Consider the following 576716-nt stretch of genomic DNA (forward strand, 5'->3'; position numbering starts at 1 on the left):
CACTTCCCCCCGGTCAAAAGGGCCATCTGAAAAAAGTGTAAAATCCAGAAAGGCAGGACAGGCCATGGAGAACTGGGAGCCTTGTTATGCTGATGGGCGGGATGTAAATTGCCAACAGACACTCGGGAGAAGTGTATGGTGTTTCCTGAAACATCTAAAAAACAAAGCAACAGAGCCTAGGGCACTTCCACTTATGGTCCTATAGCTTAGGGAAATTAAAATCAAAAAGACACAGCCACCCCAAAGTTTGGGATGCCTCTGTTTACAAGAACCTCATTTACCGTACAAGTTCAGTATCACAGAAAGTGAAAAATGGATAAAGAACTTGTGGTACTTACGTACAATGCAGTATCACTCAGCAATGAAATCTATGTCATCAGGCCCGTAGCAGCATAATGAGTGGATTCAGGTACGATGATCTAACTGAAATAAGTCACACAGAAAAAGAAACATCATAAGATATCAGTAATACACGGAATGTAAACTTGGCTACACAGGAACTGAATTCCAAAACAGAACAGGGTCTCAAATTTAGAAAACCAACTTATGCTTGCTTAAGGGGAAAGGTGAGTTGGGGTGCTGCATAAAACCAGAGATTGAAATGAGCACAGATAAAGTTCCTTAAGCCAAATATGGAATAGACAAGAGCTACTCCTTGCTCAATGAAATGGACTCAACACCCCGTATTAAACGCCTAAGAATGTACCTGACTAGTAAGTATCTTAAAACCTATGGATTGCTATGTCTCCGAAAGAGAATCAAGCATGTGTACAGGGGCATAAACGCAGCAGTGATAGGATTGGAGAGGTTCGGTGAGGAAATGAAGACCCTTTGAAGTCATATTCCATGGTACCCATTCCACGGGTTTCAACTACCCAGGTTTAAGGTATTCTTCCTTCAGCTAAAACATGCATGTGGAACCTAGAGTATGATCAACCATGTGATCGGGAGACGTGTTCAAATATGTCTCAGTTTTCGTACCCTGGTACTCGGGTGCCACATTCCAGACGCTTTACTAACACTCTCCCGACTTGGAGAGTCAGTCCCTGTAACCTCCTGTTTGGCCCAGTTTGCAATTTCTGCGGAAAATGCACAGGAATAGCGAGAACCAATGAGAGACTAGCTGGAGGTGTCTGGACGGGCAAATTTAACTCTCATTTCCCACCAGGAAGAGGAATTAACCAAAGGCTCAGCGTGCCGTGCCGGAACCAGATTAGGGCCTGAAGCCATCCTGCGGTGTTGCGGCCAGCTCACAAGAAAGCGAGTTGAAGAAAGGAGCTCAGGGGCACTGTAATTCACAAACCTGCAGAGTTATAAATGACAGCTATCGTCCAAAAATATACTGAAGTAAGGCTTCCAAGAGGACTTGAAAGCGGGGCAGAATTGCAGGAAACCGATTTCAGGAGGTAGACTGGAATTGCATTGAAAGCATAGGAAAAGAGGCAGAACGTCCACAATGATGCACTTGGCCAAAAAGGGCGTATGCGTTTTTTCCTGAATATATTCAGGAAAAAATGCATACGCCCTTTTTGGCCAACCAAGCAAGCTTGCAAAGGAAATCTGCACTACAATGAAGTCTCACTTCCCCCCGGTCAAAAGGGCCATCTGAAAAAAGTGTAAAATCCAGAAAGGCAGGACAGGCCATGGAGAACTGGGAGCCTTGTTATGCTGATGGGCGGGATGTAAATTGCCAACAGACACTCGGGAGAAGTGTATGGTGTTTCCTGAAACATCTAAAAAACAAAGCAACAGAGCCTAGGGCACTTCCACTTATGGTCCTATAGCTTAGGGAAATTAAAATCAAAAAGACACAGCCACCCCAAAGTTTGGGATGCCTCTGTTTACAAGAACCTCATTTACCGTACAAGTTCAGTATCACAGAAAGTGAAAAATGGATAAAGAACTTGTGGTACTTACGTACAATGCAGTATCACTCAGCAATGAAATCTATGTCATCAGGCCCGTAGCAGCATAATGAGTGGATTCAGGTACGATGATTCTAACTGAAATAAGTCACACAGAAAAAGAAACATCATAAGATATCAGTAAAACACGGAATGTAAACTTGGCTACACAGGAACTGAATTCCAAAACAGAACAGGGTCTCAAATTTAGAAAACCAACTTATGCTTGCTTAAGGGGAAAGGTGAGTTGGGGTGCTGCATAAAACCAGAGATTGAAATGAGCACAGATAAAGTTCCTTAAGCCAAATATGGAATAGACAAGAGCTACTCCTTGCTCAACGAAATGGACTCAACACCCCATATTAAACGCGTAAGAATGTACCTGACTAGTAAGTATCTTAAAACCTATGCATTGCTATGTCTCCAAAAGAGAATCAAGCGTGTGTACAGGGGCATAAACGCAGCAGTGATAGGATTGGAGAGGTTCGGTGAGCAAATGAGGAACCTTTGAAGTCATACTGCATGGTACCCATACCAGGGGTTTCAACTACCCAGGTTTAAGGTATTCTTCCTTCAGCTAAAACATGCATGTGGAACCCAGAGTATGATCAACCGTGTGAACGGGAGACGTGTTCAAATAAGTCTCAGTTTTCCTCCCCTGGTACTCGGGTGCAACATTCCAGACGCTTTACTAAAACTCTCCCCACTTGGAGAGTCAGCGCCTTTAACCTCCTGTTTGGCCCAGTTTGCAATTTCTGCGGAAGATGAACAGGAATAGGGAGAACCAATGAGAGACTAGCTGGAGGTGTCTGGACGGGCAAATTTAACTCTCATTTCCCACCAGGAAGAGGAATTAACCAAAGGCTCAGCGTGCCGTGCCGGAACCAGATTAGGGCCTGAAGCCATCCTGCGGTGTTGCGGCCAGCTCACAAGAAAGCGAGTTGAGGAAAGGAGCTCAGGGGCACTGTAATTCACCAACCTGCAGAGTTATAAATGACAGCTATCGTCCAAAAATATGCTGAAGTAAGGCTTCCAAGAGGACTTGAAAGCGGGGCAGAATTGCAGGAAACCGATTTCAGGAGGTAGACTGGAATTGCATTGAAAGCATAGGAAAAGAGGCAGAACGTCCACAATGATGCACTTGGCCAAAAAGGGCGTATGCGTTTTTTCCTGAATATATTCAGGAAAAAACGCATACGCCCTTTTTGGCCAACCAAGCAAGCTTGCAAAGGAAATCTGCACTACAATGAAGTCTCACTTCCCCCCGGTCAAAAGGGCCATCTGAAAAAAGTGTAAAATCCAGAAAGGCAGGACAGGCCATGGAGAACTGGGAGCCTTGTTATGCTGATGGGCGGGATGTAAATTGCCAACAGACACTCGGGAGAAGTGTATGGTGTTTCCTGAAACATCTAAAAAACAAAGCAACAGAGCCTAGGGCACTTCCACTTATGGTCCTATAGCTTAGGGAAATTAAAATCAAAAAGACACAGCCACCCCAAAGTTTGGGATGCCTCTGTTTACAAGAACCTCATTTACCGTACAAGTTCAGTATCACAGAAAGTGAAAAATGGATAAAGAACTTGTGGTACTTACGTACAATGCAGTATCACTCAGCAATGAAATCTATGTCATCAGGCCCGTAGCAGCATAATGAGTGGATTCAGGTACGATGATTCTAACTGAAATAAGTCACACAGAAAAAGAAACATCATAAGATATCAGTAATACACGGAATGTAAACTTGGCTACACAGGAACTGAATTCCAAAACAGAACAGGGTCTCAAATTTAGAAAACCAACTTATGCTTGCTTAAGGGGAAAGGTGAGTTGGGGTGCTGCATAAAACCAGAGATTGAAATGAGCACAGATAAAGTTCCTTAAGCCAAATATGGAATAGACAAGAGCTACTCCTTGCTCAATGAAATGGACTCAACACCCTGTATTAAACGCCTAAGAATGTACCTGACTAGTAAGTATCTTAAAACCTATGGATTGCTATGTCTCCGAAAGAGAATCAAGCATGTGTACAGGGGCATAAACGCAGCAGTGATAGGATTGGAGAGGTTCGGTGAGGAAATGAAGACCCTTTGAAGTCATATTCCATGGTACCCATTCCACGGGTTTCAACTACGCAGGTTTAAGGTATTCTTCCTTCAGCTAAAACATGCATGTGGAACCTAGAGTATGATCAACCATGTGATCGGGAGACGTGTTCAAATATGTCTCAGTTTTCGTACCCTGGTACTCGGGTGCCACATTCCAGACGCTTTACTAACACTCTCCCGACTTGGAGAGTCAGCGCCTTTAACCTCCTGTTTGGCCCAGTTTGCAATTTCTGTGGAAGATGAACAGGAATAGCGAGAACCAATGAGAGACTAGCTGGAGGTGTCTGGACGGACAAATTTAACTCTCATTTCCCACCAGAAAGAGGAAATAACCAAAGGCTCAGTGTGCCATGCCGGAACCAGATTAGGGCCTGAAGCCATCCTGCGGTGTTGCGGCCAGCTCACAAGAAAGCGAGTTGAAGAAAGGAGCTCAGGGGCACTGTAATTCACAAACCTGCAGAGTTATAAATGACAGCTATCGTCCAAAAATATACTGAAGTAAGGCTGCCAAGAGGACTTGAAAGCGGAGCAGAATTGCAGGAAACCGATTTCAGGAGGTAGACTGGAATTGCATTGAAAGCATAGGAAAAGAGGCAGAACGTACACAATGATGCACTTGGCCAAAAAGGGCGTATGCGTTTTTTCCTGAATATATTCAGGAAAAAACGCATACGCCCTTTTTGGCCAACCAAGCAAGCTTGCAAAGGAAATCTACACTACAATGAAGTCTCACTTCCACCAGGTCAAAAGGGCCATCTGAAAAAAGTGTAAAATCCAGAAAGGCAGGACAGGCCATGGAGAACTGGGAGCCTTGTTATGCTGATTGGCGGGATGTAAATTGCCAACAGACACTCGGGAGAAGTGTATGGTGTTTCCTGAAACATCTAAAAAACAAAGCAACAGAGCCTAGGGCACTTCCACTTATGGTCCTATAGCTTAGGGAAATTAAAATCAAAAAGACACAGCCACCCCAAAGTTTGGGACGCCTCTGTTTACAAGAACCTCGTTTACCGTACAAGTTCAGTATCACAGAAAGTGAAAAAAGGATAAAGAACTTGTGGTACTTACGTACAATGCAGTATCACTCAGCAATGAAATCTATGTCATCAGGCCCGTAGCAGCATAATGAGTGGATTCAGGTACGATGATTCTAACTGAAATAAGTCACACAGAAAAAGAAACATCATAAGATATCAGTAATACACGGAATGTAAACGTGGCTACACAGGAACTGAATTCCAAAACAGAACAGGGTCTCAAATTTAGAAAACCAACTTATGCTTGCTTAAGGGGAAAGGTGAGTTGGGGTGCTGCATAAAACCAGAGATTGAAATGAGCACAGATAAAGTTCCTTAAGCCAAATATTGAATAGACAAGAGCTACTCCTTGCTCAACGAAATGGACTCAACACCCCATATTAAATGCCTAAGAATGTACCTGACTAGTAAGTATCTTAAAACCTATGGATTGTTATGTCTCCAAAAGAGAATCAAGCGTGTGTACAGCGGCATAAACGCAGCAGTGATAGGATTGGAGAGGTTCGGTGAGCAAATGAAGACCCTTTGAAGTCATACTGCATGGTACCCATACCAGGGGTTTCAACTACCCAGGTTTAAGGTATTCTTCCTTCAGCTAAAACATGCATGTGGAACCCAGAGTATGATCAACCGTGTGAACGGGAGACGTGTTCAAATAAGTCTCAGTTTTCCTCCCCTGGTACTCGGGTGCAACATTCCAGACGCTTTACTAAATCTCTCCCCACTTGGAGAGTCAGCGCCTTTAACCTCCTGTTTGGCCCAGTTTGCAATTTCTGCGGAAGATGAACAGGAATAACGAGAACCAATGAGAGACTAGCTGGAGGTGTCTGGACGGGCAAATTTAACTCTCATTTCCCACCAGGAAGAGGAAATAACCAAAGGCTCAGTGTGCCATGCGGGAACAAGATTAGGGCCTGAAGCCATCCTGCGGTGTTGCGGCCAGCTCACAACAAAGCGAGTTGAAGAAAGGAGCTCAGGGGCACTATAATTCACAAACCTGCAGAGTTATAAATGACAGCTATCATCCAAAAATATACTGAAGTAAGGCTTCCAAGAGGACTTGAAAGCGGGGCAGAATTGCAGGAAACCGATTTCAGGAGGTAGACTGGAATTGCATTGAAAGCATAGGAAAAGAGGCAGAACGTGCACAATGATGCACTTGGCCAAAAAGGGCGTATGCGTTTTTTCCTGAATATATTCAGGAAAAAACGCATACGCCCTTTTTGGCCAACCAAGCAAGCTTGCAAAGGAAATCTGCACTACAATAAAGTCTCACTTCCCCCCGGTCAAAAGGGCCATCTGAAAAAAGTGTAAAATCCAGAAAGGCAGGACAGGCCATGGAGAACTGGGAGCCTTGTTATGCTGATGGGCGGGATGTAAATTGCCAACAGACACTCGGGAGAAGTGTATGGTGTTTCCTGAAACATCTAAATAACAAAGCAACAGAGCCTAGGTCACTTCCACTTATGGTCCTATAGCTTAGGGAAATTAAAATCAAAAAGACACAGCCGCCCCAAAGTTTGGGATGTCTCTGTTTACAAGAACCTCGTTTACCGTACAAGTTCAGTATCACAGAAAGTGAAAAATGGATAAAGAACTTGTGGTACTTACGTACAATGCAGTATCACTCAGCAATGAAATCTATGTCATCAGGCCCGTAGCAGCATAATGAGTGGATTCAGGTACGATGATTCTAACTGAAATAAGTCACACAGAAAAAGAAACATCATAAGATATCAGTAATACACGGAATGTAAACTTGGCTACACAGGAACTGAATTCCAAAACAGAACAGGGTCTCAAATTTAGAAAACCAACTTATGCTTCCTTAAGGGGAAAGGTGAGTTGGGGTGCTGCATAAAACCAGAGATTGAAATGAGCACAGATAAAGTTCCTTAAGCCAAATATGGAATAGACAAGAGCTACTCCTTGCTCAACGAAATGGACTCAACACCCCATATTAAACGCGTAAGAATGTACCTGACTAGTAAGTATCTTAAAACCTATGGATTGCTATGTCTCCAAAAGAGAATCAAGCGTGTGTACAGGGGCATAAACGCAGCAGCGATAGGATTGGAGAGGTTCGGTGAGCAAATGAAGAACCTTTGAAGTCAAACTGCATGGTACCCATACCAGGGGTTTCAACTACCCAGGTTTAAGGTATTCTTCCTTCAGCTAAAACATGCATGTGGAACCCAGAGTATGATCAACCGTGTGAACGGGAGACGTGTTCAAATAAGTCTCAGTTTTCCTCCCCTGGTACTAGGGTGCAACATTCCAGATGCTTTACTAAAACTCTCCCCACTTGGAGAGTCAGCGCCTTTAACCTCCTGTTTGGCCCAGTTTGCAATTTCTGTGGAAGATGAACAGGAATAGTGAGAACAAATGAGAGACTAGCTGGAGGTGTCTGGACGGACAAATTTAACTCTCATTTCCCACCAGGAAGAGGAAATAACCAAAGGCTCAGTGTGCCATGCCGGAACCAGATTAGGGCCTGAAGCCATCCTGCGGTGTTGCGGCCAGCTCACAAGAAAGCAAGTTGAAGAAAGGAGCTCAGGGGCACTGTAATTCACAAACCTGCAGAGTTATAAATGACAGCTATCGTCCAAAAATATACTGAAGTAAGGCTGCCAAGAGGACTTGAAAGCGGGGCAGAATTGCAGGAAACCGATTTCAGCAGGTAGACTGGAATTGCTTTGAAAGCATAGGAAAAGAGGCAGAACGTCCACAATGATGCACTTGGCCAAAAAGGGCGTATGCGTTTTTTCCTGAATATATTCAGGAAAAAACGCATACGCCCTTTTTGGCCAACCAAGCAAGCTTGCAAAGGAAATCTGCACTACAATGAAGTCTCACTTCCCCCCGGTCAAAAGGGCCATCTGAAAAAAGTGTAAAATCCAGAAAGGCAGGACAGGCCATGGAGAACTGGGAGCCTTGTTATGCTGATGGGCGGGATGTAAATTGCCAACAGACACTCGGGAGAAGTGTATGGTGTTTCCTGAAACATCTAAAAAAACAAAGCAACAGAGCCTAGGGCACTTCCACTTATGGTCCTATAGCTTAGGGAAATTAAAATCAAAAAGACACAGCCACCCCAAAATTTGGGATGCCTCTGTTTACAAGAACCTCATTTACCGTACAAGTTCAGTATCACAGAAAGTGAAAAGTGGATAAAGAACTTGTGGTACTTACGTACAATGCAGTATCACTCAGCAATGAAATCTATGTCATCAGGCCCGTAGCAGCATAATGAGTGGATTCAGGTACGGTGATTCTAACTGAAATAAGTCACACAGAAAAAGAAACATCATAAGATATCAGTAATACACGGAATGTAAACTTGGCTACACAGGAACTGAATTCCAAAACAGAACAGGGTCTCAAATTTAGAAAACCAACTTATGCTTGCTTAAGGGGAAAGGTGAGTTGGGGTGCTGCATAAAACCAGAGATTGAAATGAGCACAGATAAAGTTCCTTAAGCCAAATATGGAATAGACAAGAGCTACTCCTTGCTGAACGAAATGGACTCAACACCCCATATTAAACGCGTAAGAATGTACCTGACTAGTAAGTATCTTAAAACCTATGCATTGCTATGTCTCCAAAAGAGAATCAAGCGTGTGTACAGGGGCATAAACGCAGCAGTGATAGGATTGGAGAGGTTCGGTGAGCAAATGAAGAACCTTTGAAGTGATACTGCATGGTACCCATACCAGGGCTTTCAACTACCCAGGTTTAAGGTATTCTTCCTTCAGCTAAAACATGCATGTGGAACCCAGAGTATGATCAACCGTGTGAACGGGAGACATGTTCAAATAAGTCTCAGTTTTCCTCCCCTGGTACTCGGGTGCAACATTCCAGACGCTTTACTAAAAATCTCCCCACTTGGAGAGTCAGCGCCTTTAACCTCCTGTTTGGCCCAGTTTGCAATTTCTGTGGAAGATGAACAGGAATAGCGAGAACCAATGAGAGACTAGCTGGGGGTGTCTGGACGGACAAATTTAACTCTCATTTCCCAACAGGAAGAGGAAATAACCAAAGGCTCAGTGTGCCATGCCGGAACCAGATTAGGGCCTGAAGCCATCCTGCGGTGTTGCGGCCAGCTCACAAGAAAGCGAGTTGAAGAAAGGAGCTCAGGGGCACTGTAATTCACAAACCTGCAGAGTTATAAATGACAGCTATCGTCCAAAAATATGCTGAAGTAAGGCTTCCAAGAGGACTTGAAAGTGGGGCAGAATTGCAGGAAACCGATTTCAGGAGGTAGACTGGAATTGCATTGAAAGCATAGGAAAAGAGGCAGAACGTCCACAATGATGCACTTGGCCAAAAAGGGCGTATGCGATTTTTCCTGAATATATTCAGGAAAAAACGCATACGCCCTTTTTGGCCAACCAAGCAAGCTTGCAAAGGAAATCTGCACTACAATGAAGTCTCACTTCCCCCCGGTCAAAAGGGCCATCTGAAAAAAGTGTAAAATCCAGAAAGGCAGGACAGGCCATGGAGAACTGGGAGCCTTGTTATGCTGATGGGCGGGATGTAAATTGCCAACAGACACTCGGGAGAAGTGTATGGTGTTTCCTGAAACATCTAAAAAACAAAGCAACAGAGCCTAGGGCACTTCCACTTATGGTCCTATAGCTTAGGGAAATTAAAATCAAAAAGACACAGCCACCCCAAAGTTTGGGATGCCTCTGTTTACAAGAACCTCATTTACCGTACAAGTTCAGTATCACAGAAAGTGAAAAATGGATAAAGAACTTGTGGTACTTACGTACAATGCAGTATCACTCAGCAATGAAATCTATGTCATCAGGCCCGTAGCAGCATAATGAGTGGATTCAGGTACGATGATTCTAACTGAAATAAGTCACACAGAAAAAGAAACATCATAAGATATCAGTAATACACGGAATGTAAACTTGGCTACACAGGAACTGAATTCCAAAACAGAACAGGGTCTCAAATTTAGAAAACCAACTTATGCTTGCTGAAGGGGAAAGGTGAGTTGGGGTTCTGCATATAACCAGAGATTGAAATGAGCACAGATAAAGTTCCTTAAGCCAAATATGGAATAGACAAGAGCTACTCCTTGCTCAATGAAATGGACTCAACACCCCGTATTAAACGCCTAAGAATGTACCTGACTAGTAAGTATCTTAAAACCTATGGATTGCTATGTCTCCGAAAGAGAATCAAGCATGTGTACAGGGGCATAAACGCAGCAGTGATAGTATTGGAGAGGTTCGGTGAAGAAATGAAGACCCTTTGAAGTCATATTCCATGGTACCCATTCCACGGGTTTCAACTACGCAGGTTTAAGGTATTCTTCCTTCAGCTAAAACATGCATGTGGAACCTAGAGTATGATCAACCATGTGATCGGGAGACGTGTTCAAATATGTCTCAGTTTTCGTACCCTGGTACTCGGGTGCCACATTCCAGACGCTTTACTAACACTCTCCCCACTTGGAGAGTCAGTCCCTTTAACCTCCTGTTTGGCCCAGTTTGCAATTTCTGCGGAAGATGCACAGGAATAGCGAGAACCAATGAGAGACTAGCTGGAGGTGTCTGGACGGGCAAATTTAACTCTCATTTCCCACCAGGAAGAGGAATTAACCAAAGGCTCAGCGTGCCGTGCCGGAACCAGATTAGGGCCTGAAGCCATCCTGCGGTGTTGCGGCCAGCTCACAAGAAAGCGAGTTGAAGAAAGGAGCTCAGGGGCACTGTAATTCACAAACCTGCAGAGTTATAAATGACAGCTATCGTCCAAAAATATACTGAAGTAAGGCTTCCAAGAGGACTTGAAAGCGGGGCAGAATTGCAGGAAAACGATTTCAGGAGGTAGACTGGAATTGCATTGAAAGCATAGGAAAAGAGGCAGAACGTCCACAATGATGCACTTGGCCAAAAAGGGCGTATGCGTTTTTTCCTGAATATATTCAGGAAAAAACGCATACGCCCTTTTTGGCCAACCAAGCAAGCTTGCAAAGGAAATCTGCACTACAATGAAGTCTCACTTCCCCCCGGTCAAAAGGGCCATCTGAAAAAAGTGTAAAATCCAGAAAGGCAGGACAGGCCATGGAGAACTGGGAGCCTTGTTATGCTGATGGGCGGGATGTAAATTGCCAACAGACACTCGGGAGAAGTGTATGGTGTTTCCTGAAACATCTAAAAAACAAAGCAACAGAGCCTAGGGCACTTCCACTTATGGTCCTATAGCTTAGGGAAATTAAAATCAAAAAGACACAGCCACCCCAAAGTTTGGGATGCCTCTGTTTACAAGAACCTCATTTACCGTACAAGTTCAGTATCACAGAAAGTGAAAAATGGATAAAGAACTTGTGGTACTTACGTACAATGCAGTATCACTCAGCAATGAAATCTATGTCATCAGGCACGTAGCAGCATAATGAGTGGATTCAGGTACGATGATTCTAACTGAAATAAGTCACACAGAAAAAGAAACATCATAAGATATCAGTAATACACGGAATGTAAACTTGGCTACACAGGAACTGAATTCCAAAACAGAACAGGGTCTCAAATTTAGAAAACCAACTTATGCTTGCTTAAGGGGAAAGGTGAGTTGGGGTGCTGCATATAACCAGAGATTGAAATGAGCACAGATAAAGTTCCTTAAGCCAAATATGGAATAGACAAGAGCTACTCCTTGCTCAACGAAATGGACTCAACACCCCATATTAAACGCCTAAGAATGTACCTGACTAGTAAGTATCTTAAAACCTATGGATTGCTATGTCTCCGAAAGAGAATCAAGCGTGTGTAGAGGGGCATAAACGCAGCAGTGATAGGATTGGAGAGGTTCGGTGAGCAAATGAAGACCCTTTGAAGTTATATTGCATGGTACCCATTCCACGGGTTTCAACTACCCAGGTTTAAGGTATTCTTCCTTCAGCTAAAACATGCATGTGGAACCTAGAGTATGATCAACCATGTGAAAGGGAGACGTGTTCAAATATGTCTCAGTTTTAGTACCCTGGTACTCAGGTGCAACATTCCAGACACTTTACTAACACTCTCCCGACTTGGAGAATCAGTCCCTTTAACCTCCTGTTTGGCCCAGTTTGCAATTTCTGCGGAAGATGAACAGGAATAGCGAGAAGCAATGAGACACTAGCTGGAGGTGTCTGGACGGGCAAATTTAACTCTCATTTCCCACCAGGAAGAGGAATTAACCAAAGGCTCAGCGTGCCGTGCCGGAACCAGATTAGGGCCTGAAGCCATCCTGCGGTGTTGCGGCCAGCTCACAAGAAAGCGAGTTGAAGAAAGGAGCTCAGGGGCACTGTAATTCACAAACCTGCAGAGTTATAAATGACAGCTATCGTCCAAAAATATACTGAAGTAAGGCTGCCAAGAGGACTTGAAAGCGGGGCAGAATTGCAGGAAACCGATTTCAGGAGGTAGACTGGAATTGCATTGAAAGCATAGGAGAAGAGGCAGAACGTCCACAATGATGCACTTGGCCAAAAAGGGCGTATGCGTTTTTTCCTGAATATATTCAGGAAAAAACGCATACGCCCTTTTTGGCCAACCAAGCAAGCTTGCAAAGGAAATCTGCACTACAATGAAGTCTCACTTCCCTCTGGTCAAAAGGGCCATCTGAAAAAAGTGTAAAATCCAGAAAGGCAGGACAGGCCATGGAGAACTGGGAGCCTTGTTATGCTGATGGGCGGGATGTAAATTGCCAACAGACACTCGGGAGAAGTGTATGGTGTTTCATGAAACATCTAAAAAACAAAGCAACAGAGCCTAGGGCACTTCCACTTATGGTCCTATAGCTTAGGGAAATTAAAATCAAAAAGACACAGCCACCCCAAAGTTTGGAACGGCTCTGTTTACAAGAACCTCGTTTACAGTACAAGTTCAATATCGCAGAAAGTGAAAAATGGATAAAGAAGTTGTGGTATTTACTTACAAAGCAATATCACTCAGCAATGAAATCTATGTCATCAGGCCCTTAGCAGCACAATGAGTGGATTCAGGTATGATGATTCTAACTGAAATAAGTCACACAGAAAAAGAAACATCATAAGATATCACTAATACACGGAATGTAAACTTGGCTACACAGGAACTGAATTCCAAAACAGAACAGGGTCTCAAATTTAGAAAACCAACTTATGCTTGCTTAAGGGGAAAGGTGAGTTGGGGTGCTGCATAAAACCAGAGATTGAAATGAGCACACATAAAGTTCCTTAAGCCAAATATGGAATAGACAAGAGCTACTCCTTGCTCAACGAAATGGACTCAACACCGCATATTAAACGCCTAAGAATGTACCTGACTAGTAAGTATCTTAAAACCTATGGATTGCTATGTCTCCGAAAGAGAATCAAGCATGTGTACAGGGGCATAAACGCAGCAGTGATAGGATTGGAGAGGTTCGGTGAGCAAATGAAGACCCTTTGAAGTCATATTGCATGGTACCCATTCCACGGGTTTCAACTACCCAGGTTTAAGGTATTCTTCCTTCAGCTAAAATATGCATGTGGAACCTAGAGTATGATCAACCATGTGAACGGGAGACGTGTTCAAATATGTCTCAGTTTTCGTACCCTGGTACTCGGGTGCAACATTCCACACGCTTTACTAACACTCTCCCAATTTGGAGAGTCAGTCCCTTTAACCTCCTGTTTGGCCCAGTTTGCAATTTGTGTGGAAGATGAACAGGAATAGCGAGAACCAATGAGAGACTAGCTGGAGGTGTCTGGACGGGCAAATTTAACTCTCATTTCCCACGAGGAAGAGGAATTAACCAAAGGATCAGCGTGCCGTGCCGGAACCAGATTAGGGCCTGAAGACATCCTGCGGTGTTGCGGCCAGCTCACAAGAAAGTGAGTTGAAGAAAGGAGCTCAGGGGCATTGTAATTCACAAACCTGCAGAGTTATAAATGACAGCTATCGTCCAAAAATATACTGAAGTAAGGCTGCCAAGAGTACTTGAAAGTGAGGCAGAATTGCAGGAAACCGATTTCAGGAGGTAGACTGGAATTGCATTGAAAGCATAGGAAAAGAGGCAGAATGTCCACAATGATACAGTTGGCCAAAAAGGGTGTATGCGTTTTGTCCTGAATATATTCAGGAAAAAACGCATACGCCCTTTTTGGCCAACCAAGCAAGCTTGCAAAGGAAATCTGCACTACAATGGAGTCTCACTTCCCCCTGGTCAAAAGGGCCATCTGAAAAAAGTGTAAAATCCAGAAAGGCAGGACAGGCCATGGAGAACTAGGAGCCTTGTTATGCTGATGGGCGGGATGTAAATTGCCAACAGACACTCGGGAGAAGTGTATGGTGTTTCCTGAAACATCTAAAAAACAAAGCAACAGAGCCTAGGGCACTTCCACTTATGGTCCTATAGCTTAGGGAAATTAAAATCAAAAAGACACAGCCACCCCAAAGTTTGGGACGCCTCTGTTTACAAGAACCTCGTTTACAGTACAAGTTCAATATCACAGAAAGTGAAAAATGGATAAAGAACTTGTGGTACTTACGTACAATGCAGTATCACTCAGCAATGAAATCTATGTCATCAGGCCCATACCAGCATAATGAGTGGATTCAGGTACGATTATTCTAACTGAAATAAGTCACACAGAAAAAGAAACATCATAAGATATCACTAATACACGGAATGTAAACTTGGCTACACAGGAACTGAATTCCAAAACAGAACAGGGTCTCAAATTTAGAAAACCAACTTATGCTTGCTTAAGGGGAAAGGTGAGTTGGGGTGCTGCATAAAACCAAAGATTGAAATGAGCACAGATAAAGTTCCTTAAGCCAAATATGGAATAGACAAGAGCTACTCCTTGCTCAACGAAATGGACTCAACACCCCATATTAAACGCCTAAGAATGTACCTGACTAGTAAGTATCTTAAAACATATGGATTGGTATGTCTCTGAAAGAGAATCAAGCATGTGTACAGGGGCATAAACGCAACAGTGATAGGATTGGAGAGGTTCGGTGAGCAAATGAAGACCCTTTGAAGTCATATTGCATGGTACCCATTCCACGGGTCCCAACTACCCAGGTTTAAGGTATTCTTCCTTCAGCTAAATCATGCATGTGGAACCCAGAGTATGATCAACCGTGTGAACGGGAGACGTGTTCAAATATGTCTCAGTTTTCCTCCCCTGGTACTCGGGTGCAACATTCCAGACGCTTTACTAACACTCTCCCGACTTGGAGAGTCAGCGCCTTTAACCTCCTGTTTGGCACAGTTTGCAATTTCTGCGGAAGATGAACAGGAATAGCGAGAACCAATGAGAGACTAGCTGGAGGTGTCTCACAGGCAAATTTAACTCTCATTTCCCACCAGGAAGAGGAATTAACCAAAGGCTCAGCGTGCCGTGCCGGAACCAGATTAGGGCCTGAAGCCATCCTGCGGTGTTGCGGCCAGCTCACAAGAAAGCGAGTTGAAGAAAGGAGCTCAGGGGCACTATAATTCACAAACCTGCAGAGTTATAAATGACAGCTATCGTCCAAAAATATACTGAAGTAAGGCTGCCAAGAGGACTTGAAAGCGGTGCAGAATTGCAGGAAACCGATTTCAGGAGGTAGACTGGAATTGCATTGAAAGCATAGGAAAAGAGGCAGAACGTCCACAATGATGCACTTGGCCAAAAAGGGCGTATGCGTTTTTTCCTGAATATATTCAGGAAAAAACGCATACGCCCTTTTTGGCCAACCAAGCAAGCTTGCAAAGGAAATCTGCACTACAATGAAGTCTCACTTTCCCCCAGTCAAACAGGCCATCTGAAAAAAGTGTAAAATCCTGAAAGGCAGGACAGGCCATGGAGAACTGTGAGGCTTGTTATGCTGATGGGCAGGATGTAAATTGCCAACAGACACTCGGGAGAAGTGTATGGTGTTTCCTGAAACATCTAAAAAACAAAGCAACAGAGCCTAGGGCACTTCCACTTATGGTCCTATAGCTTAGGGAAATTAAAATCAAGAAGACACAGCCACCCCAAAGTTTGGGACGGCTCTGTTTACAAGAACGTCCTTTACAGTACAAGTTCAACATCGCAGAAAGTGATAAATGGATAAAGAAGTTGTGGTATTTACTTACAAAGCAATATCACTCAGCAATGAAATCTATGTCATCAGGCACTTAGGAGCACAATGAGTGGATTCAGGTATGATGATTCTAACTGAAATAAGTCACACAGAAAAAGAAACATCATAAGATATCACTAATACACGGAATGTAAACTTGGCTACACAGGAACTGAATTCCAAAACAGAACAGGGTCTCAAATTTAGAAAACCAACTTATGCTTGCTTAAGGGGAAAGGTGAGTTGGGGTGCTGTATAAAACCAGAGATTGAAATGAGCAAAGATAAAGTTCCTTAAGCCAAATATGGAATAGACAAGAGCTACTCCTTGCTCAACGAAATGGACTCAACACCCCATATAAAACGCCTAAGAATGTACCTGACTAGTAAGTATCTTAAAACCTATGGATTGCTATGTCGCCAAAAGAGAATCAAGCATGTGTACAGGGGCATAAATGCAGCAGTGATAGGATTGGAGAGGTTCGGTGAGCAAATGAAGAACCTTTGAAGTCATATTGCATGGTACCCATTCCACGGGTCTCAACTCTCCAGGTTTAAGGTATTCTTCCTTCAGCTAAAACATGCATGTGGAACCCAGAGTATGATCAACCGTGTGAACGGGAGACGTGTTCAAATATGTCTCAGTTTTCCTCCCCTGGTACTCGGGTGCAACATTCCAGACGCTTTACTAATACTCTCCCGACTTGGAGAGTCAGTGCCTTTAACCTCCTGTTTGGCCCAGTTTGCAATTTCTGCGGAAGATGAACAGGAATAGCGAGAACCAATGAGAGACTAGCTGGAGGTGTCTGGACGGGCAAATTTAACTCTCATTTCCCACCAAGAAGAGGAAATAACCAAAGGGTCAGCATGCCATGCCGGAACCAGATTAGGGCCTGAAGCCATCCTGCGGTGTTGCGGCCAGCTCACAAGAAAGCGAGTTGAAGAAAGGAGCTCAGGGGCACTGTAATTCACAAACCTGCAGAGTTATAAATGACAGCTATCGTCCAAAAATATACTGATGTAAGGCTGCCAAGAGGACTTGAAAGCGGGGCAGAATTGCAGGAAACCGATTTCAGGAGGTAGACTGGAATTGCATTGAAAGCATAGGAAAAGAGGCAGAGCGTCCACAATGATGCACTTGGCCAAAAAGGGCATATGCGTTTTTTCCTGAATATATTCAGGAAAAAACGCATACGCCCTTTTTGGCCAACCAAGCAAGCTTGCAAAGGAAATCGGAACTACAATGGAGTCTCAGTTCCCCCTGGTCAAAAGGGCCATCTGAAAAAAGTGTAAAATCCAGAAAGGCAGGACAGGCCATGGAGAACTGGGAGCCTTGTTATGCTGATGGGCGGGATGTAAATTGCCAACAGACACTCGGGAGAAGTGTATGGTGTTTCCTGAAACATCTAAAAAACAAAGCAACAGAGCCTAGGGCACTTCCACTTATGGTCCTATAGCTTAGGGAAATTAAAATCAAAAAGACACAGACACCCCAAAGTTTGGGACGGCTCAGTTTACAAGAACCTCGTTTACAGTACAAGTTCAATATCGCAGAAAGTGAAAAATGGATAAAGAAGTTGTGGTATTTACTTACAAAGCAATATCACTCAGCAATGAAATCTATGTCATCAGGCACTTAGCAGCACAATGAGTGGATTCATGTATGATGATTCTAACTGAAATAAGTCACACAGAAAAAGAAACATCGTAAGATATCAGTAATACATGGAATGTAAACTTGGCTACACAGGAACTGAATTACAGAACAGAACAGGGTCTCAAATTTAGAAAACCAACTTATGCTTGTTTAAGGGGAAAGGTGAGTTGGGGTGCTGCATAAAACCAGAGATTGAAATGAGCACAGATAAAGTTCCTTAAGCCAAATATAGAATAGACAAGAGCTACTCCATGCTCAATGAAATGGACTCAACACCGCATATTAAACGCCTAAGAATGTACCTGACTAGTAAGTATCTTAAAACCTATGGATTGCTATGTCTCCAAAAGAGATTCCAGCATGTGTACAGGGGCATAAACGCAGCAGTGATAGGATTGGAGAGGTTCGGTGAGCAAATGAAGACCCTTGGAAGTCATATTGCATGGTACCCATTCCACGGGTCTCAACTCTCCAGGTTTAAGGTATTGTTCCTTCAGCTAAAACATGCATGTGGAACCCAGAGTATGATCAACCATGTGATCAGGAGACGTGTTCAAATATGTCTCAGTTTTCGTACCCTGGTACTCGGGTGCAACATCCAGACGCTTTACTAACACTCTCCCGACTTGGAGAGTCAGTCCCTTTAACCTCCTGTTTGGCCCAGTTTGCAATTTCTGCGGAAGATGAACAGGAATAGCGAGAACCAATGAGAGACTAGCTAGAGGTGTCTGGACGGGCAAATTTAACTCTCATTTCCCACCAGGAAGAGGAAATAACCAAAGGCTCAGCGTGCCATGTCGGAACCAGATTAGGGCCTGAAGCCATCCTGCGGTGTTGCGGCCAGCTCACAAGAAAGCGAGTTGAAGAAAGGAGCTCAGGGGCACTGTAATTCACAAACCTGCAGAGTTATAAATGACAGCTATCGTCCAAAAATATACTGAAGTAAGGCTGCCAAGAGGACTTGAAAGCGGGGCAGAATTGCAGGAAACCGATTTCAGGAGGTAGACTGGAATTGCATTGAAAGCATAGGAAAAGAGGCAGAACGTCCACAATGATGCACTTGGCCAAAAAGGGCGTATGCGTTTTTTCCTGAATATATTCAGGAAAAAACGCATACGCCCTTTTTGGCCAACCAAGCAAGCTTGCAAAGGAAATCTGCACTACAATGAAGTCTCACTTCCCCCCGGTCAAAAGGGCCATCTGAAAAAAGTGTAAAATCCAGAAAGGCAGGACAGGCCATGGAGAACTGGGAGGCTTGTTATGCTGATGGGCAGGATGTAAATTGCCAACAGACACTCGGGCGAAGTGTATGGTGTTTCCTGAAACATCTAAAAAACAAAGCAACAGAGCCTAGGGCACTTCCACTTATGGTCCTATAGCTTAGGGAAATTAAAATCAAAAAGACACAGACACGCCAAAGTTTGGGACGGCTCTGTTTACAAGAACGTCGTTTACAGTACAAGTTCAACATCGCAGAAATTGAAAAATGGATAAAGAACTTATGGTACTTACGTAGAATGCAGTATCACTCAGCAATGAAATCTATGTCATCAGGCCCGTAGCAGCACAATGAGTGGATTCAGGTACGATGATTCTAACTGGAATAAGTCACACAGAAAAAGAAACATCATAAGATATCAGTAATACACGGAATGTAAACTTGGCTACACAGGAACTGAATTCCAAAACAGAACAGGGTCTCAAACTGAGAAAATCAACTTATGCTTGGTTAAGGGGAAAGGTGTGTTGGGGTGCTGCATAATACCAGAGATCAAAATGAGCACAGATAAAGTTCCTTAAGCCAAATATGTAATAACAAGAGCTACTCCTTGCTCAACAAAATGGACTCAACACCCCATATTAAACGCGTAAGAATGTACCTGACTAGTAAGTATCTTAAAACCTATGGATTGCTATGTCTCCAAAAGAGAATCAAGCGTGTGTAGAGGGGCATAAACGCAGCAGTGATAGGATTGGAGAGGTTCGGTGAGCAAATGAAGACCCTTTGAAGTCATATTGCATGGTACCCATTCCATGTGTTTCAACTCTCCAGGTTTAAGGTATTCTTCCTTCAGCTAAAATATGCATGTGGAACCCAGAGTATGATCAACCGTGTGAACGGGAGACGTGTTGAAATATGTCTCAGTTTTCGTCCCCTGGTACTCGGGTGCAACATTCCAGACGCTTTACTAACACTCTCCCGACTTGGAGAGTGAGTCCCTTTAACCTCCTGTTTGGCCCAGTTTGCAATTTCTGCGGAAGATGAACAGGAATAGCGAGAACCAATGAGAGACTAGCTGGAGGTGTCTGGACGGGCAAATTTAACTCTCATTTCCCAACAGGAAGAGGAATTAACCAAAGGCTCAGTGTGCCGTTCCGGAACCAGATTAGAGCCTGAAGCCATCCTGCGGTGTTGCGGCCAGCTCACAAGAAAGCGAGTTGAAGAAAGGAGCTCAGGGGCACTGTAATTCACAAACCTGCAGAGTTATAAATGACAGCTATCATCCAAAAATATACTGAAGTAAGCCCTCCAAGAGGACTTGAAAGCGGGGCAGAATTGCAGGAAACCGATTTCAGGAGGTAGACTGGAATTGCATTGAAAGCATAGGAAAAGAGGCAGAACGTACACAATGATGCACTTGGCCAAAAAGGGCGTATGCTTTTTTTCCTGAATATATTCAGGAAAAAAAGCATACGCCCTTTTTGGCCAACCAAGCAAGCTTGCAAAGGAAATCTGCACTACATTGAAGTCTCACTTCCCCCCGGTCAAAAGGGCCATCTGAAAAATGTGTAAAATCCAGAAAGGCAGGACAGGCCATGGAGAACTGGGAGCCTTGTTATGCTGATGGGCGGGATGTAAATTGCCAACAGACACTCGGGAGAAGTGTATGGTGTTTCCTGAAACATCTAAAAAACAAAGCAACAGAGCCTAGGGCACTTCCACTTATGGTCCTATAGCTTAGGGAAATTAAAATCAAAAAGACACAGCCACCCCAAAATTTGGGACGGCTCTTTTTACAGAAATCTCTTCTATGGCACAAGTTAAATATCCCAGAGAGCAAATAGTGGATAAAGAAATTGCGGTACTTATGTACAACAGAATACCACTCAGCAATGAAATCTATGTCACCAGGCCCGTACCAGCTTAATGAGTGGATTGAGACACGATGATTCTAAGTGAAATAAGTCACACAGAAAAAGAAACATCATAAGGTATCACTAATACACGGAATGTGAACTTGGCTACACATGAACTGAATTACAAAACAGAACAGGGTCTCAAGTTTAGAAAACCAACTTATGCCTGCTTAAGGGTGAAGGTGAGTTGGGGTGCTGCATAAAAGCAGAGTTTGGAATTAGCACAGATACCTTTCCATAAGCCAAATATGTAATAGACAAGACCTACCCCTTGCTCAACGAAATGGATTCAACAGTGAGGTATCACCTCACACCTGGTAGAATAGGCATCATAGAAAATCTACAAACAGAAAATGCTGGAAAGGGTGTGGAGAAAAGGAACCCTCTTCCACTATTGTTGGGAATATAAATTGATACAGTCATTATGGAAAACAATATGGAATTTCTTAAGAAACTAACAATAGAATTACCATATGATACAGCAATCCCAGTACTGGACATATACCCAGACAAAACCATAAATCAAAAAGAGTCATTCACCGCAATGTTCATTGCATCACTATTTACAATATCGAGGTAATGGAAGCAACCTAAATGCCCACAGACAGACGAATGCATAAAGCTGTGGTACATATATAAAATGGAATATTACTAAGCCATGAAAAGGAATGAAATTGGGTCATTTGTAGAGACGTCGATGGATCTAGAGACTGTCATACAGAGTGAAGTAAGTCAGAAAGAGAAAAACAAATCTTGTATATTCATGCATATATGTGGAACCTAGAAAAACTGTACAGATTAACCATTTTGCAAGGCATAAACAGAGCAACAGATGTAGACAACAAACGTATGGACAACAAGGGGGGAAAGCTGTTGGGGGGGTGGTGGTGGGAGGAGTTGAGAGACTGGGATTGGCATGTATACATTTATATGTATAAAATAGATAACCAATAAGAACCTGCTGTATAAAAATATAAAATAAAATTCAAAATTAAAAAGAAATAAAATTTAAAAAATAAAACAGAAAAAACAATTATTCCCTGCACATACATGTATTTATATGAATAAATTATTTCCATGCTTATATCTGTAAATACAAAAAAGAGGAATAAAATCTACCTTGAACCAAAAACGAAAAAGAGAAAAAAACACAGAACCCACCAGTTCCACAGAGGAAAACCGTATCAGGGCACTTGCTCCAGTTGTAAACAATTCTGAAGTTGGTCAGTGGTGGGGAATCGTCTCCCATTCAGCCAGAGGCCCCCACGCAACAAGCGTCCTCATTGCAAAGCTGGGGCACCGTGCCGAGGCATCTGTGAGTAAACGTGAGCTGAGCCCCAGGCCAGTTGCTGCTGAACTATTCCCACCCGTCCCAGGTAAAACACCTGAATATATACAAGGACTTGAAAGCCTAGAGGAAGGGCCATAGAGCCACAAGAGTGACAGCATGCCGGCCGACTTGGTGCCTGCAGGCCAGCCAGGATGGTCCTGGCCCTGGATGCTCTTCTGGAAGATTTCCATTTCCCTGCCTGAGATACCCGTCCTGTCCCTGCCCCCACTGCTTTTTTCCTTCCTCACCTCTGCCCAGGGAGAAATTCCAGCAGCAGGTATGGGTGACACATCCTCTTCTTTAGCAGGTGGCAGCCTGGCAACTGCTGCAGAAAGTCCAGCAGAGCCCCACTCACACTGGGCCACCCACAAAGCCGTGGCCTCTCACTCCCTCCCACCAGCCCAGCCCCGAGACTGCTGACAGGGCAGAGAAAATGGCGTCAGGCACGGCTGCAGGGGCTCTTGCTGCCTGGAGTGGTATTTATATTGATCTCAACCCAGGCACACCTGGGGAGGGCTGGCCGGCACGGTAAGGCTGCCCAGGTCAGCCAATCATCACCCCTCAGGGGCTCACAGTTGCAGAAAATGGAACTTGCTGAACCGGCCAGGTCCAAGGAACAGGTGTGGGCTCCTGAGAGTCAGGATAGACAAGGGGCTGCAGCTTTGCCTTGTTTTCTAATCATTTTATCTGGCCCATGAGTGGGAGACAACTTCAAGAAAACCCTCTCCTAATGAGAGGAACCCAGGAGTCAGGGAGAGGAGGGGTGGGTGGTGGTTGGAGACAGAGGCCTGGTGCCCCGGGTGCAGTGGAAGTCTCTGGAAGACCAGGTGGAGGGAGGCCTCACGGAGTGATGCCCAGGGTCACAGACCTGTCGCAGCTGCTGTTTGTTAGTTCAAGTCCTGCTCTGAGGTGCTCTGTGTCAGCTCTGAGCGACAGGTGAGCTGGGGGTGCTCTGCAATGAGGGCTATGTGCACGGCTCCTGTGTGCCCAGCCCTGCCACGGTACCTGCAAGGGTAGCTCTGTATCCTGGGAGGGGCCTGACCACGAGAGCCCCGTGGGCTGGGGTGGGGGTGGGGTACCTGCCCAGGTGAGCTCCATATTCTGGGATTGGTCTGACCACGAGAGCCCCATGGGCTGCTGGGGACCTGGTAAAGGATGTCAGGACAGTCAGTGAAGCCACCGAGGATATACCTCCAGTTGCTCCTAATTCCTACACCCTGCTGGTCATTCTACCAACCACCAGGACATGGTATTCTGTATTAGTCTTCAATGATGCCTTCTTTTGTATTCCATTAGTCCCAGAGTCACAAGAAATTTTGGCTTGTGAGTGGCAGGACTCAACATACAACTAAAACAATACTTCCGGGCCGTCTGGCCCCAAGGGTGCAAAAGTTCCCACACCATCTTTGGGGAAAGCTTAGCTAAAGACCTAAAAGTTCTACCTCTGGAAAAGGAAACCCTCCTTCAATATGCAGACGACATTCTGATCACCAGCCCTACTAAGGAGGCCTCTGAACTACCAAGCCAATAAAGGATAGAAGTTGTCCAAGAAAAAGCTCAAATATCACAGACTGCAGTGACCTGCCTGGGCTTCATTCTCACAGAAGGTCAGAGAAGCCCATCCCAGGAAAGGGAAGAAACCATTTTCAGCCTTACCCCTTTCTAAAACTAGAAGACAGCTTAGGGGTTCCTGGGGAGGCCAGGGTTTGCTGTTTCTGGATCCCTAACTACAGTCTACTAGCTGGGCCTCTATATGAAACACTGAAAGGAAAAGATGATGATCCTTTTGAATAGAATCCAGAAGTGGCCTTTCAAGAATGGAAAGAGCAGTCAATTCAGACCCTTGCCCTGGAACTCCCTAATTTAGCTAAACCCTTTGACCTTTACATTCCCGGTGAAAGGTGAATCGCCATTGGAGAATTAGTGCAAAAACTGGGACCACTTGAAATGGAACAATGCAAGAATGCCATCCAGGTAGGATAAACTACGGTCACCAAGGGGCTTGGCCCACTGCCACATCTGGCCAAGATACTGGCGGTATCTAAAAACCTGGAAATCAGCAGCCCAAAAGGCCACCTCCCTCTTAAGGGAAAAGGACCTCACGTGGTGATCCTAACCACCAACCATGCCCTGAAGTTGCAGGGTTCGCTCCGTGGGCACACCGACCTCGAGTGAGGAGGCCCTCCAACTCCAACATCCAGAGAGATAACCAGGGGCAACAGGGCACCATGACGACTCGTGTGAACATCACTTGACCTGGAGTTTCTCTCATAAAACAACAAGAGTGTGTCCCAAAAGAGTAGACTACTGCTTGCAGGACTTACTGCACCCAGAGGGGAGCTAATAATCTTGACGGGGGAACCGTATATCACACTGTCACCATAGAAAAGCCTACAGACACCGTGATGATGGTGGCCAATAAGACCGGCTGGACTCCTGTTTACTTCAAAAGGCTGTTGACTCAGTGGCCATCATGGTCCTTGATCACCACTGACCCTGGACTGTCTGGAAGTTGAGCGGGCAGGGCTCTGACACCTGGTGCTCTTTGTACGTTAATTCAGGGGCCTAATTGAAGAAAGCGCAGACTACTGGTCAGAGCATCTAGGCTGGCAGAAACGGTCAGCCTAAAGTGGCTGAACAAATGTGGGGCGGGGTGAAACCGGCCCCCACATCGTCTCTGCACATCTCTTTCCTGGACCCTTAAAGGTCATTAGAATCTATAACACTTCCAATGCTGGTGCTCAGGTGGACGAGCAGGGAGGCAGGGGTCCTGGGGACAATCAACGTCACCGGGATTCTGCTGGGGAGAAGCTCTGACCCTCGTCCCAGGGTATGAGGGCTCCCAACTCAGCACTCAGCAGTTACAGAAGAAGGGTCTGCACCCTCAGCACTCCAAGAATGAGGAACGGGACAAAAGGCAGAGGAGGGGTTTGTCCCCAGCAAAGCCCATTAAAAATCCCTGGGAGATAAAAATAGAATCTGGGCAATAAAGTCAAGTCTAACCTTTTTTATCCTTTGTGCTTTGTCTAATTTCACGTGCTCCTAGGGTCCCGCATGCAGAGGTTCCACACCCGGCACTTCAGACCAGATTTCCTAGTGCAGAATGGCTGGGTCGACATCTCAGCTCCTGGGGCCCAGTGCAGACTCCACGATATAGAGCCTGAGCTACAGCCAACCCGGCCCTCGAGAGCTCTGGCCCTCCCTCCCACTGACTCTGACAGGATCTCTACACAGCAGCCCAGCCCACAGCCCACGGGGTAGTGCATGCTCTCACCTCTCCATTCTCTGATCAAAATATAAAGTTTCCTTTGCTTGTGAACCAAACTCAGTCTCGATCTGTTGGCCCCAATGACACTGGGCAGGGGGACACTTGTTGGGGTCCACTCTGGAGGATCAGTAACAGAAATTGAGACTATTGTAACCTCAATGAACAGATGTGTGAGCCAAACTGTAGTTAACATAGAACAGTGTATAAGGCTCGGGTAAAATAAGATGTTTCTAACACTTCCATTTGATATTTCCATCACTTTTTATAAGCAAGTTCAGTGAAAAGGTTTGTCTTATTTGTCAGGTCAATATTAGAGAAATGAAGTGATTTCTTTCCAAGGATGTACATCGAATAATCTTGGTTAAACCTTCAATCTTGTTTTAAATGCTTTTCCATTGAAAATGATACCTCTCTTTCAGCTCCCCCATTTCTGAGAAGTATAAAATCTTATAATTTATTATTACCAAAGGGGAAAGGTGGGAGGAGGGATAAATTAACAGTTTGGGATTAACACATACACACTGCTATGTATAAAATAGATCATCAACAAGGAACTACTGTATAGCACAGGGAACTACACTCAACATTTTGCAATAACCTATAAGGGGAAATAATCTGAAAAAGAATAGATATTTTTATTGACATCATCTATCAATGATAGTTAAATTGTAGCCTAAGGGAAGCTGATGGTGAGTGCTTCTGACCCTGAAGACTTCAATCATCTAAAGTTTGGACTCTGCCTACTTCCCAAGGCCCTTAATGAACATATGTGTAGCCGTAGCTTAAAAACTTCCCCAGTTTGGGTTTCGGGGAGACACTGATTTTGAAAAAGCCCTGGTGTTCTCCTTACATGAATGGGACTCTTCCTACTGCTAAAACATGTCTGTCACACCCAGAGGATGGTATACCGTCTGATCGGGAAGAGTTTGGAAAAGGCATCTCATCTCCTCATCTCCTGGTGCTCGGGTTCACCCCTCCAGCGTCTTTACTAACAGTCTCCCCACTTGGAGATGTCAGCACTGTCAACATCCTGTTGCGTACAGTTTGGAATTTGTCCAGAGGATGAAGCGGAAGGATGAGGAACAATGAGAGACAAGTCCTAGGTGTTCAGACAGGCACATGTCACTCTAATTTCCAATCAGGAAGACGAATTGACCAAAGGCTAGGGTTGCCCATGGAAACAGTATAGGGCTTGAGGAAATCCTGCTGCTTTGTGGCCAGTTCCCATAAACACAAGTTGAACAATGGAACTCAGGGGCAGTAAAATTCACAAAACTGCAGAGTTGAAAATATCCATCACTGAAAAATGTCTTGAGGAAAGTCAGAGAAAAGGACTTGTAAGCAAGGGAGAATGGCAGGAAAGGGATTTGAGGAGGTAGAAAGGACTCGCCATTAAGCACAAGAAAAGGAGCTGAACATTGCCAACTTTGCAATTGGCCAAAAAGGGTGTATGCGTTTTTTTCTGTATATATTCAAGAAAAGGGCATACACTTTTTTAGCCAACCAAACAGGTGGGCACTGGAAGTCAATACTACAAAAGATATCACTTCGCATCAGTCAGAAGAGCCATCCTCATAAAGCGTAAACAACAGAAATGCAGGACAGGACAATGAGAAGAGGGAGCCCTGTGAGACTTATAGTGGAAATGTATATTGCCAACGGCCATTCTGGAGAAGTGTATTGTGTTTACTAAAGCATCTAAAAAATGAGCTACAGAGCATAGGGCACTTGCACTCATGGGCGTATATCTTGGGAAAAACAAAAATCGAGAGGACACAGGCACCCCAATGTTTACCCCCTCTCTGTTTAAAAGATCCTCGACTAGGATATAACTTAAATGTCTCTGGAGGGAAAAAATGGATAGAGATGTGGTACTTAGGTAGAGTGGAATATTATTCAGCCTGGAAATCAATGAAATATGGCCAGTTGTAACAACTCCGGAGGAGTTACGTATGATCATTCTAAGTGACAGAATTCAAAAAGAAAAAGACACATATCATAAGATATCACTTAAAGGTGGAATCCAAAATGGCTACACATGAAATAAATTACAAAACAAAAACATAGTCAAATATGTAGAAAACACACATAAGGCTGCTAAACGGGAAAGGTGGGGAGGGGTGAGGCATCATCCAGGAGGTTGAAATTAGCAAAGATACCATTCCAAATACCAAACTGATAATCAACAAGGCCTACACGGTAGCTAAAAGAACTGCACTCAGCACACTCAAGTCACCGGAAAAGAATATATACGACTGGTAAGAATCTGAAAAAGAATTTATTGATGTCTCTCTGTACGTGAATCAAGTGGATGTACAGCAGCAAGAAACAGAGCTTTGAAAATCAGCTGTAACCAATATAGTAATAAATTGAAAAAAATAAACGACAGAGAGACAGAGAAAACCTCTTACAACTTTTCCTCAGGGACGGTGATGCAACATGGATTGAACACATCTAGACCCACAGCAGGATGAGACATAAGGCTGGAAACTGTTTGCGCTAAGAGAAATGTGAGGTTGGGTGAGGAAATGCACACCCTTTAAAGTAATACTACCTGGTACCCATTCAATGGGTCCCAAATCTGCAGGTTCAAGGGATCTTCCTACAGCTAAAACATGCATGGAAAACCCAGAGGACTGTACACCATGTGATCGGGAGATGTGTCTAAAATGCACCTCATTTATCCTCTCCTGGTGCTCCTGTTCACCATTCCAGCCACGTTACTTAGAATCTCCCCACTTGGAGAATCAGCACATTTAAACTTCTGTTTCACACATTTTGCAAATTGTGAGGAGGATGAACGGGAAGAGGGGGAACCAATGAGAGAAGAGTTGTAGGGGTTTGGACGGGCACATATCACTCTAATTTCCCATTAAGAATAAGAATTAAAGAAAGGCTCAGCCTGCCTCGCCGGAGCCAAAATAGGGCCTGAAGCAATCCTGTGGGTTTGAGGCCAGCTCACAAAAGAGCAACTTAAAAAATGGAGCTCAGGGTCACTGCAATTCACAAACCTGCAGAGTTATAAATGAAAACTAACGTCCAAAAATCTGTTGAGGTAAGGCAAAGAAGAGGATCTGAATGCAAGACAGAATTGCAAGAAACAGATTTCAAGAGATAGATTGGACTCGTCTTTAACGCACATGAAAAGCGGCAGAATTTCGACAATGATGCAGTTGGCCCAAAAGGGCGTATGCGTTTTTTCCTGATTATATCCAGGAAAAAACGCATACGCACTTTATGGGCAACGAAGCAAGCAAGCAATGCAAATGTGCACAACAAAGAAGTCTCACTTCCCACCGGTCAAAAGGGCCATCCTAAAAAATTGTAAAAACCAGAAATGCAGGACAGGCCATGGAGTACAGGGAGCCTTTATACGCTGATGGGCAGTGTGTGAACTGCCGAGAGCCACTCTGGAGAAGTGTATGGTGGTTCCTAAATCATCTAAAAAACAGAGCTACAGAGCATAGGACACTTCCAATCATGGGAGTATATCTAGGGAAGTCTAAAAATCAACAAGACACAAGCACACCACAGTTTAGGGCTACTGTGTTTACAAGAACCTCAACTTCAGTACACCTTAAATATCCCAGGAAAGAGAACAATGGATAAAGAAGATGTGGTACTTATGTACAATGGAATATCTCTTCACCATGAAATCAATGTAATAAGGTTAGTAGAAGGATAAAGAGTGGATTTAGGTCCGATAATACTACTTGAAATAAGTCAAACAGAAAAAGAAACATATCATAAGATATCACTTATAGAGGGAGGGTAAATATGGCTGCACAAGAAATGAATTACAGAACAGAACAGTGTCTCACATTTAGAAAACACACTTATGTCAGCTTAAGGGGAAAGGAGAGGTGGGGTGATGCATAAAACCAGAGTTTGAAATTAGCACAGATACCGTTCAATAAACCAAATAGGTATTAGACAAGATCTACACCTTGCTCAATGAACTGGCCTCAACACACCCTATACACCGCAGAGAAATATATCTGAGTAATAAGAATCTTAAAACCCATGTATTGATATATCTCCATAAGGGAATCAAGTGTGTGCAGAGCAGCACAAACACAGCAGTGAAAATGAGCTAAACCCCATTATAGAAATAAATTTTAAAAACAAAACGCTGAAACAATGAAAGAGAGAAAAATTCTTACAAAATTCACTCAGGGGCTGTGATGCAACCTGGATTGACCACATATAAACCCACAGCTGGATAAGACATAAGGCTGGACACTTGGGGCTGAGAGGATTGGTGAGCTTTGGTGAGCAACTGCCGAAAGTTTAATGCAATACTTCATGCTACTCAGTCCAAGGGTCCCAACACTCCAGGTTGAAGGGAATCTTCCTACAGCTAAACCATGCTTGGGAAATCCAGCGACTGGTATACCATATGATCGGGAAAGGTTTCTAAAACACACCTCATTTTTGCTCTCCTGGGGCTCCGGATCGACATTCCAGCCGCTTTACTAACAACATCCCCACATGGAGTCAATGCCTTTAAGTTCTGGTATCGCACAGTCTGCAGTTAGTGCGGAGGATGAATGGGAATAGGGGGAACCAGTGAGAAACTAGCTGTAGCGGTTTCAATGGGCACATGTCACTCTAATGTCACATCAGTAAGAAGAATTAACCAAAGGCACAGCAAGGTGCCCCAGAAGAAAAATAGGGCTTCAAGGAATCCTGTGGTTATGGGGCAAGACCACAAAAATAAGAGCTGAAAAATGGGGCTAAGGGCCACTGCAATTCAAAAACCTGCAGAGTTATAAAGGCCAACTATTTTCAAAAAATATATTGAGGTAAAGCTATGAAGAGACATTGAAAGCAAGGCAGAATTGCAGGAAACCGATTTCAGGAGGTAGACTGGAATTGCATTGAAAACATATGAAGAGAGTCACAACCTCGACAATGATGCACTTGGCCAAAAAGGGCGTATGCGTTTTTTCCTGAATATATTCAGGAAAAAACGCATACGCTCTTTTTGGCCAACCAAGCAAGCTTGCAAAGGAAATCTGCACTACAATGAAGTCTCACTTCCACCTGGTCAAAAGGGCCATCTGAAAAAAGTGTAAAATCCATGAAGGCACGACAGGCCATGGAGACCTGGGAGCCTTCTTATGCTGATGGGCGGGATGTAAATTGCCAACAGCCACTCTGGAGAAGTGTATGGTGTTTCCTGAAACATCTAAAAAACAAAGCAACAGAGCCTAGGGCACTTCCACTTATGGTCCTATAGATTAGGGAAATTAAAATAAAAAAGACACAGCCACCCCAAAGTTTGGGACGGCTCTGTTTACAAGAACCTCGTTTATGGTACAAGTTCAATATCGCAGAAAGTGAAAAATGGATAAAGAAGTTGTGGTACTTACGTACAATGCAATATCACTCAGCAATGAAATCCATGTCATTAGAACCGTAGCAGCATAATGAGTGGATTAAGTACGATGAATCTAACTGAAATAAGTCACACAGAAAAAGAAACATCATAAGATATCACTAATACACGGAATGTAAACTTGGCTACACAGGAACTGAATTCCAAAACAGAACAGGGTCTCAAATTTAGAAAACCAACTTATGCTTGCTTAAGGGGAAAGATGAGTTGGGGTGCTGCATAAAACCAGAGATTGAAATGAGCACAGATAAAGTTCCTTAAGCCAAATATGGAATAGACAAGAGCTACTCCTTGCTCAATGAAATGGACTCAACACCCCATATTAAACGCCTAAGAATGTACCTGACTAGTAAGTATCTTAAAACCTATGGATTGCTAGGTCTCCGAAAGAGAATCAAGCATGTGTACAGGGGCATAAACGCAGCAGTGATAGGATTGGAGAGGTTCGGTGAGGAAATGAAGACCCTTTGAAGTCATATTCCATGGTACCCATTCCACGGGTTTCAACTACCCAGGTTTAAGGTATTCTTCCTGCAGCTAAAACATGCATGTGGAACCTAGAGTATGATCAACCGTGTGAACGGGAGACGTGTTCAAATAAGTCTCAGTTTTCCTCCCCTGGTACTCGGGTGCAACATTCCAGACGCTTTACTAAAACTCTCCCCACTTGGAGAGTCAGCGCCTTTAATCTCCTGTTTGGCCCAGTTTGCAATTTCTGCGGAAGATGAACAGGAATAGCGAGAACCAATGAGAGACTAGCTGGAGGTGTCTGGACGGGCAAATTGAACTCTCATTTCCCACCAGGAAGAGGAAATAACCAAAGGCTCAGTGTGCCATGCCGGAACCAGATTAGGGCCTGAAGCCATCCTGCGGTGTTGCGGCCAGCTCACAAGAAAGCGAGTTGAAGAAAGGAGCTCAGGGGCACTGTAATTCACAAACATGCAGAGTTATAAATGACAGCTATCGTCCAAAAATATACTGAAGTAAGGCTTCCAAGAGGACTTGAAAGCGGGGCAGAATTGCAGGAAACCGATTTCAGGAGGTAGACTGGAATTGCATTGAAAGCATAGGAAAAGAGGCAGAACGTCCACAATGATGCACTTGGCCAAAAAGGGCGTATGCGTTTTTTCCTGAATATATTCAGGAAAAAACGCATACGCCCTTTTTGGCCAACCAAGCAAGCTTGCAAAGGAAATCTGCACTACAATGAAGTCTCACTTCCCCCCGGTCAAAAGGGCCATCTGAAAAAAGTGTAAAATCCAGAAAGGCAGGACAGGCCATGGAGAACTGGGAGCCTTGTTATGCTGATGGGCGGGATGTAAATTACCAACAGACACTCGGGAGAAGTGTATGGTGTTTCCTGAAACATCTAAAAAACAAAGCAACAGAGCCTAGGGCACTTCCACTTATGGTCCTATAGCTTAGGGAAATTAAAATCAAAAAGACACAGCCACCCCAAAGTTTGGGATGCCTCTGTTTACAAGAACCTCATTTACCGTACAAGTTCAGTATCACAGAAAGTGAAAAATGGATAAAGAACTTGTGGTACTTACGTACAATGCAGTATCACTCAGCAATGAAATCTATGTCATCAGGCCCGTAGCAGCATAATGAGTGGATTCAGGTACGATGATTCTAACTGAAATAAGTCACACAGAAAAAGAAACATCATAAGATATCAGTAATACACGGAATGTAAACTTGGCTACACAGGAACTGAATTCCAAAACAGAACAGGGTCTCAAATTTAGAAAACCAACTTATGCTTGCTTAAGGGGAAAGGTGAGTTGGGGTGCTGCATAAAACCAGAGATTGAAATGAGCACAGATAAAGTTCCTTAAGCCAAATATGGAATAGACAAGAGCTACTCCTTGCTCAACGAAATGGACTCAACACCCCATATTAAACGCGTAAGAATGTACCTGACTAGTAAGTATCTTAAAACCTATGGATTGCTATGTCTCCAAAAGAGAATCAAGCGTGTGTACAGGGGCATAAACGCAGCAGTGATAGGATTGGAGAGGTTCGGTGAGCAAATGAAGACCCTTTGAAGTCATACTGCATGGTACCCATACCAGGGGTTTCAACTACCCAGGTTTAAGGTATTCTTCCTTCAGCTAAAACATGCATGTGGAACCCAGAGTATGATCAACCATGTGATCGGGAGACGTGTTCAAATATGTCTCAGTTTTCCTCCCCTGGTACTCGGGTGCAACATTCCAGACGCTTTACTAAAACTCTCCCCACTTGGAGAGTCAGCGCCTTTAAACTCCTGTTTGGCCCAGTTTGCAATTTCTGTGGAAGATGAACAGGAATAGCGAGAACCAATGAGAGACTAGCTGGAGGTGTCTGGACGGACAAATTTAACTCTCATTTCCCAACAGGAAGAGGAAATAACCAAAGGCTCAGTGTGCCGTGCCGGAACCAGATTAGGGCCTGAAGCCATCCTGCGGTGTTGCGGCCAGCTCACAAGAAAGCGAGTTGAAGAAAGGAGCTCAGGGGCACTGTAATTCACAAACATGCAGAGTTATAAATGACAGCTATCGTCCAAAAATATACTGAAGTAAGGCTGCCAAGAGGACTTGAAAGCGGGGCAGAATTGCAGGAAACCGATTTCAGGAGGTAGACTGGAATTGCATTGAAAGCATAGGAAAAGAGGCAGAACGTCCACAATGATGCACTTGGCCAAAAAGGGCGTATGCGTTTTTTCCTGAATATATTCAGGAAAAAACGCATACGCCCTTTTTGGCCAACCAAGCAAGCTTGCAAAGGGAATCTGCACTACAATGAAGTCTCACTTCCCCCTGGTCAAAAGGGCCATCTGAAAAAAGTGTAAAATCCAGAAAGGCAGGACAGGCCATGGAGAACTGGGAGCCTTGTTATGCTGATGGGCAGGATGTAAATTGCCAACAGACACTCGGGAGAAGTGTATGGTGTTTCCTGAAACATCTAAAAAACAAAGCAACAGAGCCTAGGGCACTTCCACTTATGGTCCTATAGCTTAGGGAAATTAAAATCAAAAAGACACAGCCACCCCAAAGTTTGGGACGCCTCTGTTTACAAGAACCTCGTTTACAGAACAAGTTCAACATGGCAGAAAGTGAAATATGGATAAAGAAGTTGTGGTATTTACTTACAAAGCAATATCACTAAGCAATGAAATCTATGTCATCAGGCCCGTAGCAGCATAATGAGTGGATTCAGGTACGATGATTCTAACTGAAATAAGTCACACAGAAAAAGAAACATCATAAGATATCAGTAATACACGGAATGTAAACTTGGCTACACAGGAACTGAATTCCAAAACAGAACAGGGTCTCAAATTTAGAAAACCAACTTACGCTTGCTTAAGGGGAAAGGTGAGTTGGGGTGCTGCATAAAACCAGAGATTGAAATGAGCACAGATAAAGTTCCTTAAGCCAAATATAGAATAGACAAGAGCTACTCCTTGCTCAACGAAATGGACTCAACACCCCATAATAAACGCGTAAGAATGTACCTGACTAGTAAGTATCTTAAAACCTATGGATTGCTATGTCTCCAAAAGAGAATCAAGCGTGTGTACAGGGGCATAAACGCAGCAGTGATAGGATTGGAGAGGTTCGGTGAGCAAATGAAGAACCTTTGAAGTCATACTGCATGGTACCCATACCACGGGTTTCAACTACCCAGGTTTAAGGTATTCTTCCTTCAGCTAAAACATGCATGTGGAACCCAGAGTATGATCAACCGTGTGAACGGGAGACGTGTTCAAATAAGTCTCAGTTTTCCTCCCCTGGTACTCGGGTGCAACATTCCAGACGCTTTACTAACACTCTCCCGACTTGGAGAGTCAGCGCCTTTAACCTCCTGTTTGGCCCAGTTTGCAATTTCTGCGGAAGATGAACAGGAATAGCGAGAACCAATGAGAGACTAGCTGGAGGTGTCTGGACGGGCAAATTTAACTCTCATTTCCCACCAGGAAGAGGAAATAACCAAAGGCTCAGTGTGCCATGCCGGAACCAGATTAGGGCCTGAAGCCATCCTGCGGTGTTGCGGCCAGCTCACAAGAAAGCGAGTTGAAGAAAGGAGCTCAGGGGCACTGTAATTCACAAACCTGCAGAGTTATAAATGACAGCTATCGTCCAAAAATATACTGAAGTAAGGCTGCCAAGAGGACTTGAAAGCGGGGCAGAATTGCAGGAAACCGATTTCAGGAGGTAGACTGGAATTGCATTGAAAGCATAGGAAAAGAGGCAGAACGTACACAATGATGCACTTGGCCAAAAAGGGCATATGCGTTTTTTCCTGAATATATTCAGGAGAAAACGCATACGCCCTTTTTGGCCAACCAAGCAAGCTTGCAAAGGAAATCTGCACTACAATGAAGTCTCACTTCCCCCCGGTCAAAAGGGCCATCTGAAAAAAGTGTAAAATCCAGAAAGGCAGGACAGGCCATGGAGAACTGGGAGCCTTGTTATGCTGATGGGCGGGATGTAAATTGCCAACAGACACTCGGGAGAAGTGTATGGTGTTTCCTGAAACATCTAAAAAACAAAGCAACAGAGCCTAGGGCACTTCCACTTATGGTCCTATAGCTTAGGGAAATTAAAATCAAAAAGACACAGCCACCCCAAAGTTTGGGACGCCTCTGTTTACAAGAACCTCGTTTACCGTACAAGTTCAGTATCACAGAAAGTGAAAAATGGATAAAGAACTTGTGGTACTTACGTACAATGCAGTATCACTCAGCAATGAAATCTATGTCATCAGGCCCGTAGCAGCATAATGAGTGGATTCAGGTACGATGATTCTAACTGAAATAAGTCACACAGAAAAAGAAACATCATAAGATATCAGTAATACACGGAATGTAAACTTGGCTACACAGGAACTGAATTCCAAAACAGAACAGGGTCTCAAATTTAGAAAACCAACTTATGCTTGCTTAAGGGGAAAGGTGAGTTGGGGTGCTGCATAAAACCAGAGATTGAAATGAGCACAGATAAAGTTCCTTAAGCCAAATATGGAATAGACAAGAGCTACTCCTTGCTCAACGAAATGGACTCAACACCCCATATTAAACGCGTAAGAATGTACCTGACTAGTAAGTATCTTAAAACCTATGGATTGCTATGTCTCCAAAAGAGAATCAAGCGTGTGTACAGGGGCATAAACGCAGCAGTGATAGGATTGGAGAGGTTCGGTGAGCAAATGAAGACCCTTTGAAGTCATAATGCATGGTACCCATACCAGGGGTTTCAACTACCCAGGTTTAAGGTATTCTTCCTTCAGCTAAAACATGCATGTGGAACCCAGAGTATGATCAACCGTGTGAACGGGAGACGTGTTCAAATAAGTCTCAGTTTTCCTCCCCTGGTACTCGGGTGCAACATTCCAGACGCTTTACTAAATCTCTCCCCACTTGGAGAGTCAGCGCCTTTAACCTCCTGTTTGGCCCAGTTTGCAATTTCTGTGGAAGATGAACAGGAATAGCGAGAACCAATGAGAGACTAGCTGGAGGTGTCTGGACGGGCAAATTTAACTCTCATTTCCCAACAGGAAGAGGAAATAACCAAAGGCTCAGTGTGCCATGCCGGAACCAGATTAGGGCCTGAAGCCATCCTGCGGTGTTGCGGCCAGCTCACAAGAAAGCGAGTTGAAGAAAGGAGCTCAGGGGCACTGTAATTCACAAACCTGCAGAGTTATAAATGACAGCTATCGTCCAAAAATATACTGAAGTAAGGCTTCCAAGAGGACTTGAAAGCGGAGCAGAATTGCAGGAAACCGATTTCAGGAGGTAGACTGGAATTGCATTGAAAGCATAGGAAAAGAGGCAGAACGTCCACAATGATGCACTTGGCCAAAAAGGGCGTATGCGTTTTTTCCTGAATATATTCAGGAAAAAACGCATACGCCCTTTTTGGCCAACCAAGCAAGCTTGCAAAGGAAATCTGCACTACAATGAAGTCTCACTTCCCCCCGGTCAAAAGGGCCATCTGAAAAAAGTGTAAAATCCAGAAAGGCAGGACAGGCCATGGAGAACTGGGAGCCTTGTTATGCTGATGGGCGGGATGTAAATTGCCAACAGACACTTGGGAGAAGTGTATGGTGTTTCCTGAAACATCTAAAAAACAAAGCAACAGAGCCTAGGGCACTTCCACTTATGATCCTATAGCTTAGGGAAATTAAAATCAAAAAGACACAGCCACCCCAAAGTTTGGGACGCCTCTGTTTACAAGAACCTCATTTACCGTACAAGTTCAGTATCACAGAAAGTGAAAAATGGATAAAGAACTTGTGGTACTTACGTACAATGCAGTATCACTCAGCAATGAAATCTATGTCATCAGGCCCGTAGCAGCATAATGAGTGGATTCAGGTACGATGATTCTAACTGAAATAACTCACACAGAAAAAGAAACATCATAAGATATCAGTAATTCACGGAATGTAAACTTGGCTACACAGGAACTGAATTCCAAAACAGAACAGGGTCTCAAATTTAGAAAACCAACTTATGCTTGCTTAAGGGGAAAGGTGAGTTGGGGTGCTGCATAAAACCAGAGATTGAAATGAGCACAGATAAAGTTCCTTAAGCCAAATATGGAATAGACAAGAGCTACTCCTTGCTCAACGAAATGGACTCAACACCCCGTATTAAACGCGTAAGAATGTACCTGACTAGTAAGTATCTTAAAACCTATGGATTGCTATGTCTCCAAAAGAGAATCAAGCGTGTGTACAGGGGCATAAACGCAGCAGTGATAGGATTGGAGAGGTTCGGTGAGCAAATGAAGAACCTTTGAAGTCATACTGCATGGTACCCATACCAGGGGTTTCAACTACCCAGGTTTAAGGTATTCTTCCTTCAGCTAAAACATGCATGTGGAACCCAGAGTATGATCAACCGTGTGAACGGGAGACGTGTTCAAATAAGTCTGAGTTTTCCTCCCCTGGTACTCGGGTGCAACATTCCAGACGCTTTACTAACACTCTCCCGACTTGGAGAGTCAGCGCCTTTAACCTCCTGTTTGGCCCAGTTTGCAATTTCTGCGGAAGATGAACAGGAATAGCGAGAACCAATGAGAGACTAGCTGGAGGTGTCTGGACGGGCAAATTTAACTCTCATTTCCCACCAGGAAGAGGAAATAACCAAAGGCTCAGTGTGCCATGCCGGAACCAGATTAGGGCCTGAAGCCATCCTGCGGTGTTGCGGCCAGCTCACAAGAAAGCGAGTTGAAGAAAGGAGCTCAGGGGCACTGTAATTCACAAACCTGCAGAGTTATAAATGACAGCTATCGTCCAAAAATATACTGAAGTAAGGCTTTCAAGAGGACTTGAAAGCGGGGCAGAATTGCAGGAAACCGATTTCAGGAGGTAGACTGGAATTGCATTGAAAGCATAGGAAAAGAGGCAGAACGTCCACAATGATGCACTTGGCCAAAAAGGGCGTATGCGTTTTTTCCTGAATATATTCAGGAGAAAACGCATACGCCCTTTTTGGCCAACCAAGCAAGCTTGCAAAGGAAATCTGCACTACAATGAAGTCTCACTTCCCCCCGGTCAAAAGGGCCATCTGAAAAAAGTGTAAAATCCAGAAAGGCAGGACAGGCCATGGAGAACTGGGAGCCTTGTTATGCTGATGGGCGGGATGTAAATTGCCAACAGACACTCGGGAGAAGTGTATGGTGTTTCCTGAAACATCTAAAAAACAAAGCAACAGAGCCTAGGGCACTTCCACTTATGGTCCTATAGCTTAGGGAAATTAAAATCAAAAAGACACAGCCACCCCAAAGTTTGGGACGCCTCTGTTTACAAGAACCTCGTTTACCGTACAAGTTCAGTATCACAGAAAGTGAAAAATGGATAAAGAACTTGTGGTACTTACGTACAATGCAGTATCACTCAGCAATGAAATCTATGTCATCAGGCACTTAGGAGCACAATGAGTGGATTCAGGTACGATGATTCTAACTGAAATAAGTCACACAGAAAAAGAAACATCATAAGATATCAGTAATACACGGAATGTAAACTTGGCTACACAGGAACTGAATTCCAAAACAGAACAGGGTCTCAAATTTAGAAAACCAACTTATGCTTGCTTAAGGGGAAAGGTGAGTTGGGGTGCTGCATAAAACCAGAGATTGAAATGAGCACAGATAAAGTTCCTTAAGCCAAATATGGAATAGACAAGAGCTACTCCTTGCTCAACGAAATGGACTCAACACCCCATATTAAACGCGTAAGAATGTACCTGACTAGTAAGTATCTTAAAACCTATGGATTGCTATGTCTCCAAAAGAGAATCAAGCGTGTGTACAGGGGCATAAACGCAGCAGTGATAGGATTGGAGAGGTTCGGTGAGCAAATGAAGACCCTTTGAAGTCATACTGCATGGTACCCATACCAGGGGTTTCAACTACCCAGGTTTAAGGTATTCTTCCTTCAGCTAAAACATGCATGTGGAACCCAGAGTATGATCAACCGTGTGAACGGGAGACGTGTTCAAATAAGTCTCAGTTCTCCTCCCCTGGTACTCGGGTGCAACATTCCAGACGCTTTACTAAATCTCTCCCCACTTGGAGAGTCAGCGCCTTTAACCTCCTGTTTGGCCCAGTTTGCAATTTCTGTGGAAGATGAACAGGAATAGCGAGAACCAATGAGAGACTAGCTGGAGGTGTCTGGACGGGCAAATTGAACTCTCATTTCCCAACAGGAAGAGGAAATAACCAAAGGCTCAGTGTGCCATGCCGGAACCAGATTAGGGCCTGAAGCCATCCTGCGGTGTTGCGGCCAGCTCACAAGAAAGCGAGTTGAAGAAAGGAGATCAGGGGCACTGTAATTCACAAACCTGCAGAGTTATAAATGACAGCTATCGTCCAAAAATATACTGAAGTAAGGCTTCCAAGAGGACTTGAAAGCGGAGCAGAATTGCAGGAAACCGATTTCAGGAGGTAGACTGGAATTGCATTGAAAGCATAGGAAAAGAGGCAGAACGTCCACAATGATGCACTTGGCCAAAAAGGGCGTATGCGTTTTTTCCTGAATATATTCAGGAAAAAACGCTTACGCCCTTTTTGGCCAACCAAGCAAGCTTGCAAAGGAAATCTGCACTACAATGAAGTCTCACTTCCCCCCGGTCAAAAGGGCCATCTGAAAAAAGTGTAAAATCCAGAAAGGCAGGACAGGCCATGGAGAACTGGGAGCCTTGTTATGCTGATGGGCGGGATGTAAATTGCCAACAGACACTCGGGAGAAGTGTATGGTGTTTCCTGAAACATCTAAAAAACAAAGCAACAGAGCCTAGGGCACTTCCACTTATGGTCCTATAGCTTAGGGAAATTAAAATCAAAAAGACACAGCCACCCCAAAGTTTGGGACGCCTCTGTTTACAAGAACCTCGTTTACCGTACAAGTTCAGTATCACAGAAAGTGAAAAATGGATAAAGAACTTGTGGTACTTACGTACAATGCAGTATCACTCAGCAATGAAATCTATGTCATCAGGCCCGTACCAGCATAATGAGTGGATTCAGGTACGATGATTCTAACTGAAATAAGTCACACAGAAAAAGAAACATCATAAGATATCAGTAATACACGGAACGTAAACTTGGCTACACAGGAACTGAATTCCAAAACAGAACAGGGTCTCAAATTTAGAAAACCAACTTATGCTTGCTTAAGGGGAAAGGTGAGTTGGGGTGCTGCATAAAACCAGAGATTGAAATGAGCACAGATAAAGTTCCTTAAGCCAAATATGGAATAGACAAGAGCTACTCCTTGCTCAACGAAATGGACTCAACACCCCATATTAAACGCGTAAGAATGTACCTGACTAGTAAGTATCTTAAAACCTATGGATTGCTATGTCTCCAAAAGAGAATCAAGCGTGTGTACAGGGGCATAAACGCAGCAGTGATAGGATTGGAGAGGTTCGGTGAGCAAATGAAGACCCTTTGAAGTCATACTGCATGGTACCCATACCAGGGGTTTCAACTACCCAGGTTTAAGGTATTCTTCCTTCAGCTAAAACATGCATGTGGAACCCAGAGTATGATCAACCGTGTGAACGGGAGACGTGTTCAAATAAGTCTCAGTTTTCCTCCCCTGGTACTCGGGTGCAACATTCCAGACGCTTTACTAAATCTCTCCCCACTTGGAGAGTCAGCGCCTTTAACCTCCTGTTTGGCCCAGTTTGCAATTTCTGTGGAAGATGAACAGGAATAGCGAGAACCAATGAGAGACTAGCTGGAGGTGTCTGGACGGGCAAATTTAACTCTCATTTCCCAACAGGAAGAGGAAATAACCAAAGGCTCAGTGTGCCATGCCGGAACCAGATTAGGGCCTGAAGCCATCCTGCGGTGTTGCGGCCAGCTCACAAGAAAGCGAGTTGAAGAAAGGAGCTCAGGGGCACTGTAATTCACAAACCTGCAGAGTTATAAATGACAGCTATCGTCCAAAAATATACTGAAGTAAGGCTTCCAAGAGGACTTGAAAGCGGAGCAGAATTGCAGGAAACCGATTTCAGGAGGTAGACTGGAATTGCATTGAAAGCATAGGAAAAGAGGCAGAACGTCCACAATGATGCACTTGGCCAAAAAGGGCGTATGCGTTTTTTCCTGAATATATTCAGGAAAAAACGCTTACGCCCTTTTTGGCCAACCAAGCAAGCTTGCAAAGGAAATCTGCACTACAATGAAGTCTCACTTCCCCCCGGTCAAAAGGGCCATCTGAAAAAAGTGTAAAATCCAGAAAGGCAGGACAGGCCATGGAGAACTGGGAGCCTTGTTATGCTGATGAATGGGATGTAAATTGCCAACAGACACTCGGGAGAAGTGTATGGTGTTTCCTGAAACATCTAAAAAACAAAGCAACAGAGCCTAGGGCACTTCCACTTATGGTCCTATAGCTTAGGGAAATTAAAATCAAAAAGACACAGCCACCCCAAAGTTTGGGACGCCTCTGTTTACAAGAACCTCGTTTACTGTACAAGTTCAGTATCACAGAAAGTGAAAAATGGATAAAGAACTTGTGGTACTTACGTACAATGCAGTATCACTCAGCAATGAAATCTATGTCATCAGGCCCGTAGCAGCATAATGAGTGGATTCAGGTACGATGATTCTAACTGAAATAAGTCACACAGAAAAAGAAACATCATAAGATATCAGTAATACACGGAATGTAAACTTGGCTACACAGGAACTGAATTCCAAAACAGAACAGGGTCTCAAATTTAGAAAACCAACTTATGCTTGCTTAAGGGGAAAGGTGAGTTGGGGTGCTGCATAAAACCAGAGATTGAAATGAGCACAGATAAAGTTCCTTAAGCCAAATATGGAATAGACAAGAGCTACTCCTTCCTCAACGAAATGGACTCAACACCCCATATTAAACGCGTAAGAATGTACCTGACTAGTAAGTATCTTAAAACCTATGGATTGCTATGTCTCCAAAAGAGAATCAAGCGTGTGTACAGGGGCATAAACGCAGCAGTGATAGGATTGGAGAGGTTCGGTGAGCAAATGAAGACCCTTTGAAGTCATACTGCATGGTACCCATACCAGGGGTTTCAACTACCCAGGTTTAAGGTATTCTTCCTTCAGCTAAAACATGCATGTGGAACCCAGAGTATGATCAACCGTGTGAACGGGAGACGTGTTCAAATAAGTCTCAGTTTTCCTCCCCTGGTACTCGGGTGCAACATTCCAGACGCTTTACTAACACTCTCCCGACTTGGAGAGTCAGCGCCTTTAACCTCCTGTTTGGCCCAGTTTGCAATTTCTGTGGAAGATGAAGAGGAATAGCGAGAACCAATGAGAGACTAGCTGGAGGTGTCTGGACGGACAAATTTAACTCTCATTTCCCAACAGGAAGAGGAAATAACCAAAGGCTCAGTGTGCCGTGCCGGAACCAGATTAGGGCCTGAAGCCATCCTGCGGTGTTGCGGCCAGCTCACAAGAAAGCGAGTTGAAGAAAGGAGCTCAGGGGCACTGTAATTCACAAACCTGCAGAGTTATAAATGACAGCTATCGTCCAAAAATATACTGAAGTAAGGCTTCCAAGAGGACTTGAAAGCGGGGCAGAATTGCAGGAAACCGATTTCAGGAGGTAGACTGGAATTGCATTGAAAGCATAGGAAAAGAGGCAGAACGTCCACAATGATGCACTTGGCCAAAAAGGGCGTATGCGTTTTTTCCTGAATATATTCAGGAAAAAACGCATACGCCCTTTTTGGCCAACCAAGCAAGCTTGCAAAGGAAATCTGCACTACAATGAAGTCTCACTTCCCCCCGGTCAAAAGGGCCATCTGAAAAAAGTGTAAAATCCAGAAAGGCAGGACAGGCCATGGAGAACTGGGAGCCTTGTTATGCTGATGGGCGGGATGTAAATTGCCAACAGACACTCGGGAGAAGTGTATGGTGTTTCCTGAAACATCTAAAAAACAAAGCAACAGAGCCTAGGGCACTTCCACTTATGGTCCTATAGCTTAGGGAAATTAAAATCAAAAAGACACAGCCACCCCAAAGTTTGGGATGCCTCTGTTTACAAGAACCTCATTTACCGTACAAGTTCAGTATCACAGAAAGTGAAAAATGGATAAAGAACTTGTGGTACTTACGTACAATGCAGTATCACTCAGCAATGAAATCTATGTCATCAGGCCCGTAGCAGCATAATGAGTGGATTCAGGTACGATGATTCTAACTGAAATAAGTCACACAGAAAAAGAAACATCATAAGATATCAGTAATACACGGAATGTAAACTTGGCTACACAGGAACTGAATTCCAAAACAGAACAGGGTCTCAAATTTAGAAAACCAACTTATGCTTGCTTAAGGGGAAAGGTGAGTTGGGGTGCTGCATAAAACCAGAGATTGAAATGAGCACAGATAAAGTTCCTTAAGCCAAATATGGAATAGACAAGAGCTACTCCTTGCTCAATGAAATGGACTCAACACCCTGTATTAAACGCCTAAGAATGTACCTGACTAGTAAGTATCTTAAAACCTATGGATTGCTATGTCTCCGAAAGAGAATCAAGCATATGTACAGGGGCATAAACGCAGCAGTGATAGGATTGGAGAGGTTCGGTGAGGAAATGAAGACCCTTTGAAGTCATATTCCATGGTACCCATTCCACGGGTTTCAACTACCCAGGTTTAAGGTATTCTTCCTTCAGCTAAAACATGCATGTGGAACCTAGAGTATGATCAACCATGTGATCGGGAGACGTGTTCAAATATGTCTCAGTTTTCGTACCCTGGTACTCGGGTGCCACATTCCAGACGCTTTACTAACACTCTCCCGACTTGGAGAGTCAGTCCCTTTAACCTCCTGTTTGGCCCAGTTTGCAATTTCTGCGGAAGATGCACAGGAATAGCGAGAACCAATGAGAGACTAGCTGGAGGTGTCTGGACGGGCAAATTTAACTCTCATTTCCCACCAGGAAGAGGAAATAACCAAAGGCTCAGTGTGCCATGCCGGAACCAGATTATGGCCTGAAGCCATCCTGCAGTGTTGCGGCCAGCTCACAAGAAAGCGAGTTGAAGAAAGGAGCTCAGGGGCACTGTAATTCACAAACCTGCAGAGTTATAAATGACAGCTATCGTCCAAAAATATACTGAAGTAAGGCTTCCAAGAGGACTTGAAAGCGGGGCAGAATTGCAGGAAACCGATTTCAGGAGGTAGACTGGAATTGCATTGAAAGCATAGGAAAAGAGGCAGAACGTCCACAATGATGCACTTGGCCAAAAAGGGCGTATGCGTTTTTTCCTGAATATATTCAGGAAAAAACGCATACGCACTTTTTGGCCAACCAAGCAAGCTTGCAAAGGAAATCTGCACTACAATGAAGTCTCACTTCCCCCCGGTCAAAAGGGCCATCTGAAAAAAGTGTAAAATCCAGAAAGGCAGGACAGGCCATGGAGAACTGGGAGCCTTGTTATGCTGATGGGCGGGATGTAAATTGCCAACAGACACTCGGGAGAAGTGTATGGTGTTTCCTGAAACATCTAAAAAACAAAGCAACAGAGCCTAGGGCACTTCCACTTATGGTCCTATAGCTTAGGGAAATTAAAATCAAAAAGACACAGCCACCCCAAAGTTTGGGACGCCTCTGTTTACAAGAACCTCGTTTACTGTACAAGTTCAGTATCACAGAAAGTGAAAAATGGATAAAGAACTTGTGGTACTTACGTACAATGCAGTATCACTCAGCAATGAAATCTATGTCATCAGGCCCGTAGCAGCATAATGAGTGGATTCAGGTACGATGATTCTAACTGAAATAAGTCACACAGAAAAAGAAACATCATAAGATATCAGTAATACACGGAATGTAAACTTGGCTACACAGGAACTGAATTCCAAAACAGAACAGGGTCTCAAATTTAGAAAACCAACTTATGCTTGCTTAAGGGGAAAGGTGAGTTGGGGTGCTGCATAAAACCAGAGATTGAAATGAGCACAGATAAAGTTCCTTAAGCCAAATATGGAATAGACAAGAGCTACTCCTTCCTCAACGAAATGGACTCAACACCCCATATTAAACGCGTAAGAATGTACCTGACTAGTAAGTATCTTAAAACCTATGGATTGCTATGTCTCCAAAAGAGAATCAAGCGTGTGTACAGGGGCATAAACGCAGCAGTGATAGGATTGGAGAGGTTCGGTGAGCAAATGAAGACCCTTTGAAGTCATACTGCATGGTACCCATACCAGGGGTTTCAACTACCCAGGTTTAAGGTATTCTTCCTTCAGCTAAAACATGCATGTGGAACCCAGAGTATGATCAACCGTGTGAACGGGAGACGTGTTCAAATAAGTCTCAGTTTTCCTCCCCTGGTACTCGGGTGCAACATTCCAGACGCTTTACTAACACTCTCCCGACTTGGAGAGTCAGCGCCTTTAACCTCCTGTTTGGCCCAGTTTGCAATTTCTGTGGAAGATGAAGAGGAATAGCGAGAACCAATGAGAGACTAGCTGGAGGTGTCTGGACGGACAAATTTAACTCTCATTTCCCAACAGGAAGAGGAAATAACTAAAGGCTCAGTGTGCCGTGCCGGAACCAGATTAGGGCCTGAAGCCATCCTGCGGTGTTGCGGCCAGCTCACAAGAAAGCGAGTTGAAGAAAGGAGCTCAGGGGCACTGTAATTCACAAACCTGCAGAGTTATAAATGACAGCTATCGTCCAAAAATATACTGAAGTAAGGCTTCCAAGAGGACTTGAAAGCGGGGCAGAATTGCAGGAAACCGATTTCAGGAGGTAGACTGGAATTGCATTGAAAGCATAGGAAAAGAGGCAGAACGTCCACAATGATGCACTTGGCCAAAAAGGGCGTATGCGTTTTTTCCTGAATATATTCAGGAAAAAACGCATACGCCCTTTTTGGCCAACGAAGCAAGCTTGCAAAGGAAATCTGCACTACAATGAAGTCTCACTTCCCCCCGGTCAAAAGGGCCATCTGAAAAAAGTGTAAAATCCAGAAAGGCAGGACAGGCCATGGAGAACTGGGAGCCTTGTTATGCTGATGGGCGGGATGTAAATTGCCAACAGACACTCGGGAGAAGTGTATGGTGTTTCCTGAAACATCTAAAAAACAAAGCAACAGAGCCTAGGGCACTTCCACTTATGGTCCTATAGCTTAGGGAAATTAAAATCAAAAAGACACAGCCACCCCAAAGTTTGGGATGCCTCTGTTTACAAGAACCTCATTTACCGTACAAGTTCAGTATCACAGAAAGTGAAAAATGGATAAAGAACTTGTGGTACTTACGTACAATGCAGTATCACTCAGCAATGAAATCTATGTCATCAGGCCCGTAGCAGCATAATGAGTGGATTCAGGTACGATGATTCTAACTGAAATAAGTCACACAGAAAAAGAAACATCATAAGATATCAGTAATACACGGAATGTAAACTTGGCTACACAGGAACTGAATTCCAAAACAGAACAGGGTCTCAAATTTAGAAAACCAACTTATGCTTGCTTAAGGGGAAAGGTGAGTTGGGGTGCTGCATAAAACCAGAGATTGAAATGAGCACAGATAAAGTTCCTTAAGCCAAATATGGAATAGACAAGAGCTACTCCTTGCTCAATGAAATGGACTCAACACCCTGTATTAAACGCCTAAGAATGTACCTGACTAGTAAGTATCTTAAAACCTATGGATTGCTATGTCTCCGAAAGAGAATCAAGCATGTGTACAGGGGCATAAACGCAGCAGTGATAGGATTGGAGAGGTTCGGTGAGGAAATGAAGACCCTTTGAAGTCATATTCCATGGTACCCATTCCACGGGTTTCAACTACCCAGGTTTAAGGTATTCTTCCTTCAGCTAAAACATGCATGTGGAACCTAGAGTATGATCAACCATGTGATCGGGAGACGTGTTCAAATATGTCTCAGTTTTCGTACCCTGGTACTCGGGTGCCACATTCCAGACGCTTTACTAACACTCTCCCGACTTGGAGAGTCAGTCCCTTTAACCTCCTGTTTGGCCCAGTTTGCAATTTCTGCGGAAGATGCACAGGAATAGCGAGAACCAATGAGAGACTAGCTGGAGGTGTCTGGACGGGCAAATTTAACTCTCATTTCCCACCAGGAAGAGGAATTAACCAAAGGCTCAACATGCCGTGCCGGAACCACATTAGGGCCTGAAGCCATCCTGCGGTGTTGCGGCCAGCTCACAAGAAAGCGAGTTGAAGAAAGGAGCTCAGGGGCACTGTAATTCACAAACCTGCAGAGTTATAAATGACAGCTATCGTCCAAAAATATACTGAAGTAAGGCTGCCAAGAGGACTTGAAAGCGGGGCAGAATTGCAGGAAACCGATTTCAGGAGGTAGACTGGAATTGCATTGAAAGCATAGGAAAAGAGGCAGAACGTCCACAATGATGCACTTGGCCAAAAAGGGCGTATGCGTTTTTTCCTGAATATATTCAGGAAAAAACGCATACGCCCTTTTTGGCCAACCAAGCAAGCTTGCAAAGGAAATCTGCACTACAATGAAGTCTCACTTCCCCCCGGTCAAAAGGGCCATCTGAAAAAAGTGTAAAATCCAGAAAGGCAGGACAGGCCATGGAGAACTGGGAGCCTTGTTATGCTGATGGGCGGGATGTAAATTGCCAACAGACACTCGGGAGAAGTGTATGGTGTTTCCTGAAACATCTAAAAAACAAAGCAACAGAGCCTAGGGCACTTCCACTTATGGTCCTATAGCTTAGGGAAATTAAAATCAAAAAGACACAGCCACCCCAAAATTTGGGACGCCTCTGTTTACAAGAACCTCGTTTACTGTACAAGTTCAGTATCACAGAAAGTGAAAAATGGATAAAGAACTTGTGGTACTTACGTACAATGCAGTATCACTCAGCAATGAAATCTATGTCATCAGGCACGTAGCAGCATAATGAGTGGATTCAGGTACGATGATTCTAACTGAAATAAGTCACACAGAAAAAGAAACATCATAAGATATCACTAATACACGGAATGTAAACTTGGCTACACAGGAACTGAATTCCAAAACAGAACAGGGTCTCAAATTTAGAAAACCAACTTATGCTTGCTTAAGGGGAAAGGTGAGTTGGGGTGCTGCATAAAACCAGAGATTGAAATGAGCACAGATAAAGTTCCTTAAGCCAAATATGGAATAGACAAGAGCTACTCCTTGCTCAACGAAATGGACTCAACACCCCATATTAAACGCGTAAGAATGTACCTGACTAGTAAGTATCTTAAAACCTATGGATTGCTATGTCTCCAAAAGAGAATCAAGCGTGTGTACAGGGGCATAAACGCAGCAGTGATAGGATTGGAGAGGTTCGGTGAGCAAATGAAGACCCTTTGAAGTCATACTGCATGGTACCCATACCAGGGGTTTCAACTACCCAGGTTTAAGGTATTCTTCCTTCAGCTAAAACATGCATGTGGAACCCAGAGTATGATCAACCGTGTGAACGGGAGACGTGTTCAAATAAGTCTCAGTTTTCCTCCCCTGGTACTCGGGTGCAACATTCCAGACGCTTTACTAAAACTCTCCCCACTTGGAGAGTCAGCGCCTTTAACCTCCTGTTTGGCCCAGTTTGCAATTTCTGCGGAAGATGAACAGGAATAGCGAGAAGCAATGAGAGACTAGCTGGAGGTGTCTGGACGGGCAAATTTAACTCTCATTTTCCACCAGGAAGAGGAAATAACCAAAGGCTCAGTGTGCCATGCCGGAACCAGATTAGGGCCTGAAGCCATCCTGCGGTGTTGCGGCCAGCTCACAAGAAAGCGAGTTGAAGAAAGGAGCTCAGGGGCACTGTAATTCACAAACCTGCAGAGTTATAAATGACAGCTATCGTCCAAAAATATACTGAAGTAAGGCTGCCAAGAGGACTTGAAAGTGGGGCAGAATTGCAGGAAACCGATTTCAGGAGGTAGACTGGAATTGCATTGAAAGCATAGGAAAAGAGGCAGAACGTCCACAATGATGCACTTGGCCAAAAAGGGCGTATGCGTTTTTTCCTGAATATATTCAGGAAAAAACGCATACGCCCTTTTTGGCCAACCAAGCAAGCTTGCAAAGGAAATCTGCACTACAATGAAGTCTCACTTCCCCCCGGTCAAAAGGGCCATCTGAAAAAAGTGTAAAATCCAGAAAGGCAGGACAGGCCATGGAGAACTGGGAGCCTTGTTATGCTGATGGGCGGGATGTAAATTGCCAACAGACACTCGGGAGAAGTGTATGGTGTTTCCTGAAACATCTAAAAAACAAAGCAACAGAGCCTAGGGCACTTCCACTTATGGTCCTATAGCTTAGGGAAATTAAAATCAAAAAGACACAGCCACCCCAAAGTTTGGGATGCCTCTGTTTACAAGAACCTCATTTACCGTACAAGTTCAGTATCACAGAAAGTGAAAAATGGATAAAGAACTTGTGGTACTTACGTACAATGCAGTATCACTCAGCAATGAAATCTATGTCATCAGGCCCGTAGCAGCATAATGAGTGGATTCAGGTACGATGATTCTAACTGAAATAAGTCACACAGAAAAAGAAACATCATAAGATATCAGTAATACACGGAATGTAAACTTGGCTACACAGGAACTGAATTCCAAAACAGAACAGGGTCTCAAATTTAGAAAACCAACTTATGCTTGCTTAAGGGGAAAGGTGAGTTGGGGTGCTGCATAAAACCAGAGATTGAAATGAGCACAGATAAAGTTCCTTAAGCCAAATATGGAATAGACAAGAGCTACTCCTTGCTCAATGAAATGGACTCAACACCCTGTATTAAACGCCTAAGAATGTACCTGACTAGTAAGTATCTTAAAACCTATGGATTGCTATGTCTCCGAAAGAGAATCAAGCATGTGTACAGGGGCATAAACGCAGCAGTGATAGGATTGGAGAGGTTCGGTGAGGAAATGAAGACCCTTTGAAGTCATATTCCATGGTACCCATTCCACGGGTTTCAACTACCCAGGTTTAAGGTATTCTTCCTTCAGCTAAAACATGCATGTGGAACCTAGAGTATGATCAACCATGTGATCGGGAGACGTGTTCAAATATGTCTCAGTTTTCGTACCCTGGTACTCGGGTGCCACATTCCAGACGCTTTACTAACACTCTCCCGACTTGGAGAGTCAGTCCCTTTAACCTCCTGTTTGGCCCAGTTTGCAATTTCTGCGGAAGATGCACAGGAATAGCGAGAACCAATGAGAGACTAGCTGGAGGTGTCTGGACGGGCAAATTTAACTCTCATTTCCCACCAGGAAGAGGAATTAACCAAAGGCTCAGCATGCCGTGCCGGAACCACATTAGGGCCTGAAGCCATCCTGCGGTGTTGCGGCCAGCTCACAAGAAAGCGAGTTGAAGAAAGGAGCTCAGGGGCACTGTAATTCACAAACCTGCAGAGTTATAAATGACAGCTATCGTCCAAAAATATACTGAAGTAAGGCTGCCAAGAGGACTTGAAAGCGGGGCAGAATTGCAGGAAACCGATTTCAGGAGGTAGACTGGAATTGCATTGAAAGCATAGGAAAAGAGGCAGAACGTCCACAATGATGCACTTGGCCAAAAAGGGCGTATGCGTTTTTTCCTGAATATATTCAGGAAAAAACGCATACGCCCTTTTTGGCCAACCAAGCAAGCTTGCAAAGGAAATCTGCACTACAATGAAGTCTCACTTCCCCCCGGTCAAAAGGGCCATCTGAAAAAAGTGTAAAATCCAGAAAGGCAGGACAGGCCATGGAGAACTGGGAGCCTTGTTATGCTGATGGGCGGGATGTAAATTGCCAACAGACACTCGGGAGAAGTGTATGGTGTTTCCTGAAACATCTAAAAAACAAAGCAACAGAGCCTAGGGCACTTCCACTTATGGTCCTATAGCTTAGGGAAATTAAAATCAAAAAGACACAGCCACCCCAAAGTTTGGGACGCCTCTGTTTACAAGAACCTCATTTACTGTACAAGTTCAGTATCACAGAAAGTGAAAAATGGATAAAGAACTTGTGGTACTTACGTACAATGCAGTATCACTCAGCAATGAAATCTATGTCATCAGGCCCGTAGCAGCATAATGAGTGATTTCAGGTACGATGATTCTAACTGAAATAAGTCACACAGAAAAAGAAACATCATAAGATATCAGTAATACATGGAATGTAAACTTGGCTACACAGGAACTGAATTCCAAAACAGAACAGGGTCTCAAATTTAGAAAACCAACTTATGCTTGCTTAAGGGGAAAGGTGAGTTGGGGTGCTGCATAAAACCAGAGATTGAAATGAGCACAGATAAAGTTCCTTAAGCCAAATATGGAATAGACAAGAGCTACTCCTTGCTCAACGAAATGGACTCAACACCCCATATTAAACGCGTAAGAATGTACCTGACTAGTAAGTATCTTAAAACCTATGGATTGCTATGTCTCCAAAAGAGAATCAAGCGTGTGTACAGGGGCATAAACGCAGCAGTGATAGGATTGGCGAGGTTCGGTGAGCAAATGAAGAACCTTTGAAGTCATACTGCATGGTACCCATACCAGGGGTTTCAACTACCCAGGTTTAAGGTATTCTTCCTTCAGCTAAAACATGCATGTGGAACCCAGAGTATGATCAACCGTGTGAACGGGAGACGTGTTCAAATAAGTCTCAGTTTTCCTCCCCTGGTACTCGGGTGCAACATTCCAGACGCTTTACTAAAACTCTCCCCACTTGGAGAGTCAGCGCCTTTAAACTCCTGTTTGGCTCAGTTTGCAATTTCTGCGGAAGATGAACAGGAATAGCGAGAACCAATGAGAGACTAGCTGGAGGTGTCTGGACGGGCAAATTTAACTCTCATTTTCCACCAGGAAGAGGAAATAACCAAAGGCTCAGTGTGCCATGCCGGAACCAGATTAGGGCCTGAAGCCATCCTGCGGTGTTGCGGCCAGCTCACAAGAAAGCGAGTTGAAGAAAGGAGCTCAGGGGCACTGTAATTCACAAACCTGCAGAGTTATAAATTACAGCTATCGTCCAAAAATATACTGAAGTAAGGCTGCCAAGAGGACTTGAAAGCGGGGCAGAATTGCAGGAAACCGATTTCAGGAGGTAGACTGGAATTGCATTGAAACCATAGGAAAAGAGGCAGAACGTCCACAATGATGCACTTGGCCAAAAAGGGCGTATGCGTTTTTTCCTGAATATATTCAGGAAAAAACGCATACGCCCTTTTTGGCCAACCAAGCAAGCTTGCAAAGGAAATCTGCACTACAATGAAGTCTCAGTTCCCCCCGGTCAAAAGGGCCATCTGAAAAAAGTGTAAAATCCAGAAAGGCAGGACAGGCCATGGAGAACTGGGAGCCTTGTTATGCTGATGGGCGGGGTGTAAATTGCCAACAGACACTCGGGAGAAGTGTATGGTGTTTCCTGAAACATCTAAAAAACAAAGCAACAGAGCCTAGGGCACTTCCACTTATGGTCCTATAGCTTAGGGAAATTAAAATCAAAAAGACACAGCCACCCCAAAGTTTGGGACGCCTCTGTTTACAAGATCCTCGTTTACTGTACAAGTTCAGTATCACAGAAAGTGAAAAATGGATAAAGAACTTGTGGTACTTACGTACAATGCAGTATCACTCAGCAATGAAATCTATGTCATCAGGCCCGTAGCAGCATAATGAGTGGATTCAGGTACGATGATTCTAACTGAAATAAGTCACACAGAAAAAGAAACATCATAAGATATCAGTAATACACGGAATGTAAACTTGGCTACACAGGAACTGAATTCCAAAACAGAACAGGGTCTCAAATTTAGAAAACCAACTTATGCTTGCTTAAGGGGAAAGGTGAGTTGGGGTGCTGCATAAAACCAGAGATTGAAATGAGCACAGATAAAGTTCCTTAAGCCAAATATGGAATAGACAAGAGCTACTCCTTGCTCAACGAAATGGACTCAACACCCCATATTAAACGCGTAAGAATGTACCTGACTAGTAAGTATCTTAAAACCTATGGATTGCTATGTCTCCAAAAGAGAATCAAGCGTGTGTACAGGGGCATAAACGCAGCAGTGATAGGATTGGAGAGGTTCGGTGAGCAAATGAAGACCCTTTGAAGTCATACTGCATGGTACCCATACCAGGGGTTTCAGCTACCCAGGTTTAAGGTATTCTTCCTTCAGCTAAAACATGCATGTGGAACCCAGAGTATGATCAACCGTGTGAACGGGAGACGTGTTCAAATAAGTCTCAGTTTTCCTCCCCTGGTACTCGGGTGCAACATTCCAGACGCTTTACTAAAACTCTCCCCACTTGGAGAGTCAGCGCCTTTAACCTCCTCTTTGGCCCAGTTTGCAATTTCTGCGGAAGATGAACAGGAATAGCGAGAACCAATGAGAGACTAGCTGGAGGTGTCTGGACGGACAAATTTAACTCTCATTTCCCACCAGGAAGAGGAAATAACCAAAGGCTCAGTGTGCCATGCCGGAACCAGATTAGGGCCTGAAGCCATCCTGCGGTGTTGCGGCCAGCTCACAAGAAAGCGAATTGAAGAGAGGAGCTCAGGGGCACTGTAATTCACAAACCTGCAGAGTTATAAATGACAGCTATCGTCCAAAAATATACTGAAGTAAGGCTGCCAAGAGGACTTGAAAGCGGGGCAGAATTGCAGGAAACCGATTTCAGGAGGTAGACTGGAATTGCATTGAAAGCATAGGAAAAGAGGCAGAACGTCCACAATGATGCACTTGGCCAAAAAGGGCGTATGCGTTTTTTCCTGAATATATTCAGGAAAAAACGCATACGCCCTTTTTGGCCAACCAAGCAAGCTTGCAAAGGAAATCTGCACTACAATGAAGTCTCACTTCCCCCCGGTCAAAAGGGCCATCTGAAAAAAGTGTAAAATCCAGAAAGGCAGGACAGGCCATGGAGAACTGGGAGCCTTGTTATGCTGATGGGCGGGATGTAAATTGCCAACAGACACTCGGGAGAAGTGTATGGTGTTTCCTGAAACATCTAAAAAACAAAGCAACAGAGCCTAGGGCACTTCCACTTATGGTCCTATAGCTTAGGGAAATTAAAATCAAAAAGACACAGCCACCCCAAAGTTTGGGACGCTTCTGTTTACAAGAACCTCGTTTACCGTACAAGTTCAGTATCACAGAAAGTGAAAAAAGGATAAAGAACTTGTGGTACTTACGTACAATGCAGTATCACTCAGCAATGAAATCTATGTCATCAGGCCCGTAGCAGCATAATGAGTGGATTCAGGTACGATGATTCTAACTGAAATAAGTCACACAGAAAAAGAAACATCATAAGATATCAGTAATACACGGAATGTAAACGTGGCTACACAGGAACTGAATTCCAAAACAGAACAGGGTCTCAAATTTAGAAAACCAACTTATGCTTGCTTAAGGGGAAAGGTGAGTTGGGGTGCTGCATAAAACCAGAGATTGAAATGAGCACAGATAAAGTTCCTTAAGCCAAATATGGAATAGACAAGAGCTACTCCTTGCTGAACGAAATGGACTCAACACCCCATATTAAACGCGTAAGAATGTACCTGACTAGTAAGTATCTTAAAACCTATGCATTGCTATGTCTCCAAAAGAGAATCAAGCGTGTGTACAGGGGCATAAACGCAGCAGTGATAGGATTGGAGAGGTTCGGTAAGCAAATGAAGACCCTTTGAAGTCATACTGCATGGTACCCATACCAGGGGTTTCAACTACCCAGGTTTAAGGTATTCTTCCTTCAGCTAAAACATGCATGTGGAACCCACAGTATGATCAACCGTGTGAATGGGAGACGTGTTCAAATAAGTCTCAGTTTTCCTCCCCTGGTACTCGGGTGCAACATTCCAGACGCTTTACTAACACTCTCCCGACTTGGAGAGTCAGCGCCTTTAAACTCCTGTTTGGCCCAGTTTGCAATTTCTGCGAAAGATGAACAGGAATAGCGAGAACCAATGAGAGACTAGCTGGAGGTGTCTGGACGGGCAAATTTAACTCTCATTTCCCACCAGGAAGAGGAAATAACCAAAGGCTCAGTGTGCCATGCCGGAACCAGATTAGGGCCTGAAGCCATCCTGCGGTGTTGCGGCCAGCTCACAAGAAAGCGAGTTGAAGAAAGGAGCTCAGGGGCACTGTAATTCACAAACCTGCAGAGTTATAAATGACAGCTATCGTCCAAAAATATACTGAAGTAAGGCTTCCAAGAGGACTTGAAAGCGGGGCAGAATTGCAGGAAACCGATTTCAGGAGGTAGACTGGAATTGCATTGAAAGCATAGGAAAAGAGGCAGAATGTCCACAATGATGCACTTGGCCAAAAAGGGCGTATGCGTTTTTTCCTGAATATATTCAGGAAAAAACGCATACGCCCTTTTTGGCCAAACAAGCAAGCTTGCAAAGGAAATCTGCACTACAATGAAGTCTCACTTCCCCCCGGTCAAAAGGGCCATCTGAAAAAAGTGTAAAATCCAGAAAGGCAGGACAGGCCATGGAGAACTGGGAGCCTTGTTATGCTGATGGGCGGGATGTAAATTGCCAACAGACACTCGGGAGAAGTGTATGGTGTTTCCTGAAACATCTAAAAAACAAAGCAACAGAGCCTAGGGCACTTCCACTTATGGTCCTATAGCTTAGGGAAATTAAAATCAAAAAGACACAGCCACCCCAAAGTTTGGGATGCCTCTGTTTACAAGAACCTCATTTACCGTACAAGTTCAGTATCACAGAAAGTGAAAAATGGATAAAGAACTTGTGGTACTTACGTACAATGCAGTATCACTCAGCAATGAAATCTATGTCATCAGGCCCGTAGCAGCATAATGAGTGGATTCAGGTACGATGATTCTAACTGAAATAAGTCACACAGAAAAAGAAACATCATAAGATATCACTAATACACGGAATGTAAACGTGGCTACACAGGAACTGAATTCCAAAACAGAAGAGGGTCTCAAATTTAGAAAACCAACTTATGCTTGCTTAAGGGGAAAGGTGAGTTGGGGTGCTGCATAAAACCAGAGATTGAAATGAGCACAGATAAAGTTCCTTAAGCCAAATATGGAATAGACAAGAGCTACTCCTTGCTCAACGAAATGGACTCAACACCCCATATTAAACGCGTAAGAATGTACCTGACTAGTAAGTATCTTAAAACCTATGGATTGCTATGTCTCCAAAAGAGAATCAAGCGTGTGTACAGGGGCATAAACGCAGCAGTGATAGGATTGGAGAGGTTCGGTGAGCAAATGAAAACCCTTTGAAGTCATACTGCATGGTACCCATACCAGGGGTTTCAACTACCCAGGTTTAAGGTATTCTTCCTTCAGCTAAAACATGCATGTGGAACCCAGAGTATGATCAACCATGTGATCGGGAGACGTGTTCAAATATGTCTCAGTTTTCCTCCCCTGGAACTCGGGTGCAACATTCCAGACGCTTTACTAAAACTCTCCCCACTTGGAGAGTCAGCGCCTTTAACCTCCTGTTTGGCCCAGTTTGCAATTTCTGTGGAAGATGAACAGGAATAGCGAGAACCAATGAGAGACTAGCTGGAGGTGTCTGGACGGACAAATTTAACTCTCATTTCCCAACAGGAAGAGGAAATAACCAAAGGCTCAGTGTGCCATGCCGGAACCAGATTAGGGCCTGAAGCCATCCTGTGGTGTTGCGGCCAGCTCACAAGAAAGCGAGTTGAAGAAAGGAGCTCAGGGGCACTGTAATTCACAAACATGCAGAGTTATAAATGACAGCTAACGTCCAAAAATATACTGAAGTAAGGCTGCCAAGAGGACTTGAAAGCGGGGCAGAATTGCAGGAAACCGATTTCAGGAGGTAGACTGGAATTGCATTGAAAGCATAGGAAAAGAGGCAGAACGTCCACAATGATGCACTTGGCCAAAAAGGGCGTATGCGTTTTTTCCTGAATATATTCAGGAAAAAACGCATACGCCCTTTTTGGCCAACCAAGCAAGCTTGCAAAGGAAATCTGCACTACAATGAAGTCTCACTTCCCCCCGGTCAAAAGGGCCATCTGAAAAAAGTGTAAAATCCAGAAAGGCAGGACAGGCCATGGAGAACTGGGAGCCTTGTTATGCTGATGGGCGGGATGTAAATTGCCAACAGACACTCCGGAGAAGTGTATGGTGTTTCCTGAAACATCTAAAAAACAAAGCAACAGAGCCTAGGGCACTTCCACTTATGGTCCTATAGCTTAGGGAAATTAAAATCAAAAAGACACAGCCACCCCAAAGTTTGGGACGCCTCTGTTTACAAGAACCTCGTTTACAGAACAAGTTCAACATGGCAGAAAGTGAAATATGGATAAAGAAGTTGTGGTATTTACTTACAAAGCAATATCACTAAGCAATGAAATCTATGTCATCAGGCCCGTAGCAGCATAATGAGTGGATTCAGGTACGATGATTCTAACTGAAATAAGTCACACAGAAAAAGAAACATCATAAGATATCAGTAATACATGGAATGTAAACTTGGCTACACAGGAACTGAATTCCAAAACAGAACAGGGTCTCAAATTTAGAAAACCAACTTATGCTTGCTTAAGGGGAAAGGTGAGTTGGGGTGCTGCATAAAACCAGAGATTGAAATGAGCACAGATAAAGTTCCTTAAGCCAAATATGGAATAGACAAGAGCTACTCTTTGCTCAACGAAATGGACTCAACACCCCATATTAAACGCGTAAGAATGTACCTGACTAGTAAGTATCTTAAAACCTATGGATTGCTATGTCTCCAAAAGAGAATCAAGCGTGTGTACAGGGGCATAAACGCAGCAGTGATAGGATTGGAGAGGTTCGGTGAGCAAATGAAGAACCTTTGAAGTCATACTGCATGGTACCCATACCAGGGGTTTCAACTACCCAGGTTTAAGGTATTCTTCCTTCAGCTAAAACATGCATGTGGAACCCAGAGTATGATCAACCGTGTGAACGGGAGACGTGTTCAAATAAGTCTCAGTTTTCCTCCCCTGGTACTCGGGTGCAACATTCCAGACGCTTTACTAACACTCTCCCGACTTGGAGAGTCAGCGCCTTTAACCTCCTGTTTGGCCCAGTTTGCAATTTCTGCGGAAGATGAACAGGAATAGCGAGAACCAATGAGAGACTAGCTGGAGGTGTCTGGACGGGCAAATTTAACTCTCATTTCCCACCAGGAAGAGGAAATAACCAAAGGCTCAGTGTGCCATGCCGGAACCAGATTATGGCCTGAAGCCATCCTGCGGTGTTGCGGCCAGCTCACAAGAAAGCGAGTTGAAGAAAGGAGCTCAGGGGCACTGTAATTCACAAACCTGCAGAGTTATAAATGACAGCTATCGTCCAAAAATATACTGAAGTAAGGCTTCCAAGAGGACTTGAAAGCGGGGCAGAATTGCAGGAAACCGATTTCAGGAGGTAGACTGGAATTGCATTGAAAGCATAGGAAAAGAGGCAGAACGTCCACAATGATGCACTTGGCCAAAAAGGGCGTATGCGTTTTTTCCTGAATATATTCAGGAAAAAACGCATACGCCCTTTTTGGCCAACCAAGCAAGCTTGCAAAGGAAATCTGCACTACAATGAAGTCTCACTTCCCCCCGGTCAAAAGGGCCATCTGAAAACAGTGTAAAATCCAGAAAGGCAGGACAGGCCATGGAGAACTGGGAGCCTTGTTATGCTGATGGGCGGGATGTAAATTGCCAACAGACACTCGGGAGAAGTGTATGGTGTTTCCTGAAACATCTAAAAAACAAAGCAACAGAGCCTAGGGCACTTCCACTTATGGTCCTATAGCTTAGGGAAATTAAAATCAAAAAGACACAGCCACCCCAAAGTTTGGGACGCCTCTGTTTACAAGAACCTCGTTTACCGTACAAGTTCAGTATCACAGAAAGTGAAAAATGGATAAAGAACTTGTGGTACTTACGTACAATGCAGTATCACTCAGCAATGAAATCTATGTCATCAGGCCCGTAGCAGCATAATGAGTGGATTCAGGTACGATGATTCTAACTGAAATAAGTCACACAGAAAAAGAAACATCATAAGATATCAGTAATACACGGAATGTAAACTTGGCTACACAGGAACTGAATTCCAAAACAGAACAGGGTCTCAAATTTAGAAAACCAACTTATGCTTGCTTAAGGGGAAAGGTGAGTTGGGGTGCTGCATAAAACCAGAGATTGAAATGAGCACAGATAAAGTTCCTTAAGCCAAATATGGAATAGACAAGAGCTACTCCTTGCTCAATGAAATGGACTCAACACCCCGTATTAAACGCGTAAGAATGTACCTGACTAGTAAGTATCTTAAAACCTATGGATTCCTATGTCTCCAAAAGAGAATCAAGCATGTGTACAGGGGCATAAACGCAGCAGTGATAGGATTGGAGAGGTTCGGTGAGGAAATGAAGACCCTTTGAAGTCATATTCCATGGTACCCATTCCACGGGTTTCAACTAGCCAGGTTTAAGGTATTCTTCCTTCAGCTAAAACATGCATGTGGAACCTAGAGTATGATCAACCATGTGATCGGGAGACGTGTTCAAATATGTCTAAGTTTTCGTACCCTGGTACTCGGGTGCCACATTCCAGACGCTTTACTAACACTCTCCCGACTTGGAGAGTCAGTCCCTTTAACCTCCTGTTTGGCCCAGTTTGCAATTTCTGCGGAAGATGCACAGGAATAGCGAGAACCAATGAGAGACTAGCTGGAGGTGTCTGGACGGGCAAATTTAACTCTCATTTCCCACCAGGAAGAGGAATTAACCAAAGGCTCAGCGTGCCGTGCCGGAACCAGATTAGGGCCTGAAGCCATCCTGCGGTGTTGCGGCCAGCTCACAAGAAAGCGAGTTGAAGAAAGGAGCTCAGGGGCACTGTAATTCACAAACATGCAGAGTTATAAATGACAGCTATCGTCCAAAAATATACTGAAGTAAGGCTGCCAAGAGGACTTGAAAGCGGGGCAGAATTGCAGGAAACCGATTTCAGGAGGTAGACTGGAATTGCATTGAAAGCATAGGAAAAGAGGCAGAACGTCCACAATGATGCACTTGGCCAAAAAGGGCGTATGCGTTTTTTCCTGAATATATTCAGGAAAAAACGCATACGCCCTTTTTGGCCAACCAAGCAAGCTTGCAAAGGAAATCTGCACTACAATGAAGTCTCACTTCCCCCCGGTCAAAAGGGCCATCTGAAAAAAGTGTAAAATCCAGAAAGGCAGGACAGGCCATGGAGAACTGGGAGCCTTGTTATGCTGATGGGCGGGATGTAAATTGCCAACAGACACTCGGGAGAAGTGTATGGTGTTTCCTGAAACATCTAAAAAACAAAGCAACAGAGCCTAGGGCACTTCCACTTATGGTCCTATAGCTTAGGGAAATTAAAATCAAAAAGACACAGCCACCCCAAAGTTTGGGACGCCTCTGTTTACAAGAACCTCGTTTACTGTACAAGTTCAGTATCACAGAAAGTGAAAAATGGATAAAGAACTTGTGGTACTTACGTACAATGCAGTATCACTCAGCAATGAAATCTATGTCATCAGGCCCTTAGCAGCACAATGAGTGGATTCAGGTATGATGATTCAAACTGAAATAAGTCACACAGAAAAAGAAACATCATAAGATATCACTAATACACGGAATGTTAACTTGGCTACACAGGAACTGAATTACAGAGCAGAACAGGGTCTCAAAGTTAGAAAACCAACTTATGCTTGCTTAAGGGGAAAGGTGAGTTGGGGTGCTGCATAAAACCAGAGATTGAAATGAGCACAGATAAAGTTCCTTAAGCCAAATATGGAATAGACAAGAGCTACTCCTTGCTCACCGACATGGACTCAACACCGCATATTAAACGCCTAAGAATGTACCTGACTAGTAAGTATCTTAAAACCTATGGATTGCTATGTCTCCGAAAGAGAATCAAGCATGTGTACAGGGGCATATACGCAGCAGTGATAGGATTGGAGAGGTTCGGTGAGCAAATGAAGACCCTTTGAAGTCATATTGCATGGTACCCATTCCACGGGTCTCAACACTCCAGTTTTAAGGTATTCTTCCTTCAGCTAAAACATGCATGTGGAACCCATAGTATGATCAACCGTGTGATCGGGAGACGTGTTCAAATATGTCTCAGTTTTCGTACCCTGGTACTCGGGTGCAACATTCCAGACGCTTTACTAACACTCTCCCCACTTGGAGAGTCAGCGCCTTTAACCTCCTGTTTGGCCCAGTTTGCAATTTCTGCGGAAGATGAACAGGAATAGGGAGAACCAATGAGAGACTAGCTGGAGGTGTCTGGACGGGCAAATTTAACTCTCATTTAACACCAGGAAGAGGAAATAACCAAAGGCTCAGCGTGCCGTGCCGGAGCCAGATTACGGCCTGAAGCCATCCTGCGGTGTTGCGGCCAGCTCAAAAGAAAGCGAGTTGAAGAAAGGAGCTCAGGGGCACTGTAATTCACAAACCTGCAGAGTTATAAATGACAGCTATCGTCCAAAAATATACTGAAGTAAGGCTGCCAAGAGGACTTGAAAGCAGGGAGAATTGCAGGAAACCGATTTCAGGAGGTAGACTGGAATTGCATTGAAAGCCTAGGAAAAGAGGCAGAACGTCCACAATGATGCACTTGGCCAAAAAGCGCGTATGCGTTTTTTCCTGAATATATTCAGGAAAAAACGCATACGCCCTTTTTGGCCAACCAAGCAAGCTTGCAAAGGAAATCTGCACTACATTGAAGTCTCACTTCCCCCCAGTCAAAAGGGCCATCTGAAAAAAGTGTAAAATCCAGAAAGGCAGGACAGGCCATGGAGAACTGGGAGCCTTGTTATGCTGATGGGCGGGATGTAAATTGCCAACAGACACTCCGGAGAAGTGTATGGTGTTTCCTGAAACATCTAAAAAACAAAGCAACAGAGCCTAGGGCACTTCCACTTATGGTCCTATAGCTTAGGGAAATTAAAATCAAAAAGACACAGCCACCCCAAAGTTTGGGACGCCTCTGTTTACAAGAACCTCGTTTACCGTACAAGTTTAAAATCGCAGAAAGTGAAAAATGGATAAAGAAGTTGTGGTATTTACTTACAAAGCAATATCACTCAGCAATGAAATCTATGTCATCAGGCCCTTAGCAGCACAATGAGTGGATTCAGGTATGATGATTCTAACTGAAATAAGTCACACAGAAAAAGAAACATCATAAGATATCACTAATACACGGAATGTAAACTTGGCTACACAGGAACTGAATTACAGAACAGAACAGGGTCTCAAATTTAGAAAACCAACTTATGCTTGCTTAAGGGGAAAGGTGAGTTGGGGTGCTGCATAAAACCAGAGATTGAAATGAGCACAGATAAAGTTCCTTAAGCCAAATATGGAATAGACAAGAGCTACTCCTTGCTCAACGAAATGGACTCAACACCCCATATTAAACGCCTAAGAATGTACCTGACTAGTAAGTATCTTAAAACCTATGGATTGCTATGTCTCTGGAAGAGAATCAAGCATGTGTACAGGGGCATAAACGCAGCAGTGATAGGATTGGAGAGGTTCGGTGAGCAAATGAAGACCCTTTGAAGTCATATTGCATGGTACCCATTCCACGGGTTTCAACTACCCAGGTTTAAGGTATTCTTCCTTCAGGTAAAACATGCATGTGGAACCTAGAGTATGATCAACCATATGATCGGGAGATGTGTTCAAATATGTCTCAGTTTTCGTACCCTGGTACTCGGGTGCAACATTCCAGATGCTTTACTAACACTCTCCCGACTTGGAGAGTCAGTCCCTTTAACCTCCTGTTTGGCCCACTTTGCAATTTCTGCGGAAGATGAACAGGAATAGCGAGAACCAATGAGAGACTAGCTGGAGGTGTCTGGACGGGCAAATTTAACTCTCATTTCCCACCAGGAAGAGGAATTAACCAAAGGCTCAGCGTGCCGTACCGGAACCAGATTAGGGCCTGAAGCCATCCTGCGGTGTTGCGGCCAGCTCACAAGAAAGCGAGTTGAAGAAAGGAGCTCAGGGGCACTGTAATTCACAAACCTGCAGAGTTATAAATGACAGCTATCGTCCAAAAATATACTGAAGTAAGGCTGCCAAGAGGACTTGAAAGCAGGGCAGAATAGCAGGAAACCGATTTCAGGAGGTAGACTGGAATTGCATTGAAAGCATAGGAAAAGAGGCAGAACGTCTACAATGATGCACTTGGCCAAAAAGGGCGTATGCGTTTTTTCCTGAATATATTCAGTAAAAAACGCATACGCCCTTTTTGGCCAACCAAGCAAGCTTGCAAAGGAAATCTGCACTACAATGAAGTCTCACTTCCCCCTGGTCAAAAGGGCCATCTGAAAAAAGTGTAAAATCCAGAAAGGCAGGACAGGCCATGGAGAACTGGGAGCATTGTTATTCTGATGGGCGGGATGTAAATTGCCAACAGACACTCCAGAGAAGTGTATGGTGTTTCCTGAAACATCTAAAAAACAAAGCAACAGAGCCGAGGGCACTTCAACTTATGGTCCTATAGCTTAGGGAAATTAAATTCAAAAAGACACAGCCACCCTAGAGTTTGGAACTGCTCTGTTTACAAGAACCTCGTTTTCAGTACAAGTTCAACATCTCAGAAAGTGAAAAATGGATAAAGAAGTTGTGGTATTTACTTACAAAGCAATATAACTCAGCAATGAAATCTATGTCTTCCGGCCCTTAGCAGCACAATGAGTGGATTCAGGTATGATGATACTAACTGAAATAAGTCACACAGAAAAAGAAACATCATAAGATATCACTAATACACGGAATGTAAACTGGGCTACACAGGAACTGAATTCCAAAACAGAACAGGGTCTCAAATTTAGAAAACCAACTTATGCTTGCTTAAGGGGAAAGGTGAGTTGGGGTGCTGCATAAAACCAGAGATTGAAATGAGCACAGATAAAGTTCCTTAAGCCAAATATGGAATAGACAAGAGCTACTCGTTGCTCAACGAAATGGACTCAACACCCCATATTAAACGCCTAAGAATGTACCTGACTAGTAAGTATATTAAAACCTATGGATTGCTATGTCTCTGAAAGAGAATCAAGCATGTGTACAGGGGCATAAACGCAGCAGTGATAGGATTGGAGAGGTTCGGTGAGCAAATGAAGTCCCTTTGAAGTCATATTGCATGGTACCCATTCCACGGGTTTCAACTACCCAGGTTTAAGGTATTCTTCCTTTAGCTAAAACATGCATGTGTAACCTAGAGTATGATCAACCATGTGATCGGGAGACGTGTTCAAATATGTCTCAGTTTTCGTACCCTGGTACTCGGGTGCAACATTCCAGACGCTTTACTAACACTCTCCCCACTTGGAGAGTCAGTCCCTTTAACCTCCTGTTTGGCCCAGTTTGCAATTTCTGCGGAAGATGAACAGGAATAGCGAGAACCAATGAGATACTAGCTGGAGGTGTCTGGACGGGCAAATTTAACTCTCATTTCCCACCAGGAAGAGGAATTAACCAAAGGCTCAGCGTGCTGTGCCGGAACCAGATTACGGCCTGAAGCCATCCTGCGGTGTTGCGGCCAGCTCAAAAGAAAGCGAGTTGAAGAAAGGAGCTCAGGAGCACTGTAATTCACAAACCTGCAGAGTTATAAATGACAGCTATCGTCCAAAAATATACTGAAGTAAGGCTGCCAAGAGGACTTGAAAGCGGGGCAGAATTGCAGGAAACCGATTTCAGGATGTAGACTGGAATTGCATTGAAAGCATAGGAAAAGAGGCAGAACGTCCACAATGATGCACTTGGCCAAAAAGGGCGTATGCGTTTTTTCCTGAATATATTCAGGAAAAAACGCATACGCCCTTTTTGGCCAACCAAGCAAGCTTGCAAAGGAAATCTGCACTACAATGAAGTCTCACTTCCCCCGGTCAAAAGGGCCATCTGAAAAAAGTGTAAAATCCAGAAAGGCAGGACAGGCCATGGAGAACTGGGAGCCTTGTTATGCTGATGGGCGGGATGTAAATTGCCAACAGACACTCGGGAGAAGTGTATGGTGTTTCCTGAAACATCTAAAAAACAAAGCAACAGAGCCTAGGGCACTTCCACTTATGGTCCTATAGCTTAGGGAAATTAAAATCAAAAAGACACAGCCACCCCAAAGTTTGGGACGTCTCTGTTTGCAAGAACCTCGTTTACCGTACAAGTTTAACATCGGAGAAAGTGAAAAATGGATAAAGAAGTTGTGGTATTTACTTACAAAACAATATCACTCAGCAATGAAATCTATGTCATCAGGCCCTTAGCAGCACAATGAGTGGATTCAGGTATGATGATTCTAACTGAAATAAGTCACACAGAAAAAGAAACATCATAAGATATCAGTAATACATGGAATGAAAACTTGGCTACACAGGAACTGAATTCCAAAACAGAACAGGGTCTCAAATTTAGAAAACCAACTTATGCTTCCTTAAGGGGAAAGGTGAGTTGGGGTGCTGCATAAAACCAGAGATTGAAATGAGCACAGATAAAGTTCCTTAAGCCAAATATGGAATAGACAAGAGCTACTCCTTGCTCAACGAAATGGACTCAACACCGCATATTAAATGCCTAAGAATGTACCTGACTAGTAAGTATCTTAAAACCTATGGATTGCTATGTCTCCAAAAGAGAATCAAGCTTGTGCACAGGGGCATAAACGCAGCAGTGATAGGATTGGAGATGTTCGGTGAGCAAATGAAGACCCTTTGTAGTCATATTGCATGGTACCCATTCCACGGGTCTCAACTCTCCAGGTTGAAGGTATTCTTCCTTCAGCTAAAACATGCATGTGGAACCCAGAGTATGATCAACCGTGTGAAAGGGAGACGTGTTCAAATATGTCTCAGTTTTCCTCCCCTGGTACTCGGGTGCAACATTCCAGACGCTTTACTAACACTCTCCCCACTTGGAGAGTCAGCGCCTTTAACCTCCTGTTTGGCCCAGTTTGCAATTTCTGCGGAAGATGAACAGGAATAGCGAGAACCAATGAGAGACTAGCTGGAGGTGTCTGGACGGGCAAATTTAACTCTCATTTCCCACCAGGAAGAGGAAATAACCAAAGGCTCAGCGTGCCGTGCCGGAACCAGATTAGGGCCTGAAGCCATTCTGCCCTGTTGCGGCCAGCTCACAAGAAAGCGAGTTGAAGAAAGGAGCTCAGGGGCAGTGTAATTCACAAACCTGCAGAGTTATACATGACAGCTATCGTCCAAAAAGATAGTGAAGTAAGGCTGCCAAGAGGACTTGAAAGCGCGGCAGAATTACAGGAAACGGATTTCAGGAGGTAGACTGGAATAGCATTGAAAGCATAGGAAAAGAGGCAGAACGTCCACAATGATGCACTTGGCCAAAAAGGGCATATGCGTTTTTTCCTGAATACATTCAGGAAAAAACGCATATGCCCTTTTTGGCCAACCAAGCAAGCTTGCAAAGGAAATCTGCACTACAATGAAGTCTCACTTCCCCCCGGTCAAAAGGGCCATCTGAAAAAAGTGTAAAATCCAGAAAGGCAGGACAGGCCATGGAGAACTGGGAGCCTTGTTATGCTGATGGGCGGGATGTAAATTGCCAACAGACACTCGGGAGAAGTGTATGGTGTTTCCTGAAACATCTAAAAAACAAAGCAACAGAGCCTAGGGCACTTCCACTTATGGTCCTATAGCTTAGGGAAATTAAAATCAAAAAGACACAGCCACCCCAAAGTTTGGGACGCCTCTGTTTACAAAAATCTGGTTTACTGTACAAGTTCAATATCACAGAAAGTGAAAAATGGATAAAGAACTTGTGGTACTTACGTACAATGCAGTATCACTCAGCAATGAAATCTATGTCATCAGGCCCGTAGCAGCATAATGAGTGGATTCAGGTACGATGATTCTAACTGAAATAAGTCACACAGAAAAAGAAACATCATAAGATATCACTAATACACGGAATGTAAACTTGGCTACACAGGAACTGAATTCCAAAACAGAACAGGGTCTCAAATTTAGAAAACCAACTTATGCTTGCTTAAGGGGAAAGGTGAGTTGGGGTGCTGCATAAAACCAGAGATTGAAATGAGCACAGATAAAGTTCCTTAAGCCAAATATGGAATAGACAAGAGCTACTCCTTGCTCAACGAAATGGACTCAACACCGCATATTAAACGCCTAAGAATGTACCTGACTAGTAAGTATCTTAAAACCTATGGATTGCTATGTCTCCGAAAGAGAATCAAGCGTGTGTACAGGGGCATAAACGCAGCAGTGATAGGATTGGAGAGGTTCGGTGAGCAAATGAAGACCCTTTGAAGTCATATTGCATGGTACCCATTCCACGGGTTTCAACTACCCAGGTGTAAGGTATTCTTCCTTCAGCTAAAACATGCATGTGGAACCCAGAGTATGATCAACCATGTGAACGGGAGACGTGTTCAAATATGTCTCAGTTTTCGTACCCTGGTACTCGGGTGCAACATTCCAGATGCTTTACTAACACTCTCCAGACTTGTAGAGTCAGTCCCTTTAACCTCCTGTTTCGCCCAGTTTGCAATTTCTGCGGAATATGAACAGGAATAGCGAGAACCAATGAGAGACTAGCTGGAGGTATCTGGACGGGCAAATTTAACTCTCATTTCCCACCAAAAAGAGGAATTAACCAAAGGCTCAGCGTGCCGTGCCGGAACCAGATTAGGGCCTGAAGCCATCCTGCGCTGTTGCGGCCAGGTCACAAGAAAGCAAGTTGAAGAAAGGAGCTCAGGGACAGTGTAATTCACAAACCTGCAGAGTTATAAATGACAGCTATCGTCCAAAAATATACTGAAGTAAGGCTGCCAAGAGGACTTGAAAGCGGGGCAGAATTGCAGGAAACCGATTTCAGGAGGTAGACTGGAATTGCATTGAAAGCATAGGAAAAGAGGCAGAACGTCCACAATGATGCACTTGGCCAAAAAGGGCGCATGCGTTTTTTCCTGAATATATTCAGGAAAAAACGCATGCGCCCTTTTTGGCCAACCAAGCAAGTTTGCAAAGGAAATCTGCACTACAATGAAGTCTCACTTCCCCCCGGTCAAAAGGGCCATTTGAAAAAAGTGTAAAATCCAGAAAGGCAGGACAGGCCATGGAGAACTGGGAGCCTTGTTATGCTGATGGGCGGGATGTAAATTGCCAACAGACACTCGGGAGAAGTGTATGGTGTTTCCTGAAACATCTAAAAAACAAAGCAACAGAGCCTAGGGCACTTCCACTTATGGTCCTATAGCTTAGGGAAATTAAAATCAAAAAGACACAGCCACCCCAAAGTTTGGGACGCCTCTGTTTACAAGAACCTCGTTTACCGTACAAGTTCAATATCACAGAAAGTGAAAAATGGATAAAGAACTTGTGGTACTTACGTACAATGCAGTATCACTCAGCAATGAAATCTATGTCATCAGGCCCATAGCAACATAATGAGTGGATTCAGGTATGATGATTCTAACTGAAATAAGTCACACAGAAAAAGAAACATCATAAGATATCAGTAATACACGGAATGTAAACTTGGCTACACAGGAACTGAATTACAGAACAGAACAGTGTCTCAAATTTCGAAAACCAACCTATGCTTGCTTAAGTGTAAAGGTGAGTTGGGGTCCTGCATAAAACCAGAGATTGAAATGAGCACAGATAAAGTTCCTTAAGCCAAATATGGAATAGACAAGAGCTACTCCTTGCTCAACGAAATGGACTCAACACCGCATATTAAACGCCTAAGAATGTACCTGACTAGTAAGTATCTTAAAACCTATGGATTGCTATGTCTCCGAAAGAGAATCAAGCATGTGTACAGGGGCATAAACGCAGCAGTGATAGGATTGGAGAGGTTCGGTGAGCAAATGAAGACCCTTTGAAGTCATATTGCATGGTACCCATTCCACGGGTCTCAACTCTCCAGGTTTAAGGTATTCTTTCTTCAGCTAAAACATGCATGTGGAACCCAGAGCATGATCAACCGTGTGAACGGGAGACGTGTTCAAATATGTCTCAGTTTTCGTACCCTGGTACTCGGGTGCAACATTCCAGACGCTTTACTAACACTCTCCCGACTTGGAGAGTCAGTCCCTTTAACCTCCTGTTTGGCCCAGTTTGCAATTTCTGCGGAAGATGAACAGGAATAGCGAGAACCAATGAGAGACTAGCTGGAGGTGTCTGGACGGGCAAATTTAACTCTCATTTCCCACCAGGAAGAGGAATTAACCAAAGGCTCAGCATGCCGTGCCGGAACCAGATTAGGGCCTGAAGCCATCCTGCGGTGTTGCGGCCAGGTCACAAGAAAGCGAGTTGAAGAAAGGAGCTCAGGGGCACTGTAATTCACAAACCTGCAGAGTTATAAATGACAGCTAGCGTCCAAAAATATACTGAAGTAAGGCTGCCAAGAGGACTTGAAAGCGGGGCAGAATTGCAGGAAACCGATTTCAGGAGGTAGACTGGAATTGCATTGAAAGCATAGGAAAAGAGGCAGAACGTCCACAATGATGCACTTGGCCAAAAAGGGCGTATGCGTTTTTTCCTGAATATATTCAGGAAAAAACGCATACGCCCTTTTTGGCCAACCAAGCAAGCTTGCAAAGGAAATCGGCACTACAATGAAGTCTCACTTCCCCCCGGTCAAAAGGGCCATCTGAAAAAAGTGTAAAATCCAGAAAGGCAGGACAGGCCATGGAGAACTGGGAGCCTTGTTATGCTGATGGGCGGGATGTAAATTGCCAACAGACACTCGGGAGAAGTGTATGGTGTTTCCTGAAACATCTAAAAAACAAAGCAACAGAGCCTAGGGCACTTCCACTTATGGTCCTATAGCTTAGGGAAATTAAAATCAAAAAGACACAGCCACCCCAAAGTTTGGGACGCCTCTGTTTACAAGAACCTCGTTTACCGTACAAGTTCAATATCACAGAAAGTGACAAATGGATAAAGAACTTGTGGTACTTACGTACAATGCAGTATCACTCAGCAATGAAATCTATGTCATCAGGCCCGTAGCAGCATAATGAGTGGATTCAGGTACGATGATTCTAACTGAAATAAGTCACACAGAAAAAGAAACATCATAAGATATCAGTAATACACGGAATGTAAACTTGGCTACACAGGAACTGAATTCCAAAACAGAACAGGGTCTCAAATTTAGAAAACCAACATATGCTTGCTTAAGGGGAAAGGTGAGTTGGGGTGCTGCATAAAACCAGAGATTGAAATGAGCACAGATAAAGTTCCTTAAGCCAAATATGGAATAGACAAGAGCTGCTCCTTGCTCAACGAAATGGACTCAACACCCCATATTAAATGCCTAAGAATGTACCTGACTAGTAAGTATCTTAAAACCTATGGATTGCTATGTCTCCGAAAGAGAATCAAGAATGTGTACAGGGGCATAAACGCAGCAGTGATAGGATTGGAGAGGTTCGGTGAGCAAATGAAGACCCTTTGAAGTCATATTGCATGGTACCCATTCCACGGGTTTCAACTACCCAGGTGTAGGGTATTCTTCCTTCAGCTAAAACATGCATGTGGAACCCAGAGTATGATCAACCATGTGAACGGGAGACGTGTTCAAATATGTCTCAGTTTTCGTACCCTGGTACTCAGGTGCAACATTCCAGATGCTTTACTAACACTCTCCAGACTTGTAGAGTCAGTCCCTTTAACCTCCTGTTTCGCCCAGTTTGCAATTTCTGCGGAATATGAACAGGAATAGCGAGAACCAATGAGAGACTAGCTGGAGGTATCTGGACGGGCAAATTTAACTCTCATTTCCCACCAAAAAGAGGAATTAACCAAAGGCTCAGCGTGCCGTGCCGGAACCAGATTAGGGCCTGAAGCCATCCTGCGCTGTTGCGGCCAGGTCACAAGAAAGCAAGTTGAAGAAAGGAGCTCAGGGACAGTGTAATTCACAAACCTGCAGAGTTATAAATGACAGCTATCGTCCAAAAATATACTGAAGTAAGGCTGCCAAGAGGACTTGAAAGCGGGGCAGAATTGCAGGAAACCGATTTCAGGAGGTAGACTGGAATTGCATTGAAAGCATAGGAAAAGAGGCAGAACGTCCACAATGATGCACTTGGCCAAAAAGGGCGCATGCGTTTTTTCCTGAATATATTCAGGAAAAAACGCATGCGCCCTTTTTGGCCAACCAAGCAAGTTTGCAAAGGAAATCTGCACTACAATGAAGTCTCACTTCCCCCCGGTCAAAAGGGCCATTTGAAAAAAGTGTAAAATCCAGAAAGGCAGGACAGGCCATGGAGAACTGGGAGCCTTGTTATGCTGATGGGCGGGATGTAAATTGCCAACAGACACTCGGGAGAAGTGTATGGTGTTTCCTGAAACATCTAAAAAACAAAGCAACAGAGCCTAGGGCACTTCCACTTATGGTCCTATAGCTTAGGGAAATTAAAATCAAAAAGACACAGCCACCCCAAAGTTTGGGACGCCTCTGTTTACAAGAACCTCGTTTACCGTACAAGTTCAATATCACAGAAAGTGAAAAATGGATAAAGAACTTGTGGTACTTACGTACAATGCAGTATCACTCAGCAATGAAATCTATGTCATCAGGCCCATAGCAACATAATGAGTGGATTCAGGTATGATGATTCTAACTGAAATAAGTCACACAGAAAAAGAAACATCATAAGATATCAGTAATACACGGAATGTAAACTTGGCTACACAGGAACTGAATTACAGAACAGAACAGTGTCTCAAATTTCGAAAACCAACCTATGCTTGCTTAAGTGTAAAGGTGAGTTGGGGTCCTGCATAAAACCAGAGATTGAAATGAGCACAGATAAAGTTCCTTAAGCCAAATATGGAATAGACAAGAGCTACTCCTTGCTCAACGAAATGGACTCAACACCGCATATTAAACGCCTAAGAATGTACCTGACTAGTAAGTATCTTAAAACCTATGGATTGCTATGTCTCCGAAAGAGAATCAAGCATGTGTACAGGGGCATAAACGCAGCAGTGATAGGATTGGAGAGGTTCGGTGAGCAAATGAAGACCCTTTGAAGTCATATTGCATGGTACCCATTCCACAGGTCTCAACTCTCCAGGTTTAAGGTATTCTTTCTTCAGCTAAAACATGCATGTGGAACCCAGAGCATGATCAACCGTGTGAACGGGAGACGTGTTCAAATATGTCTCAGTTTTCGTACCCTGGTACTCGGGTGCAACATTCCAGACGCTTTACTAACACTCTCCCGACTTGGAGAGTCAGTCCCTTTAACCTCCTGTTTGGCCCAGTTTGCAATTTCTGCGGAAGATGAACAGGAATAGCGAGAACCAATGAGAGACTAGCTGGAGGTGTCTGGACGGGCAAATTTAACTCTCATTTCCCACCAGGAAGAGGAATTAACCAAAGGCTCAGCATGCCGTGCCGGAACCAGATTAGGGCCTGAAGCCATCCTGCGGTGTTGCGGCCAGGTCACAAGAAAGCGAGTTGAAGAAAGGAGCTCAGGGGCACTGTAATTCACAAACCTGCAGAGTTATAAATGACAGCTAGCGTCCAAAAATATACTGAAGTAAGGCTGCCAAGAGGACTTGAAAGCGGGGCAGAATTGCAGGAAACCGATTTCAGGAGGTAGACTGGAATTGCATTGAAAGCATAGGAAAAGAGGCAGAACGTCCACAATGATGCACTTGGCCAAAAAGGGCGTATGCGTTTTTTCCTGAATATATTCAGGAAAAAACGCATACGCCCTTTTTGGCCAACCAAGCAAGCTTGCAAAGGAAATCGGCACTACAATGAAGTCTCACTTCCCCCCGGTCAAAAGGGCCATCTGAAAAAAGTGTAAAATCCAGAAAGGCAGGACAGGCCATGGAGAACTGGGAGCCTTGTTATGCTGATGGGCGGGATGTAAATTGCCAACAGACACTCGGGAGAAGTGTATGGTGTTTCCTGAAACATCTAAAAAACAAAGCAACAGAGCCTAGGGCACTTCCACTTATGGTCCTATAGCTTAGGGAAATTTAAATCAAAAAGACACAGCCACCCCAAAGTTTGGGACGCCTCTGTTTACAAGAACCTCGTTTACCGTACAAGTTCAATATCACAGAAAGTGACAAATGGATAAAGAACTTGTGGTACTTACGTACAATGCAGTATCACTCAGCAATGAAATCTATGTCATCAGGCCCGTAGCAGCATAATGAGTGGATTCAGGTACGATGATTCTAACTGAAATAAGTCACACAGAAAAAGAAACATCATAAGATATCAGTAATACACGGAATGTAAACTTGGCTACACAGGAACTGAATTCCAAAACAGAACAGGGTCTCAAATTTAGAAAACCAACATATGCTTGCTTAAGGGGAAAGGTGAGTTGGGGTGCTGCATAAAACCAGAGATTGAAATGAGCACAGATAAAGTTCCTTAAGCCAAATATGGAATAGACAAGAGCTGCTCCTTGCTCAACGAAATGGACTCAACACCCCATATTAAATGCCTAAGAATGTACCTGACTAGTAAGTATCTTAAAACCTATGGATTGCTATGTCTCCGAAAGAGAATCAAGAATGTGTACAGGGGCATAAACGCAGCAGTGATAGGATTGGAGAGGTTCGGTGAGCAAATGAAGACGCTTTGAAGTCATATTGCATGGTACCCATTCCACGGGTCTCTACTCTCCAGGTTTAAGGTATTCTTCCTTCAGCTAAAACATGCATGTGGAACCCAGCGTATGATCAACCGTGTGAACGGGAGACTTGTTCAAATATGTCTCAGTTTTCCTCCCCTGGTACTCGGGTGCAACATTCCAGACGCTTTACTTACACTCTCCCCACTTGGAGAGTCAGCGCCTTTAACCTCCTGTTTGGCCCAGTTTGCAATTTCTGGGGAAGATGAACAGGAATAGCGAGAACCAATGAGAGACTAGCTGGAGGTGTCTGGACGGGCAAATTTAACTCTCATTTCCCACCAGGAAGAGGAATTAACCAAAGGCTCAGCGTGCCGTGCCGGAACCAGATTAGGGCCTGAAGCCATCCAGTGGTGTTGCGGCCAGCTCACAAGAAAGCGAGTTGAAGAAAGGAGCTCAGGGGCACAGTAATTCACAAACCTGCAGAGTTATAAATTACAGCTATCGTCCAAAAATATACTGAAGTAAGGCTGCCAAGAGGAGTTGAAAGCAGGGCAGAATTGCAGGAAACCGATTTCAGGAGGTAGACTGGAATTGCACTGAAAGCATAGGAAAAGAGGCAGAACGTCCACAATGATGCACTTGGCCAAAAAGGGCGTATGCGTTTTTTCCTGAATATATTCAGGAAAAAACGCATACGCCCTTTTTGGCCAACCAAGCAAGCTTGCAAAGGAAATCTGCACTACAATGAAGTCTCACTTCCCCAGGTCAAAAGGGCCATCTGAAAAAAGTGTAAAATCCAGAAAGGCAGGACAGGCCATGGAGAACTGGGAGCCTTGTTATGATGATGGGCGGGATGTATATTGCTAACAGACACTCGGGAGAAGTGTATGGTGTTTCCTGAAACATCTAAAAAACAAAGCAACAGAGCCTAGGGCACTTCCACTTATGGTCCTATAGCTTAGGGAAATTAAAATCAAAAAGACACAGCCACCCCAAAGTTTGGGACGCCTCTCTTTACAAGAACCTCGTTTACCGAACAAGTTCAATATCACAGAAAGTGAAAAATGGATAAAGAACTTGTGGTACTTACGTACAATGCAGTATCACTCAGCAATGAAATCTATGTCATCAGGTCCGTAGCAGCATAATGAGTGGATTCAGGTACGATGATTCTAACTGAAATAAGTCACACAGAAAAAGAAACATCATAAGATATCAGTAATACACGGAATGTAAACTTGGCTACACAGGAACTGAATTCCAAAACAGAACAGGGTCTCAAATTTAGAAAACCAACTTATGCTTGCTTAAGGGGAAAGGTGAGTTGGGGTGCTGCATAAAACCAGAGATTGAAATGAGCACAGATAAAGTTCCTTAAGCCAAATATGGAATAGACAAGAGCTACTCCTTCCTCAACGAAATGGACTCAACACCCCATATTAAACGCGTAAGAATGTACCTGACTAGTAAATATCTTAAAACCTATGGATTGCTATGTCTCCAAAAGAGAATCAAGCGTGTGTACAGGGGCATAAACGCAGCAGTGATAGGATTGGAGAGGTTCGGTGAGCAAATGAAGACCCTTTGAAGTCATATTGCATGGTACCCATACCACGGGTCTCAACTCTCCAGGTTTAAGGTATTCTTCCTTCAGCTAAAACATGCATGTGGAACCTAGAGTATGATCAACCATGTGATCGGGAGACGTGTTCAAATATGTCTCAGTTTTCTTCCCCTGGTACTCGGGTGCAACATTCCAGACGCTTTACTAACACTCTCCCGACTTGGAGAGTCAGTCCCTTTAACCTCCTGTTTGGCCCAGTTTGCAATTTCTGCGGAAGATGAACAGGAATAGCGAGAACCAATGAGAGACTAGCTGGAGGTGTCTGGACGGGCAAATTTAACTCTCATTTCCCACCAGGAAGAGGAAATAACCAAAGGCTCAGCGTGCCATGCTGGAACCAGATTAGGGCCTGAAGACATCCTGCGGTGTTGCGGCCAGCTCACAAGAAAGCGAGGTGAAGAAAGGAGCTCAGGGGCACTGTAATTCACAAACCTGCAGAGTTATAAATGACAGCTATCGTCCAAAAATATACTGAAGTAAGGCTGCCAAGAGGACTTGAATGCGGGGCAGTATTACAGGAAACCGATTTCAGGAGGTAGACTGGAATTGCATTGAAAGCATAGGAAAAGAGGCAGAACGTCCACAATGATGCACTTGGCCAAAAAGGGCGTATGCGTTTTTTCCTGAATATATTCAGGAAAAAACGCATACGCCCTTTTTGGCCAACCAAGCAAGCTTGCAAAGGAAATCTGGACTACAATGAAGTCTCACTTCCCTCCAGTCAAAAGGGCCATCTGAAAAAATTGTAAAATCCAGAAAGGCAGGACAGGCCATGGAGAACTGGGAGCCTTGTTATGCTGATGGGCGGGATGTAAATTGCCAACAGACACTCCGGAGAAGTGTATGGTGTTTCCTGAAACATCTAAAAAACAAAACAACAGAGCCTAGGGCATTTCCACTTATGGTCCTATAGCTTAGGGAAATTAAAATCAAAAAGACACAGCCACCCCAAAGTTTGGGACGCCTCTGTTTACAAGAACCTCGTTTACAGAACAAGTTCAACATGGCAGAAAGTGAAATATGGATAAAGAAGTTGTGGTATTTACTTACAAAGCAATATCACTCAGCAATGAAATCTATGTCATCAGGCCCTTAGCAGCACAATGAGTGGATTCAGGTATGATGATTCTAACTGAAATAAGTCACACAGAAAAAGAAACATCATAAGATATCAGTAATACACGGAATGTAAACTTGGCTACACAGGAACTGAATTACAGAACAGAACAGGGTCTCAAATTTAGAAAACCAACTTATGCTTGCTTAAGGGGAAAGGTGAGTTGGGGTGCTGCATAAAACCAGAGATCGAAATGAGCACAGATAAAGTTCCTTAAGCCAAATATGGAATAGACAAGAGCTACTCCTTGCTCAACGAAATGGACTCAACACCGCATATTAAACGCCTAAGAATGTACCTGACTAGTAAGTATCTTAAAACCTATGGATTGCTATGTCTCCAAAAGAGAATCAAGCATGTGTACAGGGGCTTAAACGCAGCAGTGATAGGATTGGAGAGGTTCGGTGAGCAAATGAAGACCCTTTGAAGTCATATTGCATGGTACCCATTACACGGGTCTCAACTCTCCAGGTTTAAGGTATTCTTCCTTCAGCTAAAACATGCATGTGGAACCCAGAGTATGATCAACCGTGTGAACGGGAGATGTGTTCAAATATGTCTCAGTTTTCCTCCCCTGGTACTCGGGTGCAACATTCCAGACGCTTTACTAACACTCTCCCCACTTGGAGAGTCAGCGCCTTTAACCTCCTCTTTGGCCCAGTTTGCAATTTCTGCGGAAGATGAACAAGAATAGGGACAACCAATGAGAGACTAACTGGAGGTGTCTGGATGGGCAAATTTAACTCTCATTTCCCACCAGGAAGAGGAAATAACCAAAGGCTCAGCGTGCCGTGCAGGAACCAGATTAGGGCCTGAAGCCATCCTGCGGTGTTGCGGCCAGGTCACAAGAAAGCGAGTTGAAGAAAGGAGCTCAGGGGCACTGTAATTCACAAACCTGCAGAGTTATAAATGACAGCTATCGTCCAAAAATATACTGAAGTAAGGCTGCCAAGAGGACTTGAAAGCGGGGCAGAATTGCAGGAAACCGATTTCAGGAGGTAGACTGGAATTGCATTGAAAGCATAGGAAAAGAGGCAGAACGTCCACAATGATGCACTTGGCCAAAAAGGGCGTATGCGTTTTTTCCTGAATATATTCAGGAAAAAACGCATACGCCCTTTTTGGCCAACCAAGCAAGCTTGCAAAGGAAATCTGCACTACAATGAAGTCTCACTTCCCCCCAGTCAAAAGGGCCATCTGAAAAAAGTGTAAAATCCAGAAAGGCAGGACAGGCCATGGAGAACTGGGAGCCTTGTTATGCTGATGGGCGGGATGTAAATTGCCAACAGACACTCGGGAGAAGTGTATGGTGTTTCCTGAAACATCTAAAAAACAAAGCAACAGAGGCTAGGGCACTTCCACTTATGGTCCTATAGCTTAGGGAAATTAAAATCAAAAAGACATAGCCACCCCAAAGTTTGGGACGTCTCTGTTTACAAGAACCTCGTTTACAGTACAAGGTCAACATCACAGAAAGTGAAAAATGGATAAAGAAATTGTGGTATTTTCTTACAAAGCAATATCACTCAGCAATGAAATCTATGTCATCAGGCCGTTAGCAGCACAATGAGTGGATTCAGGTACGATGATTCTAACTGAAATAAGTCACACAGAAAAAGAAACATCATAAGATATTAGTAATACATGGAATGTAAACTTGGCTACACAGGAACTGAATTACAAAACAGAACAGGGTCTCAAATTTAGAGAACCAACTTATGCTTGCTTAAGCGTAAAGGTGAGTTGGTGTGCTGCATAAAACCAGAGATCGAAATGAGCACAGATAAAGTTCCTTAAGCCAAATATGGAATAGACAAGAGCTACTCCTTGCTCAACGAAATGGACTCAACACAGCATATTAAACGCCTAAGAATGTACCTGACTAGTAAGTATCTTAAAACCTATGGATTGCTACGTCTCCGAAAGAGAATCAAGCATGTGTACAGGGGCATAAACGCAGCAGTGATAGGATTGGAGAGGTTCGGTGAGCAAATGAAGACCCTTTGAAGTCATATTGCATGGTACCCTTTCCACGGGTTTCAACTACCCAGGTTTAAGGTATTCTTCCTTCAGCTAAAACATGCATGTGGAACCTAGAGTATGATCAACCATGTGATCGGGAGACGTGTTCAAATATGGCTCAGTTTTCGTACCCTGGCACTCGGGTGCAACATTCCAGACGCTTTACTAACACTCTCCCGACTTGGAGAGTCAGTCCCTTTAACCTCCTGTTTGGCCCAGTTTGCAATTTCTGCGGAAGATGAACAGGAATAGCGAGAACCAATGAGAGACTAGCTGGAGGTGTCTGGACGGACAAATTTAACTCTCATTTCCCACCAGGAAGAGGAAATAACCAAAGGCTCAGCGTGCCGTGCCGGAACCAGATTAGGGCCTGAAGCCATCCTGCGGTGTTGCGGCCAGGTCACAAGAAAGCGAGTTGAAGAAAGGAGCTCAGGGGCACTGTAATTCACAAACCTGCAGAGTTATAAATGACAGCTAGCGTCCAAAAATATACTGAAGTAAGGCTGCCAAGAGGACTTGAAAGCGGGGCAGAATGGCAGGAAACTGATTTCAGGAGGTAGACTGGAATTGCATTGAAAGCCTAGGAAAAGAGGCAGAACGTCCACAATGATGCACTTGGCCAAAAAGGGCGTATGCGTTTTTTCCTGAATATATTCAGGATAAAACGCATACGCCCTTTTTAGCCAACCAAGCAAGCTTGCAAAGGAAATCGGCACTACAATGAAGTCTCACTTCCCCCCGGTCAAAAGGGCCATCTGAAAAAAGTGTAAAATCCAGAAAGGCAGGACAGGCCATGGAGAACTGGGAGCCTTGTTATGCTGATGGGCGGGATGTAAATTGCCAACAGACACTCCGGAGAAGTGTATGGTGTTTCCTGAAACATCTAAAAAACAAAACAACAGAGCCTAGGGCATTTCCACTTATGGTCCTATAGCTTAGGGAAATTAAAATCAAAAAGACACAGCCACCCCAAAGTTTGGGACGCCTCTGTTTACAAGAACCTCGTTTACAGAACAAGTTCAACATGGCAGAATGTGAAATATGGATAAAGAAGTTGTGGTATTTACTTACAAAGCAATATCACTCAGCAATGAAATCTATGTCATCAGGCCCTTAGGAGCACAATGAGTGGATTCAGGTATGATGATTCTAACTGAAATAAGTCACACAGAAAAAGAAACATCATAAGATATCAGTAATACACGGAATGTAAACTTGGCTACACAGGAACTGAATTACAGAACAGAACAGGGTCTCAAATTTAGAAAACCAACTTATGCTTGCTTAAGGGGAAAGGTGAGTTGGGGTGCTGCATAAAACCAGAGATCGAAATGAGCACAGATAAAGTTCCTTAAGCCAAATATGGAATAGACAAGAGCTACTCCTTGCTCAACGAAATGGACTCAACACCGCATATTAAACGCCTAAGAATGTACCTGACTAGTAAGTATCTTAAAACCTATGGATTGCTATGTCTCCAAAAGAGAATCAAGCATGTGTACAGGGGCTTAAACGCAGCAGTGATAGGATTGGAGAGGTTCGGTGAGCAAATGAAGACCCTTTGAAGTCATATTGCATGGTACCCATTACACGGGTCTCAACTCTCCAGGTTTAAGGTATTCTTCCTTCAGCTAAAACATGCATGTGGAACCCAGAGTATGATCAACCGTGTGAACGGGAGATGTGTTCAAATATGTCTCAGTTTTCCTCCCCTGGTACTCGGGTGCAACATTCCAGACGCTTTACTAACACTCTCCCCACTTGGAGAGTCAGCGCCTTTAACCTCCTCTTTGGCCCAGTTTGCAATTTCTGCGGAAGATGAACAAGAATAGGGACAACCAATGAGAGACTAACTGGAGGTGTCTGGATGGGCAAATTTAACTCTCATTTCCCACCAGGAAGAGGAAATAACCAAAGGCTCAGCGTGCCGTGCAGGAACCAGATTAGGGCCTGAAGCCATCCTGCGGTGTTGCGGCCAGGTCACAAGAAAGCGAGTTGAAGAAAGGAGCTCAGGGGCACTGTAATTCACAAACCTGCAGAGTTATAAATGACAGCTATCGTCCAAAAATATACTGAAGTAAGGCTGCCAAGAGGACTTGAAAGCGGGGCAGAATTGCAGGAAACCGATTTCAGGAGGTAGACTGGAATTGCATTGAAAGCATAGGAAAAGAGGCAGAACGTCCACAATGATGCACTTGGCCAAAAAGGGCGTATGCGTTTTTTCCTGAATATATTCAGGAAAAAACGCATACGCCCTTTTTGGCCAACCAAGCAAGCTTGCAAAGGAAATCTGCACTACAATGAAGTCTCACTTCCCCCCAGTCAAAAGGGCCATCTGAAAAAAGTGTAAAATCCAGAAAGGCAGGACAGGCCATGGAGAACTGGGAGCCTTGTTATGCTGATGGGCGGGATGTAAATTGCCAACAGACACTCGGGAGAAGTGTATGGTGTTTCCTGAAACATCTAAAAAACAAAGCAACAGAGGCTAGGGCACTTCCACTTATGGTCCTATAGCTTAGGGAAATTAAAATCAAAAAGACATAGCCACCCCAAAGTTTGGGACGTCTCTGTTTACAAGAACCTCGTTTACAGTACAAGGTCAACATCACAGAAAGTGAAAAATGGATAAAGAAATTGTGGTATTTTCTTACAAAGCAATATCACTCAGCAATGAAATCTATGTCATCAGGCCGTTAGCAGCACAATGAGTGGATTCAGGTACGATGATTCTAACTGAAATAAGTCACACAGAAAAAGAAACATCATAAGATATTAGTAATACATGGAATGTAAACTTGGCTACACAGGAACTGAATTACAAAACAGAACAGGGTCTCAAATTTAGAGAACCAACTTATGCTTGCTTAAGCGTAAAGGTGAGTTGGTGTGCTGCATAAAACCAGAGATCGAAATGAGCACAGATAAAGTTCCTTAAGCCAAATATGGAATAGACAAGAGCTACTCCTTGCTCAACGAAATGGACTCAACACAGCATATTAAACGCCTAAGAATGTACCTGACTAGTAAGTATCTTAAAACCTATGGATTGCTACGTCTCCGAAAGAGAATCAAGCATGTGTACAGGGGCATAAACGCAGCAGTGATAGGATTGGAGAGGTTCGGTGAGCAAATGAAGACCCTTTGAAGTCATATTGCATGGTACCCTTTCCACGGGTTTCAACTACCCAGGTTTAAGGTATTCTTCCTTCAGCTAAAACATGCATGAGGAACCTAGAGTATGATCAACCATGTGATCGGGAGACGTGTTCAAATATGTCTCAGTTTTCGTACCCTGGCACTCGGGTGCAACATTCCAGACGCTTTACTAACACTCTCCCGACTTGGAGAGTCAGTCCCTTTAACCTCCTGTTTGGCCCAGTTTGCAATTTCTGCGGAAGATGAACAGGAATAGCGAGAACCAATGAGAGACTAGCTGGAGGTGTCTGGACGGACAAATTTAACTCTCATTTCCCACCAGGAAGAGGAAATAACCAAAGGCTCAGCGTGCCGTGCCGGAACCAGATTAGGGCCTGAAGCCATCCTGCGGTGTTGCGGCCAGGTCACAAGAAAGCGAGTTGAAGAAAGGAGCTCAGGGGCACTGTAATTCACAAACCTGCAGAGTTATAAATGACAGCTAGCGTCCAAAAATATACTGAAGTAAGGCTGCCAAGAGGACTTGAAAGCGGGGCAGAATGGCAGGAAACTGATTTCAGGAGGTAGACTGGAATTGCATTGAAAGCCTAGGAAAAGAGGCAGAACGTCCACAATGATGCACTTGGCCAAAAAGGGCGTATGCGTTTTTTCCTGAATATATTCAGGAAAAAACGCATACGCCCTTTTTGGCCAACCAAGCAAACTTGGAAAGTAAACCTGCACTACATGAAGTCTCACGTCCCCCCTGTCAAAAGGGCCATCTGAAAAAAGTGTAAAATCCAGAAAGGCAGGACAGGCCATGGAGAACTGGGAGCCTTGTTATGCTGATGGGCGGGATGTAAATTGCCAACAGACACTTGGGAGAAGTGTATGGTGTTTCCTGAAACATCTAAAAAACAAAGCAACAGAGCCTAGGGCACTTCCACTTATGGTCCTATAGCTTAGGGAAATTAAAATAAAAAAGACACAGCCACCCCAAAGTTTGGGACGCCTCTGTTTACAAGAACCTCGTTTACCATACAAGTTCAATATCACAGAAAGTGAAAAATGGATAAAGAACTTGTGGTATTTACGTACAATGCAGTATCACTCAGCAATGAAATCTATGTCATCAGGCCCGTAGCAGCATAATGAGTGGATTCAGGTACGATGATTCTAACTGAAAAAAAGTCACACAGGAAAAGAAACATCATAAGATATCACTAATACACGGAATGTAAACTTGGCTACACAGGAACTGAATTCCAAAACAGAACAGGGTCTCAAATTTAGAAAACCAACTTATGCTTGCTTAAGGGGAAAGGTGAGTTGGGGTGCTGCATAAAACCAGAGATTGAAATGAGCACAGATAAAGTTCCTTAAGCCAAATATGGAATAGACAAGAGCTACTCCTTGCTCAACGAAATGGACTCAACACCCCATATTAAACGCCTAAGAATGTACCTGACTAGTAAGTATCTTAAAACCTATGGATTGCTATGTCTTCGAAAGAGAATTAAGCATGTGTACAGGGGCATAAACGCAGCAGTGATAGGATTGGAGAGGTTCGGTGAGCAAATGAAGACCCTTTGAAGTCTTATTGCATGGTACCCATTCCACGGGTCTCAACTCTCCAGGTTTAAGGTATTCTTCCTTCAGCTAAAAGGTGCATGTGGAACCCAGAGTATGATCAACCATGTGAACGGGAGACGTGTTCAAATATGTCTCAGTTTTCCTCCCCTGGTACTCGGGTACAACATTCCAGACGCTTTAGTAACACTCTCCCCACTTGGAGAGTCAGCGCCTTTAACCTCCTGTTTGGCCCAGTTTGCAATTTCTGCGGAAGATGAACAGGAATAGGGAGAACCAATGAGAGACTAGCTGGAGGTGTCTGGACGGACAAATTTAACTCTCATTTCCCACCAGGAAGAGGAAATAACCAAAGGCTCAGCGTGCCGTGCCCGAACCAGATTAGGGCCTGAAGCCATCCTGCGGTGTTGCTGCCAGCTCACAAGAAAGCGAGTTGAAGAAAGGAGCTCAGGGACACTGAAATTCACAAACCTGCAGAGTTATAAATGACAGCTATCGTCCAAAAATATACTGAAGTAAGGCTGCCAAGAGGACTTGAAAGCGGGGCAGATTTGCAGGAAACCGATTTCAGGAGGTAGACTGGAATTGCATTGAAAGCATAGGAAAAGAGGCAGAACGTCCACAATGATGCACTTGGCCAAAAAGGGCGTATGCGTTTTTTCCTGAATATATTCAGGAGAAAACGCATACGCCCTTTTGGCCAACCAAGCAAGCTTGCAAAGGAAATCTGCACTACAATGAAGTCTCACTTCCCCCGGTCAAAAGGGCCTTCTGAAAAAAGTGTTAAATCCAGAAAGGGAGGACAGGCCATGGAGAACTGGGAGCCTTGTTATGCTGATGGGCGGGATGTAAATTGCCAACAGACACTTGGGAGAAGTGTATGGTGTTTCCTGAAACATCTAAAAAACAAAGCAACAGAGCCTAGGGCACTTCCACTTATGGTCCTATAGCTTAGGGAAATTAAAATCAAAAAGACACAGCCACCCCAAAGTTTGGAACGCCTCTGTTTACAAGAACCTCGTTTACAGTACAAGTTCAACATCGCAGAAAGTGAAATATGGATAAAGAACTTGTGGTACTTACGTACAATGCAGTATCACTCAGCAATGAAATCTATGTCATCAGGCTCTTAGCAGCACAATGAGTGGATTCAGGTATGATGACTCTAACTGAAATAAGTCACACAGAAAAAGAAACATCATAAGATATCAGTAATACACGGAATTTAAACTTGGCTACACAGGAACTGAATTACAGAACAGAACAGGGTCTCAAATTTAGAAAACCAACTTATGCTTGCTTAAGGGGAAAGGTGAGTTGGGGTGCTGCATAAAACCAGAGATCGAAATGAGCACAGATAAAGTTCCTTAAGCCAAATATGGAATAGACAAGAGCTACTCCTTGCTCAACGAAATGGACTCAACACCGCTTATTAAACGCCTAAGAATGTACCTGACTAGTAAGTATCTTAAAACCTATGGATTGCTATGTCTCCGAAAGAGAATCAAGCATCTGTACAGGGCCATAAACGCAGCAGTGATAGGATTGGAGAGGTTCGGTGAGCAAATGAAGACCCTTTGAAGTCATATTGCATGGTACCCATTCCACGGGTTTCAACTACACAGGTTTAAGGTATTCTTCCTTCAGCTAAAACATGCATGTGGAACCTAGAGTATGATCAACCATGTGATCGGGAGACGTGTTCAAATATGTCTCAGTTTTCGTACCCTGGTACTCGGGTGCAACATTCCACACGCTTTACTAACACTCTCCCAACTTGGAGAGTCAGTCCCTTTAACCTCCTGTTTGGCCCAGTTTGCAATTTCTGCGGAAGATGAACAGGAATAGCGAGAACCAATGAGAGACTAGCTGGAGGTGTCTGGACGGGCAAATTTAACTCTCATTTCCCACCAGGAAGAGGAATTAACCAAAGGCTCAACGTGCCGTGCCGGAACCAGATTAGGGCCTGAAGCCATCCTGCGGTGTTGCGGCCAGGTCACAAGAAAGCGAGTTGAAGAAAGGAGCTCAGGGGCACTGTAATTCACAAACCTGCAGAGTTATAAATGACAGCTATCGTCCAAAAATATACTGAAGTAAGGCTGCCAAGAGGACTTGAAAGCGGGGCAGAATTGCAGGAAACCGATTTCAGGAGGTAGACTGGAATTGCATTGAAAGCATAGGAAAAGAGGCAGAACGTCCACAATGATGCACTTGGCCAAAAACGGTGTATGCGTTTTTTCCTGAATATATTCAGGAAAAAACGCATACGCCCTTTTTGGCCAACCAAGCAAGCTTGCAAAGGATATCTGCACTACAAAGAAGTCTCAGTTCCCCCCGGTCAAAAGGGCCATCTGAAAAAAGTGTAAAATCCAGAAAGGCAGGACAGGCCATGGAGAACTGGGAGCCTTGTTATGCTGATGGGCGGGATGTAAATTGCCAACAGACACTCGGGAGAAGTGTATGGTGTTTCCTGAAACATCTAAAAAACAAAGCAACAGAGCCTAGGGCACTTCCACTTATGGTCCTATAGCTTAGGGAAATTAAAATCAAAAAGACACAGCCACCCCAAAGTTTGGAACGCCTCTGTTTACAAGAACCTCGTTTACAGTACAAGTTCAACATCACAGAAAGTGAAATATGGATAAAGAACTTGTGGTACTTACGTACAATGCAGTATCACTCAGCAATGAAATCTATGTCATCAGGCTCTTAGCAGCACAATGAGTGGATTCAGGTATGATGACTCTAACTGAAATAAGTCACACAGAAAAAGAAACATCATAAGATATCAGTAATACACGGAATTTAAACTTGGCTACACAGGAACTGAATTACAGAACAGAACAGGGTCTCAAATTTAGAAAACCAACTTATGCTTGCTTAAGGGGAAAGGTGAGTTGGGGTGCTGCATAAAACCAGAGATCGAAATGAGCACAGATAAAGTTCCTTAAGCCAAATATGGAATAGACAAGAGCTACTCCTTGCTCAACGAAATGGACTCAACACCGCATATTAAACGCCTAAGAATGTACCTGACTAGTAAGTATCTTAAAACCTATGGATTGCTATGTCTCCGAAAGAGAATCAAGCATGTGTACAGGGGCTTAAACGCAGCAGTGATAGGATTGGAGAGGTTCGGTGAGCAAATGAAGACCCTTTGTAGTCTTATTGCATGGTACCCATTCCACGGGTTTCAACTACCCAGGTTTAAGGTATTCTTCCTTCAGCTAAAACATGCATGTGGAACCTAGAGTATGATCAACCATGTGATCGGGAGACGTGTTCAAATATGTCTCAGTTTTCCTCCCCTGGTACTCGGGTGCAACATTCAAGACGGTTTACTAACACTCTCCCGACTTGGAGAGTCAGTCCCTTTAACCTCCTGTTTGGCACAGTTTGCAATTTCTGCGGAAGATGAACAGGAATAGCGAGAACCAATGAGAGACTAGCTGGAGGTGTCTGGACGGGCAAATTTAACTCTCATTTCCCACCAGGAAGAGGAATTAACCAAAGGCTCAACGTGCCGTGCCGGAACCAGATTAGGGCCTGAAGCCATCCTGCGGTGTTGCGGCCAGCTCACAAGAAAGCGAGTTGAAGAAAGGAGCTCAGGGGCACTGTAATTCACAAACCTGCAGAGTTATAAATGACAGCTATCGTCCAAAAATATACTGAAGTAAGGCTGCCAAGAGGACTTGAAAGCGGGGCAGAATTGCAGGAAACCGATTTCAGGAGGTAGACTGGAATTGCATTGAAAGCATAGGAAAAGAGGCAGAACGTCCACAATGATGCACTTGGCCAAAAAGGGCGTATGCGTTTTTTCCTGAATATATTCAGGAAAAAACGCATACGCCCTTTTTGGCCAACCAAGCAAGCTTGCAAAGGATATCTGCACTACAAAGAAGTCTCAGTTCCCCCCGGTCAAAAGGGCCATCTGAAAAAAGTGTAAAATCCAGAAAGGCAGGACAGGCCATGGAGAACTGGGAGCCTTGTTATGCTGATGGGCGGGATGTAAATTGCCAACAGACACTCGGGAGAAGTGTATGGTGTTTCCTGAAACATCTAAAAAACAAAGCAACAGAGCCTAGGGCACTTCCACTTATGGTCCTATAGCTTAGGGAAATTAAAATCAAAAAGACACAGCCACCCCAAAGTTTGGAACGCCTCTGTTTACAAGAACCTCGTTTACAGTACAAGTTCAACATCGCAGAAAGTGAAATATGGATAAAGAACTTGTGGTACTTACGTACAATGCAGTATCACTCAGCAATGAAATCTATGTCATCAGGCTCTTAGCAGCACAATGAGTGGATTCAGGTATGATGACTCTAACTGAAATAAGTCACACAGAAAAAGAAACATCATAAGATATCAGTAATACACGGAATTTAAACTTGGCTACACAGGAACTGAATTACAGAACAGAACAGGGTCTCAAATTTAGAAAACCAACTTATGCTTGCTTAAGGGGAAAGGTGAGTTGTGGTGCTGCATAAAACCAGAGATCGAAATGAGCACAGATAAAGTTCCTTAAGCCAAATATGGAATAGACAAGAGCTACTCCTTGCTCAACGAAATGGACTCAACACCGCATATTAAACGCCTAAGAATGTACCTGACTAGTAAGTATCTTAAAACCTATGGATTGCTATGTCTCCGAAAGAGAATCAAGCATGTGTACAGGGGCTTAAACGCAGCAGTGATAGGATTGGAGAGGTTCGGTGAGCAAATGAAGACCCTTTGTAGTCTTATTGCATGGTACCCATTCCACGGGTTTCAACTACCCAGGTTTAAGGTATTCTTCCTTCAGCTAAAACATGCATGTGGAACCTAGAGTATGATCAACCATGTGATCGGGAGACGTGTTCAAATATGTCTCAGTTTTCCTCCCCTGGTACTCGGGTGCAACATTCCACACGCTTTACTAACACTCTCCCGACTTGGAGAGTCAGTCCCTTTAACCTCCTGTTTGGCCCAGTTTGCAATTTCTGCGGAAGATGGACAGGAATAGCGAGAACCAATGAGAGACTAGCTGGAGGTATCTGGACTGGCAAATTTAACTCTCATTTCCCACCAGGAATTGGAAATAACCAAAGGCTCAGTGTGCCATGCCGGAACCAGATTAGGGCCTGAAGCCATCCTGTGGTGTTGCGGCCAGGTCACAAGAAAGCAAGTTGAAGGAAGGAGCTCAGGGACACTGTAATTCACAAACCTGCAGAGTTATAAATGACAGCTATCGTCCAAAAATATACTGAAGTAAGGCTGCCAAGAGGACTTGAAAGCGGGGCAGAATAGCAGGAAACCGATTTCAGGAGGTAGACTGGAATTGCATTGAAAGCATAGGAAAAGAGGCAGAACGTCCACAATGATGCACTTGGCCATAAAGGGCGTATGCGTTTTTTCCTGAATATATTCAGGAAAAAACGCATACGCCCTTTTTGGCCAACCAAGCAAGCTTGCAAAGGAAATCTGCACTACAATGAAGTCTCACTTCCCCCCAGTCAAAAGGGCCATCTGAAAAAAGTGTAAAATCCAGAAAGGCAGGACAGGCCATGGAGAACTGGGAGCCTTGTTATGCTGATGGGCGGGATGTAAATTGCCAACAGACACTCGGGAGAAGTGTATGGTGTTTCCTGAAACATCTAAAAAACAAAGCAACAGAGGCTAGGGCACTTCCACTTATGGTCCTATAGCTTAGGGAAATTAAAATCAAAAAGACATAGCCACCCCAAAGTTTGGGACGTCTCTGTTTACAAGAACCTCGTTTACAGTACAAGGTCAACATCACAGAAAGTGAAAAATGGATAAAGAAATTGTGGTATTTTCTTACAAAGCAATATCACTCAGCAATGAAATCTATGTCATCAGGCCGTTAGCAGCACAATGAGTGGATTCAGGTACGATGATTCTAACTGAAATAAGTCACACAGAAAAAGAAACATCATAAGATATTAGTAATACATGGAATGTAAACTTGGCTACACAGGAACTGAATTACAAAACAGAACAGGGTCTCAAATTTAGAGAACCAACTTATGCTTGCTTAAGCGTAAAGGTGAGTTGGTGTGCTGCATAAAACCAGAGATCGAAATGAGCACAGATAAAGTTCCTTAAGCCAAATATGGAATAGACAAGAGCTACTCCTTGCTCAACGAAATGGACTCAACACAGCATATTAAACGCCTAAGAATGTACCTGACTAGTAAGTATCTTAAAACCTATGGATTGCTACGTCTCCGAAAGAGAATCAAGCATGTGTACAGGGGCATAAACGCAGCAGTGATAGGATTGGAGAGGTTCGGTGAGCAAATGAAGACCCTTTGAAGTCATATTGCATGGTACCCTTTCCACGGGTTTCAACTACCCAGGTTTAAGGTATTCTTCCTTCAGCTAAAACATGCATGTGGAACCTAGAGTATGATCAACCATGTGATCGGGAGACGTGTTCAAATATGTCTCAGTTTTCGTACCCTGGCACTCGGGTGCAACATTCCAGACGCTTTACTAACACTCTCCCGACTTGGAGAGTCAGTCCCTTTAACCTCCTGTTTGGCCCAGTTTGCAATTTCTGCGGAAGATGAACAGGAATAGCGAGAACCAATGAGAGACTAGCTGGAGGTGTCTGGACGGACAAATTTAACTCTCATTTCCCACCAGGAAGAGGAAATAACCAAAGGCTCAGCGTGCCGTGCCGGAACCAGATTAGGGCCTGAAGCAATCCTGCGGTGTTGCGGCCAGCTCACAAGAAAGCGAGTTGAAGAAAGGAGCTCAGGGGCACTGTAATTCACAAACCTGCAGAGTTATAAATGACAGCTATCGTCCAAAAATATACTGAAGTAAGGCTGCCAAGAGGACTTGAAAGCGGGGCAGAATAGCAGGAAACCGATTTCAGGAGGTAGACTGGAATTGCATTGAAAGCATAGGAAAAGAGGCAGAACGTCCACAATGATGCACTTGGCCATAAAGGGCGTATGCGTTTTTTCCTGAATATATTCAGGAAAAAACGCATACGCCCTTTTTGGCCAACCAAGCAAGCTTGCAAAGGAAATCTGCACTACAATGAAGTCTCACTTCCCCCCAGTCAAAAGGGCCATCTGAAAAAAGTGTAAAATCCAGAAAGGCAGGACAGGCCATGGAGAACTGGGAGCCTTGTTATGCTGATGGGCGGGATGTAAATTGCCAACAGACACTCGGGAGAAGTGTATGGTGTTTCCTGAAACATCTAAAAAACAAAGCAACAGAGGCTAGGGCACTTCCACTTATGGTCCTATAGCTTAGGGAAATTAAAATCAAAAAGACACAGCCACCCCAAAGTTTGGGACGCCTCTGTTTAGAAGAACCTCGTTTACAGTACAAGTTCAACATCGCAGAAAGTGAAAAATGGATAAAGAAGTTGTGGTATTTACTTACAAAACAATATCACTCAGCAATGAAATCTATGTCATCAGGCCCTTAGCAGCACAATGAGTGGATTCAGGTATGATGATTCTAACTGAAATAAGTCACACAGAAAAAGAAACATCATAAGATATCAGTAATACACGGAGTGTAAACTTGGCTACACAGGAACTGAATTCCAAAACAGAACAGGGTCTCAAATTTAGAAAACCAACTTATGCTTGCTTAAGGGGAAAGGTGAGTTGGGGTGCTGCATAAATCCAGAGATTGAAATGAGCACGGATAGAGTTCCTTATGCCAAATATGGAATACACAAGAGCTACTCCTTGCTCAACGAAATGGACTCAACACCGCATATAAAACGCCTAAGAATGTACCTGACTATTAAGTATCTTAAAACCTATGGATTGGTATGTCTCCGAAAGAGAATCAAGCGTGTGTTCAGGGGCATAAACGCAGCAGTGATAGGATTGGAGAGGTTCGGTGAGCAAATGAAGACCCTTTGAAGTCACATTGCATGGTACCCATTCCTCGGGTCTCAACTCTCCAGGTTTAAGGGATTCTTCCTTCAGCTAAAACATGCATGTGGAACCCAGAGTATGATCAACCGTGGCATTGGGAGACGTGTTCCAATATGTCTCAGTTCTCGTCCCCTGGTACTCAGGTGCAACATTTCAGACGCTTTACTAACACTCTCCCGACTTGGAGAGTCGGTGACTTTAACCTCCTGTTTGGCCCAGTTTGCAATTTCTGTGGAAGATGAACAGGAATAGGGAGAACCAATGAGAGACTAGCTGGAGGTGTCTGGACGGGCAAATTTAACTCTCATTTCCCACCAGGAAGAGGAATTAACCAAAGGCTCAGCGTGCCGTGCCGGAACCAGATTAGGGCCTGAAGCAATCCTGCGGTGTTGCGGCCAGCTCACAAGAAAGCGAGTTGAAGAAAGGAGCTCAGGGGCACTGTAATTCACAAACCTGCAGAGTTATAAATGACAGCTATCGTCCAAATATATACTGAAGTAAGGCTGCCAAGAGGACTTGAGCGGGGCAGAATTGCAGGAAACCGATTTCAGGCGGTAGACTGGAATTGCATTTAAAGTATAGGAAAAGATGCAGAACGTCCACAATGATGCACTTGGCCAAAAAGGGCGTATGCGTTTTTTCCTGACTATATTCAGGAAAAAACGCATACGCCCTTTTTGGCCAACCAAGCAAGCTTGCAAAGGAAATCTGCACTACAATGAAGTCTCACTTCCCCCCGGTCAAAAGGGCCATCTGAAAAAAGTGTAAACTCCAGAAAGGCAGGACAGGCCATGGAGAACTGGGAGCCTTGTTTTGCTGATGGGCAGGATGTAAATTGCCAACCAACACTCCGGAGAAGTGTATGGTGTTTCCTGAAACATCTAAAAAACAAAGCAACAGAGCCTAGGGCACTTCCACTTATGGTCCTATAGCTTAGGGAAATTAAAATCAAAAAGACACAGCCACCGCAAAATTTGGGATGGCTCTGTTTACAGGAACCTCTTCTGCAGCACAAGTTAAATATGCCAGAGAGCAAATAATGCATAAAGAAGTTGCGGTACTTACGTACAACAGAATACCTCTCAGCAATAAAAACTATGTCACCAGGCCGTACCAGCATAATGAGTGGATTGAGGCACGGTGATTCTAAGTGAAGAAAGTTACACAGAAAAAGAAACATCATAAGGTATCACTAATACATGGAATGAGAACTTGGCTACACATGAACTGAATTACAAAACAGAACAGGGTCTCATGTTTAGAAAACCAACTTATGCTTGCTTAAGGGGGAAGGTGAGTTGGGGTGCTGCATAAAACCAGAGTTTGAAATTAGCACAGATACCGTTCCATAAGCCACATATGTAATAGCCAAGACCTACCCCTTGCTCAACAAAATGGACTCAACAATGAGGTATCACCTCACATCTGATTGAATGGGCATCATCAGAAAATCTACAAACAAAAAATGCTGGAAAGGGTGTTGAGAAAAGGAACCCTCTTCCACTATTGTTGGGAATATAAATTGATACAGTCACTATGGAGAACAATATGGAGTTTCTTAAGAAACTAACAGTAGAATTACCATATGATACAGCAATCCCAGTTCTGGACATATACCCAGACAAAACCATAAATCAAAAAGAGACATTCACCGCAATGTTCATTGCCTCACTCTTTACAATATCGAGGTAATGGAAGCAAACTAAATGCCCACAGACAGACGAATGCATAAAGCTGTGGTACATATATAAAATGGAATATTACTAAGCCATGAAAAGGAATGAAATTGGGTCATTTGTAGAGATGTCGATGGATCTAAAGACTGTCATACAGAGTGAAGTAAGTCAGAAAGAGAAAAACAAATCTTGTATATTCATGCATATATGTGGAACCTAGAAAAACTGTACAGGTTAACCATTTTGCAAGGCATAAATAGAGCAACAGATGTAGACAACAAACGTATGGACAACAAGGGGGGAAAGCTGTTGAGGGGGTGGTGGTGGGAGGAGTTGAGAGACTGGGATTGGCATGTATACATTTATATGTATAAAATAGATAACCAATAAGAACCTGCTGTATAAAAATATAAAATAAAATTCAAAATTAAAAGGAAATAAAATTTAAAAAATAAAACAGAAAAAACAATTATTCCCTTCACATCCATGTATTTATATGAATAAATTATTTCCATGCTTATATCTGTAAATACAAAAAAGAGGAATAAAATCTACCTTGAACCAAAAACGAAAAAGAGAAAAAAACCACAGAACCCACCAGTTCCACAGAGGAAAACCGTATCAGGGCACTTGCTCCAGTTGTAAACAATTCTGAAGTTGGTCAGTGGTGGGGAATCGTCTCCCATTCAGCCAGAGGCCCCCACGCAACAAGCGTCCTCATTGCAAAGCTGGGGCACCGTGCCGAGGCATCTGTGAGTAAACGTGAGCTGAGCCCCAGGCCAGTTGCTGCTGAACTATTCCCACCCGTCCCAGGTAAAACACCTGAATATATACAAGGACTTGAAAGCCTAGAGGAAGGGCCATAGAGCCACAAGAGTGACAGCATGCCGGCCGACTTGGTGCCTGCAGGCCAGCCAGGATGGTCCTGGCCCTGGGTGCTCTTCTGGAAGATTTCCATTTCCCTGCCTGAGATACCCGTCCTGTCCCTGCCCCCACTGCTTTTTTCCTTCCTCACCTCTGCCCAGGGAGAAATTCCAGCAGCAGGTATGGGTGACACATCCTCTTCTTTAGCAGGTGGCAGCCTGGCAACTGCTGCAGAAAGTCCAGCAGAGCCCCACTCACACTGGGCCACCCACAAAGCCGTGGCCTCTCACTCCCTCCCACCAGCCCAGCCCCGAGACTGCTGACAGGGCAGAGAAAATGGCATCAGGCACGGCTGCAGGGGCTCTTGCTGCCTGGAGTGGTATTTATATTGATCTCAACCCAGGCACACCTGGGGAGGGCTGGCCGGCACGGTAAGGCTGCCCAGGTCAGCCAATCATCACCCCTCAGGGGCTCACAGTTGCAGAAAATGGAACTTGCTGAACCGGCCAGGTCCAAGGAACAGGTGTGGGCTCCTGAGAGTCAGGATAGACAAGGGGCTGCAGCTTTGCCTTGTTTTCTAATCATTTTATCTGGCCCATGAGTGGGAGACAACTTCAAGAAAACCCTCTCCTAATGAGAGGAACCCAGGAGTCAGGGAGAGGAGGGGTGGGTGGTGGTTGGAGACAGAGGCCTGGTGCCCCGGGTGCAGTGGAAGTCTCTGGAAGACCAGGTGGAGGGAGGCCGCACAGAGTGATGCCCAGGGTCACAGACCTGTCGCAGCTGCTGTTTGTTAGTTCAAGTCCTGCTCTGAGGTGCTCTGTGTCAGCTCTGAGTGACAGGTGAGCTGGGGGTGCTCTGCAATGAGGGCTATGTGCACGGTTCCTGTGTGCCCAGCCCTGCCACGGTACCTGCAAGGGTAGCTCTGTATCCTGGGAGGGGCCTGACCACGAGAGCCCCGTGGGCTGGGGTGGGGGTGGGGTACCTGCCCAGGTGAGCTCCATATTCTGGGATTGGTCTGACCACGAGAGCCCCATGGGCTGCTGGGGACCTGGTAAAGGATGTCAGGACAGTCAGTGAAGCCACCGAGGATATACCTCCAGCTGCTCCTAATTCCTACACCCTGCTGGTCATTCTACCAACCACCAGGACATGGTATTCTGTATTAGTCTTCAATGATGCCTTCTTTTGTATTCCATTAGTCCCAGAGTCACAAGAAATTTTGGCTTGTGAGTGGCAGGACTCAACATACAACTAAAACAATACTTCCGGGCCGTCTTGCCCCAAGGGTGCAAAAATTCCCACACCATCTTTGGGGAAAGCTTAGCTAAAGACCTAAAAGTTCTACCTCTGGAAAAGGAAACCCTCCTTCAGTATGCAGATGACATTCTGATCGCCAGCCCTACTAAGGAGGCCTCTGAACTACCAAGCCAATAAAGGATAGAAGTTGTCCAAGAAAAAGCTCAAATATCACAGACTGCGGTGATCTGCCTGGGCTTCATTCTCACAGAAGGTCAGAGAAGCCCATCCCAGGAAAGGGAAGAAACCATTTTCAGCCTTACCTCTTTCTAAAACTAGAAGACAGCTTAGGGGTTCCTGGGGAGGCCAGGGTTTGCTGCTTCTGGATCCCTAACTACAGTCTACTAGCTGGGCCTCTATATGAAACACTGAAAGGAAAAGATGATGATCCTTTTGAATAGAATCCAGAAGTGGCCTTTCAAGAATGGAAAGAGCAGTCAATTCAGACCCTTGCCCTGGAACTCCCTAATTTAGCTAAACCCTTTGACCTTTACATTCCCGGTGAAAGGTGAATCGCCATTGGAGAATTAGTGCAAAAACTGGGACCACTTGAAATGGAACAATGCAAGAATGCCATCCAGGTAGGATAAACTATGGTCACCAAGGGGCTTGGCCCACTGCCACATCTGGCCAAGATACTGGCGGTATCTAAAAACCTGGAAATCAGCAGCCCAAAAGGCCACCTCCCTCCTAAGGGAAAAGGACCCCACGTGGTGATCCTAACCACCAACCATGCCCTGAAGTTGCAGGGTTTGCTCCGTGGGCACACCAACCTCGAGTGAGGAGGCCCTCCAACTCCAACATCCAGAGAGATAACCGGGGGCAACAGGGCACCATGACGACTCGTGTGAACATCACTTGACCTGGAGTTTCTCTCATAAAACAACAAGAGTGTGTCCCAAAAGAGTAGACTACTGCTTGCAGGACTTACTGCACCCAGAGGGGAGCTAATAATCTTGGCGGGGGAACAGTATACCACACTGTCACCATAGAAAAGCCTACAGACACCGTGATGATGGTGGCCAATAAGACCGGCTGGACTCCTGTTTACTTCAAAAGGCTGTTGACTCAGTGGCCATCATGGTCCTTGATCACCACTGACCCTGGACTGTCTGGGAGTTGAGCGGGCAGGGCTCTGACACCTGGTGCTGTTTGTACATTAATTCAGGGGCCTAATTGAAGAAAGCGCAGACTACTGGTCAGAGCATCTAGGCTGGCAGAAACGGTCAGCCTAAGGTGGCCGAACAAATGTGGGGCGGGGTGAAACCGGCCCCCACACCGTCTCTGCACATCTCTTTCCTGGACCCTTAAAGGTCATTAGAATCTATAACACTTCCAATGCTGGTGCACAGGTGGACGAGCAGGGAGGCAGGAGGCCTGGGGACAATCAACGTCACCTGGAGGCTGCTGGGGAGAAGCTCTGACCCTCGCCCCAGGGTATGAGGGCTCCCAACTCAGCACTCAGCAGTTAAGAAGAAGGGTCTGCACCCTCAGCACTCCAAGAATGAGGAACGGGACAAAAGGCAGAGGAGGGGTTTGTCCCCAGCAAAGCCCATTAAAAATCCCTGGGAGATAAAAATAGAATCTGGGCAATAAAGTCAATTCTAACCTTTTTTATCCTTTGTGCTTTGTCTAATTTCATGTGCTCCTAGGGTCCCGCATGCAGAGGTTCCACACCCGGCACTTCAGACCAGATTTCCTAGTGCAGAATGGCTGGGACGACACCTCAGCTCCTGGGGCCCAGTAAAGACTCCGCGATATAGAGCCTGAGCTGCAGCCAACCCGGCCCTCCAGAGCTCCGCCCCCTCCCTCTCACTGACTCTGACAGGATCTCTACACAGCAGCCCAGCCCACAGCCCATGGGGTAGTGCATGCTCTCACCTCTCCATTCTCTGATCAAAATATAAAGTTTCCTTTGCTTGTGAACCAAACTCAGTCTCAATCTGTTGGCCCCAATGACACTGGGCAGGGGGACACTTGTTGGGGTCCACTCTGGAGGATCAGTAACAGAAATTGAGACTATTGTAACCTCAATGAACAGATGTGTGAGCCAAACTGTAGTTAACATAGAACAGTGTATAAGGCTCGGGTAAAATAAGATGTTTCTAACACTTCCATTTGATATTTCCATCACTTTTTATAAGCAAGTTCAGTGAAAGGGTTTGTCTTATTTGTCAGGTCAATATTAGAGAAACGAAGTGATTTCTTTCCAAGGATGTACATCTAATAATCTTGGTTAAAACTTCAATCTTGTTTTAAATGCTTTTCCATTGAAAATGATACCTCTCTTTCAGCTCCCCCATTTCTGAGAAGTATAAAATCTTATAATTTATTATTACCAAAGGGGAAAGGTGGGAGGAGGGATAAATTAACAGTTTGGGATTAACACATACACACTGCTATGTATAAAATAGATCATCAACAAGGAACTACTGTATAGCACAGGGAACTACACTCAACATTTTGCAATAACCTATAAGGGGAAATAATCTGAAAAAGAATAGATATTTTTATTGACATCATCTATCAATGACAGTTAAAGTGTAGCCTAAGGGAAGCTGGTGGTGAGTGCTTCTGACCCTGAAGACTTCAATCATCTAAAGTTTGGACTCTGCCTACTTCCCAAGGCCCTTAATGAACATATGTGTAGCCGTAGCTTAAAAACTTCCCCAGTTTGGGTTTCGGGGAGACACTGATTTTGAAAAAGCCCTGGTGTTCTCCTTACATGAATGGGACTCTTCCTACTGCTAAAACATGTCTGTCACACCCAGAGGATGGTATACCGTCTGATCGGGAAGAGTTTGGAAAAGGCATCTCATCTCCTCATCTCCTGGTGCTCGGGTTCACCCCTCCAGCGTCTTTACTAACAGTCTCCCCACTTGGAGATGTCAGCACTGTCAACATCCTGTTGCGTACAGTTTGGAATTTGTCCAGAGGATGAAGCGGAAGGATGAGGAACAATGAGAGACAAGTCCTAGGTGTTCAGACAGGCACATGTCACTCTAATTTCCAATCAGGAAGACGAATTGACCAAAGGCTAGGGTTGCCCATGGAAACAGTATAGGGCTTGAGGAAATCCCGCTGCTTTGTGGCCAGTTCCCATAAACACAAGTTGAACAATGGAACTCAGGGGCAGTAAAATTCACAAAACTGCAGAGTTGAAAATATCCATCACTGAAAAATGTCTTGAGGAAAGTCAGAGAAAAGGACTTGTAAGCAAGGGAGAATGGCAGGAAAGGGATTTGAGGAGGTAGAAAGGACTCGCCATTAAGCACAAGAAAAGGAGCTGAACATTGCCAACATTGCAGTTGCCCAAAAAGGGTGTATGTGTTTTTTTCTGTATATATTCAAGAAAAGGGCATACACTTTTATAGCCAACCAAACAGGTGGGCACTGGAAGTCAATACTACAAAAGATATCACTTCGCATCAGTCAGAAGAGCCATCCTCATAAAGCGTAAACAACAGAAATGCAGGACAGGGCAACGAGAAGAGGGAGCCCTGTGAGACTTATAGTGGAAATGTATATTGCCAACGGCCATTCTGGAGAAGTGTATTGTGTTTACTAAAGCATCTAAAAAATGAGCTACAGAGCATAGGGCACTTGCACTCATGGGCGTATATCTTGGGATAAACAAAAATCGAGAGGACACAGGCACCCCAATGTTTACCCCCTCTCTGTTTAAAAGATCCTCGACTAGGATATAACTTAAATGTCTCTGGAGGGAAAAAATGGATAGAGATGTGGTACTTAGGTAGAGTGGAATATTATTCAGCCTGGAAATCAATGAAATATGGCCAGTTGTAACAACTCCGGAGGAGTTACGTATGATCTTTCTAAGTGACAGAATTCAAAAAGAAAAAGACACATATCATAAGATATCACTTAAAGGTGGAATCCAAAATGGCTACACATGAAATAAATTACAAAACAAAAACATAGTCAAATATGTAGAAAACACGCATAAGGCTGCTAAACGGGAAAGGTGGGGAGGGGTGAGGCATCATCCAGGAGGTTGAAATTAGCAAAGATACCATTCCAAATACCAAACTGATAATCAACAAGGCCTACACGGTAGCTAAAAGAACTGCACTCAGCACACTCAAGTCACTGGAAAAGAATATATACGACTGGTAAGAATCTGAAAAAGAATTTACTGATGTCTCTCTGTACGTGAATCAAGTGGATGTACAGCAGCAAGAAACAGAGCTTTGAAAATCAGCTGTAACCAATATAGTAATAAATTGAAAAAAATAAATGACAGAGAGACAGAGAAAACCTCTTACAACTTTTCCTCAGGGACGGTGATGCAACATGGATTGAACACATCTAGACCCACAGCAGGATGAGACATAAGGCTGGAAACTGTTTGCACTAAGAGAAATGTGAGGTTGGGTGAGGAAATGCACACCCTTTAAAGTAATACTACCTGGTACCCATCCAATGGGTCCCAAGTCTGCAGGTTCAAGGGATCTTCCTACAGCTAAAACATGCATGGAAAACCCAGAGGACTGTACACCATGTGATTGGGAGATGTGTCTAAAATGCACCTCATTTATCCTCTCCTGGTGCTCCTGTTCACCATTCCAGCCACGTTACTTAGAATCTCCCCACTTGGAGAATCAACACATTTAAACTTCTGTTTCACACATTTTGCAAATTGTGAGGAAGATGAACGGGAAGAGGGGGAACCAATGAGAGAATAGTTGAAGGGGTTTGGACAGGCACATATCACTCTAATTTCCCATTAAGAATAAGAATTGAAAAAAGGCTCAGCCCGCCTCGCCAGAGCCAAAATAGGGCCTGAAGCAATCCTGCGGGTTTGAGGCCAGCTCACAAAAGAGCAACTTAAAAAATGGAGCTCAGGGTCACTGCAATTCACAAACCTGCAGAGTTATAAATGAAAACTAACGTCCAAAAATATGTTGAGGTAAGGCAAAGAAGAGGATCTGAATGCAAGACAGAATTGCAAGAAACAGATTTCAAGAGATAGATTGGACTCGTCTTTAAAGCACATGAAAAGCGGCAGAATTTCGACAATGATGCAGTTGGCCCAAAAGGGCGTATGCGTTTTTTCCTGATTATATCCAGGAAAAAACGCATACGCACTTTATGGGCAACGAAGCAAGCAAGCAATGCAAATGTGCACAACAAAGAAGTCTCATTTCCCACCGGTCAAAAGGGCCATCCTAAAAAATTGTAAAAACCAGAAATGCAGGACAGGCCATGGAGAACAGGGAGCCTTTATACGCTGATGGGCAGTGTGTGAACTGCCGAGAGCCACTCTGGAGAAGTGTATGGTGGTTCCTAAATCATCTAAAAAACAGAGCTACAGAGCATAGGACACTTCCAATCATGGGAGTATATCTAGGGAAGTCTAAAAATCAACAACATACAAGAACACCACAGTTTAGGGCTACTCTGTTTACAAGAACCTCAACTTCAGTACACCTTAAATATCCCAGGAAAGAGAACAATGGATAAAGAAGATGTGGTACTTATGTACAATGGAATATCTCTTCACCATGAAATCAATGTAATAAAGCTAGTAGAAGGATAAAGAGTGAATTTAGGTCCGATAATACTACTTGAAATAAGTCAAACAGAAAAAGAAACATATCATAAGATATCACCTATAGAGGGAGGGTAAATATGGCTGCACAAGAAATGAATTACAGAACAGAACAGTGTCTCACATTTAGAAAACACACTTATGTCAGCTTAAGGGGAAAGGAGAGGTGGGGTGATGCATAAAACCAGAGTTTGAAATTAGCACAGATACCGTTCAATAAACCAAATAGGTATTAGACAAGATCTACACCTTGCTCAATGAACTGGCCTCAACACACCCTATACACCGCAGAGAAATATATCTGAGTAATAAGAATCTTAAAACCCATGTATTGATATATCTCCATAAGGGAATCAAGTGTGTGCAGAGCGGCACAAACACAGCAGTGAAAATGAGCTAAACCCCATTATAGAAATAAATTTTAAAAACAAAATGCAGAAACAATGAAAGAGAGAAAAATTCTTACAAAATTTGCTCAGGGGCTGTGATGCAACCTGGATTGACCACATATAAACCCACAGCTGGATAAGACATAAGGCTGGACACTTGGGGCTGAGAGGATTGGTGACCTTTGGTGAGCAACTGCCAAAAGTTTAATGCAATACTTCATGCTACTCATTCCAAGGGTCCCAACAATCCAGGTTGAAGGGAATCTTCCTACAGCTAAACCATGCTTGGGAAACCCAGCGACTGGTATACCATATGATCGGGAAAGGTTTCTAAAACGCACCTCATTTTTCCTCTCCTGGGACTCCGGATCGACATTCCAGCCACTTTACTAAAAACATCCCCTCATGGAGAGTCAATGCCTTTAAGTTCTGGTATCGCCCAGTCTGCAGTTAGTGGGGAGGATGAATGGGAATAGGGGGAACCAGTGAGAAACTAGCTGTAGCAGTTTCAATGGGCACATGTCACTCTAATTTCACATCAGTAAGAAGAATTAACCAAAGGCACAGCAAGGTGCCCCAGAAGAAGAATAGGGCCTGAAGGAATCCTGTGGTTATGAGGCAAGATCACAAAAATAAGAGCTGAAAAATGGAGCTAAGGGCCACTGCAAGTCAAAAACCTGCAGAGTTATAAAGGCCAACTATTTTCAAAAAATATATTGAGGTAAGGCTATGAAGCGGCAATGAAATCAAGGCAGAATTGCAGGAAACCAATTTCAGGAGGTAGACTGGAATTGCACTGAAAACATATGAAGAAAGTCAGAACCTCGACAATGATGCACTTGGCCAAAAAGGGCGTATGCGTTTTTTCCTGAATATATTCAGAGAAAAACCCATAAGCCCTTTTTGGCCAACGAAGCAAGCTTGCAAAGGAAATCTGCACTACAACGAAGTCTCACTTCCTCCCGGTCAAAAGGGCCATCTGAAAAAAGTGTAAAATCCAGAAAGGCAGGACAGGCCATGGAGAACTGGGAGCCTTGTTATGCTGATGGGCGGGGTGTAAATTGCCAACAGCCACTCGGGAGAAGTGTATGGTGTTTCCTGAAACATCTAAAAAACAAAGCAACAGAGCCTAGGGCACTTCCACTTATGGTCCTATAGCTTAGGGAAATTAAAATCAAAAAGACACAGCCACCCCAAAGTTTGGGACGGCTCTGTTTACAAGAACCTCGTTCACGGTACAAGTTCAATATCGCAGTAAACGAAAAATGGATAAAGAAGTTGTGGTACTTACGTACAATGCAATATCACTCAGCAATGAAATCTATGTCATCAGGCCCGGAGCAGCATAATGAGTGGATTCAGGTATGATGATTCCAACTGAAATAAGTCACACAGAAAAAGAAACATCATAAGATATCACTAATACACGGAATGTAAACTTGGCTACACAGGAACTGGATTACAAAAGAGAACAGGGTCTCAAATTTAGAAAAGCAACTTATGCTTGCTTAAGGGGAAAGGTGAGTTGGGGTGCTGCATAAAACCAGAGATTGAAATGAGCACAGATAAAGTTCCTTAAGCCAAATATGTAATAGACAAGAGCTACTCCTTGCTACACGAAATGGACTCAACACCCCATCTTAAATGCCTAAGAATGTACCTGGCTAGTAAGTATCTTAAAACCTATGGATTGCTATGTCTCCGAAAGAGAATCAAGCGTGTGTACAGGGGCATAAACGCAGCAGTGATAGGATTGGAGAGGTTCGGTGAGCAAATGAAGACCCTTTGAAGTCATATTGCATGGTACCCATTCCACGGGTCTCAACTCTCCAGGTTTAAGGGATTCTTCCTTCAGCTAAAACATGCATGTGGAACCCAGAGTATGATCCACCCTAACACTTCCCCGAAGCCTTACCCTAACCCATTACCAAGTCCTAAACCGTACACCAACACTAACCCATGCCCTCACACGTACGTTCACCCTAAACCGTTTTCATACCTGCACCTGGACCCTAAACCGTACTCAAACCCTAACACTAACCCTAGCCCGAACACTAACCCTAACACTTCCCCGGAGCCTTCCCCTCACCCGTCACCTAATCCTAACATGTACGCTAAAACGAAACCGTGCCCTCACACGTACGCTCCCCGTGAAACGTTGTCGTACCATCACCTCGACCCTAAACCGTCCCCGTCCCCTAACCCTAAACCTAGCCCGAACCCTAAACATAACCCTTCCTCAAATCCTTCCCCTCACCCGTCCATAATCCTAACCCGTACGCTAACACTAACCCGTGCCCTCACACGTACGCTCCCCGTGAACCGTTGTCGTACGCTCACCTGGACCCTAAACCGTCCCTGTCCCCTAACCCTAACTCTAGCCCGAACCCTAACACTAAACCTTCCCCGAAGCCTTCCCCTCACACGTCCCCTAATCCTTACCCGTACGCTAACACTAACCCGTGCCCTCACACGTACGCTCCCCCTAAACCATTGTCGTACCCTCACCTGGACCCTAAACCGTCCCCGTCCCCTAACTCTAACCCTAGCCCGAACCCTAACCGTAACCCTTCCCCGAAGCCTTCCCGTCACCCGTCCCCTAATGCTAACCCGTACGCTAACACTAACACGTGCCCTCACACGTACGCTCCCCCTAAACCGTTGTCGTACCCTCATCTGGACCCTAAACCGTCCCCTTCCCCTAACACTAATTCTAGCCCGATCCCTAACCCTAACCCTTCCCCGAAGCCTTCCCCTCACCCCTCCCCTAATCCTAACGCATTCGGTAACACTAACCCGTTCCCTCACATGTACGCTCCACCTAAACCGTTGTTGTACCCTCACCTGGACCATAAACCGTCCCCGTCCCCATCCCCTAACCCTAGCCCGAACCCTAACCCTAACCCTTCCCTGAAGCCTTCCCCTCACACGTCCCCTAATCCTAACCCATACGCTAACACTAACCCGTGCTGTCACATGTACGCTCCCCCAAACCGTTGTCGTACCCTCAACTGGACCCTAAACCGTCCCCTTCCCCTAACCCTAACCCTAGCCCGAACCCTAACCCTAAGCCTTCCCCGAAGCCTTCCCTTCATCCGTCCCCTAATCCTAACCCGTACGCTAACACTAACCCGTGCCCTCACACGTACGCTCCCCCTAAACAGTTGTCATACCCTCACCTGGACCCTAAACCGTCCCCATCCCCTAACCCTAACCCTAGCCAGAACCCTAAACCTAACCCTTCCCAGGAGCCTTCCACTCACCCGTTCCCGAATCCTAACCCGTACGCTAACATAAACCGTGCCCTCACACGTACGCTCCCCCTAAACAGTTGTGGTACCCTCACCTGGAACCTAAACCGTCCCCGTCCCCTACACCTAACCCTAGCCCGAACCCTAACCCTAACACTTCCCTGAAGCCTGACCCTCACCCGGCCCCTATTCATAAGCCGTACACTAACACTAACCCGTGAGCTCACACGTACGCTCCCCCTGAACCGTTGTCGTACCCTCACCTGGACCCTAAACCGTACTCTAACCCTAACCATAACCCTACCCCGAACCCTAACACTAACCATTCCCCGGAGCCTTCCCCTCACCCATCCCCTAATCCTAACACATATGCTAACACTAAACCGTGCCCTCACACGTACACTCCCGCTAAACCGTTGTGGTACCCTCACCTGTACCCTAAACCGTCCCCGTCCCCTAACCCTAACCCTTGACTGATCCCTAACCCTATCCCTTCCCCGAAGCCTTCCCCTCACACGTCCCCTAATCCTAACCCGTACGCTAACACTAACCCGCGCCCTCACACGTACGTTCCCCCTAAACCGTTGTCGTACCCTCACCTGGACCCTAAACTGTCCCCGTCCCCTAACCCTAACCCTAGCCCGAACCCTAACCCTAACACTTCCCTGAACCCTTCCCCTCATCCATCCCCTAATCCTAACCCGTACTCTAACACTAACCCGTGCCCTCACAGGTACACTCCTGTTAAACTGTTGTCGTACCCTCACCTGGACCCTAAACCGTCCCCGTCCCCTAACCGTAACCCTAGCCCGAACCCTAAACCTAACACTTCCCCGAAGACTTCCCCTCACCCGTCCCCTAATCCTAACCCGCACGCTAACACTAAAACGTGCCCTCACATGTATGCTCCCCCTAAACCGTTGTCGTACTCTCACCTGGACACTAAACCGTCCCCGTTCCCTAACCCTAAACTTAGCCCGAACCCTAACCCTAACCCTTCCCCGGAGCCTTCCCTTCACCCGTCCCCTAATCCTAACCCATGCCCTCACACGTACGCTCCACCTAAACCGTTGTCATACCCTCACCTGTACCTTAAACCGTCCCCGTCCCCTAACCCTAACTCTAGCCCGATCCCTAACCCTAACCCTTCCCCGAAGCCTTCCCCTCACACGTCCCCTAATCCTAACCCATACGCTAACACTAACCCGTGCCCTCACACGTACCCTCCCCCTAAACCATTGTCGTACCCTCTCCTGGACCCTAAACCGTCCCCGTCCCCTAACCCTAACCCTAGCCCGAACCCTAACCCTAACCCTTCCCCGAAGCCTTCCCCTCACCCGTCCCCTAATCCTAACCCGTACGCTAACACTAACCTGTGCCCTCACACGTAAGCTCCCTGTAAAGCGTTGTCGTACCCTCCCCTGGACCCTAAACCGTCCCCGTCCCCTAACCCTAACCCTAGCACGAACCCTAACCCTAACCCGAACCCTAACCCTAACACTTCCCCGAAGCCTGACCCTCACCCGTCCCCTAATCCTAACCCGTACGCTAACACTAACCCGCGCCCTCACACGTACGCTCCCCCTAAAGCGTTGTCGTACCCTCCCCTGGACCCTAAACCGTCCCCGTCCCCTAACACTAACCCTAGCCCGAACCCTAACCCTAAGCCTTCCCCGAAGCCTGACTCTCATCCGTCCCCTAATCCTAACCCGTACGCTAACAATAACCTGCGCCCTCACACGTACGCTCCCCCTAAAGCGTTGTCGTACCCTCCCCTGGACCCGAAACCGTCCCCGTCACCTAACACTAACCCTTCCCGAACACTAACCCTAAATCTTCCCCGAAGCCTGACCCTCACCCGTCCCCTAATCCTAACCCGTACGCTAACACTAACCCACGCCCTCACACGTAAGCTCCCCCTAAAGCGTTGTCGTACCCTCCTCTGGACCCTAAACCGTCCCCGTCCGCTAACCCTAACCCTAGCCCGAACCCTAACCCTAAACCTTCCCCGAAGCCTGACCCTCACCCGTCCCCTAATCCTAACCCTTACGCTAACACTAACCCGCGCCCTCACACGTACGCTCCCCCTAAAGCGTTGTCGTACCCTCCCCTGGACCCTAAACCGTCCCTGTCCCCTAACCCTAACCCTAACCCTAGCCCAAACCCTAACCCTAACCCTTCCCCGAAGCCTGACCCTCACTCATCCCCTAATGCTAACACACACGCTAACACTAACCCGCGCCCTCACACGTACGCTCCCCCTAAAGCGTTGTTGTACCCTCCCCTGGACCCTAAACCGTCCCTGTCCCCTATCCCTAACCCTAGCACGAAAACTAACCGTAACCTGAACCCTAACCCTAACCCTTCCCCGAAGCCTGACCCTCACCCGTCCCCTAATCCTAACCCGTACGCTAACACTAACCCGCGCCCTCACACGTACGCTCCCCCTAAAGCGTTGTCGTACCCTCCCATGGACCCTAAACCGTCCCCGTCCCCGAACCCTAACCCTAGCCCGAACCCAAGCCCTAACCCTTCCCCGAAGCCTGACCCTCACCCGTCCCCTAATCCTAACCCGTACGCTAACACTAATCCGCGCCCTCACAGGTACGCTCCCCCTAAAGCGTTGTCGTACCCTCCTCTGGACCCTAAACCGTCCACATCCCCTAACCCTAACCCTAGCCCGAACCCTAACCCTAACCCTTCCCCGAAGCCTGACCCTCACACGTCCCCTAATCCTAACCCGTACGCTAACACTAACCAGCGCCCTCACACATACGCTTCCCCTAAAGCGTTGTGGTACCCTCCCCTGGACCCTAAACCATCACCGTCCCCTAACCCTAACCCTAGCCCGAACCCTAACCCTAACCCTTCCCCGAAGCCTGACCCTCACCCATCCCCTAATCCTAACACGTACGCTAACACTAACCCGCGACCTCACACGTACGCTCCCCCTAAAGCGTTGTCGTACCCTCCCCTGGACCCTAAACCGTCCCCATCCCCTAACCCTAACCCTAACCCTAGCCCGAACCCTAACCCTAACACTTCCCCGAAGCCTGACCCTCACCCGTCCCCTAATACTAAACTGTACGCTAACACTAACCCGCGCCCTCACACGTACGCTCCCCCTAAAGCGTTGTCGTACCCTCCCCTGGACCCTAAATCGTCCCCGTCCCCTAACCCTAACCCTAGCCCGAACACTAACCCTAACCCTTCCCCAAAGCCTGACCCTCACCCACCCCTAATCCTAACCCGTACGCTAACACTAACCCGCGCCCTCACACGTACGCTCCCCCTAAAGCGTTGTCGTACCCTCCCCTGGACCCTAAACCGTCCCCGTCCCCTAACCCTAACCCTAGCCTGAACCCTAACCCTAACCCTTCCCCGAAGCCTGACCCTCACCCGTCCCCTAATCCTAACCCGTACGCTAACACTACCCCGCGCCCTCACGCGTACGCTCCCCTGAAAGTGATGTCGTACCCTCCCCTGGACCCTAAACCGTCCCCGTCCCCGAACCCTAACCCTAGCCCGAACCCAAGCCCTAACCCTTCCCCGAAGCCTGACCCTCACCCGTCCCCTAATCCTAACACGTACGCTAACACTAATCCGCTCCCTCACAGGTACACTCCCCCTAAAGCGTTGTCGTACCCTCCCCTGGACCCTAAACCGTCCCCAACCCCTAACCCTAACCCTAGCACGAACCCTAACCCTAACCCGAACACTAACCCTAACCCTTCGCCGAAGCCTGACCCTCACCCGTCCCCTATTCCTAACCCATACGCTAACACTAACCCGCGCCCTCACACGTACGCTCCCCCTAAAGCGTTGTCGTACCCTCCCCTGGACCCTAAACCGTCCCCGTCCCCTAACCCTAACCCTAGCCCGAACCCTAACCCTAAACTTTCCCTGAAACCTGACCCTCACCCGTCCCCTAATCCTAACCCGTACGCTAACACTAACCCGCGCCCTCACACGTACGCTCCCCCTAAAGCGTTGTCGTACCCTCCCCTGGACCCTAAACCGTCCCTGTCCCCTAAACCTAACCCTAACCCTAGCCCGAACCCTAACCCTAACCCTTCCCCGAAGCCTGACCCTCACTCGTCCCCTAATCCTAACCCACACGCTAACACTAACCCACGCCCTCACACGTACGCTCCCCCTAAAGCGTTGTCGTACCCTCCCCTGGACCCTAAACCGTCCCTGTCCCCTATCCCTAACCCTAGCACGAAACCTAACCCTAACCCGAACCCTAACCCTAACCCTTCCCCGAAGCCTGACCCTCACCCGTCCCCTAATCCTAACCCGTACGCTAACACTAACCCGCGCCCTCACACGTACGCTCCCCCTAAAGCGTTGTCGTACCCTCCCCTGGACCCTAAACCGTCCCCGTCCCCTAACCCTAACCCTAGCCCGAACCCTATCCTTAACACTTCCCCGAAGCCTGACCCTCACCCGTCCCCTAATTCTAACCCGTACGCTTACACTACCCCGCGCCCTTACGCATACGCTCCCCCTAAAGCGTTGTCGTACCCTCACCTGGAACCTAAACCGTCCCCGTCCCCTAACCCTAACCCTAGCCCGAACCCTAACCCTAACCCTTCCCCGAAGCCTGACCCTCACCCGTCCCCTAATCCTAACCCGTACGCTAACACTAACCCGCGCCCTCACACGTACGCTCCCCCTAAAGCGTTGTCATACCCTCCCCTGGACCCTAAACCGTTCCCGTCCCCTAACCCTAACCCTAGCCTGAACCCTAACCCTAACAGTTCCCCGAAGCCTGACCCTCACCCGTCCCCTAATCCTAACCCGTACGCTAACACTAACCCGTGCCCTCACACGTACGCTCCCCCTAAAGCGTTGTCGTACCCTCTCCTGGACCAGAAACCATCCCCGTCCCCTAACCCTAACCCTAGCCCGAACCCTAACCCTAACCCTTCCCCGAAGCCTGACCGTCACCCGTCCCCTAATCCTAACCCGTACGCTAACACTAACCCGCGCCCTCACACGTACGCTCCCCCTACAGCATAGTCGTACCCTCCCCTGTACCCTATACCGTCCCCGTCCCCTAACCCTAGCCCGAACCCTAACCCTAACACTTCCCCGAAGCCTGACCCTCACCCGTCCCCTAATCCTAACCCGTACGCTAACAGTAACCCATGCCCTCACACGTACGGTCCCCCTAAAGCGTTGTCGTACCCTACCCTGGACCCTAAACCATCCTCGTCCCCTAACCCTAACCCTAGCCCGAACCCTAACCCTAACCCTTCCCCGAAGCCTGACCCTCACCCGTCCCCTAATCCTAACCCGTACGCTAAAACTAACCCGCGCCCTCACACGTATGCACCCCTAACTCATTGTCGTACCCTCCCCTGGACCCTAAACCGTCCCCGTCCCCTAACGCTAACCCTAGCCTGAACCCTAACCCTAACCCTTCCCCGAAGCCTGACCCTCACTCGTCCCCTAATCCTAACCCATACGCTAACACTAACCCGCGCCCTCACACGTACGCTCCCCCTAAAGCGTTGTCGTACCCTCCCCTGGACCCTAAACCGTCCCCGTCCCCTATCCCTAACCCTAGCACGAACCCTAACCCTAGCCCGAACCCTAACCCTAACCCTTCCCCGAAGCCTGACCCTCACCCGTCCCCTAATCCTAACACGTACGCTAACACTAACCCGCGCCCTCACACGTACGCTCCCCCTAAAGCGTTGTCGTACCCTCCCCTGGACCCTAAACCGTCCCCGTCCCCTAACCCTAACCCTAACACTAGCCCGAACCCTAACCCTAACCCTTCCCCGAAGCCTGACCCTCACCCGTCCCCTAATACTAAACTGTACGCTAACACTAACCCGCGCCCTCACACGTACGCTCCCCCTAAAGCGTTGTCGTACCGTCCCCTGGACTCTAAATCATCCCCGTCCCCTAACCCTAACCCTAGCCCGAACACTAACCCTAACCCTTCCCCAAAGCCTGACCCTCACCCACCCCTAATCCTAACCCGTACGCTAACACTAACCCGCGCCCTCACACGTACGCTCCCCCTAAAGCGTTGTCGTACCCTCCCCTGGACCCTAAACCGTCCCCGTCCCCTAACCCTAACCCTAGCCCGAACCCTAACCCTAACCCTTCCCCGAAGCCTGACAATCACCCGACCCCTAATCCTTACCCGTACGCTAACACTAACCCGCGCCCTCACATGTACGCTCCCCCTAAAGCGCTGTCGAACCCTCCCCTTTTCCCTAAACCGTCCCCGTCCCCTAACCCTAACCCTAGCCCAAACCATAACCCTAACCCTTCCCCGAAGCCTGACCCTCACCCGACCCCTAATCCTTACCCGTACGCTAACACTAACCGGCGCCCTCACGTGTACGCTCCCCATAAAGCGTTGTCGTACCCTCCCCTGGACCCTGAACCGTCCCCGTCCCCTAACCCTAACCCTAGCCTGAACCCTAACCCTAAACCTTCCCCGAAGCCTGACCCTCACCCGTCCCCTAATCCTAACCTGTACGCTAACACTAACCGGCGCCCTCACACGTACGCTCCCTCTAAAGCGTTGTCGTACCCTCCCCTGGACCCTGAACCGTCTCCGTCCCCTAACCCTAACCTTAGCCCGAACCCTATCCCTAACCCTTCCCCGAAGCCTGACCCTCACCCGTCCCCTAATCCTAACCCGTACGCTAACACTAACCCACGCCCTCACACATACGCTCCACCTAAAGCGCTGTAGTACCCTCCACTGGACCCGAAACCGTCCCCGTTCCCTAACCCTAACCGTAGCCCGAACCCTAACCCTAACACTTCCCCGAAGCCTGACCCTCACACGTCCCCTAATCCTAACCCGTACGCTAACACTAACCCGCGCCCTCACACGTACGCTCCCCCTAAAGCGTTGTCGTTCCCTCCCCTGGACCCGAAACCATCCCCGTCCCCTAACCCTAACCCTAGCCCGAACCCTAACCCTAACCCTTCCCCGAAGCCTGACCCTCACCCGTCCCCTAATCCTAACCCATACGCTAACACTAACCTGCGCCCTCACACGTACACTCTCCCTAAAGCGTTGCCGTACCCTCCCCTGGACCCTAAACCGTCCCCGTCCCCTAACCCTAGCCCGAACCCTAACCCTAACCCCTCCCCGAAGCCTGACCCTGACCCGTCCCCTAATCCTAACCCGTACGCTAACGCTAACCCGCGCCCTCACACGTACGCTCCCCCTAAAGCGTTGCCGTACCCTCCCCTGGACCCTAAACCGTCCCCGTCCTCTAACCCTAACCCTAGCCTGAACCCTAACCCTAACCCTTCCCAGAAGCCTGACCCTCACCCGTCCCCTAATACTAACCCGTACGCTAACACTGACCCGTGCCCTCACACGTACGCTCCCCCTAAAGCGTTGCCGTACCCTCCCCAGGACCCTAAACCGTCCCCGTCCCCTAACCCTAACCGTAGCCCGAACCCTAACCCTAAACCATCCCCGAAGCCTGACCCTCACCCGTCCCCTAATCCTAACCCGTACGCTAACACTGACCCGCGCACTCACACGTACGCTCCCCCTAAAGTGTTGTCGTACCCACCCCTGGACCCGAAACCGTCCCCGTCCCCTAACCCTAACCCTAGCCCGAACACTAAACCTAATCCTTCCCCGAAGCCTGGCCCTCACCCGTCCCCTAATCCTAACCCGTACGCTAACACTAACCCGCGCCCTCACATGTACGCTCCCCCTAAGCGTTGCTGTACCCTCCCCTGCACCCTAAACCGTTCCCGTCCCCTAACCCTAACCGTAGCCCGAACCCTAACCCTAACCCTTCCCCGAAGCCTGACACTGACCTGTCCCCTAATCCTAAACCATACGCTAACACTAACCAGCGCCCTCACACGTACGCTCCCCCTAAAGCGTTGCCGTACCCTCCCCTGGACCCTAAACCGTCCCTGTCCCCTAATCCTAACCCTAGCCCGAACCCTAACAGTAAGCCTTCCCCGAAGCCTGACCCTCACCCGTGCCCGAATCCTAACCCGTACGCTAACACTAACCCACGCCCTCACACGTACGCGCCCACTAAAGCGTTGCCGTAACCTCCCTGGACCCTAAACCGTCCCCGTCCCCTAATCCTAACCCTAGCCCGAACCCTAACCCTAACCCTTCCCCGAAGCCTGACCCTCACCCGTCCCCTAATCCTACCCCGTACACTAACACTATCCCGCGCCCTCACACGTACGCTCCCCCTAAAGCGTTGCCGTACCCTCCCCTGGACCCTAAACCGTCCCCGTCCGCTAACCCTAACCCTAGCCCGAACCCTAACCCTAAACTATCCCCGAAGCCTGACCCTCACCAGTACCCTAATCCTAAACCATACGCTAACACTAACCCGCGCCCTCACACATACGCTCCCTCTAAATCGTTGCCGTACCCTCCCCTGGACCCTAAACTGTCCCCGTCCCTTAATCCTAACCCTAGACCGAACCTTAACCCTAACACTTCCCAGAAGCCTGACTCTCACCCGTCCCCTAATCCTAACCCGTACGCGAACACTAACCCGCGCCCGCACACGTACGCTCCCCCTAAAGCATTGTCGTACCCTCACCTGGACCCTAAACCGTCCCCGTCCCCTAACCCTAACCCTAGCCCGAACCTTAACCCTAACCCTTCCCCGAGCCTGACCCTCACCCGTACCCTAATCCTAACCCGCATGCTAACACTAACCCGCGCCCTCACACGTACGCTCCACCTAAAGCGTTGTCGTACCCTCTCTGGACCCTAAACCGTCCCCGTCCCCTAACCCTAACCCTAGCCCGAACCCTAAGCCTAACACTTCCCCGAAGCCTGACCCTCACCCGTCCCCTAATCCTAAACCGTACGCGAACACTAACCCACGCCCTCACACGTACGCTCCCCCTAAAGCGTTGTCGTACCCTCACCTGGACCCTAAACTGTCCCCGTCCCCTAACCCTAACCCTAGCCCGAACCCAACCCTAACCCTTCCCCGAAGCCTGACCCTCACCCGTCCCCTAATCCTGACCCGTACGCTAACACTAACACACGCCCTCACACGTACGCTGCCCCTAAAGCGTTATCGTACCCTCACCTGTACCCTAAACCGTCCCCGTCCCCTAACCCTATCCCTAGCCCGAACCCTAACCCTAACCCTTCCCTGAAGCTTGACCCTCACCCGTCCCCTAATCCTGACCCGTACGCGAACACTAACACACGCCCTCACACGTACGCTCCCCCTAAAGCATTCTCGTACCCTCACCTGGACCCTAAACCGTACCGTCCCCTAACCCTAACCTTAGCACGAACGCAAACCCTAACACTTCCCCGAAGCCTGACCCTCACCCGTCCCCTAATCCTAACCCGTACGCTAACACTAACCCGCGCCCTCACACGTACGCTCCCCCTAAAGCGTTGTCGTACCCTCACCTGGACCCTAACCGTCTCCGTCCCCTAACCCTAACCCTAGCCCGAACCCTAACCCTAACCCTTTCCCGAAGCCTGACCCTCACCCGTCCCCTAATTCTAACCCGTATGCTAACACTAACCCGCGCCCTCACACCTACGCTCCCCCTAAAGCATTGCCGTACCCTCCCCTGGACCCTAAACTGTCCCCGTCCCCTAACCCTAACCCTAGCCCGAACCCTAACCCTAACCGTTCCCCGAAGCCTGACACTCACCCGTCCCCTAATCCTAACCCTTACGCTAACACTAACCCGCGCCCTCACACCTATGCTCCCCCTAAAGCGTTGTCGTACCCTCCCCTGGACCCTAAACCGTCCCCGTCCCCTTACCCTAACCCTAGACCGAACCCTAACCCTAAACCTTCCCCGAAGCCTGACCCTCACCCGTCACCTAATCCTAACCTGTACGCTAACACTAGCCCACGCCCTCACACCTACGCTCCCCCTAAAGCGTTGTCGTACCCTCAACTGGACCCTAAACTGTCCCCGTCCCCTAACCCTAACCCTAGCCCGAATCCTAACCCTAACCCTTCCCCGAAGCCTGACCCTCACCCGTCCCCTAATCGTAACCCGTACGCTAACACTAACCCGCAACCTCACACCTACGCTCCCCCTAAAGTGTTCTCGTACCCTCACCTGGACCCTAAACCGTCCCCATCCCCTAACCCTAACCCTAGCCCGAACCCTAACCCTAACCCTTCCCCGAAGCCTGACTCTCACCCGTCCCCTAATCCTAACCTGTACGCTAACACTAACCCGTGCCCTCACACCTACGCTCCCCCTAAAGCGTTGTCGTACCCTCACCTGCACCCTAAACCGTCCCCGTCCCCTAAACCTAACCCTAGCCCGAACCCTAACCCTAACCCTTCCCCGAAGCCTGAACCTCACCTGTCCCCTAATCCTAACCCGTACGCTAACACTAACCCGCGCCCTCACACCTACGCTCCCCCTAAAGTGTTGTCGTACCCTCACCTGCACCCTAAACCGTCCCCGTCCCCTAAACCTAACCCTAGCCCGAACCCTAACCCTAACCCTTCCCCGAAGCCTGACCCTCACCCGTCCCCTAATCCTAACCCGTACGCTAACACTAACCCGCGCCCTCACACCTACGCTCCCCCTAAAGCGTTGTCGTACCCTCATCTGGACCCTAAACCGTCCCCGTCCCCTAACACTAACCCTAGCCCGAACCCTAACCCTAACCCTTCCCAGAAGCCTGACCCTCACCCGTCCCCTAATCCTGAACTGTACGCTAACACTAACCCACACCCTCACACGTACGCTCCCACTAAAGCGTTGTCGTACCCTCACCTGGACCCTAAACCGTCCCCGTCCCCTAACCCTAACCCTAGCCCGAACCCTAAGCCTATCCCTTCCCCGAAGCCTGACCCTCACCCGTCCCCTAATCCTGACCCGTACGCTAACACTAACCAGCGCCCTCTCACGTACGCTCCCCCTAAAGCGTTGTCGTACCCTCTCCTGGACCCTAAACCATCCCCGTCCCCTAACCCTAACCCTAGCCCGAACCCTAACCCTAACCCTTCCCCGAAACCTGACCCTCACCCGTCCCCTAATCCTGACACGTACGCTAACACTAACCCGCGCCCTCACACGTACGCTCCCCCTAAAGCGTTGTCGTACACTCACCTGGACCCTAAACAGTCCCCGTCCCCTAACCCTAACCCTAGCCCGAACCCTAACCCTAACCCTTCCCCGAAACATGACCCTCACCCGTCCTCTAATTCTAAACCGTATGCTAACACTAACCCGCGCCCTCACACGTACGCTCCCCCTAAAGCGTTGTCGTACCCTCACCTGGACCCTAACTGTCCCCGTCCCCTAACCCTAGCCCGAATCCTAACCCTAACCGTTCCCCAAAGCCTGACCCTCACCCACCCCTAATCCTAACCCGTACGCTAACACTAACCCGCGCCCTCACACGTACGCTCCCCCTAAAGCGTTGTCGTACCCTCCCCTGGACCCTAAACCGTCCCCGTCCCCTAACCCTAACCCTAGCCCGAACCCTAACCCTAACCCTTCCCCGAAGCCTGACCATCACCCGACCCCTAATCCTTACCCGTACGCTAACACTAACCCGCGCCCTCACATGTACGCTCCCCCTAAAGCGCTGTCGAACCCTCCCCTTTTCCCTAAACCGTCCCCGTCCCCTAACCCTAACCCTAGCCCAAACCATAACCCTAACCCTTCCCCGAAGCCTGACCCTCACCCGACCCCTAATCCTTACCCGTACGCTAACACTAACCGGCGCCCTCACGTGTACGCTCCCCATAAAGCGTTGTCGTACCCTCCCCTGGACCCTGAACCGTCCCCGTCCCCTAACCCTAACCCTAGCCTGAACCCTAACCCTAAACCTTCCCCGAAGCCTGACCCTCACCCGTCCCCTAATCCTAACCTGTACGCTAACACTAACCGGCGCCCTCACACGTACGCTCCCTCTAAAGCGTTGTCGTACCCTCCCCTGGACCCTGAACCGTCTCCGTCCCCTAACCCTAACCTTAGCCCGAACCCTATCCCTAACCCTTCCCCGAAGCCTGACCCTCACCCGTCCCCTAATCCTAACCCGTACGCTAACACTAACCCACGCCCTCACACATACGCTCCACCTAAAGCGCTGTAGTACCCTCCACTGGACCCGAAACCGTCCCCGTCCCCTAACCCTAACCGTAGCCCGAACCCTAACCCTAACACTTCCCCGAAGCCTGACCCTCACACGTCCCCTAATCCTAACCCGTACGCTAACACTAACCCGCGCCCTCACACGTACGCTCCCCCTAAAGCGTTGTCGTTCCCTCCCCTGGACCCGAAACCATCCCCGTCCCCTAACCCTAACCCTAGCCCGAACCCTAACCCTAACCCTTCCCCGAAGCCTGACCCTCACCCGTCCCCTAATCCTAACCCATACGCTAACACTAACCTGCGCCCTCACACGTACACTCTCCCTAAAGCGTTGCCGTACCCTCCCCTGGACCCTAAACCGTCCCCGTCCCATAAACCTAGCCCGAACCCTAACCCTAACCCCTCCCCGAAGCCTGACCCTGACCCGTCCCCTAATCCTAACCCGTACGCTAACGCTAACCCGCGCCCTCACACGTACGCTCCCCCTAAAGCGTTGCCGTACCCTCCCCTGGACCCTAAACCGTCCCCGTCCTCTAACCCTAACCCTAGCCTGAACCCTAACCCTAACCCTTCCCAGAAGCCTGACCCTCACCCGTCCCCTAATACTAACCCGTACGCTAACACTGACCCGTGCCCTCACACGTACGCTCCCCCTAAAGCGTTGCCGTACCCTCCCCAGGACCCTAAACCGTCCCCGTCCCCTAACCCTAACCGTAGCCCGAACCCTAACCCTAAACCATCCCCGAAGCCTGACCCTCACCCGTCCCCTAATCCTAACCCGTACGCTAACACTGACCCGCGCACTCACACGTACGCTCCCCCTAAAGTGTTGTCGTACCCACCCCTGGACCCGAAACCGTCCCCGTCCCCTAACCCTAACCCTAGCCCGAACACTAAACCTAATCCTTCCCCGAAGCCTGGCCCTCACCCGTCCCCTAATCCTAACCCGTACGCTAACACTAACCCGCGCCCTCACATGTACGCTCCCCCTAAGCGTTGCTGTACCCTCCCCTGCACCCTAAACCGTCCCCGTCCCCTAACCCTAACCGTAGCCCGAACCCTAACCCTAACCCTTCCCCGAAGCCTGACACTGACCTGTCCCCTAATCCTAAACCATACGCTAACACTAACCAGCGCCCTCACACGTACGCTCCCCCTAAAGCGTTGCCGTACCCTCCCCTGGACCCTAAACCGTCCCTGTCCCCTAATCCTAACCCTAGCCCGAACCCTAACAGTAAGCCTTCCCCGAAGCCTGACCCTCACCCGTGCCCTAATCCTAACCCGTACGCTAACACTAACCCACGCCCTCACACGTACGCGCCCACTAAAGCGTTGCCGTAACCTCCCTGGACCCTAAACCTTCCCCGTCCCCTAATCCTAACCCTAGCCCGAACCCTAACCCTAACCCTTCCCCGAAGCCTGACCCTCACCCGTCCCCTAATCCTACCCCGTACACTAACACTATCCCGCGCCCTCACACGTACGCTCCCCCTAAAGCGTTGCCGTACCCTCCCCTGGACCCTAAACCGTCCCCGTCCCCTAACCCTAACCCTAGCCCGAACCCTAACCCTAAACTATCCCCGAAGCCTGACCCTCACCAGTACCCTAATCCTAAACCATACGCTAACACTAACCCGCGCCCTCACACATATGCTCCCTCTAAATCGTTGCCGTACCCTCCCCTGGACCCTAAACTGTCCCCGTCCCTTAATCCTAACCCTAGACCGAACCTTAACCCTAACACTTCCCAGAAGCCTGACTCTCACCCGTCCCCTAATCCTAACCCGTACGCTAACACTAACCCGCGCCCTCACACCTACGCTCCCCCTAACGCGTTGCCGTACCTTCCCCTGGACCCTAAACCGTCCCTGTCCCCTAACCCAACCCTAGCCCGAACCCTAACCCTAACCCTTCCCCGAAGCCTGACCCTCACCCGTCCCCTAATCCTAAACCGTACGCTAACACTAACCCGCGCCCTCAAACGTACGCTCCCCCTAAAGCGTTGCCGTACCCTCCCCTGGACCCTAAACCATGCCCGTCCCCTAACCCTAACCCTAGCCCGAAACCTAAACCTAAACCTTCCCCGAAGCCTGACCGTCACCCGTCCCCTAATCCTAACCCGTACGCTAACACTAACCCTCGCCCTCATACGTACGCACCCCCTAAGGTGTTGCCGTACCCTCCCCTGGACCCTAAACCGTCCCCGTCCCCTAACCCTAACCCTAGCCCGAACCCTAACCCTAACACTTCCCCGAAGCCTGACCCTCACACGTCCCCTAATCCTAACCCGTACGCTAACACTAACCCGCGCCCTCACACGTACGCTCCCCCTAAAGCGTTGTCGTTCCCTCCCCTGGACCCGAAACCATCCCCGTCCCCTAACCCTAACCCTAGCCCGAACCCTAACCCTAACCCTTCCCCGAAGCCTGACCCTCACCCGTCCCCTAATCCTAACCCATACGCTAACACTAACCTGCGCCCTCACACGTACACTCTCCCTAAAGCGTTGCCGTACCCTCCCCTGGACCCTAAACCGTCCCCGTCCCATAAACCTAGCCCGAACCCTAACCCTAACCCCTCCCCGAAGCCTGACCCTGACCCGTCCCCTAATCCTAACCCGTACGCTAACGCTAACCCGCGCCCTCACACGTACGCTCCCCCTAAAGCGTTGCCGTACCCTCCCCTGGACCCTAAACCGTCCCCGTCCTCTAACCCTAACCCTAGCCTGAACCCTAACCCTAACCCTTCCCAGAAGCCTGACCCTCACCCGTCCCCTAATACTAACCCGTACGCTAACACTGACCCGTGCCCTCACACGTACGCTCCCCCTAAAGCGTTGCCGTACCCTCCCCAGGACCCTAAACCGTCCCCGTCCCCTAACCCTAACCGTAGCCCGAACCCTAACCCTAAACCATCCCCGAAGCCTGACCCTCACCCGTCCCCTAATCCTAACCCGTACGCTAACACTGACCCGCGCACTCACACGTACGCTCCCCCTAAAGTGTTGTCGTACCCACCCCTGGACCCGAAACCGTCCCCGTCCCCTAACCCTAACCCTAGCCCGAACACTAAACCTAATCCTTCCCCGAAGCCTGGCCCTCACCCGTCCCCTAATCCTAACCCGTACGCTAACACTAACCCGCGCCCTCACATGTACGCTCCCCCTAAGCGTTGCTGTACCCTCCCCTGCACCCTAAACCGTCCCCGTCCCCTAACCCTAACCGTAGCCCGAACCCTAACCCTAACCCTTCCCCGAAGCCTGACACTGACCTGTCCCCTAATCCTAAACCATACGCTAACACTAACCAGCGCCCTCACACGTACGCTCCCCCTAAAGCGTTGCCGTACCCTCCCCTGGACCCTAAACCGTCCCTGTCCCCTAATCCTAACCCTAGCCCGAACCCTAACAGTAAGCATTCCCCGAAGCCTGACCCTCACCCGTGCCCTAATCCTAACCCGTACGCTAACACTAACCCACGCCCTCACACGTACGCGCCCACTAAAGCGTTGCCGTAACCTCCCTGGACCCTAAACCGTCCCCGTCCCCTAATCCTAACCCTAGCCCGAACCCTAACCCTAACCCTTCCCCGAAGCCTGACCCTCACCCGTCCCCTAATCCTACCCCGTACACTAACACTATCCCGCGCCCTCACACGTACGCTCCCCCTAAAGCGTTGCCGTACCCTCCCCTGGACCCTAAACCGTCCCCGTCCGCTAACCCTAACCCTAGCCCGAACCCTAACCCTAAACTATCCCCGAAGCCTGACCCTCACCAGTACCCTAATCCTAAACCATACGCTAACACTAACCCGCGCCCTCACACATACGCTCCCTCTAAATCGTTGCCGTACCCTCCCCTGGACCCTAAACTGTCCCCGTCCCTTAATCCTAACCCTAGACCGAACCTTAACCCTAACACTTCCCAGAAGCCTGACTCTCACCCGTCCCCTAATCCTAACCCGTACGCTAACACTAACCCGCGCCCTCACACCTACGCTCCCCCTAACGCGTTGCCGTACCTTCCCCTGGACCCTAAACCGTCCCTGTCCCCTAACCCAACCCTAGCCCGAACCCTAACCCTAACCCTTCCCCGAAGCCTGACCCTCACCCGTCCCCTAATCCTAAACCGTACGCTAACACTAACCCGCGCCCTCAAACGTACGCTCCCCCTAAAGCGTTGCCGTACCCTCCCCTGGACCCTAAACCATGCCCGTCCCCTAACCCTAACCCTAGCCCGAAACCTAAACCTAAACCTTCCCCGAAGCCTGACCGTCACCCGTCCCCTAATCCTAACCCGTACGCTAACACTAACCCTCGCCCTCATACGTACGCACCCCCTAAGGTGTTGCCGTACCCTCCCCTGGACCCTAAACCGTCCCCGTCCCCTAACCCTAACCCTAGCCCGAACCCTATCCCTAAACCATCCCCGAAGCCTGACCCTTACCCGTCCCCTAATCCTAACCCGTACGCGAACACTAACCCGCGCCCTCACGTGTACGCTCCCCCAAAAGCGTTGCCGTACCCTCCCCTGGACCGTAAACCATCCCCGTCCCCTAACCCTAACCCTAGCCCAATCCCTAATCCTAACCCTTCCCCGAAGCATCACCCTCACCCGTACCCAAATCCTAACCCGTACGCTAACACTAACCCGCGCCCTCACACGTACGCTCCCCCTAAAGCGTTGCCGTACCCTCCCCTGGATCCTAAACCTTCCCCATCCCATAAACCTAACCCTAGCCCGAACCCTAACCCTAACCCTTCCCCGAAGCCTGACCCTCACCCGTCCCCTAATCCTAACCCGTACGCGAACACTAACCCGCGCCCGCACACGTACGCTCCCCCTAAAGCATTGTCGTACCCTCACCTGGACCCTAAACCGTCCCCGTCCCCTAACCCTAACCCTAGCCCGAACCTTAACCCTAACCCTTCCCCGAGCCTGACCCTCACCCGTACCCTAATCCTAACCCGCATGCTAACACTAACCCGCGCCCTCACACGTACGCTCCACCTAAAGCGTTGTCGTACCCTCCCTGGACCCTAAACCGTCCCCGTCCCCTAACCCTAACCCTAGCCCGAACCCTAAGCCTAACACTTCCCCGAAGCCTGACCCTCACCCGTCCCCTAATCCTAAACCGTACGCTAACACTAACCCACGCCCTCACACGTACGCTCCCCCTAAAACGTTGTCGTACCCTCACCTGGACGCTAAACTGTCCCCGTCCCCTAACCCTAACCCTAGCCCGAACCCAACCCTAACCCTTCCCCGAAGCCTGACCCTCACCCGTCCCCTAATCCTGACCCGTACGCTAACACTAACACACGCCCTCACACGTACGCTGCCCCTAAAGCGTTATCGTACCCTCACCTGTACCCTAAACCGTCCCCGTCCCCTAACCCTATCCCTAGCCCGAACCCTAACCCTAATCCTTCCCTGAAGCTTGACCCTCACCCGTCCCCTAATCCTGACCCGTACGCGAACACTAACACACGCCCTCACACGTACGCTCCCCCTAAAGCATTCTCGTACCCTCACCTGGACCCTAAACCGTACCGTCCCCTAACCCTAACCTTAGCACGAACGCAAACCCTAACACTTCCCCGAAGCCTGACCCTCACCCGTCCCCTAATCCTAACCCGTACGCTAACACTAACCCGCGCCCTCACACGTACGCTCCCCCTAAAGCGTTGTCGTACCCTCACCTGGACCCTAACCGTCTCCGTCCCCTAACCCTAACCCTAGCCCGAACCCTAACCCTAACCCTTTCCCGAAGCCTGACCCTCACCCGTCCCCTAATTCTAACCCGTATGCTAACACTAACCCGCGCCCTCACACCTACGCTCCCCCTAAAGCATTGCCGTACCCTCCCCTGGACCCTAAACTGTCCCCGTCCCCTAACCCTAACCCTAGCCCGAACCCTAACCCTAACCGTTCCCCGAAGCCTGACACTCACCCGTCCCCTAATCCTAACCCTTACGCTAACACTAACCCGCGCCCTCACACCTATGCTCCCCCTAAAGCGTTGTCGTACCCTCCCCTGGACCCTAAACCGTCCCCGTCCCCTTACCCTAACCCTAGACCGAACCCTAACCCTAAACCTTCCCCGAAGCCTGACCCTCACCCGTCACCTAATCCTAACCTGTACGCTAACACTAGCCCGCGCCCTCACACCTACGCTCCCCCTAAAGCGTTGTCGTACCCTCAACTGGACCCTAAACTGTCCCCGTCCCCTAACCCTAACCCTAGCCCGAATCCTAACCCTAACCCTTCCCCGAAGCCTGACCCTCACCCGTCCCCTAATCGTAACCCGTACGCTAACACTAACCCGCAACCTCACACCTACGCTCCCCCTAAAGTGTTCTCGTACCCTCACCTGGACCCTAAACCGTCCCCATCCCCTAACCCTAACCCTAGCCCGAACCCTAACCCTAACCCTTCCCCGAAGCCTGACTCTCACCCGTCCCCTAATCCTAACCCGTACGCTAACACTAACCCGTGCCCTCACACCTACGCTCCCCCTAAAGCGTTGTCGTACCCTCACCTGCACCCTAAACCGTCCCCGTCCCCTAAACCTAACCCTAGCCCGAACCCTAACCCTAACCCTTCCCCGAAGCCTGAACCTCACCTGTCCCCTAATCCTAACCCGTACGCTAACACTAACCCGCGCCCTCACACCTACGCTCCCCCTAAAGTGTTGTCGTACCCTCACCTGCACCCTAAACCGTCCCCGTCCCCTAAACCTAACCCTAGCCCGAACCCTAACCCTAACCCTTCCCCGAAGCCTGACCCTCACCCGTCCCCTAAGCTTAACCCGTACGCTAACACTAACCCGCGCCCTCACACCTACGCTCCCCCTAAAGCGTTGTCGTACCCTCATCTGGACCCTAAACCGTCCCCGTCCCCTAACACTAACCCTAGCCCGAACCCTAACCCTAACCCTTCCCAGAAGCCTGACCCTCACCCGTCCCCTAATCCTGAACTGTACGCTAACACTAACCCACACCCTCACACGTACGCTCCCACTAAAGCGTTGTCGTACCCTCACCTGGACCCTAAACCGTCCCCGTCCCCTAACCCTAACCCTAGCCCGAACCCTAAGCCTATCCCTTCCCCGAAGCCTGACCCTCACCCGTCCCCTAATCCTGACCCGTACGCTACCACTAACCAGCGCCCTCTCACGTACGCTCCCCCTAAAGCGTTGTCGTACCCTCTCCTGGACCCTAAACCATCCCCGTCCCCTAACCCTAATCCTAGCCCGAACCCTAACCCTAACCCTTCCCCGAAACCTGACCCTCACCCGTCCCCTAATCCTGACACGTACGCTAACACTAACCCGCGCCCTCACACGTACGCTCCCCCTAAAGCGTTGTCGTACACTCACCTGGACCCTAAACAGTCCCCGTCCCCTAACCCTAACCCTAGCCCGAACCCTAACCCTAACCCTTCCCCGAAACATGACCCTCACCCGTCCTCTAATTCTAAACCGTATGCTAACACTAACCCGCGCCCTCACACGTACGCTCCCCCTAAAGCGTTGTCGTACCCTCACCTGGACCCTAACTGTCCCCGTCCCCTAACCCTAGCCCGAATCCTAACCCTAACCGTTCCCCGAAGCCTGACACTCACCCGTCCCCTAATCCTAACCGGTACGCTAACACTAACCCGCGCCCTCACACCTACACTCCCCCTAAAGCGTTGTCGTACCCTCCCCTGGACCCTAAACCGTCCCCGTCCCCTAACCCTAACCCTAGCCCGAACCCTAACCCTAACCCTTCCCCGAAGCCTGACCCTCACCCTTCCAGTAATCCTAACCCATACGCTAACACTAAACCGCGCCCTCACACCTACGTTCACCCTAAAGCGTTGTCGTACCCTCCCCTGGACCCTAAACCGTCCCCGTCCCCTAACCGTAACCCTAGCCCGAACACTAACCCTAACCCTTCCCCGAAGCCTGACCCTCACCCTTCCCCTAATCCTAACCCGTACGCTAACACTAACTCATGCCCTCACACGTACGCTCCCCCTAAAGCGTTGTCGTACCCTCCCCTGGACCCTAAACCGGCCCAGTCCCCTAACCCTAACCCTAGCCCGAACCCTAACCCTAACCCTTCCCCGAAGCCTGACCCTCACCCGTCCCCTAATCCTGAACCGTACGCTAACGCTAACCCGCGCGCTCACACGTACGCTACCCCTAAAGCGTTCTCGTACCCTCACCTGGACCCTAAACCGTCCCCGTCCCCTATACCTAACCCTAGCCCGAACCTTAACCCTAAACCTTCCCCGAAGCCTGACCCTCACCCGTCCCCTACTCCTAACACGTACGCTAACACTAACCCGCGCCCTCACACGTACTCTCCCCGTAAAGCGTTGTCGTACCCTCACCTGGACCCTAAACCGTCCCCGTCCCCTAAGCCTAACCCTAGCCCGAACCCTAACCCTAACACTTCCCCGAAGCCTGACACTCACCCGTCCCCTAACCTAAACCGTACGCTAACACTAACCCGCGCCCTCACGCGTACGCACCCCCTAAAGCGTTGTCGTACCCTCACGTGGACCCTAAACCGTCCACGTCCCCTAACACTAACCCTAACCCTAACCCTTCCCCGAAGCCTGACCCTCACCCGTCCCCTAATCCTAACCCGTACGCTAACTCTAACCCGCGCCCTCACACGTACGCTCTACCTAAAGCGTTGTCGTACCCTCCCCTGAACCCTAAACCGTCCCCGTCCCCTAACCCTAACCCTAGCCTGAACCCGAAAGCTAACACTTCCCCGAAGCCTGACCCTCACCCGTGCCCTAATCCTAACCCGTACGCTAATAGTAACACGCGCCCTCACACGTACGCTTCCCCTAAAGCGTTGTCGTACACTCACCTGGACCCTAAACCGTCCCCGTTCCCTAACCCTAACCCTAGCCCGAACAATAACCCTAACCCTTCCCCGAAGCGTTACCCTCACCCGTCCCCTAATCCTGACCCTTACGCTAACACTAACCCGCGCCCTCACACCTACGCTCCCCCTAAAGCGTTGTCGTACCCTCCCCTTGACCCTAAACCGTCCCCGTCCCCTAACCCTAACCCTAGCCCGAACCCTAGCCCTAAGCCTTCCCCGAAGTCTGACGCACACCCGTCCCCTAATCCTAACCCGTACGCTAACACTAAACCGCGCCCTCACACCTACGCTCCCCCTAAAGCGTTGTCGTACCCTCACCTGGACCCTAAACTGTCCCCGTCCCCTAACCCTAACCCTAGCCCGAACCCTAACCCTAACCCTTCCCCGAAGCCTGACCCTCACCCGTCCCCTAATCCTAACCCGTACGCTAACACTAACCCGCAACCTCACACCTACGCTCCCCCTAAAGCGTTCTCGTACCCTCAACTGGACCCTAAACCGTCCCCATCCCCTAACCCTAACCCTAGCCCGAACCCTAACCCTAACCCTTCCCCGAAGCCTGACCCTCACCCGTCCCCTAATCCTAACCCGTACGCTAACACTAAGCCGCGCCCTCACACCTAAGCTCCCCCTAAAGCGTTGTCGTACCCTCACCTGGACCGTAACTCTCCCCGTCCCCTAACCCTAACCCTAGACAGAACCATAACCCTAAGCCTTCCCCGAAGCCTGACCCTCACACGTCCCCTAATCCTAACCCGTACGCTAACACTAACCCACGCCCTCACACGTACGCTCCCCCTAAAGCGTTGTCGTACTCTCACCTGGACCCTAAACCGTCCCCGTCCCCTAACACTAACCCTAGTCCGAACCCTAACCCTAACACTTCCCAGAAGCCTGACCCTCACCCGTCCCCTAATCCTGAACCGTACGCTAACACTAACCCACACCCTCACACGTACGCTCCCCCTAAAGCGTTGTCGTACCCTCACCTGGACCCTAAACCGTCCCCGTCCCCTAACCCTAACCCTAGCCCGAACCCTAAGCCAAACACTTCCCCAAAACCTGACCCTCACCCGTCCCCTAATCCTGACCCGTACGCTAACACTAACCCGCGCCCTCACACGTACACTCCCCCTAAAGCGTTTTCGTACACTCACCTTGACCCTAAACCGTCCCCGTCCCCTAACCCTAACCCTAGCCCGAACAATAACCCTAACCCTTCCCCGAAGCGTTACCCTCACCCGTCCCCTAATACTGACCCGTACGCTAACACTAACCCGCGCCCTCACACGTACGCTCACCCTAAAATGTTGTCGTACGCTCACCTGGACCCTAAACTGTCCCCGTCCCCTAACCCTAACCCTAGCCCGAACCCTAACCCTAACCCTTCCCCGAAGCCTGACCCTCACCCGTCCCCTAATCCTAACCCGTACGCTAACACTAACCCGCGCCCTCACACGTACGCTCCCCCTAAAGCGTTGTCGTAACCTCACCTGTACCCTAAACCGTCACCGTCCCCTAACCCTAACCCTAACCCTAACACTAACCCTAACCCTTCCCCGAAGCCTGACCCTCACCCTTCCCCTAAGCTTAACCCGTACGCTAACACTAACCCGCGCCCTCACACCTACGCTCCCCCTAAAGCGTTGTCGTACCCTCCCTTGGACCCTAAACCGTCCCCGTCCCCTAACCCTAACCCTAGCCCGAACCCTAACCCTAACCGTTCCCAGAAGCCTGACACTCACCTGTCCCCTAATCCTAACCCGTACGCTAACACTAACCCGCGCCCTCACACCTACGCTCCCCCTAAAGCGTTGTCGTACCCTCCCCTTAACCCTAAACCTTCCCCGTCCCCTAACCCTAACCATAGCGCGAACCCTAACCCTAACCCTTCCCCGAAGGCTGACCCTCACCCGTCCCCTAATCCTAACCCGTACGCTAACACTAACCCGCGCCCTCACACCTACGCTCCCCCTAAAGTGTTGTCGTACCCTCACCTGGACCCTAAACTGTCCCCGTCCCCTAACCCTAATCCTAGCCCGAATCCTAACCCTAACACTTCCCCGAAGTCTGACCCTCACCCGTCCCCTAATCCTAACCCGTACGCTAACACTAACCCGCAACCTCACACCTACGCTCCCCCTAAAGCGTTCTCGTACCCTCCGCTGGACCCTAAACCATCCCCATCCCCTAACCCTAACCCTAGCCCGAACCCTAACCCTAACCCTTCCCCGAAGCCTGACTCTCACCCGTCCCCTAATTCTAACCCGTACGCTAACACTAACCCCTGCCCTCACACGTACGCTCGCCCTAAAGTGTTGTCGTACCCTCACCTGGACCCTAAACCGTCTGGGTCCCCTAACCCTAACCCTAGCCCGAACCCTAACCCTAACCCTTCCCCGAAGCCTGACACTCACCCGTCCCCTAATCCTAACCCGTACGCTAACACTAACCCGCGCCCTCACACGTACGCTCCCCCTAAAGCGTTGTTGTAACCTCTCCTGGACCCTAAACCGTCTCCATCCCCTAACCCTAAACCTAGCCCGAACCCTAACCCTAACACTTCCCCGAAGCCTGACCCTCACCCGTCCCCTAATTCAAACCCGTATGCTAACACTAACCCGCGCCCTCACACCTACGCTCCCCCTAAAGCGTTGTCGTACCCTCCCCTGGACCCTAAACCGTCCCCGTCCCCTAACCCTAACCCTAGCCCGAACCCTAAACCTAAGCCTTCCCCGAAGCCTGACGCTCACCCGTCCCCTAATCCTAACCCGTACGCTAACACTAACCCGCGCCCTCACACCTACGCTCCCCCTAAAGCGTTGTCGTACCCTCACCTGGACCCTAAACTGTCCCCGTCCCCTAACCCTAACCCTAGCCCGAATCCTAACCCTAACCCTTCCCCGAAGCCTGACCCTCACCCGTCCCCTAATCCTAACCCGTACGCTAACACTAACCCGCAACCTCACACCTACGCTCCCCCTAAAGCGTTCTCGTACCCTCAACTGGACCCTACACCGTCCCCATCCCCTAACCCTAACCCTAGCCCGAACCCTAACCCTAACACTTCCCCGAAGCCTGACTCTCACCCGTCCCCTAATCCTAACCGGTACGCTAACACTAACCCGCGCCCTCACGCCTACGCTCCCCCTAAAGCGTTGTCGTACCCTCACCTGGACCCTAAACCGTCCCCATCCCCTAACCCTAACCCTAGCCCGAACCCTAACCCTAACCCTTCCCCGAAGCCTGACCCTCACCCTTCCAGTAATCCTAACGCATACGCTAACACTAAACCGCGCCCTCACACCTACGCTCCCCCTAAAGCGTTGTCGTACCCTCCCCTGGACCCTAAACCGTCCCCGTCCCCTAACCGTAACCCTAGCCCGAAGTCTAACCCTAACCCTACCCCGAAGCCTGACCGTCACCCGTCCCCTAATCCTAACCCGTACGCTAACACTCACATGCGCCCTCACAACTACGCTCCCCCTAAAGCATTGTCGTACCCTCACCTGGACCCTAAACCATCCATGTCCCCTAACCCTAACCCTAGGCCGAACCCAAACCCTAACACTTCCCCGAAGCCTGACACTCACCCTTCCCCTAATCCTAACCCGTACGCTAACACTAACCCACGCCCTCACACGTACGGTCCCCCTAAAGCGTTGTCGTACCCTCTCCTGGACCCTAAACCGGCCCAGTCCCCTAACCCTAACCCTAGCCCGAACCCTAACCCTAACACTTCCCCGAAGCCTGACCCTCACCCGTCCCCTAATCCTGAACCGTACGCTAACGCTAACCCGCGCGCTCACACGTACGCTACTGCTAAAGTGTTCTCGTACCCTCACCTGGACCCTAAACCGTCCCCGTCCCCTAAACCTAACCCTAGCCCGAACCTTAACCCTAAACCTTCCCCGAAGCCTGACCCTCACCCGTCCCCTACTCCTAACCCGTACGCTAACACTAACCCGCGACCTCACACGTACTCTCCCCCTAAAGCGTTGTCGTACCCTCACCTGGACCCTAAACCGTCCCCGTCCCCTAACCCTAACCCTAGCCCGAATCCTAACGCTAACACTTCCCCGAAGCCTGACACTCACCCGTCCCTTAATCCTAAACCGTACGCTAACACTAACCCGCGCCCTCACACCTACGCTCCCCCTAAAGCGTTGTCGTTCCCTCACCTGGACCCTAAACCGTCCACGTCCCCTAACACTAACTCTAGCCCGAAACCTAACCCTAACCCTTCCCCGAAGCCTGACCCTCACCCGTCCCCTAATCCTAACCCGTACGCTAACACTAACCTGCGCCCTCACACGTACGCTCCCCCTAAAGCGTTGTCGTACCCTCACCTGGACCCTAAACCGTCCCCGACCCCTAACCCTAACCCTAGCCCGAACCCTAACCCTAACCCTTCCCCGAAGCCTGACCCTCACCCGTCCCCTAATCCTAACCTGTACGCTACCACTAACCCGCGCCCTCACACATACGCTCCCCCTAAAACGTTGTCGTACCCTCCCCTGGACCATAAACCGTCCGGGTCCCCTAACCCTAACCCTAGCCCGAACCCTAACCCTAACCCTTCCCCGAAACCTGACCCTCACCCGTCCCCTAATCCTGAACCGTACGCTAACACTAACCCGCGCCCTCACACGTACGCTCCCCCTAAATCGTTCTCGTACCCACACCTGGACACTAAACCGTACCGTCCCCTAACCCTAACCCTAGCCAGAACCCAAACCCTAACCATTCCCCGAAGCCTGACCCTCACCCGTCCCCTAATCCTGACCCATACGCTAACACTACCCTGCGCCCTCACACGTACGCTCCCCCTAAAGCATTCTCGTACCCTCACCTGGACCCTAAACCGTCCCCGTCCCCTAACCCTAACCCTAGCCCGAAACTTAACCCTAACCCTTCCCCGAAGCCTGACCCTCACCCGTTCCCTAATCCTAACCCGTACGCTAACACTATCCCGCGCACTCACACGTACGCTCCCCCTAAAGCGTTGTCGTACCCTCACCTGCACCCCAAACCGTCCCCGTCCCCTAACCCTAACCCTAGCCCGAACCATAACCCTAACACTTCCCCGAAGTCTGACCCTCACACGTCCCCTAATCCTTACCCGCACGCTAACACTAACCCATGCCCTCACACGTACGCTCCCCCTAAAGCATTGTCGTACCCTCACATGTACCCTAAACCGTCCCCATCCCCTAACCCTAACCCTAGCCCGAACCCTAACCCTACCCCTTCCCCGAAGCCTGACCCTCACACGTCCCCTAATCCTAACCCGTACGCTAACACTAACCCGCACCCTCACACCTATGCTCACACTAAAACATTGTCGTACCCTCCCCTGGACCCTAAACCTTCCCCGTCCCCTAACCCTAACCCTAGCCCGAACCCTAACCCTAACCCTTCCCCGAAGCCTGACCCTCACCAGTCCCCTAATCCTAACCCGTACGCTAACACTAACCCGCGCCCTCACACCTACGCTCCCCCTAAAGCGTTGTCGTACCCTACCCTGGACCCTAAACCGTCCCCGTCCCCTAACACTAACCCTAGCCCGAACCCTAACCCTAACACTTTCCCGAAGCCTGACCCTCACCCATCCCCTAATCCTAACCCGTACGATAACACTAACCCGTGCCCTGACACATACGCTCCCCCTAAAGCGTTCTCATACCCTCAGCTGGACCCTAAACCGACCCCGTCCCCTAACCCTAACCTTAGCCCGAAACTTAACCCTAACCCTCCCCCGAAGCCTGACTCTAACCCGTCCCCTAATCCTAACCCGTACGCTAACACTAACCCGCGCACTCACACGTACGCTCCCCCTGAAGCGTTGTCGTACCCTCACCTGCAACCCAAACCGTCCCCGTCCCCTAACCCTAACCCTAGCCCGAACCCTAACCCTAACACTTCCCCGAAGTCTGACCCTAACACGTCCCCTAATCCTAACCCGTACGCTAACACTAACCCGCACCCTCACACCTACGCTCACCCTAAAGCGTTGTCGTACCCTACCCTGGGCCCTAAACCGTCCCCGTCCCCTAACCCTAACCCTAGCCCGAAACCTAACCCTAACCGTTCCCCGAAGCCTGACCCTCACCCGTCCCCAAATCCTAACCCGTACGCTAACACTAACCCGCGCCCTCACACCTACGCTCCCCCTAAAGCGTTGTCGTACCCTCACCTGGACCCTAAACCGTTCCCGTCCCCTAACCCTAACCCTAGCCCGAACCCTAACCCTAACACTTCCCCGAAGCCTGACCCTCACCCGTCCCCTAATCCTGACCCGTACGCTAACACTAACCCGCGCCCTCACACGTACGCTCCCCCTAAAGCGTTCTCGTACCCACACCTGGGCCCTAAACCGTACCGTCCCCTAACCCTAACCCTAGCCCGAACCCTAACCCTAACACTTCCCCGAAGCCTGACCCTCACCCGTCCCCTAATCCTAACCCGTACGCTAACACTAACCCACGCCCTCACACCCACGCTCCCCCTAAAGCGTTGTCGTACCCTCACCTAGACCCTAAACCGTCCCTGTCCCCTAACCCAAACCCTAGCCCGAACGCTAACCCTAACCCTTCCCCGAAGCCTCACCCTCACCCGTCCCATAATCCTAACCCGTACGCTAACACTAACCCGCGCCCTCACACATACACTCCCCCTAAAGCGTTGTCGTACCCTCACCTGGACCCTAAACCATCCCCGTCCCCTAACCCTAACCCTAGCCCGAACCCTAACCCTAACCCTTCCCCGAAGCCTAACCCTCACACGTCCCCTAATCCTAACCCGTACGCTAACACTAACCCGCGCCCTCACACGTTCGCTCCCCCTAAAGCGTTGTCGTACCCTCCCCTGGACCCTAAACTTTTCCCGTCCCCTAAACCTAACCCTAGCCCGAACCCTAACCCTAACACTTCCCCGAAGCCTGACCCTCACACGGCCCCTAATCCTAACCAGTACGCTAACAAGAACCCACGCCCTCACACGTACGCTCCCCCTAAAGCCTTGTCGTACCCTCACCTGGACCCTAAACCGTCCCCGTCCCCTAACCCTAACCCTAGCCCGAACCCTAAACCTAACCCTTCGCCGAAACCTGACCCTCACCCGTCCCATAATCCTAACCCGTACGCTAACACTAACCCGCGCCCTCACACGTACGCTCCCCCTAAAGCGTTGTCGTACCCTCACCTGGACCCTAAACCGTCCCCGTCCCCTACCCCTAACCCTAGCCCGAACCCTAACCCTAACTCTTCCCCGAAGCCTGACCCTCACCCGTGCCCTAATTCTAACCCGTATGCTAACACTAAACAGCGCCCTCACACCTACGCTCCCCCTAAAGCGTTGTCGTACCCTCACCTGGACCCGAAACCGTCCCCGTCCCCTAACCCTAACCCTAGCCCGAACCCTTACCCTAACCCTTCCCCGAAGCCTGACACTCACCCGTCCCTAATCCTAACCCTTACGCTAACACTAACCCGCGCCCTCACACCTACACTCCCCCTAAAGCGTTGTCATACCCTCACCTGGACCGTAAACCGTCCCCGTCCCCTGACCCTAACCCTAGCCCGCACCCTAACCCTAACACTTCCCGAAGCCTGACCCTCACCCGTCCCCTAATCCTAACCCGTACGCTAACCCTAACCCGCTCCCTCACACGTACGCTCCCCCTAAAGCGTTCTTGTACACTCACCTGGACCCTAAACCGTCCCCGTCCCTTAACCCTAACCCTAGCCCGAACCCTAAACCTAACCCTTCCCCGAAGCCTGACCCTCACCCGTCCCCTAATCCTAACACGTACGCTAACACTAACCCGCGCCCTCACACATACGCTCCCCCTAAAGCTTTCTCGTACCCTTATCTGGACCCTAAACCGTCCCCGTCCCCTAACCCTAACCCTAGCCAGAACCCTAACCCTAACCCTTCCCCGAAGCCTGACCCTCACCCGTCCCCTAATCCTAACCCCTACGCTAACACTAACCCACGCCCTCACACGTACGCTTCCCCTAAAGCGTTGTCGTCAACTCACCTGGACTCTAAACAGTCTCCGTCCCCTAACCCTAACCCTAGCCCGAACCCTAACCCTAACCCTTCCCCAAAGCCTGAACCTCACCCGTCCCCTAATCCTGACCGGTACACTAACACTAACCCGCACCCTCACCCATACGCTCCCACTAAAGCATTGTCGTACCCTCACCTGGACCCTAAAACTTCCCCGTCCCCTAACCCTAACCCTAGCCCGACCCTAACCCTAACCCTTCCCCGAAGCCTGACCCTCACCCGTCCCCTAATCCTAACCCGTATGCTAACAGTAACCCACGCCTTCACACGTACGCTCCCCCTAAAGTGTTGTCGTACCCTCACCTGGACCCTAAACCTTCCCCGTCCCCTAACCCTAACCCTAGCCCGAACCCTAACCCTAACCCTTCCCCGAAGCCTGACCCTCACCCGTCCCCTAATCCTAACCCGTACGCGAACCCTAAACCACGCCCTCACACATACGCCCCCCATAAAGCGTTCTCGTACCCTCACCTGGACCCTAAACCGTCCCCGTCCCCTAACCCTAACCCTAGCCCGAACCCTAACCCTAACCCTTCCCCGAAGCCTGACCCTCACCCGTCCCCTAATCCTAACCCGTACGCTAACACTAACCCGCACCCTCACACGTACGCTCCCACTAAAGTGTTGTCGTACCCTCACCTGGACCCTAAACCGTCCCCGTCCCCTAACCCTAACCCTAGCCCGAACCCTAACCCTAACCCTTCCGCGAAACCTGACCCTCACCCGTCCACTAATCCTAATCCGTACGCTAACATTAACTCGCGCCCTCACACGTACGTTCCCCCTAAAGCGTTGTCGTACCCTCACTTGGACCCTAAACCGTCCCCGTCCCCTAACCCTAACCCTAGCCCGAACCCTAACCCTAACCCTTCCCCGAAGCCTGACCCTCACCCGTCCCCTAATCCTAACCGTACGCTAACACTAACCCGCGCCCTCACACGTACGCTCCCCCTAAAGCGTTGTCGTACCCTCACCTGGACCCTAAACCGTCCCCGTCCCCTAACCCTAACCCTAACCCTAACCCTAAACCATTGTCACATCCTAAACCATACCCATTCTCTAACCCTAACCTTAACCCTAACCCTAAACCCACTTATAGCACTATAGCTCAGGAAAATTAAAATAACAAGAAACAACCACCGCAAAGTTTAGGGCTGCTCTGTTTACAAGAGCCTCGACTACGGTACAAATTAAATATCCTTGAAAGAGAGAAATGGATAAAGTAGTTTTCGTACTTACGTACAATGGAATATCACTCAACAATGAAATCAATGTCGTCAGGCCCGTACAAGCATAATGAATGGATTTAGGTACGATGATTCAAAGGAAATAAGTCACACAGAAAAAGAAACTTATCATAAGATATCACTTATAGAGGGAATGTAAACTTGGCTACACATGAACTGAATTACAAAACAGAACAGAGTCTCACATTTAGAAAACAAACTTATGCTTTCTTAAGGGGAATGGTGAGTTGGGGTGCTGCGTAAAACCAGAGATTGAAATTAGCACAGATACTATTCCATAAGCCAAATATATAATAGACAAGATATACTCCTTGCTCAACGAATTAGACTCAACACCACCTATTCACCGCAGAGGAATATATCTGACAATAAGAATATTAAAACATATGTATCTATATGTCTCCGTAAGAGAATCAAGTGTGTGTAGAGCAGAATACACAGCCGTGAAAAATCAACTAAACCCCATTATTAACATAAATTTCAAAAACAAAGACAGTGAAGGAGAGAAAGTTCTTAAATAATTCGTTCAGGGCTTGTGATGAAACTTGTATTTACCACATCTACACCCACAGCTGGGTGAGACATAAGGCAGGACATTTGGGGCTGAGAGGATTGGTGAGGTTCGGTGAGCAAATGCAGACCCTTTGAAGTAATACTGTATGCTACCCATTCCCTGGGTCCCAACTCTCCTGGTTTAAGGGATTCTTCCTACAGCTAAAACATGCATGGGAAACCCAGAGGATTGTACACCATGTGATCGGGCAACGTTTCTAAAATCCATCTCATTTTTTGTCCCCTGGTACACGGGTTCGCCATTCCAGACGCTTTACTAAACATCTCCCCACGTGGAGAGTCAGTGCCTTAAAACTCCTGTTTGGCACAGTTAGCAATTTCTGTGGAGGTTGAACGGGAATAGGGAGAACCAATGAGAGACTAGCTGTAGGTGTTTGGACGGTCACATTTCACTCTAATTTCCCACCAGGAAGAGGAATTAACAAAAGGCTCAGCGTGCCGTGATGAAACAAGATTAGGGCCTGAAGCAATCCTGCAGTTCTGCGGCCAGCTCAAAAGAAAGCGAGTTGAAGAAAGGACCTCAGGGGCACTGTAATTCATAAACCTGCAGAGTTATAAATGACAGCTATCGTCCAGAAATATATTGAGGTAAGGCTGCGAAGAGGACTTGAAAGCATGGCACAATTGCAGGAAATATATTTCAGGAGGTAGATGGAAACTGCATTTAAAGCATATGAAAAGCGGCAGAACTTTGACAATGACGCACTTGGCCAAAAAGGGTGTATGCGTTTTTTTCCTGAATACATGCAGGAAAAAACGCATACGCTCTTTTTGTCCAAATAAGCAAGCCTGCAACGGAGATCTACACTACAATGAAGTCTCACTTCCCACCGGTCAAAAGGGCCATCTGAAAAAAGTGTAAAAACCAGAAAGGCAGGACAGGCCATGGAGAACTGGGAGCCTTGTTATGCTGATGGGCGGGATGTAAATTGCCAACAGCCACTCTGGAGAAGTGTATGGTGTTTCCTGAAACCTCTAAAAAACAAAGCTACAGAGCCTAGGTTGCTTCCACTTATGGTCCTATAGCTTAGGAAAATTAAAATCAAAAAGACACAGCCACCCCAAAGTTTAGGGCTGCTGTGTTTACAAGAACCTCGACTATGGTACAATTTAAATATCCCAGAAAGAGGAAAATGGATAAAGTAGTTGTGGTACTTATGTACAATGGAATATCACTTAGCAATGAAATCAATATCATCAGGCCCGTAGGAGCATAATGAGTGGATTTAGGTACGATGATTCTAAGGAAATAAGTCACACAGATAAAGAAACTTATCATAAGATATCACTTATAGAGGGAATGTAAACTTGGCTACACATGAACTGAATTACAAAACAGAACAGAGTCTCACATTTAGAAAACAAACATGTTTGCTTAAGGGGAAAGGTGAGTTGGGGTGCTGCATAAATCCAGAGATTGAAATGAGCACAGATACCGTTCCATAAGCCAAATATGTAATAGACAAGACCTACTCCTTGCTCAGCGAAGTGGACTCAACACCCCCTATTCACCGCAGAGGAATATATCTGACTAGTAAGAATCTTAAAATCTATGTATTTATATGTCTCCGTAAGAGAATCAAGTGTGTGTACAGACGCATAAACACAGCAGTGAAAATTAGCTCAACCCCATTATAAAAATAAACTTCAAAAACAAAACAGAAAGACAGTGAAAGAGAGAGAAATTCTTAAATAATTCGTTCAGGCTTGTGATGAAACCTGGATTTACCACATCTACACCCACAGCTGGGTGAGACATAAGGCTGGACACTTGGGGCTGAGAGAATTGGTGAGGTTCGGTGAGCAAATGCAGACCCTTTGAAGTAGTACTGTGTGCTACCGATTCCATAGGTCCCAACTCTCCAGGTTTAAGGGATTCTTCCTACAGCTAAAACATGCGTGGGAAACCCAGAGGATGGTCCACAGTGTGATCGGGCAAGGTTTCTAAAACGCATCTCATTATTCGTCCTCTGGTACTCGGGTTCGCCATTCCAGATGCTTTACTAACAATCTCCCCACTTGGAGAGTCAGTGCTTGTAACCTCCTGTTTGGCACACGCTGCAATTTCTGCGGAGGATGAACGGGAATAGGGAGAACCAATGAGAGACTAGCTGTAGTTGTTTGGACGGGCACATTTCACTCTAATTTCCCACCAAGAAGAAGAATTAACCAAAGGCTCAGCGTGCCACGCTGGAACCAGATTAGGGCCTGAAGCAATCCTGCCGTTTTGCGTCCAGCTCACAAAAAAGTGAGTTGGAAAAGGGAGCTCAGGGTCACTGCAATTCACAAACTTGCAGAGTTATAAAGGACAACTATCGTCCAAAAATATATTGAGGTAAGGCTGCGAAGAGGACTTGAAAGCAAGGCACAATTGCAGGAAACAGATTTCAGGAGGTAGATTGGAATTGCATTTAAAGCATATGAAAAGCGGCAGAACTTCGACAATGATGCACTTGGCCAAAAAATGCATATGCGTTTTTTCCTGAATATATCCAGGAAAAAACGCATACGGCCATTTTTGCCAACCAAGGAAGCGTGCAATGGAAATCCGCACTACAATGAAGTCTCACTTCCCACCGGTCAAATGGGCCATCTGAAAAAAGTGTAAAATCCAGAAAGGCAAGACAGGCCATGGAGAACTGGGAGCCTTGTTATACTGATGGGCGGGATGTAAATGGCCAACAGCCACTCTGGAGAAGTGTATGGTGTTTCCTGAAACATCTAAAAAACAAAGCTACAGAGACTCGGGCACTTCCACTTATGGTCCTATAGCTTAGGGAAATTAAAATCAAAAAGACACAGCCACCCCAAAGTTTAGGGCTGCTGTGTTTACAAGAACCTCGACGACGGAACAACTTAAATATCCCAGAAAGTGAAAAATGGATAAAGAAGTTGTGGTACTTACATACAATGGAATATCACTCCACAATGAAATCAATGTCATCAGGCCCGTAGCAGCATAATGAGTGGATTTAGGTTCGATGATTCTGAGTGAAATAAGTCACACAGAAAAAGAAACTAGTCATAAGATAACACTTATAGAGGGAATGTAAACTTGGCTACACATGAACTGAATTGCAAAACAGAACAGAGTCTCACATTTAGAAAACCAACTTATGCTTGCTTAAGGGGAAAGGTGAGTTGGGGTGCTGCATAAATCCAGAGATTGAAATGAGCACAGATACCGTTCCATAAGCCAGTAATAGACAAGATATACTCCTTGTTCAACGAAGTGGACTCAACACCCCCTATTCACCGCAGAGGAATATATCTGACTAGTAAGAATCTTAAAACCTATGTATTTATATGTCTTCGTAAGAGAATCAAGTGTGCATCGAGCGGCATAAACACAGCAGTGCAAATCAGCTAAACCCCATTATAAAAATAAATTTCAAAATCAAAATACAAAGACAGTGAAAGAGAGAGAAATTCTTAAATAACTCGTTCAGGCTTGTGATGAAACCTGGATTTACCACATCTACACCCACAGCTGAGTGAGGCATAAGGCTGGACACTTGGGGCTGTGAGGATTGGTGAGGTTCGGTGAGCAAATGCAGACCCTTTGAAGTAGTACTGCGTGCTACCGATTCCATGGGTCCCAACCCTCCAGGTTTAAGGGATTCTTCCTACAGCTAAAACATGCGTGGGAAACCCAGAGGATGGTCCACAGTGTGATCGGGCAAGGTTTCTAAAACGCATCTCATTATTCGTCCTCTGGTACTCAGGTTCGCCATTCCAGCCGCTTTACTAACAATCTCCCCACTTGGAGAGTCAGTGCTTGTAACCTCCTGTTTGGCACATCGTTTGGCAGCGATTCACTTGGCCAAAAAGGGCGTATGCGTTTTTTCCTGAGTATATTCAGGATAAAATGCATACACACTTTTTGGCCAACCAAGCAAGCGGGAAATTCAAATCTGCACTACAAAGAAGTCTCATCCTAACACGTACCCTAACCCTATCCCGCTACCGTACCCTAACCTGTACCTGAGACCGTACCCGTTCCCTAACCCTAACCCTTACCCTAAGCTGTACACGAACACTAACCCGTACGCTAACATGTACCCTAACAGTAACACATAGCCATACACTAAACTTTATCCTAACCCTACCCCGTATCCTAACCCTTTCCCTAAACCGTACCATAACCCGTATCCTAATCCTAGCCCATCCCCTAACACTAACCCATAACCTAACCCGTACCCTAATCCCAACCCATACACTAACACGTACCCTAACCTTAACCCGTTGTCATACCCTAACCTGCAACCTAATCCGTACCCATTCCCTAACCCTAACCCTTACACTATCCCGTACCATAATCCTAACCTGTACACTAACACTAAACCGTACCCTAACACTTACCCTACTCCTAACCCGTGGTCATACCCTAAACTGTACCCCAAACCATATCCGTCCCCTAACCCTAACCCTAAACCTTACCCTAAACCGTACCCTAATCCTAACCCGTACACTAACACTAAACTGTACCCTAACACGTACCCTAACCCTAACCCTTTGTTGTTCCCTATCCTGTACCCTAAACTGTACCCCTTCCTTAACACTAAACCTAACCCTAACCCATACCTAACACTAACCCATACACTAAACCTAACCATAACCCTGAATGTAAACCGTACCTGAATCCTAACCCATACCCTAACACTAACCCATACCTTAACCCATACCCTAACACTAAACCATAGCCATACCCTAAACTGTACCCTAACACTAACCCGTACCATAACCATACCCCTAAACCATACTCTAAGCCGTACAATAATCCTAACCCGTACCCTAACCCTAAACCTTACCCTAAACCCTAATCTTTACCCCTAGCTTAATTTTGTTTTTTTGTATTTAAAAAAATATTTTCTTGGGTTAAAACAAACTAGCAGAACAACAAAATAGAGGGCTTCGCTGGTGGTGCGGTGGTTAGAATCTGCCTGCTAATGCAGGGGACACAGGTTCGAGCCCTGGTCTGGGAGGATCCCACATGCCATGGAGCAACTAGGCCCATAAGCCACAACCAGTGAGCCCTCGCATCTGGAGCCTGTGCTCTGCAACAAGAGAGGCCGCAATAGTGAGAGGCCCGCGCACCGAGATCAAGAGTGGCCCCCCACTTGCCACAACTAGAGAAAGCCCTCACACGGAAACTCAGACCCAACACAACAAAAATAAATAAATAAATAATAAACTCCTACCCCCCCCAAAAAAAGAACAACAAAATAAAACAGAAAGTAACCTGAGTGTCCCTCAAAAAGCTAAGTCTGAAATAGTTGGTACTTCTGTTCTATGGACTGTTATGTAGCCTATAAAAAGTGTGAGAGCTAAATCTGTTTTTCTACAGTGAGAAGCATGATATTCCAGATGTATAGAACACCTGGATAAAATGAGAAATCTACACATTATGCTGGTCGTTTCAGTAAATGGGAAAGGATGGCAAGTGGTAAAATATTATCTTTTCCTTTAATTTTTTAAATTTCACTTGTTACAAAGAACTTCAATTATAATTGTACTTTAAAAAAGTAACAATGGAAATTTAAAAGAAAATATATATATTGTGTGTTCAGTTACGTTTCATAGAATTATGAAATGCTCCACCCTCTGGCCATTACCTGAAAAAACAGCTTTAAAACCTATGCTAATTGTCACTTCATATGAACAAGTCCTGCAGGGCTGTAAAGGAAACCTGCCTTCATCATGTCTTGCGGGAGGTAAAGGCCAAAGTATTTCAAAATGTGGCACATATTTCAAGAAAACCATTTGAAGAACTAAGCTGTAATAACCGTTTGAAAAATAAAAGGACATGCCTGAAAGCTCAATTTCAAAGGATTATGAGACACATGCAAATCCAACCACACACAGGTATCAGCTCACACCATTCAGAATAACCATCAGGAAAGAAACTACAAACGATCAATGCTGAAGAGGTTGTGGAGAAATGCATACCCTTAATTTGAAGTGGGACGTAACCTGGTAAGAGTCACTAATGGGAACAGGGTGGAGGTGCCTTTAAAAGGTAAATATTGAGCTACTATATGATCCAGCAGGCCCACTCCTGGGCCTATAACATAAGAAGACAGAATTGGAAAGACACAGGCAGGCAAATCTGCACTGCAGCAGTATTACAATAGCCAAGACATGGAAGCAACCAAAAGTCCATCAACAGATGAGTGGACAAAGAGGAACTGTTACATGTAGAGATGGAATATTAGCTCGGGAAAAAAAATGAAACAATGCCATTTGCAGCACCATAGATGAGTCTAGAGGTAACCATGCAACTTGTAGTAAGTGAGAAAGCGAAAGACACCTAACGTATATCACTTATAGGTGTTACCTGAAAATTGATAACAATGAAGATATTTCCACAGAGAAAGGCAATCACAGATTCATTGAACAAACTTATGGTTCCCCAAATCGAAAGGTGTGAGGATTGGATACATTACGATATTGGGGTTAACATAGATATAGAAACACATGTGAAATATATAATCACCAAAGACCTACGGAATACCAAGAGAAGACTACTCAACATTGTGTCATAACCTACCTGGGAAAAGGTTCCGAAGAAGAATAGATATATGTATGTGTGTGAAAGAACCACATCTTGCAAAAAACATTGTAATCAAATTTGCTGTGATAAAAAATAAAAATTAAATTAAAAATATGAACAAGAAATAATGAGACATAAACTGAAAGGAATTTTTCCTGGCACATCCCATTCTAATTTTCAAACTAGAACAGGACTTCCATTAAGGCTCTGTTGCCCTGGTAACCAGATTTGGTAAAGGAGAAATGCTGCCGCCTTGTGACTGTTTCACACAACAGCAGCTTTAAACCAAGAGGTAATGGTCACTTAATATTCAAAATATGTGCAGCACTGTAAAGGACACCGGACCTCAAAAATGTCCTGGGGTCGTAATCGACCAGAAAATTCAAAAGACGTCAACATTTCAAGAAGACAATGTCAAGAGGCATATTTTACGCACATTTTGTCTTTTCTTTTTTTCTCTTTAAAATAAAAGGGAATTGAAAAATGCGCAACATCAGCAATGAATAAAGCCATGCAAATCCAATTACAGAAATGTTCACCTCACAGCCGTCAGAATGTTCTTCAGCAAAAAGTCTACAAAGAATAAATGCTGAAGGGGTTTCAGAGAACTGTGTACCCTCCAGCTGCTGGGGGGGATGTAAACTGGTAACAGCCAGTAGTGAGAACATAATGGAGGTGCGTTTAAGGGTAAAAATTGAGCTACCATGTGATCTGGTAGGTCCTTTGATGTGCCTATCACCTGAGCAGAGCAGAATGGAAAAGACACAGACTGGCAATCCTGCACTGCAGGAATATTTAACATAGCCAAGACTTGGAAGAAACCAAAATGTCCATCAACAGAAAAATGCACAAAGAGGAAGTGGTCCATGTAAACAATGGAATATAAGCCATGGAAAACAATGAAACAGTGCCGTTTGCACCACCATATAAGGACCTAGAGATAATCACTCAAATTAAAGAAAGAAAGTGAAAGACAGATATCCTATGACATCACTTCTAGGTGTTACCTAAAAGTTGATACTCATGAACTTATTTCCAAGAGAAGGAAAAGCATGGATTAAGAAAAAAAAATTATGTTTAACCAATGGAAAAGTGTAAGGAATGTGTGAATTAGGATATGAGGGTTAACAGACATGTACTAATACATATGAAATATATAATCACAAAATACCTATGGAATACCAAGAGAGGTCTAGGCAACACTCTGTAATAACCTACATGGTAAAGAATGCAAAGATAAATGACAGATACATTGATATAATGAACCAGATTCTGTACACCTAGGAGAAACAAAATATTTTTATCAAGTTTGCTCTGATAATTAATAAAAATTAAATTTATAAAACAAACAAGAAGTAAGGAGATATAAGCTCTTGGGGATGTGCTCTGGCACATTCCACTCTAATTTGCAGCCTACTAACACGATTTCCAGGAAGGCTCTGCTGCCCAAAAACCCAGAGTTGGAAATGTAGAAATTCTGCTGCCTTGTGGCCGTTTTCCGCAAGAGCGGCATTAAGCCCACAGCTAATGTTCTCTTAACATTCACAAGGACTCAGGGCTGCAAAGGACACCTGCCCTAAACAACTGTGCTGAGGTAGGGAATGGACAATAAAATTCAAAACTGGCAAATTTTTCAAGACGATAGTATGAAGAGGTAAGTTTGACTCACTCTCTTGTTTAAAAAAAGGAAAATGGGTGAAAGCTCAACCTCAGGAATTATTAGACTCATGCAAATCTAATGTACAAAAAGGTTTCAACTCACACCAGTCGACTGACCATCAGCACAAGGTCTACAAACAATAAATTCTGAAGGGGTTTTAGAGAACTGTGTACCCTCTAGCTGCTGGTGAGATGTAACGTGGTAAGAGCCAATAATGAGAACAGAAAGGAGCTACGATTAAAAGTAAAAGTTGAGGTACCATTCGATGCAGCAGTCACACCACTGGGCCTCTCACCTGAGAAGACCAGAATCGAGAAGACGCGGGCTGCAAAAGCTGCACTGCAGCCTTATTCACAATAGCCAAGACAGTGAAGCCACCAAAATGTCCATCAACAGATGTATGGATGAAGAAGAAGTGGTCCACGTTCACAATAGAATATTAGCCATGGAAAACAATGAAACACTGCTATTTGAGGTGCCATAGATGAGCTTGGAGATAATCACAGAATATGAGGTAAGTCAGAAAGCAAAAGACCTATATCCTATGATATCACTTATAGACGTTATCTAATAACTAACACAAATGAACATATTTCCACAGAGAAAGACACTCACAGACTTAGAAATTAAGTATGCTTATCTAAAAGGAAAGGTGGGCAGAATGGATAAATTAAGATTAACGTTACCATACGTATACAAATACATATAATAAACATATATCAAAAAGACGGACCATATAGCAAGGGAGGTCTATGGAACACTGTAATGTTTTACATGGGAAGAGGATCTGAACATGAATAGACATATATATTGTACAAATGAACCAGATTGTGTACATCTGGACAAACAATATCTAATCATTACCCCGATTAAATAAATTTTAAAAACCAAGATGTAATGAGACATAAACTTATGGGTGTTCCTCCTGGCACATTCCATTCTAACTTAAAACCTAGGACCACGACTTCCAGAAAGGCTCTGCTGCCCTAGTACCCAGATTTGGGAAAGGACAAATGCTGCCTCCTTGTGGCCGTTTCCCACAACAGCAGCTTTAAACCCAGTGCTAATGGTCACTAAATATTCACCAAACTTGCAGTTCTGTAATGACATCTGCCCTCCAAAAAAATCCTGGGGTCGAATATCCACCAAAAATTCAAAAGAGGGCAACCTTCCAAGAAGACAGCTTCAAGAGATAGATTGTACTCACACTTGATTTTTAACAGAAGGGAAAAAGGCGTGGAAAATGATGAATTTTAGGAATTTTTAAAGTCATGCAAACCCAAATTACAAAAACCTATCAGGTCACAGCAGTCAGATTGGCCATTAGCAAAAATGCTGCAAACTATAAATGCTGAAGGGATTGTGGAGAAGTTCGTACCCTCGGCTCTAAGGGAGACATGGTAAGAGCCACTAATGAAAACACAATGGAGGTGCTTTGAAAAGGTAAACATTGAGCTACTAGTCAATCAGTCATACCCACTGCTGGGACTATCACCTGAGAAAATGAGAATCAAAAAGTCACAAGCTGGCAATCTTGCACTCCAGCAATATTTAATATAGCCAACACTTGGAAGCAAAGAAAATGTCCCTCAACAGAGCAATGCACCAAGAAGTGGTCCATATACAAAATGGAATATTATTCTGATAAAAATATAAATTAAATTAAAAAAACAAACAAAAGTAAGGAGACATCAGCCTTTGGGGGCTTATCCGGGCACATTCCACTCTAATTTATAACCGAGGAAGACCACCGGCCGGAAGCTCTGTTTCCCTAGTACCAGCATGGGGAACAAAGAAAGGCTGCCGCAATCTGGCCGTTACCTGCAAAAGCAGCTTTAAAGCCTGTGCTAATGGTCACTTCATGTGAACAAGTACTGCAGGGCTGTAAATGAAACCTGCCCTCAAAATGTTTTGAGGGAGGTAATGGCCAATAAATTTCAAAATGTAACACATACTTTAGAAAACACTTTGAAGAGCTAAGCTGTAATCACAGTTTGAAAAATAAAAAGGACATGACTTAAAGCTCAATTTCAAAGGATTATGAGTCATATGCAAATTCAACCACAAAGAGGTATCAGCTCACACCAGTCAGAATATCCATCAGCAAGAAAACTACAAACAATAAATGCTGAAGCCATAAAAAGAAACGAAATTGAGCTATTTGTAATGAGGTGGATAGACCTAGAGTCTGTCATACACAGTGAAGTAAGTCAGAAAGAGAGAGACAAATACCGTATGCTAACACATATACCTGGAATTTAAGGGAAAAAAGTGTTATGAAGAACCTAGGGGTAAAACAGGAATAAAGACAGAGATCTACTAGAGAATGGACTTGAGGATATGGGGAGGGGGAAGGGTAAGCTGTGACAAAGGGAGAGAGAGGCATGGACATATATACACTACCAAACGTAAGGTAGATAGCTAGTGGGAAGCAGCAGCATGGCACAGGGAGATCAGCTCGGTGCTTTGTGACCGCCTGGAGGGGAGGGAGGGTGGGAGGGAGGGAGACGCAAGAGGGAAGTGATATGGGAACATATGTATATGTATAACTGATTCATTTTGTTGTAAAGCACAAGCTAGCACACCATTGTAAAGCAATTATACTTCAATAAAGATATTAAAAATAAATAAATAAATAAATGCTGAAGGTGTTGTGGAGAAATGCATACCCTCAACTTTAAGTGGGATGTAACCTGGAAAGAGCCAATAATGAGCACAGAATCGTGGTGCATTTAAACGGTAAACCCCGAGATACCATATGATACAGGATGCCCACTCCTGGGCCTATAACATAAGAAGACAGAATTGGAAAGACACAGGCAGGCAAATGTGCAGTGCAGCAGTATTACAATAGCCAAGACATGGAGGCAACCAAAAAGTCCATCAACAGGTGAGTGGACAAAGAAGAACTGGTACATGTACAGATGGAATATTATCTAGGGAAAAAAATGAAACAATGCCATTTGCAGCACCGTAGATGATTCTAGAGGTAATCAGGCAAATTGTACTAAGTCAGACAGCAAAAGACACATATCCTATAATATCACTTATAGGTGTTAGCTAAAAATTGATACCAATGAAGATATTTCCACAGAGAAAGGCAATCACAGATTCATTAAACAAAGTTATGGTTCACCAAATGGAAAGGTGTGAGGACTGGATACATTAGGATATTGGGGTTAACATAGATATAGAAACACATGTGAAATATATAATCACCAAAGACCTACGGAATACCAAGAGAAGACTACTCAACATTGTGTCACAAGCTACATGAGAAAACGATCTGAAGAAGTATAGATACATGTATATGTGTAAAAGAACCACATCTTACACACCTAGAACAAACAAAACATTTTAATCAAATTTGCTCTGATAAAAAATAAACATTAAAAAAAGAACAAGAAAAAAAAGAAAAAAGGGAAAAAAAAGAACGAGAAGTAATGAGACATACACTTAAGGGGCTTTTTGCTGGCACATTGCATTCTAATTTACAACCAGAACACGACTTCCATTAAAGCTCTGTCATCACTAATAAAGCAGCTTTATAAGCAATGTTGAAGGTAGCTTAAAAGAATTCTCACTAATTATTGACAGTAACAAGAAAACAAACAAAAGTAAAAATCTCATGGCAAAAAGTATACATAGAGTAAGGGTAGTAGATCAAACACTTATTAAACTTCTGTAAAGAATAAAAGACAACAGTAGTATTTTTTTTTAAAGAGAGGGGCCAAATAAATCAGAACTGAAAGAGATGATGTTACAAGAGCCACCACAGAAATACAAAGTATCCTAAGATACACACAGGGTAACTCAGGGCTCAGACTGGACAGAGCCCACTCTCCATTCCCCTGTACATGACTTACAGGAGCCTCAGGAACTGAGGAGGGGGTCCTTGAGGAGAGGCACAAGATAGAAGATGTTAGGCATTAACATGACTGCATTCATTTTAAACGTGCCTGAACTACATTCACATGAGATGATTTTGTCCTGTTTGTACATCAGCACCTCTAGTCGGAACTGCAGATCTTTGGTTTCACCACCTCTATGACAGCATTAGCTTCACCTGCTGTGGACCGTCTCCTATAGGATTTCTAGAACCACAAAACATCAAAGCTTCACAGGACCCAGAGTCTGTGCGACTCCACTCAGAGTCTCAACTGCATTCAGAGACTCAGAGTCTCAACAGAGACTCCACTCTTGGAGGACACACACAAAGTAGTGTGCACATCAGGACCCAGGGGAAGGAGCAGTCACCCCGTAGGTGAATGATCATACCTAGCTGCTAGTTTTAGAGGGTCTCCTGCAGAGGTGGGGTGTGGCTGCGGCTCACCATGGGGACAACGACACTGACAGCAGAAGTTCTGGGAAATACTCCTTGGCGTGAACTCTCCCAGAGTCCACCATTAGCCCCACCAAGAGCAAGGTAGGCTCCAGTGCTGGGTCGCCTCAGTCCAAACAACCAACAGGGAGGGAACCCAGCCCCATGCATCAGCAGACAAGTGGATTAAACTTTTTATTAAACTTTTATTTAATCCACAGACAAGCAGATTAAAGCTCTGCCCACCAGAACAACACCCAGCTCTACCCACCACCAGTCCCTCGCATAAGGAAGCTTGCACAAGCCTCTCAGATAGACTCAATCACTGGAGAGCAGACAGCAGAAGCAAGAAGAACTACAATTCTGCAGCCTGTGGAAGGAAAACCACATTCACAGAAAGATAGAGAAAATGAAAAGGCAGAGGACTTTATACCAGATCAAGGAACAAGATAAATCCTCAGAAAAACAATGAAATGAAGTGGGGATAGGTAACCTTCCAGTAAAAGAATTCAGAATAATGATAGTGAAGATGATCCAAGACCTTAGAAAAATAATGGAGGCAAAGATCGAGAAGATGCAAGAAATGCTTAACAAAGACCTAGAAGAATTAAGGAACAAACACCTAGAAGAATTAAAGAACAAACAAACAGAGATGAACAATACAATAACTGAAATGAAAAATACACTAGAAGGAATCAGTAGCAGAATAACTGTGACAGAAGAATGGATAAGTGACCTGGAAGACAGAAAGGTGGAAATCACTGCCATGGAACAAAATAAAGAAAAAGAATGAAAATAAATGAAGACAACCTAAGAGACTTCTGGGACAACATTAAATGCAACAACATTCGCATTATAGGGGTCCCAGATGGAGAACAGAGAGAGAAAGGACTCGAGAAAATATCTGAAGAGATTATAGTTGAAAACTTCCCTAGCATGGGAAAAGAAATAGCCACCGAAGTCCACGAAGCGCAGAGAGTCCCAGGCAGGATAAACCAAAGGAGAAAAATGCCGAGACACACAGTAATCAAATTGAAAAAATTAAAGACAAAGAAAAATTATTGAAAGCAACAAGGGAAAAATGACAACATACAACGGAATTCCCATAAGGTTAACAGCTGATTTCTCAGCAGAAAATCTACAAGCCAGAAGGGAGTGGCATGATAAATTTAACGTGATGAAAGGGAAGAACCTACCACCAAGAGTACTCCACCCAGCAAGTATCTCATTCAGATTTGATGGAGAAATCAAAAGCTTTACAGACAAGCAAAAGCTAAGAGAATTCAGCACCACGAAACCAGCTCTACAACAAATGCTAAAGGAACTTCTCTAAGTGGGAAACACAAGAGAAGAAAAGGACCCACTAAGACAAACCCATAACAATTAAGAAAATAATAATAGGAACATACATATTGATAATTACCTTAAACGTGAATGGATTAAATGCTCCAACCAAATGACACAGGCTCACTGAATGGATACAAAAACAAGATCCATATATATGCTGTCTACAAGAGACCCATTTCAGACCTAGGGACACATACAGACTGAAAGTGAGAGGATGGAAAAATATATTCCATGCAAATGAAAATCAAAAGAAAGCTGGAGTAGCAATACTCATATCAGATAAAATAGATTTTAAAATAAAGAATGTTACAAGAGACAAGGAAGGACACTACATAATGATCAAGGGCTCAATCCAAGATATAACAATTATAAATATATATGTACCCAACACAGGAACACCTCAATACATAAGGCAACTGCTAACAGCTATAAAAGAGGAAATCAACAGTAACACAATAATAGCAAGGGATTTTAACACCTCACTTACACCAATGGAGATCATCCAGACAGAAAATTAATAAGGAAACACAAGCTTTAAATGACACAATAGACCAGATAGATTTAATGGATATTTATAGGACATTCCATCCAAAAACAGCAGACTACAAGTTCTTCTCAATGGCACACGGAACATTCTCCGGGATAGATCACATCTTGGGTCACAAATAAAGCCTCAGTAAATTTAAGAAAACTGAAATCGTATCAAGCAGCTGTTCCGACCACAATGCTATGAGATTAGAAATCAATTACAGGGAAAAATAACGTAAAAAACAAACACATGGAGGCTAAACAATACATTTCTAAATAACCAAGAGATCACTGAGGAAATCAAAGAGGAAATCAAAAAATACCTAGAGACAAATGACAACAAAAACACGATGATCCAAAACCTATGGGATGCAGCAAAAACAGTTCTAAGAGGGAAGTTTATAGCAGTAAAAGCCTACCTCAAGAAACCAGAAAAATCTCAAATAAACAATCTAACCCTACACCTAAAGGAACTAGAGAATGAAGAACAAAACCCAAAGTTAATAGAAGGAAAGAAATCATAAAGATCAGAGCAGAAATAAATGAAATAAAAACAATAGCAAAGATCAATAAAACTAAAAGCTGGTTCTTTGAGAAGATAAACAAAAATGATAAACCTTTAGCCAGACTCAAGTAAAAGAGGGAGAGGACTCAAATCAATAAAATTAGAAATGAAACAGGAGAAGTTGTAACAGACACCACAGAAATACAAAGCATCCTAAGAGACCTCTACAAGCAACTCTATGCCAATAAAATGGACAACCTGGAAGAAATGGACAAATTCTTAGAAAGGTATAACCTTCCAAGACTGAACCGGGAAGAAATAGAAAATATGAACAGACCAATCACAAGTAATGAAATTGAAAGTGTGATTAAAAATCTTCCAACAAACAAAAGTCCAGAACAAGATGGCATCAGAGGTGAATTCTATCAAACATTTAGACAAGAGCTAACACCCAATCTTCTCAAACTCTTCAGAACTTTTCAGGAGAAGGAACACTCCCAAACTCATTATATGAGGCCACAATCACCCTGATACCAAAACCAGACAAAGATACTACAGAAAAAGAAAATTAGAGACCAATATCACTGATTAATATAGATGTAAAAATCCTCAACAAAATACTAGGAAACAGAATTAAACAACACATTAAAAGGATCATGCACCATGATCAGGTGGGGTTTATCCCAGGGATGCAAGAATTCTTCAATATACACAAATCAATCAATGTGATACACCATATTAACAAATTGTAGAATAAAAATATGATCATCCCAATAGATGCAGGAAAAGCTTTTGACAAAATTCAACACCAATTTATGATTAAAAGTCTCCAAAAAGTGGGCATAGAGGGAATCTACCTCAACATAATAAAGGCAGTATATGACAAACCCACAGCAAACATCATTCTCAATAGTGAAAAACTAAAAGCATTTCCTCTAAGATCAGGAACAAGACAAGGATGTCCACTCTCACCACTATTACTCAACATAGTTTTTGGAAGTCCTAGACACAGTAATCAGAGAAGAAAAAGAAATAAAAGGAATACAAATTGGAAAAGAAGAAGTAAAATTGTCACTGTTTGCAAATGACACGATACTACACATAGTGAATCCTAAAGATGCCACCAGAAAACTACCAGAGCTAATCAATGAATTTGGTAAAGTTGCAGGATACAAAATTAATGCACAGAAATCTCTTGCATTCCTATACACTAACAATGAAAGATCAGAAAGAGAAATTAAGGAAACAATCTCATTCACCATTGCAACAAAAAGAATAAAATACGGAGGAATGAACCTACATAAGGAGGTAAAAGACCTGTACTCAGAAAACTATAAGACACTGCTGAAAGAAATCAAAGATGATATAAACATATGGAGGTATAAACCATGTTCTTGGACTAGAAGAATCAATATTGTGAAAATGACTATAGTACCCAAAGCAAGCTGCAGATTCAATGCAATCCCTATCAAATACCACTGGCATTTTCTACAGAACTAGAACAAAAAAATCTTAAAATTTGTATGGAGACACAAAAGACCCCGAATAGCCAAAGCAGTCTTGAGGGAAATTAAAAGAGCTGGAGGAATCAGACTTCCTAACTTCAGACTATACTACAAAGCTACATTAATCAAGACTATATGGTACTGGCACAAAAACAGAAATATAGATCAATTGAACAAGATAGAAAGCCCAGAGATAAACCTACGTACCTATGGCTAACTCATCTATGACAAAGGAGGCAAAGATATACAATGAAGAAAAGACAGTCTCTTCAGTAAGTGGTGCTGGGAAAACTGGACAACTACACGTGAAAGAATGAAATTAGAACACTCCATAACACCATACACAAAAATAAACTCAAAATGAATTAGAGATCTAAATGTTAGACCAGACACTATAAAATTATTAGAGGAAAACATAGGCAGAACACTCTATGACATAAATCACAGCAAGATCCTTTTTGACCCACCTCCTAGAGAAGTGGAAATAAAAACAAAAATAAACAAATGGGACCTAATGAAACTTCAAAGCTTTTGCACAGCAAAGGAAAACATAAACAAGACGAAAATACAACCCTCAGAATGGGAGAAAATGTTTTCAAATGAAGCAAATGACAAAAGATTAATCTCCAAAATTTACAAGCAGCTCGTGTAGCTCAATATCACAAAAACAAACAACACAATCCAAAAATGGGCAGAAGACCTAAATAGACATTTCTCCAAAGGAGATATACAGATTGTCAATAAACACATGAAAGGATGCTGAACATCACTAATCATTAGAGAAATGCAAATCAAAACTACAGTGAGGTATCAACTCCCAGCAGTCAGAATGGCAATCATCAAAAAATCTACAAACAATAAATGCTGGAGAGGCATTTACTGGAGAAAAGGGAACGTTCTTGCACTGTTGCTGGGAATGTAAATTGCTATACCCACTAGGGATAACAGTATAGAGGTTCCTGAAAAAACTAAAAATAGAAGTACCATACGACCCAGCAATCCAACTACTGGGCATTTGCCCTGAGAAAACCATAATTCAAAAAGAGTTATATACAACAATGTTCATTGCAGTTCTACTTACAATAGCCAGGACATGGAAGCAACCTAAGTGTCCATGGACAGATAAATGGATAAAGAATATCTGGCACATATATAAATGGAATATTACTCAGCCATAAAAAGAAACAAAACTGAGTTATTTGTAGTGAGGGGGATGGACTTAGAGTCTGTCCTACACAGTGAAGTAAGTCAGAAAGAGAAAAATAAATACCGTGTACTAACAGAGATATATGGAATCTAAAGAAAAAAGTTTATGAAGAACCTAGGGGCAGGACAGGATTAAGGACACAGACATAGAGAAAGGACTTGAGGACACGGGGAGGGGGAAGGGTAAGCTGGGACGAAGTGAGAGAGTGCCATGGACATATATACATTACCAAATGTAACATCGATAGCTACTGGGAAGCAGCCACATAGCACAGGGAGATCAGCTCGGTGCTTTGCGACCACCTAAAGGGGTGGGATGTGGAGGGTGGGAGGGAGATGTAAGAGGGAGGGGATATGGTGATATATGTATATGTATAATTGATTCACTTTGTTATACAGCAGAAACTAACACTCCATTGTAAAGCAATTATACTCCAATAAAGGTGTAAAAGGAAAATAAAAAAGAAAGAAGCCCAGAGATAAACCTACACACCTATGGTCAACTAATCTATGACAAAGTAGGCAAGACTATACAATGGAGAAAAGACAGTGTCTTCAATCAGTGGTGCTGGGAAAAATGGACAACTACATGTAAAAGAATGAAATTAGAACACCCCCTAACACCATACACAAAAATAAATTCAAAATGTATTAGAGACCTTAATGTAAGACCGGACAGTATAAAACTCTTAGAGGAAAACATAGGAAGAATACTCTAACATAAATCACAGCAAGATCTTTTTTGATCCACCTCCTAGAGTAATGACATAAAAAAGAAAACTAAACAAATGGGACCTAATGAAACGTAAAAGCTTTTGCAAAGCAATGGAAACTACAAACACAAAAAGACAACCCTCAGAATGGGAGAATATATTTGCAACTGAATCAATGGACAAAGGATTAATCTCCAATATATATAAACAGCTGATGCAGCTCAATATTAAAAAAACAAACAACCCAATACAAAAATGGGCAGAAGATCTAAATAGACATTTCTTCCAAAAAGATGTAGAGATGGCCAAGGAGCACATGAAAAGCTGCTCTACATCACTAATTATTAGAGAAATGCAAATCAAAACTACAATGAGGTATCACCTCACACCTGTTAGAATGGGCATCATCAGAAAATCAACAAACAACAAATGCTGGAGAGGGTGTGGAGAAAAGGAACCCTCTTCCACGATTGGTGGGAATGTAAATTGATAGTCACTATGGAGAACAGTATGGAGGTTCCTTAAAAAACTAAAAATAGAATTACCATATGATCCAGCAACCCACTACTGGGCATATACCCAGAGAAAACCATAAATCAAAAAGACACATTCACCACAATGTTCATTGCAGCACTATTTACAATAGCCAGGTAATGGAAGCAACCTAAATGCCCACAGACAGATGAATGGATAAAGATGTGGTACATATATAAAATGGACTATTAGCCATAAAAAGGAATGAAATTGGGTCATTTGTAGAGACGTCGATGGATCTAGAGACTGTCATACAGAGTGAAGTAAGTCAGAGAGAGAAAAACAAATATTGTATATTAACGCATATATGTGGAACCTAGAAAAATGGTACAGATGAACCGGTTTGAAGGGCAGAAATAGAGACACGGATGTAGAGAACAAATGTATGGACACAAAGAGGGGAAAGCCATGGGAGGGGGGTGGTGGTGGGAGGAGTTGGGAGATTGGGATTGACATGTATACATTTATATGTATAAAATAGATAACCAATAAGAACCTGCTGTATAAAAAATAAATAAAATAAAATGAAAAATAAAATTTTTAAAAAAACGGAAAAAAGTTATTCCCTTCACATACATGTATTTATATGAATGAATTATTTCCATGCTTACATCCATAAGTACAAAAAAGAGGAATAAAACCTACCTTGAAACAAAAAAGAAAAAAACAAAACAGAACCCACCAGTTATACAGATGAAAACCCTATCAGGGCACTTGCTTCAGTGGTAGACAATTCTGAAGTTGGTCAGTGGTGGGGAATCATCTCGCATGCAGCCAGCAGCCCCCCCGCAAGGAGCGTCCTCATTACAAGCCTGGGGGACTGTGCCAAGGCATCTGTGAGTAAACGTGAGATGAGCCCCAGGCCAGCTGCTGCTGAACTGTTCCCAACCTTCCCAGGTAAAACACCTGAATATGTACAAGGACTTGAAAGCCTAGAGGAAGGGCCATGGATCCACACGAGTGACAGCATGCCGGCCGACTTGGTGCCTGCAGGCCAGCCAGGATGGTACTGGCCCTGGGTGCTCTTCTGGAAGATTTCCATTTCCCTGCCTGAGATACCCGTCCTGTCCCTGCCCCCACTGTTTTTTTCCTTCCTCACCTCTGCCCAGGGAGAAATTCCAGCAGCAGGTATGGGTGACACATCCTCTTCCTTAGCAGGTGGCAGCCTGGCAACTGCTGCAGAAAGTCCAGCAGAGCCCCACTCACACTGGGCCACCCACAAAGCTGTGGCCTCTCACTCCCTCCCACCAGCCCAGCCCCGAGACTGCTGACAGGGCAGAGAAAATGGCGTCAGGCACGGCTGCAGGGGCTCTTGCTGCCTGGAGTGGTATTTATATTGATCTCAACCCAGGCACACCTGGGGAGGGCTGGCCGGCAGGCCAGCCAGGATGGTACTGGCCCTGGGTGCTCTTCTGGAAGATTTCCATTTCCCTGCCTGAGATACCCGTCCTGTCCCTGCCCCCACTGCTTTTTTCCTTCCTCACCTCTGCCCAGGGAGAAATTCCAGCAGCAAGTATGGGAGACACATCCTCTTCCTTAGCAGGTGGCAGCCTGGCAACTGCTGCAGAAAGTCCAGCAGAGCCCCACTCACACTGGGCCACCCACAAAGCTGTGGCCTCTCACTCCCTCCCACCAGCCCAGCCCCGAGACTGCTGACAGGGCAGAGAAAATGGCGTCAGGCACGGCTGCAGGGGCTCTTGCTGCCTGGAGTGGTATTTATATTGATCTCAACCCAGGCACACCTGGGGAGGGCTGGCCGGCACGGTAAGGCTGCCCAGGTCAGCCAATCATCACCCCTCAGGGGCTCACAGTTGCAGAAAATGGAACTTGCTGAACCGGCCAGGTCCAAGGAACAGGTGTGGGCTCCTGAGAGTCAAGATAGACAAGGGGCTGCAGCTTTGGCTTGTTTTCTAATCATTTTATCTGGCCCATGAGTGGGAGACAACTTCAAGAAAACCCTCTCCTAATGAGAGGAACCCAGGAGTCAGGGAGAGGAGGGGTGGGTGGTGGTTGGAGACAGAGGCCTGGTGCCCCGGGTGCAGTGGAAGTCTCTGGAAGACCAGGTGAAGGGAGGCCATACAGAGTGATGCCCAGGGTCACAGACCTGTCGCAGCTGCTGTTTGTTAGTTCAAGTCCTGCTCTGAGGTGCTCTGTGTCAGCTCTGAGTGACAGGTGAGCTGGGGGTGCTCTGCAATGAGGGCTATGTGCATGGTTCCTGTGTGCCCAGCCCTGCCACGGTACCTGCAAGGGTAGCTCTGTATCCGGGGATTGGTCTGACCACGACAGCCCCATGGGCTGCTGGGGACCTGGTAAAGGATGTCAGGACAGTCAGTGAAGCCACCGAGGATATACCTCCAGCTGCTCCTAATTCCTACACCCTGCTGGTCATTCTACCAACCACCAGGACATGGTATTCTGTATTAGTCTTCAATGATGCCTTCTTTTGTATTCCATTAGTCCCAGAGTCACAAGAAATTTTGGCTTGTGAGTGGCAGGACTCAACATACAACTAAAACAATACTTCCGGGCCGTCTTGCCCCAAGGGTGCAAAAATTCCCACACCGTCTTTGGGGAAAGCTTACGTAAAGACCTAAAAGTTCTACCTCTGGAAAAGGAAACCCTCCTTCAATACGCAGACGACATTCTGATTGCCAGCCCTACTAAGGAGGCCTCTGAACTACCAAGCCAATAAAGCATAGAAGTCGTCCAAAAAGAAGCTCAAATATCACAGACTGCGGTGACCTGCCTGGGCTTCATTCTCACAGAAGGTCAGAGAAGCCCATCCCAGGAAAGGGAAGAAACCATTTTCAGCCTTACCCCTTTCTAAAACTAGAAGACAGCTTAGGGGTTCCTGGGGAGGCCAGGGTTTGCTGCTTCTGGATCCCTAACTATAGTCTACTAGCTGGGCCTCTATATGAAACACTGAAAGGAAAAGATGATGATCCTTTTGAATAGAATCCAGAAGTGGCCTTTCAAGAATGGAAAGAGCAGTCAATTCAGACCCTTGCCCTGGAACTCCCTAATTTAGCTAAACCCTTTGACCTTTACATTCCCGGTGAAAGGTGAATCGCCATTGGAGAATTAGTGCAAAAACTGGGACCACTTGAAATGGAACAATGCAAGAATGCCATCCAGGTAGGATAAACTACGGTCACCAAGGGGCTTGGCCCACTGCCACATCTGGCCAAGATACTGGCGGTATCTAAAAACCTGCAAATCAGCAGCCCAAAAGGCCACCTCCCTCCTAAGGGAAAAGGACCCCACGTGGTGATCCTAACCACCAACCATGCCCTGAAGTTGCAGGGTTTGCTCCATTGGTACACCGACCTCGAGTGAGGAGGCCTTCCAACTCCAACATCCAGAGAGATAACCGGGGGCAACAGGGCACCATGACGACTCGTGTGAACATCACTTGACCTGGAGTTTCTCTCATAAAACAACAAGAGTGTGTCCCAAAAGAGTAGACTACTGCTTGCAGGACTTACTGCACCCAGAGGGGAGCTAATAATCTTGACGGGGGAACCGTATATCACACTGTCGCCATAGAAAAGCCTACAGACACCGTGATGATGGTGGCCAATAAGACCGGCTGGACTCCTGTTTACTTCAAAAGGCTGTTGACTCAGTGACCATCATGGTCCTTGATCACCACTGACCCTGGACTGTCTGGGAGTTGAGCGGGCAGGGCTCTGACACCTGGTGCTGTTTGTACGTTAATTCAGGGGCCTAATTGAAGAAAGCGCAGACTACTGGTCAGAGCATCTAGGCTGGCAGAAACAGTCAGCCTAAGGTGGCCGAACAAATGTGGGGCGGGGTGAAACCGGCCCCCACAGCGTCTCTGCACATCTCTTTCCTGGACCCTTAAAGGTCATTAGAATCTATAACACTTCCAATGCTGGTGCTCAGGTGGACGAGCAAGGATGCAGGGGGCCTGGGGACAATCAACGTCACCTGGAGGCTGCTGGGGAGAAGTTCTGACTCTCGTCCCTGGGTATGAGGGCTCCCAACTCAGCACTCAGCAGTTACAGAAGAAGGGTCTGCACCATCAGCACTCCAAGAATGAGGAACGGGACAAAAGGCAGAGGAGGAGTTTGTCCCGAGCAAAGCCCATTAAAAATCCCTGGGAGATAAAAATAGAATCTGTGCAATAAAGTCAAGTCTAACTTTTTTATCCTTTGTGCTTTGTCTAATTTCACGTACTCCTAGGGTCTCGCATGCAGAGGTTCCACACCCGGCACTTCAGACCAGATTTCCTAGTGCAGAATGGCTGGGTCGACACCTCAGCTCCTGGGGCCCAGTGCAGACTCCACGATATAGAGCCTGAGCTGCAGCCAACCCAGCCCTTGAAAGCTCTGTCCCCTCCCTCCCACTGACTCTGACAGGATCTCTACACAGCAGCCCAGCCCACAGCCCACGGGGTAGTGCATGCTCTCACCTCTCCATTCTCTGATCAAAATATAAAGTTTCCTTTGCTTGTGAACCAAACTCAGTCTCGATCTGTTGGCCCCAATGACACTGGGCAGGGGGACACTTGTTGGGGTCCACTCTGGAGGATCAGTAACAGAAATTGAGACTATTGTAACCTCAATGAACAGATGTGTGAGCCAAACTGTAGTTAACATAGAACAGTGTATAAGGCTCGGGTAAAATAAGATGTTTCTAACACTTCCATTTGATATTTCCATCACTTTATTATAAGCAAGTTCAGTGAAAGGGTTTGTCTTATTTGTCAGGTCAATATTAGAGAAATGAAGTGATTTCTTTCCAAGGATATACATCTAATAATCTTGGTTAAAGCTTCAATCTTGTTTTAAATGCTTTTCCATTGAAAATGATACCTCTCTTTCAGCTCCCCCATTTCTGAGAAGTATAAAATCTTATAATTTATTATTACCAAAGGGGAAAGGTGGGAGGAGGGATAAATTAACAGTTTGGGATTAACACATACACACTGCTATGTATAAAATAGATCATCAACAAGGAACTACTGTATAGCACAGGGAACTACACTCAACATTTTGCAATAACCTATAAGGGGAAATAATCTGAAAAAGAATAGATATTTTTATTGACATCATCTATCAATGACAGTTAAAGTGTAACCTAAGGGAAGCTGGTGGTGAGTGCTTCTGACCCTGAAGACTTCAATCATCTAAAGTTTGGACTCTGCCTACTTCCCAAGGCCCTTAATGAACATATGTGTAGCCATAGCTTAAAAAATTCCCCAGTTTGGTTTCGGGGAGACACTGATTTTGAAAAAGCCCTGGTGTTCTCCTTACATGAATAGGACTCTTCCTACTGCTAAAACATGTCTGTCACACCCAGAGGATGGTATACCGTCTGATCGGGAAGAGTTTGGAAAAGGCATCTCATCTCCTCATCTCCTGGTGCTCGGGTTCACCCCTCCAGTGTCTTTACTAACAGTCTCCCCACTTGGAGATGTCAGCACTGTCAACATCCTGTTGCGTACAGTTTGGAATTTGTCCAGAGGATGAAGCGGAAGGATGAGGAACAATGAGAGACAAGTCCTAGGTGTTCAGACAGGCACATGTCACTCTAATTTCCAATCAGGAAGACGAATTGACCAAAGGCTAGGGTTGCCCATGGAAACAGTATAGGGCTTGAGGAAATCCCGCTGCTTTGTGGCCAGTTCCCATAAACACAAGTTGAAAAATGGAACTCAGGGGCAGTAAAATTCATGAAACTGCAGAGTTGAAAATATCCATCACTGAAAAATGTCTTGAGGAAAGTCAGAGAAAAGGACTTGTAAGCAAGGGAGAATGGCAGGAAAGGGATTTGAAGAGGTAGAAAGGACTCGCCATTAAGCACAAGAAAAGGAGCTGAAAATTGCCAACATTGCAGTTGGCCAAAAAGGGTGTATGCGTTTTTTTCTGTATATATTCAAGAAAAGGGCATACACTTTTTTAGCCAACCAAACAGGTGGGCACTGGAAATCAATACTACAAAAGATATCACTTCGCATCAGTCACAAGAGCCATCCTCATAAAGCGTAAACAACAGAAATGCAGGACAGGGCAATGAGAAGAGGGAGCCCTGTGAGACTTATAGTGGAAATGTATATTGCCAACGGTCATTCTGGAGAAGTGTATTGTGTTTACTAAAGCATCTAAAAAATGAGCTACAGAGCATAGGGCACTTGCACTCATGGGCGTATATCTTGGGAAAAACAAAAATCGAGAGGACACAGGCACCCCAATGTTTACCCCCTCTCTGTTTAAAAGATCCTCGACTAGGATATAACTTAAATGTCTCTGGAGGGAAAAAATGGATAGAGATGTGGTACTTAGGTAGAGTGGAATATTATTCAGCCTGGAAATCAATGAAATATGGTCAGTTGTAACAACTCCGGAGGAGTTACGTATGATCATTCTAAGTGACAGAATTCAAAAAGAAAAAGACACATATTATAAGATATCACTTAACGGTGGAATCCAAAATAGCTACACATGAAATAAATTACAAAACAAAAACATAGTCAAATATGTAGAAAACACGCATAAGGCTGCTAAACGGGAAAGGTGGGGAGGGGTGAGGCATCATCCAGGAGGTTGAAATTAGCAAAGATACCATTCCAAATACCAAACTGATAATCAACAAGGCCTACAGGGTAGCTAAAAGAACTGCACTCAGCACACTCAAGTCAACGGAAAAGAATATATACGACTGGTAAGAATCTGAAAAAGAATTTACTGATGTCTCTCTGTACGTGAATCAAGTGGATGTACAGCAGCAAGAAACAGAGCTTTGAAAATCAGCTGTAACCAATATAGTAATAAATTGAAAAAAATAAACGACAGAGAGACAGAGAAAACCTCTTACAACTTTTCCTCAGGGACGGTGATGCAACATGGATTGAACACGTCTAGACCCACAGCAGGATGAAACATAAGGCTGGAAACTGTTCGCGCTAAGAGAAATGTGAGGTTGGGTGAGGAAATGCACACCCTTTAAAGTAATACTACCTGGTGCCCATTCAATGGGTCCCAAATCTGCAGGTTCAAGGGATCTTCCTACAGCTAAAACATGCATGGAAAACCCAGAGGACTGTACACCATGTGATCGGGAGATGTGTCTAAAATGCACCTCATTTATCCTCTCCTGGTGCTCCTGTTCACCATTCCAGCCACGTTACTTAGAATCTGCCCACTTGGAGAATCAGCACATTTAAACTTCTGTTTCACACATTTTGCAAATTGTGAGGAGGATGAACGGGAAGAGGGGGAACCAATGAGAGAATAGTTGAAGGGGTTTGGACAGGCACATATCACTCTAATTTCCCATTAAGAATAAGACTTAAAAAAAGGCACAGCTCACCTCACTGGAGCCAAAATAGGGCCTGAAGCAATCCTGCGGGTTTGAGGCCAGCTCACAAAAGAGCAACTTAAAAAATGGAGCTCAGGGTCACTGCAATTCACAAACCTGCAGAGTTATAAATGAAAACTAACGTCCAAAATTATGTTGAGGTAAGGCAAAGAAGAGGATCTGAATGCAAGACAGAATTGCAAGAAACAGATTTCAAGAGATAGATTGGACTCGTCTTTAAAGCACATGAAAAGCTGCAGAATTTCGATAATGATACAGTTGGTCCAAAAGGGCGTATGCGTTTTTTCCTGATTATATCCAGGAAAAAACGCATATGCACCTTATGGGCAAGGAAACAAGCAAGCAATGCAAATGTGCACAACAAAGAAGTCTCATTTCCCACCGGTCAAAAGGGCCATCCTAAAAAATTGTAAAAACCAGAAATGCAGGACAGGCCATGGAGAACAGGGAGCCTTTATACGCTGATGGGCAGTGTGTGAACTGCCGAGAGCCACTCTGGAAGAGTGTATGGTGGTTCCTACATCATCTAAAAAACAGAGCTACAGAGCATAGGACACTTCCAATCATGGGAGTATATCTAGGGAAGTCTAAAAATCAACAAGACACAAGCACACCACAGTTTAGGGCTACTCTGTTTACAAGAACCTCAACTTCAGTACACCTTAAATATCCCAGGATAGAGAACAATGGATAAAGAAGATGTGGTACTTATGTACAATGGAATATCTCTTCACCATGAAATCAATGTAATAAGGCTAGTAGAAGGATAAAGAGTGGATTTAGGTCCGATAATACTACTTGAAATAAGTCAAACAGAAAAAGAAACATATCATAAGATAACACTTATAGAGGGAGGGTAAATATGGTTGCACAAAAAATGAATTACAAAACAGAACAGTGTCTCACATTTAGAAAACACACTTATGTCAGCTTAAGGGGAAAGGAGAGGTGGGGTGATGCATAAAACCAGAGTTTGAAATTAGCACAGATACCATTCAATAAACCAAATAGGTATTAGACAAGATCTACACCTTGCTCAATGAACTGGCCTCAACACACCCAATACACTGCACAGAAATATATCTGAGTAATAAGAATCTTAAAACCCATGTATTGATATATCTCCATAAGGGAATCAAGTGTGTGCAGAGCAGCACAAACACAGCAGTGAAAATGAGCTAAACCCCATTACAGAAATAAATTTTAAAAACAAAACGCAGAAACAATCAAAGAGAGAAAAATTCTTACAAAATTCGCTCAGGGGCTGTGATGCAACCTGGATTGACCACATATAAACCCACAGCTGGATAAGACATAAGGCTGGACACTTAGGGCTGAGAGGATTGGTGAGCTTTGGTGAGCAACTGCCAAAAGTTTAATGCAATACTTCATGCTACTCATTCCAAGGGTCCCAACACTCCAGGTTGAAGGGAATCTTCCTACAGCTAAACCATGCTTGGGAAACCCAGCGACTGGTATACCATATGATAGGGAAAGGTTTCTAAAACGCACCTCATTGTTCCTCTCCTGGGGCTCCGGATTGACATTCCAGCCGCTTTACTAACAACAACCTCACATGGAGAGTCAATGCCTTTAAGTTCCAGTATCGCACAGTCTGCAGATAGTGCGGAGGATGAATGGGTTAGGGGGAACCTGTGAGAAACTAATGTAGTGGTTTCAATGGGCACATGTCACTCTAATTTCACATCAGTAAGAAGAATTAACCAAAGGCACAGCAAGGCGTCCCACAAGAAGAAGAGGGCCTGAAGGAATCCTGCGGTTATGAGGCAAGATCACAAAAATAAGAGCTGAAAAATGGAGCTCAGGGCCACTGCAATTGAAAAACGTGCAGAGTTATAAAGGCCAACAATTTTCAAAAAGGATATTGAGGAAAGGCTATGAAGAGGCATTGAAAGAAAGGCAGAATTGCAGGAAACCGATTTCAGGAGGTAGACTGGAATTGCATTTAAAGCATAGGAAATGAGGCAGAACGTCGACAATGATGCACTTGGCCAAAAAGGGCGTATGCGTTTTTTCCTGCATATATTCAGGAAAAAACGCATACGCCCTTTTTGGACAACCAAGCAAGCTTGCAAAGGAAATCTGCAATACAATGAAGTCTCACTTCCCACCTGTTAAAAGGGCCATCTGAGAAAAGTGTAAAATCCAGAAAGGCAGGACAGGCCATGGAGACCTGGGAGCCTTGTTATGCTGATGGGCGGGATGTAAATTGCCAACAGCCACTCGGGGAGAAGTGTATGGTGTTTCCTGAAACATCTAAAAAACAAAGCAACAGAGCCTAGGGCACTTCCACTTATGGTCCTATAGCTTAGGGAAATTAAAATCAAAAAGACACAGCCACCCCAAAGTTTGGGATGGCTCTGTTTACAAGAACCTCGTTTATGGTACAAGTTCAATATCGCAGAAAGTGAAAAATGGATAAAGAACTTGTGGTACTTACGTACAATGCAATATCACTCAACAATGAAATCTATGTCATCAGGCCCGTAGCAGCATAATGAGTGGATTCAGGTATGATGATTCTAACTGAAATAAGTCACACAGAAATAGAAACATCATAAGATATCAGTAATACACGGAATGGAAACTTGGCTACACAGGAACTGAATTACAGAACAGAACAGGGTCTCAAATTTAGAAAACCAACTTATGCTTGCTTAAGGGTAAAGGTGAGTTGGGGTGCTGCATAAAAGCAGAGATTGAAATGAGCACAGATAAAGTTCCTTAAGCCAAATATGGAATAGACAAGAGCTACTCCTTGTTCAACAAAATGGACTCAACACCCCATATTAAACGCCGAAGAATGTACCTGACTAGTAAGTATCTTAAAACCTATGCATTGCTATGTCTCCAAAAGAGAATCAAGCGTGTGTACAGGGGCATAAACTCAGCAGTGATAGGGTTGGAGATGTTCGGTGAGCAAATGAAGACCCTTTGAAGTCATATTGCATGTTACCCATTCCACGGGTCTCAACTCTCCAGGTTTAAGGTATTCTTCCTTCAGCTAAAACATGCATGTGGAACCCAGAGTATGATCAACCATGTGAACGGGAGACGTGTTCAAATATGTCTCAGTTTGCCTACCCTGGTACTCGGGTGCAACATTCCAGACGCTTTACTAACACTCTCCCGACTTGGAGAGTCAGTCCCTTTAACCTCCTGTTTGGCCCAGTTTGCAATTTCTGCGGAAGATGAACAGGAATAGCGAGAACCAATGAGAGACTAGCTGGAGGTGTCTGGACGGGCAAATTTAACTCTCATTTCCCACCAGTAAGAGGAATTAACCAAAGGCTCAGCATGCCGTGCCGGAACCAGATTAGGGCCTGAAGCCATCCTGCGGTGTTGCGGCCAGCTCAAAAGAAAGCGAGTTGAAGAAAGGAGCTCAGGGGCACTGTAATTCACAAACCTGCAGAGTTATAAATGACAGCTATCGTCCAAAAATATACTGAAGTAAGGCTGCCAAGAGGACTTGAAAGCGGGGCAAAATTGCAGGAAACCGATTTCAGGAGGTAGACTGGAATTGCATTGAAAGCATAGGAAAAGAGGCAGAATGTCCACAATGATGCACTTGGCCAAAAACGGCGTATGCGTTTTTTCCTGAATATATTCAGGAAAAAACGCATACGCCCTTTTTGGCCAACCAAGCAAACTTGCAAAGGAAATCTGCAGTACAATGAAGTCTCACTTCCCCCCGGTCAAAAGGGCCATCTGAAAAAAGTGTAAACTCCAGAAAGGCAGGACAGGCCATGGAGAACTGGGAGCCTTGTTATGCTGATGGGCGGGATGTAAATTGCCAACAGACACTCCGGAGAAGTGTATGGTGTTTCCTGAAACATCTAAAAAACAAAGCAACAGAGCCTAGGGCACTTCCACTTATGGTCCTATAGCTTAGGGAAATTAAAATAAAAAAGACACCGCCACCCCAAAGTTTGGAACGGCTCTGTTTACAAGAACCTCATTTACAGTACAAGTTCAACATCGCAGAAAGTGAAAAATGGATAAAGAAGTTGTGGTATTTACTTACAAAGCAATATCACTCAGCAATGAAATCTATGTCATCAGGCCCTTAGCAGCACAATTAGTGGATTCAGGTATGAAGATTCTAACTGAAATAAGTCACACAGAAAAAGAAACATCATAAGATATCAGTAATACACGGAATGTCAACTTGGCTACACAGGAACTGAATTCCAAAACAGAACAGGGTCTCAAATTTAGAAAACCAACTTATGCTTGCTTAAGGGGAAAGGTGAGTTGGGGTGCTGCATAAAACCAGAGATTGAAATGAGCACAGATAAACTTCCTTAAGCCAAATATGGAATAGACAAGAGCTACTCCTTGCTCAACGAAATGGACTCAACACCCCATATTAAACGCCGAAGAATGTACCTGACTAGTAAGTATCTTAAAACCTATGCATTGCTATGTCTCCAAAAGAGAATCAAGCGTGTGTACAGGGGCATAAACGCAGCAGTGATAGGATTGGAGAGGTTCGGTGAGCAAATGAAGACCCTTTGAAGTCATATTGCATGGTACCCATTACACGGGCCTCAACTCTCCAGGTTTAAGGTGTTCTTCCTTCAGCTAAAACATGCATGTGGAACCCAGAGTATGATCAACCATGTGAATGGGAGACGTGTTCAAATATGTCTCAGTTTTCCTCCCCTGGTACTCGGGTGCAACATTCCAGACGCTTTACTAACACTCTCCCGACTTGGAGAGTCATCGCCTTTAACCTCCTGTTTGGCCCAGTTTGCAATTTCTGCGGAAGATGAACAGGAATAGCGAGAACCAATGAGAGACTAGCTGGAGGTGTCTGGACGGGCAAATTTAACTCTCATTTCCCACCAGGAAGAGGAAATAACCAAAGGCTCAGCATGCCGTGCCGGAACAAGATTAGGGCCAGAAACCATCCTGCGGTGTTGCGGCCCGCTCACAAGAAAGCGAGTTGAAGAAAGGAGCTCAGGGGCACTGTAATTCACAAACCTGCAGAGTTATAAATGACAGCTATCGTCCAAAAATATACTGAAGTAAGGCTGCCAAGAGGACTTGAAAGCGGGGCAGAATTGCAGGAAACCGATTTCAGGAGGTAGACTGGAATTGCATTGAAAGCATAGGAAAAGAGGCAGAAAGTCCACAATGATGCACTTGGCCAAAAAGGGCGTATGCGTTTTTTCCTGAATATATTCAGGAAAAAACGCATACGCCCTTTTAGGCCAACCAAGCAAACTTGCAAAGGAAATCTGCACTACAATGAAGGCTCAATTCCCCCCGGTCAAAAGGGCAATCTGAAAAAAGTGTAAAATCCAGAAAGGCAGGACAGGCCATGGAGAACTGGGAGCCTTGTTATGCTGATGGGCGGGATGTAAATTGCCAACAGACACTCGGGAGAAGTGTATGGTGTTTCCTGAAACATCTAAAAAACAAAGCAACAGAGCCTAGGGCACTTCCACTTATGGTCCTATAGCTTAGGGAAATTAAAATCAAAAAGACACAGCCACCCCAAAGTTTGGGACGCCTCTGTTTACAAGAACCTCGTTTACCGTACAAGTTCAGTATCACAGAAAGTGAAAAATGGATAAAGAACTTGTGGTACTTACGTACAATGCATTATCACTCAGCAATGAAATCTATGTCATCAGGCCCGTAGCAGCATAATGAGTGGATTCAGGTACGATGATTCTAACTGAAATAAGTCACACAGAAAAAGAAACATCATAAGATATCACTAATACACGGAATGTATACTTGGCTACACTGGAACTGAATTACAGAACCGAACAGGGTCTCAAATTTAGAAAACCAACTTATGCTTGCTTAAGGGGAAAGGTGAGTTGGGGTGCTGCATAAAACCAGAGATTGAAATGAGCACAGATAAAGTTCCTTAAGCCAAATATGGAATAGACAAGAGCTACTCCTTGCTCAACGAAATGGACTCTACACTGCATATTAAACGCCTAAGAATGTACCTGACTAGTAAGTATCTTAAAACCTATGGATTGCTATGTCTCCGAAAGAGAATCAAGCATGTGTACAGGGGCATAAACGCAGCAGTGATAGTACTGGAGAGGTTCGGTGAGCAAATGAAGACCCTTTGAAATCATATTGCATGGTATCCATTCCACGGGTCTCAACTCTCCAGGTTTAAGGTATTCTTCCTTCAGCTAAAACATGCATGTGGAACTCAGAGTATGATCAACCGTGTGAACGAGAGATGTGTTCAAATATGTCTCAGTTTTCCTCCCCTGGTACTCGGGTGCAACATTCCAGACGCTTTACTAACACTCTCCCCACTTGGAGAGTCAGCGCCTTTAACCTCCTGTTTGGCCCAGTTTGCAATTTCTGCGGAAGATGAACAGGAATAGGGAGAACCAATGAGAGACTAGCTGGAGGTGTCTGGACGGGCAAATTTAACTCTCATTTCCCACCAGGAAGAGGAATTAACCAAAGGCTCAGCGTGCCGTGCCGGAACCAGATTAGGGCCTGAAGCCATCCTGCGGTGTTGCGGCCAGCTCACAAGAAAGCGAGTTGAGGAAAGGAGCTCAGGGGCACTGTAATTCACCAACCTGCAGAGTTATAAATGACAGCTATCGTCCAAAAATATACTGAACTAAGGCTGCCAAGAGGACTTGAAAGCGGGGCAGAATTGCAGGAAACCGATTTCAGGAGGTAGACTGGAATTGCATTGAAAGCATAGGAAAAGAGGCAGAACGTCCACAATGATGCACTTGGCCAAAAAGGGCGTATGCGTTTTTTCCTGAATATATTCAGGAAAAAACGCATACGCCCTTTTTGGCCAACCAAGCAAGCTTGCAAAGGAAATCTGCACTACAATGAAGTCTCACTTCCCCCCGGTCAAAAGGGCCATCTGAAAAAAGTGTAAAATCCAGAAAGGCAGGACAGGCCATGGAGAACTGGGAGCCTTGTTATGCTGATGGGCGGGATGTAAATTGCCAACAGACACTCGGGAGAAGTGTATGGTGTTTCCTGAAACATCTAAAAAACAAAGCAACAGAGCCTAGGGCACTTCCACTTATGGTCCTATAACTTAGGGAAATTAAAATCAAAAAGACACATCCACCCCAAAGTTTGGAACGGCTCTGTTTACAAGAACCTCGTTTACAGTACAAGTTCAACATCGCAGAAAGTGAAAAATGGATAAAGAACTTGTGGTATTTACTTACAAAGCAATATCACTCAGCAATGAAATCTATGTCATCAGGCCCTTAGCAGCACAATGAGTGGATTCAGGTATGATGATTCTAACTGAAATAAGTCACACAGAAAAAGAAACATCATAAGATATCAGTAATACACGGAATGTAAACTTGGCTACACAGGAACTGAATTGCAGAACAGAACAGGGTCTCAAATTTAGAAAACCAACTTATGCTTGCTTAAGGGGAAAGGTGAGTTGGGGTGCTGCATAAAACCAGAGATTGAAATGAGCACAGGTAAAGTTCCTTAAGCCAAATATGGAATAGACAAGAGCTACTCCTTGCTCAACGAAATGGACTGAACACAGCATATTAAACGCCTAAGAATGTACCTGACTAGTAAGTATCTTAAAACCTATGGATTGCTATGTCTCCGAAAGAGAATCAAGCATGTGTACAGGGGCATAAACGCAGCAGTGATAGGATTGGAGAGGTTCGGTGAGCAAATGAAGACCCTTTGAAGTCATATTGCATGGTACCCATTACACGGGTCTCAACTCTCCAGGTTTAAGGTATTCTTCCTTCAGCTAAAACATGCATGTGGAACCCAGAGTATGATCAACCATGTGATCGGGAGACGTGTTCAAATATATCTCAGATTTCCTCCCCTGGTTCTCGGGTGCAACATTCCAGACACTTTACTAACACTCTCCCGACTTGGAGAGTCACTCCCTTTAACCTCCTGTTTGGCCCAGTTTGCAATTTCTGCGGAAGATGAACAGGAATAGGGAGAACCAATGAGAGACTAGCTGGAGGTGTCTGGACAGGCAAATTTAACTCTCATTTCCCACCAGGAAGAGGAATTAACCAAAGGCTCAGCGTGCCGTGCCGGAACCAGATTAGGGCCTGAAGCCATCCTGCGGTGTTGTGGCCAGCTCACAAGAAAGCGAGTTGAAGAAAGGAGCTCAGGGGCACTGTAATTCACAAACCTGCAGAGTTATAAATGACAGCTATCGTCCAAAAATATACTGAACTAAGGCTGCCAAGAGGACTTGAAAGCGGGGCAGAATTGCAGGAAACCGATTTCAGGAGGTAGACTGGAATTGCATTGAAAGCATAGGAAAAGAGGCAGAACGTCCACAATGATGCACTTGGCCAAAAAGGGCGTATGCGTTTTTTCCTGAATATATTCAAGAAGAAACACATACGCCCTTTTTGGCCAACCAAGCAAGCTTGCAAAGGAAATCTGCAGTACAATGAAGACTCACTTCCCCCCGGTCAAACGGGTCTACTGAAAAAAGTGTAAAATCCAGAAAGGCAGGACAGGCCATGGAGAACTGGGAGCCTTGTTATGCTGATGGGCGGGATGTAAATTGCCAACAGACACTCGGGAGAAGTGTATGGTGTTTCCTGAAACATCTAAAAAACAAAGCAACAGAGCCTAGGGCACTTCCACTTATGGTCCTATAGTTTAGGGAAATTAAAATCAAAAAGACACAGCCACCCCAAAGTTTGGGATGGCTCTGTTTACAAGAACCTCTTTTATGGTACAAGTTCAATATCGCAGAAAGTGAAAAATGGATAAAGAACTTGTGGTACTTACGTACAATGCAATATCACTCAACAATGAAATCTATGTCATCAGGCCCGTAGCAGCATAATGAGTGGATTCAGGTATGATGATTCTAACTGAAATAAGTCACACAGAAATAGAAACATCATAAGATATCAGTAATACACGGAATGGAAACTTGGCTACACAGGAACTGAATTACAGAACAGAACAGGGTCTCAAATTTAGAAAACCAACTTATGCTTGCTTAAGGGGAAAGGTGAGTTGGGGTGCTGCATAAAACCAGAGATTGAAATGAGCACAGATAAAGTTCCTTAAGCCAAATATGGAATAGACAAGAGCTACTCCTTGTTCAACGAAATGGACTCAACACCCCATATTAAACGCCTAAGAATGTACCTGACTAGTAAGTATCTTAAAACCTATGCATTGCTATGTCTCCAAAAGAGAATCAAGCGTGTGTACAGGGGCATAAACTCAGCAGTTATAGGGTTGGAGAGGTTCGGTGAGCAAATGAAGACCCTTTGAAGTCATATTGCATGTTACCCATTCCACGGGTCTCAACTCTCCAGGTTTAAGGTATTCTTCCTTCAGCTAAAACATGCATGTGGAACCCAGAGTATGATCAACCGTGTGAACGGGAGACGTGTTCAAATATGTCTCAGTTTTCCTCCCCTGGTACTCGGGTGCAACATTCCAGACGCTTTACTAACACTCTCCCGACTTGGAGAGTCAGTCCCTTTAACCTCCTGTTTGGCCCAGTTTGCAATTTCTGCGGAAGATGAACAGGAATAGCGAGAACCAATGAGAGACTAGCTGGAGGTGTCTGGACGGGCAAATTTAACTCTCATTTCCCACCAGTAAGAGGAATTAACCAAAGGCTCGGCATGCCGTGCCGGAACCAGATTAGGGCCTGAAGCCATCCTGCGGTGTTGCAGCCAGGTCACAAGAAAGCGAGTTGAAGAAAGGAGCTCAGGGGCACTGTAATTCACCAACCTGCAGAGTTATAAATGACAGCTATCGTCCAAAAATATACTGAACTAAGGCTGCCAAGAGGACTTGAAAGCGGGGCAGAATTGCAGGAAACCGATTTCAGGAGGTAGACTGTAATTGCATTGAAAGCATAGGAAAAGAGGCAGAGCGTCCACAATGATGCACTTGGCCAAAAAGGGCGTATGCGTTTTTTCCTGAATATATTCAAGAAGAAACACATACACCCTTTTTGGCCAACCAAGCAAGCTTGCAAAGGAAATCTGCACTACAATGAAGTCTCACTTCCCCCTGGTCAAAAGGGACATCTGCAAAAAGTGTAAAATCCAGAAAGGCAGGACAGGCCATGGAGAACTGGGAGCCTTGTTATGCTGATGGGCGGGATGTAAATTGCCAACAGACACTCGGGAGAAGTGTATGGTGTTTCCTGAAACATCTAAAAAACAAAGCAACAGAGCCTAGGGCACTTCCACTTATGGTCCTATAGCTTAGGGAAATTAAAATCAAAAAGACACAGCCACCCCAAAGTTTCCGACGGCTCTGTTTACAAGAACCTCGTTTACAGTACAAGTTCAACATCGCAGAAAGTGAAAAATGGATAAAGAAGTTGTGGTATTAACTTACAAAGCAATATCACTCAGCAATGAAATCTATGTCATCAGGCCCGTAGCAGCATAATGAGTGGATTCAGGTACGATGATTCTAACTGAAATAAGTCACACAGAAAAAGAAACATCATAAGATATCACTAATACACGGAATGTAAACTTGGCTACACAGGAACTGAATTCCAAAACAGAACAGGGTCTCAAATTTAGAAAACCAACTTATGCTTGCTTAAGGGGAAAGGTGAGTTGGGGTGCTGCATAAAACCAGAGATTGAAATGAGCACAGATAAAGTTCCTTAAGCCAAATATGGAATAGACAAGAGCTACTCCTTGCTCAACGAAATGGACTCTACACTGCATATTAAACGCCTAAGAATGTACCTGACTAGTAAGTATCTTAAAACCTATGGATTGCTATGTCTCCGAAAGAGAATCAAGCATGTGTACAGGGGCATAAACGCAGCAGTGATAGGATTGGAGAGGTTCGGTGAGCAAATGAAGACCCTTTGAAATCACATTGCATGGTATCCATTCCACGGGTCTCAACTCTCCAGGTTTAAGGTATTCTTCCTTCAGCTAAAACATGCATGTGGAACTCAGAGTATGATCAACCGTGTGAACGAGAGATGTGTTCAAATATGTCTCAGTTTTCCTCCCTGGTACTCGGGTGCAACATTCCAGACGCTTTACTAACACTCTCCCCACTTGGAGAGTCAGCGCCTTTAACCTCCTGTTTGGCCCAGTTTGCAATTTCTGCGGAAGATGAACAGGAATAGGGAGAACCAATGAGAGACTAGCTGGAGGTGTCTGGACGGGCAAATTTAACTCTCATTTCCTACCAGGAAGAGGAATTAACCAAAGGCTCAGCGTGCCGTGCCGGAACCAGATTAGGGCCTGAAGCCATCCTGCGGTGTTGCGGCCAGCTCACAAGAAAGCGAGTTGAGGAAAGGAGCTCAGGGGCACTGTAATTCACCAACCTGCAGAGTTATAAATGACAGCTATCGTCCAAAAATATACTGAACTAAGGCTGCCAAGAGGATTTTAAAGCGGGGCAGAATTGCAGGAAACCGATTTCAGGAGGTAGACTGGAATTGCATTGAAAGCATAGGAAAAGAGGCAGAACGTCCACAATGATGCACTTGGCCAAAAAGGGCGTATGCGTTTTTTCCTGAATATATTCAGGAAAAAACGCATACGCCCTTTTTGGCCAACCAAGCAAGCTTGCAAAGGAAATCTGCACTACAATGAAGTCTCACTTCCCCCCGGTCAAAAGGGCCATCTGAAAAAAGTGTAAAATCCAGAAAGGCAGGACAGGCCATGGAGAACTGGGAGCCTTGTTATGCTGATGGGCGGGATGTAAATTGCCAACAGACACTCGGGAGAAGTGTATGGTGTTTCCTGAAACATCTAAAAAACAAAGCAACAGAGCCTAGGGCACTTCCACTTATGGTCCTATAACTTAGGGAAATTAAAATCAAAAAGACACAGCCACCCCAAAGTTTGGAATGGCTCTGTTTACAAGAACCTCGTTTACAGTACAAGTTCAACATCGCAGAAAGTGAAAAATGGATAAAGAAGTTGTGGTATTTACTTACAAAGCAATATCACTCAACAATGAAATCTATGTCATCAGGCCCTTAGCAGCACAATGAGTGGATTCAGGTATGATGATTCTAACTGAAATAAGTCACACAGAAAAAGAAACATCATAAGATATCAGTAATACACGGAATGTAAACTTGGCTACACAGGAACTGAATTGCAGAACAGAACAGGGTCTCAAATTTAGAAAACCAACTTATGCTTGCTTAAGGGGAAAGGTGAGTTGGGGTGCTGCATAAAACCAGAGATTGAAATGAGCACAGGTAAAGTTCCTTAAGCCAAATATGGAATAGACAAGAGCTACTCCTTGCTCAACGAAATGGACTGAACACAGCATATTAAACGCCTAAGAATGTACCTGACTAGTAAGTATCTTAAAACCTATGGATTGCTATGCCTCCGAAAGAGAATCAAGCATGTGTACAGGGGCATAAACGCAGCAGTGATAGGATTGGAGAGGTTCGGTGAGCAAATGAAGACCCTTTGAAGTCATATTGCATGGTACCCATTACACGGGTCTCAACTCTCCAGGTTTAAGGTATTCTTCCTTCAGCTAAAACATGCATGTGGAACCCAGAGTATGATCAACCATGTGATCGGGAGACGTGTTCAAATATGTCTCAGATTTCCTCCCCTGGTACTCGGGTGCAACATTCCAGACGCTTTACTAACACTCTCCCGACTTGGAGAGTCACTCCCTTTAACCTCCTGTTTGGCCCAGTTTCCAATTTCTGCGGAAGATGAACAGGAATAGGGAGAACCAATGAGAGACTAGCTGGAGGTGTCTGGACGGGCAAATTTAACTCTCATTTCCCACCAGGAAGAGGAATTAACCAAAGGCTCAGCGTGCCGTGCCGGAACCAGATTAGGGCCTGAAGCCATCCTGCGGTGTTGTGGCCAGCTCACAAGAAAGCGAGTTGAAGAAAGGAGCTCAGGGGCACTGTAATTCACAAACCTGCAGAGTTATAAATGACAGCTATCGTCCAAAAATATATTGAAGTAAGGCTGCCAAGAGGACTTGAAAGCGGGGCAGAATTGCAGGAAACCGATTTCAGGAGGTAGACTGGAATTGCATTGAAAGCATAGGAAAAGAGGCAGAACGTCCACAATGATGCACTTGGCCAAAAAGGGCGTATGCGTTTTTTCCTGAATATATTCAAGAAGAAACACATACGCCCTTTTTGGCCAACCAAGCAAGCTTGCAAATAGAAACTGCAGTACAATGAAGACTCACTTCCCCCCGGTCAAACGGGTCTACTGAAAAAAGTGTAAAATCCAGAAAGGCAGGACAGGCCATGGAGAACTGGGAGCCTTGTTATGCTGATGGGCGGGATGTAAATTGCCAACAGACACTCGGGAGAAGTGTATGGTGTTTCCTGAAACATCTAAAAAACAAAGCAACAGAGCCTAGGGCACTTCCACTTATGGTCCTATAGCTTAGGGAAATTAAAATCAAAAAGACACAGCCACCCCAAAGTTTGGGATGGCTCTGTTTACAAGAACCTCTTTTATGGTACAAGTTCAATATCGCAGAAAGTGAAAAATGGATAAAGAACTTGTGGTACTTACGTACAATGCAATATCACTCAACAATGAAATCTATGTCATCAGGCCCGTAGCAGCATAATGAGTGGATTCAGGTATGATGATTCTAACTGAAATAAGTCACACAGAAATAGAAACATCATAAGATATCAGTAATACACGGAATGGAAACTTGGCTACACAGGAACTGAATTACAGAACAGAACAGGGTCTCAAATTTAGAAAACCAACTTATGCTTGCTTAAGGGGAAAGGTGAGTTGGGGTGCTGCATAAAACCAGAGATTGAAATGAGCACAGATAAAGTTCCTTAAGCCAAATATGGAATAGACAAGAGCTACTCCTTGTTCAACGAAATGGACTCAACACCCCATATTAAACGCCTAAGAATGTACCTGACTAGTAAGTATCTTAAAACCTATGCATTGCTATGTCTCCAAAAGAGAATCAAGCGTGTGTACAGGGGCATAAACTCAGCAGTGATAGGGTTGGAGAGGTTCGGTGAGCAAATGAAGACCCTTTGAAGTCATATTGCATGTTACCCATTCCACGGGTCTCAACTCTCCAGGTTTAAGGTATTCTTCCTTCAGCTAAAACATGCATGTGGAACCCAGAGTATGATCAACCGTGTGAACGGGAGACGTGTTCAAATATGTCTCAGTTTTCCTCCCCTGGTACTCGGGTGCAACATTCCAGATGCTTTACTAACACTCTCCCGACTTGGAGAGTCAGTCCCTTTAACCTCCTGTTTGGCCCAGTTTGCAATTTCTGTGGAAGATGAACAGGAATAGCGAGAACCAATGAGAGACTAGCTGGAGGTGTCTGGACGGGCAAATTTAACTCTCATTTCCCACCAGTAAGAGGAATTAACCAAAGGCTCAGCATGCCATGCCGGAACCAGATTAGGGCCTGAAGCCATCCTGCGGTGTTGCAGCCAGGTCACAAGAAAGCGAGTTGAAGAAAGGAGCTCAGGGGCACTGTAATTCACCAACCTGCAGAGTTATAAATGACAGCTATCATCCAAAAATATACTGAAGTAAGGCTGCCAAGAGGACTTGAAAGCGGGGCAGAATTGCAGGAAACCGACTTCAGGAGGTAGACTGTAATTGCATTGAAAGCATAGGAAAAGAGGCAGAGCGTCCACAATGATGCACTTGGCCAAAAAGGGCGTATGCGTTTTTTCCTGAATATATTCAAGAAGAAACACATACACCCTTTTTGGCCAACCAAGCAAGCTTGCAAAGGAAATCTGCACTACAATGAAGTCTCACTTCCCCCTGGTCAAAAGGGCCATCTGCAAAAAGTGTAAAATCCAGAAAGGCAGGACAGGCCATGGAGAACTGGGAGCCTTGTTATGCTGATGGGCGGGATGTAAATTGCCAACAGACACTCCGGAGAAGTGTATGGTGTTTCCTGAAACATCTAAAAAACAAAGCAACAGAGCCTAGGGCACTTCCACTTATGGTCCTATAGCTTAGGGAAATTAAAATCAAAAAGACACAGCCACCCCAAAGTTTGGGACGGCTCTGTTTACAAGAACCTCGTTTACAGTACAAGTTCAACATCGCAGAAAGTGAAAAATGGATAAAGAAGTTGTGGTATTAACTTACAAAGCAATATCACTCAGCAATGAAATCTATGTCATCAGGCCCTTAGCAGCACAATGAGTGGATTCAGGTATGATGATTCTAACTGAAATAAGTCACACAGAAAAAGAAACATCATAAGATATCAGTAATACATGGAATGTAAACTTGGCTACACAGGAACTGAATTACAGAACAGAACAGGGTCTCAAATTTAGAAAACCAACTTATGCTTGCTTAAGGGGAAAGGTGAGTTGGGGTGCTGCATAAAACCAGAGATTGAAATGAGCACAGATAAAGTTCCTTAAGCCAAATATGGAATACACAAGAGCTACTCCTTGCTCAACGAAATGGACACAACACCCCATATTAAACGCCTAAGAATGTACCTGACTAGTAAGTATCTTAAAACCTATGCATTGCTATGTCTCCAAAAGAGAATCAAGCGTGTGTACAGGGGCATAAACTCAGCAGTGATAGGGTTGGAGAGGTTCGGTGAGCAAATGAAGACCCTTTGAAGTCATATTGCATGTTACCCATTCCACGGGTCTCAACTCTCCAGGTTTAAGGTATTCTTCCTTCAGCTAAAACATGCATGTGGAACCCAGAGTATGATCAACCGTGTGAACGGGAGACGTGTTCAAATATGTCTCAGTTTTCCTACCCTGGTACTCGGGTGCAACATTCCAGACGCTTTACTAACACTCTCCCGACTTGGAGAGTCAGTCCCTTTAACCTCCTGTTTGGCCCAGTTTGCAATTTCTGCGGAAGATGAACAGGAATAGCGAGAACCAATGAGAGACTAGCTGGAGGTGTCTGGACGGGCAAATTTAACTCTCATTTCCCACCAGTAAGAGGAATTAACCAAAGGCTCAGCATGCCGTGCCGGAACCAGATTAGGGCCTGAAGCCATCCTGCGGTGTTGCGGCCAGCTCAAAAGAAAGCGAGTTGAAGAAAGGAGCTCAGGGGCACTGTAATTCACAAACCTGCAGAGTTATAAATGACAGCTATCGTCCAAAAATATACTGAAGTAAGGCTGCCAAGAGGACTTGAAAGCGGGGCAAAATTGCAGGAAACCGATTTCAGGAGGTAGACTGGAATTGCATTGAAAGCATAGGAAAAGAGGCAGAATGTCCACAATGATGCACTTGGCCAAAAACGGCGTATGCGTTTTTTCCTGAATATATTCAGGAAAAAACGCATACGCCCTTTTTGGCCAACCAAGCAAACTTGCAAAGGAAATCTGCAGTACAATGAAGTCTCACTTCCCCCCGGTCAAAAGGGCCATCTGAAAAAAGTGTAAAATCCAGAAAGGCAGGACAGGCCATGGAGAACTGGGAGCCTTGTTATGCTGATGGGCGGGATGTAAATTGCCAACAGACACTCCGGAGAAGTGTATGGTGTTTCCTGAAACATCTAAAAAACAAAGCAACAGAGCCTAGGGCACTTCCACTTATGGTCCTATAGCTTAGGGAAATTAAAATCAAAAAGACACCGCCACCCCAAAGTTTGGAACGGCTCTGTTTACAAGAACCTCATTTACAGTACAAGTTCAACATCGCAGAAAGTGAAAAATGGATAAAGAAGTTGTGGTATTTACTTACAAAGCAATATCACTCAGCAATGAAATCTATGTCATCAGGCCCTTAGCAGCACAATTAGTGGATTCAGGTATGAAGATTCTAACTGAAATAAGTCACACAGAAAAAGAAACATCATAAGATATCAGTAATACACGGAATGTCAACTTGGCTACACAGGAACTGAATTCCAAAACAGAACAGGGTCTCAAATTTAGAAAACCAACTTATGCTTGCTTAAGGGGAAAGGTGAGTTGGGGTGCTGCATAAAACCAGAGATTGAAATGAGCACAGATAAACTTCCTTAAGCCAAATATGGAATAGACAAGAGCTACTCCTTGCTCAACGAAATGGACTCAACACCCCATATTAAACGCCTAAGAATGTACCTGACTAGTAAGTATCTTAAAACCTATGGATTGCTATGTCTCCAAAAGAGAATCAAGCGTGTGTACAGGGGCATAAACGCAGCAGTGATAGGATTGGAGAGGTTCGGTGAGCAAATGAAGACCCTTTGAAGTCATATTGCATGGTACCCATTACACGGGCCTCAACTCTCCAGGTTTAAGGTATTCTTCCTTCAGCTAAAACATGCATGTGGAACCCAGAGTATGATCAACCGTGTGAATGGGAGACGTGTTCAAATATGTCTCAGTTTTCCTCCCCTGGTACTCGGGTGCAACATTCCAGACGCTTTACTAACACTCTCCCGACTTGGAGAGTCAGCGCCTTTAACCTCCTGTTTGGCCCAGTTTGCAATTTCTGCGGAAGATGAACAGGAATAGCGAGAACCAATGAGAGACTAGCTGGAGGTGTCTGGACGGGCAAATTTAACTCTCATTTCCCACCAGGAAGAGGAAATAACCAAAGGCTCAGCATGCCGTGCCGGAACAAGATTAGGGCCAGAAACCATCCTGCGGTGTTGCGGCCAGCTCACAAGAAAGCGAGTTGAAGAAAGGAGCTCAGGGGCACTGTAATTCACAAACCTGCAGAGTTATAAATGACAGCTATCGTCCAAAAATATACTGAAGTAAGGCTGCCAAGAGGACTTGAAAGCGGGGCAGAATTGCAGGAAACCGATTTCAGGAGGTAGACTGGAATTGCATTGAAAGCATAGGAATAGAGGCAGAACGTCCACAATGATGCACTTGGCCAAAAAGGGCGTATGCGTTTTTTCCTGAATATATTCAGGAAAAAACGCATACGCCCTTTTTGGCCAACCAAGCAAGCTTGCAAAGGAAATCTGCACTACAATGAAGTCTCACTTCCCCCCGGTCAAAAGGGCCATCTGAAAAAAGTGTAAAATCCAGAAAGGCAGGACAGGCCATGGAGAACTGGGAGCCTTGTTATGCTGATGGGCGGGATGTAAATTGCCAACAGACACTCGGGAGAAGTGTATGGTGTTTCCTGAAACATCTAAAAAACAAAGCAACAGAGCCTAGGGCACTTCCACTTATGGTCCTATAGCTTAGGGAAATTAAAATCAAAAAGACACAGCCACCCCAAAGTTTGGGACGCCTCTGTTTACAAGAACCTCGTTTACCGTACAAGTTCAGTATCACAGAAAGTGAAAAATGGATAAAGAACTTGTGGTACTTACGTACAATGCATTATCACTCAGCAATGAAATCTATGTCATCAGGCCCGTAGCAGCATAATGAGTGGATTCAGGTACGATGATTCTAACTGAAATAAGTCACACAGAAAAAGAAACATCATAAGATATCACTAATACACGGAATGTATACTTGGCTACACTGGAACTGAATTACAGAACCGAACAGGGTCTCAAATTTAGAAAACCAACTTATGCTTGCTTAAGGGGAAAGGTGAGTTGGGGTGCTGCATAAAACCAGAGATTGAAATGAGCACAGATAAAGTTCCTTAAGCCAAATATGGAATAGACAAGAGCTACTCCTTGCTCAACGAAATGGACTCTACACTGCATATTAAACGCCTAAGAATGTACCTGACTAGTAAGTATCTTAAAACCTATGGATTGCTATGTCTCCGAAAGAGAATCAAGCATGTGTACAGGGGCATAAACGCAGCAGTGATAGTATTGGAGAGGTTCGGTGAGCAAATGAAGACCCTTTGAAATCATATTGCATGGTATCCATTCCACGGGTCTCAACTCTCCAGGTTTAAGGTATTCTTCCTTCAGCTAAAACATTCATGTGGAACTCAGAGTATGATCAACCGTGTGAACGAGAGATGTGTTCAAATATGTCTCAGTTTTCCTCCCCTGGTACTCGGGTGCAACATTCCAGACGCTTTACTAACACTCTCCCCACTTGGAGAGTCAGCGCCTTTAACCTCCTGTTTGGCCCAGTTTGCAATTTCTGCGGAAGATGAACAGGAATAGGGAGAACCAATGAGAGACTAGCTGGAGGTGTCTGGACGGGCAAATTTAACTCTCATTTCCCACCAGGAAGAGGAATTAACCAAAGGCTCAGCGTGCCGTGCCGGAACCAGATTAGGGCCTGAAGCCATCCTGCGGTGTTGCGGCCAGCTCACAAGAAAGCGAGTTGAGGAAAGGAGCTCAGGGGCACTGTAATTCACCAACCTGCAGAGTTATAAATGACAGCTATCGTCCAAAAATATACTGAACTAAGGCTGCCAAGAGGACTTGAAAGCGGGGCAGAATTGCAGGAAACCGATTTCAGGAGGTAGACTGGAATTGCATTGAAAGCATAGGAAAAGAGGCAGAACGTCCACAATGATGCACTTGGCCAAAAAGGGCGTATGCGTTTTTTCCTGAATATATTCAGGAAAAAACGCATACGCCCTTTTTGGCCAACCAAGCAAGCTTGCAAAGGAAATCTGCACTACAATGAAGTCTCACTTCCTCCCGGTCAAAAGGGCCATCTGAAAAAAGTGTAAAATCCAGAAAGGCAGGACAGGCCATGGAGAACTGGGAGCCTTGTTATGCTGATGGGCGGGATGTAAATTGCCAACAGACACTCGGGAGAAGTGTATGGTGTTTCCTGAAACATCTAAAAAACAAAGCAACAGAGCCTAGGGCACTTCCACTTATGGTCCTATAACTTAGGGAAATTAAAATCAAAAAGACACATCCACCCCAAAGTTTGGAACGGCTCTGTTTACAAGAACCTCGTTTACAGTACAAGTTCAACATCGCAGAAAGTGAAAAATGGATAAAGAACTTGTGGTATTTACTTACAAAGCAATATCACTCAGCAATGAAATCTATGTCATCAGGCCCTTAGCAGCACAATGAGTGGATTCAGGTATGATGATTCTAACTGAAATAAGTCACACAGAAAAAGAAACATCATAAGATATCAGTAATACACGGAATGTAAACTTGGCTACACAGGAACTGAATTGCAGAACAGAACAGGGTCTCAAATTTAGAAAACCAACTTATGCTTGCTTAAGGGGAAAGGTGAGTTGGGGTGCTGCATAAAACCAGAGATTGAAATGAGCACAGGTAAAGTTCCTTAAGCCAAATATGGAATAGACAAGAGCTACTCCTTGCTCAACGAAATGGACTGAACACAGCATATTAAACGCCTAAGAATGTACCTGACTAGTAAGTATCTTAAAACCTATGGATTGCTATGTCTCCGAAAGAGAATCAAGCATGTGTACAGGGGCATAAATGCAGCAGTGATAGGATTGGAGAGGTTCGGTGAGCAAATGAAGACCCTTTGAAGTCATATTGCATGGTACCCATTACACGGGTCTCAACTCTCCAGGTTTAAGGTATTCTTCCTTCAGCTAAAACATGCATGTGGAACCCAGAGTATGATCAACCATGTGATCGGGAGACGTGTTCAAATATATCTCAGATTTCCTCCCCTGGTTCTCGGGTGCAACATTCCAGACACTTTACTAACACTCTCCCGACTTGGAGAGTCACTCCCTTTAACCTCCTGTTTGGCCCAGTTTGCAATTTCTGCGGAAGATGAACAGGAATAGGGAGAACCAATGAGAGACTAGCTGGAGGTGTCTGGACAGGCAAATTTAACTCTCATTTCCCACCAGGAAGAGGAATTAACCAAAGGCTCAGCGTGCCGTGCCGGAACCAGATTAGGGCCTGAAGCCATCCTGCGGTGTTGTGGCCAGCTCACAAGAAAGCGAGTTGAAGAAAGGAGCTCAGGGGCACTGTAATTCACAAACCTGCAGAGTTATAAATGACAGCTATCGTCCAAAAATATACTGAACTAAGGCTGCCAAGAGGACTTGAAAGCGGGGCAGAATTGCAGGAAACCGATTTCAGGAGGTAGACTGGAATTGCATTGAAAGCATAGGAAAAGAGGCAGAACGTCCACAATGATGCACTTGGCCAAAAAGGGCGTATGCGTTTTTTCCTGAATATATTCAAGAAGAAACACATACGCCCTTTTTGGCCAACCAAGCAAGCTTGCAAAGGAAATCTGCAGTACAATGAAGACTCACTTCCCCCCGGTCTAACGGGTCTACTGAAAAAAGTGTAAAATCCAGAAAGGCAGGACAGGCCATGGAGAACTGGGAGCCTTGTTATGCTGATGGGCGGGATGTAAATTGCCAACAGACACTCGGGAGAAGTGTATGGTGTTTCCTGAAACATCTAAAAAACAAAGCAACAGAGCCTAGGGCACTTCCACTTATGGTCCTATAGCTTAGGGAAATTAAAATCAAAAAGACACAGCCACCCCAAAGTTTGGGATGGCTCTGTTTACAAGAACCTCGTTTACAGTACAAGTTCAACATCGCAGAAAGTGAAAAATGGATAAAGAAGTTGTGGTATTAACTTACAAAGCAATATCACTCAGCAATGAAATCTATGTCATCAGGCCCGTAGCAGCATAATGAGTGGATTCAGGTACGATGATTCTAACTGAAATAAGTCACACAGAAAAAGAAACATCATAAGATATCACTAATACACGGAATGTAAACTTGGCTACACAGGAACTGAATTCCAAAACAGAACAGGGTCTCAAATTTAGAAAACCAACTTATGCTTGCTTAAGGGGAAAGGTGAGTTGGGGTGCTGCATAAAACCAGAGATTGAAATGAGCACAGATAAAGTTCCTTAAGCCAAATATGGAATAGACAAGAGCTACTCCTTGCTCAACGAAATGGACTCTACACTGCATATTAAACGCCTAAGAATGTACCTGACTAGTAAGTATCTTAAAACCTATGGATTGCTATGTCTCCGAAAGAGAATCAAGCATGTGTACAGGGGCATAAACGCAGCAGTGATAGGATTGGAGAGGTTCGGTGAGCAAATGAAGACCCTTTGAAATCATATTGCATGGTATCCATTCCACGGGTCTCAACTCTCCAGGTTTAAGGTATTCTTCCTTCAGCTAAAACATGCATGTGGAACTCAGAGTATGATCAACCGTGTGAACGAGAGATGTGTTCAAATATGTCTCAGTTTTCCTCCCCTGGTACTCGGGTGCAACATTCCAGACGCTTTACTAACACTCTCCCCACTTGGAGAGTCAGCGCCTTTAACCTCCTGTTTGGCCCAGTTTGCAATTTCTGCGGAAGATGAACAGGAATAGGGAGAACCAATGAGAGACTAGCTGGAGGTGTCTGGACGGGCAAATTTAACTCTCATTTCCTACCAGGAAGAGGAATTAACCAAAGGCTCAGCGTGCCGTGCCGGAACCAGATTAGGGCCTGAAGCCATCCTGCGGTGTTGCGGCCAGCTCACAAGAAAGCGAGTTGAGGAAAGGAGCTCAGGGGCACTGTAATTCACCAACCTGCAGAGTTATAAATGACAGCTATCGTCCAAAAATATACTGAACTAAGGCTGCCAAGAGGACTTTAAAGCGGGGCAGAATTGCAGGAAACCGATTTCAGGAGGTAGACTGGAATTGCATTGAAAGCATAGGAAAAGAGGCAGAACGTCCACAATGATGCACTTGGCCAAAAAGGGCGTATGCGTTTTTTCCTGAATATATTCAGGAAAAAACGCATACGCCCTTTTTGGCCAACCAAGCAAGCTTGCAAAGGAAATCTGCACTACAATGAAGTCTCACTTCCCCCCGGTCAAAAGGGCAATCTGAAAAAAGTGTAAAATCCAGAAAGGCAGGACAGGCCATGGAGAACTGGGAGCCTTGTTATGCTGATGGGCGGGATGTAAATTGCCAACAGACACTCGGGAGAAGTGTATGGTGTTTCCTGAAACATCTAAAAAACAAAGCAACAGAGCCTAGGGCACTTCCACTTATGGTCCTATAACTTAGGGAAATTAAAATCAAAAAGGCACAGCCACCCCAAAGTTTGGAACGGCTCTGTTTACAAGAACCTCGTTTACAGTACAAGTTCAACATCGCAGAAAGTGAAAAATGGATAAAGAAGTTGTGGTATTTACTTACAAAGCAATATCACTCAACAATGAAATCTATGTCATCAGGCCCTTAGCAGCACAATGAGTGGATTCAGGTATGATGATTCTAACTGAAATAAGTCACACAGAAAAAGAAACATCATAAGATATCAGTAATACACGGAATGTAAACTTGGCTACACAGGAACTGAATTGCAGAACAGAACAGGGTCTCAAATTTAGAAAACCAACTTATGCTTGCTTAAGGGGAAAGGTGAGTTGGGGTGCTGCATAAAACCAGAGATTGAAATGAGCACAGGTAAAGTTCCTTAAGCCAAATATGGAATAGACAAGAGCTACTCCTTGCTCAACGAAATGGACTGAACACAGCATATTAAACGCCTAAGAATGTACCTGACTAGTAAGTATCTTAAAACCTATGGATTGCTATGCCTCCGAAAGAGAATCAAGCATGTGTACAGGGGCATAAACGCAGCAGTGATAGGATTGGAGAGGTTCGGTGAGCAAATGAAGACCCTTTGAAGTCATATTGCATGGTACCCATTACACGGGTCTCAACTCTCCAGGTTTAAGGTATTCTTCCTTCAGCTAAAACATGCATGTGGAACCCAGAGTATGATCAACCATGTGATCGGGAGACGTGTTCAAATATGTCTCAGATTTCCTCCCCTGGTACTCGGGTGCAACATTCCAGACGCTTTACTAACACTCTCCCGACTTGGAGAGTCACTCCCTTTAACCTCCTGTTTGGCCCAGTTTCCAATTTCTGCGGAAGATGAACAGGAATAGGGAGAACCAATGAGAGACTAGCTGGAGGTGTCTGGACGGGCAAATTTAACTCTCATTTCCCACCAGGAAGAGGAATTAACCAAAGGCTCAGCGTGCCGTGCCGGAACCAGATTAGGGCCTGAAGCCATCCTGCGGTGTTGTGGCCAGCTCACAAGAAAGCGAGTTGAAGAAAGGAGCTCAGGGGCACTGTAATTCACAAACCTGCAGAGTTATAAATGACAGCTATCGTCCAAAAATATACTGAAGTAAGGCTGCCAAGAGGACTTGAAAGCGGGGCAGAATTGCAGGAAACCGATTTCAGGAGGTAGACTGGAATTGCATTGAAAGCATAGGAAAAGAGGCAGAACGTCCACAATGATGCACTTGGCCAAAAAGGGCGTATGCGTTTTTTCCTGAATATATTCAAGAAGAAACACATACGCCCTTTTTGGCCAACCAAGCAAGCTTGCAAATAGAAACTGCAGTACAATGAAGACTCACTTCCCCCCGGTCAAACGGGTCTACTGAAAAAAGTGTAAAATCCAGAAAGGCAGGACAGGCCATGGAGAACTGGGAGCCTTGTTATGCTGATGGGCGGGATGTAAATTGCCAACAGACACTCGGGAGAAGTGTATGGTGTTTCCTGAAACATCTAAAAAACAAAGCAACAGAGCCTAGGGCACTTCCACTTATGGTCCTATAGCTTAGGGAAATTAAAATCAAAAAGACACAGCCACCCCAAAGTTTGGGATGGCTCTGTTTACAAGAACCTCTTTTATGGTACAAGTTCAATATCGCAGAAAGTGAAAAATGGATAAAGAACTTGTGGTACTTACGTACAATGCAATATCACTCAACAATGAAATCTATGTCATCAGGCCCGTAGCAGCATAATGAGTGGATTCAGGTATGATGATTCTAACTGAAATAAGTCACACAGAAATAGAAACATCATAAGATATCAGTAATACACGGAATGGAAACTTGGCTACACAGGAACTGAATTACAGAACAGAACAGGGTCTCAAATTTAGAAAACCAACTTATGCTTGCTTAAGGGTAAAGGTGAGTTGGGGTGCTGCATAAAACCAGAGATTGAAATGAGCACAGATAAAGTTCCTTAAGCCAAATATGGAATAGACAAGAGCTACTCCTTGTTCAACGAAATGGACTCAACACCCCATATTAAACGCCTAAGAATGTACCTGACTAGTAAGTATCTTAAAACCTATGCATTGCTATGTCTCCAAAAGAGAATGAAGCGTGTGTACAGGGGCATAAACTCAGCAGTGATAGGGTTGGAGAGGTTCGGTGAGCAAATGAAGACCCTTTGAAGTCATATTGCATGTTACCCATTCCACGGGTCTCAACTCTCCAGGTTTAAGGTATTCTTCCTTCAGCTAAAACATGCATGTGGAACCCAGAGTATGATCAACCGTGTGAACGGGAGACGTGTTCAAATATGTCTCAGTTTTCCTCCCCTGGTACTCGGGTGCAACATTCCAGACGCTTTACTAACACTCTCCCGACTTGGAGAGTCAGTCCCTTTAACCTCCTGTTTGGCCCAGTTTGCAATTTCTGTGGAAGATGAACAGGAATAGCGAGAACCAATGAGAGACTAGCTGGAGGTGTCTGGACGGGCAAATTTAACTCTCATTTCCCACCAGTAAGAGGAATTAACCAAAGGCTCAGCATGCCATGCCGGAACCAGATTAGGGCCTGAAGCCATCCTGCGGTGTTGCAGCCAGGTCACAAGAAAGCGAGTTGAAGAAAGGAGCTCAGGGGCACTGTAATTCACCAACCTGCAGAGTTATAAATGACAGCTATCGTCCAAAAATATACTGAAGTAAGGCTGCCAAGAGGACTTGAAAGCGGGGCAGAATTGCAGGAAACCGATTTCAGGAGGTAGACTGTAATTGCATTGAAAGCATAGGAAAAGAGGCAGAGCGTCCACAATGATGCACTTGGCCAAAAAGGGCGTATGCGTTTTTTCCTGAATATATTCAAGAAGAAACACATACACCCTTTTTGGCCAACCAAGCAAGCTTGCAAAGGAAATCTGCACTACAATGAAGTCTCACTTCCCCCTGGTCAAAAGGGCCATCTGCAAAAAGTGTAAAATTCAGAAAGGCAGGACAGGCCATGGAGAACTGGGAGCCTTGTTATGCTGATGGGCGGGATGTAAATTGCCAACAGACACTCGGGAGAAGTGTATGGTGTTTCCTGAAACATCTAAAAAACAAAGCAACAGAGCCTAGGGCACTTCCACTTATGGTCCTATAGCTTAGGGAAATTAAAATCAAAAAGACACAGCCACCCCAAAGTTTGGGATGGCTCTGTTTACAAGAACCTCGTTTACAGTACAAGTTCAACATCGCAGAAAGTGAAAAATGGATAAAGAAGTTGTGGTATTAACTTACAAAGCAATATCACTCAGCAATGAAATCTATGTCATCAGGCCCGTAGCAGCATAATGAGTGGATTCAGGTACGATGATTCTAACTGAAATAAGTCACACAGAAAAAGAAACATCATAAGATATCACTAATACACGGAATGTAAACTTGGCTACACAGGAACTGAATTCCAAAACAGAACAGGGTCTCAAATTTAGAAAACCAACTTATGCTTGCTTAAGGGGAAAGGTGAGTTGGGGTGCTGCATAAAACCAGAGATTGAAATGAGCACAGATAAAGTTCCTTAAGCCAAATATGGAATAGACAAGAGCTACTCCTTGCTCAACGAAATGGACTCTACACTGCATATTAAACGCCTAAGAATGTACCTGACTAGTAAGTATCTTAAAACCTATGGATTGCTATGTCTCCGAAAGAGAATCAAGCATGTGTACAGGGGCATAAACGCAGCAGTGATAGGATTGGAGAGGTTCGGTGAGCAAATGAAGACCCTTTGAAATCATATTGCATGGTATCCATTCCACGGGTCTCAACTCTCCAGGTTTAAGGTATTCTTCCTTCAGCTAAAACATGCATGTGGAACTCAGAGTATGATCAACCGTGTGAACGAGAGATGTGTTCAAATATGTCTCAGTTTTCCTCCCCTGGTACTCGGGTGCAACATTCCAGACGCTTTACTAACACTCTCCCCACTTGGAGAGTCAGCGCCTTTAACCTCCTGTTTGGCCCAGTTTGCAATTTCTGCGGAAGATGAACAGGAATAGGGAGAACCAATGAGAGACTAGCTGGAGGTGTCTGGACGGGCAAATTTAACTCTCATTTCCTACCAAGGAGAGGAATTAACCAAAGGCTCAGCGTGCCGTGCCGGAACCAGATTAGGGCCTGAAGCCATCCTGCGGTGTTGCGGCCAGCTCACAAGAAAGCGAGTTGAGGAAAGGAGCTCAGGGGCACTGTAATTCACCAACCTGCAGAGTTATAAATGACAGCTATCGTCCAAAAATATACTGAACTAAGGCTGCCAAGAGGACTTTAAAGCGGGGCAGAATTGCAGGAAACCGATTTCAGGAGGTAGACTGGAATTGCATTGAAAGCATAGGAAAAGAGGCAGAACGTCCACAATGATGCACTTGGCCAAAAAGGGCGTATGCGTTTTTTCCTGAATATATTCAGGAAAAAACGCATACGCCCTTTTTGGCCAACCAAGCAAGCTTGCAAAGGAAATCTGCACTACAATGAAGTCTCACTTCCCCCCGGTCAAAAGGGCAATCTGAAAAAAGTGTAAAATCCAGAAAGGCAGGACAGGCCATGGAGAACTGGGAGCCTTGTTATGCTGATGGGCGGGATGTAAATTGCCAACAGACACTCGGGAGAAGTGTATGGTGTTTCCTGAAACATCTAAAAAACAAAGCAACAGAGCCTAGGGCACTTCCACTTATGGTCCTATAACTTAGGGAAATTAAAATCAAAAAGACACAGCCACCCCAAAGTTTGGAACGGCTCTGTTTACAAGAACCTCGTTTACAGTACAAGTTCAACATCGCAGAAAGTGAAAAATGGATAAAGAAGTTGTGGTATTTACTTACAAAGCAATATCACTCAACAATGAAATCTATGTCATCAGGCCCTTAGCAGCACAATGAGTGGATTCAGGTATGATGATTCTAACTGAAATAAGTCACACAGAAAAAGAAACATCATAAGATATCAGTAATACACGGAATGTAAACTTGGCTACACAGGAACTGAATTGCAGAACAGAACAGGGTCTCAAATTTAGAAAACCAACTTATGCTTGCTTAAGGGGAAAGGTGAGTTGGGGTGCTGCATAAAACCAGAGATTGAAATGAGCACAGGTAAAGTTCCTTAAGCCAAATATGGAATAGACAAGAGCTACTCCTTGCTCAACGAAATGGACTGAACACAGCATATTAAACGCCTAAGAATGTACCTGACTAGTAAGTATCTTAAAACCTATGGATTGCTATGCCTCCGAAAGAGAATCAAGCATGTGTACAGGGGCATAAACGCAGCAGTGATAGGATTGGAGAGGTTCGGTGAGCAAATGAAGACCCTTTGAAGTCATATTGCATGGTACCCATTACACGGGTCTCAACTCTCCAGGTTTAAGGTATTCTTCCTTCAGCTAAAACATGCATGTGGAACCCAGAGTATGATCAACCATGTGATCGGGAGACGTGTTCAAATATGTCTCAGATTTCCTCCCCTGGTACTCGGGTGCAACATTCCAGACGCTTTACTAACACTCTCCCGACTTGGAGAGTCACTCCCTTTAACCTCCTGTTTGGCCCAGTTTCCAATTTCTGCGGAAGATGAACAGGAATAGGGAGAACCAATGAGAGACTAGCTGGAGGTGTCTGGACGGGCAAATTTAACTCTCATTTCCCACCAGGAAGAGGAATTAACCAAAGGCTCAGCGTGCCGTGCCGGAACCAGATTAGGGCCTGAAGCCATCCTGCGGTGTTGTGGCCAGCTCACAAGAAAGCGAGTTGAAGAAAGGAGCTCAGGGGCACTGTAATTCACAAACCTGCAGAGTTATAAATGACAGCTATCGTCCAAAAATATACTGAAGTAAGGCTGCCAAGAGGACTTGAAAGCGGGGCAGAATTGCAGGAAACCGATTTCAGGAGGTAGACTGGAATTGCATTGAAAGCATAGGAAAAGAGGCAGAACGTCCACAATGATGCACTTGGCCAAAAAGGGCGTATGCGTTTTTTCCTGAATATATTCAAGAAGAAACACATACGCCCTTTTTGGCCAACCAAGCAAGCTTGCAAATAGAAACTGCAGTACAATGAAGACTCACTTCCCCCCGGTCAAACGGGTCTACTGAAAAAAGTGTAAAATCCAGAAAGGCAGGACAGGCCATGGAGAACTGGGAGCCTTGTTATGCTGATGGGCGGGATGTAAATTGCCAACAGACACTCGGGAGAAGTGTATGGTGTTTCCTGAAACATCTAAAAAACAAAGCAACAGAGCCTAGGGCACTTCCACTTATGGTCCTATAGCTTAGGGAAATTAAAATCAAAAAGACACAGCCACCCCAAAGTTTGGGATGGCTCTGTTTACAAGAACCTCTTTTATGGTACAAGTTCAATATCGCAGAAAGTGAAAAATGGATAAAGAACTTGTGGTACTTACGTACAATGCAATATCACTCAACAATGAAATCTATGTCATCAGGCCCGTAGCAGCATAATGAGTGGATTCAGGTATGATGATTCTAACTGAAATAAGTCACACAGAAATAGAAACATCATAAGATATCAGTAATACACGGAATGGAAACTTGGCTACACAGGAACTGAATTACAGAACAGAACAGGGTCTCAAATTTAGAAAACCAACTTATGCTTGCTTAAGGGTAAAGGTGAGTTGGGGTGCTGCATAAAACCAGAGATTGAAATGAGCACAGATAAAGTTCCTTAAGCCAAATATGGAATAGACAAGAGCTACTCCTTGTTCAACGAAATGGACTCAACACCCCATATTAAACGCCTAAGAATGTACCTGACTAGTAAGTATCTTAAAACCTATGCATTGCTATGTCTCCAAAAGAGAATGAAGCGTGTGTACAGGGGCATAAACTCAGCAGTGATAGGGTTGGAGAGGTTCGGTGAGCAAATGAAGACCCTTTGAAGTCATATTGCATGTTACCCATTCCACGGGTCTCAACTCTCCAGGTTTAAGGTATTCTTCCTTCAGCTAAAACATGCATGTGGAACCCAGAGTATGATCAACCGTGTGAACGGGAGACGTGTTCAAATATGTCTCAGTTTTCCTCCCCTGGTACTCGGGTGCAACATTCCAGACGCTTTACTAACACTCTCCCGACTTGGAGAGTCAGTCCCTTTAACCTCCTGTTTGGCCCAGTTTGCAATTTCTGTGGAAGATGAACAGGAATAGCGAGAACCAATGAGAGACTAGCTGGAGGTGTCTGGACGGGCAAATTTAACTCTCATTTCCCACCAGTAAGAGGAATTAACCAAAGGCTCAGCATGCCATGCCGGAACCAGATTAGGGCCTGAAGCCATCCTGCGGTGTTGCAGCCAGGTCACAAGAAAGCGAGTTGAAGAAAGGAGCTCAGGGGCACTGTAATTCACCAACCTGCAGAGTTATAAATGACAGCTATCCTCCAAAAATATACTGAAGTAAGGCTGCCAAGAGGACTTGAAAGCGGGGCAGAATTGCAGGAAACCGATTTCAGGAGGTAGACTGTAATTGCATTGAAAGCATAGGAAAAGAGGCAGAGCGTCCACAATGATGCACTTGGCCAAAAAGGGCGTATGCGTTTTTTCCTGAATATATTCAAGAAGAAACACATACACCCTTTTTGGCCAACCAAGCAAGCTTGCAAAGGAAATCTGCACTACAATGAAGTCTCACTTCCCCCTGGTCAAAAGGGCCATCTGCAAAAAGTGTAAAATCCAGAAAGGCAGGACAGGCCATGGAGAACTGGGAGCCTTGTTATGCTGATGGGCGGGATGTAAATTGCCAACAGACACTCGGGAGAAGTGTATGGTGTTTCCTGAAACATCTAAAAAACAAAGCAACAGAGCCTAGGGCACTTCCACTTATGGTCCTATAGCTTAGGGAAATTAAAATCAAAAAGACACAGCCACCCCAAAGTTTGGGACGGCTCTGTTTACAAGAACCTCGTTTACAGTACAAGTTCAACATCGCAGAAAGTGAAAAATGGATAAAGAAGTTGTGGTATTAACTTACAAAGCAATATCACTCAGCAATGAAATCTATGTCATCAGGCCCTTAGCAGCACAATGAGTGGATTCAGGTATGATGATTCTAACTGAAATAAGTCACACAGAAAAAGAAACATCATAAGATATCAGTAATACACGGAATGTAAACTTGGCTACACAGGAACTGAATTACAGAACAGAACAGGGTCTCAAATTTAGAAAACCAACTTATGCTTGCTTAAGGGGAAAGGTGAGTTGGGGTGCTGCATAAAACCAGAGATTGAAATGAGCACAGATAAAGTTCCTTAAGCCAAATATGGAATACACAAGAGCTACTCCTTGCTCAACGAAATGGACACAACACCCCATATTAAACGCCTAAGAATGTACCTGACTAGTAAGTATCTTAAAACCTGTGGATTGCTATGTCTCCAAAAGAGAATCAAGCGTGTGTACAGTGGCATAAATGCAGCAGTTATAGGACTGGAGAGGTTCGGTGAGCAAATGAAGACCCTTTGAAGTCATATTGCATGGTACCCATTTCACGGGTCTCAACTCTCCAGGTTTAAGGTATTCTTCCTTCAGCTAAAACATGCATGTGGAACCCAGAGTATGATCAACCGTGTGAACAGGAGACGTGTTCAAATATGTCTCAGTTTTCCTCCCCTGGTACTCGGGTGCAACATTCCAAACGCTTTACTAACACTCTCCCGACTTGGAGAGTCAGCGTCTTTAACCTCCTGTTTGGCCCAGTTTGCAATTTCTGCGGAAGATGAACAGGAATAGCGAGAACCAATGAGAGACTAGCTGGAGGTGTCTGGACGGGCAAATTTAACTCTCATTTCCCAACAGGAAGAGGAAATAACCAAAGGCTCAGCGTGCCGTGCCGGAACCAGATTAGGGCCTGAAGCCATCCTGCGTTGTTGCGGCCAGCTCAAAAGAAAGCGAGTTGAAGAAAGGAGCTCAGGGGCACTGTAATTCACAAACCTGCAGAGTTATAAATGACAGCTATCGTCCAAAAATATACTGAAGTAAGGCTGCCAAGAGGACTTGAAAGCGGGGCAGAATTGCAGGAAACCGATTTCAGGAGGTAGACTGGAATTGCATTGAAAGCATAGGAAAAGAGGCAGAACGTCCACAATGATGCCCTTGGCCAAAAAGTGCGTATGCGTTTTTTCCTGAATATATTCAGGAAAAAACGCATACGCCCTTTTTGGCCAACCAAGCAAGCTTGCAAAGGAAATCTGCACTACAATGGAGTCTCACTTCCCCCTGGTCAAAAGGGCCATCTGAAAAAAGTGTAAAATCCAGAAAGGCAGGACAGGCCATGGAGAACTGGGAGCCTTGTTATGCTGATGGGCGGGATGTAAATTGCCAACAGACACTCGGGAGAAGTGTATGGTGTTTCCTGAAACATCTAAAAAACAAAGCAACAGAGCCTAGGGCACTTCCACTTATGGTCCTATAGCTTAGGGAAATTAAAATCAAAAAGACACAGCCACCCCAAAGTTTGGGACGCCTCTGTTTACAAGAAACTCGTTTACCGTACAAGTTCAATATCACAGAAAGTGAAAAATGGATAAAGAACTTGTGGTACTTACGTACAATGCAGTATCACTCAGCAATGAAATCTATGTCATCAGGCCCTTAGCAGCATAATGAGTGGATTCAGGTACGATGATTCTAACTGAAATAAGTCACACAGAAAAAGAAACATCATAAGATATCACTAATACACGGAATGTAAACTTGGCTACACAGGAACTGAATTCCAAAACAGAACAGGGTCTCAAATTTAGAAAACCAACTTATGCTTGCTTAAGGGGAAAGGTGAGTTGGGGTGCTGCATAAAACCAGAGATTGAAATGAGCACAGATAAAGTTCCTTAAGCCAAATATGGAATAGACAAGAGCTACTCCTTGCTCAACGAAATGGACTCAACACCCCATATTAAACGCCTAAGAATGTACCTGACTAGTAAGTATCTTAAAATCTATGGATTGCTATGTCTCCAAAAGAGAATCAAGCGTGTGTACAGGGGCATAAACGCAGCAGTGATAGGATTGGAGAGGTTCGGTGAGCAAATGAAGACCCTTTGAAGTCATACTGCATGGTACCCATACCAGGGGTTTCAACTACCCAGGTTTAAGGTATTCTTCCTTCAGCTAAAACATGCATGTGGAACCCAGAGTATGATCAACCGTGTGAACGGGAGACGTGTTCAAATATGTCTCAGTTTTCCTCCCCTGGTACTCGGGTGCAACATTCCAGACGCTTTACTAACACTCTCCCCACTTGGAGAGTCAGCGCCTTTAACCTCCTGTTTGGCCCAGTTTGCAATTTCTGCGGAAGATGAACAGGAATAGGGAGAACCAATGAGAGACTAGCTGGACGTGTCTGGACGGGCAAATTTAACTCTCATTTCCCACCAGGAACAGGAAATAACCAAAGGCTCAGTGTGCCGTGCCGGAACCAGATTAGGGCCTGAAGCCATCCTGCGGTGTTGCGGCCAGCTCACAAGAAAGCGAGTTGAAGAAAGGAGCTCAGGGGCACTGTAATTCACAAACCTGCAGAGTTATAAATGACAGCTATCGTCCAAAAATATACTGAAGTAAGGCTGCCAAGAGGACTTGAAAGTGGGGCAGAATTGCAGGAAACCGATTTCAGGAGGTAGACTGGAATTGCATTGAAAGCATAGGAAAAGAGGCAGAACGTACACAATGATGCACTTGGCCAAAAAGGGCGTATGCGTTTTTTCCTGAATATATTCAGGAAAAAACGCATACGCCCTTTTTGGCCAACCAAGCAAGCTTGCAAAGGAAATCTGCACTACAATGAAGTCTCACTTCCCCCCGGTCAAAAGGGACATCTGAAAAAAGTGTAAAATCCAGAAAGGCAGGACAGGCCAAGGAGAACTGGGAGCCTTGTTATGCTGATGGGTGGGATGTAAATTGCCAACAGACACTCGGGAAAAGTGTATGGTGTTTCCTGAAACATCTAAGAAACAAAGCAACAGAACCTAGGGCACTTCCACTTATGGTCCTATAGCTTAGGGAAATTAAAATTAAAAAGACACAGCCACCCCAAAGTTTGGGACGCCTCTGTTTACAACAACCTCGTTTACCGTACAAGATCAGTATCACAGAAAGTGAAAAATGGATAAAGAACTTGTGGTACTTACGTACAATGCAGTATCACTCAGCAATGAAATCTATGTCATCAGGCCCGTAGAAGCATAATGAGTGGATTCAGGTACGATGATTGTAACTGAAATAAGTCACACAGAAAAAGCAACATCATAAGATATCACTAATACACGAAATGTAAACTTGGCTACACAGGAACTGAATTCCAAAACAGAACAGGGTCTCAAATTTAGAAAACCAACTTATGCTTGCTTAAGGGGAAAGGTGAGTTGGGGTGCTGCATAAAACCAGAGATTGAAATGAGCACAGATAAAGTTCCTTAAGCTAAATACAGAATACACAAGAGCTACTCCTTGCTCAACGAAATGAACACAACACCGCATATTAAACGCCTAAGAATGTACCTGACTAGTAAGTATCTTAAAACCTATGGATTGCTATGTATCCGAAAGAGAATCAAGCATGTGTACAGGGGCATAAACGCAGCAGTGATAGGATAGGAGAGGTTCGGTGAGCAAATGAAGACCCTTTGAAGTCATATTGCATGGTACCCATTCCACGGGTTTCAACTACCCAGGTTTAAGGTATTCTTCCTTCAGCTAAAACATGCATGTGGAACCTAGAGTATGAGCAACCATGTGATCGGGAGACATGTTCAAATATGTCTCAGTTTTCGTACCCTGGTACTCGGGTGCAACATTCCAGACGCTTTACTAACACTCTCCCGAATTGGAGAGTCAGTCCCTTTAACCTCCTGTTTGGCCCAGTTTGCAATTTCTGTGGAAGATGCACAGGAATAGGGAGAACCAATGAGAGACTAGCTGGAGGTGTGTGGACGGGCAAATTTAACTCTCATTTCCCACCAGGAAGAGGAATTAACCAAAGGCTCAGCGTGCCGTGCCGGAACCAGATTAGGGCCTGAAGCCATCCTGCGGTGTTGCGGCCAGCTCACAAGAAAGCGAGTTGAAGAAAGGAGCTCAGGGACACTGTAATTCACCAACCTGCAGAGTTATAAATGACAGCTATCGTCCAAAAATATACTGAAGTAAGGCTGCCAAGAGGACTTGAAAGCGGGGCAGAATTGCAGGAAACCGATTTCAGGAGGTAGACTGGAATTGCATTGAAAGCATAGGAAAAGAGGCAGAACGTCCACAATGATGCACTTGGCCAAAAAGGGCGTATGCTTTTTTTCCTGAATATATTCAGGAAAAAACGCATACGCACTTTTTGGCCAACCAAGCAAACTTGCAAAGGAAATCTTCACTACAATGAAGTCTCACATCCCCCCGGTTAAAAGGGCCATCTGAAAAAAGTGTAAAATCCAGAAAGGCAGGACAGGCCATGGAGAACTGGGAGCCTTGTTATGCTGATGGGCAGGATGTAAATTGCCAACAGCCACTTGGGAGAAGTGTATGGTGTTTCCTGAAACATCTAAAAAACAAAGCAACAGAGCCTAGAGCACTTCCACTTATGGTCCTATAGCTTAGGGAAATTAAAATCAAAAAGACACAGCCACCCCAAAGTTTGGGACGCCTCTCTTTACAAGAACCTCGTTTACCGTACAAGTTCAATATCACAGAATGTGAAAAATGGATAAAGAACTTGTGGTAATTACGTACAATGCAGTATCACTCAGCAATGAAATCTATGTCATCAGGCCCGTAGCAGCATAATGAGTGGATTCAGGTACGATGATTCTAACTGAAATAAGTCACACAGAAAAAGAAACATCATAAGATATCACTAATACACGGAATGTAAACTTGGCTACACAGGAACTGAATTCCAAAACAGAACAGGGTCTCAAATTTAGAAAACCAACTTATGCTTGCTTAAGGGGAAAGGTGAGTTGGGGTGCTGCATAAAACCAGAGATTGAAATGAGCACAGATAAAGTTCCTTAAGCCAAATATGGAATAGACAAGAGCCACTCCTTGCTCAACGAAATGGACTCAACACCCCATATTAAACGCCTAAGAATGTACCTGACTAGTAAGTATCTTAAAATCTATGGATTGCTATGTCTCCAAAAGAGAATCAAGCGTGTGTACAGGGGCATAAACGCAGCAGTGATAGGATTGGAGAGGTTCGTTGAGCAAATGAAGACCCTTTGAAGTCATACTGCATGGTACCCATACCAGGGGTTTCAACTACCCAGGTTTAAGGTATTCTTCCTTCAGCTAAAACATGCATGTGGAACCCAGAGTATGATCAACCGTGTGAACGGGAGACGTGTTCAAATATGTCTCAGTTTTCCTCCCCTGGTACTCGGGTGCAACATTCCAGACGCTTTACTAACACTCTCCCCACTTGGAGAGTCAGCGCCTTTAACCTCCTGTTTGGCCCAGTTTGCAATTTCTGCGGAAGATGAACAGGAATAGGGAGAACCAATGAGAGACTAGCTGGACGTGTCTGGACGGGCAAATTTAACTCTCATTTCCCACCAGGAACAGGAAATAACCAAAGGCTCAGTGTGCCGTGCCGGAACCAGATTAGGGCCTGAAGCCATCCTGCGTTGTTGCGGCCAGCTCACAAGAAAGCGAGTTGAAGAAAGGAGCTCAGGGGCACTGTAATTCACAAACCTGCAGAGTTATAAATGACAGCTATCGTCCAAAAATATACTGAAGTAAGGCTGCCAAGAGGACTTGAAAGTGGGGCAGAATTGCAGGAAACCGATTTCAGGAGGTAGACTGGAATTGCATTGAAAGCATAGGAAAAGAGGCAGAACGTCCACAATGATGCACTTGGCCAAAAAGGGCGTATGCGTTTTTTCCTGAATACATTCAGGAAAAAACGCATACGCCCTTTTTGGCCAACCAAGCAAGCTTGCAATGGAAATCTGCACTACAATGAAGTCTCACTTCCCCCCGGTCAAAAGGGCCATCTGAAAAAAGTGTAAAATCCAGAAAGGCAGGACAGGCCAAGGAGAACTGGGAGCCTTGTTATGCTGATGGGTGGGATGTAAATTGCCAACAGACACTCGGGAGAAGTGTATGGTGTTTCCTGAAACATCTAAAAAACAAAGCAACAGAACCTAGGGCACTTCCACTTATGGTCCTATAGCTTAGGGAAATTAAAATTAAAAAGACACAGCCACCCCAAAGTTTGGGACGCCTCTGTTTACAACAACCTCGTTTACCGTACAAGATCAGTATCACAGAATGTGAAAAATGGATAAAGAACTTGTGGTAATTACGTACAATGCAGTATCACTCAGCAATGAAATCTATGTCATCAGGCCCGTAGAAGCATAATGAGTGGATTCAGGTACGATGATTGTAACTGAAATAAGTCACACAGAAAAAGCAACATCATAAGATATCACTAATACACGAAATGTAAACTTGGCTACACAGGAACTGAATTCCAAAACAGAACAGGGTCTCAAATTTAGAAAACCAACTTATGCTTGCTTAAGGGGAAAGGTGAGTTGGGGTGCTGCATAAAACCAGAGATTGAAATGAGCACAGATAAAGTTCCTTAAGCTAAATACAGAATACACAAGAGCTACTCCTTGCTCAACGAAATGAACTCAACACCGCATATTAAACGCCTAAGAATGTACCTGACTAGTAAGTATCTTAAAACCTATGGATTGCTATGTATCCGAAAGAGAATCAAGCATGTGTACAGGGGCATAAACGCAGCAGTGATAGGATAGGAGAGGTTCGGTGAGCAAATGAAGACCCTTTGAAGTCATATTGCATGGTACCCATTCCACGGGTTTCAACTACCCAGGTTTAAGGTATTCTTCCTTCAGCTAAAACATGCATGTGGAACCTAGAGTATGATCAACCATGTGATCGGGAGACATGTTCAAATATGTCTCAGTTTTCGTACCCTGGTACTCGGGTGCAACATTCCAGACGCTTTACTAACACTCTCCCGAATTGGAGAGTCAGTCCCTTTAACCTCCTGTTTGGCCCAGTTTGCAATTTCTGCGGAAGATGCACAGGAATAGGGAGAACCAATGAGAGACTAGCTGGAGGTGTGTGGACGGGCAAATTTAACTCTCATTTCCCACCAGGAAGAGGAATTAACCAAAGGCTCAGCGTGCCGTGCCGGAACCAGATTAGGGCCTGAAGCCATCTTGCGGTGTTGCGGCCAGCTCACAAGAAAGCGAGTTGAAGAAAGGAGCTCAGGGGCACTGTAATTCACAAACCTGCAGAGTTATAAATGACAGCTATCGTCCAAAAATATACTGAAGTAAGGCTGCCAAGAGGACTTGAAAGCGGGGCAGAATTGCAGGAAACCGATTTCAGGAGGTAGACTGGAATTGCATTGAAAGCATAGGAAAAGAGGCAGAACGTCCACAATGATGCACTTGGCCAAAAAGGGCGTATGCTTTTTTTCCTGAATATATTCAGGAAAAAACGCATACGCACTTTTTGGCCAACCAAGCAAACTTGCAAAGGAAATCTTCACTACAATGAAGTCTCACATCCCCCCGGTTAAAAGGGCCATCTGAAAAAAGTGTAAAATCCAGAAAGGCAGGACAGGCCATGGAGAACTGGGAGCCTTGTTATGCTGATGGGCAGGATGTAAATTGCCAACAGCCACTTGGGAGAAGTGTATGGTGTTTCCTGAAACATCTAAAAAACAAAGCAACAGAGCCTAGAGCACTTCCACTTATGGTCCTATAGCTTAGGGAAATTAAAATCAAAAAGACACAGCCACCCCAAAGTTTGGGACGCCTCTCTTTACAAGAACCTCGTTTACCGTACAAGTTCAATATCACAGAATGTGAAAAATGGATAAAGAACTTGTGGTAATTACGTACAATGCAGTATCACTCAGCAATGAAATCTATGTCATCAGGCCCGTAGCAGCATAATGAGTGGATTCAGGTACGATGATTCTAACTGAAATAAGTCACACAGAAAAAGAAACATCATAAGATATCACTAATACACGGAATGTAAACTTGGCTACACAGGAACTGAATTCCAAAACAGAACAGGGTCTCAAATTTAGAAAACCAACTTATGCTTGCTTAAGGGGAAAGGTGAGTTGGGGTGCTGCAGAAAACCAGAGATTGAAATGAGCACAGATAAAGTTCCTTAAGCCAAATATGGAATACACAAGAGCTACTCCTTGCTCAACGAAATGGACTCAACACCCCATATTAAACGCCTAAGAATGTACCTGCCTAGTAAGTATCTTAAAACCTATGGATTGCTATGTCTCCGAAAGAGAATCAAGCGTGTGTACAGTGGCATAAACGCAGCAGTGATAGGATTGGAGAGGTTCGGTGAGCAAATGAAGACCCTTTGAAGTCATATTGCATGGTACCCATTCCACGGGTTTCAACTACCCAGGTTTAAGGTATTCTTCCTTCAGCTAAAACATGCATGTGGAACCTAGAGTATGATCAACCATGTGATCGGGAGACGTGTTCAAATATGTCTCAGTTTTCGTACACTGGTACTCGGGTGCAACATTCCAGACACTTTACTAACACTCTCCCGACTTGGAGAGTCAGTCCCTTTAACCTCCTGTTTGGCCCAGTTTGCAATTTCAGCGGAAGATGAACAGGAATAGTGAGAAGCAATGAGACACTAGCTGGAGGTGTCTGGACGGGCAAATTTAACTCTCATTTCCCAACAGGAAGAGGAATTAACCAAAGGCTCAGCGTGCCGTGCCGGAACCAGATTAGGGCCTGAAGCCATCCTGCGGTGTTGCGGCCAGGTCACAAGAAAGCGAGTTGAAGAAAGGAGCTCAGGGGCACTGTAATTCACAAACCTGCAGAGTTATAAATGACAGCTATCGTCCAAAAATATACTGAAGTAAGGCTGCCAAGAGGACTTGAAAGCGGGGCAGAATTGCAGGAAACCGATTTCAGGAGGTAGACTGGAATTGCATTGAAAGCATAGGAAAAGAGGCAGAACGTCCACAATGATGCACTTGGCCAAAAAGGGCGTATGCGTTTTTTCCTGAATATATTCAGGAAAAAACGCATACGCCCTTTTTGGCCAACCAAGCAAGCTTGCAAAGGAAATCTGCACTACAATGAAGTCTCACTTCCCTCTGGTCAAAAGGGCCATCTGAAAAAAGTGTAAAATCCAGAAAGGCAGGACAGGCCATGGAGAACTGGGAGCCTTGTTATGCTGATGGGCGGGATGTAAATTGCCAACAGACACTGGGGAGAAGTGTATGGTGTTTCCTGAAACATCTAAAAAACAAAGCAACAGAGCCTAGGGCACTTCCACTTATGGTCCTATAGCTTAGGGAAATTAAAATCAAAAAGACACAGCCACCCCAAAGCTTGGAATGGCTCTGTTTACAAGAACCTCGTTTACAGTACAAGTTCAACATTGCAGAAAGTGAAGAATGGATAAAGAAGTTGTGGTATTTACTTACAAAGCAATATCACTCAGCAATGAAATCTATGTCATCAGGCCCTTAGCAGCACAATGAGTGGATTCAGGTATAATGATTCTAAATGAAATAAGTCACACAGAAAAAGAAACATCATAAGATATCAGTAATACACGGAATGTAAACTTGGCTACACAGGAACTGAATTCCAAAACAGAAGAGGGTCTCAAATTTAGAAAACCAACTTATGCTTGCTTAAGGGGAAAGGTGAGTTGGGGTGCTGCATAAAACCAGAGATCGAAATGAGCACAGATAAAGTTCCTTAAGCCAAATATGGAATAGACAAGAGCTACTCCTTGCTCAACGAAATGGACTCAACACCGCATATTAAACGCCTAAGAATGTACCTGACTAGTAAGTATCTTAAAACCTATGGATTGCTATGTCTCCGAAAGAGAATCAAGCATGTGTACAGGGGCATAAACGCAGCAGTGATAGGATTGGAGAGGTTCGGTGAGCAAATGAAGACCCTTTGAAGTCATATTGCATGGTACCCATTCCACAGGTTTCAACTACCCAGGTTTAAGGTATTCTTCCTTCAGCTAAAACATGCATGTGGAACCTAGAGTATGATCAACCATGTCATCGGGAGACGTGTTCAAATATGTCTCAGTTTTCGTACCCTGGTACTAGGGTGCAACATTCCACACGCTTTACTAACACTCTCCCAATTTGGAGAGTCAGTCCCTTTAACCTCCTGTTTGGCCCAGTTTGCAATTTGTGTGGAAGATGAACAGGAATAGCGAGAACCAATGAGAGACTAGCTGGAGGTGTCTGGACGGGCAAATTTAACTCTCATTTCCCACGAGGAAGAGGAATTAACCAAAGGATCAGCGTGCCGTGCCGGAACCAGATTAGGGCCTGAAGCCATCCTGCGGTGTTGCGGCCAGCTCACAAGAAAGTGAGTTGAAGAAAGGAGCTCAGGGGCATTGTAATTCACAAACCTGCAGAGTTATAAATGACAGCTATCGTCCAAAAATATACTGAAGTAAGGCTGCCAAGAGGACTTGAAAGTGAGGCAGAATTGCAGGAAACCGATTTCAGGAGGTAGACTGGAATTGCATTGAAAGCATAGGAAAAGAGGCAGAATGTCCACAATGATATACTTGGCCAAAAAGGGCGTATGCGTTTTTTCCTGAATATATTCAGGAAAAAACGCATACGCCCTTTTTGGCCACCCAAGCAAGCTTGCAAAGGAAATCTGCACTACAATGGAATCTCACTTCCCCCTGGTCAAAAGGGCCATCTGAAAAAAGTGTAAAATCCAGAAAGGCAGGACAGGCCATGGAGAACTGGGAGCCTTGTTATGCTGATGGGAGGGATGTAAATTGCCAACAGACACTGGGGAGAAGTGTATGGTGTTTCCTGAAACATCTAAAAAACAAAGCAACAGAGCCTAGGGCACTTCCACTTATGGTCCTATAGCTTAGGGAAATTAAAATCAAAAAGACACAGCCACCCCAAAGTTTGGGACGCCTCTGTTTACAAGAACCTCGTTTACAGTAAAAGTTCAATATCACAGAAAGTGAAAAATGGATAAAGAACTTGTGGTACTTACGTACAATGCAGTATCACTCAGCAATGAAATCTATGTCATCAGGCCCATAGCAGCATAATGAGTGGATTCAGGTACGATGATTCTAACTGAAATAAGTCACACAGAAAAAGAAACATCATAAGATATCACTAATACACGGAATGTAAACTTGGCTACACAGGAACTGAATTCCAAAACAGAACAGGGTCTCAAATTTAGAAAACCAACTTATGCTTGCTTAAGGGGAAAGGTGAGTTGGGGTGCTGCAGAAAACCAGAGATTGAAATGAGCACAGATAAAGTTCCTTAAGCCAAATATGGAATACACAAGAGCTACTCCTTGCTCAACGAAATGGACTCAACACCCCATATTAAACGCCTAAGAATGTACCTGCCTAGTAAGTATCTTAAAACCTATGGATTGCTATGTCTCCGAAAGAGAATCAAGCGTGTGTACAGTGGCATAAACGCAGCAGTGATAGGATTGGAGAGGTTCGGTGAGCAAATGAAGACCCTTTGAAGTCATATTGCATGGTACCCATTCCACGGGTTTCAACTACCCAGGTTTAAGGTATTCTTCCTTCAGCTAAAACATGCATGTGGAACCTAGAGTATGATCAACCATGTGATCGGGAGACGTGTTCAAATATGTCTCAGTTTTCGTACACTGGTACTCGGGTGCAACATTCCAGACACTTTACTAACACTCTCCCGACTTGGAGAGTCAGTCCCTTTAACCTCCTGTTTGGCCCAGTTTGCAATTTCAGCGGAAGATGAACAGGAATAGTGAGAAGCAATGAGACACTAGCTGGAGGTGTCTGGACGGGCAAATTTAACTCTCATTTCCCAACAGGAAGAGGAATTAACCAAAGGCTCAGCGTGCCGTGCCGGAACCAGATTAGGGCCTGAAGCCATCCTGCGGTGTTGCGGCCAGGTCACAAGAAAGCGAGTTGAAGAAAGGAGCTCAGGGGCACTGTAATTCACAAACCTGCAGAGTTATAAATGACAGCTATCGTCCAAAAATATACTGAAGTAAGGCTGCCAAGAGGACTTGAAAGCGGGGCAGAATTGCAGGAAACCGATTTCAGGAGGTAGACTGGAATTGCATTGAAAGCATAGGAAAAGAGGCAGAACGTCCACAATGATGCACTTGGCCAAAAAGGGCGTATGCGTTTTTTCCTGAATATATTCAGGAAAAAACGCATACGCCCTTTTTGGCCAACCAAGCAAGCTTGCAAAGGAAATCTGCACTACAATGAAGTCTCACTTCCCTCTGGTCAAAAGGGCCATCTGAAAAAAGTGTAAAATCCAGAAAGGCAGGACAGGCCATGGAGAACTGGGAGCCTTGTTATGCTGATGGGCGGGATGTAAATTGCCAACAGACACTGGGGAGAAGTGTATGGTGTTTCCTGAAACATCTAAAAAACAAAGCAACAGAGCCTAGGGCACTTCCACTTATGGTCCTATAGCTTAGGGAAATTAAAATCAAAAAGACACAGCCACCCCAAAGCTTGGAATGGCTCTGTTTACAAGAACCTCGTTTACAGTACAAGTTCAACATTGCAGAAAGTGAAGAATGGATAAAGAAGTTGTGGTATTTACTTACAAAGCAATATCACTCAGCCATGAAATCTATGTCATCAGGCCCTTAGCAGCACAATGAGTGGATTCAGGTATAATGATTCTAAATGAAATAAGTCACACAGAAAAAGAAACATCATAAGATATCAGTAATACACGGAATGTAAACTTGGCTACACAGGAACTGAATTCCAAAACAGAAGAGGGTCTCAAATTTAGAAAACCAACTTATGCTTGCTTAAGGGGAAAGGTGAGTTGGGGTGCTGCATAAAACCAGAGATCGAAATGAGCACAGATAAATTTCCTTAAGCCAAATATGGAATAGACAAGAGCTACTCCTTGCTCAACGAAATGGACTCAACACCGCATATTAAACGCCTAAGAATGTACCTGACTAGTAAGTATCTTAAAACCTATGGATTGCTATGTCTCCGAAAGAGAATCAAGCATGTGTACAGGGGCATAAACGCAGCAGTGATAGGATTGGAGAGGTTCGGTGAGCAAATGAAGACCCTTTGAAGTCATATTGCATGGTACCCATTCCACAGGTTTCAACTACCCAGGTTTAAGGTATTCTTCCTTCAGCTAAAACATGCATGTGGAACCTAGAGTATGATCAACCATGTCATCGGGAGACGTGTTCAAATATGTCTCAGTTTTCGTACCCTGGTACTAGGGTGCAACATTCCACACGCTTTACTAACACTCTCCCAATTTGGAGAGTCAGTCCCTTTAACCTCCTGTTTGGCCCAGTTTGCAATTTGTGTGGAAGATGAACAGGAATAGCGAGAACCAATGAGAGACTAGCTGGAGGTGTCTGGACGGGCAAATTTAACTCTCATTTCCCACGAGGAAGAGGAATTAACCAAAGGATCAGCGTGCCGTGCCGGAACCAGATTAGGGCCTGAAGCCATCCTGCGGTGTTGCGGCCAGCTCACAAGAAAGTGAGTTGAAGAAAGGAGCTCAGGGGCATTGTAATTCACAAACCTGCAGAGTTATAAATGACAGCTATCGTCCAAAAATATACTGAAGTAAGGCTGCCAAGAGGACTTGAAAGTGAGGCAGAATTGCAGGAAACCGATTTCAGGAGGTAGACTGGAATTGCATTGAAAGCATAGGAAAAGAGGCAGAATGTCCACAATGATATACTTGGCCAAAAAGGGCGTATGCGTTTTTTCCTGAATATATTCAGGAAAAAACGCATACGCCCTTTTTGGCCACCCAAGCAAGCTTGCAAAGGAAATCTGCACTACAATGGAATCTCACTTCCCCCTGGTCAAAAGGGCCATCTGAAAAAAGTGTAAAATCCAGAAAGGCAGGACAGGCCATGGAGAACTGGGAGCCTTGTTATGCTGATGGGAGGGATGTAAATTGCCAACAGACACTGGGGAGAAGTGTATGGTGTTTCCTGAAACATCTAAAAAACAAAGCAACAGAGCCTAGGGCACTTCCACTTATGGTCCTATAGCTTAGGGAAATTAAAATCAAAAAGACACAGCCACCCCAAAGTTTGGGACGCCTCTGTTTACAAGAACCTCGTTTACAGTAAAAGTTCAATATCACAGAAAGTGAAAAATGGATAAAGAACTTGTGGTACTTACGTACAATGCAGTATCACTCAGCAATGAAATCTATGTCATCAGGCCCATAGCAGCATAATGAGTGGATTCAGGTACGATGATTCTAACTGAAATAAGTCACACAGAAAAAGAAACATCATAAGATATCACTAATACACGGAATGTAAACTTGGCTACACAGGAACTGAATTCCAAAACAGAACAGGGTCTCAAATTTAGAAAACCAACTTATGCTTGCTTAAGGGGAAAGGTGAGTTGGGGTGCTGCATAAAACCAGAGATTGAAATGAGCACAGATAAAGTTCCTTAAGCCAAATATGGAATACACAAGAGCTACTCCTTGCTCAACGAAATGGACTCAACACCCCATATTAAACGCCTAAGAATGTACCTGCCTAGTAAGTATCTTAAAACCTATGGATTGCTATGTCTCCGAAAGAGAATCAAGCGTGTGTACAGTGGCATAAACGCAGCAGTGATAGGATTGGAGAGGTTCAGTGAGCAAATGAAGACCCTTTGAAGTCATATTGCATGGTACCCATTCCACGGGTTTCAACTACCCAGGTTTAAGGTATTCTTCCTTCAGCTAAAACATGCATGTGGAACCTAGAGTATGATCAACCATGTGATCGGGAGACGTGTTCAAATATGTTTCAGTTTTCGTACACTGGTACTCGGGTGCAACATTCCAGACACTTTACTAAAACTCTCCCGACTTGGAGAGTCAGTCCCTTTAACCTCCTGTTTGGCCCAGTTTGCAATTTCAGCGGAAGATGAACAGGAATAGTGAGAAGCAATGAGACACTAGCTGGAGGTGTCTGGACGGGCAAATTTAACTCTCATTTCCCAACAGGAAGAGGAATTAACCAAAGGCTCAGCGTGCCGTGCCGGAACCAGATTAGGGCCTGAAGCCATCCTGCGGTGTTGCGGCCAGGTCACAAGAAAGCGAGTTGAAGAAAGGAGCTCAGGGGCACTGTAATTCACAAACCTGCAGAGTTATAAATGACAGCTATCGTCCAAAAATATACTGAAGTAAGGCTGCCAAGAGGACTTGAAAGCGGGGCAGAATTGCAGGAAACCGATTTCAGGAGGTAGACTGGAATTGCATTGAAAGCATAGGAAAAGAGGCAGAACGTCCACAATGATGCACTTGGCCAAAAAGGGCGTATGCGTTTTTTCCTGAATATATTCAGGAAAAAACGCATACGCCCTTTTTGGCCAACCAAGCAAGCTTGCAAAGGAAATCTGCACTACAATGAAGTCTCACTTCCCTCTGGTCAAAAGGGCCATCTGAAAAAAGTGTAAAATCCAGAAAGGCAGGACAGGCCATGGAGAACTGGGAGCCTTGTTATGCTGATGGGCGGGATGTAAATTGCCAACAGACACTGGGGAGAAGTGTATGGTGTTTCCTGAAACATCTAAAAAACAAAGCAACAGAGCCTAGGGCACTTCCACTTATGGTCCTATAGCTTAGGGAAATTAAAATAAAAAAGACACAGCCACCCCAAAGCTTGGAATGGCTCTGTTTACAAGAACCTCGTTTACAGTACAAGTTCAACATTGCAGAAAGTGAAGAATGGATAAAGAAGTTGTGGTATTTACTTACAAAGCAATATCACTCAGCAATGAAATCTATGTCATCAGGCCCTTAGCAGCACAATGAGTGGATTCAGGTATAATGATTCTAAATGAAATAAGTCACACAGAAAAAGAAACATCATAAGATATCAGTAATACACGGAATGTAAACTTGGCTACACAGGAACTGAATTCCAAAACAGAAGAGGGTCTCAAATTTAGAAAACCAACTTATGCTTGCTTAAGGGGAAAGGTGAGTTGGGGTGCTGCATAAAACCAGAGATCGAAATGAGCACAGATAAAGTTCCTTAAGCCAAATATGGAATAGACAAGAGCTACTCCTTGCTCAACGAAATGGACTCAACACCGCATATTAAACGCCTAAGAATGTACCTGACTAGTAAGTATCTTAAAACCTATGGATTGCTATGTCTCCGAAAGAGAATCAAGCATGTGTACAGGGGCATAAACGCAGCAGTGATAGGATTGGAGAGGTTCGGTGAGCAAATGAAGACCCTTTGAAGTCATATTGCATGGTACCCATTCCACAGGTTTCAACTACCCAGGTTTAAGGTATTCTTCCTTCAGCTAAAACATGCATGTGGAACCTAGAGTATGATCAACCATGTCATCGGGAGACGTGTTCAAATATGTCTCAGTTTTCGTACCCTGGTACTAGGGTGCAACATTCCACACGCTTTACTAACACTCTCCCAATTTGGAGAGTCAGTCCCTTTAACCTCCTGTTTGGCCCAGTTTGCAATTTGTGTGGAAGATGAACAGGAATAGCGAGAACCAATGAGAGACTAGCTGGAGGTGTCTGGACGGGCAAATTTAACTCTCATTTCCCACGAGGAAGAGGAATTAACCAAAGGATCAGCGTGCCGTGCCGGAACCAGATTAGGGCCTGAAGCCATCCTGCGGTGTTGCGGCCAGCTCACAAGAAAGTGAGTTGAAGAAAGGAGCTCAGGGGCATTGTAATTCACAAACCTGCAGAGTTATAAATGACAGCTATCGTCCAAAAATATACTGAAGTAAGGCTGCCAAGAGGACTTGAAAGTGAGGCAGAATTGCAGGAAACCGATTTCAGGAGGTAGACTGGAATTGCATTGAAAGCATAGGAAAAGAGGCAGAATGTCCACAATGATATACTTGGCCAAAAAGGGCGTATGCGTTTTTTCCTGAATATATTCAGGAAAAAACGCATACGCCCTTTTTGGCCACCCAAGCAAGCTTGCAAAGGAAATCTGCACTACAATGGAATCTCACTTCCCCCTGGTCAAAAGGGCCATCTGAAAAAAGTGTAAAATCCAGAAAGGCAGGACAGGCCATGGAGAACTGGGAGCCTTGTTATGCTGATGGGAGGGATGTAAATTGCCAACAGACACTGGGGAGAAGTGTATGGTGTTTCCTGAAACATCTAAAAAACAAAGCAACAGAGCCTAGGGCACTTCCACTTATGGTCCTATAGCTTAGGGAAATTAAAATCAAAAAGACACAGCCACCCCAAAGTTTGGGACGCCTCTGTTTACAAGAACCTCGTTTACAGTAAAAGTTCAATATCACAGAAAGTGAAAAATGGATAAAGAACTTGTGGTACTTACGTACAATGCAGTATCACTCAGCAATGAAATCTATGTCATCAGGCCCATAGCAGCATAATGAGTGGATTCAGGTACGATGATTCTAACTGAAATAAGTCACACAGAAAAAGAAACATCATAAGATATCACTAATACACGGAATGTAAACTTGGCTACACAGGAACTGAATTCCAAAACAGAACAGGGTCTCAAATTTAGAAAACCAACTTATGCTTGCTTAAGGGGAAAGGTGAGTTGGGGTGCTGCATAAAACCAGAGATTGAAATGAGCACAGATAAAGTTCCTTAAGCCAAATATGGAATAGACAAGAGCTACTCCTTGCTCAACGAAATGGACTCAACACCCCATATTAAACGCCTAAGAATGTACCTGACTAGTAAGTATCTTAAAACCTATGGATTGGTATGTCTCCGAAAGAGAATCAAGCATGTGTACAGGGGCATAAACGCAACAGTGATAGGATTGGAGAGGTTCGGTGAGCAAATGAAGACCCTTTGAAGTCATATTGCATGGTACCCATTCCATGGGTCCCAACTACCCAGGTTTAAGGTATTCTTCCTTCAGCTAAAACATGCATGTGGAACACAGAGTATGATCAACCGTGTGAACGGGAGACGTGTTCAAATATGTCTCAGTTTTCCTCCCCTGGTACTCGGGTGCCACATTCCAGACGCTTTACTAACACTCTCCCGACTTGGAGAGTCAGCGCCTTTAACCTCCTGTTTGGCCCAGTTTGCAATTTCTGCGAAGATGAACAGGAATAGCGAGAACCAATGAGAGACTAGCTGGAGGTGTCTCACAGGCAAATTTAACTCTCATTTCCCACCGGGAAGAGGAATTAACCAAAGGTTCAGCATCCATGCCGGAACCAGATTAAGCCCTGAAGCCATCCTGCGGTGTTGCGGCCAGCTCACAAGAAAGCAAGTTGAAGAAAGGAGCTCAGGGGCACTGTAATTCACAAACCTGCAGAGTTATAAATGACAGCTATCGTCCAAAAATATACTGAAGTAAGGCTGCCAAGAGGACTTGAAAGCGGGGCAGAATTGCAGGAAACCGATTTCAGGAGGTAGACTGGAATTGCATTGAAAGCATAGGAATAGAGGCAGAACGTCCACAATGATGCACTTGGCCAAAAAGGGCGTATGCGTTTTTTCCTGAATATATTCAGGAAAAAACGCATACGCCCTTTTTGGCCAACCAAGCAAGCTTGCAAAGGAAATCTGCACTACAATGAAGTCTCACTTCCCCCCGGTCAAAAGGGCCATCTGAAAAAAGTGTAAAATCCAGAAAGGCAGGACAGGCCATGGAGAACTGGGAGCCTTGTTATGCTGATGGGCGGGATGTAAATTGCCAACAGACACTCGGGAGAAGTGTATGGTGTTTCCTGAAACATCTAAAAAACAAAGCAACAGAGCCTAGGGCACTTCCACTTATGGTCCTATAGCTTAGGGAAATTAAAATCAAAAAGACACAGCCTCCCCAAAGTTTGGGACGTCTTTGTTTACAAGAACCTCGTTTACCGTACAAGATCAATATCACAGAAAGTGAAAAATGGATAAAGAACTTGTGGTACTTACGTACAATGCAGTATCACTCAGCAATGAAATCTATGTCATCAGGCCCGTAGCAGCATAATGAGTGGATTCAGGTACGATGATTCTAACTGAAATAAGTCACACAGAAAAAGAAACATCATAAGATATCAGTAATACACGGAATGTAAACTTGGCTACACAGGAACTGAATTCCAAAACAGAACAGGGTCTCAAATTTAGAAAACCAACTTATGCTTGCTTAAGGGGAAAGGTGAGTTGGGGTGCTGCATAAAACCAGAGATTGAAATGAGCACAGATAAAGTTCCTTAAGCTAAATACGGAATAGACAAGAGCTACTCCTTGCTCAACGAAATGGACTCAACACCCCATATTAAACGCGTAAGAATGTACCTGACTAGTAAGTATCTTAAAACCTATGGATTGCTATGTCTCCAAAAGAGAATCAAGCGTGTGTACAGGGGCATAAACGCAGCAGTGATAGGATTGGAGAGGTTCGGTGAGCAAATGAAGAACCTTTGAAGTCATACTGCATGGTACCCATACCAGGGGTTTCAACTACCCAGGTTTAAGGTATTCTTCCTTCAGCTAAAACATGCATGTGGAACCCAGAGTATGATCAACCGTGTGAACGGGAGACGTGTTCAAATAAGTCTCAGTTTTCCTCCCCTGGTACTCGGGTGCAACCTTCCAGACGCTTTACTAAAACTCTCCACACTTGGAGAGTCAGCGCCTTTAACCTCCTGTTTGACCCAGTTTGCAATTTCTGCGGACGATGAACAGGAATAGCGAGAACCAATGAGAGACTAGCTGGAGGTGTCTGGACGGACAAATTTAACTCTCATTTCCCAACAGGAAGAGGAAATAACCAAAGGCTCAGTGTGCCATGCCGGAACCAGATTAGGGCCTGAAGCCATCCTGCGGTGTTGCGGCCAGCTCACAAGAAAGCGAGTTGAAGAAACGAGCTCAGGGGCACTGTAATTCACAAACCTGCAGAGTTATAAATGACAGCTATCGTCCAAAAATATACTGAAGTAAGGCTGCCAAGAGGACTTGAAAGCGGGGCAGAATTGCAGGAAACCGATTTCAGGAGGTAGACTGGAATTGCATTGAAAGCATAGGAAAAGAGGCAGAACGTCCACAATGATGCCCTTGGCCAAAAAGGGCGTATGCGTTTTTTCCTGAATATATTCAGGAAAAAACGCATACGCCCTTTTTGGCCAACCAAGCAAGCTTGCAAAGGAAATCTGCACTACAATGAAGTCTCACTTCCCCCCGGTCAAAAGGGCCATCTGAAAAAAGTGTAAAATCCAGAAAGGCAGGACAGGCCATGGAGAACTGGGAGCCTTGTTATGCTGATGGGCAGGATGTAAATTGCCAACAGACACTCGGGAGAAGTGTATGGTGTTTCCTGAAACATCTAAAAAACAAAGCAACAGAGCCTAGGGCACTTCCACTTATGGTCCTATAGCTTAGGGAAATTAAAATCAAAAAGACACAGCCACCCCAAAGTTTGGGACGCCTCTGTTTACAAGAACCTCGTTTACCGTACAAGTTCAGTATCACAGAAAGTGAAAAATGGATAAAGAACTTGTGGTACTTACGTACAATGCAGTATCACTCAGCAATGAAATCTATGTCATCAGGCCCGTAGCAGCATAATGAGTGGATTCAGGTACGATGATTCTAACTGAAATAAGTCACACAGAAAAAGAAACATCATAAGATATCACTAATACACGGAATGTAAACTTGGCTACACAGGAACTGAATTCCAAAACAGAACAGGGTCTCAAATTTAGAAAACCAACATATGCTTGCTTAAGGGGAAAGGTGAGTTGGGGTGCTGTATATAACCAATGATTGAAATGAGCACAGATAAAGTTCCTTAAGCCAAATATGGAATAGAAAAGAGCTACACCTTGCTCAACGAAATGGACTCAACACCCCATATTAAACGCCTAAGAATGTACCTGACTAGTAAGTATCTTAAAACCTATGGATTGCTATGTCTCCAAAAGAGAATCAAGCGTGTGTACAGGGGCATAAACGCAGCAGTGATAGGATTGGAGAGGTTCGATAAGCAAATGAAGAACCTTTGAAGTCATATTGCATGGTACCCATTCCACAGGTCTCAACTCTCCAGGTTTAAGGTATTCTTCCTTCAGCTAAAACATGCATGTGGAACCCAGAGTATGATCAACCGTGTGAACGGGAGACGTGTTCAAATATGTCTCAGTTTTCCTCCCCTGATACTCGGGTGCAACATTCCAGACGCTTTACTAACACTCTCCCCACTTGGAGAGTCAGGGCCTTTAACCTCCTGTTTGGCCCAGTTTGCAATTTCTGCGGAAGATGCACAGGAATAGGGAGAACCAATGAGAGACTAGCTGGAGGTGTCTGGACGGGCAAATTTAACTCTCATTTCCCACCAGGAACAGGAAATAACCAAAGGCTCAGTGTGCCGTGCCGGAACCAGATTAGGGCCTGAAGCCATCCTGCGGTGTTGCGGCCAGCTCACAAGAAAGCGAGTTGAAGAAAGGAGCTCAGGGGCACTGTAATTCACAAACCTGCAGAGTTATAAATGACAGCTATCGTCCAAAAATATACTGAAGTAAGGCTGCCAAGAGGACTTGAAAGTGGGGCAGAATTGCAGGAAACCGATTTCAGGAGGTAGACTGGAATTGCATTGAAAGCATAGGAAAAGAGGCAGAACGTCCACAATGATGCACTTGGCCAAAAAGGGCGTATGCGTTTTTTCCTGAATATATTCAGGAAAAAACGCATACGCCCTTTTTGGCCAACCAAGCAAGCTTGCAAAGGAAATCTGCACTACAATGAAGTCTCACTTCCCCCCCCCCCGGTCAAAAGGGCCATCTGAAAAAAGTGTAAAATCCAGAAAGGCAGGACAGGCCATGGAGAACTGGGAGCCTTGTTATGCTGATGGGTGGGATGTAAATTGCCAACAGACACTCGGGAGAAGTGTATGGTGTTTCCTGAAACATCTAAAAAACAAAGCAACAGAACCTAGGGCACTTCCACTTATGGTCCTATAGCTTAGGGAAATTAAAATCAAAAAGACACAGCCACCCCAAAGTTTGGGACGCCTCTGTTTACAACAACCTCGTTTACCGTACAAGATCAGTATCACAGAAAGTGAAAAATGGATAAAGAACTTGTGGTACTTACGTACAATGCAGTATCACTCAGCAATGAAATCTATGTCATCAGGCCCGTAGAAGCATAATGAGTGGATTCAGGTACGATGATTGTAACTGAAATGTCACACAGAAAAAGAAACATCATAAGATATCACTAATACATGGAATGTAAACTTGGCTACACAGGAACTGAATTCCAAAACAGAACAGGGTCTCAAATTTAGAAAACCAACTTATGCTTGCTTAAGGGGAAAGGTGAGTTGGGGTGCTGCATAAAACCAGAGATTGAAATGAGCACAGATAAAGTTCCTTAAGCCAAATATGGAATAGACAAGAGCTACTCCTTGCTCAACGAAATGGACTCAACACCCCATATTAAACGCGTAATAATGTACCTGACTAGTAAGTATCTTAAAACCTATGGATTGCTATGTCTCCAAAAGAGAATCAAGCGTGTGTACAGGGGCATAAACGCAGCAGTGATAGGATTGGAGAGGTTCGGTGAGGAAATGAAGACCCTTTGAAGTCATATTCCATGGTACCCATTCCACGGGTTTCAACTACCCAGGTTTAAGGTATTCTTCCTTCAGCTAAAACATGCATGTGGAACCTAGAGTATGATCAACCATGTGATCGGGAGACGTGTTCAAATATGTCTCAGTTTTCGTACCCTGGTACTCGGGTGCAACATTCCAGACGCTTTACTAACACTCTCCCGACTTGGAGAGTCAGTCCCTTTAACCTCCTGTTTGGCCCAGTTTGCAATTTCTGCGGAAGATGCACAGGAATAACGAGAACCAATGAGAGACTAGCTGGAGGTGTCTGGACGGGCAAATTTAACTCTCATTTCCCACCAGGAAGAGGAAATAACCAAAGGCTCAGCGTGCCGTGCCAGAACCAGATTAGGGCCTGAAGCCATCCTGCGGTGTTGCGGCCAGCTCACAAGAAAGCGAGTTGAAGAAAGGAGCTCAGGGGCACTGTAATTCACAAACCTGCAGAGTTATAAATGACAGCTATCGTCCAAAAATATACTGAAGTAAGGCTGCCAAGAGGACTTGAAAGCGGGGCAGAATTGCAGGAAACCGATTTCAGGAGGTAGACTGGAATTGCATTGAAAGCATAGGAAAAGAGGCAGAACGTCCACAAAGATGTACTTGGCCAAAAAGGGCGTATGCGTTTTTTCCTGAATATATTCAGGAAAAAACGCATACGCCCTTTTTGGCCAACCAAGCAAGCTTGCAAAGGAAATCTGCACTACAATGAGGTCTCACTTCCCTCCGATCAAAAGGGCCATCTGAAAAAAGTGTAAAATCCAGAAAGGCAGGACAGGCCATTGAGAACTGGGAGCCTTGTTATGCTGATGGGCGGGATGTAAATTGCCAACAGACACTCGGGAGAAGTGTATGGTGTTTCCTGAAACATCTAAAAAACAAAGCAACAGAGCCTAGGGCACTTCCACTTATGGTCCTAAGCTTAGGGAAATTAAAATTAAAAAGACACAGCCATCCCAAAGTTTGGGACGGCTCTGTTTAGAAGAACGTCGTTTACAGTACAAGTTCAACATCGCAGAAAGTGAAAAATGGATAAAGAAGTTGTGGTATTTACTTACAAAGCAATATCACTCAGCAATGAAATCTATGTCATCAGACCCTTAGCAGCATAATGAGTGGATTCAGGTACGATGTTTCTAACTGAAATAAGTCACACAGAAAAAGAAACATCATAAGATATCAGTAATACATGGAATGTAAACTTGGCTACACAGGAACTGAATTACAGAACAGAAGAGGGTCTCAAATTTAGAAAACCAACTTATGCTTGCTTAAGGCGAAAGGTGAGTTGGGGTGCTGCATAAAACCAGAGATTGAAATGAGCACAGATAAAGTTCCTTAAGCCAAATATGGAATAGACAAGAGCTACTCCTTGCTCAACGAAATTGACTCAACACCGCATATTAAACGTCTAAGAATGTACCTGATTAGTAAGTATCTTAAAACCTATGGATTGCTATGTCTCCAAAAGAGAATCAAGCATGTGTACAGGGGCATAAACGCAGCAGTGATAGGATTGGAGAGGTTCGGTGAGCAAATGAAGACCCTTTGAAGTCATATTGCATGGTACCCATTCCACGGGTCTCAACTCTCCAGGTTTAAGGTATTCTTCCTTCAGCTAAAACATGCATGGGGAACCCAGAGTATGATCAACCATGTGATCAGGAGACGTGTTCAAATATATCTCAGTTTTCGTACCCTGGTACTCGGGTGCAACATTCCAGACGCTTTACTAACACTCTCCCGACTTGGAGAGTCAGTCCCTTTAACCTCCTGTTTGGCCCAGTTTGCAATTTCTGCGGAAGATGAACAGGAATAGCGAGAACCAATGAGAGACTAGCTGGAGGTGTCTGGACGGGCAAATTTAACTCTCATTTCCCACCAGGAAGAGGAATTAACCAAAGGCTCAGCGTGCCGTGCCGGAACCAGATTAGGGCCTGAAGCCATCCTGCGGTGTTGCGGCCAGCTCACAAGAAAGCGAGTTGAAGAAAGGAGCTCAGGGGCACTGTAATTCACAAACCTGCAGAGTTATAAATGACAGCTATCGTCCAAAAATATACTGAAGTAAGGCTGCCAAGAGGACTTGAAAGCGGGGCAGAATTGCAGGAAACCGATTTCAGGAAGTAGACTGGAATTGCATTGAAAGCATAGGAAAAGAGGCAGAGCATCCACAATGATGCACTTGGCCAAAAAGGGCGTATGCGTTTTTTCCTGAATATATTCAGGAAAAAAGGCATACGCACTTTTTGGCCAACCAAGCAAGCTTGCAAAGGAAATCTGCACTACAATGTAGTCTCACTTCACCCCGGTCAAACGGGCCATCTGAAAAAAGTGTAAAATCCAGAAAGGCAGGACAGGCCATGGAGAACTGGGAGCCTTGTTATGCTGATGGGCGGGATGTAAATTGCCAACAGACACTGGGGAGAAATGTATGGTGTTTCCTGAAACATCTAAAAAACAAAGCAACAGAGCCTAGGGCACTTCCACTTATGGTCCTATAGCTTAGGGAAATTAAAATCAAAAAGACACAGCCACCCCAAAATTTGGGACGCCTCTGTTTACAAGAACCTCATTTCCCGTACAAGTTCAATATCACAGAAAGTGAAAAATGGATAAAGAAGTTGTGGTATTTACTTAAAAGCAATATCACTCAGCAATGAAATCTATGTCATCAGGCCCTTAGCAGCACAATGAGTGGATTCATGTATGATGATTCTAACTGAAATAAGTCACACAGAAAAAGAAACATCATAAGATATCAGTAATACACGGAATGTAAACTTGGCTACACAGGAACTGAATTACAGAACAGAACAGGGTCTCAAATTTAGAAAACCAACTTATGCTTGTTTAAGGGGAAAGGTGAGTTGGGGTGCTGCATAAAACCAGAGATTGAAATGAGCACAGATAGAGTTCCTTAACACAAATATGGAATAGACAAGAGCTACTCCATGCTCAATGAAATGGACTCAACACCGCATATTAAACGCCTAAGAATGTACCTGACTAGTAAGTATCTTAAAACCTATGGATTGCTATGTCTCCAAAAGTGATTCCAACATGTGTACAGGGGCATAAACGCAGCAGTGATAGGATTGGAGAGGTTCGATGAGCAAATGAAGACCCTTTGAGGTCATATTGCATGGTACCCATTCCACGGGTCTCAACTCTCCAGGTTTAAGGTATTCTTCCTTCAGCTAAAACATGCATGTGGAACCCAGAGTATGATCAACCATGCGATCAGGAGACGTGTTCAAATATGTCTCAGTTTTCGTACCCTGGTACTCGGGTGCAACATCCAGACGCTTTACTAACACTCTCCCGACTTGGAGAGTCAGTCCCTTTAACCTCCTGTTTGGCCCAGTTTGCAATTTCTGCGGAAGATGAACAGGAATAGCGAGAACCAATGAGAGACTAGCTGGAGGTGTCTGGACGGGCAAATTTAACTCTCATTTCCCACCAGGAAGAGGAAATAACCAAAGGCTCAGCGTGCCATGTCGGAACCAGATTAGGGCCTGAAGCCATCCTGCGGTGTTGCGGCCAGCTCACAAGAAAGCGAGTTGAAGAAAGGAGCTCAGGGGCACTGTAATTCACAAACCTGCAGAGTTATAAATGACAGCTATCGTCCAAAAATATACTGAAGTAAGGCTGCCAAGAGGACTTGAATGCGGGGCAGTATTACAGGAAACCGATTTCAGGAGGTAGACTGGAATTGCATTGAAAGCATAGGAAAAGAGGCAGAACGTCCACAATGATGCCCTTGGCCAAAAAGGGTGTATGCGTTTTTTCCTGAATATATTCAGGAAAAAACGCATACGCCCTTTTTGGCCAACCAAGCAAGCTTGCAAAGGAAATCTGCACTACAATGAAGTCTCACTTCCCCCCCCAGTCAAAAGGGCCATCTGAAAAAAGTGTAAAATCCAGAAAGGCAGGACAGGCCATGGAGAACTGGGAGCCTTGTTATGCTGATGGGCGGGATGTAAATTGCCAACAGACACTGGGGAGAAATGTATGGTGTTTCCTGAAACATCTAAAAAACAAAGCAACAGAGCCTAGAGCACATCCACTTATGGTCCTATAGCTTAGGGAAATTAAAATCAAAAAGACACAGCCACCCCAAAGTTTGGGATGCCTCTGTTTACAAGAACCTCATTTACCGTACAAGTTCAATATCACAGAAATTGAAAAATGGATAAAGAACTTATGGTACTTACGTAGAATGCAGTATCACTCAGCAATGAAATCTATGTCATCAGGCCCGTAGCAGCATAATGAGTGGATTCAGGTACGATGATTCTAACTGGAATAAGTCACACAGAAAAAGAAACATCATAAGATATCACTAATACACGGAATGTAAACTTGGCTACACAGGAACTGAATTCCAAAACAAAACAGGGTCTCAAATTGAGAAAATCAACTTATGCTTGGTTAAGGGGAAAGGTGTGTTGGGGTGCTGCATAAAACCAGAGATCAAAATGAGCACAGATAAAGTTCCTTAAGCCAAATATGTAATAGACAAGAGCTACTCCTTGCTCAACAAAATGGACTCAACACCCCATATTAAACGCGTAAGAATGTACCTGACTAGTAAGTATCTTAAAACCTATGGATTGCTATGTCTCCAAAAGAGAATCAAGCGTGTGTAGAGGGGCATAAACGCAGCAGTGATAGGATTGGAGAGGTTCAGTGAGCAAATGAAGACCCTTTGAAGTCATATTGCATGGTACCCATTCCATGTGTTTCAACTCTCCAGGTTTAAGGTATTCTTCCTTCAGCTAAAACATGCATGTGGAACCCATAGTATGATCAACCGTGTGAATGGGAGACGTGTTGAAATATGTCTCAGTTTTCGTCCCCTGGTACTCAGGTGCAACATTCCAGACGCTTTACTAACACTCTCCCGACTTGGAGAGTGAGTCCCTTTAACCTCCTGTTTGGCCCAGTTTGCAATTTCTGCGGAAGATGAACAGGAATAGTGAGAACCAATGAGAGACTAGCTGGAGGTGTCTGGACGGGCAAATTTAACTCTCATTTCCCACCAGGAAGAGGAATTAACCAAAGGCTCAGTGTGCCGTTCCGGAACCAGATTAGAGCCTGAAGCTATCCTGCGGTGTTGCGGCCAGCTCACAAGAAAGCGAGTTGAAGAAAGGAGCTCAGGGGCACTGTAATTCACAAACCTGCAGAGTTATAAATGACAGCTATCATCCAAAAATATACTGAAGTAAGCCCTCCAAGAGGACTTGAAAGCGGGGCAGAATTGCAGGAAACCGATTTCAGGAGGTAGACTGGAATTGCATTGAAAGCATAGGAAAAGAGGCAGAACGTACACAATGATGCACTTGGCCAAAAAGGGCGTATGCTTTTTTTCCTGAATATATTCAGGAAAAAAAGCATACGCCCTTTTTGGCCAACCAAGCAAGCTTGCAAAGGAAATCTGCAATACAATGAAGTCTCACTTCCCCCCGGTCAAAAGGGCCATCTGAAAAATGTGTAAAATCCAGAAAGGCAGGACAGGCCATGGAGAACTGGGAGCCTTGTTATGCTGATGGGCGGGATGTAAATTGCCAACAGACACTCGGGAGAAGTGTATGGTGTTTCCTGAAACATCTAAAAAACAAAGCAACAGAGCCTAGGGCACTTCCACTTATGGTCCTATAGCTTAGGGAAATTAAAATCAAAAAGACACAGCCACCCCAAAATTTGGGACGGCTCTTTTTACAGAAATCTCTTCTACGGCACAAGTTAAATATCCCAGAGAGCAAATAGTGGATAAAGAAATTGCGGTACTTATGTACAACAGAATACCACTCAGCAATGAAATCTATGTCACCAGGCCCATACCAGCTTAATGAGTGGATTGAGACACGATGATTCTAAGTGAAATAAGTCACACAGAAAAAGAAACATCATAAGGTATCACTAATACACGGAATGTGAACTTGGCTACACATGAACTGAATTACAAAACAGAACAGGGTCTCAAGTTTAGAAAACCAACTTATGCCTGCTTAAGGGGGAAGGTGAGTTGGGGTGCTGCATAAAAGCAGAGTTTGGAATTAGCACAGATACCGTTCCATAAGCCAAATATGTAATAGACAAGACCTACCCCTTGCTCAACGAAATGGATTCAACAGTGAGGTATCACCTCACACCTGGTAGAATAGGCATCATAGAAAATCTACAAACAGAAAATGCTGGAAAGGGTGTGGAGAAAAGGAACCCTCTTCCACTATTGTTGGGAATATAAATTGATACAGTCATTATGGAAAACAATATGGAATTTCTTAAGAAACTAACAATAGAATTACCATATGATACAGCAATCCCAGTACTGGACATATACCCAGACAAAACCATAAATCAAAAAGAGTCATTCACCGCAATGTTCATTGCATCACTATTTACAATATCGAGGTAATGGAAGCAACCTAAATGCCCACAGACAGACGAATGCATAAAGCTGTGGTACATATATAAAATGGAATATTACTAAGCCATGAAAAGGAATGAAATTGGGTCATTTGTAGAGACGTCGATGGATCTAGAGACTGTCATACAGAGTGAAGTAAGTCAGAAAGAGAAAAACAAATCTTGTATATTCATGCATATATGTGGAACCTAGAAAAACTGTACAGATTAACCATTTTGCAAGGCATAAACAGAGCAACAGATGTAGACAACAAACGTATGGACAACAAGGGGGGAAAGCTGTTGGGGGGGTGGTGGTGGGAGGAGTTGAGAGACTGGGATTGGCATGTATACATTTATATGTATAAAATAGATAACCAATAAGAACCTGCTGTATAAAAATATAAAATAAAATTCAAAATTAAAAAGAAATAAAATTTAAAAAATAAAACAGAAAAAACAATTATTCCCTGCACATACATGTATTTATATGAATAAATTATTTCCATGCTTATATCTGTAAATACAAAAAAGAGGAATAAAATCTACCTTGAACCAAAAACGAAAAAGAGAAAAAAACACAGAACCCACCAGTTCCACAGAGGAAAACCGTATCAGGGCACTTGCTCCAGTTGTAAACAATTCTGAAGTTGGTCAGTGGTGGGGAATCGTCTCCCATTCAGCCAGAGGCCCCCACGCAACAAGCGTCCTCATTGCAAAGCTGGGGCACCGTGCCGAGGCATCTGTGAGTAAACGTGAGCTGAGCCCCAGGCCAGTTGCTGCTGAACTATTCCCACCCGTCCCAGGTAAAACACCTGAATATATACAAGGACTTGAAAGCCTAGAGGAAGGGCCATAGAGCCACAAGAGTGACAGCATGCCGGCCGACTTGGTGCCTGCAGGCCAGCCAGGATGGTCCTGGCCCTGGGTGCTCTTCTGGAAGATTTCCATTTCCCTGCCTGAGATACCCGTCCTGTCCCTGCCCCCACTGCTTTTTTCCTTCCTCACCTCTGCCCAGGGAGAAATTCCAGCAGCAGGTATGGGTGACACATCCTCTTCTTTAGCAGGTGGCAGCCTGGCAACTGCTGCAGAAAGTCCAGCAGAGCCCCACTCACACTGGGCCACCCACAAAGCCGTGGCCTCTCACTCCCTCCCACCAGCCCAGCCCCGAGACTGCTGACAGGGCAGAGAAAATGGCGTCAGGCACGGCTGCAGGGGCTCTTGCTGCCTGGAGTGGTATTTATATTGATCTCAACCCAGGCACACCTGGGGAGGGCTGGCCGGCACGGTAAGGCTGCCCAGGTCAGCCAATCATCACCCCTCAGGGGCTCACAGTTGCAGAAAATGGAACTTGCTGAACCGGCCAGGTCCAAGGAACAGGTGTGGGCTCCTGAGAGTCAGGATAGACAAGGGGCTGCAGCTTTGCCTTGTTTTCTAATCATTTTATCTGGCCCATGAGTGGGAGACAACTTCAAGAAAACCCTCTCCTAATGAGAGGAACCCAGGAGTCAGGGAGAGGAGGGGTGGGTGGTGGTTGGAGACAGAGGCCTGGTGCCCCGGGTGCAGTGGAAGTCTCTGGAAGACCAGGTGGAGGGAGGCCTCACGGAGTGATGCCCAGGGTCACAGACCTGTCGCAGCTGCTGTTTGTTAGTTCAAGTCCTGCTCTGAGGTGCTCTGTGTCAGCTCTGAGTGACAGGTGAGCTGGGGGTGCTCTGCAATGAGGGCTATGTGCACGGCTCCTGTGTGCCCAGCCCTGCCACGGTACCTGCAAGGGTAGCTCTGTATCCTGGGAGGGGCCTGACCACGAGAGCCCCGTGGGCTGGGGTGGGGGTGGGGTACCTGCCCAGGTGAGCTCCATATTCTGGGATTGGTCTGACCACGAGAGCCCCATGGGCTGCTGGGGACCTGGTAAAGGATGTCAGGACAGTCAGTGAAGCCACCGAGGATATACCTCCAGTTGCTCCTAATTCCTACACCCTGCTGGTCATTCTACCAACCACCAGGACATGGTATTCTGTATTAGTCTTCAATGATGCCTTCTTTTGTATTCCATTAGTCCCAGAGTCACAAGAAATTTTGGCTTGTGAGTGGCAGGACTCAACATACAACTAAAACAATACTTCCGGGCCGTCTGGCCCCAAGGGTGCAAAAGTTCCCACACCATCTTTGGGGAAAGCTTAGCTAAAGACCTAAAAGTTCTACCTCTGGAAAAGGAAACCCTCCTTCAATATGCAGACGACATTCTGATCACCAGCCCTACTAAGGAGGCCTCTGAACTACCAAGCCAATAAAGGATAGAAGTTGTCCAAGAAAAAGCTCAAATATCACAGACTGCAGTGACCTGCCTGGGCTTCATTCTCACAGAAGGTCAGAGAAGCCCATCCCAGGAAAGGGAAGAAATCATTTTCAGCCTTACCCATTTCTAAAACTAGAAGACAGCTTAGGGGTTCCTGGGGAGGCCAGGGTTTGCTGTTTCTGGATCCCTAACTACAGTCTACTAGCTGGGCCTCTATATGAAACACTGAAAGGAAAAGATGATGATCCTTTTGAATAGAATCCAGAAGTGGCCTTTCAAGAATGGAAAGAGCAGTCAATTCAGACCCTTGCCCTGGAACTCCCTAATTTAGCTAAACCCTTTGACCTTTACATTCCCGGTGAAAGGTGAATCGCCATTGGAGAATTAGTGCAAAAACTGGGACCACTTGAAATGGAACAATGCAAGAATGCCATCCAGGTAGGATAAACTACGGTCACCAAGGGGCTTGGCCCACTGCCACATCTGGCCAAGATACTGGCGGTATCTAAAAACCTGCAAATCAGCAGCCCAAAAGGCCACCTCCCTCTTAAGGGAAAAGGACCCCACGTGGTGATCCTAACCACCAACCATGCCCTGAAGTTGCAGGGTTCGCTCCGTGGGCACACCGACCTCGAGTGAGGAGGCCCTCCAACTCCAACATCCAGAGAGATAACCAGGGGCAACAGGGCACCATGACGACTCGTGTGAACATCACTTGACCTGGAGTTTCTCTCATAAAACAACAAGAGTGTGTCCCAAAAGAGTAGACTACTGCTTGCAGGACTTACTGCACCCAGAGGGGAGCTAATAATCTTGACGGGGGAACCGTATATCACACTGTCACCATAGAAAAGCCTACAGACACTGTGATGATGGTGGCCAATAAGACCGGCTGGACTCCTGTTTACTTCAAAAGGCTGTTGACTCAGTGGCCATCATGGTCCTTGATCACCACTGACCCTGGACTGTCTGGAAGTTGAGCGGGCAGGGCTCTGACACCTGGTGCTCTTTGTACGTTAATTCAGGGGCCTAATTGAAGAAAGCGCAGACTACTGGTCAGAGCATCTAGGCTGGCAGAAACGGTCAGCCTAAAGTGGCTGAACAAATGTGGGGCGGGGTGAAACCGGCCCCCACATCGTCTCTGCACATCTCTTTCCTGGACCCTTAAAGGTCATTAGAATCTATAACACTTCCAATGCTGGTGCTCAGGTGGACGAGCAGGGAGGCAGGGGTCCTGGGGACAATCAACGTCACCGGGATTCTGCTGGGGAGAAGCTCTGACCCTCGTCCCAGGGTATGAGGGCTCCCAACTCAGCACTCAGCAGTTACAGAAGAAGGGTCTGCACCCTCAGCACTCCAAGAATGAGGAACGGGACAAAAGGCAGAGGAGGGGTTTGTCCCCAGCAAAGCCCATTAAAAATCCCTGGGAGATAAAAATAGAATCTGGGCAATAAAGTCAAGTCTAACCTTTTTTATCCTTTGTGCTTTGTCTAATTTCACGTGCTCCTAGGGTCCCGCATGCAGAGGTTCCACACCCGGCACTTCAGACCAGATTTCCTAGTGCAGAATGGCTGGGTCGACATCTCAGCTCCTGGGGCCCAGTGCAGACTCCACGATATAGAGCCTGAGCTACAGCCAACCCGGCCCTCGAGAGCTCTGGCCCTCCCTCCCACTGACTCTGACAGGATCTCTACACAGCAGCCCAGCCCACAGCCCATGGGGTAGTGCATGCTCTCACCTCTCCATTCTCTGATCAAAATATAAAGTTTCCTTTGCTTGTGAACCAAACTCAGTCTCGATCTGTTGGCCCCAATGACACTGGGCAGGGGGACACTTGTTGGGGTCCACTCTGGAGGATCAGTAACAGAAATTGAGACTATTGTAACCTCAATGAACAGATGTGTGAGCCAAACTGTAGTTAACATAGAACAGTGTATAAGGCTCGGGTAAAATAAGATGTTTCTAACACTTCCATTTGATATTTCCATCACTTTTTATAAGCAAGTTCAGTGAAAAGGTTTGTCTTATTTGTCAGGTCAATATTAGAGAAATGAAGTGATTTCTTTCCAAGGATGTACATCGAATAATCTTGGTTAAACCTTCAATCTTGTTTTAAATGCTTTTCCATTGAAAATGATACCTCTCTTTCAGCTCCCCCATTTCTGAGAAGTATAAAATCTTATAATTTATTATTACCAAAGGGGAAAGGTGGGAGGAGGGATAAATTAACAGTTTGGGATTAACACATACACACTGCTATGTATAAAATAGATCATCAACAAGGAACTACTGTATAGCACAGGGAACTACACTCAACATTTTGCAATAACCTATAAGGGGAAATAATCTGAAAAAGAATAGATATTTTTATTGACATCATCTATCAATGATAGTTAAATTGTAGCCTAAGGGAAGCTGATGGTGAGTGCTTCTGACCCTGAAGACTTCAATCATCTAAAGTTTGGACTCTGCCTACTTCCCAAGGCCCTTAATGAACATATGTGTAGCCGTAGCTTAAAAACTTCCCCAGTTTGGGTTTCGGGGAGACACTGATTTTGAAAAAGCCCTGGTGTTCTCCTTACATGAATGGGACTCTTCCTACTGCTAAAACATGTCTGTCACACCCAGAGGATGGTATACCGTCTGATCGGGAAGAGTTTGGAAAAGGCATCTCATCTCCTCATCTCCTGGTGCTCGGGTTCACCCCTCCAGCGTCTTTACTAACAGTCTCCCCACTTGGAGATGTCAGCACTGTCAACATCCTGTTGCGTACAGTTTGGAATTTGTCCAGAGGATGAAGCGGAAGGATGAGGAACAATGAGAGACAAGTCCTAGGTGTTCAGACAGGCACATGTCACTCTAATTTACAATCAGGAAGACGAATTGACCAAAGGCTAGGGTTGCCCATGGAAACAGTATAGGGCTTGAGGAAATCCCGCTGCTTTGTGGCCAGTTCCCATAAACACAAGTTGAACAATGGAACTCAGGGGCAGTAAAATTCACAAAACTGCAGAGTTGAAAATATCCATCACTGAAAAATGTCTTGAGGAAAGTCAGAGAAAAGGACTTGTAAGCAAGGGAGAATGGCAGGAAAGGGATTTGAGGAGGTAGAAAGGACTCGCCATTAAGCACAAGAAAAGGAGCTGAACATTGCCAACATTGCAATTGGCCAAAAAGGGTGTATGCGTTTTTTTCTGTATATATTCAAGAAAAGGGCATACACTTTTTTAGCCAACCAAACAGGTGGGCACTGGAAGTCAATACTACAAAAGATATCACTTCGCATCAGTCAGAAGAGCCATCCTCATAAAGCGTAAACAACAGAAATGCAGGACAGGACAATGAGAAGAGGGAGCCCTGTGAGACTTATAGTGGAAATGTATATTGCCAACGGCCATTCTGGAGAAGTGTATTGTGTTTACTAAAGCATCTAAAAAATGAGCTACAGAGCATAGGGCACTTGCACTCATGGGCGTATATCTTGGGAAAAACAAAAATCGAGAGGACACAGGCACCCCAATGTTTACCCCCTCTCTGTTTAAAAGATCCTCGACTAGGATATAACTTAAATGTCTCTGGAGGGAAAAAATGGATAGAGATGTGGTACTTAGGTAGAGTGGAATATTATTCAGCCTGGAAATCAATGAAATATGGCCAGTTGTAACAACTCCGGAGGAGTTACGTATGATCATTCTAAGTGACAGAATTCAAAAAGAAAAAGACACATATCATAAGATATCACTTAAAGGTGGAATCCAAAATGGCTACACATGAAATAAATTACAAAACAAAAACATAGTCAAATATGTAGAAAACACGCATAAGGCTGCTAAACGGGAAAGGTGGGGAGGGGTGAGGCATCATCCAGGAGGTTGAAATTAGCAAAGATACCATTCCAAATACCAAACTGATAATCAACAAGGCCTACACGGTAGCTAAAAGAACTGCACTCAGCACACTCAAGTCACCGGAAAAGAATATATACGACTGGTAAGAATCTGAAAAAGAATTTATTGATGTCTCTCTGTACGTGAATCAAGTGGATGTACAGCAGCAAGAAACAGAGCTTTGAAAATCAGCTGTAACCAATATAGTAATAAATTGAAAAAAATAAACGACAGAGAGACAGAGAAAACCTCTTACAACTTTTCCTCAGGGACGGTGATGCAACATGGATTGAACACATCTAGACCCACAGCAGGATGAGACATAAGGCTGGAAACTGTTTGCACTAAGAGAAATGTGAGGTTGGGTGAGGAAATGCACACCCTTTAAAGTAATACTACCTGGTACCCATCCAATGGGTCCCAAGTCTGCAGGTTCAAGGGATCTTCCTACAGCTAAAACATGCATGGAAAACCCAGAGGACTGTACACCATGTGATCGGGAGATGTGTCTAAAATGCACCTCATTTATCCTCTCCTGGTGCTCCTGTTCACCATTCCAGCCACGTTACTTAGAATCTCCCCACTTGGAGAATCAGCACATTTAAACTTCTGTTTCACACATTTTGCAAATTGTGAGGAGGATGAACGGGAAGAGGGGGAACCAATGAGAGAAGAGTTGTAGGGGTTTGGACGGGCACATATCACTCTAATTTCCCATTAAGAATAAGAATTAAAGAAAGGCTCAGCCTGCCTCGCCGCAGCCAAAATAGGGCCTGAAGCAATCCTGCGGGTTTGAGGCCAGCTCACAAAAGAGCAACTTAAAAAATGGAGCTCAGGGTCACTGCAATTCACAAACCTGCAGAGTTATAAATGAAAACTAACGTCCAAAAATCTGTTGAGGTAAGGCAAAGAAGAGGATCTGAATGCAAGACAGAATTGCAAGAAACAGATTTCAAGAGATAGATTGGACTCGTCTTTAACGCACATGAAAAGCGGCAGAATTTCGACAATGATGCAGTTGGCCCAAAAGGGCGTATGCGTTTTTTCCTGATTATATCCAGGAAAAAACGCATACGCACTTTATGGGCAACGAAGCAAGCAAGCAATGCAAATGTGCACAACAAAGAAGTCTCACTTCCCACCGGTCAAAAGGGCCATCCTAAAAAATTGTAAAAACCAGAAATGCAGGACAGGCCATGGAGTACAGGGAGCCTTTATACGCTGATGGGCAGTGTGTGAACTGCCGAGAGCCACTCTGGAGAAGTGTATGGTGGTTCCTAAATCATCTAAAAAACAGAGCTACAGAGCATAGGACACTTCCAATCATGGGAGTATATCTAGGGAAGTCTAAAAATCAACAAGACACAAGCACACCACAGTTTAGGGCTACTGTGTTTACAAGAACCTCAACTTCAGTACACCTTAAATATCCCAGGAAAGAGAACAATGGATAAAGAAGATGTGGTACTTATGTACAATGGAATATCTCTTCACCATGAAATCAATGTAATAAGGCTAGTAGAAGGATAAAGAGTGGATTTAGGTCCGATAATACTACTTGAAATAAGTCAAACAGAAAAAGAAACATATCATAAGATATCACTTATAGAGGGAGGGTAAATATGGCTGCACAAGAAATGAATTACAGAACAGAACAGTGTCTCACATTTAGAAAACACACTTATGTCAGCTTAAGGGGAAAGGAGAGGTGGGGTGATGCATAAAACCAGAGTTTGAAATTAGCACAGATACCGTTCAATAAACCAAATAGGTATTAGACAAGATCTACACCTTGCTCAATGAACTGGCCTCAACACACCCTATACACCGCAGAGAAATATATCTGAGTAATAAGAATCTTAAAACCCATGTATTGATATATCTCCATAAGGGAATCAAGTGTGTGCAGAGCAGCACAAACACAGCAGTGAAAATGAGCTAAACCCCATTATAGAAATAAATTTTAAAAACAAAACGCTGAAACAATGAAAGAGAGAAAAATTCTTACAAAATTCGCTCAGGGGCTGTGATGCAACCTGGATTGACCACATATAAACCCACAGCTGGATAAGACATAAGGCTGGACACTTGGGGCTGAGAGGATTGGTGAGCTTTGGTGAGCAACTGCCGAAAGTTTAATGCAATACTTCATGCTACTCAGTCCAAGGGTCCCAACACTCCAGGTTGAAGGGAATCTTCCTACAGCTAAACCATGCTTGGGAAATCCAGCGACTGGTATACCATATGATCGGGAAAGGTTTCTAAAACACACCTCATTTTTGCTCTCCTGGGGCTCCGGATCGACATTCCAGCCGCTTTACTAACAACATCCCCACATGGAGTCAATGCCTTTAAGTTCTGGTATCGCACAGTCTGCAGTTAGTGCGGAGGATGAATGGGAATAGGGGGAACCAGTGAGAAACTAGCTGTAGCGGTTTCAATGGGCACATGTCACTCTAATGTCACATCAGTAAGAAGAATTAACCAAAGGCACAGCAAGGTGCCCCAGAAGAAAAATAGGGCTTCAAGGAATCCTGTGGTTATGGGGCAAGACCACAAAAATAAGAGCTGAAAAATGGGGCTAAGGGCAACTGCAATTCAAAAACCTACAGAGTTATAAAGGCCAACTATTTTCAAAAAATATATTGAGGTAAGGCTATGAAGAGACATTGAAAGCAAGGCAGAATTGCAGGAATCCGATTTCAGGAGGTAGACTGGAATTGCATTGAAAACATATGAAGAGAGTCAGAACCTCGACAATGATGCACTTGGCCAAAAAGGGCATATGCGTTTTTTCCTGAATATATTCAGGAAAAAACGCATACGCTCTTTTTGGCCAACCAAGCAAGCTTGCAAAGGAAATCTGCACTACAATGAAGTCTCACTTCCACCTGGTCAAAAGGGCCATCTGAAAAAAGTGTAAAATCCATGAAGGCACGACAGGCCATGGAGACCTGGGAGCCTTCTTATGCTGATGGGCGGGATGTAAATTGCCAACAGCCACTCTGGAGAAGTGTATGGTGTTTCCTGAAACATCTAAAAAACAAAGCAACAGAGCCTAGGGCACTTCCACTTATGGTCCTATAGATTAGGGAAATTAAAATAAAAAAGACACAGCCACCCCAAAGTTTGGGACGGCTCTGTTTACAAGAACCTCGTTTATGGTACAAGTTCAATATCGCAGAAAGTGAAAAATGGATAAAGAACTTGTGGTACTTACGTACAATGCAGTATCACTCAGCAATGAAATCTATGTCATCAGGCCTGTAGCAGCATAATGAGTGGATTCAGGTACGATGATTCTAACTGAAATAAGTCACATAGAAAAAGAAACATCATAAGATATCACTAATACACGGAATGTAAACTTGGCTACACAGGAACTGAATTCCAAAACAGAACAGGGTCTCAAATTTAGAAAACCAACTTATGCTAGCTTAAGGGGAAAGGTGAGTTGGGGTGCTGCATAAAACCAGAGATTGAAATGAGCACAGATAAAGTTCCTTAAGCCAAATATGGAATACACAAGAGCTACTCCTTGCTCAACGAAATGGACTCAACACCCCATATTAAACGCGTAAGAATGTACCTGACTAGTAAGTATCTTAAAACCTATGGATTGCTATGTCTCCAAAAGAGAATCAAGCGTGTGTACAGGGGCATAAACGCAGCAGTGATAGGATTGGAGAGGTTCGGTGAGCAAATGAAGACCCTTTGAAGTCATACTGCATGGTACCCATACCAGGGGTTTCAACTACCCAGGTTTAAGGTATTCTTCCTTCAGCTAAAACATGCATGTGGAACCCAGAGTATGATCAACCGTGTGAACGGGAGACGTGTTCAAATAAGTCTCAGTTTTCCTCCCCTGGTACTCGGGTGCAACATTCCAGACGCTTTACTAACACTCTCCCGACTTGGAGAGTCAGCGCCTTTAACCTCCTGTTTGGCCCAGTTTGCAATTTCTGCGGAAGATGAACAGGAATAGCGAGAACCAATGAGAGACTAGCTGGAGGTGTCTGGACGGGCAAATTTAACTCTCATTTCCCACCAGGAAGAGGAAATAACCAAAGGCTCAGTGTGCCATGCCGGAACCAGATTAGGGCCTGAAGCCATCCTGCGGTGTTGCGGCCAGCTCACAAGAAAGCGAGTTGAAGAAAGGAGCTCAGGGGCACTGTAATTCACAAACCTGCAGAGTTATAAATGACAGCTATCGTCCAAAAATATACTGAAGTAAGGCTTCCAAGAGGACTTGAAAGCGGGGCAGAATTGCAGGAAACCGATTTCAGGAGGTAGACTGGAATTGCATTGAAAGCATAGGAAAAGAGGCAGAACGTACACAATGATGCACTTGGCCAAAAAGGGCGTATGCGTTTTTTCCTGAATATATTCAGGAAAAAACGCATACACCCTTTTTGGCCAACCAAGCAAGCTTGCAAAGGAAATCTGCACTACAATGAAGTCTCACTTCCCCCCGGTCAAAAGGGCCATCTGAAAAAAGTGTAAAATCCAGAAAGGCAGGACAGGCCATGGAGAACTGGGAGCCTTGTTATGCTGATGGGCGGGATGTAAATTGCCAACAGACACTGGGGAGAAGTGTATGGTGTTTCCTGAAACATCTAAAAAACAAAGCAACAGAGCCTAGGGCACTTCCACTTATGGTCCTATAGCTTAGGCAAATTAAAATCAAAAAGACACAGCCACCCCAAAGTTTGGGACGCCTCTGTTTACAAGAACCTCGTTTACTGTACAAGTTCAGTATCACAGAAAGTGAAAAATGGATAAAGAACTTGTGGTACTTACGTACAATGCAGTATCACTCAGCAATGAAATCTATGTCATCAGGCCCGTAGCAGCATAATGAGTGGATTCAGGTACGATGATTCTAACTGAAATAAGTCACACAGAAAAAGAAACATCATAAGATATCAGTAATACACGGAATGTAAACTTGGCTACACAGGAACTGAATTCCAAAACAGAACAGGGTCTCAAATTTAGAAAACCAACTTATGCTTGCTTAAGGGGAAAGGTGAGTTGGGGTGCTGCATAAAACCAGAGATTGAAATGAGCACAGATAAAGTTCCTTAAGCCAAATATGGAATAGACAAGAGCTACTCCTTGCTCAACGAAATGGACTCAACACCCCATATTAAACGCGTAAGAATGTACCTGACTAGTAAGTATCTTAAAACCTATGGATTGCTATGTCTCCAAAAGAGAATCAAGCGTGTGTACAGGGGCATAAACGCAGCAGTGATAGGATTGGAGAGGTTCGGTGAGGAAATGAAGACCCTTTGAAGTCATACTGCATGGTACCCATACCAGGGATTTCAATTACCCAGGTTTAAGGTATTCTTCCTTCAGCTAAAACATGCATGTGGAACCCAGAGTATGATCAACCGTGTGAACGGGAGACGTGTTCAAATAAGTCTCAGTTTTCCTCCCCTGGTACTCGGGTGCAACATTCCAGACGCTTTACTAACACTCTCCCGACTTGGAGAGTCAGCGCCTTTAACCTCCTGTTTGGCCCAGTTTGCAATTTCTGTGGAAGATGAACAGGAATAGCGAGAACCAATGAGAGACTAGCTGGTGGTGTCTGGACGGGCAAATTTAACTCTCATTTCCCAACAGGAAGAGGAAATAACCAAAGGCACAGTGTGCCATGCCGGAACCAGATTAGGGCCTGAAGCCATCCTGCGGTGTTGCGGCCAGCTCACAAGAAAGCGAGTTGAAGAAAGGAGCTCAGGGGCACTGTAATTCACAAACCTGCAGAGTTATAAATGACAGCTATCGTCCAAAAATATACTGAAGTAAGGCTTCCAAGAGGACTTGAAAGCGGGGCAGAATTGCAGGAAACCGATTTCAGGAGGTAGACTGGAATTGCATTGAAAGCATAGGAAAAGAGGCCGAACGTCCACAATGATGCACTTGGCCAAAAAGGGCGTATGCGTTTTTTCCTGAATATATTCAGGAAAAAACGCATACGCCCTTTTTGGCCAACCAAGCAAGCTTGCAAAGGAAATCTGCACTACAATGAAGTCTCACTTCCCCCTGGTCAAAAGGGCCATCTGAAAAAAGTGTAAAATCCAGAAAGGCAGGACAGGCCATGGAGAACTGGGAGCCTTGTTATGCTGATGGGCGGGATGTAAATTGCCAACAGACACTCGGGAGAAGTGTATGGTGTTTCCTGAAACATCTAAAAAACAAAGCAACAGAGCCTAGGGCACTTCCACTTATGGTCCTATAGCTTAGGGAAATTAAAATCAAAAAGACACAGCCACCCCAAAGTTTGGGATGCCTCTGTTTACAAGAACCTCATTTACCGTACAAGTTCAGTATCACAGAAAGTGAAAAATGGATAAAGAACTTGTGGTACTTACGTACAATGCAGTATCACTCAGCAATGAAATCTATGTCATCAGGCCCGTAGCAGCATAATGAGTGGATTCAGGTACGATGATTCTAACTGAAATAAGTCACACAGAAAAAGAAACATCATAAGATATCACTAATACACGGAATGTAAACTTGGCTACACAGGAACTGAATTCCAAAACAGAACAGGGTCTCAAATTTAGAAAACCAACTTATGCTTGCTTAAGGGGAAAGGTGAGTTGGGGTGCTGCATAAAACCAGAGATTGAAATGAGCACAGATAAAGTTCCTTAAGCCAAATATGGAATAGACAAGAGCTACTCCTTGCTCAACGAAATGGACTCAACACCCCATATTAAACGCATAAGAATGTACCTGACTAGTAAGTATCTTAAAACCTATGGATTGCTATGTCTCCAAAAGAGAATCAAGCGTGTGTACAGGGGCATAAACGCAGCAGTGATAGGATTGGAGAGGTACGGTGAGCAAATGAAGACCCTTTGAAGTCATACTGCATGGTACCCATACCAGGGGTTCCAACTACCCAGGTTTAAGGTATTCTTCCTTCAGCTAAAACATGCATGTGGAACCCAGAGTATGATCAACCATGTGATCGGGAGACGTGTTCAAATATGTCTCAGTTTTCCTCCCCTGGTACTCGGGTGCAACATTCCAGACGCTTTACTAAAACTCTCCCCACTTGGAGAGTCAGCGCCTTTAACCTCCTGTTTGGCCCAGTTTGCAATTTCTGTGGAAGATGAACAGGAATAGCGAGAACCAATGAGAGACTAGCTGGAGGTGTCTGGACGGACAAATTTAACTCTCATTTCCCAACAGGAAGAGGAAATAACCAAAGGCTCAGTGTGCCATGCCGGAACCAGATTAGGGCCTGAAGCCATCCTGCGGTGTTGCGGCCAGCTCACAAGAAAGCGAGTTGAAGAAAGGAGCTCAGGGGCACTGTAATTCACAAACCTGCAGAGTTATAAATGACAGCTATCGTCCAAAAATATACTGAAGTAAGGCTTCCAAGAGGACTTGAAAGCGGGGCAGAATTGCAGGAAACCGATTTCAGGAGGTAGACTGGAATTGCATTGAAAGCATAGCAAAAGAGGCAGAACGTACACAATGATGCACTTGGCCAAAAAGGGCGTATGCGTTTTTTCCTGAATATATTCAGGAAAAAACGCATACGCCCTTTTTGGCCAACCAAGCAAGCTTGCAAAGGAAATCTGCACTACAATGAAGTCTCACTTCCCCCCGGTCAAAAGGGCCATCTGAGAAAAGTGTAAAATCCAGAAAGGCAGGACAGGCCATGGAGAACTGGGAGCCTTGTTATGCTGATGGGCGGGATGTAAATTGCCAACAGACACTCGGGAGAAGTGTATGGTGTTTCCTGAAACATCTAAAAAACAAAGCAACAGAGCCTAGGGCACTTCCACTTATGGTCCTATAGCTTAGGGAAATTAAAATCAAAAAGACACAGCCACCCCAAAGTTTGGGACGCCTCTGTTTACAAGAACCTCGTTTACTGTACAAGTTCAATATCACAGAAAGTGAAAAATGGATAAAGAACTTGTGGTACTTACGTACAATGCAGTATCACTCAGCAATGAAATCTATGTCATCAGGCCCGTAGCAGCATAATGAGTGGATTCAGGTACGATGATTCTAACTGAAATAAGTCACACAGAAAAAGAAACATCATAAGATATCAGTAATACACGGAATGTAAACTTGGCTACACAGGAACTGAATTCCAAAACAGAACAGGGTCTCAAATTTAGAAAACCAACTTATGCTTGCTTAAGGGGAAAGGTGCGTTGGGGTGCTGCATGAAACCAGAGATTGAAATGAGCACAGATAAAGTTCCTTAAGCAAAATATGGAATAGACAAGAGCTACTCCTTGCTCAACGAAATGGACTCAACACCCCATATTAAACGCGTAAGAATGTACCTGACTAGTAAGTATCTTAAAACCAATGGATTGCTATGTCTCCAAAAGAGAATCAAGCGTGTGTACAGGGGCATATACGCAGCAGTGATAGGATTGGAGAGGTTCGGTGAGCAAATGAAGAACCTTTGAAGTCATACTGCATGGTACCCATACCAGGGTTTTCAACTACCCAGGTTTAAGGTATTCTTCCTTCAGCTAAAACATGCATGTGGAACCCAGAGTATGATCAACCGTGTGAACGGGAGACGTGTTCAAATAAGTCTCAGTTTTCCTCCCCTGGTACTCGGGTGCAACATTCCAGACGCTTTACTAAAACTCTCCCCACTTGGAGAGTCAGCGCCTTTAACCTCCTGTTTGGCCCAGTTTGCAATTTCTGCGGAAGATGAACAGGAATAGCGAGAACCAATGAGAGACTAGCTGGAGGTGTCTGGACGGACAAATTTAACTCTCATTTCCCAACAGGAAGAGGAAATAACCAAAGGCTCAGTGTGCCATGCCGGAACCAGATTAGGGCCTGAAGCCATCCTGCGGTGTTGCGGCCAGCTCACAAGAAAGCGAGTTGAAGAAAGGAGCTCAGGGGCACTGTAATTCACAAACCTGCAGAGTTATAAATGACAGCTATCGTCCAAAAATATACTGAAGTAAGGCTTCCAAGAGGACTTGAAAGCGGGGCAGAATTGCAGGAAACCGATTTCAGGAGGTAGACTGGAATTGCATTGAAAGCATAGCAAAAGAGGCAGAACGTCCACAATGATGCACTTGGCCAAAAAGGGCGTATGCGTTTTTTCCTGAATATATTCAGGAAAAAACGCATACGCCCTTTTTGGCCAACCAAGCAAGCTTGCAAAGGAAATCTGCACTACAATGAAGTCTCACTTCCCCACGGTCAAAAGGGCCATCTGAAAAAAGTGTAAAATCCAGAAAGGCAGGACAGGCCATGGAGAACTGGGAGCCTTGTTATGCTGATGGGCGGGATGTAAATTGCCAACAGACACTCGGGAGAAGTGTATGGTGTTTCCTGAAACATCTAAAAAACAAAGCAACAGAGCCTAGGGCACTTCCACTTATGGTCCTATAGCTTAGGGAAATTAAAATCAAAAAGACACAGCCACCCCAAAGATTGGGACGCCTCTGTTTACAAGAACCTCGTTTACCGTACAAGTTCAGTATCACAGAAAGTGAAAAATGGATAAAGAACTTGTGGTACTTACGTACAATGCAGTATCACTCAGCAATGAAATCTATGTCATCAGGCCCGTAGCAGCATAATGAGTGGATTCAGGTACGATGATTCTAACTGAAATAAGTCACACAGAAAAAGAAACATCATAAGATATCAGTAATACACGGAATGTAAACTTGGCTACACAGGAACTGAATTCCAAAACAGAACAGGGTCTCAAATTTAGAAAACCAACTTATGCTTGCTTAAGGGGAAAGGTGAGTTGGGGTGCTGCATAAAACCAGAGATTGAAATGAGCACAGATAAAGTTCCTTAAGCCAAATATGGAATAGACAAGAGCTACTCCTTGCTCAACGAAATGGACTCAACACCCCATATTAAACGCGTAAGAATGTACCTGACTAGTAAGTATCTTAAAACCTATGGATTGCTATGTCTCCAAAAGAGAATCAAGCGTGTGTACAGGGGCATAAACGCAGCAGTGATAGGATTGGAGAGGTTCGGTGAGCAAATGAAGAACCTTTGAAGTCATACTGCATGGTACCCATACCAGGGGTTTCAACTACCCAGGTTTAAGGTATTCTTCCTTCAGCTAAAACATGCATGTGGAACCCAGAGTATGATCAACCGTGTGAACGGGAGACGTGTTCAAATAAGTCTCAGTTTTCCTCCCCTGGTACTCGGGTGCAACATTCCAGACGCTTTACTAACACTCTCCCGACTTGGAGAGTCAGCGCCTTTAACCTCCTGTTTGGCCCAGTTTGCAATTTCTGCGGAAGATGAACAGGAATAGTGAGAACCAATGAGAGACTAGCTGGAGGTGTCTGGACGGGCAAATTTAACTCTCATTTCCCACCAGGAAGAGGAAATAACCAAAGGCTCAGTGTGCCATGCCGGAACCAGATTAGGGCCTGAAGCCATCCTGCGGTGTTGCGGCCAGCTCACAAGAAAGCGAGTTGAAGAAAGGAGCTCAGGGGCACTGTAATTCACAAACCTGCAGAGTTATAAATGACAGCTATCGTCCAAAAATATACTGAAGTAAGGCTGCCAAGAAGACTTGAAAGCGGGGCAGAATTGCAGGAAACCGATTTCAGGAGGTAGACTGGAATTGCATTGAAAGCATAGGAAAAGAGGCAGAACGTCCACAATGATGCACTTGGCCAAAAAGGGCGTATGCGTTTTTTCCTGAATATATTCAGGAAAAAACGCATACGCCCTTTTTGGCCAACCAAGCAAGCTTGCAAAGGAAATCTGCACTACAATGAAGTCTCACTTCCCCCCGGTCAAAAGGGCCATCTGAAAAAAGTGTAAAATCCAGAAAGGCAGGACAGGCCATGGAGAACTGGGAGCCTTGTTATGCTGATGGGCGGGATGTAAATTGCCAACAGACACTGGGGAGAAGTGTATGGTGTTTCCTGAAACATCTAAAAAACAAAGCAACAGAGCCTAGGGCACTTCCACTTATGGTCCTATAGCTTAGGGAAATTAAAATCAAAAAGACACAGCCACCCCAAAGTTTGGGACGCCTCTGTTTACAAGAACCTCGTTTACTGTACAAGTTCAGTATCACAGAAAGTGAAAAATGGATAAAGAACTTGTGGTACTTACGTACAATGCAGTATCACTCAGCAATGAAATCTATGTCATCAGGCCCGTAGCAGCATAATGAGTGGATTCAGGTACGATGATTCTAACTGAAATAAGTCACACAGAAAAAGAAACATCATAAGATATCAGTAATACACGGAATGTAAACTTGGCTACACAGGAACTGAATTCCAAAACAGAACAGGGTCTCAAATTTAGAAAACCAACTTATACTTCCTTAAGGGGAAAGGTGAGTTGGGGTGCTGCATAAAACCAGAGATTGAAATGAGCACAGATAAAGTTCCTTAAGCCAAATATGGAATAGACAAGAGCTACTCCTTGCTCAACGAAATGGACTCAACACCCCATATTAAACGCGTAAGAATGTACCTGACTAGTAAGTATCTTAAAACCTATGGATTGCTATGTCTCCGAAAGAGAATCAAGCATGTGTACAGGGGCATAAACGCAGCAGTGATAGGATTGGAGAGGTTCGGTGAGGAAATGAAGACCCTTTGAAGTCATACTGCATGGTACCCATACCAGGGGTTTCAACTACCCAGGTTTAAGGTATTCTTCCTTCAGCTAAAACATGCATGTGGAACCCAGAGTATGATCAACCGTGTGAACGGGAGACGTGTTCAAATAAGTCTCAGTTTTCCTCCCCTGGTACTCGGGTGCAACATTCCAGATGCTTTACTAAAACTCTCCCCACTTGGAGAGTCAGCGCCTTTAACCTCCTGTTTGGCCCAGTTTGCAATTTCTGTGGAAGATGAACAGGAATAGCGAGAACCAATGAGAGACTAGCTGGTGGTGTCTGGACGGGCAAATTTAACTCTCATTTCCCAACAGGAAGAGGAAATAACCAAAGGCTCAGTGTGCCATGCCGGAACCAGATTAGGGCCTGAAGCCATCCTGCGGTGTTGCGGCCAGCTCACAAGAAAGCGAGTTGAAGAAAGGAGCTCAGGGGCACTGTAATTCACAAACCTGCAGAGTTATAAATGACAGCTATCGTCCAAAAATATACTGAAGTAAGGCTTCCAAGAGGACTTGAAAGCGGGGCAGAATTGCAGGAAACCGATTTCAGGAGGTAGACTGGAATTGCATTGAAAGCATAGGAAAAGAGGCCGAACGTCCACAATGATGCACTTGGCCAAAAAGGGCGTATGCGTTTTTTCCTGAATATATTCAGGAAAAAACGCATACGCCCTTTTTGGCCAACCAAGCAAGCTTGCAAAGGAAATCTGCACTACAATGAAGTCTCACTTCCCCCCGGTCAAAAGGGCCATCTGAAAAAAGTGTAAAATCCAGAAAGGCAGGACAGGCCATGGAGAACTGGGAGCCTTGTTATGCTGATGGGCGGGATGTAAATTGCCAACAGACACTGGGGAGAAGTGTATGGTGTTTCCTGAAACATCTAAAAAACAAAGCAACAGAGCCTAGGGCACTTCCACTTATGGTCCTATAGCTTAGGGAAATTAAAATCAAAAAGACACAGCCACCCCAAAGTTTGGGATGCCTCTGTTTACAAGAACCTCATTTACCGTACAAGTTCAGTATCACAGAAAGTGAAAAATGGATAAAGAACTTGTGGTACTTACGTACAATGCAGTATCACTCAGCAATGAAATCTATGTCATCAGGCCCGTAGCAGCATAATGAGTGGATTCAGGTACGATGATTCTAACTGAAATAAGTCACACAGAAAAAGAAACATCATAAGATATCAGTAATACACGGAATGTAAACTTGGCTACACAGGAACTGAATTCCAAAACAGAACAGGGTCTCAAATTTAGAAAACCAACTTATGCTTGCTTAAGGGGAAAGGTGAGTTGGGGTGCTGCATAAAACCAGAGATTGAAATGAGCACAGATAAAGTTCCTTAAGCCAAATATGGAATAGACAAGAGCTACTCCTTGCTCAATGAAATGGACTCAACACCCCGTATTAAACGCCTAAGAATGTACCTGACTAGTAAGTATCTTAAAACCTATGGATTGCTATGTCTCCGAAAGAGAATCAAGCATGTGTACAGGGGCATAAACGCAGCAGTGATAGGATTGGAGAGGTTCGGTGAGGAAATGAAGACCCATTGAAGTCATATTCCATGGTACCCATTCCACGGGTTTCAACTACCCAGGTTTAAGGTATTCTTCCTTCAGCTAAAACATGCATGTGGAACCTAGAGTATGATCAACCATGTGATCGGGAGACGTGTTCAAATATGTCTCAGTTTTCGTACCCTGGTACTCGGGTGCCACATTCCAGACGCTTTACTAACACTCTCCCGACTTGGAGAGTCAGTCCCTTTAACCTCCTGTTTGGCCCAGTTTGCAATTTCTGCGGAAGATGCACAGGAATAGCGAGAACCAATGAGAGACTAGCTGGAGGTGTCTGGACGGGCAAATTTAACTCTCATTTCCCACCAGCAAGAGGAATTAACCAAAGGCTCAGCGTGCCGTGCCGGAACCAGATTAGGGCCTGAAGCCATCCTGCGGTGTTGCGGCCAGCTCACAAGAAAGCGAGTTGAAGAAAGGAGCTCAGGGGCACTGTAATTCACAAACCTGCAGAGTTATAAATGACAGCTATCGTCCAAAAATATACTGAAGTAAGGCTTCCAAGAGGACTTGAAAGCGGGGCAGAATTGCAGGAAACCGATTTCAGGAGGTAGACTGGAATTGCATTGAAAGCATAGGAAAAGAGGCAGAACGTCCACAATGATGCACTTGGCCAAAAAGGGCGTATGCGTTTTTTCCTGAATATATTCAGGAAAAAACGCATACGCCCTTTTTGGTCAACCAAGCAAGCTTGCAAAGGAAATCTGCACTACAATGAAGTCTCACTTCCCCCCGGTCAAAAGGGCCATCTGAAAAAAGTGTAAAATCCAGAAAGGCAGGACAGGCCATGGAGAACTGGGAGCCTAGTTATGCTGATGGGCGGGATGTAAATTGCCAACAGACACTCGGGAGAAGTGTATGGTGTTTCCTGAAACATCTAAAAAACAAAGCAACAGAGCCTAGGGCACTTCCACTTATGGTCCTATAGCTTAGGGAAATTAAAATCAAAAAGACACAGCCACCCCAAAGTTTGGGACGCCACTGTTTACAAGAACCTCATTTACTGTACAAGTTCAGTATCACAGAAAGTGAAAAAAGGATAAAGAACTTGTGGTACTTACGTACAATGCAGTATCACTCAGCAATGAAATCTATGTCATCAGGCCCGTAGCAGCATAATGAGTGGATTCAGGTACGATGATTCTAACTGAAATAAGTCACACAGAAAAAGAAACATCATAAGATATCAGTAATACACGGAATGTAAACTTGGCTACACAGGAACTGAATTCCAAAACAGAACAGGGTCTCAAATTTAGAAAACCAACTTATGCTTGCTTAAGGGGAAAGGTGAGTTGGGGTGCTGCATAAAACCAGAGATTGAAATGAGCACAGATAAAGTTCCTTAAGCCAAATATTGAATAGACAAGAGCTACTCCTTGCTCAACGAAATGGACTCAACACCCCATATTAAACGCCTAAGAATGTACCTGACTAGTAAGTATCTTAAAACCTATGGATTGCTATGTCTCCAAAAGAGAATCAAGCGTGTGTACAGGGGCATAAACGCAGCAGTGATAGGATTGGAGAGGTTCGGTGAGCAAATGAAGACCCTTTGAAGTCATACTGCATGGTACCCATACCAGGGGTTTCAACTACCCAGGTTTAAGGTATTCTTCCTTCAGCTAAAACATGCATGTGGAACCCAGAGTATGATCAACCGTGTGAACGGGAGACGTGTTCAAATAAGTCTCAGTTTTCCTCCCCTGGTACTCGGGTGCAACATTCCAGACGCTTTACTAAATCTCTCCCCACTTGGAGAGTCAGCGCCTTTAACCTCCTGTTTGGCCCAGTTTGCAATTTCTGCGGAAGATGAACAGGAATAACGAGAACCAATGAGAGACTAGCTGGAGGTGTCTGGACGGGCAAATTTAACTCTCATTTCCCACCAGGAAGAGGAAATAACCAAAGGCTCAGTGTGCCATGCCGGAACAAGATTAGGGCCTGAAGCCATCCTGCGGTGTTGCGGCCAGCTCACAACAAAGCGAGTTGAAGAAAGGAGCTCAGGGGCACTATAATTCACAAACCTGCAGAGTTATAAATGACAGCTATCATCCAAAAATATACTGAAGTAAGGCTTCCAAGAGGACTTGAAAGCGGGGCAGAATTGCAGGAAACCGATTTCAGGAGGTAGACTGGAATTGCATTGAAAGCATAGGAAAAGAGGCAGAACGTCCACAATGATGCACTTGGCCAAAAAGGGCGTATGCGTTTTTTCCTGAATATATTCAGGAAAAAACGCATACGCCCTTTTTGGCCAACCAAGCAAGCTTGCAAAGGAAATCTGCACTACAATAAAGTCTCACTTCCCCCCGGTCAAAAGGGCCATCTGAAAAAAGTGTAAAATCCAGAAAGGCAGGACAGGCCATGGAGAACTGGGAGCCTTGTTATGCTGATGGGCGGGATGTAAATTGCCAACAGACACTCGGGAGAAGTGTATGGTGTTTCCTGAAACATCTAAATAACAAAGCAACAGAGCCTAGGGCACTTCCACTTATGGTCCTATAGCTTAGGGAAATTAAAATCAAAAAGACACAGCCACCCCAAAGTTTGGGATGTCTCTGTTTACAAGAACCTCGTTTACCGTACAAGTTCAGTATCACAGAAAGTGAAAAATGGATAAAGAACTTGTGGTACTTACGTACAATGCAGTATCACTCAGCAATGAAATCTATGTCATCAGGCCCGTAGCAGCATAATGAGTGGATTCAGGTACGATGATTCTAACTGAAATAAGTCACACAGAAAAAGAAACATCATAAGATATCAGTAATACACGGAATGTAAACTTGGCTACACAGGAACTGAATTCCAAAACAGAACAGGGTCTCAAATTTAGAAAACCAACTTATGCTTCCTTAAGGGGAAAGGTGAGTTGGGGTGCTGCATAAAACCAGAGATTGAAATGAGCACAGATAAAGTTCCTTAAGCCAAATATGGAATAGACAAGAGCTACTCCTTGCTCAACGAAATGGACTCAACACCCCATATTAAACGCGTAAGAATGTACCTGACTAGTAAGTATCTTAAAACCTATGGATTGCTATGTCTCCAAAAGAGAATCAAGCGTGTGTACAGGGGCATAAACGCAGCAGTGATAGGATTGGAGAGGTTCGGTGAGCAAATGAAGAACCTTTGAAGTCATACTGCATGGTACCCATACCAGGGGTTTCAACTACCCAGGTTTAAGGTATTCTTCCTTCAGCTAAAACATGCATGTGGAACCCAGAGTATGATCAACCGTGTGAACGGGAGACGTGTTCAAATAAGTCTCAGTTTTCCTCCCCTGGTACTCGGGTGCAACATTCCAGATGCTTTACTAAAACTCTCCCCACTTGGAGAGTCAGCGCCTTTAACCTCCTGTTTGGCCCAGTTTGCAATTTCTGTGGAAGATGAACAGGAATAGTGAGAACCAATGAGAGACTAGCTGGACTTGTCTGGACGGACAAATTTAACTCTCATTTCCCACCAGGAAGAGGAAATAACCAAAGGCTCAGTGTGCCATGCCGGAACCAGATTAGGACCTGAAGCCATCCTGCGGTGTTGCGGCCAGCTCACAAGAAAGCAAGTTGAAGAAAGGAGCTCAGGGGCACTGTAATTCACAAACCTGCAGAGTTATAAATGACAGCTATCGTCCAAAAATATACTGAAGTAAGGCTGCCAAGAGGACTTGAAAGCGGGGCAGAATTGCAGGAAACCGATTTCAGCAGGTAGACTGGAATTGCTTTGAAAGCATAGGAAAAGAGGCAGAACGTCCACAATGATGCACTTGGCCAAAAAGGGCGTATGCGTTTTTTCCTGAATATATTCAGGAAAAAACGCATACGCCCTTTTTGGCCAACCAAGCAAGCTTGCAAAGGAAATCTGCACTACAATAAAGTCTCACTTCCCCCCGGTCAAAAGGGCCATCTGAAAAAAGTGTAAAATCCAGAAAGGCAGGACAGGCCATGGAGAACTGGGAGCCTTGTTATGCTGATGGGCGGGATGTAAATTGCCAACAGACACTCGGGAGAAGTGTATGGTGTTTCCTGAAACATCTAAATAACAAAGCAACAGAGCCTAGGGCACTTCCACTTATGGTCCTATAGCTTAGGGAAATTAAAATCAAAAAGACACAGCCACCCCAAAGTTTGGGATGTCTCTGTTTACAAGAACCTCGTTTACCGTACAAGTTCAGTATCACAGAAAGTGAAAAATGGATAAAGAACTTGTGGTACTTACGTACAATGCAGTATCACTCAGCAATGAAATCTATGTCATCAGGCCCGTAGCAGCATAATGAGTGGATTCAGGTACGATGATTCTAACTGAAATAAGTCACACAGAAAAAGAAACATCATAAGATATCAGTAATACACGGAATGTAAACTTGGCTACACAGGAACTGAATTCCAAAACAGAACAGGGTCTCAAATTTAGAAAACCAACTTATGCTTGCTTAAGGGGAAAGGTGAGTTGGGGTGCTGCATAAAACCAGAGATTGAAATGAGCACAGATAAAGTTCCTTAAGCCAAATATGGAATAGACAAGAGCTACTCCTTGCTCAATGAAATGGACTCAACACCCTGTATTAAACGCCTAAGAATGTACCTGACTAGTAAGTATCTTAAAACCTATGGATTGCTATGTCTCCAAAAGAGAATCAAGCGTGTGTACAGGGGCATAAACGCAGCAGTGATAGGATTGGAGAGGTACGGTGAGCAAATGAAGACCCTTTGAAGTCATACTGCATGGTACCCATACCAGGGGTTCCAACTACCCAGGTTTAAGGTATTCTTCCTTCAGCTAAAACATGCATGTGGAACCCAGAGTATGATCAACCATGTGATCGGGAGACGTGTTCAAATATGTCTCAGTTTTCCTCCCCTGGTACTCGGGTGCAACATTCCAGATGCTTTACTAAAACTCTCCCCACTTGGAGAGTCAGCGCCTTTAACCTCCTGTTTGGCCCAGTTTGCAATTTCTGTGGAAGATGAACAGGAATAGTGAGAACCAATGAGAGACTAGCTGGAGGTGTCTGGACGGACAAATTTAACTCTCATTTCCCACCAGGAAGAGGAAATAACCAAAGGCTCAGTGTGCCATGCCGGAACCAGATTAGGGCCTGAAGCCATCCTGCGGTGTTGCGGCCAGCTCACAAGAAAGCAAGTTGAAGAAAGGAGCTCAGGGGCACTGTAATTCACAAACCTGCAGAGTTATAAATGACAGCTATCGTCCAAAAATATACTGAAGTAAGGCTGCCAAGAGGACTTGAAAGCGGGGCAGAATTGCAGGAAACCGATTTCAGGAGGTAGACTGGAATTGCTTTGAAAGCATAGGAAAAGAGGCAGAACGTCCACAATGATGCACTTGGCCAAAAAGGGCGTATGCGTTTTTTCCTGAATATATTCAGGAAAAAACGCATACGCCCTTTTTGGCCAACCAAGCAAGCTTGCAAAGGAAATCTGCACTACAATGAAGTCTCACTTCCCCCCGGTCAAAAGGGCCATCTGAAAAAAGTGTAAAATCCAGAAAGGCAGGACAGGCCATGGAGAACTGGGAGCCTTGTTATGCTGATGGGCGGGATGTAAATTGCCAACAGACACTCGGGAGAAGTGTATGGTGTTTCCTGAAACATCTAAATAACAAAGCAACAGAGCCTAGGGCACTTCCACTTATGGTCCTATAGCTTAGGGAAATTAAAATCAAAAAGACACAGCCACCCCAAAGTTTGGGATGTCTCTGTTTACAAGAACCTCGTTTACCGTACAAGTTCAGTATCACAGAAAGTGAAAAATGGATAAAGAACTTGTGGTACTTACGTACAATGCAGTATCACTCAGCAATGAAATCTATGTCATCAGGCCCGTAGCAGCATAATGAGTGGATTCAGGTACGATGATTCTAACTGAAATAAGTCACACAGAAAAAGAAACATCATAAGATATCAGTAATACACGGAATGTAAACTTGGCTACACAGGAACTGAATTCCAAAACAGAACAGGGTCTCAAATTTAGAAAACCAACTTATGCTTGCTTAAGGGGAAAGGTGAGTTGGGGTGCTGCATAAAACCAGAGATTGAAATGAGCACAGATAAAGTTCCTTAAGCCAAATATGGAATAGACAAGAGCTACTCCTTGCTCAATGAAATGGACTCAACACCCTGTATTAAACGCCTAAGAATGTACCTGACTAGTAAGTATCTTAAAACCTATGGATTGCTATGTCTCCAAAAGAGAATCAAGCGTGTGTACAGGGGCATAAACGCAGCAGTGATAGGATTGGAGAGGTACGGTGAGCAAATGAAGACCCTTTGAAGTCATACTGCATGGTACCCATACCAGGGGTTCCAACTACCCAGGTTTAAGGTATTCTTCCTTCAGCTAAAACATGCATGTGGAACCCAGAGTATGATCAACCATGTGATCGGGAGACGTGTTCAAATATGTCTCAGTTTTCCTCCCCTGGTACTCGGGTGCAACATTCCAGATGCTTTACTAAAACTCTCCCCACTTGGAGAGTCAGCGCCTTTAACCTCCTGTTTGGCCCAGTTTGCAATTTCTGTGGAAGATGAACAGGAATAGTGAGAACCAATGAGAGACTAGCTGGAGGTGTCTGGACGGACAAATTTAACTCTCATTTCCCACCAGGAAGAGGAAATAACCAAAGGCTCAGTGTGCCATGCCGGAACCAGATTAGGGCCTGAAGCCATCCTGCGGTGTTGCGGCCAGCTCACAAGAAAGCAAGTTGAAGAAAGGAGCTCAGGGGCACTGTAATTCACAAACCTGCAGAGTTATAAATGACAGCTATCGTCCAAAAATATACTGAAGTAAGGCTGCCAAGAGGACTTGAAAGCGGGGCAGAATTGCAGGAAACCGATTTCAGGAGGTAGACTGGAATTGCTTTGAAAGCATAGGAAAAGAGGCAGAACGTCCACAATGATGCACTTGGCCAAAAAGGGCGTATGCGTTTTTTCCTGAATATATTCAGGAAAAAACGCATACGCCCTTTTTGGCCAACCAAGCAAGCTTGCAAAGGAAATCTGCACTACAATGAAGTCTCACTTCCCCCCGGTCAAAAGGGCCATCTGAAAAAAGTGTAAAATCCAGAAAGGCAGGACAGGCCATGGAGAACTGGGAGCCTTGTTATGCTGATGGGCGGGATGTAAATTGCCAACAGACACTCGGGAGAAGTGTATGGTGTTTCCTGAAACATCTAAATAACAAAGCAACAGAGCCTAGGGCACTTCCACTTATGGTCCTATAGCTTAGGGAAATTAAAATCAAAAAGACACAGCCACCCCAAAGTTTGGGATGTCTCTGTTTACAAGAACCTCGTTTACCGTACAAGTTCAGTATCACAGAAAGTGAAAAATGGATAAAGAACTTGTGGTACTTACGTACAATGCAGTATCACTCAGCAATGAAATCTATGTCATCAGGCCCGTAGCAGCATAATGAGTGGATTCAGGTACGATGATTCTAACTGAAATAAGTCACACAGAAAAAGAAACATCATAAGATATCAGTAATACACGGAATGTAAACTTGGCTACACAGGAACTGAATTCCAAAACAGAACAGGGTCTCAAATTTAGAAAACCAACTTATGCTTCCTTAAGGGGAAAGGTGAGTTGGGGTGCTGCATAAAACCAGAGATTGAAATGAGCACAGATAAAGTTCCTTAAGCCAAATATGGAATAGACAAGAGCTACTCCTTGCTCAACGAAATGGACTCAACACCCCATATTAAACGCGTAAGAATGTACCTGACTAGTAAGTATCTTAAAACCTATGGATTGCTATGTCTCCAAAAGAGAATCAAGCGTGTGTACAGGGGCATAAACGCAGCAGTGATAGGATTGGAGAGGTTCGGTGAGCAAATGAAGAACCTTTGAAGTCATACTGCATGGTACCCATACCAGGGGTTTCAACTACCCAGGTTTAAGGTATTCTTCCTTCAGCTAAAACATGCATGTGGAACCCAGAGTATGATCAACCGTGTGAACGGGAGACGTGTTCAAATAAGTCTCAGTTTTCCTCCCCTGGTACTCGGGTGCAACATTCCAGATGCTTTACTAAAACTCTCCCCACTTGGAGAGTCAGCGCCTTTAACCTCCTGTTTGGCCCAGTTTGCAATTTCTGTGGAAGATGAACAGGAATAGTGAGAACCAATGAGAGACTAGCTGGAGGTGTCTGGACGGACAAATTTAACTCTCATTTCCCACCAGGAAGAGGAAATAACCAAAGGCTCAGTGTGCCATGCCGGAACCAGATTAGGACCTGAAGCCATCCTGCGGTGTTGCGGCCAGCTCACAAGAAAGCAAGTTGAAGAAAGGAGCTCAGGGGCACTGTAATTCACAAACCTGCAGAGTTATAAATGACAGCTATCGTCCAAAAATATACTGAAGTAAGGCTGCCAAGAGGACTTGAAAGCGGGGCAGAATTGCAGGAAACCGATTTCAGCAGGTAGACTGGAATTGCTTTGAAAGCATAGGAAAAGAGGCAGAACGTCCACAATGATGCACTTGGCCAAAAAGGGCGTATGCGTTTTTTCCTGAATATATTCAGGAAAAAACGCATACGCCCTTTTTGGCCAACCAAGCAAGCTTGCAAAGGAAATCTGCACTACAATAAAGTCTCACTTCCCCCCGGTCAAAAGGGCCATCTGAAAAAAGTGTAAAATCCAGAAAGGCAGGACAGGCCATGGAGAACTGGGAGCCTTGTTATGCTGATGGGCGGGATGTAAATTGCCAACAGACACTCGGGAGAAGTGTATGGTGTTTCCTGAAACATCTAAATAACAAAGCAACAGAGCCTAGGGCACTTCCACTTATGGTCCTATAGCTTAGGGAAATTAAAATCAAAAAGACACAGCCACCCCAAAGTTTGGGATGTCTCTGTTTACAAGAACCTCGTTTACCGTACAAGTTCAGTATCACAGAAAGTGAAAAATGGATAAAGAACTTGTGGTACTTACGTACAATGCAGTATCACTCAGCAATGAAATCTATGTCATCAGGCCCGTAGCAGCATAATGAGTGGATTCAGGTACGATGATTCTAACTGAAATAAGTCACACAGAAAAAGAAACATCATAAGATATCAGTAATACACGGAATGTAAACTTGGCTACACAGGAACTGAATTCCAAAACAGAACAGGGTCTCAAATTTAGAAAACCAACTTATGCTTCCTTAAGGGGAAAGGTGAGTTGGGGTGCTGCATAAAACCAGAGATTGAAATGAGCACAGATAAAGTTCCTTAAGCCAAATATGGAATAGACAAGAGCTACTCCTTGCTCAACGAAATGGACTCAACACCCCATATTAAACGCGTAAGAATGTACCTGACTAGTAAGTATCTTAAAACCTATGGATTGCTATGTCTCCAAAAGAGAATCAAGCGTGTGTACAGGGGCATAAACGCAGCAGTGATAGGATTGGAGAGGTTCGGTGAGCAAATGAAGAACCTTTGAAGTCATACTGCATGGTACCCATACCAGGGGTTTCAACTACCCAGGTTTAAGGTATTCTTCCTTCAGCTAAAACATGCATGTGGAACCCAGAGTATGATCAACCGTGTGAACGGGAGACGTGTTCAAATAAGTCTCAGTTTTCCTCCCCTGGTACTCGGGTGCAACATTCCAGATGCTTTACTAAAACTCTCCCCACTTGGAGAGTCAGCGCCTTTAACCTCCTGTTTGGCCCAGTTTGCAATTTCTGTGGAAGATGAACAGGAATAGTGAGAACCAATGAGAGACTAGCTGGAGGTGTCTGGACGGACAAATTTAACTCTCATTTCCCACCAGGAAGAGGAAATAACCAAAGGCTCAGTGTGCCATGCCGGAACCAGATTAGGGCCTGAAGCCATCCTGCGGTGTTGCGGCCAGCTCACAAGAAAGCAAGTTGAAGAAAGGAGCTCAGGGGCACTGTAATTCACAAACCTGCAGAGTTATAAATGACAGCTATCGTCCAAAAATATACTGAAGTAAGGCTGCCAAGAGGACTTGAAAGCGGGGCAGAATTGCAGGAAACCGATTTCAGCAGGTAGACTGGAATTGCTTTGAAAGCATAGGAAAAGAGGCAGAACGTCCACAATGATGCACTTGGCCAAAAAGGGCGTATGCATTTTTTCCTGAATATATTCAGGAAAAAACGCATACGCCCTTTTTGGCCAACCAAGCAAGCTTGCAAAGGAAATCTGCACTACAATGAAGTCTCACTTCCCCCCGGTCAAAAGGGCCATCTGAAAAAAGTGTAAAATCCAGAAAGGCAGGACAGGCCATGGAGAACTGGGAGCCTTGTTATGCTGATGGGCGGGATGTAAATTGCCAACAGACACTCGGGAGAAGTGTATGGTGTTTCCTGAAACATCTAAAAAACAAAGCAACAGAGCCTAGGGCACTTCCACTTATGGTCCTATAGCTTAGGGAAATTAAAATCAAAAAGACACAGCCACCCCAAAGTTTGGGATGCCTCTGTTTACAAGAACCTCATTTACCGTACAAGTTCAGTATCACAGAAAGTGAAAAATGGATAAAGAACTTGTGGTACTTACGTACAATGCAGTATCACTCAGCAATGAAATCTATGTCATCAGGCCCGTAGCAGCATAATGAGTGGATTCAGGTACGATGATTCTAACTGAAATAAGTCACACAGAAAAAGAAACATCATAAGATATCAGTAATACACGGAATGTAAACTTGGCTACACAGGAACTGAATTCCAAAACAGAACAGGGTCTCAAATTTAGAAAACCAACTTATGCTTCCTTAAGGGGAAAGGTGAGTTGGGGTGCTGCATAAAACCAGAGATTGAAATGAGCACAGATAAAGTTCCTTAAGCCAAATATGGAATAGACAAGAGCTACTCCTTGCTCAACGAAATGGACTCAACACCCCATATTAAACGCGTAAGAATGTACCTGACTAGTAAGTATCTTAAAACCTATGGATTGCTATGTCTCCAAAAGAGAATCAAGCGTGTGTACAGGGGCATAAACGCAGCAGTGATAGGATTGGAGAGGTTCGGTGAGCAAATGAAGAACCTTTGAAGTCATACTGCATGGTACCCATACCAGGGGTTTCAACTACCCAGGTTTAAGGTATTCTTCCTTCAGCTAAAACATGCATGTGGAACCCAGAGTATGATCAACCGTGTGAACGGGAGACGTGTTCAAATAAGTCTCAGTTTTCCTCCCCTGGTACTCGGGTGCAACATTCCAGATGCTTTACTAAAACTCTCCCCACTAGGAGAGTCAGCGCCTTTAACCTCCTGTTTGGCCCAGTTTGCAATTTCTGTGGAAGATGAACAGGAATAGTGAGAACCAATGAGAGACTAGCTGGAGGTGTCTGGACGGACAAATTTAACTCTCATTTCCCACCAGGAAGAGGAAATAACCAAAGGCTCAGTGTGCCATGCCGGAACCAGATTAGGGCCTGAAGCCATCCTGCGGTGTTGCGGCCAGCTCACAAGAAAGCAAGTTGAAGAAAGGAGCTCAGGGGCACTGTAATTCACAAACCTGCAGAGTTATAAATGACAGCTATCGTCCAAAAATATACTGAAGTAAGGCTGCCAAGAGGACTTGAAAGCGGGGCAGAATTGCAGGAAACCGATTTCAGCAGGTAGACTGGAATTGCTTTGAAAGCATAGGAAAAGAGGCAGAACGTCCACAATGATGCACTTGGCCAAAAAGGGCGTATGCGTTTTTTCCTGAATATATTCAGGAAAAAACGCATACGCCCTTTTTGGCCAACCAAGCAAGCTTGCAAAGGAAATCTGCACTACAATGAAGTCTCACTTCCCCCCGGTCAAAAGGGCCATCTGAAAAAAGTGTAAAATCCAGAAAGGCAGGACAGGCCATGGAGAACTGGGAGCCTTGTTATGCTGATGGGCGGGATGTAAATTGCCAACAGACACTCGGGAGAAGTGTATGGTGTTTCCTGAAACATCTAAAAAACAAAGCAACAGAGCCTAGGGCACTTCCACTTATGGTCCTATAGCTTAGGGAAATTAAAATCAAAAAGACACAGCCACCCCAAAGTTTGGGATGCCTCTGTTTACAAGAACCTCATTTACCGTACAAGTTCAGTATCACAGAAAGTGAAAAATGGATAAAGAACTTGTGGTACTTACGTACAATGCAGTATCACTCAGCAATGAAATCTATGTCATCAGGCCCGTAGCAGCATAATGAGTGGATTCAGGTACGATGATTCTAACTGAAATAAGTCACACAGAAAAAGAAACATCATAAGATATCAGTAATACACGGAATGTAAACTTGGCTACACAGGAACTGAATTCCAAAACAGAACAGGGTCTCAAATTTAGAAAACCAACTTATGCTTGCTTAAGGGGAAAGGTGAGTTGGGGTGCTGCATAAAACCAGAGATTGAAATGAGCACAGATAAAGTTCCTTAAGCCAAATATGGAATAGACAAGAGCTACTCCTTGCTCAATGAAATGGACTCAACACTCTGTATTAAACGCCTAAGAATGTACCTGACTAGTAAGTATCTTAAAACCTATGGATTGCTATGTCTCCGAAAGAGAATCAAGCATGTGTACAGGGGCATAAACGCAGCAGTGATAGGATTGGAGAGGTTCGGTGAGGAAATGAAGACACTTTGAAGTCATATTCCATGGTACCCATTCCACGGGTTTCAACTACCCAGGTTTAAGGTATTCTTCCTTCAGCTAAAATATGCATGTGGAACCTAGAGTATGATCAACCATGTGATCGGGAGACGTGTTCAAATATGTCTCAGTTTTCGTACCCTGGTACTCGGGTGCCACATTCCAGACGCTTTACTAACACTCTCCCGACTTGGAGAGTCAGCGCCTTTAATTTCCTGTTTGGCCCAGTTTGCAATTTCTGTGGAAGATGAACAGGAATAGCGAGAACCAATGAGAGACTAGCTGGAGGTGTCTGGACGGACAAATTTAACTCTCATTTCCCACCAGAAAGAGGAAATAACCAAAGGCTCAGTGTGCCATGCCGGAACCAGATTAGGGCCTGAAGCCATCCTGCGGTGTTGCGGCCAGCTCACAAGAAAGCGAGTTGAAGAAAGGAGCTCAGGGGCACTGTAATTCACAAACCTGCAGAGTTATAAAAGACAGCTATCGTCCAAAAATATACTGAAGTAAGGCTGCCAAGAGGACTTGAAAGCGGGGCAGAATTGCAGGAAACCGATTTCAGGAGGTAGACTGGAATTGCATTGAAAGCATAGGAAAAGAGGCAGAACGTACACAATGATGCACTTGGCCAAAAAGGGCGTATGTGTTTTTTCCTGAATATATTCAGGAAAAAACGCATACGCACTTTTTGGCCAACGAAGCAAGCTTGCAAAGGAAATCTACACTACAATGAAGTCTCACTTCCCCCCGGTCAAAAGGGCCATCTGAAAAAAGTGTAAAATCCAGAAAGGCAGGACAGGCCATGGAGAACTGGGAGCCTAGTTATGCTGATGGGCGGGATGTAAATTGCCAACAGACACTCGGGAGAAGTGTATGGTGTTTCCTGAAACATCTAAAAAACAAAGCAACAGAGCCTAGGGCACTTCCACTTATGGTCCTATAGCTTAGGGAAATTAAAATCAAAAAGACACAGCCACCCCAAAGTTTGGGACGCCTCTGTTTACAAGAACCTCGTTTACCGTACAAGTTCAGTATCACAGAAAGTGAAAAAAGGATAAAGAACTTGTGGTACTTACGTACAATGCAGTATCACTCAGCAATGAAATCTATGTCATCAGGCCCGTAGCAGCATAATGAGTGGATTCAGGTACGATGATTCTAACTGAAATAAGTCACACAGAAAAAGAAACATCATAAGATATCAGTAATACACGGAATGTAAACGTGGCTACACAGGAACTGAATTCCAAAACAGAACAGGGTCTCAAATTTAGAAAACCAACTTATGCTTGCTTAAGGGGAAAGGTGAGTTGGGGTGCTGCATAAAACCAGAGATTGAAATGAGCACAGATAAAGTTCCTTAAGCCAAATATTGAATAGACAAGAGCTACTCCTTGGTCAACGAAATGGACTCAACACCCCATATTAAACGCCTAAGAATGTACCTGACTAGTAAGTATCTTAAAACCTATGGATTGCTATGTCTCCAAAAGAGAATCAAGCGTGTGTACAGGGGCATAAACGCAGCAGTGATAGGATTGGAGAGGTTCGGTGAGCAAATGAAGAACCTTTGAAGTCATACTGCATGGTACCCATACCAGGGGTTTCAACTACCCAGGTTTAAGGTATTCTTCCTTCAGCTAAAACATGCATGTGGAACCCAGAGTATGATCAACCGTGTGAACGGGAGACGTGTTCAAATAAGTCTCAGTTTTCCTCCCCTGGTACTCGGGTGCAACATTCCAGATGCTTTACTAAAACTCTCCCCACTTGGAGAGTCAGCGCCTTTAACCTCCTGTTTGGCCCAGTTTGCAATTTCTGTGGAAGATGAACAGGAATAGTGAGAACCAATGAGAGACTAGCTGGAGGTGTCTGGACGGACAAATTTAACTCTCATTTCCCACCAGGAAGAGGAAATAACCAAAGGCTCAGTGTGCCATGCCGGAACCAGATTAGGGCCTGAAGCCATCCTGCGGTGTTGCGGCCAGCTCACAAGAAAGCAAGTTGAAGAAAGGAGCTCAGGGGCACTGTAATTCACAAACCTGCAGAGTTATAAATGACAGCTATCGTCCAAAAATATACTGAAGTAAGGCTGCCAAGAGGACTTGAAAGCGGGGCAGAATTGCAGGAAACCGATTTCAGCAGGTAGACTGGAATTGCTTTGAAAGCATAGGAAAAGAGGCAGAACGTCCACAATGATGCACTTGGCCAAAAAGGGCGTATGCGTTTTTTCCTGAATATATTCAGGAAAAAACGCATACGCCCTTTTTGGCCAACCAAGCAAGCTTGCAAAGGAAATCTGCACTACAATGAAGTCTCACTTCCCCCCGGTCAAAAGGGCCATCTGAAAAAAGTGTAAAATCCAGAAAGGCAGGACAGGCCATGGAGACCTGGGAGCCTTGTTATGCTGATGGGCGGGATGTAAATTGCCAACAGACACTCGGGAGAAGTGTATGGTGTTTCCTGAAACATCTAAAAAACAAAGCAACAGAGCCTAGGGCACTTCCACTTATGGTCCTATAGCTTAGGGAAATTAAAATCAAAAAGACACAGCCACCCCAAAGTTTGGGATGCCTCTGTTTACAAGAACCTCATTTACCGTACAAGTTCAGTATCACAGAAAGTGAAAAATGGATAAAGAACTTGTGGTACTTACGTACAATGCAGTATCACTCAGCAATGAAATCTATGTCATCAGGCCCGTAGCAGCATAATGAGTGGATTCAGGTACGATGATTCTAACTGAAATAAGTCACACAGAAAAAGAAACATCATAAGATATCACTAATACACGGAATGTAAACTTGGCTACACAGGAACTGAATTCCAAAACAGAACAGGGTCTCAAATTTAGAAAACCAACTTATGCTTGCTTAAGGGGAAAGGTGAGTTGGGGTGCTGCATAAAACCAGAGATTGAAATGAGCACAGATAAAGTTCCTTAAGCCAAATATGGAATAGACAAGAGCTACTCCTTGCTCAATGAAATGGACTCAACACTCTGTATTAAACGCCTAAGAATGTACCTGACTAGTAAGTATCTTAAAACCTATGGATTGCTATGTCTCCGAAAGAGAATCAAGCATGTGTACAGGGGCATAAACGCAGCAGTGATAGGATTGGAGAGGTTCGGTGAGGAAATGAAGACACTTTGAAGTCATATTCCATGGTACCCATTCCACGGGTTTCAACTACCCAGGTTTAAGGTATTCTTCCTTCAGCTAAAATATGCATGTGGAACCTAGAGTATGATCAACCATGTGATCGGGAGACGTGTTCAAATATGTCTCAGTTTTCGTACCCTGGTACTCGGGTGCCACATTCCAGACGCTTTACTAACACTCTCCCGACTTGGAGAGTCAGCGCCTTTAACCTCCTGTTTGGCCCAGTTTGCAATTTCTGTGGAAGATGAACAGGAATAGCGAGAACCAATGAGAGACTAGCTGGAGGTGTCTGGACGGACAAATTTAACTCTCATTTCCCACCAGAAAGAGGAAATAACCAAAGGCTCAGTGTGCCATGCCGGAACCAGATTAGGGCCTGAAGCCATCCTGCGGTGTTGCGGCCAGCTCACAAGAAAGCGAGTTGAAGAAAGGAGCTCAGGGGCACTGTAATTCACAAACCTGCAGAGTTATAAAAGACAGCTATCGTCCAAAAATATACTGAAGTAAGGCTGCCAAGAGGACTTGAAAGCGGGGCAGAATTGCAGGAAACCGATTTCAGGAGGTAGACTGGAATTGCATTGAAAGCATAGGAAAAGAGGCAGAACGTACACAATGATGCACTTGGCCAAAAAGGGCGTATGTGTTTTTTCCTGAATATATTCAGGAAAAAACGCATACGCCCTTTTTGGCCAACGAAGCAAGCTTGCAAAGGAAATCTACACTACAATGAAGTCTCACTTCCCCCCGGTCAAAAGGGCCATCTGAAAAAAGTGTAAAATCCAGAAAGGCAGGACAGGCCATGGAGAACTGGGAGCCTAGTTATGCTGATGGGCGGGATGTAAATTGCCAACAGACACTCGGGAGAAGTGTATGGTGTTTCCTGAAACATCTAAAAAACAAAGCAACAGAGCCTAGGGCACTTCCACTTATGGTCCTATAGCTTAGGGAAATTAAAATCAAAAAGACACAGCCACCCCAAAGTTTGGGACGCCTCTGTTTACAAGAACCTCGTTTACCGTACAAGTTCAGTATCACAGAAAGTGAAAAAAGGATAAAGAACTTGTGGTACTTACGTACAATGCAGTATCACTCAGCAATGAAATCTATGTCATCAGGCCCGTAGCAGCATAATGAGTGGATTCAGGTACGATGATTCTAACTGAAATAAGTCACACAGAAAAAGAAACATCATAAGATATCAGTAATACACGGAATGTAAACGTGGCTACACAGGAACTGAATTCCAAAACAGAACAGGGTCTCAAATTTAGAAAACCAACTTATGCTTGCTTAAGGGGAAAGGTGAGTTGGGGTGCTGCATAAAACCAGAGATTGAAATGAGCACAGATAAAGTTCCTTAAGCCAAATATTGAATAGACAAGAGCTACTCCTTGGTCAACGAAATGGACTCAACACCCCATATTAAACGCCTAAGAATGTACCTGACTAGTAAGTATCTTAAAACCTATGGATTGCTGTGTCTCCAAAAGAGAATCAAGCGTGTGTACAGGGGCATAAACGCAGCAGTGATAGGATTGGAGAGGTTCGGTGAGCAAATGAAGACCCTTTGAAGTCATACTGCATGGTACCCATACCAGGGGTTTCAACTACCCAGGTTTAAGGTATTCTTCCTTCAGCTAAAACATGCATGTGGAACCCAGAGTATGATCAACCGTGTGAACGGGAGACGTGTTCAAATAAGTCTCAGTTTTCCTCCCCTGGTACTCGGGTGCAACATTCCAGACGCTTTACTAAATCTCTCCCCACTTGGACAGTCAGCGCCTTTAACCTCCTGTTTGGCCCAGTTTGCAATTTCTGCGGAAGATGAACAGGAATAACGAGAACCAATGAGAGACTAGCTGGAGGTGTCTGGACGGGCAAATTTAACTCTCATTTCCCACCAGGAAGAGGAAATAACCAAAGGCTCAGTGTGCCATGCCGGAACAAGATTAGGGCCTGAAGCCATCCTGCGGTGTTGCGGCCAGCTCACAACAAAGCGAGTTGAAGAAAGGAGCTCAGGGGCACTATAATTCACAAACCTGCAGAGTTATAAATGACAGCTATCATCCAAAAATATACTGAAGTAAGGCTTCCAAGAGGACTTGAAAGCGGGGCAGAATTGCAGGAAACCGATTTCAGGAGGTAGACTGGAATTGCATTGAAAGCATAGGAAAAGAGGCAGAACGTCCACAATGATGCACTTGGCCAAAAAGGGCGTATGCGTTTTTTCCTGAATATATTCAGGAAAAAACGCATACGCCCTTTTTGGCCAACCAAGCAAGCTTGCAAAGGAAATCTGCACTACAATAAAGTCTCACTTCCCCCCGGTCAAAAGGGCCATCTGAAAAAAGTGTAAAATCCAGAAAGGCAGGACAGGCCATGGAGAACTGGGAGCCTTGTTATGCTGATGGGCGGGATGTAAATTGCCAACAGACACTCGGGAGAAGTGTATGGTGTTTCCTGAAACATCTAAATAACAAAGCAACAGAGCCTAGGGCACTTCCACTTATGGTCCTATAGCTTAGGGAAATTAAAATCAAAAAGACACAGCCACCCCAAAGTTTGGGATGTCTCTGTTTACAAGAACCTCGTTTACCGTACAAGTTCAGTATCACAGAAAGTGAAAAATGGATAAAGAACTTGTGGTACTTACGTACAATGCAGTATCACTCAGCAATGAAATCTATGTCATCAGGCCCGTAGCAGCATAATGAGTGGATTCAGGTACGATGATTCTAACTGAAATAAGTCACACAGAAAAAGAAACATCATAAGATATCAGTAATACACGGAATGTAAACTTGGCTATACAGGAACTGAATTCCAAAACAGAACAGGGTCTCAAATTTAGAAAACCAACTTATGCTTCCTTAAGGGGAAAGGTGAGTTGGGGTGCTGCATAAAACCAGAGATTGAAATGAGCACAGATAAAGTTCCTTAAGCCAAATATGGAATAGACAAGAGCTACTCCTTGCTCAACGAAATGGACTCAACACCCCATATTAAACGCGTAAGAATGTACCTGACTAGTAAGTATCTTAAAACCTATGGATTGCTATGTCTCCAAAAGAGAATCAAGCGTGTGTACAGGGGCATAAACGCAGCAGTGATAGGATTGGAGAGGTTCGGTGAGCAAATGAAGAACCTTTGAAGTCATACTGCATGGTACCCATACCAGGGGTTTCAACTACCCAGGTTTAAGGTATTCTTCCTTCAGCTAAAACATGCATGTGGAACCCAGAGTATGATCAACCGTGTGAACGGGAGACGTGTTCAAATAAGTCTCAGTTTTCCTCCCCTGGTACTCGGGTGCAACATTCCAGATGCTTTACTAAAACTCTCCCCACTTGGAGAGTCAGCGCCTTTAACCTCCTGTTTGGCCCAGTTTGCAATTTCTGTGGAAGATGAACAGGAATAGTGAGAACCAATGAGAGACTAGCTGGAGGTGTCTGGACGGACAAATTTAACTCTCATTTCCCACCAGGAAGAGGAAATAACCAAAGGCTCAGTGTGCCATGCCGGAACCAGATTAGGGCCTGAAGCCATCCTGCGGTGTTGCGGCCAGCTCACAAGAAAGCGAGTTGAAGAAAGGAGCTCAGGGGCACTGTAATTCACAAACCTGCAGAGTTATAAATGACAGCTATCGTCCAAAAATATACTGAAGTAAGGCTTCCAAGAGGACTTGAAAGCGGGGCAGAATTGCAGGAAACCGATTTCAGGAGGTAGACTGGAATTGCATTGAAAGCATAGGAAAAGAGGCAGAACGTCCACAATGATGCACTTGGCCAAAAAGGGCGTATGCGTTTTTTCCTGAATATATTCAGGAAAAAACGCATACGCCCTTTTTGGCCAACCAAGCAAGCTTGCAAAGGAAATCTGCACTACAATGAAGTCTCACTTCCCCCCGGTCAAAAGGGCCATCTGAAAAAAGTGTAAAATCCAGAAAGGCAGGACAGGCCATGGAGAACTGGGAGCCTTGTTATGCTGATGGGCGGGATGTAAATTGCCAACAGACACTCGGGAGAAGTGTATGGTGTTTCCTGAAACATCTAAAAAACAAAGCAACAGAGCCTAGGGCACTTCCACTTATGGTCCTATAGCTTAGGGAAATTAAAATCAAAAAGACACAGCCACCCCAAAGTTTGGGATGCCTCTGTTTACAAGAACCTCATTTACCGTACAAGTTCAGTATCACAGAAAGTGAAAAATGGATAAAGAACTTGTGGTACTTACGTACAATGCAGTATCACTCAGCAATGAAATCTATGTCATCAGGCCCGTAGCAGCATAATGAGTGGATTCAGGTACGATGATTCTAACTGAAATAAGTCACACAGAAAAAGAAACATCATAAGATATCAGTAATACACGGAATGTAAACTTGGCTACACAGGAACTGAATTCCAAAACAGAACAGGGTCTCAAATTTAGAAAACCAACTTATGCTTGCTTAAGGGGAAAGGTGAGTTGGGGTGCTGCATATAACCAGAGATTGAAATGAGCACAGATAAAGTTCCTTAAGCCAAATATGGAATAGACAAGAGCTACTCCTTGCTCAATGAAATGGACTCAACACCCCGTATTAAACGCCTAAGAATGTACCTGACTAGTAAGTATCTTAAAACCTATGGATTGCTATGTCTCCGAAAGAGAATCAAGCATGTGTACAGGGGCATAAACGCAGCAGTGATAGGATTGGAGAGGTTCGGTGAGGAAATGAAGACCCTTTGAAGTCATATTCCATGGTACCCATTCCACGGGTTTCAACTACGCAGGTTTAAGGTATTCTTCCTTCAGCTAAAACATGCATGTGGAACCTAGAGTATGATCAACCATGTGATCGGGAGACGTGTTCAAATATGTCTCAGTTTTCGTACCCTGGTACTCGGGTGCCACATTCCAGACGCTTTACTAACACTCTCCCGACTTGGAGAGTCAGTCCCTTTAACCTCCTGTTTGGCCCAGTTTGCAATTTCTGCGGAAGATGCACAGGAATAGCGAGAACCAATGAGAGACTAGCTGGAGGTGTCTGGACGGGCAAATTTAACTCTCATTTCCCACCAGGAAGAGGAATTAACCAAAGGCTCAGCGTGCCGTGCCGGAACCAGATTAGGGCCTGAAGCCATCCTGCGGTGTTGCGGCCAGCTCACAAGAAAGCGAGTTGAAGAAAGGAGCTCAGGGGCACTGTAATTCACAAACCTGCTGAGTTATAAATGACAGCTATCGTCCAAAAATATACTGAAGTAAGGTTGCCAAGAGGACTTGAAAGCGGGGCAGAATTGCAGGAAACCGATTTCAGGAGGTAGACTGGAATTGCATTGAAAGCATAGGAAAAGAGGCAGAACGTCCACAATGATGCACTTGGCCAAAAAGTGCGTATGCGTTTTTTCCTGAATATATTCAGGAAAAAACGCATACGCCCTTTTTGGCCAACCAAGCAAGCTTGCAAAGGAAATCTGCACTACAATGAAGTCTCACTTCCCCCCGGTCAAAAGGGCCATCTGAAAAAAGTGTAAAATCCAGAAAGGCAGGACAGGCCATGGAGAACTGGGAGCCTTGTTATGCTGATGGGCGGGATGTAAATTGCCAACAGACACTCGGGAGAAGTGTATGGTGTTTCCTGAAACATCTAAAAAACAAAGCAACAGAGCCTAGGGCACTTCCACTTATGGTCCTATAGCTTAGGGAAATTAAAATCAAAAAGACACAGCCACCCCAAAGTTTGGGACGCCTCTGTTTACAAGAACCTCGTTTACTGTACAAGTTCAGTATCACAGAAAGTGAAAAATGGATAAAGAACTTGTGGTACTTACGTACAATGCAGTATCACTCAGCAATGAAATCTATGTCATCAGGCCCGTAGCAGCATAATGAGTGGATTCAGGTACGATGATTCTAACTGAAATAAGTCACACAGAAAAAGAAACATCATAAGATATCAGTAATACACGGAATGTAAACGTGGCTACACAGGAACTGAATTCCAAAACAGAACAGGGTCTCAAATTTAGAAAACCAACTTATGCTTCCTTAAGGGGAAAGGTGAGTTGGGGTGCTGCATAAAACCAGAGATTGAAATGAGCACAGATAAAGTTCCTTAAGCCAAATATGGAATAGACAAGAGCTACTCCTTGCTCAACGAAATGGACTCAACACCCCATATTAAACGCCTAAGAATGTACCTGACTAGTAAGTATCTTAAAACCTATGGATTGCTATGTCTCCAAAAGAGAATCAAGCGTGTGTACAGGGGCATAAACGCAGCAGTGATAGGATTGGAGAGGTTCGGTGAGCAAATGAAGAACCTTTGAAGTCATACTGCATGGTACCCATACCAGGGCTTTCAACTACCCAGGTTTAAGGTATTCTTCCTTCAGCTAAAACATGCATGTGGAACCCAGAGTATGATCAACCGTGTGAACGGGAGACGTGTTCAAATAAGTCTCAGTTTTCCTCCCCTGGTACTCGGGTGCAACATTCCAGACGCTTTACTAAATCTCTCCCCACTTGGAGAGTCAGCGCCTTTAACCTCCTGTTTGGCCCAGTTTGCAATTTCTGCGGAAGATGAACAGGAATAACGAGAACCAATGAGAGACTAGCTGGAGGTGTCTGGACGGGCAAATTTAACTCTCATTTCCCACCAGGAAGAGGAAATAACCAAAGGCTCAGTGTGCCATGCCGGAACAAGATTAGGGCCTGAAGCCATCCTGCGGTGTTGCGGCCAGCTCACAACACAGCGAGTTGAAGAAAGGAGCTCAGGGGCACTATAATTCACAAACCTGCAGAGTTATAAATGACAGCTATCATCCAAAAATATACTGAAGTAAGGCTTCCAAGAGGACTTGAAAGCGGGGCAGAATTGCAGGAAACCGATTTCAGGAGGTAGACTGGAATTGCATTGAAAGCATAGGAAAAGAGGCAGAACGTCCACAATGATGCACTTGGCCAAAAAGGGCGTATGCGTTTTTTCCTGAAAATATTCAGGAAAAAACGCATACGCCCTTTTTGGCCAACCAAGCAAGCTTGCAAAGGAAATCTGCACTACAATAAAGACTCACTTCCCCCCGGTCAAAAGGGCCATCTGAAAAAAGTGTAAAATCCCGAAAGGCAGGACAGGCCATGGAGAACTGGGAGCCTTGTTATGCTGATGGGCGGGATGTAAATTGTCAACAGACACTCGGGAGAAGTGTATGGTGTTTCCTGAAACATCTAAATAACAAAGCAACAGAGCCTAGGGCACTTCCACTTATGGTCCTATAGCTTAGGGAAATTAAAATCAAAAAGACACAGCCACCCCAAAGTTTGGGATGTCTCTGTTTACAAGAACCTCGTTTACCGTACAAGTTCAGTATCACAGAAAGTGAAAAATGGATAAAGAACTTGTGGTACTTACGTACAATGCAGTATCACTCAGCAATGAAATCTATGTCATCAGGCCCGTAGCAGCATAATGAGTGGATTCAGGTACGATGATTCTAACTGAAATAAGTCACACAGAAAAAGAAACATCATAAGATATCAGTAATACACGGAATGTAAACTTGGCTACACAGGAACTGAATTCCAAAACAGAACAGGGTCTCAAATTTAGAAAACCAACTTATACTTCCTTAAGGGGAAAGGTGAGTTGGGGTGCTGCATAAAACCAGAGATTGAAATGAGCACAGATAAAGTTCCTTAAGCCAAATATGGAATAGACAAGAGCTACTCCTTGCTCAACGAAATGGACTCAACACCCCATATTAAACGCGTAAGAATGTACCTGACTAGTAAGTATCTTAAAACCTATGGATTGCTATGTCTCCGAAAGAGAATCAAGCATGTGTACAGGGGCATAAACGCAGCAGTGATAGGATTGGAGAGGTTCGGTGAGGAAATGAAGACACTTTGAAGTCATATTCCATGGTACCCATTCCACGGGTTTCAACTACCCAGGTTTAAGGTATTCTTCCTTCAGCTAAAACATGCATGTGGAACCTAGAGTATGATCAACCATGTGATCGGGAGACGTGTTCAAATATGTCTCAGTTTTCGTACCCTGGTACTCGGGTGCCACATTCCAGACGCTTTACTAACACTCTCCCGACTTGGAGAGTCAGCGCCTTTAACCTCCTGTTTGGCCCAGTTTGCAATTTCTGTGGAAGATGAACAGGAATAGCGAGAACCAATGAGAGACTAGCTGGAGGTGTCTGGACGGACAAATTTAACTCTCATTTCCCACCAGAAAGAGGAAATAACCAAAGGCTCAGTGTGCCATGCCGGAACCAGATTAGGGCCTGAAGCCATCCTGCGGTGTTGCGGCCAGCTCACAAGAAAGCGAGTTGAAGAAAGGAGCTCAGGGGCACTGTAATTCACAAACCTGCAGAGTTATAAATGACAGCTATCGTCCAAAAATATGCTGAATTAAGGCTGCCAAGAGGACTTGAAAGCGGGGCAGAATTGCAGGAAACCGATTTCAGGAGGTAGACTGGAATTGCATTGAAAGCATAGGAAAAGAGGCAGAACGTCCACAATGATGCACTTGGCCAAAAAGTGCGTATGCGTTTTTTCCTGAATATATTCAGGAAAAAACGCATACGCCCTTTTTGGCCAACCAAGCAAGCTTGCAAAGGAAATCTGCACTACAATGAAGTCTCACTTCCCCCCGGTCAAAAGGGCCATCTGAAAAAAGTGTAAAATCCAGAAAGGCAGGACAGGCCATGGAGAACTGGGAGCCTTGTTATGCTGATGGGCGGGATGTAAATTGCCAACAGACACTGGGGAGAAGTGTATGGTGTTTCCTGAAACATCTAAAAAACAAAGCAACAGAGCCTAGGGCACTTCCACTTATGGTCCTATAGCTTAGGGAAATTAAAATCAAAAAGACACAGCCACCCCAAAGTTTGGGACGCCTCTGTTTACAAGAACCTCATTTACCGTACAAGTTCAGTATCACAGAAAGTGAAAAATGGATAAAGAACTTGTGGTACTTACGTACAATGCAGTATCACTCAGCAATGAAATCTATGTCATCAGGCCCGTAGCAGCATAATGAGTGGATTCAGGTACGATGATTCTAACTGAAATAAGTCACACAGAAAAAGAAACATCATAAGATATCAGTAATACACGGAATGTAAACTTGGCTACACAGGAACTGAATTCCAAAACAGAACAGGGTCTCAAATTTAGAAAACCAACTTATGCTTGCTTAAGGGGAAAGGTGAGTTGGGGTGCTGCATAAAACCAGAGATTGAAATGAGCACAGATAAAGTTCCTTAAGCCAAATATGGAATAGACAAGAGCTACTCCTTGCTCAATGAAATGGACTCAACACCCCGTATTAAACGCCTAAGAATGTACCTGACTAGTAAGTATCTTAAAACCTATGGATTGCTATGTCTCCGAAAGAGAATCAAGCGTGTGTACAGGGGCATAAACGCAGCAGTGATAGGATTGGAGAGGTTCGGTGAGGAAATGAAGACCCATTGAAGTCATATTCCATGGTACCCATTCCACGGGTTTCAACTACCCAGGTTTAAGGTATTCTTCCTTCAGCTAAAACATGCATGTGGAACCTAGAGTATGATCAACCATGTGATCGGGAGACGTGTTCAAATATGTCTCAGTTTTCGTACCCTGGTACTCGGGTGCCACATTCCAGACGCTTTACTAACACTCTCCCGACTTGGAGAGTCAGTCCCTTTAACCTCCTGTTTGGCCCAGTTTGCAATTTCTGCGGAAAATGCACAGGAATAGCGAGAACCAATGAGAGACTAGCTGGAGGTGTCTGGACGGGCAAATTTAACTCTCATTTCCCACCAGCAAGAGGAATTAACCAAAGGCTCAGCGTGCCGTGCCGGAACCAGATTAGGGCCTGAAGCCATCCTGCGGTGTTGCGGCCAGCTCACAAGAAAGCAAGTTGAAGAAAGGAGCTCAGGGGCACTGTAATTCACAAACCTGCAGAGTTATAAATGACAGCTATCGTCCAAAAATATACTGAAGTAAGGCTTCCAAGAGGACTTGAAAGCGGGGCAGAATTGCAGGAAACCGATTTCAGGAGGTAGACTGGAATTGCATTGAAAGCATAGGAAAAGAGGCAGAACGTCCACAATGATGCACTTGGCCAAAAAGGGCGTATGCGTTTTTTCCTGAATATATTCAGGAAAAAACGCATACGCCCTTTTTGGTCAACCAAGCAAGCTTGCAAAGGAAATCTGCACTACAATGAAGTCTCACTTCCCCCCGGTCAAAAGGGCCATCTGAAAAAAGTGTAAAATCCAGAAAGGCAGGACAGGCCATGGAGAACTGGGAGCCTAGTTATGCTGATGGGCGGGATGTAAATTGCCAACAGACACTCGGGAGAAGTGTATGGTGTTTCCTGAAACATCTAAAAAACAAAGCAACAGAGCCTAGGGCACTTCCACTTATGGTCCTATAGCTTAGGGAAATTAAAATCAAAAAGACACAGCCACCCCAAAGTTTGGGATGTCTCTGTTTACAAGAACCTCATTTACTGTACAAGTTCAGTATCACAGAAAGTGAAAAAAGGATAAAGAACTTGTGGTACTTACGTACAATGCAGTATCACTCAGCAATGAAATCTATGTCATCAGGCCCGTAGCAGCATAATGAGTGGATTCAGGTACGATGATTCTAACTGAAATAAGTCACACAGAAAAAGAAACATCATAAGATATCAGTAATACACGGAATGTAAACGTGGCTACACAGGAACTGAATTCCAAAACAGAACAGGGTCTCAAATTTAGAAAACCAACTTATACTTCCTTAAGGGGAAAGGTGAGTTGGGGTGCTGCATAAAACCAGAGATTGAAATGAGCACAGATAAAGTTCCTTAAGCCAAATATGGAATAGACAAGAGCTACTCCTTGCTCAACGAAATGGACTCAACACCCCATATTAAACGCGTAAGAATGTACCTGACTAGTAAGTATCTTAAAACCTATGGATTGCTATGTCTCCGAAAGAGAATCAAGCATGTGTACAGGGGCATAAACGCAGCAGTGATAGGATTGGAGAGGTTCGGTGAGGAAATGAAGACACTTTGAAGTCATATTCCATGGTACCCATTCCACGGGTTTCAACTACCCAGGTTTAAGGTATTCTTCCTTCAGCTAAAACATGCATGTGGAACCTAGAGTATGATCAACCATGTGATCGGGAGACGTGTTCAAATATGTCTCAGTTTTCGTACCCTGGTACTCGGGTGCCACATTCCAGACGCTTTACTAACACTCTCCCGACTTGGAGAGTCAGCGCCTTTAACCTCCTGTTTGGCCCAGTTTGCAATTTCTGTGGAAGATGAACAGGAATAGCGAGAACCAATGAGAGACTAGCTGGAGGTGTCTGGACGGACAAATTTAACTCTCATTTCCCACCAGAAAGAGGAAATAACCAAAGGCTCAGTGTGCCATGCCGGAACCAGATTAGGGCCTGAAGCCATCCTGCGGTGTTGCGGCCAGCTCACAAGAAAGCGAGTTGAAGAAAGGAGCTCAGGGGCACTGTAATTCACAAACCTGCAGAGTTATAAATGACAGCTATCGTCCAAAAATATGCTGAATTAAGGCTGCCAAGAGGACTTGAAAGCGGGGCAGAATTGCAGGAAACCGATTTCAGGAGGTAGACTGGAATTGCATTGAAAGCATAGGAAAAGAGGCAGAACGTCCACAATGATGCACTTGGCCAAAAAGTGCGTATGCGTTTTTTCCTGAATATATTCAGGAAAAAACGCATACGCCCTTTTTGGCCAACCAAGCAAGCTTGCAAAGGAAATCTGCACTACAATGAAGTCTCACTTCCCCCCGGTCAAAAGGGCCATCTGAAAAAAGTGTAAAATCCAGAACGGCAGGACAGGCCATGGAGAACTGGGAGCCTTGTTATGCTGATGGGCGGGATGTAAATTGCCAACAGACACTGGGGAGAAGTGTATGGTGTTTCCTGAAACATCTAAAAAACAAAGCAACAGAGCCTAGGGCACTTCCACTTATGGTCCTATAGCTTAGGGAAATTAAAATCAAAAAGACACAGCCACCCCAAAGTTTGGGATGCCTCTGTTTACAAGAACCTCATTTACCGTACAAGTTCAGTATCACAGAAAGTGAAAAATGGATAAAGAACTTGTGGTACTTACGTACAATGCAGTATCACTCAGCAATGAAATCTATGTCATCAGGCCCGTAGCAGCATAATGAGTGGATTCAGGTACGATGATTCTAACTGAAATAAGTCACACAGAAAAAGAAACATCATAAGATATCAGTAATACACGGAATGTAAACTTGGCTACACAGGAACTGAATTCCAAAACAGAACAGGGTCTCAAATTTAGAAAACCAACTTATGCTTGCTTAAGGGGAAAGGTGAGTTGGGGTGCTGCATAAAACCAGAGATTGAAATGAGCACAGATAAAGTTCCTTAAGCCAAATATGGAATAGACAAGAGCTACTCCTTGCTCAATGAAATGGACTCAACACCCCATATTAAACGCCTAAGAATGTACCTGACTAGTAAGTATCTTAAAACCTATGGATTGCTATGTCTCCGAAAGAGAATCAAGCATGTGTACAGGGGCATAAACGCAGCAGTGATAGGATTGGAGAGGTTCGGTGAGGAAATGAAGACCCATTGAAGTCATATTCCATGGTACCCATTCCACGGGTTTCAACTACCCAGGTTTAAGGTATTCTTCCTTCAGCTAAAACATGCATGTGGAACCTAGAGTATGATCAACCATGTGATCGGGAGACGTGTTCAAATATGTCTCAGTTTTCGTACCCTGGTACTCGGGTGCCACATTCCAGACGCTTTACTAACACTCTCCCGACTTGGAGAGTCAGTCCCTTTAACCTCCTGTTTGGCCCAGTTTGCAATTTCTGCGGAAAATGCACAGGAATAGCGAGAACCAATGAGAGACTAGCTGGAGGTGTCTGGACGGGCAAATTTAACTCTCATTTCCCACCAGCAAGAGGAATTAACCAAAGGCTCAGCGTGCCGTGCCGGAACCAGATTAGGGCCTGAAGCCATCCTGCGGTGTTGCGGCCAGCTCACAAGAAAGCGAGTTGAAGAAAGGAGCTCAGGGGCACTGTAATTCACAAACCTGCAGAGTTATAAATGACAGCTATCGTCCAAAAATATACTGAAGTAAGGCTTCCAAGAGGACTTGAAAGCGGGGCAGAATTGCAGGAAACCGATTTCAGGAGGTAGACTGGAATTGCATTGAAAGCATAGGAAAAGAGGCAGAACGTCCACAATGATGCACTTGGCCAAAAAGGGCGTATGCGTTTTTTCCTGAATATATTCAGGAAAAAACGCATACGCCCTTTTTGGTCAACCAAGCAAGCTTGCAAAGGAAATCTGCACTACAATGAAGTCTCACTTCCCCCCGGTCAAAAGGGCCATCTGAAAAAAGTGTAAAATCCAGAAAGGCAGGACAGGCCATGGAGAACTGGGAGCCTAGTTATGCTGATGGGCGGGATGTAAATTGCCAACAGACACTCGGGAGAAGTGTATGGTGTTTCCTGAAACATCTAAAAAACAAAGCAACAGAGCCTAGGGCACTTCCACTTATGGTCCTATAGCTTAGGGAAATTAAAATCAAAAAGACACAGCCACCCCAAAGTTTGGGACGCCTCTGTTTACAAGAACCTCATTTACTGTACAAGTTCAGTATCACAGAAAGTGAAAAAAGGATAAAGAACTTGTGGTACTTACGTACAATGCAGTATCACTCAGCAATGAAATCTATGTCATCAGGCCCGTAGCAGCATAATGAGTGGATTCAGGTACGATGATTCTAACTGAAATAAGTCACACAGAAAAAGAAACATCATAAGATATCAGTAATACACGGAATGTAAACGTGGCTACACAGGAACTGAATTCCAAAACAGAACAGGGTCTCAAATTTAGAAAACCAACTTATGCTTGCTTAAGGGGAAAGGTGAGTTGGGGTGCTGCATAAAACCAGAGATTGAAATGAGCACAGATAAAGTTCCTTAAGCCAAATATTGAATAGACAAGAGCTACTCCTTGCTCAACGAAATGGACTCAACACCCCATATTAAACGCCTAAGAATGTACCTGACTAGTAAGTATCTTAAAACCTATGGATTGCTATGTCTCCAAAAGAGAATCAAGCGTGTGTACAGGGGCATAAACGCAGCAGTGATAGGATTGGAGAGGTTCGGTGAGCAAATGAAGACCCTTTGAAGTCATACTGCATGGTACCCATACCAGGGGTTTCAACTACCCAGGTTTAAGGTATTCTTCCTTCAGCTAAAACATGCATGTGGAACCCAGAGTATGATCAACCGTGTGAACGGGAGACGTGTTCAAATAAGTCTCAGTTTTCCTCCCCTGGTACTCGGGTGCAACATTCCAGACGCTTTACTAAATCTCTCCCCACTTGGAGAGTCAGCGCCTTTAACCTCCTGTTTGGCCCAGTTTGCAATTTCTGCGGAAGATGAACAGGAATAACGAGAACCAATGAGAGACTAGCTGGAGGTGTCTGGACGGGCAAATTTAACTCTCATTTCCCACCAGGAAGAGGAAATAACCAAAGGCTCAGTGTGCCATGCCGGAACAAGATTAGGGCCTGAAGCCATCCTGCGGTGTTGCGGCCAGCTCACAACAAAGCGAGTTGAAGAAAGGAGCTCAGGGGCACTATAATTCACAAACCTGCAGAGTTATAAATGACAGCTATCATCCAAAAATATACTGAAGTAAGGCTTCCAAGAGGACTTGAAAGCGGGGCAGAATTGCAGGAAACCGATTTCAGGAGGTAGACTGGAATTGCATTGAAAGCATAGGAAAAGAGGCAGAACGTCCACAATGATGCACTTGGCCAAAAAGGGCGTATGCGTTTTTTCCTGAATATATTCAGGAAAAAACGCATACGCCCTTTTTGGCCAACCAAGCAAGCTTGCAAAGGAAATCTGCACTACAATAAAGTCTCACTTCCCCCCGGTCAAAAGGGCCATCTGAAAAAAGTGTAAAATCCAGAAAGGCAGGACAGGCCATGGAGAACTGGGAGCCTTGTTATGCTGATGGGCGGGATGTAAATTGCCAACAGACACTCGGGAGAAGTGTATGGTGTTTCCTGAAACATCTAAATAACAAAGTAACAGAGCCTAGGGCACTTCCACTTATGGTCCTATAGCTTAGGGAAATTAAAATCAAAAAGACACAGCCACCCCAAAGTTTGGGATGTCTCTGTTTACAAGAACCTCGTTTACCGTACAAGTTCAGTATCACAGAAAGTGAAAAATGGATAAAGAACTTGTGGTACTTACGTACAATGCAGTATCACTCAGCAATGAAATCTATGTCATCAGGCCCGTAGCAGCATAATGAGTGGATTCAGGTACGATGATTCTAACTGAAATAAGTCACACAGAAAAAGAAACATCATAAGATATCAGTAATACACGGAATGTAAACTTGGCTACACAGGAACTGAATTCCAAAACAGAACAGGGTCTCAAATTTAGAAAACCAACTTATGCTTCCTTAAGGGGAAAGGTGAGTTGGGGTGCTGCATAAAACCAGAGATTGAAATGAGCACAGATAAAGTTCCTTAAGCCAAATATGGAATAGACAAGAGCTACTCCTTGCTCAACGAAATGGACTCAACACCCCATATTAAACGCCTAAGAATGTACCTGACTAGTAAGTATCTTAAAACCTATGGATTGCTATGTCTCCAAAAGAGAATCAAGCGTGTGTACAGGGGCATAAACGCAGCAGTGATAGGATTGGAGAGGTTCGGTGAGCAAATGAAGAACCTTTGAAGTCATATTCCATGGTACCCATTCCACGGGTTTCAACTACGCAGGTTTAAGGTATTCTTCCTTCAGCTAAAACATGCATGTGGAACCTAGAGTATGATCAACCATGTGATCGGGAGACGTGTTCAAATATGTCTCAGTTTTCGTACCCTGGTACTCGGGTGCCACATTCCAGACGCTTTACTAACACTCTCCCGACTTGGAGAGTCAGTCCCTTTAACCTCCTGTTTGGCCCAGTTTGCAATTTCTGTGGAAGATGAACAGGAATAGCGAGAACCAATGAGAGACTAGCTGGAGGTGTCTGGACGGGCAAATTTAACTCTCATTTCCCACCAGGAAGAGGAATTAACCAAAGGCTCAGCGTGCTGTGCCGGAAGCAGATTAGGGCCTGAAGCCATCCTGCGGTGTTGCGGCCAGCTCACAAGAAAGCGAGTTGAAGAAAGGAGCTCAGGGGCACTGTAATTCACAAACCTGCAGAGTTATAAATGACAGCTATCGTCCAAAAATATACTGAAGTAAGGCTGCCAAGAGGACTTGAAAGCGGGGCAGAATTGCAGGAAACCGATTTCAGGAGGTAGACTGGAATTGCATTGAAAGCATAGGAAAAGAGGCAGAACGTCCACAATGATGCACTTGGCCAAAAAGGGCGTATGCGTTTTTTCCTGAATATATTCAGGAAAAAACGCATACGCCCTTTTTGGCCAACCAAGCAAGCTTGCAAAGGAAATCTGCACTACAATGAAGTCTCACTTCCCCCCGGTCAAAAGGGCCATCTGAAAAAAGTGTAAAATCCAGAAAGGCAGGACAGGCCATGGAGAACTGGGAGCCTTGTTATGCTGATGGGCGGGATGTAAATTGCCAACAGACACTCGGGAGAAGTGTATGGTGTTTCCTGAAACATCTAAAAAACAAAGCAACAGAGCCTAGGGCACTTCCACTTATGGTCCTATAGCTTAGGGAAATTAAAATCAAAAAGACACAGCCACCCCAAAGTTTGGGATGCCTCTGTTTACAAGAACCTCATTTACCGTACAAGTTCAGTATCACAGAAAGTGAAAAATGGATAAAGAACTTGTGGTACCTACGTACAATGCAGTATCACTCAGCAATGAAATCTATGTCATCAGGCCCGTAGCAGCATAATGAGTGGATTCAGGTACGATGATTCTAACTGAAATAAGTCACACAGAAAAAGAAACATCATAAGATATCACTAATACACGGAATGTAAACTTGGCTACACAGGAACTGAATTCCAAAACAGAACAGGGTCTCAAATTTAGAAAACCAACTTACGCTTGCTTAAGGGGAAAGGTGAGTTGGGGTGCTGCATAAAACCAGAGATTGAAATGAGCACAGATAAAGTTCCTTAAGCCAAATATGGAATAGACAAGAGCTACTCCTTGCTCAACGAAATGGACTCAACACCCCATATTAAACACGTAAGAATGTACCTGACTAGTAAGTATCTTAAAACCTATGGATTGCTATGTCTCCAAAAGAGAATCAAGCGTGTGTACAGGGGCATAAACGCAGCAGTGATAGGATTGGATAGGTTCGGTGAGCAAATGAAGACCCTTTGAAGTCATATTCCATGGTACCCATTCCACGGGTTTCAACTACCCAGGTTTAAGGTATTCTTCCTTCAGCTAAAACATGCATGTGGAACCTATAGTATGATCAACCATGTAATCGGGAGACGAGTTCAAATATGTCTCAGTTTTTGTACCCTGGTACTCGGGTGCCACATTCCAGACGCTTTACTAACACTCTCCCGACTTGGAGAGTCAGTCCCTTTAACCTCCTGTTTGGCCCAGTTTGCAATTTCTGCGGAAGATGCACAGGAATAGCGAGAACCAATGAGAGACTAGCTGGAGGTGTCTGGACGGGCAAATTTAACTCTCATTTCCCACCAGGAAGAGGAATTAACCAAAGGCTCAGCATGCTGTGCTGGAACCAGATTAGGGCCTGAAGCCATCCTGCGGTGTTGCGGCCAGCTCACAAGAAAGCGAGTTGAAGAAAGGAGCTCAGGGGCACTGTAATTCACAAACCTGCAGAGTTATAAATGACAGCTATCGTCCAAAAATATACTGAAGTAAGGCTGCCAAGAGGACTTGAAAGCGGGGCAGAATTGCAGGAAACCGATTTCAGGAGGTAGACTGGAATTGCATTGAAAGCATAGGAAAAGAGGCAGAACGTCCACAATGATGCACTTGGCCAAAAAGGGCGTATGCGTTTTTTCCTGAATATATTCAGGAAAAAACGCATACGCCCTTTTTGGCCAACCAAGCAAGCTTGCAAAGGAAATCTGCACTACAATGAAGTCTCACTTCCCCCCGGTCAAAAGGGCCATCTGAAAAAAGTGTAAAATCCAGAAAGGCAGGACAGGCCATGGAGAACTGGGAGCCTTGTTATGCTGATGGGCGGGATGTAAATTGCCAAGAGACACTCGGGAGAAGTGTATGGTGTTTCCTGAAACATCTAAAAAACAAAGCAACAGAGCCTAGGGCACTTCCACTTATGGTCCTATAGCTTAGGGAAATTAAAATCAAAAAGACACAGCCACCCCAAAGTTTGGGACGCCTCTGTTTACAAGAACCTCGTTTACTGTACAAGTTCAGTATCACAGAAAGTGAAAAATGGATAAAGAACTTGTGGTACTTACGTACAATGCAGTATCACTCAGCAATGAAATCTATGTCATCAGGCCCGTAGCAGCATAATGAGTGGATTCAGGTACGATGATTCTAACTGAAATAAGTCACACAGAAAAAGAAACATCATAAGATATCAGTAATACACGGAATGTAAACTTGGCTACACAGGAACTGAATTCCAAAACAGAACAGGGTCTCAAATTTAGAAAACCAACTTATGCTTGCTTAAGGGGAAAGGTGAGTTGGGGTGCTGCATAAAACCAGAGATTGAAATGAGCACAGATAAAGTTCCTTAAGCCAAATATGGAATAGACAAGAGCTACTCCTTGCTCAACGAAATGGACTCAACACCCCATATTAAACGCCTAAGAATGTACCTGACTAGTAAGTATCTTAAAACCTATGGATTGCTATGTCTCCAAAAGAGAATCAAGCGTGTGTACAGGGGCATAAACGCAGCAGTGATAGGATTGGAGAGGTTCGGTGAGCAAATGAAGAACCTTTGAAGTCATACTGCATGGTACCCATACCAGGGGTTTCAACTACCCAGGTTTAAGGTATTCTTCCTTCAGCTAAAACATGCATGTGGAACCCAGAGTATGATCAACCGTGTGAACGGGAGACGTGTTCAAATAAGTCTCAGTTTTCCTCCCCTGGTACTCGGGTGCAACATTCCAGACGCTTTACTAAATCTCTCCCCACTTGGAGAGTCAGCGCCTTTAACCTCCTGTTTGGCCCAGTTTGCAATTTCTGCGGAAGATGAACAGGAATAACGAGAACCAATGAGAGACTAGCTGGAGGTGTCTGGACGGGCAAATTTAACTCTCATTTCCCACCAGGAAGAGGAAATAACCAAAGGCTCAGTGTGCCATGCCGGAACAAGATTAGGGCCTGAAGCCATCCTGCGGTGTTGCGGCCAGCTCACAACAAAGCGAGTTGAAGAAAGGAGCTCAGGGGCACTATAATTCACAAACCTGCAGAGTTATAAATGACAGCTATCATCCAAAAATATACTGAAGTAAGGCTTCCAAGAGGACTTGAAAGCGGGGCAGAATTGCAGGAAACCGATTTCAGGAGGTAGACTGGAATTGCATTGAAAGCATAGGAAAAGAGGCAGAACGTACACAATGATGCACTTGGCCAAAAAGGGCGTATGCGTTTTTTCCTATATTCAGGAAAAAACGCATACGCCCTTTTTGCCCAACCAAGCAAGCTTGCAAAGGAAATCTGCACTACAATGAAGTCTCACTTCCCTCTGGTCAAAAGGGCCATCTGAAAAAAGTGTAAAATCCAGAAAGGCAGGACAGGCCATGGAGAACTGGGAGCCTTGTTATGTTGATGGGCGGGATGTAAATTGCCAACAGACACTCGGGAGAAGTGTATGGTGTTTCCTGAAACATCTAAATAACAAAGCAACAGAGCCTAGGGCACTTCCACTTATGGTCCTATAGCTTAGGGAAATTAAAATCAAAAAGACACAGCCACCCCAAAGTTTGGGATGTCTCTGTTTACAAGAACCTCGTTTACCGTACAAGTTCAGTATCACAGAAAGTGAAAAATGGATAAAGAACTTGTGGTACTTACGTACAACGCAGTATCACTCAGCAATGAAATCTATGTCATCAGGCCCGTAGCAGCATAATGAGTGGATTCAGGTACGATGATTCTAACTGAAATAAGTCACACAGAAAAAGAAACATCATAAGATATCAGTAATACACGGAATGTAAACTTGGCTACACAGGAACTGAATTCCAAAACAGAACAGGGTCTCAAATTTAGAAAACCAACATATGCTTCCTTAAGGGGAAAGGTGAGTTGGGGTGCTGCATAAAACCAGAGATTGAAATGAGCACAGATAAAGTTCCTTAAGCCAAATATGGAATAGACAAGAGCTACTCCTTGCTCAACGAAATGGACTCAACACCCCATATTAAACGCGTAAGAATGTACCTGACTAGTAAGTATCTTAAAACCTATGGATTGCTATGTCTCCAAAAGAGAATCAAGCGTGTGTACAGGGGCATAAACGCAGCAGTGATAGGATTGGAGAGGTTCGGTGAGCAAATGAAGAACCTTTGAAGTCATACTGCATGGTACCCATACCAGGGGTTTCAACTACCCAGGTTTAAGGTATTCTTCCTTCAGCTAAAACATGCATGTGGAACCCAGAGTATGATCAACCGTGTGAACGGGAGACGTGTTCAAATAAGTCTGAGTTTTCCTCCCCTGATACTCGGGTGCAACATTCCAGATGCTTTACTAAAACTCTCCCCACTTGGAGAGTCAGCGCCTTTAAACTCCTGTTTGGCCCAGTTTGCAATTTCTGTGGAAGATGAACAGGAATAGTGAGAACCAATGAGAGACTAGCTGGAGGTGTCTGGACGGACAAATTTAACTCTCATTTCCCACCAGGAAGAGGAAATAACCAAAGGCTCAGTGTGCCATGCCGGAACCAGATTAGGGCCTGAAGCCATCCTGCGGTGTTGCGGCCAGCTCACAAGAAAGCGAGTTGAAGAAAGGAGCTCAGGGGCACTGTAATTCACAAACCTGCAGAGTTATAAATGACAGCTATCGTCCAAAAATATACTGAAGTAAGGCTTCCAAGAGGACTTGAAAGCGGGGCAGAATTGCAGGAAACCGATTTCAGGAGGTAGACTGGAATTGCATTGAAAGCATAGCAAAAGAGGCAGAACGTCCACAATGATGCACTTGGCCAAAAAGGGCGTATGCGTTTTTTCCTGAATATATTCAGGAAAAAACGCATACGCCCTTTTTGGCCAACCAAGCAAGCTTGCAAAGGAAATATGCACTACAATGAAGTCTCACTTCCCCCCGGTCAAAAGGGCCATCTGAAAAAAGTGTAAAATCCAGAAAGGCAGGACAGGCCATGGAGAACTGGGAGCCTTGTTATGCTGCTGGGCGGGATGTAAATTGCCAACAGACACTCGGGAGAAGTGTATGGTGTTTCCTGAAACATCTAAAAAACAAAGCAACAGAGCCTAGGGCACTTCCACTTATGGTCCTATAGCTTAGGGAAATTAAAATCAAAAAGACACAGCCACCCCAAAGTTTGGGACGCCTCTGTTTACAAGAACCTCATTTACCGTACAAGTTCAGTATCACAGAAAGTGAAAAATGGATAAAGAACTTGTGGTACTTACGTACAATGCAGTATCACTCAGCAATGAAATCTATGTCATCAGGCCCGTAGCAGCATAATGAGTGGATTCAGGTACGGTGATTCTAACTGAAATAAGTCACACAGAAAAAGAAACATCATAAGATATCAGTAATACACGGAATGTAAACTTGGCTACACAGGAACTGAATTCCAAAACAGAACAGGGTCTCAAATTTAGAAAACCAACTTATGCTTGCTTAAGGGGAAAGGTGAGTTGGGGTGCTGCATAAAACCAGAGATTGAAATGAGCACAGATAAAGTTCCTTAAGCCAAATATGGAATAGACAAGAGCTACTCCTTGCTGAACGAAATGGACTCAACACCCCATATTAAACGCGTAAGAATGTACCTGACTAGTAAGTATCTTAAAACCTATGCATTGCTATGTCTCCAAAAGAGAATCAAGCGTGTGTACAGGGGCATAAACGCAGCAGTGATAGGATTGGAGAGGTTCGGTGAGCAAATGAAGACCCTTTGAAGTGATACTGCATGGTACCCATACCAGGGCTTTCAACTACCCAGGTTTAAGGTATTCTTCCTTCAGCTAAAACATGCATGTGGAACCCAGAGTATGATCAACCGTGTGAACGGGAGACGTGTTCAAATAAGTCTCAGTTTTCCTCCCCTGGTACTCGGGTGCAACATTCCAGACGCTTTACTAAAACTCTCCCCACTTGGAGAGTCAGCGCCTTTAACCTCCTGTTTGGCCCAGTTTGCAATTTCTGTGGAAGATGAACAGGAATAGCGAGAACCAATGAGAGACTAGCTGGAGGTGTCTGGACGGGCAAATTTAACTCTCATTTCCCACCAGGAAGAGGAATTAACCAAAGGCTCAGCATGCTGTGCTGGAACCAGATTAGGGCCTGAAGCCATCCTGCGGTGTTGCGGCCAGCTCACAAGAAAGCGAGTTGAAGAAAGGAGCTCAGGGGCACTGTAATTCACAAACCTGCAGAGTTATAAATGACAGCTATCGTCCAAAAATATACTGAAGTAAGGCTGCCAAGAGGACTTGAAAGCGGGGCAGAATTGCAGGAAACCGATTTCAGGAGGTAGACTGGAATTGCATTGAAAGCATAGGAAAAGAGGCAGAACGTCCACAATGATGCACTTGGCCAAAAAGGGCGTATGCGTTTTTTCCCATATTCAGGAAAAAACGCATACGCCCTTTTTGGCCAACCAAGCAAGCTTGCAAAGGAAATCTGCACTACAATAAAGTCTCACTTCCCCCCGGTCAAAAGGGCCATCTGAAAAAAGTGTAAAATCCAGAAAGGCAGGACAGGCCATGGAGAACTGGGAGCCTTGTTATGCTGATGGGCGGGATGTAAATTGCCAACAGACACTCGGGAGAAGTGTATGGTGTTTCCTGAAACATCTAAATAACAAAGCAACAGAGCCTAGGGCACTTCCACTTATGGTCCTATAGCTTAGGGAAATTAAAATCAAAAAGACACAGCCACCCCAAAGTTTGGGATGTCTCTGTTTACAAGAACCTCGTTTACCGTACAAGTTCAGTATCACAGAAAGTGAAAAATGGATAAAGAACTTGTGGTACTTACGTACAACGCAGTATCACTCAGCAATGAAATCTATGTCATCAGGCCCATAGCAGCATAATGAGTGGATTCAGGTACGATGATTCTAACTGAAATAAGTCACACAGAAAAAGAAACATCATAAGATATCAGTAATACACGGAATGTAAACTTGGCTACACAGGAACTGAATTCCAAAACAGAACAGGGTCTCAAATTTAGAAAACCAACATATGCTTCCTTAAGGGGAAAGGTGAGTTGGGGTGCTGCATAAAACCAGAGATTGAAATGAGCACAGATAAAGTTCCTTAAGCCAAATATGGAATAGACAAGAGCTACTCCTTGCTCAACGAAATGGACTCAACACCCCATATTAAACGCCTAAGAATGTACCTGACTAGTAAGTATCTTAAAACCTATGGATTGCTATGTCTCCAAAAGAGAATCAAGCGTGTGTACAGGGGCATAAACGCAGCAGTGATAGGATTGGAGAGGTTCGGTGAGCAAATGAAGACCCTTTGAAGTCATACTGCATGGTACCCATACCAGGGGTTTCAACTACCCAGGTTTAAGGTATTCTTCCTTCAGCTAAAACATGCATGTGGAACCCAGAGTATGATCAACCGTGTGAACGGGAGACGTGTTCCAATAAGTCTGAGTTTTCCTCCCCTGGTACTCGGGTGCAACATTCCAGACGCTTTACTAAAACACTCCCCACTTGGAGAGTCAGCGCCTTTAACCTCCTGTTTGGCCCAGTTTGCAATTTCTTTGGAAGATGAACAGGAATAGCGAGAACCAATGAGAGACTAGCTGGAGGTGTCTGGACGGACAAATTTAACTCTCATTTCCCAACAGGAAGAGGAAATAACCAAAGGCTCAGTGTGCCATGCCGGAACCAGATTAGGGCCTGAAGCCATCCTGCGGTGTTGCGGCCAGCTCACAAGAAAGCGAGTTGAAGAAAGGAGCTCAGGGGCACTGTAATTCACAAACCTGCAGAGTTATAAATGACAGCTATCGTCCAAAAATATGCTGAAGTAAGGCTTCCAAGAGGACTTGAAAGCGGGGCAGAATTGCAGGAAACCGATTTCAGGAGGTAGACTGGAATTGCATTGAAAGCATAGCAAAAGAGGCAGAACGTCCACAATGATGCACTTGGCCAAAAAGGACGTATGCCTTTTTTCCTGAATATATTCAGGAAAAAACGCATACGCCCTTTTTGGCCAACCAAGCAAGCTTGCAAAGGAAATCTGCACTACAATGAAGTCTCACTTCCCCCCGGTCAAAAGGGCCATCTGAAAAAAGTGTAAAATCCAGAAAGGCAGGACAGGCCATGGAGAACTGGGAGCCTTGTTATGCTGATGGGCGGGATGTAAATTGCCAACAGACACTCGGGAGAAGTGTATGGTGTTTCCTGAAACATCTAAAAAACAAAGCAACAGAGCCTAGGGCACTTCCACTTATGGTCCTATAGCTTAGGGAAATTAAAATCAAAAAGACACAGCCACCCCAAAGTTTGGGATGCCTCTGTTTACAAGAACCTCATTTACCGTACAAGTTCAGTATCACAGAAAGTGAAAAATGGATAAAGAACTTGTGGTACTTACGTACAATGCAGTATCACTCAGCAATGAAATCTATGTCATCAGGCCCGTAGCAGCATAATGAGTGGATTCAGGTACGATGATTCTAACTGAAATAAGTCACACAGAAAAAGAAACATCATAAGATATCAGTAATACACGGAATGTAAACTTGGCTACACAGGAACTGAATTCCAAAACAGAACAGGGTCTCAAATTTAGAAAACCAACTTATGCTTGCTTAAGGGGAAAGGTGAGTTGGGGTGCTGCATATAACCAGAGATTGAAATGAGCACAGATAAAGTTCCTTAAGCCAAATATGGAATAGACAAGAGCTACTCCTTGCTCAATGAAATGGACTCAACACCCCGTATTAAACGCCTAAGAATGTACCTGACTAGTAAGTATCTTAAAACCTATGGATTGCTATGTCTCCGAAAGAGAATCAAGCATGTGTACAGGGGCATAAACGCAGCAGTGATAGGATTGGAGAGGTTCGGTGAGGAAATGAAGACCCTTTGAAGTCATATTCCATGGTACCCATTCCACGGGTTTCAACTACGCAGGTTTAAGGTATTCTTCCTTCAGCTAAAACATGCATGTGGAACCTAGAGTATGATCAACCATGTGATCGGGAGACGTGTTCAAATATGTCTCAGTTTTCGTACCCTGGTACCCGGGTGCCACATTCCAGATGCTTTACTAAAACTCTCCCGACTTGGAGAGTCAGTCCCTTTAACCTCCTGTTTGGCCCAGTTTGCAATTTCTGCGGAAGATGCACAGGAATAGCGAGAACCAATGAGAGACTAGCTGGAGGTGCCTGGACGGGCAAATTTAACTCTCATTTCCCACCAGGAAGAGGAATTAACCAAAGGCTCAGCGTGCTGTGCCGGAACCAGATTAGGGCCTGAAGCCATCCTGCGGTGTTGCGGCCAGCTCACAAGAAAGCGAGTTGAAGAAAGGAGCTCAGGGGCACTGTAATTCACAAACCTGCAGAGTTATAAATGACAGCTATCGTCCAAAAATATACTGAAGTAAGGCTGCCAAGAGGACTTGAAAGCGGGGCAGAATTGCAGGAAACCGATTTCAGGAGGTAGACTGGAATTGCATTGAAAGCATAGGAAAAGTGGCAGAACGTCCACAATGATGCACTTGGCCAAAAAGGGCGTATGCGTTTTTTCCTGAATATATTCAGGAAAAAACGCATACGCCCTTTTTGGCCAACCAAGCAAGCTTGCAAAGGAAATCTGCACTACAATGAAGTCTCACTTCCCCCCGGTCAAAAGGGCCATCTGAAAAAAGTGTAAAATCCAGAAAGGCAGGACAGGCCATGGAGAACTGGGAGCCTTGTTATGCTGATGGGCGGGATGTAAATTGCCAACAGACACTCGGGAGAAGTGTATGGTGTTTCCTGAAACATCTAAAAAACAAAGCAACAGAGCCTAGGGCACTTCCACTTATGGTCCTATAGCTTAGGGAAATTAAAATCAAAAAGACACAGCCACCCCAAAGTTTGGGATGCCTCTGTTTACAAGAACCTCATTTACCGTACAAGTTCAGTATCACAGAAAGTGAAAAATGGATAAAGAACTTGTGGTACTTACGTACAATGCAGTATCACTCAGCAATGAAATCTATGTCATCAGGCCCGTAGCAGCATAATGAGTGGATTCAGGTACGGTGATTCTAACTGAAATAAGTCACACAGAAAAAGAAACATCATAAGATATCAGTAATACACGGAATGTAAACTTGGCTACACAGGAACTGAATTCCAAAACAGAACAGGGTCTCAAATTTAGAAAACCAACTTATGCTTGCTTAAGGGGAAAGGTGAGTTGGGGTGCTGCATAAAACCAGAGATTGAAATGAGCACAGATAAAGTTCCTTAAGCCAAATATGGAATAGACAAGAGCTACTCCTTGCTCAACGAAATGGACTCAACACCCCATATTAAACGCGTAAGAATGTACCTGACTAGTAAGTATCTTAAAACCTATGCATTGCTATGTCTCCAAAAGAGAATCAAGCGTGTGTACAGGGGCATAAACGCAGCAGTGATAGGATTGGAGAGGTTCGGTGAGCAAATGAAGACCCTTTGAAGTGATACTGCATGGTACCCATACCAGGGCTTTCAACTACCCAGGTTTAAGGTATTCTTCCTTCAGCTAAAACATGCATGTGGAACCCAGAGTATGATCAACCGTGTGAACGGGAGACGTGTTCAAATAAGTCTCAGTTTTCCTCCCCTGGTACTCGGGTGCAACATTCCAGACGCTTTACTAAAACTCTCCCCACTTGGAGAGTCAGCGCCTTTAACCTCCTGTTTGGCCCAGTTTGCAATTTCTGTGGAAGATGAACAGGAATAGCGAGAACCAATGAGAGACTAGCTGGAGGTGTCTGGACGGGCAAATTTAACTCTCATTTCCCACCAGGAAGAGGAATTAACCAAAGGCTCAGCATGCTGTGCTGGAACCAGATTAGGGCCTGAAGCCATCCTGCGGTGTTGCGGCCAGCTCACAAGAAAGCGAGTTGAAGAAAGGAGCTCAGGGGCACTGTAATTCACAAACCTGCAGAGTTATAAATGACAGCTATCGTCCAAAAATATACTGAAGTAAGGCTGCCAAGAGGACTTGAAAGCGGGGCAGAATTGCAGGAAACCGATTTCAGGAGGTAGACTGGAATTGCATTGAAAGCATAGGAAAAGAGGCAGAACGTCCACAATGATGCACTTGGCCAAAAAGGGCGTATGCGTTTTTTCCCATATTCAGGAAAAAACGCATACGCCCTTTTTGGCCAACCAAGCAAGCTTGCAAAGGAAATCTGCACTACAATAAAGTCTCACTTCCCCCCGGTCAAAAGGGCCATCTGAAAAAAGTGTAAAATCCAGAAAGGCAGGACAGGCCATGGAGAACTGGGAGCCTTGTTATGCTGATGGGCGGGATGTAAATTGCCAACAGACACTCGGGAGAAGTGTATGGTGTTTCCTGAAACATCTAAATAACAAAGCAACAGAGCCTAGGGCACTTCCACTTATGGTCCTATAGCTTAGGGAAATTAAAATCAAAAAGACACAGCCACCCCAAAGTTTGGGATGTCTCTGTTTACAAGAACCTCGTTTACCGTACAAGTTCAGTATCACAGAAAGTGAAAAATGGATAAAGAACTTGTGGTACTTACGTACAACGCAGTATCACTCAGCAATGAAATCTATGTCATCAGGCCCATAGCAGCATAATGAGTGGATTCAGGTACGATGATTCTAACTGAAATAAGTCACACAGAAAAAGAAACATCATAAGATATCAGTAATACACGGAATGTAAACTTGGCTACACAGGAACTGAATTCCAAAACAGAACAGGGTCTCAAATTTAGAAAACCAACATATGCTTCCTTAAGGGGAAAGGTGAGTTGGGGTGCTGCATAAAACCAGAGATTGAAATGAGCACAGATAAAGTTCCTTAAGCCAAATATGGAATAGACAAGAGCTACTCCTTGCTCAACGAAATGGACTCAACACCCCATATTAAACGCCTAAGAATGTACCTGACTAGTAAGTATCTTAAAACCTATGGATTGCTATGTCTCCAAAAGAGAATCAAGCGTGTGTACAGGGGCATAAACGCAGCAGTGATAGGATTGGAGAGGTTCGGTGAGCAAATGAAGAACCTTTGAAGTCATACTGCATGGTACCCATACCAGGGGTTTCAACTACCCAGGTTTAAGGTATTCTTCCTTCAGCTAAAACATGCATGTGGAACCCAGAGTATGATCAACCGTGTGAACGGGAGACGTGTTCCAATAAGTCTGAGTTTTCCTCCCCTGGTACTCGGGTGCAACATTCCAGACGCTTTACTAAAACACTCCCCACTTGGAGAGTCAGCGCCTTTAACCTCCTGTTTGGCCCAGTTTGCAATTTCTGTGGAAGATGAACAGGAATAGCGAGAACCAATGAGAGACTAGCTGGAGGTGTCTGGACGGACAAATTTAACTCTCATTTCCCAACAGGAAGAGGAAATAACCAAAGGCTCAGTGTGCCATGCCGGAACCAGATTAGGGCCTGAAGCCATCCTGCGGTGTTGCGGCCAGCTCACAAGAAAGCGAGTTGAAGAAAGGAGCTCAGGGGCACTGTAATTCACAAACCTGCAGAGTTATAAATGACAGCTATCGTCCAAAAATATGCTGAAGTAAGGCTTCCAAGAGGACTTGAAAGCGGGGCAGAATTGCAGGAAACCGATTTCAGGAGGTAGACTGGAATTGCATTGAAAGCATAGGAAAAGAGGCAGAACGTCCACAATGATGCACTTGGCCAAAAAGGGCGTATGCGTTTTTTCCTGAATATATTCAGGAAAAAACGCATACGCCCTTTTTGGCCAACCAAGCAAGCTTGCAAAGGAAATCTGCACTACAATGAAGTCTCACTTCCCCCCGGTCAAAAGGGCCATCTGAAAAAAGTGTAAAATCCAGAACGGCAGGACAGGCCATGGAGAACTGGGAGCCTTGTTATGCTGATGGGCGGGATGTAAATTGCCAACAGACACTCGGGAGAAGTGTATGGTGTTTCCTGAAACATCTAAAAAACAAAGCAACAGAGCCTAGGGCACTTCCACTTATGGTCCTATAGCTTAGGGAAATTAAAATCAAAAAGACACAGCCACCCCAAAGTTTGGGATGCCTCTGTTTACAAGAACCTCATTTACCGTACAAGTTCAGTATCACAGAAAGTGAAAAATGGATAAAGAACTTGTGGTACTTACGTACAATGCAGTATCACTCAGCAATGAAATCTATGTCATCAGGCCCGTAGCAGCATAATGAGTGGATTCAGGTACGATGATTCTAACTGAAATAAGTCTAACAGAAAAAGAAACATCATAAGATATCAGTAATACACGGAATGTAAACTTGGCTACACAGGAACTGAATTCCAAAACAGAACAGGGTCTCAAATTTAGAAAACCAACTTATGCTTGCTTAAGGGGAAAGGTGAGTTGGGGTGCTGCATATAACCAGAGATTGAAATGAGCACAGATAAAGTTCCTTAAGCCAAATATGGAATAGACAAGAGCTACTCCTTGCTCAATGAAATGGACTCAACACCCCGTATTAAACGCCTAAGAATGTACCTGACTAGTAAGTATCTTAAAACCTATGGATTGCTATGTCTCCGAAAGAGAATCAAGCATGTGTACAGGGGCATAAACGCAGCAGTGATAGGATTGGAGAGGTTCGGTGAGGAAATGAAGACCCTTTGAAGTCATATTCCATGGTACCCATTCAACGGGTTTCAACTACGCAGGTTTAAGGTATTCTTCCTTCAGCTAAAACATGCATGTGGAACCTAGAGTATGATCAACCATGTGATCGGGAGACGTGTTCAAATATGTCTCAGTTTTCGTACCCTGGTACTCGGGTGCCACATTCCAGACGCTTTACTAAAAATCTCCCGACTTGGAGAGTCAGTCCCTTTAACCTCCTGTTTGGCCCAGTTTGCAATTTCTGCGGAAGATGAACAGGAATAGCGAGAACCAATGAGAGACTAGCTGGAGGTGTCTGGACGGGCAAATTTAACTCTCATTTCCCAACAGGAAGAGGAAATAACCAAAGGCTCAGTGTGCCATGCCGGAACCAGATTAGGGCCTGAAGCCATCCTGCAGTGTTGCGGCCAGCTCACAAGAAAGCGAGTTGAAGAAAGGAGCTCAGGGGCACTGTAATTCACAAACCTGCAGAGTTATAAATGACAGCTATCGTCCAAAAATATACTGAAGTAAGGCTGCCAAGAGGACTTGAAAGCGGGGCAGAATTGCAGGAAACCGATTTCAGGAGGTAGACTGGAATTGCATTGAAAGCATAGCAAAAGAGGCAGAACGTACACAATGATGCACTTGGCCAAAAACGGCGTATGCGTTTCTTCCTGAATATATTCAGGAAGAAACGCATACGCCCTTTTTGGCCAACCAAGCAAGCTTGCAAAGGAAATCTGCACTACAATGAAGTCTCACTTCCCCCCGGTCAAAAGGGCCATCTGAAAAAAGTGTAAAATCCAGAAAGGCAGGACAGGCCATGGAGAACTGGGAGCCTTGTTATGCTGATGGGCGGGATGTAAATTGCCAACAGACACTCGGGAGAAGTGTATGGTGTTTCCTGAAACATCTAAAAAACAAAGCAACAGAGCCTAGGGCACTTCCACTTATGGTCCTATAGCTTAGGGAAATTAAAATCAAAAAGACAGAGCCACCCCAAAGTTTGGGATGCCTCTGTTTACAAGAACCTCATTTACCGTACAAGTTCAGTATCACAGAAAGTGAAAAATGGATAAAGAACATGTGGTACTTACGTACATGCAGTATCACTCAGCAATGAAATCTATGTCATCAGGCCCGTAGCAGCATAATGAGTGGATTCAGGTACGATGATTCTAACTGAAATAAGTCACACAGAAAAAGAAACATCATAAGGTATCACTAATACACGGAATGTAAACTTGGCTACACAGGAACTGAATTCCAAAACAGAACAGGGTCTCAAATTTAGAAAACCAACTTATGCTTGCTTAAGGGGAAAGGTGAGTTGGGGTGCTGCATAAAACCAGAGATTGAAATGAGCACAGATAAAGTTCCTTAAGCCAAATATGGAATAGACAAGAGCTACTCCTTGCTCAACGAAATGGACTCAACACCCCATATTAAACGCCTAAGAATGTACCTGACTAGTAAGTATCTTAAAACCTATGGATTGCTATGTCTCCAAAAGAGAATCAAGCGTGTGTACAGGGGCATAAACGCAGCAGTGATAGGATTGGAGAGGTTCGGTGAGCAAATGAAGAACCTTTGAAGTCATACTGCATGGTACCCATACCAGGGGTTTCAACTACCCAGGTTTAAGGTATTCTTCCTTCAGCTAAAACATGCATGTGGAACCTAGAGTATGATCAACGATGTGATCGGGAGACGTGTTCAAATATGTCTCAGTTTTCGTACCCTGGTACTCAGGTGCCACATTCCAGACGCTTTACTAACACTCTCCCGACTTGGAGAGTCAGTCCCTTTAACCTCCTGTTTGGCCAAGTTTGCAATTTCTGCAGAAGATGCACAGGAATAGCGAGAACCAATGAGAGACTAGCTGGAGGTGTCTGGACGGACAAATTTAACTCTCATTTCCCACCAGGAAGAGGAATTAACCAAAGGCTCAGCGTGCCGTTCCAGAACCAGATTAGGGCGTGAAGCCATCCTGCGGTGTTGCGGCCAGCTCACAAGAAAGCGAGTTGAAGAAAGGAGCTCAGGGGCACTGTAATTCACAAACCTGCAGAGTTATAAATGACAGCTATCGTCCAAAAATATACTGAAGTAAGGCTGCCAAGAGGACTTGAAAGCGGGGCAGAATTGCAGGAAACCGATTTCAGGAGGTAGACTGGAATTGCATTGAAAGCATAGGAAAAGAGGCAGAACGTCCACAATGATGCCCTTGGCCAAAAAGGGCGTATGCGTTTTTTCCTGAATATATTCAGGAAAAAACGCATACGCCCTTTTTGGCCAACCAAGCAAGCTTGCAAAGGAAATCTGCACTACAATGAAGTCTCACTTCCCCCCGGTCAAAAGGGCCATCTGAAAAAAGTGTAAAATCCAGAAAGGCAGGACAGGCCATGGAGAACTGGGAGCCTTGTTATGCTGATGGGCGGGATGTAAATTGCCAAGAGACACTCGGGAGAAGTGTATGGTGTTTCCTGAAACATCTAAAAAACAAAGCAACAGAGCCTAGGGCACTTCCACTTATGGTCCTATAGCTTAGGGAAATTAAAATCAAAAAGACACAGCCACCCCAAAGTTTGGGACGCCTCTGTTTACAAGAACCTCGTTTACCGTACAAGTTCAGTATCACAGAAAGTGAAAAATGGATAAAGAACTTGTGGTACTTACGTACAATGCAGTATCACTCAGCAATGAAATCTATGTCATCAGGCCCTTAGCAGCACAATGAGTGGATTCAGGTACGATGATTCTAACTGAAATAAGTCACACAGAAAAAGAAACATCATAAGATATCACTAATACACGGAATGTAAACTTGGCTACACAGGAACTGAATTCCAAAACAGAACAGGGTCTCAAATTTAGAAAACCAACTTATGCTTGCTTAAGGGGAAAGGTGAGTTGGGGTGCTGCATAAAACCAGAGATTGAAATGAGCACAGATAAAGTTCCTTAAGCCAAATATGGAATAGAAAAGAGCCACTCCTTGCTCAACGAAATGGACTCAACACCCCATATTAAACGCCTAAGAATGTACCTGACTAGTAAGTATCTTAAAACCTATGGATTGCTTTGTCTCCAAAAGAGAATCAAGCGTGTGTACAGGGGCATAAACGCAGCAGTGATAGGATTGGAGAGGTTCGGTGAGCAAATGAAGACCCTTTGAAGTCATATTGCATGGTACCCATTCCACGGGTTTCAACTACCCAGGTTTAAGGTATTCTTCCTTCAGCTAAAACATGCATGTGGAACCCAGAGTATGATCAACCATGTGATCGGGAGACATGTTCAAATATGTCTCAGTTTTCGTACCCTGGTACTCGGGTGCAACATTCCAGACGCTTTACTAACACTCTCCCGACTTGGAGAGTCAGTCCCTTTAACCTCCTGTTTGGCGCAGTTTGCAATTTCTGCGGAAGATGCACAGGAATAGCGAGAACCAATGAGAGACTAGCTGGAGGTGTCTGGACGGACAAATTTAACTCTAATTTCCCAACAGGAAGAGGAAATAACCAAAGGCTCAGTGTGCCATGCCGGAACCAGATTAGGGCCTGAAGCCATCCTGCGGTGTTGCGGCCAGCTCACAAGAAAGCGAGTTGAAGAAAGGAGCTCAGGGGCACTGTAATTCACAAACCTGCAGAGTTATAAATGACAGCTATCGTCCAAAAATATACTGAAGTAAGGCTGCCAAGAGGACTTGAAAGCGGGGCAGAATTGCAGGAAACCGATTTCAGGAGGTAGACTGGAATTGCATTGAAAGCATAGGAAAAGAGGCAGAACGTCCACAATGATGCCCTTGGCCAAAAAGGGCGTATGCGTTTTTTCCTGAATATATTCAGGAAAAAACGCATACGCCCTTTTTGGCCAACCAAGCAAGCTTGCAAAGGAAATCTGCACTACAATGAAGTCTCACTTCCCCCCGGTCAAAAGGGCCATCTGAAAAAAGTGTAAAATCCAGAAAGGCAGGACAGGCCATGGAGAACTGGGAGCCTTGTTATGCTGATGGGCGGGATGTAAATTGCCAACAGACACTCGGGAGAAGTGTATGGTGTTTCCTGAAACATCAAAAAAACAAAGCAACAGAGCCTAGGGCACTTCCACTTATGGTCCTATAGCTTAGGGAAATTAAAATCAAAAAGACACAGCCACCCCAAAGTTTGGGACGCCTCTGTTTACAAGAACCTCGTTTACCGTACAAGTTCAGTATCACAGAAAGTGAAAAATGGATAAAGAACTTGTGGTACTTACGTACAATGCAGTATCACTCAGCAATGAAATCTATGTCATCAGGCCCATAGCAGCATAATGAGTGGATTCAGGTACGATGATTCTAACTGAAATAAGTCACACAGAAAAAGAAACATCATAAGATATCAGTAATACACGGAATGTAAACTTGGCTACACAGGAACTGAATTCCAAAACAGAACAGGGTCTCAAATTTAGAAAACCAACATATGCTTGCTTAAGGGGAAAGGTGAGTTGGGGTGCTGCATATAACCAATGATTGAAATGAGCACAGATAAAGTTCCTTAAGCCAAATATGGAATAGACAAGAGCTACTCCTTGCTCAACGAAATGGACTCAACACCCCATATTAAACGCCTAAGAATGTACCTGACTAGTAAGTATCTTAAAACCTATGGATTGCTATGTCTCCAAAAGAGAATCAAGCGTGTGTACAGGGGCATAAACGCAGCAGTGATAGGATTGGAGAGGTTCGGTGAGCAAATGAAGAACCTTTGAAGTCATACTGCATGGTACCCATACCAGGGGTTTCAACTACCCAGGTTTAAGGTATTCTTCCTTCAGCTAAAACATGCATGTGGAACCTAGAGTATGATCAACCATGTGATCGGGAGACGTGTTCAAATATGTCTCAGTTTTCGTACCCTGGTACTCGGGTGCCACATTCCAGACGCTTTACTAACACTCTCCCGACTTGGAGAGTCAGTCCCTTTAACCTCCTGTTTGGCCCAGTTTGCAATTTCTGCGGAAGATGCACAGGAATAGCGAGAACCAATGAGAGACTAGCTGGAGGTGTCTGGACGGACAAATTTAACTCTCATTTCCCACCAGGAAGAGGAATTAACCAAAGGCTCAGCGTGCCGTGCCAGAACCAGATTAGGGCCTGAAGCCATCCTGCGGTGTTGCGGCCAGCTCACAAGAAAGCGAGTTGAAGAAAGGAGCTCAGGGGCACTGTAATTCACAAACCTGCAGAGTTATAAATTACAGCTATCGTCCAAAAATATACTGAAGTAAGGCTGCCAAGAGGACTTGAAAGTGGGGCAGAATTGCAGGAAACCGATTTCAGGAGGTAGACTGGAATTGCATTGAAAGCATAGGAAAAGAGGTAGAACGTCCACAATGATGCACTTGGCCAAAAAGGGCGTATGCGTTTTTTCCTGAATATATTCAGGAAAAAACGCATACGCCCTTTTTGGCCAACCAAGCAAGCTTGCAAAGGAAATCTGCACTACAATGAAGTCTCACTTCCCCCCGGTCAAAAGGGCCATCTGAAAAAAGTGTAAAATCCAGAAAGGCAGGACAGGCCATGGAGAACTGGGAGCCTTGTTATGCTGATGGGCGGGATGTAAATTGCCAACAGACACTCGGGAGAAGTGTATGGTGTTTCCTGAAACATCTAAAAAACAAAGCAACAGAGCCTAGGGCACTTCCACTTATGGTCCTATAGCTTAGGGAAATTAAAATCAAAAAGACACAGCCACCCCAAAGTTTGGGACGCCTGTGTTTACAAGAACCTCGTTTACCGTACAAGTTCAATATCACAGAAAGTGAAAAATGGATAAAGAACTTGTGGTACTTACGTACAATGCAGTATCACTCAGCAATGAAATCTATGTCATCAGGCCCGTAGCAGCATAATGAGTGGATTCAGGTACGATGATTCTAACTGAAATAAGTCACACAGAAAAAGAAACATCATAAGATATCACTAATACACGGAATGTAAACTTGGCTACACAGGAACTGAATTCCAAAACAGAACAGGGTCTCAAATTTAGAAAACCAACTTATGCTTGCTTAAGGGGAAAGGTGAGTTGGGGTGCTGCATAAAACCAGAGATTGAAATGAGCACAGATAAAGTTCCTTAACCCAAATATGGAATAGACAAGAGCTACTCCTTGCTCAACGAAATGGACTCAACACCCCATATTAAACGCCTAAGAATGTACCTGACTAGTAAGTATCTTAAAACCTATGGATTGGTATGTCTCCAAAAGAGAATCAAGCGTGTGTACAGGGGCATAAACGCAGCAGTAATAGGATTGGAGAGGTTCGGTGAGCAAATGAAGAACCTTTGAAGTCATATTGCATGGTACCCATTCCACAGGTCTCAACTCTCCAGGTTTAAGGTATTCTTCCTTCAGCTAAAACATGCATGTGGAACCCAGAGTATGATCAACCGTGTGAATGGGAGACGTGTTCAAATATGTCTCAGTTTTCCTCCCCTGGTACTCGGGTACAACATTCCAGACGCTTTACTAACACTCTCCCCACTTGGAGAGTCAGGGCCTTTAACCTCCTGTTTGGCCCAGTTTGCAATTTCTGCGGAAGATGAACAGGAATAGGGAGAACCAATGAGAGACTAGCTGGAGGTGTCTGGACGGGCAAATTTAACTCTCATTTTCCACCAGGAAGAGGAAATAACCAAAGGCTCAGCGTGCCGTGCCGGAACCAGATTAGGGCCTGAAGCCATCCTGCGGTGTTGTGGCCATCTCACAAGAAAACGAGTTGAAGAAAGGAGCTCAGGGGCACTGTAATTCACAAACCTGCAGAGTTATAAATGACAGCTATCGTCCAAAAATATACTGAAGTAAGGCTGCCAAGAGGACTTGAAAGCGGGGCAGAATTGCAGGAAACCGATTTCAGGAGGTAGACTGGAATTGCATTGAAAGCATAGGAAAAGAGGCAGAACGTCCACAATGATGCACTTGGCCAAAAAGGGCGTATGCGTTTTATCCTGAATATATTCAGGAAAAAACGCATACGCCCTTTTTGGGCAACCAAGCAAGCTTGCAAAGGGAATCTGCACTACAATGAAGTCTCCCTTCCCCCTGGTCAAAAGGGCCATCTGAATAAAGTGTAAAATCCAGAAAGGCAGGACAGGCCATGGAGAACTGGGAGCCTTGTTATGCTGATGGGCGGGATGTAAATTGCCAACAGACACTCGGGAGAAGTGTATGGTGTTTCCTGAAACATCTAAAAAACAAAGCAACAGAGCCTAGGGCACTTCCACTTATGGTCCTATAGCTTAGGGAAATTAAAATCAAAAAGACACAGCCACCCCAAAGTTTGGGACGGCTCTGTTTACAAGAACCTCGTTTACCGTACAAGTTCAGTATCACAGAAAGTGAAAAATGGATAAAGAACTTGTGGTACTTACGTACAATGCAGTATCACTCAGCAATGAAATCTATGTCATCAGGCCCTTAGCAGCATAATGAGTGGATTCAGGTACGATGATTCTAACTGAAATAAGTCACACAGAAAAAGAAACATCATAAGATATCACTAATACACGGAATGTAAACTTGGCTACACAGGAACTGAATTCCAAAACAGAACAGGGTCTCAAATTTAGAAAACCAACTTATGCTTGCTTAAGGGGAAAGGTGAGTTGGGGTGCTGCATAAAACCAGAGATTGAAATGAGCACAGATAAAGTTCCTTAAGCCAAATATGGAATAGAAAAGAGCCACTCCTTGCTCAACGAAATGGACTCAACACCCCATATTAAACGCCTAAGAATGTACCTGACTAGTAAGTATCTTAAAACCTATGGATTGCTATGCCTCCAAAAGAGAATCAAGCGTGTGTACAGGGGCATAAACGCAGCAGTGATAGGATTGGAGAGGTTCGGTGAGCAAATGAAGACCCTTTGAAGTCATATTGCATGGTACCCATTCCACGGGTTTCAACTACCCACGTTTAAGGTATTCTTCCTTCAGCTAAAACATGCATGTGGAACCTAGAGTATGATCAACCATGTGATCGGGAGACATGTTCAAATATGTCTCAGTTTTCGTACCCTGGTACTCGGGTGCAACATTCCAGACGCTTTACTAACACTCTCCCGAATTGGAGAGTCAGTCCCTTTAACCTCCTGTTTGGCGCAGTTTGCAATTTCTGCGGAAGATGCACAGGAATAGCGAGAACCAATGAGAGACTAGCTGGAGGTGTCTGGACGGACAAATTTAACTCTAATTTCCCAACAGGAAGAGGAAATAACCAAAGGCTCAGTGTGCCATGCCGGAACCAGATTAGGGCCTGAAGCCATCCTGCGGTGTTGCGGCCAGCTCACAAGAAAGCGAGTTGAAGAAAGGAGCTCAGGGGCACTGTAATTCACAAACCTGCAGAGTTATAAATGACAGCTATCGTCCAAAAATATACTGAAGTAAGGCTGCCAAGAGGACTTGAAAGCGGGGCAGAATTGCAGGAAACCGATTTCAGGAGGTAGACTGGAATTGCATTGAAAGCATAGGAAAAGAGGCAGAACGTCCACAATGATGCCCTTGGCCAAAAAGGGCGTATGCGTTTTTTCCTGAATATATTCACGAAAAAACGCATACGCCCTTTTTGGCCAACCAAGCAAGCTTGCAAAGGAAATCTGCACTACAATGAAGTCTCACTTCCCCCCGGTCAAAAGGGCCATCTGAAAAAAGTGTAAAATCCAGAAAGGCAGGACAGGCCATGGAGAACTGGGAGCCTTGTTATGCTGATGGGCGGGATGTAAATTGCCAACAGACACTCGGGAGAAGTGTATGGTGTTTCCTGAAACATCTAAAAAACAAAGCAACAGAGCCTAGGGCACTTCCACTTATGGTCCTATAGCTTAGGGAAATTAAAATCAAAAAGACACAGCCACCCCAAAGTTTGGGACGCCTCTGTTTACAAGAACCTTGTTTACCGTACAAGTTCAGTATCACAGAAAGTGAAAAATGGATAAAGAACTTGTGGTACTTACGTACAATGCAGTATCACTCAGCAATGAAATCTATGTCATCAGGCCCATAGCAGCATAATGAGTGGATTCAGGTACGATGATTCTAACTGAAATAAGTCACACAGAAAAAGAAACATCATAAGATATCAGTAATACACGGAATGTAAACTTGGCTACACAGGAACTGAATTCCAAAACAGAACAGGGTCTCAAATTTAGAAAACCAACATATGCTTGCTTAAGGGGAAAGGTGAGTTGGGGTGCTGCATATAACCAATGATTGAAATGAGCACAGATAAAGTTCCTTAAGCCAAATATGGAATAGACAAGAGCTACTCCTTGCTCAACGAAATGGACTCAACACCCCATATTAAACGCCTAAGAATGTACCTGACTAGTAAGTATCTTAAAACCTATGGATTGCTATGTCTCCAAAAGAGAATCAAGCGTGTGTACAGGGGCATAAACGCAGCAGTGATAGGATTGGAGAGGTTCGGTTAGCAAATGAAGAACCTTTGAAGTCATACTGCATGGTACCCATACCAGGGGTTTCAACTACCCAGGTTTAAGGTATTCTTCCTTCAGCTAAAACATGCATGTGGAACCTAGAGTATGATCAACCATGTGATCGGGAGACGTGTTCAAATATGTCTCAGTTTTCGTACCCTGGTACTCGGGTGCCACATTCCAGACGCTTTACTAACACTCTCCCGACTTGGAGAGTCAGTCCCTTTAACCTCCTGTTTGGCCCAGTTTGCAATTTCTGCGGAAGATGCACAGGAATAGCGAGAACCAATGAGAGACTAGCTGGAGGTGTCTGGACGGACAAATTTAACTCTCATTTCCCACCAGGAAGAGGAATTAACCAAAGGCTCAGCGTGCCGTGCCAGAACCAGATTAGGGCCTGAAGCCATCCTGCGGTGTTGCGGCCAGCTCACAAGAAAGCGAGTTGAAGAAAGGAGCTCAGGGGCACTGTAATTCACAAACCTGCAGAGTTATAAATGACAGCTATCGTCCAAAAATATACTGAAGTAAGGCTGCCAAGAGGACTTGAAAGTGGGGCAGAATTGCAGGAAACCGATTTCAGGAGGTAGACTGGAATTGCATTGAAAGCATAGGAAAAGAGGCAGAACGTCCACAATGATGCACTTGGCCAAAAAGGACGTATGCGTTTTTTCCTGAATATATTCAGGAAAAAACGCATACGCCCTTTTTGGCCAACCAAGCAAGCTTGCAAAGGAAATCTGCACTACAATGAAGTCTCACTTCCCCCCCCGGTCAAAAGGGCCATCTGAAAAAAGTGTAAAATCCAGAAAGGCAGGACAGGCCATGGAGAACTGGTAGCCTTGTTATGCTGAGGGGTGGGATGTAAATTGCCAACAGACACTCGGGAGAAGTGTATGGTGTTTCCTGAAACATCTAAAAAACAAAGCAACAGAACCTAGGGCACTTCCACTTATGGTCCTATAGCTTAGGGAAATTAAAATCAAAAAGACACAGCCACCCCAAAGTTTGGGACGCCTCTGTTTACAACAACCTCGTTTACCGTACAAGATCAGTATCACAGAAAGTGAAAAATGGATAAAGAACTTGTGGTACTTACGTACAATGCAGTATCACTCAGCAATGAAATCTATGTCATCAGGCCCGTAGAAGCATAATGAGTGGATTCAGGTACGATGATTGTAACTGAAATAAGTCACACAGAAAAAGAAACATCATAAGATATCACTAATACATGGAATGTAAACTTGGCTACACAGGAACTGAATTCCAAAACAGAACAGGGTCTCAAATTTAGAAAACCAACTTATGCTTGCTTAAGGGGAAAGGTGAGTTGGGGTGCTGCATAAAACCAGAGATTGAAATGAGCACAGATAAAGTTCCTTAAGCTAAATACAGAATAGACAAGAGCTACTCCTTGCTCAACGAAATGAACTCAACACCGCATATTAAACGCCTAAGAATGTACCTGACTAGTAAGTATCTTAAAACCTATGGATTGCTATGTATCCGAAAGAGAATCAAGCATGTGTACAGGGGCATAAACGCAGCAGTGATAGGATTGGAGAGGTTCGGTGAGCAAATGAAGACCCTTTGAAGTCATATTGCATGGTACCCATTCCACGGGTTTCAACTACCCAGGTTTAAGGTATTCTTCCTTCAGCTAAAACATGCATGTGGAACCTAGAGTATGATCAACCATGTGATCGGGAGACATGTTCAAATATGTCTCAGTTTTCGTACCCTGGTACTCGGGTGCCACATTCCAGACGCTTTACTAACACTCTCCCGAATTGGAGAGTCAGTCCCTTTAACCTCTTGTTTGGCCCAGTTTGCAATTTCTGCGGAAGATGCACAGAAATAGCGAGAACCAATGAGAGACTAGCTGGAGGTGTGTGGACGGACAAATTTAACTCTCATTTCCCACCAGGAAGAGGAATTAACCAAAGGCTCAGCGTGCCGTGCCGGAACCAGATTAGGGCCTGAAGCCATCCTGCGGTGTTGCGGCCAGCTCACAAGAAAGCGAGTTGAAGAAAGGAGCTCAGGGACACTGTAATTCACAAACCTGCAGAGTTATAAATGACAGCTATCGTCCAAAAATATACTGAAGTAAGGCTGCCAAGAGGACTTGAAAGCGGGGCAGAATTGCAGGAAACCGATTTCAGGAGGTAGACTGGAATTGCATTGAAAGCATAGGAAAAGAGGCAGAACGTCCACAATGATGCACTTGGCCAAAAAGGGCGTATGCGTTTTTTCCTGAATATATTCAGGAAAAAACGCATACGCCCTTTTTGGCCAGCCAAGCAAGCTTGCAAAGGAAATCTGCACTACAATGAAGTCTCACTTCCCCCCGGTCAAAAGGGCCATCTGAAAAAAGTGTAAAATCCAGAAAGGCAGGACAGGCCATGGAGAACTGGGAGCCTTGTTATGCTGATGGGCGGGATGTAAATTGCCAACAGACACTCGGGAGAAGTGTATGGTGTTTCCTGAAACATCTAAAAAACAAAGCAACAGAGCCTAGGGCACTTCCACTTATGGTCCTATAGCTTAGGGAAATTAAAATCAAAAAGACACAGCCACCCCAAAGTTTGGGACGCCTCTGTTTACAAGAACCTCATTTACCGTACAAGTTCAGTATCACAGAAAGTGAAAAATGGATAAAGAACTTGTGGTACTTACGTACAATGCAGTATCACTCAGCAATGAAATCTATGTCATCAGGCCCGTAGCAGCATAATGAGTGGATTCAGGTACGATGATTCTAACTGAAATAAGTCACACAGAAAAAGACACATCATAAAATATCAGTAATACACGGAATGTAAACGTGGCTACACAGGAACTGAATTCCAAAACAGAACAGGGTCTCAAATTTAGAAAACCAACTTATGCTTGCTTAAGGGGAAAGGTGAGTTGGGGTGCTGCATAAAACCAGAGATTGAAATGAGCACAGATAAAGTTCCTTAAGCCAAATATGGAATAGACAGGAGCTACTCCTTGCTCAACGAAATGGACTCAACACCCCATATTAAACGCCTAAGAATGTACCTGACTAGTAAGTATCTTAAAACCTATGGATTGCTATGTCTCCAAAAGAGAATCAAGCGTGTGTACAGGGGCATAAACGCAGCAGTGATAGGATTGGAGAGGTTCGGTGAGCAAATGAAGAACCTTTGAAGTCATACTGCATGGTACCCATACCAGGGGTTTCAACTACCCAGGTTTAAGGTATTCTTCCTTCAGCTAAAACATGCATGTGGAACCCAGAGTATGATCAATCGTGTGAACGGGAGACGTGTTCAAATAAGTCCCAGTTTTCCTCCCCTGGTACTCGGGTGCAACATTCCAGACGCTTAACTAACACTCTCCCGACTTGGAGAGTCAGCGCCTTTAACCTCCTGTTTGGCGCAGTTTGCAATTTCTGCGGAAGATGAACAGGAATAGCGAGAACCAATGAGAGACTAGCTGGAGGTGTCTGGACGGGCAAATTTAACTCTCATTTCCCACCAGGAAGAGGAAATAACCAAAGGCTCAGTGTGCCATGCCGGAACCAGATTAGGGCCTGAAGCCATCCTGCGGTGTTGCGGCCAGCTCACAAGAAAGCGAGTTGAAGAAAGGAGCTCAGGGGCACTGTAATTCACAAACCTGCAGAGTTATAAATGACAGCTATCATCCAAAAATATACTGAAGTAAGGCTGCCAAGAGGACTTGAAAGCGGGGCAGAATTGCAGGAAACCGATTTCAGGAGGTAGACTGGAATTGCATTGAAAGCATAGGAAAAGAGGCAGAACGTCCACAATGATGCACTTGGCCAAAAAGGGCGTATGCGTTTTATCCTGAATATATTCAGGAAAAAACGCATACGCCCTTTTTGGCCAACCAAGCAAGCTTGCAAAGGGAATCTGCACTACAATGAAGTCTCCCTTCCCCCTGGTCAAAAGGGCCATCTGAAAAAAGTGTAAAATCCAGAAAGGCAGGACAGGCCATGGAGAACTGGGAGCCTTGTTATGCTGATGGGCGGGATGTAAATTGCCAACAGACACTCGGGAGAAGTGTATGGTGTTTCCTGAAACATCTAAAAAACAAAGCAACAGAGCCTAGGGCACTTCCACTTATGGTCCTATAGCTTAGGGAAATTAAAATCAAAAAGACACAGCCACCCCAAAGTTTGGGACGGCTCTGTTTACAAGAACCTCGTTTACCGTACAAGTTCAGTATCACAGAAAGTGAAAAATGGATAAAGAACTTGTGGTACTTACGTACAATGCAGTATCACTCAGCAATGAAATCTATGTCATCAGGCCCTTAGCAGCATAATGAGTGGATTCAGGTACGATGATTCTAACTGAAATAAGTCACACAGAAAAAGAAACATCATAAGATATCACTAATACACGGAATGTAAACTTGGCTACACAGGAACTGAATTCCAAAACAGAACAGGGTCTCAAATTTAGAAAACCAACTTATGCTTGCTTAAGGGGAAAGGTGAGTTGGGGTGCTGCATAAAACCAGAGATTGAAATGAGCACAGATAAAGTTCCTTAAGCCAAATATGGAATAGAAAAGAGCCACTCCTTGCTCAACGAAATGGACTCAACACCCCATATTAAACGCCTAAGAATGTACCTGACTAGTAAGTATCTTAAAACCTATGGATTGCTTTGTCTCCAAAAGAGAATCAAGCGTGTGTACAGGGGCATAAACGCAGCAGTGATAGGATTGGAGAGGTTCGGTGAGCAAATGAAGACCCTTTGAAGTCATATTGCATGGTACCCATTCCACGGGTTTCAACTACCCAGGTTTAAGGTATTCTTCCTTCAGCTAAAACATGCATGTGGAACCTAGAGTATGATCAACCATGTGATCGGGAGACATGTTCAAATATGTCTCAGTTTTCGTACCCTGGTACTCGGGTGCAACATTCCAGACGCTTTACTAACACTCTCCCGAATTGGAGAGTCAGTCCCTTTAACCTCCTGTTTGGCGCAGTTTGCAATTTCTGCGGAAGAGGCACAGGAATAGCGAGAACCAATGAGAGACTAGCTGGAGGTGTCTGGACGGACAAATTTAACTCTAATTTCCCAACAGGAAGAGGAAATAACCAAAGGCTCAGTGTGCCATGCCGGAACCAGATTAGGGCCTGAAGCCATCCTGCGGTGTTGCGGCCAGCTCACAAGAAAGCGAGTTGAAGAAAGGAGCTCAGGGGCACTGTAATTCACAAACCTGCAGAGTTATAAATGACAGCTATCGTCCAAAAATATACTGAAGTAAGGCTGCCAAGAGGACTTGAAAGCGGGGCAGAATTGCAGGAAACCGATTTCAGGAGGTAGACTGGAATTGCATTGAAAGCATAGGAAAAGAGGCAGAACGTCCACAATGATGCCCTTGGCCAAAAAGGGTGTATGCGTTTTTTCCTGAATATATTCAGGAAAAAACGCATACGCCCTTTTTGGCCAACCAAGCAAGCTTGCAAAGGAAATCTGCACTACAATGAAGTCTCACTTCCCCCCGGTCAAAAGGGCCATCTGAAAAAAGTGTAAAATCCAGAAAGGCAGGACAGGCCATGGAGAACTGGGAGCCTTGTTATGCTGATGGGCGGGATGTAAATTGCCAACAGACACTCGGGAGAAGTGTATGGTGTTTCCTGAAACATCTAAAAAACAAAGCAACAGAGCCTAGGGCACTTCCACTTATGGTCCTATAGCTTAGGGAAATTAAAATCAAAAAGACACAGCCACCCCAAAGTTTGGGACGCCTCTGTTTACAAGAACCTCGTTTACTGTACAAGTTCAGTATCACAGAAAGTGAAAAATGGATAAAGAACTTGTGGTACTTACGTACAATGCAGTATCACTCAGCAATGAAATCTATGTCATCAGGCCCATAGCAGCATAATGAGTGGATTCAGGTACGATGATTCTAACTGAAATAAGTCACACAGAAAAAGAAACATCATAAGATATCACTAATACACGGAATGTAAACTTGGCTACACAGGAACTGAATTCCAAAACAGAACAGGGTCTCAAATTTAGAAAACCAACATATGCTTGCTTAAGGGGAAAGGTGAGTTGGGGTGCTGCATATAACCAATGATTGAAATGAGCACAGATAAAGTTCCTTAAGCCAAATATGGAATAGACAAGAGCTACTCCTTGCTCAACGAAATGGACTCAACACCCCATATTAAACGCCTAAGAATGTACCTGACTAGTAAGTATCTTAAAACCTATGGATTGCTATGTCTCCAAAAGAGAATCAAGCGTGTGTACAGGGGCATAAACGCAGCAGTGATAGGATTGGAGAGGTTCGGTTAGCAAATGAAGAACCTTTGAAGTCATACTGCATGGTACCCATACCAGGGGTTTCAACTACCCAGGTTTAAGGTATTCTTCCTTCAGCTAAAACATGCATGTGGAACCTAGAGTATGATCAACCATGTGATCGGGAGACGTGTTCAAATATGTCTCAGTTTTCGTACCCTGGTACTCGGGTGCCACATTCCAGACGCTTTACTAACACTCTCCCGACTTGGAGAGTCAGTCCCTTTAACCTCCTGTTTGGCCCAGTTTGCAATTTCTGCGGAAGATGCACAGGAATAGCGAGAACCAATGAGAGACTAGCTGGAGGTGTCTGGACGGACAAATTTAACTCTCATTTCCCACCAGTAAGAGGAATTAACCAAAGGCTCAGCGTGCCGTGCCAGAACCAGATTAGGGCCTGAAGCCATACTGCGGTGTTGCGGCCAGCTCACAAGAAAGCGAGTTGAAGAAAGGAGCTCAGGGGCACTGTAATTCACAAACCTGCAGAGTTATAAATGACAGCTATCGTCCAAAAATATACTGAAGTAAGGCTGCCAAGAGGACTTGAAAGTGGGGCAGAATTGCAGGAAACCGATTTCAGGAGGTAGACTGGAATTGCATTGAAAGCATAGGAAAAGAGGCAGAACGTCCACAATGATGCACTTGGCCAAAAAGGACGTATGCGTTTTTTCCTGAATATATTCAGGAAAAAACGCATACGCCCTTTTTGGCCAACCAAGCAAGCTTGCAAAGGAAATCTGCACTACAATGAAGTCTCACTTCCCCCCCCGGTCAAAAGGGCCATCTGAAAAAAGTGTAAAATCCAGAAAGGCAGGACAGGCCATGGAGAACTGGTAGCCTTGTTATGCTGAGGGGTGGGATGTAAATTGCCAACAGACACTCGGGAGAAGTGTATGGTGTTTCCTGAAACATCTAAAAAACAAAGCAACAGAACCTAGGGCACTTCCACTTATGGTCCTATAGCTTAGGGAAATTAAAATCAAAAAGACACAGCCACCCCAAAGTTTGGGACGCCTCTGTTTACAACAACCTCGTTTACCGTACAAGATCAGTATCACAGAAAGTGAAAAATGGATAAAGAACTTGTGGTACTTACGTACAATGCAGTATCACTCAGCAATGAAATCTATGTCATCAGGCCCGTAGAAGCATAATGAGTGGATTCAGGTACGATGATTGTAACTGAAATAAGTCACACAGAAAAAGAAACATCATAAGATATCACTAATACATGGAATGTAAACTTGGCTACACAGGAACTGAATTCCAAAACAGAACAGGGTCTCAAATTTAGAAAACCAACTTATGCTTGCTTAAGGGGAAAGGTGAGTTGGGGTGCTGCATAAAACCAGAGATTGAAATGAGCACAGATAAAGTTCCTTAAGCTAAATACAGAATAGACAAGAGCTACTCCTTGCTCAACGAAATGAACTCAACACCGCATATTAAACGCCTAAGAATGTACCTGACTAGTAAGTATCTTAAAACCTATGGATTGCTATGTATCCGAAAGAGAATCAAGCATGTGTACAGGGGCATAAACGCAGCAGTGATAGGATTGGAGAGGTTCGGTGAGCAAATGAAGACCCTTTGAAGTCATATTGCATGGTACCCATTCCACGGGTTTCAACTACCCAGGTTTAAGGTATTCTTCCTTCAGCTAAAACATGCATGTGGAACCTAGAGTATGATCAACCATGTGATCGGGAGACATGTTCAAATATGTCTCAGTTTTCGTACCCTGGTACTCGGGTGCCACATTCCAGACGCTTTACTAACACTCTCCCGAATTGGAGAGTCAGTCCCTTTAACCTCTTGTTTGGCCCAGTTTGCAATTTCTGCGGAAGATGCACAGAAATAGCGAGAACCAATGAGAGACTAGCTGGAGGTGTCTGGACGGACAAATTTAACTCTCATTTCCCACCAGGAAGAGGAATTAACCAAAGGCTCAGCGTGCCGTGCCGGAACCAGATTAGGGCCTGAAGCCATCCTGCGGTGTTGCGGCCAGCTCACAAGAAAGCGAGTTGAAGAAAGGAGCTCAGGGACACTGTAATTCACAAACCTGCAGAGTTATAAATGACAGCTATCGTCCAAAAATATACTGAAGTAAGGCTGCCAAGAGGACTTGAAAACGGGGCAGAATTGCAGGAAACCGATTTCAGGAGGTAGACTGGAATTGCATTGAAAGCATAGGAAAAGAGGCAGAACGTCCACAATGATGCACTTGGCCAAAAAGGGCGTATGCGTTTTTTCCTGAATATATTCAGGAAAAAACGCATACACCCTTTTTGGCCAACCAAGCAAGCTTGCAAAGGAAATCTGCACTACAATGAAGTCTCACTTCCCCCCGGTCAAAAGGGCCATCTGAAAAAAGTGTAAAATCCAGAAAGGCAGGACAGGCCATGGAGAACTGGGAGCCTTGTTATGCTGATGGGCGGGATGTAAATTGCCAACAGACACTCGGGAGAAGTGTATGGTGTTTCCTGAAACATCTAAAAAACAAAGCAACAGAGCCTAGGGCACTTCCACTTATGGTCCTATAGCTTAGGGAAATTAAAATCAAAAAGACACAGCCACCCCAAAGTTTGGGATGCCTCTGTTTACAAGAACCTCATTTACTGTACAAGTTCAGTATCACAGAAAGTGAAAAATGGATAAAGAACTTGTGGTACTTACGTACAATGCAGTATCACTCAGCAATGAAATCTATGTCATCAGGCCCGTAGCAGCATAATGAGTGGATTCAGGTACGATGATTCTAACTGAAATAAGTCACACAGAAAAAGACACATCATAAGATATCAGTAATACACGGAATGTAAACGTGGCTACACAGGAACTGAATTCCAAAACAGAACAGGGTCTCAAATTTAGAAAACCAACTTATGCTTGCTTAAGGGGAAAGGTGAGTTGGGGTGCTGCATAAAACCAGAGATTGAAATGAGCACAGATAAAGTTCCTTAAGCCAAATATGGAATAGACAAGAGCTACTCCTTGCTCAACGAAATGGACTCAACACCCCATATTAAACGCGTAAGAATGTACCTGACTAGTAAGTATCTTAAAACCTATGGATTGCTATGTCTCCAAAAGAGAATCAAGCGTGTGTACAGGGGCATAAACGCAGCAGTGATAGGATTGGAGAGGTTCGGTGAGCAAATGAAGAACCTTTGAAGTCATACTGCATGGTACCCATACCAGGGGTTTCAACTACCCAGGTTTAAGGTATTCTTCCTTCAGCTAAAACATGCATGTGGAACCCAGAGTATGATCAACCGTGTGAACGGGAGACGTGTTCAAATAAGTCTCAGTTTTCCTCCCCTGGTACTCGGGTGCAACATTCCAGACGCTTTACTAACACTCTCCCGACTTGGAGAGTCAGCGCCTTTAACCTCCTGTTTGGCCCAGTTTGCAATTTCTGCGGAAGATGAACAGGAATAGCGAGAACCAATGAGAGACTAGCTGGAGGTGTCTGGACGGGCAAATTTAACTCTCATTTCCCACCAGGAAGAGGAAATAACCAAAGGCTCAGTGTGCCATGCCGGAACCAGATTAGGGCCTGAAGCCATCCTGCGGTGTTGCGGCCAGCTCACAAGAAAGCGAGTTGAAGAAAGGAGCTCAGGGGCACTGTAATTCACAAACCTGCAGAGTTATAAATGACAGCTATCGTCCAAAAATATACTGAAGTAAGGCTGCCAAGAAGACTTGAAAGCGGGGCAGAATTGCAGGAAACCGATTTCAGGAGGTAGACTGGAATTGCATTGAAAGCATAGGAAAAGAGGCAGAACGTCCACAATGATGCACTTGGCCAAAAAGGGCGTATGCGTTTTTTCCTGAATATATTCAGGAAAAAACGCATACGCCCTTTTTGGCCAACCAAGCAAGCTTGCAAAGGAAATCTGCACTACAATGAAGTCTCACTTCCCCCCGGTCAAAAGGGCCATCTGAAAAAAGTGTAAAATCCAGAAAGGCAGGACAGGCCATGGAGAACTGGGAGCCTTGTTATGCTGATGGGCGGGATGTAAATTGCCAACAGACACTCGGGAGAAGTGTATGGTGTTTCCTGAAACATCTAAAAAACAAAGCAACAGAGCCTAGGGCACTTCCACTTATGGTCCTATAGCTTAGGGAAATTAAAATCAAAAAGACACAGCCACCCCAAAGTTTGGGACGGCTCTGTTTACAAGAACCTCGTTTATGGTACAAGTTCAATATCGCAGAAAGTGAAAAATGGATAAAGAACTTGTGGTACTTACGTACAATGCAGTATCACTCAGCAATGAAATCTATGTCATCAGGCCCATAGCAGCATAATGAGTGGATTCAGGTACGATGATTCTAACTGAAATAAGTCACACAGAAAAAGAAACATCATAAGATATCAGTAATACACGGAATGTAAACTTGGCTACACAGGAACTGAATTCCAAAACAGAACAGGGTCTCAAATTTAGAAAACCAACTTATGCTTGCTTAAGGGGAAAGGTGAGTTGGGGTGCTGCATAAAACCAGAGATTGAAATGAGCACAGATAAAGTTCCTTAAGCCAAATATGGAATAGACAAGAGCTACTCCTTGCTCAACGAAATGGACTCAACACCCCATATTAAACGCGTAAGAATGTACCTGACTAGTAAGTATCTTAAAACCTATGGATTGCTATGTCTCCAAAAGAGAATCAAGCGTGTGTACAGGGGCATAAACGCAGCAGTGATAGGATTGGAGAGGTTCGGTGAGCAAATGAAGAACCTTTGAAGTCATACTGCATGGTACCCATACCAGGGGTTTCAACTACCCAAGTTTAAGGTATTCTTCCTTCAGCTAAAACATGCATGTGGAACCCAGAGTATGATCAACCGTGTGAACGGGAGACGTGTTCAAATAAGTCTCAGTTTTCCTCCCCTGGTACTCGGGTGCAACATTCCAGACGCTTTACTAACACTCTCCCGACTTGGAGAGTCAGCGCCTTTAACCTCCTGTTTGGCCCAGTTTGCAATTTCTGCGGAAGATGAACAGGAATAGCGAGAACCAATGAGAGACTAGCTGGAGGTGTCTGGACGGGCAAATTTAACTCTCATTTCCCACCAGGAAGAGGAAATAACCAAAGGCTCAGTGTGCCATGCCGGAACCAGATTAGGGCCTGAAGCCATCCTGCGGTGTTGCGGCCAGCTCACAAGAAAGCGAGTTGAAGAAAGGAGCTCAGGGGCACTGTAATTCACAAACCTGCAGAGTTATAAATGACAGCTATCGTCCAAAAATATACTGAAGTAAGGCTGCCAAGAAGACTTGAAAGCGGGGCAGAATTGCAGGAAACCGATTTCAGGAGGTAGACTGGAATTGCATTGAAAGCATAGGAAAAGAGGCAGAACGTCCACAATGATGCACTTGGCCAAAAAGGGCGTATGCGTTTTTTCCTGAATATATTCAGGAACAAACGCATACGCCCTTTTTGGCCAACCAAGCAAGCTTGCAAAGGAAATCTGCACTACAATGAAGTCTCACTTCCCCCCGGTCAAAAGGGCCATCTGAAAAAAGTGTAAAATCCAGAAAGGCAGGACAGGCCATGGAGAACTGGGAGCCTTGTTATGCTGATGGGCGGGATGTAAATTGCCAACAGACACTCGGGAGAAGTGTATGGTGTTTCCTGAAACATCTAAAAAACAAAGCAACAGAGCCTAGGGCACTTCCACTTATGGTCCTATAGCTTAGGGAAATTAAAATCAAAAAGACACAGCCACCCCAAAGATTGGGACGCCTCTGTTTACAAGAACCTCGTTTACCGTACAAGTTCAGTATCACAGAAAGTGAAAAATGGATAAAGAACTTGTGGTACTTACGTACAATGCAGTATCACTCAGCAATGAAATCTATGTCATCAGGCCCGTAGCAGCATAATGAGTGGATTCAGGTACGATGATTCTAACTGAAATAAGTCACACAGAAAAAGAAACATCATAAGATATCAGTAATACACGGAATGTAAACTTGGCTACACAGGAACTGAATTCCAAAACAGAACAGGGTCTCAAATTTAGAAAACCAACTTATGCTTGCTTAAGGGGAAAGGTGAGTTGGGGTGCTGCATAAAACCAGAGATTGAAATGAGCACAGATAAAGTTCCTTAAGCCAAATATGGAATAGACAAGAGCTACTCCTTGCTCAACGAAATGGACTCAACACCCCATATTAAACGCGTAAGAATGTACCTGACTAGTAAGTATCTTAAAACCTATGGATTGCTATGTCTCCAAAAGAGAATCAAGCGTGTGTACAGGGGCATAAACGCAGCAGTGATAGGATTGGAGAGGTTCGGTGAGCAAATGAAGAACCTTTGAAGTCATACTGCATGGTACCCATACCAGGGGTTTCAACTACCCAGGTTTAAGGTATTCTTCCTTCAGCTAAAACATGCATGTGGAACCCAGAGTATGATCAACCGTGTGAACGGGAGACGTGTTCAAATAAGTCTCAGTTTTCCTCCCCTGGTACTCGGGTGCAACATTCCAGACGCTTTACTAACACTCTCCCGACTTGGAGAGTCAGCGCCTTTAACCTCCTGTTTGGCCCAGTTTGCAATTTCTGCGGAAGATGAACAGGAATAGCGAGAACCAATGAGAGACTAGCTGGAGGTGTCTGGACGGGCAAATTTAACTCTCATTTCCCACCAGGAAGAGGAAATAACCAAAGGCTCAGTGTGCCATGCCGGAACCAGATTAGGGCCTGAAGCCATCCTGCGGTGTTGCGGCCAGCTCACAAGAAAGCGAGTTGAAGAAAGGAGCTCAGGGGCACTGTAATTCACAAACCTGCAGAGTTATAAATGACAGCTATCGTCCAAAAATATACTGAAGTAAGGCTGCCAAGAAGACTTGAAAGCGGGGCAGAATTGCAGGAAACCGATTTCAGGAGGTAGACTGGAATTGCATTGAAAGCATAGGAAAAGAGGCAGAACGTCCACAATGATGCACTTGGCCAAAAAGGGCGTATGCGTTTTTTCCTGAATATATTCAGGAAAAAACGCATACGCCCTTTTTGGCCAACCAAGCAAGCTTGCAAAGGAAATCTGCACTACAATGAAGTCTCACTTCCCCCCGGTCAAAAGGGCCATCTGAAAAAAGTGTAAAATCCAGAAAGGCAGGACAGGCCATGGAGAACTGGGAGCCTTGTTATGCTGATGGGCGGGATGTAAATTGCCAACAGACACTCGGGAGAAGTGTATGGTGTTTCCTGAAACATCTAAAAAACAAAGCAACAGAGCCTAGGGCACTTCCACTTATGGTCCTATAGCTTAGGGAAATTAAAATCAAAAAGACACAGCCACCCCAAAGTTTGGGATGCCTCTGTTTACAAGAACCTCATTTACCGTACAAGTTCAGTATCACAGAAAGTGAAAAATGGATAAAGAACTTGTGGTACTTACGTACAATGCAGTATCACTCAGCAATGAAATCTATGTCATCAGGCCCGTAGCAGCATAATGAGTGGATTCAGGTACGGTGATTCTAACTGAAATAAGTCACACAGAAAAAGAAACATCATAAGATATCAGTAATACACGGAATGTAAACTTGGCTACACAGGAACTGAATTCCAAAACAGAACAGGGTCTCAAATTTAGAAAACCAACTTATGCTTGCTTAAGGGGAAAGGTGAGTTGGGGTGCTGCATAAAACCAGAGATTGAAATGAGCACAGATAAAGTTCCTTAAGCCAAATATGGAATAGACAAGAGCTACTCCTTGCTGAACGAAATGGACTCAACACCCCATATTAAACGCGTAAGAATGTACCTGACTAGTAAGTATCTTAAAACCTATGCATTGCTATGTCTCCAAAAGAGAATCAAGCGTGTGTACAGGGGCATAAACGCAGCAGTGATAGGATTGGAGAGGTTCGGTGAGCAAATGAAGAACCTTTGAAGTCATACTGCATGGTACCCATACCAGGGCTTTCAACTACCCAGGTTTAAGGTATTCTTCCTTCAGCTAAAACATGCATGTGGAACCCAGAGTATGATCAACCGTGTGAACGGGAGACGTGTTCAAATAAGTCTCAGTTTTCCTCCCCTGGTACTCGGGTGCAACATTCCAGACGCTTTACTAAAACTCTCCCCACTTGGAGAGTCAGCGCCTTTAACCTCCTGTTTGGCCCAGTTTGCAATTTCTGTGGAAGATGAACAGGAATAGCGAGAACCAATGAGAGACTAGCTGGGGGTGTCTGGACGGACAAATTTAACTCTCATTTCCCAACAGGAAGAGGAAATAACCAAAGGCTCAGTGTGCCATGCCGGAACCAGATTAGGGCCTGAAGCCATCCTGCGGTGTTGCGGCCAGCTCACAAGAAAGCGAGTTGAAGAAAGGAGCTCAGGGGCACTGTAATTCACAAACCTGCAGAGTTATAAATGACAGCTATCGTCCAAAAATATGCTGAAGTAAGGCTTCCAAGAGGACTTGAAAGCGGGGCAGAATTGCAGGAAACCGATTTCAGGAGGTAGACTGGAATTGCATTGAAAGCATAGGAAAAGAGGCAGAACGTCCACAATGATGCACTTGGCCAAAAAGGGCGTATGCGTTTTTTCCTGAATATATTCAGGAAAAAACGCATACGCCCTTTTTGGCCAACCAAGCAAGCTTGCAAAGGAAATCTGCACTACAATGAAGTCTCACTTCCCCCCGGTCAAAAGGGCCATCTGAAAAAAGTGTAAAATCCAGAAAGGCAGGACAGGCCATGGAGAACTGGGAGCCTTGTTATGCTGATGGGCGGGATGTAAATTGCCAACAGACACTCGGGAGAAGTGTATGGTGTTTCCTGAAACATCTAAAAAACAAAGCAACAGAGCCTAGGGCACTTCCACTTATGGTCCTATAGCTTAGGGAAATTAAAATCAAAAAGACACAGCCACCCCAAAGTTTGGGATGCCTCTGTTTACAAGAACCTCATTTACCGTACAAGTTCAGTATCACAGAAAGTGAAAAATGGATAAAGAACTTGTGGTACTTACGTACAATGCAGTATCACTCAGCAATGAAATCTATGTCATCAGGCCCGTAGCAGCATAATGAGTGGATTCAGGTACGATGATTCTAACTGAAATAAGTCACACAGAAAAAGAAACATCATAAGATATCAGTAATACACGGAATGTAAACTTGGCTACACAGGAACTGAATTCCAAAACAGAACAGGGTCTCAAATTTAGAAAACCAACTTATGCTTGCTTAAGGGGAAAGGTGAGTTGGGGTGCTGCATATAACCAGAGATTGAAATGAGCACAGATAAAGTTCCTTAAGCCAAATATGGAATAGACAAGAGCTACTCCTTGCTCAATGAAATGGACTCAACACCCCGTATTAAACGCCTAAGAATGTACCTGACTAGTAAGTATCTTAAAACCTATGGATTGCTATGTCTCCGAAAGAGAATCAAGCATGTGTACAGGGGCATAAACGCAGCAGTGATAGGATTGGAGAGGTTCGGTGAAGAAATGAAGACCCTTTGAAGTCATATTCCATGGTACCCATTCCACGGGTTTCAACTACGCAGGTTTAAGGTATTCTTCCTTCAGCTAAAACATGCATGTGGAACCTAGAGTATGATCAACCATGTGATCGGGAGACGTGTTCAAATATGTCTCAGTTTTCGTACCCTGGTACTCGGGTGCCACATTCCAGACGCTTTACTAACACTCTCCCCACTTGGAGAGTCAGTCCCTTTAACCTCCTGTTTGGCCCAGTTTGCAATTTCTGCGGAAGATGCACAGGAATAGCGAGAACCAATGAGAGACTAGCTGGAGGTGTCTGGACGGGCAAATTTAACTCTCATTTCCCACCAGGAAGAGGAATTAACCAAAGGCTCAGCGTGCTGTGCCGGAACCAGATTAGGGCCTGAAGCCATCCTGCGGTGTTGCGGCCAGCTCACAAGAAAGCGAGTTGAAGAAAGGAGCTCAGGGGCACTGTAATTCACAAACCTGCAGAGTTATAAATGACAGCTATCGTCCAAAAATATACTGAAGTAAGGCTGCCAAGAGGACTTGAAAGCGGGGCAGAATTGCAGGAAACCGATTTCAGGAGGTAGACTGGAATTGCATTGAAAGCATAGGAAAAGAGGCAGAACGTCCACAATGATGCACTTGGCCAAAAAGGGCGTATGCGTTTTTTCCTGAATATATTCAGGAAAAAACGCATACGCCCTTTTTGGCCAACCAAGCAAGCTTGCAAAGGAAATCTGCACTACAATGAAGTCTCACTTCCCCCCGGTCAAAAGGGCCATCTGAAAAAAGTGTAAAATCCAGAAAGGCAGGACAGGCCATGGAGAACTGGGAGCCTTGTTATGCTGATGGGCGGGATGTAAATTGCCAACAGACACTCGGGAGAAGTGTATGGTGTTTCCTGAAACATCTAAAAAACAAAGCAACAGAGCCTAGGGCACTTCCACTTATGGTCCTATAGCTTAGGGAAATTAAAATCAAAAAGACACAGCCACCCCAAAGTTTGGGACGCCTCTGTTTACAAGAACCTCGTTTACAGTACAAGTTCAATATCACAGAAAGTGAAAAATGGATAAAGAACTTGTGGTACTTACGTACAATGCAGTATCACTCAGCAATGAAATCTATGTCATCAGGCCCATACCAGCATAATGAGTGGATTCGGGTACGATGATTCTAACTGAAATAAGTCACACAGAAAAAGAAACATCATAAGATATCACTAATACACGGAATGTAAACTTCGCTACACAGGAACTGAATTCCAAAACAGAACAGGGTCTCAAATTTAGAAAACCAACTTATGCTTGCTTAAGGGGAAAGGTGAGTTGGGGTGCTGCATAAAACCAAAGATTGAAATGAGCACAGATAAAGTTCCTTAAGCCAAATATGGAATAGACAAGAGCTACTCCTTGCTCAACGAAATGGACTCAACACCCCATATTAAACGCCTAAGAATGTACCTGACTAGTTAGTATCTTAAAACATATGGATTGGTATGTCTCTGAAAGAGAATCAAGCATGTGTACAGGGGCATAAACGCAACAGTGATAGGATTGGAGAGGTTCGGTGAGCAAATGAAGACCCTTTGAAGTCATATTGCATGGTACCCATTCCACGGGTCCCAACTACCCAGGTTTAAGGTATTCTTCCTTCAGCTAAATCATGCATGTGGAACCCAGAGTATGATCAACCGTGTGAACTGGAGACGTGTTCAAATATGTCTCAGTTTTCCTCCCCTGGTACTCGGGTGCAACATTCCAGACGCTTTACTAACACTCTCCCGACTTGGAGAGTCAGCGCCTTTAACCTCCTGTTTGGCACAGTTTGCAATTTCTGCGGAAGATGAACAGGAATAGCGAGAACCAATGAGAGACTAGCTGGAGGTGTCTCACAGGCAAATTTAACTCTCATTTCCCACCAGGAAGAGGAATTAACCAAAGGCTCAGCGTGCCGTGCCGGAACCAGATTAGGGCCTGAAGCCATCCTGCGGTGTTGCGGCCAGCTCACAAGAAAGCGAGTTGAAGAAAGGAGCTCAGGGGCACTGTAATTCACAAACCTGCAGAGTTATAAATGACAGCTATTGTCCAAAAATATACTGAAGTAAGGCTGCCAAGAGGACTTGAAAGCGGTGCAGAATTGCAGGAAACCGATTTCAGGAGGTAGACTGGAATTGCATTGAAAGCATAGGAAAAGAGGAAGAACGTCCACAATGATGCACTTGGCCAAAAAGGGCGTATGCGTTTTTTCCTGAATATATTCAGGAAAAAACGCATACGCCCTTTTTGGCCAACCAAGCAAGCTTGCAAAGGAAATCTGCACTACAATGAAGTCTCACTTTCCCCCAGTCAAACAGGCCATCTGAAAAAAGTGTAAAATCCAGAAAGGCAGGACAGTCCATGGAGAACTGTGAGGCTTGTTATGCTGATGGGCAGGATGTAAATTGCCAAGAGACACTCGGGAGAAGTGTATGGTGTTTCCTGAAACATCTAAAAAACAAAGCAACAGAGCCTAGGGCACTTCCACTTATGGTCCTATAGCTTAGGGAAATTAAAATCAAGAAGACACAGCCACCCCAAAGTTTGGGACGGCTCTGTTTACAAGAACGTCCTTTACAGTACAAGTTCAACATCGCAGAAAGTGATAAATGGATAAAGAAGTTGTGGTGTTTACTTACAAAGCAATATCACTCAGCAATGAAATCTATGTCATCAGGCACTTAGGAGCACAATGAGTGGATTCAGGTATGATGATTCTAACTGAAATAAGTCACACAGAAAAAGAAACATCATAAGATATCACTAATACACGGAATGTAAACTTGGCTACACAGGAACTGAATTCCAAAACAGAACAGGGTCTCAAATTTAGAAAACCAACTTATGCTTGCTTAAGGGGAAAGGTGAGCTGGGGTGCTGTATAAAACCAGAGATTGAAATGAGCACAGATAAAGTTCCTTAAGCCAAATATGGAATAGACAAGAGCTACTCCTTGCTCAACGAAATGGACTCAACACCCCATATAAAACGCCTAAGAATGTACCTGACTAGTAAGTATCTTAAAACCTATGGATTGCTATGTCACCAAAAGAGAATCAAGCGTGTGTACAGGGGCATAAATGCAGCAGTGATAGGATTGGAGAGGTTCGGTGAGCAAATGAAGACCCTTTGAAGTCATATTGCATGGTACCCATTCCACGGGTCTCAACTCTCCAGGTTTAAGGTATTCTTCCTTCAGCTAAAACATGCATGTGGAACCCAGAGTATGATCAACTGTGTGAACGGGAGACGTGTTCAAATATGTCTCAGTTTTCCTCCCCTGGTACTCGGGTGCAACATTCCAGACGCTTTACTAACACTCTCCCGACTTGGAGAGTCAGTGCCTTTAACCTCCTGTTTGACCCAGTTTGCAATTTCTGCGGAAGATGAACAGGAATAGCGAGAACCAATGAGAGACTAGCTGGAGGTGTCTGGACGGGCAAATTTAACTCTCATTTCCCACCAAGAAGAGGAAATAACCAAAGGGTCAGCATGCCATGCCGGAACCAGATTAGGGCCTGAAGCCATCCTGCGGTGTTGCGGCCAGCTCACAAGAAAGCGAGTTGAAGAAAGGAGCTCAGGGGCACTGTAATTCACAAACCTGCAGAGTTATAAATGACAGCTATCGTCCAAAAATATACTGATGTAAGGCTGCCAAGAGGACTTGAAAGCGGGGCAGAATTGCAGGAAACCGATTTCAGGAGGTAGACTGGAATTGCATTGAAAGCATAGGAAAAGAGGCAGAGCGTCCACAATGATGCACTTGGCCAAAAAGGGCGTATGCGTTTTTTCCTGAATATATTCAGGAAAAAACGCATACGCCCTTTTTGGCCAACCAAGCAAGCTTGCAAAGGAAATCTGCACTACAATGAAGTCTCACTTCCCCCCGGTCAAACGGGCCATCTGAAATAAGTGTAAAATCCAGAAAGGCAGGACAGGCCATGGAGAACTGGGAGGCTTGTTATGCTGATGGGCAGGATGTAAACTGCCAACAGACACTCGGGAGAAGTGTATGGTGTTTCCTGAAACATCTAAAAAACAAAGCAACAGAGCCTAGGGCACTTCCACTTATGGTCCTATAGCTTAGGGAAATTAAAATCAAAAAGACACAGACACCCCAAAGTTTGGGACGGCTCTGTTTACAAGAACCTCGTTTACAGTACAAGTTCAATATCGCAGAAAGTGATAAATGGATAAAGAAATTGTGGTATTTACTTACAAAGCAATATCACTCAGCAATGAAATCTATGTCATCAGGCACTTAGGAGCACAATGAGTGGATTCATGTATGATGATTCTAACTGAAATAAGTCACACAGAAAAAGAAACATCATAAGATATCAGTAATACACGGAATGTAAACTTGGCTACACAGGAACTGAATTACAGAACAGAACAGGGTCTCAAATTTAGAAAACCAACTTATGCTTGTTTAAGGGGAAAGGTGAGTTGGGGTGCTGCATAAAACCAGAGATTGAAATGAGCACAGATAAAGTTCCTTAAGCCAAATATAGAATAGACAAGAGCTACTCCATGCTCAATGAAATGGACTCAACACCGCATATTAAACGCCTAAGAATGTACCTGACTAGTAAGTATCTTAAAACCTATGGATTGCTATGTCTCCAAAAGAGATTCCAGCATGTGTACAGGGGCATAAACGCAGCAGTGATAGGATTGGAGAGGTTCGGTGAGCAAATGAAGACCCTTGGAAGTCATATTGCATGGTACCCATTCCACGGGTCTCAACTCTCCAGGTTTAAGGTATTCTTCCTTCAGCTAAAACATGCATGTGGAACCCAGAGTATGATCAACCATGTGATCAGGAGACGTGTTCAAATATGTCTCAGTTTTCGTACCCTGGTACTCGGGTGCAACATCCAGACGCTTTACTAACACTCTCCCGACTTGGAGAGTCAGTCCCTTTAACCTCCTGTTTGGCCCAGTTTGCAATTTCTGCGGAAGATGAACAGGAATAGCGAGAACCAATGAGAGACTAGCTAGAGGTGTCTGGACGGGCAAATTTAACTCTCATTTCCCACCAGGAAGAGGAAATAACCAAAGGCTCAGCGTGCCATGTCGGAACCAGATTAGGGCCTGAAGCCATCCTGCGGTGTTGCGGCCAGCTCACAAGAAAGCGAGTTGAAGAAAGGAGCTCAGGGGCACTGTAATTCACAAACCTGCAGAGTTATAAATGACAGCTATCGTCCAAAAATATACTGAAGTAAGGCTGCCAAGAGGACTTGAAAGTGGGGCAGAATTGCAGGAACCCGATTTCAGGAGGTAGACTGGAATTGCATTGAAAGCATAGGAAAAGAGGCAGAGCGTCCACAATGATGCACTTGGCCAAAAAGGGCGTATGCGTTTTTTCCTGAATATATTCAGGAAAAAACGCATACGCCCTTTTTGGCCAACCAAGCAAGCTTGCAAAGGAAATCTGCACTACAATGAAGTCTCACTTCCCCCCGGTCAAAAGGGCCATCTGAAAAAAGTGTAAAATCCAGAAAGGCAGGACAGACCATGGAGAACTGGGAGGCTTGTTATGCTGATGGGCAGGATGTAAATTGCCAACAGACACTCGGGCGAAGTGTATGGTGTTTCCTGAAACATCTAAAAAACAAAGCAACAGAGCCTAGGGCACTTCCACTTATGGTCCTATAGCTTAGGGAAATTAAAATCAAAAAGACACAGACACGCCAAAGTTTGGGACGGCTCTGTTTACAAGAACGTCGTTTACAGTACAAGTTCAACATCGCAGAAAGTGATAAATGGATAAAGAAATTGTGGTATTTACTTACAAAGCAATATCACTCAGCAATGAAATCTATGTCATCAGGCCCTTAGCAGCACAATGAGTGGATTCATGTATGATGATTCTAACTGAAATAAGTCACACAGAAAAAGAAACATCATAAGATATCAGTAATACACGGAATGGAAACTTGGCTACACAGGAACTGAATTACAGAACAGAACAGGGTCTCAAATTTAGAAAACCAACTTATGCTTGCTTAAGGGGAAAGGTGAGTTGGGGTGCTGCATAAAACCAGAGATTGAAATGAGCACAGATAAAGTTCCTTAAGCCAAATATGGAATAGACAAGAGCTACTCCTTGCTCAACGAAATGGACTCAACACCGCATATTAAACGCCTAAGATTGTACCTGACTATTAAGTATCTTAAAACCTATGGATTGCTATGTCTCCAAAAGAGAATCAAGCGTGTGTACAGGGGCATAAACGCAGCAGTGATAGGATTGGAGAGGTTCGGTGAGCAAATGAAGACCCTTTGAAGTCATATTGCATGGTACCCATTCCACGGGTCTCAACTCTCCAGGTTTAAGGTATTCTTCCTTCAGCTAAAGCATGCATGTGGAACCCAGAGTATGATCAACCATGTGATCCGGAGACGTGTTCAAATATGTCTCAGTTTTCGTACCCTGGTACTCAGGTGCAACATTCCAGACGCTTTACTAACACTCTCCCGACTTGGAGAGTCAGTCCCTTTAACCTCCTGTTTGGCCCAGTTTACAATTTCTGCGGAAGATGAACAGGAATAGCGAGAACCAATGAGAGACTAGCTGGAGGTTTCTGGACGGGCAAATTTAACTCTCATTTCCCACCAGGAAGAGGAAATAACCAAAGGCTCAGCGTGCCATGTCGGAACCAGATTAGGGCCCGAAGCCATCCTGCGGTGTTGCGGCCAGCTCAAAAGAAAGCGAGCTGAAGAAAGGAGCTCAGGGGCACTGTAATTCACAAACCTGCAGAGTTATAAATGACAGCTATCGTCCAAAAATATACTGAAGTAAGGCTTCCAAGAGGACTTGAAAGCGGGGCAGAATTGCAGGAAACCGATTTCAGGAGGTAGACTGGAATTGCATTGAAAGCATAGGAAAAGAGGCAGAGCGTCCACAATGATGCACTTGGCCAAAAAGGGCGTATGCGTTTTTTCCTGAATATATTCAGGAAAAAACGCATACGCCCTTTTTGGCCAACCAAGCAAGCTTGCAAAGGAAATCTGCACTACAATGAAGTCTCACTTCCCCACAGTCAAACGGGCCATCTGAAAAAAGTGTAAAATCCAGAAAGGCAGGACAGGCCATGGAGAACTGGGAGGCTTGTTATGCTGATGGGCAGGATGTAAATTGCCAACAGACACTCGGGAGAAGTGTATGGTGTTTCCTGAAACATCTAAAAAACAAAGCAACAGAGCCTAGGGCACTTCCACTTATGGTCCTATAGCTTAGGGAAATTAAAATCAAAAAGACACAGCCACCCCAAAGTTTGGGACAGCTCTGTTTACAAGAACGTCGTTTACAGTACAAGTTCAACATTGCAGAAAGTGATAAATGTATAAAGAAGTTGTGGTATTTACTTACAAAGCAATATCACTCAGCAATGAAATCTATGTCATCAGGCCCTTAGCAGCACAATGAGTGGATTCAGGTATGATGATTCTAACTGAAATAAGTCACACAGAAAAAGAAACATCCTAAGATATCAGTAATACACGGAAAGTAAACTTGGCTACACAGGAACTGAATTACAGAAGAGAACAGGGTCTCAAATTTAGAAAACCAACTTATGCTTGCTTAAGGGGAAAGGTGAGTTGGGGTGCTGCATAAAACCAGAGATTGAAATGAGCACAGATAAAGTTCCTTAAGCCAAATATGGAATAGACAAGAGCTACTCCTTGCTCAACGAAATGGACTCAACACCGCATATTAAATGCCTAAGAATGTACCTGACTAGTAAGTATCTTAAAACCTATGGATTGCTATGTCTCCGAAAGAGAATCAGGCATGTGTACAGGGGCATAAATGCAGCAGTGATAGGATTGGAGAGTTTCGGTGAGCCAATGAAGACCCTTTGAAGTCATATTGCAAGGTACCCATTCCACGGGTCTCAACTCTCCAGGTTTAAGGTATTCTTCATTCAGCTAAAACATGCATGGGGAACCCAGATTATGATCAACCATGTCATCCGGAGACGTGTTCAAATATGTCTCAGTTTTCGTACCCTGGTACTCGGGTGCAACATTCCAGATGCTTTACTAACACTCTCCCGACTTGGAGAGTCAGTCCCTTTAACCTCCTGTTTGGCCCAGTTTGCAATTTCTGCAGAAGATGAACAGGAATAGTGAGAACCAAAGAGACTAGCTGGAGGTGTCTGGACTGGCAAATTTAACTCTCATTTCCCACCAGGAAGAGGAAATAACCAAAGGCTCAGCGTGTCGTGCCGGAACCAGATTAGGGCCTGAAGCCATCCTGCGGTGTTGCGGCCAGCTCAAAAGAAAGTGAGTTGAAGAAAGGAGCTCAGGGGCACTGTAATTCACAAACCTGCAGAGTTATAAATGACAGCTATCGTCCAAAAATATACTGAAGTAAGGCTGCCAAGAGGACTTGAAAGCGGGGCAGAATTACAGGAAACCGATTTCAGGAGGTAGACTGGAATTGCATTGAAAGCATAGGAAAAGAGGCAGAACGTCCACAATGATGCCCTTGGCCAAAAAGGGCGTATGCGTTTTTTCCTGAATATATTCAGGAAAAAACGCATACGCCCTTTTTGGCCAACCAAGCAAGCTTGCAAAGGAAATCTGCACTACAATGAAGTCTCACTTCCCCCCCCCCGGTCAAAAGGGCCATCTGAAAAAAGTGTAAAATCCAGAAAGGCAGGACAGGCCATGGAGAACTGGGAGCCTTGTTATGCTGATGGGCGGGATGTAAATTGCCAACAGACACTCGGGAGAAGTGTATGGTGTTTCCTGAAACATCTAAAAAACAAAGCAACAGAGCCTAGGGCACTTCCACTTATGGTCCTATAGCTTAGGGAAATTAAAATCAAAAAGACACAGCCACCCCAAAATTTGGGACGGCTCTTTTTACAGAAATCTCTTCTACGGCGCAAGTTAAATATCCCAGAGAGCAAATAGTGGATAAAGAAATTGCGGTACTTATGTACAACAGAATACCACTCAGCAATGAAATCTATGTCACCAGGCCCGTACCAGCTTAATGAGTGGATTGAGACACGATGATTCTAAGTGAAATAAGTCACACAGAAAAAGAAACATCATAAGGTATCACTAATACACGGAATGTGAACTTGGCTACACATGAACTGAATTACAAAACAGAACAGGGTCTCAAGTTTAGAAAACCAACTTATGCCTGCTTAAGGGGGAAGGTGAGTTGGGGTGCTGCATAAAAGCAGAGTTTGGAATTAGCACAGATACCGTTCCATAAGCCAAATATGTAATAGACAAGACCTACCCCTTGCTCAACGAAATGGATTCAACAGTGAGGTATCACCTCACACCTGGTAGAATAGGCATCATAGAAAATCTACAAACAGAAAATGCTGGAAAGGGTGTGGAGAAAAGGAACCCTCTTCCACTATTGTTGGGAATATAAATTGATACAGTCATTATGGAAAACAATATGGAATTTCTTAAGAAACTAACAATAGAATTACCATATGATACAGCAATCCCAGTACTGGACATATACCCAGACAAAACCATAAATCAAAAAGAGTCATTCACCGCAATGTTCATTGCATCACTATTTACAATATCGAGGTAATGGAAGCAACCTAAATGCCCACAGACAGACGAATGCATAAAGCTGTGGTACATATATAAAATGGAATATTATTAAGCCATGAAAAAGAATGAAATTGGGTCATTTGTAGAGACGTCGATGGATCTAGAGACTGTCATACAGAGTGAAGTAAGTCAGAAAGAGAAAAACAAATCTTGTATATTCATGCATATATGTGGAACCTAGAAAAACTGTACAGATTAACCATTTTGCAAGGCATAAACAGAGCAACAGATGTAGACAACAAACGTATGGACAACAAGGGGGGAAAGCTGTTGGGGGGGTGGTGGTGGGAGGAGTTGAGAGACTGGGATTGGCATGTATACATTTATATGTATAAAATAGATAACCAATAAGAACCTGCTGTATAAAAATATAAAATAAAATTCAAAATTAAAAAGAAATAAAATTTAAAAAATAAAACAGAAAAAACAATTATTCCCTGCACATACATGTATTTATATGAATAAATTATTTCCATGCTTATATCTGTAAATACAAAAAAGAGGAATAAAATCTACCTTGAACCAAAAACGAAAAAGAGAAAAAAACACAGAACCCACCAGTTCCACAGAGGAAAACCGTATCAGGGCACTTGCTCCAGTTGTAAACAATTCTGAAGTTGGTCAGTGGTGGGGAATCGTCTCCCATTCAGCCAGAGGCCCCCACGCAACAAGCGTCCTCATTGCAAAGCTGGGGCACCGTGCCGAGGCATCTGTGAGTAAACGTGAGCTGAGCCCCAGGCCAGTTGCTGCTGAACTATTCCCACCCGTCCCAGGTAAAACACCTGAATATATACAAGGACTTGAAAGCCTAGAGGAAGGGCCATAGAGCCACAAGAGTGACAGCATGCCGGCCGACTTGGTGCCTGCAGGCCAGCCAGGATGGTCCTGGCCCTGGATGCTCTTCTGGAAGATTTCCATTTCCCTGCCTGAGATACCCGTCCTGTCCCTGCCCCCACTGCTTTTTTCCTTCCTCACCTCTGCCCAGGGAGAAATTCCAGCAGCAGGTATGGGTGACACATCCTCTTCTTTAGCAGGTGGCAGCCTGGCAACTGCTGCAGAAAGTCCAGCAGAGCCCCACTCACACTGGGCCACCCACAAAGCCGTGGCCTCTCACTCCCTCCCACCAGCCCAGCCCCGAGACTGCTGACAGGGCAGAGAAAATGGCGTCAGGCATGGCTGCAGGGGCTCTTGCTGCCTGGAGTGGTATTTATATTGATCTCAACCCAGGCACACCTGGGGAGGGCTGGCCGGCACGGTAAGGCTGCCCAGGTCAGCCAATCATCACCCCTCAGGGGCTCACAGTTGCAGAAAATGGAACTTGCTGAACCGGCCAGGTCCAAGGAACAGGTGTGGGCTCCTGAGAGTCAGGATAGACAAGGGGCTGCAGCTTTGCCTTGTTTTCTAATCATTTTATCTGGCCCATGAGTGGGAGACAACTTCAAGAAAACCCTCTCCTAATGAGAGGAACCCAGGAGTCAGGCAGAGGAGGGGTGGGTGGTGGTTGGAGACAGAGGCCTGGTGCCCCGGGTGCAGTGGAAGTCTCTGGAAGACCAGGTGGAGGGAGGCCTCACGGAGTGATGCCCAGGGTCACAGACCTGTCGCAGCTGCTGTTTGTTAGTTCAAGTCCTGCTCTGAGGTGCTCTGTGTCAGCTCTGAGCGACAGGTGAGCTGGGGGTGCTCTGCAATGAGGGCTATGTGCACGGCTCCTGTGTGCCCAGCCCTGCCACGGTACCTGCAAGGGTAGCTCTGTATCCTGGGAGGGGCCTGACCACGAGAGCCCCGTGGGCTGGGGTGGGGGTGGGGTACCTGCCCAGGTGAGCTCCATATTCTGGGATTGGTCTGACCACGAGAGCCCCATGGGCTGCTGGGGACCTGGTAAAGGATGTCAGGACAGTCAGTGAAGCCACCGAGGATATACCTCCAGTTGCTCCTAATTCCTACACCCTGCTGGTCATTCTACCAACCACCAGGACATGGTATTCTGTATTAGTCTTCAATGATGCCTTCTTTTGTATTCCATTAGTCCCAGAGTCACAAGAAATTTTGGCTTGTGAGTGGCAGGACTCAACATACAACTAAAACAATACTTCCGGGCCGTCTGGCCCCAAGGGTGCAAAAGTTCCCACACCATCTTTGGGGAAAGCTTAGCTAAAGACCTAAAAGTTCTACCTCTGGAAAAGGAAACCCTCCTTCAATATGCAGACGACATTCTGATCACCAGCCCTACTAAGGAGGCCTCTGAACTACCAAGCCAATAAAGGATAGAAGTTGTCCAAGAAAAAGCTCAAATATCACAGACTGCAGTGACCTGCCTGGGCTTCATTCTCACAGAAGGTCAGAGAAGCCCATCCCAGGAAAGGGAAGAAACCATTTTCAGCCTTACCCCTTTCTAAAACTAGAAGACAGCTTAGGGGTTCCTGGGGAGGCCAGGGTTTGCTGTTTCTGGATCCCTAACTACAGTCTACTAGCTGGGCCTCTATATGAAACACTGAAAGGAAAAGATGATGATCCTTTTGAATAGAATCCAGAAGTGGCCTTTCAAGAATGGAAAGAGCAGTCAATTCAGACCCTTGCCCTGGAACTCCCTAATTTAGCTAAACCCTTTGACCTTTACATTCCCGGTGAAAGGTGAATCGCCATTGGAGAATTAGTGCAAAAACTGGGACCACTTGAAATGGAACAATGCAAGAATGCCATCCAGGTAGGATAAACTACGGTCACCAAGGGGCTTGGCCCACTGCCACATCTGGCCAAGATACTGGCGGTATCTAAAAACCTGCAAATCAGCAGCCCAAAAGGCCACCTCCCTCTTAAGGGAAAAGGACCTCACGTGGTGATCCTAACCACCAACCATGCCCTGAAGTTGCAGGGTTCGCTCCGTGGGCACACCGACCTCGAGTGAGGAGGCCCTCCAACTCCAACATCCAGAGAGATAACCAGGGGCAACAGGGCACCATGACGACTCGTGTGAACATCACTTGACCTGGAGTTTCTCTCATAAAACAACAAGAGTGTGTCCCAAAAGAGTAGACTACTGCTTGCAGGACTTACTGCACCCAGAGGGGAGCTAATAATCTTGACGGGGGAACCGTATATCACACTGTCACCATAGAAAAGCCTACAGACACCGTGATGATGGTGGCCAATAAGACCGGCTGGACTCCTGTTTACTTCAAAAGGCTGTTGACTCAGTGGCCATCATGGTCCTTGATCACCACTGACCCTGGACTGTCTGGGAGTTGAGCGGGCAGGGCTCTGACACCTGGTGCTGTTTGTACGTTAATTCAGGGGCCTAATTGAAGAAAGCGCAGACTACTGGTCAGAGCATCTAGGCTGGCAGAAACGGTCAGCCTAAAGTGGCTGAACAAATGTGGGGCGGGGTGAAACCGGCCCCCACATCGTCTCTGCACATCTCTTTCCTGGACCCTTAAAGGTCATTAGAATCTATAACACTTCCAATGCTGGTGCTCAGGTGGACGAGCAGGGAGGCAGGGGTCCTGGGGACAATCAACGTCACCGGGATTCTGCTGGGGAGAAGCTCTGACCCTCGTCCCAGGGTATGAGGGCTCCCAACTCAGCACTCAGCAGTTACAGAAGAAGGGTCTGCACCCTCAGCACTCCAAGAATGAGGAACGGGACAAAAGGCAGAGGAGGGGTTTGTCCCCAGCAAAGCCCATTAAAAATCCCTGGGAGATAAAAATAGAATCTGGGCAATAAAGTCAAGTCTAACCTTTTTTATCCTTTGTGCTTTGTCTAATTTCACGTGCTCCTAGGGTCCCGCATGCAGAGGTTCCACACCCGGCACTTCAGACCAGATTTCCTAGTGCAGAATGGCTGGGTCGACATCTCAGCTCCGGGGGTCCAGTGCAGACTCCACGATATAGAGCCTGAGCTACAGCCAACCCGGCCCTCGAGAGCTCTGGCCCTCCCTCCCACTGACTCTGACAGGATCTCTACACAGCAGCCCAGCCCACAGCCCACGGGGTAGTGCATGCTCTCACCTCTCCATTCTCTGATCAAAATATAAAGTTTCCTTTGCTTGTGAACCAAACTCAGTCTCGATCTGTTGGCCCCAATGACACTGGGCAGGGGGACACTTGTTGGGGTCCACTCTGGAGGATCAGTAACAGAAATTGAGACTATTGTAACCTCAATGAACAGATGTGTGAGCCAAACTGTAGTTAACATAGAACAGTGTATAAGGCTCGGGTAAAATAAGATGTTTCTAACACTTCCATTTGATATTTCCATCACTTTATTATAAGCAAGTTCAGTGAAAGGGTTTGTCTTATTTGTCAGGTCAATATTAGAGAAATGAAGTGATTTCTTTCCAAGGATGTACATCTAATAATCTTGGTTAAAGCTTCAATCTTGTTTTAAATGCTTTTCCATTGAAAATGATACCTCTCTTTCAGCTCCCCCATTTCTGAGAAGTATAAAATCTTATAATTTATTATTACCAAAGGGGAAAGGTGGGAGGAGGGATAAATTAACAGTTTGGGATTAACACATACACACTGCTATGTATAAAATAGATCATCAACAAGGAACTACTGTATAGCACAGGGAACTACACTCAACATTTTGCAATAACCTATAAGGGGAAATAATCTGAAAAAGAATAGATATTTTTATTGACATCATCTATCAATGATAGTTAAATTGTAGCCTAAGGGAAGCTGATGGTGAGTGCTTCTGACCCTGAAGACTTCAATCATCTAAAGTTTGGACTCTGCCTACTTCCCAAGGCCCTTAATGAACATATGTGTAGCCGTAGCTTAAAAACTTCCCCAGTTTGGGTTTCGGGGAGACACTGATTTTGAAAAAGCCCTGGTGTTCTCCTTACATGAATGGGACTCTTCCTACTGCTAAAACATGTCTGTCACACCCAGAGGATGGTATACCGTCTGATCGGGAAGAGTTTGGAAAAGGCATCTCATCTCCTCATCTCCTGGTGCTCGGGTTCACCCCTCCAGCGTCTTTACTAACAGTCTCCCCACTTGGAGATGTCAGCACTGTCAACATCCTGTTGCGTACAGTTTGGAATTTGTCCAGAGGATGAAGCGGAAGGATGAGGAACAATGAGAGACAAGTCCTAGGTGTTCAGACAGGCACATGTCACTCTAATTTACAATCAGGAAGACGAATTGACCAAAGGCTAGGGTTGCCCATGGAAACAGTATAGGGCTTGAGGAAATCCCGCTGCTTTGTGGCCAGTTCCCATAAACACAAGTTGAACAATGGAACTCAGGGGCAGTAAAATTCACAAAACTGCAGAGTTGAAAATATCCATCACTGAAAAATGTCTTGAGGAAAGTCAGAGAAAAGGACTTGTAAGCAAGGGAGAATGGCAGGAAAGGGATTTGAGGAGGTAGAAAGGACTCGCCATTAAGCACAAGAAAAGGAGCTGAACATTGCCAACATTGCAGTTGGCCAAAAAGGGTGTATGCGTTTTTTTCTGTATATATTCAAGAAAAGGGCATACACTTTTTTAGCCAACCAAACAGGTGGGCACTGGAAGTCAATACTACAAAAGATATCACTTCGCATCAGTCAGAAGAGCCATCCTCATAAAGCGTAAACAACAGAAATGCAGGACAGGACAATGAGAAGAGGGAGCCCTGTGAGACTTATAGTGGAAATGTATATTGCCAACGGCCATTCTGGAGAAGTGTATTGTGTTTACTAAAGCATCTAAAAAATGAGCTACAGAGCATAGGGCACTTGCACTCATGGGCGTATATCTTGGGAAAAACAAAAATCGAGAGGACACAGGCACCCCAATGTTTACCCCCTCTCTGTTTAAAAGATCCTCGACTAGGATATAACTTAAATGTCTCTGGAGGGAAAAAATGGATAGAGATGTGGTACTTAGGTAGAGTGGAATATTATTCAGCCTGGAAATCAATGAAATATGGCCAGTTGTAACAACTCCGGAGGAGTTACGTATGATCATTCTAAGTGACAGAATTCAAAAAGAAAAAGACACATATCATAAGATATCACTTAAAGGTGGAATCCAAAATGGCTACACATGAAATAAATTACAAAACAAAAACATAGTCAAATATGTAGAAAACACGCATAAGGCTGCTAAACGGGAAAGGTGGGGAGGGGTGAGGCATCATCCAGGAGGTTGAAATTAGCAAAGATACCATTCCAAATACCAAACTGATAATCAACAAGGCCTACACGGTAGCTAAAAGAACTGCACTCAGCACACTCAAGTCACCGGAAAAGAATATATACGACTGGTAAGAATCTGAAAAAGAATTTATTGATGTCTCTCTGTACGTGAATCAAGTGGATGTACAGCAGCAAGAAACAGAGCTTTGAAAATCAGCTGTAACCAATATAGTAATAAATTGAAAAAAATAAACGACAGAGAGACAGAGAAAACCTCTTACAACTTTTCCTCAGGGACGGTGATGCAACATGGATTGAACACATCTAGACCCACAGCAGGATGAGACATAAGGCTGGAAACTGTTTGCGCTAAGAGAAATGTGAGGTTGGGTGAGGAAATGCACACCCTTTAAAGTAATACTACCTGGTACCCATTCAATGGGTCCCAAATCTGCAGGTTCAAGGGATCTTCCTACAGCTAAAACATGCATGGAAAACCCAGAGGACTGTACACCATGTGATCGGGAGATGTGTCTAAAATGCACCTCATTTATCCTCTCCTGGTGCTCCTGTTCACCATTCCAGCCACGTTACTTAGAATCTCCCCACTTGGAGAATCAGCACATTTAAACTTCTGTTTCACACATTTTGCAAATTGTGAGGAGGATGAACGGGAAGAGGGGGAACCAATGAGAGAAGAGTTGTAGGGGTTTGGACGGGCACATATCACTCTAATTTCCCATTAAGAATAAGAATTAAAGAAAGGCTCAGCCTGCCTCGCCGGAGCCAAAATAGGGCCTGAAGCAATCCTGCGGGTTTGAGGCCAGCTCACAAAAGAGCAACTTAAAAAATGGAGCTCAGGGTCACTGCAATTCACAAACCTGCAGAGTTATAAATGAAAACTAACGTCCAAAAATCTGTTGAGGTAAGGCAAAGAAGAGGATCTGAATGCAAGACAGAATTGCAAGAAACAGATTTCAAGAGATAGATTGGACTCGTCTTTAACGCACATGAAAAGCGGCAGAATTTCGACAATGATGCAGTTGGCCCAAAAGGGCGTATGCGTTTTTTCCTGATTATATCCAGGAAAAAACGCATACGCACTTTATGGGCAACGAAGCAAGCAAGCAATGCAAATGTGCACAACAAAGAAGTCTCACTTCCCACCGGTCAAAAGGGCCATCCTAAAAAATTGTAAAAACCAGAAATGCAGGACAGGCCATGGAGTACAGGGAGCCTTTATACGCTGATGGGCAGTGTGTGAACTGCCGAGAGCCACTCTGGAGAAGTGTATGGTGGTTCCTAAATCATCTAAAAAACAGAGCTACAGAGCATAGGACACTTCCAATCATGGGAGTATATCTAGGGAAGTCTAAAAATCAACAAGACACAAGCACACCACAGTTTAGGGCTACTGTGTTTACAAGAACCTCAACTTCAGTACACCTTAAATATCCCAGGAAAGAGAACAATGGATAAAGAAGATGTGGTACTTATGTACAATGGAATATCTCTTCACCATGAAATCAATGTAATAAGGTTAGTAGAAGGATAAAGAGTGGATTTAGGTCCGATAATACTACTTGAAATAAGTCAAACAGAAAAAGAAACATATCATAAGATATCACTTATAGAGGGAGGGTAAATATGGCTGCACAAGAAATGAATTACAGAACAGAACAGTGTCTCACATTTAGAAAACACACTTATGTCAGCTTAAGGGGAAAGGAGAGGTGGGGTGATGCATAAAACCAGAGTTTGAAATTAGCACAGATACCGTTCAATAAACCAAATAGGTATTAGACAAGATCTACACCTAGCTCAATGAACTGGCCTCAACACACCCTATACACCGCAGAGAAATATATCTGAGTAATAAGAATCTTAAAACCCATGTATTGATATATCTCCATAAGGGAATCAAGTGTGTGCAGAGCAGCACAAACACAGCAGTGAAAATGAGCTAAACCCCATTATAGAAATAAATTTTAAAAACAAAACGCTGAAACAATGAAAGAGAGAAAAATTCTTACAAAATTCACTCAGGGGCTGTGATGCAACCTGGATTGACCACATATAAACCCACAGCTGGATAAGACATAAGGCTGGACACTTGGGGCTGAGAGGATTGGTGAGCTTTGGTGAGCAACTGCCGAAAGTTTAATGCAATACTTCATGCTACTCAGTCCAAGGGTCCCAACACTCCAGGTTGAAGGGAATCTTCCTACAGCTAAACCATGCTTGGGAAATCCAGCGACTGGTATACCATATGATCGGGAAAGGTTTCTAAAACACACCTCATTTTTGCTCTCCTGGGGCTCCGGATCGACATTCCAGCCGCTTTACTAACAACATCCCCACATGGAGTCAATGCCTTTAAGTTCTGGTATCGCACAGTCTGCAGTTAGTGCGGAGGATGAATGGGAATAGGGGGAACCAGTGAGAAACTAGCTGTAGCGGTTTCAATGGGCACATGTCACTCTAATGTCACATCAGTAAGAAGAATTAACCAAAGGCACAGCAAGGTGCCCCAGAAGAAAAATAGGGCTTCAAGGAATCCTGTGGTTATGGGGCAAGACCACAAAAATAAGAGCTGAAAAATGGGGCTAAGGGCCACTGCAATTAAAAAACCTGCAGAGTTATAAAGGCCAACTATTTTCAAAAAATATATTGAGGTAAAGCTATGAAGAGACATTGAAAGCAAGGCAGAATTGCAGGAAACCGATTTCAGGAGGTAGACTGGAATTGCATTGAAAACATATGAAGAGAGTCAGAACCTCGACAATGATGCACTTGGCCAAAAAGGGCGTATGCGTTTTTTCCTGAATATATTCAGGAAAAAACGCATACGCCCTTTTTGGCCAACCAAGCAAGCTTGCAAAGGAAATCTGCACTACAATGAAGTCTCACTTCCACCTGGTCAAAAGGGCCATCTGAAAAAAGTGTAAAATCCATGAAGGCACGACAGGCCATGGAGACCTGGGAGCCTTCTTATGCTGATGGGCGGGATGTAAATTGCCAACAGCCACTCTGGAGAAGTGTATGGTGTTTCCTGAAACATCTAAAAAACAAAGCAACAGAGCCTAGGGCACTTCCACTTATGGTCCTATAGATTAGGGAAATTAAAATAAAAAAGACACAGCCACCCCAAAGTTTGGGACGGCTCTGTTTACAAGAACCTCGTTTATGGTACAAGTTCAATATCGCAGAAAGTGAAAAATGGATAAAGAAGTTGTGGTACTTACGTACAATGCAATATCACTCAGCAATGAAATCCATGTCATTAGAACCGTAGCAGCATAATGAGTGGATTAAGTACGATGAATCTAACTGAAATAAGTCACACAGAAAAAGAAACATCATAAGATATCACTAATACACGGAATGTAAACTTGGCTACACAGGAACTGAATTCCAAAACAGAACAGGGTCTCAAATTTAGAAAACCAACTTATGCTTGCTTAAGGGGAAAGATGAGTTGGGGTGCTGCATAAAACCAGAGATTGAAATGAGCACAGATAAAGTTCCTTAAGCCAAATATGGAATAGACAAGAGCTACTCCTTGCTCAATGAAATGGACTCAACACCCCGTATTAAACGCCTAAGAATGTACCTGACTAGTAAGTATCTTAAAACCTATGGATTGCTAGGTCTCCGAAAGAGAATCAAGCATGTGTACAGGGGCATAAACGCAGCAGTGATAGGATTGGAGAGGTTCGGTGAGGAAATGAAGACCCTTTGAAGTCATATTCCATGGTACCCATTCCACGGGTTTCAACTACCCAGGTTTAAGGTATTCTTCCTTCAGCTAAAACATGCATGTGGAACCTAGAGTATGATCAACCGTGTGAACGGGAGACGTGTTCAAATAAGTCTCAGTTTTCCTCCCCTGGTACTCGGGTGCAACATTCCAGATGCTTTACTAAACTCTCCCCACTTGGAGAGTCAGCGCCTTTAACCTCCTGTTTGGCCCAGTTTGCAATTTCTGCGGAAGATGAACAGGAATAGCGAGAACCAATGAGAGACTAGCTGGAGGTGTCTGGACGGGCAAATTTAACTCTCATTTCCCAACAGGAAGAGGAAATAACCAAAGGCTCAGTGTGCCATGCCGGAACCAGATTAGGGCCTGAAGCCATCCTGCGGTGTTGCGGCCAGCTCACAAGAAAGCGAGTTGAAGAAAGGAGCTCAGGGGCACTGTAATTCACAAACATGCAGAGTTATAAATGACAGCTATCGTCCAAAAATATACTGAAGTAAGGCTTCCAAGAGGACTTGAAAGCGGGGCAGAATTGCAGGAAACCGATTTCAGGAGGTAGACTGGAATTGCATTGAAAGCATAGGAAAAGAGGCAGAACGTCCACAATGATGCACTTGGCCAAAAAGGGCGTATGCGTTTTTTCCTGAATATATTCAGGAAAAAACGCATACGCCCTTTTTGGCCAACCAAGCAAGCTTGCAAAGGAAATCTGCACTACAATGAAGTCTCACTTCCCCCCGGTCAAAAGAGCCATCTGAAAAAAGTGTAAAATCCAGAAAGGCAGGACAGGCCATGGAGAACTGGGAGCCTTGTTATGCTGATGGGCGGGATGTAAATTGCCAACAGACACTCCGGAGAAGTGTATGGTGTTTCCTGAAACATCTAAAAAACAAAGCAACAGAGCCTAGGGCACTTCAACTTATGGTCCTATAGCTTAGGGAAATTAAAATCAAAAAGACACAGCCACCCCAAAGTTTGGGATGCCTCTGTTTACAAGAACCTCATTTACCGTACAAGTTCAGTATCACAGAAAGTGAAAAATGGATAAAGAACTTGTGGTACTTACGTACAATGCAGTATCACTCAGCAATGAAATCTATGTCATCAGGCCCGTAGCAGCATAATGAGTGGATTCAGGTACGATGATTCTAACTGAAATAAGTCACACAGAAAAAGAAACATCATAAGATATCAGTAATACACGGAATGTAAACTTGGCTACACAGGAACTGAATTCCAAAACAGAACAGGGTCTCAAATTTAGAAAACCAACTTATGCTTGCTTAAGGGGAAAGGTGAGTTGGGGTGCTGCATAAAACCAGAGATTGAAATGAGCACAGATAAAGTTCCTTAAGCCAAATATTGAATAGACAAGAGCTACTCCTTGCTCAACGAAATGGACTCAACACCCCATATTAAACGCGTAAGAATGTACCTGACTAGTAAGTATCTTAAAACCTATGGATTGCTATGTCTCCAAAAGAGAATCAAGCGTGTGTACAGGGGCATAAACGCAGCAGTGATAGGATTGGAGAGGTTCGGTGAGCAAATGAAGACCCTTTGAAGTCATACTGCATGGTACCCATACCAGGGGTTTCAACTACCCAGGTTTAAGGTATTCTTCCTTCAGCTAAAACATGCATGTGGAACCCAGAGTATGATCAACCATGTGATCGGGAGACGTGTTCAAATATGTCTCAGTTTTCCTCCCCTGGTACTCGGGTGCAACATTCCAGACGCTTTACTAAAACTCTCCCCACTTGGAGAGTCAGCGCCTTTAACCTCCTGTTTGGCCCAGTTTGCAATTTCTGTGGAAGATGAACAGGAATAGCGAGAACCAATGAGAGACTAGCTGGAGGTGTCTGGACGGACAAATTTAACTCTCATTTCCCAACAGGAAGAGGAAATAACCAAAGGCTCAGTGTGCCATGCCGGAACCAGATTAGGGCCTGAAGCCATCCTGCGGTGTTGCGGCCAGCTCACAAGAAAGCGAGTTGAAGAAAGGAGCTCAGGGGCACTGTAATTCACAAACCTGCAGAGTTATAAATGACAGCTATCGTCCAAAAATATACTGAAGTAAGGCTGCCAAGAGGACTTGAAAGCGGGGCAGAATTGCAAGAAACCGATTTCAGGAGGTAGACTGGAATTGCATTGAAAGCATAGGAAAAGAGGCAGAACGTCCACAATGATGCACTTGGCCAAAAAGGGCGTATGCGTTTTTTCCTGAATATATTCAGGAAAAAACGCATACGCCCTTTTTGGCCAACCAAGCAAGCTTGCAAAGGAAATCTGCACTACAATGAAGTCTCACTTCCCCCCGGTCAAAAGGGCCATCTGAAAAAAGTGTAAAATCCAGAAAGGCAGGACAGGCCATGGAGAACTGGGAGCCTTGTTATGCTGATGGGCGGGATGTAAATTGCCAACAGACACTCCGGAGAAGTGTATGGTGTTTCCTGAAACCACTAAAAAACAAAGCAACAGAGCCTAGGGCACTTCCACTTATGGTCCTATAGCTTAGGGAAATTAAAATCAAAAAGACACAGCCACCCCAAAGTTTGGGACGCCTCTGTTTACAAGAACCTCGTTTACAGAACAAGTTCAACATGGCAGAAAGTGAAATATGGATAAAGAAGTTGTGGTATTTACTTACAAAGCAATATCACTAAGCAATGAAATCTATGTCATCAGGCCCGTAGCAGCATAATGAGTGGATTCAGGTACGATGATTCTAACTGAAATAAGTGACACAGAAAAAGAAACATCATAAGATATCAGTAATACACGGAATGTAAACTTGGCTACACAGGAACTGAATTCCAAAACAGAACAGGGTCTCAAATTTAGAAAACCAACTTACGCTTGCTTAAGGGGAAAGGTGAGTTGGGGTGCTGCATAAAACCAGAGATTGAAATGAGCACAGATAAAGTTCCTTAAGCCAAATATGGAATAGACAAGAGCTACTCCTTGCTCAACGAAATGGACTCAACACCCCATATTAAACGCCTAAGAATGTACCTGACTAGTAAGTATCTTAAAACCTATGGATTGCTATGTCTCCAAAAGAGAATCAAGCGTGTGTACAGGGGCATAAACGCAGCAGTAATAGGATTGGAGAGGTTCGGTGAGCAAATGAAGACCCTTTGAAGTCATACTGCATGGTACCCATACCAGGGGTTTCAACTACCCAGGTTTAAGGTATTCTTCCTTCAGCTAAAACATGCATGTGGAACCCAGAGTATGATCAACCGTGTGAACGGGAGACGTGTTCAAATAAGTCTCAGTTTTCCTCCCCTGGTACTCGGGTGCAACATTCCAGACGCTTTACTAAATCTCTCCCCACTTGGAGAGTCAGCGCCTTTAACCTCCTGTTTGGCCCAGTTTGCAATTTCTGTGGAAGATGAACAGGAATAGCGAGAACCAATGAGATACTAGCTGGAGGTGTCTGGACGGGCAAATTTAACTCTCATTTCCCAACAGGAAGAGGAAATAACCAAAGGCTCAGTGTGCCATGCCGGAACCAGATTAGGGCCTGAAGCCATCCTGCGGTGTTGCGGCCAGCTCACAAGAAAGCGAGTTGAAGAAAGGAGCTCAGGGGCACTGTAATTCACAAACCTGCAGAGTTATAAATGACAGCTATCGTCCAAAAATATACTGAAGTAAGGCTTCCAAGAGGACTTGAAAGCGGAGCAGAATTGCAGGAAACCGATTTCAGGAGGTAGACTGGAATTGCATTGAAAGCATAGGAAAAGAGGCAGAACGTCCACAATGATGCACTTAGCCAAAAAGGGCGTATGCGTTTTTTCCTGAATATATTCAGGAAAAAACGCATATGCCCTTTTTGGCCAACCAAGCAAGCTTGCAAAGGAAATCTGCACTACAATGAAGTCTCACTTCCCCCCGGTCAAAAGGGCCATCTGAAAAAAGTGTAAAATCCAGAAAGGCAGGACAGGCCATGGAGAACTGGGAGCCTTGTTATGCTGATGGGCGGGATGTAAATTGCCAACAGACACTCGGGAGAAGTGTATGGTGTTTCCTGAAACATCTAAAAAACAAAGCAACAGAGCCTAGGGCACTTCCACTTATGGTCCTATAGCTTAGGGAAATTAAAATCAAAAAGACACAGCCACCCCAAAGTTTGGGACGCCTCTGTTTACAAGAACCTCGTTTACCGTACAAGTTCAGTATCACAGAAAGTGAAAAATGGATAAAGAACTTGTGGTACTTACGTACAATGCAGTATCACTCAGCAATGAAATCTATGTCATCAGGCCCGTAGCAGCATAATGAGTGGATTCAGGTACGATGATTCTAACTGAAATAAGTCACACAGAAAAAGAAATATCATAAGATATCAGTAATACACGGAATGTAAACTTGGCTACACAGGAACTGAATTCCAAAACAGAACAGGGTCTCAAATTTAGAAAACCAACTTATGCTTGCTTAAGGGGAAAGGTGAGTTGGGGTGCTGCATAAAACCAGAGATTGAAATGAGCACAGATAAAGTTCCTTAAGCCAAATATTGAATAGACAAGAGCTACTCCTTGCTCAACGAAATGGACTCAACACCCCATATTAAACGCGTAAGAATGTACCTGACTAGTAAGTATCTTAAAACCTATGGATTGCTATGTCTCCAAAAGAGAATCAAGCGTGTGTACAGGGGCATAAACGCAGCAGTGATAGGATTGGAGAGGTTCGGTGAGCAAATGAAGACCCTTTGAAGTCATACTGCATGGTACCCATACCAGGGGTTTCAACTACCCAGGTTTAAGGTATTCTTCCTTCAGCTAAAACATGCATGTGGAACCCAGAGTATGATCAACCATGTGATCGGGAGACGTGTTCAAATATGTCTCAGTTTTCCTACCCTGGTACTCGGGTGCAACATTCCAGACGCTTTACTAAAACTCTCCCCACTTGGAGAGTCAGCGCCTTTAACCTCCTGTTTGGCCCAGTTTGCAATTTCTGTGGAAGATGAACAGGAATAGCGAGAACCAATGAGAGACTAGCTGGAGGTGTCTGGACGGACAAATTTAACTCTCATTTCCCAACAGGAAGAGGAAATAACCAAAGGCTCAGTGTGCCATGCCGGAACCAGATTAGGGCCTGAAGCCATCCTGCGGTGTTGCGGCCAGCTCACAAGAAAGCGAGTTGAAGAAAGGAGCTCAGGGGCACTGTAATTCACAAACCTGCAGAGTTATAAATGACAGCTATCGTCCAAAAATATACTGAAGTAAGGCTGCCAAGAGGACTTGAAAGCGGGGCAGAATTGCAAGAAACCGATTTCAGGAGGTAGACTGGAATTGCATTGAAAGCATAGGAAAAGAGGCAGAACGTCCACAATGATGCACTTGGCCAAAAAGGGCGTATGCGTTTTTTCCTGAATATATTCAGGAAAAAACGCATACGCCCTTTTTGGCCAACCAAGCAAGCTTGCAAAGGAAATCTGCACTACAATGAAGTCTCACTTCCCCCCGGTCAAAAGGGCCATCTGAAAAAAGTGTAAAATCCAGAAAGGCAGGACAGGCCATGGAGAACTGGGAGCCTTGTTATGCTGATGGGCGGGATGTAAATTGCCAACAGACACTCCGGAGAAGTGTATGGTGTTTCCTGAAACCACTAAAAAACAAAGCAACAGAGCCTAGGGCACTTCCACTTATGGTCCTATAGCTTAGGGAAATTAAAATCAAAAAGACACAGCCACCCCAAAGTTTGGGACGCCTCTGTTTACAAGAACCTCGTTTACAGAACAAGTTCAACATGGCAGAAAGTGAAATATGGATAAAGAAGTTGTGGTATTTACTTACAAAGCAATATCACTAAGCAATGAAATCTATGTCATCAGGCCCGTAGCAGCATAATGAGTGGATTCAGGTACGATGATTCTAACTGAAATAAGTGACACAGAAAAAGAAACATCATAAGATATCAGTAATACACGGAATGTAAACTTGGCTACACAGGAACTGAATTCCAAAACAGAACAGGGTCTCAAATTTAGAAAACCAACTTACGCTTGCTTAAGGGGAAAGGTGAGTTGGGGTGCTGCATAAAACCAGAGATTGAAATGAGCACAGATAAAGTTCCTTAAGCCAAATATGGAATAGACAAGAGCTACTCCTTGCTCAACGAAATGGACTCAACACCCCATATTAAACGCCTAAGAATGTACCTGACTAGTAAGTATCTTAAAACCTATGGATTGCTATGTCTCCAAAAGAGAATCAAGCGTGTGTACAGGGGCATAAACGCAGCAGTAATAGGATTGGAGAGGTTCGGTGAGCAAATGAAGACCCTTTGAAGTCATACTGCATGGTACCCATACCAGGGGTTTCAACTACCCAGGTTTAAGGTATTCTTCCTTCAGCTAAAACATGCATGTGGAACCCAGAGTATGATCAACCGTGTGAACGGGAGACGTGTTCAAATAAGTCTCAGTTTTCCTCCCCTGGTACTCGGGTGCAACATTCCAGACGCTTTACTAAATCTCTCCCCACTTGGAGAGTCAGCGCCTTTAACCTCCTGTTTGGCCCAGTTTGCAATTTCTGTGGAAGATGAACAGGAATAGCGAGAACCAATGAGATACTAGCTGGAGGTGTCTGGACGGGCAAATTTAACTCTCATTTCCCAACAGGAAGAGGAAATAACCAAAGGCTCAGTGTGCCATGCCGGAACCAGATTAGGGCCTGAAGCCATCCTGCGGTGTTGCGGCCAGCTCACAAGAAAGCGAGTTGAAGAAAGGAGCTCAGGGGCACTGTAATTCACAAACCTGCAGAGTTATAAATGACAGCTATCGTCCAAAAATATACTGAAGTAAGGCTTCCAAGAGGACTTGAAAGCGGAGCAGAATTGCAGGAAACCGATTTCAGGAGGTAGACTGGAATTGCATTGAAAGCATAGGAAAAGAGGCAGAACGTCCACAATGATGCACTTAGCCAAAAAGGGCGTATGCGTTTTTTCCTGAATATATTCAGGAAAAAACGCATATGCCCTTTTTGGCCAACCAAGCAAGCTTGCAAAGGAAATCTGCACTACAATGAAGTCTCACTTCCCCCCGGTCAAAAGGGCCATCTGAAAAAAGTGTAAAATCCAGAAAGGCAGGACAGGCCATGGAGAACTGGGAGCCTTGTTATGCTGATGGGCGGGATGTAAATTGCCAACAGACACTCGGGAGAAGTGTATGGTGTTTCCTGAAACATCTAAAAAACAAAGCAACAGAGCCTAGGGCACTTCCACTTATGGTCCTATAGCTTAGGGAAATTAAAATCAAAAAGACACAGCCACCCCAAAGTTTGGGACGCCTCTGTTTACAAGAACCTCGTTTACCGTACAAGTTCAGTATCACAGAAAGTGAAAAATGGATAAAGAACTTGTGGTACTTACGTACAATGCAGTATCACTCAGCAATGAAATCTATGTCATCAGGCCCGTAGCAGCATAATGAGTGGATTCAGGTACGATGATTCTAACTGAAATAAGTCACACAGAAAAAGAAATATCATAAGATATCAGTAATACACGGAATGTAAACTTGGCTACACAGGAACTGAATTCCAAAACAGAACAGGGTCTCAAATTTAGAAAACCAACTTATGCTTGCTTAAGGGGAAAGGTGAGTTGGGGTGCTGCATAAAACCAGACATTGAAATGAGCACAGATAAAGTTCCTTAAGCCAAATATGGAATAGACAAGAGCTACTCCTTGCTCAACGAAATGGACTCAACACCCTATATTAAACGCGTAACAATGTACCTGACTAGTAAGTATCTTAAAACCTATGGATTGCTATGCCTCCAAAAGAGAATCAAGCGTGTGTACAGGGGCATAAACGCAGCAGTGATAGGATTGGAGAGGTTTGGTGAGCAAATGAAGACCCTTTGAAGTCATACTGCATGGTACCCATACCAGGGGTTTCAACTACCCAGGTTTAAGGTATTCTTCCTTCAGCTAAAACATGCATGTGGAACCTAGAGTATGATCAACCGTGTGAACGGGAGACGTGTTCAAATAAGTCTCAGTTTTCCTCCCCTGGTACTCGGGTGCAACATTCCAGACGCTTTACTAAAACTCTCCCCACTTGGAGAGTCAGCGCCTTTAACCTCCTGTTTGGCCCAGTTTGCAATTTCTGCGGAAGATGAACAGGAATAGCGAGAACCAATGAGATACTAGCTGGAGGTGTCTGGACGGGCAAATTTAACTCTCATTTCCCACCAGGAAGAGGAAATAACCAAAGGCTCAGTGTGCCATGCCGGAACCAGATTAGGGCCTGAAGCCATCCTGCGGTGTTGCGGCCAGCTCACAAGAAAGCGAGTTGAAGAAAGGAGCTCAGGGGCACTGTAATTCACAAACATGCAGAGTTATAAATGACAGCTATCGTCCAAAAATATACTGAAGTAAGGCTTCCAAGAGGACTTGAAAGCGGGGCAGAATTGCAGGAAACCGATTTCAGGAGGTAGACTGGAATTGCATTGAAAGCATAGGAAAAGAGGCAGAACGTCCACAATGATGCACTTGGCCAAAAAGGGCGTATGCGTTTTTTCCTGAATATATTCAGGAAAAAACGCATACGCCCTTTTTGGCCAACCAAGCAAGCTTGCAAAGGAAATCTGCACTACAATGAAGTCTCACTTCCCCCCGGTCAAAAGGGCCATCTGAAAAAAGTGTAAAATCCAGAAAGGCAGGACAGGCCATGGAGAACTGGGAGCCTTGTTATGCTGATGGGCGGGATGTAAATTGCCAACAGACACTCGGGAGAAGTGTATGGTGTTTCCTGAAACATCTAAAAAACAAAGCAACAGAGCCTAGGGCACTTCCACTTATGGTCCTATAGCTTAGGGAAATTAAAATCAAAAAGACACAGCCACCCCAAAGTTTGGGACGCCTCTGTTTACAAGAACCTCATTTACCGTACAAGTTCAGTATCACAGAAAGTGAAAAATGGATAAAGAACTTGTGGTACTTACGTACAATGCAGTATCACTCAGCAATGAAATCTATGTCATCAGGCCCGTAGCAGCATAATGAGTGGATTCAGGTACGATGATTCTAACTGAAATAAGTCACACAGAAAAAGAAACATCATAAGATATCAGTAATACACGGAACGTAAACTTGGCTACACAGGAACTGAATTCCAAAACAGAACAGGGTCTCAAATTTAGAAAACCAACTTATGCTTGCTTAAGGGGAAAGGTGAGTTGGGGTGCTGCATAAAACCAGAGATTGAAATGAGCACAGATAAAGTTCCTTAAGCCAAATATGGAATAGACAAGAGCTACTCCTTGCTCAACGAAATGGACTCAACACCCCATATTAAACGCGTAAGAATGTACCTGACTAGTAAGTATCTTAAAACCTATGGATTGCTATGTCTCCAAAAGAGAATCAAGCGTGTGTACAGGGGCATAAACGCAGCAGTGATAGGATTGGAGAGGTTCGGTGAGCAAATGAAGACCCTTTGAAGTCATACTGCATGGTACCCATACCAGGGGTTTCAACTCTCCAGGTTTAAGGTATTCTTCCTTCAGCTAAAACATGCATGTGGAACCCAGAGTATGATCAACCGTGTGAACGGGAGACGTGTTCAAATAAGTCTCAGTTTTCCTCCCCTGGTACTCGGGTGCAACATTCCAGACGCTTAACTAACACTCTCCCGACTTGGAGAGTCAGTCCCTTTAACCTCCTGTTTGGCCCAGTTTGCAATTTCTGCGGAAGATGAACAGGAATAGCGAGAACCAATGAGAGACTAGCTGGAGGTGTCTGGACGGGCAAATTTAACTCTCATTTCCCACCAGGAAGAGGAAATAACCAAAAGCTCAGTGTGCCATGCCGGAACCAGATTAGGGCCTGAAGCCATCCTGCGGTGTTGCGGCCAGCTCACAAGAAAGCGAGTTGAAGAAAGGAGCTCAGGGGCACTGTAATTCACAAACCTGCAGAGTTATAAATGACAGCTATCGTCCAAAAATATACTGAAGTAAGGCTGCCAAGAGGACTTGAAAGCGGGGCAGAATTGCAGGAAACCGATTTCAGGAGGTAGACTGGAATTGCATTGAAAGCCTAGGAAAAGAGGCAGAACGTCCACAATGATGCACTTGGCCAAAAAGGGCGTATGCGTTTTTTCCTGAATATATTCAGGAAAAAACGCATACGCCCTTTTTGGCCAACCAAGCAAGCTTGCAAAGGAAATCTGCACTACAATGAAGTCTCACTTCCCCCCGGTCAAAAGGGCCATCTGAAAAAAGTGTAAAATCCAGAAAGGCAGGACAGGCCATGGAGAACTGGGAGCCTTGTTATGCTGATGGGCGGGATGTAAATTGCCAACAGACACTCGGGAGAAGTGTATGGTGTTTCCTGAAACATCTAAAAAACAAAGCAACAGAGCCTAGGGCACTTCCACTTATGGTCCTATAGCTTAGGGAAATTAAAATCAAAAAGACACAGCCACCCCAAAGTTTGGGACGCCTCTGTTTACAAGAACCTCGTTTACTGTACAAGTTCAGTATCACAGAAAGTGAAAAATGGATAAAGAACTTGTGGTACTTACGTACAATGCAGTATCACTCAGCAATGAAATCTATGTCATCAGGCCCGTAGCAGCATAATGAGTGGATTCAGGTACGATGATTCTAACTGAAATAAGTCACACAGAAAAAGAAACATCATAAGATATCACTAATACACGGAATGTAAACTTGGCTACACAGGAACTGAATTCCAAAACAGAACAGGGTCTCAAATTTAGAAAACCAACTTATGCTTGCTTAAGGGGAAAGGTGAGTTGGGGTGCTGCATAAAACCAGAGATTGAAATGAGCACAGATAAAGTTCCTTAAGCCAAATATGGAATAGACAAGAGCTACTCCTTCCTCAACGAAATGGACTCAACACCCCATATTAAACGCGTAAGAATGTACCTGACTAGTAAGTATCTTAAAACCTATGGATTGGTATGTCTCCAAAAGAGAATCAAGCGTGTGTACAGGGGCATAAACGCAGCAGTGATAGGATTGGAGAGGTTCGGTGAGCAAATGAAGACCCTTTGAAGTCATACTGCATGGTACCCATACCAGGGGTTTCAACTACCCAGGTTTAAGGTATTCTTCCTTCAGCTAAAACATGCATGTGGAACCCAGAGTATGATCAACCGTGTGAACGGGAGACGTGTTCAAATAAGTCTCAGTTTTCCTCCCCTGGTACTCGGGTGCAACATTCCAGACGCTTTACTAAAACTCTCCCCACTTGGAGAGTCAGCGCCTTTAACCTCCTGTTTGGCCCAGTTTGCAATTTCTGTGGAAGATGAACAGGAATAGCGAGAACCAATGAGAGACTAGCTGGAGGTGTCTGGACGGACAAATTTAACTCTCATTTCCCAACAGGAAGAGGAAATAACCAAAGGCTCAGTGTGCCATGCCGGAACCAGATTAGGGCCTGAAGCCATCCTGCGGTGTTGCGGCCAGCTCACAAGAAAGCGAGTTGAAGAAAGGAGCTCAGGGGCACTGTAATTCACAAACCTGCAGAGTTATAAATGACAGCTATCGTACAAAAATATACTGAAGTAAGGCTTCCAAGAGGACTTGAAAGCGGGGCAGAATTGCAGGAAACCGATTTCAGGAGGTAGACTGGAATTGCATTGAAAGCATAGGAAAAGAGGCAGAACGTCCACAATGATGCACTTGGCCAAAAAGGGCGTATGCGTTTTTTCCTGAATATATTCAGGAAAAAACGCATACGCCCTTTTTGGCCAACCAAGCAAGCTTGCAAAGGAAATCTGCACTACAATGAAGTCTCACTTCCCCCCGGTCAAAAGGGCCATCTGAAAAAAGTGTAAAATCCAGAAAGGCAGGACAGGCCATGGAAAACTGGGAGCCTTGTTATGCTGATGGGCGGGATGTAAATTGCCAACAGACACTCGGGAGAAGTGTATGGTGTTTCCTGAAACATCTAAAAAACAAAGCAACAGAGCCTAGGGCACTTCCACTTATGGTCCTATAGCTTAGGGAAATTAAAATCAAAAAGACACAGCCACCCCAAAGTTTGGGATGCCTCTGTTTACAATAACCTCATTTACCGTACAAGTTCAGTATCACAGAAAGTGAAAAATGGATAAAGAACTTGTGGTACTTACGTACAATGCAGTATCACTCAGCAATGAAATCTATGTCATCAGGCCCGTAGCAGCATAATGAGTGGATTCAGGTACGATGATTCTAACTGAAATAAGTCACACAGAAAAAGAAACATCATAAGATATCAGTAATACACGGAATGTAAACTTGGCTACACAGGAACTGAATTCCAAAACAGAACAGGGTCTCAAATTTAGAAAACCAACTTATGCTTGCTTAAGGGGAAAGGTGAGTTGGGGTGCTGCATAAAACCAGAGATTGAAATGAGCACAGATAAAGTTCCTTAAGCCAAATATGGAATAGACAAGAGCTACTCCTTGCTCAATGAAATGGACTCAACACCCTGTATTAAACGCCTAAGAATGTACCTGACTAGTAAGGATCTTAAAACCTATGGATTGCTATGTCTCCGAAAGAGAATCAAGCATGTGTACAGGGGCATAAACGCAGCAGTGATAGGATTGGAGAGGTTCGGTGAGGAAATGAAGACCCTTTGAAGTCATATTCCATGGTACCCATTCCACGGGTTTCAACTACCCAGGTTTAAGGTATTCTTCCTTCAGCTAAAACATGCATGTGGAACCTAGAGTATGATCAACCATGTGATCGGGAGACGTGTTCAAATATGTCTCAGTTTTCATACCCTGGTACTCGGGTGCCACATTCCAGACGCTTTACTAACACTCTCCCGACTTGGAGAGTCAGTCCCTTTAACCTCCTGTTTGGCCCAGTTTGCAATTTCTGCGGAAGATGCACAGGAATAGCGAGAACCAATGAGAGACTAGCTGGAGGTGTCTGGACGGGCAAATTTAACTCTCATTTCCCACCAGGAAGAGGAAATAACCAAAGGCTCAGTGTGCCATGCCGGAACCAGATTAGGGCCTGAAGCCATCCTGCGGTGTTGCGGCCAGCTCACAAGAAAGCGAGTTGAAGAAAGGAGCTCAGGGGCACTGTAATTCACAAACCTGCAGAGTTATAAATGACAGCTATCGTACAAAAATATACTGAAGTAAGGCTGCCAAGAGGACTTGAAAGCGGGGCAGAATTGCAGGAAACCGATTTCAGGAGGTAGACTGGAATTGCATTGAAAGCATAGGAAAAGAGGCAGAACGTCCACAATGATGCACTTGGCCAAAAAGGGCGTATGCGTTTTTTCCTGAATATATTCAGGAAAAAACGCATACGCCCTTTTTGGCCAACCAAGCAAGCTTGCAAAGGAAATCTGCACTACAATGAAGTCTCACTTCCCCCCGGTCAAAAGGGCCATCTGAAAAAAGTGTAAAATCCAGAAAGGCAGGACAGGTCATGGAGAACTGGGAGCCTTGTTATGCTGATGGGCGAGATGTAAATTGCCAACAGACACTCGGGAGAAGTGTATGGTGTTTCCTGAAACATCTAAAAAACAAAGCAACAGAGCCTAGGGCACTTCCACTTATGGTCCTATAGCTTAGGGAAATTAAAATCAAAAAGACACAGCCACCCCAAAGTTTGGGACGCCTCTGTTTACAAGAACCTCGTTTACCGTACAAGTTCAGTATCACAGAAAGTGAAAAATGGATAAAGAACTTGTGGTACTTACGTACAATGCAGTATCACTCAGCAATGAAATCTATGTCATCAGGCCCGTAGCAGCATAATGAGTGGATTCAGGTACGATGATTCTAACTGAAATAAGTCACACAGAAAAAGAAACATCATAAGATATCAGTAATACACGGAATGTAAACTTGGCTACACAGGAACTGAATTCCAAAACAGAACAGGGTCTCAAATTTAGAAAACCAACTTATGCTTGCTTAAGGGGAAAGGTGAGTTGGGGTGCTGCATAAAACCAGAGATTGAAATGAGCACAGATAAAGTTCCTTAAGCCAAATATGGAATAGACAAGAGCTACTCCTTGCTCAATGAAATGGACTCAACACCCTGTATTAAACGCCTAAGAATGTACCTGACTAGTAAGTATCTTAAAACCTATGGATTGCTATGTCTCCGAAAGAGAATCAAGCATGTGTACAGGGGCATAAACGCAGCAGTGATAGGATTGGAGAGGTTCGGTGAGGAAATGAAGACCCTTTGAAGTCATATTCCATGGTACCCATTCCACGGGTTTCAACTACCCAGGTTTAAGGTATTCTTCCTTCAGCTAAAACATGCATGTGGAACCTAGAGTATGATCAACCATGTGATCGGGAGACGTGTTCAAATATGTCTCAGTTTTCGTACCCTGGTACTCGGGTGCCACATTCCAGACGCTTTACTAACACTCTCCCGACTTGGAGAGTCAGTCCCTTTAACCTCCTGTTTGGCCCAGTTTGCAATTTCTGCGGAAGATGCACAGGAATAGCGAGAACCAATGAGAGACTAGCTGGAGGTGTCTGGACGGGCAAATTTAACTCTCATTTCCCACCAGGAAGAGGAATTAACCAAAGGCTCAGCATGCCGTGCCGGAACCAGATTAGGGCCTGAAGCCATCCTGCGGTGTTGCGGCCAGCTCACAAGAAAGCGAGTTGAAGAAAGGAGCTCAGGGGCACTGTAATTCACAAACCTGCAGAGTTATAAATGACAGCTATCGTCCAAAAATATACTGAAGTAAGGCTGCCAAGAGGACTTGAAAGCGGGGCAGAATTGCAGGAAACCGATTTCAGGAGGTAGACTGGAATTGCATTGAAAGCATAGGAAAAGAGGCAGAACGTCCACAATGATGCACTTGGCCAAAAAGGGCGTATGCGTTTTTTCCTGAATATATTCAGGAAAAAACGCATACACCCTTTTTGGCCAACCAAGCAAGCTTGCAAAGGAAATCTGCACTACAATGAAGTCTCACTTCCCCCCGGTCAAAAGGGCCATCTGAAAAAAGTGTAAAATCCAGAAAGGCAGGACAGGCCATGGAGAACTGGGAGCCTTGTTATGCTGATGGGCGGGATGTAAATTGCCAACAGACACTCGGGAGAAGTGTATGGTGTTTCCTGAAACATCTAAAAAACAAAGCAACAGAGCCTAGGGCACTTCCACTTATGGTCCTATAGCTTAGGGAAATTAAAATCAAAAAGACACAGCCACCCCAAAGTTTGGGATGCCTCTGTTTACAAGAACCTCATTTACCGTACAAGTTCAGTATCACAGAAAGTGAAAAATGGATAAAGAACTTGTGGTACTTACGTACAATGCAGTATCACTCAGCAATGAAATCTATGTCATCAGGCCCGTAGCAGCATAATGAGTGGATTCAGGTACGATGATTCTAACTGAAATAAGTCACACAGAAAAAGAAACATCATAAGATATCAGTAATACACGGAATGTAAACTTGGCTACACAGGAACTGAATTCCAAAACAGAACAGGGTCTCAAATTTAGAAAACCAACTTATGCTTGCTTAAGGGGAAAGGTGAGTTGGGGTGCTGCATAAAACCAGAGATTGAAATGAGCACAGATAAAGTTCCTTAAGCCAAATATGGAATAGACAAGAGCTACTCCTTGCTCAATGAAATGGACTCAACACCCTGTATTAAACGCCTAAGAATGTACCTGACTAGTAAGGATCTTAAAACCTATGGATTGCTATGTCTCCGAAAGAGAATCAAGCATGTGTACAGGGGCATAAACGCAGCAGTGATAGGATTGGAGAGGTTCGGTGAGGAAATGAAGACCCTTTGAAGTCATATTCCATGGTACCCATTCCACGGGTTTCAACTACCCAGGTTTAAGGTATTCTTCCTTCAGCTAAAACATGCATGTGGAACCTAGAGTATGATCAACCATGTGATCGGGAGACGTGTTCAAATATGTCTCAGTTTTCGTACCCTGGTACTCGGGTGCCACATTCCAGACGCTTTACTAACACTCTCCCGACTTGGAGAGTCAGTCCCTTTAACCTCCTGTTTGGCCCAGTTTGCAATTTCTGCGGAAGATGCACAGGAATAGCGAGAACCAATGAGAGACTAGCTGGAGGTGTCTGGACGGGCAAATTTAACTCTCATTTCCCACCAGGAAGAGGAATTAACCAAAGGCTCAGCATGCCGTGCCGGAACCAGATTAGGGCCTGAAGCCATCCTGCGGTGTTGCGGCCAGCTCACAAGAAAGCGAGTTGAAGAAAGGAGCTCAGGGGCACTGTAATTCACAAACATGCAGAGTTATAAATGACAGCTATCGTCCAAAAATATACTGAAGTAAGGCTGCCAAGAGGACTTGAAAGCGGGGCAGAATTGCAGGAAACCGATTTCAGGAGGTAGACTGGAATTGCATTGAAAGCATAGGAAAAGAGGCAGAACGTCCACAATGATGCACTTGGCCAAAAAGGGCGTATGCGTTTTTTCCTGAATATATTCAGGAAAAAACGCATACGCCCTTTTTGGCCAACCAAGCAAGCTTGCAAAGGAAATCTGCACTACAATGAAGTCTCACTTCCCCCCGGTCAAAAGGGCCATCTGAAAAAAGTGTAAAATCCAGAAAGGCAGGACAGGCCATGGAGAACTGGGAGCCTTGTTATGCTGATGGGCGGGATGTAAATTGCCAACAGACACTCGGGAGAAGTGTATGGTGTTTCCTGAAACATCTAAAAAACAAAGCAACAGAGCCTAGGGCACTTCCACTTATGGTCCTATAGCTTAGGGAAATTAAAATCAAAAAGACACAGCCACCCCAAAGTTTGGGACGCCTCTGTTTACAAGAACCTCATTTACTGTACAAGTTCAGTATCACAGAAAGTGAAAAATGGATAAAGAACTTGTGGTACTTACGTACAATGCAGTATCACTCAGCAATGAAATCTATGTCATCAGGCCCGTAGCAGCATAATGAGTGGATTCAGGTACGATGATTCTAACTGAAATAAGTCACACAGAAAAAGAAACATCATAAGATATCAGTAATACATGGAATGTAAACTTGGCTACACAGGAACTGAATTCCAAAACAGAACAGGGTCTCAAATTTAGAAAACCAACTTATGCTTGCTTAAGGGGAAAGGTGAGTTGGGGTGCTGCATAAAACCAGAGATTGAAATGAGCACAGATAAAGTTCCTTAAGCCAAATATGGAATAGACAAGAGCTACTCCTTGCTCAACGAAATGGACTCAACACCCCATATTAAACGCGTAAGAATGTACCTGACTAGTAAGTATCTTAAAACCTATGGATTGCTATGTCTCCAAAAGAGAATCAAGCGTGTGTACAGGGGCATAAACGCAGCAGTGATAGGATTGGCGAGGTTCGGTGAGCAAATGAAGAACCTTTGAAGTCATACTGCATGGTACCCATACCAGGGGTTTCAACTACCCAGGTTTAAGGTATTCTTCCTTCAGCTAAAACATGCATGTGGAACCCAGAGTATGATCAACCGTGTGAACGGGAGACGTGTTCAAATAAGTCTCAGTTTTCCTCCCCTGGTACTCGGGTGCAACATTCCAGACGCTTTACTAAAACTCTCCCCACTTGGAGAGTCAGCGCCTTTAACCTCCTGTTTGGCCCAGTTTGCAATTTCTGCGGAAGATGAACAGGAATAGCGAGAACCAATGAGAGACTAGCTGGAGGTGTCTGGACGGGCAAATTTAACTCTCATTTTCCACCAGGAAGAGGAAATAACCAAAGGCTCAGTGTGCCATGCCGGAACCAGATTAGGGCCTGAAGCCATCCTGCGGTGTTGCGGCCAGCTCACAAGAAAGCGAGTTGAAGAAAGGAGCTCAGGGGCACTGTAATTCACAAACCTGCAGAGTTATAAATGACAGCTATCATCCAAAAATATACTGAAGTAAGGCTGCCAAGAGGACTTGAAAGCGGGGCAGAATTGCAGGAAACCGATTTCAGGAGGTAGACTGGAATTGCATTGAAAGCATAGGAAAAGAGGCAGAACGTCCACAATGATGCACTTGGCCAAAAAGGGCGTATGCGTTTTTTCCTGAATATATTCAGGAAAAAACGCATACGCCCTTTTTGGCCAACCAAGCAAGCTTGCAAAGGAAATCTGCACTACAATGAAGTCTCACTTCCCCCCGGTCAAAAGGGCCATCTGAAAAAAGTGTAAAATCCAGAAAGGCAGGACAGGCCATGGAGAACTGGGAGCCTTGTTATGCTGATGGGCGGAATGTAAATTGCCAACAGACACTTGGGAGAAGTGTATGGTGTTTCCTGAAACATCTAAAAAACAAAGCAACAGAGCCTAGGGCACTTCCACTTATGGTCCTATAGCTTAGGGAAATTAAAATCAAAAAGACACAGCCACCCCAAAGTTTGGGACGCCTCTGTTTACAAGATCCTCGTTTACTGTACAAGTTCAGTATCACAGAAAGTGAAAAATGGATAAAGAACTTGTGGTACTTACGTACAATGCAGTATCACTCAGCAATGAAATCTATGTCATCAGGCCCGTAGCAGCATAATGAGTGGATTCAGGTACGATGATTCTAACTGAAATAAGTCACACAGAAAAAGAAACATCATAAGATATCAGTAATACACGGAATGTAAACTTGGCTACACAGGAACTGAATTCCAAAACAGAACAGGGTCTCAAATTTAGAAAACCAACTTATGCTTGCTTAAGGGGAAAGGTGAGTTGGGGTGCTGCATAAAACCAGAGATTGAAATGAGCACAGATAAAGTTCCTTAAGCCAAATATGGAATAGACAAGAGCTACTCCTTGCTCAATGAAATGGACTCAACACCCCATATTAAACGCGTAAGAATGTACCTGACTAGTAAGTATCTTAAAACCTATGGATTGCTATGTCTCCAAAAGAGAATCAAGCGTGTGTACAGGGGCATAAACGCAGCAGTGATAGGATTGGAGAGGTTCGGTGAGCAAATGAAGACCCTTTGAAGTCATACTGCATGGTACCCATACCAGGGGTTTCAACTACCCAGGTTTAAGGTATTCTTCCTTCAGCTAAAACATGCATGTGGAACCCAGAGTATGATCAACCGTGTGAACGGGAGACGTGTTCAAATAAGTCTCAGTTTTCCTCCCCTGGTACTCGGGTGCAACATTCCAGACGCTTTACTAAAACTCTCCCCACTTGGAGAGTCAGCGCCTTTAACCTCCTCTTTGGCCCAGTTTGCAATTTCTGCGGAAGATGAACAGGAATAGCGACAACCAATGAGAGACTAGCTGGAGGTGTCTGGACGGACAAATTTAACTCTCATTTCCCACCAGGAAGAGGAAATAACCAAAGGCTCAGTGTGCCATGCCGGAACCAGATTAGGGCCTGAAGCCATCCTGCGGTGTTGCGGCCAGCTCACAAGAAAGCGAGTTGAAGAAAGGAGCTCAGGGGCACTGTAATTCACAAACCTGCAGAGTTATAAATGACAGCTATCGTCCAAAAATATACTGAAGTAAGGCTGCCAAGAGGACTTGAAAGCGGGGCAGAATTGCAGGAAACCGATTTCAGGAGGTAGACTGGAATTGCATTGAAAGCATAGGAAAAGAGGCAGAACGTCCACAATGATGCACTTGGCCAAAAAGGGCGTATGCGTTTTTTCCTGAATATATTCAGGAAAAAACGCATACGCCCTTTTTGGCCAACCAAGCAAGCTTGCAAAGGAAATCTGCACTACAATGAAGTCTCACTTCCCCCCAGTCAAAAGGGCCATCTGAAAAAAGTGTAAAATCCAGAAAGGCAGGACAGGCCATGGAGAACTGGGAGCCTTGTTATGCTGATGGGCGGGATGTAAATTGCCAACAGACACTCGGGAGAAGTGTATGGTGTTTCCTGAAACATCTAAAAAACAAAGCAACAGAGCCTAGGGCACTTCCACTTATGGTCCTATAGCTTAGGGAAATTAAAATCAAAAAGACACAGCCACCCCAAAGTTTGGGACGCCTCTGTTTACAAGAACCTCATTTACTGTACAAGTTCAGTATCACAGAAAGTGAAAAATGGATAAAGAACTTGTGGTACTTACGTACAATGCAGTATCACTCAGCAATGAAATCTATGTCATCAGGCCCGTAGCAGCATAATGAGTGGATTCAGGTACGATGATTCTAACTGAAATAAGTCACACAGAAAAAGAAACATCATAAGATATCAGTAATACATGGAATGTAAACTTGGCTACACAGGAACTGAATTCCAAAACAGAACAGGGTCTCAAATTTAGAAAACCAACTTATGCTTGCTTAAGGGGAAAGGTGAGTTGGGGTGCTGCATAAAACCAGAGATTGAAATGAGCACAGATAAAGTTCCTTAAGCCAAATATGGAATAGACAAGAGCTACTCCTTGCTCAACGAAATGGACTCAACACCCCATATTAAACGCGTAAGAATGTACCTGACTAGTAAGTATCTTAAAACCTATGGATTGCTATGTCTCCAAAAGAGAATCAAGCGTGTGTACAGGGGCATAAACGCAGCAGTGATAGGATTGGCGAGGTTCGGTGAGCAAATGAAGAACCTTTGAAGTCATACTGCATGGTACCCATACCAGGGGTTTCAACTACCCAGGTTTAAGGTATTCTTCCTTCAGCTAAAACATGCATGTGGAACCCAGAGTATGATCAACCGTGTGAACGGGAGACGTGTTCAAATAAGTCTCAGTTTTCCTCCCCTGGTACTCGGGTGCAACATTCCAGACGCTTTACTAAAACTCTCCCCACTTGGAGAGTCAGCGCCTTTAACCTCCTCTTTGGCCCAGTTTGCAATTTCTGCGGAAGATGAACAGGAATAGCGAGAACCAATGAGAGACTAGCTGGAGGTGTCTGGACGGGCAAATTTAACTCTCATTTTCAACCAGGAAGAGGAAATAACCAAAGGCTCAGTGTGCCATGCCGGAACCAGATTAGGGCCTGAAGCCATCCTGCGGTGTTGCGGCCAGCTCACAAGAAAGCGAGTTGAAGAAAGGAGCTCAGGGGCACTGTAATTCACAAACCTGCAGAGTTATAAATGACAGCTATCGTCCAAAAATATACTGAAGTAAGGCTGCCAAGAGGACTTGAAAGCGGGGCAGAATTGCAGGAAACCGATTTCAGGAGGTAGACTGGAATTGCATTGAAAGCATAGGAAAAGAGGCAGAACGTCCACAATGATGCACTTGGCCAAAAAGGGCGTATGCGTTTTTTCCTGAATATATTCAGGAAAAAACGCATACGCACTTTTTGGCCAACCAAGCAAGCTTGCAAAGGAAATCTGCACTACAATGAAGTCTCACTTCCCCCCGGTCAAAAGGGCCATCTGAAAAAAGTGTAAAATCCAGAAAGGCAGGACAGGCCATGGAGAACTGGGAGCCTTGTTATGCTGATGGGCGGGGTGTAAATTGCCAACAGACACTCGGGAGAAGTGTATGGTGTTTCCTGAAACATCTAAAAAACAAAGCAACAGAGCCTAGGGCACTTCCACTTATGGTCCTATAGCTTAGGGAAATTAAAATCAAAAAGACACAGCCACCCCAAAGTTTGGGACGCCTCTGTTTACAAGATCCTCGTTTACTGTACAAGTTCAGTATCACAGAAAGTGAAAAATGGATAAAGAACTTGTGGTACTTACGTACAATGCAGTATCACTCAGCAATGAAATCTATGTCATCAGGCCCGTAGCAGCATAATGAGTGGATTCAGGTACGATGATTCTAACTGAAATAAGTCACACAGAAAAAGAAACATCATAAGATATCAGTAATACACGGAATGTAAACTTGGCTACACAGGAACTGAATTCCAAAACAGAACAGGGTCTCAAATTTAGAAAACCAACTTATGCTTGCTTAAGGGGAAAGGTGAGTTGGGGTGCTGCATAAAACCAGAGATTGAAATGAGCACAGATAAAGTTCCTTAAGCCAAATATGGAATAGACAAGAGCTACTCCTTGCTCAATGAAATGGACTCAACACCCCATATTAAACGCGTAAGAATGTACCTGACTAGTAAGTATCTTAAAACCTATGGATTGCTATGTCTCCAAAAGAGAATCAAGCGTGTGTACAGGGGCATAAACGCAGCAGTGATAGGATTGGAGAGGTTCGGTGAGCAAATGAAGACCCTTTGAAGTCATACTGCATGGTACCCATACCAGGGGTTTCAACTACCCAGGTTTAAGGTATTCTTCCTTCAGCTAAAACATGCATGTGGAACCCAGAGTATGATCAACCGTGTGAACGGGAGACGTGTTCAAATAAGTCTCAGTTTTCCTCCCCTGGTACTCGGGTGCAACATTCCAGACGCTTTACTAAAACTCTCCCCACTTGGAGAGTCAGCGCCTTTAACCTCCTCTTTGGCCCAGTTTGCAATTTCTGCGGAAGATAAACAGGAATAGCGACAACCAATGAGAGACTAGCTGGAGGTGTCTGGACGGACAAATTTAACTCTCATTTCCCACCAGGAAGAGGAAATAACCAAAGGCTCAGTGTGCCATGCCGGAACCAGATTAGGGCCTGAAGCCATCCTGCGGTGTTGCGGCCAGCTCACAAGAAAGCGAGTTGAAGAAAGGAGCTCAGGGGCACTGTAATTCACAAACCTGCAGAGTTATAAATGACAGCTATCGTCCAAAAATATACTGAAGTAAGGCTGCCAAGAGGACTTGAAAGCGGGGCAGAATTGCAGGAAACCAATTTCAGGAGGTAGACTGGAATTGCATTGAAAGCATAGGAAAAGAGGCAGAACGTACACAATGATGCACTTGGCCAAAAAGGGCGTATGCGTTTTTTCCTGAATATATTCAGGAAAAAACGCATACGCCCTTTTTGGCCAAACAAGCAAGCTTGCAAAGGAAATCTACACTACAATGAAGTCTCACTTCCCCCCGGTCAAAAGGGCCATCTGAAAAAAGTGTAAAATCCAGAAAGGCAGGACAGGCCATGGAGAACTGGGAGCCTTGTTATGCTGATGGGCGGGATGTAAATTGCCAACAGACACTCGGGAGAAGTGTATGGTGTTTCCTGAAACATCTAAAAAACAAAGCAACAGAGCCTAGGGCACTTCCACTTATGGTCCTATAGCTTAGGGAAATTAAAATCAAAAAGACACAGCCACCCCAAAGTTTGGGACGCTTCTGTTTACAAGAACCTCGTTTACCGTACAAGTTCAGTATCACAGAAAGTGAAAAAAGGATAAAGAACTTGTGGTACTTACGTACAATGCAGTATCACTCAGCAATGAAATCTATGTCATCAGGCCCGTAGCAGCATAATGAGTGGATTCAGGTACGATGATTCTAACTGAAATAAGTCACACAGAAAAAGAAACATCATAAGATATCAGTAATACACGGAATGTAAACGTGGCTACACAGGAACTGAATTCCAAAACAGAACAGGGTCTCAAATTTAGAAAACCAACTTATGCTTGCTTAAGGGGAAAGGTGAGTTGGGGTGCTGCATAAAACCAGAGATTGAAATGAGCACAGATAAAGTTCCTTAAGCCAAATATGGAATAGACAAGAGCTACTCCTTGCTGAACGAAATGGACTCAACACCCCATATTAAACGCGTAAGAATGTACCTGACTAGTAAGTATCTTAAAACCTATGCATTGCTATGTCTCCAAAAGAGAATCAAGCGTGTGTACAGGGGCATAAACGCAGCAGTGATAGGATTGGAGATGTTCGGTAAGCAAATGAAGACCCTTTGAAGTCATACTGCATGGTACCCATACCAGGGGTTTCAACTACCCAGGTTTAAGGTATTCTTCCTTCAGCTAAAACATGCATGTGGAACCCAGAGTATGATCAACCGTGTGAATGGGAGACGTGTTCAAATAAGTCTCAGTTTTCCTCCCCTGGTACTCGGGTGCAACATTCCAGACGCTTTACTAACACTCTCCCGACTTGGAGAGTCAGCGCCTTTAAACTCCTGTTTGGCCCAGTTTGCAATTTCTGCGAAAGATGAACAGGAATAGCGAGAACCAATGAGAGACTAGCTGGAGGTGTCTGGACGGACAAATTTAACTCTCATTTCCCACCAGGAAGAGGGAATAACCAAAGGCTCAGTGTGCCATGCCGGAACCAGATTAGGGCCTGAAGCCATCCTGCGGTGTTGCGGCCAGCTCACAAGAAAGCGAGTTGAAGAAAGGAGCTCAGGGGCACTGTAATTCACAAACATGCAGAGTTATAAATGACAGCTATCGTCCAAAAATATACTGAAGTAAGGCTTCCAAGAGGACTTGAAAGCGGGGCAGAATTGCAGGAAACCGATTTCAGGAGGTAGACTGGAATTGCACTGAAAGCATAGGAAAAGAGGCAGAACGTCCACAATGATGCACTTGGCCAAAAAGGGCGTATGCGTTTTTTCCTGAATATATTCAGGAAAAAACGCATACGCCCTTTTTGGCCAACCAAGCAAGCTTGCAAAGGAAATCTGCACTACAATGAAGTCTCACTTCCCCCCGGTCAAAAGGGCCATCTGAAAAAAGTGTAAAATCCAGAAAGGCAGGACAGGCCATGGAGAACTGGGAGCCTTGTTATGCTGATGGGCGGGATGTAAATTGCCAACAGACACTCGGGAGAAGTGTATGGTGTTTCCTGAAACATCTAAAAAACAAAGCAACAGAGCCTAGGGCACTTCCACTTATGGTCCTATAGCTTAGGGAAATTAAAATCAAAAAGACACAGCCACCCCAAAGTTTGGGATGCCTCTGTTTACAAGAACCTCATTTACCGTACAAGTTCAGTATCACAGAAAGTGAAAAATGGATAAAGAACTTGTGGTACTTACGTACAATGCAGTATCACTCAGCAATGAAATCTATGTCATCAGGCCCGTAGCAGCATAATGAGTGGATTCAGGTACGATGATTCTAACTGAAATAAGTCACACAGAAAAAGAAACATCATAAGATATCACTAATACACGGAATGTAAACGTGGCTACACAGGAACTGAATTCCAAAACAGAAGAGGGTCTCAAATTTAGAAAACCAACTTATGCTTGCTTAAGGGGAAAGGTGAGTTGGGGTGCTGCATAAAACCAGAGATTGAAATGAACACAGATAAAGTTCCTTAAGCCAAATATGGAATAGACAAGAGCTACTCCTTGCTCAACGAAATGGACTCAACACCCCATATTAAACGCGTAAGAATGTACCTGACTAGTAAGTATCTTAAAACCTATGGATTGCTATGTCTCCAAAAGAGAATCAAGCGTGTGTACAGGGGCATAAACGCAGCAGTGATAGGATTGGAGAGGTTCGGTGAGCAAATGAAAACCCTTTGAAGTCATACTGCATGGTACACATACCAGGGGTTTCAACTACCCAGGTTTAAGGTATTCTTCCTTCAGCTAAAACATGCATGTGGAACCCAGAGTATGATCAACCATGTGATCGGGAGACGTGTTCAAATATGTCTCAGTTTTCCTCCCCTGGTACTCGGGTGCAACATTCCAGACGCTTTACTAAAACTCTCCCCACTTGGAGAGTCAGCGCCTTTAACCTCCTGTTTGGCCCAGTTTGCAATTTCTGTGGAAGATGAACAGGAATAGCGAGAACCAATGAGAGACTAGCTGGAGGTGTCTGGACGGACAAATTTAACTCTCATTTCCCAACAGGAAGAGGAAATAACCAAAGGCTCAGTGTGCCATGCCGGAACCAGATTAGGGCCTGAAGCCATCCTGCGGTGTTGCGGCCAGCTCACAAGAAAGCGAGTTGAAGAAAGGAGCTCAGGGGCACTGTAATTCACAAACATGCAGAGTTATAAATGACAGCTATCGTCCAAAAATATACTGAAGTAAGGCTGCCAAGAGGACTTGAAAGCGGGGCAGAATTGCAGGAAACCGATTTCAGGAGGTAGACTGGAATTGCATTGAAAGCATAGGAAAAGAGGCAGAACGTCCACAATGATGCACTTGGCCAAAAAGGGCGTATGCGTTTTTTCCTGAATATATTCAGGAAAAAACGCATACGCCCTTTTTGGCCAACCAAGCAAGCTTGCAAAGGAAATCTGCACTACAATGAAGTCTCACTTCCCCCCGGTCAAAAGGGCCATCTGAAAAAAGTGTAAAATCCAGAAAGGCAGGACAGGCCATGGAGAACTGGGAGCCTTGTTATGCTGATGGGCGGGATGTAAATTGCCAACAGACACTCGGGAGAAGTGTATGGTGTTTCCTGAAACATCTAAAAAACAAAGCAACAGAGCCTAGGGCACTTCCACTTATGGTCCTATAGCTTAGGGAAATTAAAATCAAAAAGACACAGCCACCCCAAAGTTTGGGACGCCTCTGTTTACAAGAACCTCGTTTACTGTACAAGTTCAGTATCACAGAAAGTGAAAAATGGATAAAGAACTTGTGGTACTTACGTACAATGCAGTATCACTCAGCAATGAAATCTATGTCATCAGGCCCGTAGCAGCATAATGAGTGGATTCAGGTACGATGATTCTAACTGAAATAAGTCACACAGAAAAAGAAACATCATAAGATATCAGTAATACACGGAATGTAAACTTGGCTACACAGGAACTGAATTCCAAAACAGAACAGGGTCTCAAATTTAGAAAACCAACTTATGCTTGCTTAAGGGGAAAGGTGAGTTGGGGTGCTGCATAAAACCAGAGATTGAAATGAGCACAGATAAAGTTCCTTAAGCCAAATATGGAATAGACAAGAGCTACTCCTTGCTCAACGAAATGGACTCAACACCCCATATTAAACGCGTAAGAATGTACCTGACTAGTAAGTATCTTAAAACCTATGGATTGCTATGTCTCCAAAAGAGAATCAAGCGTGTGTACAGGGGCATAAACGCAGCAGTGATAGGATTGGAGAGGTTCGGTGAGCAAATGAAGAACCTTTGAAGTCATACTGCATGGTACCCATACCAGGGGTTTCAACTACCCAGGTTTAAGGTATTCTTCCTTCAGCTAAAACATGCATGTGGAACCCAGAGTATGATCAACCGTGTGAACGGGAGACGTGTTCAAATAAGTCTCAGTTTTCCTCCCCTGGTACTCGGGTGCAACATTCCAGACGCTTTACTAAATCTCTCCCCACTTGGACAGTCAGCGCCTTTAACCTCCTGTTTGGCCCAGTTTCCAATTTCTGCGGAAGATGACCAGGAATAGCGAGAACCAATGAGAGACTAGCTGGAGGTGTCTGGACGGGCAAATTTAACTCTCATTTCCCACCAGGAAGAGGAAATAACCAAAGGCTCAGTGTGCCATGCCGGAACCAGATTAGGGCCTGAAGCCATCCTGCGGTGTTGCGGCCAGCTCACAAGAAAGCGAGTTGAAGAAAGGAGCTCAGGGGCACTGTAATTCACAAACCTGCAGAGTTATAAATGACAGCTATCGTACAAAAATATACTGAAGTAAGGCTTCCAAGAGGACTTGAAAGCGGGGCAGAATTGCAGGAAACCGATTTCAGGAGGTAGACTGGAATTGCATTGAAAGCATAGGAAAAGAGGCAGAACGTCCACAATGATGCACTTGGCCAAAAAGGGCGTATGCGTTTTTTCCTGAATATATTCAGGAAAAAACGCATACGCCCTTTTTGGCCAACCAAGCAAGCTTGCAAAGGAAATCTGCACTACAATGAAGTCTCACTTCCCCCCGGTCAAAAGGGCCATCTGAAAAAAGTGTAAAATCCAGAAAGGCAGGACAGGCCATGGAGAACTGGGAGCCTTGTTATGCTGATGGGCGGGGTGTAAATTGCCAACAGACACTCGGGAGAAGTGTATGGTGTTTCCTGAAACATCTAAAAAACAAAGCAACAGAGCCTAGGGCACTTCCACTTATGGTCCTATAGCTTAGGGAAATTAAAATCAAAAAGACACAGCCACCCCAAAGTTTGGGACGCCTCTGTTTACAAGATCCTCGTTTACTGTACAAGTTCAGTATCACAGAAAGTGAAAAATGGATAAAGAACTTGTGGTACTTACGTACAATGCAGTATCACTCAGCAATGAAATCTATGTCATCAGGCCCGTAGCAGCATAATGAGTGGATTCAGGTACGATGATTCTAACTGAAATAAGTCACACAGAAAAAGAAACATCATAAGATATCAGTAATACATGGAATGTAAACTTGGCTACACAGGAACTGAATTCCAAAACAGAACAGGGTCTCAAATTTAGAAAACCAACTTATGCTTGCTTAAGGGGAAAGGTGAGTTGGGGTGCTGCATAAAACCAGAGATTGAAATGAGCACAGATAAAGTTCCTTAAGCCAAATATGGAATAGACAAGAGCTACTCCTTGCTCAATGAAATGGACTCAACACCCCATATTAAACGCGTAAGAATGTACCTGACTAGTAAGTATCTTAAAACCTATGGATTGCTATGTCTCCAAAAGAGAATCAAGCGTGTGTACAGGGGCATAAACGCAGCAGTGATAGGATTGGAGAGGTTCGGTGAGCAAATGAAGACCCTTTGAAGTCATACTGCATGGTACCCATACCAGGGGTTTCAACTACCCAGGTTTAAGGTATTCTTCCTTCAGCTAAAACATGCATGTGGAACCCAGAGTATGATCAACCGTGTGAACGGGAGACGTGTTCAAATAAGTCTCAGTTTTCCTCCCCTGGTACTCGGGTGCAACATTCCAGACGCTTTACTAAAACTCTCCCCACTTGGAGAGTCAGCGCCTTTAACCTCCTGTTTGGCCCAGTTTGCAATTTCTGCGGAAGATGAACAGGAATAGCGAGAACCAATGAGAGACTAGCTGGAGGTGTCTGGACGGACAAATTTAACTCTCATTTCCCACCAGGAAGAGGAAATAACCAAAGGCTCAGTGTGCCATGCCGGAACCAGATTAGGGCCTGAAGCCATCCTGCGGTGTTGCGGCCAGCTCACAAGAAAGCGAGTTGAAGAAAGGAGCTCAGGGGCACTGTAATTCACAAACCTGCAGAGTTATAAATGACAGCTATCGTCCAAAAATATACTGAAGTAAGGCTGCCAAGAGGACTTGAAAGCGGGGCAGAATTGCAGGAAACCGATTTCAGGAGGTAGACTGGAATTGCATTGAAAGCATAGGAAAAGAGGCAGAACGTACACAATGATGCACTTGGCCAAAAAGGGCGTATGCGTTTTTTCCTGAATATATTCAGGAAAAAACGCATACGCCCTTTTTGGCCAAACAAGCAAGCTTGCAAAGGAAATCTACACTACAATGAAGTCTCACTTCCCCCCGGTCAAAAGGGCCATCTGAAAAAAGTGTAAAATCCAGAAAGGCAGGACAGGCCATGGAGAACTGGGAGCCTTGTTATGCTGATGGGCGGGATGAAAATTGCCAACAGACACTCGGGAGAAGTGTATGGTGTTTCCTGAAACATCTAAAAAACAAAGCAACAGAGCCTAGGGCACTTCCACTTATGGTCCTATAGCTTAGGGAAATTAAAATCAAAAACACACAGCCACCCCAAAGTTTGGGACGCTTCTGTTTACAAGAACCTCGTTTACCGTACAAGTTCAGTATCACAGAAAGTGAAAAATGGATAAAGAACTTGTGGTACTTATGTACAATGCAGTATCACTCAGCAATGAAATCTATGTCATCAGGCCCGTAGCAGCATAATGAGTGGATTCAGGTACGATGATTCTAACTGAAATAAGTCACACAGAAAAAGAAACATCATAAGATATCAGTAATACACGGAATGTAAACGTGGCTACACAGGAACTGAATTCCAAAACAGAACAGGGTCTCAAATTTAGAAAACCAACTTATGCTTGCTTAAGGGGAAAGGTGAGTTGGGGTGCTGCATAAAACCAGAGATTGAAATGAGCACAGATAAAGTTCCTTAAGCCAAATATGGAATAGACAAGAGCTACTCCTTGCTCAACGAAATGGACTCAACACCCCATATTAAACGCGTAAGAATGTACCTGACTAGTAAGTATCTTAAAACCTATGGATTGCTATGTCTCCAAAAGAGAATCAAGCGTGTGTACAGGGGCATAAACGCAGCAGTGATAGGATTGGAGAGGTTCGGTGAGCAAATGAATACCCTTTGAAGTCATACTGCATGGTACCCATACCAGGGGTTTCAACTACCCAGGTTTAAGGTATTCTTCCTTCAGCTAAAACATGCATGTGGAACCCAGAGTATGATCAACCATGTGATCGGGAGTCGTGTTCAAATATGTCTCAGTTTTCCTCCCCTGGTACTCGGGTGCAACATTCCAGACGCTTTACTAAAACTCTCCCCACTTGGAGAGTCAGCGCCTTTAACCTCCTGTTTGGCCCAGTTTGCAATTTCTGTGGAAGATGAACAGGAATAGCGAGAACCAATGAGAGACTAGCTGGAGGTGTCTGGACGGACAAATTTAACTCTCATTTCCCAACAGGAAGAGGAAATAACCAAAGGCTCAGTGTGCCATGCCGGAACCAGATTAGGGCCTGAAGCCATCCTGCGGTGTTGCGGCCAGCTCACAAGAAAGCGAGTTGAAGAAAGGAGCTCAGGGGCACTGTAATTCACAAACATGCAGAGTTATAAATGACAGCTATCGTCCAAAAATATACTGAAGTAAGGCTGCCAAGAGGACTTGAAAGCGGGGCAGAATTGCAGGAAACCGATTTCAGGAGGTAGACTGGAATTGCATTGAAAGCATAGGAAAAGAGGCAGAACGTCCACAATGATGCACTTGGCCAAAAAGGGCGTATGCGTTTTTTCCTGAATATATTCAGGAAAAAACGCATACGCCCTTTTTGGCCAACCAAGCAAGCTTGCAAAGGAAATCTGCACTACAATGAAGTCTCACTTCCCCCCGGTCAAAAGGGCCATCTGAAAAAAGTGTAAAATCCAGAAAGGCAGGACAGGCCATGGAGAACTGGGAGCCTTGTTATGCTGATGGGCGGGATGTAAATTGCCAACAGACACTCGGGAGAAGTGTATGGTGTTTCCTGAAACATCTAAAAAACAAAGCAACAGAGCCTAGGGCACTTCCACTTATGGTCCTATAGCTTAGGGAAATTAAAATCAAAAAGACACAGCCACCCCAAAGTTTGGGATGCCTCTGTTTACAAGAACCTCATTTACCGTACAAGTTCAGTATCACAGAAAGTGAAAAATGGATAAAGAACTTGTGGTACTTACGTACAATGCAGTATCACTCAGCAATGAAATCTATGTCATCAGGCCCGTAGCAGCATAATGAGTGGATTCAGGTACGATGATTCTAACTGAAATAAGTCACACAGAAAAAGAAACATCATAAGATATCACTAATACACGGAATGTAAACTTGGCTACACAGGAACTGAATTCCAAAACAGAACAGGGTCTCAAATTTAGAAAACCAACTTATGCTTGCTTAAGGGGAAAGGTGAGTTGGGGTGCTGCATAAAACCAGAGATTGAAATGAGCACAGATAAAGTTCCTTAAGCCAAATATGGAATAGACAAGAGCTACTCCTTGCTCAACGAAATGGACTCAACACCCCATATTAAACGCGTAAGAATGTACCTGACTAGTAAGTATCTTAAAACCTATGGATTGCTATGTCTCCAAAAGAGAATCAAGCGTGTGTACAGGGGCATAAACGCAGCAGTGATAGGATTGGAGAGGTTCGGTGAGCAAATGAAGACCCTTTGAAGTCATACTGCATGGTACCCATACCAGGGGTTTCAACTACCCAGGTTTAAGGTATTCTTCCTTCAGCTAAAACATGCATGTGGAACCCAGAGTATGATCAACCATGTGAACGGGAGACGTGTTCAAATAAGTCTCAGTTTTCCTCCCCTGGTACTCGGGTGCAACATTCCAGACGCTTTACTAAAACTCTCCCCACTTGGAGAGTCAGCGCCTTTAACCTCCTCTTTGGCCCAGTTTGCAGTTTCTGCGGAAGATGAACAGGAATAGCGAGAACCAATGAGAGACTAGCTGGAGGTGTCTGGACGGACAAATTTAACTCTCATTTCCCACCAGGAAGAGGAAATAACCAAAGGCTCAGTGTGCCATGCCGGAACCAGATTAGGGCCTGAAGCCATCCTGCGGTGTTGCGGCCAGCTCACAAGAAAGCGAGTTGAAGAAAGGAGCTCAGGGGCACTGTAATTCACAAACCTGCAGAGTTATAAATGACAGCTATCGTCCAAAAATATACTGAAGTAAGGCTGCCAAGAGGACTTGAAAGCGGGGCAGAATTGCAGGAAACCGATTTCAGGAGGTAGACTGGAATTGCATTGAAAGCATAGGAAAAGAGGCAGAACGTCCACAATGATGCACTTGGCCAAAAAGGGCGTATGCGTTTTTTCCTGAATATATTCAGGAAAAAACGCATACGCCCTTTTTGGCCAACCAAGCAAGCTTGCAAAGGAAATCGGCACTACAATGAAGTCTCACTTCCCCCCGGTCAAAAGGGCCATCTGAAAAAAGTGTAAAATCCAGAAAGGCAGGACAGGCCATGGAGAACTGGGAGCCTTGTTATGCTGATGGGCGGGATGTAAATTGCCAACAGACACTCCGGAGAAGTGTATGGTGTTTCCTGAAACATCTAAAAAACAAAGCAACAGAGCCTAGGGCACTTCCACTTATGGTCCTATAGCTTAGGGAAATTAAAATCAAAAAGACACAGCCACCCCAAAGTTTGGGACGCCTCTGTTTACAAGAACCTCGTTTACAGAACAAGTTCAACATGGCAGAAAGTGAAATATGGATAAAGAAGTTGTGGTATTTACTTACAAAGCAATATCACTAAGCAATGAAATCTATGTCATCAGGCCCGTAGCAGCATAATGAGTGGATTCAGGTACGATGATTCTAACTGAAATAAGTCACACAGAAAAAGAAACATCATAAGATATCAGTAATACACGGAATGTAAACGTGGCTACACAGGAACTGAATTCCAAAACAGAACAGGGTCTCAAATTTAGAAAACCAACTTATGCTTGCTTAAGGGGAAAGGTGAGTTGGGGTGCTGCATAAAACCAGAGATTGAAATGAGCACAGATAAAGTTCCTTAAGCCAAATATGGAATAGACAAGAGCTACTCCTTGCTGAACGAAATGGACTCAACACCCCATATTAAACGCGTAAGAATGTACCTGACTAGTAAGTATCTTAAAACCTATGCATTGCTATGTCTCCAAAAGAGAATCAAGCGTGTGTACAGGGGCATAAACGCAGCAGTGATAGGATTGGAGATGTTCGGTAAGCAAATGAAGACCCTTTGAAGTCATACTGCATGGTACCCATACCAGGGGTTTCAACTACCCAGGTTTAAGGTATTCTTCCTTCAGCTAAAACATGCATGTGGAACCCAGAGTATGATCAACCGTGTGAATGGGAGACGTGTTCAAATAAGTCTCAGTTTTCCTCCCCTGGTACTCGGGTGCAACATTCCAGACGCTTTACTAACACTCTCCCGACTTGGAGAGTCAGCGCCTTTAAACTCCTGTTTGGCCCAGTTTGCAATTTCTGCGAAAGATGAACAGGAATAGCGAGAACCAATGAGAGACTAGCTGGAGGTGTCTGGACGGACAAATTTAACTCTCATTTCCCACCAGGAAGAGGAAATAACCAAAGGCTCAGTGTGCCATGCCGGAACCAGATTAGGGCCTGAAGCCATCCTGCGGTGTTGCGGCCAGCTCACAAGAAAGCGAGTTGAAGAAAGGAGCTCAGGGGCACTGTAATTCACAAACATGCAGAGTTATAAATGACAGCTATCGTCCAAAAATATACTGAAGTAAGGCTGCCAAGAGGACTTGAAAGCGGGGCAGAATTGCAGGAAACCGATTTCAGGAGGTAGACTGGAATTGCATTGAAAGCATAGGAAAAGAGGCAGAACGTCCACAATGATGCACTTGGCCAAAAAGGGCGTATGCGTTTTTTCCTGAATATATTCAGGAAAAAACGCATACGCCCTTTTTGGCCAACCAAGCAAGCTTGCAAAGGAAATCTGCACTACAATGAAGTCTCACTTCCCCCCGGTCAAAAGGGCCATCTGAAAAAAGTGTAAAATCCAGAAAGGCAGGACAGGCCATGGAGAACTGGGAGCCTTGTTATGCTGATGGGCGGGATGTAAATTGCCAACAGACACTCGGGAGAAGTGTATGGTGTTTCCTGAAACATCTAAAAAACAAAGCAACAGAGCCTAGGGCACTTCCACTTATGGTCCTATAGCTTAGGGAAATTAAAATCAAAAAGACACAGCCACCCCAAAGTTTGGGATGCCTCTGTTTACAAGAACCTCATTTACCGTACAAGTTCAGTATCACAGAAAGTGAAAAATGGATAAAGAACTTGTGGTACTTACGTACAATGCAGTATCACTCAGCAATGAAATCTATGTCATCAGGCCCGTAGCAGCATAATGAGTGGATTCAGGTACGATGATTCTAACTGAAATAAGTCACACAGAAAAAGAAACATCATAAGATATCAGTAATACACGGAATGTAAACTTGGCTACACAGGAACTGAATTCCAAAACAGAACAGGGTCTCAAATTTAGAAAACCAACTTATGCTTGCTTAAGGGGAAAGGTGAGTTGGGGTGCTGCATAAAACCAGAGATTGAAATGAGCACAGATAAAGTTCCTTAAGCCAAATATGGAATAGACAAGAGCTACTCCTTGCTCAATGAAATGGACTCAACACCCCGTATTAAACGCCTAAGAATGTACCTGACTAGTAAGTATCTTAAAACCTATGGATTGCTATGTCTCCGAAAGAGAATCAAGCATGTGTACAGGGGCATAAACGCAGCAGTGATAGGATTGGAGAGGTTCGGTGAGGAAATGAAGACCCTTTGAAGTCATATTCCATGGTACCCATTCCACGGGTTTCAACTACCCAGGTTTAAGGTATTCTTCCTTCAGCTAAAACATGCATGTGGAACCTAGAGTATGATCAACCATGTGATCGGGAGACGTGTTCAAATATGTCTCAGTTTTTGTACCCTGGTACTCGGGTGCCACATTCCAGACGCTTTACTAACACTCTCCCGACTTGGAGAGTCAGTCCCTTTAACCTCCTGTTTGGCCCAGTTTGCAATTTCTGCGGAAGATGCACAGGAATAGCGAGAACCAATGAGAGACTAGCTGGAGGTGTCTGGACGGGCAAATTTAACTCTCATTTCCCACCAGGAAGAGGAATTAACCAAAGGCTCAGCGTGCCATGCCGGAACCAGATTAGGGCCTGAAGCCATCCTGCGGTGTTGCGGCCAGCTCACAAGAAAGCGAGTTGAAGAAAGGAGCTCAGGGGCACTGTGATTCACAAACATGCAGAGTTATAAATGACAGCTATCGTCCAAAAATATACTGAAGTAAGGCTGCCAAGAGGACTTGAAAGCGGGGCAGAATTGCAGGAAACCGATTTCAGGAGGTAGACTGGAATTGCATTGAAAGCATAGGAAAAGAGGCAGAACGTCCACAATGATGCACTTGGCCAAAAAGGGCGTATGCGTTTTTTCCTGAATATATTCAGGAGAAAACGCATACGCCCTTTTTGGCCAACCAAGCAAGCTTGCAAAGGAAATCTGCACTACAATGAAGTCTCACTTCCCCCCGGTCAAAAGGGCCATCTGAAAAAAGTGTAAAATCCAGAAAGGCAGGACAGGCCATGGAGAACTGGGAGCCTTGTTATGCTGATGGGCGGGATGTAAATTGCCAACAGACACTCGGGAGAAGTGTATGGTGTTTCCTGAAACATCTAAAAAACAAAGCAACAGAGCCTAGGGCACTTCCACTTATGGTCCTATAGCTTAGGGAAATTAAAATCAAAAAGACACAGCCACCCCAAAGTTTGGGACGCCTCTGTTTACAAGAACCTCGTTTACTGTACAAGTTCAGTATCACAGAAAGTGAAAAATGGATAAAGAACTTGTGGTACTTACGTACAATGCAGTATCACTCAGCAATGAAATCTATGTCATCAGGCCCGTAGCAGCATAATGAGTGGATTCAGGTACGATGATTCTAACTGAAATAAGTCACACAGAAAAAGAAACATCATAAGATATCAGTAATACACGGAATGTAAACTTGGCTACACAGGAACTGAATTCCAAAACAGAACAGGGTCTCAAATTTAGAAAACCAACTTATGCTTGCTTAAGGGGAAAGGTGAGTTGGGGTGCTGCATAAAACCAGAGATTGAAATGAGCACAGATAAAGTTCCTTAAGCCAAATATGGAATAGACAAGAGCTACTCCTTGCTCAACGAAATGGACTCAACACCCCATATAAAACGCGTAAGAATGTACCTGACTAGTAAGTATCTTAAAACCTATGGATTGCTATGTCTCCAAAAGAGAATCAAGCGTGTGTACAGGGGCATAAACGCAGCAGTGATAGGATTGGAGAGGTTCGGTGAGCAAATGAAGAACCTTTGAAGTCATACTGCATGGTACCCATACCAGGGGTTTCAACTACCCAGGTTTAAGGTATTCTTCCTTCAGCTAAAACATGCATGTGGAACCCAGAGTATGATCAACCGTGTGAACGGGAGACGTGTTCAAATAAGTCTCAGTTTTCCTCACCTGGTACTCGGGTGCAACATTCCAGACGCTTTACTAAAACACTCCCCACTTGGAGAGTCAGTGCCTTTAACCTCCTGTTTGGCCCAGTTTGCAATTTCTGTGGAAGATGAACAGGAATAGCGAGAACCAATGAGAGACTAGCTGGAGGTGTCTGGACGGACAAATTTAACTCTCATTTCCCAACAGGAAGAGGAAATAACCAAAGGCTCAGTGTGCCATGCCAGAACCAGATTAGGGCCTGAAGCCATCCTGCGGTGTTGCGGCCAGCTCACAAGAAAGCGAGTTGAAGAAAGGAGCTCAGGGGCACTGTAATTCACAAACCTGCAGAGTTATAAATGACAGCTATCGTCCAAAAATATCCTGAAGTAAGGCTTCCAAGAGGACTTGAAAGCGGGGCAGAATTGCAGGAAACCGATTTCAGGAGGTAGACTGGAATTGCATTGAAAGCATAGGAAAAGAGGCAGAACGTCCACAATGATGCACTTGGCCAAAAAGGGCGTATGCGTTTTTTCCTGAATATATTCAGGAAAAAACGCATACGCCCTTTTTGGCCAACCAAGCAAGCTTGCAAAGGAAATCGGCACTACAATGAAGTCTCACTTCCCCCCGGTCAAAAGGGCCATCTGAAAAAAGTGTAAAATCCAGAAAGGCAGGACAGGCCATGGAGAACTGGGAGCCTTGTTATGCTGATGGGCGGGATGTAAATTGCCAACAGACACTCCGGAGAAGTGTATGGTGTTTCCTGAAACATCTAAAAAACAAAGCAACAGAGCCTAGGGCACTTCCACTTATGGTCCTATAGCTTAGGGAAATTAAAATCAAAAAGACACAGCCACCCCAAAGTTTGGGACGCCTCTGTTTACAAGAACCTCGTTTACAGAACAAGTTCAACATGGCAGAAAGTGAAATATGGATAAAGAAGTTGTGGTATTTACTTACAAAGCAATATCACTAAGCAATGAAATCTATGTCATCAGGCCCGTAGCAGCATAATGAGTGGATTCAGGTACGATGATTCTAACTGAAATAAGTCACACAGAAAAAGAAACATCATAAGATATCACTAATACACGGAATGTAAACGTGGCTACACAGGAACTGAATTCCAAAACAGAAGAGGGTCTCAAATTTAGAAAACCAACTTATGCTTGCTTAAGGGGAAAGCTGAGTTGGGGTGCTGCATAAAACCAGAGATTGAAATGAACACAGATAAAGTTCCTTAAGCCAAATATGGAATAGACAAGAGCTACTCCTTGCTCAACGAAATGGACTCAACACCCCATATTAAACGCGTAAGAATGTACCTGACTAGTAAGTATCTTAAAACCTATGGATTGCTATGTCTCCAAAAGAGAATCAAGCGTGTGTACAGGGGCATAAACGCAGCAGTGATAGGATTGGAGAGGTTCGGTGAGCAAATGAAAACCCTTTGAAGTCATACTGCATGGTACCCATACCAGGGGTTTCAACTACCCAGGTTTAAGGTATTCTTCCTTCAGCTAAAACATGCATGTGGAACCCAGAGTATGATCAACCATGTGATCGGGAGACGTGTTCAAATATGTCTCAGTTTTCCTCCCCTGGTACTCGGGTGCAACATTCCAGACACTTTACTAAAACTCTCCCCACTTGGAGAGTCAGCGCCTTTAACCTCCTGTTTGGCCCAGTTTGCAATTTCTGTGGAAGATGAACAGGAATAGCGAGAACCAATGAGAGACTAGCTGGAGGTGTCTGGACGGACAAATTTAACTCTCATTTCCCAACAGGAAGAGGAAATAACCAAAGGCTCAGTGTGCCATGCCGGAACCAGATTAGGGCCTGAAGCCATCCTGCGGTGTTGCGGCCAGCTCACAAGAAAGCGAGTTGAAGAAAGGAGCTCAGGGGCACTGTAATTCACAAACCTGCAGAGTTATAAATGACAGCTATCGTCCAAAAATATACTGAAGTAAGGCTGCCAAGAGGACTTGAAAGCGGGGCAGAATTGCAGGAAACCGATTTCAGGAGGTAGACTGGAATTGCATTGAAAGCATAGGAAAAGAGGCAGAACGTCCACAATGATGCACTTGGCCAAAAAGGGCGTATGCGTTTTTTCCTGAATATATTCAGGAAAAAACGCATACGCCCTTTTTGGCCAACCAAGCAAGCTTGCAAAGGAAATCTGCACTACAATGAAGTCTCACTTCCCCCCGGTCAAAAGGGCCATCTGAAAAAAGTGTAAAATCCAGAAAGGCAGGACAGGCCATGGAGAACTGGGAGCCTTGTTATGCTGATGGGCGGGATGTAAATTGCCAACAGACACTCGGGAGAAGTGTATGGTGTTTCCTGAAACATCTAAAAAACAAAGCAACAGAGCCTAGGGCACTTCCACTTATGGTCCTATAGCTTAGGGAAATTAAAATCAAAAAGACACAGCCACCCCAAAGTTTGGGACGCCTCTGTTTACAAGAACCTCGTTTACTGTACAAGTTCAGTATCACAGAAAGTGAAAAATGGATAAAGAACTTGTGGTACTTACGTACAATGCAGTATCACTCAGCAATGAAATCTATGTCATCAGGCCCGTAGCAGCATAATGAGTGGATTCAGGTACGATGATTCTAACTGAAATAAGTCACACAGAAAAAGAAACATCATAAGATATCAGTAATACACGGAATGTAAACTTGGCTACACAGGAACTGAATTCCAAAACAGAACAGGGTCTCAAATTTAGAAAACCAACTTATGCTTGCTTAAGGGGAAAGGTGAGTTGGGGTGCTGCATAAAACCAGAGATTGAAATGAGCACAGATAAAGTTCCTTAAGCCAAATATGGAATAGACAAGAGCTACTCCTTGCTCAACGAAATGGACTCAACACCCCATATTAAACGCGTAAGAATGTACCTGACTAGTAAGTATCTTAAAACCTATGGATTGCTATGTCTCCAAAAGAGAATCAAGCGTGTGTACAGGGGCATAAACGCAGCAGTGATAGGATTGGAGAGGTTCGGTGAGCAAATGAAGAACCTTTGAAGTCATACTGCATGGTACCCATACCAGGGGTTTCAACTACCCACGTTTAAGGTATTCTTCCTTCAGCTAAAACATGCATGTGGAACCCAGAGTATGATCAACCGTGTGAACGGGAGACGTGTTCAAATAAGTCTCAGTTTTCCTCCCCTGGTACTCGGGTGCAACATTCCAGACGCTTTACTAAATCTCTCCCCACTTGGACAGTCAGCGCCTTTAACCTCCTGTTTGGCCCAGTTTCCAATTTCTGCGGAAGATGAACAGGAATAGCGAGAACCAATGAGAGACTAGCTGGAGGTGTCTGGACGGGCAAATTTAACTCTCATTTCCCACCAGGAAGAGGAAATAACCAAAGGCTCAGTGTGCCATGCCGGAACCAGATTAGGGCCTGAAGCCATCCTGCGGTGTTGCGGCCAGCTCACAAGAAAGCGAGTTGAAGAAAGGAGCTCAGGGGCACTGTAATTCACAAACCTGCAGAGTTATAAATGACAGCTATCGTCCAAAAATATACTGAAGTAAGGCTTCCAAGAGGACTTGAAAGCGGGGCAGAATTGCAGGAAACCGATTTCAGGAGGTAGACTGGAATTGCATTGAAAGCATAGGAAAAGAGGCAGAACGTACACAATGATGCACTTGGCCAAAAAGGGCGTATGCGTTTTTTCCTGAATATATTCAGGAGAAAACGCATACGCCCTTTTTGGCCAACCAAGCAAGCTTGCAAAGGAAATCTGCACTACAATGAAGTCTCACTTCCCCCCGGTCAAAAGGGCCATCTGAAAACAGTGTAAAATCCAGAAAGGCAGGACAGGCCATGGAGAACTGGGAGCCTTGTTATGCTGATGGGCGGGATGTAAATTGCCAACAGACACTCGGGAGAAGTGTATGGTGTTTCCTGAAACATCTAAAAAACAAAGCAACAGAGCCTAGGGCACTTCCACTTATGGTCCTATAGCTTAGGGAAATTAAAATCAAAAAGACACAGCCACCCCAAAGTTTGGGACGCCTCTGTTTACAAGAACCTCGTTTACTGTACAAGTTCAGTATCACAGAAAGTGAAAAATGGATAAAGAACTTGTGGTACTTACGTACAATGCAGTATCACTCAGCAATGAAATCTATGTCATCAGGCCCGTAGCAGCATAATGAGTGGATTCAGGTACGATGATTCTAACTGAAATAAGTCACACAGAAAAAGAAACATCATAAGATATCAGTAATACACGGAATGTAAACTTGGCTACACAGGAACTGAATTCCAAAACAGAACAGGGTCTCAAATTTAGAAAACCAACTTATGCTTGCTTAAGGGGAAAGGTGAGTTGGGGTGCTGCATAAAACCAGAGATTGAAATGAGCACAGATAAAGTTCCTTAAGCCAAATATGGAATAGACAAGAGCTACTCCTTGCTCAACGAAATGGACTCAACACCCCATATTAAACGCCTAAGAATGTACCTGACTAGTAAGTATCTTAAAACCTATGGATTGCTATGTCTCCAAAAGAGAATCAAGCGTGTGTACAGGGGCATAAACGCAGCAGTGATAGGATTGGAGAGGTTCGGTGAGCAAATGAAGAACCTTTGAAGTCATACTGCATGGTACCCATACCAGGGGTTTCAACTACCCAGGTTTAAGGTATTCTTCCTTCAGCTAAAACATGCATGTGGAACCCAGAGTATGATCAACCGTGTGAACGGGAGACGTGTTCAAATAAGTCTCAGTTTTCCTCCCCTGGTACTCGGGTGCAACATTCCAGACGCTTTACTAAAACTCTCCCCACTTGGAGAGTCAGTGCCTTTAACCTCCTGTTTGGCCCAGTTTGCAATTTCTGTGGAAGATGAACAGGAATAGCGAGAACCAATGAGAGACTAGCTGGAGGTGTCTGGACGGACAAATTTAACTCTCATTTCCCAACAGGAAGAGGAAATAACCAAAGGCTCAGTGTGCCATGCCGGAACCAGATTAGGGCCTGAAGCCATCCTGCGGTGTTGCGGCCAGCTCACAAGAAAGCGAGTTGAAGAAAGGAGCTCAGGGGCACTGTAATTCACAAACCTGCAGAGTTATAAATGACAGCTATCGTCCAAAAATATCCTGAAGTAAGGCTTCCAAGAGGACTTGAAAGCGGGGCAGAATTGCAGGAAACCGATTTCAGGAGGTAGACTGGAATTGCATTGAAAGCATAGGAAAAGAGGCAGAACGTCCACAATGATGCACTTGGCCAAAAAGGGCGTATGCGTTTTTTCCTGAATATATTCAGGAAAAAACGCATACGCCCTTTTTGGCCAACCAAGCAAGCTTGCAAAGGAAATCGGCACTACAATGAAGTCTCACTTCCCCCCGGTCAAAAGGGCCATCTGAAAAAAGTGTAAAATCCAGAAAGGCAGGACAGGCCATGGAGAACTGGGAGCCTTGTTATGCTGATGGGCGGGATGTAAATTGCCAACAGACACTCCGGAGAAGTGTATGGTGTTTCCTGAAACATCTAAAAAACAAAGCAACAGAGCCTAGGGCACTTCCACTTATGGTCCTATAGCTTAGGGAAATTAAAATCAAAAAGACACAGCCACCCCAAAGTTTGGGACGCCTCTGTTTACAAGAACCTCGTTTACAGAACAAGTTCAACATGGCAGAAAGTGAAATATGGATAAAGAAGTTGTGGTATTTACTTACAAAGCAATATCACTAAGCAATGAAATCTATGTCATCAGGCCCGTAGCAGCATAATGAGTGGATTCAGGTACGATGATTCTAACTGAAATAAGTCACACAGAAAAAGAAACATCATAAGATATCACTAATACACGGAATGTAAACGTGGCTACACAGGAACTGAATTCCAAAACAGAAGAGGGTCTCAAATTTAGAAAACCAACTTATGCTTGCTTAAGGGGAAAGGTGAGTTGGGGTGCTGCATAAAACCAGAGATTGAAATGAACACAGATAAAGTTCCTTAAGCCAAATATGGAATAGACAAGAGCTACTCCTTGCTCAACGAAATGGACTCAACACCCCATATTAAACGCGTAAGAATGTACCTGACTAGTAAGTATCTTAAAACCTATGGATTGCTATGTCTCCAAAAGAGAATCAAGCGTGTGTACAGGGGCATAAACGCAGCAGTGATAGGATTGGAGAGGTTCGGTGAGCAAATGAAAACCCTTTGAAGTCATACTGCATGGTACCCATACCAGGGGTTTCAACTACCCAGGTTTAAGGTATTCTTCCTTCAGCTAAAACATGCATGTGGAACCCAGAGTATGATCAACCATGTGATCGGGAGACGTGTTCAAATATGTCTCAGTTTTCCTCCCCTGGTACTCGGGTGCAACATTCCAGACGCTTTACTAAAACTCTCCCCACTTGGAGAGTCAGCGCCTTTAACCTCCTGTTTGGCCCAGTTTGCAATTTCTGTGGAAGATGAACAGGAATAGCGAGAACCAATGAGAGACTAGCTGGAGGTGTCTGGACGGACAAATTTAACTCTCATTTCCCAACAGGAAGAGGAAATAACCAAAGGCTCAGTGTGCCATGCCGGAACCAGATTAGGGCCTGAAGCCATCCTGCGGTGTTGCGGCCAGCTCACAAGAAAGCGAGTTGAAGAAAGGAGCTCAGGGGCACTGTAATTCACAAACCTGCAGAGTTATAAATGACAGCTATCGTCCAAAAATATCCTGAAGTAAGGCTTCCAAGAGGACTTGAAAGCGGGGCAGAATTGCAGGAAACCGATTTCAGGAGGTAGACTGGAATTGCATTGAAAGCATAGGAAAAGAGGCAGAACGTCCACAATGATGCACTTGGCCAAAAAGGGCGTATGCGTTTTTTCCTGAATATATTCAGGAAAAAACGCATACGCCCTTTTTGGCCAACCAAGCAAGCTTGCAAAGGAAATCTGCACTACAATGAAGTCTCACTTCCCCCCGGTCAAAAGGGCCATCTGAAAAAAGTGTAAAATCCAGAAAGGCAGGACAGGCCATGGAGAACTGGGAGCCTTGTTATGCTGATGGGCGGGATGTAAATTGCCAACAGACACTCGGGAGAAGTGTATGGTGTTTCCTGAAACATCTAAAAAACAAAGCAACAGAGCCTAGGGCACTTCCACTTATGGTCCTATAGCTTAGGGAAATTAAAATCAAAAAGACACAGCCACCCCAAAGTTTGGGACGCCTCTGTTTACAAGAACCTCGTTTACAGAACAAGTTCAACATGGCAGAAAGTGAAATATGGATAAAGAAGTTGTGGTATTTACTTACAAAGCAATATCACTAAGCAATGAAATCTATGTCATCAGGCCCGTAGCAGCATAATGAGTGGATTCAGGTACGATGATTCTAACTGAAATAAGTCACACAGAAAAAGAAACATCATAAGATATCAGTAATACACGGAATGTAAACTTGGCTACACAGGAACTGAATTCCAAAACAGAACAGGGTCTCAAATTTAGAAAACCAACTTATGCTTGCTTAAGGGGAAAGGTGAGTTGGGGTGCTGCATAAAACCAGAGATTGAAATGAGCACAGATAAAGTTCCTTAAGCCAAATATGGAATAGACAAGAGCTACTCCTTGCTCAACGAAATGGACTCAACACCCCATATTAAACGCGTAAGAATGTACCTGACTAGTAAGTATCTTAAAACCTATGGATTGCTATGTCTCCAAAAGAGAATCAAGCGTGTGTACAGGGGCATAAACGCAGCAGTGATAGGATTGGAGAGGTTCGGTGAGCAAATGAAGAACCTTTGAAGTCATACTGCATGGTACCCATACCAGGGGTTTCAACTACCCAGGTTTAAGGTATTCTTCCTTCAGCTAAAACATGCATGTGGAACCCAGAGTATGATCAACCGTGTGAACGGGAGACGTGTTCAAATAAGTCTCAGTTTTCCTCCCCTGGTACTCGGGTGCAACATTCCAGACGCTTTACTAAATCTCTCCCCACTTGGACAGTCAGCGCCTTTAACCTCCTGTTTGGCCCAGTTTCCAATTTCTGCGGAAGATGAACAGGAATAGCGAGAACCAATGAGAGACTAGCTGGAGGTGTCTGGACGGGCAAATTTAACTCTCATTTCCCACCAGGAAGAGGAAATAACCAAAGGCTCAGTGTGCCATGCCGGAACCAGATTAGGGCCTGAAGCCATCCTGCGGTGTTGCGGCCAGCTCACAAGAAAGCGAGTTGAAGAAAGGAGCTCAGGGGCACTGTAATTCACAAACCTGCAGAGTTATAAATGACAGCTATCGTCCAAAAATATACTGAAGTAAGGCTTCCAAGAGGACTTGAAAGCGGGGCAGAATTGCAGGAAACCGATTTCAGGAGGTAGACTGGAATTGCATTGAAAGCATAGGAAAAGAGGCAGAACGTACACAATGATGCACTTGGCCAAAAAGGGCGTATGCGTTTTTTCCTGAATATATTCAGGAGAAAACGCATACGCCCTTTTTGGCCAACCAAGCAAGCTTGCAAAGGAAATCTGCACTACAATGAAGTCTCACTTCCCCCCGGTCAAAAGGGCCATCTGAAAACAGTGTAAAATCCAGAAAGGCAGGACAGGCCATGGAGAACTGGGAGCCTTGTTATGCTGATGGGCGGGATGTAAATTGCCAACAGACACTCGGGAGAAGTGTATGGTGTTTCCTGAAACATCTAAAAAACAAAGCAACAGAGCCTAGGGCACTTCCACTTATGGTCCTATAGCTTAGGGAAATTAAAATCAAAAAGACACAGCCACCCCAAAGTTTGGGACGCCTCTGTTTACAAGAACCTCGTTTACCGTACAAGTTCAGTATCACAGAAAGTGAAAAATGGATAAAGAACTTGTGGTACTTACGTACAATGCAGTATCACTCAGCAATGAAATCTATGTCATCAGGCCCGTAGCAGCATAATGAGTGGATTCAGGTACGATGATTCTAACTGAAATAAGTCACACAGAAAAAGAAACATCATAAGATATCAGTAATACACGGAATGTAAACTTGGCTACACAGGAACTGAATTCCAAAACAGAACAGGGTCTCAAATTTAGAAAACCAACTTATGCTTGCTTAAGGGGAAAGGTGAGTTGGGGTGCTGCATAAAACCAGAGATTGAAATGAGCACAGATAAAGTTCCTTAAGCCAAATATGGAATAGACAAGAGCTACTCCTTGCTCAACGAAATGGACTCAACACCCCATATTAAACGCGTAAGAATGTACCTGACTAGTAAGTATCTTAAAACCTATGGATTGCTATGTCTCCAAAAGAGAATCAAGCGTGTGTACAGGGGCATAAACGCAGCAGTGATAGGATTGGAGAGGTTCGGTGAGCAAATGAAGACCCTTTGAAGTCATACTGCATGGTACCCATACCAGGGGTTTCAACTACCCAGGTTTAAGGTATTCTTCCTTCAGCTAAAACATGCATGTGGAACCCAGAGTATGATCAACCGTGTGAACGGGAGACGTGTTCAAATAAGTCTCAGTTTTCCTCCCCTGGTACTCGGGTGCAACATTCCAGACGCTTTACTAAATCTCTCCCCACTTGGAGAGTCAGCGCCTTTAACCTCCTGTTTGGCCCAGTTTGCAATTTCTGTGGAAGATGAATAGGAATAGCGAGAACCAATGAGAGACTAGCTGGAGGTGTCTGGACGGGCAAATTTAACTCTCATTTCCCAACAGGAAGAGGAAATAACCAAAGGCTCAGTGTGCCATGCCGGAACCAGATTAGGGCCTGAAGCCATCCTGCGGTGTTGCGGCCAGCTCACAAGAAAGCGAGTTGAAGAAAGGAGCTCAGGGGCACTGTAATTCACAAACCTGCAGAGTTATAAATGACAGCTATCGTCCAAAAATATACTGAAGTAAGGCTTCCAAGAGGACTTGAAAGCGGAACAGAATTGCAGGAAACCGATTTCAGGAGGTAGACTGGAATTGCATTGAAAGCATAGGAAAAGAGGCAGAACGTCCACAATGATGCACTTGGCCAAAAAGGGCGTATGCGTTTTTTCCTGAATATATTCAGGAAAAAACGCATACGCCCTTTTTGGCCAACCAAGCAAGCTTGCAAAGGAAATCGGCACTACAATGAAGTCTCACTTCCCCCCGGTCAAAAGGGCCATCTGAAAAAAGTGTAAAATCCAGAAAGGCAGGACAGGCCATGGAGAACTGGGAGCCTTGTTATGCTGATGGGCGGGATGTAAATTGCCAACAGACACTCGGGAGAAGTGTATGGTGTTTCCTGAAACATCTAAAAAACAAAGCAACAGAGCCTAGGGCACTTCCACTTATGGTCCTATAGCTTAGGGAAATTAAAATCAAAAAGACACAGCCACCCCAAAGTTTGGGATGCCTCTGTTTACAAGAACCTCATTTACCGTACAAGTTCAGTATCACAGAAAGTGAAAAATGGATAAAGAACTTGTGGTACTTACGTACAATGCAGTATCACTCAGCAATGAAATCTATGTCATCAGGCCCGTAGCAGCATAATGAGTGGATTCAGGTACGATGATTCTAACTGAAATAAGTCACACAGAAAAAGAAACATCATAAGATATCACTAATACACGGAATGTAAACTTGGCTACACAGGAACTGAATTCCAAAACAGAACAGGGTCTCAAATTTAGAAAACCAACTTATGCTTGCTTAAGGGGAAAGGTGAGTTGGGGTGCTGCATAAAACCAGAGATTGAAATGAGCACAGATAAAGTTCCTTAAGCCAAATATGGAATAGACAAGAGCTACTCCTTGCTCAACGAAATGGACTCAACACCCCATATTAAACGCGTAAGAATGTACCTGACTAGTAAGTATCTTAAAACCTATGGATTGCTATGTCTCCAAAAGAGAATCAAGCGTGTGTACAGGGGCATAAACGCAGCAGTGATAGGATTGGAGAGGTTTGGTGAGCAAATGAAGACCCTTTGAAGTCATACTGCATGGTACCCATACCAGGGGTTTCAACTACCCAGGTTTAAGGTATTCTTCCTTCAGCTAAAACATGCATGTGGAACCCAGAGTATGATCAACCATGTGATCGGGAGACGTGTTCAAATATGTCTCAGTTTTCCTCCCCTGGTACTCGGGTGCAACATTCCAGACGCTTTACTAAAACTCTCCCCACTTGGAGAGTCAGCACCTTTAACCTCCTGTTTGGCCCAGTTTGCAATTTCTGTGGAAGATGAACAGGAATAGCGAGAACCAATGAGAGACTAGCTGGAGGTGTCTGGACGGACAAATTTAACTCTCATTTCCCAACAGGAAGAGGAAATAACCAAAGGCTCAGTGTGCCATGCCGGAACCAGATTAGGGCCTGAAGCCATCCTGCGGTGTTGCGGCCAGCTCACAAGAAAGCGAGTTGAAGAAAGGAGCTCAGGGGCACTGTAATTCACAAACCTGCAGAGTTATAAATGACAGCTATCGTACAAAAATATACTGAAGTAAGGCTTCCAAGAGGACTTGAAAGCGGGGCAGAATTGCAGGAAACCGATTTCAGGAGGTAGACTGGAATTGCATTGAAAGCATAGGAAAAGAGGCAGAACGTCCACAATGATGCACTTGGCCAAAAAGGGCGTATGCGTTTTTTCCTGAATATATTCAGGAAAAAACGCATACGCCCTTTTTGGCCAACCAAGCAAGCTTGCAAAGGAAATCTGCACTACAATGAAGTCTCACTTCCCCCCGGTCAAAAGGGCCATCTGAAAAAAGTGTAAAATCCAGAAAGGCAGGACAGGCCATGGAGAACTGGGAGCCTTGTTATGCTGATGGGCGGGATGTAAATTGCCAACAGACACTCGGGAGAAGTGTATGGTGTTTCCTGAAACATCTAAAAAACAAAGCAACAGAGCCTAGGGCACTTCCACTTATGGTCCTATAGCTTAGGGAAATTAAAATCAAAAAGACACAGCCACCCCAAAGTTTGGGACGCCTCTGTTTACAAGAACCTCGTTTACTGTACAAGTTCAGTATCACAGAAAGTGAAAAATGGATAAAGAACTTGTGGTACTTACGTACAATGCAGTATCACTCAGCAATGAAATCTATGTCATCAGGCCCGTAGTAGCATAATGAGTGGATTCAGGTACGATGATTCTAACTGAAATAAGTCACACAGAAAAAGAAACATCATAAGATATCAGTAATACACGGAATGTAAACTTGGCTACACAGGAACTGAATTCCAAAACAGAACAGGGTCTCAAATTTAGAAAACCAACTTATGCTTGCTTAAGGGGAAAGGTGAGTTGGGGTGCTGCATAAAACCAGAGATTGAAATGAGCACAGATAAAGTTCCTTAAGCCAAATATGGAATAGACAAGAGCTACTCCTTGCTCAACGAAATGGACTCAACACCCCATATTAAACGCGTAAGAATGTACCTGACTAGTAAGTATCTTAAAACCTATGGATTGCTATGTCTCCAAAAGAGAATCAAGCGTGTGTACAGGGGCATAAACGCAGCAGTGATAGGATTGGAGAGGTTCGGTGAGCAAATGAAGAACCTTTGAAGTCATACTGCATGGTACCCATACCAGGGGTTTCAACTACCCAGGTTTAAGGTATTCTTCCTTCAGCTAAAACATGCATGTGGAACCCAGAGTATGATCAACCGTGTGAACGGGAGACGTGTTCAAATAAGTCCCAGTTTTCCTCCCCTGGTACTCGGGTGCAACATTCCAGACGCTTAACTAACACTCTCCCGACTTGGAGAGTCAGTCCCTTTAACCTCCTGTTTGGCTCAGTTTGCAATTTCTGCGGAAGATGAACAGGAATAGCGAGAACCAATGAGAGACTAGCTGGAGGTGTCTGGACGGGCAAATTTAACTCTCATTTCCCACCAGGAAGAGGAAATAACCAAAGGCTCAGTGTGCCATGCCGGAACCAGATTAGGGCCTGAAGCCATCCTGCGGTGTTGCGGCCAGCTCACAAGAAAGCGAGTTGAAGAAAGGAGCTCAGGGGCACTGTAATTCACAAACCTGCAGAGTTATAAATGACAGCTATCGTCCAAAAATATACTGAAGTAAGGCTGCCAAGAGGACTTGAAAGCGGGGCAGAATTGCAGGAAACCGATTTCAGGAGGTAGACTGGAATTGCATTGAAAGCATAGGAAAAGAGGCAGAACGTACACAATAATGCACTTGTCCAAAAAGGGCGTATGCGTTTTTTCCTGAATATATTCAGGGAAAAACGCATACGCCCTTTTTGGCCAACCAAGCAAGCTTGCAAAGGAAATCTGCACTACAATGAAGTCTCACTTCCCCCCGGTCAAAAGGGCCATCTGAAAAAAGTGTAAAATCCAGAAAGGCAGGACAGGCCATGGAGAACTGGGAGCCTTGTTATGCTGATGGTCGGGATGTAAATTGCCAACAGACACTCCGGAGAAGTGTATGGTGTTTCCTGAAACATCTAAAAAACAAAGCAACAGAGCCTAGGGCACTTCCACTTATGGTCATATAGCTTAGGGAAATTAAAATCAAAAAGACACAGCCACCCCAAAGTTTGGGATGCCTCTGTTTACAAGAACCTCGTTTACCGTACAAGTTCAGTATCACAGAAAGTGAAAAATGGATAAAGAACTTGTGGTACTTACATACAATGCAGTATCACTCAGCAATGAAATCTATGTCATCAGGCCCGTAGCAGCATAATGAGTGGATTCAGGTACGATGATTCTAACTGAAATAAGTCACACAGAAAAAGAAACATCATAAGATATCAGTAATACACGGAATGTAAACTTGGCTACACAGGAACTGAATTCCAAAACAGAACAGGGTCTCAAATTTAGAAAACCAACTTATGCTTGCTTAAGGGGAAAGGTGAGTTGGGGTGCTGCATAAAACCAGAGATTGAAATGAGCACAGATAAAGTTCCTTAAGCCAAATATGGAATAGACAAGAGCTACTCCTTGCTCAACGAAATGGACTCAACACCCCATATTAAACGCGTAAGAATGTACCTGACTAGTAAGTATCTTAAAACCTATGGATTGCTATGTCTCCAAAAGAGAATCAAGCGTGTGTACAGGGGCATAAACGCAGCAGTGATAGGATTGGAGAGGTTCGGTGAGCAAATGAAGACCCTTTGAAGTCATACTGCATGGTACCCATACCAGGGCTTTCAACTACCCAGGTTTAAGGTATTCTTCCTTCAGCTAAAACATGCATGTGGAACCCAGAGTATGATCAACCGTGTGAACAGGAGACGTGTTCAAATAAGTCTCAGTTTTCCTCCCCTGGTACTCGGGTGCAACATTCCAGACGCTTTACTAACACTCTCCCCACTTGGAGAGTCAGCCCCTTTAACCTCCTGTTTGGCCCAGTTTGCAATTTCTGTGGAAGATGAACAGGAATAGCGAGAACCAATGAGAGACTAGCTGGAGGTGTCTGGACGGACAAACTTAACTCTCATTTCCCAACAGGAAGAGGAAATAACCAAAGGCTCAGTGTGCCATGCCGGAACCAGATTAGGGCCTGAAGCCATCCTGCGGTGTTGCGGCCAGCTCACAAGAAAGCGAGTTGAAGAAAGGAGCTCAGGGGCACTGTAATTCACAAACCTGCAGAGTTATAAATGACAGCTATCGTACAAAAATATACTGAAGTAAGGCTTCCAAGAGGACTTGAAAGCGGGGCAGAATTGCAGGAAACCGATTTCAGGAGGTAGACTGGAATTGCATTGAAAGCATAGGAAAAGAGGCAGAACGTCCACAATGATGCACTTGGCCAAAAAGGGCGTATGCGTTTTTTCCTGAATATATTCAGGAAAAAACGCATACGCCCTTTTTGGCCAACCAAGCAAGCTTGCAAAGGAAATCTGCACTACAATGAAGTCTCACTTCCCCCCGGTCAAAAGGGCCATCTGAAAAAAGTGTAAAATCCAGAAAGGCAGGACAGGCCATGGAGAACTGGGAGCCTTGTTATGCTGATGGGCGGGATGTAAATTGCCAACAGACACTCGGGAGAAGTGTATGGTGTTTCCTGAAACATCTAAAAAACAAAGCAACAGAGCCTAGGGCACTTCCACTTATGGTCCTATAGCTTAGGGAAATTAAAATCAAAAAGACACAGCCACCCCAAAATTTGGGATGCCTCTGTTTACAAGAACCTCATTTACCATACAAGTTCAGTATCACAGAAAGTGAAAAATGGATAAAGAACTTGTGGTACTTACGTACAATGCAGTATCACTCAGCAATGAAATCTATGTCATCAGGCCCGTAGCAGCATAATGAGTGGATTCAGGTACGATGATTCTAACTGAAATAAGTCACACAGAAAAAGAAACATCATAAGATATCAGTAATACACGGAATGTAAACTTGGCTACACAGGAACTGAATTCCAAAACAGAACAGGGTCTCAAATTTAGAAAACCAACTTATGCTTGCTTAAGGGGAAAGGTGAGTTGGGGTGCTGCATAAAACCAGAGATTGAAATGAGCACAGATAAAGTTCCTTAAGCCAAATATGGAATAGACAAGAGCTACTCCTTGCTCAATGAAATGGACTCAACACCCCGTATTAAAGGCCTAAGAATGTACCTGACTAGTAAGTATCTTAAAACCTATGGATTGCTATGTCTCCGAAAGAGAATCAAGCATGTGTACAGGGGCATAAACGCAGCAGTGATAGGATTGGAGAGGTTCGGTGAGGAAATGAAGACCCTTTGAAGTCATATTCCATGGTACCCATTCCACGGGTTTCAACTACCCAGGTTTAAGGTATTCTTCCTTCAGCTAAAACATGCATGTGGAACCTAGAGTATGATCAACCATGTGATCGGGAGACGTGTTCAAATATGTCTCAGTTTTTGTACCCTGGTACTCGGGTGCCACTTTCCAGACGCTTTACTAACAGTCTCCCGACTTGGAGAGTCAGTCCCTTTCACCTCCTGTTTGGCCCAGTTTGCAATTTCTGCGGAAGATGCACAGGAATAGCGAGAACCAATGAGAGACTAGCTGGAGGTGTCTGGACGGGCAAATTTAACTCTCATTTCCCACCAGGAAGAGGAATTAACCAAAGGCTCAGCGTGCCATGCCGGAACCAGATTAGGGCCTGAAGCCATCCTGCGGTGTTGCGGCCAGCTCACAAGAAAGCGAGTTGAAGAAAGGAGCTCAGGGGCACTGTAATTCACAAACATGCAGAGTTATAAATGACAGCTATCGTCCAAAAATATACTGAAGTAAGGCTGCCAAGAGGACTTGAAAGCGGGGCAGAATTGCAGGAAACCGATTTCAGGAGGTAGACTGGAATTGCATTGAAAGCATAGGAAAAGAGGCAGAACGTCCACAATGATGCACTTGGCCAAAAAGGGCGTATGCGTTTTTTCCTGAATATATTCAGGAAAAAACGCATACGCCCTTTTTGGCCAACCAAGCAAGCTTGCAAAGGAAATCTGCACTACAATGAAGTCTCACTTCCCCCCGGTCAAAAGGGCCATCTGAAAAAAGTGTAAAATCCAGAAAGGCAGGACAGGCCATGGAGAACTGGGAGCCTTGTTATGCTGATGGGCGGGATGTAAATTGCCAACAGACACTCGGGAGAAGTGTATGGTGTTTCCTGAAACATCTAAAAAACAAAGCAACAGAGCCTAGGGCACTTCCACTTATGGTCCTATAGCTTAGGGAAATTAAAATCAAAAAGACACAGCCACCCCAAAGTTTGGGACGCCTCTGTTTACAAGAACCTCGTTTACTGTACAAGTTCAGTATCACAGAAAGTGAAAAATGGATAAAGAACTTGTGGTACTTACGTACAATGCAGTATCACTCAGCAATGAAATCTATGTCATCAGGCCCGTAGTAGCATAATGAGTGGATTCAGGTACGATGATTCTAACTGAAATAAGTCACACAGAAAAAGAAACATCATAAGATATCAGTAATACACGGAATGTAAACTTGGCTACACAGGAACTGAATTCCAAAACAGAACAGGGTCTCAAATTTAGAAAACCAACTTATGCTTGCTTAAGGGGAAAGGTGAGTTGGGGTGCTGCATAAAACCAGAGATTGAAATGAGCACAGATAAAGTTCCTTAAGCCAAATATGGAATAGACAAGAGCTACTCCTTGCTCAACGAAATGGACTCAACACCCCATATTAAACGCGTAAGAATGTACCTGACTAGTAAGTATCTTAAAACCTATGGATTGCTATGTCTCCAAAAGAGAATCAAGCGTGTGTACAGGGGCATAAACGCAGCAGTGATAGGATTGGAGAGGTTCGGTGAGCAAATGAAGAACCTTTGAAGTCATACTGCATGGTACCCATACCAGGGGTTTCAACTACCCAGGTTTAAGGTATTCTTCCTTCAGCTAAAACATGTATGTGGAACCCAGAGTATGATCAACCGTGTGAACGGGAGACGTGTTCAAATAAGTCTCAGTTTTCCTCCCCTGGTACTCGGGTGCAACATTCCAGACGCTTTACTAACACTCTCCCCACTTGGAGAGTCAGCCCCTTTAACCTCCTGTTTGGCCCAGTTTGCAATTTCTGTGGAAGATGAACAGGAATAGCGAGAACCAATGAGAGACTAGCTGGAGGTGTCTGGACGGACAAACTTAACTCTCATTTCCCAACAGGAAGAGGAAATAACCAAAGGCTCAGTGTGCCATGCCGGAACCAGATTAGGGCCTGAAGCCATCCTGCGGTGTTGCGGCCAGCTCACAAGAAAGCGAGTTGAAGAAAGGAGCTCAGGGGCACTGTAATTCACAAACCTGCAGAGTTATAAATGACAGCTATCGTACAAAAATATACTGAAGTAAGGCTTCCAAGAGGACTTGAAAGCGGGGCAGAATTGCAGGAAACCGATTTCAGGAGGTAGACTGGAATTGCATTGAAAGCATAGGAAAAGAGGCAGAACGTCCACAATGATGCACTTGGCCAAAAAGGGCGTATGCGTTTTTTCCTGAATATATTCAGGAAAAAATGCATACGCCCTTTTTGGCCAACCAAGCAAGCTTGCAAAGGAAATCTGCACTACAATGAAGTCTCACTTCCCCCCGGTCAAAAGGGCCATCTGAAAAAAGTGTAAAATCCAGAAAGGCAGGACAGGCCATGGAGAACTGGGAGCCTTGTTATGCTGATGGGCGGGATGTAAATTGCCAACAGACACTCGGGAGAAGTGTATGGTGTTTCCTGAAACATCTAAAAAACAAAGCAACAGAGCCTAGGGCACTTCCACTTATGGTCCTATAGCTTAGGGAAATTAAAATCAAAAAGACACAGCCACCCCAAAATTTGGGATGCCTCTGTTTACAAGAACCTCATTTACCATACAAGTTCAGTATCACAGAAAGTGAAAAATGGATAAAGAACTTGTGGTACTTACGTACAATGCAGTATCACTCAGCAATGAAATCTATGTCATCAGGCCCGTAGCAGCATAATGAGTGGATTCAGGTACGATGATTCTAACTGAAATAAGTCACACAGAAAAAGAAACATCATAAGATATCAGTAATACACGGAATGTAAACTTGGCTACACAGGAACTGAATTCCAAAACAGAACAGGGTCTCAAATTTAGAAAACCAACTTATGCTTGCTTAAGGGGAAAGGTGAGTTGGGGTGCTGCATAAAACCAGAGATTGAAATGAGCACAGATAAAGTTCCTTAAGCCAAATATGGAATAGACAAGAGCTACTCCTTGCTCAATGAAATGGACTCAACACCCCGTATTAAAGGCCTAAGAATGTACCTGACTAGTAAGTATCTTAAAACCTATGGATTGCTATGTCTCCGAAAGAGAATCAAGCATGTGTACAGGGGCATAAACGCAGCAGTGATAGGATTGGAGAGGTTCGGTGAGGAAATGAAGACCCTTTGAAGTCATATTCCATGGTACCCATTCCACGGGTTTCAACTACCCAGGTTTAAGGTATTCTTCCTTCAGCTAAAACATGCATGTGGAACCTAGAGTATGATCAACCATGTGATCGGGAGACGTGTTCAAATATGTCTCAGTTTTTGTACCCTGGTACTCGGGTGCCACATTCCAGACGCTTTACTAACACTCTCCCGACTTGGAGAGTCAGTCCCTTTAACCTCCTGTTTGGCCCAGTTTGCAATTTCTGCGGAAGATGCACAGGAATAGCGAGAACCAATGAGAGACTAGCTGGAGGTGTCTGGACGGGCAAATTTAACTCTCATTTCCCACAAGGAAGAGGAATTAACCAAAGGCTCAGCGTGCCATGCCGGAACCAGATTAGGGCCTGAAGCCATCCTGCGGTGTTGCGGCCAGCTCACAAGAAAGCGAGTTGAAGAAAGGAGCTCAGGGGCACTGTAATTCACAAACATGCAGAGTTATAAATGACAGCTATCGTCCAAAAATATACTGAAGTAAGGCTGCCAAGAGGACTTGAAAGCGGGGCAGAATTGCAGGAAACCGATTTCAGGAGGTAGACTGGAATTGCATTGAAAGCATAGGAAAAGAGGCAGAACGTCCACAATGATGCACTTGGCCAAAAAGGGCGTATGCGTTTTTTCCTGAATATATTCAGGAAAAAACGCATACGCCCTTTTTGGCCAACCAAGCAAGCTTGCAAAGGAAATCTGCACTACAATGAAGTCTCACTTCCCCCCGGTCAAAAGGGCCATCTGAAAAAAGTGTAAAATCCAGAAAGGCAGGACAGGCCATGGAGAACTGGGAGCCTTGTTATGCTGATGGGCGGGATGTAAATTGCCAACAGACACTCGGGAGAAGTGTATGGTGTTTCCTGAAACATCTAAAAAACAAAGCAACAGAGCCTAGGGCACTTCCACTTATGGTCCTATAGCTTAGGGAAATTAAAATCAAAAAGACACAGCCACCCCAAAGTTTGGGACGCCTCTGTTTACAAGAACCTCGTTTACTGTACAAGTTCAGTATCACAGAAAGTGAAAAATGGATAAAGAACTTGTGGTACTTACGTACAATGCAGTATCACTCAGCAATGAAATCTATGTCATCAGGCCCGTAGTAGCATAATGAGTGGATTCAGGTACGATGATTCTAACTGAAATAAGTCACACAGAAAAAGAAACATCATAAGATATCAGTAATACACGGAATGTAAACTTGGCTACACAGGAACTGAATTCCAAAACAGAACAGGGTCTCAAATTTAGAAAACCAACTTATGCTTGCTTAAGGGGAAAGGTGAGTTGGGGTGCTGCATAAAACCAGAGATTGAAATGAGCACAGATAAAGTTCCTTAAGCCAAATATGGAATAGACAAGAGCTACTCCTTGCTCAACGAAATGGACTCAACACCCCATATTAAACGCGTAAGAATGTACCTGACTAGTAAGTATCTTAAAACCTATGGATTGCTATGTCTCCAAAAGAGAATCAAGCGTGTGTACAGGGGCATAAACGCAGCAGTGATAGGATTGGAGAGGTTCGGTGAGCAAATGAAGAACCTTTGAAGTCATACTGCATGGTACCCATACCAGGGGTTTCAACTACCCAGGTTTAAGGTATTCTTCCTTCAGCTAAAACATGTATGTGGAACCCAGAGTATGATCAACCGTGTGAACGGGAGACGTGTTCAAATAAGTCTCAGTTTTCCTCCCCTGGTACTCGGGTGCAACATTCCAGACGCTTTACTAACACTCTCCCCACTTGGAGAGTCAGTGCCTTTAACCTCCTGTTTGGCCCAGTTTGCAATTTCTGTGGAAGATGAACAGGAATAGCGAGAACCAATGAGAGACTAGCTGGAGGTGTCTGGACGGACAAACTTAACTCTCATTTCCCAACAGGAAGAGGAAATAACCAAAGGCTCAGTGTGCCATGCCGGAACCAGATTAGGGCCTGAAGCCATCCTGCGGTGTTGCGGCCAGCTCACAAGAAAGCGAGTTGAAGAAAGGAGCTCAGGGGCACTGTAATTCACAAACCTGCAGAGTTATAAATGACAGCTATCGTACAAAAATATACTGAAGTAAGGCTTCCAAGAGGACTTGAAAGCGGGGCAGAATTGCAGGAAACCGATTTCAGGAGGTAGACTGGAATTGCATTGAAAGCATAGGAAAAGAGGCAGAACGTCCACAATGATGCACTTGGCCAAAAAGGGCGTATGCGTTTTTTCCTGAATATATTCAGGAAAAAACGCATACGCCCTTTTTGGCCAACCAAGCAAGCTTGCAAAGGAAATCTGCACTACAATGAAGTCTCACTTCCCCCCGGTCAAAAGGGCCATCTGAAAAAAGTGTAAAATCCAGAAAGGCAGGACAGGCCATGGAGAACTGGGAGCCTTGTTATGCTGATGGGCGGGATGTAAATTGCCAACAGACACTCGGGAGAAGTGTATGGTGTTTCCTGAAACATCTAAAAAACAAAGCAACAGAGCCTAGGGCACTTCCACTTATGGTCCTATAGCTTAGGGAAATTAAAATCAAAAAGACACAGCCACCCCAAAATTTGGGATGCCTCTGTTTACAAGAACCTCATTTACCATACAAGTTCAGTATCACAGAAAGTGAAAAATGGATAAAGAACTTGTGGTACTTACGTACAATGCAGTATCACTCAGCAATGAAATCTATGTCATCAGGCCCGTAGCAGCATAATGAGTGGATTCAGGTATGATGATTCTAACTGAAATAAGTCACACAGAAAAAGAAACATCATAAGATATCAGTAATACACGGAATGTAAACTTGGCTACACAGGAACTGAATTCCAAAACAGAACAGGGTCTCAAATTTAGAAAACCAACTTATGCTTGCTTAAGGGGAAAGGTGAGTTGGGGTGCTGCATAAAACCAGAGATTGAAATGAGCACAGATAAAGTTCCTTAAGCCAAATATGGAATAGACAAGAGCTACTCCTTGCTCAATGAAATGGACTCAACACCCCGTATTAAACGCCTAAGAATGTACCTGACTAGTAAGTATCTTAAAACCTATGGATTGCTATGTCTCCGAAAGAGAATCAAGCATGTGTACAGGGGCATAAACGCAGCAGTGATAGGATTGGAGAGGTTCGGTGAGGAAATGAAGACCCTTTGAAGTCATATTCCATGGTACCCATTCCACGGGTTTCAACTACCCAGGTTTAAGGTATTCTTCCTTCAGCTAAAACATGCATGTGGAACCTAGAGTATGATCAACCATGTGATCGGGAGACGTGTTCAAATATGTCTCAGTTTTTGTACCCTGGTACTCGGGTGCCACATTCCAGACGCTTTACTAACACTCTCCCGACTTGGAGAGTCAGTCCCTTTAACCTCCTGTTTGGCCCAGTTTGCAATTTCTGCGGAAGATGCACAGGAATAGCGAGAACCAATGAGAGACTAGCTGGAGGTGTCTGGACGGGCAAATTTAACTCTCATTTCCCACCAGGAAGAGGAATTAACCAAAGGCTCAGCGTGCCATGCCGGAACCAGATTAGGGCCTGAAGCCATCCTGCGGTGTTGCGGCCAGCTCACAAGAAAGCGAGTTGAAGAAAGGAGCTCAGGGGCACTGTAATTCACAAACATGCAGAGTTATAAATGACAGCTATCGTCCAAAAATATACTGAAGTAAGGCTGCCAAGAGGACTTGAAAGCGGGGCAGAATTGCAGGAAACCGATTTCAGGAGGTAGACTGGAATTGCATTGAAAGCATAGGAAAAGAGGCAGAACGTCCACAATGATGCACTTGGCCAAAAAGGGCGTATGCGTTTTTTCCTGAATATATTCAGGAAAAAACGCATACGCCCTTTTTGGCCAACCAAGCAAGCTTGCAAAGGAAATCTGCACTACAATGAAGTCTCACTTCCCCCCGGTCAAAAGGGCCATCTGAAAAAAGTGTAAAATCCAGAAAGGCAGGACAGGCCATGGAGAACTGGGAGCCTTGTTATGCTGATGGGCGGGATGTAAATTGCCAACAGACACTCGGGAGAAGTGTATGGTGTTTCCTGAAACATCTAAAAAACAAAGCAACAGAGCCTAGGGCACTTCCACTTATGGTCCTATAGCTTAGGGAAATTAAAATCAAAAAGACACAGCCACCCCAAAGTTTGGGACGCCTCTGTTTACAAGAACCTCGTTTACTGTACAAGTTCAGTATCACAGAAAGTGAAAAATGGATAAAGAACTTGTGGTACTTACGTACAATGCAGTATCACTCAGCAATGAAATCTATGTCATCAGGCCCGTAGCAGCATAATGAGTGGATTCAGGTACGATGATTCTAACTGAAATAAGTCACACAGAAAAAGAAACATCATAAGATATCAGTAATACACGGAGTGTAAACTTGGCTACACAGGAACTGAATTCCAAAACAGAACAGGGTCTCAAATTTAGAAAACCAACTTATGCTTGCTTAAGGGGAAAGGTGAGTTGGGGTGCTGCATAAAACCAGAGATTGAAATGAGCACAGATAAAGTTCCTTAAGCCAAATATGGAATAGACAAGAGCTACTCCTTGCTCAACGAAATGGACTCAACACCCCATATTAAACGCGTAAGAATGTACCTGACTAGTAAGTATCTTAAAACCTATGGATTGCTATGTCTCCAAAAGAGAATCAAGCGTGTGTACAGGGGCATAAACGCAGCAGTGATAGGATTGGAGAGGTTCGGTGAGCAAATGAAGAACCTTTGAAGTCATACTGCATGGTACCCATACCAGGGGTTTCAACTACCCAGGTTTAAGGTATTCTTCCTTCAGCTAAAACATGCATGTGGAACCCAGAGTATGATCAACCGTGTGAACGGGAGACGTGTTCAAATAAGTCTCAGTTTTCCTCCCCTGGTACTCGGGTGCAACATTCCAGATGCTTTACTAAAACTCTCCCCACTTGGAGAGTCAGTGCCTTTAACCTCCTGTTTGGCCCAGTTTGCAATTTCTGTGGAAGATGAACAGGAATAGCGAGAACCAATGAGAGACTAGCTGGAGGTGTCTGGACGGACAAATTTAACTCTCATTTCCCAACAGGAAGAGGAAATAACCAAAGGCTCAGTGTGCCATGCCGGAACCAGATTAGGGCCTGAAGCCATCCTGCGGTGTTGCGGCCAGCTCACAAGAAAGCGAGTTGAAGAAAGGAGCTCAGGGGCACTGTAATTCACAAACCTGCAGAGTTATAAATGACAGCTATCGTCCAAAAATATCCTGAAGTAAGGCTTCCAAGAGGACTTGAAAGCGGGGCAGAATTGCAGGAAACCGATTTCAGGAGGTAGACTGGAATTGCATTGAAAGCATAGGAAAAGAGGCAGAACGTCCACAATGATGCACTTGGCCAAAAAGGGCGTATGCGTTTTTTCCTGAATATATTCAGGAAAAAACGCATACGCACTTTTTGGCCAACCAAGCAAGCTTGCAAAGGAAATCGGCACTACAATGAAGTCTCACTTCCCCCCGGTCAAAAGGGCCATCTGAAAAAAGTGTAAAATCCAGAAAGGCAGGACAGGCCATGGAGAACTGGGAGCCTTGTTATGCTGATGGGCGGGATGTAAATTGCCAACAGACACTCCGGAGAAGTGTATGGTGTTTCCTGAAACATCTAAAAAACAAAGCAACAGAGCCTAGGGCACTTCCACTTATGGTCCTATAGCTTAGGGAAATTAAAATCAAAAAGACACAGCCACCCCAAAATTTGGGATGCCTCTGTTTACAAGAACCTCATTTACCATACAAGTTCAGTATCACAGAAAGTGAAAAATGGATAAAGAACTTGTGGTACTTACGTACAATGCAGTATCACTCAGCAATGAAATCTATGTCATCAGGCCCGTAGCAGCATAATGAGTGGATTCAGGTACGATGATTCTAACTGAAATAAGTCACACAGAAAAAGAAACATCATAAGATATCAGTAATACACGGAATGTAAACTTGGCTACACAGGAACTGAATTCCAAAACAGAACAGGGTCTCAAATTTAGAAAACCAACTTATGCTTGCTTAAGGGGAAAGGTGAGTTGGGGTGCTGCATAAAACCAGAGATTGAAATGAGCACAGATAAAGTTCCTTAAGCCAAATATGGAATAGACAAGAGCTACTCCTTGCTCAATGAAATGGACTCAACACCCCGTATTAAACGCCTAAGAATGTACCTGACTAGTAAGTATCTTAAAACCTATGGATTGCTATGTCTCCGAAAGAGAATCAAGCATGTGTACAGGGGCATAAACGCAGCAGTGATAGGATTGGAGAGGTTCGGTGAGGAAATGAAGACCCTTTGAAGTCATATTCCATGGTACCCATTCCACGGGTTTCAACTACCCAGGTTTAAGGTATTCTTCCTTCAGCTAAAACATGCATGTGGAACCTAGAGTATGATCAACCATGTGATCGGGAGACGTGTTCAAATATGTCTCAGTTTTTGTACCCTGGTACTCGGGTGCCACATTCCAGACGCTTTACTAACACTCTCCCGACTTGGAGAGTCAGTCCCTTTAACCTCCTGTTTGGCCCAGTTTGCAATTTCTGCGGAAGATGCACAGGAATAGCGAGAACCAATGAGAGACTAGCTGGAGGTGTCTGGACGGGCAAATTTAACTCTCATTTCCCACAAGGAAGAGGAATTAACCAAAGGCTCAGCGTGCCATGCCGGAACCAGATTAGGGCCTGAAGCCATCCTGCGGTGTTGCGGCCAGCTCACAAGAAAGCGAGTTGAAGAAAGGAGCTCAGGGGCACTGTAATTCACAAACATGCAGAGTTATAAATGACAGCTATCGTCCAAAAATATACTGAAGTAAGGCTGCCAAGAGGACTTGAAAGCGGGGCAGAATTGCAGGAAACCGATTTCAGGAGGTAGACTGGAATTGCATTGAAAGCATAGGAAAAGAGGCAGAACGTCCACAATGATGCACTTGGCCAAAAAGGGCGTATGCGTTTTTTCCTGAATATATTCAGGAAAAAACGCATACGCTCTTTTTGGCCAACCAAGCAAGCTTGCAAAGGAAATCTGCACTACAATGAAGTCTCACTTCCCCCCGGTCAAAAGGGCCATCTGAAAAAAGTGTAAAATCCAGAAAGGCAGGACAGGCCATGGAGAACTGGGAGCCTTGTTATGCTGATGGGTGGGATGTAAATTGCCAACAGACACTCGGGAGAAGTGTATGGTGTTTCCTGAAACATCTAAAAAACAAAGCAACAGAGCCTAGGGCACTTCCACTTATGGTCCTATAGCTTAGGGAAATTAAAATCAAAAAGACACAGCCACCCCAAAGTTTGGGACGCCTCTGTTTACAAGAACCTCGTTTACTGTACAAGTTCAGTATCACAGAAAGTGAAAAATGGATAAAGAACTTGTGGTACTTACGTACAATGCAGTATCACTCAGCAATGAAATCTATGTCATCAGGCCCGTAGCAGCATAATGAGTGGATTCAGGTACGATGATTCTAACTGAAATAAGTCACACAGAAAAAGAAACATCATAAGATATCAGTAATACACGGAGTGTAAACTTGGCTACACAGGAACTGAATTCCAAAACAGAACAGGGTCTCAAATTTAGAAAACCAACTTATGCTTGCTTAAGGGGAAAGGTGAGTTGGGGTGCTGCATAAAACCAGAGATTGAAATGAGCACAGATAAAGTTCCTTAAGCCAAATATGGAATAGACAAGAGCTACTCCTTGCTCAACGAAATGGACTCAACACCCCATATTAAACGCGTAAGAATGTACCTGACTAGTAAGTATCTTAAAACCTATGGATTGCTATGTCTCCAAAAGAGAATCAAGCGTGTGTACAGGGGCATAAACGCAGCAGTGATAGGATTGGAGAGGTTCGGTGAGCAAATGAAGAACCTTTGAAGTCATACTGCATGGTACCCATACCAGGGGTTTCAACTACCCAGGTTTAAGGTATTCTTCCTTCAGCTAAAACATGCATGTGGAACCCAGAGTATGATCAACCGTGTGAACGGGAGACGTGTTCAAATAAGTCTCAGTTTTCCTCCCCTGGTACTCGGGTGCAACATTCCAGATGCTTTACTAAAACTCTCCCCACTTGGAGAGTCAGTGCCTTTAACCTCCTGTTTGGCCCAGTTTGCAATTTCTGTGGAAGATGAACAGGAATAGCGAGAACCAATGAGAGACTAGCTGGAGGTGTCTGGACGGACAAATTTAACTCTCATTTCCCAACAGGAAGAGGAAATAACCAAAGGCTCAGTGTGCCATGCCGGAACCAGATTAGGGCCTGAAGCCATCCTGCGGTGTTGCGGCCAGCTCACAAGAAAGCGAGTTGAAGAAAGGAGCTCAGGGGCACTGTAATTCACAAACCTGCAGAGTTATAAATGACAGCTATCGTCCAAAAATATCCTGAAGTAAGGCTTCCAAGAGGACTTGAAAGCGGGGCAGAATTGCAGGAAACCGATTTCAGGAGGTAGACTGGAATTGCATTGAAAGCATAGGAAAAGAGGCAGAACGTCCACAATGATGCACTTGGCCAAAAAGGGCGTATGCGTTTTTTCCTGAATATATTCAGGAAAAAACGCATACGCCCTTTTTGGCCAACCAAGCAAGCTTGCAAAGGAAATCGGCACTACAATGAAGTCTCACTTCCCCCCGGTCAAAAGGGCCATCTGAAAAAAGTGTAAAATCCAGAAAGGCAGGACAGGCCATGGAGAACTGGGAGCCTTGTTATGCTGATGGGCGGGATGTAAATTGCCAACAGACACTCCGGAGAAGTGTATGGTGTTTCCTGAAACATCTAAAAAACAAAGCAACAGAGCCTAGGGCACTTCCACTTATGGTCCTATAGCTTAGGGAAATTAAAATCAAAAAGACACAGCCACCCCAAAATTTGGGATGCCTCTGTTTACAAGAACCTCATTTACCATACAAGTTCAGTATCACAGAAAGTGAAAAATGGATAAAGAACTTGTGGTACTTACGTACAATGCAGTATCACTCAGCAATGAAATCTATGTCATCAGGCCCGTAGCAGCATAATGAGTGGATTCAGGTACGATGATTCTAACTGAAATAAGTCACACAGAAAAAGAAACATCATAAGATATCAGTAATACACGGAATGTAAACTTGGCTACACAGGAACTGAATTCCAAAACAGAACAGGGTCTCAAATTTAGAAAACCAACTTATGCTTGCTTAAGGGGAAAGGTGAGTTGGGGTGCTGCATAAAACCAGAGATTGAAATGAGCACAGATAAAGTTCCTTAAGCCAAATATGGAATAGACAAGAGCTACTCCTTGCTCAATGAAATGGACTCAACACCCCGTATTAAACGCCTAAGAATGTACCTGACTAGTAAGTATCTTAAAACCTATGGATTGCTATGTCTCCGAAAGAGAATCAAGCATGTGTACAGGGGCATAAACGCAGCAGTGATAGGATTGGAGAGGTTCGGTGAGGAAATGAAGACCCTTTGAAGTCATATTCCATGGTACCCATTCCACGGGTTTCAACTACCCAGGTTTAAGGTATTCTTCCTTCAGCTAAAACATGCATGTGGAACCTAGAGTATGATCAACCATGTGATCGGGAGACGTGTTCAAATATGTCTCAGTTTTTGTACCCTGGTACTCGGGTGCCACATTCCAGACGCTTTACTAACACTCTCCCGACTTGGAGAGTCAGTCCCTTTAACCTCCTGTTTGGCCCAGTTTGCAATTTCTGCGGAAGATGCACAGGAATAGCGAGAACCAATGAGAGACTAGCTGGAGGTGTCTGGACGGGCAAATTTAACTCTCATTTCCCACAAGGAAGAGGAATTAACCAAAGGCTCAGCGTGCCATGCCGGAACCAGATTAGGACCTGAAGCCATCCTGCGGTGTTGCGGCCAGCTCACAAGAAAGCGAGTTGAAGAAAGGAGCTCAGGGGCACTGTAATTCACAAACATGCAGAGTTATAAATGACAGCTATCGTCCAAAAATATACTGAAGTAAGGCTACCAAGAGGACTTGAAAGCGGGGCAGAATTGCAGGAAACCGATTTCAGGAGGTAGACTGGAATTGCATTGAAAGCATAGGAAAAGAGGCAGAACGTCCACAATGATGCACTTGGCCAAAAAGGGCGTATGCGTTTTTTCCTGAATATATTCAGGAAAAAACGCATACGCCCTTTTTGGCCAACCAAGCAAGCTTGCAAAGGAAATCTGCACTACAATGAAGTCTCACTTCCCCCCGGTCAAAAGGGCCATCTGAAAAAAGTGTAAAATCCAGAAAGGCAGGACAGGCCATGGAGAACTGGGAGCCTTGTTATGCTGATGGGTGGGATGTAAATTGCCAACAGACACTCGGGAGAAGTGTATGGTGTTTCCTGAAACATCTAAAAAACAAAGCAACAGAGCCTAGGGCACTTCCACTTATGGTCCTATAGCTTAGGGAAATTAAAATCAAAAAGACACAGCCACCCCAAAGTTTGGGACGCCTCTGTTTACAAGAACCTCGTTTACTGTACAAGTTCAGTATCACAGAAAGTGAAAAATGGATAAAGAACTTGTGGTACTTACGTACAATGCAGTATCACTCAGCAATGAAATCTATGTCATCAGGCCCGTAGTAGCATAATGAGTGGATTCAGGTACGATGATTCTAACTGAAATAAGTCACACAGAAAAAGAAACATCATAAGATATCAGTAATACACGGAATGTAAACTTGGCTACACAGGAACTGAATTCCAAAACAGAACAGGGTCTCAAATTTAGAAAACCAACTTATGCTTGCTTAAGGGGAAAGGTGAGTTGGGGTGCTGCATAAAACCAGAGATTGAAATGAGCACAGATAAAGTTCCTTAAGCCAAATATGGAATAGACAAGAGCTACTCCTTGCTCAACGAAATGGACTCAACACCCCATATTAAACGCGTAAGAATGTACCTGACTAGTAAGTATCTTAAAACCTATGGATTGCTATGTCTCCAAAAGAGAATCAAGCGTGTGTACAGGGGCATAAACGCAGCAGTGATAGGATTGGAGAGGTTCGGTGAGCAAATGAAGAACCTTTGAAGTCATACTGCATGGTACCCATACCAGGGGTTTCAACTACCCAGGTTTAAGGTATTCTTCCTTCAGCTAAAACATGCATGTGGAACCCAGAGTATGATCAACCGTGTGAACGGGAGACGTGTTCAAATATGTCTCAGTTTTCCTCCCCTGGTACTCGGGTGCAACATTCCAGATGCTTTACTAACACTCTCCCCACTTGGAGAGTCAGCCCCTTTAACCTCCTGTCTGGCCCAGTTTGCAATTTCTGCGGAAGATGAACAGGAATAGGGAGAACCACTTAGAGACTAGCTGGAGGTGTCTGGACGGGCAAATTTAACTCTCATTTCCCACCAGGAAGAGGAAATAACCAAAGGCTCAGCGTGCCGTGCCGGAACCAGATTAGGGCCTGAAGCCATCATGCGGTGTTGCGGCCAGCTCACAAGAAAGCGAGTTGAAGAAAGGAGCTCAGGGGCACTGTAATTCACAAACCTGCAGAGTTATAAATGACAGCTATCGTCCAAAAATATACTGAAGTAAGGCTTCCAAGAGGACTTGAAAGCGGGGCAGAATTGCAGGAAACCGATTTCAGGAAGTAGACTGGAATTGCATTGAAAGCATAGGAAAAGAGGCAGAACGTCCACAATGATGAACTTGGCCAAAAAGGGCATATGCGTTTTTTCCTGAATATATTCAGGAAAAAACACATACGCCCTTTTTGGCCAACCAAGAAAGCTTGCAAAAGAAATCTGCACTACAATGCAGTCTCACTTCCCCCTGGTCAAAAGGGCCATCTGAAAAAAGTGTAAAATCCAGAAAGGCAGGACAGGCCATGGGGAACTGGGAGCCTTGTTATGCTGATGGGCGGGATGTAAATTGCCAACAGACACTCGGGAGAAGTGTATGGTGTTTCCTGAAACATCTAAAAAACAAAGCAACAGAACCTAGGGCACTTCCACTTATGGTCCTATAGATTAGGGAAATTAAAATCAAAAAGACACAGCCACCCCAAAGTTTGGAACGCCTCTGTTTACAAGAACCTCGTTTACAGTACAAGTTCAACATCGCAGAAAGTGAAAAATGGATAAAGAAGTTGTGGTATTTACTTACAAAGCAATATCACTCAGCAATGAAATCTATGTCATCAGGCCCTTAGCAGCACAATGAGTGGATTCAGGTATGATGATTCTAACTGAAATAAGTCACACAGAAAAAGAAACATCATAAGATATCAGTAATACACGGAATGTAAACTTGGCTACACAGGAACTGAATTACAGAACAGAACAGGGTCTCAAATTTAGAAAACCAACTTATGCTTGCTTAAGGGGAAAGGAGAGTTGGGGTGCTGCATAAAACCAGAGATCGAAATGAGCACAGATAAAATTCCTTAAGCCAAATATGGAATAGACAAGAGCTACTCCTTGCTCAATGAAATGGACTCAACACCGCATATTAAACGCCTAAGAATGTACCTGACTAGTAAGTATCTTAAAACCTATGGATTGCTATGTCTCCGAAAGAGAATCAAGCATGTGTACAGGGGCATAAACGCAGCACTGATAAGATTGGAGAGGTTCGGTGAGCAAATGAAGACCCTTTGTAGTCATATTGCATGGTACCCATTCCACGGGTTTCAACTACCCAGGTTTAAGGTATTCTTCCTTCAGCTAAAACATGCATGTGGAACCTAGAGTATGATCAACCATGTGATCGGGAGACGTGTTCAAATATGTCTCAGTATTCGTACCGTGGTACTCAGGTGCAACATTCCAGACACTTTACTAACACTCTCCTGCCTTGGAGAGTCAGTCCCTTTAACCTCCTGTTTGGCCCAGTTTGCAATTTCTGCGGAAGATGAACAGGAATAGGGAGAACCAATGAGAGACTAGCTGGACGTGTCTGGACGGGCAAATTTAACTCTCATTTCCCACCAGGAAGAGGAAATAACCAAAGGCTCAGTGTGCCATGCCGGAACCAGATTAGGGCCTGAAGCCATCCTGCGGTGTTGCGGCCAGCTCACAAGAAAGCGAGTTGAAGAAAGGAGCTCAGGGGCACTGTAATTCACAAACCTGCAGAGTTATAAATGACAGCTATCGTCCAAAAATATACTGAAGTAAGGCTTCCAAGAGGACTTGAAAGCGGGGCAGAATTGCAGGAAACCGATTTCAGGAGGTAGACTGGAATTGCATTGAAAGCATAGGAAAAGAGGCAGAACGTACACAATGATGCACTTGGCCAAAAAGGGCGTATGCGTTTTTTCCTGAATATATTCAGGAAAAAACGCATACGCCCTTTTTGGCCAACCAAGCAAGCTTGCAAAGGAAATCTGCACTACAATGAAGTCTCACTTCCCCCCGGTCAAAAGGGCCATCTGAAAAAAGTGTAAAATCCAGAAAGGCAGGACAGGCCATGGAGAACTGGGAGCCTTGTTATGCTGATGGGCGGGATGTAAATTGCCAACAGACACTCGGGAGAAGTGTATGGTGTTTCCTGAAACATCTAAAAAACAAAGCAACAGAGCCTAGGGCACTTCCACTTATGGTCCTATAGCTTAGGGAAATTAAAATCAAAAAGACACAGCCACCCCAAAGTTTGGGATGCCTCTGTTTACAAGAACCTCATTTACCGTACAAGTTCAGTATCACAGAAAGTGAAAAATGGATAAAGAACTTGTGGTACTTACGTACAATGCAGTATCACTCAGCAATGAAATCTATGTCATCAGGCCCGTAGCAGCATAATGAGTGGATTCAGGTACGATGATTCTAACTGAAATAAGTCACACAGAAAAAGAAACATCATAAGATATCAGTAATACACGGAATGTAAACTTGGCTACACAGGAACTGAATTCCAAAACAGAACAGGGTCTCAAATTTAGAAAACCAACTTATGCTTGCTTAAGGGGAAAGGTGAGTTGGGGTGCTGCATAAAACCAGAGATTGAAATGAGCACAGATAAAGTTCCTTAAGCCAAATATGGAATAGACAAGAGCTACTCCTTGCTCAATGAAATGGACTCAACACCCCGTATTAAACGCCTAAGAATGTACCTGACTAGTAAGTATCTTAAAACCTATGGATTGCTATGTCTCCGAAAGAGAATCAAGCATGTGTACAGGGGCATAAACGCAGCAGTGATAGGATTGGAGAGGTTCGGTGAGGAAATGAAGACCCTTTGAAGTCATATTCCATGGTACCCATTCCACGGGTTTCAACTACCCAGGTTTAAGGTATTCTTCCTTCAGCTAAAACATGCATGTGGAACCTAGAGTATGATCAACCATGTGATCGGGAGACGTGTTCAAATATGTCTCAGTTTTTGTACCCTGGTACTCGGGTGCCACATTCCAGACGCTTTACTAACACTCTCCCGACTTGGAGAGTCAGTCCCTTTAACCTCCTGTTTGGCCCAGTTTGCAATTTCTGCGGAAGATGCACAGGAATAGCGAGAACCAATGAGAGACTAGCTGGAGGTGTCTGGACGGGCAAATTTAACTCTCATTTCCCACCAGGAAGAGGAATTAACCAAAGGCTCAGCGTGCCATGCCGGAACCAGATTAGGGCCTGAAGCCATCCTGCGGTGTTGCGGCCAGCTCACAAGAAAGCGAGTTGAAGAAAGGAGCTCAGGGGCACTGTGATTCACAAACATGCAGAGTTATAAATGACAGCTATCGTCCAAAAATATACTGAAGTAAGGCTGCCAAGAGGACTTGAAAGCGGGGCAGAATTGCAGGAAACCGATTTCAGGAGGTAGACTGGAATTGCATTGAAAGCATAGGAAAAGAGGCAGAACGTCCACAATGATGCACTTGGCCAAAAAGGGCGTATGCGTTTTTTCCTGAATATATTCAGGAAAAAACGCATACGCCCTTTTTGGCCAACCAAGCAAGCTTGCAAAGGAAATCTGCACTACAATGAAGTCTCACTTCCCCCCGGTCAAAAGGGCCATCTGAAAAAAGTGTAAAATCCAGAAAGGCAGGACAGGCCATGGAGAACTGGGAGCCTTGTTATGCTGATGGGCGGGATGTAAATTGCCAACAGACACTCGGGAGAAGTGTATGGTGTTTCCTGAAACATCTAAAAAACAAAGCAACAGAGCCTAGGGCACTTCCACTTATGGTCCTATAGCTTAGGGAAATTAAAATCAAAAAGACACAGCCACCCCAAAGTTTGGGACGCCTCTGTTTACAAGAACCTCGTTTACTGTACAAGTTCAGTATCACAGAAAGTGAAAAATGGATAAAGAACTTGTGGTACTTACGTACAATGCAGTATCACTCAGCAATGAAATCTATGTCATCAGGCCCGTAGCAGCATAATGAGTGGATTCAGGTACGATGATTCTAACTGAAATAAGTCACACAGAAAAAGAAACATCATAAGATATCAGTAATACACGGAATGTAAACTTGGCTACACAGGAACTGAATTCCAAAACAGAACAGGGTCTCAAATTTAGAAAACCAACTTATGCTTGCTTAAGGAGAAAGGTGAGTTGGGGTGCTGCATAAAACCAGAGATTGAAATGAGCACAGATAAAGTTCCTTAAGCCAAATATGGAATAGACAAGAGCTACTCCTTGCTCAACGAAATGGACTCAACACCCCATATTAAACGCGTAAGAATGTACCTGACTAGTAAGTATCTTAAAACCTATGGATTGCTATGTCTCCAAAAGAGAATCAAGCGTGTGTACAGGGGCATAAACGCAGCAGTGATAGGATTGGAGAGGTTCGGTGAGCAAATGAAGAACCTTTGAAGTCATACTGCATGGTACCCATACCAGGGGTTTCAACTACCCAGGTTTAAGGTATTCTTCCTTCAGCTAAAACATGCATGTGGAACCCAGAGTATGATCAACCGTGTGAACGGGAGACGTGTTCAAATAAGTCTCAGTTTTCCTCCCCTGGTACTCGGGTGCAACATTCCAGACGCTTTACTAAAACTCTCCCCACTTGGAGAGTCAGTGCCTTTAACCTCCTGTTTGGCCCAGTTTGCAATTTCTGTGGAAGATGAACAGGAATAGCGAGAACCAATGAGAGACTAGCTGGAGGTGTCTGGACGGACAAATTTAACTCTCATTTCCCAACAGGAAGAGGAAATAACCAAAGGCTCAGTGTGCCATGCCGGAACCAGATTAGGGCCTGAAGCCATCCTGCGGTGTTGCGGCCAGCTCACAAGAAAGCGAGTTGAAGAAAGGAGCTCAGGGGCACTGTAATTCACAAACCTGCAGAGTTATAAATGACAGCTATCGTCCAAAAATATCCTGAAGTAAGGCTTCCAAGAGGACTTGAATGCGGGGCAGAATTGCAGGAAACCGATTTCAGGAGGTAGACTGGAATTGCATTGAAAGCATAGGAAAAGAGGCAGAACGTCCACAATGATGCACTTGGCCAAAAAGGGCGTATGCGTTTTTTCCTGAATATATTCAGGAAAAAACGCATACGCCCTTTTTGGCCAACCAAGCAAGCTTGCAAAGGAAATCGGCACTACAATGAAGTCTCACTTCCCCCCGGTCAAAAGGGCCATCTGAAAAAAGTGTAAAATCCAGAAAGGCAGGACAGGCCATGGAGAACTGGGAGCCTTGTTATGCTGATGGGCGGGATGTAAATTGCCAACAGACACTCCGGAGAAGTGTATGGTGTTTCCTGAAACATCTAAAAAACAAAGCAACAGAGCCTAGGGCACTTCCACTTATGGTCCTATAGCTTAGGGAAATTAAAATCAAAAAGACACAGCCACCCCAAAGTTTGGGACGCCTCTGTTTACAAGAACCTCGTTTACAGAACAAGTTCAACATGGCAGAAAGTGAAATATGGATAAAGAAGTTGTGGTATTTACTTACAAAGCAATATCACTAAGCAATGAAATCTATGTCATCAGGCCCGTAGCAGCATAATGAGTGGATTCAGGTACGATGATTCTAACTGAAATAAGTCACACAGAAAAAGAAACATCATAAGATATCACTAATACACGGAATGTAAACGTGGCTACACAGGAACTGAATTCCAAAACAGAACAGGGTCTCAAATTTAGAAAACCAACTTATGCTTGCTTAAGGGGAAAGGTGAGTTGGGGTGCTGCATAAAACCAGAGATTGAAATGAACACAGATAAAGTTCCTTAAGCCAAATATGGAATAGACAAGAGCTACTCCTTGCTCAACGAAATGGACTCAACACCCCATATTAAACGCGTAAGAATGTACCTGACTAGTAAGTATCTTAAAACCTATGGATTGCTATGTCTCCAAAAGAGAATCAAGCGTGTGTACAGGGGCATAAACGCAGCAGTGATAGGATTGGAGAGGTTCGGTGAGCAAATGAAAACCCTTTGAAGTCATACTGCATGGTACCCATACCAGGGGTTTCAACTACCCAGGTTTAAGGTATTCTTCCTTCAGCTAAAACATGCATGTGGAACCCAGAGTATGATCAACCATGTGATCGGGAGACGTGTTCAAATATGTCTCAGTTTTCCTCCCCTGGTACTCGGGTGCAACATTCCAGACGCTTTACCAAAACTCTCCCCACTTGGAGAGTCAGCGCCTTTAACCTCCTGTTTGGCCCAGTTTGCAATTTCTGTGGAAGATGAACAGGAATAGCGAGAACCAATGAGAGACTAGCTGGAGGTGTCTGGACGGACAAATTTAACTCTCATTTCCCAACAGGAAGAGGAAATAACCAAAGGCTCAGTGTGCCATGCCGGAACCAGATTAGGGCCTGAAGCCATCCTGCGGTGTTGCGGCCAGCTCACAAGAAAGCGAGTTGAAGAAAGGAGCTCAGGGGCACTGTAATTCACAAACCTGCAGAGTTATAAATGACAGCTATCGTCCAAAAATATACTGAAGTAAGGCTGCCAAGAGGACTTGAAAGCGGGGCAGAATTGCAGGAAACCGATTTCAGGAGGTAGACTGGAATTGCATTGAAAGCATAGGAAAAGAGGCAGAACGTCCACAATGATGCACTTGGCCAAAAAGGGCGTATGCGTTTTTTCCTGAATATATTCAGGAAAAAACGCATACGCCCTTTTTGGCCAACCAAGCAAGCTTGCAAAGGAAATCTGCACTACAATGAAGTCTCACTTCCCCCCGGTCAAAAGGGCCATCTGAAAAAACTGTAAAATCCAGAAAGGCAGGACAGGCCATGGAGAACTGGGAGCCTTGTTATGCTGATGGGCGGGATGTAAATTGCCAACAGACACTCGGGAGAAGTGTATGGTGTTTCCTGAAACATCTAAAAAACAAAGCAACAGAGCCTAGGGCACTTCCACTTATGGTCCTATAGCTTAGGGAAATTAAAATCAAAAAGACACAGCCACCCCAAAGTTTGGGACGCCTCTGTTTACAAGAACCTCGTTTACAGAACAAGTTCAACATGGCAGAAAGTGAAATATGGATAAAGAAGTTGTGGTATTTACTTACAAAGCAATATCACTAAGCAATGAAATCTATGTCATCAGGCCCGTAGCAGCATAATGAGTGGATTCAGGTACGATGATTCTAACTGAAATAAGTCACACAGAAAAAGAAACATCATAAGATATCAGTAATACACGGAATGTAAACTTGGCTACACAGGAACTGAATTCCAAAACAGAACAGGGTCTCAAATTTAGAAAACCAACTTATGCTTGCTTAAGGGGAAAGGTGAGTTGGGGTGCTGCATAAAACCAGAGATTGAAATGAGCACAGATAAAGTTCCTTAAGCCAAATATGGAATAGACAAGAGCTACTCCTTGCTCAACGAAATGGACTCAACACCCCATATTAAACGCGTAAGAATGTACCTGACTAGTAAGTATCTTAAAACCTATGGATTGCTATGTCTCCAAAAGAGAATCAAGCGTGTGTACAGGGGCATAAACGCAGCAGTGATAGGATTGGAGAGGTTCGGTGAGCAAATGAAGAACCTTTGAAGTCATACTGCATGGTACCCATACCAGGGGTTTCAACTACCCAGGTTTAAGGTATTCTTCCTTCAGCTAAAACATGCATGTGGAACCCAGAGTATGATCAACCGTGTGAACGGGAGACGTGTTCAAATAAGTCTCAGTTTTCCTCCCCTGGTACTCGGGTGCAACATTCCAGACGCTTTACTAAATCTCTCCCCACTTGGACAGTCAGCGCCTTTAACCTCCTGTTTGGCCCAGTTTCCAATTTCTGCGGAAGATGAACAGGAATAGCGAGAACCAATGAGAGACTAGCTGGAGGTGTCTGGACGGGCAAATTTAACTCTCATTTCCCACCAGGAAGAGGAAATAACCAAAGGCTCAGTGTGCCATGCCGGAACCAGATTAGGGCCTGAAGCCATCCTGCGGTGTTGCGGCCAGCTCACAAGAAAGCGAGTTGAAGAAAGGAGCTCAGGGGCACTGTAATTCACAAACCTGCAGAGTTATAAATGACAGCTATCGTCCAAAAATATACTGAAGTAAGGCTTCCAAGAGGACTTGAAAGCGGGGCAGAATTGCAGGAAACCGATTTCAGGAGGTAGACTGGAATTGCATTGAAAGCATAGGAAAAGAGGCAGAACGTACACAATGATGCACTTGGCCAAAAAGGGCGTATGCGTTTTTTCCTGAATATATTCAGGAGAAAACGCATACGCCCTTTTTGGCCAACCAAGCAAGCTTGCAAAGGAAATCTGCACTACAATGAAGTCTCACTTCCCCCCGGTCAAAAGGGCCATCTGAAAACAGTGTAAAATCCAGAAAGGCAGGACAGGCCATGGAGAACTGGGAGCCTTGTTATGCTGATGGGCGGGATGTAAATTGCCAACAGACACTCGGGAGAAGTGTATGGTGTTTCCTGAAACATCTAAAAAACAAAGCAACAGAGCCTAGGGCACTTCCACTTATGGTCCTATAGCTTAGGGAAATTAAAATCAAAAAGACACAGCCACCCCAAAGTTTGGGACGCCTCTGTTTACAAGAACCTCGTTTACTGTACAAGTTCAGTATCACAGAAAGTGAAAAATGGATAAAGAACTTGTGGTACTTACGTACAATGCAGTATCACTCAGCAATGAAATCTATGTCATCAGGCCCGTAGCAGCATAATGAGTGGATTCAGGTACGATGATTCTAACTGAAATAAGTCACACAGAAAAAGAAACATCATAAGATATCACTAATACACGGAATGTAAACTTGGCTACACAGGAACTGAATTCCAAAACAGAACAGGGTCTCAAATTTAGAAAACCAACTTATGCTTGCTTAAGGGGAAAGGTGAGTTGGGGTGCTGCATAAAACCAGAGATTGAAATGAGCACAGATAAAGTTCCTTAAGCCAAATATGGAATAGACAGGAGCTACTCCTTGCTCAACGAAATGGACTCAACACCCCATATTAAACGCCTAAGAATGTACCTGACTAGTAAGTATCTTAAAACCTATGGATTGCTATGTCTCCAAAAGAGAATCAAGCGTGTGTACAGGGGCATAAACGCAGCAGTGATAGGATTGGAGAGGTTCGGTGAGCAAATGAAGAACCTTTGAAGTCATACTGCATGGTACCCATACCAGGGGTTTCAACTACCCAGGTTTAAGGTATTCTTCCTTCAGCTAAAACATGCATGTGGAACCCAGAGTATGATCAACCGTGTGAACGGGAGACGTGTTCAAATAAGTCTCAGTTTTCCTCCCCTGGTACTCGGGTGCAACATTCCAGACGCTTTACTAAAACTCTCCCCACTTGGAGAGTCAGTGCCTTTAACCTCCTGTTTGGCCCAGTTTGCAATTTCTGTGGAAGATGAACAGGAATAGCGAGAACCAATGAGAGACTAGCTGGAGGTGTCTGGACGGACAAATTTAACTCTCATTTCCCAACAGGAAGAGGAAATAACCAAAGGCTCAGTGTGCCATGCCGGAACCAGATTAGGGCCTGAAGCCATCCTGCGGTGTTGCGGCCAGCTCACAAGAAAGCGAGTTGAAGAAAGGAGCTCAGGGGCACTGTAATTCACAAACCTGCAGAGTTATAAATGACAGCTATCGTCCAAAAATATCCTGAAGTAAGGCTTCCAAGAGGACTTGAAAGCGGGGCAGAATTGCAGGAAACCGATTTCAGGAGGTAGACTGGAATTGCATTGAAAGCATAGGAAAAGAGGCAGAACGTCCACAATGATGCACTTGGCCAAAAAGGGCGTATGCGTTTTTTCCTGAATATATTCAGGAAAAAACGCATACGCCCTTTTTGGCCAACCAAGCAAGCTTGCAAAGGAAATCGGCACTACAATGAAGTCTCACTTCCCCCCGGTCAAAAGGGCCATCTGAAAAAAGTGTAAAATCCAGAAAGGCAGGACAGGCCATGGAGAACTGGGAGCCTTGTTATGCTGATGGGCGGGATGTAAATTGCCAACAGACACTCCGGAGAAGTGTATGGTGTTTCCTGAAACATCTAAAAAACAAAGCAACAGAGCCTAGGGCACTTCCACTTATGGTCCTATAGCTTAGGGAAATTAAAATCAAAAAGACACAGCCACCCCAAAGTTTGGGACGCCTCTGTTTACAAGAACCTCGTTTACAGAACAAGTTCAACATGGCAGAAAGTGAAATATGGATAAAGAAGTTGTGGTATTTACTTACAAAGCAATATCACTAAGCAATGAAATCTATGTCATCAGGCCCGTAGCAGCATAATGAGTGGATTCAGGTACGATGATTCTAACTGAAATAAGTCACACAGAAAAAGAAACATCATAAGATATCACTAATACACGGAATGTAAACGTGGCTACACAGGAACTGAATTCCAAAACAGAAGAGGGTCTCAAATTTAGAAAACCAACTTATGCTTGCTTAAGGGGAAAGGTGAGTTAGGGTGCTGCATAAAACCAGAGATTGAAATGAACACAGATAAAGTTCCTTAAGCCAAATATGGAATAGACAAGAGCTACTCCTTGCTCAACGAAATGGACTCAACACCCCATATTAAACGCGTAAGAATGTACCTGACTAGTAAGTATCTTAAAACCTATGGATTGCTATGTCTCCAAAAGAGAATCAAGCGTGTGTACAGGGGCATAAACGCAGCAGTGATAGGATTGGAGAGGTTCGGTGAGCAAATGAAAACCCTTTGAAGTCATACTGCATGGTACCCATACCAGGGGTTTCAACTACCCAGGTTTAAGGTATTCTTCCTTCAGCTAAAACATGCATGTGGAACCCAGAGTATGATCAACCATGTGATCGGGAGACGTGTTCAAATATGTCTCAGTTTTCCTCCCCTGGTACTCGGGTGCAACATTCCAGACGCTTTACTAAAACTCTCCCCACTTGGAGAGTCAGCGCCTTTAACCTCCTGTTTGGCCCAGTTTGCAATTTCTGTGGAAGATGAACAGGAATAGCGAGAACCAATGAGAGACTAGCTGGAGGTGTCTGGACGGACAAATTTAACTCTCATTTCCCAACAGGAAGAGGAAATAACCAAAGGCTCAGTGTGCCATGCCGGAACCAGATTAGGGCCTGAAGCCATCCTGCGGTGTTGCGGCCAGCTCACAAGAAAGCGAGTTGAAGAAAGGAGCTCAGGGGCACTGTAATTCACAAACCTGCAGAGTTATAAATGACAGCTATCGTCCAAAAATATCCTGAAGTAAGGCTTCCAAGAGGACTTGAAAGCGGGGCAGAATTGCAGGAAACCGATTTCAGGAGGTAGACTGGAATTGCATTGAAAGCATAGGAAAAGAGGCAGAACGTCCACAATGATGCACTTGGCCAAAAAGGGCGTATGCGTTTTTTCCTGAATATATTCAGGAAAAAACGCATACGCCCTTTTTGGCCAACCAAGCAAGCTTGCAAAGGAAATCTGCACTACAATGAAGTCTCACTTCCCCCCGGTCAAAAGGGCCATCTGAAAAAAGTGTAAAATCCAGAAAGGCAGGACAGGCCATGGAGAACTGGGAGCCTTGTTATGCTGATGGGCGGGATGTAAATTGCCAACAGACACTCGGGAGAAGTGTATGGTGTTTCCTGAAACATCTAAAAAACAAAGCAACAGAGCCTAGGGCACTTCCACTTATGGTCCTATAGCTTAGGGAAATTAAAATCAAAAAGACACAGCCACCCCAAAGTTTGGGACGCCTCTGTTTACAAGAACCTCGTTTACAGAACAAGTTCAACATGGCAGAAAGTGAAATATGGATAAAGAAGTTGTGGTATTTACTTACAAAGCAATATCACTAAGCAATGAAATCTATGTCATCAGGCCCGTAGCAGCATAATGAGTGGATTCAGGTACGATGATTCTAACTGAAATAAGTCACACAGAAAAAGAAACATCATAAGATATCAGTAATACACGGAATGTAAACTTGGCTACACAGGAACTGAATTCCAAAACAGAACAGGGTCTCAAATTTAGAAAACCAACTTATGCTTGCTTAAGGGGAAAGGTGAGTTGGGGTGCTGCATAAAACCAGAGATTGAAATGAGCACAGATAAAGTTCCTTAAGCCAAATATGGAATAGACAAGAGCTACTCCTTGCTCAACGAAATGGACTCAACACCCCATATTAAACGCGTAAGAATGTACCTGACTAGTAAGTATCTTAAAACCTATGGATTGCTATGTCTCCAAAAGAGAATCAAGCGTGTGTACAGGGGCATAAACGCAGCAGTGATAGGATTGGAGAGGTTCGGTGAGCAAATGAAGAACCTTTGAAGTCATACTGCATGGTACCCATACCAGGGGTTTCAACTACCCAGGTTTAAGGTATTCTTCCTTCAGCTAAAACATGCATGTGGAACCCAGAGTATGATCAACCGTGTGAACGGGAGACGTGTTCAAATAAGTCTCAGTTTTCCTCCCCTGGTACTCGGGTGCAACATTCCAGACGCTTTACTAAATCTCTCCCCACTTGGACAGTCAGCGCCTTTAACCTCCTGTTTGGCCCAGTTTCCAATTTCTGCGGAAGATGAACAGGAATAGCGAGAACCAATGAGAGACTAGCTGGAGGTGTCTGGACGGGCAAATTTAACTCTCATTTCCCACCAGGAAGAGGAAATAACCAAAGGCTCAGTGTGCCATGCCGGAACCAGATTAGGGCCTGAAGCCATCCTGCGGTGTTGCGGCCAGCTCACAAGAAAGCGAGTTGAAGAAAGGAGCTCAGGGGCACTGTAATTCACAAACCTGCAGAGTTATAAATGACAGCTATCGTCCAAAAATATACTGAAGTAAGGCTTCCAAGAGGACTTGAAAGCGGGGCAGAATTGCAGGAAACCGATTTCAGGAGGTAGACTGGAATTGCATTGAAAGCATAGGAAAAGAGGCAGAACGTACACAATGATGCACTTGGCCAAAAAGGGCGTATGCGTTTTTTCCTGAATATATTCAGGAGAAAACGCATACGCCCTTTTTGGCCAACCAAGCAAGCTTGCAAAGGAAATCTGCACTACAATGAAGTCTCACTTCCCCCCGGTCAAAAGGGCCATCTGAAAACAGTGTAAAATCCAGAAAGGCAGGACAGGCCATGGAGAACTGGGAGCCTTGTTATGCTGATGGGCGGGATGTAAATTGCCAACAGACACTCGGGAGAAGTGTATGGTGTTTCCTGAAACATCTAAAAAACAAAGCAACAGAGCCTAGGGCACTTCCACTTATGGTCCTATAGCTTAGGGAAATTAAAATCAAAAAGACACAGCCACCCCAAAGTTTGGGACGCCTCTGTTTACAAGAACCTCGTTTACCGTACAAGTTCAGTATCACAGAAAGTGAAAAATGGATAAAGAACTTGTGGTACTTACGTACAATGCAGTATCACTCAGCAATGAAATCTATGTCATCAGGCCCGTAGCAGCATAATGAGTGGATTCAGGTACGATGATTCTAACTGAAATAAGTCACACAGAAAAAGAAACATCATAAGATATCAGTAATACACGGAATGTAAACTTGGCTACACAGGAACTGAATTCCAAAACAGAACAGGGTCTCAAATTTAGAAAACCAACTTATGCTTGCTTAAGGGGAAAGGTGAGTTGGGGTGCTGCATAAAACCAGAGATTGAAATGAGCACAGATAAAGTTCCTTAAGCCAAATATGGAATAGACAAGAGCTACTCCTTGCTCAACGAAATGGACTCAACACCCCATATTAAACGCGTAAGAATGTACCTGACTAGTAAGTATCTTAAAACCTATGGATTGCTATGTCTCCAAAAGAGAATCAAGCGTGTGTACAGGGGCATAAACGCAGCAGTGATAGGATTGGAGAGGTTCGGTGAGCAAATGAAGACCCTTTGAAGTCATACTGCATGGTACCCATACCAGGGGTTTCAACTACCCAGGTTTAAGGTATTCTTCCTTCAGCTAAAACATGCATGTGGAACCCAGAGTATGATCAACCGTGTGAACGGGAGACGTGTTCAAATAAGTCTCAGTTTTCCTCCCCTGGTACTCGGGTGCAACATTCCAGACGCTTTACTAAATCTCTCCCCACTTGGAGAGTCAGCGCCTTTAACCTCCTGTTTGGCCCAGTTTGCAATTTCTGTGGAAGATGAATAGGAATAGCGAGAACCAATGAGAGACTAGCTGGAGGTGTCTGGACGGGCAAATTTAACTCTCATTTCCCAACAGGAAGAGGAAATAACCAAAGGCTCAGTGTGCCATGCCGGAACCAGATTAGGGCCTGAAGCCATCCTGCGGTGTTGCGGCCAGCTCACAAGAAAGCGAGTTGAAGAAAGGAGCTCAGGGGCACTGTAATTCACAAACCTGCAGAGTTATAAATGACAGCTATCGTCCAAAAATATACTGAAGTAAGGCTTCCAAGAGGACTTGAAAGCGGAGCAGAATTGCAGGAAACCGATTTCAGGAGGTAGACTGGAATTGCATTGAAAGCATAGGAAAAGAGGCAGAACGTCCACAATGATGCACTTGGCCAAAAAGGGCGTATGCGTTTTTTCCTGAATATATTCAGGAAAAAACGCATACGCCCTTTTTGGCCAACCAAGCAAGCTTGCAAAGGAAATCTGCACTACAATGAAGTCTCACTTCCCCCCGGTCAAAAGGGCCATCTGAAAAAAGTGTAAAATCCAGAAAGGCAGGACAGGCCATGGAGAACTGGGAGCCTTGTTATGCTGATGGGCGGGATGTAAATTGCCAACAGACACTCGGGAGAAGTGTATGGTGTTTCCTGAAACATCTAAAAAACAAAGCAACAGAGCCTAGGGCACTTCCACTTATGGTCCTATAGCTTAGGGAAATTAAAATCAAAAAGACACAGCCACCCCAAAGTTTGGGATGCCTCTGTTTACAAGAACCTCATTTACCGTACAAGTTCAGTATCACAGAAAGTGAAAAATGGATAAAGAACTTGTGGTACTTACGTACAATGCAGTATCACTCAGCAATGAAATCTATGTCATCAGGCCCGTAGCAGCATAATGAGTGGATTCAGGTACGATGATTCTAACTGAAATAAGTCACACAGAAAAAGAAACATCATAAGATATCAGTAATACACGGAATGTAAACTTGGCTACACAGGAACTGAATTCCAAAACAGAACAGGGTCTCAAATTTAGAAAACCAACTTATGCTTGCTTAAGGGGAAAGGTGAGTTGGGGTGCTGCATAAAACCAGAGATTGAAATGAGCACAGATAAAGTTCCTTAAGCCAAATATGGAATAGACAAGAGCTACTCCTTGCTCAACGAAATGGACTCAACACCCCATATTAAACGCGTAAGAATGTACCTGACTAGTAAGTATCTTAAAACCTATGGATTGCTATGTCTCCAAAAGAGAATCAAGCGTGTGTACAGGGGCATAAACGCAGCAGTGATAGGATTGGAGAGGTTTGGTGAGCAAATGAAGACCCTTTGAAGTCATACTGCATGGTACCCATACCAGGGGTTTCAACTACCCAGGTTTAAGGTATTCTTCCTTCAGCTAAAACATGCATGTGGAACCCAGAGTATGATCAACCATGTGATCGGGAGACGTGTTCAAATATGTCTCAGTTTTCCTCCCCTGGTACTCGGGTGCAACATTCCAGACGCTTTACTAAAACTCTCCCCACTTGGAGAGTCAGCACCTTTAACCTCCTGTTTGGCCCAGTTTGCAATTTCTGTGGAAGATGAACAGGAATAGCGAGAACCAATGAGAGACTAGCTGGAGGTGTCTGGACGGACAAATTTAACTCTCATTTCCCAACAGGAAGAGGAAATAACCAAAGGCTCAGTGTGCCATGCCGGAACCAGATTAGGGCCTGAAGCCATCCTGCGGTGTTGCGGCCAGCTCACAAGAAAGCGAGTTGAAGAAAGGAGCTCAGGGGCACTGTAATTCACAAACCTGCAGAGTTATAAATGACAGCTATCGTACAAAAATATACTGAAGTAAGGCTTCCAAGAGGACTTGAAAGCGGGGCAGAATTGCAGGAAACCGATTTCAGGAGGTAGACTGGAATTGCATTGAAAGCATAGGAAAAGAGGCAGAACGTCCACAATGATGCACTTGGCCAAAAAGGGCGTATGCGTTTTTTCCTGAATATATTCAGGAAAAAACGCATACGCCCTTTTTGGCCAACCAAGCAAGCTTGCAAAGGAAATCTGCACTACAATGAAGTCTCACTTCCCCCCGGTCAAAAGGGCCATCTGAAAAAAGTGTAAAATCCAGAAAGGCAGGACAGGCCATGGAGAACTGGGAGCCTTGTTATGCTGATGGGCGGGATGTAAATTGCCAACAGACACTCGGGAGAAGTGTATGGTGTTTCCTGAAACATCTAAAAAACAAAGCAACAGAGCCTAGGGCACTTCCACTTATGGTCCTATAGCTTAGGGAAATTAAAATCAAAAAGACACAGCCACCCCAAAGTTTGGGACGCCTCTGTTTACAAGAACCTCGTTTACTGTACAAGTTCAGTATCACAGAAAGTGAAAAATGGATAAAGAACTTGTGGTACTTACGTACAATGCAGTATCACTCAGCAATGAAATCTATGTCATCAGGCCCGTAGTAGCATAATGAGTGGATTCAGGTACGATGATTCTAACTGAAATAAGTCACACAGAAAAAGAAATATCATAAGATATCAGTAATACACGGAATGTAAACTTGGCTACACAGGAACTGAATTCCAAAACAGAACAGGGTCTCAAATTTAGAAAACCAACTTATGCTTGCTTAAGGGGAAAGGTGAGTTGGGGTGCTGCATAAAACCAGAGATTGAAATGAGCACAGATAAAGTTCCTTAAGCCAAATATGGAATAGACAAGAGCTACTCCTTGCTCAACGAAATGGACTCAACACCCCATATTAAACGCGTAAGAATGTACCTGACTAGTAAGTATCTTAAAACCTATGGATTGCTATGTCTCCAAAAGAGAATCAAGCGTGTGTACAGGGGCATAAACGCAGCAGTGATAGGATTGGAGAGGTTCGGTGAGCAAATGAAGAACCTTTGAAGTCATACTGCATGGTACCCATACCAGGGGTTTCAACTACCCAGGTTTAAGGTATTCTTCCTTCAGCTAAAACATGCATGTGGAACCCAGAGTATGATCAACCGTGTGAACGGGAGACGTGTTCAAATAAGTCTCAGTTTTCCTCCCCTGGTACTCGGGTGCAACATTCCAGATGCTTTACTAAAACTCTCCCCACTTGGAGAGTCAGTGCCTTTAACCTCCTGTTTGGCCCAGTTTGCAATTTCTGTGGAAGATGAACAGGAATAGCGAGAACCAATGAGAGACTAGCTGGAGGTGTCTGGACGGACAAATTTAACTCTCATTTCCCAACAGGAAGAGGAAATAACCAAAGGCTCAGTGTGCCATGCCGGAACCAGATTAGGGCCTGAAGCCATCCTGCGGTGTTGCGGCCAGCTCACAAGAAAGCGAGTTGAAGAAAGGAGCTCAGGGGCACTGTAATTCACAAACCTGCAGAGTTATAAATGACAGCTATCGTCCAAAAATATCCTGAAGTAAGGCTTCCAAGAGGACTTGAAAGCGGGGCAGAATTGCAGGAAACCGATTTCAGGAGGTAGACTGGAATTGCATTGAAAGCATAGGAAAAGAGGCAGAACGTCCACAATGATGCACTTGGCCAAAAAGGGCGTATGCGTTTTTTCCTGAATATATTCAGGAAAAAACGCATACGCCCTTTTTGGCCAACCAAGCAAGCTTGCAAAGGAAATCGGCACTACAATGAAGTCTCACTTCCCCCCGGTCAAAAGGGCCATCTGAAAAAAGTGTAAAATCCAGAAAGGCAGGACAGGCCATGGAGAACTGGGAGCCTTGTTATGCTGATGGGCGGGATGTAAATTGCCAACAGACACTCGGGAGAAGTGTATGGTGTTTCCTGAAACATCTAAAAAACAAAGCAACAGAGCCTAGGGCACTTCCACTTATGGTCCTATAGCTTAGGGAAATTAAAATCAAAAAGACACAGCCACCCCAAAGTTTGGGACGCCTCTGTTTACAAGAACCTCGTTTACCGTACAAGTTCAGTATCACAGAAAGTGAAAAAAGGATAAAGAACTTGTGGTACTTACGTACAATGCAGTATCACTCAGCAATGAAATCTATGTCATCAGGCCCGTAGCAGCATAATGAGTGGATTCAGGTACGATGATTCTAACTGAAATAAGTCACACAGAAAAAGAAACATCATAAGATATCAGTAATACACGGAATGTAAACGTGGCTACACAGGAACTGAATTCCAAAACAGAACAGGGTCTCAAATTTAGAAAACCAACTTATGCTTGCTTAAGGGGAAAGGTGAGTTGGGGTGCTGCATAAAACCAGAGATTGAAATGAGCACAGATAAAGTTCCTTAAGCCAAATATGGAATAGACAAGAGCTACTCCTTGCTCAACGAAATGGACTCAACACCCCATATTAAACGCCTAAGAATGTACCTGACTAGTAAGTATCTTAAAACCTATGGATTGCTATGTCTCCAAAAGAGAATCAAGCGTGTGTACAGGGGCATAAACGCAGCAGTGATAGGATTGGAGAGGTTCGGTGAGCAAATGAAGAACCTTTGAAGTCATACTGCATGGTACCCATACCAGGGGTTTCAACTACCCAGGTTTAAGGTATTCTTCCTTCAGCTAAAACATGCATGTGGAACCCAGAGTATGATCAACCGTGTGAACGGGAGACGTGTTCAAATAAGTCCCAGTTTTCCTCCCCTGGTACTCGGGTGCAACATTCCAGACGCTTAACTAACACTCTCCCGACTTGGAGAGTCAGTCCCTTTAACCTCCTGTTTGGCTCAGTTTGCAATTTCTGCGGAAGATGAACAGGAATAGCGAGAACCAATGAGAGACTAGCTGGAGGTGTCTGGACGGGCAAATTTAACTCTCATTTCCCACCAGGAAGAGGAAATAACCAAAGGCTCAGTGTGCCATGCCGGAACCAGATTAGGGCCTGAAGCCATCCTGCGGTGTTGCGGCCAGCTCACAAGAAAGCGAGTTGAAGAAAGGAGCTCAGGGGCACTGTAATTCACAAACCTGCAGAGTTATAAATGACAGCTATCGTCCAAAAATATACTGAAGTAAGGCTTCCAAGAGGACTTGAAAGCGGAGCAGAATTGCAGGAAACCGATTTCAGGAGGTAGACTGGAATTGCATTGAAAGCATAGGAAAAGAGGCAGAACGTCCACAATGATGCACTTGGCCAAAAAGGGCGTATGCGTTTTTTCCTGAATATATTCAGGAAAAAACGCATACGCCCTTTTTGGCCAACCAAGCAAGCTTGCAAAGGAAATCTGCACTACAATGAAGTCTCACTTCCCCCCGGTCAAAAGGGCCATCTGAAAAAAGTGTAAAATCCAGAAAGGCAGGACAGGCCATGGAGAACTGGGAGCCTTGTTATGCTGATGGGCGGGATGTAAATTGCCAACAGACACTCGGGAGAAGTGTATGGTGTTTCCTGAAACATCTAAAAAACAAAGCAACAGAGCCTAGGGCACTTCCACTTATGGTCCTATAGCTTAGGGAAATTAAAATCAAAAAGACACAGCCACCCCAAAGTTTGGGATGCCTCTGTTTACAAGAACCTCATTTACCGTACAAGTTCAGTATCACAGAAAGTGAAAAATGGATAAAGAACTTGTGGTACTTACGTACAATGCAGTATCACTCAGCAATGAAATCTATGTCATCAGGCCCGTAGCAGCATAATGAGTGGATTCAGGTACGATGATTCTAACTGAAATAAGTCACACAGAAAAAGAAACATCATAAGATATCACTAATACACGGAATGTAAACTTGGCTACACAGGAACTGAATTCCAAAACAGAACAGGGTCTCAAATTTAGAAAACCAACTTATGCTTGCTTAAGGGGAAAGGTGAGTTGGGGTGCTGCATAAAACCAGAGATTGAAATGAGCACAGATAAAGTTCCTTAAGCCAAATATGGAATAGACAAGAGCTACTCCTTGCTCAACGAAATGGACTCAACACCCCATATTAAACGCGTAAGAATGTACCTGACTAGTAAGTATCTTAAAACCTATGGATTGCTATGTCTCCAAAAGAGAATCAAGCGTGTGTACAGGGGCATAAACGCAGCAGTGATAGGATTGGAGAGGTTTGGTGAGCAAATGAAGACCCTTTGAAGTCATACTGCATGGTACCCATACCAGGGGTTTCAACTACCCAGGTTTAAGGTATTCTTCCTTCAGCTAAAACATGCATGTGGAACCCAGAGTATGATCAACCATGTGATCGGGAGACGTGTTCAAATATGTCTCAGTTTTCCTCCCCTGGTACTCGGGTGCAACATTCCAGACGCTTTACTAAAACTCTCCCCACTTGGAGAGTCAGCACCTTTAACCTCCTGTTTGGCCCAGTTTGCAATTTCTGTGGAAGATGAACAGGAATAGCGAGAACCAATGAGAGACTAGCTGGAGGTGTCTGGACGGAGAAATTTAACTCTCATTTCCCAACAGGAAGAGGAAATAACCAAAGGCTCAGTGTGCCATGCCGGAACCAGATTAGGGCCTGAAGCCATCCTGCGGTGTTGCGGCCAGCTCACAAGAAAGCGAGTTGAAGAAAGGAGCTCAGGGGCACTGTAATTCACAAACCTGCAGAGTTATAAATGACAGCTATCGTACAAAAATATACTGAAGTAAGGCTTCCAAGAGGACTTGAAAGCGGGGCAGAATTGCAGGAAACCGATTTCAGGAGGTAGACTGGAATTGCATTGAAAGCATAGGAAAAGAGGCAGAACGTCCACAATGATGCACTTGGCCAAAAAGGGCGTATGCGTTTTTTCCTGAATATATTCAGGAAAAAACGCATACGCCCTTTTTGGCCAACCAAGCAAGCTTGCAAAGGAAATCTGCACTACAATGAAGTCTCACTTCCCCTCGGTCAAAAGGGCCATCTGAAAAAAGTGTAAAATCCAGAAAGGCAGGACAGGCCATGGAGAACTGGGAGCCTTGTTATGCTGATGGGCGGGATGTAAATTGCCAACAGACACTCGGGAGAAGTGTATGGTGTTTCCTGAAACATCTAAAAAACAAAGCAACAGAGCCTAGGGCACTTCCACTTATGGTCCTATAGCTTAGGGAAATTAAAATCAAAAAGACACAGCCACCCCAAAGTTTGGGACGCCTCTGTTTACAAGAACCTCGTTTACTGTACAAGTTCAGTATCACAGAAAGTGAAAAATGGATAAAGAACTTGTGGTACTTACGTACAATGCAGTATCACTCAGCAATGAAATCTATGTCATCAGGCCCGTAGTAGCATAATGAGTGGATTCAGGTACGATGATTCTAACTGAAATAAGTCACACAGAAAAAGAAACATCATAAGATATCAGTAATACACGGAATGTAAACTTGGCTACACAGGAACTGAATTCCAAAACAGAACAGGGTCTCAAATTTAGAAAACCAACTTATGCTTGCTTAAGGGGAAAGGTGAGTTGGGGTGCTGCATAAAACCAGAGATTGAAATGAGCACAGATAAAGTTCCTTAAGCCAAATATGGAATAGACAAGAGCTACTCCTTGCTCAACGAAATGGACTCAACACCCCATATTAAACGCGTAAGAATGTACCTGACTAGTAAGTATCTTAAAACCTATGGATTGCTATGTCTCCAAAAGAGAATCAAGCGTGTGTACAGGGGCATAAACGCAGCAGTGATAGGATTGGAGAGGTTCGGTGAGCAAATGAAGAACCTTTGAAGTCATACTGCATGGTACCCATACCAGGGGTTTCAACTACCCAGGTTTAAGGTATTCTTCCTTCAGCTAAAACATGCATGTGGAACCCAGAGTATGATCAACCGTGTGAACGGGAGACGTGTTCAAATAAGTCTCAGTTTTCCTCCCCTGGTACTCGGGTGCAACATTCCAGATGCTTTACTAAAACTCTCCCCACTTGGTGAGTCAGTGCCTTTAACCTCCTGTTTGGCCCAGTTTGCAATTTCTGTGGAAGATGAACAGGAATAGCGAGAACCAATGAGAGACTAGCTGGAGGTGTCTGGACGGACAAATTTAACTCTCATTTCCCAACAGGAAGAGGAAATAACCAAAGGCTCAGTGTGCCATGCCGGAACCAGATTAGGGCCTGAAGCCATCCTGCGGTGTTGCGGCCAGCTCACAAGAAAGCGAGTTGAAGAAAGGAGCTCAGGGGCACTGTAATTCACAAACCTGCAGAGTTATAAATGACAGCTATCGTCCAAAAATATCCTGAAGTAAGGCTTCCAAGAGGACTTGAAAGCGGGGCAGAATTGCAGGAAACCGATTTCAGGAGGTAGACTGGAATTGCATTGAAAGCATAGGAAAAGAGGCAGAACGTCCACAATGATGCACTTGGCCAAAAAGGGCGTATGCGTTTTTTCCTGAATATATTCAGGAAAAAACGCATACGCCCTTTTTGGCCAACCAAGCAAGCTTGCAAAGGAAATCGGCACTACAATGAAGTCTCACTTCCCCCCGGTCAAAAGGGCCATCTGAAAAAAGTGTAAAATCCAGAAAGGCAGGACAGGCCATGGAGAACTGGGAGCCTTGTTATGCTGATGGGCGGGATGTAAATTGCCAACAGACACTCCGGAGAAGTGTATGGTGTTTCCTGAAACATCTAAAAAACAAAGCAACAGAGCCTAGGGCACTTCCACTTATGGTCCTATAGCTTAGGGAAATTAAAATCAAAAAGACACAGCCACCCCAAAGTTTGGGACGCCTCTGTTTACAAGAACCTCGTTTACCGTACAAGTTCAGTATCACAGAAAGTGAAAAAAGGATAAAGAACTTGTGGTACTTACGTACAATGCAGTATCACTCAGCAATGAAATCTATGTCATCAGGCCCGTAGCAGCATAATGAGTGGATTCAGGTACGATGATTCTAACTGAAATAAGTCACACAGAAAAAGAAACATCATAAGATATCAGTAATACACGGAATGTAAACGTGGCTACACAGGAACTGAATTCCAAAACAGAACAGGGTCTCAAATTTAGAAAACCAACTTATGCTTGCTTAAGGGGAAAGGTGAGTTGGGGTGCTGCATAAAACCAGAGATTGAAATGAGCACAGATAAAGTTCCTTAAGCCAAATATGGAATAGACAAGAGCTACTCCTTGCTCAACGAAATGGACTCAACACCCCATATTAAACGCCTAAGAATGTACCTGACTAGTAAGTATCTTAAAACCTATGGATTGCTATGTCTCCAAAAGAGAATCAAGCGTGTGTACAGGGGCATAAACGCAGCAGTGATAGGATTGGAGAGGTTCGGTGAGCAAATGAAGAACCTTTGAAGTCATACTGCATGGTACCCATACCAGGGGTTTCAACTACCCAGGTTTAAGGTATTCTTCCTTCAGCTAAAACATGCATGTGGAACCCAGAGTATGATCAACCGTGTGAACGGGAGACGTGTTCAAATAAGTCCCAGTTTTCCTCCCCTGGTACTCGGGTGCAACATTCCAGACGCTTAACTAACACTCTCCCGACTTGGAGAGTCAGTCCCTTTAACCTCCTGTTTGGCTCAGTTTGCAATTTCTGCGGAAGATGAACAGGAATAGCGAGAACCAATGAGAGACTAGCTGGAGGTGTCTGGACGGGCAAATTTAACTCTCATTTCCCACCAGGAAGAGGAAATAACCAAAGGCTCAGTGTGCCATGCCGGAACCAGATTAGGGCCTGAAGCCATCCTGCGGTGTTGCGGCCAGCTCACAAGAAAGCGAGTTGAAGAAAGGAGCTCAGGGGCACTGTAATTCACAAACCTGCAGAGTTATAAATGACAGCTATCGTCCAAAAATATACTGAAGTAAGGCTGCCAAGAGGACTTGAAAGCGGGGCAGAATTGCAGGAAACCGATTTCAGGAGGTAGACTGGAATTGCATTGAAAGCATAGGAAAAGAGGCAGAACGTACACAATAATGCACTTGTCCAAAAAGGGCGTATGCGTTTTTTCCTGAATATATTCAGGGAAAAACGCATACGCCCTTTTTGGCCAACCAAGCAAGCTTGCAAAGGAAATCTGCACTACAATGAAGTCTCACTTCCCCCCGGTCAAAAGGGCCATCTGAAAAAAGTGTAAAATCCAGAAAGGCAGGACAGGCCATGGAGAACTGGGAGCCTTGTTATGCTGATGGTCGGGATGTAAATTGCCAACAGACACTCCGGAGAAGTGTATGGTGTTTCCTGAAACATCTAAAAAACAAAGCAACAGAGCCTAGGGCACTTCCACTTATGGTCATATAGCTTAGGGAAATTAAAATCAAAAAGACACAGCCACCCCAAAGTTTGGGATGCCTCTGTTTACAAGAACCTCGTTTACCGTACAAGTTCAGTATCACAGAAAGTGAAAAATGGATAAAGAACTTGTGGTACTTACATACAATGCAGTATCACTCAGCAATGAAATCTATGTCATCAGGCCCGTAGCAGCATAATGAGTGGATTCAGGTACGATGATTCTAACTGAAATAAGTCACACAGAAAAAGAAACATCATAAGATATCAGTAATACACGGAATGTAAACTTGGCTACACAGGAACTGAATTCCAAAACAGAACAGGGTCTCAAATTTAGAAAACCAACTTATGCTTGCTTAAGGGGAAAGGTGAGTTGGGGTGCTGCATAAAACCAGAGATTGAAATGAGCACAGATAAAGTTCCTTAAGCCAAATATGGAATAGACAAGAGCTACTCCTTGCTCAACGAAATGGACTCAACACCCCATATTAAACGCGTAAGAATGTACCTGACTAGTAAGTATCTTAAAACCTATGGATTGCTATGTCTCCAAAAGAGAATCAAGCGTGTGTACAGGGGCATAAACGCAGCAGTGATAGGATTGGAGAGGTTCGGTGAGCAAATGAAGACCCTTTGAAGTCATACTGCATGGTACCCATACCAGGGCTTTCAACTACCCAGGTTTAAGGTATTCTTCCTTCAGCTAAAACATGCATGTGGAACCCAGAGTATGATCAACCGTGTGAACAGGAGACGTGTTCAAATAAGTCTCAGTTTTCCTCCCCTGGTACTCGGGTGCAACATTCCAGACGCTTTACTAACACTCTCCCCACTTGGAGAGTCAGCCCCTTTAACCTCCTGTTTTGCCCACTTTGCAATTTCTGTGGAAGATGAACAGGAATAGCGAGAACCAATGAGAGACTAGCTGGAGGTGTCTGGACGGACAAACTTAACTCTCATTTCCCAACAGGAAGAGGAAATAACCAAAGGCTCAGTGTGCCATGCCGGAACCAGATTAGGGCCTGAAGCCATCCTGCGGTGTTGCGGCCAGCTCACAAGAAAGCGAGTTGAAGAAAGGAGCTCAGGGGCACTGTAATTCACAAACCTGCAGAGTTATAAATGACAGCTATCGTACAAAAATATACTGAAGTAAGGCTTCCAAGAGGACTTGAAAGCGGGGCAGAATTGCAGGAAACCGATTTCAGGAGGTAGACTGGAATTGCATTGAAAGCATAGGAAAAGAGGCAGAACGTCCACAATGATGCACTTGGCCAAAAAGGGCGTATGCGTTTTTTCCTGAATATATTCAGGAAAAAACGCATACGCCCTTTTTGGCCAACCAAGCAAGCTTGCAAAGGAAATCTGCACTACAATGAAGTCTCACTTCCCCCCGGTCAAAAGGGCCATCTGAAAAAAGTGTAAAATCCAGAAAGGCAGGACAGGCCATGGAGAACTGGGAGCCTTGTTATGCTGATGGGCGGGATGTAAATTGCCAACAGACACTCCGGAGAAGTGTATGGTGTTTCCTGAAACATCTAAAAAACAAAGCAACAGAGCCTAGGGCACTTCCACTTATGGTCCTATAGCTTAGGGAAATTAAAATCAAAAAGACACAGCCACCCCAAAGTTTGGGACGCCTCTGTTTACAAGAACCTCGTTTACTGTACAAGTTCAGTATCACAGAAAGTGAAAAATGGATAAAGAACTTGTGGTACTTACGTACAATGCAGTATCACTCAGCAATGAAATCTATGTCATCAGGCCCGTAGTAGCATAATGAGTGGATTCAGGTACGATGATTCTAACTGAAATAAGTCACACAGAAAAAGAAACATCATAAGATATCAGTAATACACGGAATGTAAACTTGGCTACACAGGAACTGAATTCCAAAACAGAACAGGGTCTCAAATTTAGAAAACCAACTTATGCTTGCTTAAGGGGAAAGGTGAGTTGGGGTGCTGCATAAAACCAGAGATTGAAATGAGCACAGATAAAGTTCCTTAAGCCAAATATGGAATAGACAAGAGCTACTCCTTGCTCAACGAAATGGACTCAACACCCCATATTAAACGCGTAAGAATGTACCTGACTAGTAAGTATCTTAAAACCTATGGATTGCTATGTCTCCAAAAGAGAATCAAGCGTGTGTACAGGGGCATAAACGCAGCAGTGATAGGATTGGAGAGGTTCGGTGAGCAAATGAAGAACCTTTGAAGTCATACTGCATGGTACCCATACCAGGGGTTTCAACTACCCAGGTTTAAGGTATTCTTCCTTCAGCTAAAACATGCATGTGGAACCCAGAGTATGATCAACCGTGTGAACGGGAGACGTGTTCAAATAAGTCTCAGTTTTCCTCCCCTGGTACTCGGGTGCAACATTCCAGACGCTTTACTAACACTCTCCCCACTTGGAGAGTCAGCCCCTTTAACCTCCTGTTTGGCCCAGTTTGCAATTTCTGTGGAAGATGAACAGGAATAGCGAGAACCAATGAGAGACTAGCTGGAGGTGTCTGGACGGACAAACTTAACTCTCATTTCCCAACAGGAAGAGGAAATAACCAAAGGCTCAGTGTGCCATGCCGGAACCAGATTAGGGCCTGAAGCCATCCTGCGGTGTTGCGGCCAGCTCACAAGAAAGCGAGTTGAAGAAAGGAGCTCAGGGGCACTGTAATTCACAAACCTGCAGAGTTATAAATGACAGCTATCGTACAAAAATATACTGAAGTAAGGCTTCCAAGAGGACTTGAAAGCGGGGCAGAATTGCAGGAAACCGATTTCAGGAGGTAGACTGGAATTGCATTGAAAGCATAGGAAAAGAGGCAGAACGTCCACAATGATGCACTTGGCCAAAAAGGGCGTATGCGTTTTTTCCTGAATATATTCAGGAAAAAACGCATACGCCCTTTTTGGCCAACCAAGCAAGCTTGCAAAGGAAATCTGCACTACAATGAAGTCTCACTTCCCCCCGGTCAAAAGGGCCATCTGAAAAAAGTGTAAAATCCAGAAAGGCAGGACAGGCCATGGAGAACTGGGAGCCTTGTTATGCTGATGGGCGGGATGTAAATTGCCAACAGACACTCGGGAGAAGTGTATGGTGTTTCCTGAAACATCTAAAAAACAAAGCAACAGAGCCTAGGGCACTTCCACTTATGGTCCTATAGCTTAGGGAAATTAAAATCAAAAAGACACAGCCACCCCAAAATTTGGGATGCCTCTGTTTACAAGAACCTCATTTACCATACAAGTTCAGTATCACAGAAAGTGAAAAATGGATAAAGAACTTGTGGTACTTACGTACAATGCAGTATCACTCAGCAATGAAATCTATGTCATCAGGCCCGTAGCAGCATAATGAGTGGATTCAGGTACGATGATTCTAACTGAAATAAGTCACACAGAAAAAGAAACATCATAAGATATCAGTAATACACGGAATGTAAACTTGGCTACACAGGAACTGAATTCCAAAACAGAACAGGGTCTCAAATTTAGAAAACCAACTTATGCTTGCTTAAGGGGAAAGGTGAGTTGGGGTGCTGCATAAAACCAGAGATTGAAATGAGCACAGATAAAGTTCCTTAAGCCAAATATGGAATAGACAAGAGCTACTCCTTGCTCAATGAAATGGACTCAACACCCCGTATTAAAGGCCTAAGAATGTACCTGACTAGTAAGTATCTTAAAACCTATGGATTGCTATGTCTCCGAAAGAGAATCAAGCATGTGTACAGGGGCATAAACGCAGCAGTGATAGGATTGGAGAGGTTCGGTGAGGAAATGAAGACCCTTTGAAGTCATATTCCATGGTACCCATTCCACGGGTTTCAACTACCCAGGTTTAAGGTATTCTTCCTTCAGCTAAAACATGCATGTGGAACCTAGAGTATGATCAACCATGTGATCGGGAGACGTGTTCAAATATGTCTCAGTTTTTGTACCCTGGTACTCGGGTGCCACATTCCAGACGCTTTACTAACACTCTCCCGACTTGGAGAGTCAGTCCCTTTAACCTCCTGTTTGGCCCAGTTTGCAATTTCTGCGGAAGATGCACAGGAATAGCGAGAACCAATGAGAGACTAGCTGGAGGTGTCTGGACGGGCAAATTTAACTCTCATTTCCCACCAGGAAGAGGAATTAACCAAAGGCTCAGCGTGCCATGCCGGAACCAGATTAGGGCCTGAAGCCATCCTGCGGTGTTGCGGCCAGGTCACAAGAAAGCGAGTTGAAGAAAGGAGCTCAGGGGCACTGTAATTCACAAACATGCAGAGTTATAAATGACAGCTATCGTCCAAAAATATACTGAAGTAAGGCTGCCAAGAGGACTTGAAAGCGGGGCAGAATTGCAGGAAACCGATTTCAGGAGGTAGACTGGAATTGCATTGAAAGCATAGGAAAAGAGGCAGAACGTCCACAATGATGCACTTGGCCAAAAAGGGCGTATGCGTTTTTTCCTGAATATATTCAGGAAAAAACGCATACGCCCTTTTTGGCCAACCAAGCAAGCTTGCAAAGGAAATCTGCACTACAATGAAGTCTCACTTCCCCCCGGTCAAAAGGGCCATCTGAAAAAAGTGTAAAATCCAGAAAGGCAGGACAGGCCATGGAGAACTGGGAGCCTTGTTATGCTGATGGGCGGGATGTAAATTGCCAACAGACACTCGGGAGAAGTGTATGGTGTTTCCTGAAACATCTAAAAAACAAAGCAACAGAGCCTAGGGCACTTCCACTTATGGTCCTATAGCTTAGGGAAATTAAAATCAAAAAGACACAGCCACCCCAAAGTTTGGGACGCCTCTGTTTACAAGAACCTCGTTTACTGTACAAGTTCAGTATCACAGAAAGTGAAAAATGGATAAAGAACTTGTGGTACTTACGTACAATGCAGTATCACTCAGCAATGAAATCTATGTCATCAGGCCCGTAGTAGCATAATGAGTGGATTCAGGTACGATGATTCTAACTGAAATAAGTCACACAGAAAAAGAAACATCATAAGATATCAGTAATACACGGAATGTAAACTTGGCTACACAGGAACTGAATTCCAAAACAGAACAGGGTCTCAAATTTAGAAAACCAACTTATGCTTGCTTAAGGGGAAAGGTGAGTTGGGGTGCTGCATAAAACCAGAGATTGAAATGAGCACAGATAAAGTTCCTTAAGCCAAATATGGAATAGACAAGAGCTACTCCTTGCTCAACGAAATGGACTCAACACCCCATATTAAACGCGTAAGAATGTACCTGACTAGTAAGTATCTTAAAACCTATGGATTGCTATGTCTCCAAAAGAGAATCAAGCGTGTGTACAGGGGCATAAACGCAGCAGTGATAGGATTGGAGAGGTTCGGTGAGCAAATGAAGAACCTTTGAAGTCATACTGCATGGTACCCATACCAGGGGTTTCAACTACCCAGGTTTAAGGTATTCTTCCTTCAGCTAAAACATGCATGTGGAACCCAGAGTATGATCAACCGTGTGAACGGGAGACGTGTTCAAATAAGTCTCAGTTTTCCTCCCCTGGTACTCGGGTGCAACATTCCAGATGCTTTACTAAAACTCTCCCCACTTGGAGAGTCAGTGCCTTTAACCTCCTGTTTGGCCCAGTTTGCAATTTCTGTGGAAGATGAACAGGAATAGCGAGAACCAATGAGAGACTAGCTGGAGGTGTCTGGACGGACAAATTTAACTCTCATTTCCCAACAGGAAGAGGAAATAACCAAAGGCTCAGTGTGCCATGCCGGAACCAGATTAGGGCCTGAAGCCATCCTGCGGTGTTGCGGCCAGCTCACAAGAAAGCGAGTTGAAGAAAGGAGCTCAGGGGCACTGTAATTCACAAACCTGCAGAGTTATAAATGACAGCTATCGTCCAAAAATATCCTGAAGTAAGGCTGCCAAGAGGACTTGAAAGCGGGGCAGAATTGCAGGAAACCGATTTCAGGAGGTAGACTGGAATTGCATTGAAAGCATAGGAAAAGAGGCAGAACGTCCACAATGATGCACTTGGCCAAAAAGGGCGTATGCGTTTTTTCCTGAATATATTCAGGAAAAAACGCATACGCCCTTTTTGGCCAACCAAGCAAGCTTGCAAAGGAAATCGGCACTACAATGAAGTCTCACTTCCCCCCGGTCAAAAGGGCCATCTGAAAAAAGTGTAAAATCCAGAAAGGCAGGACAGGCCATGGAGAACTGGGAGCCTTGTTATGCTGATGGGCGGGATGTAAATTGCCAACAGACACTCGGGAGAAGTGTATGGTGTTTCCTGAAACATCTAAAAAACAAAGCAACAGAGCCTAGGGCACTTCCACTTATGGTCCTATAGCTTAGGGAAATTAAAATCAAAAAGACACAGCCACCCCAAAGTTTGGGACGCCTCTGTTTACAAGAACCTCGTTTACCGTACAAGTTCAGTATCACAGAAAGTGAAAAAAGGATAAAGAACTTGTGGTACTTACGTACAATGCAGTATCACTCAGCAATGAAATCTATGTCATCAGGCCCGTAGCAGCATAATGAGTGGATTCAGGTACGATGATTCTAACTGAAATAAGTCACACAGAAAAAGAAACATCATAAGATATCAGTAATACACGGAATGTAAACGTGGCTACACAGGAACTGAATTCCAAAACAGAACAGGGTCTCAAATTTAGAAAACCAACTTATGCTTGCTTAAGGGGAAAGGTGAGTTGGGGTGCTGCATAAAACCAGAGATTGAAATGAGCACAGATAAAGTTCCTTAAGCCAAATATGGAATAGACAAGAGCTACTCCTTGCTCAACGAAATGGACTCAACACCCCATATTAAACGCCTAAGAATGTACCTGACTAGTAAGTATCTTAAAACCTATGGATTGCTATGTCTCCAAAAGAGAATCAAGCGTGTGTACAGGGGCATAAACGCAGCAGTGATAGGATTGGAGAGGTTCGGTGAGCAAATGAAGAACCTTTGAAGTCATACTGCATGGTACCCATACCAGGGGTTTCAACTACCCAGGTTTAAGGTATTCTTCCTTCAGCTAAAACATGCATGTGGAACCCAGAGTATGATCAACCGTGTGAACGGGAGACGTGTTCAAATAAGTCCCAGTTTTCCTCCCCTGGTACTCGGGTGCAACATTCCAGACGCTTAACTAACACTCTCCCGACTTGGAGAGTCAGTCCCTTTAACCTCCTGTTTGGCTCAGTTTGCAATTTCTGCGGAAGATGAACAGGAATAGCGAGAACCAATGAGAGACTAGCTGGAGGTGTCTGGACGGGCAAATTTAACTCTCATTTCCCACCAGGAAGAGGAAATAACCAAAGGCTCAGCGTGCCATGCCGGAACCAGATTAGGGCCTGAAGCCATCCTGCGGTGTTGCGGCCAGCTCACAAGAAAGCGAGTTGAAGAAAGGAGCTCAGGGGCACTGTAATTCACAAACCTGCAGAGTTATAAATGACAGCTATCGTCCAAAAATATACTGAAGTAAGGCTGCCAAGAGGACTTGAAAGCGGGGCAGAATTGCAGGAAACCGATTTCAGGAGGTAGACTGGAATTGCATTGAAAGCATAGGAAAAGAGGCATAACGTACACAATAATGCACTTGTCCAAAAAGGGCGTATGCGTTTTTTCCTGAATATATTCAGGGAAAAACGCATACGCCCTTTTTGGCCAACCAAGCAAGCTTGCAAAGGAAATCTGCACTACAATGAAGTCTCACTTCCCCCCGGTCAAAAGGGCCATCTGAAAAAAGTGTAAAATCCAGAAAGGCAGGACAGGCCATGGAGAACTGGGAGCCTTGTTATGCTGATGGTCGGGATGTAAATTGCCAACAGACACTCGGGAGAAGTGTATGGTGTTTCCTGAAACATCTAAAAAACAAAGCAACAGAGCCTAGGGCAATTCCACTTATGGTCATATAGCTTAGGGAAATTAAAATCAAAAAGACACAGCCACCCCAAAGTTTGGGATGCCTCTGTTTACAAGAACCTCGTTTACCGTACAAGTTCAGTATCACAGAAAGTGAAAAATGGATAAAGAACTTGTGGTACTTACATACAATGCAGTATCACTCAGCAATGAAATCTATGTCATCAGGCCCGTAGCAGCATAATGAGTGGATTCAGGTACGATGATTCTAACTGAAATAAGTCACACAGAAAAAGAAACATCATAAGATATCAGTAATACACGGAATGTAAACTTGGCTACACAGGAACTGAATTCCAAAACAGAACAGGGTCTCAAATTTAGAAAACCAACTTATGCTTGCTTAAGGGGAAAGGTGAGTTGGGGTGCTGCATAAAACCAGAGATTGAAATGAGCACAGATAAAGTTCCTTAAGCCAAATATGGAATAGACAAGAGCTACTCCTTGCTCAACGAAATGGACTCAACACCCCATATTAAACGCGTAAGAATGTACCTGACTAGTAAGTATCTTAAAACCTATGCATTGCTATGTCTCCAAAAGAGAATCAAGCGTGTGTACAGGGGCATAAACGCAGCAGTGATAGGATTGGAGAGGTTCGGTGAGCAAATGAAGACCCTTTGAAGTCATACTGCATGGTACCCATACCAGGGCTTTCAACTACCCAGGTTTAAGGTATTCTTCCTTCAGCTAAAACATGCATGTGGAACCCAGAGTATGATCAACCGTGTGAACGGGAGACGTGTTCAAATAAGTCTCAGTTTTCCTCCCCTGGTACTCGGGTGCAACATTCCAGACGCTTTACTAACACTCTCCCCACTTGGAGAGTCAGCCCCTTTAACCTCCTGTTTGGCCCAGTTTGCAATTTCTGTGGAAGATGAACAGGAATAGCGAGAACCAATGAGAGACTAGCTGGAGGTGTCTGGACGGACAAACTTAACTCTCATTTCCCAACAGGAAGAGGAAATAACCAAAGGCTCAGTGTGCCATGCCGGAACCAGATTAGGGCCTGAAGCCATCCTGCGGTGTTGCGGCCAGCTCACAAGAAAGCGAGTTGAAGAAAGGAGCTCAGGGGCACTGTAATTCACAAACCTGCAGAGTTATAAATGACAGCTATCGTACAAAAATATACTGAAGTAAGGCTTCCAAGAGGACTTGAAAGCGGGGCAGAATTGCAGGAAACCGATTTCAGGAGGTAGACTGGAATTGCATTGAAAGCATAGGAAAAGAGGCAGAACGTACACAATGATGCACTTGGCCAAAAAGGGCGTATGCGTTTTTTCCTGAATATATTCAGGAAAAAACGCATACGCCCTTTTTGGACAACCAAGCAAGCTTGCAAAGGAAATCTGCACTACAATGAAGTCTCACTTCCCCCCGGACAAAAGGGCCATCTGAAAAAAGTGTAAAATCCAGAAAGGCAGGACAGGCCATGGAGAACTGGGAGCCTTGTTATGCTGATGGGCGGGATGTAAATTGCCAACAGACACTCGGGAGAAGTGTATGGTGTTTCCTGAAACATCTAAAAAACAAAGCAACAGAGCCCAGGGCACTTCTACTTATGGTCCTATAGCTTAGGGAAATTAAAATCAAAAAGACACAGCCACCCCAAAGTTTGGGATGCCTCTGTTTACAAGAACCTCATTTACCGTACAAGTTCAGTATCACAGAAAGTGAAAAATGGATAAAGAACTTGTGGTACTTACGTACAATGCAGTATCACTCAGCAATGAAATCTATGTCATCAGGCCCCTAGCAGCATAATGAGTGGATTCAGGTACGATGATTCTAACTGAAATAAGTCACACAGAAAAAGAAACATCATAAGATATCACTAATACACGGAATGTAAACTTGGCTACACAGGAACTGAATTCCAAAACAGAACAGGGTCTCAAATTTAGAAAACCAACTTATGCTTGCTTAAGGGGAAAGTTGAGTTGGGGTGCTGCATATAACCAGAGATTGAAATGAGCACAGATAAAGTTCCTTAAGCCAAATATGGAATAGACAAGAGCTACTCCTTGCTCAATGAAATGGACTCAACACCCCGTATTAAACGCCTAAGAATGTACCTGACTAGTAAGTATCTTAAAACCTATGTATTGCTATGTCTCCGAAAGAGAATCAAGCATGTGTACAGGGGCATAAACGCAGCAGTGATAGGATTGGAGAGGTTCGGTGAGCAAATGAAGACCCTTTGAAGTCATATTGCATGGTACCCATTCCACGGGTTTCAACTACCCAGGTTTAAGGTATTCTTCCTTTAGCTAAAACATGCATGTGGAACCTAGAGTATGATCAACCATGTGATCGGGAGACGTGTTCAAATATGTCTCAGTTTTCGTACCCTGGTACTCGGGTGCAACATTCCAGACGCTTTACTAACACTCTCCTGACTTGCAGAGTCAGTCACTTTAAACTCCTGTTTGGCCCAGTTTGCAATTTCTGCGGAAGATGAACAGGAATAGCGAGAACCAATGAGAGACTAGCTGGAGGTGTCTGGACGGGCAAATTTAACTCTCATTTCCCACCAGGAAGAGGAATTAACCAAAGGCTCAGCGTGCCATGCCGGAACCAGATTAGGGCCTGAAGCCATCCTGCGGTGTTGCGGCCAGCTCAAAAGAAAGCGAGTTGAAGAAAGGAGCTCAGGGGCACTGTAATTCACAAACCTGCAGAGTTATAAATGACAGCTATCGTCCAAAAATATACTGAAGTAAGGCTGCCAAGAGGACTTGAAAGCGGGGCAGAATTGCAGGAAACCGATTTCAGGAGGTAGACTGGAATTGCATTGAAAGCATAGGAAAAGAGGCAGAACGTCCACAATGATGCACTTGGCCAAAAAGGGCGCATGCGTTTTTTCCTGAATATATTCAGGAAAAAACGCATACGCCCTTTTTGGCCAACCAAGCAAACTTGCAAAGGAAATCTGCACTACATGATGTCTCACTTCCCCCCGGTCAAAAGGGCCGTCTGAAAAAAGTGTAAAATCCAGAAAGGCAGGACAGGCCATGGAGAACTGGGAGCCTTGTTATGCTGATGGGCGGGATGTAAATTGCCAACAGACACTTGGGAGAAGTGTATGCTGTTTCCTGAAACATCTAGAAAACACAGCAACAGAGCCTAGGGCACTTCCACTTATGGTCCTATAGCTTAGGGAAATTAAAATCAAAAAGACACAGCCACCCCAAAGTTTGGGACGCCTCTGTTTACAAGAACCTCGTTTACAGTACAAGTTCAACATCGCAGAAAGTGAAAAATGGATAAAGAAGTTGTGGTATTTACTTACAAAGCAATATCACTCAGCAATGAAATCTATGTCATCAGGCCCTTAGCAGCACAATGAGTGGATTCAGGTATGATGATTCAAACTGAAATAAGTCACACAGAAAAAGAAACATCATAAGATATCAGTAATACACGGAATGTAAACTTGGTTACACAGGAACTGAATTACAGAACAGAACAGGGTCTCAAATTTAGAAAACCAACTTATGCTTGCTTAAGGGGAAAGGTGAGTTGGGGTGCTGCATAAAACCAGAGATTGAAATGAGCACAGATAAAGTTCCTTAAGCCAAATATGGAATAGACAAGAGCTACTCCTTGCTCAACGAAATGGACTCAACACAGCATATTAAACGCCAAAGAATATACCTGACTAGTAAGTATCTTAAAACCTATGGATTGCGATGTCTCCAAAAGAGAATCAAGCATGTGTACAGGGGCATAAACGCAGCAGTGATAGGATTGGAGAGGTTCGGTGAGCAAATGAAGACCCTTTGAAGTCATATTGCATGGTACCCATTCCACGGGTTTCAACTACCCAGGTTTAAGGTATTCTTCCTTCAGCTAAAACATGCATGTGGAACCTAGAGTATGATCAACCATGTGATCGGGAGACGTGTTCAAATATGTCTCAGTTTTCGTACCCTGGTACTCGGGTGCAACATTCCAGACGCTTTGCTAACACTCTCCTGACTTGGAGAGTCAGTCCCTTTAACCTCCTGTTTGGCCCAGTTTGCAATTTCTGCGGAAGATGCACAGGAATAGCGAGAACCAATGAGAGACTAGCTGGAGGTGTCTGGACGGGCAAATTTAACTCTCATTTCCCACCAGGAAGAGGCATAAACCAAAGGCTCAGCGTGCCGTGCCGGAACCAGATTAGGGCCTGAAGCCATCCTGCGGTGTTGCGGCCAGCTCACAAGAAAGCGAGTTGAAGAAAGGAGCTCAGGGGCACTGTAATTCACAAACCTGCAGAGTTATAAATGACAGCTATCGTCCAAAAATATACTGAAGTAAGGCTGCCAAGAGGACTTGAAAGTGGGGCAGAATTGCAGGAAACCGATTTCAGGAGGTAGACTGGAATTGCATTGAAAGCATAGGAAAAGAGGCAGAACGTACACAATGATGCACTTGGCCAAAAAGGGCGTATGCGTTTTTTCCTGAATATATTCAGGAAAAAACCATACGCCCTTTTTGGCCAAGCAAGCAAACTTACAAAGGAAATCTGCACTACAATGAAGTCTCACTTCCCCCCGGTCAAAAGGGTCATCTGAAAAAAGTGTAAAATCCAGAAAGGCAGGACAGGCCATGGAGAACTGGGAGCCTTGTTATGCTGATGGGCGGGATGTAAATTGCCAACAGACACTCGGGAGAAGTGTATGGTGTTTCCTGACACATCTAAAAAACAAAGCAACAGAGCCTAGGGCACTTCCACTTATGGTTCTATAGCTTAGGGAAATTAAAATCAAAAAGACACAGCCACCCCAAAGTTTGGGACAGCTCTGTTTACAAGAACCTCATTTACAGTACAAGTTCAACCTCGCAGAAAGTGAAAAATGGATAAAGAAGTTGTGGTATTTACTTACAAAGCAATATCACTCAGCAATGAAATCTATGTCATCAGGCCCTTAGCAGCACAATGAGTGGATTCAGGTATGATGATTCAAACTGAAATAAGTCACACAGAAAAAGAAACATCATAAGATATCACTAATACACGGAATGTTAACTTGGCTACACAGGAACTGAATTACAGAACAGAACAGGATCTCAAAGTTAGAAAACCAACTTATGCTTGCTTAAGGGGAAAGGTGAGTTGGGGTGCTGCATAAAACCAGAGATTGAAATGACCACAGATAAAGTTCCTTAAGCCAAATATGGAATAGACAAGAGCTACTCCTTGCTCACCGACATGGACTCAACACCGCATATTAAACGCCTAAGAATGTACCTGACTAGTAAGTATCTTAAAACCTATGGATTGCTATGTCTCCGAAAGAGAATCAAGCATGTGTACAGGGGCATAAACGCAGCAGTGATAGGATTGGAGAGGTTCGGTGAGCAAATGAATACCCTTTGAAGTCATATTGCATGGTACCCATTCCACGGGTCTCAACACTCCAGTTTTAAGGTATTCTTCCTTCAGCTAAAACATGCATGTGGAACCCATAGTATGATCAACCGTGTGATCGGGAGACGTGTTCAAATATGTCTCAGTTTTCGTACCCTGGTACTCGGGTGCAACATTCCAGACGCTTTACTAACACTCTCCCCACTTGGAGAGTCAGCGCCTTTAAACTCCTCTTTGGCCCAGTTTGCAATTTCTGCGGAAGATGAACAGGAATAGGGAGAACCAATGAGAGACTAGCTGGAGGTGTCTGGACGGGCAAATTTAACTCTCATTTAACACCAGGAAGAGGAAATAACCAAAGGCTCAGCGTGCCGTGCCGGAGCCAGATTACGGCCTGAAGCCATCCTGCGGTGTTGCGGCCAGCTCAAAAGAAAGCGAGTTGAAGAAAGGAGCTCAGGGGCACTGTAATTCACAAACCTGCAGAGTTATAAATGACAGCTATCGTCCAAAAATATACTGAAGTAAGGCTGCCAAGAGGACTTGAAAGCAGGGCAGAATTGCAGGAAACCGATTTCAGGAGGTAGACTGGAATTGCATTGAAAGCCTAGGAAAAGAGGCAGAACGTCCACAATGATGCACTTGGCCATAAAGCGCGTATGCGTTTTTTCATGAATATATTCAGGAAAAAACGCATACGCCCTTTTTGGCCAAACAAGCAAGCTTGCAAAGGAAATCTGCACTACATTGAAGTCTCACTTCCCCCCAGTCAAAAGGGCCATCTGAAAAAAGTGTAAAATCCAGAAAGGCAGGACAGGCCATGGAGAACTGGGAGCCTTGTTATGCTGATGGGTGGGATGTAATTTGCCAACAGACACTCGGGAGAAGTGTATGGTGTTTCCTGAAACATCTAAAAAACAAAGCAACAGAGCCTAGGGCACTTCCACTTATGGTCCTATAGCTTAGGGAAATTAAAATCAAAAAGACACAGCCACCCCAAAGTTTGGGACGCCTCTGTTTACAAGAACCTCGTTTACCGTACAAGTTTAAAATCGCAGAAAGTGAAAAATGGATAAAGAAGTTGTGGTATTTACTTACAAAGCAATATCACTCAGCAATGAAATCTATGTCATCAGGCCCTTAGCAGCACAATGAGTGGATTCAGGTATGATGATTCTAACTGAAATAAGTCACACAGAAAAAGAAACATCATAAGATATCAGTAATACACGGAATGTAAACTTGGCTACACAGGAACTGAATTACAGAACAGAACAGGGTCTCAAATTTAGAAAACCAACTTATGCTTGCTTAAGGCGAAAGGTGAGTTGGGGTGCTGCATAAAACCAGAGATTGAAATGAGCACAGATAAAGTTCCTTAAGCCAAATATGGAATAGACAAGAGCTACTCCTTGCTCAACGAAATGGACTCAACACCCCATATTAAACGCCTAAGAATGTACCTGACTAGTAAGTATCTTAAAACCTATGGATTGCTATGTCTCCGGAAGAGAATCAAGCATGTGTACAGGGGCATAAACGCAGCAGTGATAGGATTGGAGAGGTTCGGTGAGCAAATGAAGACCCTTTGAAGTCATATTGCATGGTACCCATTCCACGGGTTTCAACTACCCAGGTTTAAGGTATTCTTCCTTCAGGTAAAACATGCATGTGGAACCTAGAGTATGATCAACCATATGATCGGGAGATGTGTTCAAATATGTCTCAGTTTTCGTACCCTGGTACTCGGGTGCAACATTCCAGATGCTTTACTAACACTCTCCCGACTTGGAGAGTCAGTCCCTTTAACCTCCTGTTTGGCCCACTTTGCAATTTCTGCGGAAGATGAACAGGAATAGCGAGAACCAATGAGAGACTAGCTGGAGGTGTCTGGACGGGCAAATTTAACTCTCATTTCCCACCAGGAAGAGGAATTAACCAAAGGCTCAGCGTGCCGTACCGGAACCAGATTAGGGCCTGAAGCCATCCTGCGGTGTTGCGGCCAGCTCACAAGAAAGCGAGTTGAAGAAAGGAGCTCAGGGGCACTGTAATTCACAAACCTGCAGAGTTATAAATGACAGCTATCGTCCAAAAATATACTGAAGTAAGGCTGCCAAGAGGACTTGAAAGCAGGGCAGAATTGCAGGAAACCGATTTCAGGAGGTAGACTGGAATTGCATTGAAAGCATAGGAAAAGAGGCAGAACGTCCACAATGATGCACTTGGCCAAAAAGGGCGTATGCGTTTTTTCCTGAATATATTCAGTAAAAAACGCATACGCCCTTTTTGGCCAACCAAGCAAACTTGCAAAGGAAATCTGCACTACAATGAAGTCTCACTTCCCCCTGGTCAAAAGGGCCATCTGAAAAAAGTGTAAAATCCAGAAAGACAGGACAGGCCATGGAGAACTGGGAGCATTGTTATTCTGATGGGCGGGATGTAAATTGCCAACAGACACTCCAGAGAAGTGTATGGTGTTTCCTGAAACATCTAAAAAACAAAGCAACAGAGCCTAGGGCACTTCAACTTATGGTCCTATAGCTTAGGGAAATTAAATTCAAAAAGACACAGCCACCCCAGAGTTTGGAACTGCTCTGTTTACAAGAACCTCATTTTCAGTACAAGTTCAACATCTCAGAAAGTGAAAAATGGATAAAGAAGTTGTGGTATTTACTTACAAAGCAATATAACTCAGCAATGAAATCTATGTCATCAGGCCCTTAGCAGCACAATGAGTGGATTCAGGTATGATGATTCAAACTGAAATAAGTCACACAGAAAAAGAAACATCATAAGATATCACTAATACACGGAATGTTAACTTGGCTACACAGGAACTGAATTACAGAACAGAACAGGGTCTCAAAGTTAGAAAACCAACTTATGCTTGCTTAAGGGGAAAGGTGAGTTGGGGTGCTGCATAAAACCAGAGATTGAAATGACCACAGATAAAGTTAATTAAGCCAAATATGGAATAGACAAGAGCTACTCCTTGCTCACCGACATGGACTCAACACCGCATATTAAACGCCTAAGAATGTACCTGACTAGTAAGTATCTTAAAACCTATGGATTGCTATGTCTCCGAAAGAGAATCAAGCATGTGTACAGGGGCATATACGCAGCAGTGATAGGATTGGAGAGGTTCGGTGAGCAAATGAAGACCCTTTGAAGTCATATTGCATGGTACCCATTCCACGGGTCTCAACACTCCAGTTTTAAGGTATTCTTCCTTCAGCTAAAACATGCATGTGGAACCCATAGTATGATCAACCGTGTGATCGGGAGACGTGTTCAAATATGTCTCAGTTTTCGTACCCTGGTACTCGGGTGCAACATTCCAGACGCTTTACTAACACTCTCCCCACTTGGAGAGTCAGCGCCTTTAACCTCCTGTTTGGCCCAGTTTGCAATTTCTGCGGAAGATGAACAGGAATAGGGAGAACCAATGAGAGACTAGCTGGAGGTGTCTGGACGGGCAAATTTAACTCTCATTTAACACCAGGAAGAGGAAATAACCAAAGGCTCAGCGTGCCGTGCCGGAGCCAGATTACGGCCTGAAGCCATCCTGCGGTGTTGCGGCCAGCTCAAAAGAAAGCGAGTTGAAGAAAGGAGCTCAGGGGCACTGTAATTCACAAACCTGCAGAGTTATAAATGACAGCTATCGTCCAAAAATATACTGAAGTAAGGCTGCCAAGAGGACTTGAAAGCAGGGCAGAATTGCAGGAAACCGATTTCAGGAGGTAGACTGGAATTGCATTGAAAGCCTAGGAAAAGAGGCAGAACGTCCACAATGATGCACTTGGCCAAAAAGCGCGTATGCGTTTTTTCCTGAATATATTCAGGAAAAAACGCATACGCCCTTTTTGGCCAACCAAGCAAGCTTGCAAAGGAAATCTGCACTACATTGAAGTCTCACTTCCCCCCAGTCAAAAGGGCCATCTGAAAAAAGTGTAAAATCCAGAAAGGCAGGACAGGCCATGGAGAACTGGGAGCCTTGTTATGCTGATGGGTGGGATGTAATTTGCCAACAGACACTCGGGAGAAGTGTATGGTGTTTCCTGAAACATCTAAAAAACAAAGCAACAGAGCCTAGGGCACTTCCACTTATGGTCCTATAGCTTAGGGAAATTAAAATCAAAAAGACACAGCCACCCCAAAGTTTGGGACGCCTCTGTTTACAAGAACCTCGTTTACCGTACAAGTTTAAAATCGCAGAAAGTGAAAAATGGATAAAGAAGTTGTGGTATTTACTTACAAAGCAATATCACTCAGCAATGAAATCTATGTCATCAGGCCCTTAGCAGCACAATGAGTGGATTCAGGTATGATGATTCTAACTGAAATAAGTCACACAGAAAAAGAAACATCATAAGATATCAGTAATACACGGAATGTAAACTTGGCTACACAGGAACTGAATTACAGAACAGAACAGGGTCTCAAATTTAGAAAACCAACTTATGCTTGCTTAAGGGGAAAGGTGAGTTGGGGTGCTGCATAAAACCAGAGATTGAAATGAGCACAGATAAAGTTCCTTAAGCCAAATATGGAATAGACAAGAGCTACTCCTTGCTCAACGAAATGGACTCAACACCCCATATTAAACGCCTAAGAATGTACCTGACTAGTAAGTATCTTAAAACCTATGGATTGCTATGTCTCCGGAAGAGAATCAAGCATGTGTACAGGGGCATAAACGCAGCAGTGATAGGATTGGAGAGGTTCGGTGAGCAAATGAAGACCCTTTGAAGTCATATTGCATGGTACCCATTCCACGGGTTTCAACTACCCAGGTTTAAGGTATTCTTCCTTCAGGTAAAACATGCATGTGGAACCTAGAGTATGATCAACCATATGATCGGGAGATGTGTTCAAATATGTCTCAGTTTTCGTACCCTGGTACTCGGGTGCAACATTCCAGATGCTTTACTAACACTCTCCCGACTTGGAGAGTCAGTCCCTTTAACCTCCTGTTTGGCCCACTTTGCAATTTCTGCGGAAGATGAACAAGAATAGCGAGAACCAATGAGAGACTAGCTGGAGGTGTCTGGACGGGCAAATTTAACTCTCATTTCCCACCAGGAAGAGGAATTAACCAAAGGCTCAGCGTGCCGTACCGGAACCAGATTAGGGCCTGAAGCCATCCTGCGGTGTTGCGGCCAGCTCACAAGAAAGCGAGTTGAAGAAAGGAGCTCAGGGGCACTGTAATTCACAAACCTGCAGAGTTATAAATGACAGCTATCGTCCAAAAATATACTGAAGTAAGGCTGCCAAGAGGACTTGAAAGCAGGGCAGAATTGCAGGAAACCGATTTCAGGAGGTAGACTGGAATTGCATTGAAAGCATAGGAAAAGAGGCAGAACGTCCACAATGATGCACTTGGCCAAAAAGGGCGTATGCGTTTTTTCCTGAATATATTCAGGAAAAAACGCATACGCCCTTTTTGGCCAACCAAGCAAACTTGCAAAGGAAATCTGCACTACAATGAAGTCTCACTTCCCCCTGGTCAAAAGGGCCATCTGAAAAAAGTGTAAAATCCAGAAAGGCAGGACAGGCCATGGAGAACTGGGAGCATTGTTATGCTGATGGGCGGGATGTAAATTGCCAACAGACACTCCAGAGAAGTGTATGGTGTTTCCTGAAACATCTAAAAAACAAAGCAACAGAGCCGAGGGCACTTCAACTTATGGTCCTATAGCTTAGGGAAATTAAATTCAAAAAGACACAGCCACCCCAGAGTTTGGAACTGCTCTGTTTACAAGAACCTCGTTTTCAGTACAAGTTCAACATCTCAGAAAGTGAAAAATGGATAAAGAAGTTGTGGTATTTACTTACAAAGCAATATAACTCAGCAATGAAATCTATGTCTTCAGGCCCTTAGCAGCACAATGAGTGGATTCAGGTATGATGATTCTAACTGAAATAAGTCACACAGAAAAAGAAACATCATAAGATATCACTAATACACGGAATGTAAACTGGGCTACACAGGAACTGAATTCCAAAACAGAACAGGGTCTCAAATTTAGAAAACCAACTTATGCTTGCTTAAGGGGAAAGGTGAGTTGGGGTGCTGCATAAAACCAGAGATTGAAATGAGCACAGATAAAGTTCCTTAAGCCAAATATGGAATAGACAAGAGCTACTCGTTGCTCAACGAAATGGACTCAACACCCCATATTAAACGCCTAAGAATGTACCTGACTAGTAAGTATCTTAAAACCTATGGATTGCTATGTCTCTGAAAGAGAATCAAGCATGTGTACAGGGGCATAAACGCAGCAGTGATAGGATTGGAGAGGTTCGGTGAGCAAATGAAGACCCTTTGAAGTCATATTGCATGGTACCCATTCCACGGGTTTCAACTACCCAGGTTTAAGGTATTCTTCCTTCAGCTAAAACATGCATGTGTAACCTAGAGTATGATCAACCATGTGATCGGGAGACGTGTTCTAATATGTCTCAGTTTTCGTACCCTGGTACTCGGGTGCAACATTCCAGACGCTTTACTAACACTCTCCCCACTTGGAGAGTCAGTCCCTTTAACCTCCTGTTTGGCCCAGTTTGCAATTTCTGCGGAAGATGAACAGGAATAGCGAGAACCAATGAGAGACTAGCTGGAGGTGTCTGGACGGGCAAATTTAACTCTCATTTCCCACCAGGAAGAGGAAATAACCAAAGGCTCAGCGTGCCGTGCCGGAACCAGATTAGGGCCTGAAGCCATTCTGCCGTGTTGCGGCCAGCTCACAAGAAAGCGAGTTGAAGAAAGGAGCTCAGGGGCAGTGTAATTCACAAACCTGCAGAGTTATAAATGACAGCTATCGTCCAAAAATATACTGAAGTAAGGCTGCCAAGAGGACTTGAAAGCGCGGCAGAATTACAGGAAACCGATTTCAGGAGGTAGACTGGAATTGCATTGAAAGCATAGGAAAAGAGGCAGAACGTCCACAATGATGCACTTGGCCAAAAAGGGCGTATGCGTTTTTTCCTGAATATATTCAGGAAAAAACGCATACGCCCTTTTTGGCCAACAAAGCAAGCTTGCAAAGGAAATCTGCACTACAATGAAGTCTCACTTCCCCCCAGTCAAAAGGGCCATCTGAAAAAAGTGTAAAATCCAGAAAGGCAGGACAGGCCATGGAGAACTGGGAGCCTTGTTATGCTGATGGGCGGGATGTAAATTGCCAACAGACACTCGGGAGAAGTGTATGGTGTTTCCTGAAACATCTAAAAAACAAAGCCACAGAGCCTAGGGCACTTCCACTTATGGTTCTATAGCTTAGGGAAATTAAAATCAAAAAGACACAGCCACCCCAAAGTTTGGGACGCCTCTGTTTACAAGAACCTCGTTTACAGAACAAGTTCAACATGGCAGAAAGTGAAATATGGATAAAGAAGTTGTGGTATTTACTTACAAAGCAATATCACTCAGCAATGAAATCTATGACATCAGGCCCTTAGCAGCACAATGAGTGGATTCAGGTATGATGATTCTAACTGAAATAAGTCACACAGAAAAAGAAACATCATAAGATATCAGTAATACACGGAATGTAAACTTGGCTACACAGGAACTGAATTACAGAACAGAACAGGGTCTCAAATTTAGAAAACCAACTTATGCTTGCTTAAGGGGAAAGGTGAGTTGGGGTGCTGCATAAAACCAGAGATCGAAATGAGCACAGATAAAGTTCCTTAAGCCAAATATGGAATAGACAAGAGCTACTCCTTGCTCAACGAAATGGACTCAACACCGCATATTAAACGCCTAAGAATGTACCTGACTAGTAAGTATCTTAAAACCTATGGATTGCTATGTCTCCAAAAGAGAATCAAGCATGTGTACAGGGGCTTAAACGCAGCAGTGATAGGATTGGAGAGGTTCGGTGAGCAAATGAAGACCCTTTGAAGTCATATTGCATGGTACCCATTACACGGGTCTCAACTCTCCAGGTTTAAGGTATTCTTCCTTCAGCTAAAACATGCATGTGGAACCCAGAGTATGATCAACCGTGTGAACGGGAGATGTGTTCAAATATGTCTCAGTTTTCCTCCCCTGGTACTCGGGTGCAACATTCCAGACGCTTTACTAACACTCTCCCCACTTGGAGAGTCAGCGCCTTTAACCTCCTCTTTGGCCCAGTTTGAAATTTCTGCGGAAGATGAACAAGAATAGGGACAACCAATGAGAGACTAACTGGAGGTGTCTGGATGGGCAAATTTAACTCTCATTTCCCACCAGGAAGAGGAAATAACCAAAGGCTCAGCGTGCCGTGCCGGAACCAGATTAGGGCCTGAAGCCATCCTGCGGTGTTGCGGCCAGGTCACAAGAAAGCGAGTTGAAGAAAGGAGCTCAGGGGCACTGTAATTCACAAACCTGCAGAGTTATAAATGACAGCTATCGTCCAAAAATATACTGAAGTAAGGCTGCCAAGAGGACTTGAAAGCGGGGCAGAATTGCAGGAAACCGATTTCAGGAGGTAGACTGGAATTGCATTGAAAGCATAGGAAAAGAGGCAGAACGTCCACAATGATGCACTTGGCCAAAAAGGGCGTATGCGTTTTTTCCTGAATATATTCAGGAAAAAACGCATACGCCCTTTTTGGCCAACCAAGCAAGCTTGCAAAGGAAATCTGCACTACAATGAAGTCTCACTTCCCCCCAGTCAAAAGGGCCATCTGAAAAAAGTGTAAAATCCAGAAAGGCAGGACAGGCCATGGAGAACTGGGAGCCTTGTTATGCTGATGGGCGGGATGTAAATTGCCAACAGACACTCCGGAGAAGTGTATGGTGTTTCCTGAAACATCTAAAAAACAAAGCAACAGAGCCTAGGGCACTTCCACTTATGGTCCTATAGCTTAGGGAAATTAAAATCAAAAAGACACAGCCACCCCAAAGTTTGGGACGCCTCTCTTTACAAGAACCTCGTTTACCGTACAAGTTCAATATCACAGAAAGTGAAAAATGGATAAAGAACTTGTGGTACTTACGTACAATGCAGTATCACTCAGCAATGAAATCTATGTCATCAGGTCCTTAGCAGCACAATGAGTGGATTCAGGTATGATGATTCTAACTGAAATAAGTCACACAGAAAAAGAAACATCATAAGATATCAGTAATACACGGAATGTAAACTTGGCTACACAGGAACTGAATTACAGAACAGAACAGGGTCTCAAATTTAGAAAACCAACTTATGCTTGCTTAAGGGGAAAGGTGAGTTGGGGTGCTGCATAAAACTAGAGATCGAAATGAGCACAGATAATGTTCCTTATGCCAAATATGTAATAGACAAGAGCTACTCCTTGCTCAACAAAATGGACTCAACACCGCATATTAAACGCCTAAGAATGTACCTGACTAGTAAGTATCTTAAAACCTATGGATTGCTAAGTCTCCGAAAGAGAATCAAGCATGTGTACAGGGGCTTAAACGCAGCAGTGATAGGATTGGAGAGGTTCGGTGAGCAAATGAAGACCCTTTGAAGTCATATTGCATGGTACCCATTCCACGGGTCTCAACTCTCCAGGTTTAAGGTATTCTTCCTTCAGCTAAAACATGCATGGGGAACCCAGAGTATGATCAACCATGTGATCAGGAGACGTGTTCAAATATATCTCAGTTTTCGTACCCTGGTACTCGGGTGCAACATTCCAGACGCTTTACTAACACTCTCCCGACTTGGAGAGTCAGTCCCTTTAACCTCCTGTTTGGCCCAGTTTGCAATTTCTGCGGAAGATGAACAGGAATAGCGAGAACCAATGAGAGACTAGCTGGAGGTGTCTGGACGGGCAAATTTAACTCTCATTTCCCACCAGGAAGAGGAATTAACCAAAGGCTCAGCATACTGTGCCGGAACCAGATTAGGGCCTGAAGCCATCCTGCGGTGTTGCGGCCAGCTCAAAAGAAAGCGAGTTGAAGAAAGGAGCTCAGGGGCACTGTAATTCACAAACCTGCAGAGTTATAAATGACAGCTATCATCCAAAAATATACTGAAGTAAGGCTGCCAAGAGGAGTTGAAAGCGGGGCAGAATTGCAGGAAACCGATTTCAGGAGGTAGACTGGAATTGCATTGAAAGCATAGGAAAAGAGGCAGAACGTCCACAATGATGCACTTGGCCAAAAAGGGCGTATGCGTTTTTTCCTGAATATATTCAGGAAAAAACGCATACGCCCTTTTTGGCCAACCAAGCAAGCTTGCAAAGGAAATCTGCACTACAATGAAGTCTCACTTCCCCCCGGTCAAAAGGGCCATCTGAAAAAAGTGTAAAATCCAGAAAGGCAGGACAGGCCATGGAGAACTGGGAGCCTTGTTATGCTGATGGGCGGGATGTAAATTGCCAACAGACACTCTGGAGAAATGTATGGTGTTTCCTGAAACATCTAAAAAACAAAGCAACAGAGCCTAGGGCACTTCCACTTATGGTCCTATAGCTTAGGGAAATTAAAATCAAAAAGACACAGCCACCCCAAAGTTTGGGACGCCTCTGTTTACAAGAACCTCGTTTACAGAACAAGTTCAACATGGCAGAAAGTGAAATATGGATAAAGAAGTTGTGGTATTTACTTACAAAGCAATATCACTAAGCAATGAAATCTATGTCATCAGGCCCTTAGCAGCACAATGAGTGGATTCAGGTATGATGATTCTAACTGAAATAAGTCACACAGAAAAAGAAACATCATAAGATATCAGTAATACATGGAATGTAAACTTGGCTACACAGGAAATGAATTACAGAACAGAACAGGGTCTCAAATTTAGAAAACCAACTTATGCTTGCTTAAGGGGAAAGGTGAGTTGGGGTGCTGCATAAAACCAGAGATCGAAATGAGCACAGATAAAGTTTCTTAAGCCAAATATGGAATAGACAAGAGCTACTCCTTGCTCAACGAAATGGACACAACACCGCATATTAAACGCCTAAGAATGTACCTGACTAGTAAGTATCTTAAAACCTATGGATTGCTATGTCTCCGAAAGAGAATCAAGCATGTGTACAGGGGCTTAAACGCAGCAGTGATAGGATTGGAGAGGTTCGGTGAGCAAATGAAGACCCTTTGAAGTCACATTGCATGGTACCCTTTCCACGGGTTTCAACTACCCAGGTTTAAGGTATTCTTCCTTCAGCTAAAACATGCATGTGGAACCTAGAGTATGATCAACCATGTGATCGGGAGACGTGTTCAAATATGTCTCAGTTTTCCTCCCCTGGTACTCGGGTGCAACATTCCAGACGGTTTACTAACACTCTCCCGACTTGGAGAGTCAGTCCCTTTAACCTCCTGTTTGGCCCAGTTTGCAATTTCTGCGGAAGATGAACAGGAATAGCGAGAACCAATGAGAGACTAGCTGGAGGTGTCTGGACGGGCAAATTTAACTCTCATTTCCCACCAGGAAGAGGAAATAACCAAAGGCTCAGTGTGCCGTGCCGGAACCAGATTAGGGCCTGAAGCCATCCTGCGGTGTTGCGGCCAGGTCACAAGAAAGCAAGTTGAAGAAAGGAGCTCAGGGACACTGTAATTCACAAACCTGCAGAGTTATAAATGACAGCTATCGTCCAAAAATATACTGAAGTAAGGCTGCCAAGAGGACTTGAAAGCGGGGCAGAATTGCAGGAAACCGATTTCAGGAGGTAGACTGGAATTGCATTGAAAGCATAGGAAAAGAGGCAGAACGTCCACAATGATGCACTTGGCCAAAAAGGGCGTATGCGTTTTTTCCTGAATATATTCAGGAAAAAACGCATACGCCCTTTTTGGCCAACCAAGCAAGCTTGCAAAGGAAATCTGCACTACAATGAAGTCTCACTTCCCCCCAGTCAAAAGGGCCATCTGAAAAAAGTGTAAAATCCAGAAAGGCAGGACAGGCCATGGAGAACTGGGAGCCTTGTTATGCTGATGGGCGGGATGTAAATTGCCAACAGACACTCGGGAGAAGTGTATGGTGTTTCCTGAAACATCTAAAAAACAAAGCAACAGAGCCTAGGGCACTTCCACTTATGGTCCTATAGCTTAGGGAAATTAAAATCAAAAAGACACAGCCACCCCAAAGTTTGGGACGCCTCTGTTTACAAGAACCTCGTTTACCGTACAAGTTCAATATCACAGAAAGTGAAAAATGGATAAAGAACTTGTGGTACTTACGTACAATGCAGTATCACTCAGCAATGAAATCTATGTCATCAGGTCCTTAGCAGCACAATGAGTGGATTTAGGTATGATGATTCTAACTGAAATAAGTCACACAGAAAAAGAAACATCATAAGATATCAGTAATACACAGAATGGAAACTTGGCTACACAGGAACTGAATTACAGAACAGAACAGGGTCTCAAATTTAGAAAACCAACTTATGCTTGCTTAAGGGGAAAGGTGAGTTGGGGTGCTGCATAAAACCAGAGATTGAAATGAGCACAGATAAAGTTCCTTAAGCCAAATATGGAATAGACAAGAGCTACTCCTTGCTCACCGAAATGGACTCAACACCCCATACTAAACGCCTAAGAATGTACCTGACTAGTAAGTATCTTAAAACCTATGGATTGCTATGTCTCCGAAAGGGAATCAAGCATGTGTACAGGGGCATAAACGCAGCAGTGATAGGATTGGAGAGTTTCGGTGAGCAAATGAAGACCCTTTGAAGTCATATTGCATGGTACCCATTCCACGGGTTTCAACTACCTAGGTTTAAGATATTCTTCCTTCAGCTAAAACATGCATGTGGAACCTAGAGTATGATCAACCATGTGATCGGGAGACGTGTTCAAATATGTCTCAGTTTTCGTATCCTGGTACTCGGGTGCCACATTCCAGACGCTTTACTAACACTCTCCCGACTTGGAGAGTCAGTCCCTTTAACCTCCTGTTTGGCCCAGTTTGCAATTTCTGCGGAAGATGAACAGGAATAGCGAGAACCAATGAGAGACTAGCTGGAGGTGACTGGACGGGCAAATTTAACTCTCGTTTCCAACCAGGAAGAGGAATTAACCAAAGGCTCAGCGTGCCGTGCCAGAACCAGATTAGGGCCTGAAGCCATCCTGCGGTGTTTCGGCCAGGTCACAAGAAAGCGAGTTGAAGAAAGGAGCTCAGGGGCACTGTAATTCACCAACCTGCAGAGTTATAAATGACAGCTATCGTCCAAAAATATACTGAAGTAAGGCTGCCAAGAGGACTTGAAAGCGGGGCAGAATTGCAGGAAACCGATTTCAGGAGGTAGACTGGAATTGCATTGAAAGTATAGGAAAAGAGGCAGAACGTCCACAATGATGCACTTGGCCAAAAAGGGCGTATGCGTTTTTTCCTGAATATATTCAGAAAAAAACGCATACGCCCTTTTTGGCCAACCAAGCAAGCTTGCAAAGGAAATCTGCACTACAATGAAGTCTCACTTCCCCCAGGTCAAAAGGGCCATCTGAAAAAAGTGTAAAATCCAGAAAGGCAGGACAGGCCATGGAGAACTGGGAGCCTTGTTATGCTGATGGGCGGGATGTAAATTGCCAACAGACACTCGGGAGAAGTGTATGGTGTTTCCTGAAACATCTAAAAAACAAAGCAACAGAGGCTAGGGCACTTCCACTTATGGTCCTATAGCTTAGGGAAATTAAAATCAAAAAGACACAGCCACCCCAAAGTTTGGGACGCCTCTGTTTACAAGAACCTCGTTTACCGAACAAGTTCAATATCACAGAAAGTGAAAAATTGATAAAGAACTTAGGTACTTACGTCCAATGCAGTATCACTCAGCAATGAAATCTATGTCATCAGGCCCTTAGAAGCACAATGAGTGGATTCAGGTACGATGATTCTAACTGAAATAAGTCACACAGAAAAAGAAACATCATAAGATATCACTAACACACGGAATGTAAACTTGGCTACACAGGAACTGAATTCCAAAACAGAACAGGGTCTCAAATTTAGAAAACCAACTTATGCTTGCTTAAGGGGAAAGGTGAGTTGGGGTGCTGCATAAAACCAGAGATTGAAATGAGCACAGATAAAGTTCCTTAAGCCAAATATGGAATAGACAAGAGCTACTCCTTGCTCACCGAAATGGACTCAACACCCCATACTAAACGCCTAAGAATGTACCTGACTAGTAAGTATCTTAAAACCTATGGATTGCTATGTCTCCAAAAGAGAATCAAGCGTGTGTACAGGGGCATAAACGCAGCAGTGATAGGATTGGAGAGGTTCGGTGAGCAAATGAAGACCCTTTGAAGTCATATTGCATGGTACCCATTCCACGGGTCTCAACTCTCCAGGTTTAAGGTATTCTTCCTTCAGCTAAAACATGCATGTGGAACCCAGAGTATGATCAACCGTGTGAACGGGAGACGTGTTCAAATATGTCTCAGTTTTCCTCCCCTGGTACTCGGGTGCAACATTCCAGACGCTTTACTAACACTCTCCCCACTTGGAGAGTCAGCGCCTTTAACCTCCTGTTCGGCCCAGTTTGCAATTTCTGCGGAAGATGAACAGGAATAGGGAGAACCAATGAGAGACTAGCTGGAGGTGTCCGGACGGGCAAATTTAACTCTCATTTCACACCAGGAAGAGGAAATAACCAAAGGCACAGTGTGCCGTGCCGGAACCAGATTAGGGCCTGAAGCCATCCTGCGGTGTTGCAGCCATCTCAAAAGAAAGCGAGTTGAAGAAAGGAGCTCAGGGGCACTGTAATTCACAAACCTGCAGAGTTATAAATGACAGCTATCGTCCAAAAATATACTGAAGTAAGGCTGCCAAGAGGACTTGAAAGCGGGGCAGAATTGCAGGAAACCGATTTCAGGAGGTAGACTGGAATTGCATTGAAAGCATAGGAAAAGAGGCAGAACGTACACAATGATGCCCTTGGCCAAAAAGGGCGTATGCGTTTTTTCCTGAATATATTCAGGAAAAAACGCATACGCCCTTTTTGGCCAACCAAGCAAGCTTGCAAAGGAAATCTGCACTACAATGAAGTCTCACTTCCCCCCCGGTCAAAAGGGCCATCTGAAAAAAGTGTAAAATCCAGAAAGGCAGGACAGGCCATGGAGAACTGGGAGCCTTGTTATGCTGATGGGCGGGATGTAAATTGCCAACAGACACTCGGGAGAAGTGTATGGTGTTTCCTGAAACATCTAAAAAACAAAGCAACAGAGCCTAGGGCACTTCCACTTATGGTCCTATAGCTTAGGGAAATTAAAATCAAAAAGACACAGCCACCCCAAAGTTTGGGACGTCTCTGTTTACAAGAACCTCGTTTACAGTACAAGGTCAACATCACAGAAAGTGAAAAATGGATAAAGAACTTGTGGTATTTTCTTACAAAGCAATATCACTCAGCAATAAAATCTATGTCATTAGGCCGTTAGCAGCACAATGAGTGGATTCAGGTACGATCATTCTAACTGAAATAAGTCACACAGAAAAAGAAACATCATAAGATATTAGTAATACATGGAATGTAAACTTGGCTACACAGGAACTGAATTACAAAACAGAACAGGGTCTCAAATTTAGAGAACCAACTTATGCTTGCTTAAGCGTAAAGGTGAGTTGGGGTGCTGCATAAAACCAGAGATCGAAATGAGCACAGATAAAGTTCCTTAAGCCAAATATGGAATAGAGAAGAGCTACTCCTTGCTCAATGAAATGGACTCAACACAGCATATTAAACGCCTAAGAATGTACCTGACTAGTAAGTATCTTAAAACCTATGGATTGCTACGTCTCCGAAAGAGAATCAAGCATGTGTACAGGGGCATAAACGCAGCAGTGATAGGATTGGAGAGGTTCGGTGAGCAAATGAAGACCCTTTGAAGTCACATTGCATGGTACCCTTTCCACGGGTTTCAACTACCCAGGTTTAAGGTATTCTTCCTTCAGCTAAAACATGCATGTGGAACCTAGAGTATGATCAACCATGTGATCGGGAGACGTGTTCAAATATGTCTCAGTTTTCGTACCCTGGCACTCGGGTGCAACATTCCAGACGCTTTACTAACACTCTCCCGACTTGGAGAGTCAGTCCCTTTAACCTCCTGTTTGGCCCAGTTTGCAATTTCTGCGGAAGATGAACAGGAATAGCGAGAACCAATGAGAGACTAGCTGGAGGTGTCTGGACGGGCAAATTTAACTCTCATTTCCCACCAGGAAGAGGAAATAACCAAAGGCTCAGCGTGCCGTGCCGGAACCAGATTAGGGCCTGAAGCCATCCTGCGGTGTTGCGGCCAGGTCACAAGAAAGCGAGTTGAAGAAAGGAGCTCAGGGGCACTGTAATTCACAAACCTGCAGAGTTATAAATGACAGCTAGCGTCCAAAAATATACTGAAGTAAGGCTGCCAAGAGGACTTGAAAGCGGGGCAGAATGGCAGGATACCGATTTCAGGAGGTAGACTGGAATTGCATTGAAAGCCTAGGAAAAGAGGCAGAACGTCCACAATGATGCACTTGGCCAAAAAGGGCGTATGCGTTTTTTCCTGAATATATTCAGGAAAAAACGCATACGCCCTTTTTGGCCAACCAAGCAAGCTTGCAAAGGAAATCTGCACTACAATGAAGTCTCACTTCCCCCCGGTCAAAAGGGCCATCTGAAAAAAGTGTAAAATCCAGAAAGGCAGGACAGGCCATGGAGAACTGGGAGCCTTGTTATACTGATGGGTGGGATGTAAATTGCCAACACACACTCGGGAGAAGTGTATGGTGTTTCCTGAAACATCTAAAAAACAAAGCAACAGAGCCTAGGGCACTTCCACTTATGGTCCTATAGCTTAGGGCAATTAAAATCAAAAAGACACAGCCATCCCAAAGTTTGGGACGCCTCTGTTTACAAGAACCTCGTTTACCGTACAAGTTCAATATCACAGAAAGTGAAAAATGGATAAAGAACTTGTGGTACTTACGTACAATGCAGTATCACTCAGCAATGAAATCTATGTCATCAGGCCCGTAGCAGCATAATGAGTGGATTCAGGTACGATGATTCTAACTGAAATAAGTCACACAGAAAAAGAAACATCATAAGATATCAGTAATACACGGAATGTAAACTTGGCTACACAGGAACTGAATTCCAAAACACAACAGGGTCTCAAATTTAGAAAACCAACTTATGCTTGCTTAAGGGGAAAGGTGAGTTGGGGTGCTGCATAAAACCAAAGATTGAAATGAGCACAGATAAAGTTCCTTAAGCCAAATATGGAATAGACAAGAGCTACTCCTTGCTCAACGAAATGGACTCAACACCCCATATTAAACGCCTAAGAATGTACCTGACTAGTAAGTATCTTAAAACCTATGGATTGGTATGTCTCCGAAAGAGAATCAAGCATGTGTACAGGGGCATAAACGCAACAGTGATAGGATTGGAGAGGTTCGGTGAGCAAATGAAGACCCTTTGAAGTCATATTGCATGGTACCCATTCCACGGGTCCCAACTACCCAGGTTTAAGGTATTCTTCCTTCAGCTAAAACATGCATGTGGAACCCAGAGTATGATCAACCATGTGAACGGGAGACGTGTTCAAATATGTCTCAGTTTTCCTCCCCTGGTACTCGGGTGCAACATTCCAGACGCTGTACTAACACTCTCCCGACTTGGAGAGTCAGCGCCTTTAACCTCCTGTTTGGCCCAGTTTGCAATTTCTGCGAAGATGAACAGGAATAGCGAGAACCAATGAGAGACTAGCTGGAGGTGTCTCACAGGCAAATTTAACTCTCATTTCCCACCGGGAAGAGGAATTAACCAAAGGTTCAGCATCCATGCCGGAACCAGATTAAGGCCTGAAGCCATCCTGCGGTGTTGCGGCCAGCTCACAAGAAAGCAAGTTGAAGAAAGGAGCTCAGGGGCACTGTAATTCACAAACCTGCAGAGTTATAAATGACAGCTATCGTCCAAAAATATACTGAAGTAAGGCTTCCAAGAGGACTTGAAAACGGGGCAGAATTGCAGGAAACCGATTTCAGGAGGTAGACTGGAATTGCATTGAAAGCATAGGAAAAGAGGCAGAACGTACACAATGATGCACTTGGCCAAAAAGGGCGTATGCGTTTTTTCCTGAATATATTCAGGAAAAAACGCATACGCCCTTTTTGGCCAACCAAGCAAGCTTGCAAAGGAAATCTGCACTACAATGAAGTCTCACTTCCCCCCGGTCAAAAGGGCCATCTGAAAAAAGTGTAAAATCCAGAAAGGCAGGACAGGCCATGGAGAACTGGGAGCCTTGTTATGCTGATGGGCGGGATGTAAATTGCCAACAGACACTCGGGAGAAGTGTATGGTGTTTCCTGAAACATCTAAAAAACAAAGCAACAGAGCCTAGGGCACTTCCACTTATGGTCCTATAGCTTAGGGAAATTAAAATCAAAAACACACAGCCTCCCCAAAGTTTGGGACAGCTCTGTTTACAAGAACCTTGTTTACCGTACAAGATCAATATCACAGAAAGTGAAAAATGGATAAAGAACTTGTGGTACTTACGTACAATGCAGTATCACTCAGCAATGAAATCTATGTCATCAGGCCCGTAGCAGCATAATGAGTGGATTCAGGTACGATGATTCTAACTGAAATAAGTCACACAGAAAAAGAAACATCATAAGATATCAGTAATACACGGAATGTAAACTTGGCTACACAGGAACTGAATTCCAAAACAGAACAGGGTCTCAAATTTAGAAAACCAACTTATGCTTGCTTAAGGGGAAAGGTGAGTTGGGGTGCTGCATAAAACAAGAGATTGAAATGAGCACAGATAAAGTTCCTTAAGCCAAATATGGAATAGACAAGAGCTACTCCTTGCTCAACGAAATGGACTCAACACCCCATATTAAACGCGTAAGAATGTACCTGACTAGTAAGTATCTTAAAACCTATGGATTGCTATGTCTCCAAAAGAGAATCAAGCGTGTGTACAGGGGCATAAACGCAGCAGTGATAGGATTAGAGAGGTTCGGTGAGCAAATGAAGACCCTTTGAAGTCATACTGCATGGTACCCATACCAGGGGTTTCAACTACCCAGGTTTAAGGTATTCTTCCTTCAGCTAAAACATGCATGTGGAACCCAGAGTATGATCAACCGTGTGAACGGGAGACGTGTTCAAATAAGTCTCAGTTTTCCTCCCCTGGTACTCGGGTGCAACCTTCCAGACGCTTTACTAAAACTCTCCACACTTGGAGAGTCAGCGCCTTTAACCTCCTGTTTGACCCAGTTTGCAATTTCTGCGGACGATGAACAGGAATAGCGAGAACCAATGAGAGACTAGCTGGAGGTGTCTGGACGGACAAATTTAACTCTCATTTCCCAACAGGAAGAGGAAATAACCAAAGGCTCAGTGTGCCATGCCGGAACCAGATTAGGGCCTGAAGCCATCCTGCGGTGTTGCGGCCAGCTCACAAGAAAGCGAGTTGAAGAAAGGAGCTCAGGGGCACTGTAATTCACAAACATGCAGAGTTATAAATGACAGCTATCGTCCAAAAATATACTGAAGTAAGGCTGCCAAGAGGACTTGAAAGTGGGGCAGAATTGCAGGAAACCGATTTCAGGAGGTAGACTGGAATTGCATTGAAAGCATAGGAAAAGAGGCAGAACGTCCACAATGATGCACTTGGCCAAAAAGGGCGTATGCGTTTTTTCCTGAATATATTCAGGAAAAAACGCATACGCCCTTTTTGGCCAACCAAGCAAGCTTGCAAAGGAAATCTGCACTACAATGAAGTCTCACTTCCCCCCCCCCCGCCCCGGTCAAAAGGGCCATCTGAAAAAAGTGTAAAATCCAGAAAGGCAGGACAGGCCATGGAGAACTGGGAGCCTTGTTATGCTGATGGGTGGGATGTAAATTGCCAACAGACACTCGGGAGAAATGTATGGTGTTTCCTGAAACATCTAAAAAACAAAGCAACAGAACCTAGGGCACTTCCACTTATGGTCCTATAGCTTAGGGAAATTAAAATCATAAAGACACAGCCACCCCAAAGTTTGGGACGCCTCTGTTTACAACAACCTCGTTTACCGTACAAGATGAGTATCACAGAAAGTGAAAAATGGATAAAGAACTTGTGGTACTTACGTACAATGCAGTATCACTCAGCAATGAAATCTATGTCATCAGGCCCGTAGAAGCATAATGAGTGGATTCAGGTACGATGATTGTAACTGAAATAAGTCACACAGAAAAAGAAACATCATAAGATATCACTAATACATGGAATGTAAACTTGGCTACACAGGAACTGAATTCCAAAACAGAACAGGGTCTCAAATTTAGAAAACCAACTTATGCTTGCTTAAGGGGAAAGGTGAGTTGGGGTGTTGCATAAAACCAGAGATTGAAATGAGCACAGATAAAGTTCCTTAAGCTAAATACAGAATAGACAAGAGCTACTCCTTGCTCAACGAAATGAACTCAACACCGCATATTAAACGCCTAAGAATGTACCTGACTAGTAAGTATCTTAAAACCTATGGATTGCTATGTCTCCGAAAGAGAATCAAGCATGTGTACAGGGGCATAAACGCAGCAGTGATAGGATTGGAGAGGTTCGGTGAGCAAATGAAGACCCTTTGAAGTCATATTGCATGGTACCCATTCCACGGGTTTCAACTACCCAGGTTTAAGGTATTCTTCCTTCAGCTAAAACATGCATGTGGAACCTAGAGTATGATCAACCATGTGATCGGGAGACATGTTCAAATATGTCTCAGTTTTCGTACCCTGGTAGTCGGGTGCAACATTCCAGACGCTTTACTAACACTCTCCCGAATTGGAGAGTCAGTCCCTTTAACCTCTTGTTTGGCCCAGTTTGCAATTTCTGCGGAAGATGCACAGGAATAGCGAGAACCAATGAGAGACTAGCTGGAGGTGTCTGGACGGGCAAATTTAACTCTCATTTCCCACCAGGAAGAGGAAATAACCAAAGGCTCAGTGTGCCATGCCGGAACCAGATTAGGGCCTGAAGCCATCCTGCGGTGTTGCGGCCAGCTCACAAGAAAGCGAGTTGAAGAAAGGAGCTCAGGGGCACTGTAATTCACAAACCTGCAGAGTTATAAATGACAGCTATCGTCCAAAAATATACTGAAGTAAGGCTGCCAAGAGGACTTGAAAGCGGGGCAGAATTGCAGGAAACCGATTTCAGGAGGTAGACTGGAATTGCATTGAAAGCATAGGAAAAGAGGCAGAACGTCCACAATGATGCACTTGGCCAAAAAGGGCGTATGCGTTTTTTCCTGAATATATTCAGGAAAAAACGCATACGCCCTCTTTGGCCAACCAAGCAAGCTTGCAAAGGAAATCTGCACTACAATGAAGTCTCACTTCCCCCCGGTCAAAAGGGCCATCTGAAAAAACTGTAAAATCCAGAAAGGCAGGACAGGCCATGGAGAACTGGGAGCCTTGTTATGCTGATGGGCGGGATGTAAATTGCCAACAGACACTCGGGAGAAGTGTATGGTGTTTCCTGAAACATCTAAAAAACAAAGCAACAGAGCCTAGGGCACTTCCACTTATGGTCCTATAGCTTAGGGAAATTAAAATCAAAAAGACACAGCCACCCCAAAGTTTGGGACGCCTGTGTTTACAAGAACCTCGTTTACCGTACAAGTTCAATATCACAGAAAGTGAAAAATGGATAAAGAACTTGTGGTACTTACGTACAATGCAGTATCACTCAGCAATGAAATCTATGTCATCAGGCCCGTAGCAGCATAATGAGTGGATTCAGGTACGATGATTCTAACTGAAATAAGTCACACAGAAAAAGAAACATCATAAGATATCACTAATACACGGAATATAAACTTGGCTACACAGGAACTGAATTCCAAAACAGAACAGGGTCTCAAATTTAGAAAACCAACTTATGCTTGCTTAAGGGGAAAGGTGAGTTGGGGTGCTGCATAAAACCAGAGATTGAAATGAGCACAGATAAAGTTCCTTAACCCAAATATGGAATAGACAAGAGCTACTCCTTACTCAACGAAATGGACTCAACACCCCATATTAAACGCCTAAGAATGTACCTGGCTAGTAAGTATCTTAAAACCTATGGATGGGTATGTCTCCGAAAGAGAATCAAGCGTGTGTACATGGGCATAAACGCAGCAGTGATAGGATTGGAGAGGTTCGGTGAGCAAATGAAGAACCTTTGAAGTCATATTGCATGGTACCCATTCCACAGGTCTCAACTCTCCAGGTTTAAGGTATTCTTCCTTCAGCTAAAACATGCATGTGGAACCCAGAGTATGATCAACCGTGTGAACGGGAGACGTGTTCAAATATGTCTCAGTTTTCCTCCCCTGGTACTTGGGTGCAACATTCCAGACGCTTTACTAACACTCTCCCCACTTGGAGAGTCAGGGCCTTTAACCTCCTGTTTGGCCCAGTTTGCAATTTCTGCGGAAGATGAACAGGAATAGGGAGAACCAATGAGAGACTAGCTGGAGGTGTCTGGACGGGCAAATTTAACTCTCATTTCCCACCAGGAACAGGAAATAACCAAAGGCTCAGTGTGCCGTGCCGGAACCAGATTAGGGCCTGAAGCCATCCTGCGGTGTTGCGGCCAGCTCACAAGAAAGCGAGTTGAAGAAAGGAGCTCAGGGGCACTGTAATTCACAAACCTGCAGAGTTATAAATGACAGCTATCGTCCAAAAATATACTGAAGTAAGGCTGCCAAGAGGACTTGAAAGTGGGGCAGAATTGCAGGAAACCGATTTCAGGAGGTAGACTGGAATTGCATTGAAAGCATAGGAAAAGAGGCAGAACGTCCACAATGATGCACTTGGCCAAAAAGGGCGTATGCTTTTTTTCCTGAATATATTCAGGAAAAAACGCATACGCACTTTTTGGCCAACCAAGCAAACTTGCAAAGGAAATCTTCACTACAATGAAGTCTCACATCCCCCCGGTTAAAAGGGCCATCTGAAAAAAGTGTAAAATCCAGAAAGGCAGGACAGGCCATGGAGAACTGGGAGCCTTGTTATGCTGATGGGCAGGATGTAAATTGCCAACAGCCACTTGGGAGAAGTGTATGGTGTTTCCTGAAACATCTAAAAAACAAAGCAACAGAGCCTAGAGCACTTCCACTTATGGTCCTATAGCTTAGGGAAATTAAAATCAAAAAGACACAGCCACCCCAAAGTTTGGGACGCCTCTCTTTACAAGAACCTCGTTTACCGGACAAGTTCAATATCACAGAATGTGAAAAATGGATAAAGAACTTGTGGTACTTACGTACAATGCAGTATCACTCAGCAATGAAATCTATGTCATCAGGCCCGTAGTAGCATAATGAGTGGATTCAGGTACGATGATTCTAACTGAAATAAGTCACACAGAAAAAGAAACATCATAAGATATCAGTAATACACGGAATGTAAACTTGGCTACACAGGAACTGAATTACAGAACAGAACAGGGTCTCAAATTTAGAAAACCAACTTATGCTTGCTTAAGGGGAAAGGTGAGTTGGGGTGCTGCATAAAACCAGAGATTGAAATGAGCACAGATAAAGTTCCTTAAGCCAAATATGGAATAGACAAGAGCTACTCCTTGCTCAACGAAATAGACTCAACACCGCATATTAAACGCCTAAGAATGTACCTGACTAGTAAGTATCTTAAAACCTATGCATTGCTGTGTCTCTGAAAGAGAATCAAGCATGTGTACAGGGGCATAAACGCAGCAGTGATAGGATTGGAGAGGTTCGGTGAGCAAATGAAGACCCTTTGAAGTCATATTGCATGGTACCCATTCCACGGGTCTCAACTGCCCAGGTTTAAGGTATTCTTCCTTCCGCTAAAACATGCATGTGGAACCCAGAGTATGATCAACCATGTGATCGGGAGACGTGTTCAAATATGTCTCAGTTTTCGTACCCTGGAACTCGGGTGCAACATTCCAGACGCTTTACTAACACTCTCCCGACTTGGAGAGTCAGTCCCTTTAACCTCCTGTTTGGCCCAGTTTGCAATTTCTGTGGAAGATGAACAGGAATAGGGAGAACTAATGAGAGACTAGCTGGAGGTGTCTGGACGGACAAATTTAACTCTCATTTCCCACCGGGAAGAGGAATTAACCAAAGGTTCAGCATCCATGCCGGAACCAGATTAAGGCCTGAAGCCGTCCTGCGGTGTTGCGGCCAGCTCACAAGAAAGCAAGTTGAAGAAAGGAGCTCAGGGGCACTGTAATTCACAAACCTGCAGAGTTATAAATGACAGCTATCGTCCAAAAATATACTGAAGTAAGGCTGCCAAGAGGACTTGAAAGCGGGGCAGAATTGCAGGAAACCGATTTCAGGAGGTAGACTGGAATTGCATTGAAAGCATAGGAAAAGAGGCAGAACGTCCACAATGATGCACTTGGCCAAAAAGGGCGTATGCGTTTTTTCCTGAATATATTCAGGAAAAAACGCATACGCCCTTTTTGGCCAACCAAGCAAGCTTGCAAAGGAAATCTGCACTACAATGAAGTCTCACTTCCCCCCGGTCAAAAGGGCCATCTGAAAAAAGTGTAAAATCCAGAAAGGCAGGACAGGCCATGGAGAACTGGGAGCCTTGTTATGCTGATGGGCGGGATGTAAATTGCCAACAGACACTCGGGAGAAGTGTATGGTGTTTCCTGAAACATCTAAAAAACAAAGCAACAGAGCCTAGGGCACTTCCACTTATGGTCCTATAGCTTAGGGAAATTAAAATCAAAAAGACACAGCCACCCCAAAGTTTGGGACGCCTCTGTTTACAAGAACCTCCTTTACTGTACAAGTTCAATATCACAGAAACTGAAAAATGGATAAAGAACTTGTGGTACTTACGTACAATGCAGTATCACTCAGCAATGAAATCTATGTCATCAGGCCCGTAGCAGCATAATGAGTGGATTCAGGTACGATGATTCTAACTGAAATAAGTCACACAGAAAAAGAAACATCATAAGATATCAGTAATACACGGAATGTAAACTTGGCTACACAGGAACTGAATTACAGAACAGAAGAGGGTCTCAAATTTAGAAAACCAACTTATGCTTGCTTAAGGCGAAAGGTGAGTTGGGGTGCTGCATAAAACCAGAGATTGAAATGAGCACAGATAAAGTTCCTTAAGCCAAATATGGAATAGACAAGAGCTACTCCTTGCTCAACGAAATTGACTCAACACCGCATATTAAACGTCTAAGAATGTACCTGATTAGTAAGTATCTTAAAACCTATGGATTGCTATGTCTCCGAAAGAGAATCAAGCATGTGTACAGGGGCATAAACGCAGCAGTGATAGGATTGGAGAGGTTCGGTGAGCAAATGAAGACCCTTTGAAGTCATATTGCATGGTACCCATTCCACGGGTCTCAACTCTCCAGGTTTAAGGTATTCTTCCTTCAGCTAAAACATGCATGGGGAACCCAGAGTATGATCAACCATGTGATCAGGAGACGTGTTCAAATATATCTCAGTTTTCGTACCCTGGTACTCGGGTGCAACATTCCAGACGCTTTACTAACACTCTCCCGACTTGGAGAGTCAGTCCCTTTAACCTCCTGTTTGGCCCAGTTTGCAATTTCTGCGGAAGATGAACAGGAATAGCGAGAACCAATGAGAGACTAGCTGGAGGTGTCTGGACGGGCAAATTTAACTCTCATTTCCCACCAGGAAGAGGAATTAACCAAAGGCTCAGCGTGCCGTGCCGGAACCAGATTAGGGCCTGAAGCCATCCTGCGGTGTTGCGGCCAGCTCACAAGAAAGCGAGTTGAAGAAAGGAGCTCAGGGGCACTGTAATTCACAAACCTGCAGAGTTATAAATGACAGCTATCGTCCAAAAATATACTGAAGTAAGGCTGCCAAGAGGACTTGAAAGCGGGACAGAATTGCAGGAAACGGATTTCAGGAAGTAGACTGGAATTGCATTGAAAGCATAGGAAAAGAGGCAGAGCATCCACAATGATGCACTTGGCCAAAAAGGGCGTATGCGTATTTTCCTGAATATATTCAGGAAAAAACGCATACGCCCTTTTTGGCCAACCAAGCAAGCTTGCAAAGGAAATCTGCACTACAATGTAGTCTCACTTCACCCCGGTCAAACGGGCCATCTGAAAAAAGTGTAAAATCCAGAAAGGCAGGACAGGCCATTGAGAACTGGGAGCCTTGTTATGCTGATGGGCGGGATGTAAATTGCCAACAGACACTCAGGAGAAGTGTATGGTGTTTCCTGAAACATGTAAAAAACAAAGCAACAGAGCCTAGGGCACTTCCACTTATGGTCCTATAGCTTAGGGAAATTAAAATCAAAAAGACACAGCCACCCCAAAATTTGGGACACCTCTGTTTACAAGAACCTCATTTCCCGTACAAGTTCAATATCACAGAAAGTGAAAAATGGATAAAGAACTTGTGGTACTTACGTACAATGAAGTATCACTCAGCAATGAAATCTATGTCATCAGGCCCATAGCAGCATAATGAGTGGATTCAGGTACGATGATTCTAACTGAAATAAGTCACACAGAAAAAGAAACATCATAAGATATCAGTAATACACGGAATGTAAACTTGGCTACACAGGAACTGAATTCCAAAACAGAACAGGGTCTCAAATTTAGAAAACCAACTTATGCTTGCTTAAGGGGAAAGGTGAGTTGGGGTGTGCATATAACCAGAGATTGAAATGAGCACAGATAAAGTTCCTTAAGCCAAATATGGAATAGACAAGAGCTACTCCTTGCTCAACGAAATGGACTCAACACCCCATATAAAACGCCTAAGAATGTACCTGACTAGTAAGTATCTTAAAACCTATGGATTGCTATGTCGCCAAAAGAGAATCAAGCGTGTGTACAGGGGCATAAACGCAGCAGTGATAGGATTGGAGAGGTTCGGTGAGCAAATGAAGACCCTTTGAAGTCATATTGCATGGTACCCATTCCACGGGTCTCAACTCTCCAGGTTTAAGGTATTCTTCCTTCAGCTAAAACATGCATGTGGAACCCAGAGTATGATCAACCATGTGAACGGGAGACGTGTTCAAATATGTCTCAGTTTTCCTCCCCTGGTACTCGGGTGCAACATTCCAGATGCTTTACTAACACTCTCCCGACTTGGAGAGTCAGTCCCTTTAACCTCCTGTTTGGCCCAGTTTGCAATTTCTGCGGAAGATGCACAGGAATAGCGAGAACCAATGAGAGACTAGCTGGAGGTGTCTGGACGGGCAAATTTAACTCTCATTTCCCACCAGGAAGAGGAATTAAGCAAAGGCTCAGCGTGCCGTGCCAGAACCAGATTAGGGCCTGAAGCCATCCTGCGGTGTTGCGGCCAGCTCACAAGAAAGCGAGTTGAAGAAAGGAGCTCAGGGGCACTGTAATTCACAAACCTGCAGAGTTATAAATGACAGCTATCGTCCAAAAATATACTGAAGTAAGGCTGCCAAGAGGACTTGAAAGCGGGGCAGAATTGCAGGAAACCGATTTCAGGAGGTAGACTGGAATTGCATTGAAAGCATAGGAAAAGAGGCAGAACGTCCACAAAGATGTACTTGGCCAAAAAGGGCGTATGCGTTTTTTCCTGAATATATTCAGGAAAAAACGCATACGCCCTTTTTGGCCAACCAAGCAAACTTGCAAAGGAAATCTGCACTACAATGAGGTCTCACTTCCCTCCGGTCAAAAGGGCCATCTGAAAAAAGTGTAAAATCCAGAAAGGCAGGACAGGCCATTGAGAACTGGGAGCCTTGTTATGCTGATGGGCGGGATGTAAATTGCCAACAGACACTCAGGAGAAGTGTATGGTGTTTCCTGAAACATCTAAAAAACAAAGCAACAGAGCCTAGGCCACTTCCACTTATGGTCCTAAGCTTAGGGAAATTAAAATTAAAAAGACACAGCCATCCCAAAGTTTGGGACGGCTCTGTTTACAAGAACGTCGTTTACAGTACATGTTCAACATCGCAGAAAGTGAAAAATGGATAAAGAAGTTGTGGTATTTACTTACAAAGCAATATCACTCAGCAATGAAATCTATGTCATCAGGCCTTTGGCAGCACAATGAGTGGATTCAGGTATGATGTTTCTAACTGAAATAAGTCACACAGAAAAAGAAACATCATAAGATATCAGTAATACACGGAATGTAAACTTGGCTACACAGGAACTGAATTACAGAACAGAAGAGGGTCTCAAATTTAGAAAACCAACTTATGCTTGCTTAAGGCGAAAGGTGAGTTGGGGTGCTGCATAAAACCAGAGATTGAAATGAGCACAGATAAAGTTCCTTAAGCCAAATATGGAATAGACAAGAGCTACTCCTTGCTCAACGAAATTGACTCAACACCGCATATTAAACGTCTAAGAATGTACCTGATTAGTAAGTATCTTAAAACCTATGGATTGCTATGTCTCCGAAAGAGAATCAAGCATGTGTACAGGGGCATAAACGCAGCAGTGATAGGATTGGAGAGGTTCGGTGAGCAAATGAAGACCCTTTGAAGTCATATTGCATGGTACCCATTCCACGGCTCTCAACTCTCCAGGTTTAAGGTATTCTTCCTTCAGCTAAAACATGCATGGGGAACCCAGAGTATGATCAACCATGTGATCAGGAGACGTGTTCAAATATATCTCAGTTTTCGTACCCTGGTACTCGGGTGCAACATTCCAGACGCTTTACTAACACTCTCCCGACTTGGAGAGTCAGTCCCTTTAACCTCCTGTTTGGCCCAGTTTGCAATTTCTGCGGAAGATGAACAGGAATAGCGAGAACCAATGAGAGACTAGCTGGAGGTGTCTGGACGGGCAAATTTAACTCTCATTTCCCACCAGGAAGAGGAATTAACCAAAGGCTCAGCGTGCCGTGCCGGAACCAGATTAGGGCCTGAAGCCATCCTGCGGTGTTGCGGCCAGCTCACAAGAAAGCGAGTTGAAGAAAGGAGCTCAGGGGCACTGTAATTCACAAACCTGCAGAGTTATAAATGACAGCTATCGTCCAAAAATATACTGAAGTAAGGCTGCCAAGAGGACTTGAAAGTGGGGCAGAATTGCAGGAAACCGATTTCAGGAGGTAGACTGGAATTGCATTGAAAGCATAGGAAAAGAGGCAGAACGTCCACAATGATGCACTTGGCCAAAAAGGGCGTATGCGTTTTTTCCTGAATATATTCAGGAAAAAACGCATACGCCCTTTTTGGCCAACCAAGCAAGCTTGCAAAGGAAATCTGCACTACAATGAAGTCTCACTTCCCCCCCCCGGTCAAAAGGGCCATCTGAAAAAAGTGTAAAATCCAGAAAGGCAGGACAGGCCATGGAGAACTGGGAGCCTTGTTATGCTGATGGGTGGGATGTAAATTGCCAACAGACACTCGGGAGAAGTGTATGGTGTTTCCTGAAACATCTAAAAAACAAAGCAACAGAACCTAGGGCACTTCCACTTATGGTCCTATAGCTTAGGGAAATTAAAATCAAAAAGACACAGCCACCCCAAAGTTTGGGACGCCTCTGTTTACAACAACCTCGTTTACCGTACAAGATCAGTATCACAGAAAGTGAAAAATGGATAAAGAACTTGTGGTACTTACGTACAATGCAGTATCACTCAGCAATGAAATCTATGTCATCAGGCCCGTAGAAGCATAATGAGTGGATTCAGGTACGATGATTGTAACTGAAATAAGTCACACAGAAAAAGAAACATCATAAGATATCACTAATACATGGAATGTAAACTTGGCTACACAGGAACTGAATTCCAAAACAGAACAGGGTCTCAAATTTAGAAAACCAACTTATGCTTGCTTAAGGGGAAAGGTGAGTTGGGGTGCTGCATAAAACCAGAGATTGAAATGAGCACAGATAAAGTTCCTTAAGCTAAATACAGAATAGACAAGAGCTACTCCTTGCTCAACGAAATGAACTCAACACCGCATATTAAACGCCTAAGAATGTACCTGACTAGTAAGTATCTTAAAACCTATGGATTGCTATGTATCCGAAAGAGAATCAAGCATGTGTACAGGGGCATAAACGCAGCTGTGATAGGATTGGAGAGGTTCGGTGAGCAAATGAAGACCCTTTGAAGTCATATTGCATGGTACCCATTCCACGGGTTTCAACTACCCAGGTTTAAGGTATTCTTCCTTCAGCTAAAACATGCATGTGGAACCTAGAGTATGATCAACCATGTGATCGGGAGACATGTTCAAATATGTCTCAGTTTTCGTACCCTGGTACTCGGGTGCAACATTCCAGACGCTTTACTAACACTCTCCCGAATTGGAGAGTCAGTCCCTTTAACCTCTTGTTTGGCCCAGTTTGCAATTTCTGCGGAAGATGAACAGGAATAGCGAGAACCAATGAGAGACTAGCTGGAGGTGTGTGGACGGACAAATTTAACTCTCATTTCCCACCAGGAAGAGGAATTAACCAAAGGCTCAGCGTGCCGTGCCGGAACCAGATTAGGGCCTGAAGCCATCCTGCGGTGTTGCGGCCAGCTCACAAGAAAGCGAGTTGAAGAAAGGAGCTCAGGGACACTGTAATTCACAAACCTGCAGAGTTATAAATGACAGCTATCGTCCAAAAATATACTGAAGTAAGGCTGCCAAGAGGACTTGAAAGCGGGGCAGAATTGCAGGAAACCGATTTCAGGAGGTAGACTGGAATGGCATTGAAAGCATAGGAAAAGAGGCAGAACGTCCACAATGATGCACTTGGCCAAAAAGGGCGTATGCTTTTTTTCCTGAATATATTCAGGAAAAAACGCATACGCACTTTTTGGCCAACCAAGCAAACTTGCAAAGGAAATCTTCACTACAATGAAGTCTCACATCCCCCCGGTTAAAAGGGCCATCTGAATAAAGTGTAAAATCCAGAAAGGCAGGACAGGCCATGGAGAACTGGGAGCCTAGTTATGCTGATGGGCAGGATGTAAATTGCCAACAGCCACTTGGGAGAAGTGTATGGTGTTTCCTGAAACATCTAAAAAACAAAGCAACAGAGCCTAGAGCACTTCCACTTATGGTCCTATAGCTTAGAGAAATTGAAATCAAAAAGACACAGCCACCCCAAAGTTTGGGACGCCTCTCTTTACAAGAACCTCATTTACCGGACAAGTTCAATATCACAGAATGTGAAAAATGGATAAAGAACTTGTGGTAATTACGTACAATGCAGTATCACTCAGCAATGAAATCTATGTCATCAGGCCCGTAGCAGCATAATGAGTGGATTCAGGTACGATGATTCTAACTGAAATAAGTCACACAGAAAAAGAAACATCATAAGATATCACTAATACACGGAATGTAAACTTGGCTACACAGGAACTGAATTCCAAAACAGAACAGGGTCTCAAATTTAGAAAACCAACTTATGCTTGCTTAAGGGGAAAGGTGAGTTGGGGTGCTGCATAAAACCAGAGATTGAAATGAGCACAGATAAAGTTCCTTAAGCCAAATATGGAATAGACAAGAGCTACTCCTTGCTCAACGAAATGGACTCAACACCCCATATTAAACGCCTAAGAATGTACCTGACTAGTAAGTATCTTAAAACCTATGGATTGCTATGTCTCCGAAAGAGAATCAAGCGTGTGTACAGGGGCATAAACGCAGCAGTGATAGGATTGGAGAGGTTCGGTGAGGAAATGAAGACCCTTTGAAGTCATATTGCATGGTACCCATTCCACGGGTTTCAACTACCCAGGTTTAAGGTATTCTTCCTTCAGCTAAAACATGCATGTGGAACCTAGAGTATGATCAACCATGTGATCGGGAGACGTGTTCAAATATGTCTCAGTTTTCGTACCCTGGTACTCGGGTGCAACATTCCAGACACTTTACTAACACTCTCCCGACTTGGAGAGTCAGTCCCTTTAACCTCCTGTTTCGCCCAGTTTGCAATTTCAGCGGAAGATGAACAGGAATAGTGAGAAGCAATGAGACACTAGCTGGAGGTGTCTGGACGGGCAAATTTAACTCTCATTTCCCACCAGGAAGAGGAATTAACCAAAGGCTCAGCGTGCCGTGCCGGAACCAGATTAGGGCCTGAAGCCATCCTGCGGTGTTGCGGCCAGCTCACAAGAAAGCGAGTTGAAGAAAGGAGCTCAGGGGCACTGTAATTCACAAACCTGCAGAGTTATAAATGACAGCTATCGTCCAAAAATATACTGAAGTAAGGCTGCCAAGAGGACTTGAAAGCGGGGCAGAATTGCAGGAAACCGATTTCAGGAGGTAGACTGGAATTGCATTGAAAGCATAGGAAAAGAGGCAGAACGTCCACAATGATGCACTTGGCCAAAAAGGGCGTATGCGTTTTTTCCTGAATATATTCAGGAAAAAACGCATACGCCCTTTTTGGCCAACCAAGCAAGCTTGCAAAGGAAATCTGCACTACAATGAAGTCTCACTTCCCTCTGGTCAAAAGGGCCATCTGAAAAAAGTGTAAAATCCAGAAAGGCAGGACAGGCCATGGAGAACTGGGAGCCTTGTTATGCTGATGGGCGGGATGTAAATTGCCAACAGACACTCGGGAGAAGTGTATGGTGTTTCCTGAAACATCTAAAAAACAAAGCAACAGAGCCTAGGGCACTTCCACTTATGGTCCTATAGCTTAGGGAAATTAAAATCAAAAAGACACAGCCACCCCAAAGTTTGGAACGGCTCTGTTTACAAGAACCTCGTTTACAGTACAAGTTCAACATTGCAGAAAGTGAAAAATGGATAAAGAAGTTGTGGTATTTACTTACAAAGCAATATCACTCAGCAATGAAATCTATGTCATCAGGCACTTAGGAGCACAATGAGTGGATTCAGGTATGATGATTCTAACTGAAATAAGTCACACAGAAAAAGAAACATCATAAGATATCAGTAATACACGGAATGTAAACTTGGCTACACAGGAACTGAATTACAGAACAGAACAGGGTCTCAAATTTAGAAAACCAACTTATGCTTGCTTAAGGGGAAAGGTGAGTTGGGGTGCTGCATAAAACCAGAGATTGAAATGAGCACAGATAAAGTTCCTTAAGCCAAATATGGAATAGACAAGAGCTACTCCTTGCTCAACGAAATAGACTCAACACCGCATATTAAACGCCTAAGAATGTACCTGACTAGTAAGTATCTTAAAACCTATGCATTGCTGTGTCTCTGAAAGAGAATCAAGCATGTGTACAGGGGCATAAACGCAGCAGTGATAGGATTGGAGAGGTTCGGTGAGCAAATGAAGACCCTTTGAAGTCATATTGCATGGTACCCATTACACGGGTCTCAACTGCCCAGGTTTAAGGTATTCTTCCTTCCGCTAAAACATGCATGTGGAACCCAGAGTATGATCAACCATGTGATCGGGAGACGTGTTCAAATATGTCTCAGTTTTCGTACCCTGGAACTCGGGTGCAACATTCCAGACGCTTTACTAACACTCTCCCGACTTGGAGAGTCAGTCCCTTTAACCTCCTGTTTGGCCCAGTTTGCAATTTCTGCGGAAGATGAACAGGAATAGGGAGAACTAATGAGAGACTAGCTGGAGGTGTCTGGACGGGCAAATTTAACTCTCATTTCCCACCGGGAAGAGGAATTAACCAAAGGTTCAGCATCCATGCCGGAACCAGATTAAGGCCTGAAGCCATCCTGCGGTGTTGCGGCCAGCTCACAAGAAAGCAAGTTGAAGAAAGGAGCTCAGGGGCACTGTAATTCACAAACCTGCAGAGTTATAAATGACAGCTATCGTCCAAAAATATACTGAAGTAAGGCTGCCAAGAGGACTTGAAAGCGGGGCAGAATTGCAGGAAACCGATTTCAGGAGGTAGACTGGAATTGCATTGAAAGCATAGGAAAAGAGGCAGAACGTCCACAATGATGCACTTGGCCAAAAAGGGCGTATGCGTTTTTTCCTGAATATATTCAGGAAAAAACGCATACGCCCTTTTTGGCCAACCAAGCAAGCTTGCAAAGGAAATCTGCACTACAATGAAGTCTCACTTCCCCCCGGTCAAAAGGGCCATCTGAAAAAAGTGTAAAATCCAGAAAGGCAGGACAGGCCATGGAGAACTGGGAGCCTTGTTATGCTGATGGGCGGGATGTAAATTGCCAACAGACACTCGGGAGAAGTGTATGGTGTTTCCTGAAACATCTAAAAAACAAAGCAACAGAGCCTAGGGCACTTCCACTTATGGTCCTATAGCTTAGGGAAATTAAAATCAAAAAGACACAGCCACCCCAAAGTTTGGGACGCCTCTGTTTACAAGAACCTCCTTTACTGTACAAGTTCAATATCACAGAAACTGAAAAATGGATAAAGAACTTGTGGTACTTACGTACAATGCAGTATCACTCAGCAATGAAATCTATGTCATCAGGCCCGTAGCAGCATAATGAGTGGATTCAGGTACGATGATTCTAACTGAAATAAGTCACACAGAAAAAGAAACATCATAAGATATCAGTAATACACGGAATGTAAACTTGGCTACACAGGAACTGAATTCCAAAACAGAACAGGGTCTCAAATTTAGAAAACCAACTTATGCTTGCTTAAGGGGAAAGGTGAGTTGGGGTGCTGCATAAAACCAGAGATTGAAATGAGCACAGATAAAGTTCCTTAAGCCAAATATGGAATAGACAAGAGCTACTCCTTGCTCAACGAAATGGACTCAACACCCCATATTAAACGCGTAAGAATGTACCTGACTAGTAAGTATCTTAAAACCTATGGATTGCTATGTCTCCAAAAGAGAATCAAGCGTGTGTACAGGGGCATAAACGCAGCAGTGATAGGATTGGAGAGGTTCGGTGAGGAAATGAAGACCCTTTGAAGTCATATTCCATGGTACCCATTCCACGGGTTTCAACTACCCAGGTTTAAGGTATTCTTCCTTCAGCTAAAACATGCATGTGGAACCTAGAGTATGATCAACCATGTGATCGGGAGACGTGTTCAAATATGTCTCAGTTTTCGTACCCTGGTACTCGGGTGCAACATTCCAGACGCTTTACTAACACTCTCCCGACTTGGAGAGTCAGTCCCTTTAACCTCCTGTTTGGCCCAGTTTGCAATTTCTGCGGAAGATGCACAGGAATAGCGAGAACCAATGAGAGACTAGCTGGAGGTGTCTGGACGGGCAAATTTAACTCTCATTTCCCACCAGGAAGAGGAATTAAGCAAAGGCTCAGCGTGCCGTGCCAGAACCAGATTAGGGCCTGAAGCCATCCTGCGGTGTTGCGGCCAGCTCACAAGAAAGCGAGTTGAAGAAAGGAGCTCAGGGGCACTGTAATTCACAAACCTGCAGAGTTATAAATGACAGCTATCGTCCAAAAATATACTGAAGTAAGGCTGCCAAGAGGACTTGAAAGCGGGGCAGAATTGCAGGAAACCGATTTCAGGAGGTAGACTGGAATTGCATTGAAAGCATAGGAAAAGAGGCAGAACGTCCACAAAGATGTACTTGGCCAAAAAGGGCGTATGCGTTTTTTCCTGAATATATTCAGGAAAAAACGCATACGCCCTTTTTGGCCAACCAAGCAAACTTGCAAAGGAAATCTGCACTACAATGAGGTCTCACTTCCCTCCGGTCAAAAGGGCCATCTGAAAAAAGTGTAAAATCCAGAAAGGCAGGACAGGCCATTGAGAACTGGGAGCCTTGTTATGCTGATGGGCGGGATGTAAATTGCCAACAGACACTCGGGAGAAGTGTATGGTGTTTCCTGAAACATCTAAAAAACAAAGCAACAGAGCCTAGGGCACTTCCACTTATGGTCCTAAGCTTAGGGAAATTAAAATTAAAAAGACACAGCCATCCCAAAGTTTGGGACGGCTCTGTTTAGAAGAACGTCGTTTACAGTACAAGTTCAACATCGCAGAAAGTGAAAAATGGATAAAGAAGTTGTGGTATTTACTTACAAAGAAATATCACTCAGCAATGAAATCTATGTCATCAGACCCTCAGCAGCACAATGAGTGGATTCAGGTATGATGTTTCTAACTGAAATAAGTCACACAGAAAAAGAAACATCATAAGATATCAGTAATACACGGAATGTAAACTTGGCTACACAGGAACTGAATTACAGAACAGAAGAGGGTCTCAAATTTAGAAAACCAACTTATGCTTGCTTAAGGCGAAAGGTGAGTTGGGGTGCTGCATAAAACCAGAGATTGAAATGAGCACAGATAAAGTTCCTTAAGCCAAATATGGAATAGACAAGAGCTACTCCTTGCTCAACGAAATTGACTCAACACCGCATATTAAACGTCTAAGAATGTACCTGATTAGTAAGTATCTTAAAACCTATGGATTGCTATGTCTCCGAAAGAGAATCAAGCATGTGTACAGGGGCATAAACGCAGCAGTGATAGGATTGGAGAGGTTCGGTGAGCAAATGAAGACCCTTTGAAGTCATATTGCATGGTACCCATTCCACGGGTCTCAACTCTCCAGGTTTAAGGTATTCTTCCTTCAGCTAAAACATGCATGGGGAACCCAGAGTATGATCAACCATGTGATCAGGAGACGTGTTCAAATATATCTCAGTTTTCGTACCCTGGTACTCGGGTGCAACATTCCAGACGCTTTACTAACACTCTCCCGACTTGGAGAGTCAGTCCCTTTAACCTCCTGTTTGGCCCAGTTTGCAATTTCTGCGGAAGATGAACAGGAATAGCGAGAACCAATGAGAGACTAGCTGGAGGTGTCTGGACGGGCAAATTTAACTCTCATTTCCCACCAGGAAGAGGAATTAACCAAAGGCTCAGCGTGCCGTGCCGGAACCAGATTAGGGCCTGAAGCCATCCTGCGGTGTTGCGGCCAGCTCACAAGAAAGCGAGTTGAAGAAAGGAGCTCAGGGGCACTGTAATTCACAAACCTGCAGAGTTATAAATGACAGCTATCGTCCAAAAATATACTGAAGTAAGGCTGCCAAGAGGACTTGAAAGCGGGGCAGAATTGCAGGAAACCGATTTCAGGAAGTAGACTGGAATTGCATTGAAAGCATAGGAAAAGAGGCAGAGCATCCACAATGATGCACTTGGCCAAAAAGGGCGTATGCGTTTTTTCCTGAATATATTCAGGAAAAAACGCATACGCCCTTTTTGGCCAACCAAGCAAGCTTGCAAAGGAAATCTGCACTACAATGTAGTCTCACTTCACCCCGGTCAAACGGGCCATCTGAAAAAAGTGTAAAATCCAGAAAGGCAGGACAGGCCATGGAGAACTGGGAGCCTTGTTATGCTGATGGGCGGGATGTAAATTGCCAACAGACACTCAGGAGAAGTGTACGGTGTTTCCTGAAACATGTAAAAAACAAAGCAACAGAGCCTAGGGCACTTCCACTTATGGTCCTATAGCTTAGGGAAATTAAAATCAAAAAGACACAGCCACCCCAAAATTTGGGACGCCTCTGTTTACAAGAACCTCATTTCCCGTACAAGTTCAATATCACAGAAAGTGAAAAATGGATAAAGAACTTTTGGTACTTACGTACAATGAAGTATCACTCAGCAATGAAATCTATGTCATCAGGCCTATAGCAGCATAATGAGTGGATTCAGGTACGATGATTCTAACTGAAATAAGTCACACAGAAAAAGAAACATCATAAGATATCACTAATACACGGAATGTAAACTTGGCTACACAGGAACTGAATTCCAAAACAGAACAGGGTCTCAAATTTAGAAAACCAACTTATGCTTGCTTAAGGGGAAAGGTGAGTTGGGGTGTGCATATAACCAGAGATTGAAATGAGCACAGATAAAGTTCCTTAAGCCAAATATGGAATAGACAAGAGCTACTCCTTGCTCAACGAAATGGACTCAACACCCCATATAAAACGCCTAAGAATGTACCTGACTAGTAAGTATCTTAAAACCTATGGATTGCTATGTCGCCAAAAGAGAATCAAGCGTGTGTACAGGGGCATAAATGCAGCAGTGATAGGATTGGAGAGGTTCGGTGAGCAAATGAAGACCCTTTGAAGTCATATTGCATGGTACCCATTCCACGGGTCTCAACTCTCCAGGTTTAAGGTATTCTTCCTTCAGCTAAAACATGCATGTGGAACCCAGAGTATGATCAACCGTGTGAACGGGAGACGTGTTCAAATATGTCTCAGTTTTCCTCCCCTGGTACTCGGGTGCAACATTCCAGATGCTTTACTAACACTCTCCCGACTTGGAGAGTCAGTCCCTTTAACCTCCTGTTTGGCCCAGTTTGCAATTTCTGCGGAAGATGCACAGGAATAGCGAGAACCAATGAGAGACTAGCTGGAGGTGTCTGGACGGGCAAATTTAACTCTCATTTCCCACCAGGAAGAGGAATTAAGCAAAGGCTCAGCGTGCCGTGCCAGAACCAGATTAGGGCCTGAAGCCATCCTGCGGTGTTGCGGCCAGCTCACAAGAAAGCGAGTTGAAGAAAGGAGCTCAGGGGCACTGTAATTCACAAACCTGCAGAGTTATAAATGACAGCTATCGTCCAAAAATATACTGAAGTAAGGCTGCCAAGAGGACTTGAAAGCGGGGCAGAATTGCAGGAAACCGATTTCAGGAGGTAGACTGGAATTGCATTGAAAGCATAGGAAAAGAGGCAGAACGTCCACAAAGATGTACTTGGCCAAAAAGGGCGTATGCGTTTTTTCCTGAATATATTCAGGAAAAAACGCATACGCCCTTTTTGGCCAACCAAGCAAACTTGCAAAGGAAATCTGCACTACAATGAGGTCTCACTTCCCTCCGGTCAAAAGGGCCATCTGAAAAAAGTGTAAAATCCAGAAAGGCAGGACAGGCCATTGAGAACTGGGAGCCTTGTTATGCTGATGGGCGGGATGTAAATTGCCAACAGACACTCGGGAGAAGTGTATGGTGTTTCCTGAAACATCTAAAAAACAAAGCAACAGAGCCTAGGCCACTTCCACTTATGGTCCTAAGCTTAGGGAAATTAAAATTAAAAAGACACAGCCATCCCAAAGTTTGGGACGGCTCTGTTTACAAGAACGTCGTTTACAGTACAAGTTCAACATCGCAGAAAGTGAAAAATGGATAAAGAAGTTGTGGTATTTACTTACAAAGCAATATCACTCAGCAATGAAATCTATGTCATCAGACCCTTAGCAGCACAATGAGTGGATTCAGGTATGATGTTTCTAACTGAAATAAGTCACACAGAAAAAGAAACATCATAAGATATCAGTAATACACGGAATGTAAACTTGGCTACACAGGAACTGAATTACAGAACAGAAGAGGGTCTCAAATTTAGAAAACCAACTTATGCTTGCTTAAGGCGAAAGGTGAGTTGGGGTGCTGCATAAAACCAGAGATTGAAATGAGCACAGATAAAGTTCCTTAAGCCAAATATGGAATAGACAAGAGCTACTCCTTGCTCAACGAAATTGACTCAACACCGCATATTAAACGTCTAAGAATGTACCTGATTAGTAAGTATCTTAAAACCTATGGATTGCTATGTCTCCGAAAGAGAATCAAGCATGTGTACAGGGGCATAAACGCAGCAGTGATAGGATTGGAGAGGTTCGGTGAGCAAATGAAGACCCTTTGAAGTCATATTGCATGGTACCCATTCCACGGGTCTCAACTCTCCAGGTTTAAGGTATTCTTCCTTCAGCTAAAACATGCATGGGGAACCCAGAGTATGATCAACCATGTGATCAGGAGACGTGTTCAAATATATCTCAGTTTTCGTACCCTGGTACTCGGGTGCAACATTCCAGACGCTTTACTAACACTCTCCCGACTTGGAGAGTCAGTCCCTTTAACCTCCTGTTTGGCCCAGTTTGCAATTTCTGCGGAAGATGAACAGGAATAGCGAGAACCAATGAGAGACTAGCTGGAGGTGTCTGGACGGGCAAATTTAACTCTCATTTCCCACCAGGAAGAGGAATTAACCAAAGGCTCAGCGTGCCGTGCCGGAACCAGATTAGGGCCTGAAGCCATCCTGCGGTGTTGCGGCCAGCTCACAAGAAAGCGAGTTGAAGAAAGGAGCTCAGGGGCACTGTAATTCACAAACCTGCAGAGTTATAAATGACAGCTATCGTCCAAAAATATACTGAAGTAAGGCTGCCAAGAGGACTTGAAAGCGGGACAGAATTGCAGGAAACCGATTTCAGGAAGTAGACTGGAATTGCATTGAAAGCATAGGAAAAGAGGCAGAGCATCCACAATGATGCACTTGGCCAAAAAGGGCGTATGCGTATTTTCTTGAATATATTCAGGAAAAAACGCATACGCCCTTTTTGGCCAACCAAGCAAGCTTGCAAAGGAAATCTGCACTACAATGTAGTCTCACTTCACCCCGGTCAAACGGGCCATCTGAAAAAAGTGTAAAATCCAGAAAGGCAGGACAGGCCATTGAGAACTGGGAGCCTTGTTATGCTGATGGGCGGGATGTAAATTGCCAACAGACATTCAGGAGAAGTGTATGCTGTTTCCTGAAACATGTAAAAAACAAAGCAACAGAGCCTAGGGCACTTCCACTTATGGTCCTATAGCTTAGGGAAATTAAAATCAAAAAGACACAGCCACCCCAAAATTTGGGACGCCTCTGTTTACAAGAACCTCATTTCCCGTACAAGTTCAATATCACAGAAAGTGAAAAATGGATAAAGAACTTGTGGTACTTACGTACAATGAAGTATCACTCAGCAATGAAATCTATGTCATCAGGCCCATAGCAGCATAATGAGTGGATTCAGGTACGATGATTCTAACTGAAATAAGTCACACAGAAAAAGAAACATCATAAGATATCAGTAATACACGGAATGTAAACTTGGCTACACAGGAACTGAATTCCAAAACAGAACAGGGTCTCAAATTTAGAAAACCAACTTATGCTTGCTTAAGGGGAAAGGTGAGTTGGGGTGTGCATATAACCAGAGATTGAAATGAGCACAGATAAAGTTCCTTAAGCCAAATATGGAATAGACAAGAGCTACTCCTTGCTCAACGAAATGGACTCAACACCCCATATAAAACGCCTAAGAATGTACCTGACTAGTAAGTATCTTAAAACCTATGGATTGCTAAGTCGCCAAAAGAGAATCAAGCGTGTGTACAGGGGCATAAATGCAGCAGTGATAGGATTGGAGAGGTTCGGTGAGCAAATGAAGACCCTTTGAAGTCATATTGCATGGTACCCATTCCACGGGTCTCAACTCTCCAGGTTTAAGGTATTCTTCCTTCAGCTAAAACATGCATGTGGAACCTAGAGTATGATCAACCATGTGATCGGGAGACGTGTTCAAATATGTCTCAGTTTTCGTACCCTGGTACTCGGGTGCAACATTCCAGACGCTTTACTAACACTCTCCCGAATTGGAGAGTCAGTCCCTTTAACCTCTTGTTTGGCCCAGTTTGCAATTTCTGCGGAAGATGAACAGGAATAGCGAGAACCAATGAGAGACTAGCTGGAGGTGTGTGGACGGACAAATTTAACTCTCATTTCCCACCAGGAAGAGGAATTAACCAAAGGCTCAGCGTGCCGTGCCGGAACCAGATTAGGGCCTGAAGCCATCCTGCGGTGTTGCGGCCAGCTCACAAGAAAGCGAGTTGAAGAAAGGAGCTCAGGGACACTGTAATTCACAAACCTGCAGAGTTATAAATGACAGCTATCGTCCAAAAATATACTGAAGTAAGGCTGCCAAGAGGACTTGAAAGCGGGGCAGAATTGCAGGAAACCGATTTCAGGAGGTAGACTGGAATTGCATTGAAAGCATAGGAAAAGAGGCAGAACGTCCACAATGATGCACTTGGCCAAAAAGGGCGTATGCTTTTTTCCTGAATATATTCAGGAAAAAACGCATACGCACTTTTTGGCCAACCAAGCAAACTTGCAAAGGAAATCTTCACTACAATGAAGTCTCACATCCCCCCGGTTAAAAGGGACATCTGAATAAAGTGTAAAATCCAGAAAGGCAGGACAGGCCATGGAGAACTGGGAGCCTAGTTATGCTGATGGGCAGGATGTAAATTGCCAACAGCCACTTGGGAGAAGTGTATGGTGTTTCCTGAAACATCTAAAAAACAAAGCAACAGAGCCTAGAGCACTTCCACTTATGGTCCTATAGCTTAGGGAAATTGAAATCAAAAAGACACAGCCACCCCAAAGTTTGGGACGCCTCTCTTTACAAGAACCTCATTTACCGGACAAGTTCAATATCACAGAATGTGAAAAATGGATAAAGAACTTGTGGTAATTACGTACAATGCAGTATCACTCAGCAATGAAATCTATGTCATCAGGCCCGTAGCAGCATAATGAGTGGATTCAGGTACGATGATTCTAACTGAAATAAGTCACACAGAAAAAGAAACATCATAAGATATCACTAATACACGGAATGTAAACTTGGCTACACAGGAACTGAATTCCAAAACAGAACAGGGTCTCAAATTTAGAAAACCAACTTATGCTTGCTTAAGGGGAAAGGTGAGTTGGGGTGCTGCATAAAACCAGAGATTGAAATGAGCACAGATAAAGTTCCTTAAGCCAAATATGGAATAGACAAGAGCTACTCCTTGCTCAACGAAATGGACTCAACACCCCATATTAAACGCCTAAGAATGTACCTGACTAGTAAGTATCTTAAAACCTATGGATTGCTATGTCTCCGAAAGAGAATCAAGCGTGTGTACAGGGGCATAAACGCAGCAGTGATAGGATTGGAGAGGTTCGGTGAGCAAATGAAGACCCTTTGAAGTCATATTGCATGGTACCCATTCCACGGGTTTCAACTACCCAGGTTTAAGGTATTCTTCCTTCAGCTAAAACATGCATGTGGAACCTAGAGTATGATCAACCATGTGATCGGGAGACGTGTTCAAATATGTCTCAGTTTTCGTACCCTGGTACTCGGGTGCAACATTCCAGACACTTTACTAACACTCTCCCGACTTGGAGAGTCAGTCCCTTTAACCTCCTGTTTCGCCCAGTTTGCAATTTCAGCGGAAGATGAACAGGAATAGTGAGAAGCAATGAGACACTAGCTGGAGGTGTCTGGACGGGCAAATTTAACTCTCGTTTCCCAACAGGAAGAGGAAATAACCAAAGGTTCAGTGTGCCATGCCGGAACCAGATTAGGGCCTGAAGCCATCCTGCGGTGTTGCGGCCAGCTCACAAGAAAGCGAGTTGAAGAAAGGAGCTCAGGGGCACTGTAATTCACAAACCTGCAGAGTTATAAATGACAGCTATCGTCCAAAAATATGCTGAAGTAAGGCTGCCAAGAGGACTTGAAAGCGGGGCAGAATTGCAGGAAACCGATTTCAGGAGGTAGACTGGAATTGCATTGAAAGCATAGGAAAAGAGGCAGAACGTCCACAATGATGCACTTGGCCAAAAAGGGCGTATGCGTTTTTTCCTGAATATATTCAGGAAAAAACGCATACGCCCTTTTTGGCCAACCAAGCAAGCTTGCAAAGGAAATCTGCACTACAATGAAGTCTCACTTCCCTCTGGTCAAAAGGGCCATCTGAAAAAAGTGTAAAATCCAGAAAGGCAGGACAGGCCATGGAGAACTGGGAGCCTTGTTATGCTGATGGGCGGGATGTAAATTGCCAACAGACACTCGGGAGAAGTGTATGGTGTTTCCTGAAACATCTAAAAAACAAAGCAACAGAGCCTAGGGCACTTCCACTTATGGTCCTATAGCTTAGGGAAATTAAAATCAAAAAGACACAGCCACCCCAAAGTTTGGAACGGCTCTGTTTACAAGAACCTCGTTTACAGTACAAGTTCAACATTGCAGAAAGTGAAAAATGGATAAAGAAGTTGTGGTATTTACTTACAAAGCAATATCACTCAGCAATGAAATCTATGTCATCAGGCACTTAGGAGCACAATGAGTGGATTCAGGTATGATGATTCTAACTGAAATAAGTCACACAGAAAAAGAAATATCATAAGATATCAGTAATACACGGAATGTAAACTTGGCTACACAGGAACTGAATTACAGAACAGAACAGGGTCTCAAATTTAGAAAACCAACTTATGCTTGCTTAAGGGGAAAGGTGAGTTGGGGTGCTGCATAAAACCAGAGATTGAAATGAGCACAGATAAAGTTCCTTAAGCCAAATATGGAATAGACAAGAGCTACTCCTTGCTCAACGAAATAGACTCAACACCGCATATTAAACGCCTAAGAATGTACCTGACTAGTAAGTATCTTAAAACCTATGCATTGCTGTGTCTCTGAAAGAGAATCAAGCATGTGTACAGGGGCATAAACGCAGCAGTGATAGGATTGGAGAGGTTCGGTGAGCAAATGAAGACCCTTTGAAGTCATATTGCATGGTACCCATTACACGGGTCTCAACTGCCCAGGTTTAAGGTATTCTTCCTTCCGCTAAAACATGCATGTGGAACCCAGAGTATGATCAACCATGTGATCGGGAGACGTGTTCAAATATGTCTCAGTTTTCGTACCCTGGAACTCGGGTGCAACATTCCAGACGCTTTACTAACACTCTCCCGACTTGGAGAGTCAGTCCCTTTAACCTCCTGTTTGGCCCAGTTTGCAATTTCTGCGGAAGATGAACAGGAATAGGGAGAACTAATGAGAGACTAGCTGGAGGTGTCTGGACGGGCAAATTTAACTCTCATTTCCCACCGGGAAGAGGAATTAACCAAAGGTTCAGCATCCATGCCGGAACCAGATTAAGGCCTGAAGCCATCCTGCGGTGTTGCGGCCAGCTCACAAGAAAGCAAGTTGAAGAAAGGAGCTCAGGGGCACTGTAATTCACAAACCTGCAGAGTTATAAATGACAGATATCGTCCAAAAATATACTGAAGTAAGGCTGCCAAGAGGACTTGAAAGCGGGGCAGAATTGCAGGAAACCGATTTCAGGAGGTAGACTGGAATTGCATTGAAAGCATAGGAAAAGAGGCAGAACGTCCACAATGATGCACTTGGCCAAAAAGGGCGTATGCGTTTTTTCCTGAATATATTCAGGAAAAAACGCATACGCCCTTTTTGGCCAACCAAGCAAGCTTGCAAAGGAAATCTGCACTACAATGAAGTCTCACTTCCCCCCGGTCAAAAGGGCCATCTGAAAAAAGTGTAAAATCCAGAAAGGCAGGACAGGCCATGGAGAACTGGGAGCCTTGTTATGCTGATGGGCGGGATGTAAATTGCCAACAGACACTCGGGAGAAGTGTATGGTGTTTCCTGAAACATCTAAAAAACAAAGCAACAGAGCCTAGGGCACTTCCACTTATGGTCCTAAGCTTAGGGAAATTAAAATTAAAAAGACACAGCCATCCCAAAGTTTGGGACGGCTCTGTTTAGAAGAACGTCGTTTACAGTACAAGTTCAACATCGCAGAAAGTGAAAAATGGATAAAGAAGTTGTGGTATTTACTTACAAAGCAATATCACTCAGCAATGAAATCTATGTCATCAGACCCTCATCAGCACAATGAGTGGATTCAGGTATGATGTTTCTAACTGAAATAAGTCACATAGAAAAAGAAACATCATAAGATATCAGTAATACACGGAATGTAAACTTGGCTACACAGGAACTGAATTACAGAACAGAAGAGGGTCTCAAATTTAGAAAACCAACTTATGCTTGCTTAAGGCGAAAGGTGAGTTGGGGTGCTGCATAAAACCAGAGATTGAAATGAGCACAGATAAAGTTCCTTAAGCCAAATATGGAATAGACAAGAGCTACTCCTTGCTCAACGAAATTGACTCAACACCGCATATTAAACGTCTAAGAATGTACCTGATTAGTAAGTATCTTAAAACCTATGGATTGCTATGTCTCCGAAAGAGAATCAAGCATGTGTACAGGGGCATAAACGCAGCAGTGATAGGATTGGAGAGGTTCGGTGAGCAAATGAAGACCCTTTGAAGTCATATTGCATGGTACCCATTCCACGGGTCTCAACTCTCCAGGTTTAAGGTATTCTTCCTTCAGCTAAAACATGCATGGGGAACCCAGAGTATGATCAACCATGTGATCAGGAGACGTGTTCAAATATATCTCAGTTTTCGTACCCTGGTACTCGGGTGCAACATTCCAGACGCTTTACTAACACTCTCCCGACTTGGAGAGTCAGTCCCTTTAACCTCCTGTTTGGCCCAGTTTGCAATTTCTGCGGAAGATGAACAGGAATAGCGAGAACCAATGAGAGACTAGCTGGAGGTGTCTGGACGGGCAAATTTAACTCTCATTTCCCACCAGGAAGAGGAATTAACCAAAGGCTCAGCGTGCCGTGCCGGAACCAGATTAGGGCCTGAAGCCATCCTGCGGTGTTGCGGCCAGCTCACAAGAAAGCGAGTTGAAGAAAGGAGCTCAGGGGCACTGTAATTCACAAACCTGCAGAGTTATAAATGACAGCTATCGTCCAAAAATATACTGAAGTAAGGCTGCCAAGAGGACTTGAAAGCGGGGCAGAATTGCAGGAAACCGATTTCAGGAAGTAGACTGGAATTGCATTGAAAGCATAGGAAAAGAGGCAGAGCATCCACAATGATGCACTTGGCCAAAAAGGGCGTATGCGTTTTTTCCTGAATATATTCAGGAAAAAAGGCATACGCCCTTTTTGGCCAACCAAGCAAGCTTGCAAAGGAAATCTGCACTACAATGTAGTCTCACTTCACCCCGGTCAAACGGGCCATCTGAAAAAAGTGTAAAATCCAGAAAGGCAGGACAGGCCATGGAGAACTGGGAGCCTTGTTATGCTGATGGGCGGGATGTAAATTGCCAACAGACACTCAGGAGAAGTGTATGGTGTTTCCTGAAACATGTAAAAAACAAAGCAACAGAGCCTAGGGCACTTCCACTTATGGTCCTATAGCTTAGGGAAATTAAAATCAAAAAGACACAGCCACCCCAAAATTTGGGACGCCTCTGTTTACAAGAACCTCATTTCCCGTACAAGTTCAATATCACAGAAAGTGAAAAATGGATAAAGAACTTTTGGTACTTACGTACAATGAAGTATCACTCAGCAATGAAATCTATGTCATCAGGCCTATAGCAGCATAATGAGTGGATTCAGGTACCATGATTCTAACTGAAATAAGTCACACAGAAAAAGAAACATCATAAGATATCACTAATACACGGAATGTAAACTTGGCTACACAGGAACTGAATTCCAAAACAGAACAGGGTCTCAAATTTAGAAAACCAACTTATGCTTGCTTAAGGGGAAAGGTGAGTTGGGGTGTGCATATAACCAGAGATTGAAATGAGCACAGATAAAGTTCCTTAAGCCAAATATGGAATAGACAAGAGCTACTCCTTGCTCAACGAAATGGACTCAACACTCCATATAAAACGCCTAAGAATGTACCTGACTAGTAAGTATCTTAAAACCTATAGATTGCTATGTCTCCAAAAGAGAATCAAGCGTGTGTACAGGGGCATAAACGCAGCAGTGATAGGATTGGAGAGGTTCGGTGAGCAAATGAAGACCCTTTGAAGTCATACTGCATGGTACCCATACCAGGGATTTCAACTACCCAGGTTTAAGGTATTCTTCCTTCAGCTAAAACATGCATGTGGAACCCAGAGTATGATCAACCATGTGAACGGGAGACGTGTTCAAATAAGTCTCAGTTTTCCTCCCCTGGTACTCGGGTGCAACATTCCAGATGCTTTACTAAAACTCTCCCCACTTGGAGAGTCAGCACCTTTAACCTCCTGTTTGGCCCAGTTTGCAATTTCTGTGGAAGATGAACAGGAATAGCGAGAACCAATGAGAGACTAGCTGGTGGTGTCTGGACGGGCAAATTTAACTCTCATTTCCCAACAGGAAGAGGAAATAACCAAAGGCTCAGTGTGCCATGCCGGAACCAGATTAGGGCCTGAAGCCATCCTGTGGTGTTGCGGCCAGCTCACAAGAAAGCGAGTTGAAGAAAGGAGCTCAGGGGCACTGTAATTCACAAACATGCAGAGTTATAAATGACAGCTATCGTCCAAAAATATACTGAAGTAAGGCTTCCAAGAGGACTTGAAAGCGGGGCAGAATTGCAGGAAACCGATTTCAGGAGGTAGACTGGAATTGCATTGAAAGCATAGGAAAAGAGGCCGAACGTCCACAATGATGCACTTGGCCAAAAAGGGCGTATGCGTTTTTTCCTGAATATATTCAGGAAAAAACGCATACGCCCTTTTTGGCCAACCAAGCAAGCTTGCAAAGGAAATCTGCACTACAATGAAGTCTCACTTCCCCCCGGTCAAAAGGGCCATCTGAAAAAAGTGTAAAATCCAGAAAGGCAGGACAGGCCATGGAGAACTGGGAGCCTTGTTATGCTGATGGGCGGGATGTAAATTGCCAACAGACACTCGGGAGAAGTGTATGGTGTTTCCTGAAACATCTAAAAAACAAAGCAACAGAGCCTAGGGCACTTCCACTTATGGTCCTATAGCTTAGGGAAATTAAAATCAAAAAGACACAGCCACCCCAAAGTTTGGGATGCCTCTGTTTACAAGAACCTCATTTACCGTACAAGTTCAGTATCACAGAAAGTGAAAAATGGATAAAGAACTTGTGGTACTTACGTACAATGCAGTATCACTCAGCAATGAAATCTATGTCATCAGGCCCGTAGCAGCATAATGAGTGGATTCAGGTACGATGATTCTAACTGAAATAAGTCACATAGAAAAAGAAACATCATAAGATATCACTAATACACGGAATGTAAACTTGGCTACACAGGAACTGAATTCCAAAACAGAACAGGGTCTCAAATTTAGAAAACCAACTTATGCTAGCTTAAGGGGAAAGGTGAGTTGGGGTGCTGCATAAAACCAGAGATTGAAATGAGCACAGATAAAGTTCCTTAAGCCAAATATGGAATAGACAAGAGCTACTCCTTGCTCAACGAAATGGACTCAACACCCCATATTAAACGCGTAAGAATGTACCTGACTAGTAAGTATCTTAAAACCTATGGATTGCTATGTCTCCAAAAGAGAATCAAGCGTGTGTACAGGGGCATAAACGCAGCAGTGATAGGATTGGAGAGGTTCGGTGAGCAAATGAAGACCCTTTGAAGTCATACTGCATGGTACCCATACCAGGGGTTTCAACTACCCAGGTTTAAGGTATTCTTCCTTCAGCTAAAACATGCATGTGGAACCCAGAGTATGATCAACCGTGTGAAGGGGAGACGTGTTCAAATAAGTCTCAGTTTTCCTCCCCTGGTACTCGGGTGCAACATTCCAGACGCTTTACTAACACTCTCCCGACTTGGAGAGTCAGCGCCTTTAACCTCCTGTTTGGCCCAGTTTGCAATTTCTGCGGAAGATGAACAGGAATAGCGAGAACCAATGAGAGACTAGCTGGAGGTGTCTGGACGGGCAAATTTAACTCTCATTTCCCACCAGGAAGAGGAAATAACCAAAGGCTCAGTGTGCCATGCCGGAACCAGATTAGGGCCTGAAGCCATCCTGCGGTGTTGCGGCCAGCTCACAAGAAAGCGAGTTGAAGAAACGACCTCAGGGGCACTGTAATTCACAAACCTGCAGAGTTATAAATGACAGCTATCGTCCAAAAATATACTGAAGTAAGGCTTCCAAGAGGACTTGAAAGCGGGGCAGAATTGCAGGAAACCGATTTCAGGAGGTAGACTGGAATTGCATTGAAAGCATAGGAAAAGAGGCAGAACGTACACAATGATGCACTTGGCCAAAAAGGGCATATGCGTTTTTTCCTGAATATATTCAGGAAAAAACGCATATGCCCTTTTTGGCCAACCAAGCAAGCTTGCAAAGGAAATCTGCACTACAATGAAGTCTCACTTCCCCCCGGTCAAAAGGGCCATCTGAAAAAAGTGTAAAATCCAGAAAGGCAGGACAGGCCATGGAGAACTGGGAGCCTTGTTATGCTGATGGGCGGGATGTAAATTGCCAACAGACACTCGGGAGAAGTGTATGGTGTTTCCTGAAACATCTAAAAAACAAAGCAACAGAGCCTAGGGCACTTCCACTTATGGTCCTATAGCTTAGGGAAATTAAAATCAAAAAGACACAGCCACCCCAAAGTTTGGGACGCCTCTGTTTACAAGAACCTCGTTTACTGTACAAGTTCAGTATCACAGAAAGTGAAAAATGGATAAAGAACTTGTGGTACTTACGTACAATGCAGTATCACTCAGCAATGAAATCTATGTCATCAGGCCCATAGCAGCATAATGAGTGGATTCAGGTACGATGATTCTAACTGAAATAAGTCACACAGAAAAAGAAACATCATAAGATATCAGTAATACACGGAATGTAAACTTGGCTACACAGGAACTGAATTCCAAAACAGAACAGGGTCTCAAATTTAGAAAACCAACTTATGCTTGCTTAAGGGGAAAGGTGAGTTGGGGTGCTGCATAAAACCAGAGATTGAAATGAGCACAGATAAAGTTCCTTAAGCCAAATATGGAATAGACAAGAGCTACTCCTTGCTCAACGAAATGGACTCAACACCCCATATTAAACACGTAAGAATGTACCTGACTAGTAAGTATCTTAAAACCTATGGATTGCTATGTCTCCAAAAGAGAATCAAGCGTGTGTACAGGGGCATAAACGCAGCAGTGATAGGATTGGAGAGGTTCGGTGAGCAAATGAAGACCCTTTGAAGTCATACTGCATGGTACCCATACCAGGGATTTCAACTACCCAGGTTTAAGGTATTCTTCCTTCAGCTAAAACATGCATGTGGAACCCAGAGTATGATCAACCATGTGAACGGGAGACGTGTTCAAATAAGTCTCAGTTTTCCTCCCCTGGTACTCGGGTGCAACATTCCAGATGCTTTACTAAAACTCTCCCCACTTGGAGAGTCAGCGCCTTTAACCTCCTGTTTGGCCCAGTTTGCAATTTCTGTGGAAGATGAACAGGAATAGCGAGAACCAATGAGAGACTAGCTGGTGGTGTCTGGACGGGCAAATTTAACTCTCATTTCCCAACAGGAAGAGGAAATAACCAAAGGCTCAGTGTGCCATGCCGGAACCAGATTAGGGCCTGAAGCCATCCTGTGGTGTTGCGGCCAGCTCACAAGAAAGCGAGTTGAAGAAAGGAGCTCAGGGGCACTGTAATTCACAAACATGCAGAGTTATAAATGACAGCTATCGTCCAAAAATATACTGAAGTAAGGCTTCCAAGAGGACTTGAAAGCGGGGCAGAATTGCAGGAAACCGATTTCAGGAGGTAGACTGGAATTGCATTGAAAGCATAGGAAAAGAGGCCGAACGTCCACAATGATGCACTTGGCCAAAAAGGGCGTATGCGTTTTTTCCTGAATATATTCAGGAAAAAACGCATACGCCCTTTTTGGCCAACCAAGCAAGCTTGCAAAGGAAATCTGCACTACAATGAAGTCTCACTTCCCCCCGGTCAAAAGGGCCATCTGAAAAAAGTGTAAAATCCAGAAAGGCAGGACAGGCCATGGAGAACTGGGAGCCTTGTTATGCTGATGGGCGGGATGTAAATTGCCAACAGACACTCGGGAGAAGTGTATGGTGTTTCCTGAAACATCTAAAAAACAAAGCAACAGAGCCTAGGGCACTTCCACTTATGGTCCTATAGCTTAGGGAAATTAAAATCAAAAAGACACAGCCACCCCAAAGTTTGGGATGCCTCTGTTTACAAGAACCTCATTTACCGTACAAGTTCAGTATCACAGAAAGTGAAAAATGGATAAAGAACTTGTGGTACTTACGTACAATGCAGTATCACTCAGCAATGAAATCTATGTCATCAGGCCCGTAGCAGCATAATGAGTGGATTCAGGTACGATGATTCTAACTGAAATAAGTCACACAGAAAAAGAAACATCATAAGATATCAGTAATACACGGAATGTAAACTTGGCTACACAGGAACTGAATTCCAAAACAGAACAGGGTCTCAAATTTAGAAAACCAACTTATGCTTGCTTAAGGGGAAAGGTGAGTTGGGGTGCTGCATAAAACCAGAGATTGAAATGAGCACAGATAAAGTTCCTTAAGCCAAATATGGAATAGACAAGAGCTACTCCTTGCTCAACGAAATGGACTCAACACCCCATATTAAACGCGTAAGAATGTACCTGACTAGTAAGTATCTTAAAACCTATGGATTGCTATGTCTCCAAAAGAGAATCAAGCGTGTGTACAGGGGCATAAACGCAGCAGTGATAGGATTGGAGAGGTTCGGTGAGCAAATGAAGAACCTTTGAAGTCATACTGCATGGTACCCATACCAGGGGTTTCAACTACCCAGGTTTAAGGTATTCTTCCTTCAGCTAAAACATGCATGTGGAACCCAGAGTATGATCAACCGTGTGAACGGGAGACGTGTTCAAATAAGTCCCAGTTTTCCTCCCCTGGTACTCGGGTGCAACATTCCAGACGCTTAACTAACACTCTCCCGACTTGGAGAGTCAGTCCCTTTAACCTCCTGTTTGGCCCAGTTTGCAATTTCTGCGGAAGATGAACAGGAATAGCGAGAACCAATGAGAGACTAGCTGGAGGTGTCTGGACGGGCAAATTTAACTCTCATTTCCCACCAGGAAGAGGAAATAACCAAAGGCTCAGTGTGCCATGCCGGAACCAGATTAGGGCCTGAAGCCATCCTGCGGTGTTGCGGCCAGCTCACAAGAAAGCGAGTTGAAGAAAGGAGCTCAGGGGCACTGTAATTCACAAACCTGCAGAGTTATAAATGACAGCTATCATCCAAAAATATACTGAAGTAAGGCTGCCAAGAGGACTTGAAAGCGGGGCAGAATTGCAGGAAACCGATTTCAGGAGGTAGACTGGAATTGCATTGAAAGCATAGGAAAAGAGGCAGAACGTCCACAATGATGCACTTGGCCAAAAAGGGCGTATGCGTTTTTTCCTGAATATATTCAGGAAAAAACGCATACGCCCTTTTTGGCCAACCAAGCAAGCTTGCAAAGGAAATCTGCAGTACAATGAAGTCTCACTTCCCCCCGGTCAAAAGGGCCATCTGAAAAAAGTGTAAAATCCAGAAAGGCAGGACAGGCCATGGAGAACTGGGAGCCTTGTTATGCTGATGGGCGGGATGTAAATTGCCAACAGACACTCGGGAGAAGTGTATGGTGTTTCCTGAAACATCTAAAAAACAAAGCAACAGAGCCTAGGGCACTTCCACTTATGGTCCTATAGCTTAGGGAAATTAAAATCAAAAAGACACAGCCACCCCAAAGATTGGGACGCCTCTGTTTACAAGAACCTCGTTTACTGTACAAGTTCAGTATCACAGAAAGTGAAAAATGGATAAAGAACTTGTGGTACTTACGTACAATGCAGTATCACTCAGCAATGAAATCTATGTCATCAGGCCCGTAGCAGCATAATGAGTGGATTCAGGTACGATGATTCTAACTGAAATAAGTCACACAGAAAAAGAAACATCATAAGATATCAGTAATACACGGAATGTAAACTTGGCTACACAGGAACTGAATTCCAAAACAGAACAGGGTCTCAAATTTAGAAAACCAACTTATGCTTGCTTAAGGGGAAAGGTGAGTTGGGGTGCTGCATAAAACCAGAGATTGAAATGAGCACAGATAAAGTTCCTTAAGCCAAATATGGAATAGACAAGAGCTACTCCTTGCTCAACGAAATGGACTCAACACCCCATATTAAACGCGTAAGAATGTACCTGACTAGTAAGTATCCTAAAACCTATGGATTGCTATGTCTCCAAAAGAGAATCAAGCGTGTGTACAGGGGCATAAACGCAGCAGTGATAGGATTGGAGAGGTTCGGTGAGCAAATGAAGACCCTTTGAAGTCATACTGCATGGTACCCATACCAGGGGTTTCAACTACCCAGGTTTAAGGTATTCTTCCTTCAGCTAAAACATGCATGTGGAACCCAGAGTATGATCAACCGTGTGAACGGGAGACGTGTTCAAATAAGTCTCAGTTTTCCTCCCCTGGTACTCGGGTGCAACATTCCAGACGCTTTACTAACACTCTCCCGACTTGGAGAGTCAGCGCCTTTAACCTCCTGTTTGGCCCAGTTTGCAATTTCTGCGGAAGATGAACAGGAATAGCGAGAACCAATGAGAGACTAGCTGGAGGTGTCTGGACGGGCAAATTTAACTCTCATTTCCCACCAGGAAGAGGAAATAACCAAAGGCTCAGTGTGCCATGCGGAACCAGATTAGGGCCTGAAGCCATCCTGCGGTGTTGCGGCCAGCTCACAAGAAAGCGAGTTGAAGAAAGGAGCTCAGGGGCACTGTAATTCACAAACCTGCAGAGTTATAAATGACAGCTATCGTCCAAAAATATACTGAAGTAAGGCTGCCAAGAAGACTTGAAAGCGGGGCAGAATTGCAGGAAACCGATTTCAGGAGGTAGACTGGAATTGCATTGAAAGCATAGGAAAAGAGGCAGAACGTCCACAATGATGCACTTGGCCAAAAAGGGCGTATGCGTTTTTTCCTGAATATATTCAGGAAAAAACGCATACGCCCTTTTTGGCCAACCAAGCAAGCTTGCAAAGGTAATCTGCACTACAATGAAGTCTCACTTCCCCCCGGTCAAAAGGGCCATCTGAAAAAAGTGTAAAATCCAGAAAGGCAGGACAGGCCATGGAGAACTGGGAGCCTTGTTATGCTGATGGGCGGGATGTAAATTGCCAACAGACACTGGGGAGAAGTGTATGGTGTTTCCTGAAACATCTAAAAAACAAAGCAACAGAGCCTAGGGCACTTCCACTTATGGTCCTATAGCTTAGGGAAATTAAAATCAAAAAGACACAGCCACCCCAAAGTTTGGGACGCCTCTGTTTACAAGAACCTCGTTTACTGTACAAGTTCAGTATCACAGAAAATGAAAAATGGATAAAGAACTTGTGGTACTTACGTACAATGCAGTATCACTCAGCAATGAAATCTATGTCATCAGGCCCGTAGCAGCATAATGAGTGGATTCAGGTACGATGATTCTAACTGAAATAAGTCACACAGAAAAAGAAACATCATAAGATATCAGTAATACACGGAATGTAAACTTGGCTACACAGGAACTGAATTCCAAAACAGAACAGGGTCTCAAATTTAGAAAACCAACTTATGCTTGCTTAAGGGGAAAGGTGAGTTGGGGTGCTGCATAAAACCAGAGATTGAAATGAGCACAGATAAAGTTCCTTAAGCCAAATATTGAATAGACAAGAGCTACTCCTTGCTCAACGAAATGGACTCAACACCCCATATTAAACGCGTAAGAATGTACCTGACTAGTAAGTATCTTAAAACCTATGGATTGCTATGTCTCCAAAAGAGAATCAAGCGTGTGTACAGGGGCATAAACACAGCAGTGATAGGATTGGAGAGGTTCGGTGAGCAAATGAAGACCCTTTGAATTCATACTGCATGGTACCCATACCAGGGATTTCAAGTACCCAGGTTTAAGGTATTCTTCCTTCAGCTAAAACATGCATGTGGAACCCAGAGTATGATCAACCGTGTGAACGGGAGACGTGTTCAAATAAGTCTCAGTTTTCCTCCCCTGGTACTCGGGTGCAACATTCCAGATGCTTTACTAAAACTCTCCCCACTTGGAGAGTCAGCGCCTTTAACCTCCTGTTTGGCCCACTTTGCAATTTCTGTGGAAGATGAACAGGAATAGCGAGAACCAATGAGAGACTAGCTGGTGGTGTCTGGACGGGCAAATTTAACTCTCATTTCCCAACAGGAAGAGGAAATAACCAAAGGCTCAGTGTGCCATGCCGGAACCAGATTAGGGCCTGAAGCCATCCTGCGGTGTTGCGGCCAGCTCACAAGAAAGCGAGTTGAAGAAAGGAGCTCAGGGGCACTGTAATTCACAAACATGCAGAGTTATAAATGACAGCTATCGTCCAAAAATATACTGAAGTAAGGCTTCCAAGAGGACTTGAAAGCGGGGCAGAATTGCAGGAAACCGATTTCAGGAGGTAGACTGGAATTGCATTGAAAGCATAGGAAAAGAGGCCGAACGTCCACAATGATGCACTTGGCCAAAAAGGGCGTATGCGTTTTTTCCTGAATATATTCAGGAAAAAACGCATACGCCCTTTTTGGCCAACCAAGCAAGCTTGCAAAGGAAATCTGCACTACAATGAAGTCTCACTTCCCCCAGGTCAAAAGGGCCATCTGAAAAATGTGTAAAATCCAGAAAGGCAGGACAGGCCATGGAGAACTGGGAGCCTTGTTATGCTGCTGGGCGGGATGTAAATTGCCAACAGACACTCGGGAGAAGTGTATGGTGTTTCCTGAAACATCTAAAAAACAAAGCAACAGAGCCTAGGGCACTTCCACTTATGGTCCTATAGCTTAGGGAAATTAAAATCAAAAAGACACAGCCACCCCAAAGTTTGGGATGCCTCTGTTTACAAGAACCTCATTTACCGTACAAGTTCAGTATCACAGAAAGTGAAAAATGGATAAAGAACTTGTGGTACTTACGTACAATGCAGTATCACTCAGCAATGAAATCTATGTCATCAGGCCCGTAGCAGCATAATGAGTGGATTCAGGTACGATGATTCTAACTGAAATAAGTCACACAGAAAAAGAAACATCATAAGATATCAGTAATACACGGAATGTAAACTTGGCTACACAGGAACTGAATTCCAAAACAGAACAGGGTCTCAAATTTAGAAAACCAACTTATGCTTGCTTAAGGGGAAAGGTGAGTTGGGGTGCTGCATAAAACCAGAGATTGAAATGAGCACAGATAAAGTTCCTTAAGCCAAATATGGAATAGACAAGAGCTACTCCTTGCTCAATGAAATGGACTCAACACCCCGTATTAAACGCCTAAGAATGTACCTGACTAGTAAGTATCTTAAAACCTATGGATTGCTATGTCTCCGAAAGAGAATCAAGCATGTGTACAGGGGCATAAACGCAGCAGTGATAGGATTGGAGAGGTTCGGTGAGGAAATGAAGACCCTTTGAAGTCATATTCCATGGTACCCATTCCACGGGTTTCAACTACCCAGGTTTAAGGTATTCTTCCTTCAGCTAAAACATGCATGTGGAACCTAGAGTATGATCAACCATGTGATCGGGAGACGTGTTCAAATATGTCTCAGTTTTCGTACCCTGGTACTCGGGTGCCACATTCCAGACGCTTTACTAACACTCTCCCGACTTGGAGAGTCAGTCCCTTTAACCTCCTGTTTGGCCCAGTTTGCAATTTCTGCGGAAAATGCACAGGAATAGCGAGAACCAATGAGAGACTAGCTGGAGGTGTCTGGACGGGCAAATTTAACTCTCATTTCCCACCAGGAAGAGGAATTAACCAAAGGCTCAGCGTGCCGTGCCGGAACCAGATTAGGGCCTGAAGCCATCCTGCGGTGTTGCGGCCAGCTCACAAGAAAGCGAGTTGAAGAAAGGAGCTCAGGGGCACTGTAATTCACAAACCTGCAGAGTTATAAATGACAGCTATCGTCCAAAAATATACTGAAGTAAGGCTTCCAAGAGGACTTGAAAGCGGGGCAGAATTGCAGGAAACCGATTTCAGGAGGTAGACTGGAATTGCATTGAAAGCATAGGAAAAGAGGCAGAACGTCCACAATGATGCACTTGGCCAAAAAGGGCGTATGCGTTTTTTCCTGAATATATTCAGGAAAAAACGCATACGCCCTTTTTGGCCAACCAAGCAAGCTTGCAAAGGAAATCTGCACTACAATGAAGTCTCACTTCCCCCCAGTCAAAAGGGCCATCTGAAAAAAGTGTAAAATCCAGAAAGGCAGGACAGGCCATGGAGAACTGGGAGCCTTGTTATGCTGATGGGCGGGATGTAAATTGCCAACAGACACTCGGGAGAAGTGTATGGTGTTTCCTGAAACATCTAAAAAACAAAGCAACAGAGCCTAGGGCACTTCCACTTATGGTCCTATAGCTTAGGGAAATTAAAATCAAAAAGACACAGCCACCCCAATGTTTGGGATGCCTCTGTTTACAAGAACCTCATTTACCGTACAAGTTCAGTATCACAGAAAGTGAAAAATGGATAAAGAACTTGTGGTACTTACGTACAATGCAGTATCACTCAGCAATGAAATCTATGTCATCAGGCCCGTAGCAGCATAATGAGTGGATTCAGGTACGATGATTCTAACTGAAATAAGTCACACAGAAAAAGAAACATCATAAGATATCAGTAATACACGGAATGTAAACTTGGCTACACAGGAACTGAATTCCAAAACAGAACAGGGTCTCAAATTTAGAAAACCAACTTATGCTTGCTTAAGGGGAAAGGTGAGTTGGGGTGCTGCATAAAACCAGAGATTGAAATGAGCACAGATAAAGTTCCTTAAGCCAAATATGGAATAGACAAGAGCTACTCCTTGCTCAATGAAATGGACTCAACACTCTGTATTAAACGCCTAAGAATGTACCTGACTAGTAAGTATCTTAAAACCTATGGATTGCTATGTCTCCGAAAGAGAATCAAGCATGTGTACAGGGCCATAAACGCAGCAGTGATAGGATTGGAGAGGTTCGGTGAGGAAATGAAGACACTTTGAAGTCATATTCCATGGTACCCATTCCACGGGTTTCAACTACCCAGGTTTAAGGTATTCTTCCTTCAGCTAAAACATGCATGTGGAACCCAGAGTATGATCAACCGTGTGAACGGGAGACGTGTTCAAATAAGTCCCAGTTTTCCTCCTCTGGTACTCGGGTGCAACATTCCAGACGCTTAACTAACACTCTCCCGACTTGGAGAGTCAGTCCCTTTAACCTCCTGTTTGGCCCAGTTTGCAATTTCTGCGGAAGATGAACAGGAATAGCGAGAACCAATGAGAGACTAGCTGGAGGTGTCTGGAAGGGCAAATTTAACTCTCATTTCCCACCAGGAAGAGGAAATAACCAAAGGCTCAGTGTGCCATGCCGGAACCAGATTAGGGCCTGAAGCCATCCTGCGGTGTTGCGGCCAGCTCACAAGAAAGCGAGTTGAAGAAAGGAGCTCAGGGGCACTGTAATTCACAAACCTGCAGAGTTATAAATGACAGCTATCGTCCAAAAATATACTGAAGTAAGGCTTCCAAGAGGACTTGAAAGCGGGGCAGAATTGCAGGAAACCGATTTCAGGAGGTAGACTGGAATTGCATTGAAAGCATAGCAAAAGAGGCAGAACGTACACAATGATGCACTTGGCCAAAAAGGGCGTATGCGTTTTTTCCTGAATATATTCAGGAAAAAACGCATACGCCCTTTTTGGCCAACCAAGCAAGCTTGCAAAGGAAATCTGCACTACAATGAAGTCTCACTTCCCCCCGGTCAAAAGGGCCATCTGAAAAAAGTGTAAAATCCAGAAAGGCAGGACAGGCCATGGAGAACTGGGAGCCTTGTTATGCTGATGGGCGGGATGTAAATTGCCAACAGACACTCGGGAGAAGTGTATGGTGTTTCCTGAAACATCTAAAAAACAAAGCAACAGAGCCTAGGGCACTTCCACTTATGGTCCTATAGCTTAGGGAAATTAAAATCAAAAAGACACAGCCACCCCAAAGTTTGGGACGCCTCTGTTTACAAGAACCTCGTTTACTGTACAAGTTCAGTATCACAGAAAGTGAAAAATGGATAAAGAACTTGTGGTACTTACGTACAATGCAGTATCACTCAGCAATGAAATCTATGTCATCAGGCCCGTAGCAGCATAATGAGTGGATTCAGGTACGATGATTCTAACTGAAATAAGTCACACAGAAAAAGAAACATCATAAGATATCACTAATACACGGAATGTAAACTTGGCTACACAGGAACTGAATTCCAAAACAGAACAGGGTCTCAAATTTAGAAAACCAACTTATGCTTGCTTAAGGGGAAAGGTGAGTTGGGGTGCTGCATAAAACCAGAGATTGAAATGAGCACAGATAAAGTTCCTTAAGCCAAATATGGAATAGACAAGAGCTACTCCTTGCTCAACGAAATGGACTCAACACCCCATATTAAACGCGTAAGAATGTACCTGACTAGTAAGTATCTTAAAACCTATGGATTGCTATGTCTCCAAAAGAGAATCAAGCGTGTGTTCAGGGGCATAAACGCAGCAGTGATAGGATTGGAGAGGTTCGGTGAGCAAATGAAGACCCTTTGAAGTCATACTGCATGGTACCCATACCAGGGGTTTCAACTACCCAGGTTTAAGGTATTCTTCCTTCAGCTAAAACATGCATGTGGAACCCAGAGTATGATCAACCGTGTGAACGGGAGACGTGTTCAAATAAGTCTCAGTTTTCCTCCCCTGGTACTCGGGTGCAACATTCCAGACGCTTTACTAAAACTCTCCCCACTTGGAGAGTCAGCGCCTTTAACCTCCTGTTTGGCCCAGTTTGCAATTTCTGTGGAAGATGAACAGGAATAGCGAGAACCAATGAGAGACTAGCTGGGGGTGTCTGGACGGACAAATTTAACTCTCATTTCCCACCAGGAAGAGGAAATAACCAAAGGCTCAGTGTGCCATGCCGGAACCAGATTAGGGCCTGAAGCCATCCTGCGGTGTTGCGGCCAGCTCACAAGAAAGCGAGTTGAAGAAAGGAGCTCAGGGGCACTGTAATTCACAAACCTGCAGAGTTATAAATGACAGCTATCGTCCAAAAATATGCTGAAGTAAGGCTTCCAAGAGGACTTGAAAGCGGGGCAGAATTGCAGGAAACCGATTTCAGGAGGTAGACTGGAATTGCATTGAAAGCATAGGAAAAGAGGCAGAACGTCCACAATGATGCACTTGGCCAAAAAGGGCGTATGCGTTTTTTCCTGAATATATTCAGGAAAAAACGCATACGCCCTTTTTGGCCAACCAAGCAAGCTTGCAAAGGAAATCTGCACTACAATGAAGTCTCACTTCCCCCCGGTCAAAAGGGCCATCTGAAAAAAGTGTAAAATCCAGAAAGGCAGGACAGGCCATGGAGAACTGGGAGCCTTGTTATGCTGATGGGCGGGATGTAAATTGCCAACAGACACTCGGGAGAAGTGTATGGTGTTTCCTGAAACATCTAAAAAACAAAGCAACAGAGCCTAGGGCACTTCCACTTATGGTCCTATAGCTTAGGGAAATTAAAATCAAAAAGACACAGCCACCCCAAAGTTTGGGATGCCTCTGTTTACAAGAACCTCATTTACCGTACAAGTTCAGTATCACAGAAAGTGAAAAATGGATAAAGAACTTGTGGTACTTACGTACAATGCAGTATCACTCAGCAATGAAATCTATGTCATCAGGCCCGTAGCAGCATAATGAGTGGATTCAGGTACGATGATTCTAACTGAAATAAGTCACACAGAAAAAGAAACATCATAAGATATCAGTAATACACGGAATGTAAACTTGGCTACACAGGAACTGAATTCCAAAACAGAACAGGGTCTCAAATTTAGAAAACCAACTTATGCTTGCTTAAGGGGAAAGGTGAGTTGGGGTGCTGCATATAACCAGAGATTGAAATGAGCACAGATAAAGTTCCTTAAGCCAAATATGGAATAGACAAGAGCTACTCCTTGCTCAATGAAATGGACTCAACACCCCGTATTAAACGCCTAAGAATGTACCTGACTAGTAAGTATCTTAAAACCTATGGATTGCTATGTCTCCGAAAGAGAATCAAGCATGTGTACAGGGGCATAAACGCAGCAGTGATAGGATTGGAGAGGTTCGGTGAGCAAATGAAGACCCTTGGAAGTCATATTCCATGGTACCCATTCCACGGGTTTCAACTACGCAGGTTTAAGGTATTCTTCCTTCAGCTAAAACATGCATGTGGAACCTAGAGTATGATCAACCATGTGATCGGGAGACGTGTTCAAATAAGTCTCAGTTTTCCTCCCCTGGTACTCGGGTGCAACATTCCAGACGCTTTACTAAATCTCTCCCCACTTGGAGAGTCAGCGCCTTTAACCTCCTGTTTGGCCCAGTTTGCAATTTCTGCGGAAGATGAACAGGAATAACGAGAACCAATGAGAGACTATCTGGAGGTGTCTGGACGGGCAAATTTAACTCTCATTTCCCACCAGGAAGAGGAAATAACCAAAGGCTCAGTGTGCCATGCCGGAACCAGATTAGGGCCTGAAGCCATCCTGCGGTGTTGCGGCCAGCTCACAACAAAGCGAGTTGAAGAAAGGAGCTCAGGGGCACTATAATTCACAAACCTGCAGAGTTATAAATGACAGCTATCATCCAAAAATATACTGAAGTAAGGCTTCCAAGAGGACTTGAAAGCGGGGCAGAATTGCAGGAAACCGATTTCAGGAGGTAGACTGGAATTGCATTGAAAGCATAGGAAAAGAGGCAGAACGTCCACAATGATGCACTTGGCCAAAAAGGGCGTATGCATTTTTTCCTGAATATATTCAGGAAAAAACGCATACGCCCTTTTTGGCCAACCAAGCAAGCTTGCAAAGGAAATCTGCACTACAATAAAGTCTCACTTCCCCCCGGTCAAAAGGGCCATCTGAAAAAAGTGTAAAATCCAGAAAGGCAGGACAGGCCATGGAGAACTGGGAGCCTTGTTATGCTGATGGGCGGGATGTAAATTGCCAACAGACACTCGGGAGAAGTGTATGGTGTTTCCTGAAACATCTAAATAACAAAGCAACAGAGCCTAGGGCACTTCCACTTATGGTCCTATAGCTTAGGGAAATTAAAATCAAAAAGACACAGCCACCCCAAAGTTTGGGATGTCTCTGTTTACAAGAACCTCGTTTACCGTACAAGTTCAGTATCACAGAAAGTGAAAAATGGATAAAGAACTTGTGGTACTTACATACAATGCAGTATCACTCAGCAATGAAATCTATGTCATCAGGCCCGTACCAGCATAATGAGTGGATTCAGGTACGATGATTCTAACTGAAATAAGTCACACAGAAAAAGAAACATCATAAGATATCACTAATACACGGAATGTAAACTTGGCTACACAGGAACTGAATTCCAAAACAGAACAGGGTCTCAAATTTAGAAAACCAACTTATGCTTCCTTAAGGGGAAAGGTGAGTTGGGGTGCTGCATAAAACCAGAGATTGAAATGAGCACAGATAAAGTTCCTTAAGCCAAATATGGAATAGACAAGAGCTACTCCTTGCTCAACGAAATGGACTCAACACCCCATATTAAACGCGTAAGAATGTACCTGACTAGTAAGTATCTTAAAACCTATGCATTGCTATGTCTCCAAAAGAGAATCAAGCGTGTGTACAGGGGCATAAACGCAGCAGTGATAGGATTGGAGAGGTTCGGTGAGCAAATGAAGACCCTTTGAAGTCATACTGCATGGTACCCATACCAGGGGTTTCAACTACCCAGGTTTAAGGTATTTTTCCTTCAGCTAAAACATGCATGTGGAACCCAGAGTATGATCAACCGTGTGAACGGGAGACGTGTTCAAATAAGTCTCAGTTTTCCTCCCCTGCTACTCGGGTGCAACATTCCAGATGCTTTACTAAAACTCTCCCCACTTGGAGAGTCAGCGCCTTTAACCTCCTGTTTGGCCCAGTTTGCAATTTCTGTGGAAGATAAACAGGAATAGTGAGAACCAATGAGAGACTAGCTGGAGGTTTCTGGACGGACAAATTTAACTCTCATTTCCCACCAGGAAGAGGAAATAACCAAAGGCTCAGTGTGCCATGCCGGAACCAGATTAGGGCCTGAAGCCATCCTGCGGTGTTGCGGCCAGCTCACAAGAAAGCAAGTTGAAGAAAGGAGCTCAGGGGCACTGTAATTCACAAACCTGCAGAGTTATAAATGACAGCTATCGTCCAAAAATATACTGAAGTAAGGCTGCCAAGAGGACTTGAAAGCGGGGCAGAATTGCAGGAAACCGATTTCAGGAGGTAGACTGGAATTGCTTTGAAAGCATAGGAAAAGAGGCAGAACGTCCACAATGATGCACTTGGCCAAAAAGGGCGTATGCGTTTTTTCCTGAATATATTCAGGAAAAAACGCATACGCCCTTTTTGGCCAACCAAGCAAGCTTGCAAAGGAAATCTGCACTACAATGAAGTCTCACTTCCCCCCGGTCAAAAGGGCCATCTGAAAAAAGTGTAAAATCCAGAAAGGCAGGACAGGCCATGGAGAACTGGGAGCCTTGTTATGCTGATGGGCGGGATGTAAATTGCCAACAGACACTCGGGAGAAGTGTATGGTGTTTCCTGAAACATCTAAAAAACAAAGCAACAGAGCCTAGGGCACTTCCACTTATGGTCCTATAGCTTAGGGAAATTAAAATCAAAAAGACACAGCCACCCCAAAGTTTGGGACGCCTCTGTTTACAAGAACCTCGTTTACCGTACAAGTTCAGTATCACAGAAAGTGAAAAATGGATAAAGAACTTGTGGTACTTACGTACAATGCAGTATCACTCAGCAATGAAATCTATGTCATCAGGCCCGTAGCAGCATAATGAGTGGATTCAGGTACGATGATTCTAACTGAAATAAGTCACACAGAAAAAGAAACATCATAAGATATCACTAATACACGGAATGTAAACTTGGCTACACAGGAACTGAATTCCAAAACAGAACAGGGTCTCAAATTTAGAAAGCCAACTTATGCTTGCTTAAGGGGAAAGGTGAGTTGGGGTGCTGCATAAAACCAGAGATTGAAATGAGCACAGATAAAGTTCCTTAAGCCAAATATGGAATAGACAAGAGCTACTCCTTGCTGAACGAAATGGACTCAACACCCCATATTAAACGCGTAAGAATGTACCTGACTAGTAAGTATCTTAAAACCTATGCATTGCTATGTCTCCAAAAGAGAATCAAGCGTGTGTACAGGGGCATAAACGCAGCAGTGATAGGATTGGAGAGGTTCGGTGAGCAAATGAAGACCCTTTGAAGTGATACTGCATGGTACCCATACCAGGGCTTTCAACTACCCAGGTTTAAGGTATTCTTCCTTCAGCTAAAACATGCATGTGGAACCCAGAGTATGATCAACCGTGTGAACGGGAGACGTGTTCAAATAAGTCTCAGTTTTCCTCCCCTGGTACTCGGGTGCAACATTCCAGACGCTTTACTAAAACTCTCCCCACTTGGAGAGTCAGCGCCTTTAACCTCCTGTTTGGCCCAGTTTGCAATTTCTGTGGAAGATGAACAGGAATAGCGAGAACCAATGAGAGACTAGCTGGGGGTGTCTGGACGGACAAATTTAACTCTCATTTCCCACCAGGAAGAGGAAATAACCAAAGGCTCAGTGTGCCATGCCGGAACCAGATTAGGGCCTGAAGCCATCCTGCGGAGTTGCGGCCAGCTCACAAGAAAGCGAGTTGAAGAAAGGAGCTCAGGGGCACTGTAATTCACAAACCTGCAGAGTTATAAATGACAGCTATCGTCCAAAAATATGCTGAAGTAAGGCTTCCAAGAGGACTTGAAAGCGGGGCAGAATTGCAGGAAACCGATTTCAGGAGGTAGACTGGAATTGCATTGAAAGCATAGGAAAAGAGGCAGAACGTCCACAATGATGCACTTGGCCAAAAAGGGCGTATGCGTTTTTTCCTGAATATATTCAGGAAAAAACGCATACGCCCTTTTTGGCCAACCAAGCAAGCTTGCAAAGGAAATCTGCACTACAATGAAGTCTCACTTCCCCCCGGTCAAAAGGGCCATCTGAAAAAAGTGTAAAATCCAGAAAGGCAGGACAGGCCATGGAGAACTGGGAGCCTTGTTATGCTGATGGGCGGGATGTAAATTGCCAACAGACACTCGGGAGAAGTGTATGGTGTTTCCTGAAACATCTAAAAAACAAAGCAACAGAGCCTAGGGCACTTCCACTTATGGTCCTATAGCTTAGGGAAATTAAAATCAAAAAGACACAGACACCCCAAAGTTTGGGATGCCTCTGTTTACAAGAACCTCATTTACCGTACAAGTTCAGTATCACAGAAAGTGAAAAATGGATAAAGAACTTGTGGTACTTACGTACAATGCAGTATCACTCAGCAATGAAATCTATGTCATCAGGCCCGTAGCAGCATAATGAGTGGATTCAGGTACGATGATTCTAACTGAAATAAGTCACACAGAAAAAGAAACATCATAAGATATCAGTAATACACGGAATGTAAACTTGGCTACACAGGAACTGAATTCCAAAACAGAACAGGGTCTCAAATTTAGAAAACCAACTTATGCTTGCTTAAGGGGAAAGGTGAGTTGGGGTGCTGCATATAACCAGAGATTGAAATGAGCACAGATAAAGTTCCTTAAGCCAAATATGGAATAGACAAGAGCTACTCCTTGCTCAATGAAATGGACTCAACACCCCGTATTAAACGCCTAAGAATGTACCTGACTAGTAAATATCTTAAAACCTATGGATTGCTATGTCTCCGAAAGAGAATCAAGCATGTGTACAGGGGCATAAACGCAGCAGTGATAGGATTGGAGAGGTTCGGTGAAGAAATGAAGACCCTTTGAAGTCATATTCCATGGTACCCATTCCACGGGTTTCAACTACGCAGGTTTAAGGTATTCTTCCTTCAGCTAAAACATGCATGTGGAACCTAGAGTATGATCAACCATGTGATCGGGAGACGTGTTCAAATATGTCTCAGTTTTCGTACCCTGGTACTCGGGTGCCACATTCCAGACGCTTTACTAACACTCTCCCCACTTGGAGAGTCAGTCCCTTTAACCTCCTGTTTGGCCCAGTTTGCAATTTCTGCGGAAGATGCACAGGAATAGCGAGAACCAATGAGAGACTATCTGGAGGTGCCTGGACGGGCAAATTTAACTCTCATTTCCCACCAGGAAGAGGAATTAACCAAAGGCTCAGCGTGCTGTGCCGGAACCAGATTAGGGCCTGAAGCCATCCTGCGGTGTTGCGGCCAGCTCACAAGAAAGCGAGTTGAAGAAAGGAGCTCAGGGGCACTGTAATTCACAAACCTGCAGAGTTATAAATGACAGCTATCGTCCAAAAATATACTGAAGTAAGGCGGCCAAGAGGACTTGAAAGCGGGGCAGAATTGCAGGAACCCGATTTCAGGAGGTAGACTGGAATTGCATTGAAAGCATAGGAAAAGAGGCAGAACGTCCACAATGATGCACTTGGCCAAAAAGGGCGTATGCGTTTTTTCCTGAATATATTCAGGAAAAAACGCATACGCCCTTTTTGGCCAACCAAGCAAGCTTGCAAAGGAAATCTGCACTACAATGAAGTCTCACTTCCCCCCGGTCAAAAGGGCCATCTGAAAAAAGTGTAAAATCCAGAAAGGCAGGACAGGCCATGGAGAACTGGGAGCCTTGTTATGCTGATGGGCGGGATGTAAATTGCCAACAGACACTCGGGAGAAGTGTATGGTGTTTCCTGAAACATCTAAAAAACAAAGCAACAGAGCCTAGGGCACTTCCACTTATGGTCCTATAGCTTAGGGAAATTAAAATCAAAAAGACACAGCCACCCCAAAGTTTGGGATGCCTCTGTTTACAAGAACCTCATTTACCGTACAAGTTCAGTATCACAGAAAGTGAAAAATGGATAAAGAACTTGTGGTACCTACGTACAATGCAGTATCACTCAGCAATGAAATCTATGTCATCAGGCCCGTAGCAGCATAATGAGTGGATTCAGGTACGATGATTCTAACTGAAATAAGTCACACAGAAATAGAAACATCATAAGATATCACTAATACACGGAATGTAAACTTGGCTACACAGGAACTGAATTCCAAAACAGAACAGGGTCTCAAATTTAGAAAACCAACTTATGCTTCCTTAAGGGGAAAGGTGAGTTGGGGTGCTGCATAAAACCAGAGATTGAAATGAGCACAGATAAAGTTCCTTAAGCCAAATATGGAATAGACAAGAGCTACTCCTTGCTCAACGAAATGGACTCAACACCCCATATTAAACGCGTAAGAATGTACCTGACTAGTAAGTATCTTAAAACCTATGCATTGCTATGTCTCCAAAAGAGAATCAAGCGTGTGTACAGGGGCATAAACGCAGCAGTGATAGGATTGGAGAGGTTCGGTGAGCAAATGAAGACCCTTTGAAGTCATACTGCATGGTACCCATACCAGGGGTTTCAACTACCCAGGTTTAAGGTATTTTTCCTTCAGCTAAAACATGCATGTGGAACCCAGAGTATGATCAACCGTGTGAACGGGAGACGTGTTCAAATAAGTCTCAGTTTTCCTCCCCTGCTACTCGGGTGCAACATTCCAGATGCTTTACTAAAACTCTCCCCACTTGGAGAGTCAGCGCCTTTAACCTCCTGTTTGGCCCAGTTTGCAATTTCTGTGGAAGATAAACAGGAATAGTGAGAACCAATGAGAGACTAGCTGGAGGTGTCTGGACGGACAAATTTAACTCTCATTTCCCACCAGGAAGAGGAAATAACCAAAGGCTCAGTGTGCCATGCCGGAACCAGATTAGGGCCTGAAGCCATCCTGCGGTGTTGCGGCCAGCTCACAAGAAAGCAAGTTGAAGAAAGGAGCTCAGGGGCACTGTAATTCACAAACCTGCAGAGTTATAAATGACAGCTATCGTCCAAAAATATACTGAAGTAAGGCTGCCAAGAGGACTTGAAAGCGGGGCAGAATTGCAGGAAACCGATTTCAGGAGGTAGACTGGAATTGCTTTGAAAGCATAGGAAAAGAGGCAGAACGTCCACAATGATGCACTTGGCCAAAAAGGGCGTATGCGTTTTTTCCTGAATATATTCAGGAAAAAACGCATACGCCCTTTTTGGCCAACCAAGCAAGCTTGCAAAGGAAATCTGCACTACAATGAAGTCTCACTTCCCCCCGGTCAAAAGGGCCATCTGAAAAAAGTGTAAAATCCAGAAAGGCAGGACAGGCCATGGAGAACTGGGAGCCTTGTTATGCTGATGGGCGGGATGTAAATTGCCAACAGACACTCGGGAGAAGTGTATGGTGTTTCCTGAAACATCTAAAAAACAAAGCAACAGAGCCTAGGGCACTTCCACTTATGGTCCTATAGCTTAGGGAAATTAAAATCAAAAAGACACAGCCACCCCAAAGTTTGGGACGCCTCTGTTTACAAGAACCTCGTTTACCGTACAAGTTCAGTATCACAGAAAGTGAAAAATGGATAAAGAACTTGTGGTACTTACGTACAATGCAGTATCACTCAGCAATGAAATCTATGTCATCAGGCCCGTACCAGCATAATGAGTGGATTCAGGTACGATGATTCTAACTGAAATAAGTCACACAGAAAAAGAAACATCATAAGATATCACTAATACACGGAATGTAAACTTGGCTACACAGGAACTGAATTCCAAAACAGAACAGGGTCTCAAATTTAGAAAGCCAACTTATGCTTGCTTAAGGGGAAAGGTGAGTTGGGGTGCTGCATAAAACCAGAGATTGAAATGAGCACAGATAAAGTTCCTTAAGCCAAATATGGAATAGACAAGAGCTACTCCTTGCTGAACGAAATGGACTCAACACCCCATATTAAACGCGTAAGAATGTACCTGACTAGTAAGTATCTTAAAACCTATGCATTGCTATGTCTCCAAAAGAGAATCAAGCGTGTGTACAGGGGCATAAACGCAGCAGTGATAGGATTGGAGAGGTTCGGTGAGCAAATGAAGACCCTTTGAAGTGATACTGCATGGTACCCATACCAGGGCTTTCAACTACCCAGGTTTAAGGTATTCTTCCTTCAGCTAAAACATGCATGTGGAACCCAGAGTATGATCAACCGTGTGAACGGGAGACGTGTTCAAATAAGTCTCAGTTTTCCTCCCCTGGTACTCGGGTGCAACATTCCAGACGCTTTACTAAAACTCTCCCCACTTGGAGAGTCAGCGCCTTTAACCTCCTGTTTGGCCCAGTTTGCAATTTCTGTGGAAGATGAACAGGAATAGCGAGAACCAATGAGAGACTAGCTGGGGGTGTCTGGACGGACAAATTTAACTCTCATTTCCCAACAGGAAGAGGAAATAACCAAAGGCTCAGTGTGCCATGCCGGAACCAGATTAGGGCCTGAAGCCATCCTGCGGAGTTGCGGCCAGCTCACAAGAAAGCGAGTTGAAGAAAGGAGCTCAGGGGCACTGTAATTCACAAACCTGCAGAGTTATAAATGACAGCTATCGTCCAAAAATATGCTGAAGTAAGGCTTCCAAGAGGACTTGAAAGCGGGGCAGAATTGCAGGAAACCGATTTCAGGAGGTAGACTGGAATTGCATTGAAAGCATAGGAAAAGAGGCAGAACGTCCACAATGATGCACTTGGCCAAAAAGGGCGTATGCGTTTTTTCCTGAATATATTCAGGAAAAAACGCATACGCCCTTTTTGGCCAACCAAGCAAGCTTGCAAAGGAAATCTGCACTACAATGAAGTCTCACTTCCCCCCGGTCAAAAGGGCCATCTGAAAAAAGTGTAAAATCCAGAAAGGCAGGACAGGCCATGGAGAACTGGGAGCCTTGTTATGCTGATGGGCGGGATGTAAATTGCCAACAGACACTCGGGAGAAGTGTATGGTGTTTCCTGAAACATCTAAAAAACAAAGCAACAGAGCCTAGGGCACTTCCACTTATGGTCCTATAGCTTAGGGAAATTAAAATCAAAAAGACACAGCCACCCCAAAGTTTGGGATGCCTCTGTTTACAAGAACCTCATTTACCGTACAAGTTCAGTATCACAGAAAGTGAAAAATGGATAAAGAACTTGTGGTACTTACGTACAATGCAGTATCACTCAGCAATGAAATCTATGTCATCAGGCCCGTAGCAGCATAATGAGTGGATTCAGGTACGATGATTCTAACTGAAATAAGTCACACAGAAAAAGAAACATCATAAGATATCAGTAATACACGGAATGTAAACTTGGCTACACAGGAACTGAATTCCAAAACAGAACAGGGTCTCAAATTTAGAAAACCAACTTATGCTTGCTTAAGGGGAAAGGTGAGTTGGGGTGCTGCATATAACCAGAGATTGAAATGAGCACAGATAAAGTTCCTTAAGCCAAATATGGAATAGACAAGAGCTACTCCTTGCTCAATGAAATGGACTCAACACCCCGTATTAAACGCCTAAGAATGTACCTGACTAGTAAATATCTTAAAACCTATGGATTGCTATGTCTCCGAAAGAGAATCAAGCATGTGTACAGGGGCATAAACGCAGCAGTGATAGGATTGGAGAGGTTCGGTGAAGAAATGAAGACCCTTTGAAGTCATATTCCATGGTACCCATTCCACGGGTTTCAACTACGCAGGTTTAAGGTATTCTTCCTTCAGCTAAAACATGCATGTGGAACCTAGAGTATGATCAACCATGTGATCGGGAGACGTGTTCAAATATGTCTCAGTTTTCGTACCCTGGTACTCGGGTGCCACATTCCAGACGCTTTACTAACACTCTCCCCACTTGGAGAGTCAGTCCCTTTAACCTCCTGTTTGGCCCAGTTTGCAATTTCTGCGGAAGATGCACAGGAATAGCGAGAACCAATGAGAGACTATCTGGAGGTGCCTGGACGGGCAAATTTAACTCTCATTTCCCACCAGGAAGAGGAATTAACCAAAGGCTCAGCGTGCTGTGCCGGAACCAGATTAGGGCCTGAAGCCATCCTGCGGTGTTGCGGCCAGCTCACAAGAAAGCGAGTTGAAGAAAGGAGCTCAGGGGCACTGTAATTCACAAACCTGCAGAGTTATAAATGACAGCTATCGTCCAAAAATATACTGAAGTAAGGCAGCCAAGAGGACTTGAAAGCGGGGCAGAATTGCAGGAACCCGATTTCAGGAGGTAGACTGGAATTGCATTGAAAGCATAGGAAAAGAGGCAGAACGTCCACAATGATGCACTTGGCCAAAAAGGGCGTATGCGTTTTTTCCTGAATATATTCAGGAAAAAACGCATACGCCCTTTTTGGCCAACCAAGCAAGCTTGCAAAGGAAATCTGCACTACAATGAAGTCTCACTTCCCCCCGGTCAAAAGGGCCATCTGAAAAAAGTGTAAAATCCAGAAAGGCAGGACAGGCCATGGAGAACTGGGAGCCTTGTTATGCTGATGGGCGGGATGTAAATTGCCAACAGACACTCGGGAGAAGTGTATGGTGTTTCCTGAAACATCTAAAAAACAAAGCAACAGAGCCTAGGGCACTTCCACTTATGGTCCTATAGCTTAGGGAAATTAAAATCAAAAAGACACAGCCACCCCAAAGTTTGGGATGCCTCTGTTTACAAGAACCTCATTTACCGTACAAGTTCAGTATCACAGAAAGTGAAAAATGGATAAAGAACTTGTGGTACCTACGTACAATGCAGTATCACTCAGCAATGAAATCTATGTCATCAGGCCCGTAGCAGCATAATGAGTGGATTCAGGTACGATGATTCTAACTGAAATAAGTCACACAGAAAAAGAAACATCATAAGATATCACTAATACACGGAATGTAAACTTGGCTACACAGGAACTGAATTCCAAAACAGAACAGGGTCTCAAATTTAGAAAACCAACTTACGCTTGCTTAAGGGGAAAGGTGAGTTGGGGTGCTGCATAAAACCAGAGATTGAAATGAGCACAGATAAAGTTCCTTAAGCCAAATATGGAATAGACAAGAGCTACTCCTTGCTCAACGAAATGGACTCAACACCCCATATTAAACACGTAAAAATGTACCTGACTAGTAAGTATCTTAAAACCTATGCATTGCTATGTCTCCAAAAGAGAATCAAGCGTGTGTACAGGGGCATAAACGCAGCAGTGATAGGATTGGATAGGTTCGGTGAGCAAATGAAGACCCTTTGAAGTCATACTGCATGGTACCCATACCAGGGCTTTCAACTACCCAGGTTTAAGGTATTCTTCCTTCAGCTAAAACATGCATGTGGAACCCAGAGTATGATCAACCGTGTGAACGGGAGACGTGTTCAAATAAGTCTCAGTTTTCCTCCCCTGGTACTCGGGTGCAACATTCCAGACGCTTTACTAAATCTCTCCCCACTTGGAGAGTCAGCGCCTTTAACCTCCTGTTTGGCCCAGTTTGCAATTTCTGTGGAAGATGAACAGGAATAGCGAGAACCAATGAGAGACTAGCTGGAGGTGTCTGGACGGACAAATTTAACTCTCATTTCCCAACAGGAAGAGGAAATAACCAAAGGCTCAGTGTGCCATGCCGGAACCAGATTAGGACCTGAAGCCATCCTGCGGTGTTGCGGCCAGCTCACAAGAAAGCGAGTTGAAGAAAGGAGCTCAGGGGCACTGTAATTCACAAACCTGCAGAGTTATAAATGACAGCTATCGTCCAAAAATATGCTGAAGTAAGGCTTCCAAGAGGACTTGAAAGCGGGGCAGAATTGCAGGAAACCGATTTCAGCAGGTAGACTGGAATTGCTTTGAAAGCATAGGAAAAGAGGCAGAACGTCCACAATGATGCACTTGGCCAAAAAGGGCGTATGCGTTTTTTCCTGAATATATTCAGGAAAAAACGCATACGCCCTTTTTGGCCAACCAAGCAAGCTTGCAAAGGAAATCTGCACTACAATGAAGTCTCACTTCCCCCCGGTCAAAAGGGCCATCTGAAAAAAGTGTAAAATCCAGAAAGGCAGGACAGGCCATGGAGAACTGGGAGCCTTGTTATGCTGATGGGCGGGATGTAAATTGCCAACAGACACTTGGGAGAAGTGTATGGTGTTTCCTGAAACATCTAAAAAACAAAGCAACAGAGCCTAGGGCACTTCCACTTATGGTCCTATAGCTTAGGGAAATTAAAATCAAAAAGACACAGCCACCCCAAAGTTTGGGATGCCTCTGTTTACAAGAACCTCATTTACCGTACAAGTTCAGTATCACAGAAAGTGAAAAATGGATAAAGAACTTGTGGTACCTACGTATAATGCAGTATCACTCAGCAATGAAATCTATGTCATCAGGCCCGTAGCAGCATAATGAGTGGATTCAGGTACGATGATTCTAACTGAAATAAGTCACACAGAAAAAGAAACATCATAAGATATCAGTAATACACGGAATGTAAACTTGGCTACACAGGAACTGAATTCCAAAACAGAACAGGGTCTCAAATTTAGAAAACCAACTTATGCTTGCTTAAGGGGAAAGGTGAGTTGGGGTGCTGCATAAAACCAGAGATTGAAATGAGCACAGATAAAGTTCCTTAAGCCAAATATGGAATAGACAAGAGCTACTCCTTGCTCAATGAAATGGACTCAACACCCCGTATTAAACGCCTAAGAATGTACCTGACTAGTAAGTATCTTAAAACCTATGGATTGCTATGTCTCCGAAAGAGAATCAAGCATGTGTACAGGGGCATAAACGCAGCAGTGATAGGATTGGAGAGGTTCGGTGAGGAAATGAAGACCCTTTGAAGTCATATTCCATGGTACCCATTCCACGGGTTTCAACTACCCAGGTTTAAGGTATTCTTCCTTCAGCTAAAACATGCATGTGGAACCCAGAGTATGATCAACCGTGTGAACGGGAGACGTGTTCAAATAAGTCTGAGTTTTCCTCCCCTGGTACTCGGGTGCAACATTCCAGATGCTTTACTAAAACTCTCCCCACTTGGAGAGTCAGCGCCTTTAACCTCCTGTTTGGCCCAGTTTGCAATTTCTGTGGAAGATGAACAGGAATAGTGAGAACCAATGAGAGACTAGCTGGAGGTGTCTGGACGGACAAATTTAACTCTCATTTCCCACCAGGAAGAGGAAATAACCAAAGGCTCAGTGTGCCATGCCGGAACCAGATTAGGGCCTGAAGCCATCCTGCGGTGTTGCGGCCAGCTCACAAGAAAGCGAGTTGAAGAAAGGAGCTCAGGGGCACTGTAATTCACAAACCTGCAGAGTTATAAATGACAGCTATCGTCCAAAAATATACTGAAGTAAGGCTTCCAAGAGGACTTGAAAGCGGGGCAGAATTGCAGGAAACCGATTTCAGGAGGTAGACTGGAATTGCATTGAAAGCATAGGAAAAGAGGCAGAACGTCCACAATGATGCACTTGGCCAAAAAGGGCGTATGCGTTTTTTCCTGAATATATTCAGGAAAAAACGCATACGCCCTTTTTGGCCAACCAAGCAAGCTTGCAAAGGAAATATGCACTACAATGAAGTCTCACTTCCCCCCGGTCAAAAGGGCCATCTGAAAAAAGTGTAAAATCCAGAAAGGCAGGACAGGCCATGGAGAACTGGGAGCCTTGTTATGCTGCTGGGAGGGATGTAAATTGCCAACAGACACTCGGGAGAAGTGTATGGTGTTTCCTGAAACATCTAAAAAACAAAGCAACAGAGCCTAGGGCACTTCCACTTCTGGTCCTATAGCTTAGGGAAATTAAAATCAAAAAGACACAGCCACCCCAAAGTTTGGGACGCCTCTGTTTACAAGAACCTCATTTACCGTACAAGTTCAGTATCACAGAAAGTGAAAAATGGATAAAGAACTTGTGGTACTTACGTACAATGCAGTATCACTCAGCAATGAAATCTATGTCATCAGGCCCATAGCAGCATAATGAGTGGATTCAGGTACGGTGATTCTAACTGAAATAAGTCACACAGAAAAAGAAACATCATAAGATATCAGTAATACACGGAATGTAAACTTGGCTACACAGGAACTGAATTCCAAAACAGAACAGGGTCTCAAATTTAGAAAACCAACTTATGCTTGCTTAAGGGGAAAGGTGAGTTGGGGTGCTGCATAAAACCAGAGATTGAAATGAGCACAGATAAAGTTCCTTAAGCCAAATATGGAATAGACAAGAGCTACTCCTTGCTCAACGAAATGGACTCAACACCCCATATTAAACGCGTAAGAATGTACCTGACTAGTAAGTATCTTAAAACCTATGCATTGCTATGTCTCCAAAAGAGAATCAAGCGTGTGTACAGGGGCATAAACGCAGCAGTGATAGGATTGGAGAGGTTCGGTGAGCAAATGAAGACCCTTTGAAGTGATACTGCATGGTACCCATACCAGGGCTTTCAACTACCCAGGTTTAAGGTATTCTTCCTTCAGCTAAAACATGCATGTGGAACCCAGAGTATGATCAACCGTGTGAACGGGAGACGTGTTCAAATAAGTCTCAGTTTTCCTCCCCTGGTACTCGGGTGCAACATTCCAGACGCTTTACTAAAACTCTCCCCACTTGGAGAGTCAGCGCCTTTAACCTCCTGTTTGGCCCAGTTTGCAATTTCTGTGGAAGATGAACAGGAATAGCGAGAACCAATGAGAGACTAGCTGGGGGTGTCTGGACGGACAAATTTAACTCTCATTTCCCAACAGGAAGAGGAAATAACCAAAGGCTCAGTGTGCCATGCCGGAACCAGATTAGGGCCTGAAGCCATCCTGCGGTGTTGCGGCCAGCTCACAAGAAAGCGAGTTGAAGAAAGGAGCTCAGGGGCACTGTAATTCACAAACCTGCAGAGTTATAAATGACAGCTATCGTCCAAAAATATACTGAAGTAAGGCTTCCAAGAGGACTTGAAAGCGGGGCAGAATTGCAGGAAACCGATTTCAGGAGGTAGACTGGAATTGCATTGAAAGCATAGCAAAAGAGGCAGAACGTCCACAATGATGCACTTGGCCAAAAAGGGCGTATGCGTTTTTTCCTGAATATATTCAGGAAAAAACGCATACGCCCTTTTTGGCCAACCAAGCAAGCTTGCAAAGGAAATCTGCACTACAATGAAGTCTCACTTCCCCCCGGTCAAAAGGGCCATCTGAAAAAAGTGTAAAATCCAGAAAGGCAGGACAGGCCATGGAGAACTGGGAGCCTTGTTATGCTGCTGGGCGGGATGTAAATTGCCAACAGACACTCGGGAGAAGTGTATGGTGTTTCCTGAAACATCTAAAAAACAAAGCAACAGAGCCTAGGGCACTTCCACTTATGGTCCTATAGCTTAGGGAAATTAAAATCAAAAAGACACAGCCACCCCAAAGTTTGGGATGCCTCTGTTTACAAGAACCTCATTTACCGTACAAGTTCAGTATCACAGAAAGTGAAAAATGGATAAAGAACTTGTGGTACTTACGTACAATGCAGTATCACTCAGCAATGAAATCTATGTCATCAGGCCCGTAGCAGCATAATGAGTGGATTCAGGTACGATGATTCTAACTGAAATAAGTCACACAGAAAAAGAAACATCATAAGATATCAGTAATACACGGAATGTAAACTTGGCTACACAGGAACTGAATTCCAAAACAGAACAGGGTCTCAAATTTAGAAAACCAACTTATGCTTCCTTAAGGGGAAAGGTGAGTTGGGGTGCTGCATAAAACCAGAGATTGAAATGAGCACAGATAAAGTTCCTTAAGCCAAATATGGAATAGACAAGAGCTACTCCTTGCTCAACGAAATGGACTCAACACCCCATATTAAACGCGTAAGAATGTACCTGACTAGTAAGTATCTTAAAACCTATGGATTGCTATGTCTCCAAAAGAGAATCAAGCGTGTGTACAGGGGCATAAACGCAGCAGTGATAGGATTGGAGAGGTTCGGTGAGCAAATGAAGAACCTTTGAAGTCATACTGCATGGTACCCATACCAGGGGTTTCAACTACCCAGGTTTAAGGTATTCTTCCTTCAGCTAAAACATGCATGTGGAACCCAGAGTATGATCAACCGTGTGAACGGGAGACGTGTTCAAATAAGTCTGAGTTTTCCTCCCCTGGTACTCGGGTGCAACATTCCAGATGCTTTACTAAAACTCTCCCCACTTGGAGAGTCAGCGCCTTTAACCTCCTGTTTGGCCCAGTTTGCAATTTCTGTGGAAGATGAACAGGAATAGTGAGAACCAATGAGAGACTAGCTGGAGGTGTCTGGACGGACAAATTTAACTCTCATTTCCCACCAGGAAGAGGAAATAACCAAAGGCTCAGTGTGCCATGCCGGAACCAGATTAGGGCCTGAAGCCATCCTGCGGTGTTGCGGCCAGCTCACAAGAAAGCGAGTTGAAGAAAGGAGCTCAGGGGCACTGTAATTCACAAACCTGCAGAGTTATAAATGACAGCTATCGTCCAAAAATATACTGAAGTAAGGCTTCCAAGAGGACTTGAAAGCGGGGCAGAATTGCAGGAAACCGATTTCAGGAGGTAGACTGGAATTGCATTGAAAGCATAGCAAAAGAGGCAGAACGTCCACAGTGATGCACTTGGCCAAAAAGGGCGTATGCGTTTTTTCCTGAATATATTCAGGAAAAAACGCATACGCCCTTTTTGGCCAACCAAGCAAGCTTGCAAAGGAAATATGCACTACAATGAAGTCTCACTTCCCCCCGGTCAAAAGGGCCATCTGAAAAAAGTGTAAAATCCAGAAAGGCAGGGCAGGCCATGGAGAACTGGGAGCCTTGTTATGCTGCTGGGCGGGATGTAAATTGCCAACAGACACTCGGGAGAAGTGTATGGTGTTTCCTGAAACATCTAAAAAACAAAGCAACAGAGCCTAGGGCACTTCCACTTCTGGTCCTATAGCTTAGGGAAATTAAAATCAAAAAGACACAGCCACCCCAAAGTTTGGGACGCCTCTGTTTACAAGAACCTCATTTACCGTACAAGTTCAGTATCACAGAAAGTGAAAAATGGATAAAGAACTTGTGGTACTTACGTACAATGCAGTATCACTCAGCAATGAAATCTATGTCATCAGGCCCGTAGCAGCATAATGAGTGGATTCAGGTACGGTGATTCTAACTGAAATAAGTCACACAGAAAAAGAAACATCATAAGATATCAGTAATACACGGAATGTAAACTTGGCTACACAGGAACTGAATTCCAAAACAGAACAGGGTCTCAAATTTAGAAAACCAACTTATGCTTGCTTAAGGGGAAAGGTGAGTTGGGGTGCTGCATAAAACCAGAGATTGAAATGAGCACAGATAAAGTTCCTTAAGCCAAATATGGAATAGACAAGAGCTACTCCTTGCTCAACGAAATGGACTCAACACCCCATATTAAACGCGTAAGAATGTACCTGACTAGTAAGTATCTTAAAACCTATGCATTGCTATGTCTCCAAAAGAGAATCAAGCGTGTGTACAGGGGCATAAACGCAGCAGTGATAGGATTGGAGAGGTTCGGTGAGCAAATGAAGACCCTTTGAAGTCATACTGCATGGTACCCATACCAGGGCTTTCAACTACCCAGGTTTAAGGTATTCTTCCTTCAGCTAAAACATGCATGTGGAACCCAGAGTATGATCAACCGTGTGAACGGGAGACGTGTTCAAATAAGTCTCAGTTTTCCTCTCCTGGTACTCGGGTGCAACATTCCAGACGCTTTACTAAAACTCTCCCCACTTGGAGAGTCAGCGCCTTTAACCTCCTGTTTGGCCCAGTTTGCAATTTCTGTGGAAGATGAACAGGAATAGCGAGAACCAATGAGAGACTAGCTGGGGGTGTCTGGACGGACAAATTTAACTCTCATTTCCCAACAGGAAGAGGAAATAACCAAAGGCTCAGTGTGCCATGCCGGAACCAGATTAGGGCCTGAAGCCATCCTGCGGTGTTGCGGCCAGCTCACAAGAAAGCGAGTTGAAGAAAGGAGCTCAGGGGCACTGTAATTCACAAACCTGCAGAGTTATAAATGACAGCTATCGTCCAAAAATATGCTGAAGTAAGGCTTCCAAGAGGACTTGAAAGCGGGGCAGAATTGCAGGAAACCGATTTCAGGAGGTAGACTGGAATTGCATTGAAAGCATAGGAAAAGAGGCAGAACGTCCACAATGATGCACTTGGCCAAAAAGGGCGTATGCGTTTTTTCCTGAATATATTCAGGAAAAAACGCATACGCCCTTTTTGGCCAACCAAGCAAGCTTGCAAAGGAAATCTGCACTGCAATGAAGTCTCACTTCCCCCCGGTCAAAAGGGCCATCTGAAAAAAGTGTAAAATCCAGAAAGGCAGGACAGGCCATGGAGAACTGGGAGCCTTGTTATGCTGATGGGCGGGATGTAAATTGCCAACAGACACTCGGGAGAAGTGTATGGTGTTTCCTGAAACATCTAAAAAACAAAGCAACAGAGCCTAGGGCACTTCCACTTATGGTCCTATAGCTTAGGGAAATTAAAATCAAAAAGACACAGCCACCCCAAAGTTTGGGATGCCTCTGTTTACAAGAACCTCATTTACCGTACAAGTTCAGTATCACAGAAAGTGAAAAATGGATAAAGAACTTGTGGTACTTACGTACAATGCAGTATCACTCAGCAATGAAATCTATGTCATCAGGCCCGTAGCAGCATAATGAGTGGATTCAGGTACGATGATTCTAACTGAAATAAGTCACACAGAAAAAGAAACATCATAAGATATCAGTAATACACGGAATGTATACTTGGCTACACAGGAACTGAATTCCAAAACAGAACAGGGTCTCAAATTTAGAAAACCAACTTATGCTTGCTTAAGGGGAAAGGTGAGTTGGGGTGCTGCATAAAACCAGAGATTGAAATGAGCACAGATAAAGTTCCTTAAGCCAAATATGGAATAGACAAGAGCTACTCCTTGCTCAACGAAATGGACTCAACACCCCATATTAAACGCGTAAGAATGTACCTGACTAGTAAGTATCTTAAAACCTATGGATTGCTATGTCTCCAAAAGAGAATCAAGCGTGTGTACAGGGGCATAAACGCAGCAGTGATAGGATTGGAGAGGTTCGGTGAGCAAATGAAGACCCTTTGAAGTCATACTGCATGGTACCCATACCAGGGCTTTCAACTACCCAGGTTTAAGGTATTCTTCCTTCAGCTAAAACATGCATGTGGAACCCAGAGTATGATCAACCGTGTGAACGGGAGACGTGTTCAAATAAGTCTCAGTTTTCCTCCCCTGGTACTTGGGTGCAACATTCCAGACGCTTTACTAAAACTCTCCCCACTTGGAGAGTCAGCGCCTTTAACCTCCTGTTTGGCCCAGTTTGCAATTTCTGTGGAAGATGAACAGGAATAGCGAGAACCAATGAGAGACTAGCTGGAGGTGTCTGGACGGACAAATTTAACTCTCGTTTCCCAACAGGAAGAGGAAATAACCAAAGGCTCAGTGTGCCATGCCGGAACCAGATTAGGGCCTGAAGCCATCCTGCGGTGTTGCGGCCAGCTCACAAGAAAGCGAGTTGAAGAAAGGAGCTCAGGGGCACTGTAATTCACAAACCTGCAGAGTTATAAATGACAGCTATCGTCCAAAAATATGCTGAAGTAAGGCTTCCAAGAGGACTTGAAAGCGGGGCAGAATTGCAGGAAACCGATTTCAGGAGGTAGACTGGAATTGCATTGAAAGCATAGGAAAAGAGGCAGAACGTCCACAATGATGCACTTGGCCAAAAAGGGCGTATGCGTTTTTTCCTGAATATATTCAGGAAAAAACGCATACGCCCTTTTTGGCCAACCAAGCAAGCTTGCAAAGGAAATCTGCACTACAATGAAGTCTCACTTCCCCCCGGTCAAAAGGGCCATCTGAAAAAAGTGTAAAATCCAGAAAGGCAGGACAGGCCATGGAGAACTGGGAGCCTTGTTATGCTGCTGGGCGGGATGTAAATTGCCAACAGACACTCGGGAGAAGTGTATGGTGTTTCCTGAAACATCTAAAAAACAAAGCAACAGAGCCTAGGGCACTTCCACTTATGGTCCTATAGCTTAGGGAAATTAAAATCAAAAAGACACAGCCACCCCAAAGTTTGGGATGCCTCTGTTTACAAGAACCTCATTTACCGTACAAGTTCAGTATCACAGAAAGTGAAAAATGGATAAAGAACTTGTGGTACTTACGTACAATGCAGTATCACTCAGCAATGAAATCTATGTCATCAGGCCCGTAGCAGCATAATGAGTGGATTCAGGTACGATGATTCTAACTGAAATAAGTCACACAGAAAAAGAAACATCATAAGATATCAGTAATACACGGAATGTAAACTTGGCTACACAGGAACTGAATTCCAAAACAGAACAGGGTCTCAAATTTAGAAAACCAACTTATGCTTACTTAAGGGGAAAGGTGAGTTGGGGTGCTGCATAAAACCAGAGATTGAAATGAGCACAGATAAAGTTCCTTAAGCCAAATATGGAATAGACAAGAGCTACTCCTTGCTCAACGAAATGGACTCAACACCCCATATTAAACGCGTAAGAATGTACCTGACTAGTAAGTATCTTAAAACCTATGGATTGCTATGTCTCCAAAAGAGAATCAAGCGTGTGTACAGGGGCATAAACGCAGCAGTGATAGGATTGGAGAGGTTCGGTGAGCAAATGAAGACCCTTTGAAGTCATACTGCATGGTACCCATACCAGGGCTTTCAACTACCCAGGTTTAAGGTATTCTTCCTTCAGCTAAAACATGCATGTGGAACCCAGAGTATGATCAACCGTGTGAACGGGAGACGTGTTCAAATAAGTCTCAGTTTTCCTCCCCTGGTACTCGGGTGCAACATTCCAGACGCTTTACTAAAACTCTCCCCACTTGGAGAGTCAGCGCCTTTAACCTCCTGTTTGGCCCAGTTTGCAATTTCTGTGGAAGATGAACAGGAATAGCGAGAACCAATGAGAGACTAGCTGGGGGTGTCTGGACGGACAAATTTAACTCTCATTTCCCAACAGGAAGAGGAAATAACCAAAGGCTCAGTGTGCCATGCCGGAACCAGATTAGGGCCTGAAGCCATCCTGCGGTGTTGCGGCCAGCTCACAAGAAAGCGAGTTGAAGAAAGGAGCTCAGGGGCACTGTAATTCACAAACCTGCAGAGTTATAAATGACAGCTATCGTCCAAAAATATGCTGAAGTAAGGCTTCCAAGAGGACTTGAAAGCGGGGCAGAATTGCAGGAAACCGATTTCAGGAGGTAGACTGGAATTGCATTGAAAGCATAGGAAAAGAGGCAGAACGTCCACAATGATGCACTTGGCCAAAAAGGGCGTATGCGTTTTTTCCTGAATATATTCAGGAAAAAACGCATACGCCCTTTTTGGCCAACCAAGCAAGCTTGCAAAGGAAATCTGCACTGCAATGAAGTCTCACTTCCCCCCGGTCAAAAGGGCCATCTGAAAAAAGTGTAAAATCCAGAAAGGCAGGACAGGCCATGGAGAACTGGGAGCCTTGTTATGCTGATGGGCGGGATGTAAATTGCCAACAGACACTCGGGAGAAGTGTATGGTGTTTCCTGAAACATCTAAAAAACAAAGCAACAGAGCCTAGGGCACTTCCACTTATGGTCCTATAGCTTAGGGAAATTAAAATCAAAAAGACACAGCCACCCCAAAGTTTGGGATGCCTCTGTTTACAAGAACCTCATTTACCGTACAAGTTCAGTATCACAGAAAGTGAAAAATGGATAAAGAACTTGTGGTACTTACGTACAATGCAGTATCACTCAGCAATGAAATCTATGTCATCAGGCCCGTAGCAGCATAATGAGTGGATTCAGGTACGATGATTCTAACTGAAATAAGTCACACAGAAAAAGAAACATCATAAGATATCAGTAATACACGGAATGTATACTTGGCTACACAGGAACTGAATTCCAAAACAGAACAGGGTCTCAAATTTAGAAAACCAACTTATGCTTGCTTAAGGGGAAAGGTGAGTTGGGGTGCTGCATAAAACCAGAGATTGAAATGAGCACAGATAAAGTTCCTTAAGCCAAATATGGAATAGACAAGAGCTACTCCTTGCTCAACGAAATGGACTCAACACCCCATATTAAACGCGTAAGAATGTACCTGACTAGTAAGTATCTTAAAACCTATGGATTGCTATGTCTCCAAAAGAGAATCAAGCGTGTGTACAGGGGCATAAACGCAGCAGTGATAGGATTGGAGAGGTTCGGTGAGCAAATGAAGACCCTTTGAAGTCATACTGCATGGTACCCATACCAGGGCTTTCAACTACCCAGGTTTAAGGTATTCTTCCTTCAGCTAAAACATGCATGTGGAACCCAGAGTATGATCAACCGTGTGAACGGGAGACGTGTTCAAATAAGTCTCAGTTTTCCTCCCCTGGTACTTGGGTGCAACATTCCAGACGCTTTACTAAAACTCTCCCCACTTGGAGAGTCAGCGCCTTTAACCTCCTGTTTGGCCCAGTTTGCAATTTCTGTGGAAGATGAACAGGAATAGCGAGAACCAATGAGAGACTAGCTGGAGGTGTCTGGACGGACAAATTTAACTCTCGTTTCCCAACAGGAAGAGGAAATAACCAAAGGCTCAGTGTGCCATGCCGGAACCAGATTAGGGCCTGAAGCCATCCTGCGGTGTTGCGGCCAGCTCACAAGAAAGCGAGTTGAAGAAAGGAGCTCAGGGGCACTGTAATTCACAAACCTGCAGAGTTATAAATGACAGCTATCGTCCAAAAATATGCTGAAGTAAGGCTTCCAAGAGGACTTGAAAGCGGGGCAGAATTGCAGGAAACCGATTTCAGGAGGTAGACTGGAATTGCATTGAAAGCATAGGAAAAGAGGCAGAACGTCCACAATGATGCACTTGGCCAAAAAGGGCGTATGCGTTTTTTCCTGAATATATTCAGGAAAAAACGCATACGCCCTTTTTGGCCAACCAAGCAAGCTTGCAAAGGAAATCTGCACTACAATGAAGTCTCACTTCCCCCCGGTCAAAAGGGCCATCTGAAAAAAGTGTAAAATCCAGAAAGGCAGGACAGGCCATGGAGAACTGGGAGCCTTGTTATGCTGATGGGCGGGATGTAAATTGCCAACAGACACTCGGGAGAAGTGTATGGTGTTTCCTGAAACATCTAAAAAACAAAGCAACAGAGCCTAGGGCACTTCCACTTATGGTCCTATAGCTTAGGGAAATTAAAATCAAAAAGACACAGCCACCCCAAAGTTTGGGATGCCTCTGTTTACAAGAACCTCATTTACCGTACAAGTTCAGTATCACAGAAAGTGAAAAATGGATAAAGAACTTGTGGTACTTACGTACAATGCAGTATCACTCAGCAATGAAATCTATGTCATCAGGCCCGTAGCAGCATAATGAGTGGATTCAGGTACGATGATTCTAACTGAAATAAGTCACACAGAAAAAGAAACATCATAAGATATCAGTAATACACGGAATGTAAACTTGGCTACACAGGAACTGAATTCCAAAACAGAACAGGGTCTCAAATTTAGAAAACCAACTTATGCTTACTTAAGGGGAAAGGTGAGTTGGGGTGCTGCATAAAACCAGAGATTGAAATGAGCACAGATAAAGTTCCTTAAGCCAAATATGGAATAGACAAGAGCTACTCCTTGCTCAACGAAATGGACTCAACACCCCATATTAAACGCGTAAGAATGTACCTGACTAGTAAGTATCTTAAAACCTATGGATTGCTATGTCTCCAAAAGAGAATCAAGCGTGTGTACAGGGGCATAAACGCAGCAGTGATAGGATTGGAGAGGTTCGGTGAGCAAATGAAGACCCTTTGAAGTCATACTGCATGGTACCCATACCAGGGCTTTCAACTACCCAGGTTTAAGGTATTCTTCCTTCAGCTAAAACATGCATGTGGAACCCAGAGTATGATCAACCGTGTGAACGGGAGACGTGTTCAAATAAGTCTCAGTTTTCCTCCCCTGGTACTCGGGTGCAACATTCCAGACGCTTTACTAAAACTCTCCCCACTTGGAGAGTCAGCGCCTTTAACCTCCTGTTTGGCCCAGTTTGCAATTTCTGTGGAAGATGAACAGGAATAGCGAGAACCAATGAGAGACTAGCTGGAGGTGTCTGGACGGACAAATTTAACTCTCATTTCCCAACAGGAAGAGGAAATAACCAAAGGCACAGTGTGCCATGCCGGAACCAGATTAGGGCCTGAAGCCATCCTGCGGTGTTGCGGCCAGCTCACAAGAAAGCGAGTTGAAGAAAGGAGCTCAGGGGCACTGTAATTCACAAACCTGCAGAGTTATAAATGACAGCTATCGTCCAAAAATATGCTGAAGTAAGGCTTCCAAGAGGACTTGAAAGCGGGGCAGAATTGCAGGAAACCGATTTCAGGAGGTAGACTGGAATTGCATTGAAAGCATAGGAAAAGAGGCAGAACGTCCACAATGATGCACTTGGCCAAAAAGGGCGTATGCGTTTTTTCCTGAATATATTCAGGAAAAAACGCATACGCCCTTTTTGGCCAACCAAGCAAGCTTGCAAAGGAAATCTGCACTACAATGAAGTCTCACTTCCCCCCGGTCAAAAGGGCCATCTGAAAAAAGTGTAAAATCCAGAAAGGCAGGACAGGCCATGGAGAACTGGGAGCCTTGTTATGCTGCTGGGCGGGATGTAAATTGCCAACAGACACTCGGGAGAAGTGTATGGTGTTTCCTGAAACATCTAAAAAACAAAGCAACAGAGCCTAGGGCACTTCCACTTATGGTCCTATAGCTTAGGGAAATTAAAATCAAAAAGACACAGCCACCCCAAAGTTTGGGATGCCTCTGTTTACAAGAACCTCATTTACCGTACAAGTTCAGTATCACAGAAAGTGAAAAATGGATAAAGAACTTGTGGTACTTACGTACAATGCAGTATCACTCAGCAATGAAATCTATGTCATCAGGCCCGTAGCAGCATAATGAGTGGATTCAGGTACGATGATTCTAACTGAAATAAGTCACACAGAAAAAGAAACATCATAAGATATCAGTAATACACGGAATGTAAACTTGGCTACACAGGAACTGAATTCCAAAACAGAACAGGGTCTCAAATTTAGAAAACCAACTTATGCTTACTTAAGGGGAAAGGTGAGTTGGGGTGCTGCATAAAACCAGAGATTGAAATGAGCACAGATAAAGTTCCTTAAGCCAAATATGGAATAGACAAGAGCTACTCCTTGCTCAACGAAATGGACTCAACACCCCATATTAAACGCGTAAGAATGTACCTGACTAGTAAGTATCTTAAAACCTATGGATTGCTATGTCTCCAAAAGAGAATCAAGCGTGTGTACAGGGGCATAAACGCAGCAGTGATAGGATTGGAGAGGTTCGGTGAGCAAATGAAGACCCTTTGAAGTCATACTGCATGGTACCCATACCAGGGGTTTCAACTACCCAGGTTTAAGGTATTCTTCCTTCAGCTAAAACATGCATGTGGAACCCAGAGTATGATCAACCGTGTGAACGGGAGACGTGTTCAAATAAGTCTCAGTTTTCCTCCCCTGGTACTCGGGTGCAACATTCCAGACGCTTTACTAAAACTCTCCCCACTTGGAGAGTCAGCGCCTTTAACCTCCTGTTTGGCCCAGTTTGCAATTTCTGTGGAAGATGAACAGGAATAGCGAGAACCAATGAGAGACTAGCTGGAGGTGTCTGGACGGACAAATTTAACTCTCGTTTCCCAACAGGAAGAGGAAATAACCAAAGGCTCAGTGTGCCATGCCGGAACCAGATTAGGGCCTGAAGCCATCCTGCGGTGTTGCGGCCAGCTCACAAGAAAGCGAGTTGAAGAAAGGAGCTCAGGGCCACTGTAATTCACAAACCTGCAGAGTTATAAATGACAGCTATCGTCCAAAAATATGCTGAAGTAAGGCTTCCAAGAGGACTTGAAAGCGGGGCAGAATTGCAGGAAACCGATTTCAGGAGGTAGACTGGAATTGCATTGAAAGCATAGGAAAAGAGGCAGAACGTCCACAATGATGCACTTGGCCAAAAAGGGCGTATGCGTTTTTTCCTGAATATATTCAGGAAAAAACGCATACGCCCTTTTTGGCCAACCAAGCAAGCTTGCAAAGGAAATCTGCACTACAATGAAGTCTCACTTCCCCCCGGTCAAAAGGGCCATCTGAAAAAAGTGTAAAATCCAGAAAGGCAGGACAGGCCATGGAGAACTGGGAGCCTTGTTATGCTGCTGGGCGGGATGTAAATTGCCAACAGACACTCGGGAGAAGTGTATGGTGTTTCCTGAAACATCTAAAAAACAAAGCAACAGAGCCTAGGGCACTTCCACTTATGGTCCTATAGCTTAGGGAAATTAAAATCAAAAAGACACAGCCACCCCAAAGTTTGGGATGCCTCTGTTTACAAGAACCTCATTTACCGTACAAGTTCAGTATCACAGAAAGTGAAAAATGGATAAAGAACTTGTGGTACTTACGTACAATGCAGTATCACTCAGCAATGAAATCTATGTCATCAGGCCCGTAGCAGCATAATGAGTGGATTCAGGTACGATGATTCTAACTGAAATAAGTCACACAGAAAAAGAAACATCATAAGATATCAGTAATACACGGAATGTAAACTTGGCTACACAGGAACTGAATTCCAAAACAGAACAGGGTCTCAAATTTAGAAAACCAACTTATGCTTGCTTAAGGGGAAAGGTGAGTTGGGGTGCTGCATAAAACCAGAGATTGAAATGAGCACAGATAAAGTTCCTTAAGCCAAATATGGAATAGACAAGAGCTACTCCTTGCTCAACGAAATGGACTCAACACTCCATATTAAACGCGTAAGAATGTACCTGACTAGTAAGTATCTTAAAACCTATGGATTGCTATGTCTCCAAAAGAGAATCAAGCGTGTGTACAGGGGCATAAACGCAGCAGTGATAGGATTGGAGAGGTTCGGTGAGCAAATGAAGACCCTTTGAAGTCATACTGCATGGTACCCATACCAGGGGTTTCAACTACCCAGGTTTAAGGTATTCTTCCTTCAGCTAAAACATGCATGTGGAACCCAGAGTATGATCAACCGTGTGAACGGGAGACGTGTTCAAATAAGTCTCAGTTTTCCTCCCCTGGTACTCGGGTGCAACATTCCAGACGCTTTACTAAAACTCTCCCCACTTGGAGAGTCAGCGCCTTTAACCTCCTGTTTGGCCCAGTTTGCAATTTCTGTGGAAGATGAACAGGAATAGCGAGAACCAATGAGAGACTAGCTGGAGGTGTCTGGACGGACAAATTTAACTCTCATTTCCCACCAGGAAGAGGAAATAACCAAAGGCTCAGCGTGCCGTGCCGGAACCAGATTAGGGCCTGAAGCCATCCTGCGGTGTTGCGGCCAGCTCACAAGAAAGCGAGTTGAAGAAAGGAGCTCAGGGGCACTGTAATTCACAAACCTGCAGAGTTATAAATGACAGCTATCGTCCAAAAATATGCTGAAGTAAGGCTTCCAAGAGGACTTGAAAGCGGGGCAGAATTGCAGGAAACCGATTTCAGGAGGTAGACTGGAATTGCATTGAAAGCATAGGAAAAGAGGCAGAACGTCCACAATGATGCACTTGGCCAAAAAGGGCGTATGCGTTTTTTCCTGAATATATTCAGGAAAAAACGCATACGCCCTTTTTGGCCAACCAAGCAAGCTTGCAAAGGAAATCTGCACTACAATGAAGTCTCACTTCCCCCCGGTCAAAAGGGCCATCTGAAAAAAGTGTAAAATCCAGAAAGGCAGGACAGGCCATGGAGAACTGGGAGCCTTGTTATGCTGATGGGCGGGATGTAAATTGCCAACAGACACTCGGGAGAAGTGTATGGTGTTTCCTGAAACATCTAAAAAACAAAGCAACAGAGCCTAGGGCACTTCCACTTATGGTCCTATAGCTTAGGGAAATTAAAATCAAAAAGACACAGCCACCCCAAAGTTTGGGATGCCTCTGTTTACAAGAACCTCATTTACCATACAAGTTCAGTATCACAGAAAGTGAAAAATGGATAAAGAACTTGTGGTACTTACGTACAATGCAGTATCACTCAGCAATGAAATCTATGTCATCAGGCCCGTAGCAGCATAATGAGTGGATTCAGGTACGATGATTCTAACTGAAATAAGTCACACAGAAAAAGAAACATCATAAGATATCAGTAATACACGGAATGTAAACTTGGCTACACAGGAACTGAATTCCAAAACAGAACAGGGTCTCAAATTTAGAAAACCAACTTATGCTTGCTTAAGGGGAAAGGTGAGTTGGGGTGCTGCATATAACCAGAGATTGAAATGAGCACAGATAAAGTTCCTTAAGCCAAATATGGAATAGACAAGAGCTACTCCTTGCTCAATGAAATGGACTCAACACCCCGTATTAAACGCCTAAGAATGTACCTGACTAGTAAGTATCTTAAAACCTATGGATTGCTATGTCTCCGAAAGAGAATCAAGCATGTGTACAGGGGCATAAACGCAGCAGTGATAGGATTGGAGAGGTTCGGTGAGGAAATGAAGACCCTTTGAAGTCATATTCCATGGTACCCATTCCACGGGTTTCAACTACGCAGGTTTAAGGTATTCTTCCTTCAGCTAAAACATGCATGTGGAACCTAGAGTATGATCAACCATGTGATCGGGAGACGTGTTCAAATATGTCTCAGTTTTCGTACCCTGGTACTCGGGTGCCACATTCCAGACGCTTTACTAAAACTCTCCCGACTTGGAGAGTCAGTCCCTTTAACCTCCTGTTTGGCCCAGTTTGCAATTTCTGCGGAAGATGCACAGGAATAGCGAGAACCAATGAGAGACTAGCTGGAGGTGCCTGGACGGGCAAATTTAACTCTCATTTCCCACCAGGAAGAGGAATTAACCAAAGGCTCAGCGTGCTGTGCCGGAACCAGATTAGGGCCTGAAGCCATCCTGCGGTGTTGCGGCCAGCTCACAAGAAAGCGAGTTGAAGAAAGGAGCTCAGGGGCACTGTAATTCACAAACCTGCAGAGTTATAAATGACAGCTATCGTCCAAAAATATACTGAAGTAAGGCTGCCAAGAGGACTTGAAAGCGGGGCAGAATTGCAGGAAACCGATTTCAGGAGGTAGACTGGAATTGCATTGAAAGCATAGGAAAAGAGGCAGAACGTCCACAATGATGCACTTGGCCAAAAAGGGCGTATGCGTTTTTTCCTGAATATATTCAGGAAAAAACGCATACGCCCTTTTTGGCCAACCAAGCAAGCTTGCAAAGGAAATCTGCACTACAATGAAGTCTCACTTCCCCCCGGTCAAAAGGGCCATCTGAAAAAAGTGTAAAATCCAGAAAGGCAGGACAGGCCATGGAGAACTGGGAGCCTTGTTATGCTGATGGGCGGGATGTAAATTGCCAACAGACACTCGGGAGAAGTGTATGGTGTTTCCTGAAACATCTAAAAAACAAAGCAACAGAGCCTAGGGCACTTCCACTTATGGTCCTATAGCTTAGGGAAATTAAAATCAAAAAGACACAGCCACCCCAAAGTTTGGGACGCCTCTGTTTACAAGAACCTCGTTTACCGTACAAGTTCAGTATCACAGAAAGTGAAAAATGGATAAAGAACTTGTGGTACTTACGTACAATGCAGTATCACTCAGCAATGAAATCTATGTCATCAGGCCCGTAGCAGCATAATGAGTGGATTCAGGTACGATGATTCTAACTGAAATAAGTCACACAGAAAAAGAAACATCATAAGATATCACTAATACACGGAATGTAAACTTGGCTACACAGGAACTGAATTCCAAAACAGAACAGGGTCTCAAATTTAGAAAACCAACTTATGCTTGCTTAAGGGGAAAGGTGAGTTGGGGTGCTGCATAAAACCAGAGATTGAAATGAGCACAGATAAAGTTCCTTAAGCCAAATATGGAATAGACAAGAACTACACCTTGCTCAACGAAATGGACTCAACACCCCATATTAAACGCCTAAGAATGTACCTGACTAGTAAGTATCTTAAAACCTATGGATTGCTATGTCTCCAAAAGAGAATCAAGCGTGTGTACAGGGGCATAAACGCAGCAGTGATAGGATTGGAGAGGTTCGGTGAGCAAATGAAGACCCTTTGAAGTCATACTGCATGGTACCCATACCAGGGCTTTCAACTACCCAGGTTTAAGGTATTCTTCCTTCAGCTAAAACATGCATGTGGAACCCAGAGTATGATCAACCGTGTGAACGGGAGACGTGTTCAAATAAGTCTCAGTTTTCCTCCCCTGGTACTCGGGTGCAACATTCCAGACGCTTTACTAAAACTCTCCCCACTTGGAGAGTCAGCGCCTTTAACCTCCTGTTTGGCCCAGTTTGCAATTTCTGTGGAAGATGAACAGGAATAGCGAGAACCAATGAGAGACTAGCTGGAGGTGTCTGGACGGACAAATTTAACTCTCGTTTCCCAACAGGAAGAGGAAATAACCAAAGGCTCAGTGTGCCGTGCCGGAACAAGATTAGGGCCTGAAGCCATCCTGCGGTGTTGCGGCCAGCTCACAAGAAAGCGAGTTGAAGAAAGGAGCTCAGGGGCACTGTAATTCACAAACCTGCAGAGTTATAAATGACAGCTATCGTCCAAAAATATGCTGAAGTAAGGCTTCCAAGAGGACTTGAAAGCGGGGCAGAATTGCAGGAAACCGATTTCAGGAGGTAGACTGGAATTGCATTGAAAGCATAGGAAAAGAGGCAGAACGTCCACAATGATGCACTTGGCCAAAAAGGGCGTATGCGTTTTTTCCTGAATATATTCAGGAAAAAACGCATACGCCCTTTTTGGCCAACCAAGCAAGCTTGCAAAGGAAATCTGCACTACAATGAAGTCTCACTTCCCCCCGGTCAAAAGGGCCATCTGAAAAAAGTGTAAAATCCAGAAAGGCAGGACAGGCCATGGAGAACTGGGAGCCTTGTTATGCTGATGGGCGGGATGTAAATTGCCAACAGACACTCGGGAGAAGTGTATGGTGTTTCCTGAAACATCTAAAAAACAAAGCAACAGAGCCTAGGGCACTTCCACTTATGGTCCTATAGCTTAGGGAAATTAAAATCAAAAAGACACAGCCACCCCAAAGTTTGGGACGCCTCTGTTTACAAGAACCTCGTTTACCGTACAAGTTCAGTATCACAGAAAGTGAAAAATGGATAAAGAACTTGTGGTACTTACGTACAATGCAGTATCACTCAGCAATGAAATCTATGTCATCAGGCCCGTAGCAGCATAATGAGTGGATTCAGGTACGATGATTCTAACTGAAATAAGTCACACAGAAAAAGAAACATCATAAGATATCACTAATACACGGAATGTAAACTTGGCTACACAGGAACTGAATTCCAAAACAGAACAGGGTCTCAAATTTAGAAAACCAACTTATGCTTGCTTAAGGGGAAAGGTGAGTTGGGGTGCTGCATAAAACCAGAGATTGAAATGAGCACAGATAAAGTTCCTTAAGCCAAATATGGAATAGACAAGAACTACACCTTGCTCAACGAAATGGACTCAACACCCCATATTAAACGCCTAAGAATGTACCTGACTAGTAAGTATCTTAAAACCTATGGATTGCTATGTCTCCAAAAGAGAATCAAGCGTGTGTACAGGGGCATAAACGCAGCAGTGATAGGATTGGAGAGGTTCGGTGAGCAAATGAAGACCCTTTGAAGTCATACTGCATGGTACCCATACCAGGGCTTTCAACTACCCAGGTTTAAGGTATTCTTCCTTCAGCTAAAACATGCATGTGGAACCCAGAGTATGATCAACCGTGTGAACGGGAGACGTGTTCAAATAAGTCTCAGTTTTCCTCCCCTGGTACTCGGGTGCAACATTCCAGACGCTTTACTAAAACTCTCCCCACTTGGAGAGTCAGCGCCTTTAACCTCCTGTTTGGCCCAGTTTGCAATTTCTGTGGAAGATGAACAGGAATAGCGAGAACCAATGAGAGACTAGCTGGAGGTGTCTGGACGGACAAATTTAACTCTCGTTTCCCAACAGGAAGAGGAAATAACCAAAGGCTCAGTGTGCCATGCCGGAACAAGATTAGGGCCTGAAGCCATCCTGCGGTGTTGCGGCCAGCTCACAAGAAAGCGAGTTGAAGAAAGGAGCTCAGGGGCACTGTAATTCACAAACCTGCAGAGTTATAAATGACAGCTATCGTCCAAAAATATGCTGAAGTAAGGCTTCCAAGAGGACTTGAAAGCGGGGCAGAATTGCAGGAAACCGATTTCAGGAGGTAGACTGGAATTGCATTGAAAGCATAGGAAAAGAGGCAGAACGTCCACAATGATGCACTTGGCCAAAAAGGGCGTATGCGTTTTTTCCTGAATATATTCAGGAAAAAACGCATACGCCCTTTTTGGCCAACCAAGCAAGCTTGCAAAGGAAATCTGCACTACAATGAAGTCTCACTTCCCCCCGGTCAAAAGGGCCATCTGAAAAAAGTGTAAAATCCAGAAAGGCAGGACAGGCCATGGAGAACTGGGAGCCTTGTTATGCTGATGGGCGGGATGTAAATTGCCAACAGACACTCGGGAGAAGTGTATGGTGTTTCCTGAAACATCTAAAAAACAAAGCAACAGAGCCTAGGGCACTTCCACTTATGGTCCTATAGCTTAGGGAAATTAAAATCAAAAAGACACAGCCACCCCAAAGTTTGGGACGCCTCTGTTTACAAGAACCTCGTTTACCGTACAAGTTCAGTATCACAGAAAGTGAAAAATGGATAAAGAACTTGTGGTACTTACGTACAATGCAGTATCACTCAGCAATGAAATCTATGTCATCAGGCCCGTAGCAGCATAATGAGTGGATTCAGGTACGATGATTCTAACTGAAATAAGTCACACAGAAAAAGAAACATCATAAGATATCACTAATACACGGAATGTAAACTTGGCTACACAGGAACTGAATTCCAAAACAGAACAGGGTCTCAAATTTAGAAAACCAACTTATGCTTGCTTAAGGGGAAAGGTGAGTTGGGGTGCTGCATAAAACCAGAGATTGAAATGAGCACAGATAAAGTTCCTTAAGCCAAATATGGAATAGACAAGAACTACACCTTGCTCAACGAAATGGACTCAACACCCCATATTAAACGCCTAAGAATGTACCTGACTAGTAAGTATCTTAAAACCTATGGATTGCTATGTCTCCAAAAGAGAATCAAGCGTGTGTACAGGGGCATAAACGCAGCAGTGATAGGATTGGAGAGGTTCGGTGAGCAAATGAAGACCCTTTGAAGTCATACTGCATGGTACCCATACCAGGGGTTTCAAGTACCCAGGTTTAAGGTATTCTTCCTTCAGCTAAAACATGCATGTGGAACCCAGAGTATGATCAACCGTGTGAACGGGAGACGTGTTCAAATAAGTCTCAGTTTTCCTCCCCTGGTACTCGGGTGCAACATTCCAGACGCTTTACTAAAACTCTCCCCACTTGGAGAGTCAGCGCCTTTAACCTCCTGTTTGGCCCAGTTTGCAATTTCTGTGGAAGATGAACAGGAATAGCGAGAACCAATGAGAGACTAGCTGGAGGTGTCTGGACGGACATATTTAACTCTCGTTTCCCAACAGGAAGAGGAAATAACCAAAGGCTCAGTGTGCCATGCCGGAACCAGATTAGGGCCTGAAGCCATCCTGCGGTGTTGCGGCCAGCTCACAAGAAAGCGAGTTGAAGAAAGGAGCTCAGGGGCACTGTAATTCACAAACCTGCAGAGTTATAAATGACAGCTATCGTCCAAAAATATGCTGAAGTAAGGCTTCCAAGAGGACTTGAAAGCGGGGCAGAATTGCAGGAAACCGATTTCAGGAGGTAGACTGGAATTGCATTGAAAGCATAGGAAAAGAGGCAGAACGTCCACAATGATGCACTTGGCCAAAAAGGGCGTATGCGTTTTTTCCTGAATATATTCAGGAAAAAACGCATACGCCCTTTTTGGCCAACCAAGCAAGCTTGCAAAGGAAATCTGCACTACAATGAAGTCTCACTTCCCCCCGGTCAAAAGGGCCATCTGAAAAAAGTGTAAAATCCAGAAAGGCAGGACAGGCCATGGAGAACTGGGAGCCTTGTTATGCTGATGGGCGGGATGTAAATTGCCAACAGACACTCGGGAGAAGTGTATGGTGTTTCCTGAAACATCTAAAAAACAAAGCAACAGAGCCTAGGGCACTTCCACTTATGGTCCTATAGCTTAGGGAAATTAAAATCAAAAAGACACAGCCACCCCAAAGTTTGGGACGCCTCTGTTTACAAGAACCTCGTTTACCGTACAAGTTCAGTATCACAGAAAGTGAAAAATGGATAAAGAACTTGTGGTACTTACGTACAATGCAGTATCACTCAGCAATGAAATCTATGTCATCAGGCCCGTAGCAGCATAATGAGTGGATTCAGGTACGATGATTCTAACTGAAATAAGTCACACAGAAAAAGAAACATCATAAGATATCACTAATACACGGAATGTAAACTTGGCTACACAGGAACTGAATTCCAAAACAGAACAGGGTCTCAAATTTAGAAAACCAACTTATGCTTGCTTAAGGGGAAAGGTGAGTTGGGGTGCTGCATAAAACCAGAGATTGAAATGAGCACAGATAAAGTTCCTTAAGCCAAATATGGAATAGACAAGAACTACACCTTGCTCAACGAAATGGACTCAACACCCCATATTAAACGCCTAAGAATGTACCTGACTAGTAAGTATCTTAAAACCTATGGATTGCTATGTCTCCAAAAGAGAATCAAGCGTGTGTACAGGGGCATAAACGCAGCAGTGATAGGATTGGAGAGGTTCGGTGAGCAAATGAAGACCCTTTGAAGTCATACTGCATGGTACCCATACCAGGGGTTTCAAGTACCCAGGTTTAAGGTATTCTTCCTTCAGCTAAAACATGCATGTGGAACCCAGAGTATGATCAACCGTGTGAACGGGAGACGTGTTCAAATAAGTCTCAGTTTTCCTCCCCTGGTACTCGGGTGCAACATTCCAGACGCTTTACTAAAACTCTCCCCACTTGGAGAGTCAGCGCCTTTAACCTCCTGTTTGGCCCAGTTTGCAATTTCTGTGGAAGATGAACAGGAATAGCGAGAACCAATGAGAGACTAGCTGGAGGTGTCTGGACGGACATATTTAACTCTCGTTTCCCAACAGGAAGAGGAAATAACCAAAGGCTCAGTGTGCCATGCCGGAACCAGATTAGGGCCTGAAGCCATCCTGCGGTGTTGCGGCCAGCTCACAAGAAAGCGAGTTGAAGAAAGGAGCTCAGGGGCACTGTAATTCACAAACCTGCAGAGTTATAAATGACAGCTATCGTCCAAAAATATGCTGAAGTAAGGCTTCCAAGAGGACTTGAAAGCGGGGCAGAATTGCAGGAAACCGATTTCAGGAGGTAGACTGGAATTGCATTGAAAGCATAGGAAAAGAGGCAGAACGTCCACAATGATGCACTTGGCCAAAAAGGGCGTATGCGTTTTTTCCTGAATATATTCAGGAAAAAACGCATACGCCCTTTTTGGCCAACCAAGCAAGCTTGCAAAGGAAATCTGCACTACAATGAAGTCTCACTTCCCCCCGGTCAAAAGGGCCATCTGAAAAAAGTGTAAAATCCAGAAAGGCAGGACAGGCCATGGAGAACTGGGAGCCTTGTTATGCTGCTGGGCGGGATGTAAATTGCCAACAGACACTCGGGAGAAGTGTATGGTGTTTCCTGAAACATCTAAAAAACAAAGCAACAGAGCCTAGGGCACTTCCACTTATGGTCCTATAGCTTAGGGAAATTAAAATCAAAAAGACACAGCCACCCCAAAGTTTGGGATGCCTCTGTTTACAAGAACCTCATTTACCGTACAAGTTCAGTATCACAGAAAGTGAAAAATGGATAAAGAACTTGTGGTACTTACGTACAATGCAGTATCACTCAGCAATGAAATCTATGTCATCAGGCCCGTAGCAGCATAATGAGTGGATTCAGGTACGATGATTCTAACTGAAATAAGTCACACAGAAAAAGAAACATCATAAGATATCAGTAATACACGGAATGTAAACTTGGCTACACAGGAACTGAATTCCAAAACAGAACAGGGTCTCAAATTTAGAAAACCAACTTATGCTTGCTTAAGGGGAAAGGTGAGTTGGGGTGCTGCATAAAACCAGAGATTGAAATGAGCACAGATAAAGTTCCTTAAGCCAAATATGGAATAGACAAGAGCTACTCCTTGCTCAACGAAATGGACTCAACACCCCATATTAAACGCGTAAGAATGTACCTGACTAGTAAGTATCTTAAAACCTATGGATTGCTATGTCTCCAAAAGAGAATCAAGCGTGTGTACAGGGGCATAAACGCAGCAGTGATAGGATTGGAGAGGTTCGGTGAGCAAATGAAGACCCTTTGAAGTCATACTGCATGGTACCCATACCAGGGGTTTCAACTACCCAGGTTTAAGGTATTCTTCCTTCAGCTAAAACATGCATGTGGAACCCAGATTATGATCAACCGTGTGAACGGGAGACGTGTTCAAATAAGTTTCAGTTTTCCTCCCCTGGTACTCGGGTGCAACATTCCAGACGCTTTACTAAAACTCTCCCCACTTGGAGAGTCAGCGCCTTTAACCTCCTGTTTGGCCCAGTTTGCAATTTCTGTGGAAGATGAACAGGAATAGCGAGAACCAATGAGAGACTAGCTGGAGGTGTCTGGACGGACAAATTTAACTCTCATTTCCCAACAGGAAGAGGAAATAACCAAAGGCTCAGTGTGCCATGCCGGAACCAGATTAGGGCCTGAAGCCATCCTGCGGTGTTGCGGCCAGCTCACAAGAAAGCGAGTTGAAGAAAGGAGCTCAGGGGCACTGTAATTCACAAAACTGCAGAGTTATAAATGACAGCTATCGTCCAAAAATATGCTGAAGTAAGGCTTCCAAGAGGACTTGAAAGCGGGGCAGAATTGCAGGAAACCGATTTCAGGAGGTAGACTGGAATTGCATTGAAAGCATAGGAAAAGAGGCAGAACGTCCACAATGATGCACTTGGCCAAAAAGGGCGTATGCGTTTTTTCCTGAATATATTCAGGAAAAAACGCATACGCCCTTTTTGGCCAACCAAGCAAGCTTGCAAAGGAAATCTGCACTACAATGAAGTCTCACTTCCCCCCGGTCAAAAGGGCCATCTGAAAAAAGTGTAAAATCCAGAAAGGCAGGACAGGCCATGGAGAACTGGGAGCCTTGTTATGCTGCTTGGCGGGATGTAAATTGCCAACAGACACTCGGGAGAAGTGTATGGTGTTTCCTGAAACATCTAAAAAACAAAGCAACAGAGCCTAGGGCACTTCCACTTATGGTCCTATAGCTTAGGGAAATTAAAATCAAAAAGACACAGCCACCCCAAAGTTTGGGATGCCTCTGTTTACAAGAACCTCATTTACCGTACAAGTTCAGTATCACAGAAAGTGAAAAATGGATAAAGAACTTGTGGTACTTACGTACAATGCAGTATCACTCAGCAATGAAATCTATGTCATCAGGCCCGTAGCAGCATAATGAGTGGATTCAGGTACGATGATTCTAACTGAAATAAGTCACACAGAAAAAGAAACATCATAAGATATCAGTAATACACGGAATGTAAACTTGGCTACACAGGAACTGAATTCCAAAACAGAACAGGGTCTCAAATTTAGAAAACCAACTTATGCTTGCTTAAGGGGAAAGGTGAGTTGGGGTGCTGCATAAAACCAGAGATTGAAATGAGCACAGATAAAGTTCCTTAAGCCAAATATGGAATAGACAAGAGCTACTCCTTGCTCAATGAAATGGAATCAACACCCCGTATTAAACGCCTAAGAATGTACCTGACTAGTAAGTATCTTAAAACCTATGGATTGCTATGTCTCCGAAAGAGAATCAAGCATGTGTACAGGGGCATAAACGCAGCAGTGATAGGATTGGAGAGGTTCGGTGAGGAAATGAAGACCCTTTGAAGTCATATTCCATGGTACCCATTCCACGGGTTTCAACTACCCAGGTTTAAGGTATTCTTCCTTCAGCTAAAACATGCATGTGGAACCTAGAGTATGATCAACCATGTGATCGGGAGACGTGTTCAAATATGTCTCAGTTTTCGTACCCTGGTACTCGGGTGCCACATTCCAGACGCTTTACTAAAACTCTCCCGACTTGGAGAGTCAGTCCCTTTAACCTCCTGTTTGGCCCAGTTTGCAATTTCTGCGGAAGATGCACAGGAATAGCGAGAACCAATGAGAGACTAGCTGGAGGTGCCTGGACGGGCAAATTTAACTCTCATTTCCCACCAGGAAGAGGAATTAACCAAAGGCTCAGCGTGCTGTGCCGGAACCAGATTAGGGCCTGAAGCCATCCTGCGGTGTTGCGGCCAGCTCACAAGAAAGCGAGTTGAAGAAAGGAGCTCAGGGGTACTGTAATTCACAAACCTGCAGAGTTATAAATGACAGCTATCGTCCAAAAATATACTGAAGTAAGGCTGCCAAGAGGACTTGAAAGCGGGGCAGAATTGCAGGAAACCGATTTCAGGAGGTAGACTGGAATTGCATTGAAAGCATAGGAAAAGAGGCAGAACGTCCACAATGATGCACTTGGCCATAAAGGGCGTATGCGTTTTTTCCTGAATATATTCAGGAAAAAACGCATACGCCCTTTTTGGCCAACCAAGCAAGCTTGCAAAGGAAATCTGCACTACAATGAAGTCTCACTTCCCCCCGGTCAAAAGGGCCATCTGAAAAAAGTGTAAAATCCAGAAAGGCAGGACAGGCCATGGAGAACTGGGAGCCTTGTTATGCTGATGGGCGGGATGTAAATTGCCAACAGACACTCGGGAGAAGTGTATGGTGTTTCCTGAAACATCTAAAAAACAAAGCAACAGAGCCTAGGGCACTTCCACTTATGGTCCTATAGCTTAGGGAAATTAAAATCAAAAAGACACAGCCACCCCAAAGTTTGGGACGCCTCTGTTTACAAGAACCTCGTTTACTGTACAAGTTCAGTATCACAGAAAGTGAAAAATGGATAAAGAACTTGTGGTACTTACGTACAATGCAGTATCACTCAGCAATGAAATCTATGTCATCAGGCCCGTAGCAGCATAATGAGTGGATTCAGGTACGATGATTCTAACTGAAATAAGTCACACAGAAAAAGAAACATCATAAGATATCAGTAATACACGGAATGTAAACTTGGCTACACAGGAACTGAATTCCAAAACAGAACAGGGTCTCAAATTTAGAAAACCAACTTATGCTTGCTTAAGGGGAAAGGTGAGTTGGGGTGCTGCATAAAACCAGAGATTGAAATGAGCACAGATAAAGTTCCTTAAGCCAAATATGGAATAGACAAGAACTACACCTTGCTCAACGAAATGGACTCAACACCCCATATTAAACGCCTAAGAATGTACCTGACTAGTAAGTATCTTAAAACCTATGGATTGCTATGTCTCCAAAAGAGAATCAAGCGTGTGTACAGGGGCATAAACGCAGCAGTGATAGGATTGGAGAGGTTCGGTGAGCAAATGAAGAACCTTTGAAGTCATACTGCATGGTACCCATACCAGGGGTTTCAACTACCCAGGTTTAAGGTATTCTTCCTTCAGCTAAAACATGCATGTGGAACCCAGAGTATGATCAACCGTGTGAACGGGAGACGTGTTCAAATAAGTCTCAGTTTTCCTCCCCTGGTACTCGGGTGCAACATTCCAGACACTTTACTAAATCTCTCCCCACTTGGAGAGTCAGCGCCTTTAACCTCCTGTTTGGCCCAGTTTGCAATTTCTGCGGAAGATGAACAGGAATAACGAGAACCAATGAGAGACTAGCTGGAGGTGTCTGGACGGGCAAATTTAACTCTCATTTCCCACCAGGAAGAGGAAATAACCAAAGGCTCAGTGTGCCATGCCGGAACCAGATTAGGGCCTGAAGCCATCCTGCGGTGTTGCGGCCAGCTCACAAGAAAGCGAGTTGAAGAAAGGAGCTCAGGGGCACTATAATTCACAAACCTGCAGAGTTATAAATGACAGCTATCATCCAAAAATATACTGAAGTAAGGCTTCCAAGAGGACTTGAAAGCGGGGCAGAATTGCAGGAAACCGATTTCAGGAGGTAGACTGGAATTGCATTGAAAGCATAGGAAAAGAGGCAGAACGTACACAATGATGCACTTGGCCAAAAAGGGCGTATGCGTTTTTTCCTGAATATATTCAGGAAAAAACGCATACGCCCTTTTTGGCCAACCAAGCAAGCTTGCAAAGGAAATCTGCACTACAATAAAGTCTCACTTCCCCACGGTCAAAAGGGCCATCTGAAAAAAGTGTAAAATCCAGAAAGGCAGGACAGGCCATGGAGAACTGGGAGCCTTGTTATGCTGCTGGGCGGGATGTAAATTGCCAACAGACACTCGGGAGAAGTGTATGGTGTTTCCTGAAACATCTAAATAACAAAGCAACAGAGCCTAGGGCACTTCCACTTATGGTCCTATAGCTTAGGGAAATTAAAATCAAAAAGACACAGCCACCCCAAAGTTTGGGATGTCTCTGTTTACAAGAACCTCGTTTACCGTACAAGTTCAGTATCACAGAAAGTGAAAAATGGATAAAGAACTTGTGGTACTTACGTACAATGCAGTATCTCTCAGCAATGAAATCTATGTCATCAGGCCCATAGCAGCATAATGAGTGGATTCAGGTACGATGATTCTAACTGAAATAAGTCACACAGAAAAAGAAACATCATAAGGTATCACTAATACACGGAATGTAAACTTGGCTACACAGGAACTGAATTCCAAAACAGAACAGGGTCTCAAATTTAGAAAACCAACTTATGCTTGCTTAAGGGGAAAGGTGAGTTGGGGTGCTGCATAAAACCAGAGATTGAAATGAGCACAGATAAAGTTCCTTAAGCCAAATATGGAATAGACAAGAGCTACTCCTTGCTCAACGAAATGGACTCAACACCCCATATTAAACACGTAAGAATGTACCTGACTAGTAAGTATCTTAAAACCTATGGATTGCTATGTCTCCAAAAGAGAATCAAGCGTGTGTACAGGGGCATAAACGCAGCAGTGATAGGATTGGAGAGGTTCGGTGAGCAAATGAAGACCCTTTGAAGTCATACTGCATGGTACCCATACCAGGGGTTTCAACTACCCAGGTTTAAGGTATTCTTCCTTCAGCTAAAACATGCATGTGGAACCCAGAGTATGATCAACCGTGTGAACCGGAGACGTGTTCAAATAAGTCTCAGTTTTCCTCCCCTGGTACTCAGGTGCAACCTTCCAGACGCTTTACTAAAACTCTCCCCACTTGGAGAGTCAGCGCCTTTAACCTCCTGTTTGGCCCAGTTTGCAATTTCTGTGGAAGATGAACAGGAATAGCGAGAACCAATGAGAGACTAGCTGGAGGTGTCTGGACGGGCAAATTTAACTCTCATTTCCCACCAGGAAGAGGAAATAACCAAAGGCTCAGTGTGCCATGCCGGAACCAGATTAGGGCCTGAAGCCATCCTGCGGTGTTGCGGCCAGCTCACAAGAAAGCGAGTTGAAGAAAGGAGCTCAGGGGCACTGTAATTCACCAACCTGCAGAGTTATAAATGACAGCTATCGTCCAAAAATATACTGAACTAAGGTTTCCAAGAGGACTTGAAAGCGGGGCAGAATTGCAGGAAACCGATTTCAGGAGGTAGACTGGAATTGCATTGAAAGCATAGGAAAAGAGGCAGAACGTCCACAATGATGCACTTGGCCAAAAAGGGCGTATGCGTTTTTTCCTGAATATATTCAGGAAAAAACGCATACGCCCTTTTTGGCCAACCAAGCAAGCTTGCAAACGAAATCTGCACTACAATGAAGTCTCACTTCCCCCCGGTCAAAAGGGCCATCTGAAAAAAGTGTAAAATCCAGAAAGGCAGGACAGGCCATGGAGAACTGGGAGCCTTGTTATGCTGATGGGCGGGATGTAAATTGCCAACAGACACTCGGGAGAAGTGTATGGTGTTTCCTGAAACATCTAAAAAACAAAGCAACAGAGCCTAGGGCACTTCCACTTATGGTCCTATAGCTTAGGGAAATTAAAATCAAAAAGACACAGCCACCCCAATGTTTAGGACGCCTCTGTTTACAAGAACCTCGTTTACCGTACAAGTTCAGTATCACAGAAAGTGAAAAATGGATAAAGAACTTGTGGTACTTACGTACAATGCAGTATCACTCAGCAATGAAATCTATGTCATCAGGCCCGTAGCAGCATAATGAGTGGATTCAGGTACGATGATTCTAACTGAAATAAGTCACACAGAAAAAGAAACATCATAAGATATCACTAATACACGGAATGTAAACTTGGCTACACAGGAACTGAATTCCAAAACAGAACAGGGTCTCAAATTTAGAAAACCAACTTATGCTTGCTTAAGGGGAAAGGTGAGTTGGGGTGCTGCATAAAACCAGAGATTGAAATGAGCACAGATAAAGTTCCTTAAGCCAAATATGGAATAGACAAGAGCTACTCCTTGCTCAACGAAATGGACTCAACACCCCATATTAAACGCGTAAGAATGTACCTGACTAGTAAGTATCTTAAAACCTATGAATTGCTATGTCTCCAAAAGAGAATCAAGCGTGTGTACAGGGGCAGAAACGCAGCAGTGATAGGATTGGAGAGGTTCGGTGAGCAAATGAAGACCCTTTGAAGTCATACTGCATGGTACCCATACCAGGGGTTTCAACTACCCAGGTTTAAGGTATTCTTCCTTCAGCTAAAACATGCATGTGGAACCCAGAGTATGATCAACCGTGTGAACGGGAGACGTGTTCAAATAAGTCTCAGTTTTCCTCCCCTGGTACTCGGGTGCAACATTCCAGACGCTTTACTAAACCTCTCCCCACTTGGAGAGTCAGCGCCTTTAACCTCCTGTTTGGCCCAGTTTGCAATTTCTGTGGACGATGAACAGGAATAGCGAGAACCAATGAGAGACTAGCTGGAGGTGTCTGGACGGACAAATTTAACTCTCATTTCCCAACAGGAAGAGGAAATAACCAAAGGCTCAGTGTGCCATGCCGGAACCAGATTAGGGCCTGAAGCCATCCTGCGGTGTTGCGGCCAGCTCACAAGAAAGCGAGTTGAAGAAAGGAGCTCAGGGGCACTGTAATTCACAAACCTGCAGAGTTATAAATGACAGCTATCGTCCAAAAATATACTGAAGTAAGGCTGCCAAGAGGACTTGAAAGCGGGGCAGAATTGCAGGAAACCGATTTCAGGAGGTAGACTGGAATTGCATTGAAAGCATAGGAAAAGAGGCAGAACGTCCACAATGATGCCCTTGGCCAAAAAGGGCGTATGCGTTTTTTCCTGAATATATTCAGGAAAAAACGCATACGCCCTTTTTGGCCAACCAAGCAAGCTTGCAAAGGAAATATGCACTACAATGAAGTCTCACTTCCCCCCGGTCAAAAGGGCCATCTGAAAAAAGTGTAAAATCCAGAAAGGCAGGACAGGCCATGGAGAACTGGGAGCCTTGTTATGCTGATGGGCGGGATGTAAATTGCCAACAGACACTCGGGAGAAGTGTATGGTGTTTCCTGAAACATCTAAAAAACAAAGCAACAGAGCCTAGGGCACTTCCACTTATGGTCCTATAGCTTAGGGAAATTAAAATCAAAAAGACACAGCCACCCCAAAGTTTGGGATGCCTCTGTTTACAAGAACCTCATTTACCGTACAAGTTCAGTATCACAGAAAGTGAAAAATGGATAAAGAACTTGTGGTACTTACGTACAATGCAGTATCACTCAGCAATGAAATCTATGTCATCAGGCCCGTAGCAGCATAATGAGTGGATTCAGGTACGATGATTCTAACTGAAATAAGTCACACAGAAAAAGAAACATCATAAGATATCAGTAATACACGGAATGTAAACTTGGCTACACAGGAACTGAATTCCAAAACAGAACAGGGTCTCAAATTTAGAAAACCAACTTATGCTTGCTTAAGGGGAAAGGTGAGTTGGGGTGCTGCATATAACCAGAGATTGAAATGAGCACAGATAAAGTTCCTTAAGCCAAATATGGAATAGACAAGAGCTACTCCTTGCTCAACGAAATGGACTCAACACCCCATATTAAACGCCTAAGAATGTACCTGACTAGTAAGTATCTTAAAACCTATGGATTGCTATGTCTCCAAAAGAGAATCAAGCGTGTGTACAGGGGCATAAACGCAGCAGTGATAGGATTGGAGAGGTTCGGTGAGCAAATGAAGAACCTTTGAAGTCATACTGCATGGTACCCATACCAGGGGTTTCAACTACCCAGGTTTAAGGTATTCTTCCTTCAGCTAAAACATGCATGTGGAACCTAGAGTATGATCAACGATGTGATCGGGAGACGTGTTCAAATATGTCTCAGTTTTCGTACCCTGGTACTCAGGTGCCACATTCCAGACGCTTTACTAACACTCTCCCGACTTGGAGAGTCAATCCCTTTAACCTCCTGTTTGGCTAAGTTTGCAATTTCTGCGGAACATGCACAGGAATAGCGAGAACCAATGAGAGACTAGCTGGAGGTGTCTGGACTGACAAATTTAACTCTCATTTCCCACCAGGAAGAGGAATTAACCAAAGGCTCAGCGTGCCGTGCCAGAACCAGATTAGGGCGTGAAGCCATCCTGCGGTGTTGCGGCCAGCTCACAAGAAAGCGAGTTGAAGAAAGGAGCTCAGGGGCACTGTAATTCACAAACCTGCAGAGTTATAAATGACAGCTATCGTCCAAAAATATACTGAAGTAAGGCTGCCAAGAGGACTTGAAAGCGGGGCAGAATTTCAGGAAACCGATTTCAGGAGGTAGACTGGAATTGCATTGAAAGCATAGGAAAAGAGGCAGAACGTCCACAATGATGCCCTTGGCCAAAAAGGGCGTATGCGTTTTTTCCTGAATATATTCAGGAAAAAACGCATACGCCCTTTTTGGCCAACCAAGCAAGCTTGCAAAGGAAATCTGCACTACAATGAAGTCTCACTTCCCCCCGGTCAAAAGGGCCATCTGAAAAAAGTGTAAAATCCAGAAAGGCAGGACAGGCCATGGAGAACTGGGAGCCTTGTTATGCTGCTGGGCGGGATGTAAATTGCCAACAGACACTCGGGAGAAGTGTATGGTGTTTCCTGAAACATCTAAAAAACAAAGCAACAGAGCCTAGGGCACTTCCACTTATGGTCCTATAGCTTAGGGAAATTAAAATCAAAAAGACACAGCCACCCCAAAGTTTGGGATGCCTCTGTTTACAAGAACCTCATTTACCGTACAAGTTCAGTATCACAGAAAGTGAAAAATGGATAAAGAACTTGTGGTACTTACGTACAATGCAGTATCACTCAGCAATGAAATCTATGTCATCAGGCCCGTAGCAGCATAATGAGTGGATTCAGGTACGATGATTCTAACTGAAATAAGTCACACAGAAAAAGAAACATCATAAGATATCAGTAATACACGGAATGTAAACTTGGCTACACAGGAACTGAATTCCAAAACAGAACAGGGTCTCAAATTTAGAAAACCAACTTATGCTTGCTTAAGGGGAAAGGTGAGTTGGGGTGCTGCATAAAACCAGAGATTGAAATGAGCACAGATAAAGTTCCTTAAGCCAAATATGGAATAGACAAGAGCTACTCCTTGCTCAATGAAATGGAATCAACACCCCGTATTAAACGCCTAAGAATGTACCTGACTAGTAAGTATCTTAAAACCTATGGATTGCTATGTCTCCGAAAGAGAATCAAGCATGTGTACAGGGGCATAAACGCAGCAGTGATAGGATTGGAGAGGTTCGGTGAGGAAATGAAGACCCTTTGAAGTCATATTCCATGGTACCCATTCCACGGGTTTCAACTACGCAGGTTTAAGGTATTCTTCCTTCAGCTAAAACATGCATGTGGAACCTAGAGTATGATCAACCATGTGATCGGGAGACGTGTTCAAATATGTCTCAGTTTTCGTACCCTGGTACTCGGGTGCCACATTCCAGACGCTTTACTAAAACTCTCCCGACTTGGAGAGTCAGTCCCTTTAACCTCCTGTTTGGCCCAGTTTGCAATTTCTGCGGAAGATGCACAGGAATAGCGAGAACCAATGAGAGACTAGCTGGAGGTGCCTGGACGGGCAAATTTAACTCTCATTTCCCACCAGGAAGAGGAATTAACCAAAGGCTCAGCATGCTGTGCCGGAACCAGATTAGGGCCTGAAGCCATCCTGCGGTGTTGCGGCCAGCTCACAAGAAAGCGAGTTGAAGAAAGGAGCTCAGGGGTACTGTAATTCACAAACCTGCAGAGTTATAAATGACAGCTATCGTCCAAAAATATACTGAAGTAAGGCTGCCAAGAGGACTTGAAAGCGGGGCAGAATTGCAGGAAACCGATTTCAGGAGGTAGACTGGAATTGCATTGAAAGCATAGGAAAAGAGGCAGAACGTCCACAATGATGCACTTGGCCATAAAGGGCGTATGCGTTTTTTCCTGAATATATTCAGGAAAAAACGCATACGCCCTTTTTGGCCAACCAAGCAAGCTTGCAAAGGAAATCTGCACTACAATGAAGTCTCACTTCCCCCCGGTCAAAAGGGCCATCTGAAAAAAGTGTAAAATCCAGAAAGGCAGGACAGGCCATGGAGAACTGGGAGCCTTGTTATGCTGATGGGCGGGATGTAAATTGCCAACAGACACTCGGGAGAAGTGTATGGTGTTTCCTGAAACATCTAAAAAACAAAGCAACAGAGCCTAGGGCACTTCCACTTATGGTCCTATAGCTTAGGGAAATTAAAATCAAAAAGACACAGCCACCCCAAAGTTTGGGACGCCTCTGTTTACAAGAACCTCGTTTACTGTACAAGTTCAGTATCACAGAAAGTGAAAAATGGATAAAGAACTTGTGGTACTTACGTACAATGCAGTATCACTCAGCAATGAAATCTATGTCATCAGGCCCGTAGCAGCATAATGAGTGGATTCAGGTACGATGATTCTAACTGAAATAAGTCACACAGAAAAAGAAACATCATAAGATATCAGTAATACACGGAATGTAAACTTGGCTACACAGGAACTGAATTCCAAAACAGAACAGGGTCTCAAATTTAGAAAACCAACTTATGCTTGCTTAAGGGGAAAGGTGAGTTGGGGTGCTGCATAAAACCAGAGATTGAAATGAGCACAGATAAAGTTCCTTAAGCCAAATATGGAATAGACAAGAACTACACCTTGCTCAACGAAATGGACTCAACACCCCATATTAAACGCCTAAGAATGTACCTGACTAGTAAGTATCTTAAAACCTATGGATTGCTATGTCTCCAAAAGAGAATCAAGCGTGTGTACAGGGGCATAAACGCAGCAGTGATAGGATTGGAGAGGTTCGGTGAGCAAATGAAGAACCTTTGAAGTCATACTGCATGGTACCCATACCAGGGGTTTCAACTACCCAGGTTTAAGGTATTCTTCCTTCAGCTAAAACATGCATGTGGAACCCAGAGTATGATCAACCGTGTGAACGGGAGACGTGTTCAAATAAGTCTCAGTTTTCCTCCCCTGGTACTCGGGTGCAACATTCCAGACACTTTACTAAATCTCTCCCCACTTGGAGAGTCAGCGCCTTTAACCTCCTGTTTGGCCCAGTTTGCAATTTCTGCGGAAGATGAACAGGAATAACGAGAACCAATGAGAGACTAGCTGGAGGTGTCTGGACGGGCAAATTTAACTCTCATTTCCCACCAGGAAGAGGAAATAACCAAAGGCTCAGTGTGCCATGCCGGAACCAGATTAGGGCCTGAAGCCATCCTGCGGTGTTGCGGCCAGCTCACAAGAAAGCGAGTTGAAGAAAGGAGCTCAGGGGCACTATAATTCACAAACCTGCAGAGTTATAAATGACAGCTATCATCCAAAAATATACTGAAGTAAGGCTTCCAAGAGGACTTGAAAGCGGGGCAGAATTGCAGGAAACCGATTTCAGGAGGTAGACTGGAATTGCATTGAAAGCATAGGAAAAGAGGCAGAACGTACACAATGATGCACTTGGCCAAAAAGGGCGTATGCGTTTTTTCCTGAATATATTCAGGAAAAAACGCATACGCCCTTTTTGGCCAACCAAGCAAGCTTGCAAAGGAAATCTGCACTACAATAAAGTCTCACTTCCCCACGGTCAAAAGGGCCATCTGAAAAAAGTGTAAAATCCAGAAAGGCAGGACAGGCCATGGAGAACTGGGAGCCTTGTTATGCTGCTGGGCGGGATGTAAATTGCCAACAGACACTCGGGAGAAGTGTATGGTGTTTCCTGAAACATCTAAATAACAAAGCAACAGAGCCTAGGGCACTTCCACTTATGGTCCTATAGCTTAGGGAAATTAAAATCAAAAAGACACAGCCACCCCAAAGTTTGGGATGTCTCTGTTTACAAGAACCTCGTTTACCGTACAAGTTCAGTATCACAGAAAGTGAAAAATGGATAAAGAACTTGTGGTACTTACGTACAATGCGGTATCTCTCAGCAATGAAATCTATGTCATCAGGCCCATAGCAGCATAATGAGTGGATTCAGGTACGATGATTCTAACTGAAATAAGTCACACAGAAAAAGAAACATCATAAGGTATCACTAATACACGGAATGTAAACTTGGCTACACAGGAACTGAATTCCAAAACAGAACAGGGTCTCAAATTTAGAAAACCAACATATGCTTGCTTAAGGGGAAAGGTGAGTTGGGGTGCTGCATAAAACCAGAGATTGAAATGAGCACAGATAAAGTTCCTTAAGCCAAATATGGAATAGACAAGAGCTACTCCTTGCTCAACGAAATGGACTCAACACCCCATATTAAACACGTAAGAATGTACCTGACTAGTAAGTATCTTAAAACCTATGGATTGCTATGTCTCCAAAAGAGAATCAAGCGTGTGTACAGGGGCATAAACGCAGCAGTGATAGGATTGGAGAGGTTCGGTGAGCAAATGAAGACCCTTTGAAGTCATACTGCATGGTACCCATACCAGGGGTTTCAACTACCCAGGTTTAAGGTATTCTTCCTTCAGCTAAAACATGCATGTGGAACCCAGAGTATGATCAACCGTGTGAACCGGAGACGTGTTCAAATAAGTCTCAGTTTTCCTCCCCTGGTACTCAGGTGCAACCTTCCAGACGCTTTACTAAAACTCTCCCCACTTGGAGAGTCAGCACCTTTAACCTCCTGTTTGGCCCAGTTTGCAATTTCTGTGGAAGATGAACAGGAATAGCGAGAACCAATGAGAGACTAGCTGGAGGTGTCTGGACGGGCAAATTTAACTCTCATTTCCCACCAGGAAGAGGAAATAACCAAAGGCTCAGTGTGCCATGCCGGAACCAGATTAGGGCCTGAAGCCATCCTGCGGTGTTGCGGCCAGCTCACAAGAAAGCGAGTTGAAGAAAGGAGCTCAGGGGCACTGTAATTCACCAACCTGCAGAGTTATAAATGACAGCTATCGTCCAAAAATATACTGAACTAAGGTTTCCAAGAGGACTTGAAAGCGGGGCAGAATTGCAGGAAACCGATTTCAGGAGGTAGACTGGAATTGCATTGAAAGCATAGGAAAAGAGGCAGAACGTCCACAATGATGCACTTGGCCAAAAAGGGCGTATGCGTTTTTTCCTGAATATATTCAGGAAAAAACGCATACGCCCTTTTTGGCCAACCAAGCAAGCTTGCAAACGAAATCTGCACTACAATGAAGTCTCACTTCCCCCCGGTCAAAAGGGCCATCTGAAAAAAGTGTAAAATCCAGAAAGGCAGGACAGGCCATGGAGAACTGGGAGCCTTGTTATGCTGATGGGCGGGATGTAAATTGCCAACAGACACTCGGGAGAAGTGTATGGTGTTTCCTGAAACATCTAAAAAACAAAGCAACAGAGCCTAGGGCACTTCCACTTATGGTCCTATAGCTTAGGGAAATTAAAATCAAAAAGACACAGCCACCCCAATGTTTAGGACGCCTCTGTTTACAAGAACCTCGTTTACCGTACAAGTTCAGTATCACAGAAAGTGAAAAATGGATAAAGAACTTGTGGTACTTACGTACAATGCAGTATCACTCAGCAATGAAATCTATGTCATCAGGCCCGTAGCAGCATAATGAGTGGATTCAGGTACGATGATTCTAACTGAAATAAGTCACACAGAAAAAGAAACATCATAAGATATCACTAATACACGGAATGTAAACTTGGCTACACAGGAACTGAATTCCAAAACAGAACAGGGTCTCAAATTTAGAAAACCAACTTATGCTTGCTTAAGGGGAAAGGTGAGTTGGGGTGCTGCATAAAACCAGAGATTGAAATGAGCACAGATAAAGTTCCTTAAGCCAAATATGGAATAGACAAGAGCTACTCCTTGCTCAACGAAATGGACTCAACACCCCATATTAAACGCCTAAGAATGTACCTGACTAGTAAGTATCTTAAAACCTATGAATTGCTATGTCTCCAAAAGAGAATCAAGCGTGTGTACAGGGGCATAAACGCAGCAGTGATAGGATTGGAGAGGTTCGGTGAGCAAATGAAGACCCTTTGAAGTCATACTGCATGGTACCCATACCAGGGGTTTCAACTACCCAGGTTTAAGGTATTCTTCCTTCAGCTAAAACATGCATGTGGAACCCAGAGTATGATCAACCGTGTGAACGGGAGACGTGTTCAAATAAGTCTCAGTTTTCCTCCCCTGGTACTCGGGTGCAACATTCCAGACGCTTTACTAAACCTCTCCCCACTTGGAGAGTCAGCGCCTTTAACCTCCTGTTTGGCCCAGTTTGCAATTTCTGTGGACGATGAACAGGAATAGCGAGAACCAATGAGAGACTAGCTGGAGGTGTCTGGACGGACAAATTTAACTCTCATTTCCCACCAGGAAGAGGAAATAACCAAAGGCTCAGTGTGCCATGCCGGAACCAGATTAGGGCCTGAAGCCATCCTGCGGTGTTGCGGCCAGCTCACAAGAAAGCGAGTTGAAGAAAGGAGCTCAGGGGCACTGTAATTCACAAACCTGCAGAGTTATAAATGACAGCTATCGTCCAAAAATATACTGAAGTAAGGCTGCCAAGAGGACTTGAAAGCGGGGCAGAATTGCAGGAAACCGATTTCAGGAGGTAGACTGGAATTGCATTGAAAGCATAGGAAAAGAGGCAGAACGTCCACAATGATGCCCTTGGCCAAAAAGGGCGTATGCGTTTTTTCCTGAATATATTCAGGAAAAAACGCATACGCCCTTTTTGGCCAACCAAGCAAGCTTGCAAAGGAAATCTGCACTACAATGAAGTCTCACTTCCCCCCGGTCAAAAGGGCCATCTGAAAAAAGTGTAAAATCCAGAAAGGCAGGACAGGCCATGGAGAACTGGGAGCCTTGTTATGCTGATGGGCGGGATGTAAATTGCCAACAGACACTCGGGAGAAGTGTATGGTGTTTCCTGAAACATCTAAAAAACAAAGCAACAGAGCCTAGGGCACTTCCACTTATGGTCCTATAGCTTAGGGAAATTAAAATCAAAAAGACACAGCCACCCCAAAGTTTGGGATGCCTCTGTTTACAAGAACCTCATTTACCGTACAAGTTCAGTATCACAGAAAGTGAAAAATGGATAAAGAACTTGTGGTACTTACGTACAATGCAGTATCACTCAGCAATGAAATCTATGTCATCAGGCCCGTAGCAGCATAATGAGTGGATTCAGGTACGATGATTCTAACTGAAATAAGTCACACAGAAAAAGAAACATCATAAGATATCAGTAATACACGGAATGTAAACTTGGCTACACAGGAACTGAATTCCAAAACAGAACAGGGTCTCAAATTTAGAAAACCAACTTATGCTTGCTTAAGGGGAAAGGTGAGTTGGGGTGCTGCATATAACCAGAGATTGAAATGAGCACAGATAAAGTTCCTTAAGCCAAATATGGAATAGACAAGAGCTACTCCTTGCTCAACGAAATGGACTCAACACCCCATATTAAACGCCTAAGAATGTACCTGACTAGTAAGTATCTTAAAACCTATGGATTGCTATGTCTCCAAAAGAGAATCAAGCGTGTGTACAGGGGCATAAACGCAGCAGTGATAGGATTGGAGAGGTTCGGTGAGCAAATGAAGAACCTTTGAAGTCATACTGCATGGTACCCATACCAGGGGTTTCAACTACCCAGGTTTAAGGTATTCTTCCTTCAGCTAAAACATGCATGTGGAACCTAGAGTATGATCAACGATGTGATCGGGAGACGTGTTCAAATATGTCTCAGTTTTCGTACCCTGGTACTCAGGTGCCACATTCCAGACGCTTTACTAACACTCTCCCGACTTGGAGAGTCAATCCCTTTAACCTCCTGTTTGGCTAAGTTTGCAATTTCTGCGGAACATGCACAGGAATAGCGAGAACCAATGAGAGACTAGCTGGAGGTGTCTGGACTGACAAATTTAACTCTCATTTCCCACCAGGAAGAGGAATTAACCAAAGGCTCAGCGTGCCGTGCCAGAACCAGATTAGGGCGTGAAGCCATCCTGCGGTGTTGCGGCCAGCTCACAAGAAAGCGAGTTGAAGAAAGGAGCTCAGGGGCACTGTAATTCACAAACCTGCAGAGTTATAAATGACAGCTATCGTCCAAAAATATACTGAAGTAAGGCTGCCAAGAGGACTTGAAAGCGGGGCAGAATTTCAGGAAACCGATTTCAGGAGGTAGACTGGAATTGCATTGAAAGCATAGGAAAAGAGGCAGAACGTCCACAATGATGCCCTTGGCCAAAAAGGGCGTATGCGTTTTTTCCTGAATATATTCAGGAAAAAACGCATACGCCCTTTTTGGCCAACCAAGCAAGCTTGCAAAGGAAATCTGCACTACAATGAAGTCTCACTTCCCCCCGGTCAAAAGGGCCATCTGAAAAAAGTGTAAAATCCAGAAAGGCAGGACAGGCCATGGAGAACTGGGAGCCTTGTTATGCTGCTGGGCGGGATGTAAATTGCCAACAGACACTCGGGAGAAGTGTATGGTGTTTCCTGAAACATCTAAAAAACAAAGCAACAGAGCCTAGGGCACTTCCACTTATGGTCCTATAGCTTAGGGAAATTAAAATCAAAAAGACACAGCCACCCCAAAGTTTGGGACGCCTCTGTTTACAAGAACCTTGTTTACCGTACAAGTTCAGTATCACAGAAAGTGAAAAATGGATAAAGAACTTGTGGTACTTACGTACAATGCAGTATCACTCAGCAATGAAATCTATGTCATCAGGCCCGTAGCAGCATAATGAGTGGATTCAGGTACGATGATTCTAACTGAAATAAGTCACACAGAAAAAGAAACATCATAAGATATCACTAATACACGGAATGTAAACTTGGCTACACAGGAACTGAATTCCAAAACAGAACAGGGTCTCAAATTTAGAAAACTAACTTATGCTTGCTTAAGGGGAAAGGTGAGTTGGGGTGCTGCATAAAACCAGAGATTGAAATGAGCACAGATAAAGTTCCTTAAGCCAAATATGGAATAGACAAGAGCTACTCCTTGCTCAACGAAATGGACTCAACACCCCATATTAAACGCCTAAGAATGTACCTGACTAGTAAGTATCTTAAAACCTATGGATTGGTATGTCTCCGAAAGAGAATCAAGCGTGTGTACAGGGGCATAAACGCAGCAGTGATAGGATTGGAGAGGTTCGGTGAGCAAATGAAGAACCTTAGAAGTCATATTGCATGGTACCCATTCCACAGGTCTCAACTCTCCAGGTTTAAGGTATTCTTCCATCAGCTAAAACATGCATGTGGAACCCAGAGTATGATCAACCATGTGAACGGGAGACATGTTCAAATATGTCTCAGTTTTCCTCCCCTGGTACTCGGGTGCAACATTCCAGACGCTTTACTAACACTCTCCCCACTTGGAGAGTCAGGGCCTTTAACCTCCTGTTTGGCCCAGTTTGCAATTTCTGCGGAAGATGAACAGGAATAGCGAGAACCAATGAGAGACTAGCTGGAGGTGTCTGGACGGGCAAATTTAACTCTCATTTCCCACCAGGAAGAGGAAATAACCAAAGGCTCAGCGTGCCGTGCCGGAACCAGATTAGGGCCTGAAGCCATCCTGCGGTGTTGTGGCCATCTCACAAGAAAACGAGTTGAAGAAAGGAGCTCAGGGGCACTGTAATTCACAAACCTGCAGAGTTATAAATGACAGCTATCGTCCAAAAATATACTGAAGTAAGGCTGCCAAGAGGACTTGAAAGCGGGGCAGAATTGCAGGAAACCGATTTCAGGAGGTAGACTGGAATTGCATTGAAAGCATAGGAAAAGAGGCAGAACGTCCACAATGATGCCCTTGGCCAAAAAGGGCGTATGCGTTTTTTCCTGAATATATTCAGGAAAAAACGCATACGCCCTTTTTGGCCAACCAAGCAAGCTTGCAAAGGAAATCTGCACTACAATGAAGTCTCACTTCCCCCCGGTCAAAAGGGCCATCTGAAAAAAGTGTAAAATCCAGAAAGGCAGGACAGGCCATGGAGAACTGGGAGCCTTGTTATGCTGATGGGCGGGATGTAAATTGCCAACAGACACTCGGGAGAAGTGTATGGTGTTTCCTGAAACATCTAAAAAACAAAGCAACAGAGCCTAGGGCACTTCCACTTATGGTCCTATAGCTTAGGGAAATTAAAATCAAAAAGACACAGCCACCCCAAAGTTTGGGACGCCTCTGTTTACAAGAACCTCGTTTACCGTACAAGTTCAGTATCACAGAAAGTGAAAAATGGATAAAGAACTTGTGGTACTTACGTACAATGCAGTATCACTCAGCAATGAAATCTATGTCATCAGGCCCTTAGCAGCATAATGAGTGGATTCAGGTACGATGATTCTAACTGAAATAAGTCACACAGAAAAAGAAACATCATAAGATATCAGTAATACACGGAATGTAAACTTGGCTACACAGGAACTGAATTCCAAAACAGAACAGGGTCTCAAATTTAGAAAACCAACTTATGCTTGCTTAAGGGGAAAGGTGAGTTGGGGTGCTGCATAAAACCAGAGATTGAAATGAGCACAGATAAAGTTCCTTAAGCCAAATATGGAATAGAAAAGAGCCACTCCTTGCTCAACGAAATGGACTCAACACCCCATATTAAATGCCTAAGAATGTACCTGACTAGTAAGTATCTTAAAACCTATGGATTGCTTTGTCTCCAAAAGAGAATCAAGCGTGTGTACAGGGGCATAAACGCAGCAGTGATAGGATTGGAGAGGTTCGGTGAGCAAATGAAGAACCTTTGAAGTCATATTCCATGGTACCCATTCCATGGGTTTCAACTACCCAGGTTTAAGGTATTCTTCCTCCAGCTAAAACATGCATGTGGAACCTAGAGTATGATCAACCATGTGATCGGGAGACGTGTTCAAATATGTCTCAGTTTTCGTACCCTGGTACTCGGGTGCAACATTCCAGATGCTTTAATAACACTCTCACGACTTGGAGAGTCAGTCCCTTTAACCTCCAGTTTGGCCCAGTTTGCAGTTTCTGCGGAAAATGAACAGGAATAGCGAGAACCAATGAGAGACTAGCTGGAGGTTTCTGGACGGGCAAATTTAACTCTCATTTCCCACCAGGAAGAGGAAATAACCAAAGGCTCAGTGTGCCATGCCGGAACCAGATTAGGGCCTGAAGCCATCCTGCAGTGTTGCGGCCAGCTCACAAGAAAGCGAGTTGAAGAAAGGAGCTCAGGGGCACTGTAATTCACAAACCTGCAGAGTTATAAATGACAGCTATCGTCCAAAAATATACTGAAGTAAGGCTTCCAAGAGGACTTGAAAGCGGGGCAGAATTGCAGGAAACCGATTTCAGGAGGTAGACTGGAATTGCATTGAAAGCATAGCAAAAGAGGCAGAACGTACACAATGATGCACTTGGCCAAAAAGGGCGTATGCGTTTTTTCCTGAATATATTCAGGAAAAAACGCATACGCCCTTTTTGGCCAACCAAGCAAGCTTGCAAAGGAAATATGCACTACAATGAAGTCTCACTTCCCCCCGGTCAAAAGGGCCATCTGAAAAAAGTGTAAAATCCAGAAAGGCAGGACAGGCCATGGAGAACTGGGAGCCTTGTTATGCTGATGGGCGGGATGTAAATTGCCAACAGACACTCGGGAGAAGTGTATGGTGTTTCCTGAAACATCTAAAAAACAAAGCAACAGAGCCTAGGGCACTTCCACTTATGGTCCTATAGCTTAGGGAAATTAAAATAAAAAAGACACAGCCACCCCAAAGTTTGGGACGCCTCTGTTTACAAGAACCTCGTTTACCGTACAAGTTCAGTATCACAGAAAGTGAAAAATGGATAAAGAACTTGTGGTACTTACGTACAATGCAGTATCACTCAGCAATCAAATCTATGTCATCAGGCCCGTAGCAGCATAATGAGTGGATTCAGGTACGATGATTCTAACTGAAATAAGTCACACAGAAAAAGAAACATCATAAGATATCAGTAATACACGGAATGTAAACTTGGCTACACAGGAACTGAATTCCAAAACAGAACAGGGTCTCAAATTTAGAAAACCAACTTATGCTTGCTTAAGGGGAAAGGTGAGTTGGGGTGCTGCATAAAACCAGAGATTGAAATGAGCACAGATAAAGTTCCTTAACCCAAATATGGAATAGACAAGAGCTACTCCTTGCTCAACGAAATGGACTCAACACCCCATATTAAACGCCTAAGAATGTACCTGACTAGTAAGTATCTTAAAACCTATGGATTGGTATGTCTCCGAAAGAGAATCAAGCGTGTGTACAGGGGCATAAACGCAGCAGTGATAGGATTGGAGAGGTTCGGTGAGCAAATGAAGAACCTTTGAAGTCATATTGCATGGTACCCATTCCACAGGTATCAACTCTCCAGGTTTAAGGTATTCTTCCTTCAGCTAAAACATGCATGTGGAACCCAGAGTATGATCAACCGTGTGAACGGGAGACGTGTTCAAATATGTCTCAGTTTTCCTCCCCTGGTACTCGGGTGCAACATTCCAGACGCTTTACTAACACTCTCCCCACTTGGAGAGTCAGGGCCTTTAACCTCCTGTTTGGCCCAGTTTGCAATTTCTGCGGAAGATGAACAGGAATAGGGAGAACCAATGAGAGACTAGCTGGAGGTGTCTGGACGGGCAAATTTAACTCTCATTTTCCAGCAGGAAGAGGAAATAACCAAAGGCTCAGCGTGCCGTGCCAGAACCAGATTAGGGCCTGAAGCCATCCTGCGGTGTTGTGGCCAGCTCACAAGAAAACGAGTTGAAGAAAGGAGCTCAGGGGCACTGTAATTCACAAACCTGCAGAGTTATACATGACAGCTATCGTCCAAAAATATACTGAAGTAAGGCTGCCAAGAGGACTTGAAAGCGGTGCAGAATTGCAGGAAACCGATTTCAGGAGGTAGACTGGAATTACATTGAAAGCATAGGAAAAGAGGCAGAACGTCCACAATGATGCACTTGGCCAAAAAGGGCGTATGCGTTTTTTCCTGAATATATTCAGGAAAAAACGCATACGCCCATTTTGTCCAACCAAGCAAGCTTGCAAAGGAAATCTGCACTACAATGAAGTCTCCCTTCCCCCTGGTCAAAAGGGCCATCTGAATAAAGTGTAAAATCCAGAAAGGCAGGACAGGCCATGGAGAACTGGGAGCCTTGTTATGCTGATGGGCGGGATGTAAATTGCCAACAGACACTCGGGAGAAGTGTATGGTGTTTCCTGAAACATCTAAAAAACAAAGCAACAGAGCCTAGGGCACTTCCACTTATGGTCCTATAGCTTAGGGAAATTAAAATCAAAAAGACACAGCCACCCCAAAGTTTGGAACGGCTCTGTTTACAAGAAACTCGTTTACCGTACAAGTTCAATATCACAGAAAGTGAAAAATGGATAAAGAACTTGTGGTACTTACGTACAATGCAGTATCACTCAGCAATGAAATCTATGTCATCAGGCACTTAGCAGCATAATGAGTGGATTCAGGTACGATGATTCTAACTGAAATAAGTCACACAGAAAAAGAAACATCATAAGATATCACTAATACACGGAATGTAAACTTGGCTACACAGGAACTGAATTCCAAAACAGAACAGGGTCTCAAATTTAGAAAACCAACTTATGCTTGCTTAAGGGGAAAGGTGAGTTGGGGTGCTGCATAAAACCAGAGATTGAAATGAGCACAGATAAAGTTCCTTAAGCCAAATATGGAATAGACTAGAGCCACTCCTTGCTCAACGAAATGGACTCAACACCGCATATTAAACGCATAAGAATGTACCTGACTAGTAAGTATCTTAAAACCTATGGATTGCTATGTCTCCAAAAGAGAATCAAGCGTGTGTACAGGGGCATAAACGCAGCAGTGATAGGATTGGAGAGGTTCGGTGAGCAAATGAAGACCCTTTGAAGTCATATTGCATGGTACCCATTCCACGGGTCTCAACTCTCAAGGTTTAAGGTATTCTTCCTTCAGCTAAAACATGCATGTGGAACCCAGAGTATGATCAACCATGTGAAGGGGAGATGTGTTCAAATATGTCTCAGTTTTCGTACCCTGGTACTCGGGTGCAACATTCCAGACGCTTTACTAACACTCTCCCCACTTGGAGAGTCAGCGCCTTTAACCTCCTGTTTGGCCCAGTTTGCAATTTCTGCGGAAGATGAACAGGAATAGGGAGAACCAATGAGAGACTAGCTGGACGTGTCTGGACGGGCAAATTTAACTCTCATTTCCCACCAGGAACAGGAAATAACCAAAGGCTCAGTGTGCCGTGCCGGAACCAGATTAGGGCCTGAAGCCATCCTGCGGTGTTGCGGCCAGCTCACAAGAAAACGAGTTGAAGAAAGGAGCTCAGGGGCACTGTAATTCACAAACCTGCAGAGTTATAAATGACAGCTATCGTCCAAAAATATACTGAAGTAAGGCTGCCAAGAGGACTTGAAAGTGGGGCAGAATTGCAGGAAACCGATTTCAGGAGGTAGACTGGAATTGCATTGAAAGCATAGGAAAAGAGGCAGAACGTCCACAATGATGCACTTGGCCAAAAAGGGCGTATGCGTTTTTTCCTGAATATATTCAGGAAAAAACGCATACGCCCTTTTTGGCCAACCAAGCAAGCTTGCAAAGGAAATCTGCACTACAATGAAGTCTCACTTCCCCCCGGTCAAAAGGGCCATCTGAAAAAAGTGTAAAATCCAGAAAGGCAGGACAGGCCATGGAGAACTGGGAGCCTTGTTATGCTGATGGGCGGGATGTAAATTGCCAACAGACACTCGGGAGAAGTGTATGGTGTTTCCTGAAACATCTAAAAAACAAAGCAACAGAACCTAGGGCACTTCCACTTATGGTCCTATAGCTTAGGGAAATTAAAATCAAAAAGACACAGCCACCCCAAAGTTTGGGACGCCTCTGTTTACAACAACCTCGTTTACCGTACAAGATCAGTATCACAGAAAGTGAAAAATGGACAAAGAACTTGTGGTACTTACGTACAATGCAGTATCACTCAGCAATGAAATCTATGTCATCAGGCCCGTAGAAGCATAATGAGTGGATTCAGGTACGATGATTGTAACTGAAATAAGTCACACAGAAAAAGAAACATCATAAGATATCAGTAATACACGGAATGTAAACTTGGCTACACAGGAACTGAATTCCAAAACAGAACAGGGTCTCAAATTTAGAAAACCAACTTATGCTTGCTTAAGGGGAAAGGTGAGTTGGGGTGCTGCATAAAACCAGAGATTGAAATGAGCACAGATAAAGTTCCTTAAGCTAAATACAGAATAGACAAGAGCTACTCCTTGCTCAACGAAATGAACTCAACACCGCATATTAAACGCCTAAGAATGTACCTGACTAGTAAGTATCTTAAAACCTATGGATTGCTATGTATCCGAAAGAGAATCAAGCATGTGTACAGGGGCATAAACGCAGCAGTGATAGGATTGGAGAGGTTCGGTGAGCAAATGAAGACCCTTTGAAGTCATATTGCATGGTACCCATTCCACGGGTTTCAACTACCCAGGTTTAAGGTATTCTTCCTTCAGCTAAAACATGCATGTGGAACCTAGAGTATGATCAACCATGTGATCGGGAGACATGTTCAAATATGTCTCAGTTTTCGTACCCTGGTACTCGGGTGCAACATTCCAGACGCTTTACTAGCACTCTCCCGAATTGGAGAGTCAGTCCCTTTAACCTCCTGTTTGGCCCAGTTTGCAATTTCTGCGGAAGATGCACAGGAATAGCGAGAACCAATGAGAGACTAGCTGGAGGTGTCTGGACGGGCAAATTTAACTCTCATTTTCCAGCAGGAAGAGGAAATAACCAAAGGCTCAGCGTGCCGTGCCAGAACCAGATTAGGGCCTGAAGCCATCCCGCGGTGTTGTGGCCATCTCACAAGAAAACGAGTTGAAGAAAGGAGCTCAGGGGCACTGTACTTCACAAACCTGCAGAGTTATAAATGACAGCTATCGTCCAAAAATATACTGAAGTAAGGCTGCCAAGAGGACTTGAAAGCGGGGCAGAATTGCAGGAAACCGATTTCAGGAGATAGACTGGAATTGCATTGAAAGCATAGGAAAAGAGGCAGAACGTCCACAATGATGCACTTGGCCAAAAAGGGCGTATGCTTTTTTTCCTGAATATATTCAGGAAAGAACGCATACGCACTTTTTGGCCAACCAAGCAAACTTGCAAAGGAAATCTTCACTACAATGAAATCTCACATCCCCCCGGTTAAAAGGGCCATCTGAAAAAAGTGTAAAATCCAGAAAGGCAGGACAGGCCATGGAGAACTGGGAGCCTTGTTATGCTGATGGGCAGGATGTAAATTGCCAACAGCCACTTGGGAGAAGTGTATGGTGTTTCCTGAAACATCTAAAAAACAAAGCAACAGAGCCTAGAGCACTTCCACTTATGGTCCTATAGCTTAGGGAAATTAAAATCAAAAAGATACAGCCACCCCAAAGTTTGGGACGCCTCTCTTTACAAGAACCTCGTTTACCGTACAAGTTCAATATCACAGAATGTGAAAAATGGATAAAGAACTTGTGGTAATTACGTACAATGCAGTATCACTCAGCAATGAAATCTATGTCATCAGGCCCGTAGCAGCATAATGAGTGGATTCAGGTACGATGATTCTAACTGAAATAAGTCACACAGAAAAAGAAACATCATAAGATATCACTAATACACGGAATGTAAACTTGGCTACACAGGAACTGAATTCCAAAACAGAACAGGGTCTCAAATTTAGAAAACCAACTTATGCTTGCTTAAGGGGAAAGGTGAGTTGGGGTGCTGCATAAAACCAGAGATTGAAATGAGCACAGATAAAGTTCCTTAAGCCAAATATGGAATAGACAAGAGCTACTCCTTGCTCAACGAAATGGACTCAACACCCCATATTAAACGCCTAAGAATGTACCTGCCTAGTAAGTATCTTAAAACCTATGGATTGCTATGTCTCCGAAAGAGAATCAAGCGTGTGTACAGGGGCATAAACGCAGCAGTGATAGGATTGGAGAGGTTCGGTGAGCAAATGAAGACCCTTTGAAGTCATATTGCATGGTACCCATTCCACGGGTTTCAACTACCCAGGTTTAAGGTATTCTTCCTTCAGCTAAAACATGCATGTGGAACCTAGAGTATGATCAACCATGTGATCGGGAGACGTGTTCAAATATGTCTCAGTTTTCGTACCCTGGTACTCGGGTGCAACATTCCAGACACTTTACTAACACTCTCCCGACTTGGAGAGTCAGTCCCTTTAACCTCCTGTTTGGCCCAGTTTGCAATTTCAGCGGAAGATGAACAGGAATAGTGAGAAGCAATGAGACACTAGCTGGAGGTGTCTGGACGGGCAAATTTAACTCTCATTTCCCACCAGGAAGAGGAATTAACCAAAGGCTCAGCATGCCGTGCCGGAACCAGATTAGGGCCTGAAGCCATCCTGCGGTGTTGCGGCCAGGTCACAAGAAAGCGAGTTGAAGAAAGGAGCTCAGGGGCACTGTAATTCACAAACCTGCAGAGTTATAAATGACAGCTATCGTCCAAAAATATACTGAAGTAAGGCTGCCAAGAGGACTTGAAAGCGGGGCAGAATTGCAGGAAACCGATTTCAGGAGGTAGACTGGAATTGCATTGAAAGCATAGGAAAAGAGGCAGAACGTCCACAATGATGCACTTGGCCAAAAAGGGCGTATGCGTTTTTTCCTGAATATATTCAGGAAAAAACGCATACGCCCTTTTTGGCCAACCAAGCAAGCTTGCAAAGGAAATCTGCACTACAATGAAGTCTCACTTCCCTCTGGTCAAAAGGGCCATCTGAAAAAAGTGTAAAATCCAGAAAGGCAGGACAGGCCATGGAGAACTGGGAGCCTTGTTATGCTGATGGGCGGGATGTAAATTGCCAACAGACACTCCGGAGAAGTGTATGGTGTTTCCTGAAACATCTAAAAAACAAAGCAACAGAGCCTAGGGCACTTCCACTTATGGTCCTATAGCTTAGGGAAATTAAAATCAAAAAGACACAGCCACCCCAAAGTTTGGAATGGCTCTGTTTACAAGAACCTCGTTTACAGTACAAGTTCAACATTGCAGAAATTGAAAAATGGATAAAGAAGTTGTGGTATTTACTTACAAAGCAATATCACTCAGCAATGAAATCTATGTCATCAGGCCCTTAGCAGCACAATGAGTGGATTCAGGTATGATGATTCTAACTGAAATAAGTCACACAGAAAAAGAAACATCATAAGATATCAGTAATACACGGAATGTAAACTTGGCTACACAGGAACTGAATTCCAAAACAGAAGAGGGTCTCAAATTTAGAAAACCAACTTATGCTTGCTTAAGGGGAAAGGTGAGTTGGGGTGCTGCATAAAACGAGAGATCGAAATGAGCACAGATAAAGTTCCTTAAGCCAAATATGGAATAGACAAGAGCTACTCCTTGCTCAACGAAATGGACTCAACACCGCATATTAAACGCCTAAGAATGTACCTGACTAGTAAGTATCTTAAAACCTATGGATTGCTATGTCTCCGAAAGAGAATCAAGCATGTGTACAGGGGCATAAACGCAGCAGTGATAGGATTGGAGAGGTTCGGTGAGCAAATGAAGACCCTTTGAAGTCATATTCCATGGTACCCATTCCACGGGTTTCAACTACCCAGGTTTAAGGTATTCTTCCTTCAGCTAAAACATGCATGTGGAACCTAGAGTATGATCAACCATGTCATCGGGAGACGTGTTCAAATATGTCTCAGTTTTCGTACCCTGGTACTCGGGTGCAACATTCCACACGCTTTACTAACACTCTCCCAATTTGGAGAGTCAGTCCCTTTAACCTCCTGTTTGGACCAGTTTGCAATTTGTGTGGAAGATGAACAGGAATAGCGAGAACCAATGAGAGACTAGCTGGAGGTGTCTGGACGGGCAAATTTAACTCTCATTTCCCACGAGGAAGAGGAATTAACCAAAGGATCAGCGTGCCGTGCCGGAACCAGATTAGGGCCTGAAGCCATCCTGCGGTGTTGCGGGCAGCTCACAAGAAAGTGAGTTGAAGAAAGGAGCTCAGGGGCATTGTAATTCACAAACCTGCCGAGTTATAAATGACAGCTATCGTCCAAAAATATACTGAAGTAAGGCTGCCAAGAGGACTTGAAAGTGAGGCAGAATTGCAGGAAACCGATTTCAGGAGGTAGACTGGAATTGCATTGAAAGTATAGGAAAAGAGGCAGAATGTCCACAATGATATACTTGGCCAAAAAGGGCGTATGCGTTTTTTCCTGAATATATTCAGGAAAAAACGCATACGCCCTTTTTGGCCAACCAAGCAAGCTTGCAAAGGAAATCTGCACTACAATGGAGTCTCACTTCCCCCTGGTCAAAAGGGCCATCTGAAAAAAGTGTAAAATCCAGAAAGGCAGGACAGGCCATGGAGAACTGGGAGCCTTGTTATGCTGATGGGCGGGATGTAAATTGCCAACAGACACTCGGGAGAAGTGTATGGTGTTTCCTGAAACATCTAAAAAACAAAGCAACAGAGCCTAGGGCACTTCCACTTATGGTCCTATAGCTTAGGGAAATTAAAATCAAAAAGACACAGCCACCCCAAAGTTTGGGACGCCTCTGTTTACAAGAACCTCGTTTACAGTAAAAGTTCAATATCACAGAAAGTGAAAAATGGATAAAGAACTTGTGGTACTTACGTACAATGCAGTATCACTCAGCAATGAAATCTATGTCATCAGGCCCATAGCAGCATAATGAGTGGATTCAGGTACGATGATTCTAACTGAAATAAGTCACACAGAAAAAGAAACATCATAAGATATCACTAATACACGGAATGTAAACTTGGCTACACAGGAACTGAATTCCAAAACAGAACAGGGTCTCAAATTTAGAAAACCAACTTATGCTTGCTTAAGGGGAAAGGTGAGTTGGGGTGCTGCATAAAACCAAAGATTGAAATGAGCACAGATAAAGTTCCTTAAGCCAAATATGGAATAGACAAGAGCTACTCCTTGCTCAACGAAATGGACTCAACACCCCATATTAAACGCCTAAGAATGTACCTGACTAGTAAGTATCTTAAAACCTATGGATTGGTATGTCTCCGAAAGAGAATCAAGCATGTGTACAGGGGCATAAACGCAACAGTGATAGGATTGGAGAGGTTCGGTGAGCAAATGAAGACCCTTTGAAGTCATATTGCATGGTACCCATTCCACGGGTCCCAACTACCCAGGCTTAAGGTATTCTTCCTTCAGCTAAAACATGCATGTGGAACCCAGAGTATGATCAACCATGTGAACGGGAGACGTGTTCAAATATGTCTCAGTTTTCCTCCCCTGGTACTCGGGTGCAACATTCCATACGCTTTACTAACACTCTCCCGACTTGGAGAGTCAGTCCCTTTAACCTCCTGTTTGGCACAGTTTGCAATTTCAGCGGAAGATGAACAGGAATAGTGAGAAGCAATGAGACACTAGCTGGAGGTGTCTGGACGGGCAAATTTAACTCTCATTTCCCACCAGGAAGAGGAATTAACCAAAGGCTCAGCGTGCCGTGCCGGAACCAGATTAGGGCCTGAAGCCATCCTGCGGTGTTGCGGCCAGCTCACAAGAAAGCAAGTTGAAGAAAGGAGCTCAGGGGCACTGTAATTCACAAACCTGCAGAGTTATAAATGACAGCTATCGTCCAAAAATATACTGAAGTAAGGCTGCCAAGAGGACTTGAAAGCGGGGCAGAATTGCAGGAAACCGATTTCAGGAGGTAGACTGGAATTGCATTGAAAGCATAGGAAAAGAGGCAGAACGTCCACAATGATGCACTTGGCCAAAAAGGGCGTATGCGTTTTTTCCTGAATATATTCAGGAAAAAACGCATACGCCCTTTTTGGCCAACCAAGCAAGCTTGCAAAGGAAATCTGCACTACAATGAAGTCTCACTTCCCCCCGGTCAAAAGGGCCATCTGAAAAAAGTGTAAAATCCAGAAAGGCAGGACAGGCCATGGAGAACTGGGAGCCTTGTTATGCTGATGGGCGGGATGTAAATTGCCAACAGACACTCCGGAAAAGTGTATGGTGTTTCCTGAAACATCTAAAAAACAAAGCAACAGAGCCTAGGGCACTTCCACTTATGGTCCTATAGCTTAGGGAAATTAAAATCAAAAAGACACAGCCACCCCAAAGTTTGGAATGGCTCTGTTTACAAGAACCTCGTTTACAGTACAAGTTCAACATTGCAGAAATTGAAAAATGGATAAAGAAGTTGTGGTATTTACTTACAAAGCAATATCACTCAGCAATGAAATCTATGTCATCAGGCCCTTAGCAGCACAATGAGTGGATTCAGGTATGATGATTCTAACTGAAATAAGTCACACAGAAAAAGAAACATCATAAGATATCAGTAATACACGGAATGTAAACTTGGCTACACAGGAACTGAATTCCAAAACAGAAGAGGGTCTCAAATTTAGAAAACCAACTTATGCTTGCTTAAGGGGAAAGGTGAGTTGGGGTGCTGCATAAAACGAGAGATCGAAATGAGCACAGATAAAGTTCCTTAAGCCAAATATGGAATAGACAAGAGCTACTCCTTGTTCAACGAAATGGACTCAACACCGCATATTAAACGCCTAAGAATGTACCTGACTAGTAAGTATCTTAAAACCTATGGATTGCTATGTCTCCGAAAGAGAATCAAGCATGTGTACAGGGGCATAAACACAGCAGTGATAGGATTGGAGAGGTTCGGTGAGCAAATGAAGACCCTTTGAAGTCATATTGCATGGTACCCATTCCACGGGTTTCAACTACCCAGGTTTAAGGTATTCTTCCTTCAGCTAAAACATGCATGTGGAACCTAGAGTATGATCAACCATGTCATCGGGAGACGTGTTCAAATATGTCTCAGTTTTCGTACCCTGGTACTCGGGTGCAACATTCCACACGCTTTACTAACACTCTCCCAATTTGGAGAGTCAGTCCCTTTAACCTCCTGTTTGGCCCAGTTTGCAATTTGTGTGGAAGATGAACAGGAATAGCGAGAACCAATGAGAGACTAGCTGGAGGTGTCTGCACGGGCAAATTTAACTCTCATTTCCCACGAGGAAGAGGAATTAACCAAAGGATCAGCGTGCCGTGCCGGAACCAGATTAGGGCCTGAAGCCATCCTGCGGTGTTGCGGGCAGCTCACAAGAAAGTGAGTTGAAGAAAGGAGCTCAGGGGCATTGTAATTCACAAACCTGCAGAGTTATAAATGACAGCTATCGTCCAAAAATATACTGAAGTAAGGCTGCCAAGAGGAATTGAAAGTGAGGCAGAATTGCAGGAAACCGATTTCAGGAGGTAGACTGGAATTGCATTGAAAGTATAGGAAAAGAGGCAGAATGTCCACAATGATATACTTGGCCAAAAAGGGCGTATGCGTTTTTTCCTGAATATATTCAGGAAAAAACGCATACGCCCTTTTTGGCCAACCAAGCAAGCTTGCAAAGGAAATCTGCACTACAATGGAGTCTCACTTCCCCCTGGTCAAAAGGGCCATCTGAAAAAAGTGTAAAATCCAGAAAGGCAGGACAGGCCATGGAGAACTGGGAGCCTTGTTATGCTGATGGGCGGGATGTAAATTGCCAACAGACACTCGGGAGAAGTGTATGGTGTTTCCTGAAACATCTAAAAAACAAAGCAACAGAGCCTAGGGCACTTCCACTTATGGTCCTATAGCTTAGGGAAATTAAAATCAAAAAGACACAGCCACCCCAAAGTTTGGGACGCCTCTGTTTACAGAACTTCGTTTACAGTAAAAGTTCAATATCACAGAAAGTGAAAAATGGATAAAGAACTTGTGGTACTTACGTACAATGCAGTATCACTCAGCAATGAAATCTATGTCATCAGGCCCATAGCAGCATAATGAGTGGATTCAGGTACGATGATTCTAACTGAAATAAGTCACACAGAAAAAGAAACATCATAAGATATCACTAATACATGGAATGTAAACTTGGCTACACAGGAACTGAATTCCAAAACAGAACAGGGTCTCAAATTTAGAAAACCAACTTATGCTTGCTTAAGGGGAAAGGTGAGTTGGGGTGCTGCATAAAACCAAAGATTGAAATGAGCACAGATAAAGTTCCTTAAGCCAAATATGGAATAGACAAGAGCTACTCCTTGCTCAACGAAATGGACTCAACACCCCATATTAAACGCCTAAGAATGTACCTGACTAGTAAGTATCTTAAAACCTATGGATTGGTATGTCTCCGAAAGAGAATCAAGCATGTGTACAGGGGCATAAACGCAACAGTGATAGGATTGGAGAGGTTCGGTGAGCAAATGAAGACCCTTTGAAGTCATATTGCATGGTACCCATTCCACGGGTTTCAACTACCCAGGTTTAAGGTATTCTTCCTTCAGCTAAAACATGCATGTGGAACCCAGAGTATGATCAACCATGTGAACGGGAGACGTGTTCAAATATGTCTCAGTTTTCCTCCCCTGGTACTCGGGTGCAACATTCCATACGCTTTACTAACACTCTCCCGACTTGGAGAGTCAGCGCCTTTAACCTCCTGTTTGGCACAGTTTGCAATTTCTGTGGAAGATGAACAGGAATAGGGAGAACCAATGAGAGACTAGCTGGAGGTGTCTGGACGGACAAATTTAACTCTCATTTCCCACCAGGAAGAGGAAATAACCAAAGGCTCAGCGTGCCGTGCCAGAACCAGATTAGGGCCTGAAGCCATCCTGCGGTGTTGCGGCCAGCTCACAAGAAAGCGAGTTGAAGAAAGGAGCTCAGGGGCACTGTAATTCACAAACCTGCAGAGTTATAAATGACAGCTATCGTCCAAAAATATACTGAAGTAAGGCTGCCAAGAGGACTTGAAAGTGGGGCAGAATTGCAGGAAACCGATTTCAGGAGGTAGACTGGAATTGCATTGAAAGCATAGGAAAAGAGGCAGAACGTCCACAATGATGCACTTGGCCAAAAAGGGCGTATGCGTTTTTTCCTGAATATATTCAGGAAAAAATGCATACGCCCTTTTTGGCCAACCAAGCAAGCTTGCAAAGGAAATCTGCACTACAATGAAGTCTCACTTCCCCCCGGTCAAAAGGGCCATCTGAAAAAAGTGTAAAATCCAGAAAGGCAGGACAGGCCATGGAGAACTTGGAGCCTTGTTATGCTGATGGGCGGGATGTAAATTGCCAACAGACACTCGGGAGAAGTGTATGGTGTTTCCTGAAACATCTAAAAAACAAAGCAACAGAGCCTAGGGCACTTCCACTTATGGTCCTATAGCTTAGGGAAATTAAAATCAAAAAGACACAGCCACCCCAAAGTTTGGGACGCCTGTGTTTACAAGAACCTCGTTTACCGTACAAGTTCAATATCACAGAAAGTGAAAAATGGATAAAGAACTTGTGGTACTTACGTACAATGCAGTATCACTCAGCAATGAAATCTATGTCATCAGGCCCGTAGCAGCATAATGAGTGGATTCAGGTACGATGATTCTAACTGAAATAAGTCACACAGAAAAAGAAACATCATAAGATATCACTAATACACGGAATGTAAACTTGGCTACACAGGAACTGAATTCCAAAACAGAACAGGGTCTCAAATTTAGAAAACAAACTTATGCTTGCTTAAGGGGAAAGGTGAGTTGGGGTGCTGCATAAAACCAGAGATTGAAATGAGCACAGATAAAGTTCCTTAACCCAAATATGGAATAGACAAGAGCTACTCCTTGCTCAACGAAATGGACTCAACACCCCATATTAAACGCCTAAGAATGTACCTGACTAGTAAGTATCTTAAAACCTATGGATTGGTATGTCTCCGAAAGAGAATCAAGCGTGTGTACAGGGGCATAAACGCAGCAGTGATAGGATTGGAGAGGTTCGGTGAGCAAATGAAGAACCTTTGAAGTCATATTGCATGGTACCCATTCCACAGGTCTCAACTCTCCAGGTTTAAGGTATTCTTCCTTCAGCTAAAACATGCATGTGGAACCCAGAGTATGATCAACCGTGTGAACGGGAGATGTGTTCAAATATGTCTCAGTTTTCCTCCCCTGGTACTCGGGTGCAACATTCCAGACGCTTTACTAAATCTCTCCCCACTTGGAGAGTCAGCGCCTTTAACCTCCTGTTTGGCCCAGTTTGCAATTTCTGTGGAAGATGAACAGGAATAGCGAGAACCAATGAGAGACTAGCTGGAGGTGTCTGGACGGGCAAATTTAACTCTCATTTCCCACCAGGAACAGGAAATAACCAAAGGCTCAGTGTGCCGTGCCGGAACCAGATTAGGGCCTGAAGCCATCCTGCGGTGTTGCGGCCAGCTCACAAGAAAGCGAGTTGAAGAAAGGAGCTCAGGGGCACTGTAATTCACAAACCTGCAGAGTTATAAATGACAGCTATCGTCCAAAAATATACTGAAGTAAGGCTGCCAAGAGGACTTGAAAGTGAGGCAGAATTGCAGGAAACCGATTTCAGGAGGTAGACTGGAATTGCATTGAAAGTATAGGAAAAGAGGCAGAATGTCCACAATGATATACTTGGCCAAAAAGGGCGTATGCGTTTTTTCCTGAATATATTCAGGAAAAAACGCATACGCCCTTTTTGGCCAACCAAGCAAGCTTGCAAAGGAAATCTGCACTACAATGGAGTCTCACTTCCCCCTGGTCAAAAGGGCCATCTGAAAAAAGTGTAAAATCCAGAAAGGCAGGACAGGCCATGGAGAACTGGGAGCCTTGTTATGCTGATGGGCGGGATGTAAATTGCCAACAGACACTCGGGAGAAGTGTATGGTGTTTCCTGAAACATCTAAAAAACAAAGCAACAGAGCCTAGGGCACTTCCACTTATGGTCCTATAGCTTAGGGAAATTAAAATCAAAAAGACACAGCCACCCCAAAGTTTGGGACGCCTCTGTTTACAAGAACCTCGTTTACAGTAAAAGTTCAATATCACAGAAAGTGAAAAATGGATAAAGAACTTGTGGTACTTACGTACAATGCAGTATCACTCAGCAATGAAATCTATGTCATCAGGCCCATAGCAGCATAATGAGTGGATTCAGGTACGATGATTCTAACTGAAATAAGTCACACAGAAAAAGAAACATCATAAGATATCACTAATACACGGAATGTAAACTTGGCTACACAGGAACTGAATTCCAAAACAGAACAGGGTCTCAAATTTAGAAAACCAACTTATGCTTGCTTAAGGGGAAAGGTGAGTTGGGGTGCTGCATAAAACCAAAGATTGAAATGAGCACAGATAAAGTTCCTTAAGCCAAATATGGAATAGACAAGAGCTACTCCTTGCTCAACGAAATGGACTCAACACCCCATATTAAACGCCTAAGAATGTACCTGACTAGTAAGTATCTTAAAACCTATGGATTGGTATGTCTCCGAAAGAGAATCAAGCATGTGTACAGGGGCATAAACGCAACAGTGATAGGATTGGAGAGGTTCGGTGAGCAAATGAAGACCCTTTGAAGTCATATTGCATGGTACCCATTCCACGGGTCCCAACTACCCAGGCTTAAGGTATTCTTCCTTCAGCTAAAACATGCATGTGGAACCCAGAGTATGATCAACCATGTGAACGGGAGACGTGTTCAAATATGTCTCAGTTTTCCTCCCCTGGTACTCGGGTGCAACATTCCATACGCTTTACTAACACTCTCCCGACTTGGAGAGTCAGTCCCTTTAACCTCCTGTTTGGCACAGTTTGCAATTTCAGCGGAAGATGAACAGGAATAGTGAGAAGCAATGAGACACTAGCTGGAGGTGTCTGGACGGGCAAATTTAACTCTCATTTCCCACCAGGAAGAGGAATTAACCAAAGGCTCAGCGTGCCGTGCCGGAACCAGATTAGGGCCTGAAGCCATCCTGCGGTGTTGCGGCCAGCTCACAAGAAAGCAAGTTGAAGAAAGGAGCTCAGGGGCACTGTAATTCACAAACCTGCAGAGTTATAAATGACAGCTATCGTCCAAAAATATACTGAAGTAAGGCTGCCAAGAGGACTTGAAAGCGGGGCAGAATTGCAGGAAACCGATTTCAGGAGGTAGACTGGAATTGCATTGAAAGCATAGGAAAAGAGGCAGAACGTCCACAATGATGCACTTGGCCAAAAAGGGCGTATGCGTTTTTTCCTGAATATATTCAGGAAAAAACGCATACGCCCTTTTTGGCCAACCAAGCAAGCTTGCAAAGGAAATCTGCACTACAATGAAGTCTCACTTCCCCCCGGTCAAAAGGGCCATCTGAAAAAAGTGTAAAATCCAGAAAGGCAGGACAGGCCATGGAGAACTGGGAGCCTTGTTATGCTGATGGGCGGGATGTAAATTGCCAACAGACACTCCGGAAAAGTGTATGGTGTTTCCTGAAACATCTAAAAAACAAAGCAACAGAGCCTAGGGCACTTCCACTTATGGTCCTATAGCTTAGGGAAATTAAAATCAAAAAGACACAGCCACCCCAAAGTTTGGAATGGCTCTGTTTACAAGAACCTCGTTTACAGTACAAGTTCAACATTGCAGAAATTGAAAAATGGATAAAGAAGTTGTGGTATTTACTTACAAAGCAATATCACTCAGCAATGAAATCTATGTCATCAGGCCCTTAGCAGCACAATGAGTGGATTCAGGTATGATGATTCTAACTGAAATAAGTCACACAGAAAAAGAAACATCATAAGATATCAGTAATACACGGAATGTAAACTTGGCTACACAGGAACTGAATTCCAAAACAGAAGAGGGTCTCAAATTTAGAAAACCAACTTATGCTTGCTTAAGGGGAAAGGTGAGTTGGGGTGCTGCATAAAACGAGAGATCGAAATGAGCACAGATAAAGTTCCTTAAGCCAAATATGGAATAGACAAGAGCTACTCCTTGTTCAACGAAATGGACTCAACACCGCATATTAAACGCCTAAGAATGTACCTGACTAGTAAGTATCTTAAAACCTATGGATTGCTATGTCTCCGAAAGAGAATCAAGCATGTGTACAGGGGCATAAACACAGCAGTGATAGGATTGGAGAGGTTCGGTGAGCAAATGAAGACCCTTTGAAGTCATATTGCATGGTACCCATTCCACGGGTTTCAACTACCCAGGTTTAAGGTATTCTTCCTTCAGCTAAAACATGCATGTGGAACCTAGAGTATGATCAACCATGTCATCGGGAGACGTGTTCAAATATGTCTCAGTTTTCGTACCCTGGTACTCGGGTGCAACATTCCACACGCTTTACTAACACTCTCCCAATTTGGAGAGTCAGTCCCTTTAACCTCCTGTTTGGCCCAGTTTGCAATTTGTGTGGAAGATGAACAGGAATAGCGAGAACCAATGAGAGACTAGCTGGAGGTGTCTGCACGGGCAAATTTAACTCTCATTTCCCACGAGGAAGAGGAATTAACCAAAGGATCAGCGTGCCGTGCCGGAACCAGATTAGGGCCTGAAGCCATCCTGCGGTGTTGCGGGCAGCTCACAAGAAAGTGAGTTGAAGAAAGGAGCTCAGGGGCATTGTAATTCACAAACCTGCAGAGTTATAAATGACAGCTATCGTCCAAAAATATACTGAAGTAAGGCTGCCAAGAGGAATTGAAAGTGAGGCAGAATTGCAGGAAACCGATTTCAGGAGGTAGACTGGAATTGCATTGAAAGTATAGGAAAAGAGGCAGAATGTCCACAATGATATACTTGGCCAAAAAGGGCGTATGCGTTTTTTCCTGAATATATTCAGGAAAAAACGCATACGCCCTTTTTGGCCAACCAAGCAAGCTTGCAAAGGAAATCTGCACTACAATGGAGTCTCACTTCCCCCTGGTCAAAAGGGCCATCTGAAAAAAGTGTAAAATCCAGAAAGGCAGGACAGGCCATGGAGAACTGGGAGCCTTGTTATGCTGATGGGCGGGATGTAAATTGCCAACAGACACTCGGGAGAAGTGTATGGTGTTTCCTGAAACATCTAAAAAACAAAGCAACAGAGCCTAGGGCACTTCCACTTATGGTCCTATAGCTTAGGGAAATTAAAATCAAAAAGACACAGCCACCCCAAAGTTTGGGACGCCTCTGTTTACAGAACTTCGTTTACAGTAAAAGTTCAATATCACAGAAAGTGAAAAATGGATAAAGAACTTGTGGTACTTACGTACAATGCAGTATCACTCAGCAATGAAATCTATGTCATCAGGCCCATAGCAGCATAATGAGTGGATTCAGGTACGATGATTCTAACTGAAATAAGTCACACAGAAAAAGAAACATCATAAGATATCACTAATACATGGAATGTAAACTTGGCTACACAGGAACTGAATTCCAAAACAGAACAGGGTCTCAAATTTAGAAAACCAACTTATGCTTGCTTAAGGGGAAAGGTGAGTTGGGGTGCTGCATAAAACCAAAGATTGAAATGAGCACAGATAAAGTTCCTTAAGCCAAATATGGAATAGACAAGAGCTACTCCTTGCTCAACGAAATGGACTCAACACCCCATATTAAACGCCTAAGAATGTACCTGACTAGTAAGTATCTTAAAACCTATGGATTGGTATGTCTCCGAAAGAGAATCAAGCATGTGTACAGGGGCATAAACGCAACAGTGATAGGATTGGAGAGGTTCGGTGAGCAAATGAAGACCCTTTGAAGTCATATTGCATGGTACCCATTCCACGGGTTTCAACTACCCAGGTTTAAGGTATTCTTCCTTCAGCTAAAACATGCATGTGGAACCCAGAGTATGATCAACCATGTGAACGGGAGACGTGTTCAAATATGTCTCAGTTTTCCTCCCCTGGTACTCGGGTGCAACATTCCATACGCTTTACTAACACTCTCCCGACTTGGAGAGTCAGCGCCTTTAACCTCCTGTTTGGCACAGTTTGCAATTTCTGTGGAAGATGAACAGGAATAGGGAGAACCAATGAGAGACTAGCTGGAGGTGACTCACAGGCAAATTTAACTCTCATTTCCCACCGGGAAGAGGAATTAACCAAAGGTTCAGCATCCATGCCGGAACCAGATTAAGGCCTGAAGCCATCCTGCGGTGTTGCGGCCAGCTCACAAGAAAGCAAGTTGAAGAAAGGAGCTCAGGGGCACTGTAATTCACAAACCTGCAGAGTTATAAATGACAGCTATCGTCCAAAAATATACTGAAGTAAGGCTTCCAAGAGGACTTGAAAGCGGGGCAGAATTGCAGGAAACCGATTTCAGGAGGTAGACTGGAATTGCATTGAAAGCATAGGAAAAGAGGCAGAACGTCCACAATGATGCACTTGGCCAAAAAGGGCGTATGCGTTTTTTCCTGAATATATTCAGGAAAAAACGCATACGCCCTTTTTGGCCAACAAAGCAAGCTTGCAAAGGAAATCTACACTACAATGAAGTCTCACTTCCCGCCGGTCAAAAGGGCCATCTGAAAAAAGTGTAAAATCCAGAAAGGCAGGACAGGCCATGGAGAACTGGGAGCCTTGTTATGCTGATGGGCGGGATGTAAATTGCCAACAGACACTCGGGAGAAGTGTATGGTGTTTCCTGAAACATCTAAAAAACAAAGCAACAGAGCCTAGGGCACTTCCACTTATGGTCCTATAGCTTAGGGAAATTAAAATCAAAAAGACACAGCCTCCCCAAAGTTTGGGACAGCTCTGTTTACAAGAACCTCGTTTACCGTACAAGATCAATATCACAGAAAGTGAAAAATGGATAAAGAACTTGTGGTACTTACGTACAATGCAGTATCACTAAGCAATGAAATCTATGTCATCAGGCCCGTAGCAGCATAATGAGTGGATTCAGGTACGATGATTCTAACTGAAATAAGTCACACAGAAAAAGAAACATCATAAGATATCAGTAATACACGGAATGTAAACTTGGCTACACAGGAACTGAATTCCAAAACAGAACAGGGTCTCAAATTTAGAAAACCAACTTATGCTTGCTTAAGGGGAAAGGTGAGTTGGGGTGCTGCATAAAACCAGAGATTGAAATGAGCACAGATAAAGTTCCTTAAGCCAAATATGGAATAGACAAGAGCTACTCCTTGCTCAACGAAATGGACTCAACACCCCATATTAAACGCGTAAGAATGTACCTGACTAGTAAGTATCTTAAAACCTATGGATTGCTATGTCTCCAAAAGAGAATCAAGCGTGTGTACAGGGGCATAAACGCAGCAGTGATAGGATTGGAGAGGTTCGGTGAGCAAATGAAGACCCTTTGAATTCATACTGCATGGTACCCATACCAGGGGTTTCAACTACCCAGGTTTAAGGTATTCTTCCTTCAGCTAAAACATGCATGTGGAACCCAGAGTATGATCAACCGTGTGAACGGGAGACGTGTTCAAATAAGTCTCAGTTTTCCTCCCCTGGTACTCGGGTGCAACCTTCCAGACGCTTTACTAAAACTCTCCACACTTGGAGAGTCAGCGCCTTTAACCTCCTGTTTGACCCAGTTTGCAATTTCTGCGGACGATGAACAGGAATAGCGAGAACCAATGAGAGACTAGCTGGAGGTGTCTGGACGGACAAATTTAACTCTCATTTCCCACCAGGAAGAGGAAATAACCAAAGGCTCAGCGTGCCGTGCCAGAACCAGATTAGGGCCTGAAGCCATCCTGCGGTGTTGCGGCCAGCTCACAAGAAAGCGAGTTGAAGAAAGGAGCTCAGGGGCACTGTAATTCACAAACCTGCAGAGTTATAAATGACAGCTATCGTCCAAAAATATACTGAAGTAAGGCTGCCAAGAGGACTTGAAAGTGGGGCAGAATTGCAGGAAACCGATTTCTGGAGGTAGACTGGAATTGCATTGAAAGCATAGGAAAAGAGGCAGAACGTCCACAATGATGCACTTGGCCAAAAAGGGCGTATGCGTTTTTTCCTGAATATATTCAGGAAAAAATGCATACGCCCTTTTTGGCCAACCAAGCAAGCTTGCAAAGGAAATCTGCACTACAATGAAGTCTCACTTCCCCCCGGTCAAAAGGGCCATCTGAAAAAAGTGTAAAATCCAGAAAGGCAGGACAGGCCATGGAGAACTGGGAGCCTTGTTATGCTGATGGGCGGGATGTAAATTGCCAACAGACACTCGGGAGAAGTGTATGGTGTTTCCTGAAACATCTAAAAAACAAAGCAACAGAGCCTAGGGCACTTCCACTTATGGTCCTATAGCTTAGGGAAATTAAAATCAAAAAGACACAGCCACCCCAAAGTTTGGGACGCCTGTGTTTACAAGAACCTCGTTTACCGTACAAGTTCAATATCACAGAAAGTGAAAAATGGATAAAGAACTTGTGGTACTTACGTACAATGCAGTATCACTCAGCAATGAAATCTATGTCATCAGGCCCGTAGCAGCATAATGAGTGGATTCAGGTACGATGATTCTAACTGAAATAAGTCACACAGAAAAAGAAACATCATAAGATATCACTAATACACGGAATGTAAACTTGGCTACACAGGAACTGAATTCCAAAACAGAACAGGGTCTCAAATTTAGAAAACCAACTTATGCTTGCTTAAGGGGAAAGGTGAGTTGGGGTGCTGCATAAAACCAGAGATTGAAATGAGCACAGATAAAGTTCCTTAACCCAAATATGGAATAGACAAGAGCTACTCCTTGCTCAACGAAATGGACTCAACACCCCATATTAAACGCCTAAGAATGTACCTGACTAGTAAGTATCTTAAAACCTATGGATTGGTATGTCTCCGAAAGAGAATCAAGCGTGTGTACAGGGGCATAAACGCAGCAGTGATAGGATTGGAGAGGTTCGGTGAGCAAATGAAGAACCTTTGAAGTCATATTGCATGGTACCCATTCCACAGGTCTCAACTCTCCAGGTTTAAGGTATTCTTCCTTCAGCTAAAACATGCATGTGGAACCCAGAGTATGATCAACCGTGTGAACGGGAGATGTGTTCAAATATGTCTCAGTTTTCCTCCCCTGGTACTCGGGTGCAACATTCCAGACGCTTTACTAAATCTCTCCCCACTTGGAGAGTCAGCGCCTTTAACCTCCTGTTTGGCCCAGTTTGCAATTTCTGTGGAAGATGAACAGGAATAGCGAGAACCAATGAGAGACTAGCTGGAGGTGTCTGGACGGGCAAATTTAACTCTCATTTCCCACCAGGAACAGGAAATAACCAAAGGCTCAGTGTGCCGTGCCGGAACCAGATTAGGGCCTGAAGCCATCCTGCGGTGTTGCGGCCAGCTCACAAGAAAGCGAGTTGAAGAAAGGAGCTCAGGGGCACTGTAATTCACAAACCTGCAGAGTTATAAATGACAGCTATCGTCCAAAAATATACTGAAGTAAGGCTGCCAAGAGGACTTGAAAGTGGGGCAGAATTGCAGGAAACCGATTTCAGGAGGTAGACTGGAATTGCATTGAAAGCATAGGAAAAGAGGCAGAACGTCCACAATGATGCACTTGGCCAAAAAGGGCGTATGCGTTTTTTCCTGAATATATTCAGGAAAAAACGCATACGCCCTTTTTGGCCAACCAAGCAAGCTTGCAAAGGAAATCTGCACTACAATGAAGTCTCACTTCCCCCCCCCCCCGGTCAAAAGGGCCATCTGAAAAAAGTGTAAAATCCAGAAAGGCAGGACAGGCCATGGAGAACTGGGAGCCTTGTTATGCTGATGGGTGGGATGTAATTTGCCAACAGACACTCGGGAGAAGTGTATGGTGTTTCCTGAAACATCTAAAAAACAAAGCAACAGAGCCTAGGGCACTTCCACTTATGGTCCTATAGCTTAGGGAAATTAAAATCAAAAAGACACAGCCACCCCAAAGTTTGGGACGCCTCTGTTTACAACAACCTCGTTTACCGTACAAGATCAGTATCACAGAAAGTGAAAAATGGATAAAGAACTTGTGGTACTTACGTACAATGCAGTATCACTCAGCAATGAAATCTATGTCATCAGGCCCGTAGAAGCATAATGAGTGGATTCAGGTACGATGATTGTAACTGAAATAAGTCACACAGAAAAAGAAACATCATAAGATATCACTAATACATGGAATGTAAACTTGGCTACACAGGAACTGAATTCCAAAACAGAACAGGGTCTCAGATTTAGAAAACCAACTTATGCTTGCTTAAGGGGAAAGGTGAGTTGGGGTGCTGCATAAAACCAGAGATTGAAATGAGCACAGATAAAGTTCCTTAAGCTAAATACAGAATAGACAAGAGCTACTCCTTGCTCAACGAAATGAACTCAACACCGCATATTAAACGCCTAAGAATGTACCTGACTAGTAAGTATCTTAAAACCTATGGATTGCTATGTATCCGAAAGAGAATCAAGCATGTGTACAGGGGCATAAACGCAGCAGTGATAGGATTGGAGAGGTTCGGTGAGCAAATGAAGACCCTTTGAAGTCATATTGCATGGTACCCATTCCACGGGTTTCAACTACCCAGGTTTAAGGTATTCTTCCTTCAGCTAAAACATGCATGTGGAACCTAGAGTATGATCAACCATGTGATCGGGAGACATGTTCAAATATGTCTCAGTTTTCGTACCCTGGTACTCGGGTGCAACATTCCAGACGCTTTACTAACACTCTCCCGAATTGGAGAGTCAGTCCCTTTAACCTCTTGTTTGGCCCAGTTTGCAATTTCTGCGGAAGATGCACAGGAATAGCGAGAACCAATGAGAGACTAGCTGGAGGTGTCTGGACGGGCAAATTTAACTCTCATTTC

Source organism: Stenella coeruleoalba (assembly GCF_951394435.1).
Source record: "Stenella coeruleoalba genome assembly, contig: scaffold_29, whole genome shotgun sequence".
Classification (NCBI taxonomy): Eukaryota; Metazoa; Chordata; class Mammalia; order Artiodactyla; family Delphinidae; genus Stenella; species Stenella coeruleoalba.